At 50.8% G+C, this 569,829-nt stretch overlaps 8 protein-coding genes across 50 annotated transcripts; 4 read left to right on the top strand and 4 right to left on the bottom strand.

Moving 5' to 3' along the window:
- Window positions 1-51,547: 51,547 nt before the first annotated feature.
- On the top strand, window positions 51,548-146,146 carry PLEKHA6 (pleckstrin homology domain containing A6). 15 transcript variants are annotated; one of them, XM_074977699.1, is made up of 27 exons: window positions 51,548-51,747; window positions 95,990-96,070; window positions 96,694-96,808; window positions 97,693-97,797; window positions 98,255-98,327; window positions 100,437-100,537; window positions 107,208-107,383; window positions 107,795-108,280; window positions 108,842-109,352; window positions 110,237-110,323; window positions 111,971-112,024; window positions 117,054-117,134; window positions 120,274-120,342; window positions 121,970-122,050; window positions 122,713-122,862; window positions 124,426-124,521; window positions 126,702-126,830; window positions 126,924-127,035; window positions 127,809-127,948; window positions 131,767-131,896; window positions 132,864-132,973; window positions 134,504-134,686; window positions 135,207-135,371; window positions 136,007-136,140; window positions 136,564-136,706; window positions 137,710-137,833; window positions 140,524-146,146. In XM_074977699.1, exons 3-26 carry the CDS (start codon window positions 96,707-96,709, stop codon window positions 137,823-137,825), a joined length of 3,534 nt encoding a protein of 1,177 aa, XP_074833800.1. In that variant the 5' UTR covers window positions 51,548-51,747; window positions 95,990-96,070; window positions 96,694-96,706; the 3' UTR covers window positions 137,826-137,833; window positions 140,524-146,146. The 15 variants fall into 15 exon arrangements, with proteins under 15 accessions (XP_074833800.1, XP_074833793.1, XP_074833794.1 ...); XM_074977701.1 differs by lacking the exon at window positions 51,548-51,747 and adding an exon at window positions 53,367-53,385; XM_074977700.1 differs by lacking the exon at window positions 51,548-51,747 and adding an exon at window positions 82,548-82,570.
- Window positions 146,147-148,982: 2,836 nt separating this feature from the next.
- Window positions 148,983-167,799, top strand: LOC142001849 (vesicle transport protein GOT1A-like). Of its 8 annotated transcripts, none has more exons than XM_074977459.1 (6): window positions 148,983-149,054; window positions 150,834-150,925; window positions 152,705-152,817; window positions 154,561-154,624; window positions 164,581-164,697; window positions 165,934-167,799. In XM_074977459.1, exons 3-6 carry the CDS (start codon window positions 152,764-152,766, stop codon window positions 166,206-166,208), a joined length of 510 nt encoding a protein of 169 aa, XP_074833560.1. In that variant the 5' UTR covers window positions 148,983-149,054; window positions 150,834-150,925; window positions 152,705-152,763; the 3' UTR covers window positions 166,209-167,799. The 8 variants fall into 8 exon arrangements, 6 of the variants coding, with proteins under 6 accessions (XP_074833560.1, XP_074833563.1, XP_074833558.1 ...); XR_012642576.1 differs by lacking the exon at window positions 148,983-149,054 and adding an exon at window positions 149,614-149,659 and having other exon boundaries at window positions 152,639-152,817; window positions 165,934-165,963; XR_012642577.1 differs by lacking the exons at window positions 148,983-149,054; window positions 164,581-164,697; window positions 165,934-167,799 and adding exons at window positions 149,614-149,659; window positions 155,981-156,152; window positions 156,945-158,599 and having other exon boundaries at window positions 152,639-152,817.
- A 10,490-nt stretch (window positions 167,800-178,289) lies between these two features.
- Window positions 178,290-192,802, top strand: REN (renin). Its single transcript, XM_074977475.1, has 9 exons — window positions 178,290-178,395; window positions 181,759-181,915; window positions 183,662-183,785; window positions 184,745-184,863; window positions 186,395-186,591; window positions 188,160-188,282; window positions 189,463-189,607; window positions 190,325-190,423; window positions 191,371-192,802. The coding sequence occupies exons 1-9, from the start codon at window positions 178,319-178,321 to the stop codon at window positions 191,530-191,532; spliced, it is 1,203 nt and encodes a 400-aa protein (XP_074833576.1). The 5' UTR covers window positions 178,290-178,318; the 3' UTR covers window positions 191,533-192,802.
- A 7,610-nt stretch (window positions 192,803-200,412) lies between these two features.
- ETNK2 (ethanolamine kinase 2) lies at window positions 200,413-217,933 on the top strand. Of its 4 annotated transcripts, none has more exons than XM_074977367.1 (8): window positions 200,413-200,799; window positions 206,293-206,552; window positions 207,483-207,620; window positions 209,778-209,920; window positions 210,041-210,124; window positions 211,865-212,040; window positions 214,694-214,767; window positions 215,538-217,933. In XM_074977367.1, the coding sequence occupies exons 1-8, from the start codon at window positions 200,413-200,415 to the stop codon at window positions 215,608-215,610; spliced, it is 1,335 nt and encodes a 444-aa protein (XP_074833468.1). In that variant the 3' UTR covers window positions 215,611-217,933. The 4 variants fall into 4 exon arrangements, with proteins under 4 accessions (XP_074833468.1, XP_074833471.1, XP_074833469.1 ...); XM_074977368.1 differs by lacking the exon at window positions 200,413-200,799 and adding an exon at window positions 205,033-205,145; XM_074977371.1 differs by lacking the exon at window positions 200,413-200,799 and adding an exon at window positions 205,100-205,126.
- Window positions 217,934-238,890: 20,957 nt separating this feature from the next.
- On the bottom strand, window positions 238,891-324,027 carry SOX13 (SRY-box transcription factor 13). 8 transcript variants are annotated; one of them, XM_074977624.1, is made up of 14 exons: window positions 323,897-324,027; window positions 260,616-260,823; window positions 259,252-259,357; window positions 258,689-258,775; window positions 257,567-257,739; window positions 255,376-255,444; window positions 255,084-255,198; window positions 253,834-253,916; window positions 253,580-253,739; window positions 252,759-252,868; window positions 251,865-251,961; window positions 249,514-249,657; window positions 243,666-243,882; window positions 238,891-242,635 (listed from the first exon to the last, which is right to left on the bottom strand). In XM_074977624.1, the coding sequence occupies exons 2-14, from the start codon at window positions 260,820-260,822 to the stop codon at window positions 242,362-242,364; spliced, it is 1,842 nt and encodes a 613-aa protein (XP_074833725.1). In that variant the 5' UTR covers window position 260,823; window positions 323,897-324,027; the 3' UTR covers window positions 238,891-242,361. The 8 variants fall into 8 exon arrangements, with proteins under 8 accessions (XP_074833725.1, XP_074833732.1, XP_074833731.1 ...); XM_074977631.1 differs by having other exon boundaries at window positions 243,684-243,882; XM_074977630.1 differs by having other exon boundaries at window positions 255,084-255,195.
- Window positions 324,028-327,212: 3,185 nt separating this feature from the next.
- SNRPE (small nuclear ribonucleoprotein polypeptide E) lies at window positions 327,213-331,153 on the bottom strand. Its single transcript, XM_074977486.1, has 5 exons — window positions 330,981-331,153; window positions 330,057-330,083; window positions 329,513-329,575; window positions 329,173-329,251; window positions 327,213-327,649 (listed from the first exon to the last, which is right to left on the bottom strand). Exons 1-5 carry the CDS (start codon window positions 331,032-331,034, stop codon window positions 327,594-327,596), a joined length of 279 nt encoding a protein of 92 aa, XP_074833587.1. The 5' UTR covers window positions 331,035-331,153; the 3' UTR covers window positions 327,213-327,593.
- A 3,078-nt stretch (window positions 331,154-334,231) lies between these two features.
- ZC3H11A (zinc finger CCCH-type containing 11A) lies at window positions 334,232-361,559 on the bottom strand. 8 transcript variants are annotated; one of them, XM_074977868.1, is made up of 18 exons: window positions 354,181-361,559; window positions 352,655-352,714; window positions 352,046-352,237; window positions 350,677-350,796; window positions 349,649-349,772; window positions 348,613-348,816; window positions 347,826-347,942; window positions 346,485-346,565; window positions 346,023-346,133; window positions 344,870-344,932; window positions 341,824-341,916; window positions 341,573-341,638; window positions 340,197-340,700; window positions 338,811-338,890; window positions 337,919-338,225; window positions 336,510-336,679; window positions 335,770-335,837; window positions 334,232-334,553 (listed from the first exon to the last, which is right to left on the bottom strand). In XM_074977868.1, exons 3-18 carry the CDS (start codon window positions 352,097-352,099, stop codon window positions 334,295-334,297), a joined length of 2,421 nt encoding a protein of 806 aa, XP_074833969.1. In that variant the 5' UTR covers window positions 352,100-352,237; window positions 352,655-352,714; window positions 354,181-361,559; the 3' UTR covers window positions 334,232-334,294. The 8 variants fall into 8 exon arrangements, with proteins under 8 accessions (XP_074833969.1, XP_074833968.1, XP_074833970.1 ...); XM_074977867.1 differs by having other exon boundaries at window positions 352,655-352,969; window positions 361,433-361,553; XM_074977869.1 differs by having other exon boundaries at window positions 361,433-361,546.
- A 4,112-nt stretch (window positions 361,560-365,671) lies between these two features.
- On the bottom strand, window positions 365,672-483,955 carry ATP2B4 (ATPase plasma membrane Ca2+ transporting 4). Of its 5 annotated transcripts, none has more exons than XM_074977397.1 (22): window positions 483,314-483,955; window positions 435,335-435,907; window positions 426,032-426,229; window positions 422,303-422,560; window positions 421,537-421,662; window positions 420,256-420,381; window positions 416,948-416,983; window positions 413,750-413,911; window positions 412,867-413,081; window positions 412,096-412,338; window positions 411,239-411,480; window positions 409,694-409,928; window positions 407,213-407,392; window positions 406,288-406,375; window positions 405,650-405,756; window positions 399,989-400,180; window positions 399,620-399,833; window positions 389,660-389,871; window positions 388,179-388,286; window positions 387,305-387,487; window positions 382,989-383,105; window positions 365,672-374,699 (listed from the first exon to the last, which is right to left on the bottom strand). In XM_074977397.1, exons 2-22 carry the CDS (start codon window positions 435,528-435,530, stop codon window positions 374,394-374,396), a joined length of 3,744 nt encoding a protein of 1,247 aa, XP_074833498.1. In that variant the 5' UTR covers window positions 435,531-435,907; window positions 483,314-483,955; the 3' UTR covers window positions 365,672-374,393. The 5 variants fall into 5 exon arrangements, with proteins under 5 accessions (XP_074833498.1, XP_074833493.1, XP_074833494.1 ...); XM_074977394.1 differs by having other exon boundaries at window positions 374,527-374,699; window positions 382,913-383,105; XM_074977392.1 differs by lacking the exon at window positions 382,989-383,105 and having other exon boundaries at window positions 483,314-483,954.
- Between the last annotated feature and the right edge of the window lie 85,874 nt (window positions 483,956-569,829).

Here is a 569,829-nt window from a genome sequence, read left to right as displayed (position 1 = left end):
GAATTTCCATCGGATTAAGAAATAAAGCAGCTGAAAAAAAATCTCTTGTGGAAAGTAACAAACGTTGATTTGTTTACCTGGCGGGACAGAGCGTGGAGCAGTTCTGGATTCTTGGCGAGAAGTTTACTAAAGCCCTCCAAAAATCCACATATTATTTACTCTGGAGCCTGAAATGTTTCACGCTGGTTCCTCGTGGTAAGATTGGATTAGCAAATTCTTAATAATTGCCACAGGCATTTTCCCTCTGCACACAGGGAAGAGAAAAGGACCCAGGGTGTGCAGGCAGGAGAGGTTCACTGTTCCTCGGAGAACTACCCAGGGAAGGAAGAGACTCTTTTTAAGATTGGATGAACTTATCCCACATGGTCCCTGATCCTGCAAGCATTTATGCTTGTGTTTAACTATTAAGAGTACCACTGAAGTCAGTGGGACTTTGCACCATGCTTTGAGTTAAATCTGTGCATCAGTGTTCGCAGGATCTGGGTCCAGACCCTGTGACTACCAGAGGACCATTGATGGGCCTGTTTCTCCCTGTCATTTCCTAGATGTCTGTACTATGCACGAAATTTACTTAATTGCAGAAAAGCAAATTGTCCCAATCCCAGGATAGAAGGGAACAGCAATTGACTCGCCCAAGCTGCTGTCTTTCTAGGAGTCTGTCTGTGACATGTGTCCACCAAAAGTGACTGGATGTACTGTCCCTTTGTGCACTGGGTCTTGGCACTGATTCTGAGCCATCTATTATTATTATTCACATTTGTATTATTGTAGCACCTTCCCTACAAACTTGAAATCACCTGGCTTGGAAAGCGCTTTAGTTCTGTTACACTAGGGTGCCAAGACCCGGGTGCCATTGTGCCAGGGACATGCAGACTCACAGTAAGAGATGTGACCCCCGTCAGGCCTGCCGACAGGACCCCAGGTCTAGCGATTCTGAAGGGCCTGGGGCTGTGGACAGCTGCTACTGCAGGAGTGGCAGCTGCCAGAGTTCTAGGGCTGTTAAAGTATCGTGGGAGCACCACATGGCGCAGTTCAGAACCCCATGCCATGTAATTCAGAGTTCTGGCGGTGGGGCAGAGCATGGTGCAGTCTGACCCAGGCCTGCCCCTTCAAAGAGCATGGAACCACCCCTGCCCTCCTTGCCCAGGGGGCCTGGCAATGCAGTCAGCCTCATGCATGTCAATGGGATGGGATGTCACTTGCAGTTGTAGAGTGGGAGAAATGAAGTAGTATTTTAATTATGGGCAATTTAGACCCAGAAGGATTAAGGCACCAGTTACATAAGCACATGCTTCACTTTAGGCTCAAGAGTAACATGGTCACTCTCAACAGGACCGCTCCTGTACCTGAATTTCGCATATGTGTTGGTAGTAGGGAGGCCTAAGTGACTTACCAAAGGTCACATGACAACAGCAACTGAGCACAGTTCTTCCTTCCTCTCATGAGCAACACTAAGCTACCCAATCCACCAGCAGCGTGGCACCTGGGCCTTGTGAAACCATGATCCAAGGACTGCCTGTCAGTCAGAACCAAGCCCAGCATTGCTGCCCTGTGACTTACTTATTACTCCCAGTGACTCAAAGAGCTATTGAGCTATTCCTCCTTTGAGCTACAGACAAGCTCTGAGCAAGGCTAGTGTCACTGATGTAGCCCTGTCCAGCCCCTCTTACCATATACATACACACAGTATCTAACATAATGAGACCATGACCAGGGTCCGTGCTTAGCAAACAGGTATTCTCCAGAAAAAAAAACGAGGAGCTTCTATAGGAATTAAATCCCCCAATTAAAGGGACCCTAATTTAAATGACACTGCTCTGAAACAGAACTATATTTGTTACATTGACTTTTGAAGGCAGCTTTTCATTACCCGTTTCTCCTCTACTGCCACCAGGGAGATTGAGAAGCCTCATGGGGTCACCACACTTACAGTCTCCCCAGTCCTGCAAGAGGTGCCACCCACACTCCACCTCACCCCTTTAAAAGAGCTTTAATTAGCACCTGTGAAAACAGTGGCCCAATACCTGTCAGACAGCCCCAAAACTATTGCATATAATAACCACAATCCCAGCACCCTACTTCCATTTGGCATTGAGATCTGAAGCACAGTCCGCATTTAAAGCTCACTGGAGAAGGGAGTGAAGACTTCATAATTGCTCACTCATGAGCTAATTGATGGTAATTAAACAAAGTAGGCATTGAAGGAGGTGGCTCCGCACTAGTCCTAAGAGTCATGCAGAGAGCTGGTGTTGCAGGAATGTCCTGTGAGCTTCAGGTCTTGGGCAAAGGAGCAAGTTGCCTCTGACAGGGTTAAATTTATGGCACCCCCCACCCCAGGCTGTTTGCAGCAAACAGAATCTCACTGGAAGGGCTGGGTTGAGCTGAGCAGAGCAGAGCAGAGCAGAGCAGAGCAAGGTTTCCCTGGGGTGGCTGTGGAGGTTTTGTCTCCAGGTACTAAGCAGCAGCCAGTTTTCTCTCCCCTCCAGCCCTGCCTGGCAAGGAGCACTCAAGTGGGAGTGGCCAAGCACAAAGAGACTGACTTCAGAGTTAGGTGGCTTTTGACTTCTTCCCCTCTGCTGGTGTCCTGCAGCATAGAGAGCTCCATGGCAGATAACATGGACTGGCTGGACCTGCCCGGCAGATGGACATATGGAGTGTGTGGAGGCGGGCGAGTCTTCTTCATCAGGTATGTTCAGCTCTCTGTTTTCCTCCTTCTAATAGGTGTTTGTGTGTGTTTCACCTACACATGCACACAGTCAAGTGGCTGCTCTGAGCCAGATGGTGTATGGACATAAGTGGGGCAAGGGGGGGACAAGAGCAAGGCAGAAGAAGGAATGGTACAGGGATTACAGCCAAGGATTAGGGGTAACAGCCAGGACTACGTGGGGCAGTAAGAGTCAGGGGCCTACCCCAGGTCTTATCAGTTCTCTGGGGTTCTCCACACCTGAGCCCCCACAGACCTCTGTCCTTTTCATTCCTCATTTCCTCCCTCTTTCATTTCGCCTCCTGGGAAGAGTTCAGGGCTGACCCAGATGCTGGTTCTTCTGTCATGTCCTGAAGTACGGCATGACTACCGGGCAGACTAGTCAGACTTTGTGACTGGCTGCCCTGCCCTGTCCTGTCAGTACTCTGACGAACCCCTCCATAGCGCAGCTGCTGATGGAATCTGCCATTTGGCAAGCCCTGGGGGATGCTGTAAGCCAGCCCTATGTCTGACCATCACAAACTCCCTTCTGATTGCCCTTCATGTGGCTCAGGAAAGTCAAGCTAGAGTGAGGCCTACCTGCTAAAGTGGCTGAAGCTGTGTGCATGCCTTGGATAAGAAAAGGCCCTTGTAAAGATACCCCCTGCAGCTAGCAGGGAGGCTCCCCACCCCTCCAGACAGGTATGATGTGTTTGGGAAGCCAGGATGGGAGCGCTCCTCCCCAGAATCAGGTGCACAAGCTGACATTCTGTTTGTTGTCCCTCACAGTGATGAGACCCAATCAACCAGCTGGGTGCATCCAGGCACTGGATCCCCCATCCAGAGTGGGCACTTTGCCAGCACAGGTAAGGAACAAGCCTGCTAAACCTGCCAGGGGCTGACTGTGCCATCATGACTGCAGGGGTTCCCCTGGTCACTTAGATTTCCACTTCTCTCTCCACATAGTTGTTAAAATATCCTGCAGCTGGCAGTGTGAGAGTATCCGCTCTGATAAGCAATCCAGGGATGAAGGGGTTGATACACCCCCTCTCCTGAGGACAATGCTATGGGTATCTTTCAAGAAACCTTGTGAACTCTTGCTAGTTTTAGCCCAAAAATGGTTGAAAAGGGACTTTGATTCCTTCAGTTGCTGAGAATCCAGAATACTAGCACCAGTTGGTTGTGTGAAGGAGCCAGAGAGCAAAACTGGTTGGAAAGGAGTGCACCCCAGCTGAGCGAAACAATGGAAATCCTCTTGCCACCTCAGTGGTGAAAATTTTACTAGCTTAACGAACAGTTCTACTCCCAGAGCTTTTTCTGCAATTCACGGACGCTGTATTTGTCTCTGTGCAACAGGCCTACTAGGGGGATGGGTGATTTGTGATGTACTGAGGATTGTGGGAATGGCAAGTTCTCTTTGAACATGTCAAGGATTCCCTAGGCCTGCTTGCATGCTAGGGGGGTGTGCACTAAAGCCTAGGAAGCAGGTGCCAGCCGGCCAGCCTGCCTAGAGTAAAATGGAGGTCAGTTGTGCCTCTGGTTTTGGGCTCTTAAGAGGTGTTTTTCTGACTGTTAATAAACCAAATTGCATTACATTACAGCCTTCTCGGAGAAGTATTTTTTTCAGTGTAGCTTCACCACATACACGCAGGGCCCAACTTTGAAAGGCTTGTAAGAAGCTGAATTCCCAGAGAGCAGCTCAGCAGTGTCTGAAAACTGGATCTCTTTAAAAGCCCTCAAGTTTGAGGGCAGGGACCCAAATCACAAGGACCTTGGAAATCTTGTGAATGTATGAACATTGGCTGCAGTGTAGTTCTGTTCTGTCCTCCTCGGCGCTCCTAGGCAGACCTTCATAAAAATGTAGGGGAGGAGCTGAAAACAAAGTGGGTTGCAATTCCCAGCCCTGCATGGGTTAGAAGGCAGGGTGTCAAGATGGGTCCCTTTCAGCTGAAATTTCCAGAGATGCAGCATTCCAGGTGCATAGTCAGTGGGTTTGTAACTCGGGGACAGAAAGAGTTGTCAGACTGGAACTGACTCAGTGGCTCTTCCACTTCTGCACCCTACCTCCTGCAAGCTCTTTGTCTAGCTGATCCCTCCCCTTTCTGCCACAGTGAAATGGCAATGCATGGAAGAGTGGAAAGACTGCACCTAACTGTGCGTTACCATTTCACAGGAGGGAAGCTCCTCGGCGCTTAACTGCCAATCAGTTTGTGCCCCAGACACTGATACATATCCTGGAAAATTTTTGAGGCTGCCTAGTATAAATGCAGAAGGTATTCTTACCCAAACAAATGCTCTCTTCAAAGATAACAAGTTAAAATTTGCATCCATAATATCCTGCAGCAGAGAGTTCCGCACTTGAACAGCTGTATAATGCCTGCTTTTTCTATTGTATGTTTTTCAGACTTGCCCAAAGGCTGGGAGATAGGCGTCACATGCCAAGGGGCCATATATTTCATCAAGTAAGTGGGAAAGTTTTTGCTGTTTCCTGATTTTAGGGCAATCTGCCCTCACTGCTTCCCCCTCTGTGCTGTAAAATGCTTTTTACTGTTTTCTGGCGTGGGGGAGTGAGTATCAACAGGGATGACAGAAATATTGGTGTAATTCCCAATAGGAGCATTACCAGCACATCTAAGGAAGTGATTATTCCCCTTTATTTGGCACTGGTGAGGCCACATCTGGAATATCATGTCCAGTCCTGGGCCTTCCAGTATAGAAGGGATGCGGATATATTGGAGCGTCCAGCGGGGGACAACACAAATAATTAGGGGGCTGGAGCAAATGACTTAGGAGGAGAGCCTGAGGTGTTTGGTCTTAATTAATCTACAGAAGAGAAGAGTGAGGTGGGATTTGACAGCAGCCTTCAGCTACCTGAAGTGGGGGAGGTTGCAAAGAGGATGGAGAAAGGCTGTTTTCAGTGGTGACAGATGATAGAACAAGGAGCAATGGTCTGAAGTTGCAGTGTCAGAGGTCTAAGTTGGATATGAAGGAAAACTATTTCTCTAGCGGGGTGGTGTATCCCTGAAATGGATTACCTGGTGGGATGGGGCGTGGGTGATGGAACCTCTATCTGTAGAGGTCTTTAAGTCCCAGCTTGACAAAGCCCTGGCTGGGATGATTTAGTTGGTGTTGACCTTGATTTCAGCAGGGGGTTGGATTTGATGACCTCCTGAGGTCTCTTCCAGCCCTGTGATTCTTTGAATGAGTGGCCCCTGGTGAAAACGTTATGAGAGGCTCATGCTGCTATGACATTTGGTTGCTCGTTGTGCACCGTACACTGCTCTACTATAGGTAGGATGGCTTCAGACACTGACGTGTTCATGGGGTGTGGAGTTGGGTGGACACAGTTGCTATTGTGCTGTTCCAGCAATGCTGCGTCAGCTGCACCTGCCATCTGTGGGACGACAGGTCAATGCTGAGAAGGAGGGTAGCAGCCAAAACCCATCTATGGCAGAGCTGCTGAGGTTGCTGCAAGAACTGGTATGGAACCTGCATTAGAACTGTGGGGAACTAGGCAGAGGCTTGACAGCAGCATGCAGTGGTGCTTGTCCTTATATACCCCAGCGGTGCCTTTCAGAGACCCTGCTGCAGCGAACAAAACCTTTCCATCACTCTTTGGGGACACATCTCTCTTAAAACCAGAGTCTTGCTGGAAGGATGCGGCTTGGAGCTCCTGTAGCTTGGTGCTGCCCATAGCCCTCCCAGCCCCAGTGTAGTCTTCTGCGTGGCTCACACTGGCTGTGGTCCCAGTGGCTAATTTCAGCCTGTTAAGTCCATCCCACTCATTGCTTTGGCTGGGCTCCAACTTGCATGCGGATGGGGGGATCTGAAGACGAGGGCTGCTGGAATTGGCACTGTCTCATTTCTTCCCTTCCCCTGCGCGAATGCCTCCCACGCCAAGGAATAAATTGGCTCATCTCCATTGACTTCAACAGAGCACCACTGGTAGGACAGATCCTCAACCGCTGTCTTCTCCATAACCCGCCCAACCATAAGCTGAGCTTACACTGACAGATGGGGTGACTCATAGGCTCTGCTGTCTGTGCATCCATGGATAGCTGGATTTTCCTCCTCCTCCCTCCCTCCCTCCACAAGGATTCCTTCCTCTGGAGGGGCTACATCAGGAGTAGACATGTCCTCCCCCACGGTCTGTCTGTCCAGGAGGCAGGGCTGGGCAGCCCCAGCTTTGGTCTTAGATCCACAAGTTCTCCCCTCATTCCTAGCCTTGGCTGAGAGCACTTGTGGCGGGAGGAATGGGGGATCATGTTTAGGGTTGGTTCCCCTGCACTGATGAGAGCCCTGCATGTCACACTGAGATTTCAGAAGCAAATGCTTCTGGCAGGGACTGTGGAGGGCTCTGCTACGTTGCAGGCAAAACCAATCAGCCCAGACTATCCTATTTGTGCAAAACCAAGCTCTTCCCTTAGGGAGAAGTCCTGCTGAGTAAGAACTTTGTATAGGCTCTTTGGAGCCTCCTAGGGAACCACATGCAGAACATTGTCCTTCAAGTCTGCACGGCCACTTAACTGCACTGCAACTTCCTGGCTTAGGGGTGTGAAAAAACACGTGTCCCCCAGTGCAGCAAGTTACAACCCCAGTGTAAGCCAGACTACAGGGCTGGTAGTGCTCTTAGCTCCTCCCTTGTGGAGGTGGTTACCTAGACTAGAACACTCTCCCAGTGCTTTAAACTTTCCAGGGTCGACCTGCTCCAGGTGGATCCTCAGCTGGTGGCAGCGATTGTTACTTATTTGTATTGCTGCAGCTCTGCTCCAGGACCCCACTGTGCTAGGTGCTGTACGAAAGCAGAGCAAAAGGCCTGTCCTGCCCAGAAGCTTGCAGCCACAGAACCTCAGCACACTTCCTTTGAGTTCCACCTGCTGAGGGTCTGGTGTACTGCACCTTTCCTAGAGCACCATTGGCTTTGTCTCTGGTGAGTTCTATAGGACTTCTGCGAACATTATTTTTTGAGGGGAGGTAGGAGGGGGCTTTCTCTCTCTTTGTACCTTACCTCAGGGCCAGCCTGTTTGTGACTGCAGTGAGCTGGGCTGCTATGGATATGCTGCTGATGCCCGAGTGGGAGGATTATGGCTCTAGTGGCTCAGCCTTCCCTTCTTCCAAGGCACAACACAGAGTTTCAGCTTCCTGCATGGGCAGCATTTCAGACAAGATCTCTGCCCTGTGCTCCAATCTCTCTGCAGAGTGACCACACCACCGTGCCTAGAGCCATGGGACTGGGCATAATAATGATGGCTGATTATAGTGGCCTAGTCAGACTCTCTCTGGGCAAGGGCTGTTGTCTGTTACTTGCTTGTTCAGCACACGCTGCAGCCGGGCCATGATCCGTGACGGCTTCCGAGGAGCTGCGATAAAATCCATAATAAGACAGCCCTCCCAACAAGCAGAGGGGCTGCTCTGGCATCTTGGCTAGAGCATCTCCCCGTTCCATCTCTGTGTGTGTGATTCTGTTGGGCTGCTCTTCTTTGCACTGTCTGTAAATTCTCTGCAACGTGCTGGGTCATGCGAGGGGCTGGTGGTGTGGCTGTATTTGCAATAGCTTCCCCGGAGGTGGCGCTAAAGTGTGCATGAAATGCACAGTAGGCAGCTTTAGTGTGCGTGTGTGCGCATGAAATGCACAATAGGCAGCTTTAGTGTGCGTGTGTGTGTGCATGAAATGCACAATATAAAGCGTGTGTGTGTGTGTGTGTGTGTCCCTTTATATTTCCACACAGGTGCAGAGGGCCCCCTCCACAGTAAAATGTGTGGTGGGCAGAATCTTGACTGAGTAGCCTTATGTGCCGGTGGGGGGTGGTGAATGGTAAGAGAGCTCAGCTTGGCAGGGGCTACTGCATTGGTCCGCCTGGACCACCATTTTAGCCTGACTGGCTCTGTGAAAGTGCTCCCTGACCTGGCTGCTCCTGGCACGGAGGCAGCAAGGAGAAAGTGCTTTCCTCTCTCGCTGCCTCTGCTCGCTCTGTTCCTCAGAACTGCGCCCCCAGAATAAGGCCCCTTCTGGGCCCGCGGCCTGTGGGGTGATGGGGCCAAGGACAGCTGCTGCTTCTCCCAGGGATTCAAGAAGTGTTGCCCTTCTCAGGGGCTGAGCAAAGCCCCCAGCCCGGGGTCCAGAGGTTGGGGTACTTCTGAGGTTCCACAGGTCCCCGGGGCTGGCGTGTCCCTTTCCCTCCTCTGCGCGTGGCTGTGATGGAACGTTCACCCCCTTGAGGGCAGCCTGGTTAATTGTGTTTGCCTGTGCACTGGGTGGGACCCCTAGAAATGCAAGGACTGGGGGGTGGAGAGCAGGCCTTTTTGGTAGTCGAGGAGAGGGCTGCAGGACCAGGCCAGCCTGACACTAGGGCTGTGTGGCCTGCTGTTGTCAGAGGGACAGGGAGGGACTGCTGGGGATACACCTACGCAGGAGGATGGGGAGAGCTTTCAGCCTGGTTCCCAGAGGAGGCAGGGCTCAGTTTGGTTCTCTTTTGAAAGTGTGGCTGGGGCTGTGAAGCCCACCCCCATCTAGATTTCTCGGCCTGAGCTCCAGTCCAAGCTGCAGCTTCAGAGGGTTATCCTCACAGCTGTTTGAGAGCACTAGCCCGGTCTGTTGGCCCAGGCCGGGAGGTCTCAGCGTAGCCCATGTTGGTACTGGCATCACCCCAAAAAAGGCCCTGAGCCTCAGGGTTCCCTGTAACTATTTCCATCCACGAGCAGAATATGTTTTGTTACACACACCGAGGCAGTGAGGATGTGCACCACCAACAGAAACGCGCTGCTGGCTGTGGGCGCTCTGCTCATCAGCTGGGGGGGCACCTGACTCTCTCCGGGGGGGCCGCCCAAGTGCTCAGCTTCCAGAGAACACTGCTGCATGGGGCTATTTGTTAGCAGTGCACTTGGTCCAAGGTCACCTTAGCCCTTCCGATGGCTAGCTTGGCAGGTAGGGGTTAAGCTTTGTCTTCAGCCCCTGGCCTGGAGGGGAGGGGATTGGCGATGAGGGGTAGGGAATTCAGTGAAAGCCAATCCCCTTTCAGCCCCTAAAGCTTCAGGCTCACAGGGATTAGAGGATCGAGGGTGTTTTTCTTTGCAGAGAACCTGTGATCCTCCCCCACCCTGTGCCAGCTACATCTCTGGCTCTGCCCTGCCTTGCCTGTGCTCCAAGCATCAGGGGAAAAGCCCCCTTTCTCCTCCCTGGCCACTGCTCCTCAGGTCCTGCTCCCCGGCAGCCTGAAATGCAAATTGACAGGGAGATCTGCTGGCAGAGAGAATCAGGGCAGGGCTCCATGTCAGCTCCTGCACCACAGCAAGGGAGCTGCTGGAGTTCTGAATGCTCTGACCGATCAACCACCCAGAACGCCTCTGCCTTTGAAGTGCAGCGCTGAACGTTGGGCTCTTGCTGTCTCGCCTTTCTGCTCAGCAAGGTCTGGTGAGGTTCTTCTTGCTCGGACGGGGCCTCCGTGAACAGCTGTGGCCAGGGGGGTCTGGTTTAGTGGAGACCTGTGTTCATTTCAGAGTTGTGCCAGAGACTGTCTGTCCGCTGCCTGCTGAGGACACACCTCTGTCCATCTGTCTAGCTTCTCTTTCCTTCCTTCCATCTGTTACCAGTCCCGCCTCAAGCCGAGGTCCCTTCTGTAAAAACAGCTGGTGCTCCTGGTTGGACCCAGCAACCAGAAGTTGAAGTGCAGGTGGCTCTGGGCAGCTGCTTCCCCAGAGGGAGCTAAGTCTTCTAACAACGACCCACCTGTGCTTCCAGGGGGTGAAATGGGGAGAATTGGGATGGATGTGGGCCTGGACAACAGCCAAATGTTTGCCCTGCCTGTGTTTTAACCCTGGGCCGCAGGCTAGGTTCAATCATGCTGTGACGGTAGGTCATATTAGTTCGTGGCTCTGTCAGCAGGGTGGGGTCCTGGGGGTTGATAAAAGTGTGGCCCAGCTGTTAGGGCACTAGCTTAGGACTTGGCAGAGGTGGGTGTAACTCCCTGCTCTGCCACAAACGCCTTGTGTGGCCATGGCACAGTCACGCAATCTCTCTGTGCCCATTTCCTGTCTGCACAATGGGGATAATAGCACTGCCCTGTCTCATGTTGTGTGGGTAAATACGTTAAATATGTCCAGATACTATGGCAACGGGAGCCAGATGAGTACCTGATGTTGGGTGTAGATCTCCCATTGTCTTCAGTAGATGCTGAGTTTAGCCAGTGCCATTGAAAAATCCACCCTAAGGTTCCAAGTATGGACAGCCAGGTAGTGAGATCTCTGCAGGTGGGAACTGTCCCCCCAGGGAAGGGGTGGAGTCCAGGCCTGTGGCATGTATAAAGCAAATCTGAGCAAGACCCTGGTGATGCCCACCTTGTACTGCCTGCTTTGAGCAATGCACAGTTGAATGGGGCAGGAAACTGCTTTTCTGTCCATGAATGTTTCCCAGAGTGACCCACCCTTCCCACCCCAAACTGGGCTGAAAACACTCACATTTTGCCAATCAAGAGGGTGGTGACTTCGGATCCGTTGCAACAGTTGGATGAGCGTGTGACTGGTCTTTAACCCCTCATGTCTCCATGGACCACCCTTTCAGAATGACCAGTCGCTGTAAATGCAAAAAATGCATTCTCTCTGGTTCCAGAATGTCAGCATGGGCACAGCCACCGTATTCAAGATGATGGGAGATTGATCAAAACTGACCCTGTGTTGAGGAGAGGTTGGGTTTTAATCAAAACCGTTTTCAGCATCCACCAAAAAAAATAGTTAGCCAAGAAATCCCCACCCAGCCCTTCTGTACGAGGCTCGGTCCTGGGTACTTACTCTGGCTAGCGTCCCTGACATCAGGCAGGCTGTTCGCAGGAATCAAGGCCACAGGATTGGGTGCTGGTCAGAGATTCTGGCGTGGCCCCACCCCCTGTGTTAGTCTCCTTCCCCTGCAGGGCTGGCAGTGGCTTGGCAGGTGGTAATCTGTGTTCCCTCTAAAATGTGCCATGAGCAGAATAAATGTTATGTGCACAAAGATGTGTGGCTGCGCACCACCAATGCACGCGCACATGCACGCACACACACACACACACACTCTGCTGGCTGTGGGTGCTCTGTTAATCAGCTGAGTGGCACCTGACTCACTCCTGGATGGCTGCCCACACGCTCAGCTTACAGGGAACACTGGTGGTCAGGGGCCACCCAGGTATGCAGGTGGCTGCTGCGGATGCTCCTCTGAGGGCCAGGACAGAGTTAATGCAGCTCCTGTAGGATTTACTCCTTGCTCTAAATGACAGCTGAGGCATCACGTGACCTTTAAATACCCTCGGGAGTGCATGGAGCATGCCCAGCACCAGCTCCCAGGGAAGGATGCCGGATTCTGCCGCAGCATCTTCTTCCCTAGCGGAGCCCAGAGACTGTGCGAAGATGGAGATGAGAGACTAGCCAGGGAGGGAGGGAGGAGCTGGGCTAGTGGCGGGAGGAGCGGCAGCCGCTTCCATTGCCCAGGGACCCCTGCAGGGAAGGAGAAGGGGATCCGGCTGGAGCAAGTTGCACGGCAGGGTCACCATGGCTTGGAATCAAGCCCCCAGGAGCGGAGGGACGCAGAGCAGCAGTGCGGTGAGTCCCTGTTTCGTGCTTCAAAGAGCTGCTCTCTTGCATGGGCAGTGCCCGACCTGTGCAGCTTTACCAGCAGGTGCCTGGATCATGGAGGCTGTGAGGATGCTAATTATAGCCAGGGCGAGGGAGAAATGTTTCAAGCACAGCGCTCCCCTCCTCCAGTGCGGGGAATCCGCCTGGCACGGAGGCTTCTAGAGGCCGGGTTCCTGCTCGGTGGCAGCCTGGGCTTGAATCGCACCCCCTCCTTCTGTTTGGACAGCCGTCTCGCTGGGCTGTGCCATGAATATTACTGAGCTTTGCTGCCACAAACAGGGCTGGACATGCCAGCCAGGGTATGCTCTGGGGGATGGTGCATATCCGCTGGCTTCATGGACAGCGAGAGGCTCCCCGCAGCTCTGCATGGGTTCAGGGTGCCTGTGTGGAGCGTGTGAGCTGCTGCAGGTGCCAGCCATGGCTTTGGGGGATTCTCGTGAGGCTGCAGTGATCGTGCATCCCCATGGCTGCGACTGCCCTGGTGAGCTGGTCAATTTTCATCCATCGTTTTTTGCACCCCACTGAGGCTGGGGACCTGTGTGAGAGGAAAAGAAGCCCTAAGCAGCTGTGTGTGTGTTGGGGGCGGGGGCTGCCTTTGTGCATATGGCTTTCTGAGTGCAAATCCTGGGCTATAGGCACAAGGCAACAATGTCCCGAGGGACAGAGCACATTCAGAGAGGGCAGCCAGGACCGTGGGGTGAGCGAGCGCAGCAGGTGAGATTAAGGGGTTAGATCTTTGTTATGGGGGGGAGGAAGTGGGGCCCAGAGGGGCAGTGGTGTGGCAGAGCTGGGCTTAGCACTGGCGTTGCACAGGGAGCGTGCTGGCATTGCAGGGTGCTCGGCAGGACTAACTAGCAGCAGTGTGCTGCCTTGTGGCGGGGGGGGGGACTGAGCCTGTGGCAGTCTACCCCCTAAGGCCGTAGCAATGCCAGTGCCCCACCAGGGTGCGAAGGGTGGTGGGTCACTGGGGAAGCTGCCAGGCCAAACTCAGCCCTGTCCAGCAGGGTTCCCTCTGGGTTTTTTCCATCCATGGGTGGCATAAATTTTGTTTTGTGCACTGCTGCATGTGCAGATGCGCACGGCCAGTAGAGACATGCTGCTGGCTGTGGGCGCTCTGCTAATCAGCTGGGCGGCACCTGCATCTCTCCTGGCGGCCACTCAAGCGCTCAGCTTTCATGAGATGCTGCTGTCCAGTTATGTTCAGTCAAGATCCCTGGCACGTTTCATTGGGGGACAGAATGAGAACCCACTGTTGTGGCCAAATTCTAGTTTGGATTGCTACGTTCTGCAGAACTGAACCCCTTCCCACCCACCCACCCCTCCGTTTTCAGTGGGATACAGAATTCTTCACCATGTGCATGCATGTGATGTATCCGTGCCAACAGTTACTGAATGGACATGGACTCGCACAACTGTCTATCCCACTAGGATAGCATTATAGCCCTGTGGGAGCAGGAGGGTTTGGGTTTTATGCCTGTTGACTCCAGAAACCGTGGGGAGGCCTCATTGTATAGCCTAGTGACATACAGGAAGGCCTGCAGTTTTGTTTATGATGGGCCATCTCCTATCTCCTTCCAAGAGCCAAGCATTGTTGGGCCTAGTCTCAGATCTGGAGCAACATTTTGCTTAGGCTGCAGCCTAAACAAACCACAATCAATGTTGTCTGAGATATCGTCTGACACTTAAAGGAAACTCTAGCTTGTCTTGGGGACTTCCAGTTGTTGGCGTCTCTACTTTCCTCTTATCGATAGAAAACAAACTCACTCCTCTTCTGCCAGGAGCCCTGGTCCACACTTATGTATGTGCTTTTGCTATTTAAGTTCACAAATGCACTTAACTAGCCAGTGCATGCAGATGTTCTGCCATGCATGGGCTGAAGGAGCAAATCCCAGCTGATTGCTACAGGGCTCACTCAAGTGAGGCTTTATTATATTGCAGTTAAAGCTCAGGGAACATGTTCAGATTCATTGCCTCCACTGATTTCACATGCATCATCAAGGCTATCACAGCACGGTGTGCTTTTGCTGCGTGAAATTAATGCTGGTGCCAGGAGCTGGCTCAGCCATTCTGGAGAGCACCTGCCTCTTCATCCCCCTGCCTGGCTGGCCTGCCTCATCTATGGCCTGATGGTGCTAACTCAGTGGGTGAAAGGGGAGTTCTGCCCCCATGGTGCATACTCTCCTGCCCTGCCACTTCTGCACCTGGGCAGCACAGGATGACAGCCCCCATGCAATGGGGAATCTGGGAGGTTCTGGGGTGGAGGTTTGTGAGGCCGGGGACCTCAAGAGATCATCGAGTCTGGTCCTCTAGACAAGGCACCATCTAGTTCATCCTTGACAGGTGTTTGTCTAACCTGCTCTTAAATATCTCCAGTGATGAAGATTCTACAACCTCCCTGGGCAATTTATTCCAGGGTTTAACCACCTGGACAGTGAGGAAGTTCTTCCTAATGTCCAACCTAAGCCTCCCTTGCTGCAATTTAAGCCCATTGTTTCTTGTCCTATTCTCAGAGATTCAGGAGAATAATTTTTCTTCTTCCTTCTGCTCTCTTCAGGGGTGGTAGGTTATGGTGTTTAAAACAGATAAATAAAATCTTGGTCCCTGAAGCAGAAGGCCGTGCTCTTCAAAGAGGCCATGATGGTAGAAGCGGTTATGCTCCCTGGCTCTTCTAGAGACCCACATGGGTCCTAAGTGAGCAAGAACTGTGTGTCTCATGCTAGCTCCTAGGCCTTGCCTGCGCTGGGGATTCTCCCACTGGTAGGGCTCCCTCTGTGCTCATATTGGTGGGAGTCTTGGGTGTAAGCAGCATGGGGGTCTTACCACGGTGGTGTCGACTTCCTCAAAGCAAGGCTTGATGAAATGCCAGAAACACGTCTGCACCAGTGCCTGGATGGAATCTGAGAACCTCTCCTTTCGATGCGGTTTGAGCCAGCACCATGCAGCTTTTCTCACAACGGTGCACAGCAGGTTGTCTCTCAGTGCAGTACTGCAGTAGCTGGGGGAGGCTGCAGCTTCAGGACTGAGATGCATTGGCAAAGATGTGTTGGAGTGATTTGTAGGTCAGGAGCAGGCTTCTCTCCCTTTTTTCCAATCCGTGGGTGGAATGAAGTTTGTTCTGTGCACTGAGGCATGTGCTGATGTGCACTGCCAGGAAAAATACATGCTGGGTACCATGGGCACTAGGCTAATCACACCTGAATCTTCCCTGGGTGTCCGCTCAAGCACTCAGCTTAGAGGGAACATTGGCCAGGAGTGAGGCATATCCACAGAGCTGTGGGAGGGCACAGAAATGCACTGAGAGCAAGATTAGGTTGCATCAGCTCCAGAGCTGGGCTCGAGGTAGCAGGTCAGGAGGGAGGGGCATTGTAAGAGCTGTCTCAGGTTCACGTGTAAGGACTCTATTGGTCTGAAGTCCAAGGTAAAGAAACTATTTCACTCACCCAACAAAAAGCAGACAGAATACCTTTCACCTGGGACGGTGCCCAGCAACGCCTGGCCTGGCCTCATCTGCATCTTCCCATCGTGCGTGCTGCAAGCCCGTTATCCCTCCAAGCCACACTGGGTGCGGCGTACCTCCTTGCCAGATGGCTGTGAAATCTGCACAGCTCTGGGAGTCAGAAGTGAAGCTGAGAGTGACAGCTCCTTGCTCAAATGCTCCAGCAGCCGGGGGGAAGATGCAGGTGGAGTGGATGGATGCTGCCTTGCTCACACAAGGGGTTGTGTTCGGGAATCCAGCCAGAGAGGTAGACGTGTCTCTAGGGAAGCGCACTTGTGTGTGCAGGAGGAGACGGGGGGCATGGCTAACATCACTGCCCAGCAAACTTAAACATCACAAGTGAATGAAGTGGCCTTGGAAATCATCCCCCGGGAAGACGGTGCCTTGGGCAGCGGGTTTATTTATTTTCGCCAGAGGAAACCGTTTCCTTTGGAGTGAGCACATTACTAGGCACTGTGTATTCCCCCGCAGCTGGAATTAGTGAGAGCCGGGCTACTGGCTTTCTGGCGCTTGGCTGGAGTGAAGGCGGAAGGAGGCCCACAGAAGCAGGGCGATGGCTTTCTTAGCTGCTTCACATCCACACACACATCTGAACTAATTGCCTTCTGTTTCCCTGCCTGGGCTGACTGCTGTCAGAACTCCCAGGTGGCCAGCTCTGCCAGGCTGCTGTGCAGCTGCCGGGGGTAGGGTTGGGGGGGGGTTGTGCCTCATAGGGGGTGAAGCTGCATCTGCTCTAGAGGTCCTGTCCTCCCCACCCTCCCGTCCCTGGCTCAGAGTGCGTGTGTTGCCAGCTCGAGAAATAAGGGGAGGACGAGCATGGGAGGAAATATGTTGCTGAACAACTGCAGCTCCAGGAGGAGGAAGCCTGCCATGTTACTAAAGCCCCATCATTTTATTTCAACAAATCTGCAGCCTCTGGGAATTTGTCAGCAGACTGAACGCTGTCGGCAGTGACTTTTCAGAGCTTCATGCGCAGGGCCAATACAAGACCCTCTGATTACAAAAGCACAGGTCCCTGTGCTGTGCCTTGAGTGAAAGGAGAATCTCCCATACAGGTTTGCAGGATGGGGGTGTATGATGCACAGTTCAACAATTATTTTGTCCAACCGTGGTGCATGTGTCTTTCTAAAGGCTCATCTACATGGCATGGACAGGTCAGCGTGTGAATCTACAATGTACCACTCGCTGTGCGGCTGCTGCAACAGCGTAGTGAGAGCTTGATGTGCAGCTCTACAGGCAGAAGGCCTGTTTAGCCAGGCACTAACTACCCTTGCAGACAGTCGGTCACAGGCACTACCCAACTTGCTGGATCTATGGTGCCTTTTGTCTGATGAGCTCAAAGCATGTGGCAGCCATTGACAAATTCCCAACTTGCGATGGTGCTCCATATTCTTGTCCTTGCCTTCCGGGCAGAAACACTGAGGCACAGAGAGGCTAAATGCTTTCAAACTTACACCTCTCAGGTTCAACAATGAAATAAATGGACTGATGGTGTTTGTTCTCAGACTCCATTTGGAGTTAGGGTGCTCAGAACCTTTGCCGTCAGATCTCTTTGCCTGAGGTATAATTGTAGGCACCCGGGGTTGGAAAATTTGATGTCCGTGACTAGCCCATGACTCAGAACTAGTGGCAAAGTAGGGGTGAGGATTCTGGTGCTCAGATGAGATGGGCAGAATTCTAGGATGTTTGGTAACACTGATGTGGTCTGTGCAAAGAGTGGCCCACCCAGGTGGGTGTACAAAGAATTTGAGCAGAGTGAACCTGGCTACAATAGCTACCCACTGAGACCTCAGCCCAAAGTTGTTTGGTGAGGGGGCAGAGGTGAATTGTGCCTTTTTCCTCCCATGTAAGATAGGGCCAAGAGTCTCCCTAGAACAGGGGTGAGTAATTTTTTTTGATGGGGGGGGGGCACGCCAAGATTTTGGTAAGTGGTCAAAGGAGGACGTGGGGCCTGTGATGGAGGTTGCATGAAGAAGGAAGGTTGGGGTAGGAGTTTGGGGTGCAGGAGGGAGTGTGGGGTCCGGGAGGGAGTTTGGATGAAGGAAGGGGCTGTGATGGGGCTGGGGCTTGGGGGGCAGGTTCCGGGAGAGCATATGGGTATGGAAGAGGATTCTGGTTTTCAGCAGAGAGGAGCATGCAAAGCCCTTCCTCTGCAGTGCAGAGAGCCACAGGGAGCTCCAGGCTGTGGGGGCGGGTGGTGGGCCAGATTAAAAGGCTTGGAGGACCAACTCCAGTCTGCAGGAGGTGACTTGCCTGCCCCTGCCCTAGAGGTAGCCGGAGGGGTAGAAGTGCTGTTGCTGTTGTGGGCCAAGAGAACGCCTGAACTGGCAGCTGCTTCCCCAATGTGCCCTTCCTGCCTCAGATTTCCATTGCAACGATCAACCCAGCAGCTCCCGCGGATTCCCACCGTGCTGCCCTGCCCGTACCTGTGTGTCTGGACCTCCCTCGCTCTCTGGCCCAGAAGGGGAAGCGGGCTTGGGGGAGACAGCCAGCACTACACTTGGGTGCTGCAGGGCCCTGGTTCCCTTTCTTGCCAAAAGACAGTGGGCAGGTGAGGCGGGTGTGTGTTTCTAGGTGTGTTGGGCTTGTTTAAATGTTGGCTTCATCTCTGAAAGGGACTGCGCCTCAAGCTGCCACACACGCCCTGCGGGGGAGGTGGCAGCCTCTCCCGTCCGTCCTTGTGTGCGTTTCAGCATCCGAGCTGGTAATCTTTGACCTTGCTGGGGAGCCAGCTTTGCCTGCTGGGTTCCCATGGTAACCAGAGGGTAGCAGTAATTGGCTTCAGAGAAGCTGGGGGGGAAGGAGGAGGCCAGGCTGATGGGGAGGTTCTCTGAGGCAGGAGCGCCAGAGAGGGGATGAGCTCAGAACCGTGGCATCCCGATGCAGAGCTGGGAGCTGGTGCCATTGCAGCCAGCGGAGATTTTGGAGAAAAGAAGTGGGAGGGAGGGAGGCAGGGGGGCACCTGGGTTCTGAAGAGAGGTGGCTGGAGGCGCCTGTGTCTGGGGTTCTGTGCTGGAGATGCATGCTGTCATCTCCTGGGGACGGCTGGCTGCACATCAATAGGGCAAGTCCCCTTCCTGTGGGAGAAATCCAGTCCTGGGGCTTCTCCAATGAACGTGTGCTTTGTAAAACCCCAAGGCGGGTCGTGGTTGGTGCTGCCCTAGCCTCTGGAGGGGTCTTCTCTGGCATACAGCAACAGCTGCAGGAGTGGTCTCAGCCGGTGGCTTGCTGAGCCCCTCACCCAGCCCCTGACCCGCTGATGACTCCCTCCCACTAGCCCACTGCAGCTCTGCTCAGGACCAGCAGCTTCTGTTTTCCCTGGTAGCAATGTGGAGAAGGCTGCGTGTGTGTTTGCACGCCTGGCTGTCTCCTGGGCGATAGCCAGAGCCATCCCAGAGCCCTGCTCCATCTCCAGCCCAGACCTTATGTCAGTCAGAATAGAATTCAGTGCAAACACCATCCAGACATGTGCATTACAGCTTAATCCTCCCTGGTGGCCATGAGGCTTTCTCAGTTAACCCTTCGTAGCCCTGCTGTTTCCTCTCCTGCCACACGACTCCCCTGTTCTGTGTGGGGAGGAGCAGGGGGCTGGGAAAGGCCTTTCTGTTCAGGGTATCTTTTAGGCAGGGCAGGAATCTCTTTTACCTGCCACCACCCATCCTCCCAGAAGCTGTCTTGTGTTGCCTTCCAGATGTGCAGTCTTAGAGGTAATTGCTGCTTGTGTGCCATGTCTCCCACTTGCCATCCGCATTGGCTCTAATTTTTCCATCCACACATGGAATAAGTTTTATGTGCACAGTGGCATGAGCAAATGTGCACCACCAGTTGATACACATGCAGCTGGCTGTGGGCACTGCAGGTGCTCTGCAAAACAGCCGGGCAGCATTTGAATCTTTCTTGGAGGCAGCCTGAGCGCTCAGCTTCTAGGGAACACTGCTTGACATTGGTGCTTTTTTTCCCCTTAAACTGAAATAAAATCACCTGGATTACAAATCAATATCTTGCGCTTTGCAGATGGGGGAAGAAAGGGGGGAACACTCCCTCTTACCTGCTGCGTCCCTTATTCCTGCTGCGCTGTTGTTGCGATATTCCATATAGTACCAGAGAGGTTGCTGTGTCAGTCTGTATTCTAACAGAACAAAGCAGCAGTCATGTAGCACTTTAAAGACTAACAGAATACTTTTTTGTTATTAATTTAATAATTAATTCAATTTATTGCAGTGTGCCATATAGCGCTTGCAGCCCTGACTCCTGAAGGGACATTGTGGGGGGTGTGGATGTGGGGAAGAGTTGTGTTTTGTGTTCATGAAAGTTGTGAGCCCTCAGCTGCAGAATAAAGCTTGAGTATGTGACTGGAGAGCATCTCGAAGGGTCAGAATCCAGAAAAGTGCTCACAGTTTTCTTTAAAAGAGCTGCAACATCCATTCTTTTAACAATCACATGTTTGAGAGGGGTTGGTCAGACTGCCAGTCTGCTTGGCAGAGTCATTTCTGCCTGTCCATATTGTTTTGGCCCCACAAGCCAAGGCTGTGTAGAAGAAGGTGATTGCTAGACAACATCCCCCTGCATGTCCATTGCCCTTTCCTGCTGCTGGCCCACAGCAACCCTGTACACAGCATCCTCCAAACCTCTCCCCCACTTTCCATCTGGGTGGACTCTTCCAGGCTGCAGCTGTTTGATATGCAGCCCTGGTTCTGTGCATTGCAGTCTGAGTCATGGTGGGATGATGAGTGTGTCTCTTGCTGAGCATGGAATCTGGGACTAGAGAGCAGACGACAGGGAAGGCCTTGACAGGCTTCCTGGAGCCTGGGGCGGGAGCAGGTGGGGTCTGGCCAGTACAGGGATTCTTCAGCGTGCGGAGAGGACAATTACTGGAGGGAGCTGAAGGAAGAACCTCACTGGATGTGGCGGGGGCAGCAGGAGAAATGAGCATGAGCCCCCTGTAGCGCATAGAGAGGCTTGGAACGTGGCTTTGTATTTGAAATTCAGCTCTTGTCAAAACCTGTTTCTCGTGGGACGCACCAGTCGAGAACTAGGAGTGTGTTGATGTTGGGGACACAAGGAAGTAGAAGCTGACTCACTGCAGAGAGGAAGCAAATTGTGCTCTGGTTGTGTAACACTACATAGGTCTCTCTCTAGCTCTCTCTGACAACCCCTGTTGAACCCAAAGGCCCTGCAAAGAGTCAGGGGGACGATTCTGCCGGATGCAGGAATCACTGGGGGAGATTCTCTGGCCAGCGTGATGCAGGAGGTCTAACTAGACCAGGAATCAGCAACCCCCAGCACAGGTGCCAACAGCGGCAGGCGAGCTGATTTGCATCAGCACGCAAGACGGGAGCTCAGACCTGTCCCTTCTCCCCCATGCAGCCAAGAGCTTGCTCCTGTGGATTCACAAAAGACCAGCTAATGCTAGCAACCACCACCTAAACGGAATAGCTGTGCATCTTCAGTTATGAATGAAGCTGTTGTCAGTCGGACTAGTAGTGACTTTAAAAAGCCTCCTTGGCACTCGGATCATATGTAGAGGCTAAAAGGCCAAATTTCATCACTCTGCCTTGGAAAGGTGGCTGACCCCTGAGCTAGATCATAAAGGTGCCTTCTAGCTTTAAAAATCAGGAAAAAATAAAAGGTCTTTGATACATATTTAACACCCCAATCCTCCAATGAAGGGATGACACCCGCACTCCATATTTCTGGGTCATCCAAGGGGACCTTCATTTAAAGCCAGGGAGACTTGAGTGCCTTGGTATTTACATGTGAGGGGAGGAAAGCTTTTGGAGAATACCTTTCAGATGCCACCTTCTTGTATCAGATGGAAGCAAAGGGATGCTAATGCATTCTGCTTTCTCTCACGTCAGATTTGAGCAGTCCTCATTGGAGCACAGGCCTGGGAGTTGGGAGATCTGGGTTCTAATGTGCCTCAATTTGCGGTCTCGCCTCTTGGCAGTGTCACATCTGCTGTGCCTCATTTTCCCCACCTGTACCCTGAGGGTAAGATCCACCTTACAGAGATTTATGCAGCTGGGTTCACCGATTTCTGTAAAGCGCTTTGAGAAGCAACACAGGCTCCTCAGGGAATGAAATCCCTGCTCCCAAGGGGTTTGTGTTGTGGTCTAGCTGCCCATCTTCCTCTCTTCTGAGCTGTGCTTCCTGTCAGTGCAGGGGAGAGGGGAAAAGTGGTGAAAAATGCTCCAATCTGCAAGACAAGCAAGCTGCTCCTTTCTTCCCTGTTTGATATGCAATGGACAAAGCCACTTTTTGCAGGTGGGACTCCTGCCTTGATGTGCCTCCCACCAAAGGAGGTGAATTTCTGTTGCCCCAAAGACAGGAGAGGCCTGTGACATCAGGGAAGCTGGAAGTGGGTGACTGTCTGTGGGGTTCAGTCCAATAGACTCACAGTTGCTTCTGTGAGGCCTGAGCTATCTCAGGTAGGAGCTTAACCATGTGTCTCTGTGTTCTCCTCTATTGCTGTAGGGCCGGGTTGCACAGGCGCTCTGGTGGTCTGCAGTGGGATCAGCCCTCCAGCTGCCTGATTGACTGTAATGTGTCTGGAACCCTTTATTTCCCCCCTACAGCAGCCACTCCAGCAGGCGTTAATTGCAGGAGCTGCCAAGGCGGTAATTAGGGGATAATGAGCCGGCTTTTGTGGGAGGCTGGCAACCCGTGCTCCATGTCGACAAACACCCTGTTTTGTTGCTAAACAGCCCAGTTCCTCCCCCTCTCACACAGAGCCAGCCTCCCAGCTCGCTTCCTTCTGAGCTGGCCATACCTGCCCTGGCTTCCTCAGGGCTGCTCCTGTAGAATGCTTCCTCTTGGGGTCGATCCCTGCCCGACTCCAGTGGTAGGTGGCCAGCATTTTGGGCTGCCTTTCCCCATTCCCTATGCTTTCGAGTTGGTGTGTAATTTCCTTGTGTGGCTGCTTTTCTGGAATAAGAGATGTTCTTAATTAGCTTAATCTGGAGACAGGGCCATGGCAGGCGTAGGCCAAAGTAGAGCATCCACCGGGAGAGTTATTTGGGAACAGCTCTTTCTGGAATGTCTCCCGGTGGAGACCAGCCCTTTGTCAGTGCCCTGGCTGTGAAACTGGGCTAATGGTTCTTTCCCTCCCTGGGGTGCTGCAAAGACTGTAGGGTCTGACATTACAGTGAGGAAAGCCGTGGAAGGATCTGTCAGAGCATTAGGCTCTTGATCCAAAGAGGAGGCTGGGTTGGGAGCAAGGTTCCCGCTAATTTTTTCCATCCATCAGTGGAATAAATTTTGTTAGGTGCACAAAGGCATGTACAGCTGTGCACCAACAGAAACACGCTGTCAGCTGTGGGCACTCTGCTAATCTGTTGGGCAGCACCTGAATTTTTGCAGGGTGGCTGCCCAGGCGCTCCTCTTACAGGGAACACTGGTTGGGAGCATCCGCTCTCTGCTGGGGCGGAGTAGAGCAAGGAGTGTTTTCATGGGAGAACCTGACTGGATGAGCCTCTGCCCCTGTGTAAGTTCTCTGGGCTGCCCTTCACCCCCCTATCCAAACTCATTCCCCCTCCTCTAAAGCCATGGGCAGGAGGGGCTTGCAGACAGCAAAAGGCTCTGGCTTCTCCTTCCTCCTAGTCTCCAGGCTTGCAGGGTTAGCACTCGTTTCTCCCCTGATCACTACGTAACCCTCCGCGGTGCAGAAGGGGCATCGTCTCAAAGCAGCCATGGCTCAAAGTCTCCACTTGAGTCCGGCTTGTAGGGCCTCCCAGCCACGAGCACTCAAGGGCAGCAAAGGTCTGTGCTGGGTGCAGCCTAGGTGAATCCAGGGCAGCACTGCCCTGCGTTCCCTCCTCCAAGCGTAAGGGCCACTCATGCACGCTGCTGAGCGTCTTCTGCAAGGTGACTTCCTTGGCAGCGGACTGTGCCCTGCAGGCTCTGGCCAGTCAGCCTCAGGGACAGGCCGGCTCTGGTGGCATGCACTGGTTCTTGCAAGCCAGGCCGGCTGTGCGAGGTGCCCCTTGGGGATCAGGATGAAAGGGTTTGAAGTCAGCCGCTGCAGGGAGTGTAGGCAGCTCAGGACCCAGCCTGCAATGTGCTGCGCATGCTACTGCAGGGCTCCCTTGGGGATTGACACAAGCACAGAGGAGGTGCATAGCCCAGGCAAGCCTAACAGCATCCGTATTCCTGCATTTGGGGTGGGGGCCAGCCCTACTGTACCAGTTCCACTTGCTCTCCCCAGCTGGTAGCGGCCTGCTGCTGATGTAGAAGCTGATCTCTCCTTTCATTAGCGCCGGATCCGGAAGAGCATTGTTCTGGCAAGCTTTGTCCAAGCGCTCTGGGCTGAGGGCCAGCTGCCTGGTACCGGAGATGGCTTGTCCACAGACTGCTCACCCTGAAACACACACTGAGCTTTCTGGCTGCTTGCAAGACCACCGTGGTGTGTGTGGGCCACGGCATGTGTGTCCTGCCGGCTCCTGGGGAAACCGGTGCTCTGTTAGAGGCCAGGAAAAAAAGCAAGAGGGGGGAAGAATGCTGACTGTGAACGGCTAGGAAATCCCAGGCAGCAACAGAAAACTAAGAGAGCTCTGGCCAGAGGCAGAACTGGGAAAGGGGTTGCTGCTTATAGGGAATCAGTGTGAGAATATCTTAGCCCAGGTGCCTCCTCCCTCTGAGAGGAGGCACAGTGTCTTCTATATGACGAGGAATGTGCCCCACCCCTGCTGGCTAGAGAGCTGATGGCTGTCAAGCTGCCCTCAGTACCAGCGGCGGGGTCAGTGGTGGAGCTGGTGGTGGCGCTGGTGTCTAGTTACAGCACACCACCTGTTTGCCTGCCAGGGCTTTCTCCACTCTCCCAGGGCAGGTGCTGCCGGGGAGGGGTGGCCGGTGTGGTCTGAGCTCTCATCCCACAGCCCTCCAAAGCCAGCACAGCCGCCGCTGCAGGGCCTGCTGGGTTGTGCTTGTGGGACTGCGTCCTTGCACAGCCAGAACAAAGACGGAGGGAGAGACAGACCTGCCCGTGGCCAGGCTGGTGTTAGTGGGGGAGGGCTATGGGGAAAGGTGTGGAGATCGCTGATTTTCCTGGGGTGGCGTGGGGCAGTAGCGTTCCGCCAGGAGCCTTTGCTCTGCGCCTCTCGCCAGTGTTGAGCCATCAGGCTCTCTCCACTCGGGTCTAGGCTGTCCGCACTCTCCATTACAGGGGTTCTCACGCACAGGGGGAAGTTTAAGGGACTGTTCTATTCATGCATGGACTAAATTTTTTATGTGCACCAAGGCACACGTGAATGTGCACCACCAGTAGAAAGAAACACTTAGCTGAGGGCGCTCTGCTAATCAGCTGGGCGGTATTTGAAACTCCTGAGCAGCCTCACAAGCGCTCATCTTGCTGGAAACACTGGCACCACGGTCTGTAGACTTCTGTCTTCTTCCTCTGCTTCCCCCATTGCTTTGCGCACTGGGCTGGAGATGCTGTTGCCTCTTGGGCTGGGGGGGCGATGGCTGGTCCATGGGGGTCTGGGAGGTGCCCAGTGTGCCTCTCCTAAGTAGCCCGTCGTAGCAAATGACTGTGGACTGCAGCAGACCAGGCATTGCTGGACATGTTGGGCCTGATCCAAAGTCAGTGGGAGTCTTTTTCCATTGACTTCACCTGTCTTTGGATTGGGTCTTGGGAACGTAGAGGCTAGGGGGAAAAGTGTGTCCATATGTACAATCTTCCTGTCCCTGTGGCTTTCCTATGCTGCCCCCCAGCTGTGGGTGAAACTAGGAGATCTGGGAGCTCTGCAGCCAAACTGGGTAGAAACTGCCAGCTGGGTTTTCAGGGGGTGCTTTTTCGTAAGGGTTATTTTTAAAAAATGTTTTGATTAATGAATGAGAGAGTGTTTCTGAGGTTGTTCAGCACCCAGGGTGCTTGGTCTCCATGCACAATGCAGAACCGCAGGGTTAGAACAGGGCACAGAGAGCCCAGGAGTCCTGGCTCCTATTCCCAGTTCTGCCACCTTCATTAAGTCCCTCTTCCTGTGTCAGTTTCCATGCCCGTCAAATGGGGCTAATTCACAGGCCCATTGCAGGGTTTAGCCAGTTACCCTTAGTAAAAGGCATGGAGGTCCCTAGATGAAGTGCTGTGGGGGTCTCTGCATGGAGCCAGCTGTGCAGTGGGGATGGGTAGGGGGTGGTGGTGGTGGTGGTGGTGGGGGCAATGAAAAATATAACCAACCTCCGCGTCCCAACCTCTGCGTCCTCCCTGGCTGTGTATGAGAAAGTGAGAGATTGGCTTTGACTTGTCTTGACCTGCTCTGAGTCCAGGTGTGGGCTGTGGGGAAGCAGCCAGAGCTGGGGATTCCAGATGAAGAATTGCTAGAGACCAACACTCCTGCTCCAGGCCTCTCTTCTCTCTGCTTCCCAGCCACTTGGCATCTCCTGGGGCTCGTGGAAGGACTTTGGCTTGAGGCTGAGGGGTTTGGGGGAAGGGTGGGGGGTACCTGACCCTCCTTGCCAGCTACAGCTTTTCTTTTCAAATGAGCTCTCCGCTCGTTAAGTGCAGAGCTTGCTGCAGGGTCCGTTCTCCAGGGAATAACAGCCTAGGTGTATCCAAGCTGTTGACGCTGCTCATTGTTTCTTCCCCATCTGTGGTCTTGCTGCAACTCACTGGCCCACTGACATCTCACAAAAAGACAGACCCGAGCCGCACTGCTTGGAGCAGATTTCAGGCACCCGCAGATTTCAGTGGCGTTCATCCCAGGGAAGCAATAGGGACCTGCCCTTGGTCTCATCTCAGCACCTTTCCTCGTGGGTTGGGTTCTGGAGTTTGCATGGGATGGCTGCCCTTGCTGCGGGGCTTTGCAAGGAGATATACTATGGGGGTGAAACCCGAGCCACCTTGGATGTGGGCCACGACATTGGGGAGGCTAATGATCGTTAGCCTTTCACCTGCTTTCCTCCCAGCTGCTCAGAGTGCAGAGCCTGGCTGTGTTAGTCGCCACCTCCCTTAGAGTGACACTGTGGCAAGGTGGCTGTCGCATCATTGGGATCCTACTGTGTCCTTTGAACTGAGCCAGCGCCACACCCCCTCTCTTTGTGACTCCTGCAGGGGAGCAGGTGGTGTCATGCTTACCCCGTGTGTCTGTCAATCAACTCAACCTGCTGCATTCCTGCAGCATCCAGGAGCCTGCTGTGTCCTCTGCCTTGGCCAGTGAGGGTCACCTAGGGAGTGGGGGTGACTGTTCCCTTTGATTCCCTCCTGCCTATGTGTGTTTGGGGTGGCAAGATTTGGTGCCTTTGCTGCTTGGGTCTCAATAGGACTGTTCATGTGAATTGTCTCCCGCCCAGTGCCTTGCAGAGGAACTTCTCTCTCATCTCTCTGGAATTTTACTCTTGAGAACAGCCAGACTGGATCAGACCAACAGCCCCTGTACTCCAGAATTCAGTCTTCCAACAGTGGCCAGGGCCCAATGCTTCAGAGGCAATGGACAGAACAGGGTGATTACCGAGTGATCCATCCTGTTGTCTAGTCCGAGCTTCTAGGGACACCTAGAGCATGAACCTACCCTCCACGAATTTGTGTGCAGGTTGAATCTCTCTCTGGCAACATCCAAGGTCTGGCATGATTTTAGATGTCCTCTTATCGCAAGTGTGGTCGAGTTTCCCGTGGTCCCACAAAGTTTGTATATAGCCCCAAGGCCTGGCTCTCAGTGTTCTGTGCTGTTCTTTAGCTGTAATTTACCCCTAAATGTCTTCTAAGAGCCCAGTGAGCAGTGGAAGCATTGGTAATGCTGCTAGACAACATTGGCCTCCCATGGTCCAGCAAATTCTCCCGTTCGGCACCGGTCAGGTCCCAAAGGAGGTGGACTAGAGAGGTTCAACCTGTAATTCTTTTTTTAACCCAGTTATACTTCTCAGCATCCTCTGGAAATGAGTTCCACAGGTTGACTGTTGTGTGAAGAAGTACATTTTTTGTGGGTTCTTTTTTTGTTAAACTGACTGCCAATTAATTGTAATGGTTGATCTCTGGTTCTTCTGCTATGTGAAGGGGTGATTAACATTTTCTCTGTAACAATGCTGTTTTTTTTATACCCCTGAATCATATTTCTCCATATTAATTTATTTTGTAAGATGACCTGCCCATCTTTCAATCTCTCCTCATACGGAAGCTGTTCCATACGCCAGTCATTTTTGTAGGCCTTCCAAACCTTTTCCAAATGGTATGTTTTTCTGAGATGGGGGTGACTAGAACTTCACACAGTATGGAAGGTGAGGGCAGGCCATGGTTTGTGACAATGTGATATTTCTTCATTATTATCTGTCCCTTTCCTAATGACCTCTCAGCTTTTTTGATAACTGCTGCTCATTAAGCGCATGTTTTCAGACAACTATTGACGATAACTCCAAGATCCTTCTGGAGTAATAACAGCTAATTTGGAATGCATAATTTGTGTATATAATTGGAGTTATCTTTTCTAATATGCATTACTGGGTGCTTATCAATACTAAATTTCATCTATCGTTTAGTTGCCCAGTCACCCACTTATGTGCAATCCCTTTGTAACTATTCACAGTCAGTTTTGGATTTAACTACCATGAGCGATTTAGCATCATCTGCAAATGTTGCCAGTTGCCACCGTATTGTTTACCCCCTTTTCAGATTATTTATTTATGTATATGTTGAACGGCAGGGGTCTCAATACAGATCCTTGTGGGACTTCATTATTTGCCTCTGAAAACTGATTATTTATTCCTTTTGGTGTGGAACCTCGTCAAACGCTTTCTGAAAGTCTAATGACACTACATCCACTGGATCACCGATGTCCATATGGTTGTTGATCTACTCAAAGAATTCTAACGATTGGTGAGACGTGATTTCCCTTCATAAAACCTCTATTGACTCTTCTCTAACAAATTATACTCATGTGTGTGTCTGTCTGAAAAATTCTTTTCTCAGCTATCATTTCAACCAGTTTGTTTGGTACTGAAGTTAGAATTAGTGGCCTGTAATTGACAAGATCACCTCTAGAGCCTTTTTAGAAAATGGGTGTTTACGTTACCTCTCCTCCAGTCATCTGGTACAGAGACTGATTTAAGCAATGGGTTACACATCACAATTAGTTGTTTTGCAGTTTCATTTGAGTTTCTTCAGAAGCCTTGGGTGATGAAGACCATCAGATTCGGGTGACTTATTGTTTAATGTATTGATTTGTTTCAAAATCACTTCTCCTGGCATCTCAGTCTAGTACAGTCCCTCTGGTTTGTCAGCTAAAAAGAGCAGCTTGGGTGTGTAAATCTCCCTGTTGTTCTCTGCAGTGGCGACAGATGCAAAAGCAGTGCAGTGCCCTTGTGTTCTTCCTTATTTGCTCCTTTAGCATCTCAGCTGGTGTCCATGGTGATTGCTAGGCAGGATTCCTGCTTCCAGTATTCCCTTGTGTCCTCATCTGAAGCACGTCTCCACCCTGAGGGTGGCTAACCCCTGGAAGGCCTGCTTACTAGCAGCTGTGGGTATGTTTCTGAGGGCAACAGAGGCTGCTCTGAAGAAGGTCTGTGGGACCAAGAGGCTAGGACAGGGTTCTGCAGCCCATGGCTCTGGAGCCTCATGTGACTTTTGAAGAACGTCTCTCTGGCTTCCAATGCTATAATTGCAAAATTTAAAAAGAATTGATTATTTTTGATAAAGTGTTAACCTCTAAAAGCCCAAAAATGAATAACTCCTGTCTAAATAGCAAACAATGGCTGTGTCTACACGTGCCCCAAACTTCGAAATGGCCATGCAAATGGCCATTTCGAAGTTTACTAATGAAGCGCTGAAATGCATATTCAGCGCTTCATTAGCCTGCGGGCGGCAGCCGCGCTTCGAAATTGACGCTCCTTGCCGCCGCGCGGCACGTCCAGACAGGGCTCCTTTTCGAAAGGACGCCGCCTACTTCGAAGTCCCCTTATTCATGGAATAAGGTAACATGCACAGGTAACAGTAGGAGACAGCTGCATCAGGGAGGATGGTATTCCTGCTTCCACCTCGGCTAGCAAGCAGAATCTGAAAACTGGCAGCTTCCCCATTTCCAACGCTTCCGGTTACATCCTTGAAATCTGGAGGCGGATAGTCTGGCGTGAGTTGGCTCTGCTCCTCTGACATTGGCGGGGCTTCGCTGATTGACACCAACTGTGGAGCTGGCCCATAGATAGTTTGCTTGCTCAGTTCCAGCTCCCTTTGTAATTCTGTAGCAGGGCAAAGGGCCAGTTTCAGTTCTGCAGCCGAGTGCAATTCACATTGGTTTCTGGGAGACTGAGGCTGCTCTTACTGCGTACTGGGCAGTGCTGAGAGTTTGCTCAGGCATGTGGATTTTAGGCCTGACTCTCTTTTCCCCTTCAGCTAGCTTCCACCCGCCATTTCCACACCTCTATCTAAGAAACGCATGCACACGTTCTGTCTACGCTGGGAATTTGCACTGCTTATTGCCACTGGAGACCACACACAAGCCTAGCACAGGTGGGGTGAACTGGGACTGGCAGCTGACTCTGGTTTCCAGCAGGATAGAGCTCCACCCCTTGCACATTGCCACATAAAGCAGTTTGGTGAGCCCCTACCAAAGATTTTGTGCTGGCATGGGGGGCACGTGGCTGAAATCCCCAATGGAAGCAACACCAGCGATCCTATGGTGATAATTGCCTGTCTACAGTAGCAGCAACGAAGGGTCCTGTGGCACCTTATAGACTAACAGAAGAGTTTTGAGCATGAGCTTTTGTGAGCACAGACTCACTTCATCAGATGCTGGTCTTGGAAATCTGCAGGGCCAGGTGTAAATAGATCAGTCCACGGTGGCTGTGCTCTTCCATCAGAGGGAGACAGAGACTTGTCCTAGTGCACAAACTTGTTCAGGTCAGTGTTTCGCAGGCTGCTAATTGCAGTAGACAGACAGGAACTTGTTACTGATAAACTCCTCAGATGAGAGCCTGGTGCTTTGCTTCCTTGTGGTGTGGGGCCTCATGCTGGGTGAGCATGAGACCGTCCCTCTCCCAGAGAGTCTACAGCAGCATACCTGAAGTAGGCAAAGGAAGGAATGTTATTGCTGTTTTAGACACGTTGTGGCCAATTCTTGCAATTGTTGCATGTTTTGCAGTCTTTGGGGGTCTTTTTTTCTGTAAGTCCCAGCTCCTGGTGTGAGACTCTCAGCTTTCATTACCCAGCCAAGTAAATATCTAGCCCCTGTGTTTGTGGAGAATAGCTTGCAAATGCCACACCAATGCATCCAGAAGGGAAATAACAAGACCTCCCCACCCCCAAATCTGTCATATAAAATCTCCTGCCTTTTAAGCCGACTTCATTGTTTTGAGGCCAGATTGACTTCTGAAAAAGGTGAAGAACTGGAGTAGGGAGGGACTAAGTGATAGGCCCAAGGTGACCCAGGGAATCTGTGACAGAACTAGGGGTGAACCTAGATCCCTTTCAGTATCCAGACTTCAAGGCTAATTTTCCTACCTATGGCTACGGTTACACTCCAGTGATCTGTCGACAGAAGTCACTGTCGGAAGAGAATCCCGGCACAGCTTCCGTTGAGAGAGTGTGGCCACACACAACAGCCGCTCAGGAGAGCGCTCTGCTCTGGCTCTGTCGACAGAGCAGCCGGACTACCCGTCTGCTCTCTCGACAAAACAGGCACCCGGCAGCGCTGCAGAGAGGGCTGCCTTTTGTCTTGGATGCCCTGTCTGTTGAGAGAGGGGCCCCCAGAGTGTCCACCCGGCTTTTGTGTCGACAGAACCTGTTGACAAAAGGCGTTCTTCTTCACCTGGGAGAGGCAGAAGGTGGTCGGCGGAAGTGCTGACCTTTGTTGACATACTGCCTACAAAATGCATTTTGTGTGGAGGCGCCAACAGTTTTGTCGACAAAACTTGCTAGTTTAGCTGTAGCCCAGCTGTACAGTGTAGTTCGTAGCCTGGCTTCTAGCTAGCTGGTTTTGAGCCCGAGGATCCTCTGCAACTGAGACTGTAAGCAGGGTGTGGGGGGGGGAAGGGGGAGAAAGTCCCACTAAGTCAGCAGCCACAGTGACCTTCATCTGGGTCTAATTGGAATTCCAGCCCTGACTGCCGTCTGCTCCCCATCTCGCCAGGCAGATCAGGCTTTCAAGAGCTGCGTGCAAACTGGGACCTCTGGGCACCAGCACTAAGTTGCAATCTGAGTGATAAGTTCCTGGAGGGGGCGGAAGAATTTATTTTTGCTGTGGTTGATGGGGATGTAATGTTTTTTTTCAATCTGATGTTAGTGCTGGCATTCTTCATCTCCCCCACGTGGTGACTAAGCCCCTTGCTCCCTTGTTGTAGCTGCAATCTGTTATCAGCGTGACCTTGGCACGTCCGCTGTAGCAAGGGGGCTCTGTTAGGGCAATCAGTCATCTCTGTCTAGGAGCATGGTGGTGATGGCAACGCTGCCAGGTGGTCTCTGGTGGCCTGTGTCAGAAATGCAGGCAGTGTCTTCTGTTCATATCCAAGCTTCTTGTGATGGGGTAAAGTCAAAGCCATTCTAATTATAGGGTCTGTGGTTTGACTTGGTCTGCTACCAAGGTACGTAAGGTAGCCTGGGTCCTCTAGCATCAGGCACCTAGAAGTCAGGTTGTTAAAAGGAGGAGGGAGAAAAATTATTTTCCTTCGTCTCAGAGGATAGGACGAGAAGCAATGGGCTTAAACTGCAGCAAAGGAGGTGTAGATTGGACATTAGGAAGAACTTCCTGTCTGAATGGCTCAGCACAGGAGCAAATTGCCAAGGGGGATTGTGGAATGTCCATCATGGGAGATATTTCAGAGCAGGCCATTTTGATCACCCTAGCAGGTATTTGTGTAGCCTGCTCTAAAACATCTCCTGCAATGGTCGTTCCACTGCCTCGGGGTGTCTTCGCGATGAGTGGTGAAACCAACAGATGTGCATTCTAGACTGGCTAGGAGCTCAAAGCCTTCACATCCCTTACAAATAAACAGCCTGGTTCTTAAAAGCAGCACATGTACGCGCTGTGCTCGGATCTCCTTGTCTTTGCATCTCAATAGGAGAGAAGCCACCAGTGCTGGACTGTCTGGGGCCTGAGGTTGCAGGGAGGGGAGGCCGTGGACTGCCAGTCATGTCTCCATGGTCTGTGTTTGGTCCTGGTCCTTAACTTATGTTCTGCAGAGCACTGGTGGTTGGTGAACAACCCACAGGTGCGTCACCAGTGTTTGGAAAAATACACGGACGGTCTCTCCATCCCTAGAAGTTTCTAAGTACCGGCTTGACATAGTCCTGGCTGGGATGATCTAGATGGGGGTGATCTGGCTTTGGGCAGCAGGCTGGACTCAATGACCTCCTGAGGTCCCTTCCAGCCCTAGGATTCTATGGTTCTATGTTTCCTGTTATTAAAACTAGATACAATGTTTCTTCTTCATTGCTATGATGCCTGGTTCAATGACTTTGCTTTGGTTTTGCTGTGTATTTTTGTTTTTGTTTCGGTCTGACGACAATTTTTTTTTGAGGAAAATTTTCATAGGTGTTCCACCTAAAAATATTATTGTTTGGTGTTCTGTGGTCTCAGAAAGTTTAGGAAACACTGCTCTAAAGGATTATGAGCCAGTTTAAATGGTCTTGAGCAGGTGCACAAAATAAGATGGAGCACTGGAAAAATATACCGCAGGGGATTGTACTGTTCAGGTTGAACTTGTCTCAGCCGGCACGCTCTCATCCGGCAACATCTGTAATCCGGCATGACATTAGTTAGCCAGGTGACCACTTATCATGGGTGTGGCTAAGTTTCTCGTGGTCCCATAAAGTTTGTTTACAGCCCCAGTCCTGGCTCTCCATGTTCTGTGTTGTTCTTTAGCTGTAATTTACCCCTAAATGTCTTCTAAGAGCCCAGCAAACAGCGGAAGTGTTGGTAATGTGCTAGACAATACTGACCTCCTGTGGTATGGCAAATTCTCTCATCTGGCACCTGTGTTAGCCCTGCATGGACTGACATGGACACCAGGATGCTGAATTAGGCTGGCTCAGCCCTTTGGAGCTGGTGCTCTAGCTCTCTGTGTGAGCTGCTCTTTCTGTGGAGGTGACTTTGAATGTTGCTGGGGTAATGATGAATCTTTTTTTGTTCCTGTGTCACCTGGAAACCTCAGCCAAGAGTGGGGCCTCTTTGTACCTAGCACTGTAGACAGGTCGTTCCTGCCTGATATAGGGAATGTTATCAACCCTGTCTTGCAGAGAGAGGATGGAAGTTTGGAGAGATGAAGTGACTGACCCAAAATCAGACAGGGCCTGAACTCAAATCTCCAGAGTCCCGGGCCAGTGCCTTAACCCTGGCCCAGATTTTCTCAAACCTGTAAGCCTGATGGGCTCATGTCAGCTGCCTTTTATTTCTCGGGTCGTGGTGCTCTGGCACTGGGCGGTAAGCTTGCTGCACCACAAGCCACACACTGAGCAGTCACCTGGAAGGCAGGTGCCACCCCCGCCAGCCAGGCAGGTATGATGGGAGGTGAGGAAGATATACTCTGCCCTGGCCAGCTCATTCACCAGAACACGCTGTAGGAATCAGTGGCATCAAGGTGGGGCTGCCAATGCTTATACCTCCTGCTGGCCCATCCTCTTTGATTCAGCAGCAGTTGGCTCACCTGGCGTGAGCCATCTCTAGCCTCCCCACCAGCCTGAGTCAGCTGCCTGGCATGCATTCCTTCTCCTCCCCAGCAGGACATTGTGCGCTGGGCCTCGGGGACTCCCTGCTGTGCTGCTGGTCAGACTGACTCAGCCAAACAGCTTGACAGGGAAAATATTCTCTGCCTCTCCGCCCCCAACAGGACAGCCCTACCCATGCGTTAGCTCTTCCTGCCTCGCCAGGAATGGGTCACTGGAGGAGGTTGCTGTGCAGCGTGGGCTAGTGGTTTTAACAGGAGCTGGGCAGGCAGGACACTGGGGGGTTTGTTCCTGTTACGTAGCCCAGAGAAAAACTTGCTGTCTTTGTTCCTGGGTAAAATGGGGGAAGAGGAAATGAGGTGAGCTGACCACGCAAGAACGCCAAGGTCTAAGCTATCAAAACAAAAAGCAGTCAAGTAGCACTTTACAGACTAGCAAAATGGTTTATTAGGTGAGCTTTCGTGGGACAGACCCACTTCTTCAGACCATAGCCAGACCAGAACAGACTCAATATTTAAGGCACAGAGAACCAAAAACAGTAAGCAAGGAGGACAAATCAGAAAAAGATCATCAAGTGTTTTTAATGGCTTTGCTCTGCTGATGGCAGGTGCTGAGAGCCAGGGCTGTTCTCCAGAGTCTGGCGGAATCGAATGGAGATGCAGAATTAACTTTTATTGTAATGCATTTTTGTCTCCCTTTCACCCACTGTCTTGTTGTTGTGAGTGTGTCATGTCCCCCGCCCCCAACACCACAACCCACGCGCACAGGTTTGTGAGTCTGGTTTTCTTTTAATTTGGCTTGGGAGGAGCAAAAAAAAAATCAAACCTACGCAACCGCTGGAGCTATTCCTGAGCAGATTCTGCCCTCCTCGTAATCAACACAGTGTGAAGTCCTATCTCAAGGATTGTCTGCCCACACAAGTTGTAATGGTATAATTAAAGCAGTACAGTCCCCAACCCTGCAGTGAAAACACTTGCAGCTGTATCACAGTGCTTATATAGGTTGACTCTCCCAAAACTGTGATTCTCAGGTTCAGCAGGACTGTGGATGTCACTGGGAGGCTAGTAGATGGGGGCTGGGTGGCTTCCAGAGATAGGAGATCCGAGTGGCTCTGGGCAGGGGAGCCCTGTGGGGCTTATGTCCCTGGCTGGAGGTGGCAGCCTAGTCAGGGTCAGAAAGGGTCCCTATGGGGCTAGGGCCAGAGCTGGTCTCCATGGGGCTGGAGACTGGAGCTGGCCTCTGCTGTCATGGATGGCAACCTTGGTGTGGCTGGGCTGGTGGAAACCCAGCAGGGGCCAAAGGCTGGGCAAGAGGTAAGGGGACCCCGGGGCTGGAAAATGGGGGCCAGCAGGGCAAAGTGGAGCTGGCAGCAAGGAAGGGATCAGGCTGGGGGCCAGAGGCAGGGGGCCTCCCTTCATCTGGCAAATCCCCTCGGTCAGGACCAGCCAGGTCCTGAGGGCACCTGATGATGGGCTTTGATCGGAAAAGCCTGACCCAATGCCCCCGGTTAATGCAGGAGTCAGACGGGAGTGTTGGGGAGCAGCTCCAGTACGTAATTAGGGTGGGGTAATGAAGACAGGTTTGTTCTTTCTGTTCAGCAGCCACACGCATGCTGAGCTCAGCACAGATTGCGGTGTGCTTGCTCCACTGAGCCCTGCAGGGCGGCTGCCAGTCAGCGTGGCTCTCGCCCTGTCTCCTTTGGGAAGCAACCTACGGCTGCAAATGGCTTTGTCCGCGCTAGGCAGGATTGCAGCAATGGGCCAGATTCTAAATGCGGGTGGATGTTCCGCACCCACCCTGGCTCCCTGGGCCTGGGTAACGGGAGGGTGTCCAGTGCCTATTGAGCTGTAATAAGTGGCTATCATAGTCCTTCAAATTGAAGAGCTGGGACTTCACGAGCAGACTGACTGCCAAGTGATCCCATCCCAAAGGAAAATGGAGACCATGCTAAGAGTTTAACCTTCCCCCGAAGGGTCTCAGTGCCTTTTGCCAAGGTTAATTAATCTTCACGTCCCACTTGAGGTAGAGGCATAGAGGTATTAGTGAGGAAACTGAGGCAGAGAGAAGGAGTCACTGACCCAAGATCAGAGAGTGGGTCATTGACAAAGAAGAGGGGACAACCCTGGACTCCTGGCTCCCAACCCCCTTCTCCAGCCCCTAGGAGATGCGTCCTTCCTGAATGTCTGTAGAAAAAGCTCTTGGTCCACAGCCAGCCTTCCAAAAGATATGAGAAGTGTCTCTGAATGTGGATCCAGGGGGTGACTTGTTATGCAGCAGAAGGTCGTTCACTCTTTAAAACTGAACATTTCATAGCAGAGAAGACAAACACCTTTTTTCTGGCATCTCCAACCCTTTCACTCCCTGCAGTAGGTCAGCCCTCTGCTCCCGGCGCAGTTACTAAAAAGGGCTGACTTTGGATGTAGCTTACTCTTTAATGACCAGTGATGATTCTTCTTCTGAGTGTCCTTGTGCAGAGATAAAAACTTGTGGCTTTCTGCCCCCTGGCTCTAACACAGGTCTGTGCTAGCCCTCCAGCCCGGACGTTATCTGTATTTATAACGAATTGGAGCCACTAGGAATGTTACTTATGCGGTTAAAGTTCAGCTGTTACCTGCAGGTTCCCTGGCTCTCTGCTTTTCCTGGCTTAGGGCTGAGAGTTTGGGATAGTTTGGGACAGTCAAGGGCACATTTCCACCCTGTATATTGCACATGTGGGGTCCTGAGCTGGGCAATTAGCATCACCTCCCCCTTCAGACCAGCATTGCTACCCCAGAGAGATGCCTGCTAGTACCCATGGCTGCTAGACCTCAGCCTGGCTGAGCACAAGAGCAGTTGGAATTGTAGCTGTCAGCTTCTGTGACTTCCTCTCATTTGCTCCAGGATGCTTGGCTGATAGACAGCCCCAGCACGCAACTGTGGGGGTGATGGGCCTACTTCCTGCAGCCCAACCCCACCTTCCCCGTTTAAATCCTTGTTGTTGTTTGACTGGGGCAGACTGGGGTAGTCAACTAGTCAAGTGGGTGACAGGAGGTGACAGCTTGATTGATGCCTCTGGTGAGAACCAGGTGCGGTGTGGCCAGGGGCTGGCTAACCTTCCCCGATAAACTCTGCAGATGCATCTTGGTTCTGCCCTGCAGCCCCATGCTGCTCCAGTCCAGGGCCCCTGGCTGCAAACAGCTGCAATCCTAACCGTGCTTGTGGTCTGCTGATCTGAACCAGCTTCTCCCCACCCCAGGAGCTGAGATCACCCAGTACCTTCCAAGCCAGGTGCAGATTCTTTGCCCTGTGCAGTGAGCTGCAGGATCTTGGGTTAGTCAGGAGGTTTCCCGAGAAGCTGCAAAAATGCAGGTGAGCACTTTATGGGGGAAATTCCTGCCAGACCACCCACCCCCAGCTGCACCATGCACACGAGGCAGCCCCTGGGAGTGTCTGGGCAACACTGCCAGGGAGCACTTTGTTCCTGAGCCAGTCCACTGAGCTTGATTCTTTAATTGTCTAATTGCTCCGTGGAGAGTGGCCTGGCTGCCTGTGGGCAGCGCAGAGGGTGGCTGCAGGGGGCTATGTGCAAATGATCGGTAGATGCACCCGCACCGACTGCTCACTGGAACAAAGAGGACCTAGGGCCCAAAAAGGCCTCCTGCGTGGCTCCCTGAGTCCACAGCTGGTGGCTGCCCAGCTGAGCCTGGCAGGGAAGGGTGCTGGGCTGATACCCGGGGAAGCAGAGTCTTGACCACGGAGCCTAAGCAGCTGTTTTCCTCTCTGCTGCCTGGCAGTGTGTCCCACCCTGGGTAGCAGGGCCACTTCTGCCTCTCCACTGGTTCCGCCTGTGGCTTGAGGAGTTGGCCTGAGGACAGAGGTGAACATAAGCAGGTGCGCCCTGGTGCACAGCTCCGGCGAGAGCTGGCTGAACGGCGACAAAAGTCAGCAGGGAGCCATGGAAGAACAGGTGGGGGCCCTGGTTACAAAAGGACAGTACCTGTAAGGAATTGTAAGTTACTTGGGGCGGGGGTGCTTGCACATGGAGACACAGGCTGAGAAGCTGCCAACTCATTTCACATAGCCCACAAGAGGGTCACACAGTATGTGCCACTGCTGGGTCAGAAGCTGGGGCGCAAAGATCTGCCATACCTCAGGCAAGTCCAGCTGAAGCAGCATTGCCTTCACCAGGGTTCCCTGTAATTTTTTCCACCCATGGGCAGAATAAATGTGACATGCATCGAGGCATGGGAGGATGTGCACCACCAATAGAAGCACATGCTGCCAGCTGTGGGTCGATGTGAGCACTCAGCTGATCATCTGGGCGGCACCTGGGCGGCAGCTGCCCAAGCGCTTAGCTTCCAGGGGCTACTGGTCATAAACGCTGCCTCCCACTTGGCTCCGGGGGGCGTGCAGAGGCGGATGGTCAGGTCCATTCTGTTATCAGGGGCACTGCTCCTCACTGTGAGCCAAGTTCTGCTTAGCAGCAGCCCCAGAGGAACTTGAGGGCTGACCCTTCCTGGGTGGCTGCTGGATCGATTTACCAGCTCACTGTAGTCCCTGGGGCCTCTCCTCCCTGGGATGCTCCTGTGGGCAATGGGAGGAGGAAATAGCCTGGTGGAGCCTGAGAAACTGGTTCATGTTGGATGTGGGTTTTCAAGGGGCTTCATTTTACCATCTCACCCAACAGTGGACAGAGCACAGGGCTGGGCATCAGGAGCTCTGGAGCTGGAATCTGGATTCCACCACTGACCCGGGGTCTTACAGCTGTGTCTGTTTCCCAGTCAGGCAAAACAGGGGTGGTGGCGAGAGGCATGTCTGGCTGTGACTTGAGCACACACAGCCCTGTATTATTTTTATTATTGTTTGAGTAGGTAGCAATTAGCAACACCCATCCTGAGCGCTCCAGGCACCTGAACAAGTTAACTTACGGCTGCCCATGATGACAGTCCCACAGTAAAAGAAAAAAAAAGCATATGAGTCATGAGTTACCAGTGCATCAGGCCAGTCCTTTTGCCCCCTCCACTGGGAACAAAAATTTCCACCTTATCCCCGGGCCAGGTTTCCCTCCAATTTTCCCATCCATGGGTAGAATAATGCACTGAGGCCTGTGTGGATGTGCCCCACCAATAGAAACACAGGATGCCGGCTGTGGGCACTCTGCTAATCAGTTGGGTGGCACCTGAATCTCTCCTGGGTGACTGCCCAAGCGCTTGGCTTCCAGGGAACCCTGCCCCAGACCCGTTTTTGCAGCAAGCCTATAGCTTGGTCTATTTCAAGCTATGTCATATCCTCAGTGGGGGTGTGAATAGAGCCAGGTGGGCAGTGAATGCTCTGAAGGGCAGCCTCCCACTTCCCTTGCATCTGTGTCTAAAGACAGGCTGTAATCCCCTTGCCCTGGCTGGCTACCCCATCGTCTAATGCTGCCTTTCTGAACAGCCACAGATCATTAATGCCGCACAGGGTTGATTAAGTGGCAGAGAAAGGCCACACTCGGTAGCAGGGCTGTCAGCCAGTGCCAAGTGCTGTGTAAATGCTAGTTAGCTATTATTAAGGCCGGGCTGGGTCTCTTATCAGAGCTGCCACCTTGTGCTCTCTCACCACACAGCAGAAGCCTGTCAGGAGGGGATGTGCAAATCTCTTCCATGCTGACCACTGGGGGAGTAGCTGCAATTGCCTTCTGCACCTCATGCCGTGTCAGCAGGTAGAGTCCAGAGTTCCCTCTGATTTTTTTTCCATCCATGGGTGGAATAAATTTTATGTGCGCTGATGCATGTGTGGATGTGCACCACCAGTAGAAACGCTTGCTGCTGGTAGTTGGTAGCGGTGGGCGCTCTGCTCATCAGCTGGGCAGCACCTGAATCTCTCCTGGGTGGCTGTCCAAGTGCTCAGCTTACAGGGAACACTGGTGCAGTCTCCATGTCACAGCCCCGCATGTGCCCCATAGGCGTTGCGTATCCCTTGACCGCTCGGCCCCTGCCCTGCCCACTGCTGTTTCGGTCTTGCAGCGGCTGGAGGCTCCAACCAAGACTGGGAGCCCCTTGCGTTAAGTGCCGTGCGTGCCCATTGCATGAGACCCTCCCTGCCCACAGGAGCTAACGCTCGAAAATGATAAGGCAGACAGGGCCGGGAGAGAGAGTACACTGTACAGGGTGGAAGCTGAGGAACAAAGAGAACTAGCCCCTTGCCCAAGGTTTCAAAGGGAGCCTGCGGCTGAGTCAGGCTTTGAAGCCAGACCTCTGGAGTCCCAGTCCGCTGCCAGTCCCACAGGCCGTTCTGCCCTTTGGTTGTTGACAATTTCTCTGGGGTGGAGATTCTTTCTCTAGGTGCCTGGCCCAGGTTCAGCGCATGGCTGGGGCCTTTGGGTGCTGCTACGCTTGAAATATTTAATAATCCGTCTTAAGTGAGGTGGCAGTTCCCACGGCCAGACTGCACGTAATGACCCACAGGGAGTTTCTCAGCTGGGCTTTGCCTCTCTCTCTCTCTGCCAGAGGGAGACTCGCAGCCGTTTATGTCTCTGAGCTGGACGGAATGGGACCTCCCTGGCCTGGTTGCAGGGCTGAGGCAGCAGAAGAACTTGGCAGAGTCGTGAAGCTGGTTAGCCGGCTGCATAGCTCCTCTGCTGCCAGGTCTCCACCCTGACCCATCCGGTCGGAGACATACAGCCTGTTCTCGTCTTGGCTGGCAGATGGGGACTGTCGGTGAGCTCTGGAGTAGGATGCCCTGAACAGGTCTTGTTCTGCTTCTCGTCCTCGTGAGGCCCTGCGTGCACCACATGTGCCATCTCCAGCCACAAGGGGTCCGCCTGGGTGCCTTGGCACTGGCAGGTGTGGTCCCAGTTGAGCAAACGGAGGCTCAGCCCTTCAGGCGAAAGGGTGGCAGGCAGGCGACAAGGGGAGAAGTTGCGGAGGAGGAGGTAGAGTAGCGAGCAGAGAAGCCAGCCGTCTGGAGAGGAGTCTGGGAGGTTCCAGCTGGAGAAACTGGTGCAGCCAGAGCAGTGAGCCAGGTCCCTGCCATCAGCACTCCCTACTGGCACCCACTCCCTGAGCCTCCGGGGCCCATTAGAAACCTCCTGAGACACACCTGGCTCGTTTCCCCTGGGAACGTCCTCCCACAGCAGTCGGGCTGCCTGAGCTCCTGTCCGGTCAGGGAGGAACTCTGGGCAGGGGCCTGCGCTCACATGGAAGGAATGAGAGGTTTCCTGCCCAAAGGTTGCAGGCCACTTCCCACCCCAGCTGTGCACGCCCTGGCCGAAGCAGTGGAGGACGGCTGGCTGAACCCCAGCCCTGTGAAATGCTACTCATTGGCCTGTGGCTCTGGCCAAGCGGCCAATAGCAGTTGTATGTGCCTGCACTGTGCCTGCTCCCCCATCCATGCCGCTGTGTGCTCTGGGTCCTTGGGAAACTGGCTGTTCACAGCCTCTACTGGGCATTTCCTCCATTTTACAGCAAGGGCCAATGAGGCAGTAGCTCTGTGGGCAATCAAGCTCGTTTCTCCAGACCCCTGTGCTCTAAGCATTGGACCCCATGCTCTCTGAGAGGGCAGTAGCTTGGCACTTAGATGGTGCCTGGTTTTGTTACAGACACTGCTGCCCATGCACTGACACACCTCAGGCGAGGCCTTTCTATGCCTCGGTTTCCCTAGTGGGGATGCTGACCTGTGCATGCCTGGTGCATTGTGTAGTGGAATTAGCTAACACCTGCGCAGCCACACAAAGCCTTGCTTTGTGTGTGTTGTGCAACCAGGGCCCGATCCTGTTCTCAGAGACAAGGGTGCCAATTTGGAGTGACGCGTTACCCCTCCTCCCTCTCCTGATTTTTCACACTTGCTGTCTGGTCACCCTGCCTTACACTGGTGTAACAGAGCAGTGCATGGCCTCTCCACCCACACCCTTACACGGACACCTCGCTCCCCCCTCAGCGACCCTGTGCCATGTAAACTTGCGTCCCGGCACCTGTGTGGACATTCGAACCCATGCAGATGCTTGGATTGTGCAGCCCGTGGGGACAGCTGAGCAAATCTCTCACCGGTGTTTCCATGGGAACCAGGGGCTGTAAATCTTCCGGTGGGTGATGCAAGGCATGAGGCGCATTCCTCTCTCGCACCTGCCCTTCCTGGGGCTGCTTATCTCCCTAGGGGAGTGAGGGGCTGTCCTGCACCTGTGATGGAGTGGGTACTTGAGAGAGCCCAAGCTGGGGCCAGCAGGGCAAGCCTCCTGCCTGTCCATAGCCAGCATTACCCACCATGCTCCCAGGACTTGTCAGCTAGCCCAGGCACTGCTGCTGGAGAGCAGCTTGCTCAGAGAAGCTGCTGTACTGGTTTGGCTGGAGACCTTGCACTGGTTTGGGCTCCACTGAGAGAAAGATGTGTTCTGTCTAAAAGGCTGAGAACAGGGCGGCTCGGCTGAAATGTGACCCTGTTTGGTTCTCCCTGGCCCAGCTCTCCCACCCTCTTCAGAAGATTGTGTGAGTTTTTCTCTGTTGCGTCTTTTCATCCCAACTTGACAAGCTGCTATTCAGGGCAGGGGATGGCAGAATCCCCAGAGCCCAGTACTGGAAGTTCAGTTTATTTATAGCCTGGGACAGGCAGTTGGAGGCCAACTTTTTCTTTTTCCCCTTCATTCTCCCTCCCACCAGTTAAAGAGGAGGGGGCTGCCTTGTACCCAGGAGGAGGTTGCCAAGCACATAAGTTCTGCATTGTCTGTTCATACCACTCAGCATCCCTGTGCCAGTCATTAGGTGCCACCTGTGTTCAGCCAGAGAAGTCCAAAAGTATCATGCCCCAAGGAGAAGAAAGGGGCATCACAGCACCTGGCTGGAACTAGCAGTGAGCAAGTGCTAAGGACCAGCGTTTGGGCTGGTGATCGAAAGCATCAGATCATTATAGGGCCAAGGATATGGCAGGGCTGGAGTTCCTGGCCAGCCTGAGGTGGCAGTCAAATCATGAGGTCTCTGTTCTACCTAGTATTTCTGCTGCTGGGGGGAAGGCTTTGTCCCATGATTTGGTGTACGCTTCGTCACTGGCGAGCCTTCTAATTCAGCAGCTGGTATGGGATTGAGAGTGGGAGCCCTAGTGTAGACGGGGCACCTGAAGCAGCTGAGGGACTGTGATGGAGCTGGGCCAATTCAGGTTGGCTGAGGGGAAGGCGCATAGTGCGGAGTTGGCTCAGCAAGTGGCAGGAGGGCTGCCAGACAGGTGTGGGGCCGGCTGGTACGCAGCAGGAGTGTATGTATTGTTTAAGAACCGGCCAGTGGTTGCTAGGGAGCCAGATGCCGTTTCCCCCTTGCTCCGTGCCCAGGTGGCCCTGTTGATCTGGTAGTTGTGTGAGGGAGCCCAGCACTGAAATCACAAGGGGGATGCAGGGCAGGACTGAGGGGCCTGGGCAGACCTGCCAGGGGCCGGCTTTCCCAATTGCAAACCCTAGTGCAGACAGGGCAAGAACCCTATGTAATGCTGTGAGCTGGCTGAAACGACCCCGAGAGAGGAAGCCTAGGCTGCAGCATGACCTTCTTAGCTTCTGTCAGTCTCCATGAGCGCGTTGGTATGGGCTAAATGACATCCGCCCTGCATGCCATGTCTTTGAATGGCCATCAAAGCATGTCCCTAATTTAGCCAGACCCTGTGTGTGGCTCACTAGCACGGTTCGCTCTGTTTTGCCACCCATGGGCAGAATAAATTTTATGCACACAGAGCCTTGTGCAGATGTGCACCACCAGTAGAGAGACATGCTATCCACAGTGGGTGCTCTGCGCTCAGCTTACTGGGAACGCGGCTCACTAGCCACAATACCGTGCCTCTCTCTCTGACCCACCCCGTCCCAGTGCGCACCTGTTGGGTTGGCTCCGTCACCCTGAGTGCTTGTCCCACACCGCCTCTCCCAGTACAGCATTCCCTAAGCACAGCCCTTAACGTTCCTCTGCCCGATAGCTTGTACTGTCTCTCTGACTCAGCCACTGTGCTCTCTCTCTCCCCTCTGTGGGCCCGTGGCCCAGCATGGCTGAGCCTGTCTCTGTCCCAACACGCCTTGGTATTTGCCTGCCGGCTGCCCCAAATGCCAGCCCTTGCCAAGCCACCCCCACAGCCACCTGTACAGCCTTGACTGGTCTGATCCTGGTGCAGAATGGTGGAGCGTCTCCCCCTATGCCTGTGGGGTGGGGAGTCACAGAATCCTAGCAGTAAAGGCTGGACAGTACCACCAGGTAATCCAGTCTGAACTCCTGTATGCATCAGTAGCCACCAGCACCTGCACACTGCACCCAGCAACTGGCACAAAGTCCAAGTAGTACAGCCCGCAGGGGACGAGCCTGCTGCATGCCTTCAGCAGAGAAGAGGTGGGAGCAAGGTGCACCAATGCACTCGAGCGCTGAGGCTGTCTGTCGGCTGACCGTGTTGCTGCTAGAGCCCCCGCTGCAGCCATCACTGCGGCCCTGTTAGAGGCTGGGACGGCAGTCCTTTTAATGCACCCCCGGTAGGATAGAGGGTGCAGGGCCTGGGGCAGCGTGCATGGAGACGGCAAACAGCAGGGAAGAGCTGACTAGGGAGATGAGCCTAGAGAAGGAAGAGCTGGTGAGGATTACGGGATCTGGTGTCTGATGGGGAGAGTTCTTCCTTCGAAGCGTCAGCTCTGGGTGCGAGACCTTTCGGTGGCTAATCTGATGCTTGAGAGGAGGGGCCCTGCATGGCCAGTGTTCTCGGTGATTTCTCTTGCTCAGGGTCCTTCTGTGCACAGTGAGTTTGGTGCGCTGTGTTCTACATATCCGGTGTGTTCCTTGTCCCCCCACCCCCCCGGTGCTGTGTATCCTTTCAGGTCCGCTGGCCAGCCCTGCTCAGCTGTTCTGGGTTTCGTAAATCCAGTGCAGCCAGGTTTCCAATTCCTTCCCCTGGTGCGCACCCCGCACTCTCTTCCTGTCGAGGGGAGTTGGCTGCCAGCTTGTAGGAGACAAATTGTTTGCTTTGGTGTTTTCTGATTCAAGTAGATTGTCCAATTTGGAACCAGCGGGCGACTGCTGGAGCGTGACTGTAATGAATTCTTTCAAGTACATCAGAGAGAGGGATTGGCAGAGGGAGCTGGAGCCAGACAGTGCAACGAAGTGCTGTGCGAGCTGCCTTGCTTCAGCTCTGCTGGTGCTCCTCCATGCTAGCCTGCAGCCCTCTGCTACTCCAGATACAGCTGTCCCCAGCTCCGCCAATGCACCTCCACCCTGAAGCACAGCCACCACTGCAGTCCCAATTCTAGGCTCAGAACAAAGCTCTGCCAGTGCCTCTCACTGCCGCTGTGCTGTTTTCCCTGCCGTCCCACCCACCTGCTCCTCTCCTGAGCAAGGACCAGGTGGGGAGGGCCTGGTGGTTAAAGCATGGAACTGGCAGGTAGGAGATTTGGATTTTCTCTCTGACACGGATTCACATGGGGACCCTGGGCAAGTCAGCTAACCTGCACTTGCTTTGTGAGTGTGGGGATGACATCACTGTCCTGCTCCTCTGAGGAGGCTGTGAGGCTAGATCCATTAATACAAGCAGGGTGCTTGGAGGCCTTTGGATGGAAGGGGCTAAGTGTGGAACAGTGTTCACACTAATTTCTTTCCATCCATGGGCAGAATAAACGTTGTGTGCACTGAGGCCCATGCAGATGCGCACCACCAATAGGAACACATGCTGGTGGCGGTGGGCGCTCTGCTAATCAGCCAGGAAGCACATGAGTCTCTCCTGCATGGCCGCCCAAGTGCTCAGCTTACAGGGAACCCTGGTGTGGAGAGGCCCTGCACTGCTGTTTGTGCAGCATGCTGAGCAGCGTGACACAAACCCTTGGGGCAGTGTGGATTTAGGTGGGACCCACCTTGCTTTCTGTGGGGCTGCGCCAGATTCTGGCCCATGTCTCCACAGGGGAAAGGCGCCGTTAGCCATCTCTTCCCCCACTCACCTCCCCTTGCACCATGGCATGGTTTTTGTTTGTTGAGTGGGCAAGGAGAGCTGCTGGCTGCAAACATGTTGCTGTGTTGTGCTGCTGGACGCGTCCCCGTGTGCAGCCTGGGAGAGAGCTGATAGGCGCTTGTGTAGCAGGGACATGTGACTCCAGTGCCAGGGCGGTGCCTCAGCCGGCATGGCCAGCCACAAACTGGGAAGAAACCCATGGGACTAATGGCACTAGAGACCTGTTTATGTGTGGGGCAAATAACAGACCTTGCCATCCCCTCTCACTTCACAAAACCCCAAAGGCGACTTCCATGTGTGGAACAGCCTGGTGGGCAGAGACTCCAGACCATGAATCTATAACCCCTTTTCATCCCCCTGTCCAGACACTGCCTAGATAAGGAGTGAGGTCATTGAAAAGGCTTTAAATACCCCTTGGGATTTCACTCCCAGGGGTCGAGACCTTGCCTCCCGACTTTCCACCTTGGGGAAGCTTTTGCAGACAAGTTAGCTTCCACAGAGCCCTTGGAGGAGGGGTGCTTGAGATGGGGAAGCCTGACAGGCCCTTATCTCATCCGTTGTAATGCCTGCATTATCGCTAGGCATTCCTGGGAGATAGGGGCGGCCTTGGGTTCACTCCAGGGCTTCCATCTCATGTTTACTGTCTGGATCCAGACTCCTGTTGCAAATGCAGCCTTTCTGCATTGCACAGCACATTCTGGTGTGTTTCTGACATCATGCTGGGAAAAGGGGGTCCTGTCCCACTCCAGTACTCTCCTGTGAACCTGGGACACTGTACTTCCTAGAGCAAGCATCAGTCGGAAGCCCAGAGCTGTATTCTGTTACAGCAGGGAAGTGGATGATTGTCTGCAAGCCTCATTACAGCTACTGCTTTCTAATGCACCAGTATCTTGGTCTCAGGGTCAGAGGCAGCCAATTGAAAATGGACAAAAATGAGGGGCAATTGTACAAGCCAGGCAAGATCCCCTGAAGTGGGACTAATTCTGCCTGAGCAGCTACTCACTAACAGTGTCCTCTGTAAGCTGAGAGTTTGGGCAACCACCCAGGAGAGATTCAAATGCCACCCATCTGATTAGCAAAGCGCCCACAGCCGGCAGCAGGTGTTTCTGGTATCTATATTGGTGGTGCACATCTGCACATGCCTCAGTGCATGTAACAAAATTTAACCTGAACACAGGTGGAAAAAGTAGAGGGATCATTCCAGCCAACATCTTCCTGTTCCAGACAGTGGCAGCATTCGACACATGTTCGCTCTTTGGTTTCTCTTCCTGACCTGAAGCCTCCACCCCAGCTGCTCCTAACAGCAGGGCCAAAGTATCTCTAGGCTGATGGACAGCGTTCCTGGCCACTCCAGCTCTGATATGCCTGTTTCTGCCAGGCTGTCCTTACTACATTGCTGTTGCAGACCTCTGATCAGCTGGGATAATGAAAATACCTGATACTTGAGGCAGTCAGATCTTCTCCCATGCCTGAGGCAATCTAGTCCACTCCCAGGGCAAATTTGCTCTTGCAGAGACATTTTTACGAACTCCAGGGATAAGCTCCCAGCCATAGGGATAACTTAGCAGCATTTGGTAACATTGACCAAGGCAGGGAAATCCTCCCAATCCGCCGTGCAATTTGGCAGAATTTTAGTAAAGACTTTCTGGATAAAGAAGGTCAAGTGGGAGTGAGAGTAAGTGTATTTTTTCATGCTGAAATAGGTCAGCGCCTCACCCTTGCAAGGGCCAAACCAACTGACGTATTGACTTCCCGCTGCACTGCCAGAAAAGAGAGCATCAGTCAGTCTACAGGCCTGTAGGCAGGGACATGCAAAAGGTGTGAACCCCCTTACCCTACCATGACCAGTTTCTCTCCCTTCCTCCCTGCTGTGCTGTGCAGGGGGAGCCTACAGGGCATGATGGGGGAACCCAAGGCATCCTGGGAGTTGTAGTTTCTTGGCCAGCTCCCTGCCTAGAGAACTAGCCCTGGAGCAGGGAAGGAACTACATTTCCCAGCATGCTCTTGACTGCTAGCAACAGAAAAGAGAGAAGAAAGAGGGAATATTGTTTTTCACTTAAGATGTTACAGCAAGATCTCAGACGGTAATTTCTATAAAACCTTTATAACAGTATAAATCATTTTACCAACCACTGTTTCCACTCATGTTTTTCATTAATCTCTCTCATGCACACACATTGCACAACTATTTTCAATGCCTTTCTACTAAAAAAAAAAAAGAGTGGTCCCCATTTACAAAAAAGCACTTCCCCCACCCACAGAAATTCCTGCAGATGTATCTTCTCTAGAACAAATGTGTATCAGTCCATATGGGCATAATGTTTTCCTTGCCATCCTCTGCCCTTAAAGGAGTCGCTGGGCCGGGGACAGATCATGCTGTTAGGTGTGGCAAGGTGGAGTCTGCCTGCCTGGTGCAGTTAGTTAGGGATCAGTGTGTCTCTTGTCCTCTGAGCTGTCGTGCCGGTGAACAGCGAGCGGGTTGGGTGAGTCTAATGAGGATGGGCGTCTGCTCCCCAGACTGCTCAGACCAGTCAAGTGGAGCAGGTAGCCGCTGGTTCTTCTCAGCCCAGCATTGGCTTCTATCGCACAAAAGCGGTGTTGCGGTTGTTTTTTGGTGAGATTGGGGCCCCCTGTGCTGCCGCTCTACGGACAGTCATGGAGTAAGAGTCCGACCTTGCCCTGCGGAGCTGATGTAGCCTGCACACCTACTGGGTATGGTTCACTGTCCCATAGAAGAGCCCTTACAACCAGTCTCCTGTCCAGCCTTAGCTTCTAGCCAGCCGGCTTTTAGCTCACACTGTAAAGGGTGATGTACAGGCCCCTTGGTGGTGGCTGGGGGCGACAACGGGGACAATTGTCCCCAGGCTCCTTTGGAATGCTACAGAGCACTGTGCCATCGCGCCACATGTGGCTGTAAGGGAGATGGGGCAGGGGCTGACTGCCTTAAGCCGCACCCCTTCTGTCCTTGTCCCTGCCCCTTCTGGGGGGGCGGAGCCAGCCCCCCTTTCAGCTTGCCGCTGGCAGCACCGCTGCTCATGCACAAAGCTCCAGAGGCCTCAGGTTCAGTTGACTTAAAGGAAACCAAGGAAATGTAGTGACCCCCCACGTTTCACAGCTGGGGACCTGCAGCCTAGAGAGAGAGAATGCAGATCACCAAGTCACAAGCTGAACCTCCCTCGCTCCTGAATTTGAACTGTGAAATGCAATGCACTAGGCGTGGCCCAGCGTCAGCTGTTCCACCAAGCCGTGCAGCTGCTCCAGCTGTGGCACGTAGGTGAGGACAGCCTTTTGAAAACAGGGGCGGTGCCTGTCAGGGTAATTAGGCTTCCTCACTGTGCCAAAAACCCAGGCAGGGCGAGCGAGGTGCTGAGTTCTCAATGAAACAAGCCTCCTGTGTGAGCGTCTCGGGTTGGATCATCTTGCATCTTTCAGTGGAAGTAAACAAGGAGCCTTGTGCCATTGGCATGAGGAAATCTCACAGGGCGTCTTGGTTGGCAGCTTGAGCTGTGTCCTGACTCTACTCTGGGTGTCATAATACCTTTGTGGCTCTTGCTTAATTCCCTCTGTGGTCACTGAATAGCTCTGGGTCCTATGTGGGCACTTCAGCAGGATAGCCAGGAAATAAGAGTCAACAGAGCCAACCAGTGGTACCAGGGAAAGGTGGCTGGGGAAACATTGAGCCAGCTCGCAGGTGTGAGTTGTCTTGGTGCTGGAAAGCTAGGGGCAGTGAATTCCACCTCTCTTGATCACTGTGTCTCCATTGTGGCCAGCTCAAATCCCTCTAATGCCAGGGGAGCAATGGGGCCAAGTGACAAAGGAATTCAGAGAGTTGGGTTCAGATCCTGGCACCACAGCTGGGGCCCTTGGGCAAGTCACTTCATCCCCTTGTGCCCATGGTTTCCTATGCATAAAACAGAAATAAAGATACTGACTGGTTTGGTAAAATGCTTTGGGATCTGTGGCTGTGAAGAGCTAGGTCGGGGTCAGCAACCCCCAGCACACAAGCCGTTGTTCATTGGCACATGAGGCGAGAGCTCAGCCCTGCCCCTTCTCCCCCATGCAGCTGGTAGCTTGCTCAAAGCTAAGCCGCCCGTGGACTAACAAAAGACCAGCTAATGCTACCCACCACCACCTAAACAGTAAAGCTCTGTGTCTTCATTTATTTATGAATGAAGCTGTTGTAAGTAGGACTATTAGTGACTAAAAAGTATCCCTGGCAGACCTTACAGAGAGGTCAAAAGGTCAAATTTCAGTGCTCTGCCTTGGAAAGGTTGCTGACCCTAAGGTGGGTAATCTCGTGCTGTCTCCTGGCCTGCTGTGGTTCAGCTGGATGGGGTCAACATCCGTTTCAAAGCACCTACCACCTGCTCCTCTTGGAGATGCAAGTTGGGCTCTGAAAAATCCAGTTCAGTTTTGCTGGTGCATTTAACGTGCGCAGAGACCATCCAGACACTCAGGCTCTGGGATGCCCCCATGAAGAGAGTGATCACAGTGGCCCCAGATGGACCCAGGAAATGTTCTTTCTGAGATTAATGTAGCCTGGGACTGGCTTCTGATCCCATGGACCTCGGTGCTGCTGATTTCAATGGGAAATCAGAGCTGTAGAAATGAGGACTGGAAAAGTCCTGCTGGGTCATGCAGTTCTTTTCCTTTCTTGCTATTGCAGCGCAGTTGGATCCCTGCAAATCCACAGACACCTGCTTTATATCTGCAGGCAGCGCTCCCTGTAAGCTGAGTGCTTGGGTGGCCACAAGGAGAGGTTCAGGTGCTGCCCCATTGACTGTATGGCTCAGCTGGAGGACGCTGGCATCTCCCCTCAGAGGCGCCCGGGTGACAGAGCACCGGTGGTGAGCCGGACCCTCCTTTGCCAGCCGCAGACACCAAGAGCAGGGGGCTTCTGTCCTAGCAGCACAGGTGCTGGAATCAGCGGGGCTCCTCCAGAAGCGGTTTCCATCCCCGGCTGGGTTCAGCTGGGCAAGTCTCTGCCGCCCCGCGCGCCTGGCCAGCGGTGGGATCAGACAGATCTCCGGGAGGCTGCACAGCCCGCTCGGGTCTCCCCGCCGCCCAGCAGGAAGCCAAGGCGGCGTTCCGGTGAGCCGGACGGGGGCGGGGGCGGGCTGCTTTCTTGGACAGGCCTGTCTGTGCCCCCACCCCAGCGCGCTGGGTTGCCGGTGGCGCAGCGAGAGGGCTGCGCCGGTTCCCAAGGCGGCGCGCAGGGCTGGCGCGAGCGGCGAGCGAAGGGGGGCGTGTGCGGGTGTTTATATATGACTGAGCCAACCTGCAGTTTCAGATTTCAAACCGCGCTTATCAGCCGGCCAGCCCCGGGCCGGTCCTGCCAGCACCAGGAAACGGGCTGCGGCCCCTTCTCTGCCCCCGCTTGCGCCTCTACCCGGAGGCTCCGGGCTCTGCCTTTGGCCCCGCAGGCTGCATTTCTCACCCTCTCCCTTCTTGGCACCGGCGGACGTGGCAGCCCCTGGAGGCCAGGTAACTCTGGGCGCTTTGCAGGCGGCTGCGCAGGCGGGAGCCCCCGTTTGCAACAGGCAGCGGGGTTGGAACGATGCGTCCCGGGGCGGGGGGTGCGGAGAGTCGCTGAACCCATGTGATGGAGATCGCTTGGGAGCCGGGCTGGGCGGCTTGTCTGGGATTGCCCCCGAAAGATGGCTGCAGGAGAGCCTCCCCGGGGCAGGGCGGTAGGCTCAGCCTGCCTCCGGCTTTGGACGCGGGGTGGCCGTCTTAGTCTGGGGCTTCCCAGGCAAAAATGCAAGCAGGCTTGTGGCACCGCGTCCTTATGTAGGTAAGGAGCTGAAAGTGAAGAAGTGGGTCTTACCCACAAAAGCTCATTGCCTAGTGCAGGGTTTCTCAAGTGTTCCGAAGCACCCCTCCAAAATTGTAACTGCCCCCGGTACCTGCAATTTGCAGACACACCAGTTTTTTCTACCTCTACAACACGTTTGTTTAAACAACTGAATCGTAACTGGTGGGTTGGAAGAAATTGCCCATAGGCCATAAGCTTGCCATGGGACATCGTGCAAAAAGGATAAGTTTTAAAAAATCGATGAACATGAAATAAGTCCAATATTTTTGTTCATAAAAAGGCTGAGACGTGCTCAGTTAATGTCCCCTCTGGAAGAGTTCTGCGCATCCCCAGGCGTACAGGTCCCCCTCATTGAGAACCACTAACCCAATCACTTTTATTTGTTAGTTTTTAAAGTGCTCCAGATTTCGAACATGGCAAAGTTTGTGTGCCTGGATTTTGGCTTATCACCCAAGAAACATTGGAGGCTGCTTAGCAAATTCAGAGTTGCGTTTGGAAATGAGGGAGCAGACGGGGAGTGGTGAGGAGAGAGGGAGAGACAAGCTGTTTTATCTCTCCCCCACTTTCTGCAGCTTTGGCTTGTAAGCTACGCTGAAAGCCATGTCCCTGAGAGCTATAAGACTTTACTGCTGATTCTGGTTTGGGGCCTGAGTTAAGATCTGACTTGCGTTGTCCCCTGCTGCTTGTTGGGGTTAGAAGTGCATGGGACTCTACTGATATAAAATCTCGGCTTGGCTGAGTTTATATCTTTCTCCCAAGGGTTCAGCCATTTCCTAGTGGGACTGAGAGAAATGCAAGGTGTAGGTAGCACCTAATTAGGATGATGTCTCTGCAGGAACGTGCAGTTTTATGCGGTATAGGGTGGGAGGTGGATGTATGTATGAATGACACGTTAACCTTACACTGACTGACAGGTGTTTTGAGCAGAAGTTGGGTCCTGTCTCTGCTCTGGAGTGCCCAGGGGTGGGTGGCACATGAAAGAGTCAGTTTCTCTGGCATCACTGACCTTCCATGGGAGCAGGAGTGTGGATGGTGGGCAAATAATACAGTATGGCTGTGGGCAGATTGTGGCACGTGGCGAGTTGGCTGCTTGCTCGGAGAAGGATGTTGTACTGTCTCAGACCGGTGAGCAAGACAGTCAATACATCCAGAGATAAACCTGAGATCTCCTGGATGAACTGCTAAAGTGGGCTTTGGTAGCAGTGAGGTTTCCAGCCTTCCTGACCACTTCTCTTGGTCTTTTTGTAAAGTGATTCGCTAAGGAGGAAGTGGGCACGTAATAGGACCTACCTGCATGAAAGACACAGGTGTGTATGTATCATCATGTCATTTGGAGTGGTGAGATTGTCCTGCCTTCCTTTCCAAGTGACCCCATGGAATAATATATGTTTGGGAGGCCGGGCATCGTCAGGGGGAACCTCAGGGCATAGCCCCTGATCTCGCTATTTTGAAGCAGCCTGAACAGTGTTCCTTATAAGCTGGGTGCTTGAACAGCCACTCAGGAGAGATTTGGATGCCACCCAGCTGATTGGCAGAGCACCCACAGCTAGGTCTTTTGCTTCTACTGGTGGTGCACATCTGCACATCTTGGTGCACATAAATATTATTCCACACCTGGGTGGAAAAAATACACCCATGCATGGAAAAGATGAGAGGGAACATTACACCTGGTGTTCCCTCTGTTAATAGTGTCTCTCAGCCCTGTCTGGGTCAGGGCAGCCTCTGCAGGGCTGGGTCTGGGTCCGGTGTCAGCCCAGCAGAGGCCAAGGGCTGGGCTGGAAGTAAAAGGGTCTGGAGACTGGAGGTAGGAGGGGGCCAGGGGAGGACAACAGAGCTGACAGCAGGCTTGGGGGCTGCAGACAGGGGACCTCCCCTTGTCCAGCACATTCCCTCATGGGGAACCAGTCAGGTGCCAAGGGTGCCTGATGAGGGAGGTGCAACCAGCATTGCAGTAGCCCCTGGGAACCCTAGTCTAGAACCAGCTCCCCATTGTGGTAGGGGCTGTACAGACACAGATCAAAGACAAGCCCTGCCCCAGAGAGACTGCAATTTTCCATCTTTTCCCACCTTGAGCTCCCTGTGTTGTAGCAGACCAAGATCAAAATGCCAAGAACCTGCCTCCCTTCCGTTAAGCAAACGGACCTTCCCTGTAACCCAGCCGAGGTGGGCGGTTACATGATACCATGTCAATACCCCCATAATGCAGTTCTCTGCTGTAATGATCCAAACTGGAGCTGGCTAAGAAACGGTTTTCCCAAATCAGGAGGGAAAGTCACAATCCTGGCAACTTTCACAAACCGAGCACCTCAGCGCTTTTGGTTCATGTAACTTGAAACATTTACATTTCAATTTCAACCTTTTGTTAAACCTTTCAGTGTAAATTATGAAGATTTCTAAACAAAAAGTCACTTGAATGACCTTCCCCTGGTCCAAACTTTCCACTTCCGTGTTGGATGTTTCGACAGTCTCTGAATTCTGTTTACCAAAGTTGTTTGGTTTTTTTCTTCTTTCCAAAGCAAATATCTTGTGGCGAACATTTTTGGTTTGGATGAATTGGCTTTTTGGAGTAACTCCTCCCCCCATAGGTAGAAACAATTTCTAACCAGCATGTGTACCTTTTGTGGCAGTGAGATAGCAGCATTGAGTGCCATTTGCTGTACTTTCTTGGTCCTGCTTTATAAATCCTTTAGAAATAAAAAAAAAAAAAGTGTAAGGGGGTTAATGAATGATGGAAAACTGTTATAGGGGTGTGGCACACATGAGTGGCATGTATCATGGAGGTGTTGCTAGCATGTCAAAAGATCGTTATAGGCAGCACGCTGACTTGCTGGATTCTAAGAATCCAACTGTTTGATTAACAGTTCATGAAAACCTCTATTACTTTATCCCTTTAATGACTACTTAGAAACAGAACCTTAATACCAAGCTCTTACATAGCACTTGCTGTCTGTAGATTTAATAACGTTTGACAAAGGAGGTCATTACCATTACCCCAGTTCCATAGATGGGGAAACTGAGACACAGGGCAGGGCAGTAAGTTCTCTGAGCTCCGCCAGCAAGCCAGTGGCAGAGTTTAGTCTAGGTTTCCTGAGTCCCACACTGATGCTTCTCCAGGAGGCCACATGACTCAGACAAGAAATCACAGTGAGTTGTATATTTTTGGGGGGGGGGAGCTGGGTGAAGCTGAGGGTTCATGGCCTCCATCAGCCACGCTAAGGGGTATATGTGCAGCTCATGGGATCTTCTGTCATGCTCCACTCCCATAGGACGTCATTGTCAAAACTCCCATTGACTTCAGTGGGGCAGAGCTGGGCCAATGCAAAGTGCTCCCACGACTCTTGTAGCTGTCTGCCTCTCCTCTGGCTTAGGCAGGGTCCTTCTGAAGTGCATTAATTCCCTGGCTATGGAGGCCTGAGAACATCCTGACCAATATGAACACTGCTTGGGGAAGTGAAGGACGAATCCGGCCTCATGCTAAAGAGAGACCATCCATCACCGAAGGCGTCTCACACCCCACTGGGCCCAGCCTGTCACAATTGGCCAAGTGCTCCGTGGGGAAGGCAGGGTTGGCTGCAGTCTAGCAGGATATTGGCTGGGATGGGCTGGCAGATCCTGCAATGCTACATTCCCCACCCCGGGCTGTAACACTGCCACCATTCAGGCTGTCGGTGTTAAGCTGGGATCAGTGCCTGCTTAGTTAGGAAAAAACCCTTTACGGATTGCAGTGCAGCAGATCAGCTTAATTTTAGTTTTGAGGGTGGCCTGCCACATTGGCTGTGAAGAGTCAGAGAGAAACGATCTCCTCTGCTGCTGTGAAAGGCTCTGAAGGCAAGTTTCAAGGGGTGCAGGGAGGGGAACTTCATCCACATTTTTAATTCCCATCCAAGTACTGTGCTTGTCCTTTCCCAAGTCTGGTTTCACTATGGCTCATCGGGCTGACAAGGTTAAAACGCATCAGCTTCTTAGTCATTGATACCCCAGGGAGTGATGGGGCCAACACCACATCCAACCACCTTGGACTCACCTAACCTGATGGATCAGGTGCCCAGTTTGCAGCTGGATGAGCTGGGGGTGACCTTTCAGGGTGAGAGCAAGTCAGACTTCCGGAATGTAGGATAGTAACAGAGAGAGAGCCGTGCTAGTCTATAAACTATCAAAACAAAAAAGCAGTCCGGTAGCACTTTAACCACTCAGCCACCGCACCTCCAGGAGTCTCATCAAAGGCAGGCACAATCCACAAGGCTCCTGAGGGCTTGGTGCAGAAGTTTTGTGTGGATCTAGCACAGCCCAAACCCTCTGATCCACTTTGTTTCCTTACTAGCTTCTCCCCACCTTCCACCCTGGGTTTGCCCAGTTCTGACCCTTGCATAACTATGTGGGAGCAGCCACATGGTTCACACAGCAGAGCTGCAGTGTGCTGAACATTAGCCTACAGCAAATAACAAGCAGTCCTGTAGCACCTTGAAGACTGACAAATGTATTCGTTTATGAGCTTTTGTGGGTAAGACCCCCTTCTTCAGATTATAACTAGCCCATAGCAATTCATAGTAGGGCTTTTGGCAACACCTGACTCTTCATGCAGATGTCCTTGGTCACCCACAGGTTTCCCTCTAATTTATTCCATCCAGGGGCAGAATAAATTTTGTTAGGTGCACCAAGGCATGTGCGGATGTGCACCACCAATAGAAACACACGCTGCTGGGAGCGGATGCTCTGCTAATCAGCTGGGCGGCGCCTGACTCTCTCCTGGGCAAATGCCCAAGCGCTCAGCTTACAGGGAACGCTGGTCACCAATGAATGGGTTTAGGTAACTGATGGAGTCATGCCCCGCTTCTGGAGGAAGTGGTCACTGTGTTCCCAGGCAAGCAACCTACCTGGGCAGCATCTGGTCTCTTATCTCCAGATGCTCTCAAGATAATGAGGGTAGCGGCTTCCACTTAACTGTTCCCCTGGAGTTCAAGCCTAGGGACCAGTGAGTATAGAAGCCAAGAGCATCTTACAAGACATAGGATGGGGAGGCATTAGCTATCTGTCCCCAAGTGAAATACTGTAACTGACCAGTGAGTGCAACACAGCCCTCTAGGGCAGGGGTGAGCAGGCGTTTTATGCTGGGCCCTACTTTTTGCCCCTTCAGTTAGCAAGGTCCCACCCACACCTGTCTAACGTAATCCAAACTGACAGAAAATTCGGTCATCTTCATATGAAAAAAAGGCCCTTTTGGCACAAGTAAGAAAGTAAGTCTGTAGAATATAAAAAAAAAATTTATTGTTATATAAATGCAAATACACAAGCATAAAAACAATAACATATTTTAACATTTTTAATGAGATGGATGAGCCTGAGCCCCAGCAGCTGATAGCGCTGTGTCCTCCTTACAAAATTTCTTGCCCCCGTGAAGGGGCCAACCCCCTGACTTTACTCACTCCTGCTCTATGGGACAAAACTGTGTGTCGTATTTCCTATATAGCTAAAGAAGAGTCTCCTTCTGTTCAAGCAGTGACATCCTGCGTTTTTGGAGCAGAAAGGCTGAATGAATATCCTACTGGTGACATTGCAGCTGCTCACAGATCATAGCTTAGCAGTCACCACGCCCAGCAATCTTAGCTTTTTTACAATACCATGCAAAAAGAGAGCTCGGTCACTGGCATTTGGAGCAGGCAGAGTGGGAGAACTGAGCAGTTGTGAGGGTGCAGAGCTATGTGGAAGGAGATGCAAAGCCATATTAAGGGAGCAACCAGTAGGGGTAATTGAATGGTGCATCGGAGGAAGTAAGCTGAAATGCAGGAGGGGTCCAGGCAGGGTAGAATTTGCAGGGTGAAGGCGAGACTATGGCATGGTGCCTTTTAACAGTGAGGCAGTGGCAGGATTTTTCAGACTCTTCTTTCTTGGAAGATAAGGTGCTGAGCACCTACTGTCATGCGGCCCCCTCCCCCTAGTCTCTGGAAAAAAATGGGCCCAGCCATTTATCTGCACATGAGTTGCTCAGTGCTGGGATTGGACCAGGAGAGGAATGTGGTACTTTCATTCACAGAACTAGTCCATGCATGGTAAATGTTCATGGATGGTGATGAAAATCCAAGGTCATGTGATTCATAGTCTTCATCCAATCAAAACGCAGCATTCGGAAGATGTGTTTAATGATGCTTCTCTTGCATTTTCAAATTCAACGCTGTATCAAAGGGGCATTGGATATTGAATGAAGAAATGCTGGGGGTTGCTGTGTACAGTGCATTGGTGGTTTATTGAAGGCACGTAGGTTTATTTTTGTTTTGTATGTGAAAATTAGCCCTTGAATATTCTGTGTCTCAACTTGTTAGCAACTCTCATGAGTTTCTTGTGAGTCCCATGGTATCTGGTGTTTTTTCTTAAATCTCCAGCTGCTGGAAGCAGGTTATTACCTGAGGATCTCTGCTTTCATTTTAAAATATATTTTAGCCCTTGTGGCTGCAAAGAATACTTGAAAAATGAGAGCCTAAAATGCTCCAGCACTAAAAGGCCAATCAAAGAACCCAAAACACATTAAAAAATCTGATTTTTTTTTTTTGAGTGAATCTTCTGATATTTGGTGGGGTCTAATTCCTGAGTATTAAACATTTTGGGTCAGTAATACTCTTCTTTCTAACAAGGGAGCAATTTTTTGCATTCCATCTGAACTTGGCTTCTGTCTTGGAGTATAGAAAGTGGCTGCAGGGAAAAACAAAAGTAACGTCTCCCTGAAAGAGAGAGAGCACAGTGTGTTGTATCTCTCCTAAAACAAGCTACAACAGCTCTCAGAACACTTTTGTCACTAAATCTCAGAGTTGCTACTTGAAATGTTCTGGCCCGGCTCTCCACTCCCATTCTGTGGGAGATGCACATGTGTATTGTATGAGCCCACCTAGTAGTGTGTAGTGCCATGTGACAGAAGCCACTGCAAGTTGTTCAGTGTCCACAAAATCAGATGACCAGAGTCAAAGCTGTGAGAAACTCCTAAGTGTGTGTGTGTGTGTGTGTGTGTGTTTGTGACAGCCATGTATAGGCAACCATTGTGTCACCAACGGAACTTGGTTGTGGGGAGAATTCCCCCTCCTCCGGCTACGTATCCTGTGACAAATCAATAGTCAGTCTTAAACCTCACTGTGCAGCAGCAAATTACTGCTATGCACAACTTCATAGTGACAGCAGGGAGCGAATGTGAATTCCACTCTTCCTGAGCTACCGGATAATCTCCATTAGCAATGTAGGGTTTATGACACACAGTTAAGTAATTGTGATTCTGTCCAGCAAGGAGCAGTAGTGTATGCATGCACACGCATTCTTCTTGTCTGTTCATCACTCTGTTTAGATGCCTCATTCCCCACTCCTCCTGTGTTGCTGCTGCGCTGACAGGTAGTGAGCTCATTGCAACAGCAGGACAGACTGGCCAGGGATGCATGGAATCTGCAGAGCATGTTGTTACCTGAGTGTGTGAAGATGCTTCACAGAGCAGTCACAACAACTGACAAACCACCCGGGCTGCAGGCAAAAAAAGTCTGAGACCCAGCAGGCCACAGAGCGGAGAAGCCAAGCAAAGCTGCAACACAACTTCTGCATCTCCCATGGCTAGATGACATGCTCCAAGAGGAGTGGGGTTTCTCCCCATTGATCTTCTGAGTCAGTCCTGACCTGTCCCTGCTCCTGTGCAGTGCAGTGGGACAGAAAGAAGGTTTAGTGTCTGGCAAGAAAATGCTCATGAGACTCTCAATGGTTCCAGCTGCACACAAACAAATGATGCCCCAGCCCTAGGCTTCTGGGACCACTTTTCAGAGAGATGTACTGCCTCGTCTTGGGCTGAGTATGGGACCTACGAAGGACAAAACACTCAGAAGATCAGGGCAGTGGAATGCCCAGAAGCTGGTGATGGTGTGAGGTGGGGGGAGAGGACGGGCTAGGAGCAATACTCCCTCTAGTTTTTCCCATCCATGTGCACAATAAATTTTGTTATGTTCACCAAGGTATGTGTGGCTGTGCACCACAAATAGAAACACAGGCTTCCAGCAGTGGGCGCTCTCCTAATCAGTTGGGCAGCACGTGAATCTCTCTTGGTTGGCCACCCCAGTGCTCAGCTTACAGGGAACACTGGCTAGGAGTGTTGTTAATTATAGCAGCTGGAAATCTACTTCCTGTCCTCTCCACCGCGGATTTTATTCTCTGTCTCTCAGCAATGGATTTTTGAGCCTGTACGTACATTCTTGCATGCGCACAGATCACTCACGGAGACAGGAGCCGTTTGACACAGCAGCCTAACAGGCTGCTAATAACAGATATGACAAAGCATTGAGAAAACCTGCCAGCTGCCATGAGAAATGTGTCTCTTAGGAAATTGTACTGTGCAATCTGCTGGATTGTCTCTGCCTGAGCCCCCAGGGCTGACGTCTCTTTGTTTCCAAAGCTGCTGGTATCGGCCTCTGTCAGACACAGGGTGACTGGAGAAGGTGACTTTTGGTGTAATGGTTTGACTCACCTGCTCTGGCTGTACTGGTCCAAGCACCGCAGTATGCAATCACCACACTGAGTGTGTGTGGTGACTGTAGTACTTGACGGGAGCCATGTGTGTACCGGAACCCGGTGACAGAGATACCTGACAAGCAGCTGGAGTGCTAATCGCTTCTCCCATGCAACTTTATGCAACTAATGGCCATCCTGAGCCCTGGTGCAACTCCACAAAAGCCCTCTGGTGTTTGCTTAATGCAGGGTGAGGGCAAGTCAAGATACAGTATAACTCTTTCACTAGCTACAATTTATGTAGTGATTGGGAGAGGCAGGCCTAGTGTGCAGAGCACTGGCCTCAGTGTTTAGAGGCTTGGGCTCAATTCCTGGCTTTTTTATTAGACTACTGTGTGAGCTTGGGCAAGTCATTGTCTTGCTGTGTGCTTCGGTTTCCCCATCTGTGAAACAGGGGTCTCAATAGTGACCTACTTTGTAAAGTGCTCTGAGATCTACAAATGAGACAAAAGTTGGGTAATAATTATTTTTTAACTTCCTTCCCTTTGTCCTTGAACCCTTCAGTGAAAGTGCTACAATACAGCTTTCAATATTGTTCTGCAGCATTCCTGACACAATGTGTAGTGATTTAGCCACACAATTGTTATGCCTTTGTATTCTCTGTACAGTACCTGTAAAATCTTGGAAGGACTCTGCTTGCGTGTAGGAAGAGATGGCTGTTATGTCCAGTTCAGTTCAGATGTTGGCAGAGGAGGCACACGTTGCTCTCTCTCAGGGAAACTTTACTTTTGTTCTTTCTTTGATCCTTCTGGTGTGTGGTAGGACAGAAGAGAGTGGCGCTTTATGCCCTTTGTATACCCAGTGGCCAGGAGCCCACCCATGATGGTGAAGGATGGTATAATGGTTTGTCGTAACACAATGGTAGGATCCCTAAGCAAAGTGATAGCTAATAAAACACAAAATATCACACTTCCAGTATTTATAAATCTATGATGTGCCCATACCCTGAATACTGCATGCAGGTCTGTCTGCCCCATCTCAAAAAAGAAATAGAAGAGATACAGAGAAGGGCAAGAAAATAGATTAGGAAATGGAGCATTTTGCCAAGGAGAGATTAAAAACAATCCATCCTGCAACTGTTCAGTTTGGAAGAGAGATGACTAAGAGAGGAATGTGATAGAGGTCTATAAAATCAGGAATGGAGACAATGAATAGAGGTGTGACATCCAGCATCTCATATAACCAAAAAAAAACCAAACCCATGGTCATGGTGAAATTGATAAGCAGCCAGTTTAAAACAAAAGGAAGTAATTCACACAGTGCATGGTGCACCTGTGGAACTCATTGCCTTAGGATGTCATGAAGGATGAAGTACAACAGGATTTGAAAGCATATAATGATGTGAGTTCCTGGAGGATAGATCCCATCATTGGTTGTTACCCAAGGTGGTCAGGGAGGCAACCTCATGCTCTGGGTGTCCCTAAACATCCAAGCTGAGATTAGATGACAGGATGGATTGCTCAGTAACTGTCCTGTTCTATTTATTCCCCCAGTGGTGGCTGGCAGAGTTCCCTCTAATTTTTTCCATCCATGGGCAGAGCAAATATTCTTATGTGCCCTGAGGCATGCATGGCTGTACACCACCGGTAGGAACACGTGCTGCTGGCGGTGGGTGCTCTGCTAATCAGCTGGGTGGCACCTGAATCTCTCCTGTGTGGCCGCCCAAGTGCTCAGCTCACGGGGAACGCTGGTGGCTGGTGCCAGGTGCTTCAGAAGACAGGATGCTGAGCGAGGTGGACCATTGGACTGACCCAGTATGTCTTATGTAATATGTGCAGGTTTGAGAAGGGGATCTTATAGTAAAACAGGTGTCTCCAATGTTTGCCGCCTCTAGGCAGGAGAGGCAAATACTGCCTTTCAGCCAAAGCATATACAGAAAGTGATGACATTAACAAGAAATGTTCCAGGAATCTGATGGGGCTGATGGTCTGTTACCTTAGGGACCAGAAGCACCTAGTTAGAGCCAAGGATAAACAGAAGGTGGAGTGAAGCTAGACACGGTCCAGGCTAGTTTCCTCAAAGCACAGACCTTGGGGGTTTTGGGATGGATGGACAGACAATTAAGGTGTCTGGCATGCAGAGCCAGGACTGAAATTGCTAGTGGTGGTTTCATCACTGGGATTTGCTGTTTGATTAGCAAGTGCCTGGAGGGGCATGTAATTGAGTTACAAGAGGCCTGGCTGTGGGTAGCAGAGGGAAAGCAAGCCTTGTTCTTGACACGCAGGCACTGGGTAATTTGCTTCCCCTGTAAGATCCTCCGGGAGGGTTCTTACAACCTGCTCTATTGCTCTTACACCAACAATAAATAAATAAAAAAAAAAGCAGTTGAGTAGCACTTTAAAGACTGGCAAAATAGTTTATTAGGTGAGCTTTCATGGGACAGACCCACTTCTTCAGACCAAGCTGTTCTGGTATGACTATGGTCTGAAGAAGTGGGTCTGTCCCACGAAAACTCACCTAATAAACTATTTTGGTAGTCTTTTAAAGTGCTACTCGACTGCTTTTTGTTTGGATAATGTATAGACTAGCACGGCTCCCTCTCTGTTACTATTCAACAATAAATAAGGGTGCTTTGCTTGGGTAATGGCTGTTGGCAGTCCCTAGGGCCTAAAACTGATCACAGGTCCCCTAGAGCTTTTGGTTACCGGGCTTCTGCTCAGAGTTAAAATGTGCCTGACCATCTTAAAATTCTGTGCTGAGCCCTGGATGTGCCCTGCAGGTCCACCCTAGCTCTGAAAGGGAAACCCTCTCTAGAGCCACAAGCTCAAATCGCTGCAGCTTTGAGTGACCCCCCTCAACCAGAGCTTAAGTCCAGTGTGGAAGGTAAGAGGTTTTTCTCAGCAAGATCTTTAAAACCTGAATCCCTGCTCTCTCTGCTCAGACCTCAGAGATCCCAGAGCACTTTACAGACAAGCAGGGGTTTTGTTCAGACAACCTTGACTAAAACGTTTTGCGTGGGCATGCACTGCTGCATGGTAGCTGGCTGCCACCTTCCACCCCAGAGGTTTCTGCCATTTCTGTGGTGATGATTCATGAATCACTCTAATCATGTGAACCATCATTATACTGCATGAGATACTACCTAGATAGGTGTGAATTAGGAGGCTGCCTGCATATGCCAAAGGGAGCTGACAGGTATAGGGCTATAATAAGAGCAGACCTCCAGAGGTCAGAGGCTTTATCTACACCTGTGTTATACCTTTGTTTATAGTTCTTTCATCTTGTGTGTTCTGATATTTAAGGGATATCCATATTTTTAGCAAGGCAAAGCATACCTGCATTCAAACCATCCAAAAACAGTTCTCTACCTTTCCTCTGCGTTGTTGCGTGAAATAGAGGAGGCAGGAGAGCAAACCTCTCATGTTTACTCAAAAGTGGTTAGGATGGCTTGGACGGGGGGCGGGGCATTCTGTCCATTCAACCAATAATTGTCAGGTGGAGAAGTTTACTTCCAGGCTGCTTCCCTATTAAGTTTCTGAAATGCCGCTATGAAAAGTTGTTGGGGGCATTTCTGAGGCTTTCGGGAAGTAAAATGCTGCAGCCGTGATGTCAAAGCCACCATGTCCTAGCTTGAGTGTAAATATTTCCTGAGTGCTCTTACTATGGCTGGGAGACAGTGAATCAGGAGTTCAGGCACGCGTTGGGTGCCATTGTTGCCTGATGCTTAGACTAAGGACTCGTGGGTTCTCTAAACCTTCTCTTTAGCACTGTTTCCTGCACCTGCCCAATGGGAAGAATAAGTTCAAAGCCCCCAGAAGCCTTGAAATGTGAGGTTTTGAACTGCTGGGCCAGCCTCCCATCTCTTTCCTCTGCCTGCATTTCAGTCCCATTTTGTTTTCCAGGTGCGAAAAGTTTTTAATACAGCCACATGCACTGATGAAAGGCCAGACCCAGCAGATGAATGTCTGGAGCAGTGTGCCAGGGCGGGATGAGAGGGCGGAAATACTCAGACTCCCACCAGAGTTTGTTCTGATTCCCACGCAAGTACTGTGTCTACCCTCTCTAGCGAGCCATAGAGCAACCTGAACATACACTCTGGGCTCTGGCAGAATTTGGCTGTAGTATCTAGTGCTCGAAAAGAGCCAGTTACATTTAGATGACCAAGAGAAATATCTGGCTAAGCTATGTAGAGTGCAGGCATCAGCCAGTCTCTGCAGTGTAGCGTAAAGCCCCATCAGCACCATGGTGCAGCAGCTAGAGCACCAGATGGAGAGTCAAGAGATGTGGCTTTGATTTCCAGCCCTGCCACTGCCTTCCTGTGTGACTTGCAGCATGTCACATCACCTGACTGTGCTTCTATTTCCCGGTCTATAAATGGGACTAATGGCCCTTTTGCACCTTTGTAAAGTGCTTTGTGACCCATGGGTGAAAGAGTCCAAGCACCACAAGCAGAGTAAAATGGACACAGGTGACTTTGAGAGTCACACTGGAGCCCGCATTGCTATTTTTTTGTGTTTTATTTGTGTAATGTTTTTCTTTGGCTCTGGCTCGCCTGGGCTCTGCCTGACCTTGTGGAGCAGCAGCCAGCAGGCCTGGAGGATGCACCAGTTCTTGTTGGTGAAGCGGGGCGAGAAGCTGGTGCTCATTTGGGAGCCAGCCAGGCTTGTTTTATGCAATCCTGGGCTGCGATTCCAGTTGCAGTGGGACTCGTTAGCGGCCTCTGATCCAAGCGAGCCAGATGTGCGCAGGGCGTTGGCCTGGGTGAAGGGGCTGTCGAACAGGAAGGGGGTGGGGCAGGGGAAGTGAGAGTCGGGGGTCGGGGAGGGAGAATAGAAGCCAGGATATTTCAGCAACGTGCCCCTCTGCCGTGCTGCGAAGGTCAAAGCCTGGGCACCGTGCTCCTGGCTGGAGATGGAATGTGAGGGGCTGAGCTTTCCAAGCGGCCAGGAGCTGGGGAGTTTTGGTTTTTGATTCTCCAGCGGTCGAAAAGCAGAGCGCTGAAGCCTCAAGGAGAGCAGACCAAGCCCTGTGGGCCTCCCTGTCCGTGGGGAGGTGCTCCCAGCACAGAGCTGTCGAGCTAGCTGCCGCTGCATCTAGGCTTGCCAGGCCTCCAGGATTGTCCTGCCATCCCCAGGAATTAAAGCTTAATCTTGAATTAAAGATTAGGTCATGTGACGAAACCTCCAGGAGTGTGTGCAATCAAAGTCAGCAGCCCTGGCTGCATTGTGAGAGTCAGAGGGGCTGGCATCCTCCCACTCCTGGCTTGCATCGGATGGTGTACCCCCAGGCCATCACCTGCAGCTCAGGGCTGGCGCCAGCTGTGCTAGCGAAGGAGCTGATTTCCCAGGGAAAACAGTCCACGTCACTCACCTTCCCCTACAGAGGCTCTCTCTCAAACAGTCCTTCCTGTCACACGTGTAAGTGTGTGCACACGATTGCACACAACAAGCATGCACACTCGTGCCGACTCCCTTGCACGGATGTGCCTATGCTTGCAGTTCTTCTAACAGCCCGGTTGATAATCTTCATTCGCAGAGCTGTGCTTTGTAGGTTGCAACTGCACAGTTGGAGGTTAATAAATAATTCAACATCTTCCCAAGACTGGCCAAGGCTCTTGACCGACGGGAGACAGGGTGCATAATCACCACCCTGAGGGACTAACTAACCCCAATGAACCTCTAGCCCCTTAAAGCACCAATTTCTTAGTGGCTATGGTCCCTATAACTTTTTCCATCCATAGGCATGCAGGGAGCGCCATCTGCCCGCTCCACACATGCCCCATTGCTTGGTAGGAGAAGCGCAGGGTGGCCCTGGCAGCAGGGTCAGGAGAGTCACAAACATTGCTTTAGAACGTGTGTGTGTGTGTGTGTTTTAGAGTGGGGGTATCTGGCAAATAAGTAAGATTGACAACCACACAAGTGGCGATCCTTGAATTACTATTGGTCACCACTGGTCTAGAACATGCTTCATGAGTAGGAAAGGGCAGGGAGATGTGTGGGCAAGGCATAGCCCTGAGTTTTGGGAGAGCAGTGCGGGGGCATGTCTAATCCCGACTCTGCCACAGACTCACTATGGGACCTTGGGCATGTCACTTAATCTCTTGGTGACTTTGGCTACCTAGTTTCATCTAGCCTCTCTCATCGCTTAGAGTGGCTGTGCAATGGTGCCCTCGGCTCGGCTGGTGCTAGGCTAGGCAGCATGGCCTTGCTGCTTGCAAGTGGAAGGCCAAGTTCTCCCTCAGGCTGGAGTCACGCCTGATGACAAGTGGAGAGTCAGCCCCAGAATCCAGGGCTGGCCGGAGAAGGCCTCATCCTCAGAGTCGACATGTGAGGGGCCTCTTGTTAGTGCCGCTCCTCTCTGGAGGAGAGTGTCTCTGTGCTGTGCGCCTGCTCTGGCCAGAGAGCATGGGTAACTCTCCCCACCCATCCGGCCGTGTTTACATTCGGGCGTTCTCTGTCCTTTCGCCTCTCCTTTGTGGGGTTTGTGGCCGGGCTCCTGGCCAGGGGCTGATCTGACACATGTGAGTGGGATTTGCAGGCTGCTGTTTTGTGTGCAGCAGGAGAAGCATGTGGGGCTGGGGATGAGGGGAGCAGCGTGAGGGTCTGGGGCAGGGAGCAGGGTAACAGCCTCCAGCTGCAGCGCTGCCTGCCAGGGTAGCCTTGGATTGCTTTCAAATGTTTGTGCTTGTCCAAGTGGGGGATGGAGAGCCCTGGCTGGAGTCAGGCAGCGTGCATGCAAGACTCACCCACGCCGGTCTGCCCCTGGTGTGCAGCATGGCAGTGTATTCCGGCCCAGGGCTCCTCCCCAAGGCCTGAGCACCTCCCTGCAGTTCCAGTCCCCTGGGTTGGGTCCCCACATGCTGTGCTGCCAAATGCATCCCACTCCTGACCTGCCACCCACAGTCTCGCCCCACCCCATTCAGCTCTGCCAGGGCACCTCGGTCCAGCCCTGCTGCTGTTCCAGCCTTGAGCCGGCCCTGAGCCAGGGGCTGACAAGACTGCCGGTGCTGGAGAGCCACACTGGTGGCCGTGCCCAGCAGAGAGGCCAGGGTGGTGTCCATCCTTGACGTGGATGACAGAACCCAGGAGTGGAGAGGAGCCTGGGCTGAGGGTGGCCAAGCCCAGCGGGGTGAGCTGGGGCCTCGTTAGGGGAGAGCTACTGAGGCGTGCGGGGGAGGGGAAGTGACTGATGAGGAGCACAGAGCGGAGGCTCCTGGAGCATGCTGCCACCAGAGCTGTAAGGCACCAGCCTGGAGCCAGGGGACCATGTGCTCCAAAGGGTCACCATGTTTGCCTTCTGTCTGATGAGGAGCTGGTGCGACCCAGGGTGGGCCCTGGAGCTTTCCCTCATTGGACCCTTGGACTTCAGTGTCTCATAGCGCCATGCCCCAAGGGGCGATTCAGTCACCTGTTCTGTGCGTGGTCTCCTCTCCCCCTCCTCCCTGTCACCATGTAGGACTGGGAAATTGCTTCTGAACTGCCTTGTTTCCAGTGGCTGGGGGGCTCTGGAGGCTGGCGTGCATCCCTCAGCTACGCACAGATCTAGTCTTCCTGGCCCATTCAGCGCTGGGCCTTTTTGCCAAGTGTACCTGGGGAAGAGGCTGATGGGAGCCAGGTGGGATCGGAGTATCTGTCTGCTGGGCAGAGACCCACCAAGCTCATCTCACACAGAGCCCCCAAGCACCATCATACAGTGTTGCAATCCGCCTGTGCTGGGTTTGGAACCGGTTCCATGTTCCATGCACTGCTTAGCCCCCAAAAGGCGGGTGGTCTCAGGCCCTGAGCTCTCCTTCCTTCAACCCTTCTGAGGCAACGCCCAGTGGGATGCTTGGGGCAGCTGCTTAGCAGTCATTAGGGGAACAGGCCCATAGGCCTTGTAAAATAACAGAGTTGTTGTGTGGCCGGCCGTAGGGCCTGGGCATAGGATTGGCTCTTGCCCAAGGATGTCATCAGGATGTTCCCATATGTGCACCTCCTAAGAATAGGCTTGGGAGAGGGTCAGTTTGAAGTGGTGGTTTTGGGGGTCTGGGTAGTGGTGGTTGGGTTGGAGGGAGGAAGGAAATGGGGAGCTCAAGAGCCACCCAGAAGCAGCAGCTGAGTGTCTGGGGTAAAATGATCAGCAGCGACAGTTAACATGTTTGACTGCCATCGTTAGGTTTCAGAATCAACGCCTCTTCATCTCAGAGCTATTCTTTCACACTTCAGGCAGGCAGCCTTGGAGGTGGGATGAAGCACATCTGGGAGGGTTTCTCCTGGACCCCATGGCATGAAGTGTGACTTAACCTGGAAATGGAGACTTTAAATTCTGGAGAGGCCAGCGGGACCCCAAGGGGAGGGGCTGGCCCAGCATACAGCTTCACAGGTGGTTCCTAAAAGCAGCTGATGCATAGCGGATGCTGCTCCTTTAAGACTCAGCAGCACAACTCTGTGCAGCGCGCACAGCCCAGGCAGGAGATGTTGACTTGCTAGAGGAGCCAAGAGAGGAGGTAAGATAAGGCGGATCTGGGCTCAGCCTTGCACAGCTCCTTTGTTCTGGCTGCTAGGTGGGCAGGGAGCAGCAGGCATGCTGGGTCAGAGGAGCGGACTGCAGCCAGGGGGCAGGGCGGGGGTTCTGGCTGCTGGACTGGCAGGATGTTGGAAGCTGGAGAAAAGCAAAGGAGGGGCTCTCAGCAGGTCGGGTGCTGAGTTCTTTGGAAAATCTAGGTGCTGTGCCCTTGGAAATCTGGCCCTGGGGTCCTATGTAACTAGTCAATGAAATAGAAAGGCTGGAGCTTCGCCCTGTGGGCAGGAGAGGGCACAGGAGGAGGGGAAGTTGGCAAGCAAACCCCTTAGCTGGCAGAAACCACCTTGACTCTCCCCGTCTTCTCCCATGCTGATGAGCCGTTCTCTCCAGTACCTCAGCCAGTCCCCGTGGTGCCTAGGTCTCTCCCAGCCTGCCCAGGGAGAACGCGCTGTGCAGTCTAAGCTCACCGGGGGGCCGGCACACTGGGGCCCCAGAGCCCTGGCTTGCAGGGCTGCCCCACGGCCAGGAGGAGCCGCAGGGTGGAGAGACGCTTGGCCCCGGGCAAAGTGGGGGCACTGCTCAGGGAAGGGGCATGAGGGCTTCCAACAAGCACAGTGCCGGGTCGGGGCAGCAGCGGCAGGAAACACAGGGCTTGTCTGGCCCTGAGCCAGTAGTGGGGAAGCTGTGGGCGGCCTCGCTGGCATCCGTCAGCCAAGGGGTTAAGGGCCACAAGGGAAGGCTGTTAATGATTGATAATAATGACCCAGCTTGTGGTTTTAAAGAAAAACATTTTCCAGCAGCATGGACAGCAGCAAGGCTGGGGGCTGGGAGTCCAGGGAGGGTGCGAGGCAGTGGGTGTGTGAGGGAGTCAGTGCATGACTTGACAGTGTGGGGGGACACAGATGCAAACCGTAGCAGCCTCTGCTGCCTCCTCAGCATCCTCCTGTCTGCAGAGGGGACAGGGAAGGGATCGCTGCTCTGGGCCGGGGGCAGCACCAGGGCTGTTCCTCACTCCCGCCCTGTTAGTTTGAGAGAGGAACTCCAGGGTTTGTGAATACAGCCAGGCAAGGCAGAGGGGCACCAGCCTGAGCTGTAAACCAAGCTCAGGAGGGCGAGGGTAGCAAGGCGCTGCTGGTTTTCTTTAAACCGACTACCCAGCAGTCTAGTGTCCCTCTCTGCGGACTCGAGCGTTTACCCTGCGCACGTGGGATCCCATTAGGCACGCACAGAGGTCTTGCCTCTGACAGACAGCTCAGGGCCTGGGAGCAACCACTCTAACACATCCCCAGGGCACACAGCAGGATTTCTTTCAAGCCCCAGTTAACAAGTGACCTCTGCTCCGCAAGTAATTCTCCCTTGGCCCCTTGGGTGAGCATTTAACACAGGCTGTTCCGTGCAGTGGAAGGTGCTGACGGAGAGATGGCTTAGCTGCCAGGAGTATGAGGGTCTCCCCTCCCAGACGTGTGGCAAGCCCAGAGACTATGTGATGCAATGTCTGGCTGCCTTGTGTCTGCTTTCCTTAGACCCTCAGTTGGCCATTCCCAAAGCAGGAATCTATCCATCCGGCTGAGATACTGTCTGTCCACACTGTGCTGCTTCTGGCTGCCGCTGTTCCCCATTGAAATCTGGAAGTTCCCCACTGCTGAGTTGGAATGCACAGGGTGGAATCTGGAAGGTGCTTGTCCCCTGGAAGAGGGAGGACAAAGGGGCTGGAGAGACCCATTCCCTTTGCTACCCAGCGTTGGGAGCTTTCAGTTGTTTGCACTGGACAGTTGAAAACAGAGTGGGGATTTTTTTGGCACATCAGCAGTTTCTGTTCCCCCCGTGAGAAGAAAAACAACCTGGTTAACCATGGAGCCTAGCAGACCACCTAGGAGACTGGAGCTGAGCATCCAAGGCTGGGGCTGGGAGGGGAGCCAAGCTCCCAGTTCGGCAGAACCACCCTGCAGGGGTGAACTCTCCAACTCCTGTCAGGCCCTGTACAGCAGCATGGCAGAAGCAGTGGTGTCTGTCCACTCCCACCAGCTCCACACCTCCACCGAGCAGGGGAGAAGCCGTGTCACGCTGGGATGCCATGAGGACAGCCACACATTCCACTTCTGCCACACTGTGTCACACTATGAGCTGTGGGGGAAGGCTGAAAGAACTGGGCTTGTTCAGTTCAGAACAGAGCAGACTGAGAGGGGATGAGATAGTGGTTTACAAGTACTAAAAAGTGTGACAAGGAGGCGAGAGAAGAATTGTTCTCCTTGTCCTGTCCTCAGAGGCCAAGAAGCAATGGGCTTAAATTGCAGCAAGGGAGGTTTAGGTTGGACGCTTGAAAAAACCACCTGTCAGGGTGTTTAAGCAGTGGGATAAATTGCCCGGGGAGGTTGTGGAATCTCCATCACTGGAGATACTTAAGAGCAGGTTAGATAAACGCCTGTCAGGGATGGTCTGGACCAGGGGTGTCTAACCTGTTGGCTTGCCTGGGCCGCACTGAGTGAAGAGGAATCATCTTATATAAAATATATAATACAGTTAATGTCTATAAATCACATAATAATGTTAAAAGTTTACGATCTTGTGGGGCCGCATCACTAGCTGTCCAGGGCCGCATGCGGCCCGCGGGTGGGACACGCCTGGTCTAGACTGCAGACTGGAGACTACTGGGTCCTGCTGTGAGGGCAGGAGACTGGGCTTGATGACCTCTCGAGGCCCCTCCCAGTTGCTGTATGTGGTGCCCTGAGCGGGGATGCGTCTCCCGCCATGCTTGCTCTGTGGCGTGCCCACCCCAGCGAGGAGGCAGCTGCAGACTATGCAACCAACTTTGTGTTGAGGAAAAGGCCATCAGCAGTGACCCGGCTCCTCGACTCGAGTGGGGTTGTTTTGTAACCCGAACCCAGCACTTGCAGGCCAGTCCCATCGGGTTTGGGTGACAGGGCTCTGCTGAGAGCCACTCTGGTGTCTTCCTGTGCTGCACCTGCCTGGGCATCCTTGGCTACCTCCACAGCTAGGGCCTTTCTCCTGGGTGCTGATCTGCTTCTGTTTCCTTCCCTCTTGCGTCTCAAGCCTCCGACGGATGTCCTGGGTGTGGTAAACCTGAGGCTTCCGGGCAGATAAGAGACGCGCCCAGAGCTACCTCCTTGCTGTCTGTTTCAGAGCTGGGAAGCAGCAGAGGGCTGCAGTCACGTGCTCTTTGGTTGCCACAAATGCCATCCATGTTCTCTGGAAAGTCCCGGTGCTCCCCAGCTAATGCAGCAGCAGCCTGAGGTCCACACCTCTGGCAACAGGAGTCATTTCTCCTCAGCAGGCGCCCCTCAGGGCTCCAGCCACCCCAACAGCTGGTGCCCCGGCAAAGCCAAGGGATCTCTTCTTCCCCACCCATGGCGCCCGACCGCTGCCATCTCCTTTCTGCCAGGCCAGCGGGTCTGAATGGGTGAGGGGTAATTCCCAGCAGGTTTGTCAGTGCTCTGGGCCTGTCTGTAGCCAGCTCCCTCTGCCAGCTTTCCTGACTGGGGAGAACCTGTTCTGGAGCTGACTCTACAACCCCAGCCGGTCGTGCATCCGTCCGGTGCAGCACCATGTCCCTGTACCAACCAGCCTGTGTGGTGCTGGGTGGAGTGAGAAAAATGCAGTGATACCCATGGGGTGAGGGGGTGTTCCGGCAGCACACGAGTCCGTTCCGGGGAGGGAGAGGGGCAGGGTTGGTATCCACATTCCAAAGCCCATTCTAGGGAGGCACAGGAATCTGTACAGAGCCCATGGGAGGATCCCTGGAACTCCATCCTGGGTGGTCAAATCCATTTCTCCTCGTGGATGTTAAATTGCCCCTGGCAGCATTCATGGCTCCCGGGTTTCCCTCTGCAGTGTCATTTGGACGTGGCGGCAGGGTTCCCTCTAATTTTTTCTATCCAAGGGCAGAATAAATTTTATGTTCACCAAGGTTCATGTGGCTGTGCACCACCCATAGAAACACAGGTGCTCTGCTTATCAGCTGGGTTGCATCTGAATCTCTCCTGGGCAGCTGCCCAAGCGCTCAGCTTGCAGGGAAGTCTCTGGGACTTTCCTCTGTTTTCTCCCTCCTTGGCTTTCTGAGGCCCCTTTGCTCCCCCTCCTGCTTCTTTTTCTTTTTTCTCTTCCCTCTAAGGCTCCAAGTTGCCCATGCTGATAAGTAACGATGACTCATAGAACCACAGAGAAGTTTTGTGGGTAGGTGGCAGAGGGAAACCCAGAAGATAGCTAAGGCCAGATCTCTAGAACCCTGAGTGGAAACAAAGTTGGTATCCAGATCTGCATCTGTATCCTCAAGAAAGAGCCACGGAGATCCACAACCTCAGATGCAGATATACCCGGGCCTGTAAAGAGGTGATCTGCAAATTTGCAGGTTTCTAGACACAAAATTTGTATCCCCCTCTGTATCTGCAAGCATGAGCCAGGGATGTCCTCGTCCACATCTATGGATGCGGATACCTACAGATATGAGGCAGATAGCCACGGATGTGCGAGGCTCTGCAGATCTCCAGCTCCACTGATGGCAATACTAGTTGGGTGGCTGGCCCATAAATGTTTGGCCTTTGAGAACAGAATCCAGTCTGACACAGCTGACCCAGAAGGAGGCTGGGCTGTAACTCCCCTGTGCCACCACCTCTGACAAACGTCTCCGAGGTCGCAGCCCACACATGGCAAAAGGCAAGTCAAGGGGCTGTGTGTTTTCTCCAAGCCACAGCCCTTTATTGGGGGCTGGGCAGGGGGCATGGGGCCCTCCACTTAGCTGCTGTCACTTGGCATGGCTGGCGGATAAGCAGCCAGCCAGGCAGGGCATAAGAAATTCCCACAGGGGAAGAAACCCAACAGCCAAGGGAGTGGAAAGCAGGAAAATCAGCAGTTGGTTTATTGTTATTTGGAGGGAGAATAATAAATCATTCCAAAGCATGGCAGCTGGCCGTCTCTCTCTCCCTGCTGCGTGCTGATTGAGTCCTCTGGCTCCTAGGCCCCAGACAAAGCCCCCTCTTTGTGCTCACACCCCATTTATCTGGGCCCCGATGCTCTAGGCAGGAGAGAATGTTTCCTTTCTTTTTTCCTCTCCACCTACCTTCGGCTCACTGTGTCCCTTTGGCTGGCGGGCCGGAGGCAGCTGCAGTGCAGATGCCTACTGGCTTGGTACCAGGTGGCTGGGTCTGGTGCACAGCACTGGGGGCATTTGGAACAGTGGCAGAGGAATGTAAATAGGTGTTGAGGGGCCAGATTCTCAGCGGTGCAGAGGGCCTGCAACTCCCATTGCAGTGAATGGGTGCTTTGGGCACTCTGCTCCTCTGAAAGTCAGGCCCTTTTCCTGTTCTAGGTAGTGCATTCTTTCTGGGCGCTGTTCCCAGGGATGGAGGGTTTCACAAGGCAGGAGGGTGTAATAGCTAGAGCTCAGGATTGGGATTCAGCAGACCTGCCTCTGCCGCTCACTCACTGGGCAGCCTTGGGCACAGCATGGCCCTGCTCTCTGCCTCATTCTCCACCTCTGTAAAACAGGGAGAGACTCTGACTAACCTGCCTGCCTTGCGGGACTCTTTCCCACAAGCACCAGGAGATCTTTGCAGGTGACTAGTGGGCAGTGTCCCATCAGTACCCGGCTGCGAGCAGTGTGCTGCACCTGCAGTTTGGAGCTCAAGAACCTCATGCATTGGTTGTCTGTGTGTGTCTCCCATCCACAGACAGAACCAACCAGGCAGTCATTAAGTGGGGCAATCTAACACCCCTTGTCTGTGGTACTGTGGTGTCCACGTACAGAAGAAATTAGTAGCTGTTAGGGGGCAGCTAGTAGGGAGCGAGGTAAGAGAGCTGGGGCTACCCTGGCAGTGTTCCCTGTAAGCTGGATGCCTGTGGGGCTGCCCCAGAGAGAGTCCAATGCCAGCTGATTAGCAGAGCGCCCATGGCTGGGTTTGTGTTTTTCTTGGTGGTGCATGCATGTGCCTGCCCCAGTGCAAATAATAATTTTATTCCACACAAGGATGGGGAAGGCCAGTGTGGGAGGAGGGAATGAACCTGCAACCTTAGGGGCGAAAGCCCTGTGTTCTGCCACATGAACTAAAAGCCGGCTGCCTCTCAGCCAAGGCTGTAGAGCAGAGACTTCACTCTCCCTTGTCAGTGGGCTCAGTGCCTCTGGGGTTACAGATATCAAAAATACGCATGTTCTCTTCACTGTGCCCACAGTGGGCTCAGCTCATGCTGGGGCCATTCTGGGGATGAGGGCTCTGAGCCCCCGACATCTGTCCTGGAGGAAGTTGCCCTGGCACTAGGAAGATTCAGTATTTACCACCCCGTACCTGGGGGAGGGGGTACGCAGCCATCTGCACCTGCAGCCCAGCAAGAGATAGGCAGTGGTGGGAGGGCAGGCTACAGCCAAGAACATCCCCAAGCACAGCCACTGGCTCCCTGGATGACTGCTCTGTGCAGAGTATCCACAAGAAGGGGTAACGATACTTATCCGCCCTGCCCCCGTATAAAGTATTTTAATGTGTGTGGCCAGGCTGCAGCCGTGCCTAGGATCTCCAGCCAAGGCTCCCAGTGCTAGGCGCTGTACGAACACAACAAATGGATGACTGGCATTACGTCTGTGCTAAGCAGTACCATCAGGTACAGGCTTTTCCATCAAGACTTGCCCTACTTGTTCAGAATTCAGCCTGATATTGGCCAGCTTTGCTGAGGTTTGTTTGTTTTGTTTTTTAAAAAAATCAGGACCATCCAGGGTCTGCTGCAGTCGGAGCTGCGCTGGGCAGCAGGTGCCAGTCAATTCGCTAGGGGAAGGCCAGGTGCTAAAAACCAACCATGAGTTAGTCTCCAGGCTACTTAGTTCAATGGATGCCCATCCCTCTGGTCCCCAAGGCATTGCAGCAGATTGCTTCTGAAGCAAAAAACACTTCCAACCATTCCAGCAGTGCCTGAGTTGGCGGAGAGTGATAGGGATCTGGAGGGCGGGGGGAGAGGTGAAGAAAGGGGTAGGAAAACAGAGGAGGAAGCCAAAGGCTGGTTTGGACTGCAGCCACCCCAGCCCCCTAGGTTTAGAGAAGCCTGGATCCCTGCCCCAGAGCTGTGTCGAAGAACAGATGTGAAATCTCCACGCAAGTCGCATTTTTCACTTTTTGAAAAGGTTATGGCAAATCGTTGTCCAAAAGTTAACTTTCCTCTAATGATAACCAGGATAATCCTCACTGCTGATGGCTTCCAGGGCCCCAGCTGTCACAAGCAGGATCTCAGCGTGCGCATAGCCGTCGCTGTGCCTGCTGCTGAAATGCAGCTACCTCTGGGGTGGGGGCAAGTTTTTCCTGAGCAACAGGGCTTTGGGAGCGGGTGGGGAAGAGAGGGGGGAGGAGCAGCTTCCATCAGAAACAGCAAGTGGGTAGCTGGGGCAGGGGTCAGAGGAGAATGGAAGCATCTGAGTTTATTTGGCTGGGATGTTGGAGCAGACAGGGTGGCTTTCATGTAAACCTGGTGGGATTTCACTGGGGCGCAGGCGGCTGCTCTCCGGAAAAATGCAAGCTGCTCTCATGTCTGAGGTGGAAGCAAGCTTGTCCCCTGGGCTCTGACAGGTGAGAGGACTGGGGAAGGTGAGGGGGTGTCAGGGTCCCTCTCCCACACCTCCCAGTTCCCTCTCTGGGCTGGCCTGGCTTTAGCGCTGTGCAGATTCAGGGTGAGGGAGGCCCAGGCTGGGCTGCATTTCTTTCCTCTCCTTTCAGAAAGGCTTCCCCGGTCTGAGCATTACCTCAGGCTTGCAGGAATCCCAGACACTCCAGCTGAGCCGGGAAGATGGTTTCCATTAGCCTGCACATCCCACACGGGGGGTGTGGGGGGGTGAGTCCATCGGGGCAGTTAACCATGTCCCTTCCAGCCAGCAGAGTCTCTGACAACACTGTGTACAATCAGCAGGAGCCTCACTCCCCGCCCCAGCTTTACCTGCATGTCACTTTATTAGTACCGGTCAGGAAAAAGCCAGGTGGATGTAAACCGGCTGGAATTTGGCAACGCCGCGCATGGGGGCAGGAAACAAAGGGTCTTGCTGGGCTGCAGGTTGCCCACCGCTGATCTGGGATGTCCGGAGCTGCACCCTCCTGGCACCCAGTGCCACCTACAGATTCCCAGCTTCCATCCAGAGGCTGGCAAGCAAACAGCAGGGGCAGCACCAGGGCCACAGCCTGTCTGACTGTTGCTCGGAACAGCTTGGGTGGGTGTTGACCTGGGCGAGCACTTGCGTGTCAAAGGTGCTGCATCCCCTCCGGTGTTTGGCAGGCGCCCGCTCTGTGACTGTAGTCAGCCGAATTCAAGGAGCTGGTTAGGTACCACAGGGGAAACCACCAGCTGGGGCACTGCGGGCAGGGGCCCGTTGGGCCTGCCTCGTTGTACTTTGAGCAGTGGCAGCAGCAGCTCGCACGTGGGTTGGCCTCTCTCCTGCCAACAACTTTGCAGGGAGACAACAAAACGATGCCAAGCAGGGGCGTGGGGGGAGCTGGTATCTGACGGTGGTTTCATGAGGTGGGGGAGAGTCCTTCCACCCCACTGTTGGGTGCGAGGGCCTCATCTTTCTGGCCATCTGTGCCTCCTGCGCAGTGACACCCTATCCTTGTAACTGTGTTTTTGATTCTACACGGAGCTCAGGCACTGCCACACTGAGCTTCCTGTGTGTAGCAGGCAGAGTTACATTCTGTGCCTCAGTTCCCCTGCATGGTTTCAGTCGGACAGGGTGCATGGGTGGGGTGTGTTCTTCCTTTGCTCTTCCTGGCTGGTTGCTGGGTATACAGCTGGATAACTGGCTAGTCCCACTATCCCTGGGTGATAGGTGAACAGTCGGCCCCTCTCAGCCCACCTCAGTCTTGGGGAAATGAACCCTTGGCCAAACTATCCGAAGTGGCTGCTGACTTTCCAGGCACATGGGTTTGTAAGTAGGCTGTTTGAGCGGCCGTGGCCTGGTTTTCAGGGCTTCTGATGGCCTGCAGGAGGTAGAAGCAGCAGCTGCTGTGAAAAATGTTGGCCACTAGTCTTGTTGGCTCGGTCTGAAGAGACCCACTTAACAGACGGATCCTGCAACCACCTCCTGTTGCTCCAGACCATTGGACTTGGGTACCAGGGTTAGGATCCTTCTGGTGAAAGGTGTTGCCAGGTCCTTCTCAGCGCAGCCACTGGAAAATCAGTGGAGACAGCCATGCTCCGTGGTCTCCGTCCCAGGAGACCTGACCTCTGGGTTGCCTGTATTTTGCCCCAGTCGGTGTATCTGAGAACCCCACTATGCAGTTTTTGGACCTGTTGCGCACGGTGCTGTACAAACAAATGGCAAAGGAGACTGGGCTTGCCTTGGAGAGCTCCCAAACTGTGCCAAAGGTCACTGGTTCCCTTGGGATTTCCTGTAAGCTGCACACTTTTGTGGCCACTCAGGAGAGATTCAAATGCTGCCCAGCTGATTAGCAGAGCGCCCCCAGCTGGGTATTTTGTTTCTGTTGGTGGTGCACATCTGCATGTGCCTCAGTACCCGCTACATTTTTTTTTGTGTACCTGGATGGAAAAGATTAGGGGGAACATTGAGGAACCTGTCCAAAATGAGAGCATTGGGGGTGGCGCCAAAGGGTTAAATTTCCAGCAGGGCCCACGCTGAGGCTGGTGGCAGTGGCTTGGGGTGGGTTCCACCAACTGCTGGGCGGCAGGTATCTCCACCCCCACCCGTCATGGCTGGGCGGTGTGTGTCCTGCCTGTTGGCTTACAAAGATCCCACCGTGGGGGAGACGGGAAAGCAGAGAAGTGAGCCGTGTGGCAGGTGCCCGTGTAAATAGAGAATCCCAGTTGGCATTAGTGGCCCTATTGTGCAAGGTGCTGTACAAACAAATGGCAAGGGAGACGGGGCTTGCCCTGGAGAGCTCACAAACTGTCTCAGTAGTCCAGTGTTATCGGAGAGGCACCTGAGTCACTTTGCAAACAGCCTGCAGTGGCTGCCAATTAAGCGGAGGCAGGTGAGGCTCAGGTGTGCTGTGGGGGGTGGGGCGTGGGTCTGGCTATGATTCAGAGAGGAAGGCAGGTGCACAGGTGACTGCGCCCAGGCCTCGCTGCAAGTTCGGCCAGCTGTTTGTTGAGTCCTGAGGCATGGTGTTGGCTGGCGCTTGGCCACGGTTTTGTTAGGCAGGGTTCTCGCCGCCACCATGTAGAGGTGAGTGGGACACAAGTAAGCGGCTGCCAAAGCTCAGCCTGCTCACAAACCGCCCTGCCCCGAGGCCTTGCCTGTGGGCCACAGGGGGAATCAAAAAATAAAATCAAGGAAAACAAAAGTTTGCAGGAACTCGGGTGAGGGCTCGTGCCAAAGGCATCAAACCCCGCCCCAGCTGGCTGGAGGAGAGCTGCCTGAGGGAGTGCGTCTAATGTTGGTTCATTGGTGGCTGAGTCTATGAATATTGCATGAAGGGAAAATGAAACTGCCAGCGCGGATCCTGCTGTGTCTCTGGGGATCCGTGGCAGGATGCTGCCCTGCTGGTTGTGGCTGCTCCTCAGAGCTGACTGGCCTGCGGTGTGGTCCTTGCCCACAACTGGGACAGTGATTCTAACTGACCCTCCCTGTGGGTGCTACCCTGACCTTGACTAGAGTTCAGTACAGTCCTGACTCCTTCCCCACTGCCGGTTGGCTCTGACTTGCATGCAGCACCATTCTCAGCCACTGCCCAGAAAACTGCTGTTCCGCCTGCCTGTATTCAAACATCCCCAGCCTTTGGGAGATTAACGCTTTCTCCTTTCTTCCCCTAAGGGCAGGATGTTGGAGGTGGGAGTCAGGGGAACCATGCCACTTCTCCACAAATTGGTTGGTTTTCTGTGCCCAGCAGATCTTGAATAGGTATCCTCATAACACAATGACCGACCCCTTTGTTAATGCTAAGGGGTGCATGCGGCACAATCTCTGAGTTCGGAACAATGACAGCTCAACATCACACACACAAGCCAATCAAACTAGAGCTGGGAAAACTTGAATGGAGAGACACAGGTTACTCTTTGCTCTATTTAACTCGAGGTCTGACCCAGAGTTTGGTTCGTGGGTACTTTTTAAAACTACCAGTGGCCTCTAGTGAGTGATAAAAGGCCCTGTAGTCACCCTAGGCTGGTTGTTCCCAACCTTTTCACCAGTGCGGACCCCCAAACATCTCCCTAAACCGTTCGTGGACCCCAATCAAAGCCATTTCTAGCCACTATGCAAACTTCATTCAGTGGAAAAGGAAACCACAGCCTAGATTTTTGGACAGCAGTTCATAACGTTATTGGACGATATTTCATTTAAAATAATTGGTTGTTACTTTGCAATTTCTTTAAAACTTATGTTCTATGATCATTTTTATTTTTGTATTTTTTTTTCCACGGATCACCTGCAAATACCCTCGCAGATCCCTAGAGGGGTCTGTGGACCCCAGGTTGGGAACCTCTGCGCTGGGCTCTTCCTCCACCTATCGTGAGACTACTGTCCTGTTCAATGGGCAGCAGAAGTCAAAAAGCAAACAGAACACTGGGAATCACTAGGATAGGGATAGAGAATAGGACAAGAAGATCTCATATCACCTCTCTATAAATCCATGTATACCCACACCTTGAATACCGACTACAGACCTGGTTGCCCCATGCCAAAAAAGATAAGCCTGGGACATTTCAGCTTGGAAAAGAGATGACTAAGGAGGATATAATAGTTGGGTGTGGAGAGAGTACATAAGGAAATGTTTTTTACTCCTTTTCATAACTCCGGAACTAGAGGTCACCAAATCATATTAATAGGCAGCAGGAGGAGCCTGTTTTCTCCTGGGATTTCTGCGCGGCACACAGTTACAGAGGGGTTAGTGCCGGCTTGGGGGGCAAGTGCGTGTGTGGAGGTTTGTTTGTAACTTCCAGTTCTGCTGCAGAAACTGTTGCTTTTTATCTTGTGCTGACAGTCTTTGTGGTCCAGCTTAAGCCCTTCTTCACTACCAGTGACGTGGTTCCAGCCACGGAGCAGCCATGGCCTTAAGCCACAAGTGGGCACCCTGCAGCCCATCGGAGTTCTGTGTGTGGCCCACAAGACATTGTTTTCACACTTGCCCCCTGTGAGGGCTGCCAGATTCTGCTGGTTTCCATCTAGAGGTGACTGGGGAGGGGAGTTCTGGGGGGGGGGCGGAACCAGTCATATACCCCTGCCCCCTTCCCATCCCTGCTCTGCCCACACCCCCTGCTCCACCCTTGCCCACCTTTTCCTCCAGAAGTACTGTGCCACTCACAGTGAGTGCAGGACTGTCCCCACACTCAACAGAACTGTCAAAAAAAAAAAAAAAAAAAAGCAATCAAGTAGCACTTTAAAGACTAGTAAAATAATTTATTAGGTGAGCTTTTGTGGGACAGAACCACTTTTAGAAGTGTGTCTGTCCCACGAAAGCTCACCTAATACATTATTTTGCTAGTCTTTAAAGTGCTACTTGACTGCTTTTTGTTTTGATAGTGTATAGATTAGCACGGCTTCCTCTCTGTTACTATTCAACAGAAGTGGTGTGGCATTGACAGTGAGTGGGAGGGGGCGGGAGGGAGGGGCTGCTGGGAGGGTGCATGTAACCCAGTGCACATTCCCCATGTGTTGGCCCTGTTTCCAGCTGTGTAGTATTTTTCTTACCAGTATTACTAACACACACAGGTAAAGCCAGGGCAGGGCACATGAAGTGAAGCGCATGCTGATCACATACCACACTGAGCGTCAGAGCTGGGTGCTCCCACTTCAGCCAGTCAAAGGGCTGCTAAGCTCAATTGGCACGCCCTGCAAATTCTAGGGATGCAAGCAGAGCTACCCCATGCCAGGAGGCGTCTTGGTTACAACCATCTTGTGGCCCGTTGAAATGGAGGGCAACTTGTGTGGCCCACTCAGTAGCTTAGCTTGCCCATCGCTGTCTCAGGGCTAAGTTCCCTTGTTAGTGGAACTTAGCCCTCCCAGAGGGGTGATCTTGTTGAACAGTTGTGCACAGAGAGAATTTTTATGAAGGCTCGTATGGCCCATAGAGGGCAATACATCCGTGCAAATAGCGGTAATGCATCAGTGCAAATACGTCACACATTTGCAGCTAAGGAGATGATGTCATTGGGAAGTCGTTTTCATATTTCGCCTTGGTCAACTCACTAGAGATGGAGCTGAATTGAAAAGGAATCAGAAAGGCCGAGACCTAATAAACCTCCTCTCCTTTCACTAGGCAGATATGTAAACATGTGACAGATTATAGTATGTTGTATCTCCGGGCAGTGCCAAGCAGCATGCTGGAGCGTCACAGCAGTGTGTTTAAAAAGTTTCATGGCTTACGTCAGCCATTCGGCAGGGACTGTGCATTCCCTGCCGTGGGCGGGATCCCAATAAGGATGTTATGGTTAATAACTGAAAAAGCTGGCACTCGTAAGGAGCGTGAGCTTCCCGTGAGCCATTGTATACTCAGCACTGTGAAATGATCATTGAATACACAGAGCTGCTGCCCGCTGAGACGGACTAGGAAAGTGACCTGTCTGGTTTTACTGCCCAGGCCGGGTGACCCGTAGAAGGTAAACTGCACACCAGCTACCTGTCGGGTGAGACCCCAGTAGATTTCACAGTTTAAAGAGGGTGGGCCAGGGTCACTGAATGGATGGGGGATTTTGAGTTGGCATGACATCGGTGACTGAGCAATGGGACATGCTTCACCCTGGCCTAATACTGGTTATGGTGCTTTGTTCTCAAAGGCTCAGCCTTTGAAATAAGACCCTTAAAAGCAAAGCCCTTTGGCTCCTCTGCCTAAGCGAAGCTGTTTTAGCGACAGTGGGTTGCCCCGTTATCTTGGGTCTGTGTTTTCCCTGGTTGGTTTCTTGCTCCCACACCCCCTCAGAAGTAGCTGCATTTCAGAGGTGCTGATACACTTTTCAGAGCAGGGAGTACATTTCCAATGGAAGGCACTGTGTACCATATGTGTAAGTTGGTTCTAACCTGTTCAAAGCAGGCTGGTCTTATGGGCTGGGACTCAGGAGAGCTGGGTCCAATCTGTGTGGCCTTGGGCATGTTACTTAATTTCTCTCTGCCTCACTTTCCCCTCCCTCTTCTGTAAAATTAAGATCATCATCTTTCCTTTCTCTCCTCCTTTGTCTTGTGTGCTTCGACTGGAAGCTATTTGGGGCGGTGGCTCTCATGACAATGGAACCTCAGCGTTACAAACAACTTGGAAGTTGAAGTTATTTGCAGCTCTGAGATGCTCATAACTGAACAAAACATGATTCTTTCAAAAGCTGACAACTGAACACTGACTTCCTGCAGCTTTGGTACTTTACAGAAGAAAAATGCAGCTTTTTAACCTTCTGAATTTAAAGGAAACAAGCACAGAAACAGCCTCCTTACCTTGTCAAAACTTTTTTTTCAAAGTTTCCCATTTTTTTTGGTAGTTTGTTTAACACATTGTATTCTGTTTGCTTTTTTGTGTTCTTCTGCTTGGTTGTGTACTTCTGGTTCCAGATGCGATGTGTGGTTGACTAGTCAGTTTGTAATGCTAGTGTTCATAACTCTCAGGTTCTGTCGTGTATGTGTTTATAGAGCACCTGGCATAACGGGCCTCAATCTTCTTTGAGGTCTCTCTGTGCTCCTATAATACAAAATATCATAACCAGATTAAATAGAGGAGACGTTCCAGTACCTATGAAACTGGCCAGTTATCAGGAGGTTGCAGAGGCCAGCAGCATTGATTAGGAAGGCAACAACCACTTTTGGGAGAGACACATCCCCTTGTCCCAGGTCACAGGGAGGATGGGGGATATGTGTATCATGTGTGGGAAGCTGTATCAGTATTCAGCCCTGTATCCATCAGTACTGATGATGCTGGAACATGAAATGGCAGCTCGGGAGCTGCTCCCCAGCAGCTGTGTGTGATTTAAAGGAGAGGGGAGGAATTAAGAACAAGCGGTCCCTCCCCTTCAAAAGCCCTGTGTAAAACTAAGAAGGATGCAGAGGCAATCATTTCTGCAGTGACATCCATGGCTGTTCCTCCATTGCTGGCCTGGCTGCCACGCACTGGTGGTTAACCTGACACTCGGATCCACATTGGGTGGACATGAGCAAATCTCCCTGCATCTCCCAGGGCCTCTGGGTTACACATGTTCCAGATGCAGCGTGTTCTGGAGCAACAAGAGTGATAAGCAGGGCCATCCTGACGGGGGAGAGGCAGGAACCCAGAAACTGTGACCCGGAAACCGTGGTCACAGTGAATTAACTGATTCGTACACAGTGACGTGTAAAGCTGACGGCCCCGTGTCATCAGCAGATGGGAGTGAACCTGGGACCCATGCGCTGTTCCCTCTCTGAAACTGTAGAGCAGACTTTGCTCTCTCTTCTCGTGGTCTCGGCCTCTGGGTTCCACATGTTCGCCTGTAGGTGGTTTTCTATCTCTTGTCTGCACAGATGCAGCGTATTCTGGAGCAACAAGAGGGATAGGCAGGGCCATCCTGACAGGGGAGAGGTAGGACCTGCAACCCTCCCCATCAGTGCCCCAGGTGCAGGACCCAGGGCAACCCCTCTGCACCGCAGGCCCCAGCTCTCCCCTGCTCCACCCCCACCCTGCCCCCTTTCCTGACCAAGCAGGCTGGGGATTGACTGTGGACAGGGTGTGGTGGTGGCAGTGGCAGCAGCAGCAGTGGCCTCCTCTGACCCCTCACTCACCACATGGGTAGCACAAGAGGCTCCCTGCTCTGCTGTGCCCCTCCGCACCCTCTGGACCCACTGAGCCCTGCTTCTCCACAGGCAGTGGGAGGGCATGGCGGAGCGGAGCAGAGCAGAGCAGGAGGGCAAGCAGTGGTGACCCCTGTAGCCACCACGGCTGCATCCTGCCCCAGGTAATCCTGCCCCCACCTATCCTTCGGATGCCAGGGTAGCTGCTGGCACAGGGCCACCCCGGTTCCTCCTATGAATGGGACAGCTCTGGATTAACCCTCCATCCTCCAGCCCTGCCTGCTCCCCATTGGCCTGGGTCATGCAGGAGGTCTGATTTGATGAACATGGTCCCTTTTGGCCTACGGGTCTTTGTCTCCCTGCCCAAGGGTTGTAGCTGGAAGCTTAGCAGTGCTGCATGAGCTGTGGCCTGTCCCTGGGGTGCTGGCTTGGTTTGAAGGTCTTCCGGGAAGGGACGGCTTCTCGGAATTACCCAGCGGAATGCGGGGGGGGCGGCAGCACTGCCGATTGGTCGGTTACGCGTGACAGCGCCCCCCCCACCCCGAGTTCTGTGGCAGTAGCATAGCGAGGTGCTCGCAGCCCTGTGCTGCAATCCAGGCAGCGGGAGTGAATCCTGGGTGATGTAAGCCAGCTGGTATCCCGATCGCTACTTCCTTGTTTGGAGGTTTCTTTCAAATGTCACTGCTTCATTCCCCCCTCGCTGCCTCCTCCAGCTGATACTGCTAACCGTGGGGAAGGACTGAATTGTGCTTTTTAAAGTGCCGGCCTGAGGCAGACAGTGAGTTGCAGGGTCAGCCACCTTGCTGTCTGCCTCCAGTGCTTTCCCTTTAAGGCTGGGGCTGCATAGGTTTTGTGAACCCTAACAATTTCCCTCTGTGAGTGAGGCTGTGACTCTAGAAAACACTCCCTTGCAGCTGTCTGACTGCCAGGCTGTGTTCCCTCTAGTTATTTCCATCCATGTGCGGAATAAATTTTGTTATGAGCACCAAGGCATATGCACCACCACCAGAGGTAGAAACGCACACTCCTGGCTCTGGGTGCTCTGCTGACCAGCTGGGTGACATTGGAATGCCTCTCACCCAGGCACTCAGCTTACAGGGAACCCTGCTCCCAGGCCTATTCTCTTACCACTAGGCCACGCTCCCATCCTAAAATGATACTGCTGTGCCTTGGCAGAAGCAAGAATGACTAGCTTTGGGGAGGAACATAACACTGCATTAGAACTGTCTGAAGGTGAGGGACTAAAAAGGAGCAGCAGTATGCGGGACCCGTTTAATAATTCCCATTCCATGACCCAGTAAACATCTGCTCAGCCTGTCAGCAGTTTACTCGTTCTGTCGAATGGCTCCCATCCCCGTAGCAGGCGCCTTCCCTCACAGAGCTGCTGACTGCTCCAGTGTGGGATGATTACTCCAGGGAGGGGCCAGAGGAGCCAAGTGTCTCTTCCTGAAAAACAAACCCCATAACCTTCCGCTTTTCCCCATCAGCCTCACCGAGGGCTTCTCCCTTGTACCCAAGAGGGTAGGGTCAGCCTGCAGCATAAATTCTCCTCCATCTGCACCTGACGCATGAGTGTGTGTGTGTCAGAGTCTCTGCCCTTCACCTTTCTCTCCTTGGGGATTTTTTTTATCCTTCACTCCATGCTCGCCGTGCCTGCTGGCAGCTCCTGCACGCAAGACTGCAAGCATTGTTCAGTTTGAAGGATGAGCCTGGACGGAGAGAGAGACTAGATCCCGCAGCCTAGAGAGAACAGGCGCCTCTCTCTCCTTACGTGCGCCCAGGAATAAAAGAGAGGGCAGGAGCGGGAAGCTAATACGACCAGAGCTGAACTCGAAGGAATCAGACAAGCTGACAATGAGGATGGAAAACGTTTTAGTTCACCCACTCCGTCTCCCTGCCACGGCAGGGTGGTCCCCAGGGTACATTGCCTAGTGCCATAGAAGAGCCACTGGAGTGGCAGGACGGCTTACCTCTCTCCTCTGGGATGGTGGCCGCTGGGGATCACTGCTGAGCACAACACAGGGACCTGTGACCATGCTAAAGTTCCGGGCAGACCGTCGGGCCAGGTAGGACTCACCTGGTGAGAACAACAGGGCTGGAGAGGGCAGAGGGAGCCAGCCAGGAAGGCAGGTGCAGTTCGTTGCCTTTGGGGAGCTTTGCTTGGGGGTGTGTGTTAAGAAGTGGAGGAGGGAACTTCAGCTTGGTCAGTGACTGCTGCATTGCAGTGCTTGGGTAGGAGACGCTTAACTCAGGAGTTTGGAGAGCCAGGTCTGTGCTGGGAGAGGAGTTGTTTCAGGAGGTTCCCAGGAAGTGACTCGGCTCTGGAAGGACCTGGGGAAGCTGAAGGAGGGGGGGTGGGTGGGAGGAAGGAGGCAGTTGAAGCTGCAAAGAGCTATCAAGGTTGGCAGCTGGGGGAAGGAGGGGCGGGATGAGAAAGAGATGTGCCTGATGAGAAAGAGAAACCTGCTGCTGGCTGTCAGAATGAATGAACGGCTGATGAACAGGCACGCTGAGAACCCGAAGGGTTACCTGTCCACACCCCTTAATTCTGACAGCACTGGAGACATCAGCTTTGCTAAAGGGTCCCTCTTGTATCCAGGGGCAGAAATGCTTGTTGGTGCTTCCCTTTGAAAGGACATTTCCTGCCAGCTGGAGTGGGGCAGAGGGAAGGTGTCACTGCTTAGGTAATGCTGCAGGATCTTTCTAAAACCCCTGGTTTTTATGGGATTATTTTTAAAACCGGGGGCACCCCAGAGCAACCAAAACACCCGTACCCTCTCATTCCTAGTTAGAAGAGTAGCAGTAAGGAAGTGGGGTTGCTTAAGGATGTGAATTTCTTTGTTAAATTCAGCATCCTGATTTATGATGGCCCAAGGTGGGGAATGAGATTTCCCCCTCTTTCATCTGGGGCATGTTCTAACGAAAGCCCTGCAAGTTAGCCGACGGTGTCTGGGGGGAAAAGCAACTGAAAGAGAGAAGTGTTAGGTGAGAGTACTGGGGTTGGGGCAGTAAAGGAGATATACAGGCAGCACTCCTTGCAGCAGGGATCCTGCCAGCCAACATAATCCCCTCCAACTTTGGCCTTATCCCAGGCCTGCAGGTGAAACTTGCAAGTGACTGGGCGGAGGGCTGAACTGGGGCATGGCAGCTGTTTTTCTTGCTCCTACTACCCCCGGTCTGCTGACTTTAGGCCGTGTGTGGTTGTTGGCATGGTGACGTCATTGGTGGATTTTCATCGCACAATTGCCCGGTGCTCGGCTGTGCTGCTTGTCAGAGCTCAGCTGCTGTGATGAGGGAGACCACATTCTGTGCAGGGAGCTGCATGTAGGTAGCTGGCGTCTTCCTAGGACCTGGAGGCCAAGGAGGGGTGACAATTACATTGCCGACGCGCTCTGTTCTCTAGAGGAACACTGCAAACCGCCATTGAACAGGGTCAAGCAAACCTGGTACTGAACTTGTACTCATGCCTTAACCTCCATTTCTAAGTCACCCAGGTGAGATCCAGAATTGTAGCACAGCCTACGTCTGTAACCTGCTGAGCACTGGGGTTCTGCATCCTGGCTGCTGAGAGCCTGATTCAAAACCCACCAAAGTCTTTAGGAAAACTCCCCTGGACTTTTGTGAGCTATGGGTCAGGCCCTACCTGAATGTGTAGAAGGTAGCTTGTCATGCTGCCTCTACTGGGATGAGAAGGAGCTTGCGGGTTGAGCGGTTCTCCATTGCTTTGCCCCTCCTGCAGCCATCCACACCCGAGTGGGGGAGGATAAAATGTGGCCATTCCCAATCCAGAGCGTTTTAGAGTCTGTCTGCGTGTGGGAGTGGCACTGGATTAAATGGAAGTACGATGTTACACTGGTATAGTTTAGTGGGTGGGTACTCGTATTGGTTTAAACCTGGTTTTTGTTGGTTTAGCAGACGAAAGGCACAAGCTAGGCCATGATAAACCAGCCTGAGCATCCAGAGGCAAAGATGCCTTGATTGAACTAAATAGCTTTAGCAAAAAGGGTACAGCTTGTTACAGGAGGGCTTTGCATTCTCTGTACACAGATGCAAATGGCTACAAAGGTACAAGGCAGGGAAGATTCAGACCCTGGATGGCTCCATCCACACTAGGAAATTGGGAAATCTAACTCATAACAGGTGGAAACTGTACAGGGCATTTAGCACTCAGCAGCACAGTTGGAAAAGCTCCTGAACTCTGCCCCTTTCTATATTATAATCCAGCAGGAAGAAAACTAATTTAGGATGTAGCCTCTGTTCATGGATCTTCCCTGTGAAAGCTCCTGTGGTGGCCTTTACAGTGCCACAGGACTGCTTGCTATTACAGAATCCATGAGTGACCTTGGACAAGTCATGCAGTCTCTCTGCATGTTGGGAGTGAAAGTCCTGCCCACTTGTCAGGGGTGTAGTGAGAATGCCTGCACTGAAGACAAGAACTTTAACAGGGTTCAAACAAAACCCTAGATAAATTCATGGAGGATAGATCCGTCAGCACTGATTAGCCAGGATGGGCAGGGGTGGTTTCCCTAGCCTCCGTTTGTCAGAGGCTGGGAATGAATGACAGGGAAGGGGTCCCGTGATGATTGCCTGTTGTGTTCATTCCCCCTGGGGCATCTGGCATCGGTGGCACTGTCAGCAGACAGGATACTGGGCTAGATGGACCTTTGGTCAGATGCAGCATAGCCGTTCTCATGTTCAACTCACACACGTTGCAGAATCAAGCTCGTAGTGATGCAATTCCACCTCTAATTATAAACAGGCTTCCCATGTGCCGTCCAGTCTCCCTAATTTGCACTTAATAGGGCTGCAGGGCCATTACTATTGTGACTGGGGCAACCAGGAAGAAAAGCAGCAGGCTAAGTAGAATTACGTCAGCGGTGAGCTTTTCCCACTTCAGAACAGCGCACCAGAAAATATTACTGAGCTAATTTGATTGTTTCATGTTCCTGTCTCCTCAAGTCACAGTCGATGTTCTGTGACACGTCCTGCAAGGCTAATGAGGTCTCAGCCATCGGGCCCCCTGGCACAGCACTCTATTCTGCACACCTTGCGGGGGAGCACAGATGACGTTGGCTGCACTGATTCTGCAGCGTGTGGCCTGGCGAAGGGAGGCTGTGCTGCAATTTGTCATTCATGAAGGGTGGCAAACCCATACACATTTCAGTGTGACAACTCACACCCTGTTGTGGTGACAAGGTTGTGCCCTCTGCCTGGATCCGCCCATGATCTGGGCTTGGCCACCTCTGCTTTGATCCTTCACAAAACCCCCTGCAGTTGGCGTGTAGTCTGGGGACAAAGGTAAAGGGGTATTTCCTCTGATTTTATTGTGTCTGTTTTCCGGCACCATTCTGCCCTACCTGCAGGGCTGTCAGAAGCTGTCATCTCATCTGCTTCCCCCCAGCTGGTAAGAATATAAGAATGGCCACACTGGGTCAGACCAAAGGTCCATCCAGCCCAGTAGCCTGTCTGCCGACACTGGCCAGTGCCAGGTGCCCTAGAGAGGGTGGACCAAAGACAATGATCAAACGATTTGTCTCCTGCCATCCATGTCCAGCCCTTGACAATCAGAGGCCAGGGACACCATTCCCACCCTTAGCTAATAGCCTTTTATGGACCTAACCTCCATGAATTTATCAAGCTCTTTATTAAATTCTGTTATAGTCCTAGCCTTCACAGTCTCCTCCAGCAAGGAGTTCCACAGGTTAGCTATGCGCTGAGTGAAGAACTTTCCTTTATTAGCTTTAAATCTGCTACCCATTAATTTCATTTGGTGCTCTCTAGTCCTTGTATTATAGGCACAAGTAAATAACTTCTCCTTGTTCACCCTCTCCACACCTGTCATAATTTTATATATCTCTATCGTGTCCCCCTCTTAGTCTCCTCTTTTCTAAACTGTAAAGTCCCAGTCTCTTTAGCCTCTCCTCCTAGGGGACCTGCTCCAAGCCCCTAATCATTTTAGTTGCCCTTTTCTGAACTTTTTTCAGTGCCAGGATATCTCTTTTTAGGTGAGGAGACCACATCTTCACACAGTATTCAAGATGTGGGCATACCATAGATTTATACAGGGGCAGTAAGATACTCCTTGTCTTATTTTCTAACCCTTTTTTAATAATCCCTAACATCCTATTTGCCCTTTTGACGGCCTCTGCACACTGCATGGATGTTTTCAAGGAACTATCCATGATAACTTCAAGATCTCTTTCCTGATTAGTTATAGCTAAATTAGCCCCCATTGTATTGTAAGTATAGTTGGGGTTATTTTTCCCGATGTGCATTACCTTACACTTATCCACATTACATTTCATTTGCCATTTTGTTGCCCAGTCACTCAGTTTGCTGAGATCTTTTTGAAGTTCTTCACAGTCTGCCTTTGTCTTGACTATCTTGAACAGTTTAGTGTCGTCTGCAAACTTTGCCTCCTCACTGCTCACCCCCTTCTCCAGATCATTTATGAAGAAATTGAACAGGACTGGTCCTAGGACTGATCCTTGGGGGGCACCACTAGTTACCCGTCTCCATTTGGAAAATTTACCATTTATGCCTACCCTGTTTCCTGTCTTTTAATCAGTTCTCAGTCCATGAAAGACCCGTCCCTCTTACCCCATGACAACTGAATTTACATAAGAGCCTTTGATGAGGTACCTTGTCAAAGGCTTTCTGGAAGTCTAAGTATACTATATCCACTGGATCTCACCTCTCTGTACGTTTGTTAACACCTTCAAAGAACTCTAAAAGATTAGTGAGATACGATTTCCCTCTGCAGAAACCATGTTGACTTTTGCCCATCAAATTATGTTCTTCTATGTGCTTGACAATTTTATTCTTTACTATTGTTTCAACTAATGTGCCTGGAACTGACATTAAACTTACCGGTCTGTAATTGCCAGGGTCACCTCCAGAGCCCTTTTTTAAATATTGGTGTCACATAAGCTATCTTCCAGTCATTAGGTACGGAAGCAGATGCAAAGGACAGGTTCAAACTAGTGTTAATAGTTCTGCAATTTCCCATTTAAGTTCTTACAGAACCCTTGGATGAATGCCATCCGGTCCCGGTGATTTGTTAACATTAAGTTTATCTATTTGTTCCAAAACCTCCTCTAATGACACTTCAATCCGGGACAGTTCCTCAGTTTCATTTCCCGCAAAAAATGGAGCAGGTTTAGGACTCTCCCCAAATCCTCAGCCGTGAAGACTGAAGCAAAGAAATCATTTAGTCTCTCCGCAATGGCTTTATCATCTTTGATTGCTCCTTTTGTATTTGGATCATCTAGGGAACCCTCTGGTTTTTTAGCAGGCTTCCTGCTTCTAATGTATTTAAAGAACATTTTGTTATTACTTTTTGAGCGTCTGGCTAGCTGTTCCTCAAAATCTTTTTTGGCTTTCCTTATTACAGTTTTACACTTAATTTGGTAGTGTTTATGTTCCTTTCTACTTACCTCACTGGGATTTGCCTTCCACCTTTTGAAAGATGCCTTTTTATCCCTCACTGCTTGTTTTACATGGGTGTTAACCCATGGTGGCTCTTTTTTCGGTCTCTTAGTGTGTTTTTTAATTTGGGGTATACATTTCATTTGGGCCTCTATTATAGTGTCTTTGAGAAGCTTCCATGCAGCTTGCAGGGTTTTTGTTCCACTCACTCTGGCTTTTAGTTTCTGTATAACTAACCTCCTCATTTTTGCATAATTCCCCCTTTTGAAATTAAATGCCAGAGTGTTGGACTGCTGAGGTGTTCTTCCCACCACAGGAATATTAAATGTTATTACTTTATGATCACTAGTCCCAAGTGGTCCTGTAATAGTGACCTCATGGACCAGATCCTGTGCTCCACTCAGTACTAAACCAAGAATTGCCCCTCCACTTGAGGGTTCCCATACCAGCTGGTCCAAGAAGCAGTCGTTAATGGCATCAAGAAATCTTATTTCTACATCTCGTTCTGATGTAACACGTACCCAGTCAATATGGGGGTAATTGAAATCCCCCATTACTATTGAGTGTTTTATTTTGGTAGCCTCTCTAATCTCCCTTAGCATTTCAACATCACTATCACCGTCCTGATCAGGTGGTCGATAATACATCCCTACTGCTATATTCTTAGTAGAGCTTGGAACTACTGTCCATAGTTATTCTAGGGAACATTTTGATTCATTTAAAATTCTTATTTCATTTGATTCTACGTTATCTTTCACATACAGCGCCGCTCCGCCACCCACACGGCCCATTCTATCCTTCTGATATATTTTATATCCTGGTATGATTGTCCCCCATACATTGTCTTCATTCCACCAGGTTTCCGTGGTGCCTAATATGTCAATTTCCTCCTTTAATACAAGGTACTCTAGTTCACCCATCTTATTAGTCAGACTTCTAGCATTTGTGTAGAAGCATTTCAAAGATTTGCCTCTGCTTATTTGTCTTCCCATCCCAGCTGTATTAGATTCTTTTATATGTGATTGTCTGTCTGAGCTAGCCAGTTGTTTGGTATCTCCCCTCCTCCCTTTTTCACTAAAGCCTAGAGTCTCTCTATCGATGGATTCTCCTCTAAGAGGAGTTTCTGTCCGATCCACGTGCTCTTCTGCACCAATCAGCTTTCCCCCATCTCTCAGTTTAAAAACTGCTCTACGACCTTTTTAATGTTTAGTGCCAGCAGTCTGGATCCCCTTTGATTTAGGTGGGGCCCATCCTTCCTGCATAGGCTCCCCCTCTCCCAAAAGTGTCCCTAGTTCCTAACCAATCTAAACCCCTCCTCCCTACACCATCGTCTCATCCACGCATTGAGACTCTGTAGTTCTGCTTGCCTACCTGGCCCTGTGCATGGAACAGGAAGCATTTCAGAGAATGCCACCTTAGAGGTCCTGGATTTCACTCTCTTTCCTAGCAACCTAAATTTGGCCTCTAGGACATCTCGCCTACCCTTTCGTGTGTCCTTGGTACCAACAAGTACCGCGACCACTGGCTCCTCCCCAGCACTACACGAGTCTATCTAGTAGCCACAGCCCGCTCCTTTAAATCCCATGTGCAGAGACCCCGTGGGATTCTGCGTGCTGGCACACCTGGAAAGCAGCAGTACAGGGTGTGACTATTATCCAGGATTAGTCCGATTTCTTCCAGCTAGTTAGCGATTGCTGGCAAAGAATGTTCTCCCCTGGCCAGTCACAGACGCAGGAAAGGACAGAGAGCCTTGCTCCTGCAGCTGAGTCCTGTGCGGGGGGCTCTGAGCTAGAAGCAGTGGGCCCAGTTCTGCTCTGCTGCACCCAAGCGACCCCTTGGAAATCAGAGGGCTTGGGAGCAAGATCGGGACTTGTGTTTGACCATATTTATTTGGGCGCTGGTTGTAGCCTAGTGGTTCGAGCAGAGGACAAGGAGCCGGGTCTCCCACATTTGGCTTTGGACTGAGTGCCGGTGCTGTTCCCCTGGCTCGTGTTCAGTAACGCTGCACCCCACACGTGGCCTGAGACGTTCCACTGGACCCACTCAAGGTGCAAGGTCCTGTTCCGTGTGAGGCTCACAGGAGCTGACCCTTGCGACCTGAGCACACTGAAACCAGAGAGGGTCGGTGGGAGCTCCGTCCCTCCCGCAATGAGTCCCTCTCCAGGCCTGCGCTGCTTGCTTTGTAAAACTGAATGACTAATCCCAGCCCCTCTCTCTAGAGGGCTTGGAGATGCAGGTCCAGAAAGTGCTGTGGGTGTGATTGCTGTGGGTACTGACAGCCACTCAGGTAGCAGAGAGCCAAGGTAAAGCCACGTCTATGAAATCCACGTTGGTGTGGCTGTGGTCATGTAGCTCTTACTTCATTTACTCGCACCTCTATATGCCCAGCTGTGCTGCAGTACATACGTGGGTGTCTTGTAATAACATACACCACTGCGCTTGCTGTTTCTTGGGGTGTTAGAACATAGGGCTGCATCACGTGGCAAAGTTGATGAGGAAACCCTGCGAAGACAGGTGGGCTAGGCTGTTACAACAGATGAATGATATTGAGAGGCTATTCATTAACCCCTGTCTATTGGAACCTGTGAAAGCCCTGCCTTCCCATCCCTACCGCTCCTCCAAACGGCCTGCGGAATCCAAGCAGGGCGGCAGAGAAGTGGTTAATGCTAGCCTGGTTTGGTGTGCTATGTCAGGACCAGGGCGAACAGTTAACATGGCATACACACTTCCATCTATCAGGGCTGGACGTATACCTGGGGAAGTGAAAGTACTGTGGGTATTGGCCCGAGCAGGCTCTGCCTTTGTGGTGTCGTTGCTCAGGGGAAGAGAAGACTGAGAGTGCTGTGCACGGATAAAACACATCTCCCAGCACCACCTGTTGGCCAGGCCTGCTGGCGGGTGGGCTCTGATGTGTGTGTTTATCTCCACACTCTGCTCTGACCTTGTCTCTCTTCAGCCTTGCTGGCTTGCCAAGGCTCCTGCATACCATCCCCTCCTGCCAGGAAGGAGTCACGTCCATTCGCTGGCTGGCACCTAGGGCTGAGATGAAATTACAACCCCAAAGCCCACAAATTTGAGGCTGAAAAGGGAGTGTGATTGGAACCACTCAGCTCAGCTTTTGTTCTGCCACCCTGTGGGACAGACAGATTCGCCTGTCCCTAATGCAAGGCAAGCCGCTCCTTACCCCAAAGGTGGGAGGGGGTGAGTACAACAGAATCACATAACTCTCCCCCAGCTCCTACACAACCCATTGGCATTACAGGTTCCTGTAGTTTCTGGACCTACATTAACTTTACAAACCCCCAAACATACTGAGGTTCTCTCCACATCTAGCTGCCTGAGATTCACTCATCCTCAGTCATGAGACCAGCTGCACAAGAAGAGACCAGATGCCTGTCTAGGCTGGTATCCCATCTCCAGCATTAGGCAGTGCAGGAAGCCTCAGAGCTGTGTATACAAAATGTACCTAACAGCACAGTGTTAAGCCAAACACTATGGTAGAGGAGGGGAAGCCTCCCTGACCGTGTCTGGTGGGAAACATAGGCCCTAAAGCATGTGGCTTGATGAACCTGGTCATTTTCTTACATGTAGAGTCACCAAATTTCCTTTCTGCCTTTAATGAGATGAAATTTGTTCTTGAGCAGTGGGAAAAAGAAGCTGATGGTGGAGCACGGTTAACCCTTCAGTTATAGGCCGTTGTCATATCCTACACCTGCAACTCCCAGCACTTTGGACAGGCCCACAAAGCCAAACGAGGTCTGGGGTGCTCCATAACCACACAGCCAGCACCCGGAGGATTTCACTCAGCTCACCCCAAAGCCACTTAATTGTCCCTCTGTGTTTTCCAGCCACAATGAAAGACGGAACACCTTTCTGCACCCCGTGACTGGACAGATCGCAAAGGAAAACGCAAGATTTGTCTTACAGATGTAGGTTTGCTTTCAAATGCTGCTGTGGGGTGGGGGCGGTACCAGTGGGGAAGAGAATTAAGGGAATATTGAGAGCCAATCATAGGGAACAACAAAGGGTCCTGTGGCACCTTATAGACTAACAGAAAAGTTTAGAGCATGAGCTTTCATGAGTTAACTCACTTCTTCAGATGCATCTGTGAGTCTGTGCTCACGAAAGCTCATGCTCTAAACTTTTCTGTTAGTCTATAAGGTGCCACAGGACCCTTCGTTGCTGCTACAGATCCAGACTAACACGGCTACCCCTCTGACACTTGACAATCACAGGGAAGGGACTCTACCGACCACATGTGGTAGGGAACAGCATGGATTTGCTGTGAGGGTTGAGACAGCCTTGCTTGGCTGTGTACGTTGGTGAATGGCGTGTGCTCAGACAGTGCGGGCCTCGCCAATAGAAGACAAGGGAAAGATGCTCCACAGATTTCAGGTAGCTTTGGCTCTGGTCTTGGGCGGACAGGCGAGCTCTGTAAGTGTCAGTGAGTGGAAGCTGTGTGGCAGATGCTTGGGCCGTTGTCCCTCAGCTGTCCTTGCAGAGATCTCTAAGGATCTTCTTTTTCTCCCATCCTTCTCTCTGCTGATGGCAGCTCAACCTTGGACATGTCCAGCAAGGCAGGCGGGAAGCGACCAGCGACCGTCAGCAGTGAATCATCCAACCACAGCATGGTGTCAGAGGTGCCTCCAGAACGACCCAATGGCAGGGTATGCTCACGGCGCACGGGGAAAAGGCCCAGGACTCTAGGAGACCTGGAGTCTGTTCCCAGCTGTGCCACAAGCCAGCTGGGAATAACCACCTCTTAAGCCTAGCATTCTTATTGCTGCCGGACAGCTGAAAGAGCCCTTCTTTGGCTGCATGCGCCATGGACAGCCAAGCACACAAGCCCTGGTGGATGTTGGCTGCTGAACAGATGTATGTGACCTGCCAGAGTCACTGGGGACAGCCCCCAGGCAGCACAAAAGGCATTCCAGGATGGAGGCTGGCGTTAAGGCACTGGCGTGGCATTCTGGAGATCTAGGTTCATTTCCCCAGCTTTGCCACAGACCCTCTGCTCTTAGCCAAGTGGCTTTCTTGCCCCATGCCTCAGTTTCCCCCTCTGTCAAACGGGACCAATGATACTGCTCCAGCTCAGTTTTTTTTCCGGTGTGCGGCGGAGCAACCAGGTGTGCGGCGGTGTGCGGCGGAGCACCCCTTCCACACCCAGGGGAATGACCTGGGCGGGCTCAGCGCCCCCGCAAACCAAAGGGAGAGATTAGTTTTGTGGCAGGGAACAGCTCGGCCAAGCTGGGAGCTGTGTGCGAGGAGGAAGCTGTGGCTGTCTTGGTAGAAGTAAACAAATGGCAGGGATCTGCCAAGGGGCGATGTGATAGTAGGCAAGCTGCTGCTCTCCTGCACGGGTCAGACGGCCACGTGGCATGGCTCCCCTCAGCCACATGCTCAGTGAGCTGCATGGCTGGGTCAGACTGTTCCCCAGGGGTGTGCGTAGAGAGTGAATGCCCCAGCCGTTTCTGCTGTCCCCCCGGGAGGGTCTCTTCCAAGCCTGGTCATGCCCGCGGGCTCTGAACGCCTCCCCTTTCCTTCTCCATAGGCCTCGCGCCCTTCCCGCAAGGGGATCGCCTTCGGGAAGCGCTCCAACTCCATGAAGCGGAACCCCAACGCTGCCGTCACCAAAAGCGGCTGGCTCTTCAAGCAGGTGCGGTCTCCCTTGTGCCGCTGCAGGGCGTGTTCCCCTGGCTGAGCTGCGCAACTCGCAGCACCACCTTCCACTCTCAGCTGACCTGGTCACCAGCAGAGAGGGGCTCCCTGGGGGCCGGGTGGTGGTCACGCGCTTCGTGTTGTGGTGGAACTGCCTGGGGCATGGCTCTTGGGTGCCCGTTCCAGGCACTGGCCCAATAGACTTCCCCAACCCCACAGCATCTCCAGGATGCAGCTGGCACAGACCAGAGCAGTGCTGCTGGGTGCCTGCACCTCTTCCCAGCAAACGCCCCCCCCCCACACACACACGACAGCTTCTGCAAACCAGCATGGTGCAGTGCCGCTGGGCTCTGTCACTCACCCCGACCCCCAACCGCTTGCTCACACTCATCCCTCTCCTTGTTTGTGACCAGCAGCGGGTCTGGCGTGCCCACTCACTTGTGTTGCCCTTGCAGGCCAGCTCTGGCGTGAAGCAATGGAATAAGCGCTGGTTCGTGCTGGTGGATCGCTGCCTCTTCTATTACAAAGGTATGTGGCGGGATCAAGGACTAACTAGCCAGCCGGGGGTTCAGTCTGATGGAGCCGAGCTCTGGCAGCTCCCAGCACCAAAGCCCCAACTGTGTTACTTTCTAGTCAGGCACCGCTGGAAATAACGTCCAGCTCTGCCGCGTTTCTATTGTCATCTCTGTGTTCCTTAACCCTCTCTCTTGTCCCAGTGGCTTACTTCTGTTCCCCGCATAAGGCAAAACCAGGGCTCAGGCTGGGCAGCTGGGGTGGGATCTGAGTCAAGTGCTGGGGAGAGAACCCAGTCTGGTCTTTGATGCAGAGCAGGCCCGGCCAAGCAGGTGGAGGCGGGGAGAGGGACGCGGCCAGTGAGAGGAGGAGGGGAAGAGTCTGCTTTTATGCGGAGCTGAGGCTCTGTTCCGGGGTTCTGAGTGCCTTCCACCTGATTGGGAATCACGTGCAGTCAGCACGTCGGCGTCATCGCTGAGTGGGCTGTGAAAGCCGGTGTGCCCTCCAATTTCTCCCATCCATGTGTGGCATTAACTTGTTCTGTGCAGATGTGCGCCACCCGTAGAAACACATGTTGCCAGCTGGGGGTGCTGTGGGTGCTCTGCTAATTAGCTGGATGGCATTTGACTCTCTCCTGGGCGGCTGCCCAAGAGCTCAGCTTACAAGGAACACTGGTGACAGCAGTTAGATGTGCTCCTGGAATGAAAGTTGCAGAAGTTAGTGTGATCCGCCAGTGCTCCCTGTCAGTGGTGCTCTTGTGCAGCTGCTCAGGAGAGGTTCAAATGCCGCCCAGCTGACTAGCAGAGTGCCCACCGCTAGGTTTTAGGTTTCCTGGTGGTGCACATTCGCACATGCCTGTGTGCACATAAAATTTATTCTGCACATGGATGGAAAAGATTAGTCGGAGTATCACCATCCATGCACCATTAGGTTTTTCTGCACCCTCTTCTGTGGCAGTACCACGGTGAGAGGTAGGTTGCAGGGGCAACAGGGCAACACATTGTACTTAATATAAATTCCCCAGCTGCCTGAGCCTTGGCTGTTCCCTTACTCACTGGCCTAGAAGCTAGCCCTGGCAATCTCTCTCTCTCTCTGAGGCACTGCTCTTGCCACGCCTTGAACCTGAATGCTCAACGTTCCAACCCTGTGTCAATGATTAACATCGGCAAATAAACCCCGACACCCTTTTGCCTGGACCTTTTGGGGCCAGGCTGGCTTTCTGGGCAGCAGGGTGAGCTGGTACTCATGGCGCTGAGGGAAAAAAAAGAGGGCATGGGGAAGAGTGGGGACTGGCATTATACAGCAAACCCTCGAGGTACATGGGGGTTGTGTTCCTGCAACCTGCATAACTCGAATTTTCACGCCCCTCGCAAGGGGGAGATGGGAACCCTCTGCTGCTTGGCTTCCAGCTCCCCTCCCAGGAAACTGACCAGCCCACGAGGTCTGGTCAGTTTCATGGCTGCTCCTCCCTGCCTTCCCCCAGTGGTGTGGCTGTCAGGCTGACAGCTGCGCAGCAGGGAGAAGGGGCTGCAGAGCAGCCTCAAGCTGTGCTTCATGTGCATTAAAGCAAGTTATACGCAGCTTGCAGTGGCACATGTCGAGGGTTCTCTGTACAGTAGCTCTGGGTCTGTGGGAAACCTCAGCCCTGTTCGACAGAGGCGTGATGGAAACCCGTCCCGAATTCAGACATTAACTCAGTCCCCAACTCTTGGCCTCGTCACAGCTGGAGCTCCCCTCAGGACGGGGGCTCATCTCTTCCCAGGCACTGCCAGCACATCCGGAGGAGCAGGCATGAATAATTAACCCGCCCGGATGGTAAGCTGTGGGGGTGGGGTGAGGGGAACAACAGAGGAGCAGATGCAACAGGGAGGGAGGGAGCTGGCTTCCTCAGGTAGGCTGGCACCAGGCCAGGCACGGCAGTGCTCGCAGGAGCCCAGCTCCCATTTCAGCAGGGAAAGGAAGATGAGTTGCTAGTCAGAGGCACCTCAGCCACTTCCTCTTCCCCCGTGCTGGGGTTCGAAAGGGGAGACCGTTCTCGCCAGCCCCCTGGCATCTCCAAACCCACCGCAGAAAGGGAGCCCTTCCCTGGACCTCATGCCCGTTTCTCCCCCGTGGTTAATGCAGATGAGAAGGAGGAGAGCATCCTGGGCAGCATCCCCCTCCTCAGCTTCCGGGTGGCAGCCGTCCAGCCCTCGGACAACATCAGCAGGAAGCACACCTTCAAGGTCAGTGTGCGGCCGTGGTAGCACCTCGGGGGCAGCGTCACGCTCCCGGCTGTTGGCCCAGCTCCCACGAAGGGAGCTGCAGGTTGTAGCTCTTCCCTCCCTTCCAAGAACAGAGCAGGGCTGGGCTCGGCCGACTGGTAACAGCAACGCATGGAGGGCTCTGGGCTTCTGCTTGCTGTTTCCTGTGTTGCGCCTGGCGCGTAGGAAAGGTGTGAGCTGCTGGGGATGGTTAGTAAAGACAGGCATGTACCTGAAGGGGAAGAACAGACATTCGTTGGGCAGTTGGGGAAACTGAGGCACACAGACAGGCATCAGTGGCCTGGTCGGCGGCTGCAAAATAGTGGCGGTGGAAGTTCTGCCGCAGAGAGAGCTATTGCTGTGTCTGCTGACCCTGCTAACTCCTGCTCTGCTAGCCTTCTAGCGCATGACCCTCCCTGCCCCTTTAGTCACCAGCCCCACCTGCACAAAGCTGGGGCATCTGGCACCCACTCTGTGAGCAACTTGCCTCACCCAGATCTGAAGGACCCGAGTGGAGTAAAGGGGTTTCCTGGCCAATAACGTTTAGCCAGAAAGCAAAGACCAGCCCCAGAGCAAGCATCCCAAGGGGGCTCTCATTGTAGTCGGAGTCCTGCTGCTTTCTCCCCCTCTGAGGCTGACCCTCTGTCCATAGAGGAGTTGAAGTCCTGGGGGGATTCTGCACCTGTTGCATGTGGAGCGGTAGGAAAGTTGCAGAATTCCCTGCTCGTGTACCGATCCAAGTTAGGCACTGGGAAGCAGAGCTGGCCTCCTTCCTCCACCCTCGCAGCCCCTATGCAGCCACTCTCGCTGCTCTGTAAGCCTGCTTGGCAGGGCCGCCTGCACCCTGTGCAGCTGCCAGAGCCATGTAGATTGTACCCTCAGAGCAGAGAATGCTCAGATGCTTTACAGCCATAGCTCTCCAACACTTTACAAAGAAAGGTCAGGATCATTGCCCCCCATTGTGCAGAGGAGGAGACTGAGGCACAGAGGCAGACAGGGACTCACCCAAGGCCATCTGACAGGCAGAGCCAAGAATAGAACCCAGATTACCTCGTCCAGCAGTCTAATCGCTAGGCAACGCTGCCTATAACTGCAAGCGGTGCATGCTCCTTGTGTTGGCCACGTTGGGTTAAGCGTGTTCGCTCTCTGCCCCTCCAAGCTCTGGCTGACAGCTGTGCTGTCATTGGTGGGTTTTCACCAGTGTTTTCCCTCGCTTTGAGTTACTCTCCCATTTCAATAAAACCGGCAAACACACCTAAGCCAGCGTTGCTATAGAACTGCACCCTCGGCGGTGCTATAATTAGATGGCGTTCAAGCCTGGATGTGCAGGAGGGCTTCCTCCACTCACCCTTTTTAACTAGCTTAGACTGGTGCGTATACACACATAATACGTTGTAAATGTTGAGCATGTAATTAGTCTCTGCTTGTCAAACTTTTGTGCTGGGGGCACCACTGCAATGTAGCTGCCACTGAAGCTGTGAAACTTCTGCTGATCTGGGGCAAAAGAAGCCATCTGGTTGTATTTCCCCCAAGAAGAATTAGTGTTACACGCACGCACACACACGTGCGCACGAATGCACAAGCACAGTTACACACATGGTGTAGCCCGTGCTCACAACTCGCCTAGACTTAACCATCAGTACATTCACATACGCAAACTGAAATTTGCAGCCAACCCCGGGTGAAACACACCCTGAAAGAGTTATGGGGTTTTTTTCGCACTAGCCTGTGTGCATCTTCACACTGGCACACATCCATCAGACCCATGCTGTGTGCGCTCGCACGCGTGCACATTAACACACACAAACGCCTACTCTCTTGAGCACGTTTAAACACAACGCTCACACAAACAAAACCCAGCTCGCCCACTGCTGCACAAAAATGTACACACAGAAACAAGTCACAAAAACACATGCCTACACAGAACGCCTTGATGCTCTCCAGCTGGGGCCAGAGCTGCAGCCATACTCCCAGAGCTGGGATTCTCTCCTGCCTGGGGCTGTTCTGCACCCACCCCTTTGTGGTGTTTTATTCATGGGCAGTTTTGGGTGCTCCACACTGGAATATTGTTTGCGCCTTGACTCCCGCTCTAAACCTTACATTGCAACATGCAGCAGAGGGCTGGTCCGCTCCACCTTGCGGGGGCTGAGCAACTGTTTCTGTCATATTAATGGCAATAAAACAAGAGAGCAAGGAAAAGAACCTTGAAGAGTTGGCAAGCCCTGGGAACATTTGGGTCATGAATAAAGACTGGATCCTCCCTCTTGAACTCAATGCCAGTTGGGTTAACCCGTTCACACCCATCCAGGGAACAGAAAAAGTCCAGGTTAGAGAATATGCTGCTCACACTCAACTTCAGCCAGTGGGAGAGTAAGAGATTTAAGGCTTTTTCCTCTTTTATTCCCCTCTTTGGCTGTCTCCTTCTTGACCCGGGCCAGGATTTGTAGGAGGCTGGAAATCACCTCTGTGACAAGCACTTGGCAGCCGCGTTGTGCCCTCACTTACATGGTGTGTGGTACTGCAGTGGCTGGCAGGGACCAGCTGGGCAAAGAATATGGCAGGTCCCATTGATTCCATAGGACTTAAACGTGTACCTAAGCCCCTGATTCAACAAAGTCTCTGGGGTAGCAAGGCAAGATCTGGGCTTGGCAGATGCCAGCATTGAGTGCAAATTTGCCCAGCACATCACCGGAGCTCTTCCCTAGAGCTTGACTGGTCGTAGGTGCAGGTGTGAATGCTGCTTGGTGCTTACATTCATGTGCCCCTTTCCCCTGGGGGTGCCTGGAGATGCACCCAATTAAAAAGAAATGCTATTTTTCATTGCGAATAAAAAATGTTGATGGTCAAGGGGTTTTTTTGTTTTAAATTTTCCCTGAAAACAATTTCCACCCCCCCAACCCTTTATATTTCCTTTTTCACTTAAAAAAAAACCTAGACATTTTCATGGGAAATTGCGTTTAAAAAACAAAGCGTTTCAAAATTTCCATTGGATTAAAAAAAAAAAACCAAGCAGTTCTGTAGCACCTTAAAGACTAACAATTTTATTTATTAGGTAATGAGTTTTCGCGGGTAAGACCCACAGACACTTTCTAGCCAGCCCTGCACAGAGAACCATTTTTTCTTGTGGACTCCAATATTTCTTAATTCTATACAGGGCTTCAATACTATAATGGCAGGTGCCTTAGAGATAAACTGAACAGCTAAAGAGATGGCTTTTCCCGGGAACGGTAAAGGAGGCAATGTCTCTGTAATGTTACCTTTTCCCCATGACTCTGAGCTATGAAATTTGAACCTGGATCTAAAATTTCCCAAAATTTGGAGGAAGCCTGGCTCCCACATTGTGGTTCTAATTCATCTCAAAAAGTACCCAGGGTTTCATCCTGATTAGCAGTAATGGGGAAGTGGAAAAAGCCATCAGTGAGGCATTGGCTAGCTCAAGAGTTGAGCAGTGGTTTACCAAGCCTTCCTCTGTAGGTTGTTGGTATAAATCTTGTCAAAGTCAGTGCTCAGGTGTCGGACAAATAGGTCTCTTCCAGCTCCTAGAGTCACTATGTGATGGCTGTTCTGTGTTTCCCTATGGGGAAATATTTGGTAAGTTCCTTTCCAGACTCAATGGACAAATGACACAGAGAGCATTAATTGACGCTCTGGTTGGTGGTCTCATCAGAGAGGCCAAAGAGGAAATAGCCCCCTGCCCCTCACCCTCTTCTGTAGATCAACCCTTCAAGTCAGGGCTGGATCAGGCTGCCAGGGCAGTGGAGGGGTAACCCCTGCGCTGTGCAGACTGGCCATCAAACACCACCTCCAGAGTCATGAGGCTGCACCGCAGGGTTTTCAGAAAATACTTGTTTCAACATTGTAACATTTAAAATAACTGATTTCTGAAACCAGTGTTCTCACTGCCAGCGCACTTTGAAATGGCGCATTAGCACGAGAGAGCCCCGTTTCGAAATAAGAGCAACGATGGGGTGTCTCCCTGGAGGCCAATGAAGTTCTAATGGCCTCTGCTTAGTACATGCTGAGCCAAGTTCGAAGTTGAAATGGGGGGAGCGGGATGGCGAAAGTCGGGTTTTTTTTGGCAGCGTTATTATTTTGCGTTAGATGCTGTGTTATTCTGGAATAACAAGCTTGGCAGTCTGGGCTCAAGGGTTTCGTTTTTGTTTTTTGTTTTTTCATGAGAAAGGAGTTTTTCCACAATTAAAAAGCATGTAGACAAGCCCTCAGCATGTAAAATTTCCTGAGTTAGGCACTTTTCACACCCACTGTGCACCTGGGACACATGTAAATGCTTGCGCAAGGTTAAGCAGTTCTCACTGGTTCATACTGGGTCCTGTTTGAAAAACAGGTGATATTAACCTCGCCTCGCAGGGGGGCCATGTGAGACAAAACTGATTACCGATCCACATGGGATTAGTCATTGGTTGCACAATTTGATTCCTGGTGGGCCTGATCCAGCCTTCCATGCATGCCCAGAAGGCCAGAACTGGTCAGACAGGAGGCTGTTAAGCAGGTCAGATCTCCATCCTCTGGTTCTGGGCTAACCCAGTACTGAGCAAGCTCTCAGCTCCCCATCAGCTGCCCCTCTCTGGTGACAGTGCTGCTTCTACCATGCTCTGCCTGCCTGACGCATCTCCCCATTGCATTCCCTGCTGGGTGTGGTTTGACCTGTTCTCTGTGTTTCCTCCTTTCTTCTGCGTGAGGATCTCCTGCTGGAGAGGAGGTTTCTTCCAAGTGTCCGTCTGCAATGCCAGCACACAGCCACCAAATAGGTAGTATTCTCCTTCCATTTCCAAATGCATGCCAGAAATATGGCCAGTCACAAATTGCCCAGCATGCTTTACCCACCGCCCACCTTAAGGGGGACCAATCATAGGGGTTTACGCCTCTCCTGGGTGGATCGCATGCTTAGATCTAATTTGTGTATGGAACTTGGTGGAAAGAGTGAGGTTTGTATGGGTCTGGCAAGAAAAATTCTTCTGGGGCTTGGAGTCCTTCACTAGTAACAGCTGCTGGTCAAAAACTACTACCTACCCCCAGGGGAAGGATTAGAACCAGTCTTCCCTATACGCTTCCATGGCTGCTCAGGAGAGATTCGAATGCTATCCACCTGCCCACAACTAGGTTTTGTTTTTGCTGGTGGTGCATGTTTGCACCTGCCCTGGTGCACATAAAAATTTATTCTGCACATGGATGGAAAACAGAAGAGGGAGCGTTAACTGGAACACAAGGATGAATTTTTCTGTTTTCTTGGAATATTTGAGGTTTGGGGCAAAATAAAGATCAAAAACTTGGTTTTCAGCCTTTGAGGTGCGCAGGAAAGGAAGGGAGCGGAAAAGACATGGGCAGGGGTCAGGGAGGGAGAATCAACATAGTTCTGGAGATTGCATACATTTTGTCCAAAAGCCAGAAGATTTTGACCCAAATAAACCCAATTTTAGGGGAGAATTTTTCATTCAAAAAGCCATTTTTCATCAGAACTGTGTAGCAGTGAGAACATTTTGACCAGGTCTGTTCTGATCTTGCCCTTGCTAGGCAGCTCCTTTGTACAATTCTGGCCCTCAGAAGAGGCCATGCATTGACACTAGCAACCAACCTGCAAGATTTGCATCCTGATTTGCAAAGAGTATTGGGTCTGTTTGGTTCAGCGTTATGTCCTGCCACTTCCTGGATCTGAACTCCCTTGTTGACCAGCTGTTTGCACTGGGGAGGTTTAGAATCAGGCCCATCTATAGCTGAAGTTGTGAGATGGATGAATTTGGATAAATCCATTCCTGGTGAGGCATCTTCCCTCCAGTTCAGGATTGATCTGTGCCTGCTGGAGGGAAGAGCCTTTATTTGGATGTTGGATAACTAGCGGACCCTGCTCCAGTGCAGCCAGGGAGTAGTTAGCGGACAAGGGGATGGTAATAGTACATGCAGATAACCAAAAACAGCCCTTGCTAGAACCATTAGCCATGCCTGCAGCTGGAACCCAAACTTCAGAAGGGATCAGGCGCATAGTGAGGTGAGTTTGTCTTTTTGTTTCTGCCGCTGGTCCAAGCCAGAGACAAGAAGTACCAAAAATGTTCTGTCCTCTGCTCCTGGTCAGGGTAAACATTGTAGACCCTTGTGAAACCCGTGCCCTGGGATCATGCAGTGACTGCCCCAAGCCCTGCACAGCAGGCAAGCTGGGATCAGAACTGCAGAGTGCTGCGGTATTTTGTTTTTAATCAGGGTTACATGCCAGGAATTCCCAGGGGCCAGGAGGGGGGACCCATTCTGGTGCACTTCCTCAAGTCGCAGGGTATGGGGAGAGCTGTGGATAAGATGGTGCTTATTGAACCTTTCCAGATCCTGCCTGTCTCTGGAGATGGGTCTCCCTGAGTCCATGAAAGAGCCTTGTATGTGCTTTGTGTCTACCTCAAAGGTTTGGGTGGACCCCTGGTGATGGCATGTAACCCAAATGTGGCCTCTCCCAATTTCCTGTGGTGGCACTGGGTCATTTTCCCCTGACTGGCTTGGGGACAGACTTGCCAATGTGAGGGGTATTTCTCCAGCTCAGTGGCGATGTGTGTGGTGGAGCTGGCCTGGCAGGGAGCAGGCCCATGTTTCCAGGTGACCTCAAACCAAGGAGGGCGGATGACTGATTTCTCGCTTCTCTCCCTCCCTGCAGGTGACTGTGTGCTGGATGGAGGAGGCCCGGGGGTATCACACACAGTCCCTCTCTCCCCAGGCTGAGCACGCTGGTATCCGGACCTACTTCTTCAGTGCCGAGAACACCGAAGAGCAGGAGTCCTGGATCCAAGCCATGGGCGAGGCTGCCCGGGTGCAGATCCCACCCACCCAGAGGTTAGCACAGCAGACCCCGTATGCCATGCAACAGAGGCCTGAGACTTAAGGGTTCCTTTGGAGATTTGTGGGGAGGGGATTCTAGCTCAATCTGGGGACACCTGGGGGGATACACTGGCCATTAACTTGGGGAAAGAGTTACTAAATAACTGGGATGTGAGGGAAAGCTGCCATTTGCCATAGGGCCCTTCCAGAGCCAGAAGGGGCAGTGGCTGAAAAACTGAAGTTCTCTTGAAGGTGTTGGGCATGTTGCAATTTCGGGGCACAGCAGAGCCAAGAGGGTCAGTAACCATGCCTTGCGGAGCTCCCACTGGAGGGCTGGGCCTTGACTGACCCCACTGCTGTGGGGTGATGTAGATAGGGGATTGCTGTCCAGCGGGAGGTGATGGTCTGTGTTTGTGTGCCGGGCAGGCGTGAGAAGACAGACTCTGAGAACATCCCGCCCAGCAAGCCGCTCCACCACCGGAGCACTGCCCACCGAGAGCACCCCAAAGCAGACCTGGAAGCCAAGACCCGAGGGGAGGGGGATGGGCGGGGCTCAGAGAAGATCGAGAGGAAGCCAGAGAGGATCGACAGCAAGAAGGAGCCTCTGGTGAAAGCCAATGGCATCGTGGGCCAGGAGATGCCCTCCGAGCCTGGCAGCCCTTATCCCGAAGCTTCCAGGGTGCCGGCAGGGGTGGAGAGGCCCACGCAGCCCAACGGCTGGCAGTGTTCTTCCCCCAGCCGCCCCGGCAGCACGGCCTACCCGCCGCAGGACGGGGAGCACATGGCGCGCCGGCGGGGCTTCGTGCCGCGCACCAACCCGGAGAAGATCGCCCAGAGGAAGAGCTCCATGACGCAGCTGCAACAGTGGGTGAACCTTCGGAGGGGGGCTGCCCCACCCGAGGAGCTGAGGAGGTGAGAGGGCTGGGTGGGGAGGCCTGCTGGGGCTCCCCGACGGCAAAGGGCCTCCTTCCTCTCTCTCCAGCACAGCAGCCCGCCCACACGTTCATCGGGGAGAGCATTCCCTCTCCCCTGCTCCATCCACGGGGACAGGGAGGGCCAGGAGACCCCCAGGCTGTGCCCCAGGGCCAGCACCACACCCAGACCGTACGCCGCTGGGCCAGGCCTGCAGGGATTAGGGTGGAGTTTGCAGCGTGGAGAGGAAAGCAGCTGCACTCCAGTTCGCTCCCAAAGATGGCTGCCTGGGCCCCTGCTCTGCGACCCAAAGGCTGCTCCGTAGGGGGGCCACCCGGTGCCTGAGTTCCAGCAGGTGGATGGGAGCCAGGGTCTGCCCTGTCATTGGCATCAGGTGTGCGCTGCTGGGGCATCCGTCACAGGCTCGGGGGTGGGCACTGGCCTGTCAGCGCAGGCCCTGGGCTGTGGCTTCCCTCTGGGGAAGGGCGGCAGAACCCGATGGAGCTGAGGGCCTGGATCAGGGTTTACCATTCTCTCTCTCCCTTCCTTGGGGGGTTGTAGCCCCACCCGGTTTTTCCCGATGTCTCGACGGGTCCCCGACTACTACACCCCCTACTCGCCCCAGTACCCGGAGGACTACCAGTACTACCCGCCCGGCGTGCGTCCCGACAGCATCTGCTCCATGCCCGCCTACGAGCGGCTGAGCCCGCCCTGGGCTGCAGAGGACAAGCGCCACTCCTTCCGGAACGGAGGCCCCTACCAGCTGCGCGAGTGGACGGAGCACCCAGGTTACGGCCGGCAGGACGTCCCCGTCTGGATCCCCGACCCTGGCCGGCCGCCCATGTATTACGACGAGGTGGACGCCACCTCAGACTCCCTGCGGAGAATGTCCCTCCAGCCCCGCTCCCGGTCAGTGCCCCGTTCGCCCAGCCAGGGCGCCTACAACAGGGCAAGGATGTACTCTCCGGTCCGGTCGCCCAGCGCCCGCTTCGAGAGGATGCCACCGAGGAGTGAGGAGATCTATGCTGACCCCACCGCCTACATGCTGAGGCGCTCAGTCAGTTCCCCAAAGGTAACGCTGAGCCCGGGGCTGCCTGCCCTGCTTTCGGAACATCCACCAGGCTGCCAGTCAGGGTGGAGGGGTCTGGGCAGAGCTGAGCTGTGGGAGGCCTGGGCTGAAGGTCAGGATGGCAAGCTCAGTTAGCAGCCCCACGTGCACTGTGGGGATGTTAGTTTCTCTGCTCTCTCCTTCAGACTTGCTCTGCTTGCACCAAACGTCCTCAGACCCGGGCGCTGGCTTTCAGTGCTCCCACCCCAACTGCCTCTGCTTCCCCGAGAAGCTCCCCTGCCAGGCTGTCTGTGTTCAAGCCCTTCTGGCAGCTCCTCCTAAGACGAGCTACGAGGGCAGAGCCCCGGGGCAGGGGCGACAGGGTGGAAGGATGCTAATGGTCTCAGGGGCTCAGGGTTCTGCTCTCTGAGCCAGTGGAGACATAAGGAGCCGTTTCTGCGTTTCCCTGGCTGTAAGCGCAGGGGCCTCGACGTACGGGAACACTGGCTGAGGTGTTGTATGGCTGGAGCTAGAGACAGGCCTGACCCAAAACCTGGAGCCAAGCACCCCTGCGGCTCAGACCCACTTTTAGCCATACCCCCTTTCCTCTCCTGCCACCTAGAAAATCTCCTCTGGAGAAGTGGCCTGGTGACGCTGTCAATAAGGAAAGTAATGGCGGGGGTGGGTGTCTTCTGCCAGCTCCACTACTGGCTCCCTGCGTGACCTTGGGTGTGCAAGCTCACAGTCTTGGCTCCCCCTCTGTAGGACGGGCGTAATTCAACTGAGCCACCATGTAAAAGTCCACGATGAGATCCATCTGTGCAGTGGGGGCTGCTGCAGTTCATTCGTGTGATAAAGGTCTCACGTGTCTTTGTGCTGGTGGGGGGGGGTCTGTTTTCTCTTCTCAGTATGATTATCTGGGCGACAGGAGGCCCATCCCAGCAGGAATGTATCCCTACAACTACCCGGCATCCCCTACAGTCCACGACAAAATGGTACGTGCGGTGGGTGTGGGTGTCGGGGAGTTTGGCTGGTGATCTTGTCTCTCCTGAGCTGGTTTCGAGACAGCCAAGCTACCGGTGGCTGCTGGAGTCAGGGGTGATGGAAGTGATGCTGAGATGTCTGTTTTGTTGGCGCAGGACCAGGGGCCAGTGTGTGCCCTGCCCGGGGGCATGTGTGGCAGCTGGGATGTATTTCTCACTCCCCTCTGTTCCTTGAGTCAGACGTGCCGTGAGCCATTCTGCCCTGCACTTGCAGGGAGCATAGCTGGGACCCCGACAGCTGACTTCTCCTCCCCATGGGGTGGCGCATCCATCCTTGAGAGCCAGAGCAGGACGCTGGTCTGCTCTGAGGTTTTTTGGCTAAGATCCAAAGGGGGAGGCATGCGCTGGAGCGTGCCACGTGGGACCTGGGCTGGTGAACCCCAAATGGAAAGGTGCACCCACCTTCCCCCCCTGCACTTCCCTTCCTGCTGCAGAGTGGCCTTCTCACTGTGGAGCGGGGGTGCGTTCCCCTGGGGTACGCATCTGTCCTGTTGCAGGGGCTCATCATTCTGAGGCGTAACGAAGGTGCATAAATGGTTGGAAACCGCAGCTCTGGATGTACTCTATATGATTTCCAGCCCAGGGAGTGGGACATGGGGTGGATGCTAAGGATGGACTGAGCCCTCCATTTCCTCTTTCTGTTCCATCCCTGGTTTTGGCTGCATTAGCTGCGTCTCTCTTCCCACCAGCCTTAGCTTCTCTTTTAGATTTGGGTATTTTAATGGGTTGGGGGCAGCAGCCAGAATCCATTTGTCTGGGCTGGTGCCTCCATCCTGGCACACAACCACTCTGGATAAGGGCCTGGATCTTTCACCGGAGAGAGCAGCAGGGAGGCAGGCAGGATTTAGTCGCCCCATGGAATGGACTGAAGCCACACCCCTGCTGCGCACAGCTTCTTCCCCTCACTGCGCCTGTCTCGTTGCCTTGCCGTGCACATGGGGTTTCGTTTTGATCGGTCGGTGCATGTGGCTGAGCTGGGCAGGTGTGGGTGGACTCCTGAGGCTGATCCAGGAACCGCAGCAACAAAAGGCCCCATTCCCCGTGAGTGCTATAGATCACGGGGCAGTGCAAGCAGAGGAGCTGCTACCTATGTCACTTCCAGGCGCTTGGAGTCAGAGTCACTCAAGGGAGTCCTAGGTGGGTGGGAGCTCCCTGCTGCTGCACAACCGGCCTCTCCTCCCTATGGCAGCTTCTCTTGGCACAAGGAATTGGGGATGGAAAGTTCCTGGCTGCTTTGTCCCCAGACTGCCAGCGGGAAGCATTAGAGGGGATAAGGAAGCTGGCTGCAGGGGAGTTCTCCTTTGGTGCTGTCCCATCTTGAGCCAGCGGGAGGCGCTAGAGGGAACGGGGCAAGGGCACTGGCTGTGCAGGAGCTCCCAGCCTGAGCCCCTGCCGAGAGCATAGACGATACCCCAACAAGGCTGCTACGCACACGCCGCCAGCCCTGCTTTGAGAGCCGCTTAGCCAATGGAGGCGGGACTGGCCCTCCCAGCCTGCGAGCTCCTGGCCTTTCTGCAGCCTTCACCTAACTGCTTTGCTTCTTCTTTGTGTGTTTGTTTGTGTTTCCGTTTTCGCCGCATGTCTGTGGGCTTCCGGTAGGATGAACTTTTAGACCTTCAGTTGCAAAGAAACCTAGAGTATTTGGACCAGCAGGTAGGAAGAGCTGGCCGCGAACATCACAGTGTTCATGTCCCTCCTGCCTCTGTCCCCTCGCCATCCCCCACACCCCGCCAACTTCTGTCCCGGGTCACTCCCTGCCCCTTCCCTGAACATCCTTTCTGCAGCCCTGCTGGGCATCACAGCACCATAAGCCATCTTTGGTTTGCTTCCTCCGTTCTTGCAGGCTCGCCCATCACTTAGCTGGACAAATCCATCTGTGTGCAGGGGGGTGCTGCAGCTCCCCCAGCCTAGCATCCGGGGTCCCAGCTGCTGGTCTTGTGCCCCAGGAGCTCTGCTGCCAGCCCTGCATGCTGGGGTCCCAGCTTGAGCCCTGCACGCCAGGCGCCTCTGCTTTGCTCCCAGCCTCAGCTGGGGGTGGACTGGGGTAAGGGGGCTCCGCACCCCCACTTCTAAAAATGTTCCCGCACAGCTGTGTAGGTGTGAATGTAAATTTCACCAGGCTTGGGTCTGGATTCTCCTCTTGCACCCATGTGTCACAAGTGCAACAGCTCTGTCTCCAGTGAGCTCACTCGTGATTTGCACCAGCAAAATCTGGCAGTGAGCAGGTGCGTGTTTTGCTAACATCGGAGCAGATCCTATCCCTCCTTACTCGTCTGGGGTCCTATCATTGACTATGGCAGCAGAAGGACGGGGTGCAGAAACTGCCCCTCAGTTTCTCTATCTGTTCTGGGATCACTGCAGAGTGTGGCACAGTGAATTCCCCCAGAGCTACGCACCTGCTTAGCTGATTGAGTGTGTGGAGTGCAGCAGAGTGTGGCTCGCTGCGGGAGGGAGGCAGATACATTTTTGGGACAGGCCAGCAGTCTATTTTCAGATGTGATACATTCAGGAGGACACAGCCAGGTCCTGAGCTCTGCTCAGCATCAGAAGAGCACCCTTTGATTTGAGTGTTTCTGAGGCATTCTGCACAAACCAATAACAGCCATCAAGTACCTCAAATGTGTGTTGCAAGGAGGAAGGGAAAAAATTATTCTCCTTAACCTCTGAGAGTAGGATGAGAAGCAATGGGCTTAAATTGCAGCGTGGGAGGTTTAGATTGCATGTTGGAAAAAACTTCCTACCTGTCAGGGTGGTTAAGCACTGAAATAAATTGCCTAGGGAAGCTGTGAAATCTCCATCAATGGAGATATTTAAGAGCAGGTTTGACAGACACCTGTAAGGGATGGTCTAGATCGGTGGTTCTCAACCAGGGATCCACAGAGCTCTTCCAGAAGGTACATTAACTCAGTGTTTCTCGCCCTTGTTATGAATAAAACATTGAGTTATTTTATGTTCACCTCTTTTTTTTATCCTTTTTGCACAGTCATAAGTCTGATGGCAAGTTGATTGCCAATAGGCAATTTCTTCCAGTCTACCAGTTACAATTAAGTTATTGAAACAAATGTATTGCCATGGTGGAAAAAAATTGTGTGTGTCTGAAAATTGTTGGCACTGGGAGTACTTACAATCTTTGTTTTTAAAAGGGTACTTGATAAAAAAATTGGTTGAGAAACACTGGTCTAGATGGTGCTTGGTCCTGCTGTGAGGGCAGGGTACTGGACTCGATGACCTCTCAAGGGCCCTTCCAGTTCTAATGTTCTATGAGAGCCTGAAAGAATGAGGCCACCCTGCCCACAGCACAGGTATAGCCTGGGCAGTCCTGTACTGTCCCTGCCAACAGACATTTACCGTACCATACCAGGAGAGTCTTCAGGGGAAAGGGGCTTATCTCATCCTCAAGCTCAGCACTGAGATGGCTGCTCTGAGGGAGAAAGATCCACGCAAGATAGTGCTTAGAGTTTCCGCCAGAATTTCCTCCAATTTTTTCCATCAATGGGCAGAATAAATTTTGTTATGTGCACTCAGGCAAGTGTGGATGTGCACCACCAATAGAAACACAGGCTGCCAGCAGTGGGTGCTCTGCTAATCAGGTAGGTAGCACCTGAATCTCTCCTCCCAGGTGCTCAGTTTAAAGGGAACACTGGTCTCTGCCCAAGCGGCTAGAGATTGTGGGATGAACATCAGGGCTCCTGTTAGGTCCGGGCTTGCAGCAGACCGCTGACATTTACAAAGATCCAAACTGCATTGCCATGCGGCTGGGTTCAGGCATATGAGTTTGTGGGGCTGTGTGGGCAGGCTCCCCTTCACGCATTGCTGAAGAAGGTCACAAATCAGAGAGAATTGTTAAGAAATTCAGTGGCATAAAAGCCAGTTTCCTCTCAGGGGCAAGAAATGGGTAGGTCTTGGGGAAGCACCACCCAGTTCTCATACAAGAACCAAACCTCCACTGCACACGAGAGTGTGATTGAGACAGATTGCAGACTCTGCACTATCATAGGGTTAGAAAGGGGAGCAGACAGGAGGACTGAGATGAAAATTTCAGATGAACTTTGAGATTAAAAAGGGAGAGAAAATTAAATTCCCCAGGCGAGTGCTGTAGCCTGACATTGGCCTGCAAGAATCCATATTTCAGTAGAGAAACTGCTCCAGAGCCAATTGCATTAGGTGCCCAGAGTCCATATAGGGCCATGGGTACTGAGGTGTGTGTGGCTGGTTTGGAGAGAGTCAGAGATGAGCAAGACGACATCAGTAAAATAAAAAGCTCTTGAGATGATTTCACAGCCATCGGCCGCGGAGCTTCCGCTCCCAGTTCTTTGAAAATGCTCCCTCAAAGGCTCTCTGTCTCCTACTTCCCTCCTGACCTCTGGAGGGACTGGTTGAAAGCCGCGCCGTGCCACGTCTCCCTTTATGGCTGTGTTTGCCACTTTATCTTTTCATTCTGTTTGTCTGGGAAGCTGGAATGGAACATCTTAGACAAGAACCTCAGCTGGCGTGTGGTGACGCAGAGCCATTGGCATTCATGCAGCTATGTCTAGCGACACCAGCTGAGGAGTTGACCTTTTGTGTGCTAAATTGGCCCCGACCCCTGTGTGTTACTGGAGGAGCATGAAAGGAAAGGGACAAGGGTGAGATTTTTATGGTGCAGAATCAGAATGCCTAATTGTGGCGTTTGATCGTTTGCAAGTGCCTTGAAATGCTGTTTGCATGTGGATCCCACTCCACCAAAAAAAAATGCTGCTATTTATAATTTTGGAAGGAAAAGAAGCCACCAGTAGTCACAAAACCTAATGCCCAACCTGACAATAATAAGCTAGCTTGTGCAATACACGCTTAGTTGATGGGTAACTTTACAGTCACAAACGGGTGGGTGAAACGCTGCCCTTGCAAACTGGAACCTGCCAAACTTTCAGCGCCTGGGAACAAGGCAGTTTGCACAGCCAGGTTGTCTTCACCCCGAGGAGCGTGTGCAGCGATAAGAGATTGTCATTCTCAGTCTCCCCAGGGGTTGTTGTTAACAACGGTAACAATGTCTTTTTAAAGACTTCGGCACATGTGCTTTTGCTTCCACTCTAGCTGTTCCCAGCGTAATTCTGGGGGCGGCATTTATTTATGTATGTGCACATCAGAACCCATTTTAAAAATGGGGGGTCTTGCATAAATGGTGTCTTTGCTTTTCCTTTTTCCCCACAATTAAGGCTGGTGATATGTTTTTCTCATTAGAAAAATCAATTAAGAGGAATATGTAGAATCCAGAGGCTCTTGCTCCCCTAAAACAACCCTCTTAAAGCCCCACATGTAGAATTTTGGGCCAGGAGTTGCTTTCAGCTGCTCCTGAGTTTTTCCAGGTTTGGGATCTCACTCTCGATTCAGTCAATTTGTGGCAGTGACTGAGCTGGTTTCCATGGGGCAGGATAGAATGGTTCTCTTCTGCCGTGCCCATTTCAGCTCTACGTTCATTCAAGGGATGTGGCGTATAGCAAGTATACCACCCCACGTGCCAATGGCTTTGTATCTCGTCCCTGGGCAGTCCTTGGACAGTGAGCCATGGAGTGGCGGGGCAATCAGTGACCAGTGGAACAATACAGGCTTTCCTTACCATAGACCCCGGGTTCCACATCGTTCATGGCCGTTATAATCCTGTGCAGCTGCTCTAACACAGCAATGATACCACTGCAGTAGCATAGATGTTAATGGAAACAAAGCAACCAACTCTGATTTTGGGATTAGCACAATGGGCTGAGATGAGGGTTCACACTGCCCTTGTGTCCCCATGGAACTGTTCTGTGGGTGCCCAGCAGCGAAGAGAGAACTCTGGCTCCTTCTTAGCTCAAGTTTCTTGGAGAGGAAGTCCCTGGCCCCATCTCTGCCAAGGACCTTGGGAAGTCTGTCTTCTTCCCACAGTGTGAGGAACAGCTGGAGACAGGGTTTCCTGGAAGCTGAGTGCTTGAGCAGCCGCCCAGGTGAGATTCAGGTGCCGCCCAGCTGATTGGCAGAGCGCCCACAGCCACCCACAGTGGGCAGCATGTGTTTCTATTGGTGGTGAACATCCTCTCGCTCCTCAGTGCATATAGCAAAATGTATTCCACCCATGGATGGAAAAAATTAGAGCGAACATTGGCTGGAGACCATGAAGAAACATGCAGCCACAACAGGCATTAGGCTTGCAGAATGGGGAAGAAAATACCCGTACAGCCTTCTGTCTTTGTAGAGCAGATCAGTGTGAGCAATTTTAGTGACCCTGGGGGATGTGCACTTTGGCCTGTCCCCCAGGACCATAGTTGTGCATTGCAGCATTGGACCTTGGTGCTAAGCTTGCCTCTCTCTGGATAGAAGGGGTGGCTTTTTAGACCAGCTCACTGATGATCCACAAAGATTTTCTCTGTGTCACTGGCGCTTTGGCAGGTGGTAAAGCAGGAAGTGGAGCTGACTGCATACAAACTAGGCAGCAATAGTGCAGGAGTGCCAACCTGGCAAGGGACAGAGCACCTCCTGGCATCCATCACTCCCAGCAGAGTGGCTGGGGCTCAGCACTTTGCAGCATGAGGCCCGCAGAGCCCTGTCCAAAGCCTCCCAAACTGCTGCCGAAGATCACCCCATTCTGTGTCAGGAACGTGCGTGCTGGAACCGAGGGAGAGTCCGTGCCTGTGCTGACCTCTGACATTTCCTTCCTTGTCTGCCGCAGATGAGTGAGAGCGAAACTTTGATCAGTATGGTGAACAGAATGGTGGAGAGCTCCTCCCCTAGGGCCCAGCTGTACATGCAAGTAAGGAACCACAGCAGCTCTGCCATGGGCAGCGCCATTCCAGCTGCTTTTGCATGGCAGACCCATCGTCCAGGCTCCTCCCACACACAAAGCTCATCCGGGAATGTCACCCCCCATCTCAGCTCATTGCAACACCTCCCTCACTGGGCTGAGTCCCAACATGACACTCACTGTGGAACCCAGAGGTTCCATCACAAGCTTCGCTGGACATAAGCCATTCCAGAACCTAACCGCACATCACCTTGAAAGGCTGCACTGTCTGGACGGGCATTGGAAATCCTGAGTTTTAATCCCACCCTCCCCCCCAGCTCCCTGGGCAGCCTTGGGAAAGATGCTCCTCCTCTCCCTGCCCTGTCATCTGTGAAACAGAGGTGATAAGCACTGAGGATGAATTCGTTAAAGACCCCAATGCCATTAGAGATCAGTTTAGACTTTGGGCCAGGCGCTGTTTTGTTCTTCTGTTTGTACAGCACCTAACATATTGGGCTCCCGGGCTGGGACAGGAGCTCCTGGGCACAACAATAATAGTAGCCCAGGATCGTCACCACAGTCCTCCATCCTTTGAGCAGGAGGAGCAGGAACAGGTCTCTGAGCCGACAGGGGTTGTGACCCACTTAGTGCGCATGTTACTTCCACACAGTGCCTTGTGTCCAGAAAGCGCATAGAAGCACGAACGACTGCTGTTGTTTCCTCATGTAATTCCAAACTGCAGGCACACGCCAGCCAGGGTCCATTCATAAAAATACCATCCAGGAAAGCTAATCATCGACCATTCATGTTTTCGAAGCACCATTCATAGATCTGCCATCTGTGTTAACCAATCTCACTTCTGCTGACTGTTCCCGGTGTATTATTTTCCAGGCGGTTGTACAGAATACAGCCGGCTGTTGATGGGCATAGTGTGTATCAGTGGTCAGGCAGAACCTTGGGTCGGGTGTTGGTTAAGGCAGAACTCACTCTGTCACCTTGTAATGGGGCCTGGGGCAGTTCTGTTCACTGTAACCTCCTGATTGCACCTCCTGGTTGCCTGGCCAGGTGGGTTGTTGGGTATTTCGTGCTGTATCCCACTAAGAAGGCGATACCATTGTCTGGAAAGGTGAAGAATTTTGTACCCAGTGTGCAAACGGAACGTGTTCCCTCTGGGACGGATAGTGCCGTCATAGAAACAACGAGAAGTCCTGTGGCACCTTGTAGACGAACAGATTAACTGAAGCATGAGCTTTTGTGGGCAAAGACCCACTTCGTCAGCTGCAGGAGTCAGTGCAGTCCTGCTGGACTGAACACAAAACTGGGATTCAAAAGAAGCTCCACTGGCTCATCCCAATGCCAGAGGATGTTGGGAAGAGCAGGGCTTGAACAGGGTGCAGGAAGAACTAGATAAATGGGTGACAGGAGGGGGATGACTCAATGATTCCCTGTTCTGTTCACTCCCTCTGGGGCATCTGGCATTGACCACTGTCAGCAGACAGGACACTGGACTATACAGAGCTTTGGTCTGACCTAGTGTGGCCGTTCTTACGACTCTCCTGTTTTGAGACAGCCTCTTCCCTTGGGCCAACTCCTGCAGCACGCTGAGCTCAGCAGCTCATAGGCTCAGGACCTATTTACAGCGGTGTGTTGTTGGGGTAGCATTTGCTGTAGCATAATACTAGTCCCATGGTCTTGTGGTACACCTTTCGCCCCAAGGTCTCTTCGACATTTAAGTAACATCTCTCTGCACCCCATGCGCCATCCTGGGGAATCCTCATTACTCTAGTTCTCCAAGGGAAGGAAAAGCTTTAGAGTACGTGCCCACTGATTTTTTGTTCTCCACCTGAGACATCTTCGACCTGCTTTCCAGAGGTGATGAGCAGCCACAGATCAATTGAAGTCAGTGGGAACAGTGGGTGCTCAGCACCCTGTGTGCCTCAGGCCCATGGCATCCCAAGTTGGACATTCAAAACTTAGTTCCCCCAGATTAGCGGCGGCTTTTGAAAATACTGATCCCTTGATCTCTTTGCCTTGGTTTCCCCACCTGTAAATGGTTATAATAAAAAGTTAGGGAGTTAAAACAGAAGCACCCCAACCCCATAGCCTAACGCCACCATCTCATTGACAGGAAGTCCTAAGTGGTGAGCGTCCAGGCAGTGTCTCCCAGTGACATTTATTTTGCTCTGCTACCCATTAACCCACAACTTCAGTGGTGATTGGCTTTTCTTAGGGCACCTCTACACTTCCAGAAGAGCGACCTGGTCAGGGTCGATCTTCTGGAGTTTGATTTTTCCTAAATTGGGCCAATCAGGTAAGTCGATTTCCAATACATCGATTCTCTATGCAATTGCTGTAGCTAGACTTGCGTATCTGAAGTTGACTTATTTCCCTAGTATAGACTAAACTTCAGCCCCATGAGTGGGACTTCCTGACACTTCATTCTGCCATTTCTTCTCTCCCCAGTCCTCTTGGAAGCCATGCTGAGATTTGAGTGGCATTTAAGCACACACAGACCTCAGCGCCTTCCTGTGATGCTGGGCAGGCAAGGCCCAGCCTTATGTGGAGCTCTCACGTTTTGAGGTGTCCTCTTCCCCTCCCCCATGGCAAAGAGCATCATTCTGAAAAACAGGGGCAGGCTGTGAAACCAGCCAAGTACACAAAGGCACCGTGCCACACCCATCTCCTCCGGCTGGATGTGAAACCGGGGTAACTCCCGGTGTCCACAAGGCAGCATCTCATCTGTTTACAAATCCAGGCCCCAAATGTGGTTAAAGAAGGGAAATCCCTTGCTGACATGGCTAGGGGAGGAGATCTGCTGGGCAGTTTTTCTGGTCGTATACAGAGCTGTGTGCCGCCTTGGCAATGGGTGTCACTTCCCCGGGGGTGACTGTGCGCTCAGGAGCCACCATCAGAGCCCAGCTGGACAGGGCCAACTCCAAGGAGCTGGGTGGTCCGTCTCATCGCTGATGGCCATTGTTCTTCACATGCACACCCTTCGTTATCAGCCCTGTGAGAAGTGTTGTGGGTACAGAAGACTAGATTGGTAGGGAATGGGGAATGGTTGGGCTGAAACATTTGCTCACCAAGGGCACCTGCAGAGCCCTGGGCCCCCTCACGAGGCTTGTTCGCTGCAGGAAGGAGCATCAGTGACTGGTTCCTGTTGTTGTAGGTGTCTCCCTTACCAGAGGCCTACCGAGAGACTCTGCACGCCTACAAGATAAGCGAGCAAGACACTGATGTAAGAGCAACGCTCTGCTTGCCTGTGTGCCCTGTTCTGCTGTCACCCACTCATCCTTTGGCCCTTGGCAGCTACGCCTCTTCCCGCCCCTTTCATCTGCTATTTATCATTTGACAAACGTCCTCTCTCATAGCAAAGCTGGCAGGACCCGGGCACAGGCATTTGCTGTCACTTGTTCTTGCTAGTTCTCTGCTTCCTTTTCACTGCATCCCCACCTCTTCCTTCATGCGTATTTCTCGGGCTGTGTAATTGTGTGTGCATCCTCTCTGCTGGGCCCTTGTGTTGCCTGCCTGGATATTTGCATCGTAAATGTCCCCTGGAAGATTGCAGGTTGCTGCAGGTCCCCAGTGTGCAAATCCCAAATGTTGTACCCTCCCCACCTGTGACACAACAATGTGGTAAAGAGATAATGGCCCTGCTAGTTGCTAGCAGAGCTTTGTCTCAGATCAGTGGCCCCATAAGTGACCTTGGAAATGAAAGTCCTGGATCAGGACCCTGTTCCTAGGAAACCCAGTGGCTCCTGCTGACTTCTCCTTCTCTGTGCTGCCGAGTGCGACTGACCCAGCTGGTGAGGAAAAGGAGGAGGAGCCCCCTGAATAAGGGCTATCAAAGAGCGAGACTGTCGGGTCTCACAGAACAAGGTGACCTGGAATGGCAGGTGGAATTCAGTGTTGATAAATGCAAAGTAATGCACACTGGAAAACACAATTCCAACTGTATGTGGAAAATGATGGGGAGTAAATTAGCCATCCCCACTCGAGAGATGGTGGAATTATTGCAGATAGTCCTCTGAAAACATCCACTCCATGTGCAGCAGCAGTCGAAAAAGCAAACAGAACGTTGGGAATCATTAAGAAAGGGATACATAATAAAACAGAGGCTACCTTATTGGCTCTGTATAAATCCATGGCACACCCACCTCTGGAATACTGTGTGCTGATGTGGTGGCCTCATCGCAAAAAAAGATATCTTGGCATTGGAAAAAGGTCATAAAAGGGCAACAAACATGGTCAGGTGTTTGGAACGGCTGCCATATGAGGAGAGATTAAAAAGATGGGGACTTCCCTGCTTGGAAAAGAGATGACTAAAAGAGGATATGATAGAGGTCTATAAAATCCTGGCTGGTCTGGAGGAAGTGAATAAAAGAGTTATTTACTCCTTCCCCTAATACAAGAACTAAGGGCTACTAAATGAAATGAATAGGTAGCAGGTTTAAAGCAAACCTTCCAACAGGATGTTGTGAAGGCCAAGGTTTTAACAGGATTTCTTTTTTTTTTTTAAAGGTGGTTAAATTCCTGGAGCATAGGTCCATCAGTGGCTATTGGCAGATTAATACTCATATCAGCAGTGCTCTCACTGCACCCTGGGAGAGACAGCTGGAGTTTCCATCTGATCTAATTTCATTAAAATACTCAACCCCTCCCCATTGTTTGCCATGGGCTTTAGTGACTGCAGGGCAGGAATGAGGAAGTGTAGTGCCCATAAGGCAGTATTGCAACCTACAGCTGCAAGTGGTGGTTACAGGCCAAGCTCGCTTTGTACTTGATGGCTTGTTCCCATACACCTTGGACCCCGAGGCTATTCATGTTCTCCTCCCGCCCCCTTTTCTTTCCTTGCCTGGGGACAGAAGCTGCTGGGAAAACTATGTGAGCAAAACAAGGTGGTGAGGGAGCAAGACAGGCTGGTGCAGCAGCTCCGAGCAGAGAAGGTAAGTGGCTCAGGCGGGTTCCTACCACGCTGTGGGCACTGGGTGCACAGGCTAGTCTTACCTCCCATTGGCCAACGTTTTACTTGACCCGTGGCAGGTTGTAGCTGTTTCCAGGGATCCCTAAGCCATCCCCAGGGTGGGTGGATGGAGTACACCCTAGGCTGGGTATGGTGCCATCAGCTTTCAGTTCTGACCTGACTGCCATCATGGCAGTGGCTGAGTGTCTCTGATGATACAGTGACCCTGATAGGGCCTGGCAAGAGGGCGAGTGTTCTGCTCATGTTGCAGTTGAGGGATGGAAGCACAGAGAAAGTAGGAGACTTGCCTGAGGTCACAGGGAGACTGCAGTGGGGCTGGGGAATAAACCTGGATCTCCTGAGTCCCACACCAGGGCCTTAACCTCACAATGATCAACCTCCCTGCTTGCTGGCTCTTTGCAAGGGCTGGGCATTTCTGGCTGCCTGCAGCCTCATTCCCCTGGCCAGACTGATCTTCTCACAAGCAGAATTTGCCAGCCCGGGAGCATGGTGTCCCTCAAGACGTTTGCTGCAAAAATGGCCCTTTTGGAGGCCAGCATCCCTTCTCACCAAGGCCAAGTGCTTTGTGCATACAAGGGGAGGGAGGCAACGAAGGTTTAATTAATGTCTTATCCCTATGGTTAGGAAAGTCTTGAGAGCGCCCTGATGGGGACGCACCAGGAGATGGAGATGTTTGGGAGCCAGCCAGCCTACCCTGAGAAGCTGCTGCACAAGAAGGAATCCCTCCAAAATCAGCTGATCAACATCCGGGTGGAACTGTCTCAAGCCAGCACGGTAACATGTCCCTCTACCTGCCAGTCTGTGAGACTGCTGGGGACCCCTCCTCCTCCAAGCGTTGTCATGGGGACCCCGACTGGCTTAGTGCTCCAGTTTCCCCTGTACCCTGCCTGGTACCAATGACCTGGTAACAGCCAGGGGTCCTCTGATCACTAGCGGGGCCTTGCACTACGTTCGTGATTTTAGATGGAGCATGACACACTTAGGCACTTCTGAATTGTGGGGAGGATGGGATGCAAGAGCAAGCTGGTGTTTCCTGAGCTGTGTACCATGCAGTGCCTCATTGCAGCATCTCCCCCCAGCATAGATCCTGTCATCTGCATGCCACCCAGGTGGCTGGACAGCAAGAATGAACCTTGCTTAGCAGCAGGTGTCTGTTTCTCAGCAGCAGCATGAGCAGGGCGGATGCAGCCTGAGTTCTCCAGAGGAACTGCTTGGGCAGCCTGTCTTCTGCTTTGCATGAGGCTGGGGCTGGGAGTGCCATGGAGACCTGGCCTTGGAGCGGGAGAATGGCTCTGCCAACTCAGCCGACTGGGGATAAATCTCTTCTCCTCTTTCCTCTCCTTTAGTCCAGGCACTGCCTCTGTCTTTCCTTCATCATTAAAAGGAGGAGGGGGGCACATCCCATCACCTCACTGGGAACAGAGACATCTCAGACAGGAAAAAACAATATTAACCTCTGCAGCGCTGAGCCGGGTGTGTGTCAGGGACCAATATCTTGGGTTCCCACTTGCAGTTTGCGTGCCTTGCTTTCCTGCACTCCTGGTTCTCCTTCCAGCCCCAGACTCCTAGCACATTTACTGGTGCAACACAATCATCACCTGCTTCTCTCTGCTCCAAGCACAGGCCCTGCCAGCTCCAAAGTAACTCAGGATCGGAGATGGTAACAATTCCCTGCCTCCCCATGGTGTCATTTGACACCTGTCATTACACCCTACCTAACTCACTACTGCCACCAACTCTCCACTGATCTGGTGCCTCCGTACCTGCTGCTCCCTGAGAACAGAGCCCCCATACCCCTGACTCACGTCATTCACCGCCAGGCCTGGTATTTCCAACAGGCAGCAAAGACAAAGAGTAAGCCTGGCCTCAGAGGATTCAGCTTAGCACCCGCTAGGAGACGGTATGGAATCGGCCTTTGCTGACTGTGTCCTAGGTCCCTACTCGGACCCGTGCTACCATACACGTGCAAAGGCCCACCCGTCTCAGAAGCTCCTCTTTCTTCTGGGTGGGGATCAGTGTTCCCTGTAAGCTGAGTGCTTGGGTGCCCATCCAGGAGAGATTCAAGTGCTGCCCAGCTGATGAGCAGAGCGCCCACAGCCAGCAGCGTGTGTTTCTGTTGGAGGTGCACATCCACACATGCCTTGGTGCACTTCACCAAATTTATTCCGCCTATGGATGGAAAAGGGTTGAGGGAACTTTGGAGGTGATCTCTTCCTTAGCAGCCCATCCTGGCTCTAGCAGGCTGGTGAAGGCTTTGTGCTGAGCATTCCTCGTGCCCCCCATGAACCCAGACAGATGAACTGATTTCCTGACAGAAACATTTGCATATCCCCACAGGCCTTGGCCAACAGCACCGTAGAGTACGAGAACTTGGAGAGTGAGGTGTCAGCTCTGCATGATGATCTGTGGGAGCAGCTGAACTTGGACATCCAGGTGAGAGAATGGGATTGGGCCCCATCATGTGGAAAAGGCCATACAGCCATTCTAGAACACATGACCTGTTCACTAGGGCCTCATTGTGCTCTGGTGTAAATCAGGAGTCACTCCCATGATGTTGGTAGAGGTCTCCTCTACAACTGGTATAACTAAGAATAACTTCTAGCCTCAAGAGTCCCTCATTTGGAGGGTTTTTTGTTTTCGTTTCTGTGGGTTTTGGTCACAACTTCAGGACCTGCTTTCAGAAACTTGCTTTTGCCAAAATAAGCATGTTTGGGCATCTAATTTCTGTGCACAATCACCATGACTGCACAAGCAGCCACACTAATTGTGCAGCAAATGTCCAGTTAAGTGCACAAGTGGGGGTGAAAATAGTGGTATTATACATGCAAGCTCAGTAACTGCCTGTGCAAATATCAGAGGCAAACACATGCATTGTTTATGAGCAGTACTTTGCACACCAGGTCTGAAAATGCAGGGTCAAATTCTGAGGAACCAAGGGAGGAAATCCAGAGTCATTCCACTGAATTCAATATTCATTACTCCATTTTTATACTATGTAACGTTGCACAGAATTTGACCCACCGGTCTTCCGGTGACTCGGAATTGACTCGTGACATGGGAATAGATACTCAAGCTGGGATCTGCCCAAGCAGGCTCAAAGCACAACCCATCCAAACCTCCCCAGTGAAGGAACCTTGTCAGTCATCCTAGACTAAACCCTGATCCTTTAAAAACTGAGCTTGAGAGATCTAGAACCCTGGCTCTGCCTGTCCGTGCTTCATCTTTGCCTCTGTGTTACGCAAGCACTGCCTCTTTCAGAATGCAAATGTTGCTCCGTCTCCTGTTTTTTAAATGGCGCTCAGTCATAATGCAACCCTTTGGGAATTACTTCTTATGTTCCATAATATATTTATTGGGGGGTCTGTCTGCTTCAGGGATGGGGCTAAGGTAAACTGGGTAAAAACACTCTTCTCTGTGAGGTAGAAATGGCCGTGCGGTGACACTTCAGCAGAGCACCATGCTAATATTACCCAGCCCGTCTTTGCAGCTGCCCTGCCAGGTGAGCTGTGATATCCTGGTGTGACTGAGGGGAAAGCCGGGCACAGCAAAGACCCAACCTGCTGGAGATTGCTGAGCTCAGGAGTTCTGAGTGTCCTGTGCTCCCACCAGTAGGTGGCACTTCCCCCCTGCTCTTATTAATACGCTGCTCTTGGAAAAGGTCCAGTGTTATTTAGTACCAGAGACGAATGCACAGGATAACTGTCACCTGCTGCTATAGAGAAGCCCTAGCAGCAGCATGGTGACATCGGAGCAAGATAAACATTGGAGGGGAGGGAAATCACCAATGCATTTGGGCACCTAACTCCCCTGGGCATCTGCAGAGAACTTCAGGTGCCTAAATGCGTTTGTGGATCCCACCCTAGCTCCTTGTTTTCCAAGCGGGTGACCAATTCTGACCACACGTTCTCTTTCAGGCCCCTTCTGTCTGTGACATGAGACCGGGGGGCGGGGAGGTTGGTAATCTTGCCCTGGCCTGGCCTGTCAGTGTGGTGAATGAGCTGTGCTCCAGGCATGCTGGGGCCAGCTTGCCCTGTAAAGTCCTTTGTTATCCAATCCTCGGTCACGCCACCTTTCAGTGATGCCTGCAGGTCTCTCTCCTTCCTCAGACCCCGGCCCCGTAGTGGCATGGGGCATTCTCTCTGGGCAGGCACAGAGCAAAGGTCTCATGGTTAGTGGAGCCATCGCGGGCACAGAATGGGAGGAGGGGCCTGGCTCACACCCCCCGGAAAGGGCAGGGCCCGGGTGAAAGGGAGCAGGCCTAGGGCACGGTGCTGGGCCCCTCTCGTCCCTCACAGCCATGCAGAGTGGCACTACCACAGCACTTCAGAGGGGCCCAGAGTGCCAGCCACCGCCATTGTTGAAACACCTGGCCCTGGAGCAACTGCCCCTTTGCCCCTGTCAGCAGGGCTGGGCTGGGCTGGAGGAGGAACTGGGTATTTTTACTGCCAGGGGCTGAGGACAGACACAGGATAAGTCAGGCCTGGCCTATGCCCAGCACATGGGTCACCAAGCTACTTTGTTCAGGGGTGTAAAAAATTCGCACAGAGGTTGTTAAGCCAACCTAAGCCCTGTATAGACGCCAAAGACAAATTTCACCGGCTGCCTCTTCTCAGAGGGGTAGGTTAACTCCGGTCACAGGAAAACCTCCATCGGAGCAAGCATCCACAGTCCTCCGGCACAGCGGCAGCTCCACAGCCAGGCCGGTGCCGCAGCAGTCACGCAGACATCACCTCGGAGGGCAGGTAGGCTGGGCTGTCCAGCACGCCTGTGGTTTGGCAGGGGTTGGCAGTGGCGCCCGCCAGCTGCTCTGACTCTCCGCCCCTTGGTCCTTCCAGAACGAGATGCTCAATCGGCAGATCCAGAAGGAGATCTGGCGGATCCAGGACGTGATGGAGGGGCTGAGGAAGAACAACCCCTCCCGGGGCACGGACACTGCCAAACACAGAGGTGAGTGCAGACTCCTCCCAGCCCAGCCAGGCCTGGCCACTCCATCCCTGTTCTTGGCTTTAGAGTTGGCGGCTGCTGGCCACACAGGTGTCTCTGTGTCCTCCTTCCTGTCGTCCTCTCCCGACACGGTCATGCTGCTTCGTAGGTGTTGGCCCAGAATGTCACGTGCCCCATGTGCTTGGCGGCATGTCAGGCCGGGTCCTGGCTAAGTGACTGTGTCGCTGTCCTGTGGCTGCAGCCCACAGAAGGGGGGAGCCCTAAGGCTAACCTGGGTCATGGAGAATCCCAGCTAGTGAGGCTCTGGGATTTGCTATGGAGCAAAAGGATGAGGGTTGCAGCCTCAGGGCTGTGTTAAGTACAGTCCTGCAGGCAGCCATTGTCCCTGCAGTGGGCAGACAGGGTCCCACCCCTAGTTCCAGCACTGCACATGCACCTGGTCCTTCTGGACGCCCCAGCTGGTTCTCCAGACACCACCACCCCCGCCCCCAGCTTCTTCTGCCACAAAGCATCTGCTGCGTGTGCCGCTGCCTGGCTCCAGCCTGCTCTGACTAACTCCTGAGGGGCAGACCCTGTATTGACACCTGCACTAGCAATGGCCAGACACCCCTGGCCTCTGGCATCGAATGCAACACATGGCACTGAAGGAGCAGCTATTGGAGCCGCAGCTCAGACTCCCCAGGCCCTGGTTCCTTGTCCCGTCCCAGCTGTGCCAGCTCTGCTGGCTCCAGGGGAGGTTGCCACATGTTCACTTCCACTCTCTCGTTTCTCCGCAGTCGTCGCTGGCCCCTCGGGAACGTACAGCTCCAATAGCCCTGCTAGTCCCTTGAGCTCTGCCAGCCTCACCAGCCCGCTCAGCCCTTTCTCCCTCGTGTCGGGCTCCCAGAGCTCGCCCGCCAAGCAAGGCACCGGCGAGGTGAGTGGGGCTGCCGTTGCATGGGGCGAGGCTATGGACCCCTGGGCAGGGAGCACCTGTCCTTCTTCTCCCATGGAGCATCTCTTTGCACCAGCAGGTGGCACTTCTGGCTTTCCCGTCCCGTGGCTCTGGAGAACAGCATGCGCTGGGGCTTCTGACTAGGGCTGGAGTCAGTCAGCATGAGTTACTGCCAAAGGGGAGGTGGGTTGGGACTTGGGGCTTTGGTTCAGCCCATTGGGAAGATGGAGGGATATACACATGTGGGGTGTAGATGACCACAGATGCCCTGAAGTCCTGGGACATGGAGAAGCAGGGTTTGGGGTCAGCCCACTGTAACAGCACAGCCACTTGCAGACTTTGGTCTGAGGGCTGAGCTCCCACTTGGAACAGCACCAAAGAGGATGGATGAGGCCTGGGCTCGGGCCAAGCTCTAGCGATCCTCAGAGTGGCATGAAACTCCTTGGTTTCCCTTCGCCAGGGTTTTCCTAGCCACTCCTGCTCTCTGAGCCGGGCTTTTGTTGAGACCAGCAGAGAAAGCCAGGACCGTGCCCAGGTGCCATGGTGCTGGGCACGTTGGATGTTCTCTAGCCGGGCCAGGAGAAATGCAAAGTGAGGCAGCCAGTTGTGTTAGTTTGGTGGGCGCTCCACAGTCACAGCTGGCTGCCCAGCTGGTACCAAAGAGTCACTGGGAAGCTGAAGCAAAGGGCAAAGCCCGCCCTTCAAGAAAGGGGGGTGATGGCCAGGGCTGGGCGGGTGGGCCACTGTGTCCTTTTCCTGAGCAGGGTGCGTTTCCAGCAGCACGTGGGGTTACACTGCCTGGCTCCCATTGGACACACAGGTAAACGGTCCCCTGCTGAGAGCTAGGGTTTGCTGGGTGTGCCCTAGGCTGGAGGGGAGAGTTGGAATTGTTGGGTCCTACAGCAAATGCTCAGCTTGCAGGCAGGACCAGCTGTTCTGGGTGGGCTCCAGCTGCCCTCACCCACGCTTAGAGCCTCTGTTTGTCTGTCCCTTGCTAACTTTCTTTTCCTTCCTGTTCTCTCAGTTTCCCTGCTGTTGCGCCTAACACTTTGGCTTCCTCTCTGCCCCAGGAACCAGGCCCACCTCGACCTCCCCTTCCCAAATCATACGTCCCTCTGGAGTCTCCTCCGACTGTTCCTCCGCTCCCTAGTGAGAGTCGCTTCTGGCCATACCCTAACTCGCCTTCCTGGCAGCCAATTGGCGAGGTGAAGAGGGGACAGGTATCCAAGCACCTCCGGAGCGGAGCTCTGCACCAATGGCATGCAGTGATCCCACCCCCCAGGAACCAGAGTCAGCTAGCAGGAGAGCCCTGGGGATAAAGAGGGAGGATGCACAGCAGAAGTGACCCCTCTCTCTCTAGCTGCAGACAATGGGGAGGTACAGGGAGCAAGCTGCCCGTTGGGTGTTGCATAGCATCAGTGTTCCCTGTAAGCTGTGCACTTGTGCGGCTGGTCAGCAGAGATTCAGGTGATGCCCAGCTGATTAGCAGTGCACTCACAACCACCCACAGCCTGTGTTTCGAGTGGTGGTGCACATTTGCACATGCCTTGGTGCACATAAAATTGTTCTGCACATGGATGGAAAAAATCCACCCAGGGTTTTAAAAATTAGTGGGAGCATTGCTTGGTGCAATGAATGTCCATGGCCAGGCTGGAGAAGGATTGGCGAGGGCAGTGGCTGTCAAAGAAACAGGCTGTGCCTGAGCCCTTTCTGCAGCCAGGCCCAGTCACCCAGGAAACACCTGTGCTTAATTCTAGATTCATGCAGGATTCTAAAGTGGGCGTTCTAGCCAGAATCCCTTCCCCTTTGCAGAAGTTAGTGAACTCGGCCGTCTTAATTGCTTATTGGCAGCCAAGATGGCCTGATGAGTTGGGCACTGGTCCGGACCAAGGTTCTGTTCCCAGCTGTGCCACTCGTCATGGGCGAGTTGCTGCCTCACTTTGTGCCTCAGTTTCACCTTCTGCCCAATGAGGCACATGACGCCCTCCTTTGAGATTAGCGCAGCTAAAGTATTCTTATTGTCCATGGTCTGTGAACCTTGCCCAAAGACTGCCCTCAGGTCTGCGTCTGGCAAACCGCTGTTGGGCCCATTTGAACTGGGTGAGGGATCTCCAAAGACAAGTGCTGTGAAACACCTGACAACCAGCCTCATCTCCATGTGGAGAAAGGGTTACTGGGCCAGCCCCGGGGAGGCTGTGAAAGCCAGGATGCAGGGATGCAACCATTATGGACCCACCATGCAGGGGACAGAGCATTTCAGAGCCTTCTTCTGGCCTCACTGTGGTTCTTCCTTTGGCCAGTGAAAGGCCTTGAATAGCTGATGGACTTCCAGTTGACATCGGAAGGAGAGGAGACCCAAATGTGCAGCCTCACAGCTGAGCAGCCTGGTTCCTGTTTTGCTTTTGGCTTCTGTTCTCTCTCTGGCTTTCCTTACTCCAGCCTGGGATAATTGTACTTCCCATTGTTGCCAGCAAACAGGTGTTGGGCTGTAACAAGCTAACTGTCCAGAGCCTGGTTCTGATCTCACGCCAACAGACCTGCACTAATTTCAGTTGTGTCACTTCTGATTCCCACCCACATGAGTGCACAAGTAGGCCTGTAAATTCCTGGTCTTTGGTAGATTCAGCTGTGTCTTCTCTTGTCTGTGAGGTCCTGGAGAGCTCTCACCATTTTAGATTAAAGGGGCTAAAACGTGAATACTTAACTCCTGCAAAAAAGCACAAGAATTCATGCAGCTAAGTGACCTCACCCATGCAAAATACATGCTAGTGGGTGCGGATGGATACTTGGGCATGCAAAACAGTGCACATCAGGCCCATATGTGGGGGTGTGTAAAGGATGCAAACGCACCCCCCCATGTTCAGTCTCTCCCCCTTCCTCCCTGCTGCACTGTGCAGGGCATGATAGCAGAACCCAAGGAACCCTGGATGCTGTGGTTCCTTCGCCAGCTCCCTGCCTAGAGAACTGGCCCTGGAGCAGGGAAAGGACTCCATTTCCCAGCATGTCCTTGGCCACTAGCAACAGGTGAGGGAGGGGATGAAGGAATATTATTTTTCACTTACGATATTGCAGCAAGATCCCAGAAGGTAATTTCTGTAAAACCTTTATTACCCTATAACTTTTTAGTATGTTATAAGAAAATTATTTTACCAATCACTGTTTCCTTCACATTTTTCTTTAACCTCTCTTTTGCATGCACATTTCACAACTAATTTGAACTTTATATTTAAATAAACTGTGGTCCATGGAAATCGGTGGGAACCTTTCCATTGACTTCACAGGGCTTTGGGTCAGATCCCAGGAGAGGAAATCCACATTCCCCAACCCAAAAGAAAAACAGCAGCAGGTCTCGCCACAGGGCAAGTGTGTCTTGTATTTGTTTCACAAGATGAGCAAAACATCCTGCACCAATTAGTTAGCCAATGATGCTGCTGAAACACAGGGCAAAGCCAGAACAAGTGACCTTGGTTGACCCTAGCTCCAGCCTGTGAAAACGGATGTTCTAGATCATGCCTGGTCCTAGCTCTGCAGCTCAGAAGCAGCCTGGGTTTTGTTTTCCTTGTTGCCTGTGGCAGGGAAGGGGCGCGGGGGTGGTCTTTGATCAAAAGGAAAACCTGGCTAGATGCTCCTCGCAGTTGCCATTTTGTGTGTGTCTGTGCGTCTTCCTGGTGCATGTGTCCTCTCTGTCAGCTGTCCCCCTGGCTAATGAGTGGCAGAGGTCCAAAGACAGAGGATGCCCTGCTGGCGGCTTTTCCTGGACAGGTCGGGTGCTCACCAGCATACCCCCTTTTTCTCCGCAGTCCAAGTCCAGCTTCGAGCACAATAAGAGAGATGCTCATCGGAGCTCTGGCCCCCTACCAGCCATGGAGGTTGGCTTAGTGCAAACAAGGCAAGAGCAGGAGGCTGAGAAGCAAACAGCTCTCAACAAAGGTATCCTCCCCCGCTCCCCACTCCTGCGCCATCTCAGCGAAGGTCTGCTCCTCTTCCGCTCATTAAGTCCAAGCAGGGGAGATCAGGGCTGGAGGCACCAGAATCTCAGGGTGACCCCAGAAGGAGGCTTCGGGTGGGCAGAATTTCTCTACCAATATCCAGGCAGGGCAGATTTTAAGAGGGTGCAGTGAGCCATCTGCTTGTGCCCTATGGAGAACGCTACTGGGAGGGTTGGAAGGAGGTGGAAGGAAGTCCTGCTATCACTTCCTCCTACCTTTCTGGAGAGAGGCTATCGCATCCTGCAGCATCTGGGAGTCAGGGTCTTGTCAGGCCCTCTAATGCCAACATCCGCCCAAGTTAGGTGATTGTCCTGCAGGGGGACTAGGAGACTCTGTGCCACCCCCTGCCTGGCAGGGGCTCTTCAGAGCATTAACACAGCAGCCCTTCCTCAGCACGCTCCATCTGCAGCACACAATATGATTGCATTGGTCTAATAATCCCAGCAGGCAGCTGGCAGACAGGACTCCCGGGTTCGGGTTCCGGCTCTGTACTGGATGGTGGTGTTGCTTTGGGGTGAGGTCACATTCCCACTCTGTCTGTCAGTTTCCCCTCTGTAAAAGGGGGTTCATAATGTTCTCATGGGATTCTGGGGCTGTGAGAAAGGAGCGAGGGACGGGCCACGTGTCTGGCCGAATTCCCAGAGCTGAATGAACTGACAGCATTCCCCTGAATAGCACAGAGATATGCAGCCGGCCCCTGGGACCAGCCCTGTGAGCACGCCCTGCATGCCCCGCGCAGGGAAAGGGCAAGGAGCAGTGAACCACCCGGGCAACCGGCAGCTCAGGGCTGCTCTTCTCCTGTCCCAAACTGGCATGGAGCCCTGGAGCCACCCCCTGGGCCTGCAGTGCCGGGGGCAGCCAGCTGCTTTGAGGCTCAGACGTTTTCCTCCTGCTCTGCTTTCCCCCAGTGGGCATCGTTCCCCCAAGGACCAAGTCTCCCACTGATGAGGATTCGGCGCCTGCTTCGGGTGTGATCAGGAGGAGCACCAGTGCTGTTTCCAATGGCCTGAGCTCCCAGGTAGGCTGCAGCTCTCTGCCTTGCCTGGCGCGAGGGATCCCCAGGTGGAGTGCAGGGCCGAGCGGGAGGCAGAAGGGCTGCAGGCGTGTGGGTCAGGGCTGTGCTAGCGCAGCTGGGATGGGCTGTGGGGCGGCAGCACTAGTGCAGAGGGGGAAGGGACTGGGATAAGCTGCAGGGAGCCCAATGACCTGCCTGGCTTTGCAGCCCGTTTGCCAAGCGTCCCTGGAGCTGTGAGGAGATGGGGCTGGGGCAGGAGCCGGCGTCGGTCTGAGCTGTGTGGACACGAGGACGTGGCACCTGAGGCAAAGGAAGAGCCGCGTGTGCAGCACCTCCAGTCTCACTAACCAGATAACGCCCACCTCCCCTGCGAGGCCTGGGAATCCTCCCCCAGGCCCCTAACGCAGTCTGAATGTCTGCGTCAAATTCAGGGTCTGTGCCTGCCTGTCTGCCCCACAGCCGAGGGGGTGCTCTCTCCGGACCAGCCCTACCAGCGCACGCGGCTCTGCCAGGACTGCTCAGTCTCAACCCCAGCCCCCTGCTAGCCCCGCCTTGCGCCCCACCGTTGCTCTGTGCTGCTGATGTTCCTCAGGCCAGACCTGCAGCCCCCATGTTCTCCCCATCCCGGGCTTCCCAGGACCTGCAGCTGTGGTGCTGGTTGTCTCACATAGGCTATGTCTACACGTGAAGCCTACATCGAAGTAGCCTATTTCGATGTGGTGACATCGAAATAGGCTATTTCGATGAATAACGTCTACATGTCCTTCAGGGCTGGCAATGTTGATGTTCAACTTCGACGTTGCGCAGCACCACATCGAAATAGGCGCAGCGAGGGAACGTCTACACGCCAAAGTAGCACACATCGAAATAAGGGTGCCAGGCACAGCTGCAGACAGGGTCACAGGGCGGACTCAACAGCAAGCCGCTCCCTTAAAGGGCCCCTCCCAGACACATTTGCACTAAACAACACAAGATACACAGAGCCTACAACTGGTTGCAGACCCTGTGCCTGCAGCATGGATCTCCAGCTGCCGCAGCAGCAGCCAGAAGCCCTGGGCTAAGGGCTGCTGCCCACGGTGACCATAGAGCCCCGCAGGGGCTGGAGAGAGAGCGTCTCTCAACCCCCCAGCTGATGGCCGCCATGGAGGACCCGGCAATTTCGACGTTGCGGGACGCGGATCGTCTACACGGTCCCTACTTCGATGTTGAACGTCGAAGTAGTGCGCTATTCCGATCCCCTCATGAGGTTAGGGACTTCGGTGTCTCGCCGCCTAACGTCGAAGTTAACTTCGAAATAGCGCCCGACGCGTGTAGCCACGACGGGCGCTATTTCGAAGTTAGTGCCGCTACTTCGAAGTAGCGTGCACGTGTAGACACAGCTATAGAAGCCTGTCCCCTAGGCAGCAAGTGGTTAGCAGCAGCCTCATGACATGGGTGACCTGTGTCATGTCTGAGACCACGACTGGGGTCCTAGGGCTTGCACCAAGGTTAAAGACCCCTGTGTAACCGTGGGCCTTTGGGGACTCTCTCCAGGACAGGCCAAAGAGCGCTGTGTTTGCCAATGAGATGAAGCCAAAAATGAGCGTGGAGGAGCAGATCGACCGGATGAAGCGCCACCAAAGCGGATCCATGAAGGAAAAGAGGCGGAGTTTGCAGCTCCCCACCAGTCAGCAGCCAGATGCCCCCAGCGCCAAGGCACCCGCATCTTACAAAGTGGTAAGGACGTCCCCATGTCAGTCGATGGGTGGGGAATTTGCAGTTCTCCCAGGGGTCTTCCTCAAAGCAACATCGTGGTGACCCAGGGTGAGTCAGTTCCCTGTCCCATGCCTCAGTTCTCCCATCTGTATATTGGGGATAAAGATACTGTCTTCCTTTGAAAAGCAAGTTGAGCTGTACTGATGGGAAGCGCCGCAGCAGAGTAGATGGTATCATTATTACTAAGGCTGGGGCCTGCAGTGGGGGAGTAGTGAGATGTTTGGCCCAGGAAGAGGAGAGCTGATGGGGTGTGAGGGAAGCCCATGGTGAGGTGTTTGAAGGATGTATGAGGGAAATGGGGAAGAGCTTTCCAGGAAAGCAGGTGTGTGAGTCGCTCTGATGCGGTGGTGGTGGGCAGGGACGGACAGTCAGAAAAGACCCTGGGGCTTGTGGAGGCCTGAGCGGGGCAGGAGCCAGCGAGACAGAGTGGCCTTCTGGGAGCCAGCAGCGGCCCAAGACTCCTGGGACCACCTCATTCCAGGTGCGCCGACACCGCAGCACCCACGAGGTGGACATCTCTGACCTGGAGGCTGCACTGCGCACTGAGGACTCCGACAAAGTCTACGAGACACCGAGGGAGGAGATCGCCCGGCTGCGCAAGATGGAGCTGGAGCCACAGCACTACGATGTGGACATCAGTAAGGAGGTGAGGCCTGGTCGCAGGTGTGGCAGGAGGGCAGGTTGCTGTGGGCACCGTGCACACGGTGTGGGGGCACAGCATCTCAGAGACAGCGTGGGCACAGGGCAGAGGAGAGGGCATGGTGCCTGGGCTGGAGGTACAGGTCGTTCTGGCATTTGTGATGCTCAGGGACTTGAGCCTGGGACTGGGAGCGGGCGCAGACACAAGGGCTGGGCAGAGGAGGATGCAGTGTAGGTGAGTGTCATGTAGGATCTAGACCGGGGGTGGATGTCGTGCTGGTTCTGGATTACAGAGAGGTGCTAGAGCAGGAACAGGTGAGATATGGGTCCTAGAGCAGGTTGTGTGAGCCCTGAAGGAGGGAGCTGGGTGCTAGAGCAGGGACAGGTGATATCTGGGTCCTAGAACAGGTTGTTTGAGCCCTGAAGCAGGGACAGGTAATATCTGGGCTCTAGAGCAGGCTGTGTGGGTGCTGGGGGAGGCACAGGTGATATTAGGGTTCTAGAGCAGGTGGTGTGAGCCATGGTGGATGGCTGGGTGCTGGAGAAGGGATGGGTACTCTCTATGGTGTGCTCCCCAATCCCCCAGAATCCTCAGTTGGCTGCAGATCCCTGGACTCAAGCCCTGCTTTTGCCTCCTGCTAGCTCTCCACCCCAGACAAGGTCCCCATTCCAGAGCGGTACATTGAGTTGGAACCGGACACCCCCCTGAGCCCTGAAGAGATGAAGGAGAAGCAGAAGAAAGTGGAAAGGATAAAGACTCTCATTGCCAAATCCAGGTAATGGCATTGCCCATTCCAGCCCTGGCTGTGCCATGTTGCCGCCCCCTCCGTCGTTCCCTCTCTCTGACCATCCACCATCCGCTACAGCTGTCGTGTGTCCCTTTGCGCACCTACCGATCCATTCACTCAGCTATTCATTCATGGAGCCTCCTGATTCATGTATTCATTCGCCCACTAACTCATTACATTACTCACCCAGCCAGCCACCCATCTGTCTACCAATCCACTCAGACATCCACCCACCTCCTCTCTATCCATTCATCTCCTCCAGCTATGCTTCTGCCCAATCACCCGGTCGTTCTGGCCCAGAGTACCCTGCGTGTATTAGGCCCTGTGAGTGTGCCCTGTATTTTAGGCCAGGCCGTTGCTGCAGCTGGCAGGGGGCACGGGGATGGTAACACCAGTCTCTCTCCGCCGCAGCTTGCAGAACGTGATTCCCCTAAGTGAAGGAGAGGTGGACACGCCGCAGGACCCAGAAACGCAGCTCCAGGAGCAGGAGAAGAGGATAGAGATATCCTGCACCTTGGCAACGGAAGCCTCCAGGCTGGGCCGCATGCTCTCTGGTAAGGCACTCAGGAGGCAATGAACTGCTGCCTCGTGGTAAAACATGACGCCCAGGAGCTGCCCGGGGCGCCTATGCCGAGAAGGGGCAAACCAGAGTGGGGGTAATAATGACATGGCCAGTGTGGGGTGTGTGCATGAGGCTAGATACAGAGAAAGGGCCTTTAGACATAAAATAGGCGCATAGCATGGGCAGGGCAGGGCCAGGGAGGGCTCAGGGCAGGGACACCTGCTGGTGCCTCTCTCATCCCTCTCTTGGATTCCCCTCACAAATCACCTCTGCGTGACAAAGCGATTTGTACCCAGGAAAGCCTATTCCCACATCTGTTAGTCTCTGAGGTGCCAGAGGACTCCTCACTGTTTTTGCAGATACAGACTAACATGGTGACCCCTCTAAGACTTGACTAGACTAGGATATGGCAACATATGTTGGACAGAGTGGGCTGGGTCAGTCTGTCTCTGGGAGCACCTGTTTTCCAGGATCTTCAGTGGGACTCTGGTGTTCTGCAGGGACTTTGAGCAGAAGCAGCTGAAGAAAGGGGCAGGTCTGTGGGGGAAATCCTATGAAAAATCTAACCCCTTTTTTCTATATTTTTTGTAAAACTTGCCCCCAGTAATCCGTCCTTTTCAGGTCAAACAGCTTTGTGCTGTCTTGCCCCAGCTCTAAGGCCAAGTACAAAAGGCCTGCGCCCTGGACAGGCAGTGTGTTGTGGGAGGCTGTTGTGGTGAGGGTTTACTGTGTCCCACGTCTGCATCCCTGCAGACAGACACTGCCAGCCAGCTTGGCCTTCGTTGAGGAGGATCCTAGCACGGAGCTCCCATGTGCTTGCTGGGGGGGTACCATTTGTATCTCTTTGTTGTTTCTGACCATGTTTCCTTCCTTTTTCTAGCCCCGTCCTGTAACCCTCTCTGGCTTCCTCTGGAAGTTGCTCCTTGCCTGGCTTCCATTGTCCCCTTGCCTGCTGCAGCACTGTGTTCACGTCCTTTTCCATTTCTCGTTTCCAGCTCAGTGTGCCACCCCGAGCCCTCCCACTTCCCCAGCTTCCCTGACTCCACCGACAAACCCCCTCTCGTCTGAGTCATCCCGGGTCGGCGACTGCAGTCATTTTATGCGTGTCTGAGCCATGAAGTAAGCACCTTTTATATTGTACTTCATCTCATCCTGCATACACCTCAGCCTCTGGGGGCGATAGCAGGAACCTCACTCAGAGTCGCCCCTTCCCATCATCCATTCATATGTGACTTCTCCCCGAGCTAACACTCTCTTCTGCCGTCTTAGCCCAGTCCCCTCCCATGGAGCAAGGGGCTTGGAACGCAGAACACCGATTGTCCAGGGCCTTCTTTTGAGTCCCTGCAGGAATCTCCACTAGGACAAACTGGAATAGCCCCACTGAAGTCAATGGAACTGCACGGCAGGGAGGATTGAGTTAAATCAAAGAGATTTTAATCACGATTTAAATCAACAAGTAGGAAGCCATGATTTTAAATAACCAATTTTAATCATTTAGTGATTTCCTTATTTTTATTTTCGGGGAGGAGTAGCTTGGTGGTTTGAGCATTGGCCTTGCTAAACCCAGGGTTGTGAGTTCAATCTTTGAGGAGGCCATTTAGGGATTGGGGCACATAGATGTCACAGATGGTCCTGCCAAGACAGCAGGGGACTGGACTAGATGACCTCCCAAGGTCCCTTCCAGTTCTAAGAGGGGTGTGTGTGTGTGTGTGATTCTCATTGGTGAGTACAATTTGGTGGTATTTTTTGCTAACTAGTGTTGGACCAGATGATACGTGTTTATTTAAGGGTTAGATTGCATAACATATATGTATTCAGACTTGGCTTTTATGATGGTTAGCAAATGGGGAATGATGCTTTTCTTATGTATTAGATAATCATTCATTTTTATACAATTCATGCCAAGCTCCATTTGGATGGAAATTAAAGTTCAGTTTAAAGAGCACAAAAACAAGACTTTAAATGTTTTTAGCAGTTAAATAAAAGTACCTGAAATGTGCTGAATACAGAAGAAAAAGTAAGTTTTATAAATCCAGTTTTAAATGTAAAACATGTTTTGATAAAGAAAGACGGGAGCCATCAACTGTAGTCCGTGAATAGCCCTGGCTGCCACTGGTCACCCTGCCCTTCATGATTTTAGGGCAATTTATCTGCTCTTCTCACTCTTCGTTTCAGTCAGAGCCTGGTGGAGGAGAGCAAACTTGCTTATTTCAGTTCCTACTAGGGTTCCTCAGCTTTGAACATATCAGTCATTTAACTGAACACACTAAAGCAAAGAAAATAACCTGTTTCTCCACCCACAGAAGAGGTTACTGTTGTCAAAAGCTAATTTTGCACTTCAGGTGTCAGCTGCTTTTCTGGTGACTTCCACCAGTTCAGTGACTGGACTTTCTCTAAAACTTTGGCAACAAATATGCACTGCTTGAATATTATATTTTTATTGATATTAAATTATTGTCTACCGTAAGTTTAGGCCCACGTGTAGGTTGTCATACATTTACTTTAAATTTTAAATACATTTATTTTTTACAAGAACAGTGTATTGAATTTATATTTTAAAAATTGATTTTTGAAATACATTTTTAAAAAATTATTGATTGTTCTCTGCTAGTGGAGGAGCTTGCTCCTATCCCCTCTTCAGCCCTATGACTTGTCTCCAGGATTTCCTTCTGGGTACAAACGAAAACCTGATGGTGTGGCCCACTTGTACTGAGGACTCAGTTACTTGAAATAATGCAGCCCAGCTGCATGGGAGTGCCTGGTGTCTGCCCATTTCAAGACTAAGTGGTCCTGGCTAAGCCATAACCATTCCTTATAGCTTACTTTGCCAATGCACTGAATGGAGTAAGCTCATGTTGTGGCCAAACTCTCACCTTTTTTAAATCCACTGTAAATCAGAAGTGACCGCAGTGGGAGTCAAGGGTGCAAATTGGAGGAGAAAATGGGCAAGAAAAATGACGCACCCAGCATGGAGAGAGACTGATTCCCTTCACTATGTAGACACAGCCATGTCAATAGCTGACTTTGAGAAGGATGACCAAAAACCAAGGAGACAGGATGAGCATAAGCTCCAGAAATGCTTTGCTTTGCTTTGATCAGACTGGGTGGGTCTCAGCGTGCGTCCTGTCGGGCACGCAACTCCAAGCTAGCGCTGACTTGTCAGCAGAGCGGCTACGGAATAAACGTCTTTGGACACTGAAATCTCCTGCCATCCCTAGCAGACAGCTGCCCAGGTAGGGACTCTGGCCCACAGGCAGGACAGCAAGCGGGGAGAGACCTGCTTGGTGGAGGGATAGCAGGGCCTGTCTTCCCTGGCTTTTAGCCACTGGGGGACCCGCAATGCCACTCACCCGTATCATAGATACAATATGTCCCAGTGCAGTGCGGTTTGCAGGGGACCGCGCCCCCTGGTGTGAATTAGGTGAAGCTGCTCCACGAGAGTTCCCACCTTGGGGTGTGATGCAGGGTCAGCTCTGCCGCACTTCCTGGCAGGTGGAGGGCCCAGGCTTCTCAGGGTACACCTACACAACCCGGCAGATCATCCAGGGGTCGATTTCACACACCTAGAGAGGAAGTGCAAAATCAAACTGTCAGGGGTCAACGTCAAGCCCTGTGCTCTTCCGTCTTGTGAGGGAGGTCAACAGTACAGTTCCTCCCGTCAACCTCCCTCAGTGCGAATGGCCAGATAAGTCGATCGTAGATATGGGAATTCCAGCTATGCCATTGTCATAACTGGAATTGAGTATCTGCAATCGACTTCAAGGTCTAGTGCAGACCTGCCCTGACTCATTCTCCTCTCCTCCCTGCAGCTCAAGCCCTGGCTGCTGTGAACGCAGTGAAGTTCCATGGAGCCACTTTTTAACCCACGAACTCGCGCGTCCCGCCTCAACTACCGAACCTTTCCTGGCTCATTGCTTTCGGTTCTCCCCAAGCCCCTTCCGCTCACCAGTGGTGAGCTCGTCCAGGACAAGGCTGTTGTGAGAAGGTGCCCACTGCCAGCAAGAGTGCGGGAGACTTCTCTCTGTGACCCCTGCCATTCCAGGAGGCAGTGCCATGGGGGGCGGGCTGCCATGCCCGTCAATCACTGCTAAAGCAGCAAAGGACATGCATGAAATCTGTTGCAGTGTGGGAGATGGCCTCTCTCCACGGCTGGCATAACTTCCGGGCAGAGATCTTCTGCAGCACAACACTCTGTTCTGTGGCTGGAATATCTCATCATGAAGATGGTGTTGCACTGGAAGCCGTGGGGCTTGCTTTCCACACTGAGATATTTGACTTGTGTCCAGAAGGGGCTTCTGCTTGGGGACCAAGCCATGGCTGCCGTTGGAGGTTGTCCTATCTCTCCACTGACGTGAGCAGCCCATCTGCATTCTCCATGCGCCTTCTCCAGGCCCCGGCTTGGAAACGCTGTTAGCAGCTTGAATCTCTGAAGCTCGCCACCTGCAAAACCCAGCACAGCCACACGCCTCCCCTCACGCCCATGAGCATCCAAGGGAAGGAAGGAGCAAGCATCTGGGATGGACAGATGGAAACGGGAGCCAGGGAAGGAAAAGGCTTCTGGGAGCAGTTAAGGGATCTGCAAAGCTGGCGGCATGTAGCTGTGTCTGTGAAATACTAGTGCTTCCCCTCCAGGGCTTAGGGTGGTGTGGGACAGCAAGTCTGTGCAATGTTTGTGGGCATGTAGCAAGGGTCTGAACGAGACAGCGGTCTGGGGCTAGAAGAGCCCAAGTGGCTGGTGTTGGTGACAAGGCGAAGAAGCCTTGATGCTTTCAGGAGGGATCGGTTTGCACGTGGGGATGATGAGGAGAAAGGCAAACAGGCGTAGGGATTTTTTTATTTTCTTGGGCCGCAGCAGGTTCTGGAGAGTACCAATCAGTGCCCTTCCTAAGAGTTTTGTTTTACACAGGGCAGTGTTCATTTCTTGCATTTGTATGTGGATGGGAGTGGGGTGGAAGAGAGGAGCTGGTAGCAGTGTGTACTCACATCCTTAAGTGTACACCCACGAATGTGTGCACACACTCAAGCTACAACTGGGCCTGTTACATAATGCTGGACTGGGCATAATGCTGGAGAAGTGACTGAGTGACCAGCACGCTCTCTCTCTGTCTACGGCATTCCAAGGGTGTGTCTCACCTGGGAGCAGAGTGCCCCATCTAACTCTTGGTTCCCAGTCTTGGATGGCCTGGAGGGGACCCTGAATGGCATTTCTTGCAGTGGTCTTGGCAGGAACCATGTCAGTTCTGTAGCTGTCTCTCTTGCTCTGTTTGAAGAGCACTGTTTTGCCCCCAAAGGGAGGGGACGCCAGCGCTGTGAGGCCCACGGGAATAGGAGCATAGCTGTGAGGGGGTCTAATCGCACTGCTTTCCAGATTCCCAGCCTCTAATGGACAGGACAAGGGAGAAACTTCCCCCAGGACTAGTCACTCCATAACCGCCTACTGCAGGGTTCTTGCATCTTCTGAAGCAGCTGCTGCTGGTGAGACAGGCTACGGCACTGCATGGCCACCTCCTCTGATCCGGTCTGGCAGCTCCTACATAGAAAACATTTCTGCTCCAGCATTTGGGAATAGGCTCTGTATCCATCGCTAACGTCTATGAGTCTCGCTCTATTTGCACATGGAACAGCACACTAGGAATTTACACTCGTAACTCACTGCACTGAGACAAGGACCGCTTTGAGGTTCTTTTCTCCTGCCAAGCTAGATTAGCTGCTCTGATGCTTGGGAATAACTGAGATCAGGTGTGAATGGCGCTGAGTCACTTCTGCACTGGCTTTGCTCCATGTTCTCTGGTCTTTCAATTCTTTCTGAGGCGTCTGCTCTTCCAGATGTGGCTTTGTTGTTTTCTTAGTACACTGAGGGAAGAATCGTCTATAGGAGGGGGAGAATTCGGGGCCGTGGAAGCGACATAGTTCAGAGAAGCATCTGAGAGGTTAGCTGCTCTTGTGATGCTTATCAGAACTGCCTTAGCCATTTGGGTTTGCAAAACCTAGCATTATTCAGCACATTGGCTTCCCAAATGGGAACTCACACGTGAGAAGGTCAGTTGGCTGTGGAAGCCTTCAGAGAACATCTACGATTTTAAGAAGGTGGCTGCAATTTCAGTGGTCTTCTCTGATTTGGCACCGAACTAACGTTCCCTTTAATCTTTTCCATCCACGAGTGGAATAAATTTTGCTGTGTGCACCCATGCATGTGCAAATGTGCACAACCTGGGGAAATGAAAGCCTAGCTGTGGGCACTCTACTAATCAGCTGGGTGGCCTTTGAATCTCTCCTGAGCGACTGCAAAAGTGCACAGCTGACAGGGGTCACTGCACCGGACCAAAGCCACGATGGTGGGACCTAGGCACTGCTGGAGATGGTGTCTTCTGGATAAGATGTAACACTGATAGCTCACTTCAAGTCGTGGTTTTGAGGAGGGAGGTTTCTTATGTCTTTATGAGTTGGTTTCCTTGTCCCTTCTCCAAATCAGGGCTGCATGCAAGTAGCAAATGTATTTTCCACCCATAGTGTGAATTTGCAAGTGCTCAGCTCCCACTTAGGCACCTAAACAAGGGCATAGATTTTAAAAGGACCCACACCCAGCAGTTCCCACTACAATATTGGTGAGCATGTCTAACTTGGAGGTTAAGTCTTTAGAAAATCAGGCCCAGTATTCACAAAAAATATAGAATACCCTTCTGAGGGGCGGGATGGAGGGTTCCCAGCAATATTATTTTTCTTGAATGGTCTATGAAAATAGTAGGATTTGAATTAAAATCTGAAATTCTATTTTGGTTTTCTGTGAGAATAGAATTTTAAAATGACTAAATCTGAAAGTGAGGCCTGTGCTCAAACACGAGACCCTTCTGAGTAGAACAGGGGCTTGTTTCTGCACTCCAAAATCTTCTTTCTTCGAGTGCAAAATTAGGATATGTGAAATAGCCCAGAGTAAGGACACTGACCTGAAATAGGAAAATTCCAAGTATCAAGCTTCCCCAGTGGAGGTGTGAATACCACGTGAGCCGTTTTGTCAAAAGCCCCTTTCCTGTGGATTTGCTAGAACAATTAGGTGCCCTGTTCTCACATTAGGCCATACTGGCCTTTTGCACCTGAGTGTGCTCTGTCTTTTACCTAGTGAAAATTAGGATTAACCCAATAGAACACAAACTAAATTCAGACCAGAGTGTAGAAGTGGGCAGTCAAAGGCTGTACTTTAGAGACGTTGTGTCTGCACTATGAGGGGGAAGAAAAATCTTGTCCTAACACTTAAAACTCAAGGCGGTAGTTCTGGAAGAAGCAATGCAATGGAGACACGCAATCAAGCTCGATCTGTTTCTTAGCTTCTTTTCGGCATCGGCCTGATAATGATTGTTGCTGAGAGTTCACGTCTCCAGCCGCAATCTAAAGAAGACTCAAGTGCCCAAGATTTCTGCTTCTTCCCAACCATGCCACTGGCCAAGTGAAGTGAGGTCTGGCTGCCTGTCTGATGGAGCTTGTGAATCTGATCTCCTTTCTCATTTGACAGTACACATAACAACCAAGGAAACGGAACCTCTCTGCCTCATGGAATTTAGTTAGCAGCTCTCTAAATTATCTGTCTGTCTAGCTTTAATCTTGGCAGGAAATAGAAATCTCCCCATTCCCTGTTGAATCAGATCTTTCTTTCTTTCTTTCTTTCTTCCCTCCCTCCAACATCCCTGGGGAAAAAAATAGTCCTGCTCCCATAATGGAATCTCCCAATTACTCATGAAGGTAGCTCTTTATTTTGATACACATGCCTTAATATATGTTTTGTGGAAATTATACATTTATATAATATATATGCATTTGTTTTTCTCTCCTTTTCTGGGGTACTGTTTTGTGTTATGCTCTTGCTCTCTGTCTCTGTGTCTCTTTCTCTGCTTGGCTGTTGGCATCAGCCTGCCAGAGATTTACAAAAGGAGATTTTTCGCCAGTTCATTAGAAAAAAAAAAAGACGTATTTAAATATACATATATATATTTTCTGCTTTTATTAAAAGCAAATTTATTTAAAATAAAATGTAAAAACTGTAAGTTTTGAGAAATGATGCATTTATTTCCATGTTCCTGAATAGGCAGTGCTCTGTGTAGGGCCAGGTCCTCAGCTGATGTAAATTGGTATAGTTCTTACCTCCTTGGGGAGAGGCTGATTTACAGATGCTGAAAATGTGGCCCACACGGCACAGTATATGAAGACATATAGGACTGTACCATATTGGGGATTGCAGAGGACATCTTGCCAGTACGCAGCTACAGTCATGGACCCCTGTGAATGTATGGGTTTTTTTTTTTAAGATGGAGTTCCAATGTTACGTTTCTACCTCCCTTTTGTTGTTGTGAATGGTTTCTCTTTGATGGGGTGACTAATGCAAAAGGCTCCCATTCACAAGCTCAGCTGCTAACCTCACCAACACACCCAAAGTGCACCTTTGAGGGCATAGGCCCCTGGGGGTGTCCTCAGTGCGTGGTGGCTGCATCTCTCTTGGCTGTGAATGTGTCCCCAGATGTAAAAGGCTGAACTGAGAAAAATGCAGTCAGTGCTGGGAGAAACCCTCAGAACCCAAGTGGGGTGCAGGAGCTGAGCCGAAGTAAAGGAGAAGGTGGTCATAAGGATTGTTTCTAAGGGCCCAATGAAAAACCCACTGATGTCAGTGGAAAGGCACCCCCTGACTTTACTGATCTTTGTGTCATGGATGGAACCAAGAGCTGACTTGAAGTTCCCACCAAAGTGTCCACCCAGTCTCCCACCACGAAGAGGGCTCTCCTGCATCTCAGCGGAGTTCCCTCTAATTTTTTCATTATGTAGGCAGAATAAATTTTGGCACGTGCAGCTCTGCATCACCAATAGACACACAGGCTGCCCACTGTAGGTGGTTGTGGGAGCTCTGCTGATCAGCTGGGTGGCACCTGACTCTCAGCTTCAACAGCACAGTTCCTAGAGGAGGGTGATGTGCTTTTAAAGGAAGCGGTGGAAGAGGAACGTAACCCCACTGCTAAGCACCCTTGAAAGACATAGGGATTCCTGCGAAGGACACAGGGAGCTCCTAAAATGAACCTTCCTGGCATTAATGCATGACCTAAGCAATGCAGAGGGGACATCAAGGAAAACTCCCCACTAAGCAAATAAAAAAACGGTGTGTCTGTGACCAATCTCCGCTACTGTCACGCTATGTGTTTCCAAGATTACAAGCTGTGATCTCTCGGTAGCGTGGCTGAGGGTCACAATATTGCAGTATTGTGCAACTGTATTTTTTTATTATTTTAATTGTATTTTGGTTAATTTTCATAACACCTTCATATACCAGCGACTCTTGTAAGAAAAACTGTTTGCATAAAAAAAAATCTATTTATGCACATTATTTTTGGGGAGTTGGGTTGGCAAAAGTTGATTTTTGCTAGAGTTAGACAAATAAAACTATCTAAGAAACAATGTAATGTTGGTGTCTTTTTTTTTTCTGTATAATAGTGACCTTAGGTGACAACTACTTTAACATTAGATCAAAGAAACCAAGGGTCAAATGGCTGTCACATTTCTGCAGCTTGAATTCTTCACACTAATCCAAGGGGGTTTTAATCTTCCCAGTAATTAAGTAAATGGTAGTTGGCTTTGTAATTTTCCCTGCAGCATTTGTTTTAGATGTAGCTATTAAATGATCCAGTCTCGCAAACGGAAAAACAATTGCATTTGTACCTTTCAAGTTTGTATAAAATAAAAATTGATGGTTTGTGAATAGATGATTTGTTGAGCTTGTCCTTCTTGCAACTATAACTAATTGATGGACATGCTTAGACATATTTAGGGGACCAGTTTTCAGAGATGCTGAGAATCTGCTGTTTTTGTTGGTGTTAACTTGAGCTCTGGGCATTGTATTATGGCTGCAACCGGTAACAATTTCTATTGTAAGCCCTTGTTTGAGTTGCTTATAGTTTTGCCAATTAACATTTTTCATAAGTGGGCGCTCCCAGTTGACCTTTTTTTCCTTAAAAAATCAGCTTAAATAGTGCAGCCGTTTCAAAGAACAAGGCTAGCAGGGAATACATTTCTTTGCCCATGTTAAATTTTTTTTTTCTGTAGCTCTAGCACCATCATGCTTTGAATGGAGGACTTGAAATTTGGGGTGCAGGTTGTCAGCATGTGGGGAATGTGCCTTTTTCCATCTGTGTGAAAATTCACCCAAATTTGGCCAAGTGAGGAACCTCTGAAAATCTCCATTCATACATGCTTAACAGAGAGAGTTTCGCAGCTAAATTCACCCTAAACTTCAAAGTAGGGCACTACTCCATTCCTGGGAATGGAATAAGGACTTCGAAGGTGGGCTCCCTACTTCTGAAGTAAGGGAAAATGTGTGTAGACTCTCTCTTGGCTACTTCGATGTAGTGCATAACTTGGAAGTTAGTTCCCAGTGTAGCCGCACCCTTAGGCTATGTCTACACGTGCACCCAACTTCGAAATAGCTTATTTCGATGTTGCGACATCGAAATAGGCTATTTCGATGAATAACGTCTACACGTCCTCCAGGGCTGGCAACGTCGATGTTCAACTTCGACGTTGCTCAGCCCAACATCGAAATAGGCACAGCGAGGGAACGTCTACACGCCAAAGTAGCACACATCGAAATAAGGGAGCCAGGCACAGCTGCAGACGGGGTCACGGGGCGGACTCAACAGCAAGTCACTCCCTTAAAGGGCCCCTCCCAGACACACTTTCATTAAACAGTGCAAGATACACAGAGCCAACAACTAGTTGCAGACCCTGTATATGCAGCACGGACCCCCAGCTGCAGCAGCAGCAGCCAGAAGCCCTGGGCTAAGGGCTGCTGCCCACGGTGACCACAGAGCCCCGCAAGGGCTGGAGAGAGAGTATCTCTCAACCCCCCAGCTGATGGCCGCCATGGAGGACCCCGCTATTTCGATGTTGCGGGACGCGGATCATCTACACGTCCCTACTTCGATGTTGAACGTCGAAGTAGGGCGCTATTCCCATCCGCTCATGGGGTTAGCGACTTCGACGTCTCGCCGCCTAACGTCGATTTCAACTTCGAAATAGCGCCCAACACGTGTAGACGTGACGGGCGCTATTTCGAAGTTGGTGCCGCTACTTCGAAGTAGCGTGCACGTGTAGACGCAGCCTTAGAGTTCCATACACTGCTCAGGAGCAATGCCTTCTGGGTGATTTCTTTATGGTAATCCAGATGGACCTGTGGGAAAGGAGGCTTCCTCATGCCATCCTCTGTGGAAACTCCAGAGCAAACCACTTAAGTCCCAAGGCTCCAGCACCAGTTCCAAAGAGGGAAATTCAAGCAAGCGATTGGGCTTCATGGGGATTGTGTGTCAGGTAAGAGCTAACTACAGTCTCAGTGGGGAGCACATTTACCTTCCCTTGGATGCTCTGGGGTGTGACCCAATCCCTGAGAGCAGTGGCGTGGCATGGAACTGCTCAGTGTCCGTTCAAAAGGTGGAAATAGGAAGCTGCAAGGAAAACACCAAAGAGAAAGACCTCGGGCAGCACGGAGAAGATCTACTGAGATAGGAGGACAACTACTGGGGTACTCCTGGAGACGGCTAGAAGTTTTGTCCTGAGACAGAGTGAAGTGGCGGAGACTTGTAAGTAACCTGTGCTACACCCAGAATGCAGGGGTTTAGGTCAAGTTAGCTGACGGCCAATTCTGAAGAGCGAATATGTCTGAGCCTTTCCCAATCTCCTTGTGAATGTTTTGCAGACAGAAGAAGAGACGTGTTGCTGATGGACAGTTACTTTCTCACAAGCCCTCCCTCCTGCATGTGACGATCAGCCAGTGCCCATGTCCAGTGAACCAGGTGTACTGCATGTGGGAGCACACTGCCTATATCAGACAGGTGCAACAGATGTACCTGGCTGTGTATTTCGCACCGCACAATAAAATTCTCCACTTTGCCTTTCAGCTTGGTGGGGGAAGGGTTGCATGCAACTTGATCTTGTTCTGGAGCAAGGCCGGGCAAGGGAAAAGAGAATCCTGGCACAGCTGAGCCTCAGAGCAGAGTTTAGCCTATCAGGATGTGTGTGTGAAGCAGACATCACTCCTCCTTGGCTGAAGAGGTAGCAGATTTGGGACTAGGCAAGGGGGCAGTTTTCCCATGGAAAGGAAATTAGCCACACAGCTGAGGGGGAGAATTAGAGGCAGCAAAACTTATGTTTCTCCAAAGCACAAGCATGGTCCCTGGAATCCCCCAGTGGGCACTATTTTGAAATGTTCACAGATCCACCACTCTTCAGGAATGAAGGCCTCATGGGACGGTCCTGCTCAGCACTTCATGGGAAAAGAGCGCGTTGCAATTTTGCCTCGAGCCAGAAGGGCCTGGTAAGTGTCAGCTCTCTGGGGCAGGGGCTCTCATTTTGTTCTGTCTGTACAGCCCCTAGTGCAGTGGAGGTCCTACTCCACAACCAATAGGCCTAGGCATCAATAACAATGGAAAGCAGGAGAGATGCAGGCCTTGCAAATTCTCTTCCTTCCTCCTCCTTGACAGTGGTGTAGGTCAGATTAGAATCAAACCCTTGGGAGGCAAGAAGGGGCAGCTGACAGAGATCTGGGCCAGAGCAAGAACGGAGTGGGACAGTACAGAACTCTGCTATCCCAGGTAACTGTGATGGCAGAATCACCAGTGCCGCGATGTTGGGTTCATGGGCGTTTCTGGAGAAGCTCAGTGTGAGTGACTCTCGCTCTGTGCTGGTTTCTAGCAGGGACGAGTGCCACATTGACTGCGGGGCCTTGTAAGGTTATTGCCATTGCTAGGGAGTTAATGATTTGCAGGATGACGTGGTGAGGATTAAAGGCCTTTCCAAGGGTCACTGGCTGGGAGCTTGTGGAGGCTGTGGGTCCACCCCCTACTTCACCCCTCCCCACACACACCTGATGTCACTCCAGGCGTAGGCCAGGGAAGATGGTGTCCATCACAGAGTTTCAGAGTGAGTAAAGGGCACAGCCTGAGGGCGCCTGGTTGTTAGTGATGCAGGAGGGACACAGCCAGGCTCAGAGGCTGGGGTTTATCTGCTCCATCCTGTGCGCAATGCTGTGAGTGCCGGCGCTCAGAGGCACGGCTGGGCTGGAGCTGGGGGCGGCTTTAGTCACAGCCGATCGGGGTGTATCACAGGCAGAGTGAACGACTGTCCTGCCCCAAAGGCCCTGCGCTTGGTACTGTCCCTGCAGACCCCAGTGGGTGTGTCTCAGCAGCACCACAGAAACACCCTCCCCCCGGAAGAGTGAAATGCTCAGGGCGCAGGGGCACAGGCACAGACATGGGGTGGCAGGTGGGGGAGATCCTGCGGAGGGAGGCAGCTATGGATCAGAAATGAGGCGGCACAGGCACAGCTGGGGGTGTGGGTGACGGCTGGGTGCCATTGGCGTACCTAAGAGAGGAGAGCTCAGCCTGGAATAGCCAGAGGAGGTACGGGTAAGGAGTGAGGCCATTGGCACAGCAGTCGGAGAGGGGGTGAGTGGGGAGCTCAGGACTGGAACAGCAGAGGGCTAGCAGCAGAGCTGGGCGCGTGGGGGGGTGTTTCTGGGTGCTCGCCTGCCCTTCTCCCAGCCCCGTCAGTGAGCTCCAGCTCTCCCTGCAGAGGAAAGGGAAGCGAGTAAATCGGGCCCTGACACACACGAGGTTTGCAGGCGCCTCCTGGGTTTTCAGCACAGCTTTTCCTTCTGCTAAACTCCTACGACTGCCCAGCCTGGACTGATCAATAAGTTGGGGAGCCCTGGGCCTGACCCAAACCTTGTTCCGGGAAATGGGAGGACCCCTAGTGCGTACTGGGCTTGGGATCAGCTCCACTGTGAAGAGGGAGTGGATTAGGAGGTGACCCTCTTTAACATCAGGCTGTCTCCTCCTCCCTCCTGGGATGCACACAGGGAGAGGGGTGGGAAAGTTCTCAATGACCCACACTAGGTAGAAATTATCATGACACGTTTCTAAATGCTGGTGGCGACCCACAACTTAACTTTATTTGCTGAGGTGGTGATGCAGAGGGGGACCACTGAGTAGATTTGGTGACCCAGTTTGGCAACAATCAAGACTCCCTTTTGTCTTAATGACACCGTCCTTCTGGACTGCTGGGCTCCTAACTGCTGTCTCTCCATCTGTTGCAGAGATTGGCGTGGGCCTTGTGGGCTTTGGCCTATTTTTTCTCTTTTTCGGGGTGCTCTTGTACTTTGACTCCGTGCTGCTGGCCTTTGGAAATGTGAGTACCTAAAAACCTCACCCTGCTTCCTTGGCCTTCCCGAGGGTGAAATACAACACTAGGACAAGTATTGGAGGGGTAGCCGAGTTAGTCTGTATCTTCAACAACAACAAGAGTCTTGTGGCACCTTATGGACTAACAGATATTTTGGAGCATAAGCTTTCGTGGGCAAAGACCTGCTTCATCAGACCCATGAGTCACTAGGACAAGTGTGCCGACACAATAACCCCTCTGAAAAGAGTCCCAACTCCTGTGGGCCTGTGCAGCTTCCTGTTATGAAAAGAAACAGGGTTAGTTTGGCTGTCCAAATCCTGCTGAGTTTTGTGTGAAATAAACTTGCTGGGTTTAAGTCCAGCTATGATGAGGGGTTCTGCCTCTTTGCTCTCGCCACCACTGGTGCTAAGTGATCCCCTTGTAGACAATCTCAAACGAGAAGCCAAGACTCAAATCACATGGAGACTAGCCTACTCTTCCACACTGCAACTGGGCCTTCCAATCAGGGTCGAGATACCTGATGTAGGTTACACTTGTATGGTGCTGCGCATATCTGTGCATATGTAAACAGAGCATTTCAGGCTCCAGGGAAATCAACCCAATACCTCTTTCACAGGCACTAAAGGCCTTCTAAAGTTATCTTGAACTTACGGCTCACAAGAACTATGGGCTTGTCTATACGTGGAGGTGCATTCAGTGTAAATTTAAAGTGGATTATCTTTTCCTGGCTAATTCCATGTGTGGATGATTTTACTCTGAAGCAGTTTAATCCATTTCCAGAGTGAGTTAAACTAATTCATCGTAAAGCACACTCGTGCCAGGATAAGAGCATCCATGCATGGCCTTGATTAAGAATAGTTAACCCAATTCCTGGTAACTCTCCCTATAGCCAAGCCCTGTAACATGAACACATTTTCATTCCCATGAAATATCAGAGACGTTGCCTTCCACGCCAAAGGAATCTGCTGGCATGTGAACAATCTACTGCAGTTGGTGCAGTCTTAGTGGGCTTCCACTGGTGAAAGTAACACCAGTGGGGAGGATGATACTTCTTTTGCAAAGTGCTCTAATACCTACTCATAAGAAGTGCTATGGAGAGGTTAGGTGTTATTGTAACAGAGCAGAATTTAGTCCTTCATTCTCTAGCTAGTGAACTGCCATCACCTGAAATTTAGGCAAGCGATGCAAGTCTGCTTCGTCCCTGCATCATTATCATCATGGTCTCTTGCAACTTCTATGACAGACCAAAGCCTTCTATAGAGGATATGCATTGTCCCTCATCATGGTTACATGGATTGCAAAGGCAGGCAAGTGGGATGCTGCATCAGAGCAATGGATGGTGCCTGGTTGATGGGTCAGAGGTGTTCCCTCTTGTTTTTTCCATCTGTGGGTGAAATAAATTTTGTTACTTGCCCCAAAGCACATGTATATGTGCACCATTAATATAAACACACGCTGCTGGTTGTAGGCACTCTGCTAATCAGTTGGGCAGCACCTGAATCTCTCCAGGCAGCTGCACAACCGCCCATCTTATGGGGATGCTGCTGGGGTGGGGAGATGCCTGTGTCAGCAAAGGGATAGAGAAGGATTCCCTTCAATGCACACAGGAAAGAGGAGCTAAAGTTGACACCCGTGCTTTTCATCCCGGTTAGGAATGGATGAAGGACATGTGTGCAGCTGTTCTAATGAGTCCCATGTGGCTCCATTTCCTCCACTTAGATCCTGTTCCTTTCTGGCCTGGCCATTATCATTGGCCTGAGAAGGACTTTCAGCTTTTTCTTCCAGAAGGAAAAGTTAAAGGGCACCAGCTTCTTCCTGGGAGGTATTCTCATCGTGCTCCTGAGATGGCCTCTTCTGGGCATGTTGCTGGAGACCTATGGCTTCATTGCCCTTTTCAGGTGACTTGTTCTCTAAGTGCATTGAGTTTTGGCCTTTGCCAATAGCCTTGGTAGGGTAGCCAGCCAAACTCCATAGGCCTGGAGCATTGTGGGTGAAAGAGGTGATGGAGGAAATCCCATTTGCCCTGAAGTATCCCTTAGAATCATAGCACACTAGAACTGGAAGGGACCTCGAGAAGTCATCAAGTCCAGTCCCCTGCCCTCACGTCAGGACAAAGCACTGTCCAGAGTCTCTAGACTGTGGTTTCCCAACTGGGGGGTGTGCCCCCTGGGGGGGCATGAAGAAATTCCAGGGGAGGGGGCGGGAGGCAACCCAGCCCCTCCCATCATTCCCCCCCAACGAAAGAAAGAGCCAGCCTTTGCTTCCAGTTCTCAGCCCCTGCCATTTCACATGGGCGACTCGGTGCAGCCTCTCTAAAAAGCAGGCAGCTGGCAAAGACCAATGTGGAGCTAGCTGCCTCCTGCAAAGGTGAGTAAGTGTGGGTTTGGGGGGCAGGTAGGAGGAGGAGGATGGGGTTAGATGGGGTTTTGGGGTTCCTGGTTCAGGGGATGGGGTTGGGGTAAGAGTGGGGGCTCGTGGTACCTGGCTTTGTGGACGGGGAGGGGTTTGGGCAGGCAGCTCGCAGGGCTTGTGGGGCTCAGACAGCTAGCTGGTTGGTGGAACTCATGGGGCTTGGGCAGCTGGCCCTGGCATCATAGGGCTCAGGTGGCTCGTGGCTTGGGCAGGTGGCCCCAGCAGCACAGGTGGCTGGTCCCAGCAGCACAGGGCTCAGGTTGGCAGTGGGGTGGCTCGCCCCAGCAGCATGGAGCTCGGGTGGCTCGGCATGGCAGGCAGGCTGCTGGCCCTGGCAGCATGGGACTTGGGTGGGCAGCTGGCCTGCAGCTGGGGCAGGTGGCTGGTCCCAGCAACATGGGGCTGGGGTGACTGGCGGGCAGGCAGGTGGCTGACTCCAGCAGGTGGGGGGCGGGTGGCTGGCCTTGGTGGCATGGGGCTCAGGCAGGTGGCTTTGGCAGTGCAGATTTCGGGCAGGCGGGTAGCTGGCGCAGGCAGCTCTGTCGGCAAGCACAGGGCTCAGGCACCAGGCACCCGCAAGGGCCCAAGAAAAACTATTTGTGCTTATTTTTAATTTTAAATAACATTTTATATCAAGTTTTTGTTTTTATTTTAAATTATGAATTGAATTGTTTGTAAAGGGGGGGATGATGGTAAAGAAGAGGGGGCATGAAAATCAAAAGGGGGGTGTGATGCCAAAAAGTTTGGGAACCACTGCTCTAGACCATCCCTGATAGGGGCTTTAATCTGACCTGCTCTTAAATATCTCCAGTGAGGGGGATTCCACAGCCTCCCTAGGCAATTTTTTCCAGGGTCTATCCAATCTGACAGTTACCAAGCATCTCATGCCACCACACGGCTGTCACAGGACTGGCTGTCCTATAGTTTGCAAGGCATCGATTTCAAACACTGTGAGCCAAAAGAGATTCCTCCAGACCTCACATCTCTACCAGCCCCACATGGCTACTGGACTACATGTCCTGTATGCATGTGTCCTGGCAATAGGGAGTTAAAACTGGCATGCAGCTGGAGAGACTATATTACCCCACTAGTGCAAGCTCCTGGGAACTTTTTAGACCTGGGTTTATTTTACTCAGTTATAGATCATGGGGGAAGTCCTTCCTTGACCCTAAATCAACTCTTCCCCAGCTTCTACTCAGTGATTAACAAGGATCTTTGTTTTGCTCCAGGAATTTTTTCCCCATAGCCTTTGGATTTCTGGGAACTTTGGGAAATATTCCATTGCTGAGCAAGGTAAGCAAGGCTTTGGGATTGGATTCCATGTAGTCGGAGGCATTGGTTTTCCTTGCTACTGGCAAAATATCCTTAGTAAGGATACTGGACCGAATTTTGAACTGGTGTGAACTGGCAGCGTTTCACTGACATCTCCGTAACATCACAGATTTACACATGCTGAGAATTTGGCCCATTCTCCTCTCACACTGGCTTCACATCTCTTGTAAGTTAAATGGTTTCAAATGAGTTACTCCCAATTTACAAAGGCAAAAGGAGTTAAGGAATCTGACCAAAAATGCCATTAATCTTCTACTCTCGCGCCCACTTGAATTGTTGGACTGTCCATGTTTCACAGTCCTAATTTAACACAGACCAAATCTCAGTTTTTAAGAGCTGGGATTTAAAGAAGCATTCAGATTTTGTGTCCTGTCTCATCTGATGTTTGTTCTTCCAGAACCTTTCTTTTGCTTTAGTCAGCTGCTCATTGCTCTAGCTGATCTGCTGCAATGAAGCTGCCTAAGCAGCAGTAATTTCTTGCGTGCTGTACAGCTGTGTTGCTTGCTTGAATTTTGCTTGTTTTCTCAGGATCTTTGGTACACTACAGTAGTTTTTGTCTCGTCCACTTTCAGCTCTAGACTCTGATGGATATTAGAAATGGTCAAAAATGCAGAAAATAGTTGCACAATTTTTGTTGAAATTTCACCAATGTGAATATTTTTGCCCAGCGCTAATTCATATGCTCATTAAACATCAGGGCTGTATCTTTTGAGCAGAGAAAAATTCTTACACTGCGGGTCTAGAATTACTGAATATCAGAGATAGCCATGTTAGTCTGTATCTTCGAAAACAGCAAGAAGTCCTGTGGCACCTTATAGACTAACAGATATTTCGGAGCATAAGCTTTTGTGGGTAAAGACCCACTTCATCAGATGAATCTGACAAAGCAGGTCTTTACCCATGGAAGCTTACGCTTCGAAATATCTGTTAGTCTATAAAGACCCGCTTTGTCAGATGCATCTGATGAAGTGGGTCTTTACCCACAAAAGCTTATGCTCCGAAATATCTGTTAGTCTATAAGGTGCCACAGGACTTCTTGTTGTTCTCGAATTACTGAGGAAACTATTTGTACTCCATAGCAAAGTGCACCAGGACTTCCATTGGTCGTCCCTTGCTACAATGCCATCTGACTGGTCCAGGGCAAGTCTGGGAGAGAATGACATTGTCCTGGACAAAACTTATGAAACTAAAATCAATATTATTCAGTTAAATTTAGAACTTTTTGTGGCCCATTGTATTCAAAATGCAGTTGTGTGCGGGTTATTGTGGAATTGGATGTAATTTCTCTAGATGCCTAACCAGTTAAATCTCTGAAAGTATTAGGAACTTCAAAAGGCTTTTGGGGACAATATCTATAGTTAGGAAGATGGAAATGCAAGTTCACTCCTCTGAAACCATCTCTTTGAGGAGAGAGACAATTGTCTACTGATAACTTGCTCTGAGAAATACAAAGACCCTTGAACTGTGTAGCAGCTGGATTAACATTCAGGTAAGTTCAGCAAAGTTCAGTTACTAAAACTCACCTGAATGTGCTAATTCTGAACTGAGGCTATTATGAATTTGAAACGACAGAGGTTTCCCCTCTATGGGGTTTTGAAGGACAAATTAGCCCATGTCAAAGTTGGGGTGATTTGTGGGAAGTTCATTAACATGTATGTTGGTTTTTTATTGTTTTTAGTACATTTAATACATTTTCTCTGTAATGTTTTCACCTTAAGGATAAATCAGCTCATCACGAGCTGTGTGGTTGCTTACATGCAGGTGGTTACTCTGTTCTCAGACTCTAATGAGAAGAAGGCAGGTCTGCTTAAGCAGTCTGTCTTCTGCTGGGAATAGCACACTGAAGTCTGGGAGCTGGTCAGCCTGGGAATGCCTCCATCAGAAAGGCAAGAGACACAGGCTCCCCGCAAGAAAGGCAACAGATGGAGAGCCAGCCTGAGAGTCAGAATTCCCTGTTAGCTGAGTACTTGGGCTGCCACCCAGGAGAAATTCAGGTGCAGCCCAGCTGATTAGCAGAGTGCCCATGGCCATCTAAAATGGGCAGCGTGTGTTTCCATTGGTGGTGCACATCCCCACATGACTCAGTGCACAAAGCAAAATTTATTCTCCCCATGGATGGAAAGAAAAATAGAAGGGAACGCTGCTGTGGGTGCCCTTGCTGAACCACTAGGGGAAATGAATGGTGCAGGTGTGCTGATCCCCAAGAGCCAGCGTGATCGTCAGCCCATTGTACAGCACACTGCCGCAGCCAGCTGCTGCTAATGAATTGCTCTTGTTGCAGCTCTTCCAGAAAGTAGGAGACACCAGCTCCCTGGTGTGACCTGGAAGAGTTTCCGACAGCTGGGGGAGACTGTCACCTGCTGTAGGCACTTGGATCCCTGGGCAGCCGGCTCTCATTGCACAGACACTGATCTGCTGTCTTTCCAAGCCAAGGACCTCCCGGACTGGATGTGCTCTCTTCGGTGTGACGGACCAGCTTGGACCTAAGAGAGACTCAAAAAATCCAGCTCTGCTATGAAATTGCTCCAATCTGACAGAGCTAGAGGATAGTCGCACCCTTCCAGGAGCCGCACTGGCATGAGCGAGTCCCCCAGACTTGTGCATGTTTTTTGCTTGGCTCTTTTGTCATGTGCCCGTGAGAGTGAAATTGTGTGTGGATTAAAAGATATGTCGGAGAGGAGATCTCACCACAGCCCCATTAGTGGGACACGCTGCTGTTAACACGTCCCTCAGAGCATGTAATATATCCCTCTTCTGATGGCTGCTTTGTAGAGGACAGGCGCCTACTGCAGCTAGGAAGATGAGGCATTGTTCCTGTAGCTCAGGTGAAAGAGGCTACCTAGATCAATGCCAGTTCAGATCAGTCTATGCCGGCTGTTGTCGCAGCTCCTGATCTCAGTGTAGACACACCCACTATGAGTAGCTCTCAGGAAAGATTCTGGACAACATTCCTTATTAAAAGTTCTTGTTATTCTTTTTAATAGAGTTTTTTTTTTAATGGAGAGTGTTGGGAACAGGCTTTCCCAGCTCTGGAAGGGGTCTTGTGGAAACATAAATGAATTGGGGAACTTGGAAAGGAGGTGCCCGGGTTTGAGTGGGTGCTTTAAGCATGAAGCTAAAAACAAAGTTAAGTCCGATGCCTCCTTGGTGAGATAGGAAGTGATGCAGAGTGTCTAAGAGGAGCATGGAAGTCCTGCAGGACTGATGGACATCTCAGACCCTCTTGGACTCCCTGTAAATTGGAAAGATCTCACACAAGAGAAATGTGCTGATGATTATTATTTTAATCCTAGTTTGTAATATTTTAAAAGTCTCTAAGCAGTAGGTGCTAAAACTGCAGGGCTTGCAATAATTTTTCTCTCTGGTTGCTGGGTCTTAGTTGTGAAAAGTGAGCTGTGTTCTCTTGATGAGCAGTCCATTTGCTTGTATCATGTCTTCCATATATACTCAAAGTGCTTTTCTGACTGGGAGTTTGCTCCCCTCGAAGTTGGTGGCAAAAGTCCCTGATCCAAGTGCATCGTGCAGAATCAGGCCCTTAAAAGATGTTGCAGCATTTGGCACGAAATAAAGTGAAGTCCCATTCCCTAGACCAGTCAACTTGCTGATGGCTCCCGGATGCTGCACCTTACTGCAGCACCTTGGGGAATCCCCCCAGTGCGAGCAACAGAGCTCCAGTGCAGTCCTGAATGTAGGGGCATGATGGCAGGGGGAAATGACCCAAGCACTCTTAGCTCCATCTCTTCTGGGCAGCAGAACAGCCAACAGGCCCAGCGCTAACCCGAGGAGAGCAAACTTTTGATGTTGGGCCCCACATTTTGTCCCTGCAATTGGCGGCCCACACCTGCCCAACCTGTCTAATGTAATCAAAACTGATGGAAATTTCAGTTATGTTCATATGAAAAAAAACCTTTTGGCTCATGTGAGAAAATCACCCCGGACTGAAACTCTCTAGTCCAGCACCCTCAGGACCTAACCAGTGGTGGACAAGAGAAGTTGCAGGAGGATGGAAGATCCAGTATTGTCTAGCAGTATTACCAACACTTCCACTGCTTGCTGGGCTCTTAGGAGACATTCAGGGGTAAATTACAGCTAAAGAACAGCACAGAACACTGAGAGCCAGGACTGAGAATTGTAAACAAACTTTGTGGGACCACAGCAAACTTGGCCTCATCCTTAAGTGGTCCTCTGGTTAACTAAATTCATGCTGGATTATAGATGTTGCTGGAGGAGCGAGAGTTCCAGATTCGACACGTTCAGCCTGTATATAGAACGTGAAGACTTTAGTAATGCGTCTATAAATGTGAACATGCAGACATAAAAACAGCAACAGAGTTCAACATTTTTAATGAGATGGATGAGCCTGAGACCCAGCAGCCACCATTACACACTTTTGCACCCCTCTGAGGGGGCCGGCCCACCCCCTTTGCACACCCTTGCTCTAAATTACATGCCTTTCCCTGGAGCAGGATCTAGCAGATAAAGGATCTGTGAAGCCTGGCTCTTGCCCTGCCTGGACTGCTCTGGCCTGCACAACATCATCCCCTTAGAATGCAGCCGCTCTGGGAGACAGGCAGTTATATAAACTCCCATTCAGCCCCCATTAACATCTCATGACCAATCCTGGGAGAGCAAATCACCTCTTCTGTGCGCAATGACCATGAGAAACTGAATTCTATCTGGGGCCCTGAATTAATCAAGAGCTGCTGTGGGGGAAGCAGTTGATTGTGGGGGAGAGCTGTGTACAGCCATCAACTGCTCATTACTTCTGATAATTATATTTCGTTTTTAAAAGACGCTGCTGCTGCTAACCAGGAACAAATGGAGCGGGGAGGAATGTACTAAATGGGACGCCCAGATGCCAAGTAGACAGCTCAGAGCTGATCTATTGAGAAGCAGGGCATGTCCTTTTCCGCTGCCTGCAGGAGCGTGCTCTGCTGTCGCGATGATGAAGCAACAAAGGACTTCAGAAACAATGAGCCCTCCTAAGCCCGCCTCGGAGCTGAAGGCCTTGAATCTGGCTGAGGACATGCGGTGAGGCAGGACAAGTGCACCCATCCTGTCTTGCATGTGGCAGGTTCTGCAGATTGTATTGCAGCCCTGCTGTTTGAGAGAGATCAGGCAGCAGGCTGAAGGGACTGAGGCCAGAGCTGCAGCTGGCGTAATTCTGCATGGACTGGAAGTCAGTGGAGTGGGGCCAGCATCCCACAGCTGGGAACCTGGCCCTCCTACCTTGTATGATAACACACCTGTGATCACAAGATCACTTTCTTGCCTGAATGTTCTACCTGCTTTGGCCTCATCCTGTCTCTGTGTAGCCAGACAACATTCCGGTCCTTCGCCCCCTGCAGCACATGCCCTAAGTTACGCTGACGTGGGGTGGGGGAAGAGATCGCATGAGTTGCTGCAGTGGGGATAAGTGGGGTACAGGGTGATAAGTGATAGGTTATGCAGCAATTTGCTCTCAGCATGCACAGTTCAAGCCCAGCTTAGTGGCCTAGGGACAGCAAGTAGCTTCACCACCACCGACTCTTTGGTGACACTGGGGTGGAATGAGTGTGTTGGGTCTCAGACTGAGTTCCATCCCCATGCCAGAAACTAGCAACCGTAAGGCTGCTCAGCAGAGAGCTCGAGCAGGGAGATGAACAGCTCTTTCACAGTGCTGGGGGGCAAAAGGAGCGGGTGCTCTTCCTCCCAGAGGGTGCATTATTACCGCCCCTCGCTCTAAGGCAGGTCTAGAGCCAGTCCTGCTGGCCTGCAGGTGACCATCACATCAACTTGTCCTGTAATTAGCAAGAGCCTGGTACACAATGGGGAGCAACCCTGTCTCTGTCCAGAGGCAAAACAGATCCACTGGGCACCGCTTCTGAGTGGTGGCTCTTGCTTAAATCCCCCCCCTCACCTCTTGCAGCAATGACAGCTGCTTCCCATCCAGGGTCAGCTCCCAGGACTTGCCTGAGTAAAGGCTTCTAGACTTGTCCCCTGCCCAGTAGTGAATGGAGCAGCGCACATCTGTGTTCTACAGCTGTGGAATATCTTTCTGCAACTAGTGAGCTGCTGAATTCCTCCAGAGCCATTCCTGGGAAAGCTTAGGGCATGGTGTGATGGGAGCTTCAGGTTACGGGCAGCTCAGGCGGATTCCTTGGGGTCCTCTCACTAGAGTTTGCTGTTCCCCTAGTGTCCTGTAAAATGCTCATATTCATTATGTGTATCTCCTTGGAACATTAGGAGAAAATGCAAGAGGGAGCTGGGCTGATTCGACTCTTTGTGATCCAGGCGTCTGGGGACTGACCTGGGAATCAGCAGGCCCCAGTGAATGATATTGGTTTGTGGGAGCAGATCATTTAATAGTAAGGCTGTCCACAACTGTGCTTCTGTCTCCTTACTCAGAAGTCACTGGCAGTTCTTTGCTTCGTGTGGCATATTAAGGGCTACATTTGTCCTATCTGGAGGATTAAATTCATACCTAAGTGTTGGACCAGCTCTCTGCACTGGTAAATTTTAGTCCAGTGCTCTGTATCCCCTCAGGTTTCTGTAAATAACACACTTTAGTTTGAAGCCTCTTAACTCCTGCCTCTGCTGGTTGCACCCATGCTCTCTGGCTCCCTGGGGCTATCAGGCTCTGAGCCTAACGTGGGTAGTGATGCTCAGGCATTTTCCACCCCATGTTGTTTCACTGCAGAGTGCAGAACCTGAAGCTTTGCAAAACAGGATGAATGAGCTTCAGTGCGTCTTCTGACTCGCCACATGTTTGGGGAAGAAGGTTTGAAATTGCTGAAACATCCCATTGTGACATTTTGCAAACCAGAAAGTTATACCAGCATAGCTACGTTGGTATAGGCTCTGTGGTATAGATGGACCTTGAGTGGAGGAAAAGAGATTAAGAAGTGGAGGAAGGGAGCGGGAGATCCAGATACGTTGATTTCTATGAGCTGGGTATCTTCATTGACATCAATAGAATGAGGCCGATTCATACCAGCCGAAGATCCTGTCTAGAGCTGGGCAAGTTGCATTCACTTGTTTAAAAAGGAATATTGTGAACTGGTGCGTTGCAGCTGCAAGCAATCAAGAGAAAAAGATTAGTGGTAATTTTCTGAAATGAAGTTGCTGGGGAGGGTCAAAGCAGGTTAAGTAGAGGTGGGTCCAAGCCTGGCTGACATCACAACCTGCTCCTATAATAAAGGGCAGAGGTTTATCCTGAAGAAGGAGAGAGAACCAGCCTGCCAAGGCAGCTGCTCACTTGTTGGTAAGGGACCGGAGCGAGGAGAAGAAGCTCATTGCTTGCAGCCCCCCCTTTGCACACAGAGAAGCAGAGGTAAGTCAAGGACAAGAGCACTTAAGAACTAAGCTGTAAGTCATTTTTTGTTTCTTCTCTAGTGAAAATTTGGGTTTGCTTTTCACAGACACTTTTTAAGTGGAAACCCAAATGTCCTGATTTGCAAAGAGGTGCGTGTTTAAGAAAAGGCAGATTTTAAATAGTCAAACTAAAGAGCAGCAGCAGTAAATCAAATATGATCGTGCAGTGTGTGGTGGTAGCAGAAGGACCTCCCAGGCTTCAAGGAGTTAAATGCTGATCTCTAGAGCTTTCCCAAGCAACAAAATGGGTTTCACACCATTTTACAGATGGGGAAACTGAGGCATGGGACAACAAAGCACCTCTTCCCAAGGTCTCACAGGTTTTGTCTACAAGGCTGCTGCTAACACTTCTGTTGCACCATTGGAAGCAACAGTAGGCATGCCAGTAGACCAGACACCCACTTGCATTTTAAACACCGTGTCATCTAGCCCCGTTCACAATACGATTAGTTAACATGGAACTCAAAAGACCAATAGCAGCAGGTTGCACACCTCTGCTGTGTGGCTATGAATGACAAATACGAATTGGTGTTAGCAAACATATAGGAATTTTTAAAAAAAATCCCTAGTGTAGACCAGGCTAAAATGAGCCAGGGGCAGAATCTTGGTCTCCTGGCTCCCTGTCCTGTGCTGGTTTGTTGCCATCCAACATTTTGACCCAAGAACATGAAATTGCTGTTGGAATGTGCCACTGGGAAGCAACTTGGGTCTTGAACTAAACTGTGCGTGTGAAATCCAGGTTCCATCAATGTCCATGGCAAAGTTCCTGTTGACTGAAATGAGGCCAAGACTTCATACTCTAAATTCTGCCTTATTAGCATTACCACTTGCTCTTACAGCTCAAATATTTCAAGTGGCTAGAAGAGGAATTCCTTTTGCTGGGACTTCACAACTAACAAGCTGTCCTGTAGCACCTGAAAGACTAAGACATTTATTTATTAGGTAACGAGCTTTTGTGAGTAAGACCAACTGTGGGTTTTACGTAAGGCCCACCCATGAAAGCTTGTTACCTAATAAATAAATGTGTTAGTCTTTCAGGTGCTACAGAACTGTTTGTTATTTGTGACACTACAGACTAATACTGCGACCCCTCTGAGTCGATTTTGCTGGGACTGTGAGTCCAACAAATTTCTTCAAACTGAAAGGGAATGAGATTGAGAGTGTGGGCACCTAAGTCTGTGTTTCTTATGTTTTCCCAAGAACTCCAAAGAACTAGAGAGAAATAAGATTATTCCATTAAATTTTAGAATGTTCTTGCATAGGAAGGAACTCTTTAAGTCTTTTATTTATTTTTTCAGTGTTCAGATCTGCCCTACATCAGAAAGGAGAAAATGCACCTTGAGCATATAAGTGAACACTTTTTTTTAAAGAAAATAGGACGGGTTTCCTGGAATTTGAAGACCATTTGTTGTCTTGCATCTTACAAGCAAATGAAAATGGTGAACCTCCTTGTTAGTTCCAGATAGCCTGTTCAGTTGAGAGCAGTAGTTCTCAAACTTTTCTTCATGGACCACTTCAAAGTTGTTGGGGGTCTCGGCAACCCACTTATTGATCTTCAAAAATGTTGTTTGTACAGAGAGCCGACTATCAGAAAGCACTTAAAGTAGTGTTTTTATCTAGAGTGTGTGTGTGTGTGTGTGTGTGTGTGTGTGTGTAGATATAGATATAAACCCCTTAATAATTAACATTTTTGCTCTACAAATAAAAACACACAACTCATATTTTAATATCAGTGCTCTTGTCTCGGATGGATGTGCTCTACCCCCTGCCATGGTAGCCCCAAGCCCAGGCCCATTTTCAGAAGTCCCTGGGGACATACCAGACCTGCTGACTTTTCCTCGGGTCTCTAGGCTCAGGGAGGCCAAAGCTTCCTTTGGAAAGGGACTTTCATGGCTACCTCAGAAGAGAGCCCACTGTGGACGCACTTGGCTTTAATCTGCTGCATTACTGACCCCACCAGCAGATTTGGGGGTGCTTTTGATGTGTCTTTGGCTGGGCCTGCTGGCTAAGCTCAGCTTTCATTGACCAGCCTGATCTCTTTGCTCAAAGGCTCTGTGCACAGTTAGCTGCTCCTGTAGTTGTGTGCAGGCAAAGGAAAGGGAGGTTGGTGGTTGTCCTGCCACCTTTGTCCCTGTTTTACTTTGTACCCCACCAAAGCCCCTCTGTAAGGTGCCAATCCTGCAGGCCTGTCGTGTGCTTCCCTTGATGCAGAGGAGTTCCCTTTGAAGGGATATGTGGGGAAATGAGCAATGTCTGAATGCCTTGAATCTTGGACTCAGCTCTTTATTCGATGGTCCACAATTCCCTGCCCCAGCCTGAGGGAGCCATTTTAAATTTTAGGCAGTTGAACTCGCTAGTTCCAACAGTGAATAAGCAGTGACTTTCCTGCAGAGACAGGACCGCCCAGGACTGGTGGCTGTCATGTGAGCAGGTTTTAGCCCAAAGACTTGTCTTTTAAACTGCTCTGCTTGAATAGCAGAACATCCCTGGAGACTGGAAACAATCCGGCAAATGGTTGTTGCTTTCTTCTCTTGTGTTCTCTCCTCCTTGGTTTGATCTTTCAGGTCTAGACCAGCCCGGGATGAGTCCTTTCAGCATCATGCTCCTGCTTCTGTTCTTCGGCATGCCATTTGGGAAACCGGAAGAAAGATATGTCCTCCACTGGAGCCCTCAACACACAGGTAATGTGCCTGCCCAGGGAGATCCTGAGCCCCAGCACCTCTGGGTTTCTCAGTTCAGAGCCCCTGTGCCTCTGGACTGGCTGCACCAGTTGTGAAAGTTACAAAACTGTTTAAGTCCTGGCACCTCTTTTACTACAGATTATGTGTTGGTAGTGGTGAATTGCTGCCTTGAGCCCAGGAACTCATTGCACCAGGGGCTTTACAAACCCACAACAAAGCCAATCCCTGTCCCAAAGAGACTCCAATCCCTTAAAAATTGAAGATGTTAAAATGCTTTTATTTCATCAGGGATGCAACTGCGCAGGCTGCCCTCGAGCTAAATGAATCTGATTTTCCAAGATGCTGAGCACCCAAAAACCCAGTGAACGTCAACGGGAACTGCAGATGCTCAGCACTTCTTGAAAAACCAAGCCGTAAGGGCTACATTTTCAGAAGAGCTCAGGGCCAGATTTTCAAGTGCTGTGAACACCACAGTTGGGGCCTGATTTTTCCAAAGTGCTCTGCATATGGGGGGCAGAGCAGAGTTCCTTGTAAGCTGAGTGCTTGGGCAGCCATCGAGCTGATTAACAGAGTGCCTATGATGCCTACAGCTGGCAGCGTATGTGTCTATGAATGGTGCACATCAGCTCATGACTTGGTGCGCATAACAACATTTATTCCACACATGGGTGGAAAAAAAATAGAGGGAACCCTGCTGCAGAACTTGTTTGACAATTGGTTCTGAATTCAAGCGCCTGTAAGCTCTTGGGGGACAGAGACTTGTCTGCCTCTTACTGTGGCAGCACCTAGCTGGGGGGGGCCCTGCTCTTGGCTGATCCTCCCACATGGCTGGGGTAAATACCAGCCAGTCATAATAAATGGGAGCTGAGCTCTTCTGAAAACCCACAGGGCAACATACAAAAACTTTGTGAACTGTCTCCCTGTTCTGGCCCCTGGGTGCCCCACAGCGTTAACTCATAGGTTGATAAACTTCCAAAGCTCGGCAGGTGAATGTGGGGAGCAGGCGGGAGAGGGGTGCGGGAGCTGAGGAAGGTGATGAAGGGCCCTGGATAGTGAAAGGCAGCCAGGCCCCACTGGGGCAATACATTATGTATTTACTTATATTGCAGAGGTGCTAAGGAGCCTGGATCATGCACCAGGACCTCGGTACAACATGAGGACAGAATCTGCCCCCATATGCCTGGCATTTCTCTGGCCACTTCCCCTCACCATCTCCCTCTGCCCCTTTCTCTATAGGTGACCCTTTGAAATACCTAGCCAGGCTGGCCCATGAGGCTCCTGGGAAGGCAGAACCAAAACCCATGTCGGGGCTGCTGGACAAGCTCCCAGAGAACCAGGTGCAGCTGGAGCAAGGGATCCGTCCAGCCAGGAGCAGAGCCATCTCCGTCCTCCACAACTCACCACTCGTGGGGCGGGAGAAGGATTTCTCCACCTACAACTGGAATTCGTTTGGCTTGTGCTACAGCAAGAGAAGCGCAGACGTGGTGGAAGCCAAGGTGAAAATTTTTTGAAACCAAGGAGCAAGCAGCTGGAGCTGTGGGTAGGGGAATGAATGAACTGCAGCCAATGTAGCTTTACAGTGGATTCTCCAACTTTCTCTGCTTTCTATCCCAAGGGTGCAGGAGGAAGGCATGGGTGAGGGAGAAGGAGAGGCCACAACTTTCCAAAAGTTTGGGGGCGATTCTGTTGGGGGTGAAGGGAGTCAAACTGAGATACTTCAAGCCTGATTCTCAGAGGGGGCCAGCACTCACAGTTGCCATGACATCAGTTCAATTTGTGGGGTGCACAGCCCCTGTGAGAATTAGCCCTTCATGATCATAGGTCTCCCTGGCCTCTGTTGGCCAGAAGCTGAGAATGGTCAACAGGGGACGGATCACTTGATGCTTGATTACCTGTTCTGAGGTAAGCTTCATTGGCCACTGTTGGCAGACAGGTTGCTGAGCTGGATGGACCTTTGATCTGATCCAGTCTGGTCATTCCCATGAGTCTGGGCACTTAAAAACTGGAGGCGCTGGAAAGCAGAGGGCACTTATGAAAACGTTGGCCCCAGAGGCACATGAGACCCCAAGGCTTAAGTCAGCATGGAGTCCATATAATAATACTGCATAAGTAGTTCCTTTAACGGCTCAAGTGTAGGGGTGTCCTTGCCCAAATGCCTGGTCTGTAAGACCCACAGGGCCTCTTGCGCTCTCAGCCTCACACGGGGCTGGATTCTAAGAAGCAGTGATGCACGAAGCTCACCAGTCCTGCCGCATTCTGACCATGGTGTTTTCAACGAAGGAAGGACCCCGGTGGGCAGCCAGCTCTCCCATGCTGACCGTGAAATTGAGCCAGACCCACCTATGCCAAGAACAGGGCCCAAAGGGGGACTGGGTTTAGATGTCGCATTGTGGAGCCCACGTCTGGCCCTGAACATGCAACATGCTTTAGGATTTATTCTTCTGTGGGTGCATATGAGGCCCTCCCATGTCTGGCTGGTTGACTCACTTCCTTCTGCCCCGTCTCTGAACCAGTCCCTAACTTTTCCATTGTATGGCCCCTAGCTTACCAGGGAGTGTCTCCTGGCCACGTCCCCCCTCGTTGGCGATGTGGACTCCAGATTGGCTAGGGCGTGAGCTGTCCGTCCAAGAATCTCTGAACAGCAGGAGAGGAAGGGCTGAGATTCCCTTCCCTTCGCTGTTCCCACATGTTGGTCTGATGATCAGAGGGGCTGAGCTTACACAGCATCCACTGAAGTCATGGGAAGTGCAGGCTTTTTCGAAAATCAGGCCCATCCTGGCTACCAAGCCTTTGGCATTTAAATGCGTACGTGCTCTTGGATGAAACACACAGTGGCCCTTGGCATTCAGTGTCAAGGCTTGTTGCAGACGTATTATCGAGCCCGTTCCTTACGTGGTTGTACTCCCTGAGTAAGGCCCAAGGACAGGCCGAGTAAGAAGTCCGGACTTGGGACCATTGTAAACAATTCCCCAGGTAGTTGATTGTACAGTTTGCTGAGCATGCAGGAAACAAGAAGGGGCTGAGTCTGCTTCCAGAGTCACCTCATTTTGTTCGAGTGTTTCTGCTGGTGCCTGTGAGTCTCTGATGTTGTTTAATAAAGGCTGCTCTGTCTTCTTCCTCTGCGTGGTGCTGAACCCCCTCCCCACTGGGCTTTGTCCGGGGCTCATTAGGCATTGTATAAAAGCAGCGTCCTTATCAGCGAGAGCTGCGCTGCCCGGGGCGAAGGGAGCAAAGACACAGCCAACTAAAGGAGCCTCCCGGCTGTGCAATAGACTTTGCTAACAAGTTGGCAGGGTGGGAAGCAGTTTCCCCCGTGACTTGAGCAATCGAGCCGCTGCCCATGGGAGATTCAGGTGGCACCCAGCTGATGAGCAGAGCGCCCACAGCTAGCAGTGTGTTTCTTTTGGTGGTGCCCATCTGCACATGCCTTGGTGCACATAAAAAAATTTATTCTGTCCAGAGATGTTAAAAAATTAGAGGGACCCCTGGTGGGGAGATTTGAGTCCTGCACTGTGATGGGGTGAACGTGTGATGAACCTATTAAACAGGAGGCAGCATGTCCTAGCAGAACCCCCCACCTCCGCCACACACAGCCCCTTCCTCCTTGTCAAGTAGGAGAAAGAACTCTGGCCCAGAACACAACAGGGGCGAGGTTCCTTCTTTTTCCATCCATGGGCTGAATAAATTTTATGATGTGCACCAAGGCCTGTGGGGCTATGCACCACCCATAAAAACATGCTGCTGGCTGTGGGTGGCATTGAACGCTCTGCTAATCAGCCGGGCAGCACCTGAATCTCTCCTGGGTGGCTGCCCAAGTGCTCAGCTTACAGGGGACACTGGCTGGGGGCACTTGTTGGAGGCAGCGACCGCATGGCTGGCCAGGAGGGGCGAAGAAGCTGTGTGCGCAGAGGAACCTCAGGAGCTGCATCCAGAGCTGTGTGCAGGACAGGCAGCGACTACCAGCTGTAACAGCTGGGGGAAGTCTGTGCAAAACGTTATGGGGTGCAGCTGTGACTGCGCAGGCAGCCTGTGCAGAGGGGCTCCAAGGAGAGTCACCACTAAATGGTCCTGGCCGGGAGGCCTGCGTGGATAGAAACAGGAGTGGGGAAGGCACTCCAGGCTCTAGCCTGGCTGAGCGCTGACTCTCGATTATTCTGCTCCAGGGGCTCGAACCAGAACCCCTATTTCTCACTGGACCTAGGGCATCTGCAAAGGGTCCTGCTTCTGCTAGCCCCCGCAAAGTCCCCTTTCCCTTTGCGTGTGGGAGTGGCTCTGGGGACCGTCAGGGCTTGCACCCAAAAGGCCAGGCACATTGCAGCTCGGAAGGGGCTTCAGACCTAGCTGTGATGTACCTGGCGGGCAGCTGCTGCCTTAGGGGGTTGGTGCACTCCAGCACTGAGCAGCTATGATTGCACTGGGCTCATGGTCTGAGTGGCCATGAAGAAGAGGAAGATTCTAGGGAGGAGGAGGGAGCAGTAGCGAGGGGTTGTATTAACTGGGCAAAGGCAAACCAGCTCCGAACCGAGGAAGGCTGCTGATGACTCTGTGGAAAACTCGCCCCGGCATCCCTCGGTGTGCTGTGTGCTGCAGTGGGGTAGCAGGTGCTATCCTGGTCTTGCGGCTATACCCAGGCAGTCGCTCTGCTGGCCTTTTGGCTCCCCCCGAGTCACTGGGCCCTGAATACAGCAGAAGGGCTGCGCTGCAGTGTGGAACTGGCGGCAGGTTTTAGGAGACTTTCTCTTAAACGAAAGCCACCTCCCAGCGTCCCCCGTTGCAAACCTCCCAATGTCAGCTCAAGGCGGAGCGGCAGAGCGCTCCCCTTAGGGCCAGGACAGATGGGCCTTGCTACATTTAAATCTGAAAGACACGAAGGACAAACCCCAGCCTGTTCTTTGGGTCGTGGTCTCAGTGGGACCAGGGCAAAGACTTGCTGCATCTGGGCCTGTCACCGGGTCCCGTTCCCCTCCCACTCACTGGGTTTACACCTCTGCTCCCATGGAGTTATTCAGTCAGTGAGAAGAGACTCCAGCTCCTCTACTCACCACAGAGGACTGTGCTACATCACAGACACTGAGTCACTGTCAGTTCCAGCCAGGGTTCCTTCTAATTTTTTCCATTCATGTGCAGAATAAATTTCTTTATCTGCACTGAGGCATGCTCAGAGGTGCACCACCAATAGAAACACATGCTGTTGGCTGTGGGAGGCTGGGGACGCTCTGCCAATCAGCCGGGCAGCACCTGAATCTCTCCTGGGCAGCTGCCCAAGTGCTCGGCTTACAGGGAGCAATGGTTCGTGTGGCACTATGTGAGCCCACCTTACAGCACCTTGCACAGGGGTATGGCAGGCCTGGAAGGGTGCTAGCCAGTTGCTGCATGCCTGGGTGATTTGGCTTTCCCCTGCCCCCAAACAGCTGGAGGGGTTCTGCTATCAGGCAGAGGAGGAATAAAGCCACATCTGTTCCTACTGTGTTGCCTCTGCAGAGAGAGACAGCCCAGAATCTGGCCCTCCCAGCATGTCTCTCTCTTCCCTCCATCTGACCCCAGTCGCTGGCCCCTCATGCAGAACCAGGCCCTGCTCATTAACTTGTTCATCAAGGGTTCCTGTAGCATGCACACAATGAGGGTTATGACAGCCCCAACTGGGCCTTTTGAATTCTGCCTCCAGCCTCAGCTGCTCATCAGGCAAGTGAGGCTGTGGGCCACCGGAAGATGTGATTGAAAAATTCCTTGTGACGAGCATGAGCCCAGCTGCTCCCAGCTGCCCGTGGGTGAGATAAAGGGCAGGTGAGGTCTGTGTACAGCCGGAGCAGGCTGTCTCCTTGACAAAACTCAAGATCCCAGTCGCTGCTTGCGCCTGGGAGCAGCTCTGCTCTGCAGCCACATGCACAAGAGACAGGTAGCTGCTGGCTGCGGGGGGGCTTCCCCAGGACGGCTGCCTGGGGGAAATGCAATCAAAGGCAAAGCATGGGGAAGAGAGTGCTGCCACAGAGCTTCTGGGCCCAGACGTCCAACTGGGGGCTCGGGATCAGCTGAGCTCTTCAATTGTGCCGCTTGCCACCAGTAGCAGGTACCCAGTGAATGCTGATCCCGCAGGAAGGGGCAAGCAAGGGCTTGGAAGCCCGGACGGCCTTGTTGCGATGTGTGCCTCTGGACAAGTCACAGCCCCTGCCCCGTGCCTCAGCTTCCCCACTTACGATCACAGTGTGCCCTGCCTTGGCAGGCTGCTGCTTAACTCATTCACGGCTAGAAAAGGTGCTGAGCTCCTCAGAGGCTGAGTGCTACAGAGGGCAAAGGGCTATTCCCACGCTCCCGCTGCTGAGCAGTTCTGCTCTTCTTCCGACTGCAATGTGCTCTGATTTTGGCAGCCCTTGCCATCTTAGCCTCTTGCAAGGCTGCTGAGGCCTGGTCTATGCTTGACGCTGAGGCCAGGGTAGCTACAGTGCTGGGGTACGAGAACGACACACCCAGAAGCGCCGGAGCGGTGCCAACCTAACCCCCGAGACGACGGTTGGTGGTTCTACAGGAAAATGCTGCTGCTGCTTCAAGAAGAGTCCCCCTGAGTGTGCCACCCCATCGAAGGACTGCTGTTCCCACGCAGGATGAGTAACCTCCCCTGTCGCGCAGGGAGGCTGGAAAACCCCCTTCCAGGGCTGGAGTGTGTATCCAAGTGGCAGTGTTACGGCGACAGGGCCAGAGCTGTGCTGCTGTAGCACCTGTCCTGTTGGCACAGCAATAGGCATCAGTGCATTACGCCTCGTGGCCCAGCCCCACTGCACTCGGGGTGCAGGCGTACGACATCCCATTTAGACTGGTGAAGTTGATTCATGTCCTCAGGGGCCTCATCCTCTCTGCTTTTCTGAGATGAGTCACATCTCCCTGGCATGGCCCGAGGCTAGGGCACAAGACCAGCTGATTACATTCCTCCCCTTCTACCCCCTGGAAGCCCACCCAGAAGGGGATCCAGCCTGGCAGAGTGCCCTCCCCCATTGCCACCCCATGGCTTACTCACAGCCCATAGCACAGCTGGAGTAGGCTCCCAGGTCTGTGTCCGGGCAGTGACACCCTCCTCCCTTCCACAAGCCAGCAATTCAAGTGGAGCCCTGCCCTGTGAAAGCCCCTGCCTTAGGAAAGGCCTTTCCTCTAGGAAGCATAGCTCTGCCGGGTAAACAAAGCCCCCGGGATGCCCTAGAAGGGGATTTATATCTGCCAGCTTCTGGCCTGGCTCTTTCTCATGTTCCGGCATCTCCCTTACATGGCTCAGAAACGCAAGCAGGGGGCTGGTGGTTGGTGACCCTTTCCTCCGAGCAGCCAGCTCAGAGGGCACCAGGTTCCCTGCTGTGACGCATCCCTGGAGCCCCGGGCCCCAGAGGGATGGAGTCTCCGAGTCCCTCTATGGGAACCAGTGACAGGCAGGCCTGGCTCATGGGAGAGAGAGAGCTCAGTTGTGACCCTGCTGAGCCCTGCAAAGCACAGACACAAAGAGGAGAGTGAACAGCTGCCTTCCTGGAGCATGCGGGAACATGGAGCGGAACTGGCATTACAAGGGAAAGTCCCCTGGGTCCCATTTCAATGGAGGGGGAAAGGGATTGGCTGGGCAAAGAAATGAGGGCAGAAGCAAGCTGCCAAGTCATAACAAATTGCATCCAGAGAGCGTCTTAACACTCTGGCTCTGCCTGTGTGCTGCAGGGCCAGAGGCCCAGGCCTGGAGCTGACGGAACTTCACGTCAGATTCTAGGCTGCAGTTCTAACTTACAGCAACCTGTTCCAGGCTGCCTCTGGGCTATGGAAGAGCCCTGGATCTCTGTAGGCCCAATCTGTATGGCTCAGGCCTGCACAGGGGGGTTGTGAGCATCAGAGGATGGCTTACAGCAAGTATATACTGTGCTGGTACCCAAAAGGAATTTGCATTAATACACTTATTTAATTTAATTGCATTAAATTTTCTGGAGTAAGGCACAGAATTTGCCCCAACTGCTGTTTTCAGTATTCATTTTTGCTGATCGTGTAACATACACACACACACCTAGGTGTGGTTCACTGATCCATGTAGTGGTACCTACACCACTTCACAGAGCGAATGTGTCCTCTACAGCCTAAGCTGAAAGCTGCCCTTTATCTCAAGCTGTAGAGGTGGCTGCACTAAGCTCCTGAGTTCCAAAGTTCAACTCTGTCTGTGGGTGGTTACTCTAGCATGGGACACCCACCGCCCCCATAACATCTCTGCCCCATAGGCTCAACTGGAGCTGAGCCTGAACCACACTCCCAGCTCTAGGCCTGACCTGAGTTCACCACTTCCTCTTGTCTCTGTAACTGGTTGGACTGGAATGCCTAATCCAAAGCCCTGAACCATAAGAGGTGTGAATTCTGATATTTGGATGAATCTGATTTTGGATCCTGATTACAAGCCCCAATGTTCTGAAGAGCTTTCATCTGAGAGCTTGGATCAATGGTCTCTCTAACTTTTCCATCCATGGGAGGAATAAATGTTGTGCAGATGTGCACAGCCAGTAGAATCATATGCTGGCAGCTGTGGTTACTTTGCTAATCAGCTGGCCAGCACCTGAATCTCTCCTGGGCAGCTGCCCAAGCGCTCACATTACAGGGAACACTGCTTTGAATCCACCTCATATGGAGGTAGGAAACGTGGACTTAGTCCCAGCTGCGTCTAACGACACAAAGCATCATCTCCAGTGTTAAAAGATGATGTGGTATCCAGAAAACTCTTCTCAGGCATCCTTTAAGTCTTTGTCTTCCTTGGGCATTGCTGGCAGAGGTTGACAGTTGCGTTCTAAAAATGCAATGTGAATGATGAATGCAGTGGTTTATTTATTTAGCTAGTTATATCATGGCATGGGCCATTATGTAACCAGGCTTCCAGAGAGAACATTTTTATTGGCTTCTGAGTAGTTTCCCACTGAGTTCCCTGAGCCTCTGAGCTCATTCAGCTGGCAGAGTGCTCTGAAGGCCCATCCAGTGCCACTTGAAGTCCGTGAAGAGACTCCTGTTGAGCTCAGTGGGCATTGGGCCACTGGCTCATTCGCTGACATCTGTGACTGTGAGTTGTCTGTGTACAATGGGGAAAATGCCCTGCAAGAAGAAATCATCGTAGCTCTGTTTATGAGGCTTTCAACGCACTGACCAGAAATGTATCTTCTGCTACTAAATGTAATGATCACCCAAGCAGAGCCCACCTGGTTCATGCACTTTCTAGTTATATATGGAGTTACTCATTTTAAAATGTAGCTAGTGGTTTTTTTGTTGGCAGGGTGACCAGACATCCCAGTATTATGCGCTTTGTCTTGTATATACATAAGAACGGTCATACTGGGCCAAAGCCAGATTTCCCCCAAGGGAGTGAACCGAACTGGTAATCATTGAATGATCCTTCTCCTGTCATCCATTCCCAGTCTCTGACAAACCAGCTAGGAACACTGTTCCTACCCATTCTGGCTAATAGCCATTGATGCACCTAACCTCTGTGAATTTATCTAGGGTTTTTGGTTGGTTTTTTTTTTTTTTTCAACCCTGTTAAAGTTCTGCCCTTCTCAACATCCTCTGGCCAGGAGTTCCACAGGTTGACTATGTGCTGCATGAAGAAAAACTTCCTTTTGTTAATTTTAAACCTGCTGCCCCTTAATTTCATTTGGTGACTGCTAGTTCTTATGTCATGGGAACAAACACCTTTCCTTTCTTCACATTTCTCCACACGTGTCTGGATTTTATAGATCTCTCTCATATCCCTCTTAGTCTCCTCTTTTCTAAACTGAAGGGTCCCAGTCTTTTTAATCTCTTGTCATATGGCACCTGTTCCAAGCCTCTAATCATTTTTGTTGACCTTTTCTGAACCTTTTCCAATGCCAGTATATCTTTTTTGAGATGAGGCGACCACATCTGTACACTGTATTCCAGATGTGGGTGTCCCATGGATTTACACAGAGCTAATAAGATATTCTCCATCTTATTCTCTATCTTTTTTTTAATGATTCCTAACATTCTGTTTGCTTTTTTGACAACTGATGCACATTGAGTGGGCGTTTTCAGAGAACCCTCCACGATGACTCCAAGATCACTCGCTTGAGTAGTTATAGTTATATTAGATCCAATTGTTTTGTATGCATAGTTGGGATTAGTTTTCCAATGTGCATTATTTTACGTTTATCAGCATTGAGTTTAATATGCCATTTTGTTGCCCAGTCACTTAGTTTAGTGTGATCTTTTGCAAGTTCTTCACAGCCTGCTTTGTTCTTAACTATCCTGAGCAGTTTAGTAACATCAGTAAATTTTGCCACTCACCATTTACCCCTTTCTCCTGATCATTCATAAATAGGTTGAATGGGATTATTTCTAGGACAGACCTGTGGGGAACACCTTTAGTTACGTTTCTCCAATCTGAAAATTTGCCACTTATCCCTACCCTTTGTTTCCCGTCTTTTAACTGATTATTAGTCCATGAGATGACCTTCCCTCTTATCCCATGACAAGTTACTTTACTTAAGACACTGTGGTGAGGGACCTTCTCAAAGGCTTTTTGGAAAGCTAAGTACACTATAACCCCTGGATCCCCCCTTGTCCACATGTTTGTTGACCCTCCTCAAAGAACTCTAGGGCTATGGCCACACTTGGCCAAAACTTCGAAATGGCCATGAAAATGGCCATTTTGAAGATTACTAATGAGGCGCTGAATTGAATATTCAGCACCTCATTAGCATTAGGACGCTTCCGGCTGTGGAGCTTCGAAAGCACCGCTTTCAAATGCCATCGGCTTGGCGCAGCTACATGGGGGTCCTTTTTGAAAGGGCCCTGCACTTTTCAAAATCTCCTTATTCCTCTCATCGGAGAGGAATAAGGGGATTTGGAAAGGTGCTGGGGCCTTTCGAAAAGGACCCCCCGTGTAGCTGCACCGAGCCAATGGCGTTTGAAAGCAGCACTTTCAAAGCTCCACAGCCGGAAACATGCTAATGCTAATGAGGTGCTGAATATTCAAATCAGCACCTCATTAGTAATCTTTGAAATGGCTATTTTGAAGTTTTGGCCAAGTATGGCCAGAGCATAGCAGATTAGTAAGGCATGATTTCCCTTTATAGAAACCATGTTGACTTTTCCCCCAACAAATTATGTTCACCTATGTGTCTGACAATTTTATTCTGTACTATAGTAGTTACTATAGTAGTAATTGCCAGGATCACCTCTAGAGCCCTTTTTAAATATTGGCCTCACTTTAGCTATCTTCCAGTCATTAAGTGCAGAAGCTGATTTAAAGGATAAGTTACTAATCACAGTTAATAGTTCTGTGATTTCACATTTGAGTCCTGGTGATTTGCTACTGTTAAGTTTATCAATTTATTCCAAAACCTCCTCTAATGACATCTCGGTCTGGGACAATTCCTCAGATTTGTCACCTACAACTGTATCCATTGCCCCTAGGGAAAAAAGTGTCCTGATTTCACACTTGTTATTTGGTGACACTATTAACTAGTTGCATGCAAATGTCTCATAGGTGCAACTTTAAAAAGAAGCTGCTCTAGGCTGTTAACATCAGAGGGATGATCCTGCTCCCTTTCCCAAGTACATGGAGAGCACAATTCACCCTTGCACCTCACCTGATGGTTTACACCAGTGCACAGTGGGGCCATAACACACACATTCTGATTTGGTGGCATTCACCACTGGCATTGGTGCAAATGACAGTGCAAGGGAACAATGGATTGAGCTGTGAGACCCAGATCCTCTGCTGGTGTAAAGGAAGCCATGGAGCTATGCTGGTGGGCATCCACTGAAGGGTTGCTCCCAGATATCCACTGTTTGTTACTGTTTGCTTACATCAGGGCAAAGTGTTCTGTTCTGGGAGCAGCTGTGCATGGGGTGAAAGACTCCACTATGGGCAAGCCACTGGTGATACAGGGTCCACATCTTGGCTAGTATGTGTTAGTGACAACTGCTTTCAACGGGGTCCAATGTTCCGTGTAAGCTGAGTGCTTGGGCAGCCACCCAGCAGTGATTCAGGTGCTGCCCAGCTGATTAGCAGCACACCCACAGTGGGCAGCATGTGTTTGCATTGGTGGTGCACCTCTGCACAGGCCTTGGTGCACATAACAAAATTTATTCTCTCCATAGATGCAAAAAATTAGAGAGAACACTGGAGGGGTCCCAGTTGTTGGTCATTTGAAATGATGCCTTTCTTTGATGCCTGAGCTGGTAGCTAACTGGGATGCGCTGCTGCTAATTGGGAGACCTGGGATTGAGCCTTACTCCCTGGCCTTGGCAGGAATTGCTTCCAAAGCCACAACCCTTCATTTGAACCAATGCTTCCCACCCAGCACGATTTACTGTATTGCCATTCACAGCCAGCGCACTTACGTAGCCTGACCTATGTGCCAACCCTGCAGTGCCCTTTAACCTGGGGAAGGGCCATGACACAGCCAGGTTTGGGAAACTCCCTGCTCATTGGAGCTGCGGCCAAGGCAGCCTGTGGGAAAATAAACACAGAGTCATTTAAAAAAAGCCAACCCCTTTGCTAAGCCGTTAAGGCCCCGTGCAAGTCTTTTGTGCTCCAGTGGCGCTGTGGAGCTGGGCGTTGGCACCAGCAAGCAGGTGGGGGGGATGCAATTTCTCTCTTTTTTCCACAGTGGAGCGGAGGGCTCAAACTTTGGCCACCATGTTTATTGGGCTGTGTGAACTCAGGCATTTGAAGATTTTCAGAGCTGCTGAGCGCTCACAGCTCTTGTTCCTTGCGGTGGTTAGTCAGGCCACTCATAGCAGCACCTCAGGGTGGAGTAGGAAATGCAACCACAATGGTATTTTCCTTGCCCTAAATTATTTGTATGCAACAACCAGACAGGCCAGATCCTGAAGTGGTGCAGGTAGGCACAGCTCCACTGACATCAGTGGGCTGCTTTACATCAGCTGAAGATACTGCCTAGCGCTTCCAGAGAGGTAGCATGAGCTAGTGGTTAAAGCAGACACAGCCAAGGGAGCTGGGTTTCCAGGCTCTATTCCCAGCTGTGCAACTTGTGAGCAAATCACTCCACCACCCGCCCCCCGGGCTCCTCACTTTTGCAAAGTCTATCAAGTTCCCGGAATGAACATCATTATTAGGGGCCAAATCCTCAGCTGGGGTAAATTCACCTCACTCTATGGATTTCCATGGCACCAGCCTAATTCAGTCCAGCAGGTGATATGGTCTAGGTGCCATAAATGCCAAGGATGATTAACTACTTTGAGATGACTTTGGAAATGCCAATCAATGACAGGAGCACAGGTTAGCTACATGGAGAGACTGAAAAAAATCCTCTTGTTCTATGCTGTTGCCCTGGTATACCAGGAGAGACTTGATCTGCGTCATTACATTGCGTACCCCACCCTGCATGTGGCACCCCCACCGAAGCTGCCCTTTGTCAGGAAGTGAGGTCAAGCCCAGTTCCAAAATCTGCATATCAACTGAGCGCTCCTATTGGCCAGATGTGTTTTCCTCCAATCTGGATTGAGCAGCAACCTAAACGGATGCCAAAGGTTTGCCTATAAAAGCACATGGAGTTCCTCTCTTTTGACACAAGCACGAATCAGCTATCCCAGAGACAGGGGAGGGATAGAGATGTCCACGAAGACCGAGCCAAGCAGAAGGATGCAGCAGTATTTGATCTTCGTGATGACGACCTGGAGTGCAGGATTCTTCTGCTTGTCCACCAATGCTTTCCAAAGGTAATGCTCTGTTACTAAGGGCCTAAGAGAGGGAGTGTGTGAGTTCATCTCTCTTGCATGTTTCCTTTCACTTTGACAGTAACTGATGACAGAGGCCCAGAACCTCAGCTGGTGTAAATCAGCATAGCTCCACTGCCTGCCATAGACCAATGCTAATTTCCACCAGCTGAGGATCTGGGCCGCCCTTTTTAAAGATTCCCTAAAGGGGTCTGGCCTTTCTTTGCTCTCAGTCCCTTTGGGAGCTTGCATGGGTAAGCATTTTAAGAAACGAAGCGGGGATGATGAAGGGTTTTAGTTGAAATCTTAAAGCAGCTGTGGAATGGGTGAAGCAGAGGTCAGATGGCTTCATTGGGTTTATTTCAGGTTTATGTCACTAGAGCGGTATAAAACAACCAACACATTTCAAGTGATTTTGGCCCATTTGCCTTCCGAGAGAACCTACTAGCAATTCCCAATCTCTGCCATGCTGCTCAGAGGCGGAGGAGAAACACACAGCATTCCTCCACCGTATTGCCACAGCAAAGACTTGCTCTGCTTCTAAATGCATTTTTCAGGACACGGAGTCAGATTCTGATTGCATTGACACTCGGGGGCCTTACTCTGATCTTATACCAGAGTGACTGCAGATGTCCCCAGTGCAAATGAGACAAGGAGCTGGCCCATACAATTTAAATTAGACCTTTGAAAGGGATGTAGAGGAAATACTTACACTGGGGTGATGACTGCAGACCCAGGACAGTGCATTCTCCACTCTGGGTATCAAAGCGCTATGGTGTCCAACAAGCTAGCCATTAGTCACCTGTGGTTGTGTGTGGCTAGTGGGCTTGAACAATACAAACTCAAAAATTATTGCATTCACATTTTTTTAATCAGAAACAAAATTGTCAGAGAATAATGTTTTAATATTTTTGGGAATAAGGGCTCTTTTGAAAATTGGGTTTATTTTAGAAAAAGCTGTGTCTACGCTATTTTTCTTCTTTCAAAAGAAGCTCTGTTGAAAAAAGAACATGCAAATGAGGTGCCAGATATGTAAATCTGTGCCTCATTTGCATTGTTGATTTCCCTTATTTGCATGCCTCTTTCGAAAGCGCAATGCTAGTGTAGACACAGCCTCTGAGAACAGTGTGTGTTTAGCCTTGGTATAAAAGCCTGGAGAGACCATGCCTGAGGGCCCAGCAAATGAAGGATTCACCTCAAGGAATGGTCTTCAATTGGAAAACGGAGCACAATGCTCCTGAGCTTTGGGAAGGGCTGAACCTAAATTTGGCTGCTTGGGTCCATCCCTCCTCCACCTGTTGAAATATTTTCATTAAATTATTTTTTCAGTGAAAAAAAAGGCAAACTTGGACACGTGGAAATGTTTCCCACATTCATGTTGGTTTTACCAAATGGAGTTGGATGGGGGGAAAAAGATCCAGACACGCTGAAAGGTTCTGATGTTTTTTCTTCGGAACCACTTCTCCTTTTGAAATTTCCTTCAGGCTTATTTAAAAGAAATGCTCAAAATCTGAACAAAACCTTTCATTTGACCCAAAACACTGTTTTTTTCAACCTTTTCAATTGGCTAAAAAAAAGTTGGAAAACTATTTGAGTGTGGACCTAAAAGGATTTTTTTATTTGATTCTTTTTTTTTTCAAAATTGTTACTAAAAAAAAATCCATTGTTTTCCCAACTCTAGTCTCTGTTCACCACACATTAAGAATGGGGCAAGAGGTTAAGGGAAATCAAAGGCTTACATTTCCTAAAGCACCAGAGTGACTTTGGAGCTGATGTCTCATTTTGACAAGTGTCCTAGACAGTCTTAGGATTCTCCATCTCATAGGAAGTCCATGAATATTGTTCTCTGGACTGTGGACAGGTAACATGAAGAATGACTAGAAGTGGTAGCTATGTTAGTCTGTAACTTTAAGGACAGCAAGCAGTCCTGTGGTACCTTCCAGACTAACAAATGTATTAGGTCAAGAGCTTTTGTAGGTAAAAACTACTTCGTTAGATGAGTTGGAGTGGAAATTACAGAATCCAGGGTGTATATATAGCAGCAAAATGCAAAAGAAGTTATCTATCAATAATAGTAGGACCAATTAATAAAGCAAATTAAGCTGGATGTGTCTCATTCACAGCATGTAATATAGAAATGTGACTATCAAAGGTAGGGGACTTGCCCTTGTAACACGTTCACCAGTTAAGTTTGTCAATGAATTCCAGTTCGGAGATTTCCCCCGGAAATGTTTAGCGCCCAGTTACAGAGGGAGACAGCTGAACTGGAATTCATTTACAAATTTAACACCATCAACTTAGGCTTCAATAAAGACTCTAGCCAGTTAATGCGTTACCAGGGCAATTTGAATGAGACACATTGCCTGGCTGCCTGGGGACATGTTTCCATATCTCTGTGCTGATTGTGCCCTTCTCGGAGCTGCTCCCTCTTCCTGGGGGCTGTGCGGAGCAGGCTGGGCCCTCCGAGCATGGTGGAGTGTTTAGCTGTAGATAGTGTCAGAGGGGTCACCGTGTCAGTCTGTAGCTTCACACATAACAAGCAGTCCTGTGGCACCTTGGAGACAAACACATTTACTAGGGTCAGGAGCAGTCATGGGTAGGACCCACTTCCTCAGATGGAAATGGAGGGGGAATTACAGAATCCAGGATTTAGATAGCAGGGACTGGGAAATGGGAGGGAAGAAAGTAAGTTACCCATCATTAGTAAGACCAGTTAGTGAAGCAAATTAAGTAGGATGTGTCTCATTCCCATGACTATCAAAGGAGGGGTAATTGTCCTTGTCATGCATAAGATAGTTGAGATCTCTGTTCAGGCCGAGATTAAAGATGTCAGATTTGTAAATAAATTCCAGTTCAGATGTCTCCCTCTGCTTGTAACTAGCTGTAGCTTGTGAGCTGTACACTGAGCTGTCTGTGAGCCCCCAGCCTGAGGCAGGTGTCTGCTGCCACCTAGAGTCACTGAGTTGCATTCACCAAGCCTGAGAGTCAGGTCTCTCCCTCCAGCATGGGAGTCACAGGCTTGATTCAATTCTCAAACCAGTTTTGCACTGGAGTGACTTGGTTGACTTCAGTGGAGTCACTCCTGGTTTACACCAGCATCAGAAAGAACAGAATGGGGCCCAGATTAAAGAACAGGACCACTGGGATTTTCACGCCTTTATGTGTAACGTCCCAGACCCTCAGCAGCTGTCTACATAGCCCCCACGGACTTCTGGGGCCCCAGCTGAAGGTCTGGCCCCAGCTTCTCTGAGTTACAGAGGCAAACTGACAAACTATCCGACACCTTATCTTGCTGCTCATCCCAACCGCCTTGCAACAATTTTCCTAACCACTCCTGGTGTTTTTCCTCCTTCTCCCAATTCCTAGGATCCCATTAAAGAAAATGCCCTCAATCCGTCAGACCTTGCAGGAGATGGGTGTGAAAGTATCCGACATCTTCCCTGCCCTGAAGCAGAGTAAATACGCCGGGGCCGCAGGACCTGAGAATGGGACAGCACCCACCATCCTCACCAACTACCTGGACGTGAGTTTTCCCATTGCTTTAGTACCGGTCCCCAGGTCTCCTTTTGTACCTATGGGCCTGTCTCCACAAGAGTTGCACAGCTTTCTTTACCTGGCTTAGTTAAAGGAGTGCAGTCCCCACAGGGAGGATGCAGCTATGTCGGTAAGAGGAACTCTGTATGAGAGAGCAGTTTCCACGTGGGAACTCCTAACTTCTGGCCAAGTTATAGCATGTCTTTTAGAGTAACATCCAGACTTGGTTTAAAAGACACTGGATGGTGGTGAACCTGCCATGTACCTAGGTAAATTGTTCACTGGGTTCATTACCCATTACACAGAAGCACCAAAGGAAACAGGCGGGACTGTGAAATACTGAGAGCCCTTCGGGGCTGCAACAACCATGTGTTACCCTGACTCACTGTCGGCACTTAAATAGGAAAGTGCTTTCTGGAGGCAAGGTGGTGTAGTATTCAGAGCTGGAGTCAGGGGGTTGGAACTCATGGCTTCTGGGGCCAGCTGGACTACTAGCTGGGTGGGTGATGGTGCTCACCTCTGCAAGTACATTTGTGCTGTTCACACCACTCTGAGCCCAGGTCCGCAGACTGGGGTTCGCAGAGCTCCTGCCACCAGGCTAAAAATAGCTGTGTAGGCAGCACAAAGCCTAGACTGGAGCTCAGGCTCTGACCCCAAGCCCCTATCAGCCCAAATATCATCACAGCTCATCCCAGCCCCTACGAGCCCAAATCTGTGGTCCTGGGCTCAGAGGCCTGCTGCCGCCACGGGCTGTGTAACTATACCCAGAGTGTGAGAGAGGTAGCTGAGTTCGTCTGTCTCTTCAAAAACAACAAGAAGTCCTGTGGCACCTTACAGACTAACAGCTAATTTGGAGCATAAGCTTTCGTGGGCAAAGGCCTGCTTCGTCAGATGCAGCGGTGACACCATTTACACACATGTAATACCTCTCTGTCTCGGGTACATACGTGGCCCCTGTTGTATCTTAGTGCCTTGCAAGCGTCGCTGAGGTTGTCCTTCCATGAGATGGGGGTGGGGTTCTAGCCCCATTTTACAGCTGGGGAGCCTACTGCCAATGATGGGGCACCTAGCCCTGTCTGAGGCACATGTTACAGGGACTCAGCAATTTAGATGACTAAGTTCTGTTTTCCAAAAGGGACTTGGGCAGTTGGAATGTCGATGGGACACAGGCTGCCAAGTGCCTATGTCTAGTTTGGAAATTGCATAGACCTTGCAATGCTGAGCAGAGCAACTCCTAATTCCTCTTTCTAAATCCCATCTTAAGTGCCTTGCCCAAGATCATGCAGTATGTCTGTGGCAGAGCCAGAGTAGGTCTCCCAAGGCCCGAGTAGGGATGATGACACCTTTCAACCAGGGTTGCAAGGAGTGGCTTAAGTTATTAAAGCTAGCTAATGACTTAGAGATCCTCCGATGAGGCTATTGTTAGGGTTAGGGTCAGGGTTCCCGCTAATTTTTTCCAGTTATGGGCAGAATAAATTTTATGTGCACTGAGGCATGTGCAGATGTGCACACCCATAGAAAGACAAGCTGCTGGCTGTGGACATTCTGTTAATCATCTGGGTGGCACCCGAGTCTCTCCTGAGCAGCCACCCAAGTGCTCAGGTTACAGGGAAGACTGACTGGGGGGGATCAGTGGGAAAGCAGGCCATTCTGTCAGGCTAATGCTCTCCCCAGCATGAGTCCGCGCTGCCAGGGCTCCCAGTCTCTTCTAACACTCCTCCTATGTGTTCTCCAGACCCAGTACTTTGGTGAGATCAGCATCGGCACACCACCGCAGACCTTCAAAGTGGTCTTCGACACAGGCTCGGCCAATCTCTGGGTGCCTTCCTCCAGATGCTCTCCCCTTTACAGCGCCTGCGGTGAGTCCTGAGCTGTCTCATGCCCAAGACACTGGGATCACTAGGGGGCCAAATCCTGGAGTGGTGCAAAGCAGGACTGACTCTATTTGACTCAGTGGAGAGACAGCAGAATGAGAACCTAGTTGTTGTGGGTCCTGCCCAGTTTTCCAACCATGGGCAGAATAAATTTTGTTATGTGCACCAAGGCACGTGTGGATGTGCACCACCCATAGAAATTTTCACCGGCTGCTGTGAGTGATCTGTTAATCATCTGGGTGACACCTGAACTTCTCCTGGGTGATCGCCCGAGCACTCAGCTTACAGGGAACAGTAGTGCTGTCCTGAGCCTGTATCATTTTCAGTAGGAAGGCTGCTTAGAACCCAGAGTAGGACGTAAGGAAGAAGCCTGTGGTATAACAAAGTGCACACTGCACCCCTATGTGCGTGGTGAAATGATAGGGAAAAGCTACTTCCAGATGGGCATGTATGTGTCATGAGGTAGGGAAGGGTTTTGGAGCTGGCCACTTGGTGGGAGTATGTATGTAGTTATAGCAGGAGAACACGGAAGAACGGATCTGAGTGGTCTCAGAACAGATCTCAGGGAGTTAGGGATGTGGGAATACTCCCACACAGGCACCTCCCATCTGAGTTTTGTGATGAAGGGATTCAAAGATCTGGGCAGCTACTCCCCACCCTGGCACTGACCCCCTTTGTGACCTTGAGGGAGTCCCTTCATCTCTCTGAGCCTGATCCAAAGCCCACTGAAGTCACCTGAGAGACACCCATTGACTTAGGTGGGCTTTGGGTTCAGCTCTCTGTCAAATGGGGATAATTCCCCCTACATCACAGGGGAATAGTGAGGAGGAATTCATTAACCTTTGTGAGGCACTCACGTACAACAATGCTGGAAGAAATTAGTGCACACCTGCCATGCTAATGGGCTTTAACTCCTGCCCTTCTCCTTTCTAATGTACCCCCAGTGTCCCACAACCGCTATGATGCTTCCAAATCGCGCACGTACATGGAGAACGGAACAGGGTTTGCTATCCAGTACGGATCGGGCAGTGTGAAAGGTTTCCTCAGCCAGGACGTCATCATGGTGAGTGCTAGCAGAGACATGCTACGGATTAACACGATCCTTGCCAATCATCTGCTCCACAGCCCATTGAAGTCAATGGAAAGACACTCACTTACTCCACTAAGCTTTGGATCAGCTATAACCTCCCCCCATCGCTTGTGATATTGGCCAAATCTTCAACTAGTGTAACTTAATAGCACTCCTTGGATTTCGCTATAGCCATGCCAATTTCACCAGCTGGAGAGCTGGCTCAGGGATTTCTAGAGCAGTGTTTCCTAAAACTTTTTGAGACCGGGAAACACCAAACAATAATATTTTTAATGTGGAACAACTCTGAAAACTTTATTTAAAAATACTGTTGCCAGACCAACAGTAACAAACAGTAACATGTCCTGTATAGCAAAAACAAAACCAAGTCATTTATGAAGTCCTTTAATCAGGTATTGCAGCAATGAAGAAGTAACACTGTTTCTGGTTTTAATAACAGAAAATGTACATCATCCGTGTATTTTTCCAAACACTGGGGGCACACCTGCGAGTTGTTCCCAGCACCCCAGTGTTCTGCAGAACACAGTTGAAGTAACACTGGTCTATAGCGTCTGTCCTGGCACGTGGACATGCCACACAATGATGTTCCAAAGCCGGGCAAACCGAAGTAGACTACAGAAGTTTGTGTGCACAGCGGGAGCATCCACACAGTTAGCGTGTGGCAGGCGGTAGCAGGGGAGAGTAACAGCCAGCTTGTGTGCAGACACACCCTTACCTTTTCCTTTAAATGAAAGCAGAGTCTCCTGAAATCACTGGGCTTGAGGAGTTCATGCTCTGAGAATGACAGCAAGCGTTGTGGAGGGTCCTGACAAAATTCAGAGATCTGGCAACACTGGAATGTCCAATAACAAAGAGTTTTGTACAATAGGTTTTGTACAAACTCCCATGGGCTTCTAACTGCCGCAGGCATTGTCAGTGCATGGGGTGGGTGTAGGGGATGTGGAGGGCATCGGGCTTTCCCCCAGAGGAGAAGCTAGTGTTTGAGGCTCCAACCGCAGGGATTTGCAGCCGAGTTGAATACCCACAGCTCCCGTCAGAGGTCTGTGGGAATTGTGTGGCTCACCATGAAAATCAGGCTGTTGGCATGGATGATCTCTGTTCCCTCATAGTCCTTCCAGCCACAGTTGTGGTGGGGACTGGATGTAGGGCCAGGGCATGGCTGAGGCATTCTTGCACCTTGGCTATTCCCAGCTTTGCAATGGCTCATAGTGGCTGTGGGCAGGTGTGCACAGGTTAGAGCAGCCCCCAAGGCTGCTCTAATTTACACTAGAGGCTGTGGCAGCCCCCAGGAACTACAGTGTCTGGGAGCTTCACTGCCTACCCCTCAGTCCCTGAGCTGGGCTTTGCACTAGTGCATGGATGAATTGGGGTCCTATGTGCTCCCACTCCTCTTGTGTGTTTAAATGAGCAAAATGCCAACTACTCAACTGCACAGCACTTGTGTACCAAAAGAAGAGACCTTGTCCACCTTCCACTGAGCTGTACTGTCTCCTCCTCTCCCCAGGTGGCTGATATCCCCATCATCCAGGTCTTTGCTGAAGCCACAGCGCTGCCTGCCTTCCCCTTCATCTTTGCCAGGTTTGATGGAGTGCTGGGCATGGGGTACCCCAGCCAGGCCATCGATGGCATCACCCCAGTGTTTGACCGGATCCTCTCCCAGCAGGTCCTGAAGGAGGATGTGTTCTCTGTCTACTACAGCAGGTGAGGGTCACTGGGAGCAACCAGCATGTACCAGGGAGGACCTAGGAGTGGTGCACAAATCTATTAGCTTTGCACAGCATGTGGGGTCTCTGGGATTCACTGCTGCAAGAGCAATGAGTTTGTTAGTTGCCTGGGTTCAGAATGAAGGCCTTGTATAGCACAGCCTTTACTGCTTATTCGGGAGGGACCTAAAACACAGAAGAGTAGTGAGGAGGGTGGGGTTGGGGAGCAGGCTTGTCACAGGCAAAATTGTGTGAGGGCCCAGGATGGAGGGGCCCAGCATAGCTGTGTTGGGGGGGGCCTTTATTGGAATAGCCAGGGGCTTTGCAGGTCAGAGTGAAAGGTAGAGCTGGTCAAAACCGGTCCTTCAAAATCTTTTTTTTTTGTTGGTTAAAAAAACGACTTTTTTGAGGGGAAAAAAAAATATTCTGTGAGAACTATCCATTTGTCACACCGCTGTTTCTGGTTCTTCTGGAATAAGGGAAACCCCTCACCCTGAAATGGTTTTGTTATCATCAGCTGCAAATGGGTGGGGGAGAGGTCAGAATTTTCAAGGAACCTCCTGAAACTTTAGAGGGAAAATATTGATGGAAACAAAAATGTTTTCATACCATCAAAAAGTGTGCCACACTGGCCAGGCCGAAGTGACCCCCGTGTCCTGGCCAGTGTTCGTTAAAGGCCTTTGGAGTGGGGTTAGAGGAATGCTTACCCTGAAGCCATCTGCACAATACAGCTCGACTGGTGCTGTGATTTTCCTGCTTTTATGAGCAATAAAACTAAATTTGAGGGACAAAAAATAATGAGAAGCCAATTGGGAAATAAGAATGGGAAGTGAAACCTGTGGCTCTTGCACTGTCTAATAAAGGTGTGACTGTGAGTGAGGAACAGAGCCTAACGACTCCTCTCCCAAGATTCAGGGAGGCCAAATTCTTAGCTGCTATAAATCAGTGGCCCTCTATGCCAGCATATGTCAGCTCAGGATCTGGCCCACTGGCATGCAGAGCTCCTGTCGGTCAGATCTCCCTAGGATCCTTGTTTGATTCAGTTTCTCTTTCTTTGCAGAGCTTCGAAGTAAGAAGATGGTAAAACACAAACCCTCGCGAGGTGACGCTGCACTAACAATCACCTTTGCACCTGGTGCCGGGCAGTAAATTCTGCTAACTCTGCCGGAGACAAGCAAAACTGACTCCCTTTGGCAGCCCAGGGCTGGTTTGCATGAGCTCCTCATTGCAGTTACTGAGCAGGAAGCCCTGCTGCTGACACAGGAGCTCCATTCTGCTCACTAGAACCCACCTCAGCCGGTAAAGCACAGCCTTGCATGAGCAGCATGGTGGCAGCTTTGCTAGGTGTGAGCGTGAGATTCTTGAATCAGAGCTTTCAGCATGCAGGTACCAACTCCCAGACACTGCTCTCCCCGTGCACTTACTCCCCTCACTTCCTTCACCAGCCATCACTGTGAATGGGAACTCTGCCAGGCTTGGGTCTCTCTGCAGTCTCCCCGCCCTCTGCTTGCCTGGAGACCTAAAGGGACAAGATAGGACGTTCCTCCCTTGGGTTATATGTCCTAGGAACTCTCTTCTGAAACCTGGAGGGGAAATTATCCTTGGAGGAAGTGATCCAGCCTACTACACCGGGGATTTCCACTACATGACCGTCAACAAGAATGGCTACTGGCAGATCAGCATGAAGGGGTCAGTAGAAGGGAGCTCCCTCTGTGCTAGGTGGCGATGGGCTTGGGGAGGCCCAATGAAGTTATCAAAGCTGGAATCTGGCTGGGATGCTGGGGCTACCACCTATAATGCCTACCAAAAGTGCTGAGGGACAAGTCACGTTTAATCCCAAAGGCTAACAAGGATAGTGTGGAGTCTGTACGTGACTCTCTTTGTGTTCAACATGCTTCACAAATGTGGGAAAATTCTCCACAGTCAGACCTGGGCTGCTGGGAAGTCAAGTTCACCGCCAGAGAGGCTGAGACAGAGGGTGTGACTGGTCCAAGGATGCACAGAGTCCACCCTTGTGTCTTGAGGTTCCTGACTCTGAGCCGTGCATCTTATGGGGTTGGGGTCAGGAACACTGTTCCCTGTGAGTTGAGTGCTTGTGCTGCTGTGTGCAAAAATTCAAGTGCTGCCCAGCTGACTAGCCAAGTGCCCACAGCTAGGTTGTGGGTTTCTATTCACACATGCCTTGGTGCAAGTAAAAAAAATTATTACACACATGGGTGGAAAAGATTAGAGGGAACCCTGGTCAGGAGAAAGTTTAAGAGCTAGCACAGGGGTCAGCAACCTTTCCAAGCTGAGCGCTGAAGTTTGACCTTTATGTAGGGTGCAAGTGCCAGTGATACTTTTTAAAGTCACTAATAGTCCTACTCACAACAGCTTCATTCATAAATAAACTAAGATGGAGACGTGGTGGTGGTTGGTGGCATTAGCTGGTCTTTTGTTAATCCACAGGCTTTGCGCAAGCTCCCAGCTACCTGTGGGAGGAGTGGTGGAGCTGAGCTCCTGCCTCGCACACCAGTGAAGATCGGCCTGTGTACCACATTCTGGGTGCCTGTGCCATGGGCTGCTGACCCCTGAGCTAGCAGATTGATGTGGTCAGGGTCCAAAAGGAGCATTTGGGCCTGTCAGAAGGGTCAGAGCAAAAGCATGTTAGTTCCTGGCGGAAGGATGTGGAGGGAGGTGCACAGAGAGGGACAAGGAGGCAAGGAGCTGATACTGGTTGGAGGGTCAAGGGAAGAGCAGGAACCACCTAGATGTGTGTAATTTCTAAAGCTCCCGTTCACCTTGGCATTGAAGAGCAGAGGTGACAGGAGGGCTGTCGGGCGGGGGGGGAGCTTAGAAGATGGACAGAGCTCTTTCCTTCTCTCCATAGGGTGTCTGTAGGGGCTGAAATGTTGTTCTGCAAAGAAGGTTGTTCAGTGGCTATCGACACGGGGGCTTCCTACATCACCGGCCCAGCAGGCTCCATAGCTGTGCTGATGCGAGCCATCCAGGCGAGCGAGCTTGCAGAAGGAGGGGTGAGCAATCCCGCCATTCTCTCCAGAACATCTGCTGGCTGATTGGCATGTCAGGGATCCAATGGACGCCTTCTTTGAGCCTGGCCTGGGGACAAGGGGAGGGGCTGTGGGGGATGCGGGGGAAGGTGCACTTAATTCCCAGGGGAGGGCATGCAGCTTGCCTCTCCTTGGCTGTGCCAGTGCCCTGGCTTTCCAGGCCAGGCCCAGAACCAGCACATTTCCTCCTTCTGCAGCTGTGTGGAGTAGATGGAGTGTGTTGATGACATCTCCTTTTAGAAGCCAGGACTCACAGACTCCACGTGCCTTAGGGCTGGCAAGGGGGTACATAAGGAGACAGATTCCATCTGGGAACCTAGTCGTAACCCCAGGGCAGAAGGAGGAGGATCCAGCAGGACAGGTTTCCTGACCCCCTGATTTTTATTATCTTGCTAACACACTCTTGGTCCCCTTCCAGCTTGTCCCATGTGGTTGCCACTCCTTAGGAGGCTGAGGGAGGTAGTCCATGAAGCCCAGTGGAGCAGGGAGGTTGTGAGGGTGATGTGGGTTGTGTCACACCGTTCAATCTCCATTGCTAGCATGGGTCTTCTTTATCGAATGAGATGCAACAGCCTCTAGCGGAAGCAGCTTGTTCCCACAGTAGGTTTCTTGCATGCTCTGAGCCCCAGGACACTGCCTCTGTAGGACCTCATAGCCTTCTCCTTCCTTCCTCTGCTCCAGTATACAGTTGACTGTGACAAAGTCCACCGACTGCCTGATATCTCCTTCCACCTTGGTGGGAAGGCCTACACACTCAGTGGCTCGGCCTACATCCTCCGGGTGAGATGTCTATCCTCTTATCAATGGTACTAGGGGGTGGTAGGGGAGGCAGGTTCTGCTTCCTACCAGGGATTTCTGTGTGGTGCCGATTTAAAGAACATGTGACATCATTAAGGGCAGACAAGGGTTTAGCAAGGGATCACTTCGTTGTAGACAACGCCCCAGCTGTGTTCTTTGTCTAGTTCTGAGCTGTTATTTTGGGTACCATCCGCTGTACACTCTGGACGTATGCTCAATTATTGTACTCATAACACACTTAGGAATAAAAGATAAGCCTAAACCAGACCTATTTTTTTCCCCAAAGCCCACTAGCAACATGGAACTGCTGAGCTGGAATTCATAGGCAAATTGGACACCATCAGAATGGGTCTGAAGAGAGGCTGTGAATGGCTCTCATTACAATATGTAATTTTCCCCTTTGGCTAACCTTAACTTCCCATCACATTTGGAAGTTGGCCACATCCGCCCCGATCGAACCAACACTGATGCAGCACTCCTATCTCTCTATCCCCACCATCTGAGCCTTTTGCTTTGTGCATCCAACAAAGTGAGTTACCACTCACGAAAGCTTGTGCCCTAAGTTAGTCTTTAAAGTGCCACCGGATGCCTCAAAGTTTGTGGCAGTGTCTGGATCACCTAGGACCTGAACTAAAACCGCTCCTCTTATCATCTTCCTGGCAAAACGCTCAGGAGCTGTGAGCAAAGGGCACAGGGTGGGAGAATCGGGTGTGAGGTGGGTGGGACTTGGGTGCAGAACTGGAATGTGGAGCAGGCCAGGCAGGAAAGCATAGGCTGAAGTGTGGACATGTGCCTGGGAAGAGAGGCAGTGGAGATAAATAGCAAACAGGAGTAGCAGCTGCCCGGGGCATTTCAGAGTCTAAGGAAACAAATTCCAATCTTTTCCCTTGACTCTTCTCATCGGGACCCGGGTCTGTTTCTTTACCTAGCAATCCCAGTTTGGAGAGGACATCTGCGTCGTGGCATTCGCAGGCTTGGACATCCCTCCCCCAACTGGCCCACTCTGGATCCTGGGAGCCAGCTTCATTGGGCACTACTACACTGAATTTGATCGGCGGAACAACCGGATTGGCTTTGCCACCTCCCTCTGACAGCAGAAGTGCCGGAGCTGGGCGGAGGGGAAAGGAGAGAGGTTACCAGTTGGGAGAAGCATTTGAAACTGTGAAAGAGAATAGCTTAGCACAGTAGTTCCTTAAGGCACAAGCACAGCCTGTCTGCATTCAAGCAAAGCCCTTTAATTAGTCCTCTTTGAAAATCAATGCTACACTTCAGTGATAGGCAGCATTCCCTGTAAGTGGAGCACTTGGGCCGCCACCCAGCAGAGATTCAGGTACTGCTCAGCTGACGGGCAGAGCACCCACAGCCACTAGCACGTGTTTCTATTGCTAGTGAACATCTGCACATGCCTTGGGGCACCTACCAACATTTATTCTGCCCATGGATGGAAAAAAATGAGAGAAAACCCTGGTGATAGGCCTGGTGACAGGCCTCAGAATTAACTCTCTTTACTCCAGAACTCAACTCCACCATCCTCATCACCAGGGCACCAATCTCCTGTGTCCTGAGGACTGAATCTTAGCACATGCAACTTTTTATTTCTCCAGGCTGCTTTACATCTCTTTTGGCCATGGCCGAGCTTACTGCTCCACTCCTATCCTATGGGTCAGCTGAGAGAGACAGGCCAGAACTCTCTGTGTGTAATACATAACGTTAGCTGTATCTGGCCCTGACTTAGGTGTAAGTGGGAGCTGAAAACTTGAGAGGCTCTGGCCCTACGTGATGGTATTGAGTGCTTAGACATTAGTACCCTGATCTCTTCTGAGAAATGAGGGCCTTAGTGACAAAGCGATAACAACATTTTTGAAAGATGACCCGCAAATAAGACAGGATCAGTTTCTGATGTAAAACCAGAGTTGGGTTCTTAAGGGAGATATTTTTCTCCTAAACTGTCTTTTTAGATTAGCATTCAGATTTTCTATTCCCGACCAGAGCAGATGGAGGACTTGAAAATGGGTAGGGCTGTGGCATCAGATTCCAGGAAAGTGAAACCTGATTGGTCTCTAGTTTGTTAGTTGTTTAATGCCAGAAGAGACCTTTGTGATCTGACCTGCCTAACACAGGCCAGAGAATTCCCCAGCCTTTCCAGCATCGAGCCACAACCGAGGGTTGAGCTGGAGAAGATGGTTTTAGAAATAAACACATCCAATATGAATTGGGAGGCTTTGTGCTTTTTTTTTTTTCATCCCAGACGCTTTAGAATGGGTTTTTGTAGCTGCTGCTGCTCTTGCTCCTTTTTGTTCATGCCTAGAGCAGATGTTGGCAAGAAAAGCTCTCATTGTTCATTGACAAGGAAGGGGTGAAAAACCCTTAAGGCGGAAGGATGGTCGGATAGTCCGAAGGGACCACCTCTGGATACAGACAGTGCTGCAGAAAACTTCCGCCCTCCTCCGCAGTTCCCCCCTTCCATTCCATAACAGCCCTGTGCAACTGCTGAGATGGAAGACCGACTACCGGAAAGACTTCAATAGATTTTTAGCTGGCTGCTGATTCAATGTAGCAGGGGAAATGAGGGGGAAGAGTCAGTACCATAAGGCAGCCAGGTCTCCAATAAACCACCAGCAAGTCTGCTGCAGGTGAACAGTGGGTTATATATGACAACTCTGAATGTAGAGCTGAGAAAGCCCCCATCCAAGAACGCTTCTGACAAAACCAGAGAGGACCAAACTGCTTTCCTAAAATGTTACCTTGGAAATATCACACATGGGAGGAAAAAGAAAAAAAAAAAAGCTTTTGGAAGAAAAATCTTCTGGGTTTCCATTTTCCAACCTATTAAAAAAAAAAAGTAACAAACTCATTTCATTCCCCCTCGGTGGGCCAACTTTAATATGTTGATGTCTCTGCCCCGATTAAGGGGAAGTGCTCCATGAAACCATAGAATCATAGAATGCTAGAACTGGAAGGGACCTCAAGAAGCCATCGAGTCCAGTCCCCTGCCCTCATGGCAGGACCAAGCACTGTCTAGATCACCCCTGTCAAATATTTATCCAGCCTGTTCTTGGATATCTCCAATGATGGAGATTCTACAGGCTCCCTGGGCAATTTATTCGAGTAATTAACCACCCAGACAGGAACTTTTCCTAATGTTCAGTCTAAACCTTCCTGACTGCAATTTAAGCCCATTGCTTCTTGTCCTATCATCAGAGGAAAATGAGAATAATTTTTCTCTCTCCTCCTTGTAGCACCCTTTCAGGTACTTAAAGGCTGCAATCATGTCCTCTCTCAGCCTTCTCTTTTCCAAACTAAACAAACTCAGTTCTTTTAATCTTCTCTCACAGGTTGTCTTTTCTAGATCTTTAATCATTTTTATTGCTGTTTCTCAAATTTGGCCACATCTTTCCTAAAATGTGGTGCCCAGAACTAGACACACTATTCTAATTGAGGCCTAATCAGCGCAGAGTAGAGCAGAATTACTTCTCGTGTCTTGCCCACAACACTCGTGTTAATGCTGACTTGAAACCTGGAGTTCCATTGAACCCTCTCTGATTGGTACGTGGATCTCTGGAAGCAGTTGCAGAGTCGAAAACGTCGGAACCTCAACAACCCAAGAGGTCCTGGAAATCCAATGGAAGATTGCTGTTGCTGGTCCACACCTCCTCTGGCATTAGCCAGGAAGTTGCAGGCAGTTGTCCTGGACCCTTACAACCGGTTTAGACTTTAAAGTGTGCTTCCGTTCTGAAAAGTGACCATGTGAAAAACAAGCAAACAAAGAATTCCCTTTGCACTGGTTTGACTGGCCCTCCTCCTGCACCTCACACTGCAACACGCCGCGATTCTGATCTAGCAGCATTTTGCACTGGTGTAAACTAGCACCCAAGGTATAAGCAAGGGTGAATTCCCTCCTCCTCTTGCATGTTAGATCTTGTTTTGCAGCTTCTGTTAGACTCGCAGAGTCAATACTGCTGCAGGTGAGTGAGTTGAACGCCTCTGGCTTACGAATCGCTGACAGAAGAGTTGTCTGACCCCCACTGCTTTACTACCTGTGCTATTCCACTGATGGTGCTGGGGAAAGAGAGCGACAGGTCAGGGCCAGTGTTCCCTGTAAGCTGTTCCCTGTAATGCTGCCTATTAAATCGACTGCTGATTAGCAGAGCTCCCACACCCAGGTTTGTTGTGCTATTGATGGTGCATATCACACATGCCACAGTGTACAGAAACATTATTCTGTGCTTGGCTGGAAAAAATCCACATATCAATGGAAAAGGTTAGTGGGAACATTGCTCAAGGTATAATTTTATTATGAACTAACCAGATTTCATAATTCACAAGCCAAGTGAAACCTGCTTACCTTTCAAATCCCAGGGTGAGGGCTAACAGAGCAGAGGGCAAGGGCAACTCATGCTCTACCTCCCGTGGTGTTGGAAGGGGTGTAAATGGGCTACAAAAGCTCTTTCTCAGAACACTTTTAAAATTAGTGAGCTCTTTCATATCCAGAAGCCCCATGACCATATTGCTGGATATTCAAATATCAATAGCAACGCGTAACGCTATAGAAAAACAAGATTAGATGTTAAGAAACAAACAAAAAGGCACGCAGAGTACTTTATTTACCGACAACGGTAGCATTGTACGCTGTAAGCTTATACTGTATTTGCTGGATTTATTTGTATTTGCTTCCACTATGCTGCACTTACGGAAAAACGTAACAAACATTTGCTTTGGTTAAAATGCTGGTCATTTGAGCATTCTGGATCATAGGATGCTAGATATGAAGGAGTTTACTGTGCATCTGATCTGGAAATCCAAATCAACACAACCAACATGGATCACTAGAGTGTCATTTGTAGAATTTTTTCTTGGAGCAAAAGCACACTGTAAATTACAATGATTAACAATCAATGCACTTGTGGACAGAACTCTAGAGTTGCTACCAACTTGCCAGCTGCTGCCTGCCAGGAACTGATGGATATTTTGACAAACTTTTTCCAATATTTTGCTTTGGAGTGGTACAGAAATAATCCATGTGTTGTTTAATGACCTTTATAGCTTGTGTTCATCCTGCCTGATTCATGAACTTTTGTATTAAACAAAGGCTCAAAGCAACAAGGACTCTGTACTGATGACATTTGTTATTGCAGATGCAAGAGAAATCAAACATTTAAGTGCATAATAAGTGTTTCTTTATCAGAGTTTACTGTAAGAGATGCAGAGAGCATGTTGATACCTCAGCTGGGAGACGGCACAGGCTAGCCCAGGGGCAGGCAAAATGAGGCCTGTGGGCCAGATATGGTTCACCAGATGATGAGATCTGGCCTGCCACCCTGCCATGGCACAGCAGGAGCCTCAGGCAGGCTCCCTGCCTTCTGCACTCCCACATGCTGCATGCTGTGGGAGCCTGCAGAGAAGGGGCTCAGATGGCTGGGAAGGCACAGTGTGGCAGAGCAGGCTGCCACTCCCACCATCCATGTGGCAAGTGCTGGTGGGTGGGAGGATGCAGGGAGGCAACCCCCTGCTGCTGCCAATCACTGCACCTTGCCCCTGGTAATCCCCAGCCTGGTTGCTTGGGATGGGGGGTGGGGGGCAGGGAGGAGTTGAAGCAGGGGTGGGGCAGGGCCTCTGTCCTGGGGGGATTGCCCTGGTCCCCACACTTGGGACATTGCGGGGGGTTGCCCCAGGCCCCGCCCCCCCTCAGGATGGCCTTGGCCTAAACATTTTGCTATACGTGATAGCTAGCTTTTGTCAGCTGCTCATGTTCATTTGTGTTACAAAGCAGCACACTTTCATTCTCAGCTGCAGAAGTAGCAGTACCCAGATTAGTTGGGTGACAACTTAGTTGGCTATTAGGAAAAACTATTTCCCCAGGAGGGTAGTGAAGCACTGGAATGCGTTGCCGAGAGAGGGCTGGAGTGAAACTCCAACTCTAGAGGTTTTTAAGTCCCAGCTTGACAAAGCCCTGGCTGGGATGATGTGGTTGGGGTTGGTCCTGCTTTGAGCAGGGGGCCGGACTCGATGACCTCCTGAGGTCCCTTCCAGCCCTAGGATTCTGGATTCTATGATTAGTTACTAGTACTCCTAAAATTGTAAGCCTCTGAAGTCTGGAGACTGGCTTTTTGTTTTGTCTTTGTACAGGATCTAGCACACTGGAAGCCCAAGTCACGCACCAGGCGGTACATGATACGGCTATTCATATAACAGCAACAAACCATCTATGTGGGAAGTGAAATTCTGCAAACTGGTCTGCGTCTCCATTTTGTAAGAGGTGGCTGCTTCCGTGCCTGAGAGTGGCAAATTCATGGGAGAGCCTTGCTTACTACGGCGGTGGGAATCTCAGAAGAACATATATAGGAGATGTCAGACTGAGCTAGACGAGCTGGTCTTGCCAGTGCTAGTGGGAAGTCTGTGGAAAGCTGGTCAAGAGCTTGGAAATCACTTGTGCTGTGTCTAAGAGGCCAGTACATTTTTTAAAACATACTTTACCTGACAGACTTTACCTAACAGCTGCTTACAGAGAGGTGGTTTAGGTCTCTTAAGGTTTGTTTGGGTTCTAATCAGGGGTGAAAGTAACTTAACATTTCCTACAGGTACTGTCCTGTTGCAACCCAGGTCACTGCCAGCTCTTTTAATCATCCCCTGCAGGGTTTTGCTGCAGCTCAGCCAGCTCTTGCCAGAACTGCGCCCCACGGTGGACCTGCTTCCTTTCACCTTTGCTTTGACTACTAATGCTCTTGACAGGAAAGATGTGCTCCACTCACGGCCTAGTTCAGCTTTCTGGGTGGGAATGGCTTTATGGCACACGTCCAATGAGGTCTCACTTAAATCCCTCCCCCAGGGAGACTAAGGGCAGGTCTACGCTAGACCTGAAAGTCAATCTTAGACACAGAATTCTAGCTGCGACAATTGCATAGCTGGAGTGGACAAATCTAAGACTGACTTATCAGGCTGTCCACACAGCGGGCTCCTGATAGGAAAAACTGCCTCAGTGACTTCCCTTACTCCTCGTGCGACTGCGGGGTACAGAGGTGGACTGTTGAGCCCTGATGGTTCAATTTAGCGCATCCCCACTAGACACGCTAAATCGAACCCCAAAAAATAGACCTGACTGGCTCAGTCTTCCAGTAAGTATAGACGTACCCAAAGGGAAGATGCCCTTTTATGGCGCCCCTCTGCTCAACCAGCTAAACTGGATGAGTATGGAGCAGCATTTGTGTGTTTCAGGAGAGAGGTCTGATTTTGGAGGAGAGCCAAGATACAGCCCTGCTGAGTGTACTCCAAAACTCCTAATCTTAGTCTGTGTACTGCAGCCATCTCATCAGCTGCTGGCACTAAATTACCAGCACTGCTTGGGAACACAGGTGGAACACAGTTGGGATGGGGGTTAGTTCTGCAGGATTCTGATAGTCAACTTTCAAACTCCAGCTGAGTCCAAGAGAAAGACACTTCTCTGATTTAATGACACTTGCTGCCATTCAATCCGCATGGCTGCTTTCATTAAGTGGCAGCCTCAAGGCAGCAGACAGGAGGGGTAGGGAGCTAGATCAAGTAACACCCAGGAAGCAAAAAGAGGGGGGCCAGCTCAACTCCTCAGGGCCTAGAGAAACAGCAGTAGCTGTGTGCTACAGCTCACTAGATTTGTGTGAAAGAGAGAGCTCTGTAGTGGGCAATCGGCATCCAGAGGCTGCGTGCGGCCAATCAGGGTTCTACATGTGGCCCCCATCGCTGGGATAAAGGGTCTGGAATGTGAGTCCCTCCCCCTCCAGTTGCTCTGTTAAGTGCAATGTTGTGAACTAAGGTTTGTGTTATGCTTATGTCTGTCTATTAACAAAGCCGGGTGCTGGGGCTGGAGCGTGTTTGGGGCAGGCTGCCAAGCCACTTGCGACTAAAGGGTGGGGTTTTTAATAGAGGGATCACAGGCCAGCTCGAGAGCTGTATTCTTAGCTTTTTGCATCAGTAGGGAATTACAGAGGTGCTGGACAGATCCGCCACAGCTTGGCCAGCCCTGCACCGTTTTTATTTTAACGCTGCCTGAAGCTTTTGCTCCATGGGACAGGGCAGAAGTGGGAGGAAGACTTCAGTGGAGTTACTCCTTAGTTGGTGAGTGGAGGAGCAGCCCCAATGTGCTCAAAATATGAGTGATCTGAGTCCTCCATTCTTCACTGGTACATTTCAACCTCATCTAAGAAATATCAACCCGTATTTGTCCCCTGAAACAGCGCTTCCCTTTAAACAATGTCCTGCTGCACCATTGTGATGAAACAGCCCTTGCACAGCTTTAGGCCTCTGTGATTGGCAGGATCACTTCCTGGGCATCAGGCAGAGAGCACTCATTAGGAGCCACTAGGGACTTGGAACTGATGAGCATTAACACTTCTGATTGCAATTAGGCCAACCTCAGCCAAGCGCAATGGCTGGAGCAATTATGAGCATCCTATTAAACTGCCAGATCCCCCTCTGTTTATAGACCAGTAGCGGGGAATCAGCTTCCTGACCGTAAAGTGACTTTCCGGCACCGGTGTCCCATTTAGCTGCCTTCAGCTGCTGTTGTCTGAATGTGTTGGAGAGAGGCTCTTTTGCTCCATGACCGTACTTTCATACTTGGGACAATCTGTGTCAGAGGGCTAGGCAAAGGAGCGTAATTCCTCATTAGCACTGAGATGTTGGCTTCCCTGTCTTGAATCTTCAACCATACCAAGAGTTAGAGCTCCTAAGCCCTCTTGCTTACATTGAAGCTGTGCCTTCCCTACGGGCAGGGGCCTCGAATAAGCTTGGAAGGGTTCAGCTTTCTGCAGTGACTATTTAAAAGCATGCCTTGACTTCTCAGGGGGATGCACGAGTACATAACAGGCCCCTGACAAAGGGGAGTTAATGCCTGTACTTGTCAGTACAGTTCTGCAAATCCAGGGACAGCCTCTGTATAGCTGCAGCTATCTGCATCCATGGATGTGATGTGGATGTGCATGCAACTAGCCATGGTGCATTTTGGAGGATACAAATTTTGCATCTAGAACCCTGAAAATCTGCAAATACAGCAAACTCCTATCCAGCATTCTATCATCCAGAACTCTCCAATAACGGGCATTTTAGCCATAAGTATATTTAGTTACATGTTCCATAAGTACAGGATAGCGAAAGTAAATACAAATAAATGCAGCAAATACAGTGTATAGTACTACTGCTGTTGGTAAATAAAGCACTTTGCGTACATTTGTATTTTCTTAGTACCTAATCTTCTTTTTCATTAGTGTTACGCGTTGCTAGGTGTACTGCTGTATTCTCCAGAATATCTGAATATCCAGCAACCGCCCTGTCCTGGGGCTGCGGGATATGAAGGCATTTACTGTATCGGCTTTACAGCCCCAGTTATGGACATCCATGGATCTTTTTTGCAAATGCAGATACCAATTTCGTGTCCACACAGGGCTCTGCTTGCCAAGGGCTGGGCCAAGCTTCCCTCTATTTTTTTCTATCCTTATGCGGAATAAATGTTCAGTGCATCACCCAGAGCAACCCACCTTGCCTGCTGTGGAGGCTCTGCTCATCAGCTGGGTGGCATCTGAATCTGCCAACCATCATGCCCGTTAAGCTGAGCGCTGCGGCAGCCGCCCAGGAGCGATGCTGGGGCCGCCCAGCTGGTCAGCAGCGCGCCCCCAGCCGCCTGCCTGTGTGCTACCGTTGCGGTGCCCATGCCTCGGTGCACGGAGCAAAATTCATTCCCGCCAGGGCTGGCAAAAGTTAGCGGGAACCTTGCGGGCGCCCCCCCGCCAGGACTGCGCCGGCTCGTCCCTCGGCGCCTGTGGGCCGCTCTCCGCTCGCCCCAGCGTCCTCGCCAGCCCGCGCCAGGCTCAGCGCGCGCCCGCCCGCCCGCAGCGCTCCCGGGGCCGGCCGGGCTGCCCGCTGCAGTGCGCAGGGCTGGAGCGCCCGGCCCGGGACGCGCGCGGGGTGCGGGGCGGGGCGGGGCGGAGCAGGCCGGGGGCAGGATGGCTGCGCCCTGGCGGTGGGGCCGCGTCCTGCCCGTGACATCACAATGCGGCCGGGCCCGGGCGCTGCGCTCGGCTCCGCCGGGCCGGGCGCGCAGGGGCGGCGGCGGCGGCGGCTCCTCCCCAGCGGCTGCCCATGGGCCGCTGCCCCAGCGCTCGGCGGCCTGGGGAGGCGGAGTCGCCGGCGCCCCCTCCCCCCCTGCCGCCTGCTGCCCCGCGGCCCGGGGGAGGCCGGCGCGCCGCACGTGGCGGCCCATGGAGGAGCGGGGCTGCCCGGCCGTGCGCTGCCTGGGCATCGCGGTGGACGAGGACGACCTCCGGCCCGGCGCGCTGCGGCTGATGCGGGAGCTCAGACCGCAGTGGGAGACGGCGCGGGTGCAGACCAAGGTGAGGGGGCGCGGGGAGCCCCGCAGCAGGCCCTGGGCTGGGCTGGCCCCGGCCGTCCCCGTTGGGCTGCGGCTGGAGGGAGCTAGCCCCGGGATTCTCCAGGCCAGCTCGCCCGTGGGGGCACCTGGGTGGCTAGGGGAAGCCGGGCAGGCGGGAAGCCGCTGACAGCTGCTGAGCTCTGTGGGAGTGTGCCGCAGCATCCCCAGGCTCCCGGGGGGTTGCCAGTTCAGCTGGGCTGTGGAGCTAGCAAATCCCCCAGGCGGCATAATATGGCACTAAATGACACCTAACGCTACAGGTCTTTCCCCCAACACCTGGGCGCCGCAGCGATCTGTCACAGGCCTGTTTTCCAGCTCCCCATCGCTTGCTGGAAAGCACCCAGGAGTCTTGGAGCATCAGACAAAATGGGCTTTGACCTGTGAAGGCTGATGCCGTGATAGATCTGTAAGTCTTGGAGCTGCCACAGGGCTTCTTGTTCTCACAGATACAGACTGACACAGCAACCCTTCTGAGGCATGAGTGGGTTAATAGTGACCCTGTAATAACTGGTGACAAGTATCAGAGAGGGAGCCATGTTAGTCTGTATCTTCGAGAACAACAAGAAGTCCTGTGGCACCTTATAGACTAACAGGTATTTTGGAGCATAAGCATCTGATGAGGCGGGTCTTTGCCCACGAAAGCTTATGCTCCAAAATATCTGTTAGTCTATAAGGTGCCACAGGACTTCTTGTTGTTCCTAAAATGCCTGTTGCTCATGCATATTCCTTCTCCTGAGGCAGGGGAGTCTAGTGGTTAAAGCAAGAGAGCAGGCGCTAGGAGGCTGTCTTCCTGGTTCTGCCAGTAACTTGCAGGGGACTGGACTCAATGGTCTCTAGATGCCTTTCGAATCTATGCTGGAGAACTTCAGGGCATTATAAGCAAGCTTGATAGCAAACTGTCAGAGTGGTGCCTGCGCCCCCGTCACCTTACTTGTGGTAAGGTACATTGCAGAGCTACAACCCCGTCCAGCCTTCAGCAGGGTGGAAATCCTTCTGGTATCTTTCAGGCTGCGTTTCCAACAAAGAAATAAACACTCATGCACCTACCAAACGATGAAAGATGCAGAAGAGCAATTTGGGGTGAAAGGGAGCGGGGAGGATGCAGGTGATATGTAAGGGATGCAGTTGGTGAAGGAGTTGTATGGACTGATGGGGGGCAGGCAGACACAGGTGGGTATAGAATGCATGGCTGGGTAAGGGATGGGGCAGGTGGTGGATAGAAACAGTGGGGTTAGTGATCTTGGAAGGATCGATAAAGCTTGTGTGTGTGTGAGTGGTCTGATCTGGTGCAAAAGTTCCCTATGTGGTTGTGAGAGGGCATGAAGCAAGAGTGTAGGATGGAAGTTTCTGAGGCAGGTTATGGCAGGGAATGAGGAACAGCTGAGAACCCATAGATCAAATCATCACAGGGACAAGGACAGGGTGGCGGGGGCAGCTCTCTGCCCCCCAGAAGGAGTGGGGCCAAAGGTAGAAGGGGTGGGATTTGGGGCAGCCAGTCTATGGCCCCTAGCCACGGCACCTCCAAGCCACCTGCGGAGTGGTGCACAGCACTCTGCAGTATTTCAAGGGGGCTTGGAGCTTCGGCTGCGGTGCCTGGAGCTGTGGGTGCCTTTGAAATGCTGGGCCCCGGGGCAGTTCCCCCCTTTGCACCCCACATCGGCGGACCTCTTCCTGGTCCTTGCATGCATGTAGAGAACATTCCCCACCTTTGTGCACTTGAGACTTGGGACCTAAGCCAATGCAGTCCTTGTGCTTGGGGAGGTGGAGCTGCGGTCCCATTCTCCCTGCCTGAGCCCACAGAGTTGGTTGTGCACACTAGACAGAGCCCCGATGGGCAACCTGTGGTTCCCGGGCCGAAGGCAGCCCTTTGGGATTCTAGGTGTGGACCATGAGACGTTTCGTTTACTGTTGCTCACGCACGAGGCTGCTGGATTCTGCTGGCTTTTGGCCAGCTAGGGTTTTTTTCCCCTACCGGTATTACTCAAGTGAAACGTACATGACGTGAGGTGTGTGCTGACTGTGCACAGCATTGACTTGTGTGCAATCAGAGCATTGCTATGGTTCAGTCAGCACACCCTGCAAGTTCTAGGGATGCCCACGCCAGTAGGAGAACCCTCTACCCCCGAAGACCACCTTGGTTAGGACAATCTTACAGCCCACCGAGATGAAGAAGGGCCACTCACATGGCCCCCTCACGAGCCGAGGTTGCCCACGTCTGCCCTAGAATGGCAGTTTTCTATCTTTTTTTCCCTTTGCAAACCCCTAAGAGCTGTCAGGAGGTGAGGACCCCTCTGGAAACACATGGTCTGTATAGGCAGTTGAGTTCAGCTCCTTCTCCCTCATTTGCAGACTGCCCACTGCAGGAGGAGAAAGGCTGCCCTAGAGCATGATGCCCCATGCATTGTTCTTAGGGGCCGTGGGGATGGATTTAGCTCCCAGCAGCATGGTTCCCAATGCACGCAACCCCTGGGGTGACATGACTTCATACTGCCCCCGCTCAGGGCTGTGCCTCAAGAGCAGGATTGGGACCTAAACACAAAAAGCTCTAACTCCTGGGGCTCTTATTTCTCGAATTATTGCCGCAGGAAGGCCCCGACTTCCACTCCCCTCGTGTTCCCTGTGGCAGAAATACCAGCCCCCCTGTCTGGCACAGGTGCTGAGGGAGGCAGTGGGGTATTTGATGATAGGACACTGCGGGTGGGCAATGAACATCGTGGAATGCAAGGAGGATCCCTATCAGCAGCCCTGTTCGGCACAGGAAAGCTCTGAATGGACTTGGGATCCAAAACGGAAGACAAACTGAGGCAGCATTTAGTTTACCAGAGCTGGGAGGAGCAACTGCTGAACCAGAACCACTGGGAAGTAGGTGCTGTCCATAGCAAAGTCCTGTGTCGTCTCTCCTGCCATCACGCTCCCAAGTAACCTGGAGGTGAGGGGTCTATTCCGTTCCATCTGCAGGGGGTCTCCATAGTGGGTGTAAATTGTGATAGCTCCATTGGCGTGAATGAAACTATGCTGTTTTGTCCCCGCTGGGGATTTGGCGCTTTGGATCTGAAAGGAGGAGACGGTGAGAGGTGGAGAGTGAAGACTTTAAGCAAACCTGAGTCTCGTGCACTTGCTGCTGTCTGGCACATGAAGCTCAGATCAGTTTCCTTTATGCTTAGCATGGAAAAGCCTATTGTCGCCCCTAGCAAAGCTACTAAAGCTTCAGATCTTGTCCCAGGTGGGGCTGGACAAAGCCTCAGCATCAGATCGAGAGAGACAGCACAAGGCTGTGCCCTTGGTGCTGCCACCTGTGCAGCAGCATGTAGGCTGAGCAACGCCGGCTGTGCACGTTTGTGTGTGTCAGGACGTAACACCGGTGTGCCCCACCTGGGCAAAGCAGGTTCCATCAGACTGCAACCTGAGAATGTTGCTGTCCTGATTCCGGCTCCCTCTGCAGAACCCTGTGCCCCAGGTGTCCCTGCAGGATCACTCTGCCTGTCCTACTGTACTCTTAGGCCAGGCCCCAAGCAGTGCTCGAGCTGCCTCGTGAAGGGCACAAGGATCCAACATCGCCTTTCCTGGAGCAGCACAGCTCAGTGGATTGCAAGGACAGATCCGCCCAAGCTTTAAAAAAACCGAGGAAGAGAAACATCCCACTGGGATAGGTCATTAATCCTGACCAGCCTTCCTATGACCGTTTTTCATCCATGTGTGGAATAAATTTTGTTACGTGTGTAAAGGCCTGTGCGGAGGTGCACCACCAATAGAAACACACGCTGCCAGCTGTGGGTGCTTTGCAAATCAGGTGGGTGACACCTGAATCTTTTCTGGGCTGCCACCAAGTACTCCGCATACAAGGAACCCTGATCCTGACTTAACATGGGGCTAAGGATTCTGCTTCACCCCTCTGTTAGCACTGTTGACTTCAGCAGAGTAACACCTGTTTTATCCCAGCATGAATGAGAGGGAATCAGGCCCACTGGAGTTACTCCGTCCCAGCGTGAGAGAGGAAGCTTGAGCCGATATTTCTTCTCATCCCCAGACCATCTGGAACTGCTTCCCATCAAGCCACACCTCTGTGTGTTTCCCCCACTTTGCATGCAAGAGCTCAGAAAGGAGCACTGAGGGCCAGAGGGATCTGCAGACAGAGGGGTCACGGAGTTGGAGAGGACGGGGGAGGGGGAGACGATGCCATGTCCTCGGGCACCCAGCCCAGTTGAGAAGACGGAACAAAACCCTCTTTCCATCTGCGAGGAGCCGTTGGCGCGGTGACAGAGGCATCCCCGGCAGAGATGTCGCCGTCAGTGAGCTCAGCCCCCTGGGGTCTGTTGATTTTGTTTGCTCCTTGCTTTGTTTTGTGCCTGGCTCGCTCTGCTATTCAGGGATCCTGCCCACGGAGCAGCTTGGAACCTGCGCTGCAGTCATCTGCAAGTCGAATGGTTCTTCCAGCTCATGCCAGCCGAAAAATGCAGCAACACCACCCTGCTGCGCCTGGTTCCTTTACCTCCAATGAGCTGAGAACTTGTCCCAGGCCTACCCAGAGCTTTGAAATCCTGCTGAATTCCCCACTGAGCTGGGATTGAACCCCACATTTGCAATTTAACCCAGTGCCATGCCTTGCTACTAAATCTCTTAGCTCCGGTTATACATCTGGGCCATAGGAGGTGGGCAAGGCAGGCCCACGTCTGGGATGCTGTCAAGGCCTCCTAAACTTCCATCTTCTGCAACTGGTGCGTCTCCTGAGGTATCTTGCAGTCTGTCCTTGTAAAGTGCTACTGCACCTTGGGCATGTTTCAAATAATATTGCTCCAAGCTTTGCATTTAACAGTGTCAGCCCATGCACCCAGGGTTGCAACATCCATCCTCAGCTGATAGCTGGTGACTTGGCTAAGATTCCATTTGAAGTCCTTGTGCTGTTCCCTAATCAGCAGGCAGACTGGCAACAGTGGCAAAGAGAGGAAGGATGGCCCAATGGTTAGGGCGTTTGCCAGGGATTTAATTCCCTGCTTCACCACAGACTCCCGGGAGACCGTGGGCAAGTCCCTTAGCTCTCCAGGCCTCAGCTGCCTCTCTGTGCAATGGGGTAAGAGCCCTGTCCTGCCTCCCTAAGATGCTGTGAGGATGATAAAGCTTTTCTAGAGTCCATGTCATCAGATCTCTGAGTACTTTCCCCGGAGATCAAGTTCATTATCCCCAGGTCGCAGATGGGAGAACTGGGGAGTGTCTTGTGCATGCAGGCCAGTGGTTGAGCTGGGAATCGAATGCAGGTGGAGAGCGTGCTGAACCCTAAATACATTGACGTATAGAGCCACTCACCTCTTACAGTCATGGCGGCCAGATAAGCACCATGGACAGACTCCTGCACCAACCTCAGGGCTGTTGGGATGATCCACTGGGGTCCCTTTTTCCTTCCTACATCCTGTGGCTGCTGCTCACTGTGTCACTCCCTAACCCTCTCCTTTGCCTCCAGCTCTTCACCGATGGCATCACCAACAAGCTCATGGCCTGCTATGTGGACGAGGGGATGGCGGACGCCATCCTGGTGCGGGTCTATGGCAGGAAGACGGAGCTCTTCGTGGACCGGGAGAGCGAGCTGAAGAATTTCCAGGTGCTGCGAGCCCACGCCTGTGCTCCCAAACTCTACTGCACCTTCCAGAATGGCCTCTGCTATGAGTTCATGCAGGGGACGGCACTGGGACCTCAGCATGTGCGGGAGCCGCAGATCTTCAGGTGTGGGGGCCGGGTGGGCGTTTGGGCCACAGTTCCTTCCTCCCTGCTCGTGCCTTGGCACGGGAAAGGCATTGCGGCAGATTGCCGGGGGCCTGATTCTAGTGTTGGTGTTAGGGTGCTGCATGAAGGGAGGGTACGCCACAGGGGAGGCAGAAGGAACACCTTCTGCTTCCAGCTACCAGAGGAAACAGCTGGGTCAGGTGGGCACTGCCTTTCTCTCGCAGCCTGGCCTTTTGTCTGGCTGATGGGATGTGCCCACAGCCACAGAGGCTGTTACTTTGAAGTCTCCAGTACCCTTTGCCTGTCTGGACCCAGGGTAGTAGCATTCTCTCGTGACTGCACTAGGAGACCAGATTCCTGCTGCAGTGTTATCAGCTCTCCTGGTTTTATCACAAATCTGGCAACTGTGGCTCTTCTTGAAAGCCCTGACTGCTGGACTCAAGCCAGAATCTCAGCTTTCTTGTAAAACCAAGTAACTTGTCGCCTCAGAGTTGTTGCAAAGAGCTTGAAAACCTGATGCAGGTGCAGCCTGAGAGTCCCAAGCCAGAGAACGAATCAAAGGAACCAAAAACTATTTTGGCTTAAAAATCATGAGGTTTTTCGGTTTTTGTTTTTAAATTCTCCTGATTCTTGATTCCTTGAGATGAGCAATGCTGAAATTGGTGTTGTGCCAGTGACTTACAAAAGCAGAGAATTTCGCCCAGTAAGTCTGGAGATTTTTGCTCCAGCACCTTGCAGCAGTTTGAAGTCTCACAGCTAAAACACAACGTGATTACGTAACAGTGGGGACTGGTTTTTTTGGTGCCCAGCCTGGCATCCCTTGTGTCTGGTTTTCAGAGAAGGAACTGAGCATGCCCCATTCAAGAAGCTCTCACAGCAGAGTCTCTGCATGTTACCACCTAACAGTGCTGCACCTTTGATTTGTTCTAGGTTGGTCGCCTGGGAAATGGCTAAGATACATGCCATTCACACCAACGGGAGCCTGCCCAAACCCAGCCTGTGGCACAAGCTGCACAAATACCTTACCATCATGAAAACGGAGCTCACCACAAAAGCATCTCACCCCAGGTAAAGAGAGAGCGAGGACCCGGCAGCGAGGCTCCTGATAAGGGAATCCTCTACCCACACAACTCTAGCTAGCCACATTGTGCTTATTTCTAGCCCTTCTGCTTACAGGCTCAGGTCATGCAGCCAGGCAGTTTGTGGGAAGGCTAAGTAACATAACTGGAGCTGGGGGAAAAAACTAAGCAAAGAAACCAGGCAACAGGCAAGGCCCTTGCTGGCTTTATCACAAACCTAAAATTTACAAGAGATTTGCCAAAAGATTCAGTAAAACTTCCAGCTTTGCTCCAGGGAATCAGGCCAGTCCAGAGATTGGACAAAGCTAAGCCAAGTTTTGGTTGGAAACCATGTATCTGACCCAAAATAAAGACAACATGTTGAGGGTGTTGCTTGAGTTTGGGGCTTGTTTGCATTCCAAAACTGCACGGAGGGCCAACCACATGAGCTCAAAATGCAAAGAAAGAAAGATACATTAGAACCGAACTGCTGAATTTGGGAGGGCTCTGGACATAACACAGGAGAGCCCTATGTCCAGGGACCAGCTACAATCCAGTTGAGCCTGCCACCATTACAGCAAGCTTTGAAATTTCCCATATAAAGGAGCAAACCATGTTTGAACAAGGATATAATGCTTCCAAGTCCCCATCTCTAACGCAGCTGGGAGACATGGTCTCAGTAGCTATAGTTTGTCCACTCTACAAGACTGGTTGATGGCTCATCGGACTTTTATATCTGGGCTCACTGACAAATAGACTTCTCAGTGTCTGTTTGGACAAGACCACATGGCAGTGTGAAACCAGTTGAAATGAAAGCTCTTCTCTCTCAACACTTCATCCTTAGGACATGCTGCCCAGCCTTGGCTCTGAGTTGCCTTGGAGAGACATTTGCTGTATCACAGAAAAAGCCTTTGGAGCGATCCAAGTGGAGACCGCTTAGATTGTAAGCTCTCTGGGGCAGGGACCATCTTTTCCTTCTGTGTCTGTACCGCGCCTAGCACAATGGAGTTTTTTGTCACGACTCCTAGTTATAATAACTCCCAAGAAACCCAACCCAGTCTTTCAGCAAAACCAGGTTCATGTGAGATCTGAGCCTCGCTTACACTAGGCTAATTTTTCACATCATTCAGGATAAGTTGGGTTAAACTAGGGGCCATTGTAGATCAGTTACAATGGCTCGAAACCCATTCTAGGCTGAATAGGCTCTACGTTATTTTTCAGTGGTCCAGACAACCCATGTTTTAAACCAGTGCAGGGCAGACAAGGCCTTTAGGGAGATTTAGTCCATTCCAGGTGGGTGGGTCTAGAACAAGTCTCAACCTGCGTCAGGATCCTCCTTCTTGGACGCCATCAGTCTCAATAAACAGCAAAGGTGAACAAACTAGGTGGCACGCAGAGTTCATTAAACAGTTGGTTTCATTTAATTATTAACAAGCTCTTTTTTGGTATCGCCGGGTTGCTTGAGGTTATTAACACGCTTCTGTGAGTTCTCACAAAGTCCTGTGGGAACTTGATGGGCTGGGTACCTCTGGGATGACCATCCTTTTGATCCACGTGGACCCTACGCAGGCAGATTTCAATGCGAGTCTTCTACCTCTGATTTGATTGATGTGATTTGTTGTCATTGTGTGCCCTGTTTGTGAGATGTGTTTGAATCTTGGTCTAGTTCCTATCAGGACAGGGTTCCACATCACTGTGACCACCCCGTGCACTTGACCTCCCTTGTTAGCAATTTCCACCGTGTGGACTTAACAGGGCACGGAGCTAGAACTATCCTTTCCCCCACAGAGAGCATCCATCTGCACCACTGGGGCGGGGGAGGGGCACATTGATTGGATAACGGGAAAGGTGCTCAGCCTGTCCCTCCTCAAAGGCTTCAGAGAGGAGCCCAGTGTCCAGGGCTGTTGAGCCTTCACCAGTGCTATGCATCTGAACTCGGTGTGCATCACTCCCAGCCTTGCATTCAGCCTACCTTGATCTTCCAGGAAACAGCAAAGCTTTTGTGGGCGTGGTGTGATTTTTCCAACACTCTGCTGCTCTTGGAGACCTACCCCTTTCTCCCTTCCGGTATTGAATGTTGCCAAGCTTTACATTACTTAAAAACGATACCTATTGGAAAAGCAGCTTCTTGTCTGTAGAAATGACCTGGTGCCCTCTTTTTCCCTAGACTCTGTCATGAAGTGCCCAGTCTGGAGGTGCTAGAACAAGAAGTTGCCTGGCTGAAGGAATCTCTCTCTCAGCTGGGCTCACCCATTGTGCTCTGCCATAATGACCTGCTGTGCAAAAACATCATCTACAATGAGAGCGAAGGTGAGTTTGCAGGTGTGTCCCTTGCCTGGATGGCAGCTACCACGGGGTACAAGGATGCATGCTAGCCTCTTGAAGAACTGAAGGCACCTGCTCTAACTGCTTCTTGCTTTGCTTCCACAGAGCACGTGCGGTTCATTGATTATGAATACGCCGGTTACAACTACCAGGCTTTCGACATTGGGAACCACTTTAACGAATTCGCAGGTGAGTCGAGCTCTCCCCTTTTCTTGGCCCAAGCTGGGAGCTGAGCCCTGAGCATGGTGGAACGTTTGCCTGTGTTTGTGTAGACTTACAGCAGGGGTGGCCAACCAGTTTGCGAGTAAGAACCCTGTATTATATATTTATTTTTAATCTATCTATTCATATATAGAAGAGCTAACAGATAGTACATGGCTCAGTGCCCTCCTGCTTCTCAAGAGCCAGGCATCCCCAGCTCCCCGTTCTAACCCAATCCTCCTTCCCTCCCCAAAAGCCAGGCATCCCCAGCCCCACCCCCCCGCTCTAACCGAATGCCCTCCCCCTCCCCCAAAGTCAGGCACCCACAGCCCCACTCAAGCTCGATGAGCCGCAGCTGCTGCTGCCATGTGCTTCTCCCCCGCGCGCTGGGGCGCATGTGCAGAGTGGCGGACAGCACTCCCAACACACGGCTCTGAGCAGGAGCCACATTTAATTGCTCAAAGAGCCGCAGGTTGACCACCCCGACTTACAGGGTAACTGAGGAGGATGTTTAATGACAACAAATATTAATGCACACAACTGGCGGCGTAGGAGAGGCGTTCCTTCCTCTCCCCAGGTGTGGCCCCAAATGCAGGGTGACTTTATGCACGTGAGGAGCCATTTCAGCTTGTGCTGCATAGCCTCACGCTCTCGCAAGCTAACCAGGGTCAGACCAGGTCAGCGCTGGCAGGGAAAACCTCGAAGAGGATTTAGGGGACGTGTTGTGGGAGGCTGAGCACACCTCCCACATCTCCCAGCTAGTGACTACTGAGCCAAGAGCCTTGTTCGGGGGGGATTATGCCGGTGGAGATGCTGGCACCTTCCAATGAGGCCTAGAACTGAGCTGCTGCCCACTTGTGGACATTAGAGTTGCCATGCCAGTATCATCAGAGTGCTTGGGTCATTCTGTTTCGCCTACCTGATATCCCACTGTGGTCTCAGTTGGGTACCATAGGCTGTTTTCTCAGCCTGAAACTTCCCACACGCTGTTCATTAGCTGCCACGTTCCTCTCTGGAGGTGGCTCTGGGAAGTTATTCCTTGCGCTTGGAAGACAAAAGGAGCTGTGGATGTCCAAATAATTTTCACCTGAAGACGTAAGCAGGATTATTGCAGCCTGAAATACTAGCCTGCCCTAAGATGTTTCATTCTCCTTCTGTATTTCACTGCTGAGAATGAACAATAAGCGGTCCAATCCAGGCTAATGCACGACAAGGTGCTTAGGAGTCGGACTAGGTCCAGGGGGAAAAGGGGCTTGGTATATATCATGGTTGTTTCCTAATTCAGTGGCCTTTCTCAGACATCCTGCCAAATTATTGTAAAGCGTCCAAAGAACTTCTAGGAGTAAAGTTCATGGGGAGGGCAAGGAAGAGTAGGACTTAGGTCATGTGTCACAGAGAGAGAAATTGCATGGAGAGTGTATCTTCAGAGCAAGAAATCCCAGTGCCAGAGAGGGAAGGATGAGACCCACCTGTTAGGAGCATCTTGTAACATGGAGATTTGATCAGTGTGCTTGCACCATCCCCAGCTCTGGAGCAATAACTTGTCTTCCTCTACAATGGCCCTTGACTTAGAGTTTGTGTCCCAGGGGCTGATCCAATGCCAGTTGAAAGACTCCCACTGACTTCGTGCCCAGGGAGAGCCCATCTTCACCAGCACTTTGCCCTGGAGGAGTTGCTTGTTGTCCTCTCCCACCTCCCCTTCTCCTAACTACTGGGTTCTGTTTGCAGGGGTGAATGAGGTGGATTACAGCCTGTATCCCAGCCGGGACATGCAGCTGCAGTGGCTGAGGCACTACCTGCAAGCCTACAAGCAACTGAGCCGGGAGAGCCAGGGAGGCGGAGCAGGAGTTGTCTCTGACAAGGAGCTGGAGACCCTCTACGTGCAAGCGAACCAGTTTGCTTTAGTGAGTGGGTGCTCGGCAAGGCAATGGCAGGAGACAGGCTGGGGCAGGGATTCCAAGCACATGTAAACCCTGGGAGCAGAGATTCTTGGGGAATAGAAGAGAGGTGTTTACTATACACTGGATCAGGTTCTTTCACTCTGGCAGGCAAGACCAAGACCTCTTGGGCAGGGTTCCCTCTATTTTTTTTTACCCTGTCTGGAATAAATTTTGTTCTGTGCACCACGCACAGAAACACATGCTGCTGGCTGTGGGTGCTCTGCTAATCAGTTGGGCGGCACCTGAATCTCTCCTGAGCAGCCACCCAAGTGCTCAGCTTACAGGGAACACTGGTTTTGGGTGGCAGGGTCAGTTGGTTCTGAAATGCACTCTGGGATTCAGTGGCAGACGTGGACAGGGAGAGGAAGGAACTGGCCGGGTGGCCCAAAGTCACCGAAGTTCTTCCCTGTGCCTATGTGTTGCACATTACTGCCACCCCCCACCGGTAGTAAACTCTCCTGGAGCACCACTGTGTGTGAAAAGAACTGAGGAACTGCCGCACCTGAGCAGCAGAATGGTCTGCGACCAGCCCCGGATCCTTCAGTGAGTGCAAACAGCCCCGGAGCTCCCCAGTGGAGGGAAGGGAACTACTGTGGAAGCAAAGAGGAAAGAGATGTGAGGGACCAGATCTCCCTAAAGAACTCAGCACACTGGGCGCACGGTGACGTTTGGGAAGATCCAGGCCCAGTGGTGCGTACAGAGCGAAGGGACGCGAGCAGAGTCTGCCTGGCAGCGGAGCAGTCCTCACCTGGTCAAGTTCCTCCAACAACAAGGCTGATCCTCTCTAGGAATCGCTTGGCCCAGAGCTCCGTGTGCCACTGAATTCCTCAGGTCTCCAGAGCTAACGCCGCGTCTACCTCTGAGCCGAGTGGCCGGTGGGAGAGAGCCCTGGATGGAAGTCAGTGAAGCTGCACTGATTTACACCAGCTGAGAAATCTTCTGGCCCATCGCTCCAGCAGAGTGGAGCTTCTGCCCTGCTGTGGTAGCAAGACAGGGAGAGATCAGAGGAAGAAGTACGGCACCTCTCTCCTTGTGACCCCAAGAGGAGAGGTGGTCACATTTTCCACAAGACAGGAGGCCAAACGAAAGAGCAGTGTGCTTTGACTTTACATTGGTGGGGTGGTAAAAGCAGGTGAGCAAAGACTCCAGTGACCTGTTGGGGTGACCCTGCACAAGGCCTGCTGAGCCCAGGGACACAAGGAGGTCTGACTTTGCCAAGGTTACTTATATAAAATCTCCAGAGGGAGCAATGACCCTGCTGGCACAGCTGCAGCAACCTTTGAACTGAGCAGCAGGAGGGGAATTTACCTTAGCTGGGAGCCAGGCTGTAAACAGCTTCAGACCTCTCTGTTGTGATAACAGATGTCCAGGGCATGTGGAGCAAGTCACCTTTTAACTCCTGAAACTTTCAGAGAAGAATCGTTGGGGGACACATTGTGGACCGTGCTTTTGCTCTTTCAAAAATGCAGTGGCAAGGGTTGTGGTAGCCGTTTTCAAGTACCTACAAGGATGTTACAAGGAGGAGGGAGAAAAATTATTCTGTTTAATCTCTGAGGACCAGACAAGAAGCAATGGGCTTAAACTGCAGCAAGGGAGGTTTAGGTTGGACATAAGGAAGCGCTTTCTAGCTGTCAGGGTGGTTAAGCACTGGGATAAATTGCATAGGGCAGGGGTGAGCAAACTTCTTACACTGGGCTCCACTTTTTGTCCCTGCAATTAGCAGGGCCCCCCCAGTCTGTCTAATGTAATCCAAACTGACGGAAATTTCGGATATGTTCATATGAAAAAAAAAATAAAAACCCTTTTGGCACTTGTAAGAAAACAAGTCTGTAGAATGTAAAAACGTGATGGGGTCAGTGTATCGATGTGAATATGCTGACATAAAAACAGTAACAGAATGCAACATTTTTAATGAGATGGATGAGCCTAGATCCCACAGCCAGTCATGCTGTGCCCCCCTTAGAAAATTTCATGCCCCCCAAGGGGGCCTGTCCCCCACTTTGTGCACCCCTGGCTTAGGGAGGTTGTAGAATCTCCATCATTGGTGATATTTAAGAGAAGGTTAGACAAACGTCTGTCAGGGATGGTCTACATGGTGTCTGGTCCTGCCATGAGGGCAGGGGGCTGGACTTGATGACTTCTCGAGGTCCTGTCTGGTTCTGGCGTTCTCTGATCTGTGACCCATGTGCTGCCAGCCGGGGCGGATGGAACCCGAGCTGGTCCCACTCAGAGGGACTGGGGATAACCCCTCCACCCCCCAGGTGCCAGGATGGTGATAATGTTTAATTTACATAGACTGTCAGGGTGGGAGCTGCCCTTTTGTCCTATATTTGTACAGTGCCTAGCACAAGGAGCTCCTGGTCTATAAAAACATGTGATAGTCACACAGATAGCTCATTAATGAGATTGGCACTGACAGTTCATCAGCTTCCCATGCATTCAAAAGCTCATGGGCCAGACCCCCAGCTGACTGCACATCAGCATCGAGTCACTGAATCCCCAGGAGCTCACGGACTTACACCAGCTGAGGATCTGGCCCGGAGCGTGAGGTGAGGGTCTTTATCACCCATGGGATGGGATGTGCTGAGCTGGTTCCTGATTCTTCTCTCCCTTGCAGGCCTCTCATTTACTCTGGGCATTCTGGGGCCTGATCCAGGACCAATATTCTACCATAGACTTCAACTTCTTCAGGTGAGCCTGTTGGTGCAGCCAGGGACTCGGGGTGGGCGGTGCTTCTCCTTTGCCACGACTCCGGCTGGCTGCCACGCTGCTCCCTGTGGCCCGGCGGGTGGGAATTCCTCTCCTGGTTTGACTGTGGTGAGCATCACCGAGCTCCACCTTGGATCCGTGTGTCACTGCCCTGCCCGAACAGCACATGTGGGGAGGTGCAGTGTGGTGGGAGGCGTAACGCCACACCCCCGATGATTTGGCGGCGGCGGCAGGGTTCCGTGCTGGGACTTGTGGACCTGTCACGCCTGCTGGGGCCCAAAGACGCACCTTGGTGAGCCCCAGCTGCAGCGGGCTCAGCAGAGACAAAGCCCAGCCACAGATTGCCACAGGGTTACAGACACCGGTATCTCATTGGCCTGCTGCAGTGCAGCGGCATGCAGCGAGCAGCACTGCAAGACGGGTCTGCCTGTCTATCGGTTACCTCCAGCCGTGTTTGGACCAGAAATTCCTGGGGTACAGACAGACCATCTCCCTCAAATCCCACCTCGCTCCTCCCCCCTGCACCCGGGCGAGTTTCAGACAGCTCAAGCAATCAGGCTTCCACCATTTCCCTTTGGGGAGATTATTCCACACCCTAAATTGTCCTTCTCCATTGTAGCAAATGTGGGTAAGCAAGTCCTTGGGCTTCAGCTTTGAAAGGAGGCGCGGAGAAATCCCCCTAGTGCTGACAGGGTGGAGGCAGTCAGGTGTCTGCTGTCTTGTGTAAGAGCTGCTGCTGTCTCCCCTTGCAGGTACGCCAGGCTAAGGTTTAAACAGTACTTCAAGGCAAAATCCATGGTGACAGCGCTGGAGATGCCAAAATGACATCTGAAGGCTGCTTCTGTTCTGCAAGATTCCCAGCTATTTTCTCCTACCAGGGTTGGCTGTTGGTGTCTCCTCAGGCCTCAGCTGGTCGCCAGCTAGCGGAGGGGGCAGACAGTCTGTAGGGAGAGGGGGGTAGGGAAGGAAGACTTTCCAGGAAGCCAAAGATTAAGTGAAGCCCCCAGAGCGTGGTTCTCCCATCTCTGGATTGGCCCCATCATCGGCAGTGCCTTCCAGAGGAGGAGGACAGGACCTGGCTGCTGGCAAGGTGCTTGGTTCAAGGACTGGTGTGTGAGCCACTCGGCAAGGCCATGAGCTCAGCTGGACTGACGGGCTTCGGGGCTGCCTTGCCAATTAGCATCACCTTTGCAATTGGAGCTGGCTTGGATCTCCTTTGTTCCTTGGGCCGGGCGACCCGGCAGGTATGTGCTGTGCTGAAACAAACCATGTCACTGCTTGGGGTTCCGTCCTCCATGGGGCGTAGGGGATTCTGCTCTGTCAACCCCGTCTCAAGGGGGGAAGGGGCTTACACTGTGTCCATTGCAAGGGGCTGGCTCTAGACCCTTCCCCCTTTATTTCTGATTACACAAGGCGCCTACACAGGGGCTGGTGTCAAAGTATCAGGAGATCCTGCTAAGGGCTAACCAAAGGCACCTGGGAGAAGGAGGAGGACTGTCGTTTGGTCCGCAGCCTTAGTGATAGGGGTTAGCGCACAGCTGGCAATGACCCCCTCACCCCCACTCCACAGCATTGTGGTTGTCTAAGTACCTCAAGGAGGAAGGGAAGATCCCCAGACTGGAGAATGGTCCTGTGTGCCACAGGAAAGAAATGTCTCTTCCCAAATAGAGCTGTTCACCTGGTGCCTTGTCCCACAGCGGGTCATGGGGCCTGGAGCACGCTGTCCTGGAGATCTGGCTGAGGCTTGCCTTGCCCCCGTGCTCTCCTCGGGTGGGGAGGACAGCATGTAACTGGATGCAAAGCGTAGCTGGCTCAAGCTGCTAAGTTTAGCCAAGAGCTGTCCCAGAGCTTAGGGAGAAAGGGGAGCACGTCAGGAACTGAAGGGTGCTTGGCTCTGTGGAACCAGGCCCCTGAATGTTGAGCTCCGGCCTGGAATCTCCCTTTAACTCTCCCCAGGATGCTAGGAGGCGCGGAGGACAGCGCTGGCAGTCGGCTTCCGTTGGGCCCCAAACACTTCCCGCTATAGGGGGTGGCTTTTTGCACAAGCTTCTTTGTTTTGCCTCAGTTCTATGGGGGCTGCACTCTGGTCTCCTGAGAACACTGCTGCCAGCCAGGGGCTGCCGTCCCCCACAGGACCACATTGTGCTTCACTAGGGCCTCATGCTGCTCCTTGAGGCGTGGAGCAAGTCTGTAAAAGACACTGGCAGAAATAGTGGAAGCCCCGTGCTCCCCTGGTGGCCGTGCTTTTGTGGCCTAGAATTACTTGGTGCCTGGGTCGTTCACTCCCACTTCCTTCGTGGGATGCCCCCGAGGGAGCTGGAGGAGCATCGGGGGGCTCACCTCAGCAGCAGGGGTGATGGTGGGGGAGGCAAAGCAAAGGCTGGGGGGCTCTTGGCTGTGCAGAGGGCCCTCACCTCCAGGTTGCGGCAGAGTGGCTGGGACGGCCCCAGCAGCGCTAGCTTCGGGAATGTGGAGCTCAGTGGGCGCCAACGTGGGTACATCTGCGTGAGCTGGGAATCGCACTTCCAGCGCCAAGCATAGGTGTAGCCGGAGGCCATCCCCCACTCTATGCAGCTGGTACCCGACCTGGAACCTTGTGCGGCTGCTGAGAGCCCCACCCTTGTCTCCTGGCAGAGGGTTAAACAGAGCCAGATCATCTCCTGCTGCAAACGGGCACATACTCTGGGTGCTAGAACGAGAGGGCAGGCAGAGCATTGCAAAATGGGCTTGTTCCTCCCCATTCAATGCCACGTCAGCGTCCTCCCTGCTGCTTAGAGGCCAGTTTGGCAAGGGTTAACCCTGCTCCCTTCCTCTGCCCTCCTACTGCATTCCCAAAGCTCAAGTTGTCTGGGCGGCTGCAGTCTTCTGGCCTGGGGCCCACTCAGCCTACTGTCCCTGTGCCCTGCTGCATCCTGCGCTTTATACCCAGGCTAGCGGGTGTTGCTGCAGTTACCACTGGTGTTAAACAGCTGTGCCTTTTGCCGGGGAACAGGCGCACCCCCGACCCTGCAAGAGCCTGTAATGCCCAGCACATCCAGTGTCGTCTCAAAGGGTGACAATAAAAAGCTGCTGCTCTCTGGATCTTAGTGGGATGTGGAGCTTTAATAATTGTCCTGGGATGGGGGTGGGGGGCAGCCAGAGTCTCCTGTTTGCCAGCAGTGAGCCCTTGGGGGGCGTTGCTTTGCAGCGAGAACGTCACTGGTGCAGAGTTGCACACCCAGGTGTGTGCTCACCCAGTGGAATTGGCCTCGAATTGGGTGCCCGGGCTCCCCGCGCAGAGCTGAAAAATGGCTTCTTGTGTCTGGCTTGACAGATTGAGGCTCACAGCAGCCAATAAGAGAGAGCTGCGCAGGAGCCAGTGTCTGTTGTCAAGGCGGATCCCCACTCTCACATCTGAGTGCAGAAGGTGGAGGGGGCCCACATGAAACCTTAACAATACTCCGCCTGTGTAGGCGTCTGCTTAAAAGCCTTCCCAAGGTCACAAATTCCCTGACCCTGGGAGGTAGCTGCCACTACCCATGTGAGAAAACCCTCTTAAGAACCCAAGAAGACACACGTGGGATGTCTCCCTTAGGAGAGAGCGTGAAAACAGAGGAAGAAATTAAACTGCCGCCTTTCAGCCTTAGGCATGGATACACACGCAGCATAAGACTGACCAGACTGGGTCAGACCAAAGGTCCATCTAGCCCAGTTGGTTCTCAAAACATTGTCCATGGAGTGGTCCACGAGTGGTCCACAAACATCTTCCAGGTGGGCCACGGGCTCAGGACTTGTTCCCTTCTGCTGCAGGGGGGAAGCCTGCCCTGGCTTTCCACCCCTGTGCCCCTGCCCCCACGTTACAGCTGTATGTCTGTGGTTTTATGCTCCAGTAGGCTAAGATGGCTAAGTTAGTACATAAGGTATTTAGAGATAAGCAAATGCATGTTTGTCATCGTGGGCGGCTGGTTGGTGGCCTGCTGAAAGCTTTGCATGGCATGGAGTGAGCCCCGGACCCCAAAGCTTGAGACTCACTCATCTAGCCCTATAGCCTGTCTTCAGACAGTGGCCAATGTGGCTGTGTATTGAGCTGGAGAGTGAACAAACGAAGAGTTGCTTGCGTGCCTTTCTAGCCCACTAGCAGTGGCGGGACATTTGCCTCCGGGATGGGGGGGCGGGGTCGTCCGTGTAGCAGGTTCAAAACCTTCCTTCCTATGTTGTTGGCTGTCTCCCCTTGGGTGCTGAGTGGTGGGTGCGGGTTGTTGCTGCCAGAAGGGTGCACTGTGCCCAGACCAAAGGGCAGGTTATGAGTGTTTTAGCGGCCAGCCCCATCCAACCTGCCGGTGAGGGAGCAGCCTCCCTGCTCCATCCTCCTGACTGTAAGCAGAACAAGGCTTTCCTGTGCCCCTCGTACCTGCCTTCATTACCAGGCGAGAGAGAGTTCTTCCCAGTTAAGTTCTCTCAAGCTTTTCCCTTGAGGCTGCTCCACTTTGTAGCCATAGTTAACAATGCGCAGGGCCAGAGAGTAAAACTCAAAGGCCAGTGATCTGGGCATCCTGGCGAACATCAGTTTCAAGCCTGTGTCTTGGTAATGGGGAGCAAGTATCCATGAAGTTGTTGAGGCCTTCCTGAGCACAGGTGGTGCTCTCAGCTGGAACAGTGCATACTGGGAGATTTTCCGCCTGACACGAAAGCAGTGGTACTTTAGGTTGTCTGTTGCAGGCAGCACTTTATGGCCCAAGCCACCATCCCCCTCTAGGGGCGATGCTCTCAAACCATGGTCTCCTGCACCCCATGTGTACACCTGCACCACAGCAGACCCCACAGCTGCCATGCCTGATACAGTGCTTCCGGGCTCTAGTTCAGTAATGAACTCTGTCTGAGGTCAGAGCAAGACAGGGCTGGCACTTCACAGCCTTTCTGGGCTGGCAGTAGGGGTGTTGGTGAGGCAGAGCCACATCCCACCTAGTGTTTCGTGCAGTGTGGCTCTCTGGGTCGCAGAGTGTGGAGTTACTCAGAGATGGGCAGTGCTGCTCTTTTGGTTACAGAGCGTTTGCTCGCTTTCCAGTTGAAGCAGTTCCACTTTGCCTTTGGCTCACCTTATGTTGGTACTGGGGTAGCTGAGGGGTTTGGCTGCTGGCTCACAGGAGCAGAGATGTGTGCTCAAGTCCTTCATCCCACCAGTGTTTTCAGAGACCTGTTGAAGCTTGTTCTACTTTACTCGTGCAAATTAACAAAGCTCCACTGATGTCAGTGAAACAATGCTCAGCTCTGTGTCATAGGGCATGTAGGGAGGCCAGGCTGACTTCTTCTCTGGGTTTGAGGTCACACTAGCATAGAAGAGAGAAGTGCTGGAAATGGGGGTTCTTCTTCGAGTGTCCCCATGGGTGCTCCACATTAGGTGTCAGGCTCGCCCGGCGCCGCAGATCGGATCTTCCAAGCAGTTTCTGCCGGACCGTGCATGCGCCGGTGCGCGCTGCTCCCTTGCGCGCTCCTGGCCACATGCGCGATCCGGTCCCCGCCAGTTCCTCTTAACCGCTGTCGGCTGCAGACGGAATCCGACTAGGCTACGGCCAAGTTAGCGTATTCAATGGTTTTAATTGTTTTTCTTTAAAGTTTTCAAGTTCTTAGTCTATTGTTGAGTTAGCCAGTTGTTATTTTCAAAAAAAACAAAAACAAAAACAAGAAACAACAAGCGGGACGGCATTCAGTCCAGACCTAGTAACAAGCGGAGCACCGGAGGCCAGGAGCCTAGGGCCATTAGCCCTCCTGCCGCGGCAGGCTATCGGAGAGGGGGAAAACAGCACAGAGAAGGTGCTAAGTACCCCATTAACAACTAAAAGACTCACCAACAATGTCCTCTTCAGGATTCAAGAAATGTGAGTCTTGCCGAGAGGCAATGCCAGCGTCTGATGGGCACAGTCACTGCATAAGGTGCCTTGGGGAGTCCCATGTCACGCAGAAATGCTCCTTCTGTGCAAAATTAACAGCCAGAGCAAGGAAGGACAGAGACATGCGGCTTAAAATGCTGCTTTTCGACAAGGCCCTCCAGCCAGATGTGCCGGAGCGGCCACAGCAGGAGGGACCCTCCGGGGCCCATAAAAGGAAAGCTGCCTCTCTCACCCCATCAGCGCAAAAACGGAGAAAAGTCTCCCCAGCCCGATCCCTGCCGGCAGCAACAGCGAGCGGGATGGGAGGAGCGCACAGCCCCCAGCCGCAGCAACAGCTGATTGGCGGCGGCACGGAGAGCCCCATGTGGAGGCGGCTCAGCCTCCGATAATCAAACAGCCGCCCCGCACCGCAGGCAGGGCGGCGGCTAAACAAGCGCCGGTACCGGCAGCACCGCAGGCAGCAGCACTGACCCCCAGGGAACCAGCGGTGCAGAGCGCGCAGGCACGCAGCCTGCAGGCACCGGAGGACACCGCCCGTGCGGCACCGCCCATGAGCGTGCCGAGCGCGGCGCGGACAGGGCCGAGATCCCCTGCACGTCAGGGGGCGGAGCCACCCCCGCAAGGGAGGGGGAAGGCTGCACACAAAACAAGGCACCGCAGCCCCTCTCCAGACAGGGCTGCAGAGTTGCTTTCTCTCAGCCCTCCGCTCATGCTGCAGACTCCAACTAGAAGGCAGGGGTCCCCCCTAGCCTACCCGGAGCCCCCGTCTCCATTTTTACAACCAGCCTCGCCCTGGCTGGGACCACCTTCACCCTTCCTGGGGTTTGAGCTGCTGGAGTACTATCACAAGTCGCTCTCTCCAGTGTCCCAGGTGTCTCGGCGATCTCGCTCCCCCAGCCGCAGGGGGTATGCACCAAGGGAGTGGTCCAGGTCACCTTCCCAAGAACAGTGCCCATGCTGCCATGGTCGCCCCTATCACGCGGGGCATAGACACCACCGGCAATCTACCAGGGAAAGATCCCCACAGACGGTCCCGTATCCCCGAGGGCAATCGCGAACGGGGACAGAGACTCAAGTATCTCAGGGGGAACTAGTTATGGAACCCCGAGATTTTCCCTCGCAAGCTTCCAGCGAGCGGATGTACCATCACCAACAGGAACCGGAAGGGTCCAGAGAGGCGTACTCTAGTGGTTCCTCGCTCTCTTCCCCGGACGAGGCTACGGCCCCGGGGGACGTCCATCCTCCGGACGATCTCAAACAGTTTCAAGAGCTGTTTAAGAGGGTGGCCTTCACGCAAGGCATCCAGACAGCAGAGGTGCAAGAGAAACACCGTAAGCTCCTCAAAAATCTGAGACCTCCAGCCTCCTCCAAAATAGCAATACCGCTTGATGAAGCAATCTTGGAGTCCGCCACTATGATATGGCAGACCCCCGCGACTATTCCGCCTGTCCACAAGAGAGCGGACGAGAAATACTTCGTGCCGGCGAAGGGCATGGAGTTCCTGTTCAGCCACCCACAACCAAATTCCTTGGTGGTGGAGTCGTCGCAACAAAGATCAAAGACATCTCAATTCAAGACGGGGAACAGACAAAGATGCCAAGAAGCTAGAGCTGTTCGGCAGAAAGGTCTACTCCTCCTCCACTCTACTGTTGCGAATGGCAAATTACGCAGCACATTTAGCGAGCCATAATTTCGACAACTACACTAGGTTAACCTCCCTCATGGACTTGCTTCCAGAGGACAAAAAAACCGGTGCTCAAGGCCATCGTGCAAGAAGGCTACGCGGCCTCGAGGATGGGAGTTCAGATCGCCCTGGATGTTGCGGACACAGCAGCACGCTCCACAGCTATGGCAGTGGTGATGCGAAGGGAGTCCTGGCTCCAGACTTCGGGTATACCGAGGGATCTGCAGGCAAAGATAGTCGATCTTCCCTTCGACTCGCAGAAGCTGTTTGCTGAATCAACTGACTCGGTCCTTCATTCCAGTAAAGACTCAAGAGCCACACTTAGGACCCTGGGGATTTACACCCCTCCATACAGAAGGAAGAAGTACTACCCTCAACAAAGACGGTACCAGTACCAGCAACAGCGTCCCCAGTACCACAGGGGTTACAAGCAAGGGCGACATCAACAGCACCAGCAGTACAGAACTCCCAGGCGGTGTTCCCAACAGAGCCGTGCGTCCTTGGGGCAGGGCCAAAGGCCACAAGTTTGACACGCAGATCCCGGGCTGCGCCATCACTACCATCGCACAAGGTCATCCGAAGCGGCTATTCCACCATCGCCTCCGACCATTCTACGACCAGTGGCAAAGGATCACCACAGACAAATGGGTGCTGGAGATCATAGCCACGGGGTATGCCATCCCCTTCCAGTCGCTTCCACCACCACAACCTCCACCCAGGCCCCACCTCCAGGAGGCCTCCCATGTAGCGAGGCTCAAGCAGGAGGTAGACCATCTCATGCTCATAGGGGCAGTGGAAAGGGTGCCGGAGCAACTGCAAGGGAGAGGGTTCTACTCGAGGTACTTCCTCACGGAGAAAAAGACAGGAGGCTGGAGGCCCATCTTAGATCTTCGAGGCCTCAACCGGTACCTGCGCAAGCAACGCTTTCGGATGATCACAATCGCCTCCATCCTTACGGCACTAGACGATGGAGATTGGTTTGCAGCCCTCGACTTACAAGACGCGTATTTTCACATAACTATCCATCCAGCTCACCGACGATTCCTCCGGTTCATGGTAGGCAAAGAACATTTTCAATACAAGGTCCTACCGTTTGGCCTCTCCTCGGCCCCCAGAGTCTTCACCAAGACCTTGGCAGTGGTGTCAGCCTACCTGCACAGACAGGGGGTATTTATATTCCCGTATCTGGACGACTGCCTACTCAAAGGGGCCTCGAAGGAGGAGGTACTACGCATGATACGCGTCACAGCAGGCACGTTCTCTTTGCTCAGCCTGGTTATCAATCTGGCAAAATCAAAGATAGACCCCACACAGGACACAGAGTTCATAGGGGCACGCATAAATTCTATTACAGCGAGAGTGTATCTACCAGAGACTCGCTTTCGGGCCATTGGCTCCCTTGTGCAAGTCATCACCTTCAGCCCTACGGTGCTGGTTCTGACGTGCTTACAGCTGCTGGGCCACATGGCAGCAGCGACGTTCGTAGTACAGAACGCCAGGTTACACAAGCGCAGCATGCAGCACTGGCTGGCGAGCGTATACAAACCGGCAGCACACACCGTTCACAGGGTGGTGTCGCCCACAACAGAGGTGCGCAAATCCCTGCAATGGTGGGTAAACCCCAAGAACTTGCTAACAGGGGTACCCTTCCACCAACCACAAATATCGGTTTTTCTTACTACAGATGCCTCCCTCATAGGGTGGGGAGCACACATGGGCGAAGAGGTGACTCAAGGGCTGTGGTCCTCCACGGAGCAGTCACTGCACATTGAATATACTGGAGCTCAGAGCAGTGTTCAACGCCTGCAGACACTTTCGAGACGATATACAAGGCAAAGTAGTCGGGATCTGTACAGACAATACCTCCACCATGTTTTATATAAATCGGCAAGGAGGAGCTCGGTCCCGTGCCTTATGTGCGGAAGCAGTCCGGTTGTGGAACTGGTGCATCGCCAACAATATAACCTTGAAAGCCTCGTACTTACCAGGCGCTCACAATGTGAAGGCAGACCAGCTGAGCAGGTGTTTCGCACTCACGCACGAGTGGCAGATCCATCCCGATCTGCTACGACCGATTTTTCACACATGGGGTTTTTCCCAGATAGACCTGTTTGCTACTCAACACAACAAGAAGTGCCCACGATTCTGCTCCAGGACTGGGACGGGGGTCCCTGGGGGACGCATTCGCGATCTCCTGGAGGGGCCCCCTGCTTTACGCTTTTCCTCCCACAGTGCTGATCCACAAAGTCTTGCAGAAAGCCAGGAGGGACAGAGCCCGCATGATCCTGATAGTCCCAACGTGGGATCGACAGCAATGGTTCCCCCTACTCCTGCGCATGTCGGACCGTCCACCGATTCCCTTCCGGTGGTGCCGGATCTGCTCACGCAAGCCCAGGGGTCCATAGTGCATCCGTACCCCCAACGCCTGCGACTACAAGCGTGGTTAATCCATGGCTCAGCTCCCTAGACAGCACATGTACGGAGGAAGTGCAACAAGTCCTAGAAAGTAGCAGGAGGGCTTCCACCAGGAAGACCTACAAGCAGAAATGGACTCGCTTCACGGCATGGTGTTCTACCAAACAGCTAGCCCCCCTTTCGGTGCCTATACCTGTAATATTAGAGTATCTACTGGACCTCAAGAGAGGAGGACTCTCACTATCCTCATTAAAGGTCCACCTTGCCGCCATTTCGGCGTTCAGACACAAAGAGGAAGGGCACACGGTGTTCGCCCATCCCATGGTTACCAGGTTCCTCAAAGGGTTGGTAAACCTATACCCCCCTCGGAAACCGCTTCCACCTTCGTGGAACTTGGACCTGGTGCTTAATGCGCTAACGGGACCACCGTTCCAGCCTTTGGCCACGGTTTCCCTCCGCCTCCTTACGATAAAGATGACCTTTCTTCTAGCAATCACGTTAGCTCGCAGGGTGATCGAGCTTGTGGCAGTTATGGCAATGCCACCCTGCATTGTTTTTTCCAAGGAGGCGGTAACCATACGGCTGCATCCAGCCTTTGTTCCTAAAGTTTCTTCTGAGTTTCATATTAACGAACCTATTGTTTTACCCTCGTTCTATCCAAAGCCTCATAACTCTAGCAAAGAGGCGCTCCTACACCTCCTGGACGTGAGGAGGGCGCTAGCCTTCTATATAGACAGGACCAAGTCCTTCCGGAAAACGGATAGACTCCTAGTCTCTCTCGCTCCCAAATCGAAAGGAGAAGGTCTCTCTTCGCAGAGAATCTCGAAGCACATCGTATCCTGCATAAAAATGTGCTATGAACTCAAAAAGACTCCTTTACTGGCCCCGCCCAGGGCTCATTCCACTAGGGCGGTGGCGGCATCAACAGCCTTTTTCAAGGGCGTTGCGTTAAAAGACATTTGCAGAGCGGCGACCTGGTCATCCTACAACACCTTCGCCAAACATTACGCCCTTCACAGGGTATTCCAAGAGGATACCCATCTCTCTGCAGCGGTCCTCTTGGGGACAAGCTGCACATGATCCGATTACCCACCTCCTATATCGGGTTACTGCTGGGTAGTCACCTAATGTGGAGCACCCACGGGGACAGTCGAAGAAGAAAGAAAAGTTACTCACCGTAGTAACGGTGGTTCTTCAAGATTTGTCCCCCTGGGTGCTCCACTACCTGCCCATCCTCCCCGCTTTGGATCTCTGTTTAGTGTTTTTCAGGAGCATCCGAGGTGGTTGGTCGAGGAACTGGCGGGGACCGGATCGCGCACGTGGCCAGGAGCGCGCAAGGGAGCGGCGCGCGCCGGCGCATGCGCGGTCCGGCAGAAACTGCTTGGAAGATCCGATCTGCGGCGCCGGGCGAGCCTGACACCTAATGTGGAGCACCCACGGGGACACATCTCGAAGAACCACCGTTACTACGGTGAGTAACCTGTCTGTCTCTGGCCTGGCACTCATGTCACACTCCTGCATTCACACACACACCATGAATGAACACAGTCAGAGCGAACCGGACTTGGCCATCTTCAACATCTGTGAGCCCTATAACCAGGGAATTCTTGGCCCGTCCGGCTCCTGGAGCAGACCAGAACATTAATACACAGCAGCACCATTGCACAGCTGTGTTAAGTGCGCCAGTTCTGCCTGCTGGGAGTGATCTGCATGTGGCTCCCTGATCCTGTGCCTGGGTGTGATGGGAGCAGGAGTGGGGGAGGGTGAGAGATGTGCTCCAGTCTAGCTCTGCCCCCCGAGTGTTGGCCTACACACCACTCAGCAGGAGGGCCCAGAGCAGGTTGGAGGGCTACAGCTGTGACATACCAAAATAGCCACCATCTAGGCTAGGTGGTCACTGGGGAAAAAGCCCTAACTCTCTGCCAGCTGCACTAGGCAACAGGCTTCCTAGACTTATGGGCTGTTCTGTGCAGCCCCCAGGCCAATCATGGCTCACGTTCCTATGATGCTGTTCCTCTACATAAACAACAAGAAGTCCTGTGGCATCTTATAGACTAACAGATATTTTGGAGCATGAGCTTTCATGGGCAAAGACCCGCTTCATCAGATGCAGCGGGTCTTTGCCCACGAAAGCTTATGCTGCAAAATATCTGTTCGTCGATAAGGTGCCACAGGACTTCTTGTTGTTTTTGAAGATACAGACTAACTCAGCTACCTCTCTGAGACTTGTTCCTCTGTTACTTTGGTGGCTGGTGGTGTATGTGTGAAAAGTTTTTGAAGCTGCTTGCTGAGACCTTGGTGTGGGGTAGTCCTCTCCCCTGCAGGGGCTGAGTTGTTTCCTTCCAGGCCACTGAGATTACCTTGTCCACAACAGGCAGCACCTCTCCGCCAGCACAGAGCCTTCTACCTTCACCAGAGCATGCCACCCTCAAATCTTAGGAAGCCCCAGTGAAGCCCACTCCATCTGAAGCTGTCCCAGGCTCTTGTAATTCATTCACTACCTCTGAGGCAGAAAACAGAGTTACCCTTGACCTTGCCACACTAGTCCAGAGGCTCACATGGTGCAGTTATGAGACAGTGTCAAACCTTGCTTGCATTTCCCAACAGGTCTTGTGTTGGAGGTGCTGCAGTAGCAAGTTGCTCTCTGAGTAAAGTCTATCTGTTGTTTTGCCTGGTGATGCCAAGTTGCTTTGCTTAACTATTTGCTGGACCATAACCAGCCCCTGACTTAAGTGCTAGTGAAGTAGTAAATGTGTTTGCCTAGCATGTGGGTATTACAGGTTCAAATCCCTCCACTAGCAGGAGGACCCAGCTTCTTGCTTATTTGTTGAAAGATGTTCTTTTGTGCTTACCAGGTAGTTGGGCAAGTGCATTAGTCAGGAGTTGTCTGTAGCTCACTGGTTCAGCTGTTGTGTTAGCATGGGCCCAATGTGGGTTTGAATCCCGTTAGGGTAGCTATTGCTGGCCCTTTGCTGAACCTACTTTCTAGCTGGCCTCTTGAAGCTGTTCCACTTTGCTTAAGTATTAGCTGGGGCAGTAAAGCTCCTATGATCACTCTGTAGCCCAGTGGTTTGTATGCTTGCTTAGGCAGTGGGAGATCTCTGGATTTCCTGGTTCACATCCTACCTCTGCCCTTTAAGAAGGGATTCAATTGAGGACATCTTATCTCCCAGGTGACCAGCAGGATGGGACATTCCTGTTTGCGACCCCTTCCCTTCTCAGAAGGCCTTTGTCTTTCAGGGAAAAGGAGGGGACTTGAACAGGAATCCCTCACCCTGTTGGGTGGGTGGGACTGGGTGGGCAGGGAGGGGGGTGGTGGGTGGGGCAGGGGGGAGGTGGGGAGGGGGGTGGTCCCTGGGATGTAGGAGGTCCTGGTTTGAGATCCCTTGGCAGAAGAGGGATCAGAACTGGGATCTCCTGCAGCCTAGGCAGGCTGACCAGCGGGGGTGAAAGAGTGATCTTATTTTTCTCTTTTCTGCAGCCCACTGAGGAGTTAAATAAAAGGCCCTGCTGACACAGCAGAAACTGCTTCAAACATTGCTCACCTCCCTTTGCAGGTCTTGATCCACACACAGTAACATCCCAGCCACTAGCCTGCCCCACTAGGCTAGAGAGGCTTCTGACTTCAAACTCTTCGTTTCTCCTACTTATTTCAGGTGTACCCCCTTCAACAAGAAAAACAAGGGAAACTTCTTTCATGCCTCCCTGGGAGGGGCTCAAACCCACAACTGCACCACCTCAAGCCAGAGCTCTCTCCATTACACCCCCAGGAGCTTCTGCTAAGTCTGGCTTCTGTTGTCCTCATTACTATTTAATTAAAGCAGCACCACTTCAATATGAAAAGTATGATAGAGCACCCAATAGGGGTGCTCAAGAGTCAACAAGTAGAGGGCAGATTCGAACCAGCCTCTATCCAATCAGAGGCCACCACTCTACCCACAGGGCTACAGACAAGCTTCTGCTGAGCATGCTTCCTTTGGTGCAATCAATAGTTAATTAAAGTAGACCAACCAACAGAATACACAACCCCCACATGCTGCTCAGAGTCACGCTCTTCTGTAGTAACAGAGAGGGAAGCCGTGCTAGTCTATATACTATCAAAACAAAAAAGCAGTCCAGTAGCACTTTAAAGACTAATAAAATAATTTTGTTAGTTATCCAGGTTATTCACAGAATCATGGGCACATTCTCATGTTCCTCAACTAACATCATATATGCCATCATGTGCCAGCAATGCCCAGATGCTTTGTATATTGGACACACTTCAAACGCTCTTAGACAAAGAATTAATGGGCACAAAACAGACATAAAACACTCCTGCTCCACAAACCGGTCAGCCAGCTTTTGAAAGGAGTGGGCCATTCTGTTAATAACATGAGGGTTTGTGTCTTACTGAAGAGGAATTTTCGCAACAGATTGGAAGGAGAGGCTGCTGAGCTCTCTTTTATATTCAAATTTGACACATTAACACACAGTTTGAACCAGGATGGGAATTCTTCAGGTCATTATAGGGGCTCTTTTGCCTACTTGGCTTTATCTAATTCTTGACTCCCCCTCCCCACCTTCTACCCCTCTGTTCTCTGATTTGCTCACCTTGATAATATTTTTCTGATTTTTCAACCTTGATTACTGTTTTTGGTTCTCTGTGCCTTACATATTGAGTCTGTTCTGGTCTGGCTATGGTCACGAAAGCTCACCTAAGAAATTATATCGTTTGTCTCTTCCATAGGAAGGAGCCACTGAACCTCACCTAGTTAGACAATGGGGTTAAATAATAAAGGGAGCAGAAGGGAGATGAGTGGGGAGGGGGATTTTAACGTATTCTATTGGACCCTCTAGAGGGGCAAAAGAAAACTACAGCACCAGTTGCCTAGTTCCCTTTGTGCTGGATCTGAGCCTCACTGACTCCCCTGTTCCCTCCTGTGGCTATAATAGCAAGCAGGATACAAGGCACATTGGGGGCAGATGTTAAAGGAAACCTATAGACGCCTGGGTGCTCTCAGAGCATTGCATGGTACCAACCCTGCCACTTTAGAGAACAGCATGGCAGCCATTCCACCCTGTTCAACTTTTAGCTGCCTGCCTAGAAACCTGGGTTGTCACACTAAGAGCTGAGGGACCCAACTGGGGGCCTACACCTGGAATACAGGGGGACACCACTCAGGACTGAGGGGGTCTGGCAGAGCTGGGCGTGTGCAGGGGGGACTAGCTATGGACCACAGAGGGCGGGGACTTCAGGGCACCGTGTGATCTTTGCAGGGCCCCTTAGGACTGGGATCTCACCCAGCACGTCACCCTCCCATGCATTGTACCTGTGTCTAGCCAGAGCCCCATCCCTTGATCACAAAGGCAGAAAAATTCAGCGGCAAATGCAAACTCAAAGACCCATCGCCACCCTGGCTGGGTCCCTTTGCCTGACCCAGGCACGGTCTCACCTGCAGGTGCAGGGCCCGCAGGCCCTCAGGCAGGGGCACTGGGATATAGTCCAGTTTGTTATCCGACAGGTAGAGGAACTGCAGCTTCTTCAGCTCCTGCAGAGATACAGACACCTGCATCAGCCTGGCCCTGCCCAGCCCCTCACCCGGTCTGGCCGAGAGTCTGGAACGAATGCCCCATGGCTCAGCTCTGCGGGTGGAACTCGCATCTTTGCTGAAGGGGTCGTGCTGCTCCTGTGCTCCCCGGGAGACTGTCCCATCCCAGCAAACACGGGGAGTGGGGGGGAGCACGTGGGGCCTTGGCTGTTCCGAGCCCTGGTCAGCTTCTCCATACAGAACATCTGGGTTAATCCTCTGGGCAGGACTCAGCACCAGAGAGCCCTGCATGGGGGTTGGCTTGACCAGTGTAAGCCCAGGGTTCCAGAACTCAAGTCAGCAGCCCCTGGGTTTGGTCACTTAGCACACCAGCATCTAAACTCATTTGTAAACCCAAGGTAGGAATGGGTCCCAGGCAGCTTTCCAAGCCCTCAGCGTCCCCTCTCCGGACAGGCTCTCAGAGCAGCTCAGTGTCCATTTCAGGGCCTAAGCCAAGGCAGGGTTTTCAAACCTACTCAGCCCCCACCCACCAGCAGCTCCCGTTTTAACAGAGCCCAGCCCATAACCAGCACCTACTGTGTTGAGCTCCTCCACAAGCCTCAGCTAGCAGCTCTCTGGCTGGTCCTGCAAACTTAAGGCTCCATCTGCCTTGGCAGGGTCCATTCCATTACCCAGCACCAGGTGCAATGCCTTCCTGCAGGAGAGAAGGGTTTTAAAGCCACAGGGCTCCTATTTCAGCCAGCCAAGGCAGGATGGGATGTGGGGGGGGAAAGACTCCGCAACACCCACGTCCTGCCTCTAGAGGGACCCTGGTAGGAGATTTCCAGAGCTGGACAACCCCCCTGCCTGTTTGCCTCACCAGCCGGGCAGAGACTTCTCTGTGTTTTAATCACGGGCTGCAAACAGATGCCGAGTTCAAACAAGCATCATCATCATCCTCAATAACCGCGGGCTCAGCGCCCGTTGCTGTCTGATGCCTCTCTCACTATTTCCTTCCATCTTTCCCTATCCAGTGCAGAGTGGCTTAGTTTTTGTAGACTAGCTCCGCACAAATCTACGACATCATCTATCCATTCTCTGTGGGGCCTGCCTCTCCTATTCGAACCATCCATTAGGCTGAATACCAGCGTCTTGATTTTTCGTTCGTCGATCATTCTGCAAATATGTCCAAATAGTTGTAGCTTCCGTTTTATAACCTTCTGCAGCAGGTTCTGTTTTGCCTGTATCTTCCTATATAATTCCCCATTGGTGACCTTCTGCATCCATCCGATTCTCAAAATCTTTCTGTAACAGCTCCTTTCGAACACCAATATTCCTCTTTTCGAATCTTTCGTTATCACCCATGTCTCACATCCGTACAACATGCTGCTTAATACACACGTTTTCAAGGCGCCCAGCTTCGTTCTTAAGCTAATTGCTTCACTTTTCCAGATCTTATCCATTGCCTTCAAACTCGCTCTTGCTCTTGCTATTCTAGTTGCTATTTCCTTCTTACAGTCTACATGATATGTTGCTCCTCAGATATGTGAACTTCTCTACATTTTCTAGTTCAATACCATTGACACTGATCTTCCTTCCTATTTCTGTATTTCCAAATACCATTGCTTTTGTTTGATTGATGTTCATAATCAGTCCACACTGCTTCCCTTCTTCAACACCCGCACCTTTTCGCTAGCTTCTCCTCCTCTTCCTCAATGATAACTATATCATCCGCAAACCTCAAGTTGTTAATTCTTTTGCCGTGCACAGATACCCCTTCTACCTCCTCCTTGATCTTGTCCATCGCTCTCTCCAGATGTGCGATGAAGATACTTGGCGATATTGGATCTCCTTGTCTCGTACCTCTACTTGTTTTAAACCAACTTCCCAACTCCACATGTTCTCACCACTGCCTCCACATTATCATTGATATCTGTCAACAACTGTATCAGTCTGCGATCCACTCTGTATGACTCCAACACTGCCCAAGTCACTTTCTGATGTACACTGTCAAATGCCTTTTGAAAATCGACAAAGCAAGTGTATACGTTTTTGTTCTTTCATCGAGCTTTCTCCGCTATCAGTCTTAGTGCCAATAGCTGCTGTATGGAACTTCTGTCTTTTCTGAACCCTGCTTGCTTGTCTGCTATATATTCTTCTATCTGCGATCTTAATCTCTCAGTCAGTATCATCATCAGCACCTTACCTAGATGGCTCGTTATGGCAATCGTTCTGTAGTTCTTGCACTCCAATGTACCTCCTTTCTTGGATATTGTCACTAGCACAGATCTTGTCCATTCCTTAGGTGCCTTCCCTTCTTTCCATGCTATATTACATAGTCGGGGTATTTCCTGAATCATGCTTTCTCTGCCGTATTTGATCATCTTTCCCATGATCTTATCATTTCCAGGACTCTTGTTGTTCTTTAGTCATTTCACTGCTCTTTCTACTTCCTCCTTTGAAATATCGGACTCACTCTTAATGCTCGGGGGGAGATGTCTCTTTCATTCTTCAATCAGTCTCCCTGAGACACTCGGGTCCAATTGTGCTTTGTATAGATTAGTGCAATATCTCATCCATCGCTGCACAGTCTTCTCCCTGTTCATGAGCACTTCTTGATTCTCATCTTTGATCGCCATCTGCTTAGCTGGACTTAAGTGCTGTGAATGGTGGCACCCTTTGCTTGGGCCCTGCATTCAGACACACGCAACCCACACGGATGACTATGCCAGGACCTAGCCAGGTTTTCCCGTCTCCAACATTTAGGAGCTCTACCAAGTTAGGTTACAACCAGAGAGTTCTTGGCCCCTTCAGCTCCTAGAGCAGCCCAGGATGTGCTGTGCCAGGATGCTATTAAAGAGCAGTATTGGTACAGTGCTGTTTCATTTTCACACTCTGGTGCTTTTGGGTCCCTGAATCTATGCCTGACTCTGCTGGGGTGATGGCGGGGGCGGGGGTCACGTGTCAGAGATGCAGCCATGCCCTGGCCTGGCCCTTCCTCACCCGCCCCCCTCATCTCCGCCCCCCCCCCCCCCCGGGATGCCTTTAAACAACACACAGTAGGAAGGCAAAGGGCAGGCTGGAGGCATACCAGCAGTGATATGCCTGAAATAGCCAACCTCCAGGGTAGGCAGGTGCCTAAGCTTATTGACCTGCAGCTACCTCCTTTGGAACCTCCCCACCAACTGCAAGACATCAGAGAGCGCTCCCAGACTTACATGGGCTGATGCAAATGTTCTGTGCAGCAGCCCCATCAGTCATGGCTAATTTCATTGACTTTTTTCCAGCCGTGGGTGGAACAAATTTTGTTATGTGCACCAAGGCATGTGTGGAAGTGCACCACCAGTAGAAACAGTGCTCTGCTAATCAGCTGGGTGGCACCTGAATTCCTCTTGGGCAGCTGCCCATGCTCGCAGGGAACACTGGCTGTGGCTAGTGCACTTTAAACTGTAAGAGCTACGACCACAAAAATTGCGTGCAGCATCATAGAATCATAGACTCCTAGGGCTGGAAGGGACCTCAGGAAGTCACCTAGTCCAGCCTCCAGCTTCAAGCAGGATCAACCCCAACTGTCATCCCAGCCAGGACCTCTAGGGACAGAGAATCCACCGCCTCTCCAGGCAACACATTCCAGTGCTTCACCCCCACTCCTGGGGAAAGAGTTTTTCCTAATATCCAACCTGCGCCTCTGCTTCTGTAACCTCAGACCACTGCTCCTTGTTCTGCCATCCGACACCCCTGAGAGCAGTTTCTCACCCTCCTCTTTAGCACTGCCCTTCAGGAAGGTGAAGGCTGCTGTTAACTCACCCCTCAGTCTTCTCTTCTGTAAATTAACCAAGCTCAAGTCCCTCAGCCTATCCTCACAAGTCTTGTGCTCCAGCCCCTTCATCATTTTTTTGTTGCCCTCTCCCTTGCCACTTCCCTGCATGCCATGCACCCCTCTGTTAGGCTTCCACAACTTCCATACCTACCCCCTCCCTCTCAGAGGCCCTGCCTGCCTCCACTGCTCCCTCCCCACCCCATGAATCTCTCCTAAGCAGCTGCCCGAGCGCTCACCTTACAGAGATCACTGGTCATGGCCCACAGTCATTCATTCAGAGGTGCTGCCAGCATGCTTGCAAAGCTGTGAGCCAAATTTAGTGTGTGTGAGAGAGAGAGAGCGCATGTGAGTGAGGAGTGTGTGTGTGTGTGAGAGAGAGAGAGCGCGTGCGCGTGCGAGCAAGGTGTGTGTGTGTGTGCGCGCGCGTGCGAGCAAGGAGTGTGTGTGTGTGTGTGAGGGCAAGTGTGTGCGCGTGAGAGGGGCTTTTTCATAGACCATATCAGAACCCTGCCAGGCCTCTCAAGCTTGGTGTATAGAGCCCCCTTAGAGTTTTTGCCGAAGCCCCTCCACGAAATAGCTCCAGGGCTAGGAAAAGCCCATCTGCCCAGCCCCAAACTGGAGCAGCACCTACCTTAGGGCCCCACACCCAAGCGGCACAGCCCAACCACATGCTTACAAGTTCTTTGCAAGGCCTGTGACTTTGTATGCAAATGATTAATGAAAGTGGGGGGCAACAGACAGACATCACCCCACGAGTAGGGTGCTTGGTGACTTGTTAAGGTGCATTCTGCCCCCGCCCCCTTCAGTACGGATCATGATGGTGCCAGGTTGCTGTGGGGCAGACCTAGTGATGGGTTGTGTGGTCAGAGGATGAATGTGCCCTGCACAACATAGAGCTGCTGCAGCACAGCTCCTTTTCATGGGCCTTAACACTGTCTGTCTCCCACTGGACCAGCCAGACCAGGTGATGCAAGAAGCCAGCCTGCCTTCCGGCTCTGGAGTCAGGCTCGTCCGCTGCGGCACGCTTAAATCAACATGCCAGAACCTCTTGCCCAGCAAGACTTTCTGAGTCGTCCCCCGTTCCCCCCACCCCCCACAACCAGTTGTTACGAAGGGGAGCAGCAAAGAGAAGCCTAAACCAGGGCTCAGTGGCACACGCCTGATTTTTCATTGGCATGTGAGGCACCTCAGCCGTGCCCCCCCCCCCCCCATGCAGCTGGGAGCTTCCCTGTGGATTAGCAAAAGACCAGCTAATGCTACCAACCACCACCTAAACGGTAAAGCTCCGGGTCTTCGTTTATTTATTAAACAAGCTGTTGTCAGTAGGCCTCTCAGTGTGGTTTTTAAAAAGTATCACCAGCACGTGGATCATACATTGCAGTCAAAAGGTCAAATTTCAGCACTCCGCCTCGGGAACATTGCTGGCCCCTGGTCTAACTTTACCTGGAGAGCTAGGAAAGGGTTAAGCTACCCTGCTTCTGCGGGAGTGGGGGGTGGCAAAGAGCCAATAGGTGTGAGAAGAAGAATTCAGACCTGACACTGAATCACAGCAGAGCCAGAGAAAGAAGGAGGACCTCATCCGGGACAGAGGGAAGAAATGAGCTCCTCCTGAACAGATCCCCTGGGCTCCTCAGACTTTGTACAGAGGGACAGGTTCACGTAGTCGTGGGAGGTTTATTTAGGGCTTTGGAAATTGTCTGAGCTGGCTATTTGTTCCTTTTGTCCTTTCCTGTCACAAAAATCTGACCGGGGGGGCGGGGGGCGGGAGCCCTTCCATTGTGCAGCCATCCCTTGGGGCCAGAACACAGGCACAAGCAGCTGAGTCTATAGCTTGGTGGTCTGGACACACAGCTGTGAGAGCTGGGTTCACATTGCTCTTTAAATTTCCACAAGGATGTGTGCGCAAGGCTGTCTGTAGCCTGCTGCTGCTGCTTTGGTGCCCAGGCCTGGCACGACCTGAGCTGGTTGTGCATGCACAGAGCTTCTATGCCCTGGTCAAAAGAAAGGTGGACCTTTTTGCAGCCAAGTCCCTCACCTGAGCTGTGGGAAACTCACTTCTGCATTCCTTCTTTGCCCCAAAGACTTGAAGGTACGTGTTCAGCAGAGTGCTCTAACTGCAAGGCGCCAGGGTAACCCCAAATATGGCCCCCTTCAGTCTCACCAGATGAATGTGCTACACTTGGTATTAAATACATTTACCTAGCTCTATTGGGCCAGCCATACCATGAGCAAGAGGTTGACTCTGTAGGCTAATATCTAGGGCCATTCAGCAGGGAGATGCTGTAGCCCACACACCTAGGTGTGCACTTCACCACTTCAGATAGTGGTGCCCAGTGCATTTACACAGCATCTGAGCTGAGAGACCTGTAGCAGCTCCCGCACTCTGCTCTAGAAGTGCCAGGTCCCAGCCTGCCTGTATGTGTTGCGCTAACAAAGGCAGAATCGAGTCCCTGGCAGTTTGACAGGACTAAGGCCTTGATGCAGTCCATGGTTGGGTTGCACTCTCCACTGCGAATGCGCCTGATGTTTCAGTGTGGGGACCTCAGCATGGGGGTGGAGCTAACCAAGAATTTTGAATGCAGACTCATGACCCCGCCCTCCCTCCTTCCCATGTCTGGCTTTCACCTTCCTTCCAGGCCAGGATTCTCACCTGGGAGGAGAGAAAACACACCTCTGGGTGCTTGGCTCGGAGCAGGGCTCAAACCGAGGTTTAATTCACAGTGGCGCAGCTTGAATGACTACGTCTGTATTGGGCCAGAGAGATTGTCTGCCTCATCCTGGGGTTTGGGCGCTTGCCTGCGACGATGGAGTATGAAAGTCAAATTCCTGCAGGGTCAGCTGCGTCGTGTCTGCTTCCTGATGTGCTTCTTACCAGACGAGGCCAGGGAGTTCCCAGCTCACCTTCCCTGCCCAGAATCTCGCCCGAGGATTGAATTCTCCCGCTATGGAGCCAGCGTTTTGTATGCAGAAAATTGGGACAAAGAAGAAAACCTGCCCCAGAGGCAGCCAGTACCACTGAGTCTCTGATCCCATCACTCCCACTCAGGTTCTAATAGCTACATTGTGTGACTGCCCAGGAGAGATTCAGGTCCTGGCCAGTTGATTAGCAGAGTGCCCACAGCACCCTCTGCCAACCACATGTGTTTTTGTTGGTGGCGCACATCCCCATCGGCCTTGGTGCACATAAAATTTACTCCACCCCCATGGAAAAAATTAGAGGGACCTCCCCAAAATTATGAGGCACCCCATTCCCCCACCTCGCTATACCAGGGGCTGAATGTGTGGCACTAAGCCCCCCATGTTGCCCATCCTCCACCCCCTCACCACCCAGGATTATGTGACACCCTCTCCCACTTCTCCCTGGGGCAAGTTTCTGCATCCACTCCCTGCTGTGCAGGGGCTCTGTGCTCACCCGCTTTTCCTCAGTTATTCCACACCAATTTCTCTTTGGCTTCTCCTCCTCTCGAGGCAGCTCACCAGGAGGCGGCCAGCCCCGCCCCCTCTCACCATGACAGATGACTTCTTCCCCCAACAGCCCTTCTTATGCTCGGCTTTCATTTTTCAGACCCAGTTTGTGCTCGGCCGTACCACACAGTAGAAACAAGGGACATACTTAGTAAACAGCAGCAGTGTCCCTCTGGGCCACTAGAGGGCAGGGTGCCATAGCGCTGGGTTCACATGGTTTCAAAGTGTGGGGCGTGGGAGTGGGTGCGTGGCGAGAGCGAAGCCTGGTCTACAGGAGGAGGAAAAGTCGATTTGAAAGTTACAAATCCAGCTAGCAGCATGGCAGGGCTGGAGTCGACTTATCTAAACATCGATTTTTATCGCCACCCCCATGGTGGGAGATGGAGTGGAGAAACTCTCCCGTCAACTTCCCTTCCTCCCCGGGACTGCCAGGAGTGGCAGGGTGGAGGCCAGCACCATGATAGTTCGATTCAGTGCAGCCCCAGAAAAGTCGACCACCAGTGAGTCTGTCTTCCCATAAGTGTAGCCGGACCCTCACTCCGCTGATTAACCACCTCTGGGCAAGCAAGCAAAAAGTTGTCCCACGCCAACACCTGCCAGTAAGCAGGCTGCCAGCCAGGGAAGGAAGTGATGGTGCACAGATACTGCTTATCACACGGGTGGGCAGGAACTTCCACAGAGACCCTTGGTGCAAAACCTCAGGTGACTCACCTCAGGCATCTGCTGCAGGAGAGCTGTCCCAACAGGACCATCACGTCCAGCTGTGGGCAGGGAAAAGTCTCTAAGCTGGAGAACATTTGGAACAATCTCCCGTTAGGTCCATCAGCACAGGTTTACATACCCTTGGCGGCACCAAGAGGGCAGCAGGGTTTCCTCTACTTTTTTACTTCCACGGGTGCACCAACACATTGAGAGGCTCCGCCTGCCTCCACTGCCCTCTCCCCCAAGGTGAGACTCCTCCAGTTTCTCAGCCAGTGACCTGTGGGGAGCCTACAGCCAGAGGCATGATACCAGCGTGATGGGGCTGGGTGGGAGGACTGTGCAGACATTTACCAGCCGTGAGGCTTGAAGTAGAGACAGGTGCTTTTATGGCCCAAGGTCACAATGTTGATCCCAGTGCTGAAGAACGACCCACTGTGGGGAGCAGTGCTACCACTGAGTGTGCCATCTACACCAGGGCTAGAGGGGCACCACGAGGTCACACCGGGGAAGAAAAAGCATTGGGAAGGATGAACATGAAGGGAAGTATGAGAAGGGGCAGGCAGAAAAGAAGTCACATCCCTTTCTCTAACTATGATCAGTCCCCCTCCAAAACAGAAGAGCCCAGATCTCTGCTCCAAAACATCCTCTTTATTGTGCCAAGAGGGGAAAACCAAAAACAAAACCCCACCCTTGTAAACAGGTATGTGAAATATACAGGTTAAGTTACTCCTCCTCGTATTAACAAAATAAAGCTCTATCTATATTTACAGTCATAAAAAAGAACAGCTGGTTGTCGCAGCACATCGGGGGGCAGATTTACAAAAGGGGGGATGGTTTCTACTCCCAACACACTCCTGCCTGTACAAACCTCTTTCCCTTCTCCCCTAGTCCCACAAACTTGGACCCTGGGGGTTTGTCAAGGACCCCTCGGGAGGGGCTGGGTAATAAATAACTGAAAAGAGAACTCCAAGGTGGGCTGAGCCCTGCCATGGAATCACCAGCATGGGTTGGGTGGGTGGTTAAGAGGCTACAGAGTGCAGCAGATCAGGTATCCCAGGGTTCAGCTTACATGCACACAAAGGCCCGTTCGTAACAGTTAAGCTTTGCCCACGGCTGGGGAGCACTCTTCACTCTTAGGGTTTGTCTACACTTACCCGTGTTGATGCTCCGGATAGAGCTTCCAGGATTTGATTTAGCAGGTCTAGTATGGACCCACTCAATCGAACGCTGAGGGTGTGCCTGGCAACCCTGCTTCTCCTTGTAGTCGCAGTTGCGAGGAGTAAGGGAAGTCAATGGGAGTTTCTCCCATTGACCTCCTGCTGTGGGGATGGTAGAGAAATTTGCCCTAAGGTACATTGACTCCAGCTACACTGTTGGTGCAGTTTAGGCCTTAGACTCCCTCTCTCGTGCACACACACACCAATTTCTAACGCAGTGACCTGCGCTGAGCCAACCTTCGGCTGGAGACCAGATCAGTACAGAGGGTTACTAGACAGAGCTCTACCAAAGCCCTCCTCTGGGCCTTGCTAACCAGTGCAGCCCACTAGGAAGGAGAACTCATGCTCAGCCTTGGGATGACCCTGCCTGGAAGGTGCTGCAGTGACAAAGGAAAAACAACCATGTGGTTCTGAGGAACCCAGGCCAAGCCCCATGCCAGCCGGGGCGTGTGGTGTGTTGGTGGCAGCAGTGGAAATTAGCACAGCAGCAGGGGAGCAGAAAAGAAGAGAGTCAAATCCTCAGCTGGTGTAAATCCGCAGACAGTCCATCAGCTTCTGGTGCTCACAGTTCTTAAACTAGATACCAGATGGAGCCAATGAATCAGCTCAGCCAGCTGCTGCCGTAGCTGCTATGGAGATTCAGGGACTTGCCCCGTTTATCACAGGCCAGCCTGGGCCAGTCAGTACTTGCTCCACATAGGCAACCAGCTATACCTGAGTGGTCTCAGCCAGCTCTGAACACCTCATTCTCCCCAGGCTCTGCTCTAACAGCCTCCAGCAGGAAGACCAGTGCTGGGAGATTTGTAAGCCAGGCACAGCCCCGGCCAGGCGTGAGAGCTCAACAACCTGAGGGGAAGTCTGTACATCCACCAAGCCGCACTGAGGCCAGATCAGGGAAGGGCAGCGTGCAAGCACATGACCACCTCCCCTTGCCTCTGTCTCCAGCACAGGCCCAGGGCACCTCCAGCAGCACGAGCTGTTGGCAGCCCAGGTGCTTGTTTGGACAGCTGAGCTGCTGGGTCTTTCTACTCCAACAGCAGCCTGTGCCTGCTGGGGAAAGGAACCAGCTGCTGGGGAGGAGCCCGGTTGTCAGCCGGAGAAAGCTTGCCCTGAACAGCCTCTCTCCTTGCCCTAAGCCAAGACTAGCTCCCTGGACCTCACCATGGGCTGTCGGCTTTTTTCTAGATGCTGTTTCAGCTCCTGCCACCAGGGAGAGCCAGGGTCCCACGCTGGGAGCTGGCAGGAGGGAGGTGAAGGAGCACAGCTGGCATGGTCGCTTGCCGCAGCGGCTGGCAAAGACTGTTGGCTCAAGCGGACCTGCAAGCTGTAGGGGAGCCATGAGAGCGGCCGGGGTTCAGTTGGGGGAGCCGCAGGGAATCCCAACCCAAGGGCGCAGGCTAACCATTAGCCAAGGCGGCCCTGCTGGGACGGGATGGGGTTCTGTGCTCTCAGCAGCACAACGTCCTGCCATGCCGCTGGAAGGAAACGGGCAGCGGCTTTATTTGCCAGTGGGGCCAGAGCTGTCAGGAGTATAAAAGGCTCCTCCGAGACTTTGGCTCTCGCTCCAGTGAGGCAAGAGCTAAAAATGGCTCCCTGGGAATTTCCTGGCAGGGTTCAGAGGACGAGAGAAAGGGCCGAGGGAAGGGGAGGGGGCGAGAGCAGGACGGGCTGGTACACTGCCTGAACCAGGAACAAGTGTTCCACCCGGACATTTGCTTCAGAGGAATGAAAAGGCCCCGGAGAGACCGGCTGAATGGCGGTGACTGTGTTGCTGCTGCTGCAGCCCCTCCAGTTGGTAGGGCCCCGAACAGGTGACGATTCTCCTCAGCTGGCTGCACAACAGCTTTCTGGGAGGGGGGCCGAGATGGAGTGTGGGGGCAGACAATGGACAAAAGGTCTGCCCAGCGGCTGGGGTCTTTCCTTGTCTAACCCCTGCAGAGCCACAACTGTCCAGAGGCAAATCACTGGAAGTAGGCTGGTTGCCAAGCCAGGAGAAGGTAGCACCTGTCCACACAGCGGCAGGGGACTCCAGATTGGCCCTTGGTGGCGAAGGAGGGCGTGAAGGAAGCCCTATCCCTACTGGCACCTACTCTGTTCTGTGATTTCTGCCCAGCCTTTCCTCACAGGCCTGGCTGTCCACGCATAGCCCAGCTGGGGAGAGCTGGGCTCCTCCACCTTCCAACTGCCCGAGCCACGCAGCACCTTTTCCAAAACCTCTTTAAACCTCCTATCGCTCACACTGGGGAGATGAACGCATGGGAGGGGGCCTCTGCAGCCTCCAGAGGGGGGAAGCTAGCTCCACAGAGGCAGCGGGGTCTCCCTGGGGACCCTTCACTCTCCCCAGCTAGTGCCTGTGCTCACAGCGTGGACAGACGTGCTGGGTCTGCGTCCTCAACTTGGGCTAAGCACCTCTCACCTTCGTGCCACCAGGAAAGATCCAGATGTCAGCCGGCCGGCCACCAGCCAGGCACGGTGCCTGCTGTTTCCTGGGGACATTCCCTGCCCAGTGGAGCGCCACCAGCTCTTTGGCGTGAGGATGAGCCAAGGGCTCCACCCATGCCATAAGAAGTTGCATGCTTCCCCTTGTCCCACGCACATGGTTCTATACACCCAGCACAGCCCTGCTGGCCACCTCATTCAGGGGGCACAGGAGGCCTTGTTGCAAAGAGCGTTACACGGCTTGTAATTGGCTCCCTGCGTCTAGTCACCTCCTAGACCAGGAGCCATGTTGGGATGGTGTTTCTTCCCACCTCCTCTCCACTCAGTTTGGTCTTTAGTTCCAGCCCCAGATTGGAGGCGGGGGGGAGGGGGGAGCTGGGGGGGGAACACTGCAAAATCTGGTATCTCCTCCCCGCAACTTCGCACATGCTCTCCCCGCCCCACCCCTGCCCTCTGCTCAGTCTGTGAGCACCACCAGCTCCCCGTCACTCTTGTCCTCGCCCTCAGAGTCCTCCTCCTCACTGTAGCGGTACATCTCGCCGTCCGCCACCGAGTGCCCGTCCTCCCCGCCGTCAGCCTCTTGCGACTTGAGGCTGCGCGTGTTGATGATGACAGGCATGTTGGGGTCCATGCCGCGGGGCAGGTAATGCTGCACCAGCGGTGGCGCCAGCTGCACCGGCCTCTGGTACAGGACGTCCGATGAAGAGCCTTGCATCTGACTGCCCTGGGGCCTGCAAAGGTGGAGATCACCGTCACCGACCCCATCCATTAGAGCTGGTTGGAAAATGGGCCCCCCGCCCCACATGCACGCTTGGAAAATCCCAATGAACCTGGGGGTGGAAATTAAGGTATGTTGACATTTACCACGGAAAATGAAGAGTTTACAATGGGAAAAAAAATACAAAATATTTTGGCCAAAGACAGAAATATTTCAGTTCAGAAAGGCTGCCGCGAGGGCTCCTGGGAGCTTGGGTTCTGACGTCTTTGAGAGTCTCTGTTAGGGGCTGGGTTCCTAGTTCAGACAACAGGCGATGATGCCCGGAGGGCTCTGCCAGCCCCAGGATTCTACCATGCGCCCTGGTCTCTCCTCATGTTCAGAGGAAGCAGTTGCATCATGGGAGATGCAGTCTGGCGGAGGAGCCCCACTCATAGGGGAAACTGAACTATAACTCCCATGAGGCACCACATTGGCCATTTTGAACCAAAAGATTTCAGTTTCCAAATGGTCAGTTTTTGGATTAAAAAAAAAAAAAAAATCCCACCTGGCAATACTGAATAACCACCCCCCTCACTCTCCCGTAACATAGCCCTCAACGAAACCAACTGGCTGGCAAGTCCTTGCACCACTGCCCTCTACTGCATGGACTCAGCTGCGTGTCACAGAACCCATAACTGCTAACAGCTAATGGAGAGTCTCCTTTGAGCTTTGGGACATGAGAGTGTGGAGGCGTATTCCCAATGCACCCAAAATAAGTTCTTAGTGGCCCAGGCATGCAAAACAGTAACTACTGAGAAATCCTCGAGTTCCCCATTGCCCATATTCTGACACTGGTAATCACAGCGGCACGGAGCTAGGACAGGAAGTTAAGAGCAATACTGTTGAAATCATAGTGGAGTTTTGATCAAGACGATACCCTGTGTTCTGCCTCGGAGGTGGCTGCAATTCAGCCTCTTGAAGCTATAGAGGTGGGTGGGGTTTTTTCGGCTGGGGACAGTGGGGAATCATAAGCATATGGCAACCAAATGAGATGGGAGCCTCACGCTATCAAGTAGCCCTGCCTGGTGTCTTGCCGCCTGTTCCTCATCAGCGCCTTGTACTCGCCCACACGGAGCCGCTTCCCCTCCACGATGCAGGTGCGTTTGGGCCGTGGCTTGTATTTGTAGTCCGGGTACTTCTCCAGGTGCTGCCGGCTCAACCGCGCCTGCTCCTCGTAGTAGGGCTGCTTCTCTTGGTTCGTCATTGATTTCCACCGCGACCCTGGGAGGAGAGAAAGCAAGGTGGGAGATGTACAGAGCAGTTAGGTGTGCCTTTTAAAATACCCCCTCACCCCTGTTCATCAGTGGGGACAAAACCCAGATCTTCCAATGGCCTCTATCACTTGAGCTGGAAGAACAATTGTGTTAGCTGGTAGCAGCAGTAGGCTGTTATTCACTAGTGGCCTGCCCCTGGAGAGGGTGCAGCACAGTGTGTTACACCTTTAACAACCTTTCTCCTAACACCACACAGGTAAGTTGGAGGAGGGAAGGCATTTGATAAGGGTCCTTGAATGGCAGCTGGAAGAGCGAGGATGTCTCTCCTCTCCATTTCTGGACTTCAGCAACGACAAAGTGGCTCCCTAGATAAGTGCTGCTTTTGGAGTGCTCCTAGTGCTTCACAAACATTAGTGAGTCTCCCTGATCCTGGTCAAAGATTGGTCAATACACCCCATTTTACAGCTGGGCAAACTGAGGCATGGAGCACTGAGAAAATTATTTGCTCAAGGCTGCCCAGTGAGTCTGTGTCAGAGCATGGAAAAGAACCCAGGAGCCTCAGTGCTTTCATCCTTCTTTTCTTCAAAACGCCATGGGTAAGGTCCAAGCAGCAGGCTGAGAGCAAGACAGATGTGTTCTAGTCCCATCTCTCTCTAGAATCTTAAGCAAATCATAATTTTCCACTGCCTCAGTTTCTGTGTCTGAAAAATGGAGAACAATGAAGAGAACGCCATCGATAATGTCTCCCCCGCTGGCAGGTCTGTAAGTGTAACAGTCTACAATAAGGCATCTCCACTTGCCAGGGAAGTTCTGAGTTCAAATAAACTAAATAAACGAATTCTTCTTCGGAGAAGGCTGTCATTAGGGTTAACGCTCCAGTGGGAGACTCGAGACAGGAGTTCAACTCCTGGCTTTGCAGCCTCCACACGTGATCTTGACTACATCCCTCTGACCTCCTATATGGGTTATGCCAGTATTCCATGGTTATTCCCATCTAACCTCCTCGTGGAAACACATTCCGGGATAAAAGCATTTTTTGCCATTTAGTGTAAACCGATTCCTAGATAGCCTGAGTCACCCCAACAATAAACTAGCCGTAAAGCGAAGTAAGAGAGTCCACACAGGAATCTGCACCAGTGTCACTGAACCAATTTAAATTAAACTGATGCAACTTTCCCACGTAGACAAGGGCCTCAGTGGGAGTCTTAAGGAGCTACTGTGCTATCAAGCAGACCTCAGAGAGGCAGGGGACGAAAATGTCATTTGCATATGATATCAAAAAGCAGGAGGCCTCACCCAGTCCAGGCGAGCTGTGCAGGTCATTGTCCTTGATTGGCAGGTACGGAGAGGTATGCCAAGTGCGGTCACAGGGGACACAGGATATCAAGGAGGGGGAGGAATGTGGGGCTATACTATGGAGCCTGCTCCCATTTAAATGTGATGATCCAGGCCATTGTTAGCAGCCAATCCACCTGTCAGCGAAAGAGAACGCTTGTCCCCCTCCCCTGCCTCCCAGCCGCTGACCTTTCCCGTCACCTCGCTGTCCCGGGCTTTTGATTCTTTTCCCTCACAAAAGGTATGGCAAGCAGGTGCTGTGTTAAAATAGGCAGTCCTGACATGTGACTCAAATTCCCCGGGCTCACTGACCTTTATTGTCATCCCTGCCAGGGGCCGGAGCAGGCGGGGGAAAAGGGAGCAGCACACACAATGCAGGCCAGGGCGAAAGAGAAGGTCACACGCAATCAACAAGTCCAGGGAAGAAGCCGAGGGAGAGGAAAGGCCATGCTTGATTTGTCCTGGGAAAATTAACTGGGCCTTTGGCTCAGGCCTCAGGGGAGCATGGGTCAGCTCAGATGCAAGACAGATCCCTGTTTGGAGCTAGACAAAGTCAAACCTTCCAATGCCTTTTCTCTCCTCCTCCCCTTTGTCCCCGATGCTTTCAGGTCCATCGTGCCAGGAACAGTAAGGGATGCTAAGAAGACACAGATGCGCATATCTAGCCTGCACAAAAGCTTGGCTCTCACCTGCTTTACGGAGCCCAAGCCTAAACAATAAGGTCAGCGTACAAGTTCCATGCTCCTGGCAAAGCATAATCACAGACTTGCCCTTTCTCTCCCACCCTGTGAGCAAGGACCCCTGCAGCCACAGGACGCAAGCAGGCCTTTTAGGGGACACCCAGCCCTCCTGTATATTTGCTGTCTGATCTACGCCGGATTCCCCCTTGCCCTGCAACCATTTACACCCATATAAAGGAATTGGATTTGAAAGCCCCCAGTTTGTGCTTGTGTAAATGACTCTATGGGCAACAGAGGTCTGGCCCCATCCCTTCTGGAACCCTACTATTGCAGAGATGGGCTGGGTGTTGGTGTTGCGCCAGCCACACATACCAAGTGGGACAGATGGGATGTGAAGCCAGAGAATCTGGGATCTGTCTCCTGTGAGCCAACAGCCCCAGGGCAAAGTGGGCCCCAGCTCCATGCCCCAAAAGGAGCGTGGCCTGGGCAATCAGCAGTGACACCTCCCACTAATCCTGCGGAGCAGCGCTGCTGCAGCATTTCAAAGGGGCGCGGAACGCCAGACGCCCCCAGTGCTGCAGTAGCAGTGACCGGAGCTCTGGGCCCCATTGAAACAGCAGATGCTGGGGCAGCTGCTCCCTCCTCTCTCTCCCTCCCCACCGGGGGGCCTGCCTGTAAATGACTGGCAGGCCCACCAACAGGCCTGGCAGTTCCGGGAATAGGGAGAACAAGCATTTTGGGAGTAGCCCCTACTGGTGCGAACGGCACAGCACCGATGGTCTGTCGCTCCTTAGAGACGGGTGAAACGCCCACGTAACGTTTGCTCAGATTACAGAGCAACTGCACTGCTCGTTAGACCCAACCACCTCAATGCACTTAAACAATTACGTCTGACAGCATGCCTGTGCACGAGGTAAATGCAATACCCCAGGGACACTGAGGTGTTAAGTGACTCGCCCCAGAGCTAACAGCAATTCAGAGCCTCAGCTGGAACAGAACGCAAGAGTTGGGACTCCCACTGCTCAACACCAGTACATGGGCAGCACGCCCATAGCAGTAACCTACAACCAGATCTCAGGACCAGCCATGCAGCTGAAAGCTACACGTGGACAACCACAGCTTGGGCAAACATCAGCTTCATGTTTCTGGCCCTAAAGATAGCCTCTTCTTCTAAAGCAAGAATGAACGCAGGCGGTCAAAACAAGAACCTCTCCGGTTATTTAAAGCTACATAATTATACTATGTTAGCCGCCAGCACGCCACAAAGGGGCCATTCTTGACACCCCCAAACGCTGTGGGTTGCCATAAGTAACAGATCAGCCCCTAACACAGTGATGCCTCGGAGGGAGAAGCTTTGTCAATTGCAGAGCTGCTAAGAAGATGCACGAGACCAAATTAAAAGTACGCCCTGAGGGGAGCCCACAAACTCCTGCACTGCGCTAATGAGCATTTGTTACTTGCAGGCTGGACAGACCCTTCACAGACCACACCAGAGTCTTTAAATAGCAAGCCTAGGCCAAAGCAATTCAACATGAGACCACGGCACAGGGAGCGGGTGTGCAGTGAGTTGAAGGCCCTTTGAAGAATGCTGTCCCCCAAGGGGCTTTGATACACAGAGTGGAAGAAAGGATGTGAGGGTCTGACAGACACTCGGGTGATAATATAAATTCAAACGGTAAGATCTGATCGTGGTCACCTCATGGTTTAGAGCAGGGCTCTGGGAGTCAGGACTCCTGGGTTCTATTTCCCAGATCTGCCAATGATTTGCTGCGTGAGCTGGGAGAAGTCACTTTGGGGCTGTCTGCTCTGAGAACCCACTGATTCCAGTGGGATCGGGCAGCACCCAGCCCCTTGGCAGGATGGATGCACGCTCCCTTCTGCAGAACAGAGCTAGAAGAACTTTGCTACCTTACGGGGTGCAGCAAAGGTTGGGTAACATTTTCAGATATTCCAGCAAAAGGTGCTGCAACTGCAAATGTGGTGTTAATTTAAAGCCAAAGGGCACAGTACCAGGCATCACCATGCCTGCCCTTCTCTGGTGGATCCATTGGACGCAGGGGGTGGAACATCATCCTTATGCCACAAGTGTGATGAGTTTGTGGGTATCAAACTGTACACGTATGGGCATTTCCCACACGCACGTCACAGAAATTGTCCCTGTCTGTCTCAGTCCAGGGGGGATTCTGCAGCTTAACAACAAGGGAATGGCTGGCTAGGGTTCAGGTGCATTGGCAGGACAGCAGGCGTCTGGCTGGCCTGGCAGGAGAGAGATGCCCTGGCAGAGTGGTTGGTGCACTCAGGACTGGGCTAGAACAGCTGGAGCAGACTGGGCACGGCTAACTGGAGTTACATTTGCATGGCCATTTCTCTCCTCCCCCTGGCCTCGAGCCAGGATTCGAACTGGGTTCTGGTTTCTAGCCTGTGACACAGAGGATCATCGGAAAGAAGAGCAGGGGAAGGAGAGAACCGTCAGGCAGCAGAGCTGAGATTACAACCACCTGGGGGCTGGGGAAATGCCCAGCGGGTATGTGAAACATCCTGGGCTATCCTTTACCAAGGGTCATTGCCGCAGTGAGCCACACGCATGCCATTCTGATTCCAGCACCATGAAGCAAACACCTGCGGGACTTGTCACAGCTTCTCTGAGGGAGAGGTGGGTTTTCTCTTCTAAAGCAGAGTTTCTTCCCACAGCTCTAAGGCTTCCCTCCCCACTAGTCAAATCAGACATCTCTGCATCTCTGGTCTCTTATCTCTCTATCACCCCAGCAGAGACAGGCTCAGATAAGCTGGGAAAGACTTAGATAAGGATGGGTAATCTTCAAAGGGCAAGGCTCTCTCTTCACTATCAGCCCCTCTTTCCCGTCAGGAGGCACTGTGGGCTGGGACCCTCAAAGCTCACACACGAAGCACAGTCAGGCCTGGTGGATGTGTGGCACTGCAAAAATAGTACAGTGAGTGATGCTGCCTCCACAGAACAATGCCCCACCCCATGGCCCAGAGCATTGCCATGGGGCACTGTGCTGCTGGAGAGACTGGCTTTGGGGACAGATACACAAGAGCACACTCCTAGCCACTTGCAGCCAGTGAAAAGACACTCAGAACTCGGGTTCCCTCTCATTTTTAACCATCTGGGTGTGGAATAAATTTTATTACATGCACCACCAGGAGACTATGATTCAAACCAATGCCAGCAAAGTACAATGGATGAGCAGTCCAGTGCCTTAACCAGTGGGACACTGCTGGCACTCAACTAATTGCTGGGCAGCACTTGACTCTCTTGGGTGGCTGCCCATGCATACAGCTTACAAGGAGCGCTGCTCCGGGCTGCACTTCTCTTTCTCCTCTCGGAGCAGGGTAGTTTGTTTTTATAGCCCTTCTGCTTTGTTGGTCAGTACATCCAGGTACCATTGTGGAGGATCCACGCTCTTGCAACAGGCTGCTCCCAGAGAGAGGAGGGGAGTGTTGCTGTCATTTCACCCTAGCTCAGGGCCAGCTGTAAACTGCATGGGATTAGCAATACCCAGTGGCTGATGGGTCAGCAAATAACTCAGCAAATTCCACATCCTGGGAATAGCACAGCAGGGTGAGCCCATCCCACCCTCACTGGCCAGCTGGCCACTTACCCAAGATCTTGCTGATGCTGGAGTTATGCATGTCCGGGAAGGCCTGCAAAATCTTCCGCCTCTCGTCCTTGGCCCACACCATGAATGCGTTCATGGGCCGCTTTATGTGGTTGTTGTTCCTGGACTCGGGAAAGTGCCGCGAGCCTGCCAGGAGCAGAGTGAGGAAGACCCATCAGACAAAACGGTGAGCAAGGTGACCCTGAGAATCTTCCCGACAAGGGCCCTGGATGGCCCAGAGCACAGTTTCTTAAGCTATGTTCCGCGGAACATGGGTGTTCCATGAACAACTCACAGGTGTGCCCTGAGCGATTGGAAAAATAATTCAAGGTATCTAGTTTCTGTTATTAAAACCAGATACAATGTTACTTCTTCATCACTGTGATACCTAACTAAATGACTTCATTTTGTTTTGCTGTATACGTTGCTGTCTGGTTTTGGTTTGACAAGGATTTTTTGAAGAAAATTTTCCGCATTACAAATATTATTTGGTGTTCTGTGGTCCCATTAAGTAAGAAACACTGGTCTGGAGATACACAGCTCTGGATTTTCACAACATAGACTGAGGCTCAAATCTTGGCTGTTAGCAGCCCAACTGGACAAATCCTGAGCTTGCTTTTCAAAGGAACTGGCTGCTTCCTGAGTGAGCAGAGGACTGTGGGTTCTCAGACTCTCAGGAGAAATAAACTGCACATCTCCAGGAGGCTGATTTTGCAGCAATGCTGAGCACTTGCAGCTTCCACTAACTATCACTGCCATTGCAGGTGTGAGGGCCTGCAGCGGCAGATGCTGAGGTGCCTGAGGACAAGCACTCAGAACCTGGGGCACGCAAAATAAAAAGGCACTTTTGGAAAGTTTAAGCAAAATGAACTGGCTGGGTGTCAGCTCAGTCCCTCTCTGACATTTGCCTCATTACCTGCAGGAAAGGGTTGACATTGATCCTCAGAGCTCACACACTAACACTGGAATAGCACTGACATTGTGCGGCATTCAACAACCCAAGGGGAGGGGTCCACTCTTCCCTCCAGTCTTTTCCATCCATGTGTGGAATACATTTTATGTGCACCGAGGCATATGCACCACTAGAGGAAACAACCCTAGCCTGTGGGCGCCCTGCTAATCAGCTGGGCTACATTTGAATCTCTCCTGAGCAGCCGCACAAGTGGCCAGCTGACAGCGAACACAGGAGGGGTCCAATGTTAGAAGACGAAAGGGGAGCTGTCTGTCAGGAAGTGATCAGCCCCTGGACTCATTCAGTCCATCACTTGCAGAAGCAAGTTAGCCAAAGTCACTCCGCACACACATGTCCTTGGCCACCCCACCTGTGGGGCCAGAGGCCTCAAACACCTGCTTCCCAAGCTGGGGCCCATCCCTCAAGCCACCTTCTCTCCCTCTGGCTCTTCTGGACCAATTCAAGGGGCACAATTTTGGCTGTACCTGGCCAACCCAGGAGAAAACTCAGGACTGACCTCTGAGACAAGCAGCAGCTCCCATGCCACTGGGCACAGGGCTCATACTCTGCTCTGCTGATTCTCTACTGGCGTGGAGATTCCTGCACGCAGACCACAGCCAAAATCAAGAAGCCACAACCAGCCCCCACCCCCTCAGGTCCAGATGACTTCAATGCAGGGGAAGTCTAGCTTGTCTCAGAAGCTTTATGTCATTCTTGGGGACAAAACTCAGCTCCACCCCACCTCTGTGACAGCACAGCCAGCCACAAGTGGTTAGCATGGCCTATTCCTGTTGTCTTCCCCCTCTCCTGTCTTCCCATCTCTCACATGCGTTCACCCAGTCTCTGTAGCTCAGCTTACATACAAAATGCTAATTTAGCTGTAACACCGAGCATCCCCATCAGCTGGCAAGAGCAGCAGAGCAGAGCTACAGGAAACCAACTGAGTGCCCACAAAGAAAATTCCCACCTCTCTCAAACAAGCACTTCCCTTAAATTAGGCCCGGGCTACTCTCCTCTGGCTGTTTATTTTGACTAATATAGCATAGCCCGAAAAGAGACACACACAGGGCTGGGTAGCCAGCACGGTTCCTGCTAATTTTTTCCATCCATGGGTGAAATAAAATTTATTATGCACACCAAGGTGTGTGAAGATGTGCACCACCACCTCTAGAAACACAAGCTGGTGGCTGTGGGCGCTCTGCTAATCAGCTGGGTGGTGCCTGAATCTCTTTTGGGTGTCTGCCCAAGTGCTCAGCTGACAGGGAACGCTGGGACACAGGTCAAGTAAGGAGAAGGGAGGCGGGACACGTGGAAAAGGAAAAACATCAGAGAAGAAGGAGAAGTGAAGCTCTGACCCCGCGTTGGCTTGGGAGAAAGCCTTGGAGAGACAACGCGTTCTTACCGTCCACATCGCAGGTTAACATGGACTCGTCCAGTCTGTGTGGGCACGCCTCCTCCATGTGCTCCTTCGCTGGGGAGGAATCCAAGCCAATTTGGTCCTGCAGGCCCAGTGGGAGCACAAGTTATGGCTAGCGACCAATGCAAGGAAGGTCACTGGTGGAAGAATCACCAGCAAAGACCTACCCCCTACGAGAGCATGTCCAGCACCTGTGGGTCTCCCAGGCAGGCAATCCAGCCTGCAGCTTTTGGCGGGGTAACACTGCAAGGCAAGGACTCCAACCTTGGGCACAAGTGTCAAACAAGGCTCCAGCATGCAGTAGACAGACCCCAAGATCCACTTCCTGGGTCTCCAATACACCCCACTTTCAGTATCATCTGCTTGGGAAGGGAGCAAGCCACTCCCCAACCCGTGTCCTAAGGGAAAAGGGACTTATCCAACACAACTGGAGAGACAACTAGCAGCACCCCACAGAAAGGCTCTGACCCTCGCTAGGATTTCATAGGGAACGAGGTCCTTTCTCCAGAGGCTGTTTTTCAACCACTACAGCCTGGAGAAACCTCTCCAGCCAATTCTATAGGATAGTCTGAAGGAACCTATAGAAAAGGAATTTTCTGTAACATGCTGTAGGGCTCCTCCCCTAAGTCCAATGTTCCCTCGGATCCTTTCCGTCATGTGAGGAATTAATTTTGTTAGGTGCACTGAGGCACGCTCTGCTCTGGGGTGGCATTGGCATCTCCTGAGCAGCCGCACAAGTGCCCAACACACAGGGAACATTGCTTCAGGTCCCCTTCATCCCCATTCACACCCACCCCCTGTGAAGACCCAGTCTCTTCTCACACCTCCCCAGTCAATCGGGGCCAGCCCCTAGGAGCTCCCAGCCCCGACGCCGCTCACCTTGCGGTAGGGGTTATTCAGAGAGCTCTCCGGTGCCCCACCATGGCAGTGCAGGAGCTGTCGTGCATCTTGGAGTGCTTTTGTGATGGCGTCTCCCTCTCCCAGAAACCCTGCGGGTGAACCACCCAGTGCCGAACACATCAGAGCCAGTACCTGGTCCTCACAATGGTGCCAGACCCCCCAAGAAAGAATGGGTTTACTCCCAGCCAGAGGAGCCCTGCTTGGACACATTGAGATCCGCCCTGTTTCTGAGGGCTGGTGCATTCCCCATTAGCTTTCAGAGTAGAAAGCTTGTCTCTCCCACCATTCCATCCACACCGCCCAGGACTCGCTCCATAGAGATCTCCTCCCCAGTAGGTGCTTTTCAGAGGTGGAAAAAGTACCCCAAAAGTTACTTGAGTAAAAGTGCAGCTGTTCTTGCTTCTGGATACTTGAGTATGATCAAAATGTACCACAAGTGCTTTTAGTCCAGTAGTTTTCCAGGGGGACATGGTGACTTGTACTCAGGTATCTCCCCTGTCCCCTAAGCAGTTGTACTTTTGCTCAAGTAACTTTTTGGGTACTTTTTTCCTCCCATGGGCAAAGGCCCATTTCTGCTTCAGAGATGGTTGGGATGTGAGAACGCAGCCCAGAAGCTCTTCCATCTCCCAGCATGGGCCCTCAGTTTTCTCCAAAGAGTTGCCCATCTTGCTTTCCCCAGAACCCCTGAAGATTAGAGCAGAAGTCCCTGAACTATGGGATTCTCCACCTCTCTCCTCTCCATATGGGCTGAGGATGAAGCCAAGGAACCCCCAGCAGTGAGCACCTCTGAGGAAACCTACCCAGAGGCATATTGGGAGGGCTCGACTGTAGCTCCCTTGTGATCCCATGGTTGGGAGTGAGTGATCGGCAGCTGCTCATCTTCAGGCTGGGTGATCTGGAGGCACTGGAGAGCTCAGAGGTTTTGGGTTTGGCCGTTAGGTTCAGTGGCTGTGAAGACTCCTGGGTGGGGGAAAGACAGGGAAAAGGAAAGGAGTGAAACACGTCCCTGGATTATGCTGGGTCTGCTGGAGGGTCATCAGATTCGGGACAGTACCTGCATCTGGAGGTGGCCTGCACCAGCAGGTCTCTTCAGCGTAGGGGGGGGAGGGCTGTGCAGTAGCTGCAAGGGGTACTCCACTGCAGAGAGGACAGCGAGAGGGAAAGAGGCGAATGAGGTCACAACAGGTGCTTCGCACGCCGCCTGCTGCCAGAAGCAAAGGGCAGGTGGGATCCGCTTAGGCCTTGTCTGAACCTGGAACCAGCCCAGATTCCCACCCCAGCACAGCTGCATTGAACAAGGGATTCGGACCAGGCAGGCCAAGCTGCCGTTTGCACTGGGGCAGCTAAGCCCTGCTCGAAGCCAGCCTGCCGGCAGGGCTGGCTCCTAGCACTGACCTGGGACCAGATCCCCACGGGATGGCAAGGGCTCCAATGCAGTATGATGATTTCTATTACAGTTGCACCGAGAGGCCCCACGTGAGATCAGCTCTCCGCTGTGCCATGGGCTGCCCAGGCGCCTACGCCCCCTTCAATCGGAACAGCCAATACAGACAAAGGAGGAGGTTTTACCTCCAGTTCACAGAGGGGGAGTCCTAAGCAGCTTGGCTGAGCTCTGTGGCTGAGCTGGGAATTAAACCCAGACTTCATTTTGGCCCCTTCAGTGCAAGCTGCACCCAGCCTCTCCAAGAAGGAAAGCGTCACAGGGGCAGGGAGACGTTCAGAGGTCTAACTCAGAGCAGGGAGGGGCGAGTTCCACACAACACATCACCCCTCTTCCAGCCCAGCAGCAAGGCTGGAACCGCAGCGCGCCAGCAGCAAGCGGCTGGAGCAGCGAACGTAGTAGCCACTTCACACTCAGCTATCAGCTCCCACAGGCCCGAGGACTGCAGCCAGACTCAGTGACAACAGGAAAGCCAGCTCACCCCAGCTGGGCTGTCAGGAGATTTTTGACTCCCCCTCACATGGCCAGGCAGAGAGGGGCCAAGGTGCCCTCAGTGAAATCATCAGAAACCTGCCGGGGCAGGCACTTTGCCTCCCCACTCACTGCTGACCAAAAAACATCACGAATTCTTCTCCCTCCCACATCACGGTGTCTTAGACACCTCCTCCCACCTCCCCCTAAGCCTCCAGAGTCTGAGATCAGAGCCCAAGGACTGGCAGGGAAGGGAGAACACCTGCATTACAATGAGGGTGTTTCTGAGGGCAGCCCGTTCTCCCACCTAGACCTCTCGCCCTTTCCGCTCCCAGATGTCCCTTCCACTGCCAAGATCTCCGCAATCCCCTAATCCCCTCGGCTTTCCTTACCTGGTTTGCAAGGGATGGGTTGGATGGGAAGTGCTAGCTGGGAGTCTGGGGTCACAGGGAGAGGCTGGTGGCTGGGAGGAAAGGCTGGAATCATGACATAGGGCATGTTGACCTGCTGGGGAGAGAGAGGCCAAATCACCTTTGCGAAACAGAGCAGCTGGGCCACAGGTGGGTAATCCACACTCACAATGATAAAGGAGTCTCCGGTGCAGGCAAGAGTTGTGGGGTGAAGAGGGAGGAAAGGGGTGATCGCGTTCCAAAGGGAGACGGGAGTCGGGGAAGCTGCTCTTACCTGGATCTGTTGCTGCAGCAGGTTAATCTTATGCTGCTGCTGAATAAGCTGCTGCTGCTGCTTGGCGATCTGTCAGGGGGAAAAGAGCATGGGCATGGTGTTTGGAAAAAGCCAGCTAACCTGGCTTCCCGCAGGGCTGGTGGAATGGCTCTCCTCTGAGGGGCTACGGGAGGGGTGTCAAGCACCAACCCTAGCAACACCAGCCACAAAACCCGCTGGTCTCTGGAGACACCACACACGTAAGGGCCACAGAAGGCTCAGTTTTGCTGAGGAGAAGGCTCACGAGAGCGTACGTCTGGGGCTGGTGGCATCCCAGTGGTCAGAATGTCCTCTCCACCCCATCTGTGATGGGTCCAGCTGCCTGAAAGGGCCCTCAGGGGGCTGCATCTGTTCAAGTCCAGGCATAACATTGCTTAACCAATGCAGAAGGCTGCATGGATGATCTACTTTGGGGAGCTTAAATGGAGCAGGTTTAAATGAAGCTAAACTCACTGCTCTTAAAATGAAATTAAAGGGTCCACTCTGCTGTTCACACTTGTTTAACCCAACTGGGTCACATCAATGTGTAGACAAGACCACAGGCTTAAAGTTCAAGCTGTAGTCTCTCAGGTGCAGATCTGAAGGAACCAGTGATAAACAAGAGGGGGGCCATGGAACTTCCACAGTGATTCACATCCCTACAGTCACACCAGCAAGCTCTTCATCCTGACAGAGTTCCTCACTACCCCAGATGTCCCCTATTACCGGAATAAGACAACCATCACCCTGGTCCAGGGCAAGCTTTTTGGCCCCTACGTGTAAGCCTTAAAAATTCTCTCTTCCTTCCCTGCTTAGAACACACCTGGCTTGGGAGGACAGAATCACAGGAATTAAAAAAAAAAAAATGAAAAAAATGAAAAAATTGAGCCTTCAGCCACTTAAAAACTACCTTTGAACTTCCCTCTGGAGGAAACATGATCAAAAGAAAGACAACAACTGGGATTATTCACCCCCTTTACAGAAGGGGAAACTGAGGCACAGAGCAGAAGTAACTTGTGCAAGCTCATGAAGAGAGACTGTAGCAGAGCCAAGAATTGAACGCAGCTTTCCTGAGCCCCAACCTACCCACAGAACCATCCATCCTGGCACATAGCCCAAGTTTTCACCTGAAATTCACTTTTATCTAACTTCATAAAACAGGAAATGGTGCAGCTCAATGGCCTGCAGCATATGAAACACAACACCCCTGATACTAACTCTTGCACCAGCCTCCAGGTGCTTTGCTGTGTCTTCACTCCCCAAACAGTCCAAACATTTCCTTGTTTTGTAAACGTGTCCATCTTTTTGGTTGGAAACAATGGGCCATTCCCAAATTTTGTTTAATGTTATATACACATGTTCTGTTTCCATTTTGACCCTTTTAACGATTTCAAAATTGTTTTATATATATATATATATTTGAAATCGTTAAAAGGGTCAAAATGGAAACAGAACATGTAGTGATTTTTCTCCCTTGGGAATTAACAGTGAACCACAAAAGTCTGCTATCCATCCAGCTTTATATTTTATTTACTACTTCGTCATTGCGCATTAGGAAAAACTACCTGTCAGGGTGGCTAAACCCTGGAATAAATTGCCCGGGGAAGGTTGTGGAATCTCCATCACTGGAGATATTTAAGAGCAGGTTAGACAAACACCTGTCAGGGATGGTCTAGACTCGAGATTCTAGAGGCTGCGTGGTCCTGCTGTGAGTGCAGGGGACTGGACTTGATGACCTCTCAAAGTCCCTTCCAGTTCTAGTGTTCTATGATTCTACGGTCCTGGTGCCTCACCCAGTGGTGACTGGTGAGAGGGGGTTCAGGGCGGGCCCCAGCCACATCCTGCCTCTCCCCAGCCCCTTGCAGCCTCCCTCTGCTGCAAGCACCTCCCCTCCCCGCCTTTGCTCCTTCCCCACCCCTGCTCCGCCCCACCTGCCTTTTCCTCCAGAAGCAGTGCAGCCCTGACAGCGAGGGCAGGAAGTGGGGAGCCACTGGGGTGAGTGCATTATTGCCTCTGTTCACCCCCCATGTGAGAAACAGATGAGGTGGAGCCAAGACTGCAGAAGGCCCTCCCAGCGTGTGCTCATGGAGTGCCCTGCCCTGGTTCTGAAATTACCCCTTAGGGACCTGAGACAGAGAGGAGAAATAGATCTCCCAGAGCGGTAGCTGCATACCTGCTCCTGCTGCTGCCGAGCCAGCTCCATCTGCTGCTGCTGCTTCTCGAACAGCATGGCTGCCACGTTCTTCTGCTCCGAATGGGCCGTCAGAAGCTGATCCCGCAAGGTGGAGAGCTGGTTGATCATGACGAGCAACTGCAGCTCCTTCTCTGCTAAGCTCTCCTGGGTGCCTGGCCCAAGCACATAACCAAACAGCAGAGGGTGGGTAAACCACGTCTCACCGGCTTCACAGACAAGCTTAAGGGTTTGTCTACACTGGGGTCAGAGTGTGACAGCAGCACAGCCAAACTTACTTGACCGGGCTGTGATCTGGCTAGCTGGGTTCCCAGGCAGTGAAGCTGCAGGAGCAGCCAGTGCACAGTTCACCTACAATCCTGGGTAGGAACGTGAGTGGCTAGCACACCTCCTATTGTTACTCCAGCTAGCTAGGTCAAAGCTTGCTTGGGTCACTACGTGCTGTGGTCGCACCTCTGACTGCAACATGGACACAGCACTAGAGCCAGCCGACAGCGCAGCTGGAACTCGGATGCAAATCTTCCACATACTTTATTGGAGGGGTTGCTTCGTATTTCAGCTCTTTAGTATGTGCTTGAGAGAGTCACTTACTCGACTCACTGGGATTGGTCTATTTTTCTCCAAAAGTCCAGGGAAAATTGTTACTGAAATTCCCAGTTTTGACCAAAACCCAAAAGAGGGGGAGGGAAGAAGTATGCAAAACTCCTCCCGTCCCTTTTCAACCTCTTCTAAGGCCTAGTCTACACTGCGCCTCCTGTCAACGAGACACACACCACCTCAGCTCGGTGAACAGCATAGCTGAAGTCGATGTACTTAACACAGTAAAGCTGGTGGGGGGGTGGGGCCTGCTCTCCCATTGACTCCACCTACTCCTCTCATCCTGGCAGATTATTGGAGTCGAGGGGAGATTGCTCAGAGATCATTTAATCACATCTAAGGAGACATGATAAAATCAACCGCCGAAGGATTAACAGCTGCAGTGTTGATCCACCATGTAGCAAAGACAAACCCTAACGTTTCATACGCACAAGATGAAGGAGAAGGGTAGGGATGAGGTGGGAAAGTAAGGGGACGGAAGAGGATGTTAGTCACTCTACTGCTTACCTTTCACCTCTTTGGAGTCCATGGTGCTTCTACCCAGAAGCCTTTCTTTCCAGTCACTGGAGAGTAGCTTCTCAATGGTTGGCATTACTGTCACCATGGGAGTACAGAGGTGGTGGACAGAAAGAGAGAGAGAAAAAAGCGTGAGAAACAATTTTAGTTAAGGGTATTTATTGTCATCATAGTCTATGAGGCTATACTGCTTATCACCAGCTCAGGGTCTTGTTCAAAGTATGTTTGTTTGCATAGCAGAGGCCAGAGCCTCTTTCAAAACTTTAGAAAAATAGGGTCACCAAAATAGTCTCAGGGGGTAGCCACAGCTGTCTGTATCTGCAAAAACCATAAGGAGTTCTGTGGCCCCTTAAAGACAAACAGATTTATTTGGGTGTAAGTTTTCATGGGTCTGACAAAGTGGATTCCACCCACGAAAGCTTATGCCCAAATAAATCTGTTAGTCTTTAAGGGGCCACAGAACTCCTCCTTGTTCTTCCTAAAATATGGGACCACGATAAACCTGTCCATGGTAGAAAATTCAATGAAGGTGTATGTTCAGAAATCCTTCTTACCCTCTTTCAAGTTTCTGTTGAAATCTAACTTTTCTGGGCTGATGGCAACAGGCTCAAAGGCAGACCTCCTGGAGTCTAACGCGTTGCTCACAGGAGATTGGGATTCCTGCAATGTACAAAAAGTGACACTCAGTTTACCGCTTATCACTGCAAACATCAAAAGGTTCTAACGGCAGGTGGGGACCGCTGTGACCATGCAACACAGGCCAAAGAACCACACCTTGTAGTTCCAGTGAGGGTGCGAAGCAGGGAGGAGAGCAAATACACTAAAGTCGATGAGATAGCATCCTGAGTTCTCCTCTCCAAGAAATATCCCTGCACAGTCCTGATCTAAGCCCTCTTGGAACAGCTCAAAGCACTTTACAAAGAAGGAGCTTCCTAACACTTCAAAAAGGCAGGCTACTCATGGGAGAAGATGAGTAGCTTACCCACAGTCTCTAACCACTAGACAGCACTTCTTAACTAGAGACTTCTTAACCCTGACCTGCCTAATAAGCCTCTAGTGCACTTAAGGCAACTTATCTTTTCAGGCTGCAAACCCTTGTTTGCAATAGCCTTCAATTATTTATTTAGACTGCCATGCCTTTCTGCAAATGTGACCACCTCTGGAAAGGCAGGAATTGGAAGCAGCAGGGTCTGAGGCTAGGGAAGCAGGAGTGGCTCAGCAGGGGAAAACTCAAGAGCAATTAAAAAGGGAAAATGAAAGCACAGCCTCAGGTTTCCCCAGAGGAACCACAGTAAGGTGGCCAATCTGCATGCTGTGACAGCTGGGCTGCTGGTTCTGACCATCTCTTGGTTGACTCAGTAATATCAGCAGTGGACGGAAAACTTGGGGGAGCCTCAAATTTCAAAATGCAGACAGGGTAGCCACAATCTTCTCTTGCCTACAGACTACATTACTCCATGTCCCAGGGGCCTAGGCTGGAGTGTGGCATTACCCTCTCGTGCCTAGAGGGCAAGCTGGCATCTGTCTCCACCTACTGGCAGGAAAGGGTAACCTCATCATGCCAGACAGGTGGGAACAAAGATGATTTAGGGACCAGGGGACCAGCCAGGAACTCAGAGGCAGTCACACCTTTGACATACCCTTAGTATGCTTGACTTGGTAGGCCAAAGGGGCTTGGTTACCCCAGTGATGAGTGTGCCAGAGATCCCTGGGTTAGATAGATGATGTACGTGTCCAGCCGTGGGGTCAGCAGATGCAACTTCATTCAAGGCTCAGATTTATACCCCACCCCACTGGCTTCTGATATCAGCACCAAATTCGACTCAGTGGAACTGCCCCTTCTTACAGCTGGCTGGGATTGGGCCACATGAGCTGGGAGCAGCCCGAGTCTGGAGACACTGAGGAGTCTGAACCCCACCTGTGGAAGTGTGTGAGGGTCAGCACACTCCCTCAGCGACAGCGGCACTCCCTGCGAATCGCTGGAGTGGGGTTCGGAGGCGGCGGGTGCTCCCTGGGGGGACTCATGGCAGCTCTCAGCCTTCTCTTCCGTCTTGATGGTGCAGTTCACCATGTTTCCCGCTCCATCGAGTTCCACGTGGGGAGAAACAGGGCTCCTCATGGACATCCTAGGGGAGGAGAAAGAAGTCAGTATGGTGATGGGGCCTGAGTGGTCATGTTGCCCATATCATAATGGTACCCAAGTTCTGGACACACAACTGCCAGGAGCAAGTTTCAAGAGGGAACAGTCAGTCAGTGCTCCCAGCTCGTACATTACAAGAGCTTGGGTCTTGGCACTGTTTAAACCACACTGTTGGCAGGAAGCAACGGACATTTATGCAACTCTGAAACAGCTATTATTCCTTCCCTGTGGCTCCTATCAGACTGCACTGCATCACTCTTTTGTGCCCAATTGCTCCAACAGCCCTGCAGCAGAGACATCTACCTGAGGCACGTATGGGAACCCACTTGGTTTACACCATCTGACTGGCTTGCTGTGCCACCAGTAGAGGGATAATGGAGTCTTGAGTTTTACAGCTGTTTGCAGAGCCCCCATTGTTTGCAGTTTCCTTCACATTCACTGCTGTGGATACTGGCTCCAGGGACCAGAAGTTCCCAGGAGAACAAACCAACCCACCTCCTGTCTGTGACGCAACTTGATCATGTTGATCTAGTAAAAAACCAAAACGCATCAAGATATAGGATGTGGGGCCAAAACAACCATGTGAACGCCTGAAGAAACAAAACACCAGGCCATGCAGCACTTGAAAAACTAACAAAATAATGTATTAGGTGATGAGCTTTTGTGGAACAGCCCCACGTCTGCAGGTCTGGAAATTCTGTACTTCATACTTACCTGGAAAGGACCCCACACCACTTTAAGAAGTCTCACCCTCTTCCAGAGCATGTCTGAGAAGAACAGTGGTGCCCACTGCATGGATGAGCCACTGCGATGCAACAAGTCATTGACAAAGCTGAAAGGAGAGCCTGGGAGTCCTGGCTCCTATACAACATGGGCTAGAAAATGGGATACAAGGAGTCAGGAGACCCAGGCTCTGCACCCAGACTCTGCCACTGAGCCACCTACAGTTTCATAGAGAGTCACTTTCCCCTTAGCTGAACCTGACAATGCTTCAACATGCTCTACAAAGATTCACTCAGAACTTTCCACACATACACTTCTAGGAAGGAGGTAACTGTTATTGGCCCCACTTACCAGGTGATGCTTAAACAGGCTATGGGCCTGACTTTTTGAAAGGCGCTGGGTGCCTGCAATTCCAGCAGAAGTCAATGACAGCTACAGGGCCTCAGCACCTCTGGAAGAACTGAGCCCAGGCTGACATACTAATGGATACAGTGAACCTGGACGAGACTTGAGGAACTCCTGGCTCTCGGTCTTGTGATTAGACCAGCCTGCGCATCTACAGAAGGGGCTCCCTGCAACTACCAGATGGTTGGCACCAAGAAAAGTCCCCAGAACGCCAAAGCTGGTCAAGTTTCCTGCAAAAAAGGGAAAGTAAAATGCCAGCCCCATTCATGTTAATGGCAAAGCGCCCATTGTCTTCAACAAGGCCAGGATTTCAACTCCAGTAATTAGAAGAAGCTTCTTTTGCCACAAGAATCTCGCCCCATCTCTCAGAGCAATCCCCAGAGAGAATCTAACTCGAATCCAGTCTCTTGTCTTCGCCCATAACCAGTGCCAGCAGCTTCAGGGTAAGGTCCAAGGTGGCCTGCCAAGGAAGCTTTTTCTCCCCTACCTTCCATCAGCTGAAGGATGGCTGGAGCCAGGCTAACCCCAACCTTTCCGGAAGGTTTACTTGAAAAGGTCAAATTTGCCAGATGTGCACTTGGTAAGCAGAATGCCAGGACACCTGTGCAGGTGCTGTCTACAACCTGCAACGCCAGAGCCACAAGCAGCTCTTTAAGAACCTCTTTGTGGCTCCCAACGCTATAATTGCAAATTTAAAAACACCCTTCTGATTATTTTCGATAAACAGTGCAGGTCTGAAGGCCCAAAAATTAACAAACTCGTATCTAAATAGCAAACGAACTGTGATCTAGAAACGTTGGAGAACTCCCCCTCGCGTCCTCCAGAGAGAGACAGTTCAAGAGTGAAAGTCGTGAAGACAGTGGTACAAACATACATGTCACGTGTGAGGAAACGGAATATGTAGAAAGTCTGTGAACATCCCGCAGTAAACACGTATCGCATTACAAGTCATTCTGTGTGCGCTGTTCTGAAAATAGGGACTACAAAAAGCCTGGTTTGAAGTTATTTATTAAGTACTGTCTTGTATCCACATGCATTGCGGCTCTTTACTTATTGAGTTGTTCACCGAATTGGAAAAAATCGCTCTTCTTGCTCTTTTGGTTGCCGACCCCTGGCCTATGAGGTCAGGAGGCAGAAATAAACACTAAATATTACAGGGGACATTAAAAAAAAAAAAAATCAAAGTCAGACAATGGAAAAGGGAAAGCAGTACCTGGGAAACACCCACACTTCCGAGGGAGATAGAAAAGAGGGGAGGAATAGGGCTGTGAGCTCAATCCTTGAGGATGCCAGTTAGCAATCTGGGGTAAATAGATTTAAAAAAAAAAAAATGAATGGTGCTTGGTCCTGCCAAGAGGGCAGGCGACTGGACTCAATGACTTCCCAAGGTCCCTTCCAGTTCTATCAGATGTGTATCTCCGTATTTAAAAAAATAAATAAATAAAATCCCTGTTATCGGCAAACTTACTAGCCCTGCAGCAGCTGTTTGCGGTATCACGGTCCACAGAGCCAAGGCTTTCAGGTGAAAATAGGGCAGTCCAGGATATCACCACTGCTGGTCTCGTAAGCCAGGTAGGGACTCAGTGCTCACTTGTTCTACCGAGGGAAAGAGCCCCAGAACAGATTAGACATATCTGTGGGGAAAGAGATTGCCTACAATTGCCCTACCAGGATCTGCCTTATAAGGGCCACAAGCTCTAATGCTGTAGGACAAATACTGAACTAAATGGACCACTGAAGGCTGTTGCGGTGCAGCAGACAGTGGGATACAAGAACAGACAGATTGTTGGCTCTGCTGTGGGATTGCAGGGGCCAGAACACTAGAGTGGACAGACTGTTGGGCCTGTCGCAGTGCAGCCAGCAAACAAATACCACAATATAGGTGGACTGTTGGGTCTGTTGCGGTGTGGCAGGTGGAGGGATACCAGACTGGATGGACCACTGGCTCTGTTGTAGGATGGCAGGAGACCAGAGTAGATGGAGAATTGGATCTGATGTAGTGCAGTCAGCAGTGATACACTGGGCTGGACAGATAGTCTGAAGTAACAACCGTTTTGTTCTAAAATGTGGCTTGATGGAGACCCCCAAGGACCCCATAGAAACAACAGGCACCTTGAACAATGCTGCACAGCCCAGGCCCTTACAAGCCGGAGGAGGAGGGAAGTGAGGCCAGAGCAGCAGCCGCACAGAGGCTCTGCAAGCTCTGGAAAAGCGCAGGGCAGCAATTACATAACAAACAAAGCCCAGCTCAAGCTGTGAATTAATCAAACCGCTGAAAATAAAACCTTCCTCTCAGGAACTTCAAACAAAAGAAACGAAAACAACAAGGCCGGCTGGGTAATGAAAAGCCAGTGCTCTGAATAGGGGACAAAAGGAAATGGAACAATAGGGTGTTGGACAAAAGCAATAAAGTAAAGGGAAGTGTGACAGCTCAACAATGGGGCACTGTGCGCGCCAGAGTTTCTGATCTTAGCAGGGCTTTTTTATCTCGGTTCCCTGCCCTTCTCTGAACAAATCACTGCACTTTCCAGGGTACTGGGTTTCCTTTTGGCTCATATAGTAATGCCAGTCAGAAACCTACGTCTTTTAATTCTCAGCCCTAACACAGTCCTGCTTCTCTCTGGCCTCACAGCTCTTCCGTCTCCAAACACTGAACAGACTAATCCCCCATGTATCAGAGAGGAAGGTCCTGAGAGGCTGGTGCCCATACAAGGCCCTCTGATAATGGAGATAATTAACGTGTCTGTGGACAACGCAACAGAGGAGGATTTGAGTCTTTGGTAAGCTCTGTCTAGACCATTTTTGATAAAAGAAGATCCTGTCCAAGCCACTTGGGGATCACGTTTACAAGTGTTGGCTTAACACTGAGGTTGGGTAATATCTAGACCCATGGTGTCTAACAAGGTAGCCACTCGCCACCTGTGGCTATTTGACTGGTTGAGTGTGGCTAGTTGGCTTGAACAATATTTCAGAATAATGTAGTGGTTACTGCTTCTGAACTCATTGGACACCACAGATCTAGGCCAGGTCTACACTGGGGGGGCGGGAGAGGAAAAAAATCAATATAAGACACGGAATTCCAGCTATGAAAACTGCATAGCTGGAACCAGCATATCCTAAATTGATTTCTGCTGCTCTCCCGCACCACAGGAGGTTGACAGGAGAAACCTGACTCTTTATAACCACACCGCCCTGTTGCTTAGGGCACGTCTATACTTACCGGAAGATCACCCTGGTGGTGGTCAATCTTTCAGAGTTCAATTTACGGTGCCTAGTGGAGCCATGCTCAAATCAAATTATCAGGGCACTGCCATCCGCACCGATACTCCTCACAGTCGCAAGGAACTCGACTGCCTCTGGTGGGGGTGTACGTGCCCTAGAGATTGTCAGAGGCCTGGAGAATGGGGGCCATTGGCACCTTAGACAGATAGCAGGGGAAACGTTCCTGAGCATGGAGAAGTTTCCAAGGGGGTTTGCAAGACTCAGGCTGGAGCTGCATGGAAAGTGGAGAGGTTTTTTTGTCAAGGCCTACGATGCTGCAGTCCTGCTGAAAAAGAGATTCCGCCCCCAGGGCTTTCAGTCCAGCACTGATCCCCAGTTGCCACAACCAGCTGAGCTGACAGGTACTGTGCACTCCAGGGAAGGCAGGAGGGAGGCCCAGCTCCACAGCTCAGAAGGGGAAGGGCCTAGGGCAGTCAGCCCTCAGCACCACTCAAATCACTGTGCTGCCTCCACACCTCCCGTCACAGCAGCTGCTGCAGGACATCAAAGGGACCCTAAGCTCCAGCCACCACCCCTGCCAAAACAGCACTCATGGTGGCCAGAGCTCTGGGCCCCTTTGAAATGCCAGGCCCTGGGACAACTGCCCCATTGTGCCCACCCGCCTCTGCGGGCCAGCCCACAACATTTTCCTGTGCATTCCATTCATTTTCAGAACACCTTAACCAACTTACAAAGGTTGGTGTGAGAGAATTGGGATGGGATGGGATCATCTAGGCAACCTGGCCTGGATGCACAATAGACTAGCAGTGGAAATCAACTGAGCAAGGAAAAGCATATTCAGGGTCTCCTAGCTCTTATTACTGCAAACCCCCTGCTCCACACACAATACCATTGTGCAGGGGAGAAGGGAGATAAAGACTTGCCTGTTCTTCTCACAGGTTGCTCTCCTTCTCGCTGGTATGTAGCCATGTAGGAGGGCTGCCTTTTGGACAATGGGGGAACCAGGAACAATCAGTCTGTGGTGCAGTGAAAATGGATTCATTTGTGAAGTGCACACAAAAAGAAAGTTCCATTCCACCAGCAGGTCACATTTCCATTGTCCTTAACCTTTCGGAGCCACTGGAAGTTTACTGTTAGAATGGGTTTGTTACTTTAATAAGTGTCTGTTTGAAAAGGACTTCATTGTAGTCTTATTCTACCGGTTGCTGAGCAGGAAAAAAGGAGAGAGGAAAAAAGAAACCCAGTTATCTTGTTACAGGGCTTGTTCCACTAACAGGCCACTTCTAACATCTCAGCTACTCTGCTCAAGAGGCTCTTCTGTTCAGCAGACAATGAGAACAGGAACAATTGGCTTGGCACATGGAAAATATCCTCTTCATGTAACGGATCTATTCCTTTAATGATTCCTCTTTTGTGATGGGGAGGGGAAGCAGAGAGAACTTGGTATAAAGGAAGGATGCCAGGCTGAAAGTCTGAATTTTCCTACTCCCAACGCAGGCCTAGAATAGCCTCTGATGCATGAAGAAGAGTTTGATCTGCCTGGCCCACAGCATTTATATACCTTGCTGAGAATCGCAACAAGAGATCTCCAAGGGTGAGTCTGTGTGGGTGATGTGGACATTTATCACTTGCAATGGATGGGGCCAGACTGCAGGGAGGAGGCCAAGGCAGGAAGTAGGCAGCTAAACTCAGCATGTGGAAGGTTTTGTTTAAGTCCATGTCAGCTCAGAGCCTTGGGACTCACTCCTGCTCAGGATGGAGAGTTAGACCCTGGGCTTCACACCAGCTGACTTGAAGGGAAGCACTACAGCTGCCTAGAAATGAACTGGGCAACCCTGGGAGAGCTTGTGGAGAACCCCAATGACTGCCAGTCTCAAATCACTGTGCTGTGTTGATTCCGCAGGGAATTTTGCCCCTCCTGGCGACACACTTGTTGACGTCAGTGGCACAAGGCCAATTTACACCAGACGAGGATCTGGCCCTGTAAGACCAAGGACTGAGAGATTATGGGGCAGTGACAAAGTTCCTAACAGTAGCTGTGTGGCTTTTCTTGCTAAACTATTATTTCTTTATGGCACATCCTGCAATTCTCCCTCTGGGTTATGCCACCCTTCCTGGCTAAAGCTTGATCCTATCTCTCCTGTTTATTCTGTAACAGGATGGCTGAAAATGCCAGGGCAGGCTCTTTAAAAAATACCCAGCCCAGGACGGGCATCGCATTAATTTTGTATTCATGGAGTAACAACTTCACTGTGGCCATGGCCTTCACCAAAGCTACCTGGGGGGCGTATATAGAGTATGTCTCTGTTGCTACAGCTCACCCAACATTTTCGCTTAATCATTAAACCTAGCTTCATAGAAGTACAGACCTGGATAGAAGGCGGCCAAGAACATTCTTGTTCCAGCAGGGAAAAGAGCCTGGTTCATGATTAGTGCATTTCTTCCTCAACCCTTGGGTAAAAAGCACTCTTGCCCATTACCTGGTGTGAAAAACTTTGCCAACACAAGTGCTGGCTACAAGACACTGTTCACAAGCACATGATGCAACCAGTTGGGTGAAAAGAAATTCCCAGAGTTCTACACTTGGGACCTAGGCAGAGACTGGAGGGTTTCCAGCCTGAGGTCAGCTGAAGCACTGAGCCATGTGATAACACCAGGGAAACTGTGTCGCACACTATCAGCTCCCTGTGAATGCAGGGAGTTAAGCTGTGTCCTCCCGAAGATACAGAAAATAAACTTATTGAGGTGGAGGAGCAGCAGGGTTGAATGGGACAACAGGAAACCAGAACTTCAATGGATACTTCCACATCTATTACACCTTTCCATCAGAGAAACTCCGAGTGCACAGCTCCTTTGGACTGGCCAAGGAGTGCCTCACAATGGCACCACAACAGCACCAAGCCACAGGGGAAAATGCTGCTCTTAACACGTCAGATGGGTCAAATGTTTCTCATTATTTATCCCACAGGAAAAACAACTGGCAGTGAAAGAAATGGGCCTTTGAGAGTCCATCCCCAGTGGGTGCAACATGGCTTTGCCAAAAGGATGTTCCATGAAAAAGTTGTGTGGTTTGGCAGCACATACAGGAACATCTGAGGAGCTTCCAAACCACGCGTTTGAGGAGAGGTCAGTCAAGGCAACTATGCACCTGCATCAAGTGCTTTGAGGCAAAAGAGAATGAAGGACATCAAGCAAGAGGATTACATGCTGAACAAGGCACCTCAAAGCAGTTGTGCTCATCCACTCTCTGCAATAGAGAAGATACACTCCTGAATCCTTGTCTGAGTCCCACTGCAGCTAACATGGTTCTGGTTCCAGTGTGCACGAAGAGCATGGTGCTTGCCAGTGTTCCCTGTAAGCTGAGCATTTGGGCAACTGCTCAGGACCAATTCAGGTGCTGCCCAGCTGATTAGCAGAGCTCCCAGAGCCGGCAGCATGTGTTTCTACTGGTGATGCACATCCGCATATGCCTTGATAAACACAACAAAATTTATTGCACCTTGGATGGAAAAAATTAGGGGGAACCTTGGTGTGCAGACTCCGTGGCAGGACAATCCATTCCAGCAATGTTTAGCTTCCCCTGCCATGCAAAGGAGATTCTGCAGCTAACTCAGTAGGGAGTACACCCTGATAATTGGGCCTTGCGAAACCCAGCCTTCAAATAAAAATGGGGGAGAGCTGGGAGGGGGGAAGAAAGCCACATCCAAGCAAACCCTCTCAAACAGCCAAAGCACAGGACGAGCCATAAAAAGGGTCCAATTAGAGGCAATCACAGCTATTTGTTACCCTGGCAATTCTAGCCCTCCTTGCCTCAGAAACAGAGGACAAGTACTTTGCTATGCCAACTGGTTCCAGTATTGTCTGAGGTTAAAAATAAACCCCTTCCGCTGGCAACTGGAGTGCTCTCAACTAGGTGCTAAACCTACAAACAACAGGACTTGATTTTAAAGGGCTCTTGCAGCAGACAGGGAGGGCATCCTAAGGGGTGAAGGCCGGAAGTCAGTATGTCCAGCTCTATTATGGAGCCTGGTTTTTCAAAGAGCTCAAGGACTAATTTTTCAAGCCCAGTGTCTGCAACTGGGACCAGATTTGCAGAGTTCAGCGCCCAATATGCCCAGTTCTTATTCAGAGGCCTGAAAGGGAGCTGCATTGTTCTGAAAATTTGGCTCTGACTACAGCAGGGGCTGAAGGCTTTGGAAAATTCTAGCTTTTAGACTCTGTGTGCTCCATATATCAAATGAAAGGGATATTTAGCAATGCACAAAAGGAGCTGGTCATTCATGAAAATTATTATACGGGGGGAAAAGAAAAAAATCACAAAAAAGTTCAAAGCAAGAGCTGGCCAGGGAGCGCTGAGCTGTGTGGGAGATTCCTCTTCAGAGGGCACTATTTATTAAAATACTCTAAAAGCCCCATCTAAAACCCAGCTGAGTCAAAGGCTACACCCCGCAGGATGGGCTATTGGGTGTGCTCTGCAGGGTGAGGTGTCATGCTGCGCCCTGCCTTGTGTGGGTGCTGCTCGTATGAACTAAGTAGTCAGTTCACTTTAGCATAGTCCTGTTTCAGCCCCAGTAATCCAAACCAAGGGGCTGTGTAGACGTAGCTATTGATGCCACTGGGTTTGGACTAGCCCTTGAGAATTCAACAGGCTGACGCATCAGGCCTTGAATGCATTCACTCTCCTTTGTTCTGGATTTACCCTATGCTCCACTGAAAGGCCACAGTCACCATGAGCAGGAGTTACCTAGTCTTGCCTATTGCTACTCCACGCACAGACACAACAGTCACTCCCACGTGTGAAGCACACCCCCATGCCCTTCCTAGGGGATACCACTGCTTCCCCACACATAATGGCAAATCGGGAGGGGGTGGGGAAATTGGATGGCTCTGAGAATTGGGATTGTCACAGTGAAAAGGTGCTTCTCACCTCTGGACACCAGCTAAAAACCAGCCCAGGTTTGCAAAAGAAATGGTGACTGTCTAGATACCCCTATGAACCCTGACTCCTGGCACCACTTCAACCTGCAAGTGCCAATTGCTGATGGAAACACCCTGCCTAAAGCACCTCAGCCCTCAAGCAGGTGGAACTTTTTTGCAAGGTAGTTTCAACAGCCATGTGTACAAGCAGAGAGAAATACAAATGAACTCCTGCACTTGGCCAGGGTAACCTATGGGTTCCCCAGGTGCCCTCCCTTCACCCTCAATCCTGACAACCAAGTTACAAGAGGAGTAGCTGCAAGATGATCCCTCTACGCAAGGTCCTTAGTAGCAATTCTTACCATGGAAGACCAGAACTGCAGTTGCCCAGGCAGTGAAAACCTACGGATCAGTCTCCCCCACCCCCTGGTTGCATAACCCCCGTCTCCTGATCCATACACTGAGCCCCACACAGTTAACACTAAGTGCCATGGGTAGGGAAACCGCAAAATACCAGTGGTGTTTCCACGCTACAAAAGCTGTGGCCCCCATGTACCCTCCAACGGGGCGAGAAAGGAAAAAAAAAGAACACATATAAAAGTCTTCCAAACACCACTCAAGGAATCCCTGCTGGCCACAAGGGGAAACAATAGCATGTATCCTGCCTGGCAAACATGTTGCTTTCCTGCTAGACTTGGAATGTCCTTTCAGGGCATTTTCCAACCATTTCCGCTCCGCATGCGTTAATAAGCAAAAGAAGAGACAGCTCCCCTCTGACATCCAGGCCTCACACCCACAGAGAAGATAACATCGCCAGATGCTGGAGAAGTACCCATACTTTTATCATCACTCTTGCAGTGTTTTGCTTAGATCTCCAGCACCTGGGGTCATGTGATTATGGTCAATTAAAGGAAAAGGATGTTTCTAGTTCACATGGTTGCAGAGAAATTTTCCAAGAGCAAAAATCAAGCATCCATCCCCCTACCCCCCCACCCACTTTATATACATATTCATTTCATGTTTACATAAATCTCATTATTTAGGGAGCAGGACCTGCTTTTTGAACACTAAGGATTGCCAACTCTGAGCTCGGAATTTAAACTCCCTGGGACAGACTGTATGGTACTTATATCTCTAGAAAGTGCAGAGCAAATTGTCATCTTCTGTGAAAACAGCACAGACCTCAAAGAAGACTTGGCAAGCATAGTTCTGTGCTTTATAGCCCACATGAGACCTTAAAAGACTGAATTGTAGACTGTGATGGGACATGGGAGGGATAGTTCAGTGGTTTGAGCATTGACCTACTAAACCCAGGGTTGTGAGCGCAATGCTTGAAGAGGCCATTTAGGAAGTGGGGCAAATAGATGTCAGGGATGGTGCTTGGTCCTGCCAAGAGGGCAGGGGACTGGACTAGGTGACTTCCTGAGGTCCCTTCCAGTTCTAGGAGATGTGTGTATCTCCACTGCATAGATAAGACCCATTCAGCCATATACATCAGCTGCTGCTAAATATGCTCAGGGGTTAATTTCAATTAACAGGAGACTTTCTACTGAGCAAAGTCTCAGATGGCAAACAGGATAGAGCTATGCTGGGTAGAGAGCAGGTCGGGACCATGGATCTAGACTAAGCCTTGGCTGCTGTCTTTCGCAACACAGCAAGCAGCCTCCAGCATTGGTTTGCAGCCAATTGCAGGAATCTAGGGAAGCTTTGTTAGCATCAAACAATGGAGAGCACATTCCATGGGTCACGGCAGTGATCCAAAGGAGTTTGGATGGGGAGGGAACAGGAACAACTGGGCAAACGCTGAGAAGATGACATGGGGATACCCCCATCCAGAACAGACTTAGAGGGAGGATCAGCCTCCTGGAAATCTCAGCTGGCTTTGCAAGAGTTTGGCCCAAAGCAGCAAAAACCTCATGAGACCATCTCCCCTCTCCCAGAAGCCAGACCTCAGAAAAGCTGAGGGCTCCAACACAATGCCTGAGCCCCAAGTGGTAACCAGTCCGAATTCATTACTTGAGCAGGGTTACAATCAAACGAGGGCTGGTCAAAGATGTGCAAAATTCTAAAACTTGAAATGGGACCCGTTTCACAGGGAAAAAAAATTCCACCAAAGGTATTTCCATTTTCTCAGCCTGTCCCAGTCACAGCGTCAACAGTGGGACATGGGACTTCCGTCTTCTGTCTGTGGTTTGCCTCCACAGCAATTTACAAACACAGCTTTGGTCCCGGTAAAATGTTTACACGTGATTAAAGCAGCAGGAGACAGTTTATTAAAGCATCAAGTCCCATCCGTCTTGTACAGCCAAGAGGGAAGTCCCCCATCCACTACTAAGGAGTCTGCATCAGATGTTAAGCTGATTTTATACAGAACAGCAGACACAGACCACTAGTGCCAGCTAAACCACACAAATCAGGAACACAACCCACCTCTCCAAGAGCACTATTATAAGGGAAAATCTCCCTCCCTATACACTCACGCACCATCTTCATAACTCACAGCACTACAGCAATAGCATCCTCATGCATTTAGTTACCTAAACTGCAACAAACCCTTCAGCTTTAACATGCACATAGACCCCTTGCACATAGTATCTTAAGCGGCACATGTGATCCAGCAGAGAAAGAGGTTGCTGGAGATGCTGCCCATTCATCACTGGAGCACCGGAAGATGGCTAAGCAGTGGTGTAATGGAGAAGAAGTGCTCTGTGCGGCAGCAGTAACTTCCCAGCCAGTACGGGGAGAACCAGGAAGCAGATGGAGAACTGTGCCTTTGCAGCTAGTTAGGCCCTGCCTCTGGGAAGACAGTGCCCTGGGTAAAGGAGAACTTGGCAGCTCCTCCAAAACAGCAAGTGAGTGAACGTCCATGGCGGCTTCCAACATTTCTTCTGCTGCCCAGCTCAAACGACACCCCTGCAGCTCAGGACCTCCATCCAGTTCTCTTCTCAGCGGGCACTTTCGGGACTCCTCTGCCCGCCCCTGCCCTGGGAAACCTGCTGTTCTTTGCAGAAAGCCTCCCAACCCTGCAAAATCCCAAGCCGCTCTACTGACTATAGGCTTGAGCCTGCCAGGCGTTCCTCACTCAGGCCCCAATCCTGCATGTTTGGCTGCAAGCGGGCGAGTATCGTGAGGACTTCACCAGAGCCCCCGCGCCAGGGGATGCAGCAGCTATGGTGCGCAGGGTGAGCGAGAGTATCCTACAGCTTTGTGAAGGGTGCTCAGGGCTGGCCACAGACTTTGTCGAGCCCTGGGCAAGGTGGGGGGCAGGGAGTAGGTCTAGGGGCCAGCCTCACCCAGCCCTCAGCGTCATCTGGTCTGCACCACGGAGGGCCGTGGAGACGACTGAAAGGGCCCAGGGCTCCAGCCGCTGCTGCTGCTGCTGCTGCATGGCGGCCTTGCACCCTGGGGCCCTTTTCCATCACTGGGTCCAGGGCAACTGCTCCCTTTGCCACCTCTTGTTAGCAGCCCTGACAGGATTTTGCGCAGCAGCAGCAGGCGCAGGGGAAGGAAAGGCAGTTTTGCCTGGGACCTGACTCTCGGACAAGGACCATGCAGAACAGACAGGTCTCTTCCCAAACTTCCTGGAGGGCACTTATCTCCCCAAGAAGGGGACACTGCCAGAATCTGAACCCATGGTTCCAGACAGCCGGTGTATTTCCAGCCTGAGCCATCCTCCCTGAACGCAGCAGGCTCCCCTCTCCTGTCAGGGCAAAAGCAAACCTACCGGATCACGTCAGCAACGTGTCCCTCCCTCAGCCACCCGTTCAAACTTTCCGACAAGGTCAAATGGAAACTGCAATGCTCTGCTTCACTGCAAATGTCACAGATGCTCAAGGGGAACGAAGGTCTACTTATTGCACAGCTCCTTGCCCTCTCCCGAGAAGCGGCCTTCCTGCAGAACAGGGTTTCTTTCGGTCTTAGTTACTGCCACGGCCCCTGTTACCGTAGCATCCTAGTAATGGCTTACAGTCCTCAGTGTATTTGGCCTCCTAACACTGCTGTAAGGAAAGGCACTAAAGGCTGAACCTCTCTTGGCCGGCACTCTCCGGACCTGAACTTCATATGCAGATGAGAGAATTTGCCAGACCACAGGAGATCAATATTGCCTAGCACATTACCAACACTTCCACTGCTGGCTGGGCTCTTAGGAGACATTTAGGGGGTAAATTACAGCTAAACAACACCACAGAACATGGAGACCCAGGATTGGTGGCTGCAAAAAAACTTTATGGGACTGTGCGAAACTTGGCCACACCCATGATAAGCAGTTGTCCGGTTTACTAAAATAGTGCTAGATTATGGATGTTGCCAGACGAGGGAGTTCTGGATTAGAGAGGTTCAACCTGTACTACTGTCCTCCTTTCATAGATGGGGAACTAAAGCACAGTGAGACAAAGTGACCTGCCCACGGTCACACAGGAAATCCGTGGTAGAGGAGAGAACTGAACCAGGTCTCTGCATTCTCACATGAGCACCCTGGCATCCTTTCTCTACAATGAACCTTTCTTAGAACTCCTGAGGGAGCAATCTGCATTTCTCCTCCATTTCCGTGTACCCCAGCATTGATCTGCTTTGTGTTTGCACACACGCTTCCTGGGATATTCTCTTGGCTTCCCCTCGAAGGGGAGGAGTTGCTGGTTCCATCACTTGGTCACCAGCGTGTTAGAATGCCCTTTGGAAAAGAGCACCGCTTTCCCACAAGCCATTCAGAGGCTGTTACGAGACGGCCTCAGGAGAGGGGTCAACACTCCAAGAAAATTAACGCAACGAACAATGAGCAGTCCTGTGGCACCTTCGAGACTAACACATTTATTAAGTCATGAGCTTTCATGGGTAAAATCCACTTCACCAGAGGAAAGTGGTGTGGAAAATCCAGAATCCAAGGTTTGCACACCAGGGAGTGGGTGGAGGGTTTAGGGGGAAAGAAAGTAGGCCCAATTAATGAGGCGGGACCTAGTCAATACTGCAGATTGCGAGAGGGGAGGGGAAAAAACAAAAAGTCAGCTCCTAAATTAAATTGTTTTCAGGTCAGGGAGAAAAATTTACAGTGAGGCTGCTACTGATATGAGGTAAAGAATCTGGGAGGAGGTAGGGGGAAGACTGACCAATAAGCCTAAGAAGGTGTCCGCACTGCAACAGAAGACCCGCTTGGCATAGCCACAGCTGGCCCAGGAGAGCTGACTGCAGCTTTTGGGGCTCAAACTGCAGGGCTAAAAACTGTAGCACAGCTATCTGGACTTGGGCTGGAGCCCAGGTTCTGAAATCCCACAAGGTGCATGGCTCTTGCAGCCCAGGTTCATGTCTACACAACAATTCTTGGCCCCACGGCCTGAGCCCCGTGAACCCACGCCAACTACTCTGGGCTCAAGACTCAGTACTGCAGGTTTCTATTGCGATGCTAACATATCCCCAATGACTTTGTGCACCATCATCAGCATCACTGCCTCTTCAGAGCCAAGTACTGCTCTCGCTCACTCCAGTGTACGTGCAGACCAACTCCGCTGAAACCTCCTGGCCAGATCCTCAGCTGCTGTGAGCTGCCACTGTTCTGGGGTGTAAATTACGAGCGCTGCAAGGAGCTAAGATTGTTTCCACCAGCTCAAGATTTTTTCTGCATATTGGAATACAACAGAAACTGGCCCTTAAAGAGAAGGCATAATGTCTTGGAATATGCAAGCCCTAATGGGTATGTGGAATATTTTAGCTCTCTCTTCCCTACTCACATTCAAACATCCATCGTGTTTGCAGCCATATTTCCACCACAACTCGGCAAGGGAATGTGGAATAAGCTTCTCTGTCTTGCCAACAGGAATCGTTCAGTCCAATAAAAGACATGATCGCACCCACCTTTACACTTACTACACTGACCAGGGGGGAAAGAAGAGGGAAAGAACAGGTGGAACAAATTTCCATTTCCTCGCCTTCCCAATCAGAGTCGGAAAAAAACATTTTAAATTTGAAAACACATATTAATTCACTCCATGGAAAGCTCAGCAAATTATTTTGGGCGTTTTTTTCATTTTGCAGAAAATACCATTTTTCAAGACTTCGTACGCTTGTATATGTGCCACTGAACCTATTCCTTCCTTAAAAAGGACCCTTTTTTTAATATGAAGAAAAGAGTAAACAAAGAGACAGGAGTGGAACAGAAATCACAGAAATGCAGCATTGGAAGGGACCTCAAGAGGATTATTCCCTTGTTGAGACAGGAGTAAGTAAACCCTAGACCAGTCACTCCCAACCTTTTCACTGGTGCGGACCCCCAATTACCCACCCCAACCATTCGCAGACTCTCATCAAAGCCAACTCTAGCTGCCGCGTGCACTTCATTAAACTAAAAAGGAAACTTAAATAAGGAAACGCAAACAAAGACACTACAACATAGATTTTTGGACAGCTGTTAAACTTATTGGAAGAGGTTAAATTTAAAAATAAGAATTGATCGTAACTTTGCAATTTATTTAAAACTTATTTTCTATGATCATTTTATTTATCTTTTATATTTTTTTCCTAGACCCCCTGCAAAACCCTCACAGACCCCAGTTTGAGAACAGCTGCCCTAGACCATCCCTGACTGATCTTTGTCTAACCCAGTCTTAAAAACTTCTGATGAATGGGATTCCACAACCTCTCTAGGTAACCTGTTGTGGGGGCACACAACCCATTTCAAGATCATTCAAGCTTCTTTTTCAGGAAACAGGAAATGCTACCAAGTAAAGGTAAAGAAAAATTAGAATGATGGATGGCATTTTTCCTTCATAGGCTAAGTACCCGCTTTCACCTCTGGAAAGCCATTGTTAATACAGAACAAACTGAATTTAAAAAATTTGACCCAAAAAAAAAAAAAAAAAAAAAAAAAATCAGTGAAAAGGACATTTTTGGGGTGGTGGAAATGATTATTGAGCTCAGTATTTTTGCAGGAAAAAAACATTTTCCCCGGGGCCTTAGTCCCCATATTTCAACAAATGATTCAATTTGAAAGTTTTTGTTCGGTTTCAACTTGAAAAAGCGGTGTTCCATTTCATTCTGTGCAATTTTCCCTTTTTCCTTTCTTGCCCTGGCCGAGAAGGGCAGAAACACCCAAACAAGTGAAAGCTAAAACAAAGCACAGCCTCTCAAAAAAATTTCCAACAAAACAAAAATGTTTCCATTGCATCCCACATTTTCCCAGGAATATATTTGCCATTTTCAATCAGCCTCGGCGCCTAGTGTCTCCTGCACAGTGAAACTACTTCCACTGCCAAAGGAGGACACTCAGGACAAAGTTCTAGCCCCATTCCACCCAATGGTAATTTTGTCACTGATTTCAACAGGGCTGGGATTTCGCTATCAGTGTGTTACAGGACGGAACTCTAGATTGCTGGCCTCTGAAAAGCAGAACTCATTTTGCACTCCACACGCTCTTTGCCAGCTTTCAGCCAGATGACGTATTAAGTGGTAATGATCAAAGATTATTTTCAAAGCCAATAGCCCCATGAAGGTTTTCATTGCAGGACATGAGTCTGTTTTACTGTCAGTGCACTAACTGTAAAGCATCTGAATTTGACTTACATTGGGGTCCCGAACTCAGATCTAGTGACTCAAGCCGTGTGGCCAACTCTTTCAAATTTATCACACATCTTGCAATGTTCAGTGTTTTTCCTCAACGCCCCAGCTGCTGGAATCATGGAACTCCATAAGAATCTCAGGATTCTGTTGTTTTGTTTTTTTTTTTAAATTAGTTTCTAGCCCTGAGAGTTGCTGAGAAAAGCTAGAAAACATGACAGAAGTGTGACTTAAAGGCTAAAAAAACAAAGACAAATAAGAGGAGACCATCATTTATTATTTTTGAAAATGTCACAATGTTTAAGCTACTCTCAATTTTGGAACATTCAGGATTAGCAATACAGAAACTATCATCCTATTTAAAGACTGAGTCTTGGTTTAAAATAAGGGTTTGTCTGCACAAGGACCCTGAAGAATATATAATTCATTTTAAAAATAAATTAAGATAAACTGAATTAAGGTCACCTGAGTGCTGAATAAGAGCATCCACACAAGGGCTAATTTCAGTTTAACGAATCCACTGTAAATTCACATCTCTATTTCATTCTAATTGATTTTCCTGAGTGACCGATGTAATCAAGTCCTCGTCAGCAAAAGAAATATTCCACACGGGTGGTGGTAAGGAATATCCATTGTGCTTTAAAGTCACATCTTAGCTATTTTGCGCAAGCTTCCCTGCGTGGCCAAGAATGATTGCTGAAAGAGGTTTCCCAGTACAGAAGATCCATAAGACAACAAACCAAAAACAAGCTATTATTGGTTTCATGCTTGGGCAATGTTTTTATAAAATCCATCTCACTATTCAAGCAAATCCACAAGCAGGCCAGATCCATCCACTGGTGTACTGGCCCAGCTCCACTGACTTAAAGGGTGTGACCCAGACTTTCCTTTAGTGGGTCAAAGTGATGGACAGGTTTAAGAGGAGGAAAAATTAGGTTTAACATCAGGTAAAGCTTCCTAACATGAAGATTTATTCAACTGTGGAATGATCTCATCTGGGATGTGGTGAAGCTCCTCCGTGGCAATACTTTAAAATGGGACAAAACCCTGAGCAACACCCCACCCACAGTGAAGAGTCCTGGGCTGATCCTACCCCCAGTGAGGTGACCTAATTGGTCTTTTCCACCTCCCAGCTTTCCAATTAAACAAGCACCTTCAGGTTTCTTTTGTCTATGAAGATGTCTCTGCAATGACAAGAACTTAAGGCAACCAGTTTAAACTGGTCCAGTGACAAACTGGGATACAAGACACATCTAGAAAAGGCTTACTAGAAGGCTACATAAGCATGTTTTTACATGACAGCACAAGATAACTCTTTATATAAAGAGTACACTTCTACTGAGTTACTGTATGAATAAGGACATTTTGAGATGTGGTTATTCAGTTGCTAGAGTCTCATAGGTCAATGGGTTGCCTAATAGCCATACATAATAATTATGTATAACTTTCAACTGATGCGCTTATAACTAATATGCTTAACACCCATGTCTGTAACATGTTTCTAACACCTATTATGCCACATTTATCAGTGAAATCCCACAACATAGTAAAGCTAAACTCTGATCAGTACAGACCACATTAATTTTTAGAGATGCTGTGTTAGTCGTACCTTAGAAGAAACTCCATAAATCTATGAAGGGAAAGAGGAAGAACTCACCATATCTACATATGCTCTTCCAAAAGGACATTCGACTGAAAACTTTACAATGCTCTGGGTGAATTCTAGAGTGGTCACCAAGCCCTAAGCTAAAAAGCTAACCAGGGAATGTAACTCCATCAATGTATTTTTCTGCCCACGCCCACAATTAAAAGTTACAGAAAGGAAAATGGGTTGTGATCAAATGCAGCTGAAAAAACCTTGGGAAGGAAAGAGGGGAAAATTGGAGGAAGGGAGAATGACTAAAATGAGAAGCTATTTAAAAAGTAAAATGCACCATCAAAAATGTGACTGGGATAGAGGATTAACTAATGTATGTGTAACTAACTTTTTCTCGCACGTCCCCTTACTCTTTTCAAACCTTCGGGCCAGATCCTCAGCTTGCCTAAACTGATGTAGCTCCCGTCGCTTCAATGATTATACCTAGACGTGTTTGGAAAATGGTTTGGTGGGAGGGGGCTGGAGGGGGTGAGCGTAATTGAGAATGCATGTGACAATTTTTGACATTTTCTCATTTTTTTAAATGGCAAACCAAAGCATTTTTGAATTTTCAAAACGACAAAATGTTTCCATTACTGTCTCTGTCCATCTCCTCGCCCCTCTCCTGCAAAACAGGAAAATTGGGGGTACAAGGAAAACTGTGAGGAGAAATTGAAAATACACAGCCATCGACGTTGCTATTTGATTTATTTTTTCCTCTGTCAGAATTTTTTTTAAATCCATGTTTTGACAGATTTGAAAAAAAAAATAAAAATCCTTTTTTGGGGTCAAAAATGGTTAGATTAGAAAAAAAAAATTCCCTAACTCTAATCCCTGCTGAATACTGATATTGCAGCAGCACTCAGAACTTCAGCCAAGACAGAACTTATTGTGCTGGGCATTGTATCGCCACACACAATAATTGACATTCCCTAACTTGAAGAGCTGTCACAGGAGCTACTGCAGCTCATGCCAGCTGGGGACTTGTTCACTGAGCTTCCCCAAAACTAACGTGCCCTTAATATTGCTCCTCACTGTATATGCCTGCCAGCTGCAATGCTGCCAACATTTTCACCTGGCATTGTCACTCAAAAAAGTGTAATCAATTTACAGTCGGATGATCAGCTGTAAGAAAGAAATTGAAAAAACAAACAAAAAAAAACAAAAAGCCCTCCAAACAATAAAATACGCACCCCACAAAACCGACTGGGTCAGGACTGCTGGGAGGAAAAACAACAACAAACAACAAACAAAAACTTACCTAACTGTTCCAGCAAGGGCCTGAAAGGTGAATCGCTTCTAACAATGATACACCCTGAGATGGATGCACAGAATGGGAGACTGAAAGCTATTATTGCCGACCCTTGTTGTCGTCAACAGTTTCCCATACCCCCACCCGAAAGCAGCCCTCAGATTTATCTTAAAGCTCAATCTTGGGTTTTTTTTGTTTGTGCAAATCCACACACTCAGCATTTCCAGACAAACCGAGGTTCTTGGTTGACTCCAGCCATTCACAAACAATACTTTCCTATCTGAAAAAGGGGCTGAGACATCAGACCCTTCTCCCGTGGGCACTGGAGGAAAGAGCCTAACCTCAGTTTGATTGTCATCTCTCCCCACACACCTGAAAGGACAAAAAGGCACACAGAGAGGTGGCTATTTCTAATTGCTCTTTTTGCAAGCATTACAAGAAGTCAGCTGTGTGGGACACCACATCAGTTGAAGTCCACAGCACAGCTATAAACCAACCACGGCTGCTATTTCAGTTCCGCCCTAAAAAGTCTTGAATCTATTGCAAAAATCATCACTGGAAGAGACCTAGCAAATCACTCAGTCCATGAAGCCAGGGCAGGGGCGATTTCCAAGCTAAGAGGGCCTGGTCTAGTTCTGAAGTGTCTCAAGCAATGAACTGTCCACCGTGTTTCCTGGATGACTTCCCAGTGGAAGTCATCACGGGCCAGTGGTCAAAACAGACTCGGAGACGGCAGTTCTGGGTTCTGTACCTGGCACCACCCTCATCTGTTCAACTTCCCCTCCCTGTGGCTCATTTCCTCAAAGGGGAGATCATTCACCTACCTCCCAGACGTGCCGGGAATTTCCCAGGATCAGATCCTTAACTGTCATAAGTCAGCATCGCTCCACCGAAATCGATGGAACTGCTGTGCTCTGAACTACGCCAGCGGGGACCTGGCCCTCAATGCAGCTCAGACAAAAGCTGTTACACGTGTATGATAAACATAACAGATGTCACTATTAGGACAAGCAGCCCAAATGTTCTTCTGCTTTAATTTCCTCCCGTTAGCCCTTGCTAAGGTTGCACATCCCCTTCTTAAACCACTTTAAACGAGCCTGCTCCTGCTGCCACCAGAGTGCCTCAGGGAGAGAGGCACCTGTCAGCCAGCGCCATTTCAGCAGCTGCAAAGAGCTGGCACCACCTCACTGGCTGAACACTCTCCTCAAAGCACAAAAGCAGCCTGTGCCACTGGGGTTTGTGGCAGGTATGTGCTGCAGAGACACATGCAGATGTAGGTTTCTCTCAAGACACCCATGTTGAGCTGGCTGTGGCGCACATTGTGGAGGTGTTGGTTTGATTCTTCTCTCTGGAGTAAAACTGGTGACACAGAGTGCAGTGCCAGGACCTCTATATATAACTTGCAAGACCAATAGACAACAATCAGCCACATTCAAGTGCAGAGCTCTCGTCTAAAAAGAGCTCGTTTGTTCTTTCCTTGTGTAAGCTGTTGGGCACAGGACTAGCGAAAGAGAGGGATAAAGAAAGCACAGCCACTAGGCACGGGCAGCTTCCACGCAAGCTCACACCCTTCCTTGCCAATCCATCTCTGCACCACACCACCTCTTTCACTCCTGCCTCTACCTGCTGAGCAGAGACACGGACAATACGGATGTACCGCACGGCCGGTTCTCACGTCCGGCAAGGCTATCCTTGAGACTTCATTGAGTCAGTGTGTGATCCCAGCAACAGATGAACCACCATAAACCAACGCACCTCACCAACGCCCTCCGCCAACCTCCTCCTAACACTTCACAGCTTCCATTACATGTGACAGGAAGACCATGACTTTCAGAAGTCGCCACTGACAACTCCCCGCCCCCACGCGTTGGGTACACAACTTCCTACGCCGGGGTCAGCAACCCCCGGCACATGTGCCAAAAGTGGATCACGAGCCGATTTTCATCAGCATACGAGGCGGGAGACCAGCCCCACCTCTCCTCCCCATGCAGCCAGGAGCTTGCTCACTGCCATGCCGCCTGCGGATTAACAAAAGATCAGCTGACGCTGCCAACCACCACCTAAATTGTTTTACCGCTTATTACCGCTCTCTGTACCTTTATTAATGAAAGCTGTTGTAAGTAGGACTATTAGCCTAGGTTTACATGGTGCTGGAGGTTTGAAATAAGCTATGCAATTTGTGCTATGCAAATTGCACAGCTTATTTCGAGTACATTTCGAAATAGGCTATTTCGGCACGTCGAGCTGTCTAAATAGCACCACATGTCGAAATAAAGCCCTGTTTCGAGGCACCCCCATACTCCTCATGCGATGAGGCACACAGGGATGCTGCAATAGCACTCCTGTTATTTCGAAGACCGTTTTGAGGCAAGAGGCGCATTGCATAGACACGAGCAGTTATTCCGGGATACCTTTGTATCCCGAAACAGCGCCCATCATGTAGACATAGCCTTAGTGACATTAAAAAGCATCATGGGCATTCAGACCATACATAGCAGGCTAAGGGTCAAACTGTGGTATTCCATCTCAGAAAGGTTGCTCATCCCTGTCCTAAGCCTTGAGCCTGATTTTCCTTCTGAAAGCCAGACCCAAGGTTTCACAAGTTGGGCCCCTAACACCAAGGACGACATCTGAAAATCTAGTCACAAGCTCTTCCCCTTTTCCTACCTTGCAGCACTCAGACTGCTCCCATCTTCAGAAGCATTCTGGTTTGCAAAGCACCTTGGAAGGTTTTTAAGAGCTCTGGAAACATTCCCAAACTGCAATTCAAATAGAAGAGTGTTAGACAGCTTACCCACAAGCAGAGCAACAGAGACACTGAAAGTAAACTCATCCGGTGAGGAGAAAATGCCACCATTCTGAAATGGCTGCGGACAAAGTCAGTTTGATGGATAATGCTGCATCCTAGCTGCTATGTTTCTTCCTGACATTTTAACGACAGATTTTAGCTGGTGCAACAGGAGCGGGTTGGCAGTTTGCTGTTAAAATCTTAACTTTTCTCAAGAAAATTCAGTCTCCAATATTGGGCTCCAAGCTCCTGTAGCTGCCACTTATCTCTTCATCCAGTCAAAGCCATCGCCCTCTCACTAATGAAAGTTAGCAGCTCTGCACCTGCTAGATCTCATAAGCTAAGCTGTGTCAGGCCTGGCTAAAGGATACAGGAGACACCCACTGAAACACTACACCTCACTCAGGAGTGTGAATCCATTCACTGCAGCGGAGTTACTCCTGATTGCCAATGAGGTGAGACTAGACAATCAGGCCCCACTGGTCAGTGGCATGGCCCTCTTCTCTACAATTCAGCATACAGTCAATGCCTCAGCACAGTCGTACAGGTTGAACCTCTCTAGTCTGGTACTCTCTCATCCAGAAACATCCCTAATCCAGCATGAGTTTAGTTACCCAGACGACCACTTATCATGGGTGTGGCCAAGTTTCCTGCAGTCCCACAAAGTTTGTTTCCAGTCACCAGCCCTGGCTCTCAGTGTGCTGGGCTGTTATTCAGCTGTAATTTACCCCTAAATGTCTTCTAAGAGCCCTGCAAGCCGTGGAAGTGTTTGGAATGTGCTAGACAACACCAATCTCCCGAGGTCTGGCAAACTTCTTGTTTGGCACCGGTCAGGTCCCCAGGGTGCTGTACTAGAGAGGTTCAACCTGCAGCAAGTCACTGTGCTCCAGGATATGCCTTCTTTCTACTGAGACTTAACACCCCTCCTACCCGGGATCAGAGATCTCTGGCATTTATTGCAAGACTTCCCAACTCGCTGATTTCAAGTGCCGTTTTACTCAGAAAACTGGGCTTAAAGATGGCAGCATCCTACCTAACAGATCTGTTCACGTGTGCGTAATCCAAGCCAAAGCTAGTGACAATAAAAAACCACTTTTTCACTCTGCATTGTTGTGGCTTGCTCTGTCGCTAACAAAAGGCAAGTGGGAGCGTTCCTGCTCTTTTATTAAGAGGATCGCTAACGAAGTTCCAGTGGTAGCACAACACCCTGCTTTCAGTGATCACTGCAACTCCATGCCAGGTAATTAGTTTCATCAGTGTCACCCAACAAGACTACAGTGGAGTCACACAGGTGTCACTGGGGGCCCAACCTGAGGTTGTGTAGATTGCACAGGACTAACGGAGGGGAGTATACAGCTCACACAATCAATGCTGCTGATTTCATATACTGAAAGAACTCAGTTTAACCCTCAGATCCCCAGTTACTCTCCCAAGGCTTGCACTTGGGAGAACCACTTTCTGACTTGCACCGTGAGCGGAAATGGGTGTAACTGAGCCCCCACCAATGTGCAATGCAGCCATGTGCTCAGGAGGCTTGCGCAAAAGCTGCCCTTGCTCACCGGCTGTGCTCTCTCCCTACCTCACTTTCACCTGTGCTAGGCCCCAAAGCTTAAACAAATCACCGTAGACTCCAGCCTTGCTTTAAAACTCAGGCTGTGCCACGATCTAGAAACTTATCCATCATCTACCAGTCCAGTTTCCACCCATCCCACCTGATCTCTCCACATCGCCGCCGATGGCAGAGCTCTGCTTGCCAGAAGTTCTTTGAGGCAGGGACCTCTTTATCTTGTGGGTGTGTACATGACTGATGGATATCCTAGGCTCGGGAAGGTGCTGCCTTCCCAAACAGCCTGAGGAAGCCCCCACATGCTCTACCTATGGCAGGCCCCCTCCTGCCTGCTCCCAGAACCTGTGGGAGGTAGTGCGCCTCTGGGCCACTCTGGCACGACAGTGCTGGGGGCTCATTTGGGCAGTGGAGGCTTCAGCAGTTGCTCGGGGTGACTGGAGCTGTGCTGCCCAGCAACCCTGAGCTCCAGGAGCAGGAAGCAGAGACCAGTGACCACAGGGGGAGGGAGGAGAAGGATGGGGGGCACAAAAACCAGCAACCACAATGGGGCAGGTGGGAGGCAATGGATGTGCAAGGGGTGGAGCCTCAGTCAGAAGAGGCAGAGGTGTGGGGCTAGTCATTGTCTGCCTCCCCAAGGGGCATACAGTGCCTACCAGGTTGTGCTTGCTCCTGTCAGGCAAATACCTACGTCCTGTTTAGAGGGAGATCCCTGGTTTTATGAACCATTCCAGGCCACCCACACCTGAAGGAGCCAGGCAGCAGCTTTGGAAAACTATAGAAAAGTATGCCAGCGAACTGCAGCATTGCGCCGCTGAGCAAAGAGCCGTCCGCACCCTGAGGACGTGGCTAAGCTGTCCCTAAAGCCGAGCAGCGCAGCACTGGATTTCAGTGGGAGTTGGGAGCCTAGCCTTACTTGGCCAGCTTTTTTAAAGGTGCCTAATGCTCTGTGCCTTTTAGTGAATGGCTCCATCCATCCAAGGATGCTGTCGAGACAATATCTGCTCCCAGGTGGGAAGAACATGTCACCATCCCCTCCAGGCCTGCTAAAGCTCCCATAGAAATGTTCTTCTTTACGGAGGCCTAAGGCGGCTCTGGACCCAGAGAACAGCACTACTGCATTTCCCACACCCCCCGCCTTAGAGCTCACCCCTGCTGCCTTCATTTTTAACTGTATTCCTGACACTGGCTTTAACTTTTTCAAGGGAAACTCCCACTGAGGCCACCACATGCAAGCACAGAACCCAGCAGGAATCTGAGCCTGTTCAGACAGTCTCTGACGGGAGGATGAGGAAGGAGGAGGAAGGGTCTTTTGTTAGCACCAAGGTGCCACACACATCTGAGCACGCAACAAAGAGCCAACGGCAGTCGGGATTTACCAGCACTCTTGCACTGTCCCAGGGACAGATCTTGCAGATTCACACTTGAGCCCCCCCCCCCCCCCCCCCCCCCCGGCCCCACTGCAGCTTCTTCCTGCTTGGATCAGAGGAGGTGAAGGACACACAGTTCCCGTACATGTGCGTGAGGAGCTGTGCCATTGACTTGAGGGAGGCTGGGATTTCAAAGAGAGGGTCAGCTCCTCAGTGGGTGCTGGGCTGCAGTGTGGTCTTCTTCTGTGGAGCTGCAGCCATTGCCGCGGCAGAGGATCAGACCCTTAACCCTTTACTTGTTTCTGCTCAGGCTGGGCCACCTCCTGCCAGAAGTTACTGGGAAAGTGCCCGCAGAGCCTGCGGGGGGACCCAAGATGTTTCATTTCGTTTACCACTCCCCAGTAAAGAATCCACTTTCTCGTGAGCACACAGCCGCTCCACCTTGTTTGCAGCCAGGACAGCTCTCCCCCGCAGAGGGACTGAGGGAGAAGCGCTCGCTTTGTTCTCCACTTCTAGCCCACAGACAGGAGGCTCTTTGTGTCTCTCCAGTGCCTAAAACACCTGTTGCCATTCTCCCGGTGTGTCCTTATGTATCCCCGGGTGTGTGCTGCAGCATGCTCGCCTGAGCCAAGGGGTCTTGGCAGCCTCTGCCTCCACCTGCCTTGGCCTGGCCTGGGGACCGGCTCAGCGGAGCGCAAGGGCACAGTTGCTACCCACACACAGAGCTATGTTTACACCATTTGTTTACCGGGGAGAGAGCAGGGAACCGGGAAAGGGACTACAGCCAGGGCAGAGCACAGTGAGGGAAGGCATTTAACACCCACCTGACGAATTCACGGTTGGCCACCAAAATGCCACCCAGCTTCCTGCTGGGTACAGCCACAGAGGGGCCCCTCAAGAGAGGTAAGCCCCTCTGACAAGGTCCTTGCTGCATAGCATCCGCATAGGGCAGGGAAGGCTTTCCCAAGGCTTCCTACCAAACACACAGCCCATGGCAAGCTCCCCCTGGATCTGGGTTTTCAGCAACGTTCCCTCTAATTTTTTCCTTCCGGGGTGGAATAAATTTTGGTACATGCACTGAGGCCCGTGTGGAGGTGCACCACCAACAGAAACACATGCTGCCGGCTGTGGGTCCTATGGGCACTCTGCTAATCATCTGGGCAGCACTTGAATCTCTTCTGGGCGGCCGCCCATCACTCAGCTTACAGGGAACATTGGTCCTCAGCGCTTCTTCAGCTGACCTTGAGGACCTGATCCAAGGCCTATTGGTGTCAACGGGATGTCTGCCATTCTGGGGGAGGGGGGCTGGGGGGCAGCATTCCCGCTATTTTTTTCCCATCATTTGTGGAATAAATTTTGTTATGTGTACCAAGGCATAACGGGATGTGCACCACCCACAGAAGCACTGTAACCACTCTACTAATCAGACGGGCAGCACCTGAATCTCTCCTTGGTGGCTGCCCTAGTGCTCAGCTTCTAGGGCACACTGGTGGGGAGGTATGTAAAACCTAACGCTCCTATTCCAACCGCACACCCATTCCAATCACGCGCAGAGTCCACAGCTGGCCAAAGAATCCATGCCTGTATCCAGGGTCCTTTCCTTTCTGTAAGCAGGGCAGCCAAGCAGCCAGAGCGTGTGCTTTTGCATAGGGGGAGGGGAGAGTTATACCCCAGCTCTGCAGATCAAAAGCAGGGGAGAAAATTGTCTGCTCTCCCCACTCTGCAGCTCAAGGATTTCTAGTTGCCAAGGAGGTTGTAAACCTTTGATGGCTTCACACCATCACATGCCAGACTGTCCCCGTTAATCAACTGCTCTGGGTTCCCTGTCCCAAAACACACCTATTTCTGGCCTGGGGGTGAAGAACCCCCATGGAAAGGACAAAGGGACAGATGGACATTCTCCTTTAAGTATGACCATGACGGTTTATAGCCCACTCTGTCTCTATAGCCCATTCCACCCTGCTGGACCCACAGCACTGTTGTAATGCAGGTTGCACCTCTCTTGTCAGGCACCTCAGGACCTGACTGGTGCCAGATGAGAGAATTTGCTGGACCCCAAGAGGTCAATACTATCTAGCAGCATCACCAACACTTCCACTGCTGACTGGGCTCTTAGAAGACATTTGGGGTAAATTACAGCTAAAGAACAGCACAGAACACTGAGAGCCAGGCCTGGTGGCTGGAAACAAACTTTATAGCACCATGGGAAACATGATCACACCCGTGATAAGTGGTTGTCCAGCCAGCTAAAATCATGCCGGATTACAGGGATGTTGCTGGACAAGAGAGCGCCAGACTGGCAAGAGTCAACCAGTACTTTTCAAAAGTCAAGACACTTGCGTTCTTGCCTGGTTTAGCCATAAGAATCAGGTCAGCATCTCCTCCAGAGCTTACAAACAAGCAAGAAAGGATGGGCTGGTGGCTACAGACACAGGACTGCCACTCCGGAGACCTGGATGCTAGTCTCAGTCCAGTCAAAACCTTTCAGTGCAGCCTTGGGCATCCTGCACCCTTTCACTGTGCCTCAGTTTAACCCTGTAAATCCAGGCTGTTATTTATAAGTGGGAGGCTGAGACACAATGAAGCAAAATGAGACCCACACTGGAAAAGGTCTCGTTAAAAATTATCTTCCATCCACAACCCGGCCAGATTACTACATCAGTAGAGTTATACTGGTAGGCAGACAACTCCTTAAGGCACACTCACGTGCAAACCTCTCCCGCCAAGGGATCCTCTTTCCTGCCACCAGAGAAGGGAGAATAATAGAGCAGACCCCTCCATTCCGAGTCTACACAAAAGAGAAATTCTGACATTCCGTTGCAGCATTCCAGTAATAAATGGTCCGTGGCAACCTACAGCCTCCCTGGCATGACAGCTTTCCAAAACCCTGCCAAAAGTCTCCCCTCCCTCCTAATCAACCCAGCCTCATTTATACTGTAGCCCACAGGCTGCTGCTTTTCTCTGCATCGCAGGACAATTCAGTTTCAAAAGTATATCTGTAGCAAAGATTAAGATACTTCACTGAGAGCTTTGAAGAGAACCCACAGAATTAGATGGAATTATTCCAGCCCCCTGCCCAATAGCCCCTTCCCACCGACAAAAAGAAAAAAAACACAACAAAACCCTAAGCAGGAATCATTGTGCTAGGAGCTGCGCATACACACAGAGCAAAAAGACAGCAGCTGCGTAAGATTGGGTGAGGAGAGCACGGGAAAAAGGCAGCGTTCCAAATGAGACTTTCTGGCTATGTCTGCAAGAGCAGCCAGAAGCGTGAGTACCCTGCCCATGAGCAGTGTCTCATATACACTAAGTACTGTACAAACTGCAGGGTAGCTGCAGTGGCAGAGGGCAGCATCAGTGGATGCACAGCTGAGCCATGATGACCACACACCCAGCTGCTTGAGGCGGGTTCTCCGTGGCCCTGCTGCACTGTGCCTCCACTACTGCCCCCTGTGCTCATGCCAGCTGGGTGACAGGTAGGAATAGAGGATGACGGCTGCTCATCGGGAAGCCTAGGCACTGAGGCAGGGACCGTTATTAACACTCAGTCTTTACACAGGGGATCCAGACTCATTGGCCCTGAGGAGATGCCACAACTTCAACATCAAATAATAAGAGATGACCACAAGGGCATTACTGCTGTTGAATGAAGTGGGTCCAAAAGCCTCCTCTACACTAGATTTTTGTGCCATGAAATTCCATCCCCATTACAGCTCCATCAAAAGGCGAGAGCTGAGGCAGACCGGCCGATGGCAATTTAACCCCCACATCCTCCAAACTGATGCGAATGACTTGTTTTGAGGCGGTTTCGATTTCTGTCTTTTGCACTTTAGAACAGGGCTGCCGAATTTCACAGGACAACCCCCAGAATTAGAAAGAAGTATTCCAGCCCCCAGGCCAATCGAAATGGGTTATCATTTGGGGTGCAAAGCTCAGGGAGGCACAGCAAGCCAAACACGCCACAGCAACAACAAAAGGGAGCGACTGATTTTTGTTAATTTCTTCGAACATTTCTATTAACACAGGGGCTGGGAAGGCCTTTTGAAAAAGAAACTAATAAAGAACGAAAAAACACCCACCAGACCCGAATCCCCTCTTACTTTTACCAGCATTGCACCATTAACTGTGTGGGACCACTCATCATTTTCACCTGGGTAAGGGTGAGAATAATCAGAGCCAACCAAAAACCACGTTCAGATTCAAAACAACCCACCATCTTTGAATTCATTCTTGCCGAATTCAACTCAGTTGCTTTCTCCTTTTCCAACAGACAAGTGACGTATTCTTAGGGCTATTTTTCCCCTGCCACTGCTAAATCATCATGAAAGATCAGGCCAGCCGATTTTGTGCCTGGACTAGTAAATTTCCACATGAAATTTCCAACGATGCTTTAAATACAAGCACTCATATCTATAATAAGAGACTCAGGGTGGCGGGGGTATGGCAAGGGGAAGGAGTCTAGTCTCCAAAGGCACTAGACTGAATCTTTTATAATGGCCACATGCCTCATGCCAGCGTAGATGTTAATGGAGCATTAAATTAAGGAGTGTCAGAAGTCCAGATGCACGCACATTCCTCAGCAATCTAGCTGCAAATCAGGGCATGAATGGAAAGGGCTACGAGCTGAAGAAGGTGCAAAAGAATAGTCTCCCCACGTTGCAATGATGAAAAAAAGTGTCTTTCCGCTTCAAAACAAATGTTTACCTAAGACCACTGCAAAAGCATTGCTCTACATCCAGGGTGTTAATTTCAGTGCTTGCCAGGGTTCAGGGACAGCTTAAGCACATGCTTAACTCTAAGTGCTTGTTTAAGTCCCTTTGACTTCAGCAGTCACAAGAGAAAATGACAAAAAAAAAAGTGAGAAACTTTGTCAATTGATCCACCCAAATGGCTGGGGTGCTTTTGTCACAAGCCAGAACAAAACGCAGCAGCCGCATTCTGTCTTGCAAATCCAGTCCCATTTTTATCCCATCCTTATCCCTGAGCTGGTGAAGCTCATTCAGACCAACGGCCATTGTGTAGGACTGGACCTGTTCCAGGATGGGACATATGGCCTTAGAGCAGGTGGATTAAGTGTGGCGTGGGAGGGAGGGTTTCCAAATCACAGATTTTCTAAAAGTTGCTGCCTCTCAGCTGTGCCAGCTTCCCTCCTACTTAAAATGACAGCAGTGTTCAAAATGCAACAGCTTCTCAGCCGAGCCTGATGGAGGAGCCAATGATTAGAAGCTCATTAGAGTGCAGGGCAAAATTTGGCCTGAAATACTTGCACACAGCTCTCAATGAAGCCAACAGCAGCTTTATAGTGTGCACTAAAGAGCATATTTAGCTCACAGGGGCTATTTCCCTACAAGGGCGAATGGAGTCCATAACTTTTTGCACTGTAACAATTTATTGCACTGTGGGGTGGGGGTTTGTGACAATTTACACCATCCTGTCTGTGCTGCACCGCACTCAGCACACTGTTGGCACTCAACAAAGGAAGACAAACAGCTTTTTATATGTCATTTTCGAGAGTGGTGTATGCTGCACTGGGTTAACAATCGCGAGACTTCTCTCTCAATGTTTTCTTAAATGCATTTTCTGTAGAAAATGCAGCCGCAAATGCCACTCCTCAACCTCCGCCCCCCAAAAAATTATTTGTTCACTTGTGGAAGCAGAGGTGGAAGTTGCAAACCTAGACAAAAGCTCTAAAAGCAACAAGTACACACTGCTGGCAGCTCCCTTTTGTGAAATGCAGTCCCCAGGGTAACAGCAGCGATCCATGGTTACCCAAACACACAAAACAAGTCAAACCCCAAAACAACCATGTTTACAACCTGATGGCCTAGAGCAAACAGGAAGGTGCCCTCCATGAAGCAAGACTCAATCCGCTGCACGCTGGCAAGTGTAGGATATGGGAGTCGGTGGCATTCTATGTGCCATGATGCAGAACGCTGGTCCTCCAGCCCTTCAGTTCTACAGACTGCGTTATAAGAGCGCGCCTCTCAAGACTTCAGCCAACGCTGTACGGTTCTGTAAACTGCTCGTGATCCAGCCCGAAGAGCTCCACTGACCCTTCACCTGAGACCGGCTCATGTCGTCACACCAATGATTCACAACCATAACATTGAGATAAAAGACTCAGAGGAGAGCGGGCATGACAGCACATTGGGCCCTTGACCCCAAAGGAGCCAACTCTGTTGTTGATACCTATGCTGGGGAACTGAACTGAGACCCACCACCTCAGTTCACAGCCGCCAGGTGGTCAGCAGGTTAAACTTGAACCCATGACCTTGAAGCAAAAATCTTTGTGGCTCATTTCCTTCTGCCGGCATCACCCTTCTCCTCACAAGCTGTTTTTAATACAAGTGACCGTCGCTCAGCCTAACAAGCCTTGCTTCCAGGAAGCACGCAGACAGTGTGGGAAAAGCGCAAGTTCAGACAGGCGCTCCAGGGACTTCTGAACAAATAGCAAATGTAAAAATAAAGCCATTGAAAGAATAGATTTACTGTGCTTACATCGCCATGGACTCTGCTCTCACAGCGCTCCCTTTCCAAGGATCCCAGGAACCAAATTACACTTCTCCAGCGAGGAACCATTTTAAACCAGTTCCAACTCGCCGCCTGATGCCTGGCTGGTCAGAGCAGCACACGTAAGCCCATTTATACTTGACACGCAGTCAAAGCAACTGTAAGTCCTGCTGCTTCCCCTCGACAGGTTGAAACAAACTTTGCTTGTCAAAAATGTTTTCCAAAAGGGTTTGTTTGAGCACTTCAGTTTGAGAAGCAGAAAAAAATGCTTGGCAGGGTACATCCAGGAGATAGATTTGTTTCCAAGTGGGAGAGCTCAAAATTATCAGGAAAAAAACAGAGAGATTCAGTAGAGCTGCCCAATCAGGAAACTGGTGCTATGGGGAGGATATTTCATGGTACTCAACCCTACCGGCAACCATCTACAAATAGAGATGGACAGAGTGGGTTCCCAAAGTAGATCTGGTGTGGGCAGATCTCCTAGGACAAAGCGTGATTCTGGATTCTCAAACCATGGCAGATTTACTGCCAATACAGAGATCCAACAGACCTACATGGAAAACAGAGTGCCAGTAAAATATCGCAGTAAAAGCAGCAAGATTTAGAAACACTTCTCTCCTCATTACCTCACTTTCCCCAGACTTCACCAGTATTTTTAAAGTGGAATATTGATTCACCGGCTTTTATGCTTAAAAATAGGTGATGATTAAAAGGATGCAGTGTGTTTCAGTTAAAATGAACCACAAAGAAGTTGAGTGAAACACAAGCAGCTGGGCTCAATACTGCATATAGTTAACCAGATGAAATTCAGGGGCCAGTATGACACATAAGGCCAGATTAGATGATATAATTGTCCCTTCATGCCTCATAAACTATAATCCAAAATTTCTGTAATTAGAATATCTTGGAAGATGTCATTTAAACAATAAGAGACTGCTGTCAGCAAGTTTTTCCTGGGTGGCTCCCCTGATTAGCATAAAATATTAGACACTGTTAGCCTGAGGTGGAAATAAGCCAGCTTTCTAATTGTTTGCATCTTTCGCATGAAAACCTATCACTCACCTCTCCCCTAGCAATACAGGTCTTCTGTTCTCTCTCCTTCCACTAATTATTGTAACTTTTCTCCTGAACTATTTAACTCTAAAGTACCTAGAGGATGCTGTACGGGTGGAATATGCTATCTGAGGTGAAATTTAGTGCCTTTAACCAAGAAAACTGAGGGTTTTAATCACAGTTCTTTGTAAGCTGAGCCCTTGGGCAGCTGCCCAGGAGAGATTCTGGTGCTGCCCTGCTAATCAGCAGCATGCCCAAAGTCACCCACAGGTAGCAGCATGTGCTCCTATTGGTGGTGCACATAAAATTTATTCCACCCATGGATGGAAAAATTGGAGGGCATGCTGGCTGTAACTGTCTGTTTTAATTTGCTAATTAATTCCTATGCCAAAAAGTGCATGAAATCCACCCCCATGCACTACCGCAACTCACCTCAGACACCATTTATGTATTATTTATATAGCCCCAATTGTTCTGCTAGGCATGTTACAGAGCAGCTGGAATAAAGACAAAGGCAGTCAGGGTGGTGGGGGTGGAACTTAGGCCCCACTGATTTCAGCAGGGCTAGAATTCCATCTGTGGTCCCCAGCCAAGGCACAGGGTCTTTTGGTTTGAAATCAATTTGGGCCTCTGAAGAACTTTAATTCACTTTCAAACCGGCCATAAATGCTGGCTCGGTGACACCAAAGGAAGCTCACAAGATTAAAATGGCTGGGTTTGGGTTTGTTTAGGTACCAGTAAAAGTGATGCTACTAAACATTTATCGTACTACAGATCCTCTTTGTTGGTAGCCCTATTGTTGTGACAGTATTTTAAAAAACAACCAAAAATGGTTTAACAAAGCCAAACCTCTGAGCACATCACACAGTAATGCAGGTTTGTTGCATGGATTCTGTGACTCTTCCCCTTGTGCCTCTAAGCACACCGGATAAATATTTCTTTTGTGGAATCATTTAAGGTGATCCTACAGTGGGAAGAAAAGACTATGAAAAAGCCAACAACAAACAAGTCAAAGGACCAGACGGGATATTTACAAACTACGTACGTCTCCCTCTGCCACCTAGGCTTTCTATAGGCGCAATGACTGGGACTCGCACATATTGAATCCTCAAACACGCAGCGTGCTATCAAACGGTAATAAATAAAAGCACAGTGTGGGCGACGTAAATTTATCATGACATTTCAGAAGGTGGAGGGAAGAAATAAGCAGCGTTTAGCATTTTAAATACATATACTTTAAATCACTAACTCCATTCCAAGCTGTGATTCCAGCTACAAGCTCATCTTTGCAGATTTCCATCTTCACTCAGTGTGAGTCCCTCTGCCTGTTTATTTTACAACATGCACGGTGACCTCTGCTGGTGCCTGCGTCTCCAGAAAGTGTCACCCAACCAACTGCCCATTTTACTATGAAATCATAGTACTACAGAGCATTCCAGACTGGCTGGCGAGACGGTGTCCCTGCTCAGGCGATAAATGTCATAAATAAGCCATGGGGCCCAGGGGAAGAGTGGCGGGGGGAGGTGATGGGGCTAGCAACCAGAGAAAGTATCTGCTTCTTTTCCCCAACGTAGAGCCCCACAAAAACCCTTCCCCTTCCGCCCACCCCCTTACACCTGACCTGCACCATTATGTCAGTAACCTACTAAATCCAGCCAGGCCTGGCAGTAATCAAGACCTTCCTCGTGTCCAGCTACTGAACAGGAAAGGGCAGGCGCACCACAAAAACGTGAGAGGCAACTGAAACCTGACGGTCTGGTTATATGGGGCCGGGGGGGGGGCGTGTTTAATACCACCGGGGTTAACTCCTTCCTCCCCAGCCTGGGACCTGCGTGTGCCCGGAAACACACAGGGGCCCCGGTACAAACAGGAGTTTGCAAGCGGCGGGCTCGCCGGGGGCGGGTGCAGCTTCTTCGGAAAACCCGCCCCGCCCAGCCGCTTTCGGCGGGGTCCAGACGAGCGCCCGCCGGGCCGCGGGGGAGGCTCGCCCGGCTCGGGAAGAAACAAGTCAGGGAGGTTCGGAATCGGGCTCCGCGGGCAGCAGGAGCGGGGCAGCGGGCGGCACTTACCGCTCAGCCGGGCGGCGTCCTCGGGCTGCCCGCGGCCGGGGCTCTCTCGGCTGCCCCCCAGCGGAGCGGGCGGCGGCTCCTTCCCCGGGCTGCTCCTGCTTCTGCTGCGGCGGCGGCGGAGCGCCGGGCGGGGGCGGCCCCTTCCCCCTCCCCTCTCGGGAGAGTTGCCCCAGCGCGGTGCGCGGGGGAGGAGGGAGGCGCGGCCGGCCGGGCCAGCCAGCCGCTGCCGAGGGATGCCCCCGCCCCCGGCCTGGGCAGGGCAGGCTGCGCCGTGGCCCCAGCGGCCGGGCGGGGGGGTGGCGCTCGGAGCAGGCTGCCCGACCCGCGCTCCCAGCCGCTTCCCCAAAGGTGCCCTGGCCCGGGGCTCGCCCGCCACACGTACGGCCCCCCCCCCCCACCTGCTTCCGAGCCAGCGAGCCGCTGCTCCTCCCTGGGGACATGGGGGGCTGCCGTCCAGCTGTCGGGGGCCCCCCAAATCCGCATCTCTGCCCCTCCACGCTCCCCCGCAGCCCCCCAGGCGAGGTCATGCTGGGCTGCCCCGTAAGCCCTCCTGGCAGGGTAGGAAGGACTCCCGCTGGGCCCAGGGGTCTCTCACCGCCCTGGCTTTGCTCCTGGACCAGTTGGGAGCTAAAGACAGTGGTGGTCCCTGTAAGTGCCACGCAGGGGAGAGCCACAGCCTGTTTCTACCGGCGGTGCACATCCGCACATGGGTAAAAAATTTATTCTACACGTGGAGGGTAAAAATAGAGGGAACAGGGGTTGTCAGTGTTTCAGCCTGGACAGAATCCCTCCCAGCTTCTCCCCTACTCAGAGCCAAACCCAGCTCTTAATGGGGATCTCTGTCCATGAGGCATGTTATCCCCATGACATGTTTGCCCTGTTGTACTCTTGCTAGCTTCTCAGTGGTGAGCCTTTAAAGTGTCACATGCCTCAGCCAGGTCAGGCCCTTGTCTGGGATGCAGCAATGAGCCACTCTCAAACTAGTGTAGCCTTGTGCTGTCCATCTGCAAGTACCACACCTAGTTCATCAGTTGACAGATACATCCCCCAAGGAACTATGGGTGTGCAAAGCTCACCTCAAAGTACTCCAGGATCATACTGGATGGAGTAAAGCTTCAGGAGCTGGCATAAGCCAGAGGTCACCTACATGACTACTACCCCCATGCAGACAGCTGGGGATCCCCATCCACTCCTCGCATTCAGATTTTGTTGAGAAGAGCCTTTCAGAGCCCACTTCCCTTCCCTCTGCCCTGCAGATCACAGACCAGCCAGGTAATAAGTGCAAGTAGGTTCCAAGAGCCATGATTTTTAAGGCCAGAATGGAATGTTAGGATCATTCAGTCTGGCTGCACGCAGCAGGCCAGAGACCCTCAGCCAGTAATTTCTGCATCACGCCTGTGGAGTTATTCCCCATTCCACCACAGACTTGCAGGAAAAGCACCACAATGGCTGGCACGGTATAAACACCACTCCTGAGTGGTGTGACATCAAAAAAAGTCATGGTTCCCCCTTTCTGTCCCTCAGTTTACTTCTCAGAAACAGGGGGGTCTTGTTATCTAGCAGTGTTACTCTGGCCCAAAGGCAAGAGGTATTATTCAACTGCTTGGGCATCCAAAAGCTCCTATGGAAATTTGGGGTAATGAGAGAATGAAGACTTAGGACTTACTCCTGTCTTCCTCTGTTGATGGACAGTACCCAATGGAGAAAGGCAGCTTGTGGGGTTGCTGGTCAGGCCATGCCCACACCATGCCCCCCACCCCTGTGGGAGTCAAGAGGCCCTGTCCTAGTGCCAAATTTTTAAATGTCTTGTTGTGACATCAACCATCCTATTCTGCCAACTTGCAAAAGCAGCGATTACACCTGCCTTTTCCTCACTCCCCCACTGCGCTGGAATCACAGAGGATGCTTTCATTCCTGGAGCAGGCTTTCAAAGCTATTTAGTATCTGAAGTGCTTTGCCAATGAGATTATAATTCAGGTAACTGGGGAGTCCCAAAAGCAGACACAACTTCTTTGGAATATGCCCGTATAGCTAAAGTCATTGAAACGGGCCATCTTGCTGAGTCTATCATCAAGTCCCCAGTGACTAATTAGTTCCATTGTCCAGGCTATTATCAAGCACAGTAATGCTGCAAATTGCCTAAAAGGCGGTGTGTATTTAGAGTGAGTTAGGAGAACATAGACTCCAGCTCTGTCTCCTAGCCAGAGGCAAAGAGTGCACATAAATATGTCAAGGCCAGCAGAGACCACTGTGAGCATAGATTTTAGTCTATAACAAGCCAAAGAGTGGCACCCAGTAAAATCCTTTTTGCTACCATGGGACGACTGTATGACAACCCATTCAAAATGGGCCTCATTTACAGCACATCACAGGCACACCACCACCAAAGGGCTCTATTGTTTTCAGGCTTCAGGAAAGGCAGGAGGATTTCACAAGTCAGACTGATGATCTTCCTTCTGACTTTTAGAGGTGGTTCCTCTAAGTCGAGGTGAGGCCAATGATGGGGGAAGCTAGCACAGCTGCTATTTGTTCTTTAGCTCAGAGTTATCAAGTAGAAGTGGCTGGGACTTCTCTAATGGAACCTTTTTCTGGTGGAAAAAATGCCAAGTTGTTCAAAGCAAAACATGCTGCGGAACCAACACAGCTTCCACAATGCTTCAAACTGCAGAAAAGCGTCATGGCTGATTAAATTTCTGGGGGGGGGTGGGGGGGAGATAGCAAGAAAAAAAAACCTTTTGTTAATGTCCAAAATATTCTGTTTTGTCATCTTTCAGAGCAGGACTTCTCACTGAGAAATTTTTTTCATATACATATATACACACAAAACACATTTAATATATGACATAACATTGAAACTGGAATGAAACTTTATCTGAACAAAATATTTTCATTGACCCAAACCTATTTTGCCCAGGCTTTTGTTCGTGGGAAGCTGCATTTTTTTTTTCATTTTCATTCCAGTCACATTGGAAAACAAAAAAAATTAAACTTGCAGAATTTTCCGTGTGTACCCAGTTTTGCCTTCAAATCAATACCAGTCACTAACACTAAAACATGGTAACCTGCAAAGAAGGGAAATTGACTGCTAAATCCTATTTCATTGGTGTCTTTTGAAAATCCCAACCACAACCAACTGTGCTATCTTCCCGCCAGGCCCTGGGAAGCCCCTGTCATAGTGTTAATAACTTCTATTATAGTAGCACTCAAAATCAAAGTCCTATCTTGCATGGCACTGCGCATAGCTATTCCTTGCCCTACAAGAGTGTTTTGCAACTTTTTTTTTTTTTTTTTTAGTAAGTTACCCTTTTAAAATAAATAAATGAAAATTATGAGTACTGCCAGACTCCTCTCATGTGCCCCTATGGGTAGGCGTACCACCAGTAGAGAAACATGGTCCTAAGGTAATCTGATGTCTTGAAACAAGTGCCATTCAGCCTTTCCAGATTATTGCACCCTTTTCAGGAGTCAGACTTGTTTTGCATGCTATTAAGTTACACCTTACTTAATGACAAGTATCAGAGGGATAGCCGTGTTCGTCTATATGCGAAGAAACAAGGAGAAGTCCTGGGGCAACTTATAGACCAAATGATTCTTTGGAGCATGTGCTTTCGTGGGCAAAGACCCACTTTGTCAGATGCCTGCATTGACAGTGGGTCTTTGCCCACAAAAGTTTATGCGCCAAAAAAACCAAAGTCTATAAAGTGCCACAAGACTTCTCATTGACCTTACTGAATAACTACTTACATAAACATGCAAACATATCACAGAAGACGACAACTGAAAACTTGCTGACTTTTTACCACCTTATTATCAAATAAATGAATTGGAATAGAAATATTGTATTACATTTTAGCGTAAGACATATGAAGCAGTGGAAACAAATGATTATCTGAATTAATTTTTAGATTGAATTGACTTTACCAGTAACAGAGAGGAAGCCGTGCTAGTCTATACGCTATCAAAACAAAAAGCAGTCAAGCAGCACTTTAAAGACTAGCAAAATAGTTTATTAGGTGAGCTTTTGTGGGACAGACCCTCTTCTTCAGACCATAGCCAGACCAGGACAGACTCAATATTTAAGACACAGAGAACCAAAAACAGTAAGCAAGGAGGACAAATCAGAAAAAGATAATCAAGGTGAGCAAATCAAAGAGTGGAGGGGTGGGGGGCAAGGTCAAGAATTAGATTGAGCCCCCCCCCACCCCTCCACTCTTTGATTTGCTCACCTTGATTATCTTTTTCTGATTTGTCCTCCTTGCTTACTGTTTTTGGTTCTCTGTGCCTTAAATATTGAGTCTGTCCTGGTCTGGCTATGGTCTGAAGAAGTGGGTCTGTCCCACGAAAGCTCACCTAATAAACTATTTTGCTAGTCTTTAAAGTGCTACTTGACTGCTTTTTGTTTTGACTTTACCAGTGTTTTTATATAGCCTGCTGTAAAACTAGGCAAATATCTAGATGAATTGATGGACACCCCGGAAGACCTTGTTGTATCCCCAAGGGTGCAAGTACCCCTGGCTGAGAAACACTGCCCTAAGGAGTTTGCAGCGTAATAACTCCATTATAGTCAGGATGTTTATAACTTTAGTTTTGTTTTGCTTAGTAGCTCACATCAGTTAATACAATTAACTTTTGGGATAAAAGAAGTCTCTGTTAATCATCCAGTAAATTTCTTCAATTCAAAACCTAGCACTCATAATATGCATCCCACAAGACCTCCGACAAATCTTTTAGCCTCAGCAGAGATGAGCAGACTTGATTTTCCCAAAATTTTTGTGGTTAAAAAACACAGGCCAAGACATATTTCATGCCTTCAGGTTCCATCATGAAGGAGCAAAAAAGGCATAGACCTAACTTTTGCAAAATCCTTTGCAGGTAGCTTGGACCTCATTCCTCTGAGACTGTATTCGTCCCACTGGTGCAGCTCCACCACCTGTTGCGATCGTGGAGACCATATGATGTAGTTTGTATCCCTGTGTCCCATCAGTGGGGCCACCCCAGTGCTGTGGGGGAGGCACATGACAAGTGCCGGCTGTAAGCAAAAGCATCCAACACTGGGAGAAGAGCATGGATAGATAAAGGAGCTGGGAATGTTGAGCTGCATAACATGCTTTTTTCTCCCATGACTTTCCTTTGCCTTCTGTTTTTAAGAGCACCTCTTGGGGCGGGGGTAGGAGACAAATCCTGCAATTTCCACCTCTGCTAGACTGCCAGCAATCACTCCTTTGATCCTGCCTGGGTGGGAAAGAGGGAGCTGAATGAGGCAGGGGCCGAACACCCACCCAGAGTCAAAAAGAACAAATTGGACGGACAACAATTAACCAAGGGGAGGAACAATAGCCATTGACCATCCAAAAAGAGGACGGAGAAAGGCTTTGTTCTGGTCTCCATAGCAACTGCTAGGGCCAAGGGAGGAGTACAAGCAGGCTCCCTATATACTTTCACTTTCCCTTCAATCCCTGGCCCTTGGCTTTACTGAGGCAGTGATGTGGGGTTGGAGGATGGAGGGAGGCCCAGCAGACTGGGCAGCTGGCAGCATGTACTTAGCATCCTGCAAAAACAAGGAGTCCTGTGGCATCTTAAAGACCAAGATGTATTGGGCTGTAAGCTTGCATGAGCAAAAACCCACTTTGTCCATCACAGCTGATGAAATGGGCTTTCGCCCATGTAAGGTATGTGCCAGCAGGAGTTCAGTGCTGCTGAAGGAGTTGGGGAATGTGTCCTGCAGAGATCATTTGCATGAAAATACAAAGGTGTGCGTATGTAATGCCTTGTAAACAAAGCCTGCTGGGAGCAGGCAAAGCGATGAGGTTTTGTCTATTGTAAACAACGTCACAATTTATGCTATCACCCAATGTAAGAATTGTAGAAATGCTTGAAGTTTTGTGGGGGTACAGGGCAGTCATCATTACTGTGTAAACTATGGATTACAGAGGGTCCTCCCCCCCCACACACAAAGCACTGGGTGAGTGAAAAGGGGTAGACACGGGTTGAACCAGAGGGCTGGAAGCCTTTTAGCTATATAGCTGTAAGACTGTCAACACAAAAAGCAGTCAAGTAGCACTTTAAAGACTAGCAAAATAGTTTATTACGTGAGCTTTCGTGGGACAGACCCACTTCTTCTGGCTATGGTCTGAAGAAGTGGGTCTGTCCCACGAAAGCTCACCTAATAAACTATTTTGCTAGTCTTTAAAGTGCTACTTGACTGCTTTTTGTTTTGATAGTGTATAGACTAGCACGGCTTACTCTCTGTTACTATTCAGCTGTAAGAGTGGTTTGACTAGTTCTCTCCCCCATTGTTCACAGGTAGACCTAAAGATGGGTCTACAGTTATTCTGTGAGAATCCACCCTGGTGGATACTGAGATGCTGTGGCTAGGCTCAGAGCTGAATGCCAGTGAGAGCTGGAATCACAAGGTCTTGCCTACAGCCAAACTCACAAGACAGGAGTGGACAGGTGGCGCGACCAGCAGGAGGAGCAGCAGATGGATGGCGCCACTGGCAGCTGGATGGTAGGAGGAGCAGCAAACGGATGGACAGCGCAACTGGCGGCCGCCCAGTAGGAGGAGTAGCGGATGGATGGCCAGCGCAATCGGCAGCCAGCCAGTAGGAGGAGCAGTGGACGGAGAGCGTGACCAGCAGCCGGCCGGTGGGGAGCTGGTAGGGAGCAAGCAGAACGCCAGACCAGTGTAAAGGGGGCATGGCCTCAGGTTCAGTGAGGGAATGCATCAGGGTGATGTGTCAGGGCCTGCGCGGACTGGACCAAGTTGTAAGTGGGGCATATGAAGAGAGGTAAGAAGAAAGTTTGGGTGTGTGGATTGGCTGTTCACAGTATTGGACTGGTGAGCCTGAGAGGCCAAGGACATTGCTCAATGCATTTGAGCTGGGACAGTTATTTGAGGGTTGCTTATGAACTCTGCGTGTGGTATTTTCCCAAGCTTATGCCATGTGACTTTTCTGCCTCTTTCATTAAAAGTTTCTTTTCTACACTCAGACTGTGCGCTTGCGAGTGGGGAAGCGTTGCCTCTCCGGCGCACCCAGGAGTGCGTGAATTTCCCAGGCTACTGGGTGAAGGCTTGAGCCGATTCTGTGCAAGATGGATGAAAAGGAACCCCTAGATGTTGAACCTGGCCCTGGTTGCTGCCAACTCCTTCTGGAAGAAGGGTTATACCCACAAAAGCTTCTGCCCAAATAAGTCTCTTAGTATTTAAGGTGCCACCTCTTTGTTTTTGCAGAGACAGATGAACATGGGCACTCCCCCAAGAGCTGCACATAAGCCAACTCTCATGAGCATGCGAGGCAGGAGCTCAGCCCCGCCCCTCCTCTCCCAGGCAACCATGAGCTTGCTCAAAGCCAGGCCGCCTGTGGATTAACCAAAGACCAGATAATGCTACCAACCACCCCCTAAACGGTAAAGCTCTGCATCTTCATTTATCACATTTTGGCACTCTGCCTCAGAAAGGTTGCTGACCCCTGGCTTACGTAGACGAGGAACCCCACCAAAATCAGCCGACCCATCTGCACGAATAAGATACGATGTAGCAGCACAAACATTTTCTTCCTTCAATCCAATACCACCAGGCTTGAAGTTGTCATCAGCTTCCACTCAGTGGTTGACTCCTGGCTCAGTAAGCATCTTGCCTGCCTAAACAGGTAGGACCAAGCCCCTTGCCTTGACCTGGGATCAGGTTCATTTCCCAGTGTTCCATTCTCCACTGCAGAAGGAAGCCAGAATGATCAGGAGGGACAGGCCAGGCAAGGATCTTGCTGCCCCTCCAGTTTGACAAGTGCCTTCCCCTTTGCACGGGGGGCTGCAATATTCCAGCCTCCAGACCTCAGGATACAATTGTCGGAGTCATGGGAATAGTTCAGACAATAGCTTGGCCCTTTTGATGCTGCTCAAAAGGGGTGAGAAAAAATATCAAACCTCACTTCCTGCAAAGAAGTGACCCATTGTTTGGAAGTGGACATGTGCTTAGTTTCTCACTAGGTCTTACCCACTAAAGCTCATTACTAAATAAATAGATGTGTTAGGCTTTCAGGTGCTATAGGACTGTCTAGTTTTTTGTCAACCACTCTGGGGAAGCTGCAGAATGAGAAGCTGGAGTCTCATTGACCAGATGCAGCTGACGTAGCTTGTTTATTACTCTCTCTACCTTTCTTTTTTTTTTTTTTTTTTTGGCCAAAGCATAATCCTAGAAACGAAACTGAGGCAAAGAGACTAAGAGACAGAGTGAGCAACAGATATTGTTTCAATTGCTTCTCTTGCTCAGACACCAGAAGACTTGAGAATCAAAGGGGTGTCTAATGCGCCTAGGCCAGAATCTGCAGTCAGCATGGCACAGAGGACAGTGGACAAGAAGGCTGGAGACCTGCATTCAATTGGCAGCTCTGCAGCTTGCCTTCTGGGCCACTCACTTTGCCTTCCCATGTCTCATTTTCCCCCATCTATCAAATGGGCATGATATCGACCTCCTTTAGAAAAACAGCTAGCTATTGTATTAATTATTATCACTGTAGAACTTCCTATGATAACGAGACAGCGACCATCTTATCTTGCATGCCTGGGACCAGGAGAGGTGAGCAAAAGATCTCCAGAACTAAAGGAATGAATCTCGAGAGCTTATTTATGCTCCAGGACCAGACTCAGGCCAACGGCTCTCCACCTTTCCATTGTTCTGTACCCCTTGCGTACCCCAAGTTTGACCTCACTTAAAAACAACTTGCTTACAAAATCAGACATAAAAATACAACAGTGCCACAGCCACACTTTCATACTGACAAACTGCCACCTTTCTCATTTTTTACCACATGGCTATGAAAGAAACCAACTGAAATATAAACATCACGCTTACACTTCAGTCACTGTATGAAAGTTTAGTTTTACTGACTTTGCTAGTGTTTTTTATGGAGCCCCCTGTTGTAAAACGAGGCATATATCTAGATCAGTGGTTCCCAACCTGGTGTCTGTGGACACCTGGGGGTCCACGAAGGTATTGCAGAGGGTCTGTGAAAATAATAAGAGAAAAATAAAAATGATCATAGAAAATAAGAGAACCTCTGCTGGAGAGCTAGAAGCTGTAACAAGCTCCTGTCTGCTGTGATGAAGCATACAACACAGATTGACCACTGGTTTACACTCACGTTGCCAATGTCAGTTGCAAGTTTGGACACTCTATAGAACAAATTTAGGTCCCTACAAACTAAAGAATTTCCAAGGTTAGTTTGTAATTTCCAACTACAACACACCTCATTAACGATGTAAATGTTCCCAGCGGTTTAGGAACCCAGACATCAGCCTGGGACAGGTGCAGGAGAAGCAGACAGTGGCTGTATGCTTAGACTCACCTGAGCCTTCAAAGACGGTCAGAAAGAGAGACTAAGGCTGTGTCTAAACCGCCAATTGACTTTTTCCCTTCACAAGTGCTTAACACCTCCACCCACAACCAGAAAGATAAAAGTTTTGCAAGTATCAGAGGGGTAGCCATGTTAGTCTGGATCTGTAACAGCAACGAAGGGTCCTGTGGCACCTTATAGCCTAACAGAAAAGTTTTGAGCGTGAGCTTTCGTGAGCACAGACTCACTTCATCAGATGCATCAGATGAAGTGAGTCTGTGCTCACGAAACCTCATGCTCAGAAGTTTTGCAGTGGCAAGTAGAGGTGTGAACAGCTTGTCATTGCCTGCAGCCCTCTCCTGTCAACAAGGTGAACCTCACTCCCAGGGAGGTGGAAGTATTTTGTCAGCCAAAGTAAGGCCAAAGAAAACACTCCCCTAAAAAAACCCATGGGGAGGGTGAAATAGGAAGATAACCTTCCAGAATTCTGCCCCCCTAAATAGTTCTGTTGCAGGGCAAGGCCCGCCCCTGCAGCAAGTCCATAAATCCTGTGGATCTCACTAGATTCTAACAGACCAGAAGGAGGCATGAACCGTTCACATGTCCCAGGTAGCAACGCCCCAACGCACACTTTCTCCATGGCTTGGGTGGACTGTGCAGCCAGCACTTTCAGCCGCAACTGACTTAGGGGTCCCCTTTCAAGAACAATTCCCAGCCTCCTGGGATGCATGAAGTGGCTGTGTTAATGTTGCACAGGAGCTCTGCAGGATGTAGGGAAGGAGTGGCTGAAACATGACATGATCTTCTTGGAAGAGACTGGGAGAGAGAACTGTGAACTCCGATCCAAGCCAACCTACTCTTTGGATAGTTGGAAGTAGCTGGTGAGAGTCTTAGGCCAGACAAAGGAGGTGATCAGAGAGTCTTCCACCCTGGGGTCAGCCTAGAACAGTGGTAGGCAACCTGTAGCCCAGCAGGGTTGTGTGTGTGACTCATGGGACATTTTGTTTACCGTCGCCCACTCACAGAGCTGCCAGATTTCACGGGTTTCCATCGACATAGCTTTTTTTTCTGCTGGTCTTACTGAAGTAATACACAGGTAAAGCGAGGTGTGTGCAGACTGGCTATCACAGTCAGTGCTGAGTGCAAGCAAAGTGCTGCTACAATTCTATGTAAATTCTAGGTGTGCAAGTGCCATTACCAAAACCACCCTGTTCCCAGGAGCCCATCTTGGGTTTGACAATCTTGCAGCCCACTGAGATGAAGGTGGGCCGCTCCTGCGTCCTAGCCTAGGTTGCCCATTGCTGGTCGAGAAGGCAGCTAAAGGTGTCCAGAGAAAAGCAGATTCACAGAGTCTACACATAGATTGGCCTTTCCCCTTACATTTACATGGCCCACAACCCCTTCCATCCACGCACACGGGACACCATGGGATCCTCCACCTAGTACTGCAAAATGAATCACTGCATCTAACCCACCCATCAAAAGCTCCATCCTAATAGAGGGGCTTTTCTTGTCCCCTGTTTGTTTTCTATTTAGTCGCTTTGTTCTCTCCATCTTTGTTCTCCTTTCTTTGGTGCTTTGTGCCAGCGTGCTCTTTGTTGCAACGGCTTTGTTCAGCCTCTGGCTACTCCTCTCTTTGATGCTTTTGTCGCTCTCTTCATCTTGGTTCCTTTCTTTGCCTGGTAAGGGTTTTTTAAAAAAAAAAAGCTTTTGGTTGTTTTCTGCCTCCACCATTTGCCTGGGTTTTTATCTTTTCTCCTGCCTTGTCCACTTCTTGTGTCACATGGTCTTGGTCCTGATTGTCCTCAAATCCACATTTGTCTTGTTTCAGGGCATGGATTTGCCTGTCTTTATGGTTTTCTTAAGAATTTCCTTAGCAATTCTTTTCCCCTTAGTGTGGTAGGTTGCAGAAGATGATAATTGCCTGGTTTTAATTAATTAGTGTGTGTACTCTTTAGATGCAAAGCAGTGCAGAAGTGCAGAGTGGTACAGCTAATTATTATTGTTATATTAAGGCTTATGGAGGATTTAAATTGTAGCCAAGTGCTTGCTTAGCAAATTAATATCAAACAACCAGATTCTCTCTTACCACCAGGGCTGGTAAAACATCATCAGATTAACTTGCAAACATGGATACATGCAGACTCACGTGTTCCCTCTAATCTGTTTCACCCCTGTGTGGAGTATTTTTTGTGTGTACTGAGGCATGGGCAAATGTGCACCACCAGTAGAAACACAAACCGAGCTGTGCGTACTGCGCTAATCAGCTGGGCGGCATCTGAATCTCTCCTGAGTGGCTGCACAAGCACACAGCTCATAGGAAACACTCCATGCAGTTATTGTAGCCATGTTGGTCCCAGATTCTAGGGAGACACAGAGGGTGAGGTAATATCTTTTATTGGATCTTGGTGAGAGAGACAAGTTTTGAGCTTACACAGAGTACATTGCAGCTCGGGAGGTGGGGGGGGAAATAAATCCCCCAGAAACGTGATGGCAAGCTCTGTGTAACCCAGAGGCAACCAGTGTAGGGATTTGGTGCGTGGTGGGGGGCACATGCCCCTGCCCCACCCTCTCCTTCCCCACCCATGACCCACCCCTATCCCTTTCCCAACCCAGCTCCACCCGTGCCCCCCATTGATGCAGGCTGCCCCACTCCAGGAGAGGCCCCCACATTCATCAGAAGTGTCACGGTACTGACAGTGAGTGCGGGGGCAGGGGGCAATGTGGGGAGTGCATGTGACCCCCTCTGTATTCCCTCCTCCCATGTTGCCTGTGGTGTAAGCTCAAAAAAACCCTCTCTCACAAAAGTTGGCCCATTGGAAGATATTACCTCCCCCACCTTGTCTCACAAATGTAGTTGTACACACACAGCAAGAAATCTATCCAGAACACTGACCCAGCCAGTGAAACCTGACCTAAGCAGCCATCTCCAATAAGCATTTTCCCTTGTCCACCGCGGCCACTGTAAAGAGGACTTGTAATGCGGAGGGGAATGGGTTTCTTATTTATTTTTTGCTCCTCTCTGGGCACCACATTTCAAGAAATAGGGGGAGAAAATTGAAGAGGGTCTAGAGAAGAGCAACAAAAATCATTAGAAGTCTAGAGTAGTTTTTCCTCAATGGTGTCAAGTGGCAGAACAAGGAGCAATGGCCTGAAGTTACAGAAGGAGAGAAATAGGTTCGGTATTAGAAAAACCTGTTTCACCAGGAGGGTGGTGAAGCACTGGGATGTGTCACCTGAAGAGGTGGTGGAATCTCCATCCCTAGAAGTTTTTAAGTGCTAGCTTGACAAAGTCCTGGCTGGGATCACTAGTTGGGCTTGATCCTGCTTGAAGTAGGGGCTGGACTTTATGGTGGTGCCTTCCAGCCCTATGATTCTATGAGAACATGACCTACCAGGGAAGACTGAAAGAACTGGGTCTGTTTAGTTTGGGAAAGGGAAGACTGAAAGGGGACACGAGAACAATTTTCAAGTACCTATAAGGTTGTTCCAAGAAGGAGGGAGAAAAATTGTTCTTCTTGGCCTCTGAAAATAGAACAAGCAGCAATGGATTTAAATTGTACCAAGGGAGGTTTAGGTGGGATATTAGGAAAAACTTCCTATCTGTCAAGGTAATTAAAAGCAGGACTCAATTGCCCAGGGGGTTGTTGAAATTGCATCTTTGGAGATATTTAAGAGTAAGCCAGATAAACATGCTCCTGCTGTGAGAGCAGGGGACTGGACTTGATGACCTCTTGAGGTCCCTTCCAGTTCTAGTGCTCTATGATGGATAGTAACAGAGAGGTAGCCACATCAGTCTGTATTCTAACAAAACAAAACAGCAGTCACGTAGCACTTTAAAAACTAACAAAATACTTCATAAAGTGCCACATGACTGCTGGTTTGGTGTTCTGTGATGGATAATGAAAACCTCTTTTTTTCTGCTTGTGTTTTACATTATACATTCAGGCCTTACCTCTCCTACAGAAATCTAAAGAACCAGTGCGAATACAAGAGTGAAAAAAGAGCAGTTGAGATGGGATGGGCCATTTACTTTGGTTAATACAGATTTAGCTCCTTGATCAAATAAGCTTTTAGATCAAGGATGTCTTTGCTAAAGGTTTAACAATCAAGGTGGGAATTTTTGCAAGCTGAAGAGGACAGAAAGAACCCAGTTTGCCTCTGAGTGAGGATTCTGCTGTGCTGACAGGTGGAAAAAAATATTTTGACTCCTAAAGTGATACCATTTGATGGGCCTGGTTCTCTACCATGGCTCTGTTTCACACCGGTGAGATTCCAGTGACTTCTGTAGAATGAGTCCCAATCAACGTTCTTTGGAAGCTGGGCACTTGTGGCCACTCAGGAAAGATTGAGATGCTGCCCAGCTGAGGTCCCATGGTTCCTTTGTGTCCAGCAGTGGTACACAGTCATGTGCACGTAAAATTATTCTGTACATAAAAGGAAAAAAATCTGCTCATGGATGGAAAAGATGAGCAGGAACATTGCTCCTGATTTACATTTACACTGGTTTAGATCAGATCATAAATCAGGTTTTTGTGCAGACAGCACTGCTGGGGTCTCATTGTCATTTTTAGAGACCCACTTTAAGAACTAGCTGCTAGTTTGCTTTGATTTAAAGTGCCAAATATTTTCCCCACAAAAGCACTGTGTCCTTAAGTCTACTCATGCTGGGATTCCCGATAGAGCAGGAAGCAGCATGACACAACACCCTGGACTTCAGCATCTCTACAAAGTTTTGAGCCTCTGCTCTCCAGTGCAATGTGAAATCAGGGATGCATCTTTAGTTCACAGTATGCAAAACCCACCTCCACTGAAACTCCATTTAGCTCACTGCAGCAACAGCTGTTAAACTAAGGAAACGGCCAAATTTAGCAACAGGATGTACCCTTCAGATAACACGATCAATATCAAAAATAAGGCCTTTCAAGTGAAAGCTAAACCCATCTGCTAAAGCTGGGCGTCTTAGGAGATCAGTGCTGATAGGGGGTTTGACAACATTCTCTTCAACACCCTGACATCTCTTTCCACAGGGTGATTTTTTTTTTTTTTTTTTTTGCCTGTGCAACTTACAGTAGCTTGAGAAAACCTCCCCCAGTTTGTGGCCACCGAGTTTCATGCCATGGAAGGGTCTTGGTTTCCCAAGTGTGGGATGATGATGCAAAGGGGCAGAGGGGGAAAAAGTGACACAAGAATGTCCTGTGTGAGATCTGAGAAGGGGAGTGGACGATTCTGAGTGCACATACATGGGTTATTTCATGCCTGGGCTGACCACAGATTCAGCCCCGGAGACTTGGCTGCTTGTTGGAGTAATAAAAAGAGAAAGTTTGACTGTCGCAATCTAACATGCAACAAAACAGGCGGGCTGTCTCCAGACAATGGGGCACAGCCACCATGCTTCAGTTAGGAGGCATCCTGGCATCTCAAACTCCACCATGGCCAGTCCCACCCCTGGATGAGAAAGGAGGAGGGCTGGGCACAGGGCTAGTGCCCCTACTCCGTAAAACAATCCCAGCTACAGAAACATTGCCAGCAGTTCAACAGATTCTGCTCCTGAGAGAAAAGGAGCCCTTGTCTCGAGGGAGTATGATGTGCTGCAATGAAAGATGGGATACACCTGGTCAGACTGGAAAAGATTGGCCAGGACAGGGGACGCTGGCATCTGGTTATCAACAATCTGTGAACCAAGATGTAGGAGAGGAAGAGGCAGTGTAGGAGTAGCTGGAAACTCAATTTTGTGAGAAAAAGGGGAACTGAACCCAGGTGCCCTGAGTCCCAGTCTGGCACCTTAGGATGAAATGCAAAAGGCAGATGAAACAAACGCCCAGAGGGAGGAGGGGAAGGAGCTGCTAGTGGCAAAGAGAGCGATTTTTGTACCCCAAATACAGCTCGCCACCCTCCTAGCCTGAAAGGTTGCAAAGCACAAGCGATATCACAGGCATGGTGCAGGAGGGCCAGACTGTGAAGTGGAGATAAGCGGCACACTGAGGAACAAAGGCAGAGAGCCCAAGACTGTGGGTAGCTGTGTTTCTACAGCCACCTCGCTAGCAGTCTTCTCTGAAAGCTGAGTGCTTGGGCAGCCATCCAGGAGAAATTCAGGTGCCACCCAGCTGATTGGCAGAGTGCCCACAGCTAACCATAGCCAGTAGCATGTGTTTCTATTGGTGGTGCACATCCATACATGCCTCGGTGCACATAAACAAATTTATTCTGCTCATGGATGGAAAAAATTAGAGGGACCATAGAGCACTGTCAGTACAGGTGAAAGATAAAGGAGAGGCCACTTCAGTCACCCTGCCCTGACAAAATGGCCCGCTGCTGTATGGGCACAGAACCAGCTAAGCCGAGGAGAACCTGCCCGGCCTCCCCCATCCTCGGCAGGGCCGAGCCTGGTTTTCTAACTGAGCTGGCAGAGGGAAGGGAAGAGAGCCCCAAGCCTCCTCATCTTTGTATCTGCAACCATGCAAGGAATATTGTTCAGCACCACACAAAAGCATCCCTGAAAATAGAAGCGCCAGGGCCAGGCCTGCCAGTGGCTGTGTGAGATAACGTCTACTTGCAAACACTGGTGCCTTTGTGCGGCTGTCACTGCCCCTATTGTTCCAGAGCCGATTGCCTCGGGGATATTGTTCCCTTCTTTTGTCTCGGCCCGGCTCCTTTTTGTTTGACTTTACTTGCCATTTCATTCCTCTCCTTTGTGCTGGGGTTCTCTCTTTTGTCTCACTCTCCCCATTCTCTGGGCGATTTGTATTTTGCAATTGTTCTGGGCCCATTGGAAACACAATGCGCTCAGGGCTCTTTTCTCTCCTCCATTCATTACCTATTCAGGTGGGTTTGGCTGCTGATAGGTGCTAAGCAGAGAGGGGCCTGGCCCACTCTGCCACAGAGATGGGCCCTCCCGAGCTTTGGGGGAACCTGGTGCTTTGACCTGAGCTAGTGGGGGGGAAAACTGACTCACCACCACCAGTACAATCCCAGAGCCAGCCGGCCTGTCAGTGCACTGCTGGATTCAACTCCCCGCAAAGGCCGAGGTTATTCAGTAAATAGTAATAGCCAGTCTAAGCACTTGCCCAGCAGTCACATCTACAACTCAGTCAATAGGATGTCATTGTGCTAGGTGCTGTACAGACCCAAAGGGGCAGCCAAGCCAAATGTGAGTCATGCATTGACACTGTGCATCAAGGCACAATGCCCAGAGTGGGGAGCCAGTCCCAGCCCCAAGAGGCGGAAGTGCCAGGGGCAGAGTGGGGCAGTGCCCCACACCCTGACTCCAGTCCCCATTAGGAGCACCAGGCGGACGGAGCAGGCTGGTGCACATGGGGCACGAGTGGTCCCTCCAATAGTTTCCATCCATGTGCGGAGTAAATTTTGTTATGTATACCGAGGCATGTGAGGATGTGCACCACCAACGGAAACACAGGCTGCCCATTGTAGGTGGCCCTGGGCGCTCTGCTTATGAGCTGGGCGGCACTTGAATCTCTCCAGGGTGGCCGCGCAAGCGCTTGTTTTACAGGGAACAATGCTGGGGCATCTGTTTTACTCCAGGGCTCCCGGGCAGAGGCCTCATTGGCCCCAGGGCTAATCCACCATGGCCTCTGCACTGAACCAGAAGAAGTGCACGTTTGCCTAGGCCAGGGCCCAGTGACAGATGAGTCTGCCTGGACACGGTGACCCACCCAGACCCTTCGCCCAGTCCTCTGGTGGAAGTTCTGATCACCAAGCTGTGACAAGGACAAGCAGGAGAGAAGAACAGATGTGTGCACAGTTCTCAGCCAATTCGGGGTTACTTGCCAGCTGCATCTTCTCAGCTGGTGGTTTTCATGCATTGATGGCACAGCACCGTGGAGGGGGACAGCTACCAGTTACCGCATTTGACAGGGGCAGACCTGAGCATCAAGACCAGCCAGCTCCATGGCAGAATCAGACCTCAGGTCAGCCAACCAGCACAGCCCTCTGCCCACCAGACCAGGATGTCAACAGAGGGCCCTACAGGGCATCAACACAGCTTTTTTGTTGACAAAAACCGTCGACAAAGGCGTTGTCATTGTGGAGAGGCAGAACGCTGCCAGCGGAAGTGCCGAGTTCAGACTGTCAACAAAACATATTTTGTGTATAGACACTCTGGGAGTTTTGTCAACAAAACTCTCTAGTGTAGACATAGTCTTGGATGCTAGGGATGCCTTAGATTTCAGGTCAGGCTTATGGCCTGGCTGTCTGTGGGGGAATTCATCCTGGGACCTCTGGAGCTTAGAAAATGAGCCTCTAGCCCGTCAGCTGAAAGCCAGCTGGAGAAGACTCACTATTCACTCTGTATCTGGTTTCAATGCACCATACCCAACAGTTGTGTGGATTACACTTATCTGCAGATATGACAGTCTTGCTCTCAATCACCCTCATTTTCTGTGTGCAAGACAGAACCTAGGCCAGAGGGTTCTGAACAGCAGCGAACATTGGGAAACCGAGTGACATTTTCTTGCAGACGATTTTCATTTTGTGCGTTTGCCATCCAACCCTGTCTTTTTTCTGCATTTCCATAGGGCCTGAAACAATGCCAGCTCCTCCTGGGGATTTGCACATTCAAATCCTGCTACCATGCAGCAAGGCCAATGGGGCAACTGTCCCAATGCCCTGGGAAGTGCTGGTGTACACACACACACACACACACACGGCTGCAACCTGTGTGGCATGTTCCAAAAGGAATTCACATGTGTGCTGTGAAAGAGGCGAAAAGAAAATCACAGGTTGGCATTGCATGCAGCTCTGGTTGCTGGGGGCTGTAGGGACAGGGTACACAGCAATATTCCCTGGAATGCTTTCCAGCTCTGTACAGAATAAATTTTGTTATGTGCACCAAGGAAGGTGGAGGTGTGCACCACCATAGAAACACATGCTGGTGGCTGTGGTGCTCTGCTAATCAGCTGGGTGACATTTGAATCGCCCCTGGACAGCCGCCCAAGTGCGCAGCTTACAGGGAACACCTGTGGACCCTGCCACATCCCCTGAATCCTGGACATTCTGGTACTTCTGGGATGCGTGTCTCTCCCCCACCCCACCAGCTCTTCAAAACAGCGTTCACCATCCACCATCCCATCTCAGTAGGAGGCAGGGGACAAAGTCAGGGCAGAAGTGGCCTGTTGGGCTTTGAACTCTCTGCACGGCCTGGCAGCGCAGGGTAAGGGGGCTGTAGGGCTGGTGGGAGGAAGGGCTATGCAGTGAGGGAGCATATTGCCCATCCAATGTCTGCGCTAAAGCCCTCTGGGACTCTTTGTTCCAGTTCCCCAACATGGTGAACTCGCTCGGCACACACGGCTTTGTGGCACTGTCCCCATTGCCCCAGATCTGTTCACCTGTGTGGACCCGGTTCCCTCAGTCCCTGTGGCTGTCAGCGGCACCAGCCTTGCTTCCCCTCTGCACAGCTATAACTGCCACTCCCCCTCCATGGAACATGAGCCACCAGGAAAGCTCAGGAGACCTCAGCCGGGAAAGCAAACCATGGCCACACCAGAGACAACAATGCCCCATTGTCCTCTGGGGCGGGACGGGAGGACGTAATAGGACTTTTCCATCTCCAGGCTCTGAGAAACCATCACAATAAAGGAACATTAGACGCTGCTTCCTTCTCTTGTGGGGGGCACCCTGGTGGGGCACAGGACAAACCAGGGCATGGAAGGTTCTGTGGGGACAGCATGAGCCCTGAATACAGACAGCAGTGCAGCTATTGCTGCAGAGGGCGTGCCCAGGAATGACCAAGGCAGAATGTGGGCTATTGTCTCATTGTTGTGGCTTAGAAGGACAATGGAGCATTGTTGTCACTGGGGATCCCATTGTTTGCTTTCCCTGCAGAGGCCGGCTCCATGGTGGAGGGAGGTTTCCTGAGGGCCAGGAAGGCCAGGGGGTGGGGGACGAGGCAGGCACGTTTTCCAGTAGCTGAGCCGAGTGCGTGTGCTCACCTGTACATGCAGGCACATTCGTGCCAGGGCCCCAGCGTGCAGGGGTCAGTGTGCCAAAGCAGTTCATCCACGGCTGCCGGAGCGTGTGAGATTTGAAATGCCCCTCACCCCCACAGCAAAATCTTTCCTGGGAACCCTAGCAGCTGCTCACAAATTAACCCCCAGCCCAGGGCCGGTTCTGCCACCTGGAGAGACTGCAGCTGGTGAGCGTGGGGGCCAAAGAGCCAGCAAAAGCCCCTTTGGAATCACTGCTTTTTCCTCCTCACCTGTGGGGACTGGCAGGGGTCTGGCTCCTGCCTCCCTTCTTGCTGCGAGTTTGGCCAGGCAGCAGGGCAAACGCATAGACATGCAAATGGTGCTCTTTGCATTGAAGGCCTGCCCCTGGGACAGCCACTTTCAGTTCCCTCCACAGCAGATTAACCCCTTCCAGGAGCAAGGTTGGCACTGTCCCAGGGGCAATAAAAGGCATTTGGGCACCATTGGGAAACGCCCAGGAAGAGAGGGCCCAGGCTGCACTCTGCGCTCCATTCCAGCTTCGAGCTGAGGGTGCGGCAGGACTGGAGCGACTAGCACCTGACAGAGAGCACAGTGCCCCAGCCGTCAGCCACAAACGCACAGAGCTGGGCAAGAGCCTCCTTTCCTGCCTAGAACAGATTCCCGCCGGGCCTGTGCTCCCCAGGAAACAGGGTAACCGCCTGGAAGGAAATGCCCAGGCCCTGCCCCGTCCGGAAGTAAGGAGTAACTCAGAGCAAGCAGCCAGAGGAGCCTGGCCAGCTTTCCCTGGAGCAGCTACATCCCAGCAGGAGGCTGCGCCCAGCACTTGCCCTGAGCTCCCAGCCGGGGAGAGAACAAATGGCTGCAAAGCTGGAGTGAGCAGAAACCACAGGTGGGAAGAAAGAGGGTGAGCAGCCCAGCTCTGCTCCTCTCACCCTGACAGCGAGGTAGCAGAGCCTAGAGATTAAAGCAGCAGAGTTGGGAGTCCAGCTGGCAGGGTTCCCTGTAAGCTGAGCACTTGGGCTGCCACCCAGGAGAGATTCAAATGCTGCCCAGCTGATTAGGACGGCGCCCACTGCCAACAGCATGTGTTTCTATTGGTGGTGCACATCTGCACTTGCCTTGGTGCATGTAACAAAGTGTATTCCACACATGTATAGAAAAATAGAGGGGGCCCTCTCTGGGCCCTGCCCCCTCTCCCTTCTGACCAATGTTCCCTCTAACTTTTCCATCCATGGGCAGAATTTGAGTGTTTCAGAAGTGAAAATTGCCCCGATACACCCACTTCCCCAGAGCCAGATCTCCATCTTGTACTGCACCAGGGGCATTTAGACTGGTGCAGTGCCCTTGAGAAGTCAGGTCCCATGCCATGTGATTAAGGAGATCAGAAATTGGCCCTGTGGGTTGTATTAGGGTAATATGCACCACTCCATCTCTCCTCCTTCATTCTGAGACAGCCACTGTCCCGGACAGCACGCACTTTACACGGGTAAAGACAAAGGGCTGAATGGCGCATTATACCTATTTTACAGATGTAGAAGTGAGGCCCAGAGAGATGGAGTGACTTGCCCAAGCTGACACAGGCAGGCTGTGGCAGAGCCACCAGTGGCATCCAGATCTTCTGAGTCCCAGCCCAGCACTTCACCACAGGATTAGCCTTTTCCCCAGTCAACTGGGGCAGAACCTGCTCAGTGGCACTCTCCGCTATCTCTGGGAAGTCATGCCTAGCACTGGACAGGGCTGCCTGAAGGGTGCCAGACTGGGACTCTGACTATGGTGTCCCAGAGGCCATCGTGCAAACCAGATGTCCCTCTCTGGGGCTTCCCCGGGAGTCCTGGAAGGTCTGAAAACAAGGCCTGATAACCAGCCTGCCAGGGAAGGTGTTTCTGGGTGGCACTGGGCTGTTCTCTGCAGGCTTGCAGCACTTACACTAGTGGAGACCCTACTTCTGTGCTTGCCCTGCCTCTTCCGATCTGCTACACAGGCTGCTGCTGGCCATCCCACCTGCAGCAGGGCCCAGGAAAGGCTCTTTGCACTCCTGTCTCACCCCAGAGAGGGGAGGGAACAGCCCCTGGACTGTCCCTCCCATTTGAACAGCATCCCCAGCTGAGGGCCTATTTGCATGGCTCTCTGCTATGTAAAAACGCAAGCCCTATGCAAAGGTGTGAAAATAAACACGGGGCTTATTTTTGCCTCCACCCTGAACACTCCAAAGTCCCTCCAGGTGCTCAGAGGCTCCAGCGAGGTGTGTAGGGGAAAAGCCTGAACAGAGCGTGGGACCAATCACGGGGTGGGGAGCACACAGCAAGGAAGTCGGGGTGGGAGGAAGCAGCTGCAGAGGATGGTGGCCTAGGACTGATCACCATGGTTCCGTCTCATTTCTTCCACCCACAGGCAGAATAAATTTTGTTCTATGCACCAACATATGTGCAGATGTGCACCACCAGTAGAAACACAGGCTGCTGGCTATGGGCGCTCTGCCGGTCAGCTGGGTGGCACCTGAATCTCTCCAAGCACTCAGCTTACAGGTAACGCTGCTCCTGGCCTTGGGAGCTTGGAGAGAAAACTGCCTTCCCTGGGGACACCCTGTTGCCACCAGCATGGTTGCAAGAGCAGGGGAAGAGGGCAAGCTGAGCCAGGGATGTGAGATGCAGGCTGAGGGACCCCGACTGTGCACAGCAGTGGCTCTGTAACCTCCAGGGGGATTGGGGAATGTCAGGTCTTGTGCAACTCAATCAGCTGCGATGGCCCTGTTGCTCTACCTTGTAAAGTACACCCCTGCCACCCACGTACTTGGGAGCCAGACCCCAGGCAATGGCAGGCGCCGTGGTTTGGAAGGTACATGGCAGTCCAGGTAACACACAAACAGACCCCACCCCTCACCATCCATTCCCAAGGGCACTCCAGCCAAGGGGGCCTTTTAGTGGAGTGGGTAATGCAGCTGTTAACAAAAGCCAAGAGCCCATTGCACACAGGCTGCTGGAACAGCCGCTCTTTGCCAGTTTGCTGCCCACTTCTCAGTCCCAGACTCCTTCCATGGCCTTGCCTGGTAGATGCCTGGTAACCTCCTTCTGTCCCCCTCTAACTTCCCTGAGTGCAGACAGCCCCTGCCCTCTGCAACACCTGGTCCTTCACACAGGCATCCCAGCACAGATGAGAAGTTAGGGAGAACTCACCCTTGCACTTACCTTGGATGGGGAGCAAATCCTCCTGCTTCCCACAATGCCTGGACCTAGGTGGATGCATCTGTAAGCGCCTAGCTCACCCCCCTCTAGGGAGCAAGCGTCTCTTCCAATCCCCTCCATATTGTTACCTGGGGGCAGGGCTACTGTCTGCTCCACCCACCACACACCTGGGCCTGTCTGTTGCTGATGAGATGTTGGGAACTGACTCACACAGAACGGCACTGTGAAGGAAACAGCAATAAAAGTCAGGCACAATAAACCCCTGGGGCCACCCTAGTGTTGGAGGGAAGCTGGCCTTTCTGTGCCCGGCTGATTGAGCAGGCAGGGGGAGACTAAGTGATGGGCCATGGGACCAGTGTTCCCTGTAAGTGGAGCACTTGGGCAGCTGCCCAGGAGAGATTCAAATGCCGCTCAGCTGATTAGCAGCCGGCAGCCTGGGTTTCTGTGGGTGGTGCACGTCTGCTCATACCTTGGTGCACGTAACCTTTATTCCACACAAGGAGGGAGGGACAACAGAGGGAACATTGCATGGGACAAGCCGCCAACTTTGTCCCCAAGAATGACCTTTGGGATGTGAATGTGCTGCTCCTAGGGGTTAACAGAGTGTCTAGCAGGGACTGGGCAATGTCCCTCCACTAGCTGGGGAGAGCTGCTGCACACAAAACACATTTCGAACTAGTGCTTGGCTGTTTCAGAGAAGAGCACCTACACAGCACGCAACCCATTGCGAAGCAGAGCGCTTGGATGCACTACAGCTTAGTTTGCAACAGGCTCTGGTCCCTGCCTACACAGCCCCTCTTTTGAAACAGGCGCTGTTCCTCGTGGAATGAGGTTTACCAACTGTGAGATAAGCCAACTGTGATTTCGAAATGATTTCACCGTCGTGGCTGCATTGTGTAGACGCTCGCAAAGTTATTTCAGAATCAATTGGCTGTGTAGACCTACCCTCTGAAAGCCCAATACAAGCTGAGCCAGGAGGTAATTGATTGCGAGCGGGTATGTGAGTGACACGATTGCACGTGTACCGCCATCACTGAATGTGGGGGAGTCACTGGGCCCTGGGCCCCACATCCTCAGTCAGCTGGGGCTCTCAGCCAGCAGGTGGAATAGAAGGTTTATGAACTGACAAGGATACAGCCTAGAACAGATATGTCAGCACAGAACCCAGAAGCCATCAGTTCAATCCATTTTGTGCAGAGAGCCCAGGCCCTGGCCCTGGCCTTCCCTTCCCTTCTGCCCCCCAGCAGCCCAGTCTAAAATCCCTCCCAGCCAGCCCCTCTCCAGCCTGGGGAAGCCTTCTTTTGCTTCTCTAGTGAAAGGTATTTCTTATCCACACTCCCTCTCAGGCTCTGGGTACAAAGGGCATGGCCATTCTGTACCTGGGGGAGCTATCACACCCAAACTCTCATCACCAGCTACATATGGGTACAGAGACCAGGGAAACTGAGGCATGCACCCAGGGTTACTAAAGGAGAGAAGAAAACACAAGCAATAGAACAAGGGGAATTAAATCCCCCCTTTGTCACAGCAGCCCACGAATCTGCCCAGGGTGCTAACACCAGCTGGCAGAGCACGTCCTGCCCCAGATGTTTTTAATGGTCACGGCAAAGGTGCTGCATGCACACAGAATGCTTTCTCCAGCCTGACTACAGTACAGCTTCCTCTCTGATAAAGAGTTCCTGCCACAGGCCCCCTCCTTTTCCCCTCACACCCCAAACCCATGCGTGCCTCACCGCGCACTCAGTTCGAAGCCCGGTGCGGGACGCCGATACAATCTCACTTCCTAGACATGAATATTAGCACTGCTGCTGATTTATGATAACGGGATCAGGCTCCGAGACGCTGGTGGCGGGGGGGGGCGTTGGAGAGACGCTGATATGTGCCCTGAGCAAGAACAAAGAGGAGCGGGTGCTGCTGCCTGTTGAGCCCTTGACTTCAAAGGCCGGCCTTACCAGGAGCCTAGGACTGGCCAAGGATGGCTTATGCCTCCTGCTGAGATCGCTGCACCTTGGTGAGCAGGGGTGGCCTTGGACTTGGGCAAGCCCTGAAGCATGGCCAGTGAGAACAGAAAGCTGTAGATTCACTGCTTCAGCAGGGCACAGCTCCGCTCACTTCGAATGCACCAGCTTTTGCCTCTTAAATAGCCACTGAGCTCAGTTAGCAAACACCATGTCTCCCTCTCAGCCACACCAACGTGGCCCAGGTATAACAGAGATCTGTGCAGCACAGAGCGGGCAGCGTGGTCCTCCCTAGAAAACTTCCATTTACAGAGCAAAGGCACTACTTGCCCACAGCAGAGATGGAGGAACAGTGAACCGCTGCTCTGCACAGCACCCTTTTAGCCTAGGAGAGCCGAGTTCCCTATCAGCTGTTATGGAAGCCACTGGGCTGAGTAAAATACTTATGGTTTGGAGGACTAAAGAATATATTGCAGCATTTGCCAACATGTTTGGAAGCTCTGGGCCTGTCTCTGGAGCAGTTGCTTGTTGCTAGGTATGCTGGCCCCTCACTGTATGGAACGTGGTTATGTGACCTAGTCTAGAACCCAAGAGTCTGGCTTTCAGTCCTCTGTGTACATCAGTGGGCAGTGCTTCTTGGTGAACAAGATGAAGGACAGGTAGCGGAGGCTAGGCTGGCATGAGCACGTGCATTTCAGTCTCTCTTGTGTGCTCTGGCTTCACCACATCTCTGTCCTGCAGTCTCCCAGTAGAGGCACAGCACCTAATGTGTGGCAAGCCTGATGCCATTAGCACTTAACTCCAGTTTTATGGCCACACAGATGGCCCCCCACTGCTGTAAGCATCAGCGACTGTTCACACCCCCAGCAGTGACGTGGACAGTGACCAAGCCAGGAGACGCTCAGGACTCCAGGCTTCCAGCCCAAGCTGGGGGAGGGCATGAGGTTGCTTTGCTAGAGCAGGGGACTGCGATATGAGTCTCCCAACCTTGAGTCCTACCCGAGAGTCAGGTTCAGACACTGACTTGCTACCACGCCTTGGGCCAAGTCCCACAGTAGCCCAGTGACTCATTTGGAAGCTCCCATCCCTGCCAATCTTGTGAGGCTCGGCTGATGAACATTTGAGCCTTGCTTCCAAGGGCTTATGTGCACCAGAAGCATCAGAGCAGAGCACCGCGGTCCCTTTTGCTAGTGGGCCTGAGCTCTGCAGTTGAGAAGACACAAAATGTCCTTGACTTGTTCTTCCAGGTGGTGCTGCAGGCAGGATAAGGATGCCGTGGGAGTGGTGGGTATGAATGTGAAAGTACATCATGCAGGGAGGCGGCTGCATTGGCCACCTACCATCCTGGCCACCACTGGGGCAGGCTGCAGATAAACTTTATTGAATTCGGCCTTTTAGCATCCTGCAAGCTGAGGCCATGGGCTGCGGGGCTTGACAGAAGGAAAGGGGAAAGAGCTACCACGGCCATCATAGGAGTCCCAGCAAACATCCTCCTGGCATGATGTCTACTATAGTTTTGATTCATCCAATGGTTATAATCCACCGCTCCAGGTGCCCTGTCTTTACGCAGTCTTTAAAGACTGCATGAAGGCCAACATTGCTCATGCTGGTTTAAAACCAGATCAGCTAGAGCAGCATGCCAAAGACGGAACAGGCTGGCGTGCTCTCGTACGACGCACATGACAACTTTGAAGAGCAGTGATGCGTACACCTCATTGATGCTCGTGAGAGGAAGAAAGCAACAGCAGCAGCTGCACCAACAGAGCAAGGACAATTCCTCTGCCCCCACTGTGAACATCCATGATGCTCAAAGCTTGGACTCCTCAGCCACATGCGAGTCCACAACCGATGAGCCTGTGCAAACTTAAGATGTCATCATCGGACACGATGGACTACCTACCATTCCAGGTGCCCTGACTATTCAGAGTGCAATCCCTAATGGAGGACAATGCCCAACTCATGACAATGAACCCATATGAAGAGCAGAAATCAGGCCTCTGGGACTGTAGCAAGGCAAAGCAGTAAGAGTCAGGCCCCGAGCCCCTATGCATGTGGCTGCGAGGAAGCCTCATTGCAACTGGCTTTGTGGCTCCTCACAGTATCATGGATGCTGTGAGCAGGGAACTGGTCAGGCTGCTGCACAAAGCTCTCTTAGGTGGGTGTAGGTGTAACTGGTTCCGTGAACCCAAGATCAGCAGCTAACTGGGCAGCCACACAAAGCCTCTGCTCTGGAACTTGGTCCCTTCATTTATCTTCCATGGAGCTGATCCCGTTGCACAGGGCACCTGGACATGCCCTTACCCAGGCAAGATGCTCCTGCATTCATTTCTTGGCTTTCCCTTGATGCTGGTGAGAACAGCTTGTGGATTCATTCATACATAAATCCAGGGATCATATCAAAGGGCCACAGTGAAACTCACCTTCAACCACCAGCTAGGCAAAGAGTAACCCAAGGAGTGTCCATATGAAAAGAAAGTGAAGCCTTCACCCAAATGACAGCACCCCTCCCACATCAGGCAGATTTACTTCTGATTTATATTGGGCAGGATAAATGTTCATGCCAATAGAGTCCCCGGTGTTTAACATGGCACAACCATATGCACAGGGCTAATAAAGATCCTCGACCGCAACACAGACCTTTCCACAACAACCATGCCCTTAAAGGAACCACCCCACTCCTCAAGTCAAGAGATTTAATGCAGCCAACACTGGGAACAAGGAGGTCTGTTAAACAAAGATGCCATCTATATACCGAAGCCCCTTGTAATCACAGAAGGGAGCGGCGATTTCACAAGTAAGACCCCATTAAAGGAACAGTCTGTGTTCGGCTAATTGAGTGGTGCCTGTGAAATGTAAAGATTGGAATGTTTTTGATTTCATAATTTCAGTACCCAGGGCCGTAGCTACAAACCAAGGACTCTCACGTTTAACCTGAACCCGAACCACCTTTCATAAAAATACACCACAAGTGTTTGCTAGGGAATGTAGCGCGCAAAGGCTCCAGCTTACTGTGAGCCTCCTGTAATTTGTTCTGTCAGGTCAGTGCTGTAGTCTCAGAGTTTAAACTCTGCAGGAACCACCTCTCAAATGGCTAGTAACAGGTCATCTGCATTTAGAGCATGGAACTGTTTCCAACAAATCTTGTCTGGAAATGCTGTTTTTGCAGTGAGACTGGGTTGTTTGAGGCTGGCTCTCTGGGTATCTTTTTTCTACACCTCCTGCTGTAGAATGTGAGCTCAGGTTGGGGCAAGGAAAGTTTCTCTGACAAACACCATTATCAGCACTTTTCTACCTAAAGATTTGTGTGCTCGGGAGCACCACAATTGCTCCATGCAGTGGGGGCAGTCAACTGCAATAATCCGTTCACCCCACGGCACTCAGCGCTAGCTGCACATTTCAGGAACTGTTAAGACCGCTCAGTGCATCCTCATCAGATGGCGTCTTTGCCCAACTCTGCTCAGTGGAAAGGCATTTGCACGTTATGGAAAAACATCGCTTGCAAAGCAAACACAACCAGCTTCACGAAAGCAGAAAGCTAAGCAACGGGAGCCTACTAAACACAGGGGCCAATTGTAAGAGTTCACTCTACCTTATTCCTTCTGCCTGCCACTCGCTCAGTCAAAAACAGACCCTTCTGTTCTTCATCCCACTCCAAGGCAGGGACATGTCAGGTCTCAGGGAACACAAGGCATCACAGAAGGTGTGTGTGTGTGTGTGTGTTTGAGGAGGGTGAGAAATAGGCAAGCCCGCTCATTGGCTATTGCACTGGCTGAGAGCAGTCCCCACCACTCTGCAGCCTGGCTTTATCTTTCTTCCAGGGTGTTTGGGAGCCAATAAAGCCGCATGAATGCTGGAGAACTCTATGTTCCAGCAGAGGCTTATGACACTTTGCAATTGTGGTGGAGTGTGTTGCTAGGGGCAGCAGTGCCCTCTATAGTCCAAGACTGGCCGTTTTACAATAGACATGTTTTACCCTCCAGAGCTGTTTGAGACTGCTACATTTGCCAATTCGTTTCCATAGTAGCTCCAAGCACTTTGCCCCATTTCATCCCCTGGGGAAGTAAGTAGGATCGACTCCTAGTTTAGAAGGGGGAAACTGAGGCAGAAAGCAGGGATGTGATTTGGCCAATGCCGACAATAAGCTAGCAGGGACAAAAATAAATGGCAGTATCTCACACACCCGGTCGAGTACTGCCACACAGACACCACCCGCTGGCTGTATACAACTTTTGACTTACAAAGATTGGAAGGGGGCTTTGGCTTAATGTCCAATGAAATAAACAAGGTACAGCCATGAAGACTTGCATTGTTCTCGTGGATTTGGAGAAATCAGTGCTGTAGTTCTTGTAAGGACAGGCATTTCATAAGAACAAAATTTCGGAAAAGCTAGAATTGGTTTTATGTACTTTTTGTTTTGCACTAGGGTGGTGTTTCTCAACCTTTTTTTTAAAATAAACTACCCCTCATAAGTACTCCCAGTGCTACAATTTTCAGACAACACAATTTTTTCTATTGCAACACATTCGCCTAAACAGCTTAATCATAAGCGGTTGGTTGGAAGAAATTATCCATAGGCAATAAACTTGCCGTCACACTTATGACTGTGCAGAACAGAAAAATTAAAAACAAAAAGATGAACATGAAATAAGTCCAACTTTTTAATTTACAAATAAAGGTTGGGAAACACTGAGTTAATATATCCTCTGGAAGAGCTCTGTGTATCCCAAGGGGTACACAAACCCTGGTTAAGAACCACTGCTCTAGTGACTTAGAAGGCTGACTCCTGGAGCAAGTCCATCTGGCCAGACATGCTTACATGCCAGTATAGACTTCATTTTTCACAGCTTCACTCAGAAGAACGCTGCATCTTACTTACAAGTAAGTCTATTTCAGTAGAATGTTTTTTATCACCCCTGACATGACTTGTGATTAGTCTAGGGTTCCTTCCACTCACCATCAGGCAACTGCAAATGAATTTAAGACACGGGATCCACCCGATAGCATCAAGCCACGGAGAAGCTGCATGTAGCATCGGGGGCATCTTGAAAAGCATGACTTGGAGCAGAGGCAGCACTGACGACGAGAGAGCTGTTTCTCCTACACGTCTACAAAAGCAGCTGGGAAGCGGCAGCCCCCTTTCTGAGCATTGAGCCATTTCTTATGTCATCGACCTTATGTTCATTGGACTCATGCAATCTTTACACCTTTTCCTCTGGTAAATATCTGATCTGCACATTTCACACGGCCTTTTTATCGGTGTATGATGTTTTCCTCACTTGTGGCAAGAAAAACTATTAACATGGAGCTAAAAACTCTAGGCGTAAGAATTAGTCTCAATGCAGTGATTTGTCTTTTCCCCTGCATGTAGTTAATCAGATGGAACCAGCAGGGACTGTGAGGTATCATAAATATCCGGCAACCATAGCACCTAAACTATTAATTGAGAGAATGTGGTAGTTATTTACTGCTCTGTATAACTTTAGTGAGCATCTTGAGGATTAATGTGAAACATACCCAGGGGAACCCAGTTCCTATTCTGTGCCTTTCACATCTACTCCATGACAATGCTTAACTGCACTCATCCGCAGAGGGTCTGAGACTCGTGGCTGCACAAGACACATACCTTTGTGTTGCTGTTTGTGCAGGACACCGAACACATGAAAACTGATACAAAAATACAAATTCTTGTGTTAGGATTTTGTTTTAGCTCCCATATTGTACTAACATGTCCCATTCAATCATCATAGCCTGAGAGAGCTGTTACAACTGCTCTGTAGAATAGCTTAGTGAAATGGATGCATGTGCACAAGGTTACCTATGCTGGAACTGCATCAAAATTCTTTCAGGTGCAAACAAGACAAATCATTGTGCAATATCCAGAAAAGCTTGAACTGCTGTATTTCTGCATGGCCAGGATGAATAATGAGAGGGAAGTAGCTGACAGCAAGAACAACAAAAAAAAGCATGGCTTTAAAAAAAATTGAAAAGGAGAGTGTTTATTTCCCCTTGTACCCGCCATAGACTACGTCAAAACAGACTAGAGGTATTTTAAGTGGTGTCTATTGAACTCCATGTGTTACATTTCCATAAATGAGGCAATTTTTTTTCTTCTGAATTTCTCTGAACTCACTGGTTTACCGCATAAAAACTATATGCAGATTAGGTTTTGAAAACTGCATGCTGCCTAAATTACTCCCGTGTAAAGGATGGTCACAGTAGCTCTCAAAGACTTGTGTCTCCACCGCAACAAGAAATCCTCCATCAGAGGTATCTGAGCAAGGAAGCGTGACAGTGCACCCATTGCACAGATCCCCAATGAAACCATCCAGCAGACCCCCATACACACAACACATTCCCACCAAATAGAAGTTGCAGAAAATATTAAAAAGCAAACACTTCAGATATTTTTCAAATTGGTTAGTGACTGGTCCATGGGAACTCTGAGTTTAACCCTGGCTGCACAGACTCCCCCTCTCTGCTCTTGGGTCAACTACTTAGTCTTGCTGCTTAAATTTCTCCACTCTAACATGACACTAACACTTAACATTGCAAGTGTGAGGCTTGAGCACCAGTTGTGACATGCTTTGATGAGTATATTATGGTGCCTGATCTCTTTCCAGTGTATTAATATATTTCTTTAACTTATGCTTTGACAAGAAGCACTTTTATATTGAGTCTCATGAAATTTATACTGTTTTATTGGTTAAAGGTAACTGAGCAATACTGATAGAGCATTGTAATGCTAAATTCCTAATTAAATTCCATCTTAATTATACTGGATCTCTAGTCCGGAGATTGCATGTGGCTCTGGTAGTCCAGTGGAACAATTCAGTATTGTCTAGCATGGTTACTGCTCCAGAACATGGGAAGATTTTCTTCCTTATCAGAAATTAAACAGATCCATGTTAAGAAAAGAAGAAAAAAAGATTTATTTCAGATCCCAGGTTTTCTGCAGCTAACACACATGGAGGATGTAGGCACAACAGCAAATAAATTTAAGTTCACAGTAAACAAAAATTCTATTAAACCCTGACATCAATTGGTACACCAATGTAAAAAGTATTACCATCAAAGATAAGGAAAGATATTGGCTAATGTCCTGTTCTTACTCTTCTCTGTAACTGCAAATACATCATGCTCATGAGAAGATTTTATTTTCAAACACCACCCAGTTTTCTCAGGACAGTGATTCCTGTTTATAGCATTGTTTAGTCCACCCCACAGATTAAATGAAAATTCTAGCATGAAATACTCTTTAGTGCACTCCACACACTGAGTGACAAGTTCTAGTTCGAAACACTTTGTAGAAGAGTAATATTGTCCCCCTTTAACATGATCCGACCTGCAACACAAAGAAGAAGGGAAATGGCAGTTAGACAGATTAACCTCAGCTCATGCATGTCTAGTTTTCAAAAAGTTTTACACATTTTGTTGGACACATTTTCCAAAAAGGTTTGCAGGTCTTTCTACAGTATATGTATACACAGCAAATAGATATTGCAGCTGACCCACGCCAGCTCTCAGACTCTCCCACTTCACAGGATCCCAGAGCCCAGGCTCCAGTCAGGGCTCAAAAGATTATACGGCAATGAAACAGCCTCACAGCCAGAGCTCTGCAAGGCCAAGTCACCTGGCCTTTATTCTATAGATGTACCTCCTGTGAGGGTCAGATCTTAGGACTGTTGTATTAAAGTAATCAGAAACATAAATATGTTAATACTAAGTCAGATCAATGGGCCATGCAGCCCAGTGCCCTGTCTTTTCACAGTATGTGTGCCAGAGGCTTCAGAGGGAATTAAGAGAACAGAGCAGTTAAAACAATGAGCAGTCCAGTGGCACCTTGCAGACCAACAGATTTTTGGGACTATGAGCTTTTGTGGGCAAACACCTGCTTCATCTTTGCCCACAAAAGCTCATGCTCCCAAAAATCTGTTTGTCTATAAGGTGCCACAGGACTTCTCATTGTTTTTGCGGGTACAGACTAACACAGCTACTCCTCTGCTACATAGAACAGTTATACTGATGCATCTCCAGATGTCTAGTCCCAACTTCTGGAAGCCATAGTCTCAGGGACACCCAGTAAACAGGATAGTGTCCCTGACCATTTTGGCTAATAACAAGACAGACCTGTTCTTCATAAATTTACCGAATTCTTTTCTGAACCCAGCTGTACATTAAGCCTTCACATTCCTTAGCAACAGGTTCCACAGGTTGACTGTGCGTTGTCTACAAAAGTACTTCCTTATGTTTGTTTTAAACCTGCTACCTATTAATTTCATTAGGTGACCTCTTGCTATGTGTTTGGTGAAGAAGTAAGTAACACTTCCAAAAAAATAAATACAACAGGTCAGAGATAGGGAGTACAGCATTCAGGATGGCCTAGTCTGGCTATACTGACACCCAAGAAAGGACAAAGAGCTGCTGTTTATTTAGACTCCTTCCGTGACTCAGATTCAGTTTATGACGCATTCTAGGTACTGATGGCACACAGTTAATCAGAACAGATTATTCATCAACTTTCTAATCTCAGAACAGTTAATTTACATAAAATAGCAGAATTAAGAATCTTCCCAATGGGCTTCACTATACTTTATTAAAAGCTATTCATTCACTCTGTATTTTAAACTGCTGGCACACACAAGTTTCATAGAGGCAGTTTGGTGCCATAAATCATTTAAACCATGCAAAAGCAACGAAGGGTCCTGTGGCACCTTATAGATTAACAGAAATGTATGAGCATAAGCCCACGAAAGCTTATGCTTATACATTTTGGTTAGTCTATAAAGTGCCACAGGACCCCTCATTGCTTTTGCAGATCCAGACTAACATGGCTACCCCTCTGATACTTAAACCATGCAGACTCACCCAACTGTTTCCTTGATTTTGTTTTCGAGTGAATCTCCTCTGCATCATCCAGAACCAGGTTCATGTATTCATCAAAACCCTAAGAACCAACAACAGAAACAGTTAGGAAATAAAATCACCCGGTCTCGAGCTTCTGACTTGAATAACAGCTCGAGCTGTTCTCCCTAAGAGGGGTACAGACACTTTAAATGGGTCTGAGTAAAACAACTGCTTAGAAAACTGAAGATTACTACTTCATTCTACTGTTCTTCTTTTTTTCCCCTTGAGGAATCACAAATATAAGTTGTGAACTGGAAAAACAAAAATGAATGATGAAAGGTGCATACATCTTGGTACTCACAATGATACAGCCTTCTATCCGCATGTTCACCTGTTCATAGAGCCATACCTGAATCCTGGACCTCTAAAATTCAGAGGTGGGGAGGCAGGGTGAAGAGGAGAAGGAAGCACAATATTAGCACAAGTATTCCAGGTAACAGTTACTTATTGGTATATACTATAATATAAATTGTAAGCAGTCAAATAATCTTTGCAGTTTCTTTTAAGAAGACACAAGATATGACACTCAGATTAAAACTCAATTTTGTCCCAAGGCATCTTAGATATAAAAAGGCATGTTTTCTCTCCAATTACTGAGGATTTGTGAACACATAAAGGAATAAATTGTAGAAGGTCCACATAGTACAGGGATGGACAATAATTTTTGATGGGGGGCCTTCAGCACAGTTTAAGGGGGCTGTGGAAACTCCTCATTTTGCAAACAAGGTACAAGTCAAAGTTGTATATACCAGCCTCAGCTGTACCACTGTGACTAAAAACATGTTTTGGGTCATATTTACAACCACACGATGAGCTAGCAAATAGTGAAAGTTAGCATTACTTACATTCTGCAGGTATCTGAAGATGAGGTTCTGTAATACAGCACTTAAGGAAAAGGACAGAAGCAGCACTTCACACAACACGAGTCATTGCAACAACTAATCTGCTTAACAGCAAAGCCCCCATTTTAAAAGTGTTTTATTTGTTGCGCAAATCAAAGTTCTCTCTCTTTTTTTTTTGGTGGGAAGGGGGAGATGTCCGGTTGGCACGTCACACACCTATACCCTTTGCACTCCGTAAAACAGGTGTCCCTTCACAAGACTCACTCCCTGAAACCAGTTGCGACAGAGTGATCTCTAGGGATAAATCCCTTCCATCTCACCCCACCATCAAGTACAATCTATTGACCACTCCACCCTCCATGAGCCAAATGAGCCCGGCAGCACCGGGGACAGGCTCTAACATCCGGGAAGTGCCCCTTCTGCTCCCCTTCCCCAGGCTCAGCCAACAGGATGGTCTACAGCCCAGCCATGACCCTGCACGTGCACATCCAGACCCCACCCCAGGCACCTGGGGGGAAGAGACCCCAACTCCCAGCACACGATAACAGACGTGTGCCTGGCAGCTGCACGACAGCCCTGCCTCGATCTCCACTGTCTAGTTCCCTCACTCCCCCTGCATCAAGCTCCCTTCATTCGCCCCTCTCCCATCCACCAGACCCCCAACCCCTCATTCTCCCCTGCCTCACCTTCTCCTCCCTTCGCCAGCCCGCCCCCGTTACCTCCTCTCCCACCCCTTCATGCTGCCCTATCAGGCTGCCTCCCTCACCGCCTCCCCCTCCCACCCGCTCATTACCCGCACCAGCCAGGACCCCTCCCCCATTCTCTCCTGCCAGCGAACCAACTCCCCCACGTTCCCTTCCCCCTCCCCCCGGGCACTCACACCCCCCGCCAGCCCCGCCCCCCATCTCCCCCTCCCCGGCAGGATACGATGGGCTGCACCATCACCTTCTGCACCTTCTGGCCCTGCCCGCGATACGCCATGGCCGCGAGCGCGCCTCAGCCAACCCGCCGGAGAGAGAGAGAGAGAGAGAGACGGCGGAAACCGTTACCAGCAGCACTCCACACGCGCCCGCCTCAGCAGCTCCCAGACTTCCGGTGCAGGCCGGAAACGCGGCTGCCCGTGGAACTCTGGGAAGCCCCCCTCCTTCCTCCCAAGACGGCCACTCTGGCACGCTGGAAGACTCCCGCCCCGCCTCTACTGCTCTCGCCTGCGCCGACCGCCTCCCCCGGGGTGGGGGCCACGCGCCGCATTGCAGCACCCCCCACACCGCCCGGCCTCGTGCAGGCCAGGTACCCAGGCTGGCTGTGCAGAGCGGCGGGGGTGCCCGCGTACACGCCTTGTTCAGGCACGAAAGCCCAAAGGCTGGAAGCCACCTGCCCTTTGCAGAGATGACTTGGACCAGAGGCTCACCCCCGCCCCACGATGCTTTGACCAGTATTTCCCAGGGATCAAAGTCAAGGACTGGAGGATACACGCATAGTCCGTAACTAGAGTCCCGCACAAACACAACATTTACCTCTGCGGATCCGCACGATTTCTGCAAATTTGCAGGTCTCTAAATATAAAATTTGCATCCCCATCTGCAAAAATGAGCCACAGATATCCCCACCTCTGGACATGGCTACCTGCAGATATAAAGCAGGTACCCGCTGATTTGCGGAGATCTGTCTGTAACTATACATCTCAGGGAGACATCACCTTTAAATTCTACTCCCTTCCCTCTCCCTTCTCTTCCAGAAAACCTTAGAGTGGATAGCATGGATGCTAATGTCAGAGATGAACCTTTGCATGGTGGGTGCAGGATGGCTGCCTCACTGTCCTTTCGTTCCACACTGTTAAGTAGGTTTGTCCCCAAAAGGCCGTATGTATGGCATCACTGCAGTTTGTCAGTTGTACATGGGAATAACACAACCTCTCTCACTTGCAGAAGATACTGTGATGAAGTAGAGGAATGTAAATGCTTTAAGACTTTTTAAGTGGCTTCACTCTGTCCATTTGGAGGCCTAAGTGCTGTGCCCAGCTCTTACTTGGGTTACTTCACCTTTCCGTGAATGTACTTTGAGATTAAAGAATAAAAAAGCACACTAATATTACACATTCCACAGTCACACTGGTTTCCATTATTTGCAAGCTGATACTTTTCTGCACACTCTACCACCAGGACATACCAATTCCTCCACTAACATTTTAAAGAAATTATTACTTACAGAAAACACCCTTGGTTTTGCGCTTACTGCCCACCTCTGCACCTTACCCAGACACAAAAAGAACATCTGAAATAAGACTTCCTACATTAGCTTTATTTAAAAACAGGTTTTCCATGAACAATACTCATCGTGAACATGTATGATTCAGATTACATGTAATAGAATGCCTTAAATACAAACTAAATAGAAAATGAAATAAAATATTTACAGAAGTGATGGCATACATAAAATTTTGCCTTCATAGACAGGACTTCTCACATTGAGAAGAAAGCAAAGAAAGCTGACAACAAAACAGAAAAGTCTGCTTAAACACGAGGAAATAAGCAGCAGGGAGAAGTGTTTAGATCACAATTTCTCATATATATGTCTCTCTCTGAATGCCTCTTCCACTTGTGTACAAGCAATCAGAAGTCTCTGTGAAAAGTCCTTCAGCAGGATGGAGGGTTGTTGCTCTCCAGCTTCTTTGGGATGAAGCTTCCTCCCAGGTGTCCCTCCTAGAACAGCAGTTTCTTAAGGAGTGGGCTTTTTAATTTAAAAACTGGTTTTGGTTCAAATCTTCTCTATAAGAACTAAGACATCACAGTGGATTATCAAATCATATGTGTATTCTTCCAACAATGAAATATTTACAGTACGATTAAACTTTTTTAAAGCCTGCCAGCAGCAAAAACCTTGCCACACCTATAGCTTCACAGTTTAAAGTCAGAAGGAACTCTAGTTTGTAGAAAGTTTAAAAAAATTAAACAAAAACAAAACAAAAAAAAACATGGTCAAAATGAATACAGGTGATGGGGTCCACAATACACCCCTCTCTCAACAGCTCACTGTTGGGTCACAACAAGATTCAGAGTACAAAGTTCAAGCAAATGGACGGTCAAGCACAGACGACTAATTTTTCCCAACTCCCAATCACAGGTGTCTATTTCCTAAATGATTAGTTGAGGCCCAGTGGGGGGCAGTGGGATGGAGAAATGAAGGGGGAGAAGAGAGAAAGGTATCCTTGGGACAAAGGAGGGCACAGAGTTTGCTCTGACAGCAGTAGAACTTTACTAAGACTTGCTTGACTTGACATGCGCTGCCTACCGGCTGAATTCCAGCAAAGTGCTACTTCAAATCAGACAAGCTCATACAATAAACTGGGATTCAAAGAAAGCTGAAAGTATTTGCCCATTAGTCCTGGTAGGTACTGCTGCCCAGTAGAAGACAAGTCAGCAGAAATGGCAAGAGTGGCTTGGAAACAGAGGCACTTTAGTGACCCATTTTCAATGTATTGATTTGCAGCAGACCACATGAGGAGTTATACCACTTGATCTTATAACAGGATCTTACTCAGATCAACAAGTAGTACCACCTCCCCGGGCATTCACTACAGTGTGATTCAAAGAGAGGGAGACAGTCTTCATGAACTGCATAGCTGCTGCCCACCATACTGATATTGTATGATAATTAAAAGGAAGTAAGACTGGATAGACTAACCCGGTTCTCCACCTTTGGAAGCATGTTTGTCCCACAATACTGTAGATATCTTTCTCTTCCCACTTTTTCATGAATTTTCATTAGAATATTAAAACTAGAAGGTGAGGACATATGTAACTCAAGAACTGACATAGTAATTTCAGGCCATTCAAGAAAACAAAGAAAAAGAAATCTCTGAAACACAATGAACTTTTTTTTTTTTTTTTTTTTTTTTTTTTAAAGTTTTCATGGCCTTGAATCAGTGGAAGAAGTTTACATCCCCAGTTTTTATAGATAGGCTCCAGGATCTTTCTGGCCTTCGAAACTGTGAAACGCTTTGTCCTCATGTATTCAAGACAGCCGCCTATGGTAACAGAATGGGTGCACGAGCTCTTAACTCTGACCAGCAGGGAAATTAGTGACAACAGAGCGCAGATATTGCCCATTTCTACCAGTTCAAGTGCACATGAAGACCTGTGGCAGAGGCTCATATAGAAGAAAAGGTTTTATCTTGGGTATCCAACAAAATAGAGTTTTAATTTTTTGTTGTTGTTTTAAAAGGTCAGTATAAGTCAAGTTCAACTGTCAATCATCTCAGAGAGTTCAAGCAGGAGGTCATCCTCGTCCTTCCCTGGATCCAGATCAATCTCTGCTTCTAGTTTGCCTCCAGAGATTTCCCAAATCAGCTTCTCAAAGTCATCTTCTACAGATAAGGGTGCTTTCCCAGCTGTGGTGGAGCTCAGCCTGCGGGTCTTTACAGCTGCTTGGGAAGAGGTTGGGCTTGACATCTCTGACTGAGCCACAGAGGCTGCCTGGCTTCCTATACGCATCTCAGGGCTTGGGAGAAGAGAGTGAAATTAGATATTTTTTCATTGAAAATATGTATTTTGCTAAACACCCTAACTGCAGTGTTATGCCCCACCTCCCACCACACATGACTCCACTCATTTGGAATTGCTGTGTAATTAAGCAGTGGATGTTTCCAAGTCCATCATAACACAGAGCGGCACATTCTCAGTTTGGGGACCTAGACATGACCGTGATTGTTAGGCCAGACTTTTGCTAGATCCCCAAATACTCTCCCTCCACTTATATTAATTTACTAAACTTACTATAAAAATGAGAATGGATAAAACTTTGTGAACTGTTTGTTAAAATAGATATCAACTATTTATTCCATTACATATTTGGATATATTTGGTGCTCTTGAAATTAAGATGCTGACAGCAGTGGATTATTGTCAGCCCTGATTCGACAAGGTGCTGTATTGCACCTAGCTCCGAGTTTCCTTCTTCATCTAACATTCCTCTTCTGTCACAAAGACTTTTGCCAAGACATGCATTTCATCACAGAGAACGCCGGCAACTAGATTAGCATTTTATGAGGAGCCAGCAGGAAAGTCTTCCTCTATTATCATCCCACTCCAATGCTACCCTGGCCTCTACCATCAAACCAGGAAGAGCCCATTGAAAGCTATACCAATTCATGGTCATTAAGAAAATCAGCTCAAACGTTTTAAAAGATAATCCAAAGGAGAGTCTGCTAAATAGTTAGAAAATTACAGCAGAACAGGTTGCACAGTTTAACAGTTATACCATGACTTTGATGGTCTCAAATTCATCTTCCAAAATGTCTGGCACATACTGTACAGGTTAAACCTCTCTAATCCAGAACTCTCTCACCTGATAGCATCTGTAATCCAGCATGATTTTAGTTAGCCGGATGATCACTTATCATGGGTGTGACCAAGTTTCCTGCAGTCCCATAAAGTTATTTACAGCTACCAGTCCTGGCTCTTCAGTGTTCTGTGCTGTTATTTAGCTGTAATTTACTCCTAAATGTCTTCTAAGAGCACAGGAAGCAGCAGAAGTGTTGGTAATGCTATCAGAAAATAGTGATTTCCCATGGTCCAGCAAATTCTCTCATCTGGTACAGGTCAGGTCTCGAGGGTGCTAGATGAGAGAGGTTCAACCTGCACTGAAGTTTCAAACTGAAATTCCAGTGGTAATTTTTTTTTTTTTAAACAAGGGGAGGAACAAGTTGAAGATGTTACCTGTCTTTGGATTTTCTTCTTTCAGGTACAGGCACTGGACTATCCTCTGGCAGGGCCAGATCAGTAGCCTGGGAAAAAGCAAGGTGGAAGTTAAAGTATGCAAGTAAAATATTTCTCAGCAGATTTCTTTCCCTCCAGCATAATGCCTGCACCATCCTTGCACGGCCATATCATTGTGGAGCTCCATGCCAAAACAAATCTGGGCCTTCCAGACACATAAGCACCAAACTCTAGGCGTGTCAAAGGCCTGACGTCTTCAGCATTAGCTGACTAGCTGAATCCACATGTTAGGCACTTCTCTCCAGTGAGAATGCAGTTAACTAAAAACATTACAGAAGTGCTGTTACCCATCTAATAAAAGATGGAGGAAGATGCATCAAAAGCAGCCCATGATATGGCAAGGGACTCACATCTGGACAGAACTGCATCCCTATGTCTGTATTCCATCATCTCTTAGGGGTAGGGTGAATCACTTCTGTTGAGCTTTCACTGGAGGATGCCCACCTTGTAAATAGAGTTCCCTGTAAGCTGAGCGCTTGGGCAGTCACCCAGAAGAGATTCAGGTGCTGATTAGCACCTGATTAGCAGAGTGCCCACTGCCACCCACTGCTGACAGCATGTGTTTCTACTGGGGAAAGGGGGGCACATTTGCACATGGCTTTGATGCACATAACAAAATCTATTCCATCCAGGGATGGAAAAAAATAAAGGGAACCCTGCTTGTATGTCAGTTTCCTTACCATGGTGGCCTTTTTAGCTGGGAGCTCCTTTGAGTCACTGCTAGTGGTGCTCAAGGGTTTCACAGATGCAATGGCAGAAGGATGACTTTCTGCCACTTTACGTTTCAGTGCCTGCTTTGCAGGGGAGACAGTTTTCACACCTGATGGCTTCACATTCACCTTGGGTTTGGCTGGATTGTAAAAGCAAAGGAACAAAGGTTAAATGGATTGATGCAGTACTCTTGCTCCTCTGTAAAACTTGCAATGAGTTCAATGCACAAAACCTCCTAACCCCCAATTAACCCTTTAGTAGGTAGTCAATATGTAGTCAGCAATCGCTAAAAATGCTAATTGATTTACATTTCCACAGGGTCTCATCTTATCCGTTCTCACATATTTCAGAGAAATTCCTGCACCTCCACTCACACAGACATCTGTGGTATGGAACATATGAACTATATACCACAGGGATGAGCAATAATTTTTAATGGGAAGCCCACTCCAAGAATTTGGTTAGAGGTCAAGGGCTACAGTCTTCCATGCCCTTGACTGCTTACCAGCAGGTGCAGGGTCTGAGATACAGCATGGGTGCAGACAGCAGCTTGGGGTAAGGGATAGGGGGTGCAGAGGGGAAACCAGCCAACAGGAGCTGCAACATTTTGTTGGGGGCTGGGCAGCATGCAAAGCTTCTTCCCCAGTAACTGTTCACAAACAGGGCCCCACAGCCAGCTTTTCTGAGCAGTGTGCAGGACAGGCAGGGAGCCTGACCGAGGCTCCCAGCGGGCCACGGGCCAGATATGCAGGCCACGGGCTGTATTTCATCCAGCCCTGGTATAGCAGCACTACTCAACAGTCAGGGATGAATTAGTAAACCAATCAGAATTAAAGGGAGAAAATCCAGTCAGCATCAGGATCCTAAGCAACATTATTTTTCACAAGGAACTTCACTGAAATTCCTGTGTTCACAAATGAAAGCCATTTTCTAGTTAGATTTTTTTTTTAAGAAAATAGGTTGGGAATTTTAGGGCTCTTGAAAAGACAAAGGTTAATATTGACAAGAGCTGGGCAGAAACTGAGCAGGCAAATTCTGGGTAGGGTTTCCTCTCCCATCCTCGTCAAGGATTTGCCAACCTGTCATACTACTGTGCCAATGCAGCTAAATCCAGACCTGCAGTAACTCCGTTTACTGCTCCATTCTTGTACTGAATCAAGGCTGTCATTTTGCCAAATGAACAAACAATGAGTCTTACTGTGCTATGCTTGTGGCGATGACAAACGTCTAACTGTGCCAACACCGCATAATGGGCACTGACCAACTTTCCCTGAAAATAGTGAGCATAATAACTGCGTCACGTTGGAAAGAAAATAAGTGATCCAGCCCCTACAGTTAAATCCCTGCTGCAGAAAATATCACACAAAATGACATTCACCTTTAGCCTTTCGTTCCAGAGACTGTAGCACTGAACCCTCTGGTTTTGGACTGTCCGTCACTGCTTCCTCTGATTTCACAGTCAGTCTCTTTGCAAACCGACGGGTTGCCCCAGGCATCACTGTGGATTCAGGACCTCCAGCCACCAGGCTCTTCTCTTCCGTCATTTGTTCCCCAGGGGATGAGAGGGCAGGTATTTCCTTCTGGAGCTTCTCCTTCTGCCGTGGCTTCAGCTGCCGCTTCTCCCTCAGTATTTCTTCAGGCCTCTTCATTTGCACTATAGAGTTGCTTGCACTCTCATCTGAAGGCTAGGGGAGAAAGAAAGGAATAAGATGGAACACATCTAGGAAGGCTTTGTAACAAAAACCTTATCAGCACTCCCTCTGGAGAGGACAATGAGCTCAGCACCACCCTAATATCAGCCTGCTGCATTCTGGCAACCTGTTGCCATATTCACAGACACGCTCATCTGTATCACAGAAGTGAAACCCACACAGTCAACAAGTCCCAGCATGGCTAGTTCCTTGACGAGAGCAAGAGACTCTAGCTGCAATCTATTGCATTCTCAGTAACAGTCCAAGAGAAACAGAAGCTGCCCATGCTGCTCTCAACAGACAGCAGACTACCACTGTTTACAAAGTTCTGGAAATTAAAAACTTGCTACCAGGGCTTCTTACTCATTACTAAGTATAAATAATGAGAAATTTAAAGCCCTTTCATCACTGCAATGTCCTGAAATGTTGTCACAGGCGACAGGACTCTGGATTAATCTCAGCACTTAGATGCAGAAACAGACAGACAGTCTCACTGCAGTCATGCTGGTACGCAGAATGCAAGTATTACCCAGGATACATTCTGACTTGCAGCATTGCCTATATTCTCCAGAGACTCACCTCTGCAGCCTTGTCTGCTGAGCCAGTTCTGGGGGGCGGAACACTCGACTCCACCAACTTCTTTTCTTCCTTGCCAGCTGCTTTAAAACATCCCAAACCCACACTGTTAATTCCAGGAGTCACGCTGGTTCTAACACCATAGATGATCTCCCGAATAGCATCTCACACCACTGTTTTCCAACCTTTTGGGGCAAATTCACCACTTGAATAGACTAAGAATTTGGCTGCAGCTTGTGCTCTACAATCTTCCACTAGTTCAAGTTGTACACAATGAAACCCCGAGGTTTGGGTTTCATGAGACATCAGAGAACTTTAACTTCTAGCTGAACAAGTGCTGAGATGCCCCCAAGCCCTTCATTTAATGTTTCCTGTGAAAGACCCTTTGTACAGTGCAGAGGATGGATGGTGTGCAAGGAATGAACAAGGCTGTTGTCTGTAGCACCTCTGCCTTATTTGCTGTAGGAGTTGAAAAGTGTGTAGTAAATGGGCAGTGGACAGTAGAATGAAAAAGGATGGTCTCGTGGTTAGGCGGATGAATGCTGTGCTGGTGAAGTGGATTTTGTGCTTGCCTCTTCCCCAGAGTTCCTGTGTGACGTGGGACACCTCATTCAAACCAGTTTTAACAGCTGGCTAGTAATTCCGTGTTCCCCATTTTCTGGGTTCCCACCATAAGACACTTGTGGTTCGAGATGCACAAATGCTGAGCACTCAGAGGTCAATGAAACTGAACTTTGAACACATGAAGAATTCTAAAAATAATATGCGCTGAAAAAAAAAATCAAGTCCTAGATATTTCAAGATAGGCACCCAAAATTAGTGGATAATTCTGGCCTTAAACTCTCACCATGCCTCAGTTTCCTATGCATTGTTGGTTTGTAAAAAAACCAAAACATGCACGCTCCTACCTTGCAGGGTTGTTGTTAAGATGCATACCTTAATGCTCGTGAAACACTGACTGCAACTTTATTTTGAGAGGATCACTGAAACTCCCAGAACTAAATGAATTCTGGATTTAGTGAAGAATTTGGGGCCTGAGGCCATATATTGAATATTGCATGTTGTCCTCTACATTAAATAATTACGAATTAATTAACTGAAGCAGGAGCCCCATAGAAGATATAGCAAAATATATCTATAGCTGTATATATCTAGATATATATAGATACAAAAGTAAAGACTACCTTGCATATGCATAAAAGGAGTCAGTAAAGCTGAATGGGCCACCTTAATTCTAGCACTTCCAAACTTTGACTCTGCAACTTTAGTTATCTTTAAACAGTCTTCTAACTAACATGTAGAAGAGTGAGGACTTCTGGAGTAAACTGAAAATACCAGCAAGGAAGGGGGAGCCTGATGTCCCACAGCGATGGCCAAAGCATTTGTTACCTGTCAGCTTTGTAACACGCAGTAATCTCCTCCCCCGGGGAGTAAGCTCAGGTTGTGCTGGTGTATTTAAAGTGGTCTCCCCACTCCGCTGCATCCTCAGGGCTTTCTCCTGCTTGATCTCCTCCAGTGTTTTAATACGCACCTCCCCTACTGACTTGGCTTTGCTGACAGACTCCTCCAGTTGCCCTTTGCTGGCTTTAGGAGGAGCTGCAGAAGCCTGCTCTTTGGGCTCACTGTCTGTCTTCGGCTTGGTAGGGCTCTCCTCTGCTTTCAGCTTCTCCCCATCTTCCAACGGCCTGTTTTTTTTCTCAGCCAGGACCTCAGAAAAGGTTTTGATTCGTATGGGTGGGGAAGGCCTCACTCTTGGATTGGGATCTTCTGTTTTACAAGACTCTTCAGGCTTGGGCTTGGTAGGAGGCTCTCCCCGTCTCTGGCTGGCTTTCTCAAGACGGATTTCCTCAAGTGTTTTCACACGGATCTCGCCTGCTGGCTTTGCAGCTCTCTCTGGTGTCACCAAACGAGAAAAAACCCATAACATTTAAAGAAAAGACTGTGACCAGCATAGTTTAAAAAAAAAAAAAAATTAAGTAACTGTTTAGGGTCCCCCTCAAAACCCTATAATATCAGTGTTAAAAGAGAAAAGAAACCACTTCATAACCTAAACTTGTGAATGCCATTTAGGGTAGCATGTACATCAAACTATTGGGCACATTCACATCCCTCTTCTGTTCACAACCCGTTACTGCTGTGATGACAGCAGCACAGAGAGAGACATCACACACTTACATCTGCTGCCTTCTACAGGTTAAATCTCCCTCATCCAGCACCCTTGGGACCTGATTGGTGTCAGTGCAGAGAATTTGCCAGACTATTCTCTAGAAGCATTACCAACGTTTCCACTACTTACTGGGCTCTTCGAAGATATTTAGTGGTAAATTACGGCGAAACAGCAGCACAGAACACTGATGGTCAGTACTGGTGTCTGTAAACAAACTTTATGGGACTACAGAAAACTTGGCCACATCCATGATCAGTGGTCATCTGGCTAACTAAAATCATGCTGGATTACTGATGTTGCTGGACGAGAGTTCTAGATTAGAGAGGTTCCACCTGTACAACTACCTTGTGCCTTGACTAGCATTTTCAATCCCATCTTTCAGTTTCCAATTTGCATTCCACTTGGCTCCAAGCAGGTTTCAAACACGTGAGCAAAGCTTGGGATAGAACAAGTAGAACCCAACTAGTTGTCAAGAGCTAGAACTCTCCTTACGGCAGATATCGGCATTCTAATGGCTAAGGGTAGAGTAATGTACATTGCTGAGAGGTGGCAGGTCAAATAAAAAGGGTGAGCATCAGCTTCAACCCCCAGCTGTTACCTGTCTCCGTGCTAGCCTGCTCAGCTGGCAATCCTAGCCTCTCCTTAAGAGACCTGGGGACTTGAACTGAAAGAACAAAAACAAGGAAGTTAGGTAGGCTGCATTTATACCTTACATGGCTCCAAGGAGACCACATCAGTGAAACTCAAGAGTGATCTTGAGAAGCTTCATCTAACATACAAAGAACCAAAAGGGAACCACAAACTGAAGCCTGCATGGAACAAATGCAAAGATTTCTTAAGCAGCAGTACCTCTCTTTGGTGCTTTGTCAGTCTTCTCCAGCAACTCAAGCTTCTTTCCCAGCCTTTCGGCAAGGCTACGCTTTAACGGAGGGCCACTTGCATCTGTAAGGCCAAACAAATTGGAAGAGAGTCAACAGCAAATATGTGAACATCTTCACAGGAGCATGTACATAGGAGGACTTGAAGACAGGGGAGTGTAGCCAGACAGCCAGCCCCCTCTCAGACCAGCATTGCTGGGAACACAAGGGAGCCAAAACAACAGGGCACTTAACATAAATTCCAGCACAGCCTTTGAAGCTGTGAGAAGCACAGGTGTGCTGCTACAATGTGCCTCTGGGAACATATACAACGATTAGGCTCACAGCAGACAGAGAAGCTGTGACAGACATGGCTCTTAGCCCCTACTAAATAACATGATGCACACACACCAACATCCTAGGTGGGAAAATATTTACCCTAATAAAAGGAATGTCCAGTAGTCGAAACTTATTGTTTCTCTCCCTTGCAAGTGTAAACTACTCTTGCGAGAGCTGGCGTCGCCCAGACAGACCAGCCCCAATTTGGCATAAGAAAGGAGAAAGAGAAGAAAGGAGTACAGAGGTATAAGTATGGGACCTACAGCACCATGATTTTTGAGTGCTTTTCACTATCTATCTGCTGGTCAGATAAGTGACAGCCTCCCAAGGCTTCTGCAGCTAAAAGGGTCCCTGAGCCTTGTCCCTTATTCGTCTTTCCGCGGAATTGAGTGACCGATCCTGGCTTGGCACCGCTGGAATCGAGAGATGCAAGGAGGGTAAGACACACCCACACCTGATCTCCTATCTTTAGTGTACACATATTTTGAAATAGAGCTCTATATTTTGTTTTCTTTCTTTGGGATCGTGGCTTCAGTTTTGTAACTTGTTTATGTGTGTAACATCTATACATTTAAATAAGTAGGCACTAGCAATTTTGTAACCACATGATTAGAATCTAGTTTAATAAATTTTGGTAACCATTTGTGCATAAGCCTGACTTGTTTCTCTGGTTTACTGTAAAGCAGCCAACACAATTAAAGAACCTCAGCCGTTTTGGCTATAAAGCCTGGCCATTAGGTGAGAGTACTAAGAGCCTAGCGTTGAGTTGTGCCGCCTCCACGGGGCAAACTCTTGGGGCGCCTGTCAGTCAATCCTGACTGCCCACTGCGAAGGGGCTCTGAGCTCTAGCAGTTAAAGTCACGGGTGTGGAAAGGCTCTTAGTGCTGCCATTGGGGCACCTGTTAGTCAGTGTTGACTGCCCACTGCGAAGGGGCTCTGAGCTCTAGCAGTTAAAGTCATGGGTGTTTAGGACCTTGGGGCATCCGTCAGCCTAGCCCGGGCTGCCCGCCGCGAAGGGACAGTGCGTCCTAGCGGTTAAAGTCACGGATGGTATAAAACGGGCATAGCTGGCACCTCACCAAACATCCTTGGCCATCAGCTAACAGGGAGTCACCTAGAAACTCTGCTCTCTTCACCTTGCATGCTTTAATTTTTTCTGGTTTTGTCTTCCAACTGCTAACAGCTGCTATTTCTACTTCTAAGCTGTAGCACCCACCTAGCACTATGGTTCTCACAATGGAAGCAGCATTTTGAAACCCAAGTAGCATGAGATAATGGTATCAGGATAAGAAGCTTTCTGAGAATTTCCCCTAGTGAAGCAGCTGCTAAATCATGACAGAACTTTCCAACCTGAAAGACCCCAAAGTACTTCAAACTATTTTCCTAGAGTATCTGAAATGTAGACATCTTTCAAGAAGGGCACCAGAACAATCCATCTGCACAAAACCAGGGATGGGCAATCATTTTCGCAGAGGGGCCACTTCACAAATTTTGGTACTAGTCACAGACTCAGAAGGGGTGGGGCCTTGGACAGAAGGGTTGGAGCTGGGGCTACAGAAAAAGACAGTGTGAGACAGCGTGAAAGAGAAACATTGGGTGAGACACAAACTTTGTGACAGATTGTGTGTGCTGCATTGTGTATGTGACAGTGACTGTGGGTATGTGAAACAGACTAGGTATAAGTGACAGTGACACACAATGTGTGTGCTGGATGCTGCTGCATAAGTTTCTGAGAGATGCTACCCTCTGTCTTTAAGGGAAATCTTGTCCTGTTCTGTTGTCTCCCCGCCCCAGTCCCTGCTCTGCAGAGATGTGGTACAGGGGCAAGGCAACACCCTGACTTCAGCACTACCCTCTTTCCCCAACCCCTCTGCACAACTAGCAGGTGAATGCTAGGAGCAGCTTGGCTGCTGACGGGACAAGGTGGGGAGGGGCAGCTGGACACATGCTGCTGGGTGTAAGTATGTAAGCTCTGCTAATCAGCTGGGTGGCTGGGAGAGAAATGCTCGGCAAGCCGGATCCAGTCCCCGGGCTGATTTAGCCCACCCTTTACCAAATCCCTCAAGGCCAGAAATTACCAAACAGAGGACTTGATGGTTTCTAAGTTAAGTTAAATAAGCAGAGAATGTAAGTGGCTGGAATACCCACACTGCTTCAGAGAGCATACAAGCTGCACAGAGGCAAGAATTGAGGGCCGCTCAGATATTTAATTATAAACCTTACCCTAAAAGCTTTCTCCTCAAGTTTGTCTGTTCCTAGGGTTTCCCTGCAATTCCCCAGCTGTTAAGTTCCATGTTCTCCATTTTCTAAAGACACACTCCATCCCCTTTCCACCCTGGGTAGAGTTAAAGATCCAGCTATCAGCATCAATTTCTCCTGAAACTTACGCAGAGCTGTAAAAACTGCCACCCTACTGCAGACTAGCATCCAGGTAATGGTAGAGTCTCATACAAATCCATTTTTCCTTAAACTAAATTCCTGTCGCTTTATTTTATTCCATAAAATATATTTGGTTTTACAGTGCATGCTCCATACTCAGCATACCCAGAAGCATGTAACCTACAGTAGTAGAGCTGCACTGAGCCTTTCAGCTGTAATGGCAGGTGGGTGTTGCAGATTACAACTTAACTGTATTACCAGAGATGTGCAGAGGAAGCTGTCTCTAGCCAGTATTATTTCTCTGGCCTACAAGTTCTTACCTATGATGGGTTTCCGTTTTCCCAGTCTCTCTGAGAGATTCAATCGAATCAGAGGCTCCTCACCTGGGACAGTAAAGCATAAGCATTTTTAATTTGGAAAAATGGCGAGCCATATATAGCTAGAAAACCATCTTATCAGTTTACACAAGTGATAAGTGTCCCTTCATAAATCATGAGGCTTTGCCTATTAGCAAGGAAACAAAAATGCATCACAAAACATTTTTACAATTACAATTTGTAAGCTCACTAGTAAATTGTAGTCTGGGAACTCGCTTCACCATTCTGTAATTAAGGCTCTGATTACAACTGTGCAACATTGTCTGGAAGTTGCATACTGTGCACATTAGGGAGAGTCTCCTATAGTAGAAGTATTCACAAAGTTATATTTACTTTTTCCATACAAACAGTATGCCCCCCTGAGACCACAACTGCCATATCTGGGCTCAAGTCTACTAAACACTTGAGGATTTATTCTTTATGAGGGTGACCCCAGCTATTTCATAGCAGCAGGTCTCTTGCTGAAAAAAATTGAACCTTGCATTGTCTTACTTCAGACTAGTTCGTAACACTCTCTCTTCCCACCCACACCCCTCTCTGCTTGTTTCCTGCTGGCTCCCTCTCCAATGCCACATAGCTTCTTTGTAGCTGCTTCTTCTCATTAGTTGTCTAGCTCTCTTCTGTTTCTCTCTTCTTCTGCCATTTGCTGTATCGTTGTACAAACACTTGTCCTGATCCTGCAAACACTTAGGCTTATATGCAGCTCTACTCACACCAGTAGACCCAGGTTGGGAGTCAAGTCAAGCATACAGCATCATGGTCACATTTTGTAACACTGGCTTATTGTGGTTAACTAGAGCACTCCTCTCTTACGCTTTAAAGGGGATGTTCAGAAGCTGACAGTCCTGATGCAAAAGTGAAAAATTTATATGCTTCACCAAGTATCAGCCCTTTCAGATGTTTTGATATATCCCAGGACTCTTCTCTTAAAAGAAAACCATGAATTTTCAAGCTTATATAAAGTCCTCAAAACATTTTTCAGCACCATCAGTAGCAGATGAACCCCATGTTGGCCAGAGTGAGAAGACATCTGGACCAGTACAACACCCACAGGAGCCACCCATATGGAACCAGAGAAAGAGGCAGAAGTTATTACCTTGTTTTGCAGACAAGGTTACAGTCCTGATCACTGTCCGTAGGTTTTCTTTTTCTGGACCAGGAATGGTCTGGGATTGGAGTGGCTGAACGGAAACTCCAGAGGGGCCTTCTGATCACAAGTGATAATGTGTTAAGTTAGTGGGAAAATAGTTTATAAAAAGCCAGTCCCTTACAACATGAGGAACAACAGACAAAATAGACTCTATTCCAAAGCAAACTGATTTTAAATCACTTCGACAATTATTTCTATACAAACTGAAATCAAGGTTCAGAACATGCAAGTGAGGGTGTATAACAACAGCTTTATTTAGCGACTTCACACTCAGTCAGTTGCACATCTGGGCCAAAAGAGAGGAGTAAATACAAAGGACTAACAGAATAGTCCTCTCCATGCTGGAAAAATAATGGTCTCTCTTGGGACAGAAATGCCACTGAATTTGAGGGGAGGGAGAGAACTCACCACCTTGTTTTTGTGCTTTTTCCTTCATTTTCTTGGACTTGATTTCTTCAAGGGTTTTTATTCCAAAATTCAAATTGTTATCTGAAAACACAGAATTGTGAATGAACCCAAGACTTAAAAGTAATGTGCATGTATATGAATCCTGCCAAGCTTCTCAACATTTACTGCTCTTTATTAACCAAACCAAACCTAACCAAACCAAACCAAACCAAACCAAACCAAACCAAACCAAAGCACTCAAGTTCATGGCCACAGAATTTGGGATAATTTGGCAGGGTGCTTTATCTCAAAATACAGCAGAAGCTGCATTTTTAAGAATTATCGACATCTGTGGCGTAAGTGGCTTGGCTTATTTTTAAGATTTTTTTTAAATAACCAGTGTAGGGAAATCCAGGCATTGAACTCCACTTTGGTCTCCTGTTCTGGTCAACATGCCTATTTCCCAGAATGCTCACCTTCCAGAGCTATTTTGTGTTCCCATTTCTGCCCCTTACTCACCATTCTTCTACAATATGCAGCTATCAGAAAATGCTACTGCATAACCATATGAACACCTTTTTTCCCTTCAGAGCACCCTTAGTGATGTCTGTTTGAGAAGTAAGACCCAAATAGCTACACTGACATGGTAATTTAAAAAAAAATAGGGAGTTATTGTCCAGTGACTTGCACTGGTATATAAAAACAAGCAGTCCTGTGGCACTTTTTAGACTAACAGATTTTTTGGCACATACGCCTTCATGGGCAAAGATCCACTTTGTCAGATGCATGTTCCACAAAAGCGTATGTGCCAAAAAATCTGTTAGTCCATAAGGTACCACAGGACTTCTTGTTGTTTTTGTGGATACAGACTAACATGACTACCTCTCTGATAGTGGTATAAAACAGAAGTAATTCAACTGAAAAAAACTGACGTATTTCAGGTGAACTGGCCTGGTGACCTACATGCTAGCTCATGGACCTCTCCATGTGCTCCTAAAATTAATGAGATTAAAATAGTGACCACCAAAATGAATTTTAAAAAGGTAACCTTAAATGTCAGACTATGATTTCTGGTTTAAATGCCTTCTGGGATTGCTCAACAGGAATTAAAAGCATTTGAAAAGAGAATGAGCTAAGAATTGACTACTGACTGAGTTATCCTGTTTGTGACCACAGAAAAGCAGCTTATTCCCAAGGTTCACCTTATTAAGGAGCTCAGCCAATAACCAGAATTCAGGATTTTGCCAAGCAGACCACAGAGGTGGTCATTCATTACATTTGATCAACACCTAACATGATGAGGTCCAAGAGCCAACCTGGCGGTGACCTGTAAGAGCTCCTGCAATATAAGCAATACAATACCTTGTTTTGAATTAGCACTGGATTTCCGAGTAGAAATGATCCGCAATCCATTATGGGTTTCTGTAGCTGGCTGCTGAAGAGGTGTTTTAGTTTCATCTCCTTCTTCCGAAAGTTGATCTGGAAGGGATGAAATGTCAATTCATTCACAGTTAGCATCAGAAATTGTACAAGATTCTATACTCCTTGGGGCAGGGAAACCAGGAATCTTTTAGCAGCAGTCAAGGTTCATGACTAGAGCTACCAAGTGCAATGGTAATACAAATAACTAATATCCAAATCTTGTGCTTTCAGACGTCAGCACTTACGCAGAACCTTTCATGTATTGGGTGGCAATGAAGCAAGTACTCTCTTCCTTTTGAGAAAGGGGAGGTATTCAGAGATTAAGGCCAAAATGGACAAAGTTTTTAACCTCTGACTTCAAACTTTAAAAAAGTTGGCCTAAATGACTTGCCCTACTATGACCATGCCAAACCTAAAATCTAGGTCTCCTGATTCAATTCCTAACCCAATCTCTATACAAGGCTACTTCCTCAACTGACTATAAAGGTCACTGAGCTTAAGGAAGAAATTCCCTTCCTGTTTCCTTGTATGAGACCTTAGAAAAGCTTTCCTCCAATACTCTAGGTATTGGCCACAACCCAGTGCAGAATGCTAGACAGAACCACCAAAGGACTGCCTAGGTAAATAGAAGGCTGATTACTAGGCTCCACGATACATATAGCACTGATGCATTTGCTGACTTAAAACATAGGAGATACAATGTGCTTTAGAGATTAAGTCTGCTCACCATCATCATCTTCATCATCATCTGCAGCATTGATTACAACGGGAGGATGAGTGGGGCTGGGAACATTTTCGGAGTTTTCCACTTTCATCACCCCCCGCAGCTGGGGGGAAGGGTTGGACTGGACAGACAGTTTATTCTGCTGCAGTGAGATCTGGGTCACCTTCGCCTCGTCTTCTATGGACTCAGTCATACTTGGCAACACAGCTAGAATAACAGTAGAAACACTTGTAAATTGTCTATTTAAATAAAACCTTGACTCCAGGGCTTCACTCATTTCCCAACCACAATCCATAACACCTTCCAGACTTGCTGTACTCTCCTTCACTATGAGGGAAGAGACTCCGCTCAGTATGAATACACCAGATGACAGCACTCTGAGGGTCTGGCTATTATTCTTACAGCCCCGCAAAGCTATCCCTCTTAGCACCTAGTGAAAGGCTGAGAGAGAGGACAGTCTAAAACAGAAGAAAAAGGTCAATACAAGAAAGAGAAGAAGCTAAGCATAAAAAATATTGGGTGAAATCCCCTCCAGCTACTCATTTCAGTCTTGACAACATCTGGAGAGGCCCACTCCTTATGCTCAGGATCAGCAGCTGGTTAGTAAAAGTCACCTCTTGTACAGCACCAATGCTGTGACAGAAGTAACCAATTTACTTCATGTTTTGATAACATCAAGACTTCTGGTCTCACAAATTAAAACAAACCAAGGCAATGGATACTTTGCCTCTTGAGCCAACAAGTTTTAATATCAACATCGACAGTATGTGCTTGGTAATGAAGCAAAGCAAATGTAATATTTGCTGCAGTGGTCTCAGAACCGATTTTTAAATACACACTTTTGGCATTTTAGATTAGATTGATGTTCCACTTGAAACCACCACAGATTTTAATTTCTATCATGAGCTGCTTTTGTTTTTCAACCACCAATAGCAGGAGCATTCAGAAATATTTGTGCAAGGACAAATCCAGAGGTTGTCTCTACCCAGATCCCTGAATCTTTGAAGAATTACCAAAGGATAAAAATGAAATAACTCACTTTTGCTTGGAGGTAAGAAGAGTCCCTCAATGTAGCGTCCCTTGTTGTGATGGAAAGCGCAATTTGATTTCTGACAGCCCACTGGCTGGTTCTCCCAGTAGCAAGGGATCTCACTGCGTTTTTTCTTCAGACAGACAAAACAAAGACACACATAAAATCACCTTGGAAAAGCTATGAAGTTATGCTGTTATCAGGTGGCATCGAAGTGGCATTAGAACTCTCATAGAACAATCACAATGCAACATTGTGACTTCGTTCCACAGCTCAAACTTGTCACAATAATATTTCAAGACACTATCAGGACATCACTTCATGACTGAAACTCTGAAATAAAAATCCAATCTAGTGCTCTGGGCATAGACACAACCTTTAAAAAAAAGCATGACAATGACCATTTGTCATCTGTCTGTCATGACCTTCCTCCTTCCTTTCTCTACCTGCTAGTCTATTATAGCCCCCAACAAAACCATGCAGATAACTGGAGAAGTCAGAGATGGAAAAGACCCATTAATTACTTCTAGTTCACCTTTCAAAGAGCTAGTGCAGGATTATTCCCCAATGCAAGGGCCACTGCAATTTTAAGTAATGCAACCAATGTGACTACTGTCACTTCCACTGATGAGACTCTTTCAGGGTAGATATTGCAGAAAGAGAAGGTTGTTTTTATGTTTTTTTAATTCAGCTCTTTAGTCTGAGCTTTGAAGGGCAGAGCTGCTTAGAGCACGTGAAACCGACATGTGAAAATGAACCTACCAGGACCTTTGCCTGTGACTCTAAATTACCGTTCCATTTCAAAATGATTTAGATAGTGCCAAAGTAGTGTGCTTACACTGAGGAGCCATCAATCAGATTCACTTGTATGAGGTGCTAAAATCGTTTATCCTCTCTGTGGTTTGTGTGCAGCATAAGTATCTGTGACTAAGCTCCAAAACATGGAGTCTCATTAACACAAGCTTAATTGTAACCAGTTAACTGAGCACCAGATAGAAAGCACTCTCCAAACACATACTTGCAAAATGAACACTTACATCAATCTCCATGTGCCTAAATCTGCAGATACTCCTGAAACAGCGTCCTTCCTGCCAGAGCGTGCAAACAGTCTCATTTCCCAGCGCAGCTTCACAATGACGGAAGGGACAAGCATCCCCCTGGGCCAATGGGACAGAAAGAAAAAGATGTTGCAACCTGAAAAGCACCAGTACAAAGGATAGCTGGAGAAGTGGAACTTTCTGAAGTGAAGGGAAGAGGCTCAGTGACTGAACTAATCCCATTGTGAACGAAGAGAAAAACCAGAAGAATCAAGAAGAAGAAATGTAGCACAGGAAAAGTACAGAAATAATTATGTCTCCAGAAAAATCTGAAAGGATCTTCCTGACATTATTTTAACTCGCTATCTGAACATTAGACAAACAATTCAGAGGTGGGCACAATGAAACAAATCAGTATATATTGTGGAGAGGATACAAAAACAAAACAAAAAAAATCAATAACCACTTCATATAAAAAAATAAGAAAAAAAATCAATGTTTACATCCTATTCCCTTCAGCCAATCTCTACCACCTTACTGTTGCGTTTACATTTGATGGAATTCTGTCTATGGTATCATCGTAAGAGCTATAGTTACTCGTGTTAATTTTTCAACTGAGAAGTATTTGCCACACTAAGAAATTCAAAGTTTAGGTACCAATCAACTTGTGGTGGGCAAAGTATGATGCCTGCAGTCCTAGAAAAAAACTGACACTGTTTTCCTGCTGCCATACAGAAGGGCACAAATGTTTCTAGATCTGTTCTTTGTAGTCATGTCTAACTTCTGGATCTTATTCATCCAACAATGAAACAGCTCATAGAACAGGCACAATGGGACAGGAATTATTTTCCATGCTGGTTTATTAGGCCACAATGAGCACTAGTTAGCTCTAGAGAGAGGCACAATGATTTATTTGACTGCAGAAATCAACTGCACTTAGTGCCACTGAAGGATTGGAACTCATCTCCCTCCATAGCAAGGCCAAGTGGTTTCAGTTCTGGGTCTGGGTTTACTTATCCTTACAAGGAATGAATACCAACATCACAAGTTATTTGTACAGATTAGTGACCCACTGTTTAAGAAGTGTTAATCAGTATTGCTGCCCAATGAAACCAGAAGGAGGGTTAAAGGTTAATTCAATCAATTAAATAAATTAAAAGATTAATTAACAGATCATCAAGCATTATAGGTATACCTTAAAACTTATTCTTTGCCATAAGAGATGGCTATATATAACAAAACAAGACAGGCATATGGGATACAAAACTAGCTATGACACTTCAGGATAGATTATACTTTCCAATCTAACTATGAGATAGGTAATAAATTGCTTGAGAAACTCTATTAATCTATGTTTAAAAAAACACACCTTGGCACATGTGGAATAGAAATAGAAGTAGCAATCATCTCCTTGTTTAGACATGCTGGACAGATTGTTTGAACAAGCTCAAGTTATCAGGGCTACTGCTCACACAGATGTCTTCCTCTCTTAGTGAAAATGGGCTTCACCTTTCTTCTCCTTCTTCAGACTTGATCAGTGAAATCCTCTTTAAAAAGTAACCTTGGAGAAGGTGATTTTAGAAGAATTTAAAAAAAAAATGGATCATGTGACAATGGATTGTGTAACAATACTATTTGACAAGTTCAAAGGGACAGTATTCACCCCCTCGATACATAGATAAATCTCCCACCTCTGAAATACTTAAGTCATATGAGTTTTGTCTGAGATTTTAAAAAATTTTTTCTCGTGCCCTTATTGACAATAAAAACTATTATTATCACAGAACAAATTGTGCTCAATACAGAGTTAAGTGCAGGATTGGAGGCCTACCTCTGAAGGAATGAATTGTGCCTGGAAAACACCCCATAACTATTATTATAAATCATAATAATTAAAGAATACAGCTTCAGTTCTGGGCCCTCCCTTCCCACCACTAGGCTTTACCATGGGAAATTAAACATCTACAGATTAACATACCTGGATATCCTCGGCAAGAACATTGGTCTTCAAAGACATCCAATTAATTTCTCCTGTAGGCTGAACCAACACTCAATCCATGAATTAATAATAAAGGGATATAAAGAATTTTCTCCTCACATTGCCAAGGAAATCTCTCATCCACAATTCAGACACAGGCTGTGCTTTTACACATCTTACAACTACTGCAGGAAGCAAGTCCATTTGAATACTCTGTCAGACTGGAGACAGCCAGGGTTAGTTAGCTCTTCAAAAACAGTTCATTTAAAGATGAACTTGTGAATCAAAGTGGCTGCAAAAATGAAGATCCATCTTCTACAGCCGGACAATTTAAAAAAAAATTTTTTTAATTTAAAACTCAATAAGTTCCAATTTCTGGTCTTCCAAGATTTCTTCACCTATTAAGAAAACACAAAAACCTTCCCCCATCTTTATTACCTGTACAGCAAAAACAAACTTGTATGTATAAACATACGTGTGTGTGTCTACACACACACACACACACACAAATGTGTTTATACATACACCAATATATGCAAATATGGCTAAAAAGGATATATTTGGGGCTATTTGCCACTTAAAAATGCATCACAAATTGTGTCAAAATGGGGGAATGGCAAAAATAGAGGTGTTATAGAAGTGTCACACAATATACTTTCAGGCCAATGCCTTATAGCATGGGTAAGTTTGGATCTAGCACATCAATATATGCATGTATACACATGCGAACAGTATGTCCATATTTATATGCAAAAGTATGCATAGTATGCATAACCTGATATCCATACTGTAAAGAACAACATGTAGCTCTGGCCAGATATTTAAAGTTGCAATCAAGCACAGAAAGCAGTTCTAGGACACAGCAAGCTGGAAGAATTCGGGAACTGCTCAGTTCTGAAGAGGCACATCTCCATAAGACAGAATTTGGAATGGTTCTCACTTTGATTTTTGAAAGCCAATTTTAATTTTTTATATAAGTTTTTTTTTCAAATACTACTGGTTTGTCACCATATACTGTTCCCTGATACATATCTCCACTATTATCCACTGCTGTGCGATTGCAAAGGCCTGAAAGGATCGCTTGGGTCCAGTTCTTAGCAGCCAATGACTCTGACACCATTAGGAACCTAAAGGTGTTTCCAGTTACCCCAAACATTTTGATTTCACTGTGAAATGAGACATTTCAGTTTGTTTATTTTTACTGAATCTACATTTTTGACCATGGGATCTAAACTTTGAGATTCTAATTCACATATCATCAGAGATACTGACAGGACAAGGTGGAGGAGATAATTTCTTACACTGGACCAGCATCTGTGGCAAGAGAATTTGATTCAATAAAATATATTAACTTATCTACTTTGCCTTTGTAATATCCTGGGACTGACACGATTTCAACAACACTGCATATATTAAAAGTACTGAGACATTTCAATGCTAATTTTCCTCTTCTAATTCTACCTTAGAAGAAACTGAATGAAATAGTTCAGACAAATAAATAATAAAAGAATGGACCTTTTACTCACACATACTAGTGGATTTTTCCAAGGCTCCTTTTTTGGGGGTGGGGGTGGGGGGGTCCCTAAATCTGAAATAATGAGAGGAAAAATTGGGTTCTTGTATTAGTTATCAATTTTGAACTTTTGACAAGGGATGTTTTTTAAGTCCTTCCTTTAGTATCTAAGCAACAACTCACATAAGACTTTTGTTATCTTTAAAACTGGATTTTGCATCCCAGACAACTTGTCTACCTATAGCTAACTACACTAACATTCCCTTAACATGAAGTTAACATATATGTTAGAAATATCAAAGTTTTGCCAAATCCACTTTCAGTAATACCCTGTGGAATTCAATGCAATTTTGAAGCGTGAAATGCTGCCACATAAATTGAAACATTTTTGGCAATTAACTGATAATGCTTTAAGGTCTGTTGGATAAAGAAAATCTGAGGTGCACTAAGGATCTGCTGATATAAAAAGGAGCAAAGCTTTGCTTACATAGTACAGGACTGTAGTAGTACAGGATTCATTACAGTGGGACATTTTGTCTCTGCAGCCTTAATTCACTGTACCTGTACAATTCAGCTGAGTGCTATTTTTGATTATTCTTTCAATGCATTGTGCATGTTACCTTCTACACTTTGGCAAATACTAAGTACTTTGCATATAGTCCAAGGTTGGAATTAGCCTTACTGAAATTGTACTACCCACAAAATTAAAATAAATAAATAAATAAAAAAAAATCCAACAACAAGAAAGAAACTCCAGCCACAGTACTTTACAAGCACTACAAATTAAAAATGCTGACACAAAATGCAGTCTTCCTTAAAAAATGGAAACAACTTTTCAGTTAGAACAGCAAAATACAGGAACAACAGAAAATCAACTGAGCTAGCCTTTAAAACTTAAAAAAGAAATGAATAACTCTGGTGCACTCAGCACGCTTGCATCAGAAATTGATTAAAAAATTCAAAGACAATCAAATCCCAAGAATTGCATTGGTGCACACGTTGAGACTGAGCTGCGGTTCACACTGTCATTTCATTTTGTACAGGAGCTTAGTGATAGCTAAACAATAATTAGAGACAAGTGAGAAGAAATAAAAAGCTGGGCTCACAAAATTTACCCTCACTCAAGGAAGACAATACTGTGAACATATGCTCAATCCATTTCAGAGCCTTGCCATTCTCAACACTGAAAATTTAGGCTCCCCATCTTTTCAGTTTGCCAGCCAGCGTTAGTCCAGGGCCTTTCAACAGCATTCTGGGTTGATGAGTAAGAGAAGACTAGAGAGGGAACATGTTTATGTCTTAATAGGTGCCAGAAGGAAAACTATCCAATTACTACTGCCAGCATCATGCTTACCAACTACTGCACAAATTGTATTTTGCCCTCTCTTTATTACAGACTTCGTTTTGAATTCTTAATTAAAAAAATAGTTATTTTCATTTTATATTTTATTTAAAAACCTATGTGGTGGTTATTAGGACAATCTGAACACAAGATCAGGAGGCAAAACTCCCAAATTTTAATCCTGCCGTTCTCTCTAAGTCAGGAGTTAGTTTTAATGGCCTGCGAAAGGGATGTAGTTCTTATTTACCTACCTCCCCGGACATTTGGAGGATATTGTAAAGTGCTCTGAAGATGGAAAGCACAAAAAGTGCTAGATAGTAAGAACTGCACAAAGTAGCCCAAGGCTCCAGACTTCAAGCATACCTTAGCGCATAACAAACTACAACTTCCAACTCTGGCTCAAACATTTCATCCACGCTACTCTGAGTGACCTCATCCTCCGTATCAAAGCCCAAGGCTAGAGTGGAATAATCATAATTAATATTTTTAAGTTCATTTTAAGGAACATTAACTGTTCAATGTTGTCAAAACATGGACTAGCACAGTATTCTGAAACAAGGTGTCTGGCAGTGCTGAAGACACATTCAGAGTGCAGGCTACAGGGTGGGCAACTGAGATTATCAAATAGCTACTTGGGTTAAGGCAGGCCACCTTCTCAGTTTCTCATGCCAGTAAGTCAGGGGGTCATTTTTAACAACTATCCCTGGAGCCGCATCTTTAAAGTACTCTTCTACCACCATTGCAGCTGATGGGCACAACAGCCTCTTCTTGCCTATTAGAGATGGACCACTTGCAGAAGAACCACCGAAGGGACCTGAACCAGAGTAATCTTCCTTAAAGTGAAGAGCAAAAGGATTGGTTTCAATAAGGGATGAATGGCCTGATATTTCTGTAGCTTCCAAAGAGCAACCCTTCACTGAAGTGCACATATGCTTTAATAAGGATATGTTTATAGCTTATCAGTTCAGTACCTTGTGGAAGAAATTCTTCTAAGTTGTCTTTAAAGCAGGAGTCTAATGAAGTAGCCAAGATGTAATGCTTGGATCTGAGCACAGCACTCAGCTGGGCATCAGTTTCAAGCCTTACAGACAAGTCATCCACCAACTCTAGCGCTACAGTGGCACCTTTGATTTGAAAGTTTTTTCGCATGTTCTTCAGAGTCAGAAGCAGGCAATGAACTAATGGCAGCACCTGACTAAGCCCTGCAGTACACATGCTCACTTCCAGGGTGGCTTCTTCAAATGGCTCAAGGATGTCACATAGATGAGCCATCAGACACCACTGAAATGAGGTCAGGATGACTCCACTTATCTTCCCCATGTGGTGTTGCACGCAATAGTCACGTACTGCCTTCTGCTGTTCTAAAAGTCGCCTCAACATATAAAAGGTGGAGGTCCACTGAGTGGCTACCTCCTGCTTCAAGCTGTGCTGCGGAAGATGGTTTGCATGTTGGAACTCCTGCAAAATTAGATGGGCCTTAAATGGAACGATTAAAATGATGGCAAACCTCTCGAGCTGCTGCTAACATGCTCCTTGTGCTCACAAAGGAAAGTCCCGAATGACTAAATTTAAATAATGCATAAAGCATGGCACTTGGGTCAAGTCACCACCTCTCACTGCACGCACAACATCGGCAGTGTTGTCAGAAACTACAAAACCAGGGGTAAGGGAATTGGGGGAAAGCCACACACCGATTTGGTAATTTAGTTCTTGTAAAATACTTGCTGCTGCATCATCTTTAGCAAAACCAGTTACACAAAGAGCTGCCTGCTTCCTGCAGCTGGGAGTTCTGCCAGCATCCAGACGGGAAGACAGCAGCATTTCAAAAGACACCCAATGGGCCATCACTATCAGATAATCTGCGGTTGATTCATGGGTCCACATGTTAATGGTTAAGTGAACATTTTTGCACTCAGCTTTCCTCAGAGCCACAAAAATCTTCTCTCTCACAATGCTGTATAACTGGGGCACAGCTTTTGTGGAAAAGTAAGTTCGAGATGGCAGATGATAGCCTAGTGCCACTATCTGAATTAATCTCTGGAAAGCCGGTGTAGACAAAAAGGAGTAGGGTTGCATATCCTCAAACATGAGTTCTGTAATAGTCCTATTTATCTGCTGTGCAACTGGAATTTCACAGTATTCAATTTTCTTCTCAGTCGTGCGTATCCTACAGTCTTGCGGAATCCCAAAGTTGGGATTTATGGCTTTTTTTTTTTTTTTTAAACCAAGCATCAGCTTAGGAATTAAATTTGGTCCATGGATACCCAGGCCTTGAGATGTTACACTGTAACTGGCTGTAAATTTATCCCTTGGATATGAGATATAACTCAAAAGGTTCTGGGACAAAAAAGTGACAAGTCCATCTCCCTAAGAGCAACAGAAAAATCCTCTGCAGTTTCCTCATCTACACTGTTAACAATAGTGCCATTCGACTTGTTGTCTATAGCCCAGTGTAGTGGATGCATGGCTTGCAGATGTCGTTGCAGTTTGGACGTGCCAAGGTGAGTGCCTGGCTGGCCTCGACTGACACTCTTTTTACAGACATTAGAAAACAGCCCTGCAGGTGTACTGAGGATCTATGTAGAAGAAGTTCCAAACGGCAGACGTCTTGGTCCTGGCTCCTGGCATCAGGGCGTGTTTGCCATTATTGCTTTCAATGAGAAAACTCTCTGTCTTCTCCAGATGCCCCAGAAACGACTATTGCTGCGGCTGCACTGGCAGCAGTTCTTGCTCCAGTAGGACCTGCATCTTTGGCAAACTTTTTGGAAAGCTCTGGTTTTCCTGGGTGTAACTCATTAACTTGCAGTCCTTTCTTTCTTCTTTTTTTGTTGGAAAATTTGCCCGATGCCTTTTCGGCCCCATCACTGTCAAAGTGAACATTAGAAATACATTCCAAACTCCTGTTACTGCTGAATCTGTTTTCAGGAGCAACTGGTGACATGGGCACATTGAAAGCATATTCGTCTTCCCCTATGCTGTTTCCAACAGTAGCACTTATTTTATTAGCTACGGTCCAGTCCACAGAATGCTCGGCTTGGAGATGCTGCTGAAGTGTTGAAGTGCCAAGGTGGGCGCCTGGCTTCCCACGGCTGACGCTTTTTTTACATCTGTTGCAGATGGCACAACAGGCACGCTGGGGATCAATGTGGAAGAAGTTCCACACGACAGAAGTCTTTGCTCTCATACCAGGCAACAGAACCCGTTTTACTGTATTGTTCTCCATAAAGAAGCTCTCGCCATCTTGCTCAGAGGCAGTAGGCACGACTACTGCAGCTGCAGCACATGCAGCTCCAACAGCACTTGCTGGTCCCAGACCTTTAACAAACTTTTTTACACAATAGCAGTTTTTTATGGTGTGGCTTTCCCTTAGTCCTCAAACCCTTTTTTCTTTTATGCTGGGCTGGTTGCTCCAGCCCATCTACCATCACTTTATCAAAGAATCATAGAATCATAGAACACTAGGACTGGAAGGGACCTCGAGAGGCCATCGAGTCCAGCCCCCTGCCCCAATGGCAGGACCAAGTACTATCTAAACCATCCCTGATATGCATCTATCTAACCTGTCCTTAAATATCTCCAGCGATGGAGATTCTACAACCTCCCTTGGCAATTTAGTCCACTGTTTGACCACCCTGACAGTTAGGAACTTTTTCCTAATGTCCAACCTAAACCTTCCTTGCTGCAGTTTAAGCCCGTTGCCTCTTGTTCTATCCTCAGAGGCCAAGAAATACAAGTTTTCTCCTTCCTCCTTATGACTCCCTTTTAGATACCTGAAAACCGCTATCATGTCTCCCCTCAATCTTCTCTTTTCCAAACTAAACGAGCCCAGTTCTTTCAACCTTTTTTCATAGGTCACATTCTCTAGACCTTTAATCATTCTTGTCGCTCTTCTCTGGACCCTCTCTAGTTTCTCTGCATCTTTTTTGAACTTGCGGTGCCCAGAACTGGACACAATACTCCAGCTGAGGCCTAATCAGCACAGAGTAGAGCGGGAGAATGACTTCTCGTGTCTTGTTCACAACACACCTGTTAATGCATCCCAGAATCACGTTTGCTTTTTTTGCACCAGCATCACGCTGTTGACTCATATTTAGCTTGTGGTCCACTATAACCCCTAGATCCCTTTCTGCTGTAGTCGTTCCTAGACAGCCTCTCCCCATTCTGTATGTGTGAAACTGATTGTTCCTTCCTAAGTGGAGCACTTTGCATTTGTCCTTATGAAACTTCATCCTGTTTACCTCAGACCATTTCTCCAATTTATCCAGATCATTTTGAATTATGACCCTATCGTCCAAAGTAGTCGCAACCCCTCCCAATTTGGTATCATCTGCAAACTTAATAAGCGTACTTTCTATGCCAATATCTAAATCATTGATGAAGACATTGAACAGAACCGGTCCTAACACAGACCCCTGCGGAACGCCACTTTTTATACTTTTCCAGCAGGATTGAGAACCATTAAGAACTACTCTCTGGGTACGGTTATCCAGCCAGTTATGCACCCACCTTATGGTAGCCTCATCTAAATTGTATTTGCCTAGTTTTTTGATAAGAATATCATGAGAGTCTGAGGCAGAATGGGCACTGGGAATAATTTCCAGACTGCCAGCACTATTAAACTGTTGCATATACTACTGGGGGAGACTGAGAAGATTGGCACACTGAAAGAATACGCACTCATTTCCCTATTTCCAAAATTTATGCCAGAACTGGGAGTAATTTTACTATGGGATTATTGACAACTGATCTTGCCCCTTCAGCAGTCTTTTTTGAGTGTCTGGAGGAGTCAACTTGCTCTTGAACCAGTTGCTTTAGTGGGTACTAAAGGAAAAAAAAAAAGATCTAAGGAAACACCTTGACACCAACTTTTCCCTGAAATCCTCAAGTATCTGGCACCAAGTTTAGCACTGTCTATTAAACCTGATCAACTGCATACACATTGAACCTATTCACACTACATAGTGATAATTCCAAGTCGCCTAGTTTCAAAATCAACTATTCCAAGGATATTTCATTTTCATAATCAAACAACACAGCATTCTACTTTGAAAATAAGGTTCATAGCTCAACCCCCGAGTGCAATGTGCACCCACGCTCCCCAAAGCAGCAGCTTTGGGAATGATTTCCCAACTCCACATACTGACAGACAGGATAGGAGATGCTATTTTTGTATTTTCATTCTCAATTAAAAATCAAAGCTGACAGAAGCGTTTTGTTGGTTTGTCTGCTGGTCTTAAGCCGCCAAGGCCAATGTCACCAACTATTTGATTTTGCACGTATTCTGAAGTCAGCTAAACTGGGTGCAGCCAGAGTTAGTCTCGATCCTGAGTTCAATCCCTTTGGGGCACTGCTGTGTGCAGCCTTGCAAGACTACTAGTTGACAACAGGTTCCTTTCCAGGACCCCCCACCCCAGGAAAGGAGAAGCACAAACCTTGAAGCCTAAGGACCTTGGTACTGACAGGATCTTCTCTTTGCTCCACTTAGCAGCTGGGGCTGACCCAGGGACTCTGCGATCGCAGGAGTCCCCCGAGGAGTTTGGGAAAGAACTGTCACTCACACCCGAACCCAGAGAGGAGAGGGCCCGTGCCCGAGCCCTGGCAGTGGCAGGGGGCCTGCCCGAGGAAACAGCCGCTCTGCAGCTTCCCCTAGGGGCTGCTCCACGGATCCCTCAATCCAAGCCGGGGGGGGGTCCCTTTTTCTCAAGGTGGATTTACTCCCCGAAACGGAGCCCCACGCCACAGGGTCCCGCCCGTCCCCCAGCTCTCTAAGGCGCTTGGCCCCAGGCTGGGCTGGGGGGTGGGTCTCACTGGCGGGAGGGGAAGGGGGACGCGGCCTAGTCGCCCCCGGAGTGGGGGAGGCCCGGCTTCAGCCTCGGGGGCTGGTGAGGGGCCGCCCCTGGGTCTAGTAACGGGCTCTAGTTACCGGCGAGCGGGGACTTTACCGAACCCCACGGAGCGGTCGCCTCCGTCGCGGCTGGGTCCCTCCCGGCTCCGCTGTCTCCTCGTCCCCGAACCTTGGGCAAAGCTCAGGCCGCCCGCCGCTGCCAGCCCCAAAGATGGCTCCCAACCTATGGGCACCGATCGGCACGCCACTAACATGGCGGCCGGCGAGAACTGCGCCTGCCCTTACCAAACATGGGGGGACAGAACTTCCGCTTCCGTCGACGCCTTCCGAGAAGTCGGGCGGGCTGCTCCCAGCATGCAACGCGCGAGAGTTGCGTGCCGGGAGATGTAGTCTTACTGAAGGAGTTGAGCACATCGCGGTGCATTGCATCCTGGGGGTAGGTGAGAGCTCCACAGGGACGCTAGAGCACGGCATGCTGGGACGTGTAGGCTGAATACCGCGGACCAAGAGAGTTGTGCCGAGTCAGCCTAGGTAGTTACGCATACGCATACACCGAGATCTCATAGGGCTGGAAGGGACCTCGGGAGGACATAGAGTCCAGCCCCCTACCCTTTTGGCAGGGCCAAGCACTAACTCCACCCCCTTTTTTTTTTGCCCCAGATCCCTAAATGCTCCCCCCCAACCAAGGGCTGAACTCACAACCCTGAGTTTAGCAGGTCAGTGCTCAAACCCCTGCACAGTTCTTGCAACAGAGAGTCCCGAGCTATGGGTGTGCAGTGGGATAGGCTCTGAGCCTCAGTTTCGAGAATCAGGTGGCCTTTAATTAACGCTGACTGTTGCACCATTGGTTACACTCAGAGCTTTCCATCTGTGGCGATACAATGGCAGAGTACTGGAGTATCTCTGTAGTGGCCATAGTTTGGATTAGAGACCTTGGACTTTCAAAATGGGTGACAGAGATTCACAAGACAGGGATGCAACAGAATAGAGCAGGAGCTTTCATGCAGTTGGGTAAAGTGGTGGGTTAACACCTGCATACATGGCTCGTGACATGCCTGCTGCCCTCTCTGTGTGAAACTGCTGCGGCCCTGAGCTGGCATCTCTCCATTTTTAATGGCTGGGGATACTGACAGGGCCTTCTCCAGCATGGACTTTGGAATATAGAGCCATAGGACTGAAGGGGACTTCCAAAGGTCATCCAATCTGGCCCCGTGAGCTCAAGGCAGAACTATGTTTTACCTAGTCCAGAATGGAATGCACTACAACCCGCAGGCCACATCCATCAAACCCTTCAGTCTGGCTCCCAAACTCTGGCTGGGGAGCAGGGTTGGCACTGCCTGGCCAAGGGGAGGCAGATCAACTCCTAGAAAGTGTGGTGAGCCAGGCCCCAGCTCCTCCTGAAGTCCCCTGCTGCAGCCTCAGCTTCCCAGAGCTCTGGGTGGCAGATTCAGGGGATGGGAGCAAGGGGATTGGATTGAGGTGTTGGGTCCCTCAGGGAGCAGGGAGTCAGGGAGGTAGAAGGTGGGGTGGGGACCCAGAGGAGTGTTCATGGGCCAGAAGGGGTTAGATAGGGAGTTCAAGCCACACCTGGCTGTTTGGGGAAGCACAGCCTCCCCTACCCAGCCCTACATGCAATTTCTGAACCCAATGTGACCCTCAGGCTAAACAGTTTGCCCACTCCGACAGGGTTTGTCTTACCAGGCTCTTAAAATCTCCAGTGATGGGCGATGTCACAACTTCCCTCCACAACAGAGCTTGCTTTTATTTTATTTTATTAACTTCTTGGGCTTGCACACACTGCAGGGAGGTGGGAAACGTTTCTTGGGTGATTGGGGAGGAAAATAGGGCCTGGCTATCATAGCAGTTATCTGGTGCGCTTGCATCAATGACGCATTACTGCTGGAGTCTGGCAGTTTGAGCTCTCTACCAGTTACCACAAGCGTTGTTTTGATTTTTGTCCTTTCAGTGTCTGGAAGCACAGGACATTACAGGAGCAAACTGACAGGGTCGGCATGTATGGCAGCTCACTGACAGCTTTGGCTTTTGGACCTGCTTGATATATGAAAACTGGAGCCACAGGCTGAGGCTGTCTCCTCTTTTCCTCAGAAAGCTATAGAACCTTCATGCACACCTGGACAGCCCAGCTGCTGCAGCAGAACAGGACTGGCAGAGGTCTGGGCTATGCCCCAGGGGTGGGCTCTCAAGGCCTCGTTCTGCCCAGCCTTCCTGTGAGTCTACACACAAGGTCAAACTAGACAATCAGAATAGCTCCTTCTAGCCTTAAAAACCTCACATTAGCCTCCTACCTCTTCTCACCCAGCACTAGAGCAGCAGAGGGTCGCACGCAGCCTTCTTTTCATCCGCCACAGGAGGGCAGAGCCTATGCCCCATATCAGGGCTGCACAAAGTGGAGTGGTGGGGACAGTGGCGGGCCATCTCAGGGGAGGGGTGTGAGATTTCAGAAGCCGGGGGGCACAGCACGATCGGCTGCTGGGTCTCAGGCGCATCCATCTAATTTAAAATGTTGGAATCTGTTAGTTTTTATGTCTGTGTGTTCACGTTTCTACACTGATTAATAAAGTTCTTATTTTTTACAAACTTATTTTCTTACCTATGTTGAAAGGTATTTTTTTCCATATGAGCATAACTGAAATTTCCATCAGTTTGCATTACTTTAGACAGACTGCAGGGGGTGGGGCCTGCTAATTGCAGGGATGAAAAGTGGGGCCCTGCCATAAGATGTTTGCTCACTCCATGTCTATGTAATGTGTCCTACACTCCACCCACCGTGCTTCTTTGCTGCTCCCTCACAACCCATTTTCAATGTGAAAAAAAAAACCATTTAGCTAGGGACGCCCCCCGCCCCCCAAGCCTTTGGCACACCCAATATGCCCAAGTGAACTTTAACCTGGATTGCAAGACTATCTTGGGTATGGGGGCCATCTTGCCTTACATACACGCAGGATATGGCAAAAATCCCCATGACCGTACACTAGCTGGCTGGCATCAGGGAAGAAAGCTCTGGTCCTAACATGAGCTTGTTTTCCAGGATACCAAAGGAAGTGCCGGCAGTGAGGGAAGGGCTATGTTCTCTTCTCTCCAGCTGAAACAGCAGTGAGGCTCCTCCATTTTGACATCCACTTATGAAGTCCTATGTAAGTGCAGATAAACAAGCCAGACTGGACAGGTTTTCCCTATTCCTTAACAAGCTATCTAAGATTTTTCTTCCTTCCAACCCACGTGGAACCATGCTGCAGCTGCCAGCTGAGGCGTCAAGGAACTGTGTCAGAAAAAAACAAAGTGAGGCCTCCGTAGGGCAACACAGAGTGCCACCATTTAGGTCCCAAGGTCAGCAGGAGGGAAAGGTGTGTGTGATTAACTGAAGGAAAGATAAAGAAACAAAGAGAGAGAGAAATTAGGTGTTCAGAGCAGACAAGACGGGATTTACGAGGTAAGGAAATAAACCGTAACCAGGCAGAGATGACAGAGAGAAAAGATGGAAAGAAAAATGATCAGAGGGGAGAAAAAGCGTGTTGGGTTTTGTGCACATGGAAGACCTAGCTTTATGGTTAGTCATGGCTGCCTTATACCCCTCTTCTGACCCCTCACCCAAGGGCAAGCTCAGCTCAACTTCCACTGATACAAACTCCAACTTGCCCTTGAGCTCGCATGATGTGAAGCTCCGCACAGAGAAGAAAGATGGGGCTTAGTGTTGTTTCGGCTGGTTGTGGCTGATCCTACAGACCACGTGGAGGTGCAGCTGCTTTTCCGGCCTTGACGGGCCGTTGGAGGGAGCCTGGTGAGAGCGACTGATGGCGGCCAATGGCTGAGCGAGTTGGGCTAGCTCTGTGGACACACAAGCATCGAGGGAGACCACTTACGATGCGCTTATCCTGGCTGTCGGCCAGCGGAGCTAGCAACTACAAACGCAGTGTGTCACACTGATCCAGCTCATTCTAATAACCTAAGCAGCGGGGAGAAATCCCACCTCCCTAATGGGTCAAGCTAGAGGGAGAGCAAGTATGTGTTCCCACCTTGGCATGCAACTACACTTCTCCATGCTGACTGTTGCCTGGGGAGGTCAGGGCTGCACAGGCAGAGTAGTCACCCCCCGTGACACTTAAAGTTTTGGTGAGGGCTTCGGGGGGGTGCACCTTCTTGCGCTACCAAGGGTTACCTGCACCCACAGGACTATGAAAGGAGAGCAAACACCAGCCACACACAGACAGTCCCCCTGCTCTCCCTCCCCCACCTTTATGATTATTTTTGGCTTGACACAAGTGAAGCCCAGACACACCAGGAAAGAAATAAATGGGCGACATTTTGGTATCTTTTTATTTACAACAGGATTAAAAAATGCTTGCCCATGAATGACCGACGGCCTCCTGTATTCAGTCTGGCTTTGTTAGAGACACACTGTGGAGGACCAAGGACGCTGACAGACACAGAGACAGAAGCAGTAAATACTTAGCACTGATATCTAATGAGGCTTTGCTTTTTTTTTTTAAGCCACAGACTAAGGCAGTGAGTCGCTGGGTCAGGTTTTTGTTTGTTTGTTTGTTTGGCTGTTTAAAGCAGCAAAAGTTTGTCACTTAAATTGTGACCCCAGGCAGGCAGGCTGCAGGAGTCTCTGTTAACCACCCCATTCTGTTAATGGAGACTGAGGCAGGAGGCTCTCGTGAAATGAAGTTGAGTCAAGGCCCAAAAGCAGTTAGCAAATTAGCCACTGGATCTGAAGTGAAACACCCAGCCCACAACGTATCTGTATCCTTGGCTGTAAACACTTCTCGGCAGCTGGGAATCCCTCTGAAGTGACCAAAGGAAGCAGGTGTATTCTTTCTTTTTTTGAAAAGTCATTTTTAATTCTGGCTTGATACGAATGGGAAATGGACTCACAAGTGCATTGTGAAAGGAGGACTTTTCGGGAGCAGCGATACTCTACTGAACGTTGCTGGTGCCCCTCAACAGAGCTCTACTGGCTTCAGTATAGTTTTGTTGATTTATAGGAGCTGAGGCTCTGACTCCGTGGGTTTAAGAGTTTGTCTACATGGAAAAACTGACTGGCACTATTACACTGCCACAGTTATACTGGTAAATGTCCCTATCTGGACACGCTTATGCTGGAATCACCACTTTTTCTGATTTTGCTTATAATGCTTTGAAGGGTTTAAATCAGGAAAAAGGCACTTTGGTTCTGGAGTGAGTGTTCACATGGAGACACGTATCCATGTGTGTACAGGTTATGCTGGTAAATTTCCTCATGTAGCCTAAACTTAAGGAATCTCACCTAAAATTCATCTCTAAGCTTAGCTGTGCCCACCCATCAAAGTGATCATGAAAGGCTTGTCTACATGAAAAAAAGAGGACTGCTCTAACTATATGGATACAGCTATAGCAATATAAAGGAGCTTTTACCAGGACAATTTATTTCAATAAGTGAAGGTGGAATAAGCTATGCCAGTAAAAAAACACCCAGACTAGGGATTGTACTGGTATAACAACAGCAATAGGAAGTAACTCCTCCCACTGGAAAATTTATATTTGTACAAAAAGAAAAAAAAACACACCCCGTTCAGGTCAAGCCTCAGGGAGCACAGTCCTGCCAGCAAAAAAGAACTTAAGTGATGGAAAAATATGGGGCATACCAGACACCCGACCTACCCAATTCAGCCACATGCAATCCAGGTCATTCTACAAAGCCATTTATGTTAAAGAGCAGACCTTTTGCCCTATTTATGCACCCCCAAGAGCCGAAGGAAGGCTGAGCTTTTCAAAAGGTGTAACGAGGTCAGGGCCTACATAACTTTGAGGCTCTGGGTCAAAAATCTCTTTTGCTCATTTGGGCCCAACTTTGATTAAGACTCAAGGAGCCTTCTAACACTCCTGACTTTCTGCATCATACGCGAGTTTGGCTACCGCAGTGACCAATTCTACTGGCTCTGCAGCTGCTATCTTGGCACCATTAACAACCTATCTTGGTAAAACTCAAGGCAGTGTCTCCCCATCAAACTGGCAGTGTGGAATTGGAAGATGCAAGCTCAGAGCCAGTGGGAAGAGTGATCCTGGGCCAATCTGCCCCTGCCTAGCCAACCAAGTTATTGTACAAAAGGAGCTACAGGCCAACATAGTAACAAGGAACAGACACTGTGCACAAAAATATGAGAACAACAGCACGAATCATGATAATTGGATATGTGAAAAACACACAACTACGTAAATTAACATTGCATCTACTGTTCAGAAAAACTGACTCGGTCCACAAACAATCAGGAAAATTGGGAACGTTTGTGCTGAATAGCATCCAGGCAGAACCTGCTTTTCTTTTGACCAATAAAACTGCATTTCTGAGTGCATCTTTTAAAAGCAAAAAGTCAGGCCTGAAGGTTTACCTAGTACGTGCTCACAGAGAGAGGACTGGTATTTGACAGAATGCCGCAGAAGACAACAGTGAGCCTGCAGTAACTTACATTGTAATGCCCGTAACCACTACTCTCATACATGCAGGCTCAGATCTAAGCTTAATTTCCAGGAGTTGCTTTGCAGGTCTTTAGGAGGTGGCTCCCAAGCCATGGGGCATACCTGGCATGTGCAGTGGGTGCCTGGGAGGCCCAGACCAGCCCTCGTGAGGATGGGGAGGGAGCACAGCCCAGCCCTGATTGACTCCAGCCGCAGCTACCTTCAACCCCCCACATCAGCTCTGCCTTCATTCCTACTCCACTTCTACTCTCAGCTCTTCTCCCATCCCCAGCTCCATCTTCAGCCCAAGCTCCTCTGCTGAGCCAGCTGTGCAATAATGAAAAGGGGGTGGACCTCTCTCATGGTCAAAAATCTCCATTACGTTTTCAAAATTAGAGTCTATGCCTGAAAACGCTCAATCCTATGGGTAGTTTTACTTATGGGAGTCGACCCATTGATTCTGATAAGCCCACTCAAGTGTCTAAAGCCATTCCTGAGCATAAATGCCACAGGATCAGGGCTTGGGTCAGCTACATTTCTGGATACATTACAGGTGCTAATTACAGTATAACAGTTACCCAACCTCCATCCAGTGCTGTTCAGACTCCAAAGCAACAATGCCCTTAAGTATGTGACGTGTACCCCTGGGGGCCCACAGAGCTCTTCCAGAGGGTACACTAATTCAGTGTTTCTCAACTTTTTGTATGAATTAAAAAATGGACTTATTTTATAGTCATCTAATCTTTTTATTTATCTTTTTTGCACAGTCATAACTCCGATGGCAAGTTTATTGCCTATAGGCAACTTCTTCCAATCCATCAGTTATGATTAAGTTGTTCAAACAAATGTGTTGCAATGCTAGAAAAAAAAAAACATTGTGCGCCTGAAAATTATAGGTGCTGGGGATACCTATAACTTTTTTTTTTAAACGGCTACTATATTAAAAAAAAGGTTGAGAAACACAGATTGAGATGTTCGAAGTGCTTTACGGAGTGGCAGTCAAAACCAGAAAGACACAGTTCACCTCTGTTGCAATGTAGAGAGCTTTTGGAGGGACAGTGTCAAAGGAATGGAGCAACATTTTATTAAGCCCCATGGTCATGTCTGTGAGAACGCATTCGCTTTGGCTAGTCTTTGACAGCTGCTTCTGGACCTTGCTCAGAGACGGTTGAAGTCAGAACAACTGGAACAAACGGAGTTTGGTGCAGTCCCCCACCGCTGAAGAGGGAGTTTGGAAAAACCTTTCAAAATACATTAGTTTTCTGGGTGCGAGATTATTTGGTTTGTTTCAACACCAATTTCCACACTACGACTTTGCTCAGAGAGGAGCCTTTTAAGGGCATCCTTTTGTCTCAGTAGATGATCAGTGACTTCACAAGCTGGTGGACATACACTGAGGACAGCACAATTACGTGTGGGCACATTTTATTCTCTCGATGCACTTGCACACTTTTTCTGCTCAACAGCAAAAGCTTTATTGATTTGTAACTTTACCCTCTTCCCCCCACTTTGTCTTGGGTTGTGTAGTTCCCCCCCTTTTTCTTTCCAATCACAGCCTTATTTATGCCTTGAGTTCCAAATTTCCCTAGAACAAGCTAGCTGACAATTCATTCAAATAGGAATTGTTTTCCTCCCCAAGAACCATATAAATTACATGCAAAACATTGTACATAGAGATTAAATAATATCAAAATGCAAATACAGATCATGTGCACTTTAAGCTGGACTCTAGAATATGGCAAACACATCAGGGTACATATTGCTTTGAAACCACCATTATTTTTAATGTCATGCATACCACATAATAGTCAGTCTTTTATTTTGTCTTTTTTTTTTTTAAATACAAAAATACCAGTGCTTATTATACTAGTTACCGGAAAAAAAAACCCAAAAAAACCCAAACAAACCTCAAATTCAAACCTGCGTGCTCTTTTCAAAAGAAATATTTTGGTTTTATTGTTTTTTTTAATCAGATAAACATATATACAAAATGTGCATTTTTGAATTTGTATATATATTTATTTTGGGGTAGGAAATAAACTAAAGGCCGTTTTAGCCATGGACTTTGCTGAAAGGCTAATGAACTTAACACCCAACCCTAGCCTGCATTTTGGAAGCAGGGGCTACCAGGGACATCAGAGACAAAAAGCACGAGAGGTCAGACAGCCAGGAGGAAGACATGGGCAGAATTACTGACAAGGAAAGGGAAAGGAGACAGCCACTCACAGGACAGCAAAAACCACACAGCAGAATTGTATATGACCCATAAATTCCAGGTAATCCTGAAGGAGTTATGGTCAGTTATGGTGTCAAGCCAAAGTGATATGTTCCTCAGCTATCCTTAGCACGTTCTTCACTCAGTCTGACCTGCTGCAGGGAGATGTGCAGGGGAGTGGAATTCTCAAGAATGCATTTCAGGAGATCCTGATGCAGAGCTCAGCGGATTGGTAAACTCACAAGGAGGTGGAGCCAGCAGGAGATGAAGTCATCCAGGACACTCATGGCAGGAAGGGAACCTACCCTCACCCTTCCCCTCCTCTTGGGGCTGTGAATTTCAGAGCCTCAGCTGTCCAAAGCCATGTGCCTGATGCACATGTGAAGGCAGAAACTGGGGACACACGAAAAGCTAAGGCCTCAACAGTTGAAAAAGTTCATCCCTGCCTGGTGGAACGCTGGAAGAAGTCACTCCAGCAACTGATCTTCTTGTAGAACCCTTCGTCAGAGAGCCTGACCCAGAGCCCTTTGAAGGCTATGGGAGTCTGCAGTGGGTTTTTGAATTGCCTCTTCCCTGTTATGATACTAAATTACACCTGCCACCAACTGTGCCTGCTCCTCACAGAGAAAGCTTCTTGAGGAGGGACAGACTGAACGTGTGTCAAAGGAGTATATTCTCCTTTGCCCTAGTTCATTTATTTTCACAGCTACCCATGGCTAAAATTCAGTTTAGTATTTTTCCTTCTGGAGTTTTAGTTCTTGTTTTGACTTTTTCCTTGAAAACTTATTGCACAAAACCTTTGAAAATTAAAGTCCGATCCCTGTGCAAATAACCCCCTCCCCAGCCTAATCACACGATGAAAAATCCTAAAAATGGAGATTCACCAATGCACACAGGAAGTAATGTAATGTCTTTGGTACCAATCGGCCAATTTATTTAACGTAACAAAACAGACCCTACTATTCAGAGCCGGATTCAAAATTATGTAGAGTGTTTTAAGAACACAGCATCCCAAGGCAAGTTAACACATATCACAGGAGATTACTTGATTTCCTGTCTGACATGGCACTATCTGTTTAATTATCTTCTCCCCATTCATTCTGTTGGCAGTAAAAAGTAAAATAAAAATCTCTGCATCTTTCCAGGCATGTTTCAAGAAATCCCCAAAAATTCGTTTAGGCTACTATGCCGTTTAAATTGAAAGCACCATCTTTTTCTCTCCCAATTTTAAGTTTCCTCAATAACTTAAGCCATAGTTAGCTGCTGCCAGTTTAATCACTGAAACTAAATAGAAAAAAATATTTTACATAAAAAAGTATGCACAATAAATGCTTATACTTTAAGCAACCAGCCATACCAACATAATTTATATAAAAAACATTTCTGTGTACTCCAACTAACTTTTAGTACAAAGATGGCTGCTCAGAGAAAGGAAGTTGATTGGAGTCTGACCAATCATTAAGTTACCTGTCACGGTAAACTGCCAGTCATGTGATCACATTCCACTGCAGACACATGACTCACAGCTTGTTTTTTTTTTCCTTTAAACAAAATACATATGGCTGACTTAAAAATATCAGTTTCTGATCTAAAGAAAACTATATTTTTTGCATAATATTTATATATAATTATTTTCCCCCTCCTACGACTGAAACTAGAACAACAAAAAATAAATTGACTAAAAAGGTAGACCAGACCTTCATGGTAACCTGCCAGTCACAGAGACTTCTGGGAGCGACTTTTTAAGCGTCTTCAAAGTTTCCCCCTCTCCCCCCATGTTTTTTTAAACAGGTCCAAGGTAATAAAAATTATCAAATAAACAAAATCGGTGTCCCCCAACAGTATTTAATAAATATTTATGTAAGCGCCTAAGAACAACGTATTTTCATCTGTTGTATTTTTTGCAAGTATTTAAAATAGAAAAATGATCTTTTGAAGCAGTGTAAGCTTTAGAACAGATAAACAAAAATTCTTTCCTCTTTCCCATCATGTAGGTCATGTAAGAGACCAAGAATTCCTTTATTCCCCCCACATGATAGCTGACATGAAGAATGAAAGGAATGAAGGACGCAGGTGGGTTTTTCCTGGATGAAAGGGGCGGGCTTTGATATGCAATTCAGATGCACAGTGGTGGTTATTTCTTCTTGGTATTGGCAGTTTGTGGAGCCTACCATCCCTTCCTCTTTATCAGTCTTGGAGCAGAAGACCCTGGGAGAAGAACCTTTCATCGGTCTACCCTGAACAGATAATGGAATGAAGGGACACGGCCCCAGGGCATGAGTCAGGGTTGGGTTTAAAGAAAAATTGATTATTTTTTGTTGCTGTTTAAGGAACACTTATTTCTTGGCAAAGTACCGGGCTCCCACGTGGCAGACGGTGCTTCAGGCAGTGCTCGGACAAGGCACGGGAGTTTTTGCTGTGCGTTCCTCAAAAGACTTCGCTCCCTAAGACATTTCTGCTTGTTGAGAAGGAGGCTGGACAAGGCCCCCATTCCTTTTTTGTCAACCCCTTTCCTACAGCCAGTAGCAACTGGTTTCTTTTTGCTTACAGGTTCAGCTTTTAATCAAATAAGTTTTGGAGAAGAGGGTAAAGTTGGTAACCTACAGCATGTCTCAGTGACACAGGTCGAGGGCCAAACCCTAAAGAGGCAGAAAGGGACCAGTGAAGTAGTAATCCGGAGTTACTGACATCTCCCATTACTCATGATTAGGACCCATCTTGGCTTCACAAGTGAGTTTGCTCAGAACTATTTCAGCTGAGTGGCTTCCCAGCGGATTGAAAGCTGAAGCCCATGCCTCTTACCCTGCCCACAGCCTGAGTGTCAGGGGCCAAACTTCAAACAAAACACAAGAGACACATTAACAATTCACACAGGACACCTGGAACAGCTGTCTTCAAGAGCAAGTCACTTGGGCCATGACCTTAGCTTCATGGCTCCTCATTTCTGGCATCCGTCTGGAGTACTGAGACACAACAAGGTCCAGGCAAGAGGGAGGCAAATTTGGGTTTAAGGTGGAAAGAGGACCTTTGTAACAAGGGAGAGTGGGTAAAGCCTAGCTATCAAGCTTCCTCTGTCCTCCTAGAGACCCGCGGACAAGTCAATTCCACCAGGAGGCAGGTAAGTATACTGATGGGACCTATGCACACATGGCCACTACAAATATGGCCTTCCCTACTGCGGTCTCTTTTCTATCTGTCTGAAGAGACCAGCAAAGCCCTGCAAGGATGGGTAGCCTTAAGCTACGCCAGCTGTTCCGCCAGCAGCTGTCCCCATCCCGACCCTACCACCACTGTGCAAAGGATGGACAGGCTCTGGAGTGTGCAACGTGGCATGTTCTTTGGGATGAACCATAGCCGCTGGGTACCTTCACCCCAGGGCCCCAGGAATATTTCACCTGGCAGTGTGAAAACCATGCAAAACCACCTCTGGTCACCAAAGTGACTCCAAAGTGATTTGTGGTCAATTATGCACGGCTCTTGCCGACCATCAAAATCCATCCAACTAACCTCACACAGTTCAAGAGCATTTAAAATATCTACCGAAAGTAAGACATTATTTCCCTGTCATGGCAGTTCTTGGAGAACCTTCCCAGCAAATGTGGCCCCCTCTCCCACGGGCCTTTGTAACAAAGCAGGGACTTTTCCAAATCACTTCTTAGCCAACATATTTAAGACTCTTAAAATCACCCTCTCTCCCTAGTTTTTAATCACAGTTAGCACACTGAAAACAGAGAGAGACATGTATGAAGACAGAAAAATGGCAAAGGCTAGGTACCATTTTTCAAGGCGGAAGACTGGTTTACACGCGCTATCCATCCGCAGGGAATACCTCGTTGTTTGCGCCCTTTCCTCCTCTTTAATACAATTCAAATTTTTTTCCTGTTCAATTTTTAAATCAGTACCTTCACGTGGCGTCCTGTCCCCGACCCCAGTATGACATTATCAGGGGGATAAATCCCACAAACAAAAAAAAATCCCTCAAGTCACTCCACAAATGCACCCTCAGAGGATGAGCGTGCATGTAAGACTTATTTAAGATAATCAGAGCCTTTTCTTTGAACATGCATTTTTCAAAATTAAAAAAAAAAATAAAGCAAATCCTATGGACACATGGAACCTGACTCAAGGAAAAAGAAATATCGACTTGGCTGTTTCCCACCTGGGCGAGTACCCACTGCAAACTGTTCTTCACCTCTCCCCAACCCACAGTACTCTGGTTCCTGCCACTAAATCAAAAAAGGAAAACAAAATGGTACACATATGAGCAATTGACATGAAGTGACCGCTCTGCAATATCAGTTATCAGTGCCGATATCACACAGGACTCGAGGTGAAGGAAGTGAAGGGGTGTGTGTCAAAGTTCAAAGGTCAAACCGATGATTCCAAGCTGTCTATGGGGCTTTCAAACTCTGGGACGGTGTCCTCGGCTAGACTGCTGTCCACCGCATTGTTATTTTGGTTGAGGGAGAAGGATTCACCTGGGTAATCCCCACCTTGGTTTTTGAGTCCATCAGTCTTGGAGTCTTCTTCTGCGCCATCGAGGAATGGGGTTTGAGGCTCATCTTTCTCCAGGATGAACTCTGGATGAGTCATGAAGTTATGGATGGAGCTTCTGGATTCAGGTTTCTCGAGGCCTTCATATAAAGAGCTACGGAACGCATTCACCACTTTGATCTGTCAGGAGGTTGGGGTGAAGGGTGAGGGATAAACAGAGAAAAGGTGAGAGGAGGCCACAGGGTGATCTCAGGGACTTTAGAAGAAAAAAAAAAAAGACAACACCACCACTACAACAGCACTGAACAAAACTGAATAGAAAAAAAAAATCAGAGAAACTATGGAAAAACTAGGATGGTCACATAGATCAGATTCAGGCACTAGGTGTGTGATGGGGCAACCGACTATGGGGCGACTTCAGAAGCTGTAAGAAAAGACAAACATTTCCAAGCAGATCACTTTGAAATGAATGGAAATCAAAATGCATTAGTTCTGGTGTGCGTGTGGACACGTGCACACGCTTCTGTGCATTTCACACAAAGACAAAAACGTGGAAATACAACTCAAAAGAGAGGTGGGTTAGACACACAGTGATTTGGTTTCTAGGCAAATGGGCAGCAGTGTATTTTTAATGACTGGTTTATTTGTAACCTATGAAAAGGAATCAGTTTCAAGGTGTCCTGTTTTTTTCAATGGTGCGTGGCATGGCAGATCCAAGCAGGTGCCACTAACCATAAAACATCCCCGGCCAAGCACACGAGCAGGAAACCAGACCTGTGAGAGTTCTCACATTGTAACCTAGATTCCAGTCAGGAGCTTTTGAACTTTGCCTGTGTCAACATGTTTAAGACCAACTTTTCCAAAAGCAGCAACTGGTTTCAGGTGCCCAGCTGGACTCAGATCTGGCTAAACAGAGATGCTAGGTGCCCACAGCTCCTGTTCATGCCTAAAACAGTCAAGGGTACTCAGGACATCTGAAAAACAGGGTACGATTTATAAAGGAGCCTAAGGCATCCCACTCACAAATTGCTCAGGTTCCTTTGAAAATTCGAACCTGAAAACCTAGAGCTCTCTCACCCCACCCTGCAGCCAAGTCACAGTTTGTCCGGTCACAGCTAAAAGGTGTAATTTGCATTTTCAAACACACAAAGGGGAAGCAGGCAGCGACCTGGCAATGCAGCTTGGGCACAGTGACCTCTTCACCTTGCTGGATGTTGCGAGTTTCATGGTGGGTCACACTCACCGCAAACACCAACCTTCCTGACCACAGTTGTATGTGTGTGATGTAGGTCATTCCACTGCAGCCAACACACCTACACTGGGCCCAGATCACTTCTGGTCCCATGAGGACTTGCACACAGGGAACTCTCAGCACATATGCATCCCCAATATCAAATGCATCCTAGTCTGTTTAAATGGATTCTGTACGCAGCTGACAGAAAACCAGAACCAGTCCCAGCGAGCTCTGATAAAAGTGCTGGTTCGAGCTACACCACACCCAGGCTTTGCTTCTGCAACATAAAATGCTACCCACCTGTTTCCCCGATGTCTCCCACCCAGCAGGTATTTCTAATTAACCAGTGGCCACCTACTTGGTCCCCAGGCCCCACACGACATCATCTTGCTTTAATTACTTCTGTCCAGCACCTAATCTGCCACCACTAAAGGACTCTAGAGAGCAACGGGCAACCTCGGCTAGTGAGTGAGCCACAGGACCTTCTTCATCTCAGTGGGCCGCTAGTCTGTTGTAACCAAGATGGTCTCCTAGGATAGGCTCATTTTGCTAACTGTGCTCGTGAACCTAGAATGTGTGGGGTGCGCCGACTGAACCATAGTAGCGCTCTGATTGGCTGCAGAGGGAGCGCTCAGCTCTCTCAGTCAGTGCTGTGTGCAGTCTGCACACACCTCACTTCACCTGCCCTGGCCTCACTTTAGTAACCCCAGCTGGAAAACAACATCACCTAGAGCAGTGCTGCTTAAACTTTTTGAGACACCAAACAATAATATTTTTTTATGCAGAACGCCTATGAAAATTTTCTTCAAAAAAAAATTGTCAGACCAAAAAACAAAACAAAACAAAACCAAACAAACAAATGAAAAAAATCTGGAAAAACCCAAACAGCAACATCCACAGCAAAAAAAAAAGTAATTTAATCAAGTATCATAGCAATGAAGAAGTAACATTGCATCTAGTTTTCATAACATAAGATATATATAATCTGTGTATTTATTTTCAAATGCTCGTGGCACACCTGCAAGTTGTTTGTGTAACACATAGTTTAAGAAACACTGACCTAGACCTCTGCCCTCATTGAGAATTGGGTTCCAAAGATGTTCAGTTTCACCCTGTTACAGCTGTGACCTGCTGCAATTTACGGGGTTCATCCCTTCCCCCAGCGAGTGGAAGAGGAGTTCTAATCAACTGTTTGCACTGGATAGAAACTGAGTTGATTTGTTTTTTTTTTTAACCAACCAAAAAAAGTCTCATGATCGCTCACCTCTCTCTAGCAGCAGTTACAGTCACAAAAATTCTCCTTGGAGGATATGCTGCCTTGTATTAGGGGCGGTCAGGCAAGGGGAAGAGTTTGGCTTCAAACTGCGTCACTCAGATTTTGATGCTAGAAGGGACCATCCTCTAGCCTTACCTCCTGCATAAATTCCTCCCTGAAAATATCCCCCAGTGATCCCTGCTGCAGTGGAGGGAGGCGTACTCAAGTCACTGCCACACCGGCAGGAGAGAGCTGTGCCTTCACTCAGCCCTGAGCCTCCTTTGCTCACTTCTTGGAGCTCCCCATCTGAACAGTCTGCTTTGCTTACCCACTGTCCGATGCTGCCTGTGGACTTATCAGCTGAGTGCTCTGAGCCCTCTGGTTCCCATACCAGCCCGGGATGGGTGTGTGGAGAACTTCGGTAAAGCTCTGACACCACTGATGATGCACATCCCAGCAGGAACTCCTTGGTTCTGCCCTCACCCATAGGCTACACCAGCCTCTCGCATCTCTTGACATTCCCTGAGTCCCAGCTAATGGGACAGAAAGCAAAGGAGGCAGAAAAGAGGGAGGAACTGTTCCCTAATTCCTCCACTCACAAGTGTGCCAATTGTTTTGTCACTGCACTGTGGAGAAAAGGCCATCGGATCCTGGTGACCCTGCGAAATCAGGAGAAGATGCTACCACCTCCTCCCCCCTGCATGAGATTCACTGAGGTCAGTAGCTGCTTTGGCTACCATCTCACCAGCAAACTAAACTGGAGATACCTGCCGAACCCCTTCCCAGACACCCACGAGAAAAGAACGCCCCAAAGATCTTTGGTGTCAGCACAGCAGCCGCATGCCCACATTCACAAAACATAGAAAACAAGGCATTATTCCAAGGGAAGCTGGGGGTGAGACCCCACCCACTTTACCGCCTCGCAAATCAACCCATAAGATGCCTGGGGATCCCACTTTAACGGGACAGCCTTTTGGGTTGGCATCTCCTCCCACGATGATGGAGCCCCCCCCAAGCAGCAGGTGAATGACCCGTGAACATTTTGATGGAACATCCTCATTGACACCAGCAAGACGAGGGCTTTGAAAGCCAAAAGCATTTCATCTATAAAAGTAAGAACAGCTGCATTCTTGTGTTGCAGACAGACAGACAGACAAGCACACAACACACTGGCTTGCAGTGCTGGACGACAGGCAAAACACAGATCCGGGGAAGTCTTAAGCGTCCACCTTCACAGTGGGGAGCCACATGGCCTGACCTGTGAAAAGGTAAGGTTATATCTGGGTGGGCAACACTGGGGCAGCTGGAAGTCCAAGCCATCTCTCTCCCTAGAGCATCAATGGATTGGGCTAAGTAGTTAGAGAAACCCAGATGCTTTGGGGTTCCTTCCCAGCTGAGCAAGCTGGTATTTCCACTTCCTTCTCTCTTAACTCCTGTAGCACTGAAGGGTACCACCAAGCTACTGAGGAAGAGTAAGGCACAGCTAGAAGACACCTAAGCCAAAATTAGAAAGAAAACTAGCCATGAGTTTTACGCATCCTGTTGAATGCCCAGAGCCATTGTTAGAGGTGCGGACTCTCCACCCTGACCAGCTGCCATCAATGACAACGGGAACATGTTGCACATCCAAAAAAGGGGGATATTAGTGGATTCCACTGGAAAGTTTTGGCCTTTCTGCATACCAGAATATTAGTCCAATCTTTCAACCAGCGTAGCAGCACGGCTATACATTACACCTCCGTCAGCCATGGCATGCAGCAATCAGAATGTTTAACGTTACTCCTCCTCCTAACTTGTAGGCACCCTTGCTTGCAGGAGTTCGTTGTGCTGGCATTACTGCCAGCAAAAATCACTTCTCTGCAGTCTGAAATCATACCCAAAATAAAATCAAGTAAAACCAACCCAACTCCCTTCAGTCCATGCCTGGGTAACCCCCGAAACCAGCGACTGACACAGAGCTCTCAGGCATACACACTGCACTGCTACAAAGCGCAAGAGATAAAACCCAAGAATGGTAAATCTGCAGGAAACGATAAAGGCTTAGAGATTTTTCCAAACAGCCCAAGGGATCCAGGTACCTGTGTGTCTAAATCCCCAAGACTGCTTTGAAAAAATCCTTGTGTGCCAGTCAAGCTGGTGCCATCACTTTCTCTTTTCAACTTTTAACACAAGTGGGGAACCTCCACTAAGAGCATGGTAGTTGGCTTCTCTCCCATCACTTATAGTGGCTTATCATGAACACAGCAGCTCGTTTAGCTCAGACAGAAGAGGCTCATGCTTTTAGATTCTAACCGTGCAGGCAATGAACCATCCCAGAGCATAGTTACAACTGATTAGCCCGGATGTCCATGTGTGGCTTTCGGTTTCTCTGACATTTTGATTCCCTACTCAGTTCATTTAGGAAACATGTTGTTCCCTTCCCCCTTGCAGGTCTTGTTATTCCTAAAGTGGAAGACGTGGATGGCAGAACTAACATAAAACCAATTCAAATTCAATCTCATTGTTAAAAGATCTCTGGGTAGGAAGACAAATTAGGAACAGTTTAGGGATGGGTTCCCCAGGCTGGATAAATAAAAAATTCTTCCAAACCCTGGTGCCAAACTGGAACCATATCTCCGAAAGTTGAAATGCTTCCCTGGCTTCTTCGCACTGTGTCCTGCTCTCAAGCACCTACTCAGCCCTTCCAAGTCAGGTGCAAAACAGCCAGACATGTTGTTCTTGTGATTTTCTAGCCCAGCTGGAAGCAAGATTTCTTTGGCACTTTTCAAGAAAGCCTTTTGGTTCAAGACCCCCAGCCCACCTTTGCCTCAGGCTTGGATCAAGCATCTGAACTTATCTAGAGGACTCCCTGGACCACTCCTCTCAGTTCCAAGCTGTAGGAAGTTTGCCCATTGTCAGCACGCTGTCAGAGCGCTGCCTGAATCACGACAACTTCCCATGCAGCTCATTGCAAGCATAAGCCAAAATCTTTGCAAAGACTCCAGCCACACCTGTGGGCTGCAGACACGCAAAGCCTCATGTCATTGGCACGTTTCAGTGTCTCTCAGAAAACGTGCCATGAACACCCATCTTCCAGGCCCAGACCTGGAACCTGCTTTTCCCTCTTGGCTTCAAATTTTCACAGAATCTCAGGCACCATCTATATTTGGGCGGGAGGGGGGAGGGATTGCCCCAATTCCAGCCTCTGGTGAAAGTGCTCCCAGGGACACCCCTCGGTAAAGCAACCACTTGTACTGGCAGAACTCATCACTGCTTGACATTCAGGTCAAATGCACCAGTGCAAAGCATGGCTCGCAGTTCTTAACCCTAACAAAACAAAACAACAGTCATGTTTTGTTAGAATGTAGACTAACATGGCTACCTCTCTGCTACTAGTTCTTAATGCTGTCAGAATAGGGGCTTGTTGGAGGCTGGGACACCGATAGCTGTAATCAGGCAACATTCCCAATGGAGACGAAGTCTAAATCCACAAGGCACCAGCTGTGGGTCACTCACGAGGTCTCCCCTCTGCTACAGCCCCACCCAACAGGAACACAGCTTTCAGGACTTCTCAGGTCTAGCACAGTAGAACTTTCCACCAGGAAGTAATAAGGGGAAGACAGAGGGGCTCGTTAATCTGGATTCAAGGAAACAGTTTTTTAGAAAGAGAAAGAACGGCAGAAAGGAAGTAGAACCTGTTTCCTTCTGAGAAATATATTATGCTGGTGCACAGAGGCAGAAATAAGAGTCAGCCCCTGCTCCCTCCAAAACAACCGGGGTTAAAACAGAAACACAGGCTGCGGGTTTTTTTCTAGGCTGTTTCTCTAATAAAAGGAGAACAATGACTAGGGAGGTTGGTGCAATCAGCAAAGCAAGCCAATTTTCCGGGGCGGGGGGGAAAAACAAAACCCTACACAGATTATTCATAGTGTGGCAAGGACCTGCAGGGAGATGATTCACACATACTCACAGGAGCATGACACAGCTCAACTGGAATAGGGAAAATTTAAATAATCAAAAACAACAACAACAAAATCCCCTGAAATTCCTTGGGTGAAAGTCTGACCCAGGTGAATGACCAAACTCCCAGTGACTTCAACAGGGCCAGGATTGCTCTCTTTGCATTTATAGCTTTTTTTTTTTTAAGGTTTATATTTTCAAACTTGTAATCAGTGTTCCCGCTAATATTTTCCATCTGTTGGGGGAATAAATTTTGTTATGTGCACCCAGGCATGCGTGGATGTGGACCACCAGTAGAAATACATGCTGCCCATTCTGGGTGGCTGTGGGTCCCCTGCTAATCAGCTTGGAGACATGGAAATCTTTCCTGGGCAGCTGCCCAGGTGCACAACTTACAGGGAACACTACTTGTCATACAAATTTGCAAAGTGCTTGGATACCTCTGGATGGTCTCTAAAGGTGAGGCATTGGTAACTGTGCACTCGTGACCTCGGCGCACTCCATGCCAATTATTTCCACATGCAACGGGACAATGGTGTACTCTAAAAATATTTTCAATCCTCTGTCTAGGCTGCCTAATTTGCACATGTAGGGTGAAATTCAGGCCAGTGCAAAGGGCCACAAACAGGTCTCTGTGCTGCTACCATCCCACGTCAGGCCCCAATTCAGTACAGTACTTACACACGTGCTTCCTACTCAGGAGGACATTAAAAAGGGACAGCCTTAGCTGCAGCCAGAGCAGGCCTGGGGTAAGAGGGGCCCATCTCCCTGCCCCTTCACATAAAGGGCGGGGCAAAGGGCATAAGAGGCAGGGCTGAGGGGAGTCAGCCCTGCCCCCCAAGCCCACTCCCTCAGCTCTGCATGCTGAGCAGTGGCACAATGCTGCTTTGAAGTTTCAAAGAGGGGACTGGGGCAACTGCCTTGCTCTCGGCGGGCCTGGTTATATATGGTTATATACCAGGCAGTCCACGTTTGAGGTGGTTTGTCCCCTGCTGGAGGTTTTGTCGGGGATCTGACAGGGGCATGCCGTAATTAAGTGTGGGCTCCCCTCCCACACCAGCACGTCCTTGTCTGCAAGGTGACGCTGGTGCTGGCAGGGCAGCACGTTCTTCAAAATGGCAGCCTCCCGTCTGGTACGACATCTCACACTCTGCGCATGCCAAGTCACGCCGAGGGGCCATGAAGGTGGTGGCAGGCCCACACTGTGCCCTGAAGTATTGGATCGTCCAACGTTCTGGGCATGTGTAACTGGCCCCATCACTTTGAAAAATGCTTAATTCTCCAAATACACTCAAGTCCCATTGCCTGGGATTTAAGCACGTGTTTAAGAGGTGACCTGATTAGGGCCCCTGGACTTTGGGAGGGGCACTTAAGCTGTAGCTCTCTGCACAGGGCCAAATGCCACCTTCAGTGACTCAAGCAAGATGTAAATTCTCCATAGGGCCAACCTGGAGGCTGGTCAGTTACAAGTAAACTCTCAAGTGAACTGGTCCCACTGGCCTCCAACAAACCACGATTTATGGCTTCAGTGAAAACACCAGCTGAGGGGATTTGAGGAGACCCATGTCAGAAATCCAGCCTTTCAGAAAGATCGGCTTATCTCATTTTATTTAGGGCCCTTCGCCCCCCACGGTTCTTTTAAAGAACCTCAAATTTTGTGCCCCTGGGAAGGAAACAACCATCCATCAAAATCCTGCGAGGAGGAGAAAAGATAATAATAAAAAAACATGAGAACAGGGAGGAGAGAAGGAAATGAGCCAGAAAGGTTTTAAAACATGGTTAAAGATGCAACAGCTTTAAAAGAAATCAATGGCCTCTCTCCCCTGCCCCGGCATCAGGACAAGGAATCATTGTGCCAAGTCAAGGATTAAAGAAGAGGGAGAGAGAACAGGTTTGGTTAGGTTGATGCAAGTGCTCTCTTGTGGTTATTAGGAAGTCATGCATTGTAATAGACTAATCACTCACTGCCCGCAGTAGGAGATGCAGCAACAGCAGCAGCAGCAGAAGTGGTAGGAGTGGAATTGACGGAGGAAAGAGCTACATGGGTTGGGCTAGAAACATTTTTTACATCGTGGTGTTGGCTCACGATGGAAGGCTGTCTCCTGAGGGCTCCCTGTAAAGAGGAGGCGCCGGTCTGGAATGTGTAAACTACGTCCATCTGTAAAGAATCAGAGAGTAAGATAGCTTCGTCCCCCAGTTAGCGACCAAGAGAAATGGGGGGAAGCGGGAGGGTTGGTGGGGAGGAGAGGCTGGGCAGACAGGGACAGACACACAAACGATATGGAAGAGGAAAGGACAGAGGTGGGCAGGAAGGGGTGGGGAGAAGAACAGGGAAACCCATTTCAGATTACTTTCCAGTCAATACAGTTTTGGCAGGTGATTCAGAAGCAAAGATTAGAGGTTAACTGCCAGTCTCTCCCTCTCCGGAGTTTGCATCAGATGCAAACTCTGCAGGCCCCAAAAGGTGGGGGCAGTCAGGGGGAAGATCTAGTATGTCAAGGCAACCTGCAGGAGAGGTGAGGGGGGCGGGGTCAGTGAGAGCTGGCACCCAGTACAAAATGCAGCCTACAGTCTAGAAACCTGCAGCGGGATAGAAACCAGTGTTTCCAATCGCCCAGTCCGACGAAAGCCAGGACTAAAGGGCTGATCCCGGAAACGTACCAGGCACCCACGACTCCCCCACTAAAGCCAAACGGGCTCATGGATGCTCAACACCTCTCTTGGGGTCAGGCCCCAAAACAGGGAAAAACCAACAGCGGTGAAATAAGGAAGCAGCTGCAGACTTGGTCTGCTGACAAATGCCAAACAACGGATGAACGGAGCAGTAGCCAGTTACACCTGGGGATTTACACGGCTCTGTATTTGGACCATCTTTGCTATCTTAGTCCACACAGACAGAAGTGGACTTCCTTGTGGCTTCCTGTGCCTCTGGCTACTGCCCTGATCATGTGATTCCTATTAAAAAAAGGCTTCCTTAAGGAATGGCACGCAGCTTCCAGTCCATCCCGCTGGATAATCCATGCACTGCTTTGCCACTTCCTGCTTGCCCTCTTATATTCTGCTGCAGGAACATTTTCCTGCAATCAGCTAGGGCAGTCTTGAAAGAATCACTGCAGTTTTCCTTTAAGGCACATGTCTTTAGGACACTCGCTTGGAAATCTAGAACTCCAGGGCTTTAATCTCCAGGCTAGGATTTGCAGGACAACCACAGTGCTGGAAAGAACCCAGGGCTTTGCATAGTGTTGCAGTAGCAAGCAGCATTTTTCATCAGGCAATAATGCAAAGTTTTGTTAAAAAACTGGCCCCAGTGTGAACTTGTTGGGCACCGCACAGTTGATACAGGTTTCGCTATTTCTTTCTTCTCACTGGTTTGGAGACAGCACCTAGAACCTGTATCATCTCAGCAGCAGAACAATACCAAAATTTCTACCTACCATACGCTGGCAAGTCTGGATCATTCTGGTGACTCCACGGTATTCCCAAAGGCATTATGTTGCAGGGCAGCTTGAGAAATTAGCAAACACACAACCCCTGTCCCAAACACCAACATCTCTGAGCCCAAGGGAATTCGTTTGTGCTGTATTCCACCGCAAAAAGAATCCAGACCTGGCCGATTACAAGCCAGCACCGAAGCATAAAGCACTAGGAGCCCAGACCAAAAAAATCACGTGTTGGCTTCAGTCACATGTACTCATGTTTTTTCACACAACTCATGATGACCTCAGTGCAGGCCATGCTCCAAGCTTCTTTTTACACATGTGGCTTCGGTGTGGATCACATGCATTTCCTAAGTGTCATTCTTACACTGCGTGAACCACAACTTCCATGTGTGAAGAAGGACTTGTCTGCAAGTCCCACCTGGACACCTCTCCCAGGCCAACTGACTCAAGGGACCTTTTGCCGTTTGGTAGCTGTGAGGGAAACAGATATCTGCCTTGAAACAATAACCAACCTCCATGAACCCAATGTGCACATGGAAACCGAGGTGTCATTTCTGCAGGGCATCCCCAGCCTGCACCCCTCTTCTTTGAAATACAACCACACTAAAATTCTCATTCCAAGTATGGGATTCTGAAGCATGCGAAACAAGCTGCTTCCTTCCCGATGCTTTGTAAATTTAACAATTGCAGGTGAACTCTGGCAGGGTCCCACAGCAGGAGTGGATGTGGTAAGATTGGAATCTTCACATTCAGAGACCTCTAGGAGCCTTAGTCATAGGAACAAAAGGTGAAAAATTCATCTCCTTAACTTCTGAGGGTAGGACAAGAAGCAATGGGCTTAAATTGCAGCAAGGGAGGTTTAGGTTGGACAATTAGGAAAAACTTCCTACCTATCAGGGTGGTTAAACACTGAAATAAATTGTCTAGGGAGGCTGTGGAATACCCATTCTAGGAGATATTTAAGAGCAAGTTAGATAAACTTCTACTAAGCTTGAAGGACAACAGCTGGGGTACTCCTGGGGTCAGCTAGAAGTTTTGTCCCAAGACAGACTGAAGTGGAGGAGACTTGCAGATGACCTACGCTCCACATGGAGGACAAGGGTTTAAGTCAAGTTAAGTAGATAAACCTCTATCAGGGATGATCTAGACAGTGCTTGGTCCTGCCATGAGGGCAGGGGGCTGGACTTGATGACCTCCTGCCAGTTCTAGTGCTGGATGATTTTATGAATGCGGGGGCAGATGGGTGATTGCTTTGCGTAGGCAAGGACACAGCAAGGAGGAGATAGCCTGCTGGATCTGGATCTCATGGAGACATTTCTTCTTGGTTTATGATGGCTTCCGTGTACCACACATGGATTTAATCTGCCTCGCAGATAGCACCCAGAGATCCCTCCCCCAACACCTCCCTGCTCTTCTCCTCTGAGGAATTTCACCCACAGGACTCAGATGCCAGTGGGAAGCACCCTTAGCCCCTCAGAGCCCTCTCTGGTGAGGCAGTGTTTTGACACAATGGGAGAAGAGGTGGGAGGGCAAAAAGAAGGGTGGTGTGAAAATGACTAAGGCAGCTCAGTGGTCATCCCACTTCCCTCTTCCTTGTGCCTTGTCCCTGGTTATTGGGAGCTGGGGAAAGAACAAAGGGGAACAGAGGGGCAGACCCTTACTGTGCCCGTGAGACTGCAGGGGTCAGGAACAGACAGACTGCCTCAGCCAGGCACGTTTTTCTGGAGTCAGAAAAACCCTTTCAGCAAAACCCTGCCCCCCCAGGACTCATTCAGATGGATGCTCCAGCTTTGACAGAGCTGCTGGGCCCTCTTCAAGGGGACGAAAACCCCCTTTCCCCACTAGGACAGCTCAACTTGTTAGGCAACTGCCCAATCTGTAGCCAGGAGGCCAGACCGTAGGGGAAGGACAGACAGGCCAACACACGGGAAATGCCTAGAGCAGATGAGGAGGGGCACAAACGTGCAGGTGCAGAAGACCGGGAGTCCTCTGCTCCTCACATCCATGCTGAACACACGAGATTTCCAGCAGGGCATTTTACCCAGAAAAGCAAGAGAACCCTTTTCTAAATGGTCCAGGGGCTTGCAAGTCATTGGGCACCACATTCCTCCCGTTGGCCCTGGCTTCCCTCACGCCTCGTCTGACACAGCTGGTACCTTGGCCGTGTGGGACTGAGAAAGCCCCCCTCGGCCCAGGACAGAGAGAGGGCAGCTAACAAGAGAAACACTGAGGTTATAGCTAGTTGAGAAATGTGCGCAGCTCATGTGCAAGGCAAGCTCCGGATGAGATGCTTCCTTGATGATGGAAAGAGGAGAAGTTCCCAAGGAGAAACAGGCACTTGGCCAAAACAATAAGACATCAGTGAGGTAGCTACAGCATCAGGAACAGTAGATAATGAAGAGGCATCCACAAGAGGTGTCTTACTGGGGGGGCAGTGGGAGCAGCAGAGCACAACAGAGAGAAACAAGCCACCCCCAGGCTGCTCTGGATGTCTTTGCAAGACCGGGGCAAGAGAGTGCACAGGGATCCACAGAGACACAAGCCAATGCACCTTGATGATTCTTGTGCCGACAGCTGACAGGCCGGCAGGCCTTCTGCTGGCAAGGAGGAGCCCCCCAACCTGCTTGCACCTGGAGATCCCTCCCCACTGCAGCTGCACCCCCACTCTCTGAGTGCAGCCCTGTCCCCTGGGAAGCAGGCATATGGTGCACACACAGCTAAGCAGCACTGCATGCCCCTAGGCCTGGCTTGCTGACCAGAGCTAAGCCAGAAAGGCAGCATGGAATGCTAGACCATGGAGCATGTGAAGTGTCACTGTGGCTGCAAGGAGCTGCGCAGGGAAGAGGCTGGTCCTAGATCTTGTTGACCAAGGCCACTGGGAAAGCAGGAAACGGCATCTCCGTGCCCCACACGGTACCTGAGTCTGTATCCTGTTGAGGCCCCGGAACCAGAGGATCTGTCCCCGCCGGAGCTCCATTTCGGCATGGTCTATCTCATCCATGTCCTCCGGCAGCTCCTCCTCAGGAATATCCTCCTTGGTGATACCATGTCCGGCTTCCTTCAGGAACTTCAGCTGGCTGGTCGGGACAGTGCAGATGAGCTACAGAGACACAGGGAACCCCTGGCTTAATCACTCTCCAACTGTGCCAGTGCAGCTGCTTCCTGATCCCGGGAACACCAAGCCTGTGGCCCCTGATCCCCCACGATTCCTGTGTCAGGAATGCTCAGGGATGGCTTGCCTGCAGCCCCAGGCTGCTTGCAATGCAGTTCACAGACAGACTGTAACAAGAGGGAGAGCCCTCATCTGCCAGCCTCGAGCCGTACTCCCTCCCACCCCCTTATGGCAACCCCAGGCAGGGTTCCCTCTCATTATTTCCATCCATGGGCAGAATAAATTTTGTTCCATGCACCGAGGCATGTGCAGATGTGCACCACCAGCAGAAACACATGCCAGTGGCTGTGGGAGATCTGAGAATCAGCTGGGTAGTACCTGAATCTCACCTGGGCGGCCACCCAAGCGCTCAGCTTACTGGGAACACTGATACCAGGGTAGATATATCAGAGGCGGGGGGAGAGATGGATGGACAGCTGTTTGTCTCACAGCACCAGCCAGAGGACAGAGAGCTCTCCCTCTGCTTTTAGCAAAAGGAACAAGTTGTGCTTGAGGGGGCTTTAACTCCCGAACACAGGCAGCAAATGTGCAGGTGGAGGGACAGTGATCACCGATATTTCCATTGGGGGGGAAGGTTGGAAATATACCTTAGGGGAGGAGTGATCAGCCCAGCCCTCACCTGGCCCCACAGCAGCTCTCCAACACCGATAAAGATACACCACAACCACTGGCTTATGGTGAGCCCGGAACAGCTGAATGGTTTCCCACCAAACTCCACAATGAGGATCTGCGGCACAAGAGAGAAGAGCACATGCTGGGTGGGGCTGTGAGAGGGAACATGCAGTCAGAGGTCATGCAGCATTCCAGAGCCTCCTCCAATGTTCCCTCTAATTGTATTCCATCCAGGGCAGAATAAATTTTGTTATGGGCACCAAGGCATGTGTGGATGTGCACCACCAGTAGAAACACACACTGCCAGCGGTGGGTGGTCTGCTATGCATCTGGGCAGCACCTGAATCTCTTCTGCGTGACTACTCAAGTGCTCAGCCTACAGGGAACACTAGTCTTTTCTCCCTCAAGCTGCTGGTTGGGGGTGCTTTCTCTGCAGGCCTGAGGTGTCACCTGGTGCAGAACAGCAAGATTACAATGGGCGAGGGTGGGCGTTGGAAAGTGCTAAGAAGTACCCACCAAAGGCACGTGGAGAGAAATAGCGTATTTTCCCCTTGAAAATGTTCCCTTTTTAAACTCCCCTCCCATTTACGTTTTCAGCAACTGGAAGAACCAGAAAACGTCAAAAACAACAAAAACAAACATTGACATAAAAGGCTGTTCCTCATTGAAAACAGTTTGTCCCTTAAAAAGATTTAGATGCATTCTCCCAGTTGTATTCCAGTTAGCACCTGGGTCCAGCCAGTATCTGGAAGGAAACGTGGTCAAAGAAGAGTGGGGATCTCACCCAGACCCAGAAAATCAAAAAAATCCCAACTTCTCCCATGCTTTTCCCCCTTTGTTATCATGGGGTAGCAACAGAGCAAAAGGAACAAGCTGGGGACCACAGCCAGCTCTGGAAACCTTCTGCAACGAACGCTGTGCTGGAGCTCCCCGTTACTGGGAGATGGCCTTCCGCACAACACACCCAGCCACTCTTAAATCACTTCCCCATCTCAAAGGGAGCCGCCAGCACAACAGCTGAGCCCACATCGTTAAGTGGTTTTACTGCAAAAGGACAAAATTGACACTCCAGACAATGGCTTGGACAAGGTGTACTGTGAAACTCCAGAGAAATAGAACCAAGAACGGAAACACTGCAGGATCCCTCACATCAGCATCTGGATGAGAGTTGGGCCAGACCCAATCTCACTTTGATGGCAGGGCTCTGGGTTTTGCATGACTAAGGAGCAGTTTGGATCCAGGGTTCAGTTTATCCTGTTTTCAAGGTCATTTCTACTCTACCCAGTAAATTCATAGGCCTATCACTGTAGTGTCTGAGCAACTCTTAAGCAATGAAGGGCTGGCTGGGAGAGGCCCCACCCCCCACAGGCCACGCCCCTTCCACCCAAGGCCACGCCCTGTGGAGTTGCCCACTTGCCCGCCCCACACCTGACCCGGTGGCTCAAGAATTCTATGGGCCGCCCTGCTCTCAGTGCCTGTGACTGGTACCTGGGAGGCAAAGGTGCCAAGCACCACCGTGCAGAAGATGGGATTCCGGAAGATGGACTCAAAGACGTTCCTCTCACCGTGGATCTTGCGAGCATTGATCTCGTTGAACAGCTGCATCATGACGAAGGTGTTGAAGACAATGGTGTAATGTTCGGAGGGCGGCGAGTGGAGCGGCGCGTTCCGGCCATTGTCAATATCAAAGAACTTCTCGCCTGCCAGAGAGGAGGTTAAAAAGGAAGCTCGTGTTTCTTCTTTCCTCTGCCCCTTCCTATGTAACCCAGAACTCAAATGGCGGCAGTAGGAGAAAGAGAAGTTACTCACCTGTAGTAACGATGGTTCTTCGAGGTGTGTCCCCATGGGTGCTCCACAATAGGTGTCGGGCTCGCCCGGCGCCGCAGATCGGATCTTCCAGCAGTTTCTCCCGGATCACGCATGCGCCGGCGCGCGCCACTCCCCACGCACCCCCGGCCACATGCGCGATCCGGTCCCCGCCAGTTCCTTAACCAACCGCCTCGAATGCTCCTGAAAAACACCAGACAGAGATCCGAAGCGGGGAGGATGGGCAGGTGGTGGAGCACCCACGGGGACAAACCTCGAAGAACCATCGTTACTACAGGTGAGTAACTTCTCTTTCTTCTTCGAGTGGTCCCCGTGGGTGCTCCACAATAGGTGACTACCCAGCAGTAACCCAAGTAAGGAGGTGGGTAATCGGTTTATGTGCAGCTTGCCCTCGAGAGGACTGCTGTCGACAGACGCTATCCTCCTCGAATACCCGGTGTAGGGCATAATGCTCGGCGCAGGTGTCGTAGGATGACCAGGTCGCCACTCTACAGATGTCTTTTAACGCGATGCCCTTGAAGAAAGCTGTTGATGCCGCCACCGCCCTGGTGGAGTGAGCCCTAGGCGGGGCCAGCAAAGGAGTCTTTCGAAGCTCGTAGCACATTTTTATACAGGACACAATGTGCTTTGAGATTCTCTGTGAAGAGAGACCTTCTCCTTTTGACCTGGGAGCAAGAGAGGCTAGAAGCCTGTCCATTTTCTGGAAGGACTTAGTTCTGTCTATGTAGAAGGCCAACGCCCTTCTCACATCCAGGAGGTGCAGGCGTGCCTCCTTGCTGGAGCTGTGAGGCTTCGGGTAAAACAAGGGTAAAACTATTGGTTCGTTAAGATGGAACTCTGAAGAAACTTTTGGAACAAAGGCTGGGCGCAACCTTAAGGTTACCGCCTCCTTTGAGAATACTGTGCAGGGCGGCGTTGCCATCACTGCTGCGAGCGAGCTCACCCTGCGGGCTGACGTAATCGCAAGGAGGAAAGTTGTTTTCATCGTAAGGAGACGGAGGGGAACTGTGGCTAATGGTTTGAAAGGTGGACCCGATAGCGTGCTGAGCACCAAGTCCAGATTCCACGATAGTGGAGCAGTTTCCGAGGGGGGTACAGGTTTACCAGCCCCTTCAAGAACCTTGTGACGACAGGATGGGCGAATACAGTGGGCCCTTCCTCTGTATGCCGAAAGGCTGATATAGCAGTGAGGTGGACCTTTAGCGAGGATAGAGAAAGCCCGCCTCTCTTGAGGTCCAATAAGTATTCTAGTATTACAGGTATAGGCACGTCAAGGGGAGCTAACTGCTTGGCAGAACACCAGGCTGTAAATCGAGTCCATTTCTGCTTGTAAGTCCTCCTGGTGGAAGTCCTTCGGCTACATTCCAGGACTTGTTGTACTCCCTCCGTACACATGCTCTCTAAGGAGCTGAGCCATGGATTAGCCATGCTTGCAGATGCAGACCCTGAGGGTGCGGGTGCACTATGGACCCCTGAGCCTGCATGAGTAAGTCCGGCACCACCGGTAGAGGAAGCGGTGGGCGGTCCGACATGCGCAGAAGCAAGGGAAACCATTGCTGCCGATCCCAAGTTGGGACTATGAGTATCATGCGAGCTCTGTCCCTTCTGGCTTTCTGCAGAACCTTGTGGATAAGCACTGTGGGGGGAAATGCGTAAAGTAGAGGGCCCCTCCATGAAATCATGAATGCGTCCCCCAGGGACCCCCATCCCACTCCTGCCCTGGAGCAGTACTGGGGACACTTCTTGTTGTACTGGGTGGCAAAGAGATCGATCTGGGGAAACCCCCATATACGAAAAATGCGCCGTAGCAGATCGGAGCGGATCTGCCATTTGTGCATGAGTGCGAAGCGCCTGCTCAGCTGATCTGCTTTTGCGTTGTGAGCGCCTGGCAAGTATGAGGCTTTCAACGTTATGTTGTTGGCAATGCACCAGTTCCACAATCGGACTGCTTCCGCACATAGAGAACGGGATCATGCTCCTCCTTGTCGATTGATGTAAAACATAGTGGAGGTATTGTCGGTATTGATCCCGACTACTTTGCCGTGCAGGTAATCTCAAAAATGTTTGCAGGCATTGAACACTGCTCTGAGCTCCAGTATGTTTATGTGCAGTGTCTGTTCCGCAGGGGACCATAGCCCTTGCGTCAACTTGTCGCCGATGTGCGCTCCCCATCCTATGCGGGAGGTGTCGGTAGTAAGAAAAATAGAAATTTGTGGTTGGTGAAAGGGCACCCCACTAGCAGATTCTTGGGATTTTCCCACCACGCCAGGGATCTGCGCACCTCTGTCGTGGGCGACACCACCCTGTGGACAGTATGGGATGCTGGTTTGTAAACGCTCGCCAGCCAATGCTGAAGGCTTCGCATGTGTAACCTGGCATTCTGTACCACAAATGTCGCTGACGCCATGTGGCCCAACAGCTGTAGGCACGTTAAGACCAGCACCGTAGGGCTGTATGTGATGACCTGCACCAGCGCACTGATGGCGCGGAAGCAGGCGTCGGGCAGGTATACTCTTGCTGTGAAAGAGTTTATGCGTGCCCCTATGAACTCTATATCTTGTGTGGGTTCAGTCTTTGACTTTGCGAGGTTGATAACTAGGCCCAGCGAAGAAAACGTGTCCGCTGCGACGCATATCATGCGTAAGACCTCTGCCTTCAAGGCCCCCTTCAGCAGGCAGTCGTCCAGATATGGGAAAATAAACACCCCCTGTCTGTGCAGGTAGGCTGACGCCACTGCCAGGGTTTTGGAAAAGACTCTGGGGGCCGAGGAGAGGCCGAACGGAAGAACCCTGTGCTGGAAGTGCTCCTTGCTGACCGTGAAGCGGAGGAAGCGCCTGTGTGCCGGGTGGATTGTTATATGAAAGTAAGCATCTTGTAAGTCAAGGGCTGCAAACCAGTCTCCACTGTCCAGTGCCGTGAGTATAGAGGCAACTGTGATCATCCGAAAACGTTGCTTGCGCAAGTAACGGTTGAGGCCCCGAAGATCTAAGATGGGCCTCCAGCCTCCTGTTTTCTTCTCTGGTAGGAAGTAGCATGAATAAAAACCTTTCCCCTGGAATTTTTCCAGCACTCTTTCCACCGCCCCTATGAACATAAGGTGATCCACCTCCTGCTTGAGCCTCACCTCGTGGGCAGCATCTCTGAGGAGAGGCCTGCAGGAGGCTTCATCGGTGGAGTGACTGGAAGGGGATCGTGTAACCCGTGGCTATGATCTCCAGCACCCATTTGTCTGTGGTGATCTTTTGCCATTGGGAGCGGAACGGTCTGAGGCGATGATGGAACATAAGATGAGAGTGGCATTGAGCGATGGTATTGATAGTGCAGCCCCCGACATACCCGTCAAACTTGTTGCCTTTGGGCCTGCCCCGAAGGCGTACGGCTTTGTTAAGAACGCTGCCCGGGAGTTCTGTACTGCTGCTGCTGTTGATGGCGCCCCTGGTTGTAGCCTCGTTGATACTGAGCACGCTGTGGTTGATAAGCGTAGCGTCTTTGCTGAGGGTAAAAAATTTTTTTTTTCCTGTATCGGGGAGTATAAATGCCCAAGGTTCTAAGTGTGGCTCTCGAGTCCTTACTGGAATGGAGGACCGAGTCGGTGGAGTCTGCAAACAGCTTTTGTGTATCAAAGGGAAGATCCACGATCTTCGGCTGCAGGTCTCTGGGGATACCAGACATCTGGAGCCAGGATTCTCTACGCATGACCACTGCTGTAGCTGCTGAACGTGCCGCCGTGTCCGCCACGTCCAGGGCGATCTGTACTCCCGTCCGCGATGCTGCGTAGCCCTCTTGAACAATTGCCTTTAACACTGGCTTCTTGTCTTCCAGGAGTGAATCCATGAGGGGAGTAAGCCTGGAGTAATTATCAAGTTGTGGTTTGCTAGGTGTGCTGCATAATTTGCCATTCTCAATAGCAGGGTAGAGGAGGAATATACCTTCCTACCAAACAGCTCTAGCTTCTGAGCATCTTTGTCTGATCCCCCCGATTTGTACTGAGAGGCCTTCGACCTCTGCTGGGACGATTTGACCACCAAAGAATTCGGTTGTGGGCGACTAAAAAGGAACTCCATGCTCTTTGCCGGGACGAAATACTTCTTATCCGCTCTCTTGTTCGTAGGCGGGATAGAGGCCGGAGTCTGCCATATGGTAGTGGCTGACTCCATAATGGCTTCGTCCAGCGGAATAGCAATTTTGGATGAAGCTGGGGGTCTCAAATTTTTCAGGAGTTTGTGATGTTTCTCCTGCACCTCTGCCATTTGAATATCTTGCGTGAAAGCCACTCTTCTGAATAGTTCTTGAAATTGTTTAAGGTCATCCGGGGGGAAGACATCCCCGGGGACCATGGCCCCATCTGGGAAGGATGAGGAGGAACCACTGGGGTAAACCTCCCTCAAACTCTCAGGCTCCTGTGGTCGATGATACACTTGCTCCCTGGAGGATTGTGAAGGAAAGTCCCGGGGTTCTAAAACTAACTTCTCTTGAGATAACTGTGTTTCCGTCCCAGATCGAGAGTGTACACGGCGGTAGAGACCTCCGCGACGACACAGATAGAGGCGAAACTGGCTTGTGATAGTACTCCAGGGGATCCATTCCCAGAAATGGTGAAGGTGGCCCAGGCCATGGTGACATTGGTTGGAAGAACGGAGAGGGAGGTTCTGGATAAGCCAGTGGAGTCACAGGCCTTCGGTGCGGCGTGTGTATCACGGGGGGAGGGCTTGGTGCTAAAGGCAGCGCAGCCCTGTCTGGAGATGGGCTGCGGTGCCAGGTTTTTGCTTTAGCCTTGCCCCTCCCCTGTGGGGCTGGCACTGCCCCCTCCCGTGCTGGGGATCTCGGCCCCGCTGTCGGCGCTGCGCTCGGCACACTCAGCTGCGGTGCCGCGCAGGTAGTTTCCTCCAGCACCTGCAGGCTCCGTGCCTGGTGTCCCTGCACCGTTGGTGCTGCGGGGGCAGGTGCCGCCGATTCTGGCGCTTGCCTCGTTGGCGCTCTCGGCGCCCTGCGTGCCGGCTGTTGCGTAATCGGAGGCTCAGCCTCTGCCACGTGCGCTGCCGCGCCGCTGCTTCCCTGAGCTCGCGGCTGGGGGCTCTGCGCGCCGCTCGTCCTGCTCGCTGAACTGCCGGCAAGGATCGAGCCGGGGAGAGTTTCCTCCTTTTCTGCACCGAGGGGGTCAGAGAGGCCTTCCTCTTATGCAACCCAGAGGGCCCTTCTGGGTGAGGCTTCTCCGGCAACTCCAGCTGGAGAGACTTGTCAAACAAGAGCATTTTAAGCCTCATCTCTCTCTTTCCTGGCCCTGACTGTGAGCTTAGCACAGTGAGAACACTTCTGGGTAACGTGTGATTCCCCCAGGCAGCGGATGCATTCACTATGCCCATCGGAGGCCGGCATAGCTTCACGGCAGGACTCACACTTTTTAAAACCTGAGGAGGCCATCGCGGTGAGTCCTTTACTGTTAATAGGGTACTTAGCGCGTAATCAGTGCCTTTTCGCCCCAAATAGCGATCACCGGCCTGCGGGGCAGCGGGTGGCCTAAGTGGCCTTCTCGTCCACTCCTCTCTCTTTCGCTCCTCTCTCTTTTTTTTTTGCTGATATTCTCTTTGTCCTTGTTTTCTTTTTCTTTATTTTTTTTCGTGACAAAAACAACAAATTACACGAAAACCAGCTATCTTATCTGACTCTGGCCTTAGCCTGAGCGGATTCCGTCTGCAGCCGATGGCGGCTGAGAAGAACCGACGGGGACCGGATCGCGCACGTGGCTGGGGGTGTGCAGGGAGCGGCGCGCGCCAGCGCATGCGCGATCCAGGAGAAACTGCTGGAAGAATTCCGATCTGTGGCGCCGGGCGAGCCTGACACCTATTGTGGAGCACCCACGGGGACCACTCGAAGAAGAAGCATCGTTGTCATCATCATCTCTCTCTCAGATCATGGGACCAACGGCCCATGACTTTTACATGTGCCTATCAATGCATGGTGAATCACACCCAGTGCACTGAATGCAACACTAGCCACTCTGAGAAGAGATTAAAAAGGCTGGGACTTTTCACTTCAGAAAAGAGGAGACTAATGCGGGGGATAGGATAGAGGTCTATGAAATCATACCGGTGTGGAGAAAGCAAAGGAGGAAAAGTTATTTGCTTGTTTCCATAACACAAAAACCAGGTGTTATCAAATAAAACGAACACATTAAAACAAACAAAAGGAAGCAATTCTTCATGCAACACCCAGTCAACCTGTGGAACTCCTGGCTGGAGGATGTTGCGAAGACCAAGGCTTTAACAGGGTTCAAAAAAGAGCTAGATAAATTCATGGAGAACAGGTCCATCAATGGCTACTAGCCAGGATGGGTAGGAATGGTGGCCCTGGCCTCTGTTTGACAGAAGCTGGGAAGGTGTGACAGAGGAGGGGGATCACTCGATGATTACCTGTTCAGCTCATTCCCTCTGGGGCACCAGGCATGGGCCACTGTTGTCAGACAGGACACTGGGCTAGACAGACCTTTGGTCTGACCCAGTATGGCCGTTCTTCTGTAACTACATGGGTGACCCAGACAATTGCTATGCTCTGGACTGAATGAGAAAAGACGAACATCCCACTGCCTGGGGGTGAATGCTTATCACAAATCCATCACTCTGCGCCTGACCTCTCGGACCCTGTCCCCAAAGAAAAGCAGCACGCCTCCTTCCAAGCCTGGGAGCAGGAGCTCATTAGTCTGCCAGAGACTAAAAAATCCAGCACAGAGCGGGAACGCTGGATGTACAGCTCATTGCAGCAACCTGTGGTCCACTACGCCCCCTCACTGCTACTCCCCCCACTCCTTCCTTTCCACCTTTGAGCGAAGGGTGTTAATGGGCCCCCCTCACCTTGAATAATCCCTTGAAATGGCATTAGCTACTTACGGCAAACCTGTTCCACTTCAAACTTAGCAGCGACCAATGCGCCCTCTAATCTTTTCCATCCACGTGCAGAATGATTTTTTCGATATGCACCCGGGCATGTGCAAATGTGCACCACCAATATAAATGTAAAATCTAACTGTGGGTGCTTTGCTAATCCACTGGGGGACACCTGAATCTTTCCCAAGCGGCCGCCCAAGCGCTCAGCTTACAGGGAACACTGGCAGCAACATGCTGGGGCTAAGTCCACACCACAAATTACATCGCTTAGGAGTCTGAAAATAATGCACACTGCTGAGTGACATAAAATTACACAGACCCGTGGGTTTTACGCAGCACAGACCATGCTTTGTCAGCAGGGAAGCTCCTCGTACTGACGTAAGTGCCACTTGTCAAGGAGGTAGGAGCTTTACCAACCAGAGAGCCCACCCCGCGTGGCTTAAGTATCTTCGCCAGAATTACACCAGCAGCTGTGATGCTGAAGATGGTGGAGTCCTGACATAGCTGAGGTAGTTTCCCTGCACTGAATCATAGAATCATAGAACACTAGGACTGGAAGGGACCTTGAGAGGCCATCGAGTCCAGCCCCCTGCCCCAATGGCAGGACCAAGTACTATCTAAACCATCCCTGATATGCATCTATCTAACCTGTCCTTAAATATCTCCAGCGATGGAGATTCCACAACCTCCCTTGGCAATTTAGTCCACTGTTTGACCACCCTGACAGTTAGGAACTTTTTCCTAATGTCCAACCTAAACCTCCGTTGCTGCAGTTTAAGCCCGTTGCCTCTTGTTCTATCCTCAGAGGCCAAGAAGAACAAGTTTTCTCCTTCCTCCTTATGACTCCCTTTTAGATACCTGAAAACCGCTATCATGTCTCCCCTCAATCTTCTCTTTTCCAAACTAAACGAGCCCAGTTCTTTCAACCTTTTTTCATAGGTCACATTCTCTAGACCTTTAATCATTCTTGTCGCTCTTCTCTGGACCCCCTCTAGTTTCTCTGCATCTTTTTTGAACTGCGGTGCCCAGAACTGGACACAATACTCCAGCTGAGGCCTAACCAGCGCAGAGTAGAGCGGGAGAATGACTTCTCGTGTCTTGTTCACAACACACCTGTTAATGCATCCCAGAATCACGTTTGCTTTTTTTGCACCAGCATCACGCTGTTGACTCATATTTAGCTTGTGGTCCACTATAACCCCTAGATCCCTTTCTGCTGTAGTCGTTCCTAGACAGCCTCTCCCCATTCTGTATGTGTGAAACTGATTGTTCCTTCCCAAATGGAGCACTTTGCATTTGTCCTTATTAAACTTCATGTCTGTGTAGCTCAAAAGTACATCTCCCTCTGTGGTAGATGTGGGTCCAATAAAAGATATTACCTCACCCCCCTGGTCTCTCTAATGGCAAGAGAAAGCCCCAGGGGCCTGCCTCAGCACCCCTGGGGCAGGCTGCTCAGCGGCTGCCACTGCCACCACTACCCCTGGGCCAGGCTGCACAGCTGCCGCCCCTTCCCTGTTCACAGTGGGGCACCGGACGCCACCATGCCCGAGAACAAGCCCCACTTCCAGCTGGTGCTGCCCAAGCAAGGGCAGTTGTCAGTGGAGGATGTGGTTACTGTGGTTTTCTGTAAACCCAAACTGCTGCCTTTAAAATTTGGTGCCTAAGAAATGCTAGAGAAAACGCAGCAAGCTGTACCGGAGACAATTTGCCAGCAAGAAGTGGCACAAAGGGAGCTACAGCAACAAATCCAACAAGAGCACGCAAGATGACTCACCCCTTTTACAAAATATTTCACTTTAAGATTGTGCCTTAATTTGTGTGTGTATTAATCTAGTGAAATTAGCTGTGCCATTACTAAAGATGAGTCTAGGAATGGTAGAAGTTCCTTCTAAGCTTTCTTAGCTCATGTTTTATATTGTATGTTATTACAACCGCCTGTAGATTTTGCCTAAAAAAAACCCAAAGAAACCTGCAGGAAACAGGGAACAGTGCAGCCTGAGGGCAGAACTAAGGGAGCGTGGGGAAACAGGTGCCTGTCTCAGCTGCTGTGACCGAAGGCACCAGCGAGGTGCAGTGCATCACAGGTAAGGCAGGCAATGCCAATTCACACAAACCCCTGGGATGGTATGTCCCTGCACTGGGGAGGCATTTCAACAGATGGGAATTCAGTGCTGATTGACAGCTCTGGATGGGCATGTTCACCCTTCATCCTAGCTTCTCTCCCCCTTATGCTGCCCTCTGCTATCTGAGCTCCCACTGCCCATTTGGTTCTTAGTCTCCATGCTGAGGCTACGAAGAAGGGAGGCTGTTCGGACCAGGGTTCCCATGCTGTGGTTGCCAACTCACTTGGAATTAGACTGAATCCCACCAAGGTCATTTCATGCAGTCCACTAGGCAGTGGCTGCAGAGCAGGGCCATCTCTGGACCGCTGACCTAGGCATTGGAAGGTTCTCTGGGCCATTAGTGATCCTGTCAGCCGACCCATCTCCAGCAGCCAGTGTTCATATCATTTACCCTTTACTGAGTAGACAGCAGAAAGCAGCAGCGGCTTCCCTGGACCCAGCATGCTCTCTGCACCAGTGAACTCTGGTGCAATGTGACTCACAGAACGGAGGTCACTGTCAGTGGACACATGCCCAGCTTGCATGGATTTACCTCTAACTGGGTTAGAGACAGAGGGGAATAGTGGGTGTGGAGGATCCCCCTCTCTGGCCAGTTCCCCATGGCCTCAGAGGCTCACCTGCAAAGAGCAGCGTGAAGATGATGGTGAGCTGGTACACGGCGTGCCCAAGGATGTTCTTCATCATGGTGCGGGAGATCAGGGGCTTGTTGCGACCATATGGCCGGCGCAGCAGCAGGGACTCCGAGGGGGGCTCTGTGGCAAGGGCTAAGGAGGCAAAGGTGTCCATGATCAAGTTCACCCACAGCATCTGGACAGCCTTCAGAGGAGAGTCCTGCAGGGGGAGAAGAATTCCCCATGGAGAACGCGCTCTCTTCGAGCAACACCTAAGAACCACCGCCCACTGCCTCTGCTGCTCTATGGCTGCTCTCCGGACCCTTCGAGCCCCATCCAGCTGGAGCTGCTCAATTGCTTCCCAGGACTTCCTACCTGCGTTATGCAGGCCCCCGTGAAAGCCACGATGACTGCCACAACGTTGACAGTCAGCTGGAACTGCAGGAACTTGGAGATGCTGTCGTACACGTTGCGGCCCCACATCACCGCCTTGACGATGCTGGTGAAGTTGTCATCCGTCAGGATGATGTCGGACGCCTCCTTGGCCACGTCGGTGCCAGCAATGCCCTGGAGGAGTAGAGTGGAGAGGAGGTGGTGGTGAGGCACCAGGCAAACCTCTCATCCAACAAGCCTTCAAAGTCGGGAGCCAGAGGAGACCTTTGCTGAGAATGGGCCACCCTGTCTCTCCAGGACACCCTCTCTGCTTGGAACCACTTCCTGTGTCCCCTGCACCAAGCACCTTCCTTCCCATGTGGGGACACCAGGCAGTCCTATTGCTAGGGATGCATTCCCTGCTGGTATCTATTATTACACTGCATAAGAGCTGAAATGGAGCAGACAGAAGTAGTATGACTACGGCTGAGCATGCTAACGCTTGCCAGCCCTGGCTCTCAAAGCATCTTACAAAGACACCTCAGTCTCCTCACCCCCTGTTAGAAGGACAAGAGGAGGTCCAGGAGCAGGGATGCCACTCGCTGAAGGTCACACAGATCAGTGGCAGAGCTGGGATGAGAACACGGGGCGTTCAAATCCCAGCGCTGGACCCTCAGCGCCGGTACAAGCTGCCTGATCGCCCTTAGCTCCGCCCCTTCCACTCTTGGCTCCGCCCCTTTGAGGGCTGGGACTTGGGCTCCCCTCCCACCTGGCCCCGAGTGGCTGTTGGCACGTCTGCCCAGTGAAGCCATTGGGATCCAGCAGTGCTCTCTCTCAGGAAAGGAGCTGAAGAGGAACAAATGGACTTTCCCCCCAAATTGCACCCAATATAACTTATTTGCCAGCAAAAGTGTGTGAGGATTATCTCCCATGTCTGTCACCTCCTGCTGCTCTTCTGACCTTGACTGACACTCCAATCCCGTAACGAGCTCCAAATGAGCAATCAGACTGCAGACTCTCACGGCAAAGACTCCCTGGGTTAGCTCCGCAAAGCACCGCGTGCATGTGCACGCACTGTCCAGTGGACACTTAGAAAGGGGAACAGGCAGTGGGCTGCAGTCGCCAGCAGTGGGCACTGGAAGGTGCTCAGTTTGCACCAATGCTCAGCAAAGACAGAGCTACATACTGAGGTGTCCAGTGGGATTTTCCCCAGTGCTCTGCTGCTGGTTCCCGTTGAGCCTGGATACCGGCAGAAGTGGTCTCTGGCTACCACTTTGCTGATTGTTAGGAGTATAAATGAGAAAATGAACTTTGACCACGTCCTTTGTTTCCCAGTCTGAGTCCATGCTCAGAGAGAGACAGTAAAGGGCCCTGAGCAGTGTCCTGTTCCCATGGGAAAGTTATCTCCATAGACTGCAGCAGCACAGACACTCTTTTCAAATCTCAGTGCCCCACGCCGCCCCCAAAAGGGCCCCTCGCTAGATTCCAGCACCTGATCCAGGCCCTTCTGCAGGTGTGGCACTCCCATGGGCAGCATGCAGATTCAAACCCTTAGTTTTAGCCAGAGATCAAGTCCACTGCTTGGACTGCAAATGTTGATGTTGCAGAGATTAAATGGGACTACAGATGCTTTAAAATCCAATGTGACATGCCAGCAATGCCCCTCTGCCATGTACATTGGACAACCCGGACAGTCTTTGTGCCAAAGGATGAGTGGACATAAATCTGACATTAGGAATTAGACTACACATAAATGTGTAGGGAAACACTTTAACCTCCCCGGACATTCACTAATGGAGTTAAAAGCAGCCATTCTTCTACTACAGAGTTTGACCAGAAGATTCCTGAGGGAGACATCTGAACTGGAATTCATTTACTAAACTGACACCTTTAACTTTGGCCTGAACAGAGATCTTAACTGGCTTATGCATGACAAGGGCAATTTCCCCACTTCTGATAATCACAGGAAAGAGAAATACCCAGCTTAATTTGCTTTATTAAGTGGTCCTACTAGTGACAAGTCATTTTCTTTTTCCGGCCCCCTCTCCTCCCGACTCCCGGCTATATAAACTCTGGACTCTGTATTTCCACTCCAAATCCTATCTGATGGACGTGGATTTTACCCATGAAAGCTCCTGACCTAACAAAGTGGCACAGGACTGCCTGTGATTTCAAAATCCAAGACCTGTAAAACTGTATCCAACAAATCTTTATTCAAAAACTATTCCAACTATTCCAACCAAGGAAACTTGTTGGTTTAAACATACCTACATACCCCTGTAGTGGCAGCAACCCACATAAGGTACCAGAACCTGAATGGGAAACTGACTAGAAACAAGGGACAATGATGGTTCTGTTTTCACGGATCCATTTTAAAGAAACGCAAAAAAGTAGTTAACAGGAAAGAGTAGATGAGATTTACAAATTCTTTCCAGGTAGATAAACTAACACATTTTCAGAAATATAAGAAAGATTTGGGGTTAGTCATTTTAAGTGAGGGTCAGTAATTCCAGGACTAGGTCCTTTCGGTCAGGTGCTGAACATCTGTAACCACCGTTGTCTCGATCACCTATGAAAACCAGGCTGTGGTCGTTTAAGTGCTTAAGTATGGGTTTATGGCATTAGCTCCCAACAGCCACATTTGAAAATTAAGTAGTAACAGAGAGGGAGCCGTGCTAGTCTATATACTATCAAAACAAAAGCAGTCAAGTAGCACTTTAAAGACTAGCAAAATAATTCATTAGGTGAGCTTTCATGGGACAGACCCACTTCTTCAGACCATAGCCAGACCAGAACGGACTCAATATTTAAGGCACAGAGAACCAAAAACAGTAAGCAAGGAGGACAAATCAGAAAAAAATGATCAAGGTGAGCAAATCAGAGAGTGGAGGGACTTGTGGGGGGAAGGTCAAGAATTGGATTAAGCCAAGTATGCAGACGAGCCCCTATAGTGACTCGAAAAATTCCCATCCTGGTTCAAACCACGTGTTAATGTGCCGAATTTGAATATAAAAGCCAGTTCGGCTGCTTCTCTTTGAATAGCAGTGCGAAAGTTTTTTTCAGTAACACGCATACTCTTAAGTCTTTAATAGAATGCCCCATTCCATTAAAATGTTGACTAACTGGTTTGTGGATCTGGAGTGTTTTCATGCCTGTTTTGTGCCCATTAACCCTTTGTCTAAGGGAGTTAGAAGTCTGTCCAATATACAAAGCATCTGGGCATTGTTGGCACATGATGGCATATATGATGTTAGTAGAGGAGAATGAGAAAGTGCCCGTGATTCTGTGAGTAACCTGGTTCGGTCCAGTGGTGGTATTTCCAGAGAAGATATGTGGACAAAGCTGGCAGCAGGCTTTGTTGCAAGGAAAGGTTCCAGGACTGGTATTCCTGGGGTATAGACTGTGGCTGTTTGTGAGGATCCTCATAAGGTTAGGAAGTTGTTTGTAGGGGAGAATAGGCCTATCACATAGGGCCTTCTGGAGTGTGGCATCCTGATTAAGTATAGGTTGTAGGCCTTTAATAGTTAGTTGCAGTGGTTTGAGTTGGGGGTTGTAGGTGATGACCAGTGGTGTTCTGTTCTTGGCTTTTTTGGGCCGATCTTGGAGTAGCTGGTCTCTGGGTATCTGTCTAGCCCTGTCAATTTGTCTTTTTACTTCTCCTGGTGGGTAATTCAGGTTTATGAATATTTGGTAAAGATCTTGTAGTTTTTGGTCTCTATCAGTTGGATCAGAGCAAATGCCACAATAGATGTAGAGGCTCTGTATACTAATATTCCACATAAAGACAGATTACAAGCAATCAGGAATACCATCCCTGATGTCACCACAGCCAATCTGGTGTCTGACCTCTGTAACTTTGTTCTCACACACAATTATTTCCGATTTGGGGACAATTTATATCTCTAGATTAGTGGAACTGCTATGGGCACCCGCATGGCCCCACAATATGCTAATATATTTATGGCTGACCTGGAACAACGAATCCTCAGCTCTCATCCCCTACTACCCTTCCTCTACTTAAGATCCATTGATGACATCTTTATGACTTGGACCCATGGTGTAGAGACACTAGAAGAATTCCACAGAGACTTTAACAATCTACACCCCACCATCAACTTATGCCTCGGTTACTCCACGCAAGAGATATACTTCCTGGACACTACAGTACTAATCAAGGATGGCCTGATCAGTACCACACTGTACCGAAAACCTACTGATCGCTATACTTATCTACACCCTTCTAGCCTCCATCTTGCACACAAAACTAGATCCATTGTTTACAGTCAAGCTCTTAGATACAATCACATTTGCTCTGATCCAACTGACAGAGACCAAAAACTATAAGATCTTTACCAAATATTCATAAACCTGAATTACCCACCAGGAGAAGTAAAAAAAACAAATCACACGGGCTAGACAAATACCCAGAGACCAGCTACTCCAAGATCGGCCCAAAAAAGCCAAGAACAGAACACCACTGATCATCACCTACAGCCCCCAACTCAAACCACTGCAATGAACTATTAAAGGCCTACAACCTATCCTTAATCAGGATGCCAAACTCCAGAAGGCCCTGGGTAACATGCCTGTTCTCTCCTACAGACAACCTCCCAACCTTATGAGGATCCTCACAAACAGCCGCAGTCTATACCCCAGGAATACCAGTCCTGGAACCTTTCCTTGCAACAAAGCCTGCAGGTTACTCACAGAATCACGGGCACTTTCTCATGCTCCTCTACTAACATCATATATGCCATCATGTGCCAACAATGCCCAGATGCTTTGTATATTGGACAGACTTCTAACTCCCTTAGACAAAGGGTTAATGGGCACAAAACAGGCATGAAAACACTCCAGATCCACAAACCAGTTAGTCAACATTTTAATGGAATGGGGCATTCTATTAAAGACTTAAGAGTATGTGTGTTACTGAAAAAAACTTTCGCACCACTATTCAAAGGGAAGCAGCCGAGCTGGCTTTTATATTCAAATTCGGCACATTAACACGTGGTTTGAACCGGGATGGGAATTTTCCGAGTCACTATAGGGGCTCGTCTGCATACTTGGCTTAATCCAATTCTTGACCTTCCCCCCACAAGCCCCTCCACTCTCTGATTTGCTCACCTTGATCATTTTTTTCTGATATGTCCTCCTTGATTACTGCTTTTGGTTCTCTGTGTCTTAAATATTGAGTCCGTTCTGGTCTGGCTATGGTCTGAAGAAGTGGGTCTGTCCCATGAAAGCTCACCTAATGAATTATTTTGCTAGTCTTTAAAGTGCTACTTGACTGCTTTTTGTTTTGAAAATTAAGGCCATGATTCTTAATCTGATAATATACCTCTAAGAATTTAAGAAGAGGGACAGTCTATTTTTAAGCCAGGATAAAAGAGAACTGTTTCATGCTAGGGGATATTTTCCATGTCGCTAGCGGCAAAAAAGCCTACAGTGTTTAATCGTTGCAATATTTTTGAACCATCTTTTAGAATTTAACAGAAAATGTATTAGCTGGGATAAAGTTCTATAGGACAACTGAAATGATCTCCTCTTCTATTACACCCTTTAAATGATTTCTATACCATCTGCGTGTTTTCATTCCCCTTCAGCTTCTTAAGATCTTTCCTAACACAACACAGTGTGCAGGGAAAGGCCTCCATTCTTCCATACCATCGCAAAGCCGACATCGGCTTTTTTCAAGGCTGGGCCGTCATTGGTCCCATCCCCGGTCACAGCCACCACCTGCCTCTGCTCTCCAACGGTGCTGTCAATAATTCCTGAAACACAGACACAGGGGTTTAAAGAAAAGCAGCTCCCACATGGGCTCCCAGCCCAGACAGAGCTGCAGTACATAGCAAAGCAGCCAGTTGCAGTGGGAATCATTAGATCTGCAAGGCAGTGGTACAACATTGGCTTGTCTTCTCTTAATGGGGACACCTGTCGGGCATTGAACGTTGCAGGGCTGCCTCTCTCCTGGGTAACAGGTGCTGTGTAAGACACTCCTCCTACCTCTCTTCTGGCAGGGTGAGACCACCCCCCATAGTTTGTCCTTCCAGATCACCTGGCATGCAAGGATTTCACACTTAACTCTAGGCCTTACTGCCCCGCTAGGTAGCTGATTAGTGCTAATTACCCCTATGCAGATGGGGAAAGAGTGAGGCACAAGGGATGATGGGAGAAAAGCACCTTGTGCTAGGTTACAGTGAGTCAACAGCAGAGCTAGGAAAGGAACACAGAAGTCCTAGCTTGGTGTTCTCTATGGTTATTTTGTGCAGGGGTCTGTGTGCCGGCTCTCAGGCTGCCCTTACCTTTCACAAGTGTATGTTTATCCGTGGGGGAGGAACGGGCCAGGACTCGCAGCTTGGGCCAGATCTTATCCAGCTGTTCTTGCTCTACCTGCAGGACCAAGCAAGAGAGAGTCAGTGAGCCCCTGGCCAGGCAGGCCTTTGAGAACTAGAGCTGAGACTCTCTCCGATTCTTTGATTTGCTGTTGGAAAAGAAAAAACCCAAAACAATTCCTTGTGGGTCCAAAAGTTGCTGAGGTCTCAGGTGTGCAGGTTTTTTAAACATTTCTGAATGAACTCTTGCTAGATTTCTAGCTAGCTAGAACACATTGCTAGCTAGGTGGAATACTAGCTAGATTTCAAAACAAGAGGTCAAAATAGTTTATTTTGCAAATATAACCAACTGAAAAACCCAAAACAAAATATGCAATTGAAAGATGTTTCCCCTCTCCCCCTCCAGTGGAAACTATTTACTGAATTTCACCCAAACTCGTGAACAGCTTTGCTCAGCACAAAAATGAGTTTTTCAGCGAATGAACTAGTCAATGAAAAATGGTGTCCTGCTCTACTGAGCACCAAGGGTCATGCAGTATGCCAAATGCCCCTGGCCCATCCCCAGCTCTGTCCACCCCACCCACCTCCGCTCCACTTTCTGGGGCCGCACTACTCCAGGGCAGAGGAGGGGAGAGACTGCCCCTGCACTTGCTGGAAGCGGTGCTAAGTGTGGGTGGGTGGGTGATGCTGGGGTGTGCCTGTGGCACCTTGGGAACACCTTGCCCCGGTTTCTCAGCAGCCCACATACACGTCACCTCTGTGCAGAAGCCAGAGGCGGCCTACATATGCTGCACTTCCAGGTCCACGGCTCAGGACAAGCAGCACCCCACTAAGCTGCTGAATGTGCCCCAGGCCCCGTGTGGCTCAGAGGCCGGGTCCTGTCTCCAACTCCTACCTCCCCCTTCTCGTTCCGGATGAGCCGGTTGAACTCCTTGCCCTCCAGGCATAGGAAATCTTCCCCGGGCAGCAGGATGCCGCACTTGGTGGCGATGGCGCGGGCGGTGTTGATGTTGTCACCTGTCACCATGCGCACGGTGATGCCGGCCCGCTGGCACTTGAGGATGGCCTCAGGCACCTGTGGGCGAGGTCAGGGAGAGAGACACAGTGGGAAAGAGGAGCAGGGGAAAACACACCCGTGGGGTCAGACACGCTCAAGGGGCAGCATGAATGGAGGACTGGGGGGTCATCAGTACGGGCACCGGAACCCGGGCCTACAAGCCACCCTTTAGCAGTTGAGACGAAGCATGAGGCCTCCTGGGGAAGGAGACGCAGAGGAAGACTAGGACGGGGCTGCTGGGATCCTGGCCTGGCAGCCAGGAGAGGCTCAGGACTAGGCGCAGGCCAGTGCGAATCCAAGTGGAGTGTCTGGGAAAGCTGGGGGTGGGAGAAGGTCCAGGGGATGAAGCCCAAGGAGCCCAGATGGGCCTGAGCGTTGTTCTGAGGGGACTGGAGAAGGGGGTTGGTGAATTCAGGCCTCCTTTAGTTTGCATGTGCCTCTGGGCATCGGGCTGGGCCATTGACAAGAGGATCAGAGGGACACTGCCTAAGGAGGAAGGCCCCAGAGAGTGGAATCCCTAAGAGCCAGAGAGCAGGAAGGCGCAGAGTCTTGCTTGTCCTCCCAGCTGGTGGGCTGGCTGATTCAGCGCTGGCCTCCCGGAGTCGAGGACCAGGCAGCAGCTAACTCGAGGGCAGGCGGAGAGGCTCTATCTTGCTCTGCAGGAGTGGGGAGGCAGGGCAGGGCGACTCGGATCTGTGGAGCCCAGCCAGGGAGGCAAAGGCACCTTTGGAGGCAGAGATGCACTGGCGCCTCATGGTGCTGGGCCATGCACTGGCGACTCAAGTTATTGGAGAGTTGGACAGGAGCCGGCTCAGCCCCAAGCTCAGAGTAAGAGGTCCTGGCTGAGTGGTTCTGAGCCAAGCAGCTTATTCTCTGCACAGCGCTCACCAGGACAGTGCATCTGTTCAGAGCCCTTCCCGGAACTGGCCGCCACGCTGCTCCTGTACTGCCCCCAGGGAGGCATAACCTCATTGCCCCCTCCTCAGGCTACCATCGGGAACCTCCGGTGCCCAAGTCCCATCCGGCCCAGCCATCAATCATGAGGTGGGACGTTTTATTTCTCCTGCTCTGCAGGATGACATGTTGACAGCAGCCTGGCCCTCTTCTGGTCTGGCATCTTAGGCAGCAGCATCACATCATTGTGCTAAGGGGTTTATCTGCCACAGAAGGAGCCCCAGCAGGGTAAGGCGCTGTGTGTGTGGCAGGGGGATGTTTTATGAGAAATCAGCAAATCGAATCATGGCCTGCAGAGCCAGTGCAGGCCGGGCCTTTGTAATGTGATTCCTGAGCTCAGAGACTTCAATGGCTAATTAGGGAAAGCGCAGGAGGCAGCTTCCAAAATGTAATCAAGAGACAGGCCTGGGACTGCTTATTGCATTAGCCCAGCGGTCTGTCCGTCACCCCCAGGCCAGCCATGAGAACGGGGAAGGAGTGCACAGCACTGTGGTTGAAAACAGATTCCTGGCAAGGGTTTTCTCCCACTCTGGGGGCAGCAAACCAACTCCCACCCTTAAGCCTTTCACCTTGGGAACACCCTGCCCTGGTTTCTCTGCCACTTCTGGCAACACACCCGGCACTGAGAGTAGGGCTGTTTATGTTTAGCCTGTGAGCCGGTAAGTCTCCCCCTAAACGGAGCAGCTCCCTGCCTATTGCTCCAGCCCCACAGGACTGCTGCAGGTGGGGGTGCTCCAGTGCGGCCACAGCAGCCCCGTCTGCAGCGGCTAGGGGAGGGGCAGCTGAGGAGGCCATTCCAGCTCAGCTCCCTGCTGCAGACAGGAGCTGCTCTCTCCCAGCAGGTGTGCCCCAGGCCAGGTCACTGTGGTCAGGGGCTGCTGCAGCACCCCCACCCATAGCAGCACCTGGGCAGAGACACTCCAGCTGGGCTGGAGCGGCCCCAGTTCTGGGTGTACCATGGGCAGGGTTGCTTCAGCCCCCAGCTGCCACCCCAACCCCATTTAATTGACTAATTACAGGGGATTTTACCTCTCTACTGCTCAGACACCGGCACAGATGGAGACATCTTTGTGGGGATGTGCCTGCCAGAGGTGCCTGTGTATGGGCGAGGGAGGGGAGTACCCTCCTTCCCCTGGCCTTGGAGGGCACCTCACATACCTGGCACAGAGCCCAAGTGAGGTAATGTGTGGCACCCTGCAGGACATCTCTGGGGGGGCAGCATGCTCCTGCCCCAGCCACGTCTGTCCCAGGGCCCTCGTCAGCCGCTGTATACCAGGGGCACCATGCTCCTGCCCGCAGCAGGGTGGGGATGGACACACAGCTACTGAGCAGCCCGGGACAGACGGTGAGAGCGTGTTGTGGTACCTCTGGCCGGACAGGGTCCTCTATGCCGACCACGGTGATGCAGGTCAGGTCCGACAGGATCTCGCTCTCGCTGTCCCAGTCGGGCTCGGCGTCAGCTGGGAAGTCGCGGAAGGCCAGGCAGATGGTACGCAGCCCATGGCACGCCATCGGCTCAATCACCTTCTTCACCATCTCGTCCCGGTCCTTCAACTTGAACACCCGCTGGTCCCCGTTCTTGTCCAGGATCTTTGTGCACCTACACCCGGCGGAGGTGTTGGAAGTTAACAGAGAGAAGGCTCGGCGAGTGCAGACAAACTAGAGAGAGGCAAGCCCCCACCAGCTCCCACCACGCAGCAGGAGAGGCTGAGCCAGAGAGGTTTAGCAAGTTCCCCTCATCTGCCCATTCAGCGTGAACCTGAGAGTTTTCAGGTGGGCCCACAGAGCAAAGACCAGGTGGCTGCATCCATCCCTGAACTGGCCTACACCAGTGTTTCTTCAGCTGTGTTCTGCGGAACATTACTGTTCCATGAACAACTCACAGGTGTCGTCACAACTAGCAAAGACGTGCGGCACATGCGTTTTCAGTTATTAAAACCAGACACAATGTTATTTCTTCATTGCTATGATACCTAATTCAATTACTTCATTTTTGGTGTTGCTGTGTATGTTGCTGTTTGGCTGTTGTTTTTGTTTTTGGGTTTTTTTTTGGTCTGACAACAATTATTTTTGAAAGAAAATCTTCATAGGTCTTCCGCATAAAAAATATAATGGTTTGATCTTACATGGTCTTGGAAAGTTTATGAAACACTGGCCTAGTGTCTCAGAGCTGGAAAGCTGGGCTGTGAATTTCTCTACAACAAGCTCCCTACCAGATGTATGGCATTACCTCGCTGGAGACCTCAGTGCAGCTTCTTGCAAAGGCAGCAGCAGAAGTGACAAAATAATTACTCAACAAATATGTCAAGAGCCCTTTCAACAAGGTCCACCCAAGCCCCAATTATTCTGTGTTTTATTCTAGGCAACTGGGAAATGAAGCCATAGAACTGCCCTGCTATCAGCCCACCTAAGCTGGCACACAGATGGTGAACCTTTCACCACACTACCTGTGGCTTCCCCAGAGGCAGCGTCACCTGGTGGATTGCACCTTGGAGCAGGACTCAAAAACTAGGGTTCTATTCCCAGTGTGCTTGGTGAGCAATCAAGTCACAGCTCTCTGGGCCTCAGTTTTCCAATCTGTACAATGGGGATAAGGATAGTCATCTCCTTTGTAAAGCACTCTGAGATCTACCAATTGAAATCAGCTGCTACTGAAGAATGAGGGAACTTTGTTCTCTGTTCTGCAGATAATGTATGTGTGTCTGGGTCTACAAGAGAGATCTCTCTCGCAGAGCTCCCCATCACAGTCCCACCCCAACACTTGTGAATTCACTCTGCAGAGCCTGGGAAGGGCTCCCTCGGCCATCAGTGGCCTGTGGACCACAGCAGAAAGATTTGCATTAAGAAGCCCAGGAGCGGCTCCAAGAGGGGGAGGGCTTAATCAGCCAGGAAGACAGGAAAGGTAGTTACTTGCGTAGGATGATCTCGGAGGCCCCCTTGCTGTACATGCGGAAGCTGCCGTCTGGGTTCTTCAGCACCGTGCTCATGGACTTGCGCACTGAGTTGAAGGTGTAGACCTTGTAGAGCTTCTCCTCGGGCACCTCGTTCCGCACTGCCTGGTAGTCCTGCTTCAGATCCAGGACGAAGCCCAGCAGGGCGCACTCCGTCTTGTTCCCCACCTGCCGTGGGAGCCCCCCTTCCTTTTCTGGTGGCTAAAAGAGTTCCCAAAGCGGGGAGAAGGGGAGGAAAACAGAAACATAAGTAAAGCTTTCCTGGCCAGGCCCCAGGCAGTGGGGAAGGGGAGAAGTCGGAAGTCTGAGCTGCAGGAATATGATTGACATGTGGTTTTTTAGCAGCAAAGCTGCAGGGTGCGGAATCAACACACCAAGATGCACAGGAGTCACTTCCACTTCTCAGATCTATGGCGCCAGAGCCCCAGCTGATGCCAATCACCGTAGCGCCAGCCCCAGCCTGAGGACCTGGCGCGTTATTTCAGTGTAAAGCACTGCGCAAGGGGATGGAAACTCAAACTCGATTCCAGGGACCACTGTGATCAGCTGGTCCTAACTCCTGCACTACGCAGGCCATGGGACTCTCACGACTTAAGTCCTGTTCCAACGAGATCCTCTGATCGGCTGAGCAGAGGGAATAAAGGGCCCAGAGCTGCTGTCAACAATTTGTTTACCAAGGAGTAGGGCAAACACCCCATCTCCTATCCCAGCCCCATGCTTTTCCCCGGGCTGCTCCTTTGGACAGTCCCCAGCCACTGGCGCTCTCAGAAAGGCAAGCGGCGATGTTGTTAAAGCAGTGGGGATGGGGAGACTCACCAGGATCTTTGAGGTGTAGGCTGAGTTGATGGCGACACTGTTGACGATGAGGTTCAAGACCTTGGGCAGGATGGCTTCGGGGTCGGGGATCTGCCGGTAGTGGGTGTCACCCACGTAGGCCTGCACCACCGTCATGCGGTTCATGGTGAGCGTGCCCGTCTTGTCGGAGCAGATGGCCGTGGCGTTGCCCATGGTCTCACAGGCATCCAGGTGCCTCACCAAGTTGTTGTCCTTCATCATTTTCTGCAGTGGGTGTAAGGGGGCAGTGAAAGGGATGGAGCAGCAGAAAGGCTTCTTCCCACCCCTGGGTCTTCATGGGACATGGAGCCAGAGCTCACAGCCCTGCCTCATGCCACAGAGGCCGATCCTGGAGCCAAGCACTCTGGGGATGCAGAGGGGCTGGGGGCTGTGACCTCTGCATTCAGCATCACCTCAGCGAGGGATTCCACTTCTATAGGCCCAGCCCAACACCCCACCAGCTCCGAGCTCCACTCTGCATCTCTCTTGGCTTGGCACCTGTTTCCACATATGACCCCCCTCACCCCACATTGCTGGGCTGGGCTCCCAGCTTACTGAGGCAAAGAGGAAGGAAGGGCAGGGCAAGGTGAGTGGAGCGATTCAGAGTCCCTCCCCTCACCTGGCTCCCAACATGGCCCAGTGCTGGCCTCGCTGCCGAACAGATGGGCAAACGAGCCTCTGCTTTCTCTGCTCCTGGCCTTCCCCCTCCAGCCCCCTTGGTGAGCAGTCACCCAGCACAGGCTGCAGCCTCACCTTGACAGAGTAGGCCAAGGAGATGGTGACAGCCAGGGGCAGGCCCTCGGGCACGGCCACCACCAGCACGGTGACGCCGATGATGAAGAACTTGACGAAGTACTGGATGTAGATGGGGGTGCACTCCGCCAGCCAGGGCCTGCCCTGCACCCCGAAGGTGTCGATCACGAAGTACAGCACCAGGATGATGACCGTGATGGCCGACATGATCAGCCCTAAAAAGGAGGCAGGTGAGGGACCAGCAGGGCCTGTAGCGACCTCCCTACCCCTCCTCTCTCCCAGGCTGGGGATGAAGATGGGAAAGCTGCTCCGACAGGAGTCTGCTCTGCCTTCCCAGGCCTGCTGAAGCCACCTGCCTTGGGGACTCTCCTCCTAGGGTTCCATCCACATCTAAGCCTGCCCCAACCATTCAGTGTCGTGGCCACAGGGCCTGGGAGCCCAGAGACTCAGCCAGCAGGGAGTACTGCTGGCCGGGGAGGAGGGGTGTGGGATCCCAGAGCTGGAACAGCCTGATGGCTGCCAGTGAAAATGGAGGTCTATTAACTGGGCGGCATGGAGAGCGAGGACTGCAGGACAGCAGGAAAGAGCTGGGGTTCAGGGCTGAGGGTGGAACCCCAGAGGGGGCCCTGGGTCAGAGCTGAGCTCCATCAGTTAGGGGAGTAGCCCGGCAGCCACAGCCACGGGCACTGCTGGGCTGAAGGGGCATCAGCAAAGCTCAGCAGACTGTGTTGCAGGTGAAGACGGAGAGGCACTGGCAAAGCTCTCTGTACCTTCTCACACTGTGCCTGAGCTCCCTGCCACCCCGACCACAGCACATGGCCGGGGAGAAGCCCAGAGCGGCGTTATCGGAGAGCAGAGCCCCACCCTATCCACCCATGCTCACCTGCCTTCCCGATCTGCACAGCCAGGCGAGTCAGCTTCCCTTGCAGCACTGATTTCTCCTTCTTCGGCACCTTCACCTTCTTCTTCTCCTTCTCCTCGTTCTCCACCCCTTCCTGGCTCTTCAGGGGCTGGATCTCCAGGGCCACACCATCCTGAGTTTTAGCTACAGCCCAGGGGAGGGGGGCAAAAGAGACACGGTGGGTGAATGGGAGGGGCAGCCAGGGGGAAAAAGCTTTTGACGCCATTGACAGAGAGATGGTGGCGAGAGAGCGCGAAACCTAGAGCAAAGAAAGACTCCCCCAGCCACACAGGCAAACACTACACAGCCTACGCAGTCCCAGAGAGCCTGCCCCACAAAGCAAGTGCCTGGAACAGTCCATGGGGTCGTCTCTCATCTGCCTCCCTGCCACTTCCCAGATAAGTTGCCCCTGCTTGGCTCCCCCTGGGGAGGCAGGACAGCCTTACTAACATGGGGGCCAAGACACTTTGCACCTTGATTCTAGTCCCAGGTCTTCCCATGGCCCTGATGGTGGTCAAAAGTCCCTCCCCACCTCGTGCCTCAGTTTTCCCCTCTAAAAGGCAGCTAATGATACTTACCTTACAGCAGCGTTTCTTAACCTTTTTTTTTTAAATAAAGTACCCTTTTTAAAAAATTATAAGTATCCCCAGTACTACAATTTTCAGACACGCACATATTTTTCCTACCACTGCAACACATGGGTTTAAACAATTCAGTCGTAACTGGTGGGTTGGAAGAAATTACCTATAGGCAATAAACTTGCCATCGGACATAGGACTGTGCAAAAAGGATAAACAAAAACAATCAGATGAACATCAAATAAATCCAATTTTTAATTCATAAAAAAGGCTGAGAAGCACTGAGTTAATGTAAGCTCTGGAAGGGATATGCGTTCCCCCAGGGGTACATGTAACCCTGGCTGAGAATCGCTAGCTTATAGGGTTGCGTTAGGAGATTTGATTCTCTAACAGTTCTGTTAAGTCCTTTGAATACAGGATTATCAAAATGGCTAGGCTGGGTCAAATTACAGGATTGTTTGGGATCCTGTTGCCCCAGGGGCCAGCAGCACAAGCTACTTTGGTGAAAGGACATTGTAGGACCTGGATGTTTCATCAGAGCCTCACACTGGAGGCTGCGTTATGCCCTGAAGCATGATGGTTTAGATCCCATCCAAAATGCTCGGTCATCTTTAACCCTAGATTTGATAATACCAGATAACCATCACACTTATGCATGTCCTGTGCTTTCTGAATTCTTGCTAAGGACTCAGCACTGAGGGGGCTAGCGGCAATGAGTCCCACCAGCTAACTTCATACTACAAAACAGTGTTTCCTTCCCCCAGCTTCCCTGTTCTAGACATGTGCCAGGGATGATCTCTCACACCTTCACGGAAGCTCACCAGAGTCACTTATTGCAGATAGCATTTGAGCGGGTGGAATGGAGTGGAGGGGAGGTTAAGGATGGGGGGGGCGTGGAGACTGACTCACTAATGTGGAGGAGCAAACTGGTTCTTTTATCCTCTGGCCTCAGCGATTCAGCCCACAAATTTCTTTAGGTCGGTGGAGAGATGCTGGCCTATGCTACCTGAGCATTTGAACCCAAAGAGCTCCAACAAACCAGGAAGCTGTGTGCGTGGGAGGGGTGAACGGACGAGTAGAACATCCCACAAAAATAAGCTATTTTCCTTCGTCTCAGTTCTTGTTCTTGGATTGTTTGGGTTTTCTAAACTCAGTCAGAAAGCAGTGGTTCTCACAGACCCAACTACCACCGTTCCAGAGCAGATTCCCCTTTCTAGCCTCCACCAAAGCGTCACAGAGTCAGAAGAACTCGTGGCTGCTCCGGAATTGGACCTCCATGGTTAGGACTTACAGACAGGACAGAAACAGGAGGAGACCCCCCCTCAAAATAAAAAACCACCCAAAATAACCCAACATGTCAGATTGGAAGGAAGGAAACGCAAACTGCTGAGAAGAGAGAGAGAGAGAGAGAGGTGGAGAAACAGATAGGTGCAGAAATGGGCTTCCTCTACACAGCCTGGAAAGAACACCGTGAGAAACATACTGGAGAGTAGACGCTCACTTGATTCAAAAAGGCCATGAGAAGAACAGGGTGTAACAGTTGCACAGGCCAGATCCACCACCGATCCAGGTCTCGTCACACCAGATCAAAGTTGCAGGGCAGGGGGAGGGCAGCAGCTTCATGCTCACAAAATTAAAACCCCATCCCACTGATCCATTTGTCGCTGAGCGCTGTCCTCACTAGACTGTACCTCCCATTCAGGCCTCCAGACACAGTGGAGGGAGGAACCTCTGGCCACCCTGCTGTGGAAAAATCCCACCTGGTCAATTTCGCACTGGTGCAAAGAGGGGGTGGAAACTGACATCACAGAGCAGAGACAAGAGAGAACCATTCTGGGAAGCTTTGGTCCCAACCATCTATTCAACAGGGATATATCTAGGCCAGTGGTTCCCAACTGGGGTCCACGGGAGAGGGTATATTGCAGGGGATCCATGGGAAACAAAATGATCATAGAAAATAAGTTGTAAATAAATTGCAAAGTTACAATCAATTCTTATTTTTAAATGAAATATCTTCCAATAGGGTTATGAATCGCTGTCTGGAAATGTATGCTGTGGTTTCTTTTTCGCTGAATGAAGTGTACATAGCAGCTAGAACTGGCTTTGACTGGGGTCTGCGAACGGGTTGCAGAGGGTGACTGGGGATTCGCACTAGTGAAAAGGTTGGGAACCAGTGATCCAGGTTGAAGTTAAGGCACCCGAGAACAATGGGGCTTCCCCCTTCTCCTCTCTCACCTTCCTTGCCCCACAGATCTCAGGAGGTGAGACTTTCCTCATGGGGCACAGAAAGAACCATCAGCTCCCATCACTGCACCAGTGGTGAACCGACCCCCGACTCGTGTATCAGAACTCTAGGCTGACAGCAGAGGGCGCTGCGACTCTAGCTGCACAGGCTGATGGGGTTTGAGGTCTGGACAGAACAGCTTGGGGGTAAGAAAAGGTGGAGGTTAGCACTGTGGGGACTGTTACACCCTCTTCCGGGACAACAAGGCGAGATTCCCGCTGCAGCGGCGAGGAGCACAGACTCATGGGAAGAAGGAACGAAGGAGGAATGTTCGGTAGTTAGTGTGGTGCTGGTTCATAGGATGGAGAGGCAGGTTACCTTTGTTGCGATTTTCAGGGGCTCCTGCTTTTTTACCTGTTCAGACAAAGAGAAAAAGGGTGCAGTGCTGAGCACACGGTTCTTGACATTAACGTCCCTGTTGGTGGGATACGCCCTGAGTGTCCTCTGTGCTGGCACTCGCGTGGCAGGACTCCCACATGCCGCACAGCTGCAGGGCTTCTGGGACCAGGACTCAGGAGGTTAGACGCACCTCCCACCCCTTAAAAGCCAATGGGGATGTCCTCCACTAGCTCCCTCTTCTTGCTGGTGGAAGGACCATTTAGCTACAGGGGAAGGGGGAGCTTCTGCCAGAAGGCGATGAGGCCCTGGAGTAGGACCCAGGAGCCCTGGGGGCTGAGTACCCTGCTCTGCCACAGACTCTGTGTGTAAGTCACTTGATGCCCCATGCCTCGGTTTCCCATCTCTGAACTGGGGAGATAATGCCCCACTTTTCCCACCTGTAGTCTTCTTGCTTTGGTGGGTGAGCTTACTCACCCTGAGCGGGGCTGTCGGAGTGGTTGTACAACACCTAGTACAAAGGGAACCTGATCTTGGCAGCAGCCTGCCGGGGTTGTTAGACAAAACCTGAGGCCAGTCCAAAAGGGACCACAGAGATTGTCTAGTGTGACCAGCAGAATGCAGGCTGGAATTCCACCCAGTGGTTTGTGCACTGAGCCTGTAACTCCTGTTCGAACTGGAGAGGTTCTTTTAGAGTGAGTTGCTATAATACAGAGAGTTACTAAGAAACAGTAACGCAACAGTCGTAAGACTTCCTTTGGAAGCTCTCTGAGGCGGGAATGTTGTTCTGCCATTTTACAGCACCTAGCACAATGGGGCCCAGAGCTGCGATGTTGGCCACTATGTGCTACTGCGACACAAAAAAACAGGAAGAGTGGCTGGGAAGAAATCCACATTGAAGGACGGATACTCTCCGCCTGATGGGCCAAAGTTGGATTATTTACTCAAACAACCTCCTGCCCAGTGACACTGAGAAGAATGGGCCCTGAGAGAACACCCCGGGTCCCCCAACCCCTGCTTCCAACACCTGGGGACTCCAGCACATGATGTCAACCGAGACTTAACTTGTCAGCCAACGTTGCAGCCCAGGGTCCGGGAAATGCCAAGAACCTCTTAGGAAGCAGAATAAACAACTTGGGTGCCACTTTCTGCGACAGAGGGAACAGCTTCAAAAGTGAGACCCAAGGTGAGTGATTCCCTGGAGACAGGAGATACGGGAGTGTCTCGTGGCAGGAGGGGAGACTGCAGAGAGACAGTCATCCGGCCCCTTTTACTACTCCTGGATGGTTCGCCAATGATGATGGAGAGCACCGGTGCCTGTTCTGCTGACTGTGAGCAAGAGAGCATGGGGTGGCTTGGATGAGCCACATACCTTCTGCCACGTTCACCCTGGCCTCTCACTGGGAGCACCAGGGAGATTTGGGAAGCTGGAATCCTCAACTAGTGTAAATTGGTGTCGATCCCCCGAGTCTCACAGACTTAAACTGGATTTACACCATCTGGGGATTGGACTCGCTGTCTGGGTTCTGCCTGGCAGTGAAAGCTCAGGGGGCTTGAGTGACACCCTGATCTGGTAGACAGAGACTCAGGAGGTGATATACCCGCAGGCTCTCTCCCAGCTCAGCCCCCTCCCCCTATTTTGTGCCCAGCCTCCTCCAGCTACTGGTGCTGCACAAGAGCTCCAGATAAGACCCTTCACTCTTCTGTCTCCACCCCAAGGGGCAAAACCCTCCAGCCACCACATTGGTGCTGCATGAGCCAGCCCTGTGCAAAGGCTGACAGGTGAGCATCACAGCCAGCATGGCTTGCCGGGGAGGGAAACAGCCACGTGCCCTGAGATGGGGGGAGCCAAACTCAGAGCAGTTTGGTGAGGGGGAGGAGTTTTAGACTATTTGGGAGCCTCACCATTCTCCCGCAACCCCAGCTCCTGTAACGGGGCTGTCCTGAAACACAGGGATGCTTTGTCTTTGCACCTGAAGCCAAGTTTTGGGCCTGTCAGCACGGCAGGATGCTGTATTTATCGCCTGCATTGCAGGATGCTGCCTCCAAAGGCCTGCGTGCTGCCCGGCTGCATCGTTACTCTTCCACAAGGCACTCCCCAGTCCTGCAAGCGGCCCATAGACCCCAAAGCGAGCGAGCGGGGAGCTTGTTGGCTGAGTTGTCTCAGAGGCGCCTCAGACGCAGAAGGAAGGAGGCAGGGTTGGGAGCCGGCTGTGATTGACGGGGATCGGGGCAGAGTGGGTGGAATAAGCAGCAAGACTCCGGAGAGGTGGCAGGGAGGAGTTTGGATCCTGGCACCAGTTGGTGGTGTGTGGGTGAGTGGCACAGCCCGGCAAGCTGTGCCCCACCCCCATCGTCCCACTCACTGCCTGGCCCCCCCTCCTTCCCACCGAGTGCTGGCGGTATTCGGAACACAAGGGACCCAGACAAGAGCTGTGGTAGCTGCAATGTGCCCGCTTGTAGCCTGGAGCCAGCGAACAGAGCGAAGGGTTAAACCCTCTAATGACAAGGCCCCGCAGCTCCTTCCCAGAGAAGAAAGGCGGGCTGGGTGGGAATGAGGCCGAGGTTTACAAGAGCCCCGTGCAATGTGGGGCAGGGATTCCCAAACGTTTCCCCACCCACCCAAGTCAGAAGCCAGGAGACACTCTCCGCCCTCGGGAGCTCTGACCATCTGAGGAGCTCGGGCAGCAGAGCAAAGCAAGTCATCTGAGCCGTCCTTCCCCTCCCAGCATGGCTGGGTCAACACCTGGGGGAGGGGAGTACATCTTCCAAGCGGGAGAGAGAGAAAACAAACGGCGAGAGAAACAAAGAGGCTGCTGGTGAAAAGCCTTCAAGTGCTGGACTGTCTGAAGGAGACGTACGCTTTCAGCTGTTGTCTGCCACCATGGGGTTGGAGCTAGCGAAATCCCATTGACAACCTGCTTGCCAAAGCCAGCCCAGAGCCACTCCCTTTCTGCCCCCAAAGCCCTGCCTCCAGAGGCTTCCTGAGCTGCAGCCGGGTGGAGACAGTGAAGGAGGGTGCATCACAAAGGATGCACTGGGAGGTGAGCCCAAGCAGCGCCCTGCAGCTCCCATATATGGAAGGGGTCTTCTCCTGCTGTGTGCTCCTTGCATCATGACCTGATGGTGGCAAAGTGGGATCCCCAGTTTCATCTCCCAAGGCTCTGCCCAGCTCCGTGACTCTCACTAATGGGACTGCATGTTCCCCATTTGCCATGGACACAGCTCACTGCATCCCAGGAGATGCTTCCCAAAAAAAGAAAAACCTGGGCTCCCAGAGAGCTCCTTACCTTTCTTCACCTTCTTCTCCTCGTCTCCTTCTCCTGCCCCCAGCAGAGTGAAGATGATTCCAGTTTGCGAGTTGATCCCCACAGCTGTCACTACCATGCGTCCGGAGCCCTCCATCACATGGGTACCTGGAGGGGGAACGAAGCATCGAGGGGAAGGGAAAACATGAACCAAGACACAGATACATTAACGGTCAATTTCCTGAATATTTTAACACAACAGAATGTCTGACTCAGGGGAAACAGGTACAGTGCTTGTCACTTCTGGGTCATGGGTTCAAATCCAGCCCGGGTCAACAGAGCCCCAAAGATGTTCCTGTAACAATGGGTCCTCAGAGGCTTGTTTTAAGTGGATCTCATTCCAGATTCCCATGGGACAGGCAGACATCACCATCACAACTGACCCCTTGTCAGCAGAGAGCCCATGGAGTGAAGATACCCCAAGACAGAACTCCTCTCTAGTCAACCTAGGGCCTTATAGGCTATGTATAGAGAGAATTGTAAGCTGGGAATAAGCTGCCTAAATGGCACCACATGTGGAAATACAGCCTATTTCAAGGCATCCCTGTACTCTGCATGCAATGAGGTGCACAGGGATGCCTGAATAGCGCGTCCGTTATCTCCAAAACTGTTTTGAGACCAGCGCGTTTCTTAGACACAGGCAGGTATTTCGGGATACTGCCATATCCTGAGATAGCACCTGCTGTATAGACATAGCCATAGAGATCTCAATGCCCACAGTAGCCATGTGCCTTCCCAGTACAGAAACCTTTCCAGGACCAGTTTTACCTGTACGCTGAGTGCTGGGGCAGACACTCAGGAGAGATTCAGGTGCTGCCCAGCTGATCAGCAGCACACGCACAGCCACCACAATGGGCAGCCTGTGTTTCTATTGGTTGTGCACACCCACACACGCCTTGGTGCACATAACAAAATTCATTCTGCACATAGACGTTAAAAATTAGAGGGAACCCTGTCCAGGACAGAGCAATGTGCAACGGGAGCTTGCTTTACTGTGCCCATGCTTTGGAGGGAATTCACCCTCCAAGGTTGGCCATGGGAAAAAACAAGCTGCAAGGCCACTCTATGCAGTGCTAGGGCCATGCATGAACAGAAGAGATCTAACCCTCTCCTGCAGCCCATGCTCCTGTGATGGGCTCTCAGATCAGCTCTGGGAGGATACCAGCACTGCCCACCTGAACCCCCTAATCAGCCAGAGGCTGGGCAGCTGGCTGGGGTTGCCAGTGGAGGGCTCAGGTCATAGGTCCCATCTGGCAGCCTCACCTGAAAGCAGCATGGGGTCTTTATCCAGGGATTTCTTGACCTGGTCTGACTCCCCAGTCAGAGAGCTCTCATCGATCTTCAGGTCATTGCCTTGGATCAGGATCCCATCCGAGGGCAGCAGATCACCTGAGTGAGGGGGAAAACACTTTACAGGTCTCCACACAACTCATCCCCATTTTCTCAGCCTGCAGCTTGGAGACCCTTGGGGGTGGAGTGCAAGGCCTGAAGAATTCCTGGTGCCAGGGAGATTATCCAGAACCCCCCAGTACAATGGTGGGAAGATGACAAGCCATGAGGAGGCTGCCTGGCCGAGTCGCTCCTTACGGCGTAGCTGGGGAGATGAGCGCCCGAGGGTGGGTGGGGACGGACGGCAAAGGGGGAATGGCTGACTGGAGAGCCACTTTTCTTCAGTGTCACGAAAGCAAAAGTCGTTCGCTGCCCTGGCTGCAGTGCAGGAGGCTGCACCGAGCTCAGCTTAGCTCCAGCAGCTGCCTCTAGGCATGAGGTGCCCAGGAGAAAAGCTGGCAGGGAGAGTGGGGCTAGAGACATCCTCCTCCCTGGACATCAGCCCCTCCTGGCCAGGCCTGAGGCGGGCTGGGACAAGGCACTGCCAGCAGAGAAGGCAGCAGGGCGCTAAGATTTCGCTGCTGCCAGCTCTACGAGGAGGGAGGCCGGCGGTGTGAGACAGGCACAGGAGCAAGGTAGGAGAGCCTGAGCTGGCCAGGTCAGCTGTCTGCCCCCTTCCCCACCTTCTCCCATCACTCACCGTACTTGATCTGAGCGATGTCCCCCACCACAATCTCGGCCACGGGGATCTGGATCACCTGCCCCTTGCGGATGACCGTGAACTTCTGCTCCTGCTCGATCCGGCTCTGTAGGCCCCGGAACTGCTTCTCCTTGCTCCAGTCATTGAAGGCCGTCACCAGCACCACAATGATCACCGAGAAGAGAATGGCCGCCCCCTCGATCCAGCCGGCCTGCGCCTCCCCCTCGTCCTCCGCACCCCCCGCTGCTTGGCCGCATGCTGCCGGGGTGGGGGGGCAAGAAACACAGGGAAGAGGAAGATTCAGTCACGCAAAGGAGATCTTGGGGTAACTGTCTGTCAGCATGTCACACAGCAAGGGGCCTGAAAGGCCCACGTACATGCAGACTCCTTCCCATTTCTCCAAGCACCCCATCTCCTACGGGTCGGCACACTGCCCACCCAGCCATTTCTTTCTGCTCACAGAAAGAACGCTCACACAGCAGTGCTTTTGGCAGAGGCTAGGCTAACAGTTGGCACAGCAGCCTGGGAGTCATGACACCTGGGTTCGAGTCCCAGTCTGACATGCCCTCTTGAAGGGTGGCCTTGGGAATAAGTCATCTCTGCTGTTCTCACTGTCTCATTGTTCTCCCAGGCTGACACTTAAAAACAGCCACTTTCTAAGAACCAAACCAGCAGCCCATGAAAACGAAGCAAGCACCATTACTCAGCCCTTGCGGAGAACTTTGCAACCCTTAACCTTAATCCTCACAGATGAGGTGCTGATTTGCAGAGGCTCAGAGTGGCAAAGTGCTGGGCCCACCCACCCCAGAGCCACAAAGGGTCTCTCTGTCAGAGCTGGAATTAAGGGACATGTGCCCAGACCATGCCATTCAGCCCACCCAATGAGGACAGGGATAACCGACACTTCCCAAAGGACTCAGCGATCCCTGGATGACTGGCACTGGATTACACAGCCCAGCACACTCTGGCCAGAGACCAGCCAGTGACTAACACATGCCTCTCTCATGACAGCTTTGATACACCCTGTATAGCCTGCCTCAAGGTGCCACAGCAGGAGGATACCCAATGCAAACACACAGGCTAGATCTACACTAGGGAACAAAGTCGATCCCAGATACGCAATTGGAGCTATGCCATTAGCCTAGCTAGAATTGACTTTCTGCCATAGTGTTGATCGGGGCTTTTCAGGCTTGCGCTGACATCTCTTATGCCATGCAATAGCAGGACATACCAGGGTTTACAGCCATGCCCAGGGAGATCGATTTTGCCATGTCTTAACACATGCATCAAAATTGAACTCCAGAAGATCAACCACGGCGTGGCCATTTTCTTGTAAGTATAGACATGCCCACGGCATAGTAAACTCTTTCATGCCCGGCATTCTATTATCCGGAACTCTCCAATTCCCAGCATTTTAACCACAAGCAAATTTTGGTTACATTTGCCATAAGTGAAAGTAAATACAAATAAATCCAGCAAATACAGTATATGTTTATGTACAACACGACTGTTATTGGTAAATAAAATACTCTGTGTGCATTTTTTTTCTTTAATACCTAATCTTGGTTGTTTTTTTTTTAGTGTAGTGCATTGCTAGGTATTCCTCTGTTATCCACAATAGTTGAATATCTGGCAACTTCCTGGTCCCAGGGCTGCCGGATATGAAAGTTTACTGTATAATCATCATGCACCAAGATGAGAAAGTTTGGGAGCCCCGGTGCATTTATCATAGCTGTAGTGTATGCTCATAAACAGGGACCTGGCATGGTTAGGGTATACAGACCATCACTCAGGTATTTCTAAGCAGTGGGGCTTGGTATCTTAGTAGCAGACAGAACCTTCTCACATGGGTCAATAAGCACCCAGTATGGATACATGCCAAGTCCTGAGCACCTGTTCTAGACAGCCAGGATCACAGGTTGATGACTCATCCTCAGAAGCAGCCTGACCCCCTGACCGGGATGGGAGTGGAAGGCAGCCACAGAAAAGGCAGGACTTTGTTCAGCTGGGCCGCTGGGCCCTGCAGGCTGGCAGTTCTTTGGGGAGCCTGCTGCAGCCAGACTAGCGACAGCCTGACACTGTTTATCTTAGCTACCCGCCGCACCAAGTGTGAGGGCCAAGCCCTCAGCAACATGTCAGCCAAAGCTCCCCTCTGCTCTTCATCCCCTCTCCTCAGCCTCCTGCCAATGGCCAGGGAACTGTTTTTCTCTTGGGGTCTCCAAGTGGGATGATTTTGCTCTCTGGCCCAGAACAGAATTCTCCCTGCACCCTGCCACTCTCTCACCCCTTCCTCCCAAGCTTGGCTGTCCTCCTTGTGTTCCACGTTCTGATTCATTCCCATCCACAATGCCCAGCGTACGAGACATGCTGCAGGTTCCTCTCCTCTCTACTGAAGGGTTCTCAGAAACTCAGCTCCATTTCTAGCTGGCAGAGAGAGTACGGGCTTCCAAACCCCTTCCCACCTGAGTCTCATGGGCTTCCTAACCCCACCCCATCCAAGCCAACACACAGCATCCCTCAGCAGCAGGCTCCTGTCTCTCATTTCTCCTTGCAGGGACTAGAGGCACTGGGAAAACAACCCTCAAATCTTTCTATACAGCCAAATAATCCCAAAGAAATCTCCAGTCCCCCATTAACAGGGGTTCAGGCTCCTGCATCCCTCAGATGCAGCTGGTTCTGAGGTGGAGCCTGGGAAGTGTTTAACAGGGCCCTGTCCTAAGCTGTGTTGCAGCTGTATCTACATGAAAGCACAAGGCACAGGGAATACGGCCAGGACATAGGAACTAACCCTTTCTCTAGGGGCCTGACTCAAAGCCCATTCAAGGCTCATGGGAATCGCTCCAGGAGCTTCGGATCGGGTTTGGGATTACTGAGAGGGATCTGGGCTTATTTGGTTTGCAGAAGAGAAGAGTGAGGGGCGATTTGACAGCAGCCTTCAACTTCCTGAAGGGGGCTCTAAACAGGATGGAGAGAGGCTGTTCTCACTAGTGGCGGATGGCAGAACAAGGAGCAACGGTCTCAAGTTACAGTGGGGGAGGTGTAGATTGGATAATAGGAAAACAACTCTTTCCCCAGGAGGGTGGGGAAGCACTGGAATGTGTTACCTAGAGAGGTGGTGGAATCTCCATCCCTAAAGGTTTTTGTTTGACATAGTCCTGGCTAGGATGATTTAGTTGGGGTTCGTCCTGCTTTGGGCAGGGGGCTGGACTCAGTGACCGTCTCAGGTCCCATCCAGCCCTAGGACTCTATGATTCTGTGATGCAGGTGACAGATGTTTGGGTTTTCTGTCACTCCCAGCACTGCTGGATCCAGCTGCACAGCAGGAGAAGTGTGCGAACACCAGAGGGGAGCTGGCAAGCAAACAGGCAGGACAACAGCCACGACCATGCCATGTCAGCTGTACGTTAGGGAACTGAGGGAGGGAAAACCAGTTCTAGTCAGCCAGGGAGCACAGGAGATGAGGTAGGAGAGGGGAGGCCCAAGTTGCCTCAACTGGTGCAAATCCACAGAGTTCCCCTGATATCACTGGGCCAAATCCCCAGCCAGTGCAAAAACAGGTAGCTCCCCTTGGTGGAGCTGCAGAGCCACACCAGCCAAGGACTGAACCCACAGAGGAAGCCTGCAGCAGCCGCCACAGAGCCCCCTTGCGAATGCAAGCAGCAAGCATGGGGCTGCCAACCCCTTCCATGCCCAGCCTGCCTCTCGGAGGCTCCATGGTGGGGCACTCACATTTGTTGTCGCCGCCTGGCGGGTGATAGAACGACAGGCCCAGGGAGATGATGGCTGCGATTTCCAAGATGATCAGTGTGACGTCCTGAAGTGCCTCCCAGACTAACTGCAGGAAGGTCTTGGCCTTTTTGGGAGGGATGAAGTTCTGGCCAAAGACCTGCCTTCGCTTCTCCAGGTCCGCAGGGTTCCCAGACAAGCCTGGAGAGGAAGGTACGTAGGAGGAGAGGTGAGAGCGGCCCTGCAAACCTGCCATGCCCCTGTCAGACATCCTGGGCTCCCCGGTTTCTCCAGCACTCCCTGCAGTGCCTGTGTGTCAGGCACTGTACAAACACAGACGCCGTGTCCCCAGGAGCTTGCTACCTGAATGGATAAAAGCAGAGGGTGGGAAAACAACCAGAGACACCGAGCAGGGGCTTGTCTTGCCCAGGTCTCCTCGTGCCCCAACCACTAGACCGCACTACTTGAATCTCAGTTACTCCCACACCCGGGCTTTCCTGGCGGGGCCTCCCCAGCCAACATCAGCAGAGGGTGTTCAGGGCCTGGAAGCATCAGGCTCTGGTGCAGAAGCAGACAAGCTCCCCACTCATGTACCAACCAGCACTGATTTGCACCAAGGTGTCAAGTGCCAGAGCTGCCCTGAGCGACCAGCCAGCCCAGCTGAGGCCAGGTGGCCTCAAATTGTGCAGCAAGAAGGATACCTGGGAGTCCTCTCTGTGCTCTCAGTTACTGCAGAGGCTGTGCCGGGGCCCATCACTGGGTGGAGTGTCTCATGAAGCCAGTGGCTGGCTTTACTCCAGCTCTCGATTGAGATTCCCCACCAGCAGTGTTCCCTGCAAGCCGAGGACTTGGGCAGCTGCCCAGGAGAGATTCAAACATTCCCCCAGCTGATTAGCAGTGCACCCTCAGCCAGCAGTGCGTGTTTCTAGTGGTGGTGCACCTCCACACCTCCTCCCGCCTTTGTCCTGCCCCCCCTCCAAAAGGAGTCACCTGGCTGCCTAGGTTATGAAGGGCATGGAGGGCCATTGACTACACAGGAGAAGTCATCATGCCAAAACTCCCATCACCATCTATGCATTGACACAGTGCCGAGGGAAACTGAGGCACCCCCGTGGAGTTACTACGGGACAGTAGGAAACAAATGCAACATAACGAGGGGAATAAAATCCCCCCAACCCCACTTTGTCACACAGCCACTCAGAAGAGAGTCAGGTGCTGCCCACCTGATTAGCAGAGCACCAACGGCCACCTTGAATGGGCAGCAGGCGTTTCTCCTGGATGGGGCACATCTACACATACCTGGGTGCGCATAACAAAATTTACCCCACCCATGGATGGATGATAAAAAATAGAGGCAACCCCACTGTCAACAATTGCCAGTTCTCCCAACAGCTCCTAGAGTTTTCTTCCATCTCTGCTAAGACCTGTCCCACAGGAAGCTGGGATTGTTGCCTCAGAAGAGGGCTGTGATGGGGCAGGGAATGTGAGTCAGTGCAGGGAGCTGTACAGATAGGACTAGAGCGCTGAGTGCCTCCATTCATGCCAATGTGGATCTGTAGATTCAGCCCTATTTGCAGGCCAATGCTGTGAGGCAGGGATCCTCAACTAGGAGCCACAAGCAAGTTTCAGAGGGGCCCCCAAACAAGGCTGGCATGAGACTCGCTGGGGCCCTGGGCAGAAGGCCAAAGCCCAGCCACATGGAATTGCAGCCACGGGCTCTGAGGTCAACCACCCAGGGCTGCAGCTGGAGCCTGAACCACTCAGCTTGGTGGAGCCCAGGGCAACTGGGCCCAGGAGCTCTGGCTTCTGGAGGCAGGAAAGCCATTGGGATCTGGGGGGCTTGGAAAGAAGAAGCCGGAGGACCTCCTTCCAGACAGAGGAGCTGGGAGTATTTAAAACCCTGAAGAGGAGATTGGGGAGAGCTCTAGAGAGCCCAGCTGCAGCTGCCGCACTGGTGCAAGTCCATCAGAAGACTAGAACGGCCAGACTGGGTCAGACCAAAGGTCCATCTAGCCCAGTGTCCTGTCTTCTGACAGCAGCAAGTGCCAGCGCCAGAGAGAAAGAACAGAACTGGTCATCTCCAAGTGATCCTCCCCTGTCACCCATTCCCAGCTTCTGACAAGCTTGGGTCACCATCCCTGCCCCTCCTGGCTAACAGACACTGGCGGAATAGCCGCCAGGAATTTATCTAGCTCTTTTTGAACCTGTTATAGTCTCGGACCTCACAGCCTCCTCTGGCCAGGAGTCCCACAGACTGACTTTGCGTTGCACAAAGAAATACTCCTTTGGTTTGCTTAAACCTGCTGCCTATTAAAGTCGTTTGGCGACCCTCACCCCCTAGTTCTCGTGCCCATCAGCACAACGACTCTTGCGCTCCCTCTTTGCTGTGTGGATTCTGTGGCAGTAAAGAGGAAGAGTTAAGGAGAGACCACTAGGGAGTCTTGGCCACTGAGCTGGATGGCCAGACCTCCGGGGCTGCCCCATCACTCCAGGTTAAGGCCCAGCTGGTGTACAAGGAAGCTCGTTTCACAGCTGGCTGGGTGTCATCGCCTATAGATCAAGGAGCTCACGTGGGTTCCTGTCACCACAGCACGTGGCTGGGTGTACCCTCAGCTGGGCAGTGAGTCGGGGAAGGATCAATACCCACTCCCTGCATCAGTGTGCAACTGAGACCCAGAGGAGGGGGTGTGACTTGTGCAAGGTTGCACCAGGAAATCTGGGGTATAAGCAGGAGCTGAGCCCAGCCCTTGAGCATCACTCAGAGGCCTTCACAACAGCGACACTTCTGTCACAAAAGGGCAGAGGAGCCACCCGCTGGGGCTGTCCACCCAGCCCCTTTACATCACTCAGCATCATGTCAGGGTGGACTTAAATGAAGTCTACATGTATAACCCTCTCCCCTCGCACACTGGCTCCACCTTAAAAAGCTCCGAGTGCTGCATTTTCCACCTTAAGGGTGCCCCAGCCAGGTTCCTGCCAGCTCCCGAGATGCACCAGGCAGGGGAGGTCAGACTCTGAGCTGTGCACCGAACTGCAGCCACTTGTACGTGTCTCCCCTCCACATGTGGGCCAGGGCTGGGGCAGCCTGGAAGACCGCCCAGAGCGGCTGGAGGGAGCCTGCCTTCCCTCCGTCACTGGAGGGAGTTGCCTGCTGAGCCCCAGGTGCTTCCACGGGGGAGAAGAGAACAGCATCCTCCTCTTTCACCCAGCTGCACCACCCGCTGGCGATGGGTGGGGGCAGAGGAAGGAGGTGCAGAGAGGGAGCAGCTCCCCCCATCCCTGCTCAGGCTGGCTGGCACCACTCAGTCCCAAGGGAGAACGAGGCACGTGGCAGCAGGATCCGGGGGAGGAAAGCTGGACAGATGAAGTCACGCCGGGTGTCCCCGCAAGCCTGCCTGGGAATGAGCCCCGCCCAAAGTCTCGGGACCGGACGGAAAATACTGGGGCGGTTTGACTCACGCAGTGTCCCGGCCCAGGGACTGGGAGGGGAGGATGAGCACATGCTCCCCAGCGCGCTGGGGCAGGGAGGGATGCCAGGCCCATGCAGTCAGCTGCAGCGCTACTGACACACTCAGCTCGGTGCCGCAGGGAACGGGGGAGCCCCACCCCGCAGCCTGCCCCCCACAACCTCTCGATTCTTCTCTGCCACTGAGCACCCCACAACTCAGCCTGGCCGCCACCTCTCAGGGAGCTGCACCTGGGCCCGCCACCACCACACACAGGGAGAGAGAGCGCCGGTCTGTTCCCCGCCCCCAGGCTCAGCCGCATGCCTCGGGGCCAGAGCCCCACTACCCCACAGCCCCCTGCACAAGGGCCTATAATTGTTCCCCTCGCAGTTGGCCCAAACCGGGGTGGGGGGGGGGTCAGGTTTCCCTCCTCACGGTTATGTCCAAGCGGGTGGAGTTGCTGCCCCTCTCCCCACAAGCAACCCTCCCCTGGGCTATGGCAAGTGAGGGCCACAGGCTGTGCCAGCCCAGATTCCAGTCAGGGCAGGGTCTCCCACAGTCACTGGCCTGTTTCCTGTCTCTGCATCGCCTCACAAACCAGGCCCACCTTTTGCTCTGTCCTGTTCCTTCTCCCTCACTTCCAGCCTGCTTTTCTTCAGTCGCCTTCAAGTCCTTCTCCTGGCAGCTACCACTGTCACGACCAGCGGTCCCACTGATTTTTTCCATTCCCAGCGCAGAATAAATTGAGTTATGTGCACCATGACATGTGCAGATGTGCACCCCCAGAGACCCAGACTGCCGGCTGTAGGTGCTACTCCATTCACCAGGGTGGCATCTGAATCTTCTGGGCAGCCACCCAAGTGCTCTGCTTCCAGGGAATGCTGGCCACAACGTTTTGCCTTCTAAATGAGGCCAATTCACTACCGGCCTGGGGCAAGTAGAACTGCAGTCCCTGGAGCTGGGGGCCCACAGTGAAGCTGGAGTGCTCCTGCCAGGGTGAAGGCTGCCTGCCGCCCTGAAATAAGCAAACCCAAGAGAGATCTCCAGGTCCTGCTCTGACATGCAGCACTCGCAGCTCCCAAACCTATTAGGGTCCCACTGCTGGAATGGTGCAACAAGATTTGGAGGAGGAAGGCTAGTCTTGTGATTAGCGCCCTGACCAGGGGCTCCCAAGATCAGAGCTCAGTTCCCTGCTGCCCTGCAGATGAGACATGGGGAAGGTGCGTTGGGTGCCTCCCTCTGAAAACTCGAACCCTAACGCTGTTGATTTTTAATTCGATTGTTTGCACGAAGCACAATGAGGCCCTGATCTCAACTGGGGCCTCTCGGTGTGACAATAACGTGTAAAAAAGTGAAAGGCTCTTCTAGGCCATCCCACTCTCCTCTGTGTTTGCTGGTGAAAACAGAAGTCAGTGAAAAGGGGGTTAATGGGGGAAGCTACGGAGAGTGAGAGAAGAGGTCCCAAAATAACACCCCTGCCGCTTTGTGCATCAAGTCAACTCGCCTCAACGCCCCAACGGCCTCTAGCCAGCATAAGTCTGCTGGCCAGGGGCATGGACACCTGTGACCAGGGCTCTCTAATTTTTTTCCATCCATGGATGGAATAAGTTTTGTGCCATGAGGCATGTGCAGATGTGCCCCCCCCCCATAGAAACACTCGCTGCTGGCTGTGGGCGCTCTGCTAATCAGCTGGGTGGCACCTGACTCTCCCCTGGGCGGCTGCTCAAGGGGTCAGCTTACAGGGAATGCTGCATGACCTAGCCTGGCAAAACTGGGCTGGCAGAAGCCCTCAGCAGAGGTGCAGCAACATTGGCAAAGCCGCGCTGTCGCCAGGGTGTACTGCTGAGCTCCTGGGGAGTGGTGACAAGACCAAACCAAAGTGCAGCTAGGCTGGGATCGCTGCATGCATGCGGCCAGTGGTTTGCCAAGGCAGCATACCGCTGGTTCTATACCAGTACAGGGCTCCTAGTGTAGCCATGGTCTCAGGCCTGGGGCAAAAACAGGGCTTGGAGCCTATTGTGGAGGGTAAACTGAATGGCAACTTCTGTCCCTTGGGATGCAGCATCCTGCTTCCATCTTCCAGATGAGACGTGTCTCGCTCTCTCCAGGTTCACACACACACACACACACACAGGAGATACAGGGCCAGGCTCCGGATCGGCTTTCTCTGTCTCCTAGCTGCGCCCTGGGCTCTCGCCGCTGCAGGCCTGGGGCACAGGCCTGGTGTTTCAGGGCTTGCCTCTGCTATTCCCTATGCCCCACTGGGGGATTTTCTTTTCTTCTGAGAGTGGGAAGATCCTCCTCTTCTAGGGAAGCTCGGGGGAGGCAGCTGCCTGAACAAGCCCCCCTTGTTCCCAGGCATCCCCAGCTAGGGGTGGACGCTCCATGCCGGCATGAGGGCTCAGGTGCTGCTACTGCCAGTGTGTGAGCCAAGGCTGGATTTGCTGACACTCTCATTGGCGGGTGGGGTGGGGTAGGGAGAGAGGAAAGCGAGAGGCTCCCATCAACTGACTCACCAAACAAGCCTTGGCTTAGGGCAACAGCTGCCGCCTACCACTCCCTTTCCCACCCCGCCTTCCCCCTTGCCACCTCGCACCTGCCTTGCTCCAGGCTCATAGAGCGGAGGATCAATGCCACAGGAGCTGGCCAGCCAAGGAACAGCAAGGGGCCTATGCAGTAGCTCGCATGGGGCAGAGGACTAAAGCAGCTTGGCCTTTGTGACAAAGTGGGATGTGTGAGGATTTTACTCCCCTGGTTAGGTTGCACGTGTTTCCTGGTGCCCTGCGCTAACCAGAGGAGGGTGCCTCAGTTTCCATAGGCACAACATCAGCGCACAGTGGTGAGGGATGTTATGGAGTGTGGGTATCACCCAGCCCTGCACCCCAGCTGCAGTCAGATGTAACTCTCATTCCCTGTTTCCCCGAGAAGAAAGGTGCTACCTGGTTGCCTAGGTTACAAAGAGTAGCGGGGGTCTGGTCTACGAGTGGGAAGCCATCACACAAACTCCCCTTACCACTATGCACTGATGCTGTGCGTAGGGAAACTGAGGCACTCACTTCCGGTTGCAGGTGGGTAACGGAGAGGCCAGTTTGCAGAGATGCCCTTGCAGGAGGCGGGGATGAGGGCACAAGGGTGGATGGCAAGTGCGGAGACTCAGCCCATCTATAATCCACAGCACAGAACAAAATGATTCCCCTGCCAGTGTCCCTTGTGGCAGAGAAGGGACAGTTGTATCGAGGGGACCAGGCATCTGTACCTGAGGCTGCTGGGCAGACAGACCCTCTAGTTCTTTAGCTCCCAAAAAGAGTTTCCTCTAATTTTTTCCACCCATGGGTGGAATAAATTTTATTATGTGCACCAAGGCATTTACAGAGGTGCACCACCAACAGAAACACACACTGCCAGCTGTGCGTGCTCTGCAAATCAGCTGGGTGGCACCTGAATCTCTCCTGGGCAGTGGACCAAGCGCTCTGCTTACAAGGTATGCTGGCCTGCAGGTTCCCTGACCAGCCACCGTCGGGATATTATCTGGACGAATCAGGCTGTCTCTGAAGGAATACACGAAGGAGGTTTACTGGAAGGCAACTGGGCCTGAGGGGAATGCTATTGTTACAGTCCACTGAGCTGCTGGCTTGGGTTTCCTCCCCAGGCTGGAGGACACGCCTTTCACATAAGGGCCATCGATCATAAGAAGGCTTTTTTGCAGGCAGCAATGATGAGAAAATTGCTCTCGACCCTGTCGAGACACAGAAGTGAGAGAAGAACAGGAAAAGGGGGCCCATGGGAGCGTCACAAGAAATGCAAGGAACTTGGAGCAGGAGCGGGACACAGCACTCGGCGCCGGGCGATGGGAGTGACGGATGGAAATAAACCCAAGTGAGAGCAATGCTGGGGCTGCGTGGGATGGACGGATATGCAGGTCTGGAAACCAGGAAGAGTCAACAGGCAAACAGACTGGGGGAAATAGGACAGCTGCCTTTCACCTCTCTTCCCTGCAGGCACAATCAGAGCACAGTGCCGCAGCCGGGGCACAGCCCTCACCCCCCACCTGTGCACTCCCTGCTTGGCAGGGGCGACGCATTCCTTTGGGACCTGGATTTGACATTTCCAAACAGGATGCTGCCCCCCACCCCCCTCAGATTATATCTGTGTCGTCTTCCCTTCTCCCCCCACACCTTCCCGTTCCCAGCCACAGCTGTGAAATGCGCTAATCCAGCATTTACACCACAAAACAAGAGCACTAAGAATAACCCACAAGTTTTCAAAGCGAAGGAAGACAAAGCCAGGATTTCAAAGTCTTGCTCTAGCTAATGCAGCTGCCATCTGCGCCGATCCCGTCTGCTTACCCCACCAATGGCCATGCCTGTTCAGCCAGCCCAGTCCCTGCCACTCTAGCATTAACTCCCTTCCTAGGAATCTTTGACCTAGATACTTTGTGGGTGGTAAAAAGCCACTTTTCTGGTCTTTTCCTCCCTTTTTTGCAAGGGCCACCAGCTACCCAGCATGCACTGAAGCTGTCCTGCCTCCTGCAAGCCTGCGGGTCCTCAAAAAGAGAGTTTGGGACTAAGGAAATAAAAATAAACAATGACAGTGCAATATTCCTGGACTCCAGTGAGCATATGCCTGGCCTATGCGGTGGACTAGAACCAACTGCCCCCTGGCATTACCTTCTAACCCTGCAAGGACCACATCTTGATTGGGAGCAATGGTCCCTCTAATATTTTCCCACCCATGTGCAGAATAAATTTTGTTAGGTGCACCAAGGCATGTGGAGACGTGCACCACCAGCAGACACACAGGCTGCCCACTATGGGTGCTCTGCTAATCAGCTGGGTGGCACTTGAATCTCTCCTGGGTGGCCACCCAAGCGCTCAGTTAACAGGGAACACTAGTTGGGAGGTGTTCTGAAGCAGGGAGAGGCTCCGGCAGTGACCTGGTTAGAACGGCTGCCAAGGGAGAGCACCCGGAGTCAAGGGTTACTTGGCCCTTTGAGAGCCCCGAGAACTGGTAAGTGGGTGTGTCCAAATGAGAAGCATCCCCCATATGTGTCTGCCTCCGGGAAACAGCTGGTTCCCTGTGCATTTGTTCAGGACAATAATTTGCTGACTTTGCAAGGACACGGGACAAAACCAGCTAGCATCACTGCTGCCTGGCTGTCAGCTGGACATGGCCGCTGGCTTTCCTAACCTACCTTTAAATACTCCTTTTCCACCATCCCAGTGTTATTCCACGGTTAGTCCCACCCATTCTCTAACGGCAGGAACGCCAGAGCAAAGCTCAGAGACACCAGCCCAGCTGCACCAAGGAACTACTCAACCCTTTGCCCATTTCCTGCATTTGGAGGCTGTGGCCCACTTCGGGGGCCTGGCAAAGAGAAGGGAGCAGGAGAGTGCAGAGAGAATGGGGATGGACAGCCTTGTGGTTAAGGCTGGGCCTCTGAAGATCTGGGCTCCACTCCCAAGTAAGTGTGTGGAGCTCTGTGTGCCTCCAAAGGGGATCTTACCACTGCCTTGGGTTCCTTAATCTAGTTAGACTGTAAGATCTTCAGGGCAGGGACAAATGCTCTCCTGGCATATGGGAAGTGCCCAGCACAATAGCCCCAGGGCCACTAGGTCCTTATCGTCATGCCCACAATCTGACAGATGCCCTCAGCTAGAGCTGCACACAACCACATAGGCACCATACGCCTGTGGCCTCCAATTTGAAGTCTTAGGTCTAACTAGGCTGCAAATTCTACCCTGTCATTTTTCCATGATGGGTAAGAGCAGGAATAAATCCCATCTGAGCCTCCAGAGCACATGGGCGCGTGGGAGGAACAGCCCCGGTTTCAGCCCTACTCTGGGCCAGCCTGGCCCCTTACCTTCCACCGGCGACGTCTTCAGCCTCTTGCAGATGTTCTGCACGCCCCCGTATGTGTCATTTATCCTTGCAACAGCCTCGGTGCTCCGAAGCTCCATGAGGGTCCGCAGGTCCACCAGGGAGCAGCCAAAGTCCCCCTCATGGCCGCCCTCGGCGACCGAGTTCCCAGGATGGTGGTCGGCAGCGTTGTTCGTCATGTTGCCCGAACGGCGGGTGTCACAGCAGAAAAAAACTCCAGCTCCTATTTGTTTGCTTCCCTCCTTTAAAAGTCCTGTCGGGGACACAGACAGTCCCTGGCAGCTCTCAGCAGCAGTTTAAGTTCCACAGCCCCACAGGCAATGGGATGGCAGGGCCTCGCCAGGGAGAGAATCACAGAGGCGCCAGAGATGGGGAAGTGGGTGCTTCCTTCGACCGCTTCCCAGGTGAAGCCAGCGGCGTGACTAGCTGAGCCCAACTTCTCCAGAGAAAGGTATAAACAGGATGTGCATGTTACCGTGGAAGCGACCTTAGCAACAACCAGCGTGTCTCTCCCGGAGAAGGAGGAGGGTTCCCTGGATACCAGTGGCAACGAGAGCTGCAAGACGGATTTAAAACAAAAATATCGTCATTAGTAAGCGGGCAGAGACACATGTGCCCGGGAACGAGAGGACCAAGAGCCGCGGCGCTACGGACACACCTAGGCAAGAAATATGTGAAGACAACAAGCTCTAGGAACGAGCACTGGAGCTGGGTACCCCCATGTTTTAATCTCCCTTCTACCCGTCTCAGGGCAGAGGCTTAAAGGGACCCAACCACCTTGACCTCTACATTGTGTAAGAACCAGCTGCTTGGTAGCAGCAGTGTTTCACCTCAGTAGGCAGGGTTGCTGGAGCAATCTGTAGAGTAGAAGGGCTGAGAGCTATTTAGGCACATTGTAAACCCTGAATATATGGGAAAACCACCTTAAACCACTGCAGGGCCCACACCCCGAATTCCAGCACCCATGTTAGTAGAGCCCTTTTCAAGCTGGGCTGTTAGCTGGCAGAAACGGGTCTATTATTGTTGTTTGTATTACTGTAAAGTACAGGAGCCCATTATCGCCCAGGATTAGAACCCTGCGTGGAGATGAACCTGGTATCTGCACCTGCAAAAAAGATACCCAGGGCCCCACTGTGTCAGGAGCTGTACGAATACAGAAGAGGCAGTCTCTGCACTTTCAGGAGCTTGAAATCTAAGCGCTGCTAACCTTGACAAAATGATGCTGCTAAGTGCTAGCTGAAGATCTCTGTCTCAGCGCTTTAAAGCACATCAGTATCAGTGGTCTACTTAGCATGGAAGAATGAGGGCCCCAGAACAAATAACTTGCCGGTGCAGGGGCAGGAAGGGAACCCAGGTGATTCTCTGCTCCATCCACAGCTGTCTGGCCCCGAGCAGAAAGGAAAAGAAATATTTCCATTAATTTGTTTTAAAAACAAAGGCTTCCAGTGGAAAACAGCTGTCTCTTACACACCCCCGCTGCAATGAAGGGGGACGCCCTGAGAACTCTGGCTCTGAAACGGACTCTACCTAAAATGGGAAAATGACTCCGCTGATTTCTCCCGTGTGGAATGGAGACAAAGCTAAAAAAATAAGCACAAATGTGGACAAATAAACTAGTGCTGAAACAGGCCTGGTTTCAGTTAGCTGAGTAGATGGCCAATGATGAATAAAACACCCCCAAATGGTTAAATAAAGACAGATTTTTTTTAAAACTGACTCCATTCCTTTGGCTGCTTTGCCCAAGTTCCTCCATCTGTACGATGATTACTAGCACTGCTGACATTACCTAGGGTGTGGCACAGAGGAAAAGACTGAAGCATGGTGACTGACTCTCACTCAGCCAGGAAGCCCCACGTGCACCTGACAGCTGAATTACAGTCAGCCCCAGCTGTATCGAGAATTCCAAAGCAAGTCTCCCTGGGTTCCCGGAAGCAGGATGGGAGAGAGAGCCTGGAATGTTAAAACTGGGAAGGATTCCAGGGTCCAGTCTAGATAGGCAGAGAAAGCTATTTTGGTTTCTTCTCCTCCTCTTCCAGGCTGAGGGCGTCCCCTGGCTCCAGTATGGGACAGATCAATGCTGCGCACCTGCAACGGCTGGGGACAGAAAAGCCGAGGAGGCTGTATCCCTCCTTACTCCGACTACTGCAAGAGGTGGCTTCTCCACCAACAGAACACGAGCATCTTTGACTCCCGACTGCCATGAGCTCTGTTTCCCTGGCCCTGGAAATGCACATATAGAGCAGGCTTATTACGACAGGGGGCGTTGCAACTATGCCGCAGTTTGGGATTGCTTCAGGGTTGAACCTATCCTGAATGGGGACTGGGGAAACCAGGAAGCCCACAGCAGCTTACATGCCATAGTCCTTGAATACACCCCATTTCTTAGACTAAGCTCTGAGGTGCAGGGGAAAAGTCTCTTCCCATGGCTTTATAAGAGGGCTGAAGGCATAAATGCAACAACTATGTGAATCATCTACCTAGAGAAGACCTGAGGTGCCTTAGAGATGAACAAATTCATTAGGTCATGAGATTCTGTGGGTAAGACCCACTTCCTCAGATGAATAAAAAAATGGGTCTTACCCACGAAAGTTCATGGCCTAATCAATGCGTTCATCCCTAAGCTAGAAGCTTTGTCCCGAGACAGAGTGAAGTGGACAAAACTTGTCCATGGCCTACGCTCTACCTGGTGTACAAGGCTTTAAGTCAAGGTGCTACAGAACTCCTTGTTGTTTGTGAAGCTACACACGAACATGGCGACCCCTCCAAGACTACGTACCTAACACCGAGCTGACCAGAAGCAAACAGCTGTCAGGGGCAAACTGGGAAGTATGGACGAGAACAGGTTGTGCAGTGTGAAACTGTCCATTGGGGAAATGGTTCATCCTCTCCCCTTCCCTCCGGCCTTTGCAAAACCTCACAGCCCCTCTGGCTCTCCAGCTCCTACCATCAGCCGCTGCACAGCAGAGATCCCGTGGAACCAAAAAAGAGACACACAATCTGGACTAAATTGCCAAGGGAGGTTGTGGAATCTCCATCTCTGGAGATATTTAAGAACAGGCTAGCTAGACGTCTATCAGGGATGGTCTACACAGTACGTGTTCCTGCCATGGGGGCAGGGGGCTGGACTCGATGACCTCTCAAGGTCCCTTCCAGTCCTAGTGTTCCATGATTCTGTGATCTCAGTTGCACGTTCAGAACAACCACCCTGCTAGGCTTGGGAGTGGCGAGTTGGCATGACTCCACCCGTCCCCCAGGGTAATTCAGATACTGGCAGGGACAGACTGGGCGGTGGAGATTGCTGATAAGGAGACTGGATCAGAGAAATCTCCCTGGGGTGTCTAATAGAGGCCATACACGTTGAACCTCTCTTGTCTGGCACCCTTGGGACCTGAGCAGTCGCAGATGAGAGAATTTGCTAGTCCACAGGAGGTCAATAGTATCTAGCACGTTACCAACACTTCCACTGCTGGCTGGGCACTGGGGAGACATTGAGGGGTAAATTACAGCTAAAGAACAGCACAGAACACAGAGCCAGGACTGGCGGCTGGAAACAAACTTGATGGGACTGCAGGAAACTTGGCCACACCCGGGACAAGTGGTTGTCCGGCTAACTAAACTCATGCAGGATTATGGATGTTGCTGGACAACAGAGTTCTGGATTAGAGAGGTTCCACCCGTACTAATTTTCAGCACCCTCTGAACAGGTAGATCCACCTCAGGGACAGAGTCTCTCCCTTCCAGCCTTAAAATAAGAGACCCTTTATGGAAGCACTATGGTCCGTCATTGGACGGGGATATGGGGGTGGGGGTGCTCTAGGTCATGGCTTGGCCGCTATTGGGAAAAAAAGCAATGCACCCATTCATCAAGCGGCTCTGGCCTCTCGCACCCCTCACTGGCACGCAGGACCCCACTACTGGAGCCACGTCTCATCTATCATTTAAGGGTGTTAAAGTGCCCTGCAGGAGGAGGTAAGCGATGGCAGATCCAATTAAACAGCTCCCTGCTGATTAATAGCGTGGTGGGGTAGGGGGGATTATTTTTTCTCCTTTTTTCCCTTTCATAACAAACAACATCTTCTGAGACGAGCTAAGAGGTTAGGAGAAAGGCAGCTAATTAATCCTGGAATGGCGGAGTCCATAATTACCCCTGGAGGAGCCCGCAGGGCATCTATCATTATCTCCACGGATTCCCTTCCTCCTCAGAACTGGAGCGCCAGGGATTCCTCTTGGCAGGTGGGGGCGGGGGCAGACTCCCAGGGGGAGGAAAGCGTCTGCTTACTCAGACAGCTCTCTAGCCTCTGTAGTGCTGCCCAGCAGAGTTGAAGCATGGCCCTGGGGTAGGGCACCAGACTGGGAGTCAGGAGACCTGGCTGCTCCACTGACCTCCTGGGTAGCATTGGGCAAGCCCTGTTTCCTCATCTTCCCCTTCTCACCTCTGTCTGTTTAGCCTGCAAGCTCTCTGCAGCAGGGACTACGAGTGCCACGCTGTGCCTGCCACACGGGGGCCCTGAGCTCAGCCGGGACTCTCAGCTGGGAAGGGCAGACCCAGGAAATATGTCCCCACCGCGCATGCAAGTGTAGCTGGGACGGATCCAAGACTGTTTTCAGTCTCCTTTAATGACCAGTGCACCCTCATTTGGGAGTCCGGCTGCAGGCTCAGCCTGGGCACACTGTGACCCATGAGGTCGACAGCTTCTTGCTGGCACTGATGACACAGTTGTGTACGCCAGGTTCACTCGAACGGGCAGAGAGGGGAAGGGGACCCACCCTCCACAAGGTCGGTCTGCCTGAACCACAGCCTATCAGGGAACACCAGACACCTCCTGCAGGAACATCCCCACCAGCCACATTATTCCAGGCAACCTCCATGTCAAAAGCCCTGTCCAGCCTGGTCCCTCTGGGGCATTATATTGGAGGTGGAAATGACTATTAAACATCTGGAGCCAGACCAATAGCCCCAGAACACCAGCTAGGGACAGACCCGCCATGGGTTGAGGTGACAGCCCTACTGAAGCTCCCTCCAGGGACAGGGAGAATAGGGAAGCCGGAGTGAAGCTCCCACCACCAGAGCGCTAACAAGCATCTAGTACTCTGGCATCATTCAGCTGCCTGTCCTGAACTCTCTCTTAATTAGCTTCCAGAGCCTCTAGGCACCAAGGGGAAGCCGTTCGTTCCCAGAGACCCTTTCTCTGAAGGGAGAGCACAGTGGAGAGTGACAAAGGAGGGGAAGGACAGGAGACAGCTGCAGCCAGAGGCTAGGCACAAGCCCCTGTTCGAGGCTGCATCCTGCCACCTGGCACGGGACCAGTCACTGGGGAAGCGGCAGTGGGGCAGGGAGGCCACGCCTCAGCTGACCCCTCCCCAGCCAAAGGTAAGGGGAGAAAGCCCCGAAGAGGCAAGTCTGGTTACTGGGCAGTCAAGGGCTTCATGCAGGACCTGTGAGTGGGAGAGTCGCTGGATTCAACTCTCCCACCACACTGGCCCCAGGCTGCATTCTGAGGAATATCTCATCATTGGCATTTGGCAGCAGCCAGTGTGGCGCTCTTGGGAAAGCAGAGAGCATCTGCAACTTCTGCATCAGCCGTGACTGGCAGTCCCCTCCTTCCTGAGCAGGGCCTCCTGCACTTCTGCCAACCAACGCGCTTCCCTCCCACCCTGCTGCTCCCTTTTGCTGTTCCCTGTAAACTGTGCACGAAGGCGGCCGCTCAGGAGAGAGTCCAGTGCCACCTAGCTGATGAGCACCTGCAGCCAGAGTTGTGTCTCTGGCGGTGGTGCGCATACCTCAGTGTAAGCAAAATTATTCTGCACATGGATGGAAAAGATTACAAGGAACATTGCTGCTACTGCATTCCCCTGCCATCCCCTTGTCCAGCCTCTTGGCCCCACACTATAGTACTCCCTGCTATTCCAATCCTGGGATTCCCTGCTCCGCAGACAGAGACACTGGCACCATCTTGTGATTGTCACCGTGGCAAGTGACTGCAAAATAACTTCCTCGAATTCACCAACACCTTAAGCAAGCTTGAAATCCTGCTCTCCGGGGTGCAGAGGATGAAGTGCCTGGGCTGAGGAAGGAAGAGAGCGCTCGAGAAGGTGTCCTCCAGCCAGGTGTGTGAGTAGCAGAGGCGGGTGGCAAGCGAAGGCTGTTAGTATTCCTTCATCTCCTCTTGTTATAAGCCCCTGCATGCCTATGTTAAAGCAGCTCTGCATTGCACTGGCCTCAGCCGAGCGGAGTCATGACAGCCTTTGAACCGATCTCTGCACTGGATCATGACCCAGCCCAGCCCCATGGGCAAGTTCAGGGGCCAGGATAGGGCAGAAGGCTGGAAACTTTTAAAGGCCAGTAAGCTGGGGGTGGGACGGTGCTGGCTGGGCAGACAGCCAGGAGATGTAAGGTAGTGCCACAGGCCCCCTGCCAAGGCTGGGTTCCATGCAGTCCCCAAAGGGCATCCAAACCAAGAGATGGAGATTTAATGCCCAAAAGGGCCCTTCCAAGGAGAGGTGAATGGGCTCTGCTGACAGGAGAGGGCAGCTGAGCACCCAGCTCCTGCCTTTCTACCCCTGGGCTGCGGAGCAGGGCCCAGGGGAGGGTGAGGCTGGGTCCCCTCAAAATCATGCTCACATACCATGTTCCCTGTAATTGCTTCCATCTGTGTGCGGAATAGAGCTTGTTACGTGTACCGAGGCACGTGCGGACGTGCACCACCAGCAGAAATATAAAAAAACCCACCCTAGCTCTGCCACTCAGCTGGGCAGCATTTGAATCTCTCCTGGGCAGCCACCCAAGCACTCAGCTTACAGGGAATGCTGGTCATGTAACCTTCTCCCACAAATATACACCTGCTCCTTCTCCATCCCTACTAAGCCCCCTTCTCAGCAGACTCCCTCCATACCCCAATCACTCCCATCCCATCCTCCGCCCCATCCGAGTCCCAGGTGGCGTGTAACTGATTGAGAAGGGAGAGGAGGGAAGTGTGTATGGAGGGAAGGAGTGTGGGGGTGTCAAACAGAGAGAGAGAAGCTGGCAGGAGCAGGAGGAGGGAGCAGCTGATGAATGATGGAGTTGATGCAGTGCTGCAGACAAACCTGCCCTGAATAATAAACGGCTGCATTACACCTCTGGCGTGGCACGGGGAGAAGACGCCGACTGGCATCCGGGAGACTGGGGCCCCTCCCATGCTCACAGGCGGGAAAGGAAGAGGCAAGCAGTCCCAGACAGAGATGCAGCTGATAGCATGGCAGGCTGCAAGCACCGACAGGGAACAGTGGGCGAGCTGGCATGGGGAGGTGTGGGCCCTGGCTCCCTACGACTGAACGGCAGGCCAGGAGCAGCTCCACCTGTGCTGGAGCAGGCGAAGGGCTGAGGCCACCGGAGAAATCCTCCTCTAAAACAGCCAGGCCCACATTTAGCCCCCAGTAAATAACTGCCAAGGGGGAGATGCATTTCCCCTCTCTAGGCAGAGCTCTCCAGGGCCTGCATTCACATGGGGCTGTTGTATTTGCCTCGCTCCATAGCTCAGAGACTTGGTTGCAGCTCCTTCCTGCCTCCTGTGGCCCCCTGGGAAGGAAGGCCCTGGCTCCCAGAGTAGGACCGCACCCCAAAGCCGCTGGCGCCTTTCGAAAGGGTGGTCTAAGGATCAAGCAAGGTGTTGGCTCCCAGCCCAGCCCTGTCTCTGCTGAGCTCCCTGGCGCCTTTGAAAAGGGCTATAGGCCGCACTGTCATTTCCCTGCATCTCCTCTAGCATGTCACTCAGGGGAGAGGGCTCCCTTGTTCACAGGTCATAAGTCACCCCATGCAGTCAATCTCCCTCCAGCTCTGGCTGAGGGAATTACTGGGCCGGCTCCTGGAGTTGGCAGTTTCTCTTTGCTGTGACTCTCAGGGTAACAAGGTGGCCAGGTGCAGGGCCACAGAGGGAGCGTCAGCCCAGCATGTGTTTGTCTTGATGAGTGGTGCACACCACACATGCATTGGTGCACATAATAAAATTCATTCCACACAGGAATGGAAAAAGTTAGCAGGAACACTGGTGACAAGCACAAGCTATTTTTGCCACTGCCCCCTCACACCTGGGGAGAAAGATGTACACATGTCAACAGCATGGAGACCCCAAGGTTGGCAGCAACGGGGGGCCCAGTGTGAAGCCACCCGGCCAGTGGAAGCTTCACATGTGAGAGAGGATCCCCATTATTTCAGCTTCCCTTTTCACCCCCGGCTCCCAAGTTAACCTGCCTTCACAATTCCAGTGCTCTGCACTGGAAGGGGCCCTGTCTTGACAGGCACATGCCCAGCAACTAGCAGGAGCTGCTCACATGGCACTCAACGCTGTAGCCTCTAGCCAGATGACAGAGCTGGGGGAGGTGATCTTTCCCAGAGTGTTTAAAGCAGAACCAACCAAGCAGAGATCAAGCACAGCTGATTATTCGCTGCAGTGTGGGACAAGCAGGGCTGTCCCGTCCATAGGACGAGGTGGGGTAGACACACCAGGCCCTGCAATTTTGGGCACCCCATGGTGGCCACTCGAACAGTCCTCTGGGAGGATTACCTGGGACAGAGGACAGTAGCTGCAGCAGGGGCTCACCTCCCCCAGCACTCACATGCGTCACTCTGCTGCGTCCTCCAGCCCACTGATCCCCGCTTCTCCATGGGTGACTGGGAGGGCTCCAGCCACTTGCAGAGAAGCTGGGCTCAGCAGGCCGGGAAAGCAGAGCAGAGCACACCATGGTGAATGTAGGAAGGGGAAGCAATCCTCTGTGGCTGATGCTGCTGCCTGCTCCAGGTAATCCCCGCCAGGCTGGTGGGGGAGGGAGCAGAGGAAGGAGCAGGGTCTGAAGCAGTGGGCAGGGTGGGGGGTATGTCCAGGCTCCTTTCCTGGGGCACTATGGGCAGGAGGGTGCCCTGGGCCCTGCCCCTCTGTCAGGACAGCCCTGTGGACAGGAGTGTTCACCAGCCAGCTGCCTCCACTGCTCCCTCCCCAACGGGGAAAAAGGGTGGAATTCCCAGGTCCACCCTTCTCTCCCCACCCCACCGGGCCGCAAGCTGCCTGAGTGTTTCCCACCTGTCTGCAGGCAGATGCCACAGCTGGGATTCGGGATGCAAAGGAGGAAGAATGGGCCCAACCCTGAGGTCAAATGGAGTTTCTTCCCCTGTTGCACTGCTGTGAGCTCAGGATCAGGCTCTCTGCTGCTTGCTCACAGCCAGGGAAGAGAGGAAGGAGTTTGGCCACTTAGAACGAACTGGGCTGCTGCCTTCTGAGCCAAATACCAACCTCCCCCAGGTTCCTTCTGGGAGGAACAGCTTGGCTTCTGAGCACTCCACGGGAGCCATTCGCTCCTCTTACTCCTGCAGCAAGTTAAAGCAACACAGTCACAGAGAGACCAGGCTCCTGCAGAACTGGGACCCACAACCAGCCCCGCATGCTTTGCTGTGGCCACAGCTAGCCGGCAGCAGGGCCCTGCGGAGGAATTCAACTCCAGCACCGGAAGCAACTCCCGGCGTTTGGCCGCCACCCCCCACCCACCCCTCCTTTCGCTGGAGAAGGAGTCACCCCAGCGTGCTATGACAGCAGCTGCTTGTTTTTTCCAGCCGCGGTGACAGGGTGTTATAAACACTGGCTTTGCTGTAGGTTGCTATGGCAAACTCAATGTAAAGCTCTGTCACAGGATGCTATTTATGCCACCAAACGGAAAAGTGTCCCAGTTTGGGCTTTTTTAAAATTTTTTTAAGATTTAAAAAAAAATCTCTAAAAGCCCAGCTCTTAACATCCCTACAGGGCCCCAGCTGGGGATAGGACGACTCGGGGAAGGGCAAAGGGTGGAGGAGGCAGGAGGACAGATCTGAAGCAACCAGAATACTCCCAGACAGGTACAAGACAAAATAAAAGGACCATTTTAGAGACCCCCCACCCAAGCCGGTGCCTGAAAACACCCCATGAAAACGAACCCGATCAGGCGAGGGGGAGAAATCAGGGCCGCACACGGCGTGATCTCTGCTCGCGTCTCCTTTAATTAGTGCTCGCCGCCGGGCTGGGTCTGACTCACCTCCACAGAAGTGACTCGGGAAGGGGAGAGGAAGAAAAAAGCTCCAAAAGAGCAAAAGTGACTTTGCCAGACTCCCGGAGGGAACGCAGGGAGAGGAGATGTGCTAAGTGCTACCTCTGGGGGGTTATTTGTGGCTCTGAGCACATCACAGGGGTGCAGCGGCACTGACTTCAGGTTCTGACGGGTGGAGAAATAAGTAAACGGGGCTGGATTCTAAACGCCTCTGTTATTGCATTTGTTGCTGCTTCCTGCAGGTTGGGGCCCTGGGGTAAATCAGAGCAGCCTGGGGGCTGCTCTAGCTGATGCTGTTTCTCATGGGCTCCATGGGCTTCGGGAAAGCAGAGAACTCTAGCCTCATACCTCCTATATCCAGCAGCATGGCTTGGAAGAGAGTCATTGCAAACTCTCACCAGCCAGAGATACTGTCTACATCAGGCGCCACTTTACAGTGCCAGGATGGCACAAAGGAGCCCTGGCATAACAGGGAATCAGGCCTACCTGCTGCCAAGACTTTCCTGTATAAACTTGTGTCCCAAATGCAGTCCAGCTGTCTCCAGGAATCACTGAAAGATAAAACTGCACCCCCACCGCTCTCCTGACATACTCTGCCCTAAAACAGCAGGCAACCCTGCCGGGTGATCTTGCATTTTCGTAGTTCACATGATAAATGGGGCCGGTCCCCCAGTTCCTCTCTCCTCCCCAAGAAGGGGCAAGCATCTGGGTACCCACACCCCCTACTGCCCAGACAGCAAAGAGGCCAGCGGAATGCTGACAGATTAAATGAGTCTATAAAGCAGTATAGCAGAGATTAGAGCTTTGGAAAGAAATTTATCTTGGGAGGATAATGGAGTTTAAAAAAAAGAAAAGCTGGCCGGGGGGGGGGGGGGGGGGCGGAATAAGCCACCCAAAGCAGCGGCCACGCTGCCTTCAACCCACCCTGGGCCCCGGCTATGACGGAGAAGCCCCACTTGTCTCCTTCGGGAAAGGAGGCAGGGGAATGATGAAGCTTGTTTTGGATTATTGCTGGAGGGGAGAATGAGTGGGGACAGGGAAAAAACGCCAATGTCCAAGTGCCTCTCCTAAGCTAACAAATGAATTCTCTCCTCTGCCCAGGAGGCAGAGCAGGGCTACTCTCCCCATTGTAGGAATGTGGAAACTGAGGCACAGAGCACCTTAGCAACTCACCCAAGGTCACCCAGGGAGAGCTGGGGAATACTGCCTTCCCCTGACACTCCCCAGCCTGTCTGCTCCTGCGGGTGGTGAGCAATTTGACATCACAAGGTACAGCTAAGCTGAAGTCTGTACATGTGCTAGCTGACCCGTTGCCCCCTAGCCACCACACCCCAGCCTTAGTCCCCAGAGACTGAGCAGGGTGTTAGAGAAGAAGATGAAAAGCGCACAAACTTGGCCAAAACTTAGGCAAGCAACTCTACCTCACCGGGTCCATCCGCGCCTCGCATCAGCACCCCTATTGCATCTGGGCCTTCAAGACTTATTTCCAGGGCATGGAAGGAGCTGAACACAGGGCGGCATGCCCCCCGCTTCCTTCCCTGTCACATATGAATGAGATGCTGGTGGCACAAACTACAAACTCCCAGCAACACCTAGAGCAAGCTAGCAGGACTCCTGCTAATTTTTTCCATCCATGGGCAGAATAAATTTTGTTATGTGCACCAGGGACTGTGCACCACCAGTAGACACACACTGCCGGCTGTGGGCGCTCTTCTGATGAGCCAAGAAGCACAGAAACCTCTCCTGGGCACCGCCCAAGCTCACAGGGAACACTGCAAGTGAGACCTGCCAACCAGCTCCATCCCCACAGGGGTGCTGAATGATTAACCCCTCCAAGGCAGGCCAACGGCTTTCAGCAGGGCTCAGTGGGTTATTTATAACCAATCAAGAGTCACTAATGAGAGGCACAGGGAAGGTGACTCACGGCTATGAACCACAGATGGAGCGGAAGGAAGGGCCGAGCTATCGGGAGTCTGGGGTTGCTAAGAAGTGGGGTGGATTGCCTGGGGCAGGTGGTGGGTGTGGGAAAGGGAGATGTCTACAGAGCATGGGGTATGGGCTCTTTTTCATGCTTGCCCACCACCAACCAAGAAGGGGACACCTGGCCTTGGACCAAAACAGCCATTTAACGCAGCCCGCTGAGCATGCAGCAAAAGTCACCCGCTGCCCGCACCTCTGGGCACAGGCAGCAGAGAGACCGCGGGGATCCTGGCACCAGAGGCGCAGGCCAGTAAAGCAGGAAGGAGCAGGAAGTTGAGAGAGAGACCAGAGGAGGGAAGACCACCTCCCCTCCACGCGCACGCCAGCTTAGCCCCCAGTAGTCTACCACTGCTCCAGCCCCAGGGAGGTGCCCGCTCTCTGCCAGACATCCCTGGTCCTTTGTTCCCTCCCTGAAGCACTGCTTTTGCTAGACTGGGAGGATGCAGAGGCATTTGGCTCCCTCCAACTGCTGCTGAGAAAGGAAATCTGCCCCAGTGCCCAACTGCAAGGCAGCAGTGTGCCAGTGGGGAACCCCCTATGGGGAACCTCCTCACATGTGGACTGGCCTGGCTGGCCCTGGAAAACACCTGCAGCTCTGTGCCCACTGTGGGGGCAGGGGAAGGCAGCAGCTGTCAACATGCCCTCTAATCTTTTCTATCTGGTGCGGAATAATTTTTTGCGGTGTGCACCTGACATGTGCACCACAGGCAGAAACAAACTCTCACCTGCGAGCACTCTGCTCATCAGCTGGGTGGCACTGGACTCTCTCCCCAACGGCCACACAAGCACTCAGTTTACAGGGAACACTGGCCACAATGTACACGTCCCTGGTTCTCCGGGAAATGGGCTCCTATTCCTGGGAACACAGGAAGTGTGCAGGGTAAAGTAAGGGGGGGGAACCAGCAAAAAACAGCCCCCTCTTTCTCTGCTGAGCTCCCATACAGTCCCCCCGCACCAGGCCTGGGGGACAGCTGCCCCCGTCTGGTTCCTGTCTGCACTGCCCACAGGACCAGCTTCCCAGGCGCTAACCTTATGGACTGGCCGGCCAGCTGGCTATCCTGGCCATTTGGATGGCAACTGGAGTCAACACTAAGTCCCCTATACGCCTCTTCCAAATCATGAAGGCCATTTCCATAGGACCTGACAACCAGGCATTGCCAAGGGCTTCAAAGATAGGCCAGCATCAGCCCTGTTTTGTATAAAGGGAAACTGAGGCAGAACAGGGCAGCAACCAGCCCCAGAGCTCAGGGCAGTAACACCACCTCCAGGCCCTGGCTGTAACCACATGACCCTAAGTGCCTTCCCTTGTCTAGCTTTCCAGCAGCATTCACTGCCAAGGGCGCTGCTGGCTGTGCTGGTTCTTGTTGGCCTCAACGCATCCGATTCTTCCCGAATGGAAACGCAGCAGCTGCTCTTTCTGTCCCCTCCCATGTTGCAGCCCACCCTCCCCACCAGCAGTGGAGCCCCGGGCATCTGGAACAAAAGGACCGAGGAATGAACTGAATTAACATTCCCCAGATCCCACATGGAGCGGGCTCCTGTCCTCCTCCCTGCCAGCTGCTCGGCTGAGCCACAGGTCTCAGAGCAGAGAACAGCAGCGGCACAGAAAGGGCCCTCGGGTCTGTGCTTTTGGAAGGCACAAAGCTGGAAGAAGCAATGCCCTGCTTGGCCCAGCCAGCTCGCCCCCAGTTCAGAGCTCGCCTGCCTCTTGGAGGTGGGCGTGTGAATCAGATGCTCACACGTGTCAGTGACAGTGATACTGCTCCCCCTCGGGTGCACAGGCCTCGTGAGCAGGGAGAAGTGGTGCTTGTGAATGTCAGCTGTGGGCAGTGTTCCCTGTAAGCAGAGCACCGGGGCAGCCTCCCCAGACAGATTCAGGTGCCTCCCAGATGATCAGCAGAGCAGCCACAGCTGGCAGCCTGTGCTTCCTGCTTGTGGTGCACATCCTAGCAAAATTTATTCCACCCCAGCTGGAAAAAATTAGCGGGACCCCAGCTGCGTGTTTGCGGGCACATCAACATATATGCCTCCGTTGTGCATTGCCTCTGGAAGCACTAGCTGCTTGGACATGCACAGGTGCTGGGTCTCAGCATTCAACATCCACATGCATCGATCCTTCACACGCGCTGCAGGGCTCCCCTTCTGCACACCTACCTATGTGCATGGGGCGTTGGGGTGGGGTGTTCCAGTGTTGCATCTGCTGGACGTGTGTGTGTGTGTGTCACACAATGCCACGTGTGCCGGTCAGGGGCTCAGCTGCACAGGCACACTGACATGCTAGTGCCATAGACCTGTTCAGGCAGCTGACCAGGCGCAGAATGAACAGCTCCAGCTCCCTGGCTTTCCCCTGTCTCCTGGGTCTGTGCAGCAACTAAGCAGTGCAGAACCCCCCACCTCGGCCCAGAATTCCATGTATGGCGACATACAGAGCTGGACGGGACCTTGAGAGGCCATCAGGTCCCATCCCCCACCCTCACGGCAGGACCTGACACCAGCAGTATCCGACAGTTTTTTTTTTTTTTTAATCTATTTGCTCCAGACCCTTAAAGGCCCCCTCACGGATTGAACTCACAACCCTGGATTTGCAAGGCCAATGCTCTAACTGTCCCCCCCATGCACCTGTTCAGCACCTGTCCTGGGATATCAGCCAGTTGCTCGGCTTCCAGGCCTCTCCATGCCAGTCCCTTCTTTCCAAGCCACTCCGCGGTTCATTTACGGGGGCAGGGTTTGCCTGTCTCCCACTTTCTGCAGCGTCCATCTCCCTCCCACTCTCACACCCACAAAACCCCTGTGGCCCACTGTCTCTTTAGGGCTCAAGGGACATGACTTGGGTGTTCTCCTCTCTAATCCCCTGGGGGAAAAGCGTGGTCTTAATGGAAAGCCATGACACAACTGGCACTCTGCCAGAGAAAGCCCAGGGGCAGGAGGGAGAAACACTGAGCCCAGCTGCATGGGAGAGGCATGCAGAAGAGAACTGGAATATGGGGAAACCCTAGTCCGGATTAGCATCAGGTGCTGCAGGTGAGGACTGAAGTGCACCAGCAGAACTCGGTACAGCAGAGGCGAGGCCAGGGGTTAAGACTGGAGCAGCAGGGATCTGGGTGCTGGTGGAAGAGCTGTGGAAGGAGCCCAGAACAACACAGCCAGCTTGGATTGGGAAGATACATTGCGAGAGCTGCACGGAAAGTCTCTGCACTGCCGCATCCCTCTTCCTGCCATTGGGCAGCATCAGAGCAGAGGCTAGAGCCAAATGCAAGAAACAGCTGCTGCCCTCAACGCAGCAGTCCCCTCTAGGGCAGAAGGAAAAACCCTGCCTGAGAACTCAGCTGCCACTTGCCTAGGAGCCCAGCTCAGGGCTAAGGATGCTGAAAACAAAGCAGCGAGACAACTGGCAGCCCAACACCACCCTGCCCAGACATACCAAGCATGCTCAGGACATCAGAGCAGCTGAAGGCTCCAAGTCAGGGCTTCTACAGAAGCTCTGGAGCTCAGGAGCAGAAGTCAAGATGTCAGGAAGGTGAAATCACACCGCTGCTTAGAGGGAAGCTTCCATCCACAGACACGCTCTGCCCAGCAATCCGAGAACCCCTGGCAGGCTAGGGGTTCCTAGTTCCTGTGGCAGAAGATTGAGGACCTGCCAGCCAAGTCATTCAGCCATTACCTATACTTAGAGCATCCTTGGAGCACCCAGCTAGGGACAGCCAGCAGGGTCAGGCTGCGGGAGTGCCCATTCCAGGAAAAACAGGTGCTAACACACTCAACTAGGTGAAAGCCTAGCCAGGACAAGGCAGATGTGTCTTCACAAGTTCACAGGTAGAGGTGAAGGCCAGGTTTCCTTGTAAGGTTTACTTTGACCTGCTCACGCCTGCGACAGCTGCAGCTGCCTGGGTCTCACAAGGATCTGAGCACAGGGTCACTAACAAAAAGCAAACGCCCTGTCTCCCTCCGGGAACAAGAAGGGTTTTGCCTTTCGCAATGGGCAGGCCCACTGGGGGTGTGGGAGGGGGGTACAAGGGGGCCCGTGGTTTTCAAAGTGGCCCAGCGTTCCATCCACCACAGTCATGGCCGTGGTGGCGGGAGCTCCGGGTCCTGTCAACTGCCGTGGCAAGTGGCAACACTGCTCCTGTGAAGGATGAGGGGGAGGCGCTGCCCTTTCTGCCCTTGGCTCCACCCCCCCTCCACCTTGCCCCAGGGCCTGCGGTAGCGGTCGTCCCCCCAGCAATGAGATGGTAGCCACGGCACAAAGGCAAGACACTGGGTTTCTGGGGTTGGTGTGAGGTGTGTCTCAAACAGCCCTCTCCCTGGTTCACACAACCTTAGAATCATAGAACGCTAGAACACGACGGGACCTCAAGAGGTCATCGAGTCCAGCCCGCTGCCCTCCCAGCAGGACCAGACACCATCTAGACCATCTCTGATGGATATTTATCTAACCTGCTCTTAAATACCTCCAGTGATGGACATTCCACAACCCCCACATGGCAATTTATTCCAGTGTTTAGCCATCCTGGCAGTTAGGAAGTTTTTCCTAACGTCCCACCTAAACTTCCCACGCTGCAGTTGAAGGCCGTTGTCTACAGCTGTCTGCCAACCAGTTCCCCAAAGCCTGTTTCCCAACTGCCAGGGCTAAACCAAGTATTTGTCTAAGCTACTGCAGCCTCCGACTAACCTAACACTGCCAGCAGAGCCCCAGCGAGGCTTGCACATGGGCAAGAGCAACAGGGCAGCCATAAAGCAGACCCACTGGGAAGAATCCTCACTCACGACTCAGGAATGCAGGAAGTGGAGAGGTGGCCAATACCCCCCCAGCCTCAGGGGCTTTCCTCTGAGAGGCTGCACCGCACAGGAGGCAGAAAAGTCACCAAGGAGGGGAAATCTCCAGACGAGCTGTCAGGAGAAACGTTTCCATCTAAGGCCGTGGTATTTCTCTGCCGGCGCCTGTAATAAATCACACAAGTTCCTCTCACGACTCTTTGATGCTTTACAAGGTAGTGCTGGAGCTGGGAAGTGGGCTGGGGAGAGCCCTGGAAACATGCACCGGAGGCTGAGTGCAAGGCTAGCTTTGCAAAGTCAACACTTAGGAGGGTCTGGATCCAGGCTTTCTGTTACCCCAAAGACTTTGATAGGTTTGGTTCAGGTCTGCCACTGGGACTTGGTGGGAGTGGAATCAGAATGCAATCCCTTGGGAAGCAGTACACCTGATCGGCATCAGAGGGGCAGCCATGGTAGTCTGAATCCACAAAAACAAGAAGAAGCCCTGTTGTACCCTATAGACGAACAGATGCATCTGACAAAGCAGGTCTTTGCCCACGAAAGCTTATGTTCCAAAAATCTGTTCATCTATAAAGGTGCCACAGGACTTCTCGTTATTTTTATGTCAGATAGATACCTGCTTGTTCCCTGGGTCTCAAAGAACCACCACGTAATGTCAGTTCCATGCCATGAAGGGAAAAATAAAAATGGCTCAGGCACAAATTACGTTCACTCAGGTGCAACCTGCAGCCAAAAGTCAAGCGGCTGACTGTCTATGTTAGCCTCCCCTGACCTATTGCAGCCAGCCATCTATGCTCACCATTTCATAGGCACTGGGGACTGTCAGCTCCTCAGGGCTGGGTGCTAGAGCTCCCTGACACTGGCCATGCAGGTAACAACTAATATTAACACTGCGGAAGTGAGTCAAGGGACTGCGTTCTGATTCCACTCTCCCACCTAGTCCCAGGATACTCAGACCTCAGTACAGGTTCGCCCGACGCTGACATGATCCCCCATGGCTTGCCCTGTAATAGGCCCTATGCTGCAGCCCTGGGCATACGGACATATCTGGAGCAGACCAAGGAGAGGGCTGCATCAAGGGTGAATGGAGAAACAGCAGGAGTGCAATGCATTCTGGGTTCACAGAGCCCATTATCAGCAAGCAAGTGTGGAACAGAACTGCGCTAACATTGCAGGACCATGGGTCGAACGTGGCTTAGCAGGGTTAGTCCCTGGCAGGCCAGCAGGTATTATTTACCTGCATGTCTGTAGGCACGGCTGCTCGCAACTCCCATTGGCTGCGGATTGCTGTTCCTGGCCAATGGGACCTGTGGGAAGCAACACTGGCCAGAAACAGTGATCTGTGGCCAATGGTTGCTGCGTGCAACTATACCTGCAGTCGTGCAGATAAATGCAGCCTCTGGCAGCCCAACAGGAGCTAACCTCAGCGAACCACATCCAGTCCATGGGCTGCTTATTGCCCATCCTGTCCTAGGTTCAAACCCCATGGATGCCATGGGAGATTAAATCTATCCCCTAACACACAGCACAGGGTCATGAGCCAAGAGGAGCCAATGAGGAAGGAGGATCCCAGGAGACTGAAAGCTGGGGGGACACCCTGAGGGCTCAAAGGAGCTTCCACTGACCAGCAAAAAGAGACAATGAAACCCAAGCACCAAGACTATTGTCTCGCTCCCCTTCCATGTGCCAACCAGACAGGAGAAGCATGCACCACAAGGTGCTGTCCTCCCAGGCAAAAACACCCACCGGAAGCAGAGAGCATCATCCCTACAGCTCTGCAAACCGCCCCCCGCCCCGATCCATAGCACTCATCACCCAAACGCCGCCGAGAGCCCAGAGGGAAACGGGGCCCCAAGAAGAGAGAAATGCACAACAGTTTGGCCCCTCCATGTTCCCGCGGGTGGGTCTACACTAGGCATAGTGCAGCGGCACAGTTGAAAATCTGCTGCTATGGCAATGGAAGGAACATTTTCCACCACTGTAGTAAATCCATCCCCTTGAGAGGCAGTAGCTAGGTCAACAGAAGAATTCCTCCGTGACCTAGCAGCGTCTGCAGCTGGGCTTGGATCAACTTCTCTATGCAATGCAGCTGGCTTTACATTTCTGGTGCACACCTGGAGTTGCACATCCATGGGTGGGTTCGCACTCTAAAGTCTGCTAATGAGACACTGTTAGTCACACATCTATGGGATCGGCCTGAGATAAACGACATGGTTTTTATTCTTTTCAAGGAGTAGAACAAGGCCTTGCAGAGCAAGCGGTAGAGATGAAATTACAATGGAGGAGGAAAGATGTGGTCTTGCACTTACGCCACAGGGCTCCTGGGTTGTATCCCTAGCTCTGCAGCTGAGCAGCAGCAAGTCACTTAAGGAATACACTCAGAGGGGGTCACATGCCAGTCTGCAGCTTCACAAATAACAAGCAGTCCTGTAGCACCTTATTAGGTCATGAGCTTTTACCCATAAAAACTCCTGACCTAATAAATGTGTTACTTCTAAGGTGCTACAGGACTGCCAGCTAGAATCATAGAATCCTCGGGCTGGAAGGGACCTCAGAAGGTTGAGTCCAGCCCCCTTCCCAAAGCAGGATCAACCCCATCTAAATTATCCCAGCCAGGACTTTGTCAAACCAGGACTTAAAAAGCTCTAGAGATGGAGATTCTACCACCCCTCTAGGTAACACTTTCCAATGCTTCACCACCCGCCTGGTGAAATAGTTTTTCCTAATATCTAGCCTAGACCTCTCCCATTGCAACTTCAGACTGTTGCTCCTTTTTCTGCCATCCCTCTCTACTGAGAACTGCCTCTCCTCATCCTCACCAGTGCTCCCTTTCAGGAAGGGAAAGGCTGCTATCAACTCGCCCCTCACTCTTCTCTTCTACAAACTAAATATGCTCAGATCCCTCAGCCGCTCCTCACAAGACATGTGTTCCAGCCCCCTCATCACTTTGGTTGCTCTCTGCTGGACCCTCTCCAATGCATCCACAATCTTGATATTAAGAAATATATTCTAAAGTCTGGCCTCTGATTTTGAGAAGATAACACGGGCCCTGCAGTTCAGTGGTACAGCTCCCATTGGCTTCAGATGGAGTGAGGATGGCTTGGCTCCTCTGATGAAAAAGGAAAAACCCCACTCAAAAACGCTCCAAACTGGGACGGCTTTGGTGCCTCAGTTTCCCCATATGCACAAGGCAGTTCATAACAGTCTGCTCTCCAGGGATGCTTAATTCACGGGGTTCGGTTTAGCAGGTGGAGATCTCCAGATGGAACTAAGAGCAAAGGACTATTAAAATTCCTGGCTCCTGGTCCTGTGCTCAAGCCATGATGAGAGAGGTCCCCAGAGCATTTCGCAGTGCCTGGACATTTCTCTTCCAAGGAGAGAGGGAAGACTGAATCCTGTCAAACACAGATGCTTCGGCTCAGCAGGAGTCCCCCTCACAGCCGACTGCAGGAGGCTCTGCAAACTGGGAGTTCCCCCAGCCAGGCAGATGGGCCATTCCCAGTGGAGTTCCGGCCTGGCTCACAGAGCAGCGGCACTTTTCCAGAGAAAGCCCCTTCCTTCCCCCTCCCCGCCGCTCGATGCTTGCTGCACAGCAAGTTCTCTGCCTTGTGAAGTCAGCCAGCAACGGCAGCAAGAGGACGTGAGTGAGGCCAGCATTAAAAATACATCTGAGAAGTGACAGGCAGGGGACATGACTCCTGTCTCTGCAGCTTGGAGTGAAGAGTTTTCTCCCCCTCCCTCCAGCAGCCTTCGCTGGGCTGGGCTAACTCTTTTCCAGGCCGTAAAGGTCACAAGGGACAAACCGATATGAAGTTAGCTGTCAAAAATGCACCCTGCCCAGCCGAGCAGCTCCACAGGCACAGCTCTCCCCTTGCATCTCAGTCCTGCCTCATGGAGCCCTCTTCTTCCAGTTCTGGGACACCCCTTCTTCCCAGCTCTGCTGATGCACCTCCGTCTAGACCCATGGCCTCTCCCCAGATGCAGTCCCAGTGGTGGGATCCGTGGTCTCTCTAGTTTATTCCATCCAGGGGTGGAGTAAAATTTTGTTTTGTGCACTAAGGCACATGGAGATGTGCACCACCCATAGAAACATATGCTGGGTACTGTGGGCACTATACCAACCAGCTGAATCTGCCCTGGGCAGACACCCAAGCACTCAGCTTCTTTGGACAAGCAAACAAAGAGCATTTCCCAGAAGCCACCAGCTCATTCCTGACTCCACCTTTGCACTGCATGAAACCTGGCCCTGTCCATGCATCAGGCTGTTACACATCCTTCCCCATGCACACCTGCAAGGGAACCAGGAAGGCTCAAACCTCACCCCACCCCACCAGTGTTCCCCAAAAGCTGAGCACTTGGGTGTCCACTCAGGAGAGATTCTAATGCCGCCCAGCAGACTAGCAGAGTTCCCAGCACGTGTTTCTACTAGGGGTGCACATCGGCACGTGCCTGGGCACACACAACAAAATTTGTTACATACGGGGGGAAAACATGAGCAGAAACCTTGCTCCCTGCCACTTCAAGTCTCTGTCCACACAGAGCTTCACATTCTGCCTTTCCTTCCTGTCCCCATGCTGTGCCGTCGCCAGCTCCTTGCTGCCGGGCGCAGTCTTGCTACTTGCCTTCTCAGTTCACTCTCTGACCCCGGCTGTGCAAGGTCTCTGCTGGAGCCTTGCCAGCTGGGGCAGCAGCTTCAGAAGGTAGAGGCATCTTTTATCGGGGGGGCGGGGGGGGGGGAGGCAGGGGAGGGAGGCAGCCTGCCACTCTCCCTCCCAATGCCACGCCCGTGCAAGGAAGCAGCCACTGGGGAAGGAGCTTCGCTCTGCGGAGTGCTGCGCCCAAGCTCAAGAATCCAGCTCCACCCTCCTATCCCCTCCCTCCCATCCATAGCTCATTTTAAGAGCTGGAGCTGCTGGCATCACGCCCAGCCATTCAGTGCCACATGCTTGTATCACCCCCCTCTCCCCCAACACATCCTTCACACACACAGGCTCTGCCCTAGCCACCCGCAGCCCAAGCCGAGTCACTCATTCCACCCTGTGACGGAATGTGTCAGCACAAAGCCTTCACGGTACCTCCCCCAAACCAGCAAGACAGGCAGGTTCCCCTACAGACAGTGTCTCATGCCTGGAAACACAAGCCCCAGCAGAAGGCAGAGCTAACATGCCAGGTTTGGAATAACAGCCCTCCAGGCCCCACATGCAGAGCGTGTCTAGCAGCATGAACTCGTTCCTTCTTGCAACGTCCATGCACAGGAGCACCGGTTCCTTTATTAGAAAGGCAGGGAAACTGAGGCAAGGAGCGAGAGCGGTCACAGCAGGACAGTGGTGGAGCTGATAATTGGCGTTCCCTGGAAGCTGGGCACTTGTGCAGCTGCTCAGGAGAGATCCAAATGCTGCCCAGCTGATTAGCAGAGCACTGCTGACCAAAAAAGCAATGGCCAGTCTTGGCCTGGAGGTTTCAGCACAGGATCAGCGTTCCACCCACGTGTGGATTCTTTTCCATCCATGTGCGGGATAACTTATGTGCACTGAGACATGCGTGAGCGAGCACCCCCAGAAGCAACACAGCCCTAGCTATGGCTGCTCGGCTAATCAGCTGGGCAGAATCGGAATTGCTCTTGAGCGGCAGCACAAGTGCTTGGCTTACAGGGCACACCGTACATGACCATCTTTCAAGGTCGGATGCCAGGAACACCCTAACTTGGTGGCCCCTAACCAAACAGGCTGCCACCCTGTGCCAGAAGCCAGGCACAAGCACCGTCCCCCAGCTCAGAGCAGCGTTTGCAGGGAGAGGCATGGGCTGGGAGCCCCGCGGGTGCTGAGTGACCTGACTTCACATTCAGCTGCTGGGAGATGAACAGGCTCGGCTTGAAGAGGCTTCAACCTGACACCAGAGACCAGAAGGGGAAGAACAGAGGGGACAGCCACAGGGAGCCAAAGAAAGCCAACAGGAGGAGTGACATGACAGATGCACGCCTGTCACTGGCCGGCACACACGGGCACAGCTCTGTTATTTTTAGCCGCATGAGTTACACCAGCCCAGGGGATTCCTAACCTGAAGATCCCCAGAGAGCTTAAAATAGGCCCTGACACTTCCTCCCAGCATTGCTGCAAGCAGTGCCTATGGTGGGTCGGCTTCTCTGGCTGAGACCAGGAGGGAGTAATCAGGTTGCACTCAGGGAGCCGGTGGCGCAGTGGCCGCAGGCTGTGGGTCTCCACTATGTGTCACCAGCTGCGTGTGCATGCAAGTGTGTCTTGGGAATATAGTCCAGGGAAGTGCCTCCCAGAGGGCCCCGTCCACATGGTGGCCAGCTGCCACACCTGTACTGGCTGGCTGGCTGGACTGCGGCCACCTGAGGAAAGGGGCAGGGCCCCGGCTCCCCCACCCGCAGCTTTTCACTCTCCTGCTGCCCTCCCCTGCTACATGACATGCCTTCAAAGCAGCGGCCCAAGGGTGACACGCTGGAAAGAGCCTCCGTGGGGCAAGCCAGTCGCTATAGTAATACGTCGCCCTCCCACAGCCACCAACAAGCTGTACTGACCCCGCCGACCTTGCTTGGGGTTCTCTGCTTCACTTCAGGGGGAAACTGAGGCACAGAGGGGGCATGGTTTAGCCATGGTGAATCAGCGGCAGAAGCAGATGCCAAAAGTCCTGACTCAGTTCTCTGCCCAGCCACTGCTGTAACCACTCTGCTCTGCTCTGCTCCCTCCTAGCACTAGGCACGGAATTCCAGAATCCTGCCCCACAACCAGCTGCAGTAGCTGTTCCTTCCTGTCGGATGAAGGACGCGTCCCTCCCCTGGTTGTGGAACTGCCTGGCCTGCTGGGTCTCCCCTCCCTGGGTTGCCAGAGACTCCTGCAGAAGGAAGGGATTAGCTAGCGTAGCCTCCCCCTACCCCGCAAGTCACTGCAGCTCCTGGCTGTGGTCTTGGCCGGGAAAGACAGCGGGCAGCCCACTAACATCCCCCAGTGTGGGCCAGGGGAACGACAGATTTCTGGGCAAAGGGGGGGGCGGGGACTGGCTCTGTGCTCCCAGAAGGGGTGGCCCCTCCCTGCAGTCCTTAGCACCGCCTGCTGCCACTGTTGCAATCGAGGGAATGGTGGCCAGGAGCCCCATGGCAGTTGCCCCCTTTGCCCCCCTGCCCACGTTAAGCCTGTTGTGGGCACACTAGGAACAAGGCTCTGTGTTATGCAATACGGACAGCTCCCTGTGCCAGCTCTTATTTGACATGGGCACCAAGTGGCATCCCAGATGAGAGATGCCCCCAACACTGGGGTTCTTAAAGCTAGGCCTCCTCAGGGAATCCAGAGCTTCCCATGCAGACACCCCAGAACTGAGACAAACAAAAGCCAGTTCCTAAGTTGCGTGCAGCTCCAAGCCTGTCTTTAGCAGCAATCAGTGTGGGGTAGGCACTTCCCCATTCTAGGGGACACAGCAAACCGGAGCATTGGGCATCTCGGCCAAAATAGCTCAGTAAGGAAAGCAGCAACCCCACCCACTTTCTCTTCCTCTGCACCCCCCGAAGGGCTCAAAACAAATACCGTGAAGTGTAGCTGTAATAAGGGGGGTAAAAACCCACACACGCTCTCCCAAGGACAGCACGCTTGCTGTTAGTCCAGCTCCCCATCCCAGCATGCCCCGCTCCTGGGAAAGTGTAGGCTGTTTTCCATATATAACTGCAAACTGTTCCATGCAGTCAGAAGTCTAATTAAAGGGAGGGAGAGAAAGACACACACAAGGCCGAACGGCGATGCTGGTAAGAAGGAAGAAAGCCTGCACCCCAGGCACCAAATCAGACACTTGCAGAGCAAAGCCTGGGCTATTATCCGGAGATCAGAGCCAAGCACAGCTGATCAAGGCACCAACAAATAAGAATAGGGCCACGTGGGTTAAGGGGGCAGTGGGGGGACTGACAAGCCAATTGTTCAGGATTGTGGGACATAGCAGGGGAACACTCACCCTCCTCTCACTCTGTTGTTTCTATTGTAGTAAAATAAGGGGACATTTCCAGCATCTTAAACAAGCCATCGTTCACCAAGCTCTCGGCAAACACACCCTGGGGACCGGAGAGATGCTCACTAGCTGTTTTAACCCAGCCCTCCCGGGGAGCGGAGTATGGGGCTTGCTCTGGTCCACACAGCTCCCAGAAGCAGCAGCTTGCCCCCCACCCACCACCTGAGCATGGGGTATCCAGAGGGCAGCGTGCACCACCCCTGCAGCTCCCACTGACTGTAGTTCTCAGGCAATGGGAGCTGCAGGGATGATGCCTGCAGTCGGGGAGGCAACACACAGAGCTACCTGGCTGCGCCTCCAGGTAGCAGCTGGCTGGAAGCAGGACGTGCTGCTTCCAGGAGCTGCTCGAGGAGCTAAGCCTCGTCCAGAGCCTGTACCCTGAACTCCCCCACTGTTCCCCACCCCTCTGTCCCAGCTCCGACCCCCCTCCAGCCCTCCAAACTCTGTGGTCCCAGCACGGAGCTCCATCCTCCACTGTGGTCCCCACCCCCCTGCACCCCAACCCCCTGCTCCAGCCCAGAGCCACCCTGAGCTCCTCACTTTCTGCCCCACCCCAGTGCCCGCACCCACAGGCTGGAGCCCTGACCCCCTCCTGCACCCAAGCCCCAACGCTGTCAGCATTCTTGACCCTCCAGACCGTTGCCATACCTGGGTGCGGCCCTCAGGCCAAAAGGTTTCCTCCCCCCTCACCACAGCAAACAGCCAGGCCTGTTTAAAAAGCCCCGTGGAATGGAGCGCTGGGCTGAGAGCCTCCAGCAAAGAGTCACATGTCATCTCAGGGCTTTTCATTGCGCCAACAGCAATCCCAACCACAGCTGTGCCGGTGGAGCTGGGGACGATGGTGCAAGAGACAGAGGAGCCCCCGCTCCAGCCTCGTCTACGTAGGATTCCAGCCAGCCACACCAGGGAACCATCGGGCCTGTTCTGAGTTAGCTGATCTAGTGGTGAGAACAGTGTCGCTTCCAGCTGTGTGCTAAGCCCTGTGACAAACATCCCTCACAGGTGGTTCACAGGTCTGGGCCGCCGCCAGGCGTTGCACCGGTTTAACTGGAACCAGTTTTATAACCAAAGCAAACCTCTGTGTGGATGCTCCTATAATCAGCTCACAACTGTCTCGCCGGGAAGCTGGGCCCTGGGCAGAGATTAGGTGTTGCCCAGTGGATCAGAGCAGGGGACTCCAATCCAGTCAGCTCAAGGGGGCTGGGACACACCCAGACTTATCAAAGGGGACAGCAAATGGGGAAGTGAATGGGGTGAAAGTGATTTCCCAGGACAGCCTCTCTGTGGGGAGGGAAGTCACAGTGGCAAGAGTAGCTTTAACTCCTGGGTATGTGCCCAGTGAGACAGCCCATAGCCTGCTGTCCTAGAGTAGAAACAGACATGGGAAGCTGCCAAGAGAGGAGGGGTGGAAGCCTGGACTCGGTTAAAAAGATTGTTTTCCTGTTTACCTGCTTCTAGGAGCAAATAAGCCAGAGAGTGGGCAGGGCAGCATGCGGTTTGGGGCTGGGGAGGAGCCCAGCTCGGTGACATACTATTTATAGCCGTTCAGCTTGTGCCTGCAAGTTTCAGAGCACAGCCGAGCCCATGGCAGCCAGGTTTCAGGCTAGTGTCCACAACAGCGTGTGCGGTTGGGAAAATACAATCAACCACTCTTCTGGGGCAACTGGTACCATGGCCTGTGCAGAGCAGGCAGAAAAAGGAAACGATGGAGAAGCTGCTGCCAGCTCTCTGTTAACCCGCATTCCCCAGGCCAACCCCAGCTCTTCTAGGGCAGCATTTCTGAAACTTGTGGGGACTCTGGACCACCAAACAACAACATTTTTAGGCAGAACGCCTACGAACGCTTTCTTCAAAGAAACTGTTGTCAGACCAGAAAACCAAACAGCAACATCTACAGCAGAACCAAAACCAAGTCATTGACACAGGTGTGCTAGCAATGAAGTAACAACATTGTATCTGGTTTTAATAACAGAAAATAGATACTCTCAGTGTATTTTTCCAAACGCTGGGGGCACACCTGCCAGTTGTTCCCACCACTCCAGTGTTCTGCAGAACAGAGTTTAAGAAACACTGTTCCTAGAGTGACCTGACAACCAGCGTTCCCTGTAAGCTGAGCACTGGGGCAGCTGCCCAGGAGAGATTCATATACTGCTGAGCTGATCAGCAGAGTGCCCACAGCAAGCAATGTGTGTTTCTACTTGTGGTGCACATCCGCATACATCTTGGTGCCCATAATAAAATTTATCCTACCCATGGATGGAAAAAATTAGAGGGACTCCTGCCTACAACCAGCTCACATGCCGGTGAAGAGATCGGGGCCCACCTATGCTAGCTGCGGATGAGTTTTGAACCAGCTAGCGCTTTCAGGAAGCACATTTAAAATCAACCTTTTCCCTGATCTAAGGCACAGTTCACAAGTTCCCCAAACCTTACCCCTGCAGCTCACCCCAATTTTAAGGAGGCCCCTTGCATGTTTAGATGCTCTGCCCTGCGGTTCTGGGGACAGCTCTGGTTTGCCTCGCACTTGGGATGAAACGGTCACCTTGAGCTAAGGAACTCCCTTCCCATCTCCATCTCTTCTTTCATGCATCCAGTGTCTTGCATTTTCCTGCTCCTTCCTTTCCATACTCTGGCCTAGAGTCTGATCTCTGTTGCCCTTGAGTAAATCCAGAACCACTCCCACCAGAGTGGGAGAGCTGAGACTGAGGTTTAAATACTTACTTGTACATCTCTTCTCCACCCTGACCTCCTCCGAGTCAATTATACCTTCAACGCTCCTCTCAGCTCTGGTGTGCACATTATTTTGTGCCTGCAGCGGGCTTGGTTCTGACCTGTAATTCTCCTCCCACTTACTGCAGTCACATCCCAAACCCCTTCCGGCAGCTTCTAGCTTCTGTATTGGGAAACACCTGCCAGGTCCCAGCCAGGCGAATACAAAGTCACAGAACCTAGAAGCCAAAAAAGCCAAGGCTGCCCCTTGTCCCAATTACTGCTAGTCATGAGCCACCACGAGCCCATCTTACGTCCTTCCATTCAGGCAACAGGCTGGAATCGCTGCACCGTGGCAGCCAACCCTCTCCAGCTCCATCTTCCAGGTCTACTGAAGGGCCTTGAAATCCCCCTCCCACCCGAGCCCCTTCTAACAGCTCAGCACTATCACTGTGTCAGTGGTATAACAGTGGCAAGGAGATGACCGCTTGGCAAGACGCTACAACACTACATACGCCCCCACCCCTAGACGCGTGGCAGGTGAGACCAAGGCAACATGGATTCTGCACCCTTCTACCCTCGGGAAGGGAATTTGTTTGGCAGCTGGGTAAGGGCAGGTCCCACTGAGCTGGGTTACGCTCCTTGAGGCCCGGTCATTTAATTTATGATGCACAATCTAGAGACGCGGGGGCAGATTCTGGAGTCAGGAGGGCATCAGTCACAGAGCTGTTAGCAAGACGTGCGGCCTTCTCAGCCACAGTTCAGAGCAGATATGTCTGTCCCCTCATCTGCCCTGGAATCTAAAGGAAGGAGTCCCAAAATCCATCCAGCAGAACACTGAGGCCTGGTACGCCGAGGCCACGTGGAACATCCCTGTCTCATTGCTTCTTCCTACTCCCCCACCTGTCCGCATCCACCTGCTGTTTCTTATCTCATCTTTCCGCTGTAAGCTCTGCAGGGCAAGGACCGTCCTTCTGTTCCATGGTTGCCCAGCGCCTCGCGCAGTGGGCTCCTGGTTCACACCTGGGATTCCTAGGTGCCTGCACAATACTAAAGGAAAATAAAGTGTTCCTGCTTGCGAGCTGTGTGGGGTGGGTGGGGGGGAGGAGGAAACCAGGGCAACCCTGAGGAAGGGGAGGAGAGACAGTGACAGCGACCCTGGGAACCAGCTACTCTGAGTGCCCTACAGCACTGGGGTCATGCACAACGAGGAGGGCTGGACATTAACAACCCTGCAAAGGTTGGACCACTTCACGTTTTAACCACGTAAGAACACAGGGAGGGATCACTTGATGATTACCTGCTCTGTTCACTCCCTCTCAGGCACCCTGCATTGGCCGCAGTCAGCAGACAGGACGCTGGGCTTTGCTCTGACGCCGTGTGGCTGTACTTATGAAGGGAAGCTTCACAATGGTTTTTACCTTTTGCAAACCTTTACAAAGCATCGAATCCCTGAAGCCGACCTGGGAGATAGCAGCAAGGTGAGAAGGGAAAGGGGCAGGAGATCACTGCTGTAAGCTGGGCCTTAGCAGGGGTCATTAGCCAAAAGCCGCATGGCAGGCAGGCCCTGGTAGGAAAGAGCTTATTACGGAGAGTGCTAATGGCCAAAGTGATTTGCTTAACAGCGTGGGCCCAACATACGTCCGGCTCATACCTGGTTCTGACACCTGAGCCCTTTTTCTCAGCACCATTCATCACACTACCGGGGTAAAGGCGGGGAGAGAGATCCTCCTCGTAAGCACCAACCCATTTAACTGCTGACTGGAGTTCCGCTCTGCCGGAGCGCATGGTGGGGGAATTGTAGTATTGCAACTTCAGTGGGTCTTGCCTACGAAAGCTCATAGCACCTGTGCCTTAAACCTGACAATCCATTTCCTGGGGTTATCAGCCTCACCCCCCAGCGTACTCGATGAAACCGCTGAACGCATCCCTTCTCGGTCTCACTGCGTTACGTTACCCTTGGACTCCACTCCAGGGGAGCTGGGGAAGCACAAACACTCTCTGGACCCCAGAGGAGTTTACACTGCCGGGAGGGTCAGCCACACCAAGCAGAGGAGAGGCACAGGACAGAAGCAGCTCTGGAACAGTGCAGTGAAGGGTTGGAAGACAGCTCACCCCTTCCATCCTGCAGTGGGGTCTTGCCCACCGACGCCTGTTTTTAGCATGAATGGAAGAGCTGGGCTTGCCCAGGCGCCGGCTGAGTGACTCCAGCAGGGCCCGGTGCTGTCAACGTGGATCCTGGCTCTACACACAGTCCTAAACACGCCAGTGGAGCGAGCTTGTGCGATGGAGGTCAGCCACTTGTCTGCCAGTCCAAACCATGGATGCTCAGGGACATACGACGCGGCAAAGCGCAGGGCTACAGTACTGTTCCCATAGCAGCACCTGAATCTCTCTCAAGCAGCAGCCCAAGCACTCAGCTTACAGGGAACACTGGACACCTAAGAGGCCCAGTTATCCCCGTGCTGCACCATGCCCCCTTTGCTGCAGCAGCCAGAGACTTGATGCAGGGCAATATAAAAGCAGACTCCCTAGGAATTTTGTGCAAACAGATGCTCTGCTGCCCTTCAGGTGGCCGGGTCAGAGCACAAAGAGGTAGAGAGAGGGGGAAATCAGACCCTCCATTTCTTTATCTTTGGAAGAAACAATTCATTTGAGTGCAACAGGACAACCCCGCCTCCATCCAGCCCAGCCCAGTGGTCTGGGACAGCTGCAGATTCTGCCCAAAGGCAATGTCCAGCCCCAACTGCTGCAGAGGACTGCAGCACGGCACAGCACAAACCACCCCACGCTGAGTAATCTGCAGCATCTTGCAGGGACTTAATGCATTACACGTCTGACTGCAGGCAGCTGCAGTGACGGCAGGATTTCCCAGCCAGCTGCCCTGCAGAGAGACAGGCAGGTACTGCAGAGGAAGGACTCAGAAGGAAACGAGGTGGAGCGATCCTTTCTCCCCTGCCCCCATCCAGGCTCTTCCCTGGAACTACTGACCTTTGCTAAATATGAGCCCTACACTGCGCCATGTAAGGCCTGATAAACAAGCAACAGGAGCCGGGGCTCAGGGGAGCGGGTGCTTGGAGATGCATGCCGGAGCCTGCGGGAGATGGACGGCTTAGCTGGAGGGAGGGAAGAGAAATGGGGAAATAAAGGCAAGAAATGAAGAGGGAACGCACAGCAATTCAGGTGGGTGGTGAGAAAGTCTGTAAGGCAGCGCCGATAGTGCAGGTTTTACTATGACAAGGGCCTGACGAATGGCCATAGGAATTCACCTTCCAGGATGTAAAACAGGGTTGGGGAGGGGGGTGCTCGCAGCAGAGAGCAGCAGCTGAGCAAGCATCTCCAGGAGGAAGGGCGAGGTCCAGTGGTGAAGACCAGGGCAGCAGTGGTTCAGTTCCCGGCTGGGCCACAGACTCCTCCGGCGAGCTGCAGGGGGGCAGGTTTACAGCAAAGCTCAGCCCATGGGATGCCAAGGAGAATCTAGGCACGTAACAGACGCTGCCCGGCGGCTCACCGACACCAGCACAGAACTGTATCACAGGAAGGGACCTCAGAGGTCCTCTGTCCAGTCTCCTGCGCTCACAGCAGCTTACTCTTAGTCATGCTCTTGCAGGGGAAAGGCCACAGGGGTGGACTTACCCTCGGCATCCCACTGCCAGCCAAGGCACACTGGCAAGCTAACTTGGGGGACACAGCCGCTTCATCCTCCAGGACGCTTTTCAAAGGCTCTGAAGCCGTTTCGGGGGCTGATGGAAGGCTCTGTGCTGAGACCCCTGAGGACTCCAGGCCTTTGGTGACCCTCCAGAGGAGATTCACCATGAGCAGTGTCAGGGCTGCTCTCCACACCACTGTTCCCTGGAAGCTGAGCACTCAGGCAGCCGCGCAGGAGAGGTTCAGATGCTGCCCAGCTGATTAGCAGAGCGCCCCCGGCCAGCAGCAGGTGCGTCTATTGGTGGTGCACATCCGCATGTGCCTCAGTGCACATAAGATTTACGCTGCACACGAATGGAAAAAATTAGAGCGAACCCTGCTCCACACTGTGCCTGGCCAACACACTCAACCCTGCCTCGAAGGGACCTGCCAGAGCCAAGGAGAAAGTCCTATAATCCAGGCTCGTTTCCTTCTCCTCCCTTGGACAGTATGGCTGGGTGAGGCAGGCACATAGGAATCCCCTCCCCAGGAGCCATGTTTCATGACATTTGCCACCTAGCCAATGTCTAGGTAATTAAAGTTCCCCATGAGTACAGAAGTCCTCAGTAACATGTTTCTGTCCTCATTGTGCTCCCTGCTGGGGAGAAGCTATAGCAAATTACCACCCAAGCCCCACCCCTCAACGCCCCCTTTGTCCAGAACCTCCTCTAGCCATGTTCTCAACCAACTTCTTCACTCCCACCAGAAAACAATGAGATAGCAAAGCAACTCTGACACGCCTCCTTTTAATTTTGCGCACTCCTTCACCAGGAAACGTGCCCACCAGAATAACCACAAGCACGCTCACATAAACACACACTCTATAGGTTATTTCTTGGTTCCTATGGCCTGACCTCTCCATTTTGCTTCCCTCTATTTGTGGACAGCCACGTGGAGACATTTTAAGGGGGACTTGATTTTTCTGAAAGCACTAACGCCTCCAGCCTCTGAAAATAAAAACCCTTCTAGGAGCTGAGCATGTAACAATCAATAGCCTCTTTTGAACTGTAAAGTACATTTTCCAAGGCGTGACCCAAAACATGGTGTCCAATTACAGAAGTCAGCTTTTCAGATATGGTTATTCCAGCTCTGTCTAATTCAGGACTATGAGTGGGCACGGAGGACTAGGCTGCCCTTTGCAGACTATCTGTGGTGATAGCCCGAGTGAGCTCTATTTCGCTTCACTTCCGCCAACATCCCATCTCTGCCAAATCTCCCTTTGTAAAGGGCTTTGGCCAAGTTATTTCTCAGTCCAAAGTTTCAGAAGCACGCAGGCAAGAAAATCAATATGTTGAAACTTGTGTCACCGACAAGCTGGCCCTTGCGCGCTTGTCTAGTGGAGACTTCTTACAAACTGCATTTTCACAGAGGGTTTGGAAAGTGGCTGGAGCATTTGGCTGCCACACAAGTGTGGTCTTGGAAAAACGTGAAAAAGGTCTTTTTTTTTCTGCGGCACAGGACTTTTCTTGCTCAGCACTTCAAAGATCTCTCTGGGTGCTTATATGGCCCAGCACACCAAGGCAAAAATGATTAGTATTTGCTTAAACAGCAGCTCTGAGGGATATAGGGTTATTAGCACCATTTTAGACATGGACAGAGGGACTTTACCCAAGGTCATTGTGGAAGGATAAGGCCTAGAGCTTAAGGCCTTCACCAGCACCCAGATTAAAAGAGCAGCAGCCATTAGCAGAGAGTAACATTCTCACATTCCATCCAAATTAGATTAAAAACTTAGTATCAGGCCGTTAAGGAGACCCATCCGAACAGTACCCACTAGCACCAGATAAAGCACCAGATCTTAAGATGGTCAAAGAACGCTTAGGTCAACAGCATTCTCTCTGGCAAGAACTCGCTTATCCATAGTTGTGAAATCCTCTTTTCTTTGGTTTGTCATTATAGTCCCCTCTTCCCTGTGGTTTGTCTGTACGATCAGTCTGGTTTTCTAATTGTCTGTCTTTACCTAATGAATTTGACAGTGGTTTGCTCTAGAATTGTGAGGCTTGCTCCGTAAAATAATTGGGTAAGGTATGGCTAAGCAGGACTCAAGTTTCCCTATAGGAACCTGTGTCCAAGAAGGAGACCAGCAGAGAAGGAACAGGAGGAGGAAAGACCTGGAAGAACTCGCCACAGGATGGCCTACGATCAGAGCTGCTAAGAACATTCTACACAGCCAACCCTGGCATGCAGCAACCAGACTCCAGACAAGACTGACTTTGCCTGCCTCGTCAGGGTTGGTGAGCATAGCACTGTATGCTTAGCACATGGATCCTGCTTGCTTGGCAATTGTTAATAAGTAGAAGAAAAGGCTCTTCCACTGGAAGAGGTCCTGTGAACACACAGAAAGCTCCACCCTACGCCACAGGGATTGGGTACAGGTGGTTCTTGCCCTACAGTATACATGTGTCCCAATTTTATGCAGGTACCAGTGCGAGGACGCAGCAGAGGCAGGAATTAAACCAAGATTTCCCAAGGCCCAGTTCAGCACCTCTATAAGACACTGTTTATGTTAGTGGCACAAGTATTTTTTTAAATCCCCTTAGCACTGCAGACCCATCACTCTGCTTCCCTTCTCTAATTCATCCACCACAAGCCCCTGGTCTTCCTTCAAGGCCCTTCCTGGAGTATCCCCACCCTGCCTCTCTCATTCACTGTCCAAATGGCTGTTCCTCCCTCTCAGCTCCATCCCCCGTTTGTCATATTTGCAAACCAGCTCTCTTCAGGCTACGTTCTCTTCCCCACTGTCCCTCGTGTTGGAGAGGAGTGCCCCTAAAAACCCACAACGCCACCTCCCTGTTCTCCTTCAGATGCCTCCTTAAAGCCTTCCCTGAACAAAACCTGAGAGCTGTTAGAACAGTAGCACCCCGCACCTATGCTGGCCAATAAGGTCTCTTTCTTTTCTTGTACTCCCTCTGTTCATATCCACCACGCTCTGCTTTGGTTGTAAGCTTTTTGGGGCAGGGGCTCTTTGCATTCCATGTCTGCACAATGCTTAGCACAGTGGGATTCTGATCCAAGCTCAAGGTTCCCAGGCGCCAGGGCAATACAGTCAGCTGTGGGAGCAGCAACTCATTTCTCCTCTGGGTCACATTTCAGTCTGTCTAGGGAGCAACAAAATTCATCATTGTGGAATGATTAACTCAGTTCCACTTGCAGAACCCTTATTACTGGGTAGGAATGCAGGAAGGCACAAAAGAACCAGAGAGATGCTTAGATCCCAGGGTGAGCATGCAGGGCTTGCAATTAGAAAAAACAAAAACAAACAAGCCTCTTCATTTACAAACACCGCAAATTGCATTGGGCATCATGAAGAGAGAGCGAGAGAGCAGTGAAGTGACATTTTAACTGCAGCTTAATGAACAATGTGCTCTATTTAGCGCCAGTGGTTTGCATGGGGCATTACAGATGTCCAAGAGCCTGCCCTAAGGTGCTTATAACCAGCATGCCCTCTAATTTTTTCCATCCACGTGAAAAATAAGTTGTTGTGCGCCCCGAGGTCTGTGCAGATGCGCACCACCAGTAGAAACACATGCTGCCAGCTGTTCGCATGCTAGCCACATCACAACAGAATCTTTCCTGGGGGGCCACCCAAGTGCTCAGCTTACAAGGAATGGTGCTGACAACCCACATTCAGAGCGAGCCCAATAGCATCCATGGTGCTTTACAGTGTAAGACAAGAGTCCCTGCCCAGGAGATCTTACAGCACACAGCAGAGCAGTTAATTGCAGCTCTGAGTGGTTACCCAGTGGCTTGGGCACTCCTTGGATAAAGTGGTCAAGGTGGAATGAGTGATCTGTAGGTGAGACACCATAAGTGGTCAGACTAGCTAGTGGGCATCCTTCAGTCTGTTGATTGCTAAGATCTGGGATTCTCGTTCTTCCCTGTAGGAAGCTAAACACAGCATACAGCAAAATAAAAAGCACACTGCATGGCCAACTCTTCTCTCCCTTGCAATGGTTTTAGTCCTGTGGCTACGGGGGCATTCCAGCTGATTTATACTAGCATACACGAGTGGAAAGTCAGACAGTAGGAATCCCCACCCATGCATCACACGAAGCAGGTCTTTGCCCACAAAAGCTTAGGCTCCAAAATATCTGTTAGTCCATAAGGTGCCACAGGGACTTCTCGTTTTGTCCGATACAGATGAACGTGCCTCCCCCTCTGATACAGGCAGTACGTGAGTAACTTTTCCTCACCCATGTTCAATGGCATCTGCTCGGCAGGTCCCGGATCTGCCCTTCAGGGCTAAGCGTTAAACCAACGCTGGGATTGCTTTCTGCGGCTAGCACAAGGGGAGGGCGGAGCCCAGAGCACAGGCTGAGGTGCACTGCACACAAGAGGCATGGCTGCTCAACACTCAGTGACTGTACCTTTCTTCCACCATCTCAGCGCGGCAAGATGTGGGTGTTATGGGCTGGGGGAGGAGAGTTTGCAAAAATCTCAGTTTTGAGGTCTGCGTCCAACATCAGCAAGCAGCATCAGAGACAGTGGTGGGAGGGGCAGAGCTACAAACTGGGGTTAACAGCACAATGCAGACTGTGCTGTGGAGAGCCTTGAGGGCGATGGGGTAGGGGCTGAGGAAAGGAGCCTGTACCTTAGATGGAGGGGACAGGAATGCTTCAGCGTTACGGTGGAGTCCTGAGCATGTCTCCTGGGAAATCTTCTTCTACAAAGTCAGGTACCTTGGGCCCAGCACCTGAGACTGGCCCTGAAAACCTGACTGGTAGACCCAAGCTGGGCTCAAAGAAAAAGCCTAGGTTGCTCAGGACTCAGGGTTGGGCCGTTAAGAAAGCCGTGAGCATATGCACGTCAGTTCAGACCCAAACACAGGAGACACAATGGAAACCCAGGCCACCTTGCCAAAGCACTGTGAGGTTCCCATCTCCTCCAGCCCCACCAGGCCCTTTTCAGTTCTCTGCACCAGCCCACACAGGATCCAAAAGGGATCCAACACCTCATCATTCCAGAGCTAGTGGGTTTATTTTAGACTCAGGAAGAGAATTTCTCCATTCAGACCCTTGGCCAGGAAGCAGGTTTTATAGTTGTCGCACTTCCTATTACCACTTTTCACAAAGTGAAGGGGGAGCATGGGCCAAGAAACCCCACCTGCCTCCAACAGAGCCCTAGTCCCACTCCGAAACCTGCCCTGCACAGGGTATTGGCAGCCCTGCAGACTCAGGGCATCACTCCCCAGAGCGGGCAGGGGAATCTTCACCCCCCACATTCTAAAATAAAGAACTGAAGGCTGGTCTTGTGGTTAAGGCACTGGAGACATGAGTTCAATTCCCAGTCCTGCCAAAAGCTTCCTGGATGACCTTGGAAATTCACTTAAAACAACAGGAGTGTCCTGAGCAAGACAGGAGTAGTAATTCTTCTGCTCTACTCTGCGCTGATTAGGCCTCAGTTAAAATATCACGTCCAATTCCAGACACCACATACAAGAAAGATGGGGTGAATCGGAGAGGGTCCAGAGAAGAGCAACACAAATGATTTAAGGTCTAGAAAAGGTGACCTATAAGGGAAGAATGAGGTTTGTTTAGTTTGGAAACAAGAAGACTGATAAGGAACATGGGAGCAGTTTTCAAGTACCTACGAAGGGCGTTGTAAGGAAGAGGGAGAAAAAAATATTCTCCAGCTCAGTGGTAGAACAAGAAGCAATGGACTTAACTTAAATTGCAACATGGGAGGTTTAGCTTGGAAATCAGGAAGAACTTCCTAACTGTCCGCATGGTTAAACACTGGAATAAATTGCCCAGGGAGGTTGTGGAATCTCCATCACTGGAGATATTTAAGGGCAGGTTAAACAAACACCTGTCAGAGACAGTCTAGATGGTGCCTGGTCCTGCTGTGAGGGCAGGGACCAGACTTGATGACCTCTTGAGGTCCCTTCCAGTTCTAGTGTTCTACCATTCTGTAAATCTGTGCCTCCCGCCTTGTGTCTTTCCCAAGAAAGCTCTTCTGGGTGGACGTTCCTCTCAGCACCTGTGCCACACTCAGCTCCACTGAGCTGCTCTGGTCAACAAGTCCGGGAGCCTTGAACAGCCCCAGAGTACAGGCCTGAATGGATTAGAGAGAGGGAATGAAGAAGCACTGTCCCGAACTGGCTATTGATGTAGCTGGGAGTATATATACTGGACAGGTCCAATTCTGGGCCAGCTGGCGAGAGTTTGGAGGCCAATGACAGTGACAAAGAGTTCAGGTCAGGTTCTCCAGCAAGAAAGGTTTGTGCTTGTTTGTTTTTAAATGTGGCATGTTTATCCTCAAGAGCTGTATAAAGAGGCCAGAGATCAATTGTTCTCCATGTCCATGGAAGGCAGGACAAGGAGCAAAGAGCTAAATTTGCAGCAGGGGAGAGTTAGATTGTAGTTAGAAGACATATCCGAGATCCTTAAGGTGTGGAATGGGCTTCCACAGCAGGTTGCAGGGTCTCCCACTTTGTGGTTTTCAGTACCGGGTAGTACAGCCCCCTCTCTTGCATGGTCCAGCTCTGCTTTTCTGTGAGTCCCCCATTGCTGAGAACGAACAGACTCATCTCCGCCACAGAGTTCCGCTCCCTCCCCACCAGCACCACAACGCCATCAGTGGGCCAAGTCCTCAGCTTGATTTCAGCCAGCTCAGGGCAGCATAGCTAAAGGGAGGGCACAGCCAATGTCTCTCAAAAAAATAAAAATAAAAACCAGCCACACTTCATGCCTCCGAGCATGTGCTCCAAGCAAGAGACACAGAGAAATGAGAACTCTTCTCCGGAATTAAGAATTCAGAAAGCTCCTTACCATTTCTGAGAGCTGTTACTGAGCAGATCCCCAGCTGACCTCCTACCTATCCGCAGCACAGACATGGGGAGGGAGTGGGGAGAACGCAGCACAGCCACTTGCAGCCACCGCTGGGTGGAGTTTTAGGACTAGGATGGGGAGGTTGCCTGGAAGGCCAGGTGCAGCTCTGCCTTCAAGCTTGTGATGTTTGAGACAAAAAGACCATTGCAGCCAGCGAGCCTAGGAGGTGCAACAACCCACAGCTTCTTCCTGAAGTAGGCAAGCCAGTGATTATTCCAGGTCCTGTGGCAGGATGGATGTGTGGGGGCGGGGGGTGAGACTAGAAGATAATTTGGATTATGAGAAGGTGCTAGACCTTTCACCCTCTCCAGGGGATTTGTTCTTGGAGGAACGGGTCTTCCCTTCATTCCAGAAAAAGGCCATTTGCATTACAATTGCACCTGTGCAGGGAACAGGGCTCCACTGTGCATGTACAAAGCAAGAGACAATCCCGGCCCTGAACAGCGAACAGTCTACACAGATCCACCTGGCAGATATGAAGGAATATGAGGCAGAGAGAGGAAACATCTTGCCCAAGTCAGCACAAGAACCGGGAGTCCAGAGCAGCTTTCCCTCTAATTTTTTCCATCCATGAGCAGAATAAATTTTATTATGTGCACAGAGGCATCTGCAGATGTGCACACCAATAGAAACACAGGCTGCTGGCTGTGGGTGCTCCACAGATCAGCTGGAAGGCATGTGAATCTCACCTGGGCAGCCACCCCAAGCACTCAGCTTACTGGGAACACTGACCCAAAGTCCCAGTGCTGGGCTCTGCTCTGGACCAGCTGGCCTGTCCCCAGCCCATAGCCTGCTATCAGCAGAGGAGTCTGATGGCAAAAGCCCCAACAGAGAGTCCTCGTGCAACCCTAGGATCTGTTCAGCTAGTGACATGCCCTCCAGAGCCGCAGCCAGCACTCTAGGCAGCTAATTTCTGCCTGCAAGCCCCAATCTGACCTCTGCAGTCCTGCATCCTCACCCCAGCCTTGAGTCATCTACAAGCAGGCCCCTTGAGTGAGGGACGGGTCAGGAGTTCGCTCCAGGGATCAGTGGGGAGATAATTGGGTTGGATACTGATTAGCACGTGAGGAATAAGACCTCCTCAGCATTTCAGCGTGCAGAGCCCTGTACATATACTAATCAGTCCATACCTGCAATCCACAGATGCCTCCATGGGATGTGGGCAGCAGAGAGGCGGAGAGGCAGGTGAAAAGCCTCACCTAAGGCTCTGTCTACACCTGCAGCATAAAAACGCTGCCACAGCCACAGCCACGTGTTAACATGACACAGAGGTTGAGGAGTCTCCCAGCGCTTCAGGGAAACCACCTCCCTGAGGCGTGTAGCTCCTAGGCTGGGAGCACATATATGCTGGCAAGTTACTTCACTGATACGTTCTGTCCTGGAGGAGGGTGAGAAATCATCTCCCCAGCAAGAAAATTTCCATGTAGTAGGTTGCCAATGTAGACGAGCTCAGACATGGCTAAAATTCCCCTCTACTCATGACAGCAGGATTTAAGTGCCCGAAAAACTAGCAAGGAAGATTGACTGAGACCTGGGTTCTCTCCCCAGCTCTGTCACCGACCTGTTGAGAATCCTTGGGCAACTCATTGCCCCTCCATGCCTCAGTTTCCCTACCAGTAAAACACAATAGCAACTCCCTACACACACACACACACACACACACGAGGGGAAGGTTAACTTTTTCTTCGCAAACACCCGGCAATCCCCAGGGAGCGGGTGCTGCAGAAGATGAGCTCTTTTCACCCTCACTAGTTAATCGACCATCGTCTGGGGCGACGGGTGACCCCTGCAGAGAAAACAGCTCCGCACCTCGTGCCTTTGCTCGCTGCAAAAGGCCTCAACTCGAGAAAAAACAAGCAGAGGGGCAGGTTTATAAGTCTATGGAAAATCTGTTATCCCTACTCGTCAAAGCCAAAAGCAACTAATTAAAACACCAAAGTCAGCTGTTTCATGAGGTCAGCCTCAGAAAGCCCTGGCAGAGGAGACTGGGGAGTACAACAGCTGGAGCCCATTGGGACGCAGGGAAAACACTGCACAGGGACCTGCACCCCACCTAGGTAAATGACGGAGGGTGCTGCAGATAGGCGGGGGCTGGCAAAGGGTGTCTGGTGAGCTACAGACCTTCAAGAGTCCTGACACCACCACGTGTTAACTGTAGGTGTGCTCAGGTTGATCCTGCCACCTGCAGCACAACAGTACAACCCTACTCCTGCTGCAAGACAGTGCGATCACATAGGCTCTTTTCTTCCTACCCTTGACCTCAGTACCCCTATTTCCCATCCCCTATGATCCTGCCCTCCCCAGATACCATCCGGACCCCTTTCTCCCATCCCATAGGGGCTCAGCACCTGGGATTTAAATTAGCTTCCTACCCACCAGATCCCAAACTATGAAATCTGCACCCTCTCTTCCCCATGCTCCCCACCACATGCCATCTGCAGCAGGGCTCCCTCTAATTTTTTCCATCCATGTGTGAAATAAATGTTATGTGCACTGAGACATGAGGCTGTGCACCACAAGCAGAAACACAGGCTGCTGGCTTTGGGCCCTCTGCTAATCAGCCGGGCAGCATCTGAATTGCTTCTGGGCACTGCCCAAGAGCTCACCTTAGAGGGAACACTGGTCTGCACCCTCTCAGCCTCCCCCGACACCCCCCAGCTCTCCCATCTGCAACAGAAGCATTGAGACAGAAAGCGTCAAAACTAACAACTGGAGCGAAGAGACAGATATTTAAGGAAACTCTGAGTATGGGAACTGTCCCCCTTTGCAAGCTGCACACAGAACCTGCTTTGAAATTTCCAGACCTTTTCTGGTTTTCAGCCAGCTCTATTCAGGCCCCTTTGGAAAGGCACGCTGTGCAACTATCAGACACCACCACCAGCATCTCCAAGGAGACAGATCATCTGTTAAGTCTACTGAGGACAACTTCACCAAAGTTGCTTCTTGGCATTTCAGGCACTGATACCAACAACATAAGGGTCAAACGATGTTCCTGCTAATTTTTTTCCCCGTCCATGTGCAGAATAAGTTTTGTTATGGGCACTGAGGCATGTGCAGATGTGCATTGCCACTCGAAAGAGACTGGCTGTGGGTACTCTGCTAAGCAGCTGGGCAGCACCTCCATCTCTCTCGGGTGGCTGCCCAAGTGCTCAGCTTACAGGGAATGCTGCTGACAACCCTGCTGCAAAACAGAGGACAACGGGTAAGAAGAAAGATAATACAGAGGTGGGGAAGGCTGTTTTGTGCCTAACACATTGGACTGGGATCAACCCCCAGCTTTGGCACTGACTTCCTAAGTAACCTCGGGCAAGTCACTTGGAGTGTGGATCCAGTAACCAAAGGGCAGAGCAGCGGGAGCAGGGTGGGCTGGACAAGCCAGGCCAGGATCCTGGGCAAGACAGTTATGGAGGCAGCTAGCCCATTCAGAAGCGTGGGTGGCCACCTCTTGCTTATTACCAATACCTATGCTAGCTAGAGCAAAGCTGGCTTGGGTGTGTGATACACCATACAGATCACACCTCCAAATGCAGTCTGGACACGCCCTGTATTTCTTTGTGCCTTCATTCACCTGTAATAAGAGAGCAACCCTTCCTTCCACTGTCCCGTCTATTTAGACTGCAACATCTGTGGGCATGGATTGTCCCTTGCTATGTGTTCAGGCCTCATTGCACCGAGTTCTGTACAAGCCTCACTGGGGCTTCATCAGACCCCTGGTATTATAAATATCAGGCTGGGAAGATCTCTGTGGGGAAGGAAATCCCGCCTGGCCCAGGAATTCCCAGAGCCAAGAGTGGGTGCATTCAAATGGCCATTCTCTATGAGAGAGGCTGGCCTGGGGACCCGTGCTATTGCTTGGATTCCCAGCAGAGAAAACTCACCAAGCAGGTACCTATCCCTCGCCACCCTGCTCCCTCCCACATGGCCTGTTGTGCCCAGGTAGAGAAACTATCTTGGCAGCGTTGTTGATGCAGCACATAACAAGTTCAGTCAGAGCTGTGGGATCCGCCCAGGCTGCATAATCAGCAAAGCTGGGCCACCGCGTTGGTTCTCCCGCTCTGCAACGCGCAGGGACATTTAAGCTCAGCTTCCTTTATCTGAGCGCACCCTCAGCACCGAACAGCCCTAGAGTGACGTAGGTACATGGAGAGTACAGCGGCATCCCGCTGGGAGGAGCAGCGTTTGTCCCACTGGCCTCTCCCAGGCCTGGGCGTACACGGAGATGTGAGAGTAGGAAGGGGAGAGAGTGTGGAGAAAGGATGGATGGGTGCACAGGAAGCTGTACAAGATGCAGCAACAAGGACTGGAAGAGCACCACTGGCACTGCGGGGCAAGCTTGGCAGGGGCCCCCTTACAAAGCGAAAGCTCCCCGCCCCGGAGCCGTACTGTCAAGACCCAGCTCAGTAAATCAGACATCGTGTCCCCGGGAGCATCCCAGCCAGCCCAGGGCCAGAGCATGGAGGAGAGAGAGTCCATAAAGCCCAGTTTTGCAGCATTAACTAGGGCTGTGCCAGGGCCTCGCAGGCATCTCATCACAGGAAACTGCTCTGAGGAGCAGAAGGGGAGCAGGGCAGAGGAGCTCCGCCCTCCCACCCCAAAGCTGCACCCTGCTAAAGCAGGCGTGTTCATGGATAGCCCTGAGCCAACAACGGGGGATGGTGCAACAACGCTGGCCCTCGAGTGCAGGCGATGGCACCCGGGAGTCTTGACGAGTGAAAGCTTTCTGCCTAGCCCAATCAGAGCCCACCCATGCACGTGAGCATCAGCACTTTGTGCTACACTGCTGGCTTGGCGGAGGCTATTGCTGAGTGCAGAAAGGCCCTGCCTAGGAGACAGGAGGATCCGACGCAGCCAGAGGCCTGCAAAGTCGTCTCCATCCCACGTCCTTGCCATACAGCGCCTCTCTCCGCTGATCAGGCAGGAAGAGGCAAAGAGGAGCAGAAGAAAGGGCAGGCACAGGAGAAACCAGAACAGGCCTGGTCCAGGCTACATTTTCTCACCTCCAGTACCACCTGGCTGCAACCCCAGGGGATGTGCCAGCACACCGGCTCCCAGAGGGGTTGGATGCCGAGTTCAGAGTCACACTGCAGCAGCGTGAAGGATCCCCGGCCCCCAGGGTGCAAGGTGCTTTATGGACCAGGCACAGAGCACAAGCCCTGCCCCAAAGAGTCAAGCTGCCCAAAATAGGGTGAGAGAATGAGGTAAGAATAGAGCCACCCGGGTGCCTGCAGCTGCTTGGCCAATGGAAAATGAGAAGACTCTTTGGTGCAGGCAGCCCACAGGCTAGAGCGTCTGGGAACTGCACCCCCTGGGGAGGAAGTGAATGGGGCAGGCCCCATTCACAACAGCTGCCTCACCCAGCTTCTTCCCAGGACAAAAGTGAAGTCCCTCCCAGCTCCCTCCTGTACCCTGGCATCGCTCTCTTCTGCTGCAGCTGCAGGAAGACTCTCTACTAAAATCTCCCACCACCTCTGTGGTTTGCATGGCCCTTGCCAACAGACAAGGTAGCATTTAACTGGTCCTAGAGCTTCAGCCACCTGCTCGGTGCAGATCTCAATAACCCAATGGTTCACGTGCCGCTGGGCGCTAGCAGCCTGCCTACAGTAGGGTTCCCAAAGCTGCCAGAGGGCAGGGAGCTCCTTTCCCACACCAGATCAAGCGTGGTTCCTTCCAAGTGGCATGGTCTGTCCAGCTGTCACCTAAAGATGCACCCTCTGCTGACATCAAAGGCCTCCATCCCAATTCAACTCCTTTCCCTTCCTGGTGCTCCCAGCCAGGGTGTTAGCGCAAGTCTAGCCAGACTGGTGGCAAAACCGCACCCTCAGCGGGTGCATCCCTGAGTGAGCTGACCCTGGAGATGGAAGCCCCTCCTGCCCTGGGCAGAGGGGCAAGGCCTTCAGCTCAGAGCTCAGGCGTGCACTGGGACAGCTCACGCTGCCATCTCTCCAGGGATGCGGAGGACCATCATTCCGCCTGTCGGGGCACTTCCCTGCTCAGCTCCGGGCAGTCATGTCAGGGGCACGTCCTGCCCAGATGGCCAAAGCCCCCTCCTCCAGGAGGCAGACTTTTACCAACGCCGGCACAGCTGGGAAGACCCAGAGAAGAGATTTCCTCTGCCTGCCACAAATAGGTGCCCAGATACCAGGACGACAGGGCTCAGTTCTGAACAGATGCCCAGCAGAGGCCAAGGGATGACCTGCCACACAGGGCCAGGAAAGGCACTCGGACTGTCACACCCCACAGGAGCAGAGGATTCACTCTGCACTGCCTCCAACAAGCCAGGCAAGAAGGGCCCCAGTCAATCTTCCCTCCAAGCTCAAACCCCCACCAGCGATGGTGCAGTCCTGCCCCACGCCTCTCACCCAAGCCGTGCCCATCCCACTCACCCTGCGGTTCCCTGGTGGAGGGGAAGTCAGCCAGCAGCCCGGCCACAGTCCAGCACTCCCAGCACTGTAAGGGAGTTTTGTGCCACTGCTGCAGAATGGGAGGTGAGGGAAATGGGGGCGTCTGCCTCTCTCGTTATTAAATATTTAGGTGCATTTCAGCACCGGAGAAGTGAAGGATTGAGGGCACTGATGAGAGCCAGGCAGAGCAGAGGCAGCCTGCAGAGCCAGACACCTCTGCCGCCACGCCTCATGCCTTCCCCGCTCCTCCAGGCCTCATGCACTGGGGCCTGCATCCAGCCGCTCTGCCCGACTCCTTCCAGCCCTGCCCCTACCCCATGCCCTGCCAATGCATCTCCAGCATCACCCACAGTCCTCCTGCATGGCTGTTCCACCCCCCAGGCTCTCCACACAGCTACCAACACCCCTTGATCCTGACTCAGCCCTCCCTGCTACCCCAATCTCAGGCTCTGGTGATGCACCTCCATCCCAGCCTGCAGTCTGCCTCACCCCAAGCTGCTGCACTCCGACAGCCAGCCAGTCACAATGCACTGCAACAGGACGCTCTGCAGACAAAAATCCCACCAGCCTCACCCATCTAATGGTGTTTATGAGCCAAGGCCCATTCAGAGCCAAGCCCCCAAGAGACGCAAGGACAATAACCCATTGTACCAGCTCCCATGTTCCCTGCTGGGCTCACAGTTCTGGATTAGCCTCTGCCAAGCAAGGAGGGACCACCCAGATGTGAACTAACTCGTTCCCTCTCCACAAATGGGAAGACACTCCCTCTGAGCTGCAGGGAGCCCCTCTGTTACCCCCAAATGAAAAGCAAGGGCTGGAGCAGGTTAGCAAGCCCATGAACTGCCTCGCTCCTGCTCCACATTCCTCCCAGCTGCGTAACCGCTCCACAAAGCATGCAGATTCAAACCAGATGCGCCGTGTGACAGAAAAATGCTCCAAACTTACAGAGCGGACAGGACCAAGCAGCAAAGAGGGGTGCCGGGGGCAGAGAGGGAAGACAGAGAAGAGCACTTAGTCTCAGAGTCATTTGCCTGCCAGCCATGTGGGCTGCAGCCCAGCGCTGCCTTCTGCTTTATTTGCCTTTTTTTTTTTTTTTTTTTCTTTTTTCTCCCCATTTTGACTTGCTCTGATGGATAGGAGGAGACAGAAGGGAGGGAGGAGACAGGGCCAGCCCGGGCCCGGGCCGGCATGGAGCAAGCTGCCCCCATACAGTGCTGCCAATGCACCGCAATCCCAGCCTGAAACATGCTGCCAGTTCAGGAGCAGCTCATCTGCCTGCCTGCATCTCTGTCCCTGGCTGGTCCAGCGTGGTTCCCCCAGTGCACTTGTGACATCTCAGCCCAAGAGCTCAGGCAGTCCTCCCAGGCCTGCTCCGTGCATGCTGTCCGGCAATACACCTGATGCTGCCACCCTGGACACCTCTTCTGCCAAATATCTCAAACCAGACCTGCAGCACACACTTGCCCTTACAGAAACCCTGCTCTGCCAGCCCTAGACTCCATACAGGCCTGCCAGACAATACCCCTCAACCCCATCTTCCAGCTGTCTTGACCTCTTCCTTGCAGGGAGCAGCAACGCACCGCGGGTGTCATTCCACAGAGGTTACCACATGGCCGAGATCATCAGAACCACTTCTCCTGGGCACCAGACTGCTCCACTCAGCAGCCCAGAGGGGAAAGGCACACACCACCCATCCCAGGCCAGCTGAACGCAGCTGCATGCAGCCAGCCATCCCCACACAGTGCAGGAGACAGGCCGGGTGGGTGAACCCACCAAGGAACCAAGGCGGCATGGAGGAAATGCAGATGGTGACGCTTCCCATGACCCCAAAGGCAAGTGAACAAGGTCAGGGAGACCCACCCAGCCGCAGAACTGGAGAGAGGTGTTTGGCTGCAGCTCAGCCAAGAAGTGGGAGTCTCCCTCGCTGATGCGTCTCTCCCTCCCGCCACGAGGCTGGCGGGGAGTCAGACAGGACCGGCTGGGGGTTTCAGGCCACCGGGCAGCACCTTCAATTCCTAGGCCACCTGATGCACGTACCCACCCACTCAGTAGCACGGATGATGGGCAGGTTGAAGCCCTGCTGTCTGCCCCTGCCAGCCCAGGGCTGAGCATGCCACTGCAGGGTGGGAGGGATGCTCTCCACTGAAGGGCATAAAGGAGACGTGCCCCTGAAGCCAAAGCTGTGCACGCTCCCTCTCCCCGAATCGTTTCGTTCTGCTGCCAGCATAGGCCCAATACCCCTCCTCTCAGTCACAGCTCCTAGCCCCCTTCGCAGAGCCCCCTCTGAACTGGCTGGCTTTGGGTACCTGCTGGAAATCAGGCAGGGCCTGGCAGGGGGGTGGAGCTGGTCTGTTCTGCCCCACCGCGACGGAGGGAATAGATGGGGTGCCATTCCTCCACCACTCGGAGACGGGAGGCAGCAGCCTCCTCCTGGCTAGTGCGGCACCCCCCGACCTCCCGTTGCTGGAGAGCCAAACAGCAGGGAGGGGAGGCGACCTGCTCCCCCACCTCTCTGTTCCCCCTGTGCATCCCGCCAGGGGCACCACAGCAGGCCAGGCTGCTCCACTGGGGATCGTGCGTGCAGGGCAGGCCGCCGCCCCCCACCTCTCACACACAGAGCCATCTCCCTGATGAATGGGCCCTGCAGTGGCAGGAGCAGCTCCCCAGCAGCAGGGGGGCTCTGGAAGCGCACAGTGCCAGCACCGCATCCCAGCCCGGGCACCGCCTCCTCCCGGCCCCACACTGCTGGGTCCCTTGGGGGAGGGAATCCCTCCTCTCCCCCCAACCCTCTGGGACCCCTACCAGTGAGGGGGGGTGAACAGAGACAGGTTAATGACCCCCCCGCCCCCGGGAACTCACGGTGGGATCCGGCCAGCCAGGCAGGTAACGCTACCCCTGGCTGGGGGGGTGGGCGGCCAAGCTACCTAGGCTGCCCCCCCCCCCCCCCGCAGGGCCCCTCGGAGAACGCCCCGGCCGGCTCCCAGCTCCGCACGCCCCCCGCTTGGAGCGCCAGGCGCCTCGGCCGGGACAGAGGGCGCGGGGGGCGGGCGGAGAAAATTGCACAACCCCGCTGCATGGGGCGGGGCGGAGGAGACCCCCAGCCCGGGAGATGTGGGGGACGGGCGGGGTTATTTGCCCGCTCCACGCACACGGCAGAATAACCCCGGCCCCGGAGGGGGGGCGGGGGTCGCGGCTGCCCTGAGACCCGGCCCCGCCACCCCGCACAGCAAACTTTCCGGCGGGCCTCGCCCCGCCCCGCCCCGCACAAGGGCCCTTTCTCTCCGCTTAAGGGAACTCCCGGAATTTTCCGCGGCTAATTATAGCCGGACAACGCGGGCGGGCTCGGGCTCGGGCTGCCGGCGACCCCGGCTCGGATTTCGGCGGAGAAAGGAAACGCCCCCCCCCCGCCCGCTCTGCAGACAACTTGCCGCCCCGCCGGCGCGGGAAATGGGTCGATCTGCAAGTTTCCCCACGCGGCGCGCGCGTTCCCCGGGCGCAGCAGGAGAAGCCACTTACCGGGCGGGCCAGGGCCGCTCAGGGCTGCTCCGAGCCGGCCGAGCGAGCTGCGCCCCGGGCAGGCTGGCGGGGAAGAGCCATGCACTCCTCCCAGCCGCTCAGTTCATCGGCTGCGGCTCCCGCCGGCTGCCCTCCGCCTCCAGTCGCCCCGGCGGCCCAGGGACTGCCATGGAAGGGGTGGGGACCAGCCCCCGCTCCCGCTCCAGCTCCCGCTCCCCCGCCGGGGCTGGCTCGGCCGAGGCGTGCAGTGTCCTCTGCCGCCGACCGGCTGCGCACCAGCCAAGCCGCCCCGCACGGCAGCAGAGGGGTGCGGGGGGAGCCCGGCTCCGTCCGCGTTCAAATCCAGCCCCGTGCCAAGGGAGCGAGCCCCAGCCGCGCAGCGCTAGCTTCGGAAAACGCTTGTCATGGCAACCCCAGTGCCTAGCCCAGCCGGCCTCACCCCATCCCGGGGAGGAGGAGGAGGAAGTCTCTTAAGGTGGCGTTGCAGAGCCAATCCCAGCCCCGCCGCTGCGGCTCGCCTCGGCTTTTTTAAGGGGGACGAGGAGAAAAGGCAGAGCTCCTTTCTCTGCCCTGAGCCCCACCCTTTCGCAGAGCCCCGGGAGAGCTCACACGCTGCGGGGCAGAGTCCTGGGCTTACGGGACGGCTGGGTGGCGCAGAAAGCTCTGAAATCTTCCGTCGCCCGGTTAGGCTGCACGCAACCTCACAACACAGCAGTCCTGGAACACACTAAAGACTAACCCAGTACTGTATTGGGTGATGAGCTTTCGTGGAACACACCCACTTCTTCAGATCAATCTTTAGGGCCCCCCCCACCCCCCCGCACACCTCTGTGCCAGGCCTCCTAACTTTCCAAACTCACCCAAAGCAAGAGACAAGATATGTGCAATTTACAGACAAACGTTAAAATATTTCTTCCCCCTCCCCTCCCCGTTAGTATGTTTCTCGTGATAATCCATGGGATTCCCCTGCCCAGGAGTCACCCTTCTGAATGGGGTATCAGCATTAGGACACCTGGTCAAAAAAAAATGCAAACAAAATTAAAAACCTGGGTTCCCTTTTGCAAGAATGGGACAGTTTTCATTATTGATTCTAGGTTTTGCTTGTATAGTAGCAGAGAGATAGCCCTGTTTGTCTGTATTCTATAAAAACAAAACAGCAGTCATGTAACACTTGAAAGACTAGCAAAATAATTTATTAAGTGATGAGCTTTTATGGGACGGACCCACGTCTTCAGGTCTATAGCCTTACTACAACAGACAATATATAAAACACAGACGTACAAAATTGTTATCATGGTTGGCAAATCAGATGTGGGGAGAAGTAAGTTTTAGTACGTGAAAGAGTCCTTATAATGAGTCAAGTAATTGCTGTCCCTGTTCAAACCACGTGTTAATGTTTCGAATTTGAGTATGAATGTTAGTTCCAAATCATGGGCACATTCTGTTCCGCAGCTAACGTCATATATGCCATCATATGCCAATGATACCCACACACTTTGTATATAGGGCAGACTGCAAACACTCTTCGCCAAAGAATGAATGGACAGAGCAGACATCAAAAATCTCCAAATACACAAACCTCTCAGCCAGCACTTTCATGGAGTGGGCCATTCTGTTAAAGACCTGAGTGTTTTTGTTCCGGAGGAAAAGAGACTTTAACAATGGTCTACAGAGAGAATGTTTGGAACTAACATTCATAACAATTTTTGTTTCGTTAGGTTTAGCTTGTGTATCAGCCTGGGTAGTGAGAGAGCAGTGGATCAGTTTCAGTTCTCTCCAGATGCCATGCCCTAGCTAAAAAAAATTCCCTTGCAAACAATAGCAGACAAATAAAACGACATTTCTACAACAAATCACCTGAGATTTGTAAACCAAGAACTACATGATGCAAACAATTCTGTGTACTTTAGGCCTGTTCTGTACAAAATACTGCATTGAATTAAACCCAATAGCATTTTGCTACAAATCCATACCGGAGGATAGCTAATGTAATGTCAATTTAAAAAAATGGTTCTAGGGACTGATCTTTCAGGCTGTCAAATCTAACATCAGTACTAGGCAAATTGGTTGAAACTCCAGTCCAGAACAGAATCTTTAGACAGACTAACAATATGTTGGGAGAAGAGTCAGCATGCCTTTGGTAAAGGGAAATCATGCCTCATCGGTCCCTTTGCATCCTTGGAGAGTGTCGTGATGCACAAGGGTGATCCAGTTGGCACTGTGTACTTGAGCTTTCAGAAAGCCTTTAACATGATTCCACATCAATAGCACTTCAGGAAACTAAGCAGCCATGGATAAGATTAAAGCTCCTCTTGTAAGTAAATGATTAAAAAAAAAAAAAAACACAAAGGGGAGGAATATATGGCCACTTTTTACACTGAAGAAAAGTAAATAGCAGGCTCCCCTCCAAATCTTTACTGGGACCAATGCTCTGCCACGTATTCATATATGAGCTAGAAAAAGGGGAAAATAATAAGGTAGCAAAGTTTGCAGATGATATAAAGTTATTCAAGACTTCTAAATGTATCTTACAAAAGTGGGTAACAAAGAGGTGAAATTTAGCATTGGTATGTGCAAAGTAGTGCATGTTTGAAAACCCAAAACAAAGTGAGGAGTTTTAAATTAGCAGTTACCACTCAGGAAAGTGGTTAGAGTCATCCTGGATAGTCCTCTGAAAACAGCCATTATGTGCACAGCAGTGGTTACAAAAAGCTAATAATGTTCAGCATCAATAACAAAGGGACAGACGAGACAAGAGATAATACCACTACGGCAGGCCATAGGATGCCCGTGTCTTGAAGCCTGTCTACAGTTCTGATTGTCCCAGTCAAAATAATTTAAGACTTGGAAAAGGTACAGAGAACACCAAAAATTAGGAGCATGGAACAGCTTCTCTCTGAAGAAACTTAAAAGGCTGGATAGTAACAGAGAGGGAGCCGTGCTAGTCTATACACTATCAAAACAAAAAGCAGTCAAGTAGCACCTTAAAGACTAGCAAAATAGTTTATTAGGTGAGCTTTTGTGGGACAGATGCACTTCTTCTGGATATGGTCTGAAGAAGTGGGTCTGTCCCACGAAAGCTCACCTAATAAACTATTTTGCTAGTCTTTAAAGTGCTACTTGACTGCTTTTTGTTTTAAAAGGCTGGGACATGCAGGGGGCTTCACTCACTACCACTAGCACCTCCTGTGGGCTCTCTTGACAATTAGCATCACAGGTCAGTGCACCATCTTCTAGCGATGCCTTGCCCACCGTCCTGTCTTCTCCCAGACCCAAATCATTCCAAGGACCACAGCACCTTCTTCACGATGCTGTCCTCTGGCCATGTCATGGGCTATGCTCCCCCTTGCCAGGGAGGATTAGTCCTACCAGTCACTGGGGTCCTAGCCCAAGTACCCCATAACAAGCAGCCTCCATCTTCCTAGTTCAGCTTCAATGCCTTGTGCCACTTCCCTTTAGCCCCAGCACCATCTTCATCCTCATCTCAGGACTTAAACCTGAGAGTCCCAGCAGATCTCGCTAGTTCTCCCAGCCCATCTTAGCAGCTACCCTAACAGAGGCACTACCCTTCTGCAGTCCTCTAGAAACCCAGCCTTCTCCCATGGGTTCCCTACAAACACTAAGCACCTGCCCCTGCAGCTCTTTATATATGAGTCTGCTGAGCCCTGATTGGCTGCTCCCTGCACAGCTGCCCTAGGCTACTTTTAACCCCTTCTCTGCCCATGTGGGGCACATGTCCTGTCCCAGACTGTTCCACTTAGGAAATGGACAGCTACAGGGAGGATATCACTGAGGTTGATAAAGTCATGCAAGTTGTGGAGAAAGTGACTAAGGAAGTGTTATTTACCCCTTCACTTAACACAAGAACTGGGGGTCAGTCACCCAGTGAAATTAAGAGGCAGCATGATTTAAACAAACCCAAGGAAATATTGGTGTGCTAAACCTGTGGCAGGGGAAGTTGTGAGCGCCAAAAGCAGAACAGGGTTCAAAAAGGAATTATCTAAGTTCCTGGAGAATAAGTCCCTCAACATCTGTTTCCCTCGATGGTCGTAAAAGAGCTTGTTGTTCTAACAGCTCCGATAGCCAGATGCTGAGTCTGGATGACAGGACAGATGGCTCAACAGTTGCCCTATGCTGTCCATTTCCTCTGACACATCTGGCACTGGCCTAGATGGACCATCAGTCTGATCCAGTATGGCCATTCTTATTTAGTTAAACCAGTGCAACTTTTGTGTGTGCACACTCTTAGAGTGGTTTAAACCTGGTTTGGTTTAGCCTTTTCCTGTACACTGACATAAGTTCAGTTAGTGCATCCTCTATGTGTAGTCAAGCCTTTCGTTTTTATAACACTTTCTTTTACAGGACCTAAGTCCTAGACACTGCAAATACTTATGCACATGAATAACTTTACAGATCTGATTAGTAATTACTGTTATGTGTGGGTAACGTTACACAAGCATAAGCATTTACAGGATCTAGGCCTAAATGCAGAGCTTTAAGTCTACATCGTACATAATTCTCTAATACATAGGGAAAATCGCCACAGAGCCAAGTCTTCTCTAACTAAAGGTACAAGATTAGAAATGTTTGTATCTAGCATTGGCTCTACTTGGTCCATGACTTATTCGCAGTCATGAAACTCTTCCTCTTGTGCAGCCCAGGTCCTGCAAAAACAGATCCACCTCTATAGTCAGTTGTTGGATCAGGGCTAAACTAGCTGCTCCTGTCCTCTGAATGGTCAATGACTTTCTCGTCTCCTCCCACTGTATATCTACCCGGTTATTTCTAAGAACCATATCTGAGCACCTCTGGTTATCCTCACAGTACCGCTGTAAGGCAGGCCAGTATTGTTATGAACTGAGGCAGGGCGAGATTGAGTGACGTGTCCAAAGTCATGGAGGTATCAGTGGCAGAAGAGGGAAGTGAATCCACATTTCTGGCTAGCACCCTACCAACCAGACTATCCTTCCTGGCTCTCTCCCCTCTGTTGATGTGATTTTCATTATTATTCCAGTGCATTATGACTCACTATTTACCTTGCTCCAGCAACCATAAGCCTGTTGCATTGCTTCCCTCTTCCTGTAGGTGTTTCACAGATAAATCACTGCGCTTCACACACCACTTCAGCTCGCAGCTGTGGGTGTGTGTTTTTAAAGTAAAAGATTACAGCGTGCTCTGCTGTGGACGCGAAAGTATGTTTGCAAATCTCTCTTTGTGTTTCTATTTTGTTATTATTAATTATTTGGATTACAGTAGCACTGAGGAACACCAGCCAACATCAGGGGGCAGGCCTGTTGTGGTAAGCATTGCGCGTGCACATAAGAAGAAAATAGACTGCTTACTACAGCTTCCCATCTATACCCCCGCCCCCACATCTTGCAAACAATTGCACACATCATAGAGTCCAAGACCAGAAAGGATCACTGTGGTTGTCTCATCTGACCTCCTAGGTAACAGCATATAGAACTTCCCCAAAGTAATTCCTAGAGCCGCTCATTTTAAAACATTGTCTCTCAGTGTGAAAAGGGTCAGGGATGGAAAATTCACCACGACCCTGGGTAAATTGTTCTAATGGCTCATTACCCTCATGGTTCAAGATGGACGTCTTATTCCCACTGTGAATTTCTCTAGCCTCAATGTCCATTGGCTCATGTTGCACTTTTCTGTGCTGGGCTGAAGAGCCCATTGTTAAATATTTGTTCCCTGGTTAGATACTTTTAGACTAATCAAGTCGCCTCTTGACCTTCTCTCGGGTAAGCTAAATAGATGGAGCTCTTTGAGTCTTTCACATGAGGGCATGTTTTCTAATCCCTTAATCACTCTCAGGGCTAGTCTGAACCCTCTCCAATTAATCCACATACTTCTCAAATTATGGGCGGTGGAACCACACACAGTCTTCTAGCACTGATCACACCAGTACCAAATATGAAGGTAAAATTACCTGTCTGCTCCTATCTGAGACTCCCCTCTCTGTACATCCCAGGATCATATTAGCTCTTTTGGCCACAGAACCGCATTGAAATCTCACGTGAAGCTGATTACCCTCCAGAATCTTTATTCTACATTAGGATGACCAGATAGCAAGTGTAAAAAAATCAGGACAGGATGGGGATATGCCACAGAGTGTGGGGTCACCAGGCCCTGCACCCCATGTGCAGTCAGATGTGATTCTCATTCAGCAGGCAGAACAGAAGGTTTTTAAAGTGATAGGGACACAGGGTAGAACAGACTTGTCAGCACAGAAACCAGAAGCCATCAGTACATCCATCCTGGGGAGATGGGCACAGAGGGGTTCCCCAAACCAGGGCCCTGGCCCTCCTTCCTTCCCCTCCAGCCAGATGAAACTCCCCCCCGCACATCTGCCCAGTTCCAATTCAAACCTGCCAAGCACTTCCTCTGTCCCATTTCCCAGGGGAGAAAGGTGTCACCTGCTTGCCTAGGTTACCAAGAGTATGGAAGGCCATTGCCTGCATCCGAGAAGTCATCACACCCCAACTCCCATCATCACTATGCACTGATGTGGTGCCTAGGGAAACTGAGGCACCCACCTCCAGTTGCTACAGGGCAGTGGGAAACACATGCAACCTAACCAGGGGAATAAAATACTCACACACCCCTCTTCATCACACGGTAATTGGCACCTATGTAAGACACAGCCCTAAATATCAGGACTGTAACTGTTCCTATAAAATCTGGACAGTGGGGCCAGTAGATTAACTGGACTGCCAAGCAAGGCAGGGGAACGGTTCCATGCCCTGGAAGAGGTGGGGCCTCAAGCAGAAGTGGTGGAGCTGGGACTAGCCTCCCTTCGGCAGCCTGCAGCACCCCTCAAAGCACACTGCACAGGCGTTGGCCACTGTTACAGTTGCAGTGACTGACAGCCCTGGGCCCTTATGAGTCACTGAGCCCTGAGGAGTTGCCCTGTTTGCCCTACCCATCGGTGGGCCTGAACCTGGGCATCTGGACACTCTGTGATTGCACATTAGGAATGTGATCAAATCATGATCACCGGTGTCTAACTTACCATGAGCTTTTAGTTCTGTGGTCCATTCCTCTTTATCATTTACGGTAGGGTCAGTTGTAGAATTCCCCTGTGGGGGCTGCAGTCCTTTTCCAGTTAGACCGTTGTCACCTATGTTTGGAAATTCCAGGGGTGTTTCAGTACCAGATGGGTGAAACCTCCAGCATACAGCCCTTACACTGACGTCCCCCGTGGCCACACTACCCATTATGGTTAGGTGTGTCCTGGTGGTCTTAGAAGATGAAGCATGTCCCTTCCACCACCAGAAGTTTGTCGAGTAAAATATTTTATTTCACTTCCTTCTTCTTCCACCGAGGGCCAAACTCTACTCCCAGTTGCACCATTGGAAATGTGGAGCTGCTTCACTGTAGCCTTTTTTGAAGCCAATCAAATGATTCCCAGATCTTTCAAGCTTATGGCTCTGCAAATGTTACCATTACCCATGTGCAAATCAGGCACCGTAGCCCCCCTTTCCCTCCCCTGCCCCAGCCTCTGGTGGCTAGTTCTAGGAGTCATTGGAAGCTGAGAAAAGCCATAGTGCAGGGCACTCTGGATATGTCCCTGATGCCCTGCCTTATGACACTGTCTGGGAGGACCCAGCCCATGGGGGATTTTCTAGAGACCTTTGCTCTCACTTTGATCCTTTCCAGAGTAGCATCGAGGCGGTTCAGTGTACCCGAGGCCCGGAGGCTGTACAGCAGCAGGATACATACAGCGCTGCTCGTCAACCCAAAAAGCATGGAGAGAAAATGGCTTGGCAGCTCTGCTCCTCTCTGCAGCAAGTCGATCTGGCTGAATCTCGTAATGGGCCTCAGCAGTGGGTACCGTCATATGTCCTTCTTCTCCTCTCCCTCCCGGCACCGTGAGCATAACACAGGCTGGAGCCGCACACTGGGAGCTGTGTCTTGCTGCCCATCCCGCTTCATGTAACAGGCCACAAGGCCACCCAGTCTTGCTGTCTTGTGATCCTGCTACATATATACTCCCCACAGCACAGCAGAGTGCCAGGGGCGCAACATGGGATGCATCTCTAGCGTCTCGTGATCGCCGAGGTTGCCACAGCCCCTAAGTTCCATTTGCCGGCAGACGGCGAAGAGTTGGTCCCAGCATTAGGGGTGGGATGTGGCACGGGATGGAAGGGGGTACTCATTCATTTTCCATTTGGTGCCAGGTGGGGTGTTACTAACAGGTCTCTCCATCATGCAATTGGTCAGTGGGAGACGGTACAGCTAAGGGACCCAGTGTAATCTTCCCCCCAGATGGGAACACAAGACTACCGAAAGCTGGCGGAGTGGCGGGGCTGAAACAGGGCAGGTGCTTGCACTGTCGCTGCTCACGGTCCCATTTTTCTAGCAGGTATCACTTGCCACAACTAGAGGGCCCCACTTCTACAACAGGGTGGGCAGCGGTTTTTCCCTATAAGCTGAGCACTTGGGCGGCTGCCCAGAAACGATTCAGGTGCTGCCCAGCTGATGAGCAGAGCGCCCACAGCCGGCAGCCTGTGTTTCTACTGGTGGTGCACATCTGCCCATCCCTCAGTGCATGTGACAATCTGTATTCCGCACACGCATGGAAAAAAAGCAGCAGGAACATTAGTGGGCAGGCACACGAGCTTCAGGGTGTACAGCTCTGTCAGCACAGCTGTAGCTGCAGGATCAGGCCCTGCTTTTGTTTTACACGAGCACAAAGTTCAATTTCTCCCATTAAGAAGTTGGTGTCTTAAGTGAAGCATATTGTGATCCAGCACGGAGCATCCAAAGGCCACACAGACCCAGCTAGGAAAATCCACCCTTCATCTGCCCGGAGGAGACATCAGAGCCACATGGCATATTAAGCTGACTGGTTTCCGAAGCCAGCGCCTGCAGGGAGAGAGGCTGCTCTGTCTCCAGAGGACGTCGTGAGGCAGGGTGGGTAAAGGCGAGTCTATGTTCCCATCCAGCAACCATCCCAATGCAGAAATTTCCCAGCTGTACCTGCAGCTCTGCTCATGCTTGCCTGGGGGCCAGGAATGAATACGGGTGACAGTGCTGGGGGCTGCCAAGCCCCTCTGAACCCACGCAGGTTTCTTCCTCCCTACTGCTGTGGCCATACACTTCAAAGGCAGCATTAGGGAGCAGCCTAGCAGGTGGTTCCTTGGGGCCATGCACTGAGTCAGCAACTGATGGGCTGACCAAATCTCTCTCTCTCCAGTCACTAGCCCAGAGAGGGTAAAAAACCTCACAGTTCCCCTGCTTGGAGCTTTTACACATGAACACCCCAAGGCGATTGCCTTGTCAATGACAATAGCCCACCAGGCACATACAGCAGGCACCACATACAAGAGCAGGGAGTGGTCCGAGCAAAGGCCAAGGAGCCAGGAACTCCTTTGCTTGCAAGTGTTCCCAGCCACTAGGGTGAGCTCCTTTGGCTCCATGCCTCAAATTGTCCCTGGGGGGAACAGAAGACTTCTGATCTCCTGGGAGGCACTGGGGGTGACCTAAGGATAGCCCGGACCTCACATGGTCAAAGGCAGACAATCATCCCATTCCATCATGCAAAGCACATTGATCCTTTCCGTTCTATTGCCCATCCCTGTCCCCTCCTGTCACAAGAGGGCAAAGCTGCTGCCCCTTGGGTGCTCTGGACACTTCGTGCCCCACCTGCCTGCAGAGCTTGAATCCCAAGAGAGAGAGGGCAGCTTTAAAAGCAGCAGTCCTGGCACTGCCTTGGCTTCATGGCTTTCCAGGCTTCCTGTAACACCCCAGGCTGGACACAACCCCAGGTAGGAATTGGAGGAGTGATGTGCTGGTAACACGTCCATTTTGTTGCTTGTGCCAGAAGGGGCTTTTGCTTCCTGGTCCGGTGTCAGAGCCCAGAGATCAGGGCTCCCTGCTACTGCTAGAAATGGGGCACTGTGCCGGGAGTGGGTGGTTGTGGGCATACAGTCCTCCCTGCCCCCGCCTGGAACTGCTTGTCTCGCCTGCCCTTCAGCCCCCTCTGCGCTTCTCTTTCCAGGTATGGTGACATAGCTGCCGGGTGCGTGTTTCCTGGCACGGGCTGTGGTTTGAGCAGAGCTAGAGCACTGAAAGCAACAACCTGGCCACAGGTGCACAGGCAGCAGCCGGGGCTGAGGGGAAGAAGTCCAAATGCAACTGCACCCAACCCTGGGGCCCATATTTAGCAGACTATACTGAGTCGGCAGTTACGCCGCCACAGCACGCTACTATTTTTGGACACAAAGTCAGTATGTGTCTGTGTACTTGTGCCGGCTGGAAAGCATGCTCCCAGCTGCTGTGTAGATGTACCCTCAGGCACACAGCTTCAGGAAGGAGGGGACACTCTGTGTTTGGAGTATAATAAAGGCCTAGAAGGAGCGAGAGCACCTGCAACTCACATTGACGGCTGGTTTGTGCCATGTAAGAATGTTCCATGTTTTCTTGCCCCCGACAGCCCCATTATGGGCAGCGGGGCTTGTAAGCTTTCTCCAGTTGTCCTGCTGCTGCAGTTAGCAAGGATCCCAAAGCAGTCACCTGTCCCACTCCAGGCTGGTGCTGTGCGGAGAAATGGACAGCAGCCCAGGTGGCTCGTAACATGGATTGAAGTGAAACTACATGGTGGAGTGCACAAAGATCTTGCTGGCAAGAGATGGTGGGGTGGCTGCATTGTGTTGTGCGTGCACCTTCAGCCTCCTTCTTACTCCGGGATCCTGGCTGAATATTTATTTGTTCAGCAGAGCATGAGCTATAGTTCTGGCTGTGTGTGCTAAGCGTGCGCAGCCAGCTTGGAGCCCTGGCACGTGGCTGGAGGGAGGGCATCTGGTTACAGCCCAGCAAGCAGCAGGGTAAGGTCACCCTCTGCAGAGCAGCCGCGGGATGGGCTGGGAAGAGGCCTAAGTAAAGGTGCTGCCATTTAAGCCAATGCCCAAGGAGCGCCCTATTTCCCACCTGCTTTGCACTGTCTGCAACTCTGCCCAGTGGGCAGGGTAGTAAAGAATGACATCTGACAGGCACCTCTAGGAACAGAATGTCATGGGCGAGGTCCGGGTCTGATTGCCAGATGCGTTGTGCTTACAGCCTTGCAGACACCCGTTCGTTGGACAGCTTCAGGCAGGGAAGGGGGAGAAATGCCTGAAACTTCCCCCAAAGGGACAGTTCAGAACAGCAGGGAGACCTGAAGAAGAGCTCAGTGTGGCTCAAAAGCTCGTCCTCTCCCCAGCAGAAGTGGTCCAAGAAGAGATATTACCTCCCTCACCCAGTCCCTCTGATATTCTGTGGCCAACACAGCTACAAACATGAGTGATGCCAGCTGTGAAGGGCTCCAAGAACAACTCGACTGGAATGGAAAAAAAAAAGGCATTGCCATTGATCATTGCAGGAACCAGCAGCGGCTACTTCAGTCACAGTGATGGGAAAACCTGCCCACTGGGAAAGATTTTCGTAGGTCCCATTGATGAGCAGCTCATTGCCCTAACCCTTGGAGTTCTGATCCCTGTTATTATTTGTACAGGTTGAATGTCTCTAGTCCAGGACTCTCTTGTCTGGCTACATCTGTAATTTGCCATGTTTTGAGCTAGCCGGACTACCACTTATCATGGGTGTGGCCAACTTTCCAGCAATCCCATAAAGTTTGTTGCCAGCCCCTAGCCCTGGTTCTCAGTGTGCTGTGCTGTTATTAGCCGTCATTTACCACTAAATGTTTCCTAAGGGCCCAGCTGGTATTGCAACTAGACAGTATTAGCCTCCCGTGGTCCTGCAAAATCTCTCGCTTGGCACTGGTCAGGTCCCGAGGGTGATGGACTAGTGAGGTTTAACCTGTACCCTGGTAGCACCCGAAGTCCCCAATGCCTAAGGACATACATGCAAAATACAACACACTCCCTGCCCTGCACAGCTTCCCAGACAGACAAACAGGCAACAAAAAAAACATTTGCTCAAAGCAGCCCCATTCTGCACCCAAGCTCCATCCCAGATCCTGCTCCTCAGCCACAGAAAAGCACAGCCTGTGGCCACTTACCAGAATTTTGGACTGGCCCCACTCCCATCAGAACTTATTACCCACCGTGAGCTAGACTGACTCACGAGTTTGCCTCCCATAATCTCATCTCTTTCTCTGGTTCAGCGTAAAAAAAGCAAGACTCCCAAGCAAAGCAACTCTGCTAGTGAATCGACAGCACTTCTGAGCCCACAAAAGGAATCACAGCACATCCTACTGCTGCTCTGTCAAGTACTAATCTGCTGGCATGTCACTGCAATCAATTACTCTGAAAGCCCTGTTAATTTCTAATTACGCAATTACTTTTATTATGGGGACAACTGGTAATAAGGTACAGGAGGGATTTGGGCGAATTTTTGCTTTATGAAAGTAATTATGATTCAAAATCATTCACAAAACCGAGGAGTTCTTTACCAGACTTTTCAAAACACTGAGATGTTTTTTTTTTCCCAGTGGGGCAGGATAATTCAGAAAGGGTAGAATCCTACCCTTAGATTTTGCCACTAGCTTTGTCCAGAGCAGGGTCAGACCCTATGCATGTTGCTTTCTACAAGGGTGCCCTCTAATTTTTGCCATCCATGGGCAGAATACATTTTGTTATGTGCACCAAGGAATATGAGGATGTGCACCACAAGCAGAAACACATGCTGCTGCCTGAGGGAGCTGCAGGTGCTCTGCTAATCACCTGGGTGGCACCTGAATCTCTCCTGCTCTCTACTGTTACAAAGTCCACATGTACCAACAGCTACTGCAGAAAAACACCTGAGAGGCACCCCCCACCCCCATTTGTCTTCTGTTCCAGGCACAAGGAAATGCCCGAAAATCCAAGGTGATGATGATGTAGAGAGAATGTTGACTTTTTCATGAGTGGTGCTGTGTTAATAGGCCTGGGCATGAGCTGGAGGGACTGTGAGAGGGGCATAACTTGTATCTCAAATGAGCAGTGTCCCTTCATATCCTCCTTTTTAATTATAGGGTGTTTCATATACAGCCTGAGCCAGGAGCTAGAGGATGGAAGAGCTCATTATTAATATATGTATGAAAGTATAGAAGGGAGGTAGATGCATTGGAGAGGGTCCAGTGGAGAACAACCAGAATGATTAATTGGCTGGAGCACATGTCTTGTGAGGAGCAGCTGAGGGATTTGGTCTTATTTAGTTTGTAGAAGAGAAGAGTGAGGGGTGATTTGAGAGCAGCCTTCAACTTCCTGAAGAGGGGCTCTAAAGAGGATGGAGAGAGGCCGTTCTCAGTAGTGAGGGATGACAGAACAAGGAGCAATGGTCTCAAGTGATGGAGGAGTAGGCTGGATATCTGGAAAAACTATCTCACCAGGAGAATGGTGAAGCATTGGAATGTGTTACCTAGAGAGGTGGTGGAATCTCCATCCCTAGAGGTCTTTAAGTCCTGGCTTGACCAGGTTGCCTGGGATGATTTAGTAAGGGTTGATCCTGTTTTGGGCAAGGGGGCTGGACTTGAAGGCCTCCTGAGATCTTTTCTGCCCCAGGATTCTATGATAGTAGCATATAAAAGTCCCAGCTGAGATTGGGGTCCCATTGTGCTGGGTGCTGTATGCCCACATAGTAATTCCGATTCCAGTGAATTCACAATGTCCTGGACAATGCAGCCAGAAAGGGAGAGGGGAAGGGACTTGTCCAAGGCCATGCCAGAAGTTGTCAGCATAGGAGGTGGGACTATAATTTAGATCTCCTGCATTCCAGTGGTTGATAAATTGTATCATCAACTGCTTGCCCACACTTTGGTTGAAATACACATGATAATGAAATAACCAACGCCAGTGACGCTTATCCAGGTGACAGAGAAGAAAGAGTCTCCCAAGAACGGTTGCATGTGGCGAGGTTACATTTACTTTGTGCAGAAGGGGTGCTCCCCAACAGACACATTTCAGCAGGTGTTATTTATACCATTGGACAAGTCACACATCTCTTTACCCGCCACTAAAAGCCAACCCATCACTTTGTCCTGGTTCCCTAACTTCTTGTTCTGGTCCTTCCTTAGCTTGATTCTGGATACTGGCATTCCAGGGAACGCGCAAGTTTGTAAGAAGATGTAGAATGAATGTATCTCGATTAGGACCAGTTTCTTGTCTGCTTCTGCCAAATCCTTACTTGGGCAAATGCAAAGAGTTATGGGAGACTGAGCGTAAGTGAACAGGATTATGGGATCAACCAGTTTAAGCTTTATCACTGTTACACCATTTATGCTTAATGTGATTTGTACATAATGCAAGCTAACATCTATATATGGTGTGGTTAATACGTATAATAAATATGCTATTCATTTATAATCTGGTCCACACAGTCTAGTGCCTTCTTTGCGGAAAACATTCTGCATTTAGATAGAATCATAGAATGCTAGGACTGGAAGGGACCTTGAGAGGTCATCAAGTCCAGCCCCCTGCCCTCATGGCAGGACCAAGTACTGTCTAGACCATCCCTGATAGACGTCTAGCTAGCCTGTTCTTAAATATCTCCAGAGATGGAGATTCCACAACCTCCCATGGCAATTTATTCCACTGTTTGACCACCCTGACAGGTAGGAACTTTTTCCTAATGTCCAACCTAAACCTCCCACTGCAGTTTAAGCCGATTACTTCTTGTTCTATCCTCAGGAGCCAAGAAGAACAAGTTTTCTCCCTCCTCCTTATGACTCCCTTTTAGACCACTTGAAAACCGCTATCATGTCCCCCCTTAATCTTCTTTTTTCCAAACTAAACAAGCCAAATTCTTTCAGCCTTTCTTCATAGGTCACATGCTCTAGACCCTTAATCATCCTTTTCACTCTTCTCTGGACCTTTTCCAATTTCTCCACATCTTTCTTGAAATGTGGCACCCAGAACTAGACACAACACTCCAACTGAGGCCTAACCAGCGCAGAGTAGAGCGGAAGAATGACTTCTCGTGTCTTGTTCACAACACACCTGTTAATGCATCCCAGAATCATGTTTGCTTGTTTTGCTACAGCATCACACTGTTGACTCATATTTAACTTGTGGTCCAATATAACCCCTAGATCCCTTTCTGCCATGCTCCTTCGTAGACAGTTGCTTCCCATTCTGTATGTGTGAAACTGATTGTGCCTTCCTAAGTGAGCACTTTGCATTTGTCTTTATTAAGCTTCATCCTGTTTACTTCAGACCATTTGTCCAATTTGTCCAGATCATTTTGAATTTTGACCCTATCTTCCCAAGCAGTTGCAACCCCTCCTAGCTTGGGATCATCTGCAAACTTAATAAGTGTACTGTCTATGGCAATATCTAAATCGTTGATGAAGATATTGAACAGAACCGGTCCCAATACAGACCCCGGTTATCCAGCCAGTTTTGCACCCACCTTATAGTAGCCCCATCAAAGTTGTATTTGCCTGGTTGCTCCCCTTCCCCCAGGAGACAGTCAGGTGCCACCCAGCTGATTAGCAGAGCATCCACAGCTGGCAGCCTGTGTGGCTATTGGTGCTGCACATTTGCACATGCCTTGGTGCACATAACAAAATTTATTCTGCCCATGGATGGGAGAAATTTGAGGGACCCCTGGTCAGGTCATGTACAGAGCAGAAGCTAGGAAGGGAGAAACAGAAAGGCAGAGGGAAAGTGGGGGAAAGTAAGGAAAGGGAAGGATCCAGGAGGAAAAGAAAAGAAAGGAGAAAAGCCGGCTACATAAACGAGAAAGATCACAGAGAAAACCCACTGGGAACCAATGTGGGGAAGGGAAATCAAGCAAGGGGGAGAAGGAGGGAAGACCGAATGAGACAGCGAGACAAAAGGGGGAATGAGAGAATAGGAAGAGAAGAAAGAAACACAGAAAGCTTGCAAACATGATAAAAAAATATATAAATGTCACAAGTCGCATACACAAGCAAAATAAAGTGACTTTTATTTGAAGAATATCTATCAATAATACATTGCTAAGAAGCTGCAGTTGACTGCAATTAAAAAAGCATTACATTCCCTGAGCAAAACCTAAATTATTTCTCACAGCCTCCCTGCTCACTGGTTATATTAAAATGAAACAGTTCCTCAAGTGGCATGCCTTGGCAGAGCTGAGGGAGCTGTCATGGAAGACATTAAAAAAAAGCCCTAATGTAGGACTCATAAATGTTTTATGTCTGAGAAGTAATGGGAAGATTTGCATAAGTGCATGTGGTTGTGGGGAGAAAGGGGCAGAAACTGGGATTTTAATCATGCAAATGCAGAAGACGCATTACTTCACATACACCCAATGGCCAGAGTGGCGTCTCGTCCACCTACCTCTCCCATCCTGGGAGGAGGAATTACACACCCGCAGAGTCTTTCCAGCTGCTGCAGTGGGAATTGGTGTTGACAGATGTGTTTTGGGGTGTAAGCAGAGAGGATCAATAGTTAGTGCACTTGCCTGGAGGCGGGTGCTAGTCCCAGCTCTGCCACATACTACTGGTATGACCTTGGGCAAGTTACTACCTCACAATGGCCTTCATCAACCTTGTCTAATAGGGTATGTCTACACTACGAGCCAATGGGCTTCCCGCTCCTTCTGGAGCAGAGATGGGACTGAGGAGTTCTCACACCAGATCCCCACTATACCCTACACCCCACCCGAGGTGGGAACAGAATCCAGGAGTCTCCATTCCCGAACGATGTTGCCCTAACCATTAGACTGCACTTCCTTGCCTGCACTGGGTAGGCTAAGTGCTTACATATATCCAGGCCCAAATTTGCTCTTTGTCCAATGCTGTGTGGTGTGCTGGCTGTCCCCCTCCCAGCCCAGAGGATGCTGCTGCTGAGAACCTGCACAGCCTCTTGATCATACAACACTTTGGTGCTGTGTGTACAACCTGATGCTCAGTTACCTGCCCCCTGGGGCTTTTCATTTTCCAGAAGTGAGAACGGGGGAGGCCCAGATACTATGGGGACGGTACGGGGGAAGTGAGTGGCAGGGAAGGGAGAAGCCAGGCGTAATGTGGGGGCACTCAAGCTCCAAACCTACACCCACTATTGTCACCGTGTGCCCAGAAAAACCTCTCAATTGGTCTGTGAACCCCAGTGCCAGGGTTGAGATGAAAAGGAGGGAACGGCAGCCAGCGAGGTTTCTAATAGCTGGCAGAACAGACTCATTTCTCAGAAGTTACGCTTAATTATGAGCCATTCTGACTCCGAAAGTGACTTTCCATGGGTATTGTAATGGTCTAAGGGCTCTCTGCCGTGCTCCTCACAGGGGAGCAGGTGGTTTGGTCTTGTTTTTAGGTCAGTGGGGTCAGTCCAGCCAGCAACTGCAGGAGAGAAATAGGTTCTGGCACGTCACTCACACTTTGCTCTTACCCTCCATCTCAAAGCACTTTGTGAGGGTACGGCAGCCTCCCTGGTGCCACTGTACAGCAAGGAAACTGAGTCACGGAGGAGGCTGGTCTGGGAACAAAAACCTTTTGCCATCAGCATCACACCCCAAGTCTTAGACTCTGCACGGTGCTCCCTGTTCCAGCTTTAGTCACCTTGTTGCCGCAAGGAATACTTGATTGCAGTGTGGCTAACCCAGGATTACAACACCGTGGCCTGTGAGCCAGACACTCTGGACATCCCTGTCAGATCCGATAGCCCCAGTGCCAGTCCTCATCTCCCTGTTGTGTGGTTCCCTGGTCTATTTCAGCACCCAGCTCTGGACAAGGATTGATGAATTATGTCTGGAGAGCACTTTGCACGGGGGAAGTGCCCAGGATCAGGATTCCAAGCTGCTAGCAAATGTCAAGCTGGGTCATTAAAGAATCAACCTCCTGACCCAGTTCCCTCTTTTCACAGGTGCTTACGGCAAGCGACAAGCCATGCTTCGTTCAGCTTGGCTGGTGGCTGATGGAGCCGGGTGAGATCCTGCTCAGGGAGCAGTGAGGTCTGCCCCCAGGATAACACCCCAGGTATTTACAATGCCCACAAGGAAATTCAGTCGAGCTAACAAGCAGAGCAAATACCAGCTGTTAACCCCTGCTATTGCCGGATCAGCACACCCAGCTGCTATGAAAACAGGAGCAGATAACAACAGAACTCTGGGCTTATCCTCTTCCCTGCCTGGTTTGCTATAGGCTTGCCTTGTTTTAGCTGCCTTTGCATACAGCCCCTGCTCCCCACCACCGGCTTTGTAAGGAAGGGGTCACTGGCTATACACTCCTGCTGGTAACGACACAGCAGCGCATGCAGGGGGAACACCCTGCATTCAATGGCTGGCAGAGCTGAGAAATGCCTGAGCTGGAGAATAAAGAGGACAGCTTCCCTTTCTCTGCGGTGAGCGCCCAGCCAGATGCCCGTCTGGGGACCGGAGGGCTAGTGCTCGCAGCTGCATTTCCTTTTCAGTTGGTGGGTGTGAGGGCGGCAGGGCTGCAGCCAGTGTTCCCTCCATGCACAGAATAAATTTTGTTAGGTGCACCAAGGCCTGGGTGGATGTGCACCACCATTAGACACACACGCTGCCGGCTGTGGGCGCGCTGCTAATCAGCTGGGGCAGCACTTGACTTTCTCCTGGGCAGCCGTCCAAGTGCTCAACTTACCAGGAACACTGGCTGCAGCCCTTGGGAGATGTCACCCCTTGGTGTTTTCTCCTAGGCAGCATGGTAGCAGCTCTTGCATGACGGTTAGAGCTGACAGGGACTGTGCAATGCAACTCCCTGATCGGATTTAACCCAGAGGAACATTTGATCAATACCCTGCGCTAAGGGCTGAAACCAAAGTCCTTCGAAGCCAATGGAAAGACCAGGTGCTGAGCTCCCTTTCAGTGGCAGACAGCCCCCCACCTACTAACAGGAGGGTGAGCTAGCCCTGCTCTGGTTGCCGCGAGCAAGAGAGGTGAAGGCCCTGGTGTCAGGCAGCCCCTCTGTGCAGAACTACCATCCCCTGTGGATGTTCTCCCTGGCTTCCTGCTCCTTCCCAAAGGGCTCATTAGCCCAGATGTCTCAGGACAGGGCCTTTCTGCCCTCCAATGTGTGTGAATGATCTCTCCAGGTGCTCCAGAGATCCCTGTAAGCTGAGTGCTTGAGCAGGCACCCAGGAGATAGTCAGGTGCTGCCCAGTTGATTAGCAGAGCTCCCACAGCCAGCAGCATGTCTTCTATTGGTGGTGCATATCCACCCAAGACAGTGCACATAACAAAATTTATTCCACACATGGATAGAAAAAATAGAGGGAGCACTTGAGCTGGCTGGGCTCAGCTGTGCAAGGGGAGCAGCAGAGGGGGAGGTTACAACCACAGGATGTGCAGAGCCAGACAATCACCTGAGCACACTTCTGAGACATAGGGCAGTATGCTCTGTGCTACGGAGGTTCAGACAGGCAGCCTAACCCCGTCTACAGGCTCCATGCTGGCTGCTCCACCATGATTGGCAGCCATAATGCTCCATCTGCAAAGCTCCACTCCAAGAGAGGAGATGGGTCCCTGGGCTCCGTCTTGAAATCTGCCACTGAGCAATTATGGCAGCAGCAGAAATAATGAAACTGGAGAGACAGGCACGCGGAGACCTTGAAATGCCCTGCCTCCCCGATGGCTCCAGTTCTGAGCACCAGCACAAGCAAGCACAAGGAGAGAGCTCCCTCTTCCCCACCTGGGGAGAGCTCTGTGTGGTTCTGAGTCATCTTTCTCTCTCTGCACCCTCCACTGGCTGGAGGCAGCTACCGCTTCATCAATGCTTTGTGTCCCTGCCCACCATCTGCCTTGTTACCTTGGGAAACCTAACGACGAATAGCTATTGTCTGTCGATACCAGACCCTGAACAAAGGGGGATTGTTGAAAGGAGGGACACAAGGCTAGGTGGAGGGGAAATCTCCCTATGTCATTTCCTGCTCCAGCCAAGAGCCACTCCAATCACTTCCCTGCATCCAACTCCCGCACCCCTTCCCCGTCATGATCCCAGCTGCTAACTCCAGGGCCAAGCAGTGCTAAGTGCTCAGGTGCCCTTCAGAGCCCACAGCAGTGATCAGCATTGAAAGCACATGAAGAGCAGGAATTAATTGTAGGGACAGATGTGGTGTTCGTCAGGGATTCTGTCTGAGTTCCGTGTCCCCAGAGCACTTGGAGGACTTACAATGATTCCTTCATCACTTGGAAACAGGCCTTTGCTCGGAATCTGCTACACTTCCCCATGAAGCAAATTTGGATCCTGAAAAATTTTAGCGTTGTTGATACCTTGCGTCAATGCATTCCACACAGACCTTCTCTCTCTCAATGCAGACATGCCTAGTTTCCTCTGAAGACCTGTAAGTCACCCCTTTGGACAGGCAATTTCCAGAACAGGTTGAACTTCTCTAATCTGGCATGCTCTCATCTGGCAACAACCATATTATGGCATGATTGTATTTAGCTGGATGACCATTTATCATGGGTGTGGCCAAGTTTCTTGCTGATCCATAAAGTTTGTTTCCAGCCACCAGTCCTGGCTCTCAGTGTTCTGTGCTATTCTTTCACCCTAATTTACCCTGAAAGTCTCCTAAGAGCCCAGTAAGCAGTGGAAGTGTTGGTGATGCTGCTAGATAATACTGACATCCTGTGATTTGGCAAGTTCTCTTGTTCGGCACTGGTCAGGTCATGAAGGTGCCCGACGAGAGAGGTTCCACCTGTACGAAGAAGAGCTGTACTTAAAACTGCTGCTCGATTGTGATCGAAACTCCATGTGGGCAGTTAATGATGTTTACCAGTAGGTCCGGGAGAGGCTGTGATTTATCAGCCCGGGGGGGGCAGAATAAGTAAATACACCAGGAGAAAGAGTGGCTTTTGCGCGTGCCCTGGGTTGTGCAGACTAGTTTGTTACTGTTGTGTGGCTCATGATGATTAATGAACTCTGAATGTTCCTTGACTCATTTACTTCAGGAAAACATAGCATTGATTTCAGGGAGAAAATATTCAGACACTGATTCACAGCTCGATAGATTTCAAGGCCAAGAGGGGACCCTTTGGATCAGCTGTGGGACCTGCTGCATAACAGAGGCCAGATAAACACAGACCCACCACGTGGTAGTCCGTGCACCAATCCCCTAATCTCTGTTATGGTGAGTTGGAAAGACAGCCAGTCTTGATTTAAGACATCCAGTGATGACGAGGCCACCACTGCCCAAGGGAGGTTGCTTCAGTGGTTCATTATCCTCTGTGTTTTATTTATCAGCTGGGTTTGCCTCTCTGCATGTGGGCTGGATGTTCTGAACCTACAAAAGGAGAAAGCTACTCCTGGAGTTGCGCTGCTGCCTTTTCAAACCTCCGCCATTGTCACTTACCAAATTTTCCCCCTGCATTATTCAAAAACACACAGGCACCTGGTGGGTGTTGCCACTGGGACTGCAGCCTCAGTCACTGTGAGCATCTCTTTCCAAATTGAAGCTGGAGGGAGAAGGAATTGAATCAGGAGAGGCAAACCTCTGCACGCTGCTGCAGAAAGCGTCAGCAGAATCTGGAGACAGGTGGAAATCAGACGGCGGGTACACAGGCGGGACAGGGGATATGAGCTCCTGGGGTGGGCACAAGCAGCATGCCTAGGAGATGGATATATATATACATATATACATAAGCAAACTGTTAGCCTCTAGGACCGTTGTAACAATTGAGTTAAAACATCTCGCCATCACTTATCATCTCACTGTAAACGTCTTATGCATGTACTCTTAATTCAAAGTCAGCAAAATCAAATGGTCTGTTTTCTCTCCCCCCATGTGCAGTTTATATTAACATCTCCTTTTCCCAGCCCCCAGGCTTGGCGTCTCAGGAGCTCAGTACCTTGTCTTATCATTGTTGGCGTGACTCAGCCTTGTGATACTGAAGAGCTCTGGCACAGCCATTCTGTCAGCCTCCAGGGGCCTCCAGCAAGCCGAGTCTGTCATGAGAACCCTTTTAACCCCACATCAGTGAGTGATATGACGTGACAGGCAATGCCTCTGCAGATGGCTGTAGCCACCTTAGGTGGTGCTTAGAGGTAGGAGACCTAAGCAGATGGATTTCAGTCACCAGGGAAATGCTACAACCAGTGCTCCCTATAAACTGAGCACTTGGGCAGCCGCCCACGAGTGATTTAATTGCCACCCAGCTGATCAGCAGAGCACACACAGTGGGCAGCGTGTGCCGCTATTGGTGGTGCACCACCACATGTGCCTGGGTGCACATAACAAAATTTATTCTGGATGGAGAAGTATAGAGGGAACATTGGCTCCAACCTTCCAGAAATGCCCATCCTGGAGCATATATTGTGACTGTGGTAATCCCGTTGGATTGTCTGAGGGAAAACCCTGGTGGACAGTCTTGTCGTAGCTGGGACAACACTGATAGTGAGTCAGTCGCTATAGCTGAATTTGGCTCCAGTCTTCTGCAGCAATTCCTTTGTGGCTTCCCCCACTGCCTGACATGACAATGGTTTCCTTGCTAAGTAGTCACTGGCATAGTCACATGAGTTGCACAGGGCACAAGTACGTGTTACATGACCATGTCACACACATGCATGTGGCTCAAGGACGTTTGCTCTTCCACACGGTGGGTCGCGTGGTTTGAGGGTGATGGTGTCTGTGTGTTCATCGTGTGGCTGAGCGTGATTCAATGCCTGTTTCTTGGTGCATGGGGATGAGCATTTGCTGCAGATGAGGAGGGGAGCTGTGCGCATTTGCAGCTATGCAAGAGTGATGAGAAGAGCGTTGAGGTTTTTGTGGGGCGATGGTGAGAAGATGTAGCAGGAGTTCACCAGCCTCCAAGTTCATCCAGGCCTTGAGCACCTGGGCCACACAGCTGCAGAGTCACCCTTCTCCCCCGACCAGGGAACACCCCCAGGAGTTAATGCAGCACTCCAAGGTGCTGAGTGCAGGCTGCATATGCCTTGCTTGCATATTCACACTGAATAATTGAAAGCACATGCAACAGCCACAAACATTTAATAGCTTGTTCATCAAAAATTGATGCTAGTTAAAGTCATAAAAGTCTGGAAGATGGAAGGACAGGAAGCCGGAGGAGAGCTGAAGGGGGGCTGCTAGGTGAAAGGTGGGGAAGGGCCTCTGCTTAGGAATAGCCTTCCTGGTTCTTGAATTAAGTCACCCCTGTCATGGGGGTGGGGGTGGAATCTTCCACCACGGTAGCGCCCTAGTTAGCACCAGGGTTCTTGCAGATGGAGCACACTCAGAGCTGGGGTGGGGAGGATCAAAGGGAGCCCCCAGATGGAGGCTGAACAAGCTGCCGCTGCTCAGCATTCATTTCCCGACAGAGCGCACACTGAAGGGTTGATGGAGGAGAGCCCCCCAGGGGAAACGCCTAATGCAGAAGGGGAGAAACGGCGGAGCCTCTAGGGCCACAGAAATAGTTTCACGTCTCCTGCCCCTGCAGCACAGAGACAGGGGAGGAGCTGCCAAAGGGATTCTGGGGGACAACATGCCCCAACCAGCCAGCTGACTCTACCGGTCCCACCGCCTTTGCCATCGGGTTCAAAGCTGCTCCCCCTCCTTGTTAATTCAGCAGCTCGAAGCCCCATCGAGTGTAAATGGTCCGAGGAGGTGACCGTGCTAAGCTGCCTGCTGCTGGAAATTCACTGTCCTCCCTGTCCGAGTCAATTGCCCGTTGGGTTGTGCCATTGCCAGACCCTTCCGGGCCTGGCACCAGGGTTCCCTGTAAACTGAGGGTTTGGACGGCTGCCCAGGAGAGAGTCAGGTGCTGTCCAGCTGATTAGCACAGAGCCTGCAGCTCGCAGCCTGTGTTTCTACTGGTGCTGCACTTCTGCACATGCCTTGGTGCACATAACAAAATTTATTCTGCCCACTGATGGAAGAAATTAGAGAGAACCCTGCCTGGCACCCCTTATGGAAGTGAAAGATAGGATCCAGCTAGCAACAGCTGGGTGCGGCAGCCCAGAGGCACTTTGACCACTCGTGTCTTTGGCTTGCCAGCAGTGGCCAGCATGGCTCCAAAGTCTGAAAGTCCAACCCCCCAGGGATGGATGGGAGCAACAGAATTAAAAGACCATCTTCCTTACTGAGGCTTGTGTGAGGAGCTGGTCGGGAAAGCAGAGGGACATTCAAAGCAACACCTTAAACCAGTAACGGGCAACTTAGGCTAGTGAGGGGACCACATAAGTGGCCCGCCTTGATCTCAGTGGGATGTAGGATTTTTGTAACCAAGACAGTCTCCTGGGAGAGGGTAGTTCTGCTAACGGCGCATGCGGCCCTACAAGTTGTGGAGTGTGTTGAGTGAACCGTAGCAGGGCTGTGATTGGCTGCAGAGGGAGCTCCTGCTTCTCACAGTCAGTGCCGTGTGATCAGCACGCACCTCCCTTCACTGCCCTGGCTTTACCTGCATGCCACTTTAGTGACACCGGTAGGGAAAAAATGACGTGGCCAGAGGCCAGTGGAATCCAGCAATCCTGCGCATGGGCAACGGTGAACAAAATGTCTTGCAGGCCATACATGGGATCCCAAAGGGCTGCTTGTGGCCCAGAGAGGGAGCATCAAAAGGTTCCAAGGTCAGGCTTAGTCCTGTCTGAGGCAGGCCTGGCACCTTTAAGGGGTGAGGGGACCAGCCCTCATCCTGCCGGGCCTCCAGAGGGACAGCTGGCCCCTATAAAGTTCAGGAGGGACGTTTAGTGGAGAGAAGAGCTGCAAGGGCCCCCATGAGTGGTCAGCCCTGCCACACCTGTGCCAGGTGTAGGACTTAAAATGGGAAAAGCCCAACAGCTAGGGGCCAGCAGTGAACAGAAGCAGCCAAGCAGGACTGTGGGTGACACGCCGCAGGAGTAGAGTTAAACCCGGTGGCAAGGCCCCTGGAGCAAAAAGGCAGGTCCTGGGGAAGCAGCCCTGGTGCTGGGGCTCTGGAAGAGGAAGAGGGAACTGAAGAGCTCCCCAGAAGTGGTGATGATGCCTTGGTGGTGTTCATCTTTGTAAGTCATTTTGAAGTCTGCTGAGAGACCCAGGAAAAAGCCTGGGGACTTGCAGTTCTGTGACAGAAGAGCGCAGTTCTGCCCAGTCTGTTTGATCTGGAAGGACTTTGCTGCCAGCCCAAGGGGAGTCAGACAAAGTGACTTGGAAATGCCGGCTGGAAGAAGCTTGGGACCAGACCGGCTATAACTGCAAGTGAATAATCCAGAAAGGGATTGAATTTTTAAGATACCTGGCTAGGGGGCTTATCCAGGGAAAATCCAAGACAGAGACAGGACATTGCAGGACCAGAGACAATCAAGGAGAGGGGCTGGAGACCCAGCAGTCAGACACTCAGGGAGCTGGCTGGTGCGTGGCGTCTGGGCATCTGTGGCTTTTCCTGGAGGAGGGACCCTGTGGTGGCTGGGCTATTTTTTTAGAACATGTTTTTAAGTAAACAATGTGCTTTGGGTTCCCTTTATTTGACTGGTTTCTGAGCCATTATGGTGCAAATCTGAGCTATGCGTTCAAGCCTTTTCTTCACAAGCATGATGGCAGGCAAACTTTCTTCGTGTTTAAATGACAGTTGAAAGTCTCATCAAACTCAGTCACGCCTCAGAGCTGGGGCATTACGAAAAATGCTAATTGTTGTGAGAGACACCATGAAAATACACACATCTCATAGAGCCCGAAAGGACCTTGGGAGGTCCTCGAGTCCAGTTCCCAGACCAAGCACCACCCCTCCCCTTTTTTTAAAAAATCTATTTGCCCCAGATCTCTAAATGGCCCCCTCAAGGATTGAGCTCACAGCCCTGGGTTTAGCGGGCCAATGCTCAAACCACTGAGAAATTGACAGCCTTCCCCACACCACACCCCACAGAGCTTGCAGTCTCAGCCAATAAGATGAGAAAAAGGTGGGAGCAAGGAAGGTTTCTTGTTTCTGTTTTACGGATGGGAAACTGTGGCATTCAGAGATTAAGTGATTTGCCTAAGGTGACTTAGGAAATCTGTGGCACATTTAGGATGTCCCCACCCTGTGCTGTCACCAAGAGATCAGGAGGTCAGAGTAGATGTTCACAGGGGTCCCATCTGGCCTGAGAATCTAATATCAAATAATAAAACATGTCTTTATTGTTATGAGTAGTGATGCCTTTCTGAATGTTTGGTTCTATTCAATCAGCTTTTGCTCCGTTCCTGCTGTTTGATTATTCCTTTTTGTACCTGTTTCTAATCAGTTTCACTTCCTGATTCTCGTGCATTGTCGCGTTTGGGTCTCCAATGCTGCAGAGCAATGTTTAAACTTTCATTTTAATTTGTTTTATTACAAACAGTTCATTTCAAGCTGGAATTGGCAATCTGCATCCCTTGTTTATTTAACCAAACCTAAATGTTGACAGCGTCTCTTCAGTTATGAGTAACTTCTCTCTCCTCCCGCTTTCCCAGAATTTTTTCCACCTCTAATTAGCATTCTTGTAAATTGATTTTTTTTTTTATAATGACCACTTTGCATTCCACTCACACAAGGCTGCAAACAACATGCTCATCTTTTTGATTAATTAAGGGATTAAAATGGGAAGAAACATGACAACTGCAGGTGAATCAGACTCTGGGATGAGGAACTTAGGGGACAAAGAAGAACAGATGTTCTGTTCTGTTTCAGAAACAGGAGACCTTGGATTGCCACTCAGCTCAGCTCAGCTTTGTCAGCTCCTGAGGGCAAGCAGGCTTGGCACTGTCTTCCCTGTTCTGACTGTGAGGCATGTCTAATTTGTGGCGCTAACTGCTCCTCAGTCTCATTTTTGGTCCCTCTGATGGCATGACCTAAGATGTCAGGACAGAATTTGGCAGTATTCCAACTCCTCTGGTCTACAGCACTTTGTGTATCCACCATTCTTATACTTCAGGTCCACGCGAGTTCAGGTACCCACACCAGCAGAGTACAATGATCAAACAGCCTTTTCAAGCCCCAAGTCTTGTTTATTGTTGCTGTGGGAACAGAACTTTTAGAGTAAAAGAGTTTTAAACCCACAAACGGCTGACACGCATGTCAAGCTTCCCTGAAGCCCGACCATCCTGGGATGTCCAGGTAGGCAGGTCTTGCTTCTTTAGACATCCCAGCGAGATGCTGAGTGTGTCTGGTTCCCAGGATGGCTACTGCTTCGCTCGTGAGATAGGCTCCTGTTTGTATCCTGCCAGAGTCTTTTGGCTCGTCTATGGTTGTGGGCCCTGTGGGAGCCAGGTTTGTAGGTAGGCTGGAGAGGAGGCTGACTATAATTGTTCTGGGATTGTCCCTTAATGCCTAAGGGTTTGCCGAGAGCTGTTCTTTTACTTTCTGTGGGTTTCACCAGTCACATGCCTCTCAGGCTAAACCGATATTGTCAGACAGAAATCCCAGGCCAGTTTACAGTATTCCCAAATGATTGCGGAGAGAGCAACTCCAAATCCATCGCATTGTGAACTGTCTCCCACAGCACCCATCACGGCAACAGCTAAGTGCTTATCAGGGAAACAGGATCTCCGGGGCTTCTCCTGGTCATTTCCCTTCCCCGGTAGGGAAGGCTGCCTCTGGGATAAATATCATCTGCCTTGCTATCATTCTGGTCATGGTGAGAGAGCTTATAATGGGGAGGGTTTTGCAGGATATGCTGAAGGCAGCCAGCCCTGGGATCCATATGACTTCCTGTAGGAGCTTGTTCAACACCCACATTCCCCATCCAGACATGCTATCTGTCTAGCTCTAGCTGTGTCTCAGGCTTTGGGGGCAGCACTTCACATCTGCCTTGGCATTGCCACAGCTGGAGACAGGACCACTGATGCAGCTGAATCCTGACCAGTGTTCCCTGTAAGCCAGTGGCAGGCAAGATGTGGCCCGCAGGCTGGATTCACCCTGCCAAGTCTTTTAATCCAGCCTGCGGCCAGCCCCTACAGCTGCGGGGGAAGGAGAGATCTGGGTATTGCCCCTGCCTCCAGCAGACTCTATCAGGTCCTATTGGTCAGAACCAGCCGATGGGTATGGAGAAATTGTTCTGCAGTGCCCCCCTCTCACAGCAAAATCTCTCAGCTCCCATTGATTGGGCAGGGGAGGACCTGCCTCCGCACGCCCTAGAAGCTGTGCAGCACTTCCGTGGGAAGAGGGGAGAAGGAGCGGAGCAGGAGAAGGGGGCGGAGCCAGTGCAGGGAGGTGATGGGGCATGGGCAGAGCAAGGATGGGAGGAGGAGGAGCATGGGCAGGGAGGGGCTGGAACCCCCTGCACCAGTTGTTGCTGCTACTGGTGGTGCACATTCACACATGGCTCAGCGCATATAATGTTTATTCTGCACTTGGATGGAAAAGATGAGACAGAACATTAATCCTGACCACTGATGGCTCTGAAGATCAGAACCAGGGCTTTGGAAGGCTGGTAGCAGTTCCCTCTGCTCTACGCTGGGAAGGGGCTGGCCCTGTACACTTCACCCCCACCCCTCGTTACTCCACACGGGGCGGGGGATCCCTCCACATCTCCCCATGCTCATTAAAGCAAACGTAATCAGATCTGTCACTGAGCAGCATGCTCATAACTGGGAGCTGACCAAAGCAGGCAGTGCAAGCCACTGTCGATTATTCTCAGCCTATGGGCCTGCGAATGGCAACGTTCAACATGTCACTGCCGACTGCTTGGGTGAGGCTGTTTCTGCACCAGAGAGATCTGGGCTCATCAGATGTGTGGAGCAGTGCGACATGTCCCAGCTGGGTATAAACAGCAGGTGCTCAAGGTGCGCCTGTCAGTCACAGGGTGAGCAAGGGGCCAAGATTATTTGTGGTTTCCATAACACACTTCAGTTGCAATGGCTCTGAAACCCCTTCCTGGCATTGGCAGCACTCCATCAGAAAACAGATGACCTTTGGGGCAATGCCCCAGAGTTTTCACCCTCCCAGCAGCATTGCCTGTAATATTTTCTGTCCACGGGCAGAATAAATTTTGTTATGGGCACCAAGGCATGTGCAGATGTGCACCATCAGTATAAACACAGGCTACCATCTGCGGGTGTTCTGCTGATCAGCTGGGCAGCACCTAAATCCCCCAGTGCCAGGCAAACATATCAGACTTCTGCTAAGATATAACCCATGTGCCAGGCTTTCCTGATGGAGGGGAAGAGAGAATGGGAGAAGAAGGAACAGTGACAAAAGGATGGAAGGGAAGACAGGGTTGCAGAGAGAAGAAAGCAGGAGAGTGAGGGGAGGGAAGAAGGGAAGGAAATCATTGGCTGGACTGATAGATGTTTGCTGGATGTTCTCCTTGCATGGGAGAAGACGGGAAGATGTCTGAAGACAATGGCAACCTATCTAGACTCTGACATCCAACCAGTGCAGCTCCAAAAGGGCCAGCACCAGGGACTTCCCAGATGCCAGTTTTGGGCAGAAGCATGGGGCAGACTGAGTACTAGATCTTTCACACATTGCTTTCTGCCTGGGACAGGAAAGCGGCCTGGGTGAGGGCTGTTCGCTCCCTCCCTGGCCTGGGCCCTGCGCTGCTAATGAGCTGGGCTGGAAGGGAGCTGGTCCACAGGGCACAGAGCCAGCAGCTGGCTTAGGAGTTAGCTGAGGACTGCCTGCAGGTTCTTCTCCTCTTATGGAAATGCATGTTCAGAGCAAGTCTGGCCGATGTGCTGATTACGGTCAGAATCTGGCCCACGCCAGGAATCTTGCATTAGATGCTTGCTGAGTGCCTAGTCACTGAGCGCCAGCTGGTTGCCTCCAAACTCTGTTGATCTGGGCTGCACGTAGCTCTGCACAAACTCCAGTCCAGAGCCCTTTCCTAGCCAGCGCCCTGCTCTGCGTAAAACGTGTACTGAGTCTCTGGGTGGCCGGTCTCTGTTTGGAACAGCCCTGAACAAGAATCTGGAGATGTCCCCAGGCTGAGCGGGAGGGAGGGAGTACCTGGCTGTTGAGGGAGACCTCACTACACTTTTCCATCACTTACAGGAGGTAGTGTCGATTGGCTCAAGGAGCGAGCAAACACACACTGCTGGCAAATGCAGCATCCTGCTCCTTCCCAAAGCTGCCAGCTAAGTCAGGGGCCTGGGCAACTTTGGAAGAGCATATAAATGCTTTGAGAGGCAACAGAAGCTGCAGGGATCCAGGCAGGAAACACAGACAGGGAGAACGGCCAGACAGGGTCAGACCAAACATCCATCTAGCCCAGTGTTGTGTCTGCCAACAGTGACCAATGCCAGGTGCCCTGGAGGGAATGAACAGAACAGGTAATCAACAAGTGATCCCGCCCCATCACCTATTCCCAGCCTCTGACAAACAGATGCCAGGGACGCCGTTCCTACCCACCCTGGCTAACAGCCATTGATGGGCCTAACCTCTGTGAATTTATCTAGTTTTTCTTTTTAACCCTGTTAAAGTCCTGCTTTTCCCAACATCCTCTGGCCAGGAGTTCCACAGGCTGACCGTGCGCTGTGTGAAGAAAAACATCCCAAATTCTAATCACAGCTCCACTTGGCTGTCTGGCCTTGCACAAGTCTCCTCCATCACTCTCCAGACTGCCAACCCTAAGTGTTCACAATTCAGATCCTCTGAAGTCATGAGACCGACTCATGAAATCTTTAATAGTTCCTCTTCTCTCTCCATGTTGGTTGGGGTTGGACCCCTCAGGCTCATATCTTCCAGCTTTCCTCCACACCCGCAAGGGCTAGAAACCCACTTAAAAAAAACAAGGCAAGCTGAGCTATGTGTGTGATCCCAGGACTCCAGAAGCCATGACTCCAGATCTCACAAGAGTCCTGATAAGGGCTGAGAGCCAGCTGCTCCATCTGTAAAGGAGGAATGGTGAATTCCTGATTCTAACCCTCCTCCAGCAGGATTTGTTAATGCCTGCAAAGATGCCAACTAGAAACGTTTAGCTGGAAGAGGTCACCTTGGCCATCCGCTCACTCTGAAGCAGGATTAATTATACCCAGACATTGCCGGACAGCTGCTCCTTCAACCTGTTCTGAACATTTGCTCAAGGATGCATTGTCCAAAGAGCTTGGATGTGGGGCCAGAATTTCAGCTGCTCGAGACCCGGAAATGGAGATTCCCAAGAGAGCCAGTGGTACCTAATGTGCTGCTGCTTCTCGTGTGCAGAGCTCAGCGTTTTGTTTCCGCAACGGGAGGATAACCTCTGTATGAAGGGAGGCCAGGCATTGCCAACCCTCTCTCCAGGTGTTGAATTGGGTACTTCTGCCACTGCGTGTGTTAGGGTCTGCAGAGCTGCTCCCCACAGTCACAGCGCAGGGGAGAGGAAATCCAGCCAGTCACCAACATGTGCAACTCTTCTGAAAAACTGGCTCCTCCTGCTCTTGATGAGACACACCCCTGGGGAAGGTCTCCTCTAATTTTTTCCATCCATGTGTGGCCTACATTTTATTATATATTTGCCAAGGCATGTGCAGATGTGCCCCACCAATAGAAACACATGCTGCCAGCCATGGGCACTCTACTAACCAGCTGGGCGGCACTTGAATCTCTCCTGGTTGGCTGCCCAAGTGCTCCGCTTACAGGGAACGCTGCCCCTGAAGTTTGCACATTGCTCCTGCAGGCAGGGCGGGACCCTTGTGTTGGTGCTCTGGTGTTATCCGGCCAATTTCCACCTGCACAGCGGGTGCAATATTCAGGCAACAGAAAGAAGCTCAGCTTAGCTGCGTGTGTTCACTGATGACCAGCTATTAATTCATCAGCTCTAATGGGCCTTCCCATACAGCTATAGGGCTAAAAGGCACTTGCAGGGCATACAGTTAAAGACATGTGACCCTGAGGCTGTTCTTTAACCCAGCCAGACAGGCTGCTGCTACTGCACCAAGGTGTCAATGCTGAGTTGCAAGTCACCCAGCCTGGCTGGGCTATGGTAGCTGGCACAGCAGGGTCATGTCACACCAGCTTGAGCCGCTGGCTTAGGTCGGAATGAGCTTTGTGGGCGCTGGTGGGAGGATTGCACCATGCTGCAGGAGGGGGTGGGAGTGCATGTGGGAGATCCTGCCTGCCTGGCCACTCCACTTGACCTGCCTAAGTCCACTGCGCCAGGCTTCCAGGCGAACCCAAAATAGCTGGCGCACAAATGCACGTTAAAAATAACATATCAGCCCCATAGCAGCTGGATGGAGGTTGGCTGGTTTCCTTAGGGACCGAGTGTTGCTATGTTTCACACTCTGAAGAACGCTCCTCTGATCAGGTGACAGGCTGAGCACGCCAGAAGCAGCAGCAGCATTCTCTAGTGATTAGAGCAGGGGGCTGGGATTCAGGAGACCTAGGCTTTGTTCCTGGGTCTGCCACTGGCCCATGATGTGACCTTGGGCAAGTCATTTTGCCTCTCCAGGCCTCAGTTTCTCCTTCTGTGAAGGACAGGGAGTTGTGTGAGTTAATTTGTTAGCATGCTACCATCAAAGAACTGAGAGCTGGCATCCAGGCAACAACATGGGCAGTTTTACCCCAAGACTCAGAGGAGTGGCCCATTGTTTTCCCTCTGCTTCCTGTAGCCTGCTCAGAAACCTCACAATCCAGGCAATCAGACCCACCCTGCGGAGAAGGGGATGGTGCTAGGTGGCTAAGGCTTGGAGAAGAGCAACGTCTCCCCCATCCCTAAAGCATGCAGTCTGAGCCAGCTCTGCCAGCTGCATCAGTGGAGCTGGGCGTGCAGGGTTTGGATTTTCAGCTGTCTGAGCATGGCTCCTGTGTCAGACAACCTCTTTCCTCCATCCCCCGTGTCTGTCAAGGTCAAAGCCCAGCCCACGGATCTGCCACCACCTCCCTCTTCATCCTCCTGCCAGCCCCACTGCCGCATCACAATCAATCATCTGTCCCTCGGCCCCGGGGGAAGGCAGCCGCGGTCATTGGGAGCCCTGGCAGGAAAACGCAAAGCTGGGGTTTGATAAATAACAGGAGAGGGAGATTAAAAACTGTGTTGGAGGAGAGAACAGATGGACAGCGGCCCCTCTCCTCAGGAGTTACTGAGCCAGAGCAACGGGTGCTGAGGCACTAGCGCTGACTGTGGGAGAGGCGTGCAAAGGGAGACGGTCCTGTCCAGCAGCTGGTGCATGTGAGCATGTGAGGCCTCCTCTGCTGCTGGATATGGCATTTCCTTTCTGTTCTGGTCCTAAGCTGCCCCATGGCATTGCTGGGTGTTGCAAATCCCAGAGGAGGCTGCATTTTGGTGGTAAAAATTATTGGGTTTAGCAGTCAGAAGGTGCTTTGCAGATGAATCTGGAGCACGTGACTGTGGGCTCCCCACAAACTTCACCCACCCCATGTTTGCAATTCTTTGGGGCCTTTTGGTTTGTTCTGTCTTGGAACTCAGATTGCCCACTCCTGGCCACGCAGATTCCTAACTTCCGGTAGCCAAGATCCTCCTCCATCATGGTCACATGCCCCCCTGCAGGTACCTGACCTCCCCACATCCAGCTCGGTCTCCAGAGACATACAGATGTGAAGGCATCTCCTGGCCCAGCAACACTGGCTCCCTTGATGCCTTTGGGGAGCAGTGGATGCTGCCTCGGGTTCTCTGTTCAGTGTCCCCTTCTGGTTCCCTCATTTTGAGCCTATAACCTGCACCACCCATCCCTGTTTTTCATTAGTTATCCCCCGCAATTAATTTAGTCTGGGTCCAGTAGCCCCTCCCACTAGGCTTGGGGAGGGGCCTTAGCAGGGCCAGCCCCTCCCCAAGGCCTGCCAGCACTCAAATAGGACCACCAACTGGCGCATCCTGTTGCTCTCGACTTGTCCATAGGGTGGAACTGCCAGGCTCCTGTCCTGTGATGGAATGCGGACAGCCAGCAGCAGAACCAGCCTCACCAGCTGCATGGTCACTGTGAATCCCAGCAGTTGCTCCAGAAGGCTCTGGCTGCAGGATGGTGTCTCCAATCAGATCAGCCTGGACTTGGGAGAGCAAATGAGCTAGTTTGCGATCAACTGCAAGAGTAGCAAAGGAGCACAGGAACTGCAAGGAGGAGGAGGAAGCTGGCCAGCTGACTACCTTCCCCTCTGCTCACCTACCTACTTGCTGGCAGGGCGAGGGGAAGGCAGATATTGTGATGCCCAACATTCACATGACGCACAACATGGAAACCCCCCTTTGGCTGGGAACAGCTCGAAGGCCCTTCAAGCTCATTTCACAGGGTCTGCCAAACATCCTTCCCTTGAGCTAGCGTCAAACAGAAGCCTGGTGGCTAGAGACACCATACTTCCTCCTCTCCCATCTTCCTTGCCAGCAGGACTCCCAGAGGGTCAGAGGGAAGGATTCTGCTCACGTTCCCTGCCTGAGGCCAAGCAGACGCACCTTCCACCTGGCAGAAGCTGAGCGCTTCCTGCTTCTGACAGCTGTGGCTTGCTTGCTGCTCCCAGTGTCTGTGCGCCAGAATCTGTCTGTCTCTCCATCCCACCCGTCAGCCTGTCTGTCCATCATCCCCCTGTCCTTCTCAGGATCGACTGCCCCTCCACCTTTTCCCATCCGTCTTGCTGACCATGCAGCTGTCTATCAGGCCATATCCCTGTCTCTCTGTCCCTCTCCATCCATCACTCTGTCAGCCGAGTTCTACGTAGCCTGTGCTTGGCTGCACTCAATATTCATCACTTGTGCCTCGGTATCTATTTATCTGTTTTACCCTCTGTCCAGCCATTTATCTAGATGTCTGTCTTGGGCACTCGGGTGAGGAAAAATCACTTCCTTGCTTAAGTGCCATTTGGAATCTTCTCCCGGCTGCTGTGACCTGCACCTGGCCCCCACTGCATCATCAGCTGCAGCACCAGATGAAGAACATCTCAGCGTGTCTGAGGGGAACTAGTAAGTCGGGGTGGCCTGTTCCAGAGTCCTTTTTCATCTGGGTAACCTGCACAGAGCCATCCTGGCAGGCTCACTGTGACTGAGGCTGTGTCTACTCTCGGGGCGACTGGTGAGGGTGGATATGCAGCCGGGGGTGGGCACCAGCAACATGACGGTGTAGGACTGTGTAGGACTGTCCCCTCCCCATCTGGAAAAAGAATGGGATAACTGCCCTCTGCCCCTGCCTCTCCCCACCTCATTCCTTCTCTCCTTGCCCTTGCTTCATCCCTGCTTCTTCCCTGAGTCACATTGCCCATTGCCGGAAGAGGGGTGAGGAGGGCTGAATTCTGCTGCAGGTGCCACCCCCCCACCAGTCCCCCTGAATACCCAAAGACTGGCCTCAACAGCTGCTGGCCCCTCGTCCCACCTGCCCATAGCAGGGGGGCACATGCCCCCTCGTGCCCCTTATGTCTCGCCCCGTCTACACTTGCTCGACAAAACTTTGTCACGCACCGATGTTTAAACCCTTCCCCTCTATGAACGACAAAGCACATGTGGGAACACTGCTTTGCCAGCGGAAGTGCTCTCCTGCCCACAGAGCACAACCCACTCTTCGGAGGCGGGAGTATTTTGTCAGCCAAAATGCTACCAAACAGCTTTCACGCACGCTGACGTTTAGTGGCAGAGCTGTCTTGACACGGCCTTGTTGCTACAAGCGGTGGAATGTAGACGTGCCTTGAGAAGTGTTTGGCTATTGTAATGCTGTAGAAAGAAAGGTTGCACACGTAGCTAGAAAAACTGGCTGTTTATGAAATGAGTTTCATGGGGCTCAGCCAAACTCTCAAGAGAGGTGTGCGTGCGTACATGAGAGAGAGAGCGAGCGAGCGAGACAAGGATTGAGTGGAACGGGGAGCTGAACTCTTTATCCACCGTCTACTCCACCCCCACTTGCTCCTGGCTTAAGTGGTTCCCCCAGGACAAGATTTCGGAGAAAGCTGGCCAAAAATATATATTTTCTGTTCTGTGACAAATTTTGCAACTTCAAAAATAAAAACAACAATAATAATAATAGCCCCAAATTGGGGCAAAAAGCCACAATTTCAAATGTGTGGCCAAACAACATTTGTTTAAAAAGGGATATGAGTTAATCAACATGCATCATTTGGATTTTCCTGGGTTTTTTTTTTTTTTTTTTAACTTTAATGTAAAATTTTGAAATGAAGAATTAAAACTTTCAACTCTGAACTTGTCAAAATAGGATATTTTGAATTTTTCAAAACCACAATTCCATTTCTTTCTAAAAGGAATGTTGCCAGCTCTTCTAGGATTTTGGAAAAGCAATTGAGGTTTCGTAACGATGTTTCTTGCTGGAAGTTGCTTGATGACAAATGTCCAACGAGTTTTAGAACACATGCTGAAGGAGGGAAGTTTGTGCAACCAACACTAGAGCTGTGTTAATGAGGCACTTTGGAAGATGCTAATGAGGAGTTGACATGAATATGCAGTGCCTCATTAGCATAATGGTGACTGCACACAATTCGAAAGTGCTGCTTTGAGAACGCACACCACCAGTGTAGCCAGGTGCCTTTCGAAAGCAGCCCCTGACTTCAAAAGCCCCTTCTTCCTAAGACCAAATAGGAAGAATGGGCTTCTGAAGTCGGGGGGGCCTTTTGAAAGGCCACTGTCTGCACAGGCAGACACGTTCCGAAAGTGGCACTTTTCAATCGCGCACAGCTGCCATTATGCTAATGAGGCATTGTATATTCATGTCAGTGCCTCATTAGCATCTTTCAAAATGCCTTATTAACATGTCCCCTCCAAAAGGAGGAGGCATGTATAGACACAGCTTAGATGATGCCTAATAGTGACAGGTCCGTGAGAGTGTGTCTACACAGCAAAGTTCTTTCAGAATAATGGCCTCTATTCCAAAATAACTTTGTGAGCATGTATGCAGCAAAACCGCTATTTTGAAATAATTCTGAAGTAGTGGTTGGCTTATTTTGAATTCTGGAAACCTCATTTCATGAGGAATGGCACCTATTCTGAAACAGATATTTCAGAATAGGGGTTGTATAGACAGGGAATAGGAGCTATTTCAAAATAAACTATTCTGGAATAGCTGATTCCAAACTCACGCTGCTGTGTAGACCTAGCAGTAGAGTGTTTCCAGGAGCTCTGATCCAAAATAGGCTCTATTGTGTGTGGACATGCTATTTCACAATGAGTTTTACTTATTTTGGGGCTTCCCTGTAGTGTGGGCATGTTATTAAGCAATAGCTTATTTTGGAATAACAACTCCGGAATAAGATATTCCAGAATACCTCTATAGTGTAGACATACCCTAGAAGAGGGCGATGAGTCCATTATTGCTTCTTCCTATAAACTTAGGTCAGAAATAACAAGTGGTCCTGTAGCACCTTAGAGACTAACATGTTTATTACATCCTGAGATTTCAGGGGTACGACCCACTTCCTCAGATGACTGGAGTAGACAAACAGAATGCAGGACGTATATTGCAGCAATGAAAGCCTACAGGTTAAAATAGTGCTAACTGCCCAGATATGATGGGTTATAAAAACGGTGCTTATTTTAAGGGTTGAGAAGGTGTCTATCTCCAACCTGCTATTTTCCAGTGTTGTTAAATTCACATCAAAGAATTAAGCATAAGCTTTTCTGAGCCAGAAGTTCTGCTTTCATCCATGGTTCTGTGCTCTGCTCTAAACAACTCTGAGACAGCAGTAATCTCTCTTACAGGAATAAGGGTGGTCTTCTTAGCCCATCAGATGTTTATTTTCTGCTGCCTTTCTGGCAGTACCATGAGACAAAGGAAACTGTTCTTCACTGTTCCTGGCTGGCTGTTGTAGGAACATCTAGTGCTCCTTGTAGACATACAGGTTGAAACAAAAGCTAATGCTATTCCATGGAAGCAGAGAACTGCCACAGCTGGGCCTGTAATTTCTTTGACATTTCAGTGTTCCTTCCTCACACGGATGAGCCTGCCAGCAAACAACATGCCCCACAAAAATAAACAAACAGGAATGTTGGTTGCTTGTCTCCAATGATCTCACAAGCTTTGGTGAACTGCTGCAGTCAGCAGTCATGCAATGTAGGCAATGCCACACCCAGTCAGACCACTGGTCTGTCTCATTCCATAAGTCTATAAATGCTGTTCATCTCATGAAACATGAGTTAGTCTCTTCCAGGCTGTAAAACTGAACATGGGCCAAACCAAGGAAGAGAATAGAAGAGCTGCTTACACGCAGAGAAATCTTGAAAAAAGAATTTGGGGCTTTTGTTAAAGCTTTTAGTTGAAGGTTCTTAGCGATCATAGATGGAGAACTGCCAGGAGTGAAACCTATTTATCCACAGAACAGATGCAGCATGGGCAATGGCTGTCATGATATACCAAATCACAGCTGGTCTTAAACAGGAGGCATTTATTAAAGAACACAAGCTATGACAAAATGCCCAGACTTCCGCGCAGCTTGAATCCCAGCTTTGTCTCCCGTCTTTACCAGGGATTATTCCCTGTCTGGAATGCTACACCACATACATACAGATGGCAGGTATTATAATGCAAATGCATATGATTACAACAGCAATGTAAGCTTTCCCAATGCTACCCCTTAATGATGGGCCTCAACGCTGATCTTGAGAGATTGCCTCGATGATGGAGAGATTATCTGGGGGCAACACGAGGATTGTTTCTGGAGAGAAGAAAGTTCATTTTCTATAGTGCATTGTGGCACAGTTCAGAGTAACCACATGTGTTGCCTTTCTCTGGGCCCTGAAGGGCACCTGCTCCTGACCCATTACCTTGTTTGCGCAGATATGTCTCTTTCAGTGCTGACCTGGATTTTTTGCAAGACATGCAGTTTCCTGCCAGTCTGATACTTCCAGCAACCTGAGTTGCAGAAATGTCCAGCATTGGATCTTTTACTTTCTTTTCAGGGGTTATAAAGAGCATAATTGCAGCAGATACCACACAATGCTTTTTAAGCAAGCACATTTATTCTTAAGGGGAAAAGTATTACAGATAAAGCAAGATGAATCTGTGAAATGGGTCCTACCCTGGAAAGCTCATTCATAGAATCATAGAAAACTAGGACTGGAAGGGACCTCGAGAGGCCTTCGAGTCCAGCCCCCTGCCCCAATGGCAGGACCAATAAGGTACTATCTAAACGATCCCTGATAGACATCTATCTAACCTGTTCTTAAATATCTCCAGTGATGGAGATTCCACAACCTCCCGTGGCAATTTAGTCCACTGTTTGACCACCCTGACAGTTAGGAACTTTTTCCTAATGTCCAACCTAAACCTTCCTTGCTGCAGTTTAAGCCCCTTGCCTCTTGTTCTATCCTCAGAACAATAATAAATAAAGTAAACAGCAGAAATGTAGCACTTTAAAGACTAATAAAATAATTTATTCAGCAACGAGCTTCTGTGGGACAGACCCACTTCATCAGATCAATCTCATTTCCAATACAGGCTGACATTACATGATATGAACAGAGACATCAATTACCTCATGCATTACGAGGACTACTTCCCTTCCTTTGATGCTCATAATTATCTCAGGCAGGATAATTAACATCACCCCACCCCTCATCCCCCTCCTTCAGTTCTATGCATTTTATTTGTCAATTTTTATTGCGATTTTTTTTGGTCTTCTGTACTTATAAATGTCAGTCTGTACTGGAAATGAAATTGATCTGATGAAGTGGGTCTGTCCCCAGAAAGCTCATCACTGAATAAATAATTGTGTTAGTCTTTAAAGTACTACATTTCTGCTGTTTTGTTTCGTTGGAGTACAGACTAACAAGGCTGCCTCTCTGTTACTAATAAATAGATTGTTAATCTTTAAGGTGCTACAGGTCTGCTTGTTTTTTAATATTAAAATCAATTAGTAAACCACACATGCTTTATCTTTATTTGGAGATTTACTGAAATGGCTATTCTATATCTTGGTGTAAGCTTCAGTATGGACATTCTTATTCCAGCATGAGAACTATTTCGCTAAATATCCAAGTAGACAAGCCCTTAGATTATAAATTCTTTGGGGCAGGGACCCCCTGATTGTATCACAACATTGCAGTACAAATAATATAACAACAATAATTGTGGCTACTCAACAGCTCCAAAAATCAGATGACAAGTGACTCATCCCAGCCCATGCATTAAGTTAGAACAAAGGATAGAACTCAGGAACTCTCAATTTTTGGCTCCAATCATTTGGCCTCATTGCCATTAAAAAGTAATGCCTTCCGCCATTCAGGTAATGGAAGCTCAAGCCATAAGTTTTAGCAACTTGCTGATGCTGATCAGTTAGGCTACACATTTGCTGATTTTTTTTTTAAATAGATACTCTCCGGTTTCTAATCACTAATGAATGATTTCTGCAATTCATTACCAGTGTAAGAGTACTGGTAATTGGTACCAGATGATTAGAGATAATGAGTGATCAGTTGATGTTTGTAGCCTCCTGTTGAATATATACTGGGGATTACAGACTTTAATGTATCATTAAGTAACTCATTAATGATGAACTAGTAAATAGTGGGTGTCAAGATTAGCATGACAGTGATTCACATATGTGTAGAGAGGGAGGTCACGTTTGTGTCAGTGGCATTGACCTTGAGAGGCAGAAGGAGATTTGCTTGGTCAAACTGGCTGACTGCCACATCACTGTCAAAAAATAATTGTGAGAAGATACATTCTGGAGACAGAAGCTGCCCTCTGTGCAACGCGGTTTGATGAGGTTGGCTTATGTTCATGGGCCTCAATTGGAATCTGCAAGTATCCACAGTCTAAGAGTTTCTCCAGCTGTTTTTATGGGTTTCCAAAACTTCCAAAACATGAACCTTTTCCCCTTGTCACTCAGATTTCTCCTACCCAAGAGCATGAGCTGAGTTGAGAGATAGAACTCCTAGTTCATGGGCAATCTATCATCTGCATCAGGGAACAGAGTGGACCCCACCAAAACGGGCCCAGGGACACTGATTGTGCCCTGTGCATACCTCAACCAAAGCTCCAGACCAGCCACTGTGTTTGCAGGGGAGCTCAGCCTGTTTCCATCTTCTAGATGGGGCCTAGTTCTCTTCTCACTTACGCCATTTTTACGACAGGGTAACCGCATTGGCTTTGAGTGAGTCAGTCCCGATTTAAGGTGGTGGAAATCAGTGCATCAGGCTTGCAGTGCTTTGTCATCCAATACTGATTTCCCTGTCTCCTTTCATCACAGTCTCTGGTCCGCGAAACACGCACCAGATCACCTATGGGTCATCTTTTAATGTATGGCTTCTCTAAAGGGACTGGAGCACTGAAAGCCCCTAACCATCACACTCAGGGCTGCACAGACACATGGGAAGGGTACATCTATGCTTACTGTGAAATCAACCTGATCAGGATTGACCTTCCAGGGCTCCATTTAGTGCACCTTGTTGGAACACGTGGATTTGAATTATCAGGGCTCGAAAGGCGACACTCATTATCGCAAGTCGTAAGGGAGGTCAACAACAGAGTTTCTCCCGTTAACCTCCTGCACTAAGGAAGGCCAGATAAGTCGATCCCAGCTACATAATAGCCATAGCTAGAGTTGAGCGTTTACAATCGACTTTAAGGTCTAGTGCAGACCTGCCCTCAGAGATGCTCCCTGTCGCAAAGAGCTTACAGTTTAATAGCCAAGAGAGACAAATGGTGGGAGAAAAAAGCAGGCTCAGGGAGGGGCAGTGACTTGCTCGCTAGTGTTTGCCTGGTTTCAAAACCAGACCAAAAAGCCACCGAAAGCCACAGTTTTAAGCCTGGTCTTTGGTCTTCTGTTTAGTTCAAGTGTTCTCTGGGGCTCCGGTAAAAAGCGAATGGGAGGCTCATTTTGCTCAGTGGTTTGTACCACGCCTGACACGCTGGGGACATGGTTCATGACTGCCGCTCTGAAGTGCTTGCGCTACACAAGCAGCAAGCAACAGCATGGTCTTGATGGGTTTATTTGGAGAAGCAGAGGAGAAAACTCTGTGCCGGCCTGACCCCTGGCCTTGCCCCAATGGAATGAATGGCATAACACTAGCGAGGAATCAGACCCTGGGAGAGCAATCTGGGATGGAGAGAGAATGCTGAGGCCTGGAGGCAGCTATTTAAATAAATCCAAGAGCGCAAGGGAGCCCCTTACAAGGGAATGGAGCTTGGGGAACTTTCCACTACCTCTGCAGTTGGGAAGTTTTGGCGTGCACGAATACGGGGCACTGGAAAATCTGAGCTGGGGTGTGGGCTGATGGGGAAGAAACTGACTTCTCCTTTCTGATAAGGGTTATGCTGCAGCCCTCGCAAACAAAGGGCTTGCAAGGCAGCTGGCGGCTTGTTAGTCATACTGGGCAGATCGGGCTGTAGAGGAATGACCAGCACTCGTCAAAGCAGCTTCCCTTTAAAGGCAGTTTCTGAATTATGACCCTGGTGGAGACTGTGGCTCATCTGGGCTTGTTGGGCACTGACGGTGAACAACCGCAGCAGGAGATGGTTTCCTCTAATGCTGAACAAGGACATTTATGACTGTAAGGGAAACAGGCCTTTAAAGCAAGCATGCTCTTTTTATGTCAGTTTTGAAACTTGGGCTCCAAACACACACAGGTTCTTGAACCAGGAGTGCAGGGGAGCTGCAGCATCCCTTGGCTTGGTTTCCCTTATATATAGGGGTTCAATGGCTCTCAGCACGCCCCCCCCCCCAAAAAACAACTGGTCCAGCTGCACAGCCCAGTCCCCATTCTGGTCTGTCACCTTGCTATGGGTTGAAAGAAACAGGGCGTATCTTCCGCTGTTGGTGGATGCAAAGAGATTGGAAGCAGAAGGACAGAGAAGTGGGAGGGGTGACGAGAAAAGGAAATGATATGGAGAGGGGATGGAAGAAAGGATAGAAGAACAGGTCCAGCATGCACTGCTGCAGATATTGATCTGACTCTCTATCCCACTCAGACAGAATAACTCAGTCTTGACCTGCCATACCTCTGTGCTGCTCCTATCTCTTCTCTTCTGTAGTGCAACAGTCTGTGCTTCCCATCCAACGCTATTGTGGAACGGTCCTATGGCCTTGTGAATGGCTGCTGCATTCCACCCCAGAGGTGGCTGCATTTGCATGCTGGAGTTAATGATTCCCTCGATAGCTTGTTGAGCTGTCTGGGATGACTCGGGCAGGGCATTAGATAACTCAGGCTATGTCTACATTGCTAAACACCTGCCACTGGCCAGTTGGCTGATTTAGGTTCAGGCAGTGAGGCTGTAAAATGATTGCGTAAATGGTCAGACGGGAGCCTGGGCTTTGAGCCCCTTCCCACCTCTATGTGATCCGAAGTCAGCTGACAGGAGCCAGCCATGTGTGTTCAATTGCTGTGTGGTGATACCCTCTGCTATTACCTGCAGAAGGGCCTCTTCTTGGTAACCCGTCTGCAGCTGGTCAGTAGCAGAGCCAGGGACAGTGAGCCATATGGGCTCATGGTGCTTGGGCTCCAGGAATATTCCTGCCCTGGGGACCCTGCTCCAGCAAAGTTTGAGGCTGAGTCTCTCCTCTGGCCCTGCCTGCTGCCCCATGTGCCTCCTCTCATTGCATGTTCCTGATAGGGCCCGTGCTGTCACCACCAGTAGCACAGTGGTGCTAAAGGGGCTTCCTGCCTGCTCTGGCTCTGTAAGCATCTGCCAACACATCCCTGCTGCCCTGGGAACAGGTATCTCCATATGGCCCTGCAGCCAGTGGGAGTTGCAGGGGGCAGTGCCTGTGGGCAGTAGTGTGTGGAGACTCCCCTCTCCCACCAGGGTTCCCTCTAATTTTTTCCACCTACAAGCAGAATAAATTTTGTTATATGCACTGAGGCATGTGCAGCTGTGTACCACCAATAGAAACATATGCAGACATCTGTAGGGGGCAAGTGGGAGCTCTGCTAATCAGTTGGGCAGCATTTGAATCTCTCCTGAGCGGTCACCCAAGCACTCAGCTTAGAGTGAAAACCGCTCCCTCTCTTCCTTGCAGCTGCTCACAGACAGGGCAACCTAAGTAAACGCCACCCTCCATCTGCTCCTCCCACATCCCATCCTGCATCCAACCTCTGTCCCAGAGCCTGCACCCTTCACCACGTCCTGAACCCAAACTCCCCTCACTCCAGAGCCGCAGGCAGGTGGTGGGGGGACAGAGGGAGTTGGACCCATTCCGGGCCCCCACCAAAACGTCTACAAACCTGCCGCCCCTGAGCAGAACCCGGCCGCCACTTTACCCTCAGCCCTCCCTGAGCCTGCAGCAAATGAGTGAAAGAAGAGTCTATTCTTCAGCCCAACTGGCTAGATGATGATATCTGCAGCCAATTTCCAGCTTCACGGAGCAGAACGATTTCTATTGAGCTCAGGAAGGAGCACAGAAAACGCTGCTTCCCACAGATTACGCTCCCTGTACAGACAATCACAGGCACTTGGCTCCTCTCTCTGTACATGATGAAAGAAAGGCCAATGCACCTGAATTTCATTAGTAGACAGGGAACTAGAAACCCCTTGTTGGATGCGTGGCCCTGTGGTCAGTCAGGATCGGCATTCCCTGTAAGCTGAGCGCTTGGGCAGCCACCCAGGAGAGATTCAGGTGCCACCCAGTGGATCAGCAGAGAGCCCCCAGCCACCCCCAGTGAGCAGCCTGTGATTCTGTTTGTGGTGCACTTTTGCACATTCCTTGGTGCACATAACAAAATTTATTCCACCGATAATGGAGGAAAAATAAGAGGGAATCATGGTCAGGATGCAGGGCTGCTTCTGTTACTGTTACACAACTGCAAGGTCCCAAGGGACTTTCCTGTTCAATATCATGCAGATATGAGGAAACACTGCCCTTTCCATCTTCCACAAGGCGGAATGAGATTTTGGCAAAGGCCCAATGGCAGTTAGAGGCATGTTAGATGTATTTCCCATGTGCCTGTTGAGAGCCAATGGGCATTAGGTGCCTCACCCTTGTTCTAATCTTTCCCCTTACGTGCATTTAGCCCCTGCAACAATAGCCTAAAGGCTGGTTTGACTGTGTCATACCAGGTCTGATAACAGGGCCCTGTGCAGAATACGCTTGGTTGCCCATGAAGTCACAATGCTGACAGCCCCTGTCAAACAGCTAACAGAGGAAACCTTTTGGCATTCTGTAGCAGAGCTGCAGCTGGTGGTCCTTGGTGGGCATAAATCAGCGTAGCTCCGCTGCAGTCCAGGAAGCTCCGCTGATTTACCCCGGCTGAGGATCTAGTCCTGGGCACTGGTGTTCAGTTAAAAGTTGATGAACAAAGACAAACGTTGCACTGTTTGGAAAAACAGAGGCACCAGCTATAGTGTCCAGTGTCTGCTGTAAGCTGAGTACTTAGGCAGCCACCTAACTGATGAGCAGAGCACCCACAGCCGACAGTGTGTGTTTGTACTGGAGGCGCACATCCGCACATGCTGTGGTGCATGTAACAAAATTTATTCTACCCATAGGTGCAAAAAATTGGAGGGGAGCCCTGCTGGTGCCTTGAGCAAATTCCAACTCGGGTGATTATTATATGGCTACTTGAATGCTCCCATGCCTTTCATTCCCATGTGAGAGTATAATGCCCCTGGAGGATCTGAAACAGCTAGCACATCTCACCCCAGCTCTGCCCACTTTCCAGCAGCGAGTGAGGCTACTCCTGTATCGGCACAGAAGGAAACCCTCAGAGGTGCTGAGCAGGGTTCCCTCTATTTTTTTCCCTCCCTGGGTGGAATACATTTATGTGCACTGAGATGTGTGCAGTTGTGTACCACCAAGAGAAACACACGCTGCGGGCTGTGGGCGCTTGGCTAGTCAGCTGGGCAGCACCTGAATCTCTCCTGAGCAGCCGCCCTAGTGCTCAGCTAGCAAGGAACCCTGCTGAACATTTGCTAAGCACCCACAACCCTGGCTGAAACCCATTGGACAGCGAGTGAGAGGCAGACACTCAGTATCTCGCAGGATTTGGTCTGTGGCTGCTGAAATCCTTTGGGTGGAGAGCCACAGAGAGAAATGGCTCTTTAGCTATTGTTCTTCTCCTTTAGGGGTGCTGGGCGGGGATGGAGGTTGCATAGGGTTGAGTGTACCCCCCTACCTCCAAACCCTGCACTTGTTTGTGGACAATTTCTCCCACTCAGCTCTTTGGAATCAAAGAGCCCTGGAACATACCTGGAAGCAGCAGCCAAAAGGCACCTAGTGTTGATGGGACGCTGCCAGCTAAAAGAGCTGCAATTAAAACACGATGATTAATTGCACGCAGCGCCTGCCTAGTAATCGGAGGAGGGCTAGGGCCTGCGGAGCTTCCACCCCAACCAACGGAGCTGTGGCAGATTTACGGCAGTGCAAAAGACAACTGCATTTGTCCCCCGGGGAAGGAGGAGGGAATGGATCCCCTATTGATCCGAGTGCACTGTTGGCTTCAGAGATGTGAGATACTTGGCTGGAGTGTTCCCTGTTGGCCAGGAAACGGAGATGGTTTTTGAGGACAGCTGCTCTTATCTGTGGTTCCGGAGACATCTCATCAGCTACTTTCCCACTGGATGCCTGGGACGGGTGGCTTTTGGTTAGCCACTCCATAGGCATCAGAGTGTGCTGCGGCAAACAAGGCATGGTGGGTCTGATGTGGGGACCTGAGTTCTGCCCCTGGTTTTGACCACCATGGTCTGGTGGTGGGTGTCTTGAGATTGAGGTTTCCATTGCAGCTCTACTGCTGACCTGCAGGCTGTTCTTCAGCAAGTCAAGTGGCAGCTTGGTGCCTCAGTTTCTCTGTCTGTCAAACAGAGACAGTGAAACTTGGAATGCACTTTGCACTCCAAGAATCAACACAAAGTTTCCCCCATGCTAGAGAAGAGATGGAAATTGGGTTGACATGAATATAAAGGGGGTACTTTTGAGGAGGTTGCAGTATACAGACCCCGGAGCTCTCATTGGCGCTCTAGTGCCAGGAGTACCAGCCAGTGCTGTCTGGTGTCACCTTCCAGAGTTTCCTTATGTTGGGATCTGAATTCAGCAGGCACAGAAAAGAATGGGGACTGTGCTCTCCTGGATCAAAGAAACATAGCCCCCGTTTTCCCCTGGGGCTACCATCTCAGGCAAACCTGAGCTGTATTGGAGCCATGGGGAAAGTGCATCACCAAGTACGGCTTGACACAGGGGTGTCTGCAGAGAGCCACAGCTTTAGGAATATAACATGCAGAGGGAAGCTGCTTGCTGTAAGCCACAGAGGCCTCTGCAGACCTCAGCCAGGGTCTGCAGAGAACGCATTGCCAGGAGCTGTGAAGAACTCCCAGCCACTCCCTTCTCACCTATGGTAGACACATTTGCCTGCAAAGAAACAGCATCAAGCTATTCCCCACAGCCCAGCCCGGCCCTGGCCTCCATTTTATCACTGGCAGTTGCCTATCTGTCCTCTCCTTTAGGGCTGTTTTTCCGTATTGCCTCTCCCACGTAGGCCCGTCCCCTCCCTCCCCATCACACTGACCAGGCAGTCTGCTATGCAGCAGCATTTACGAGGGATAGCCAGTATTTAATTAGGATGTTTTTATCCACTGGTAAGCACTAAAAAAACCCAGCCCCAAAAGCACACTCTGTGTCACAGCTCTCTGCACTCCCAGGAACCCTGAATGCCGCACAGCCGATTATTCACAGGTTCTGTTCTATTTTCTCTATTTTTCTCGTGATTCTTCCCCTCCCCGCCCCCCGCTGCCATCACTGGGTAAGAAGATCTCACAGCAGGGCTTTGAGCAGGTTCAGGGGACTCCTTTCTACTTCAGCTACTTACATGGCCCTCAGCCCCTTGCTCTTTGATGGCCTCCACGTTTTTAATATCACTAGAGGCTCACCACCCCATGAAACAGGGCAGTACTGTCTGCATTTTGCAGCAGGGAATACAGCAACTTGTCATGCAGAAAGTCTGCAGCAAAACCTTCTTGAACCCAAGTCTCTTAGGGTTCTGATTATGGGACCACCCTACCTCTCTCAAACACCCTCCATCTGCTGCATACCCCTTTCGCCTCATTCATGCCTGACCCTGGGCTGTATTCTAGGGAACTCCTTGATTCTCCTAGCAGAGAAAAAGAAAATAAAACCACTACGGGTGACATTTGCAGATGACACAAAGGCAGGTGGAGCAGTAAATAATGTCAAGGCCATTATACACAGCAGCCTAAATTGGGCTCAGTTTGAGTCCTGGCCTTGTGCTGAGTGAGGCTCATGGTGGAGTAAGGTACAAGCAATGTCAGTCTTATCCAGAAGCCCAGAGTCAAACCTTGCTAAATGGGGTGGAAGCAGGATCTTTCTCTGCTCTCAGGGGCCTGTGACAAGCTGCAGCAAACATACGTAGACCTAAAACTGTGAGGCAGAAAGGGTTGGGTGGTAAGAAAAAAACCCTCCAGGAGTCCCCTCAAAGGGGCTGGTAGATGGTGTGTTAAACGGGTGGCAGAGCAGCAGTCCAGCGGGAATTTTCTACATCTAACCTTGCAGCTCTGACCAATCAGAAAGCAGATCTCTTGCAGTTCTAGCTGTGCCTCTCCAGCGGCCCATCTGCTCAGGTGAATGAGGATTCTCAGAGCAGGGAAAGGAGACGGATGCAGAATGAACAGCAGTGGCCCGGGAAGGAGCAAGGCCCAGCCCAAACTGCAGCCTGGCCAGGGCTGTGGCTCACTGGAGGAGCCCCCAGTGGCCACTTTATTTTCCTCCTCAGTGGGGTCCCTCTGCAGGCTTTCCCCGTGCAGCTTTTCCAAGTGCTAGTGCAGGGCTGGCTTGAGAACATAATCAGCATCATCACTAACCAGGGGGTCAGCGCCCGTTTGTGTCTGATGCCTCCCTCGGTACTTCCTTCCATCTTTGCCTGTCCAGTGCAGCGGGGCTTCCTTTCTGCAGACTAGCTCCGCACCAGTCTCCTAAGTCATCTGCACTGACTCTGCCTCTCCTGTTTGGACCTTCCATGATGCCGAGCACCAGGGTCTTGATTTTTCGTTCGTCATTCATTCTGCAAATGTGCCCGAATAGCTGTAACTTGCGTTGTATAACCTTCCGCACTAGGCTCTCTTTTGACTGTATCTTCCTATACGATTCCTTGCTGTGGCTTGAGAACCCAGGAGGCTAAAGTCAGTGCGTTCAGAAGGGCTTGACACCCACAGCTTGGGCCAGCTTGTCCCCTACACCCAAAAAACCAGGAGAACTCAGCCCTTTGGGGGCACCTTGAGTGCCTGGCACCTGGGAAATCTGGTGTTCAGGCCCAGGTTCTAGCAGCCAGGTTTGGGACACTCAGAGCGTAGAGCTGCAGCATCTCCAACCATCTTGACTAGTAGCCATTGATGGACCTACCCTCTATATGCACAGTACTCTGAGTAGCCTAGTGAATACCTCAAGGACATCTTTGCTGCACCAGTCCTCAGAGTGAATGTTATGCGCCTGCAAACCCAGCCCTGAGAAACCCTCCCTTCCCCAGAGCAATGGAACAAATTTCCTCTCCACACGACTACACACATCTACCTCGCTTTTGACCTTCAGGTGACTGAGGAGAGAGATTGTCTTGTTTCCATGATCTCTCTCAGCTTTCTTCCTGGGATCACCAACAAAGAAGCCAACGGCTTATGTGCCTTTACGTTTTCCTCCTTCCCCGCACTTTGCCCCTTCATTTGTTTGGTGCATCCACCTGCTGTCTCAGGTGTCAATTTTGTGAGCTCTGGCAGGGCTGACACCATCATTTTTATAATGGTTTTCCATTGTTCTCAATGGAGCTGGGAGGGAAGATTTGTCCATTGATCTCTGTGTAACAGGGAGGGAGGGATTCTACATTGTTCTCAATGGAGTGGGGCGGGTGGATTTGCCCATTGATCTCTATGGGACAGGGAAGGAGGGATTTTCCATTGTTCTCAATGGAGTGGGGAGGAAGGATTTGCCCATTGATCTCTGTGGGACAGAGAGGGAGGGATTCTATATTGTTCTCAATGGAGTGGGGAGAGATCCTCCATTGTTCTCAAAGGAGCAGGGAAGGAGTGTCAGCGCACTGATCTCTATGGGACGGGGAGAGATTTCCTGTTGTTTCTAATCAGAGCGGTTGGGTGCTGAGCAAACTCAGCTGCTTCCCTTAGGTGGCTAAAAAGGAGCTGATTCCTTTAGCAAACCTCTTCCTCCCTCTCTAGTGCTGCCTCCAGAGGTGTGTGTGAAGTGACCACACACCCATGGCTGTCTGCGAAAAGCAACCTCCCTCCCCCCTTCTCAGACCCTCTACGCAGAACTCAGGGGTCTAATCAGAAGCACACCACCTCTCCACCCAGTGGCTTCCCTCCTGTGGCGTCCCATTCCCCTACCCCTTGTTTGATTGTTGTCCGCTTGGCTTGTAAGCCCTGCACACTTGTTGGTAAGGCACCTGGTTTGCTATAAGTGCATCATCATCATCATCATAATAATACTAATTAATGCTCATCGTCTCAGTCTAATGATGCTGGTTCTCCTGAGTCCGCTTAGTAATGCAGATAAGAGGCAACTTTCCTCCCCCACTCCCAACAGAATTTATTTTGCCTTTATTCTGCAGACACCATGCGAGTGGAGTTGTGTGTGGGCGTGCGAGCGTGTGTGTGTGCATATGTGTGCGTAGGAGGGCTCGCAGCACAGAGATGAAAGTACCTAGGAATGCTGCTCGCTCCAGTCGCCAGGTACTAAACACCCACTGAACTGAAACACAAAGTTTCTCTCTCTTTGAAGAAAGCAAACCCGAAGATTAGACAGGCTGTCCCGTTGCTATGGCCACCCTAAAACATTTAGCCGCCATAATCACTAAGTTGCCCAGACCTAAAGGAACACAGTCAGGGTAAAATACCGCATCCAAGTTGCTTTTTATTCACATCCCTTCCAGTTGCCTTTTTAAAGTATTTCTTTTGAACCACTGCAGTTCTCTGGTGCAAAATTCTCTCTCTCTCAGAATTTGGCCAAGTGATCACGCCATTTTGTCTCAAAATGCAAATGAATAGTTGCAGTATTCATTCTGTCCTAGTTCCTGGGGAGAATGGGCTTGTGTGTGCAGCTGTGTGGGGTTGCTTACACCAGAAGCACAACTGCAGCATTGCTATAGTGTGCATCTATGCCACTGTAGACATTTCTTGCAGCCACAGAAGGGGTCCTTCTGCCTCTGTAGTCAAGGGACCTCTCTGAGAAGCAGCAGCTAGGTTTACAGAGGAAGTCTTCCTTGACCTAAGAGTGTCTGCACTGAGAATCCACCATATTGCACAGGGTGTGAAATTTTCCTAGGATTGAATTGGCTCAAACTGAAGCGATGGGGAGAGGATCAGTGGGACACATTTGTATCCCACAGGGAACCTCCGTTTTGTATTAGGAATACCATGTGTTGCACACATCCAACCTGGCCCAAGGCAAATCAACGGAAACACGTTCCAGATAGCTGCCCTGGCCAGGAAAGGGTCTGGAGGAACCAGCATGGAAAAGCTGCCAGGAGTAAAACCTCAGGTCATCAACATGTAATGAGTCTCAACTAGTGCCCTGCCCTCATGCAGCAATGAGTTTTCTGGGCAGGTTTCTGACTGGGGAAGGGGGCGAGAGCTTCCCAGCAGAGCAGGTGGCAAAGGAAGCTAGTTGGGGATTAGGGTTGTGGTGCTGCTCTAAGCCAGGGGTCAGATGATCATCACACGTGAGCAGAAACCACGAGAAGTCCTGTGGCACCTATAGACCGGAGGATTTACTGGAGCAGAAGCTTTCATTGGCAAAGACGCACTTCCTCTATAGGTGCCATGGGACTTCTTGCTGTTTTTGTGGATACAGACTCACACGGCTGCCCCTCTGATACTTGTCACCACGTGAGCAGGACACCTGGAGAAAGAGGCAGGACAGACTTGACTGAAATTTGGACAAACCTCCGACTCATAGCTGGGGTGAGCCAAGCTGGGAGAGGAGGCATCTCAGGGTCTTTTTGTTTTCCATGACCTGTAACTCTCCAGCGCTTTAAGAGTAAAGTACGTAAGGTTCAGCGAGTGCAGGGCTCAGCCCGTCTCCCTTGCTCTTTTGCCTCACTGTCCTTGGAAGGATGAAATCAGAAGTCAAAAGTGACCGCAGCCTAGGTGAAACTCTGGTGTGTGGAAGAACGTTGGGAGAAGCAGGGTCCCAGGAGGTCTCAGGCACTGGCTTTTGGATATGGGGTGGTTTTGCTGCAGAGCCCCACAACCCTAGGAAGGGTTCAGACAAGAGGTCTGGGTCCAGGGGCCCAGAGCTAGGAACATTGACTAGACATTACTGAGACTTATGTGGTGTGGAAGCATGGGAGACCCTGTGATTGACTCCACTTGTGACACACTCGTGACAGCACAGAAGGTCACTGGCCACGTTGTAACACGCAATACTCATGCTAGCAAGACCCTGGGAGAGAGAGGGGAGGTGTCTTTATTAGGGAACTCAAGAAGTGAGCCAACCAAAATAAGAGCTACTTCTGAAAGCACTGGGCCTTACCGCCTACGTGTCTTCCATGACCCTGACCTACATGCCTGTCACACCTCCAGCCTCTGGAGCACCTGTTCAGAGCCGGCACCATTACCCCTCTCAGTGCATACCCGGCCCCTTGATTTACTTTACAGCGTGCGGCAGAGTCGGGCCCAAACCGCATAGGATGCACAGGGGGCTTGCCACCTCCTGTCTGGACAACACACTAATGACAGTGGTGCAGGCCTTCTGTTCAGGAGATGGAGATTCCTGTCCAGTGCTGATGTAGGTGGATTCAAGCCATACGTCTCTCTTTGCCACGCTCCCCTGCTTTCTGTATGTCAGTGTGCGCATATTTCAGCGCTCTCCCCTCAATGGGAAGAAGACCAGACGGTTCTGATGAAGGACTAGGCCTCGCTTGCCTGCTTTGTATTCAGCATGGCAGAAGAGCTGGTCTCAGGTGTCTGTATTTATTGCCCTCCTCCACCAGCTTTGTCAGCAGTTCCACTGCCTTTCCAGAAAGACATCCTGCTGCAGGATGAATCCCTGGCATTTCTGCAGGAGCCTGTCATCTGAGGATGTCAAAGCACTTCGTAAGCCTTAGAGAAGCAAGCCTCTGCATGGGCTGGTGAGGGAAGAATGAATAACTCCATTGTGCAGTAGGAAAACTGAGGGACAGAGACAAGACTTAAATGATCTTACATGGGCCAAGCGTGGATCCAGAGGGGAGAAGTCACCTACACCACTGATGGTCTCTTCCCTTGGGTCACAGAGCTGACCATGCCTGCAGCTGTCTAGCCTTTCAGGAAACAGAGGGAAGAAATTCAAGCATTTTAGTGACCAGGATTTGACCTGAGGGACAATCCAGAATTCACTGTCTCTTTCTCTAACTCACCCCCATACATAGTAATCTGTTTGTCCAGCACCTTCCTGTCTAGGGATTGCTATTTCTTATTTGTACTGTGGTAGCATCGAGGAGTCCCAGGCATGGGCCAGGACAACCAATCCCTCTAATATTTTTCCACCTGAGCAGAATAAATTTTATGTGCACCAAGACGTGCAGATGTACACCACAAGTAGAAGCACATGCTTCACAGTGTGGGTACTCTGCTATTCAGCCGGGTGACACTGGCCTCTCTCTTGGGCAGCTGTTCAAGCACTCGTTTTACAGGGAATACTTGTCAGTACCCCATCCAAACACAGGGGTGCCCTGGCCCACCCCTGAGCATGGATGATTGGCAGAACTTCTGGAAACGCCAGAACTGACTCTGTCTCTTTCTGGTTCCATTAGAAAGAGAAACAGTCTTCTCCTGCCCCTGCTGGGTGATGCATGTACACAGAATTATGTTACGGGAGGAAACCACCGGCCGTGGGAACTTTCCTGCTCAGGGATCTTGCAATATCCCCTCTCTGGGATGCTTCCAGAAGAGCAGCCTGGGCCTCACACATCCGCAGACTTCTCCCAGACAGTGGGTCCCGCTCCCACACTGAAACGTCTGCAGCCAGAGGCAAGGAAGGAGAATGGCCTTGGGGGCGTCCATGCAGGACACACTGAAAGAGAACTCACTGAAACAGAGGCCTCTAATTAGAGAAGCAAACGGCACTTACTAGTAATTAATGAAATTGCCGGATGTCGCTTCTCGTGCTGTTTTACTTCCCGCCCCTCAGGCCGAAAGGAAAAGTCTGTGCGGGCCCCGGGAAGAGGCTGTTTCTGAGCAGCACTGAATGCCGGGTGTTCATCTATGAAGTCCAACAGAGATGCTTTCCCTGCCACCATGCCAAGCAGGGCCAGCTTCTGTCCTCAGGGAATAATCAGATGGGGAACTGGCTCCCTCACTGTCCAGAACACTGGCTAGCAGAGTCCCCCAGCAAGCCAGGATGCCGGCTTTGTAGCCACTCTGCTCCACTGCTTGCCCTGCGTCCGGCTGGCTGTAGTACCAGTGGGTGCCCTTCTTGTTGCAAGCTTGGCCACACCTCTTTGGGGAAGGGCTCCACTCAACACTGGGCACATTCAGCTCCTTGTTTGAGGTGACACTAACCCTTCTCTCCTTAGTGTGGCTCCAATGTAGTTCTGCAGCCAGGGAGGGAGCACCTTCAGGTACACCCTGCGTAAGGAGCTGAGACCCACTGGTCCATATGGGAGTGCTGCCCACCCCCAGCCTTCTCCTTCCCCAATCATGGGGCACAAAGCAGGTGGACACTCACTGTAGCTCCCTTGCTGGGGATGGTTCTGGTCTGGGGAGTACCCAGTGAGCATGTAACCAGCCCCTCTTCTTCACTGCTTACAGGGGCTGTGCTGGGTGTAAGGCCCTGGCCAGACCCCGCCATGCTCAGCTGGCAGATGGTCCTATAGAGATTATGGGCAGCTGGCAGAGGTCAGGGCTACACCCAGGCTGTTCTCCACTGTGCCCAGGGCCACAGAGAATCTGGGAGACCTGATGGCTTGCTCCTTGCTCTGCCAAGCTGGACACAGCCACAGCTCAGGCCCTGGGACTCTTCTGCAGCTAGGAAAAGTTCAGCCCAGCCCAGCACCCCCACACAAAGGCCAGAGGAGCCAAGGGGGCTCATGTACAGTTCACAGCAGAGCACAGCTTCAAAATCAGCAGAGTTTGCCCCATGCCTCTAGCAGGTATGCAGGGCAGACAGGCAGATCGACCCAGCCCCACTGATCCCAATTCAGTTCAGCACAGCGACGTGCTGCGCGGCACTCTCTGAGGGCAACACAACAGCAACCTCCCTGGCCGAGCCATCTGAGGACTGCTCCTGCAGTCACCTCCCCTTCTGTCCCATCCCAGCAGGAGGCAAGCGCACGGAAGAGAGAGAGGGGAGGAGGGGACCCCCAAGCATCACGCAGATGCCATCACCTCCGATTCCCAGCCAGCCTGTCAGAGTGGAGAGCCATGCCTGGAAGCTGCAGGCACCCCTGCTGCCCAAGGGACGGAGGCAAAGGTGTCAGAGCTCAGCTGCTTTCATCACTGACACACATCAGGTCTTCTTAAAAGGAAACATAGGCCAGATCCTGCTCCCAAGATGTCTTCAAGGCACAGCCCCTTGCCTCTGTCCTCTCCCCACCTCAGGTACAGGGAGGAGAGGAATGAGCTTGGGCCAGGTTTTCTCTCTGTGCCAATGCCAGCCAGGTCACCTGAACCAGCACCTGAAAAATGGGACTGGCTTCAGGGAGGCAGGAAGAGGCAGCTCGTGCTGCTGGATGCCTGTGGTGGAGGCTCACGTGAGAGGCAGGGTGGATGAAACAGGCAGTTTGTCTGGCTAATACAAAGGACATTAATTCTCCCACCAAAGACCCTGTGCTTATCAATGGGACTCACAGTCCGCAGTGAAAAAACATCCATTCCACACACATCATCCGTATTTGTTTTGTAAATTGGCTTCGAGCAGGGACAGTGCCTTTGGTACACTGTGTGGTCTAGGGCAGGGGTGTGGGCCCACTGGGGGGTGACAGTTCATAAGGGGGGCACAGCACAGTTAGCTGCTGGGTCTCAGGCTCATCATCTCTTTAAAAATGCTGGAATTGGTTGCTCCGTTTTTGTCTGGGTATCCACATTTCTATACTGACTAATGCAGCTTTCACATTCTACGAACGTCTTTTCTTACACGTGCTGTCCACATTCAGACTGTGGGAAAGAAGCCTGACGATGTTAGCAGCATGCAAAGGATGGTAGGAGTGGAAGTGTAATTGCCAACAGGCAGACAGGAACCTGGGACCTCTGGTGCTTATTTAGTGCAGGAGCCTCCAAAGCAGGGGTCAGCAACCTTTCCCAGGTAGAGTGCCGAAATTTGACCTTTTGACCTCTATGTACAGTCCAAGTACTGGTGATGCTTTTTAAAGTCAGTAACAGTCCTACTTACAATAGCTTCATTCATTAATAAATGAAGACACAGAGCTTTACCGTTTAGGTGGTGGTTGGCAGCATTAGCTGGTCTTTTGTGAATCCACAGGTGGCGTGGCTTTGAGCCAGCTCTCGGCTGCATGGGGGAGAAGGGACGGGGCTGAGCTCCCACCTCCTGTGCCACTCTTGGCCCCATGCTGGGGGTTGCTGACCTCTGCTCTATGGTTTGAGCTAAAAGCTAGCTGGCTCTCAGCTCAGGCTGGAGAGGAAACTCGTCCTTTCGCTCTGGACGTGATCTAAGTGCCATGACATAGAACAGTGAACCACACCCAGTAGGTGTGGGGGGGGTCACATAAGGACAAAGGTGGGAGGAGGAGGAGGAGGACACAGCAAGTTGTGGGGAGGTTTGAGGGATGGATGCCTCTGACACCGAAGTCAGAGGAAGCCTCTAGAGCTCAGATTGCTGTAGTGTAGATGTAGGTTGGGTGTCGATAGGCATCTTTAAGTGTCTAACTAAGCAAGTCCTATTTTTTACCCAGGGAGTTTTATGTTTATAATGTTTTGCCATCCGCAGTGCAAGGTCAAAGGAACACACACACACACGCACACGCACACACACGCACACGCACTCTCAAAGGGCCTCCTGTTCCAACAAATGATAAACAACAAACAGTTCTTTTCTTCCCTTCTCTTTCTAGAAGCGCCGTCATGTGATTAATTTATCCCCCTAACTTGCGGAATGGAAAACACATAATTCCTCCTCCTCCATACCCCCACCCCTCCTCTTTCAGGATCCCTCATGTCTAAAAGGGAGGAAAAAAAAACCACCCTATGTATCACAATAATGATTTTTTATTTCCCAGCATCCCAGGTGATTTACGGACCCGCTACACAGAGTCATACTCTTCAACAGGGAAAATAAATGAGGAGTATCTAGAGTTGGAGAGATGGTGTGGGCGTGGAAGCATGGAAATGAGTAAGCGGGAGAGATCTGCTCTGGGAAATTTTGGGCTGGTTTTCCTGGAGTTAAAATGTGAAGAACGAGAGAGTGGTTTAAAGAAGTCTGTGCGCAGAGGCAGATTGAGGTCTCCCGAGGCCCCGGGCTGGAGAAAGGCGGGGCAGGGGGGCTGGCACTGGAACTATGGGCTCCTCCTTGCATCCCACCCCGTCTGCCTGGGGCTCTGCCCACAGCCACTCTCTATTGTGCTCATTTCCCAGAAGATGCCCCACACCCACCTGCTTGCTCCTTCCCTTCCCTTACCCTACCCCAATGGCCACAAGATTAAAGGACCTCTGTGCCCCAGCTGCAGATTCTTCTGTGAAGCCCCAGTTGACCAGGGCCCGTGGGCACGTACCCCATAAGCCACCCCTTGCCTGCAGGCCAGTGCTTGCTGCTCACCCAGCATGACTAAAAGCAGCCCTTTGCGTGATTCTTTATTGATGTTTTCTCTCGCTGGAGTCCCCTAGGCGCTCTGCTCGCAGGCCAGAACCCCACTGTGCTGGTGCTGTACAAACACAACCAAAAGGTGATCCTGCCCCAAGGAACGTCCCATCTGAGCGTAAGACGAGCACGATACAGGCAGATGGGGTGTGGCGAGTGCAAGGAAACACTGAGACAACACTGGTCACAGTGGTGGGCAGCAGTGAGGATGCGCCACAGCCAAAGTGTGGTCAGGGTTTTTCAGGCCTGACAGGAAAGGTGGCGTTTTCAGGAGGTTTTGGAAAGCGGGTAATGAGTTAGTCTGGCAGATGTTTATAGGGGGCTGGAGGTGGGCTGATAAGCTGGTGAGACACAAGGCAGATTTCCTTTGGAAGCCTGCCTGGATTCTGTCAAAAGACCAGTGGAAACTGACAGGGTTCTGAGGCACGTTTTGCTTTCCACAAACCAGCATTTGCTGAGGGAAAAATGGGGCGCTGGAAACTTTTCTACCAGGTCTGCCCACTTTCATTTCTCCCCTCTGACATCTTATTGGCTCAGCCGACTGAGGAGTTGGGTGAGAGACTGTCTCTAGTGAAGTGTATGCACAACTCTGCACAAAAGGCCTGGGTATCACCTGAGGCCTTTGGTCACTAAGGTAACACCAAGTGCTCCCTGTAAGCTGTGCACTTGGGCACCCACCCAGGAGAGAGTCAAATGCCGCCCAGCTGATTAGCAGCCAGCAGCCTATGTTTCTATTTGTGGTGCACATCATTGAATGCCTTGGTGCACACAGCAAAATTTATTCCACACAGCGATATTAAAATCAGAAAGAACAGTGATAATACCCATGGTCAATAAACAATACGTTAGCTCTGTCTTTAGCATTCCCTACCGTAGCATGGCTACCACTGTCCTTCTGGTTGACTCCCATCAGCACAGCCACAGGAAATGCTTCACAGCCCCATTTTGACAGTTGAGGCAGCCGGGATAAATGGGGCTATAAAAACGTGATGGATGCTAATGAATAAATCCCCAGAAGGAAGCCAGGTAGGAGCCATTAGCACTCCCTGAGAAAGGTCACTGCTTGTGCCATTTTTCACGCAGCCGTAATTAATGAGGGACAGGAGGTTTCCTAGGCTGAAATATCAGAGAGGGTTTATAGGCATGCAGTCCTCATGGGCTGTGTCTGGTTTTATGCTGTATAGACACTTAGCAAAGCGCTAATGTAGCCCATGGGGCGGGGCGAGGGGTGGTATCCTGACCTTCCAATCATCTTCATAGTGTCACCCAGCACTGTATGGATGGAGCTCAGATATATCTCCCTCAGGTCCACTGGGATTTTCAAAATCAGGTTCCGTGCCAAACGCCCACTGGCAGGATTGAATCTGCCTCACTAGGGCTGTGTCTATACTAGAGAGTTTTCTTGACAAAAAAATTTTTTTAACTAGTACCCCACTAGAGGGCAGGGGGTGGAAGCATAGCCTAGTGGTTAGAACAGTGGGTTGGGACCAAGGAGATCCTGGGTTTGAGCTATGCCCCCTTGGGGTTTATCCCCTGCCTTTGGGATTAGCACCCCCTGGGGGGGGTTGGCAGTGTATCCTAGTGGTCGGAGCAGTGGTCTGGTAGCTGGTAGTAAATTGACAGAACTCAGCACATCTGTTGACGGCATTCTGCTGCTCCCTAAGGAGGCAGAACAACTTTGTCAACATAATTTGTTGAAAGAAAACCAGTGTGGATGCTCCATGGGGGCCTCTGTTGACACACAGGGCTTCCAGCACACCAGGCAGCACTGTCTGCTTTGCTTCCAGTTGCCTGTTCTGTCAAGAGAGCATCCAGGCAGTCTGGCCACTCTCTGTCAACAGGTTGCAGATCGATCTGCTTTCATGTCTGTCAACAGAACCTTTGTAGGAAGATATCTTCCGACAGAAGCTTCTGTTGACAGATCACTGTTGTGTCAATGTAGCTTAGGTGTCTATAGGCATCTTTAAGTGTCTAACTACCTTTGTGGTAAAAAAGCAAGCAGCCCTGTAGCACCTTAAAGACTAACAATTTTATTTATTCAGTAATGAGCTTTTGTGGGTAAGGCCCACTTCATCAGATTTTGGAGCAAAGATGAGAGTAGAGGATATACAGAGAGAGCAGGGAGGGAGGGAAGAAAGACAAAGAATTAAAAAGGTGGGGGAAGTCACCCACCATTAATACAACCTGTGGAAAGAGTAAATTAAGTGACTATCAAAGGTGGGGAAACTGCCCTTGTAACGTGTAAGATAATTGAGATCTTGGTTAAGTCCCCAGTTAAATGTGTCAGACTTGCAAATGAATTCCAACTTAGATGTCTCACTGTCAGCTGAAATGGGTGGCACATTCCTGGGAGAGAAACCAAAGCACGGGGCATGGGGCTTCAGGGCAGACTGGCTTGTGGGAGGGATGTCACAGCCAAAAGGAAGGAGTTCTGTAACTACATCTTCCCATTCCTCTCCCGCCCTACCCCAGTGAGGATTGAGAGTGGGGTCTCTCCTCCCCAGAGGATGTTGGGAAGAGCAGGACTTTAACAAGGTTCAGAAAGAACTAGATAAATTCACAGAGGTTAGGTCCATCAATGGCTATTAGCCAGGATGGGTAGGAACAGTGGCCCTAGACTTTGCTTGTCAGAGGTGGGGAATGGACAACAAGAGAGGGATCACTTGATGTTTCCCAGTTCTGTTCACTCCCTCAGAGGCATCTGGCATTGGTTACTCTCAGAAGATAGGCTACTGGGCTAGATGGACCTTTGATCTGACCTAGAATGGCTGTTCTTATATTCTTACGTTCTTATGAGGGAGCCCAAAACCTTAAGTGAATTCCCTTGCAGGGCAACAGAGGAGAAATACAGGCAAAGTGACCATGAAACTGTAACATGCCTACAAAGAATGTGGATGCAAAATCTTAAGCCTCTTTTCTCAACCAGATCTTTGAAGGCCACCAAAGAGGATGTTTCTGAGGCAGAATGGGCAGGATTTGTCCTGGTTTAGAGAGCTAGCATAAGACATAGGCAAAACTGTATCCTTATAATAGGGTTAAAATGGGATATAAACGGTTCATTGAATTCTCCCAGAGTTCACCCAAAGCAAAGGGATCTATTGGGCAGAGGGCTAGCTATGTTAATAATGATCAAAGATGGCTCTGTGCCCATTGAAGAAAAAACCCTTGCACACAGATGAACAAATCCAGAAATGTTACAGGAAGGAAATTAGCTTCTCCCAAGTCAGCTTTTGCTGGATTTGCTCTGAATTCTGTTTATTATCAGCTCAATTTTATCAACCTTACTCCTCAAATAAAGGAGTGCAAAACTGTCAGGATCTGACCCTCAGCAGTTAGACTGAGATGTCCATCTGAATTTGCAGACAGCACTACCCAAGCGTCAGAGCTTAGACTGGAAATACAGAATCCCCCCACAAATGCAGCCATTTTTTGCCCTATTTGATTTTTGTTTCTTGTCCAAGTGAAATCTGGAAACAGCAAAACAAACTTTTTTTTTTGGTACAACTTTAATCTCAATTTTTACGAGCAGGAATTCCTGGGGCTGTTCTGGACAGATGAGAAAGACGCCATGTGAGAGAGATTAATGCCAGAGTGACTAACGGAACAATAACTAGAAAGCAAGGGATGAATCATTGATCTGGAGCTGGGCCAAGGGCACAACTGGTAGGAGAAACCTGTAGCACAGGTGGTTTTCCGTTGTTGTTTCGAGCAACAGCACATAGGGACATTGCCAAGGAAGGAGACAAGGCTTTCACAAGCATGTGGAGATCTCAATTGAACCTGAACAGCAAAACTGGTATTCAGATCTCCATTCTAATTTTCCCACGAGCATTAGGGATTGATAGCTAAACAGAGCAGCCCTCCAGGTCTCCAGTAAAGACTCCATCTTCTCTAAGCATACATCTGCACTTGCTGGGACCGGGTTGATCCCCCAGGGTTCTATTTTGCATGCCTAATGGGAACATGTGAAATTGAACTATCAGGGCTTTACAGTCCATCCCCGTACTCCTCCTTATTGCGAGGAATAAGGGAGGTCAAATGGGAGAGTTTCGCCTCGACCTCCCTTAATGAGGACAGACACATAAGTCGAGCCTAGATAAATTGATTCCAGCTATGCAATCATTGTAGCTGGAACTGTGTATTTAGGATTGACTTTCAGCTCTAATGTAGACCTGCCCTAAGGTATTAGAGATGAGCTACTTCTCTTCCCTTTCCAAGCCCTTCATGTCCTGCCCCTCCCCTGCGTGTTGTGCAACAAAATGATTAGGGGTGTGAAGCAGCTGCCATATGAGGAGAGATTTAAAAAACGGGGACTTTGCAGCTTAGAAAAGGGGGTGGGCAGGATAGAGATCTATAAAATCATGACAGATGTTGAGAAAGTAAATAAGGAAAAGTTATTTATTTTGTTCCCCTAACACAAGAACTAGAGGTCACCAGCAATGTTCCCTGTAAGCTGAGCACTTGGGTGGTGCTCAGCAGAGATTCCAGCGCTGCCCAGCCGATTAGCAGAGCGCCCACAGCCAAGTTGTTTGTTTCTACTGATGGTGCACAAAAAAGAGCTAGATAAATTCATGGAGGGCAGGTGCATCAAAGGCTATTGGCAGGGATGGTGTCCTTAACCTCTGTTTGTCAGAAGCTGGGAATGGGCAACAGGATAGAGCACTGGCGAGTCCCTGTTCTATTCATACCTCTGGAATTCCTGGCAATGATACTAGGCTAGATGGACCTTTGCTTTGACCCAGGGTGGCCATTCTTTTTTTCTTATGTCCTCTCTTGTTCCGTATCTGTGACAGCCTCCCATTGCCCATTTGTTCAATGTTCAAACAGGCCCCTTTGTGCTATCTCTCACCCTGCACTTCGCTCTTGAGAGGCGCTCCCCGTAAACGTCCACCAAGCTTTCTCCTTGTCCTCCATCAAATCCTGCCCCTTCTCTGCTGTGAGTCCTACAAAAATGCAGCATTGGCTAGGCTGCTGGTGCTCCAAAGCCGCTGCCTGTCATCCCAGCCAATAGCGTTCCCCTTTTCCCTCATATTTCCCCTCTGATCCACCTGGGCCTATGTGCTGACTCTTGCTTTATTGGAAGCTTCAGGGGCGGGAACTGCCTTCTGTTCTATGTTTGTACCTCACCTAATGCAGTGGGCCCTTGGCCATGACTGGCTTTCCCTACACTATGGTAATGCCAACAATAGACCAGCATCTGATGAAGTGAGTCTGTACTCACGAAAGCTCATGCTCAAAACTTTTCTGTTAGTCTATAAGGTGCCACAGGACCCTTTGTTGCTGTTAATAAATAGTTTGTTTCTCTATTTCTAACAGACCCTGTGCACTGGTCTGGTGGGCATGGCACTGGACGGGAAGTATTTTATTTGTTTACTGAATGATGACAATTTTCTCTCTCATTTTCCTTTACCTTCCCCCTTTAACTGTATATCTGGATGCCGGGCTGATGGCTGTTGAGATCAGGCACGTTGGCTTTAGCTGCAGAAATGGTACCATCATGCTCTAAACCACCTGCCACAAAGGTATCTAATCCTTGGCTTGAGAGGACCACTGAGGTGGTCTCCCGTTCAGTCCTAGCCCTCTCCATTGAGGTTGCCAACAAATGTGCCAAGCCATGCTAAATAGCCCATTAATCAATTGTGCAGCTGGCTTTGTGGGCAATGTTCCTACTATTTTTTTCTATGCATGTGCAGAATAAATTTAGTTATGTGCACCCAGGCAGGTATGGCTGTGCACCACTAATAGAAACACACGGAGCCAGCTGTGGGTGCTTTGCTAATCGTCTGGGTGTCATTGGAATATCCCCTGGGCAACTGCCCAAGAGCTCAGCTTACAGGTAATGCAGTGGGGCGAGTGTGCTCAGTAGGAGCAGGACAAGCAGACCTTAGTTCCAGTCTTGGCTCTGCTCTGACACCGTGGCCAAGTCCCTGCTCTGAGCTCCTGTTTCTTCTCCCATGTTTTTGTCACTCACCTATTTAGGTAATAAGAGCTCCAGGGTAGGGCTTGTCACTCACTAGTTGGACCTACTGCACCCTGGGGGCTTGCTGAGGGTCTCTAGGCATGACACTCAGACAAATGGTACGAGAGCTGCAATAATTAGAATCACGACGCATGGCAGGGCTTTCTGAAGCTGAAACACCCAGCCTTGCAGCCTGCAGGGAGTCATTTGTTACCCAGAATGTAAAAGACACACGAGTGTCTTCCTGCTTTTCATGAACTCCAGCACTTGGAACGAGAGACAATTATTGCAAGCATCTAAAGACTATGGTTCTTAATGCACCAAAGCACCACTTTGCACAACTGCAATATATTTACTCTGGTAGCAACTCAGGAATGCTGATGGGGGCACGTGAAACATACTGCCTATATGGTTTAAAGCAGTGATGCGCAGCCTGCGGCTGACAGGTCGCATGCAGCCCAGCTGTGCCCACCCCTCCATGCTGCTCACACACTGGGGCACCAGAGCTCTGCACGTTCTAAGCCTCCCTCCCAAGCAATCACGGCACTCTGAAAGTGCTGATTTGCACTTCGACCCTGCTCTTCCCAGAAGGCCACAAATCAGTTGTTCGCTACATTCCAGTTCTAGGAGGCAGGGGGAGGACTGGGGATGGAGTGTGAGCAGGTGATTCTTGTGCTCCGAAAGTGGATGGTGGGAGGGAGAAGATTAGGTAAGTGGGGATGGGTGGTGGGGAGGCTCTGGTGTATGAGATAGGAGCACACGGGGGGCTGCAGGTGGAAACTCAGCGGGCTGTGAGCGGCTGCGGGCCACTCTGGTGAAGGAGGGCCACGCATGCAGCCCACCCACAGTGGGTGGTTGCCCGGGCCTGGGTTAGAAACTCCACTTGGAAACACAGCATGACAATTTTGGCTCTCCCACATTTTCAAAATTAGGCTTTTTAATGCCAACTGCATCCTCTCCTGTCTCTCCTATGGCTGCTACCAGAGCACTCCCAACAGAAGCCTGGAAAGTCCATCTCCTCTCTGCGGACCCAGTCTTGCTTAGCAAAGGATCTAGGGAGGCATTATGGAATCTAAACACAGTTCTGAGTAGGAGCTTTTGCAGCTTCTCCCTAAAACAAATTCCCACAGCTCTGTCCTTTCAGATGGAGTCAGTGCCTTAGCTGCAGCATCATCCATTCCTTCCTCTCTACAAGTTGTCAGAGGAGACATTTGCCGGCCCTAGGTCCTCAGAAGCTGGTGGGAACAAGTTGATATTTACAGAGTTGGGTTGGACCACAACCCTTGTTATTTTAACATGAGTCTCTAGATAGTCTATAGTTTCTTAAAGCCCCAGCTCCTGGATTCTTGTGACTTCATGAGGATCTGAGGGTTTGTTTGATTTTTTTTAACTGGGGTTTCTAGCACCCTTGTGGCTGCTGAGAAAAGCTCAGAAATGAGATCCCCTAAAGTTTCAAAAAGCAGAAGGCCAATGCAAGATTTTGTTTTCTAAAGTCTCTTGATTTTTAAGTTAGTTTCGTGATTTCGAGGACGGTGGGGACACGCATGGGTTTTGAAGTTGGCGATGCTGGAGCACTCCTATTGCATCATCCCTGCCTTGACAATTTGGGATTTTCCTCCTGTGAATTTAACAGGGGGGAAAAAAAAACATGTTTCTTACCCAAATATTCCTTCCTGCTTTCTTCTGCAAGTGGTGGTTCCGCCCGCTTTACAGTGACTATAGCAATGTCCTAGTTCTGAAAAAGTACTTGCATCTGCTCTGGCTTAAAAACACACTAATTCAAACCTGCTCATTTGCTCCCAAAAGGCGAGGTGGGGGGGAAGGCATTTAGCCCATTTTTCTTAGGCGGGTTCATTAATTCTCTGTCTCTCACTGTGCCTTCGTGGTATGGAAAGTTTTGCTTCAGCTAGCCCTTGTGACTGGAAAAAGAGCCAGTTAATCACACAAGAACAAGGGATTTTTTTTAGCAAGCGCTTTTAAGCAGGCATTTGCACAGCAAGGGCTGGAGGGCGTGGCATGGCAGTGGGTCTTGTGCAACCCTTTGGAGCAAACTGGGAAGTCAAGCTTGGGGTAGGCTGCCTGCGGCTCAGAACGCACATTGAAGGGGCGAGTGGGAGGAGAATACAGATCGCAGCCTGGTTAAGTGGCAAAGCCAAGAGTGAGCAGTGAAGGCACCAGCGGGCGAACTTGCCTTCCGTCAGGTCATTTCCCTCTCAAAGGAGCTGGTGGGAAACAGCTTGCTGGCCTGCCAACTGCAGTTCCAGGCCCCAGAGCACAGAGGTCAGCAGGCCCCCACACAGGCACAAGCTGGACCTGCACGGCTGCAGTCTGCCTTACATTTGGGCAGCGTGTGCTGCCTCTGCTGGCTACTGATTGCACAACCCCCCCACCCATCCTCTGCTGACACCCCATCCCTCTGCTTCCTCTATCACTAGCTCTCCCCAAACCTCCTTTCCACCAGGATGGGGCGGGGGTTGGGGTGCAGGCTCTGGGAGGGCATTTGGGTGCAGGGGGTGGGGTCTGGGAGGGCATTTGAAGAGGAGAGGGGGCTGGGATGCAGGAGGGGGTGGCAGTTACTTCAGGTGGCTCGCAAAGGCGACCAGCACACCCCCTCTGGCAGTGGCTTCTAGGCAGGGGGGCTTGAGGGGATCTCTGCATGCCACTGGCCGCAGGCACCGCGCCCACTGCTCCCATTGGCCAGAGTTCCTGGCCAATGGGAGCTGCAGAGTTGGTGCTCTGGATGGGGGCAGTGCACAGAGAGGGCTGCAGGGCCACGCTAGCCACTTCTGGGAGCAGTACAGCATGAGGTCAGGCAGGAAGTTTCCCTTAGCCCTGCTTTGCTTCCTGCAGTGGTGGCCAGGGAGCCCCTGGGCACTTTTAAATCACCAGGCTCCTGGGCAATTTTCACCCTTTATCCCTCCCCACTCCCATCACGTCTGTGGGCCTGACGGCTGTTGCAAAAATAGTATTTCAGATGGCTGGAAAAAGATGCTTTGGAGGTGGAACTAGTTTAAAGTAGATCTACAGTGCAATCAAACACCCATCCTGGCTTGCTCAGCTGACAGGCTGCAGGGCTATAAAACTCAAGCACAGGGTTAGAAATGCAAGTTAGGGAGATTGGTGCAGGGTCAAGTTAGAGCCCTGGCTGTGAGACCCCAAGTGGGGAGGGTCACAGAGCTTTACCCCACACCCTGACAGCTACGCTGCAATTTCACAGCCCCAGAGCCCGAGCCCTGCAGGGCCACATCAGCCAACCCAGGCCAGCGCTGGGGCTTTTATTGCAGCACAGACATGCAGAAAGAGGCCTGTGCATTACATTAGAGTGCTTAGATTCTCTGAAATTCCATATTGGGTCTCATTGCTCTGAGATGCATGGAGCACAATGCTCTGTAGTGGGGTGCAGGGTGGGAGAGAAGGGTGTCTTCAAAACAGCCTATAGCTACCAACCTTCTGTGTGAGTGTTAAAGGTTGTGCCAGGTTATAGGCACAAATCAGGTCATTTTAGTCTCTTTGGCATCCACCTGTGTTTGCTCAAGGGTGTCCAGATTTTAAAGTCTGTTTGTACATTATTGGTATAAATGTGTAGAGTCAGCCCTCGATATAAGTTGCTCTGATATAAGTTACGTCATACTTACACCATTGAATCTTTGAGGAGCACAGCGTAAAAGTTCCTCACACTGCAGTCATTGCCTCATTTAGAAAATGAAAAATTGGTGCACCTAATAAAATTTATTCTGCCCATGGACTGAAAAAATTAGCAGGAATGCTGGCTGTAAGCAGTGGCTCAAAGGAGGTGGCTGCTGCATGACACATTTTGGGAAGACAATAGCAAATTTTGCACAGAAGGAGGATTTCAGGCTTACAACTTTTAGCTCCTTTTTCACAGCCAGAGACTCAGCATGGTACCACCCCAATCTCTCATAATCCCTGGGGGCATATCCAGTTGCCTCTGCTGCTAACCTTTGCTGGTCCCTCTAAGTTTTGCCATCCGTGTGTGGAATAAATTTTGTTCTGTGCACCAAGGCATGTGCAGCTGTGCACCACTAGTAGAAACTCATGCTGGTGGCTGTGGGCACTCTGCAAATCACTTGGTTAGCAGTTGCAGTCACTCTCCTCTTCACGGCTGCGGTTTCTTTTTGCCTGGGACTTTTCCCCTCCTCCCTCCCTCATCTCATGTGATATGTTCATAAGCCAGCCACGTTCCTTCTGCACAAACAGATGCTCCTGCCCCAGGTTCCCACTCGTATGGTGTCTGTACTGCTGGTGACCGTAAGTGTCGCACTCACAGGCTGTTCGATCAGGACCCCAGGGGATTGTTGGCAATGGTGACATCTCCGCAGCACAAATGGTAAAATAGCCTAGGCTCAGAATCTTCGTCCCTTCCTGCCCTGTTAGAAAATACGCCAGCGTCTACCATATGCTGCTTTATCCTTGTCACTCATCTGGGGCTTCCACTTACTTGGTGAAGAGGACAAGTGAAGGGCCGGATTAAGCTTGGAAATAAAGGGACCTAGTGTATTCAGTCCTGGCTACTGAGAACACATAAATACAGAATCACGGGCACTTTCTCATGCTCCTCTACTAACATCGTGTATGCCATCATGTGCCAACAATGCCCAGATGCTTTGTATATTGGACAGACTTCTAACTCCCTTAGACAAAGGGTCAATGGGCACAAAACAGACATCAAAACACTCCAGATCCACGAACCAGTTAGTCAACATTTTAATGGAATGGGGCATTCTGCCAATGACTTAAAGGTATGTGTGTTACTGAAAAGGAATTATCGCACCGTTCTGGAAAGGGAAGCAGCCGAGCTGGCTTTTATATTCAAATTCAGCACGTAACACATGGTTTAAAATCGTGATGGGAACTTTCTGAGTCACTATAGGGGCTCGTCTGCATACTTGGCTCAATCTAATTCTTGACCTTCCCCCCCACCCCTCCACTCTCTGATTTGCTCACCTTGATTATCTTTTTCTGATTTGTCCTCCTTGCTTACCGTTTTTAGTTCTCTGTGCCTTAAATATTGAGTCTGTTCTGGTCTGGCAATGGTCTGAAGAAGTGGGTCTGTCCCACAAAAGCTCACCTAATAAACTATTTTGCTAGTCTTTAAAGTGCTACTTGACTGCGTTTTGTTTTGATAGCGTATAGACTAGCACGGCTTCCTCTCTGTTCTGATTCCATAGAGTAATACACAATGCTGTAGGATGGAGTTCCCCCTAATTTTTGCCATCCCTCTGCAGAATAAATTTTGTTATGTGCTCCAAGGCAGATGTGCACCACCAGTAGAAACTCACACTGATGGCCGTGGGTGCTCTGCTATCAGCTGGGTGACATTTGAATCTCTCCTGGGTCGCCGTCTCAGCGTTCCGGTTACAGGGAACTCCAGTGCACGAACACACACACACACACACACACACACACACACGCACACACACACACACACACGCACAGAGGCAGTTTGCTGCAATCTATTCAGCCACTTGCTCCAGCCACTTCATGCACTAATTACTCAGCCTGAGACCCTGCAAGGTGCTGGCCCCCCTCCTTATGTCCATGGGAACTTGTGGCGCTCTACCCTGGCCAGCAGAGCAGCATGATGCACTTCCCATTCCTGTTGTCCTGGGGTGAGGCTCACATCTCCCCCTCCCCCAGCCTGCTCCAGACAGCAAGAGGGAATAGGACTTAGCACCTTTATCACGGGCAAAGCAGCCCAGGCTGCCCGGGGGGCACCACACTCCGCAAACAGACAAAGCTTCAATTGTGTCTGTGGCGGAGCTGGGCATAGTCCCAGGGACCCAACAGTGAGCTGGGTGGAGGGCTGCACCATGATGCCCCAGTGGCAGAGAGGCAGCAGGGCATGCAGCGAGTGGCAGAAGGGGGGCTGGATCTGGAAGGAGCTCATCCTCAGAGTGGCCGGGAGGCGGCACCCTTGTGGTGGGTAGAGACCCCCACGACTCAGCTCCTCAGGGGCACTTAAAAACACAGTGTTGGCTATTAGCTCAAGTCCTGCAGGCTGGGCTGACAAGGGAGCAAACAGGCTACCGTATTGGGTCCCCCCCACCGCTGAATGGCCAAGCTCCGTTCAGGAAACCCCCTTCCGCCCCAGCATGAGAAGCACATTGACTCCATCGGTATGGGCCCAGCTGGAGCGGAGCGGAGCTTTCGTCGGGTGTTTTCTGTCACCATAACCAGATCCAACCAGGGCAGGCAAAGGCAGGGACGTTGTTGGATCCAATTTCTCCCATTCCATTTATGCCCTTGCCTAGCTTGGCCAATGGGACTAACCTTTCCTCAGTAGCAGCTTTCATCTCCACCAGCCCCCCAGTGTGCGTGTGCAGAGGAGCAGCCAGCTCTGAAATATCCTTCGCAAGTGGGTGTTGCATTGAGAAAACCAGAAGTCTGTCGGGGAGCAGATGCTTCCAAGCCCCAACTCCGGTGACGCGAGGCCGGGATGATGTACTCCTCAGGGATGTCATCAGTCGGCACTCTTCCAGACCGCCTTTCGTTACCAGCCAGCACTAGCACAGGGGTGAGCACACATTTTACATAGGGCCCCACTTTTTGTCCCTGCAATTAGCAGCCTCCCCCGCCACCAACTTATCTAATGTAATCCAACCCAGCAGACATTTTGGTTATGTTCAGATGGAAAAAAACCAAAACAAAACAAAAAACAAAAAACAAACCTTCCAGCACATGTAGGAAAACAGGTCTGCAGAATGTAAAACCATTATGAATCGGTAAAGAAACGTGAATGCATGGACACAAGAACAGGCACAGATTTCAGCACTTTTAATGAGCTGGGTGAGCCTGAGATGCAGCAGCCAATCGTGCGGGGCCCCCTTAGGAAATTCCACACCCCTTGGCCCCCCACTTTGTGCCCCCCTGCATTAGTAGCTGATGGGGCTTATTGGAGTCAGACTGCAGGGATTCTCCCCGGCAATTGTCAGCTGTCCGCCTCCTGTTCTCTCTTGCTGGGGACTGATCTCCTCCTTCCCTGCTGGCCTTTTGGGTGAGGCATCTGAGCCGCAGCAGTTGGCCAGGTTCTTGCTGCTGAACAGATGCGTCAGAACCACAGGCGCGGCTCCCCTCTGGAAGGGAGACTGGCCCCGCAGAGGCAGGACACATCTCCATAGCACCTAAAGACCTGCAGTTGGCTTAGGTGGTACAACTGTGGCTCCCTCCTGCGCTGTCTCTGCGTTACTGAGTGCTGTGGCATGTTTTCCGGGGTAGCGAGCAGGGTTCCCTGTAAGCCGAGCACTTGGGTGGCCGCTCAGGAGAGATTCAGGTGCTGCCCAGCTGATTAGCAGAGCGCCCTCAGCATGTGTTTCTATTGGTGGTGCACATACCTTGGTGCACATTACAAAAGGTATTCCCTGGGGGAAGCAGGGAAACAATGAGGCTTCGTGTTGCTCTCTGCCCTGCCGCAGGACCAGCAGCACTGCCTGGCCCTGCCCCTTATTGTGGCTGGCTTGCAAGGTGCCAATCTGGCCCCCTGTCTACTTCACATATAGCTTTGGGGTTCTTCTTTAACTCAAGCCCAGGGCATTATTTCAGCCTCCCACCATGTAAAGTGCCTCTGTTTGAAAACACCTGCCCCATCCATGTTTTCGTCTTCCTTTTTCTCCAGATCTTCTTACACCCTGCCCCAGCCTCTCCTCCCCCAGAGAAGACAGTCAGTCATGTTACGTCCATTTCACAGATGGGCAGACTGAGGCTGGTCATTTCCAAAGACAGGAAGAGACAACCCACCCGAAAGCAAACCACAAATGTTCCACCAGGCAGAGGCACACAGGGTTAAACTTCCTTGCTCTTGGTGTTCAGTGGAGCGTCTCACTGGCCTTAATGCGATGAATCTGTACCCACACGTCTCTTCCTCCCACTCCAGATACCAGAGGGGAGGATGTGCCCATGCTAGGCAGCCGGAGTGGGGTTGGCAGAACTCCCTGCAAATTGTTTGTGACCAGCTGAGTTGGCAGGGGGAGGTGGCGTAATTGGCTGCAATGCCCTCTCTCTCTGGCTGGGAACAGGAAGTTACTGAGCATCTGCTCTTGTAACGGGTACAAAGGAAGAGGCACCTGGGGACTGGCAGAGTTGAGGGAAGCAAACTTTTGGACTGTCCATTCTAGAAAGAGAGTTCTGTTCAGCCTGTCCTTGTTCTCCTTGCAGCTTTCTGGGCCCTTCAGGGGTTTGAATCTGCCACCCTGGGCTGGCTCACTGGGAACACAACAAAACAGCCATCCTGTAGCACTTTAAAGAGTAATAAAATAATGTATTAGGTGGTGAGCTTTCGTGGGGCAGACCCACTTCTTCACACCTGGAAAATTCATTGGGAACAGGCAGCTGCTCAACCAGCCCTGGGAGCTCCCAGCTTCTCTGCCCTGTATTGTCATTCCCTGCTTGGAAAGATAGTGGCTCATGCTCATGGGTGTTTTTCTTTCCACTGTGCTAGGCCGGAATGAACTCTGGCTTGGAGGTCTCTACCAGTGCCCCCTGTAAGCTATGCACTTGTGCAGCTGCTCAGGAGAGATTCCAGTGCCTCCCAGCTGATTAGCAGCGTGCCCAAAGCTAGGTTTTTTTCTCATGGTGGTGCACATTCTAGGTGCCTCAGCATGCAGAACAAAATACTCACCTGGATTTGAGTTCCATGGGTGCTTGTGAACAGTTTCCTTTTGTTCCTCTAAAGTTTTTTGTTGGCTTTTGGGGCTCTGACCAACGTTCCCTCTAATTTTTCCCATCCATGGGCAGAATAAATTTTATGTGCACCAAGACATGTGCGGATGTATACCACCAATAGAAACACCTGCTGCCGGCTGTGGGTGCTCTGCTAATCAGCTGGGTGGTACCTGAATCTCTCCTGGGCACCACCCAAGTACTCAGCCTCCAGGTAGACTGGTTGAGAACCCCGTTTGAAACAAGGCTCACTTGTGACCTATCAGCTTTCACCTGGCTTGATCTTGGCATTACCAGTTGAGTGGTAAACAGGATGCAGGTCTGCACACAGAAGTAACTAACTACTCAATAAACCTGGGCTAATGCCAGAATTTGCATCAATATCTCTAACTAGTGAGTTTCAGCCTTTATTGTAAACATTTTGCACAGCCCTCAAGTTTAGGGCCTTGACCCAAGGACTACTGACAGCAAGACTTCTTTCCACTGACTCCCATTGGCTTTGGATCAGTCTTAAGTCACATGGTATTTCTCTTCTAACTGCCAAGGTCCTTCCAGTTCTGAAACCGGCCTTGACTGTACACCTGGTATGCAGGATGGAGAGACTTAGCACCTGTGAGCAGCTTAGAATCTTGATTCCATTTCCTACCCTTTTCAATGTTGTTTTTGTGCCCTTGATGGTCAGTTACTGTAGGGTTGCTCTCCCAAATGCTGGGCTGCTGGCTTTGATTTTATTTATTTATTTTTAACAGCAAAGCCACATCTGGACACTTCTGGAATGAGAAATAGTCTTGGTCCAGGATCAATGGCTCAAGGCCCACCTGTATTTTTTAATAGTACAGGGGCATTGAAAGACCTGATTAAAGAACTACATGGGATTTGCAAGTGGATTAAAATAAAGAGAAGACTTACACTGTCATCATGTCTCTGAGTTAAGTCTAGCCCTTAGTGTAACTAAACGGAATCTGGCAATGTTAGTAGGTTCAAAGCTAAATACACTTCCCCCATAGTGTCAAAACCCACATCCAACTTGTGTGTGTGGGAGGGCTGGGTTTGGGAAGTGGGATAAGTCCCAGCACAGATGTGTTAATGTTCTCTAAAAAAAGAAAATCATGCCGTCATGCCACTGACCTAGCCCTTAGAAACAGCCCTTCCATGGCTGTGCGCGCAAGACAGGAGAAGAAAATACAGGCAAGCAGAATTAGAGTTCAGTTTCAGGCTTCCGAGAGGCTACTATAAGCAGGGAAGGATTTTTTCTTTAACAAAGTTGCACGCCATGGTGGAGTTATTTGGCACGCCAAATCATGTTTCTCCATGGCAGCATCCATGCTGTTGCAGAGCATTTGTGTGGGTTTTTTGGTGGTTGTGCCTTTCCCACCTCCTTAGGATCTATTTTAGAGCTGTTACTCATGGCTCACTAATTTCTGAGAAAAAGAAAATTCCATTTTATTCCACCCCTAGGAAGAAAAGGCAAGAGAAAAGTTTGTCTGGAGATCTACACATGAAAAGCATTATACGTGTGTGTGTGCGCATCTGTGTAAAGAGCTAGCTGGTTTCATTAAACAGACCTAACATAATAGTCTTTCGCATTAAGATGCCATTTGTACCCCAGAACACAAACACAAGAGACTCAGCCATTTGATCACCTACTTGGGTATTTCTTTGCACAATGTGCAGTCAGCCTGTGCAACTTTTTGGCCAGAAGATGTTGTGAAGTCCAAGACCATATAATAGGGCTCAAAAAGTACCTGGAGGACAGGTCTATCAATAACTACTGGCCAGGAGGGGCGGGAATGGCGTCCCTAGCCTCTTATTTGGCGGAAGCAGGGAATAAGTGACAGAGTATGGATCACCTGATGATCACATCTTCTGTTCTTTACTTCTGGAGCACCTGGCATTGGCCGCTGTTGGAAAACGGGATACTGGACCAGATGGGCCTTTGGGCTGGACGTCTGTTCTTATGTTATGTACCCCTGGCCAGTTGTCTCCTCTGGCAGCAGCTTGGAACACGATGTGCAGAATACCTTAATATCCAGCTGACACTGTTAAAAAAGACTTCAGCCAAACCGAAAACTTGACCATGTCCCAATAGTTGAGCCCTCTCCTCGTGTGGAACGTGATAAAGGATCTCTAAGAACAGCAAGCGGTCAGGGCTTCAGTTTAAAGTCTGACCCAGAAGAGTTCATCTCCAGCAGGGTCCTGGTCCTGCCACTGCGCCTTTGGTCCAGAGGTGAATCAGTGAAGACCATGCTTCTGACTGAAGTCACTGCCACCTTCTGAAGAGCCTAGGTGTTGTTTGAAGGCTTCCATGGCCAAGAAGGGTGTGTGTGTGCTGCAGTAAAACATCCATGCCTAGCCCATGTCTATGGTCTCATCCAACTTCCAGCCAAATGGCTACTCTGATTTTTGCAGCAGCAGTGTCCAATAGGAATTCAAAGCTCACCACACTTGTGGCTGTTGTCTTTCCATATTCACCGCATTACATTATACAAAACTGTATTAAATTATATAAGAATGTTGGTAGGTATTTCATACGCAATAATACAAACAACAAACTTTCAAATGATCCATTAATTAATATTATTAGAAATTTAATAATTATGATTTCTTATGTCCCCCCAGATCCAGGCGCTCCCAACCCCCCCTTTTCCACACTCTAAATAACTATCCTCCCCTTCCCCCAGAACCAGGCACGTCCCCACTCTAATTCAATGCAGGTGACTCACCAGAGACACCTCCCTCCGGGGTGGCTGCTGAAGCCACCACCAAGGCTGCCACGTGCTTCTCCCATCAAGCAGCAAGGTGCATGTGCAGAGCAGGCGGACGGCACTCCCCATGTGCGGCTTTCAGGAGGAGTCGCTTCTAAAGGCTCCAAGAGCCTCATGCAGCTTGACAGCCATGGGCTGGCCACCCCTGTATCGACACAATGTAGTGTCCTGTTCACCACATGCGACAAGTGTATTGGGCACTGCAGTTTTACAGCCTTCCAGCTTGGCTAGCAGCAGGTGCTCAATTGCTAGGCAGATGTATCTTCAGTGAGCTGGCCATGGACCCGCTTAGTGTGGGATTTGGGACAAGATCTGCCCGTTTTGGTGAGGTTGCAGAAGGACCTGCTGTTGGCCAGCAGCAAGTCTAGCCGTGGGGGGAATAAAGCATAGAGCGTTCCCTCTCATTTGTTCTATTGATCAGCAGAATAAATGTTACGTGCACCAAGGCACGTGTGAATGTGCACCACCAACAGAAACACACGCTGCCCTCTGTGAGTGCTCTGCTAATCAGCTGGCCGGCACTGGACTCGCTCCCAGGTGGCTGCCTAGCCGCTCAGATTACAGGGAACACTGGAGACAGGGAGGTGACCGACCTGCGTTTTATTCTGTCCTAGGGATGCTAAACAATTTGGGGAGCGGGGAGAGCCACGGAATCAAACAGTACATCTTGTACATGACAGACTCCCTTTCGTGCCAGGGGTATGGCTGCACCCCTTGTTCTAGCACCTGAGTTCTGTTCTCCCCAAGCTCAGAATCTGAAAAATCTACACATACATACGTAAACTCTCTTATAACCAGCAAGAGACAGAACTGGAATGATTCACTGTCTGTAATTTACACCCGCTGCCCCCATGGCCCATGAAATCAATAAGCACCTTACGTAAATTACAGCTAAGAGTTGTTTTCCCGTGCCCAGATAGCCTACCAGGCTGTATCACACAGCTTGCTCAGCTCCAGCACTTGGGAGCCCACATTTTATCACGGGGACCATTAAAAGGCAGGGTGAGCTTATTAATTTTGGCATGTGAGTACCACATCTACAGCAAAGTCAGTTAAACAAACAGAATAAATCTAGTGTTGCCATATTTTGTTCTATTGCATTCACTGGCGAAGCTAGAAAACGTTACTCCTGGCTGCAATAATGCCCGAGAAAAAGAAAACTGTGTGGGCGTCAAAGCTTTCCATTGCTGAAGCTCAAAATGAGAGAGGCGGTCCCAGGGGTGGGGGTTCTAGGCTGGAACGTGGGTTTGAGTCTTTGCTTTACCACAGGTCCAGTGTCTCCAATACTGCCGTACAGAGGGGAGGGGGGACTGGGTAAGCACTTTAGCTAGGTAGAGGGCCTGTCCATTTCTTCCCCGCCACACCTCCATCTCTACATCTTAAGCCTTTCTCGGGAGGCTAGATACCAACTTTGGCTGAATCAGTGTGATAATCAAAGTTTGTCCATTAGCTGAATGATCCATTTTCCTGCCCAGCCAATGTTACACAGCTCTGGCCTATTGGAAGGGAATTACCAGATCTCAGCCTTGTTCTGTCAATTTCTGTACAGTATAATGCCTAAGAGGAAAGTGCAAGAACTGCCCAGAGGCAGATCATCTACCAACCACAGGGCAGATCTCATCTAAGCTGTCCCCAGAGTGAGTGGCTAGAGATGGGTGGAAGCAGATTCCCCTTCCTGTGAGAAGTGTGGCCTTTTTTTTTTTTTTTTTTTTTTTTTTTTTAAGATTTTTCCCAACCTTGGGGTACAAACATTCAGATCAGGTTGATCAAAATCATTTGTTTTGATCATTTCAACAGCTTGTTTCAATTTCTTTTTTCCTTAAACTGGAAATTGCCTTTACATTTCAAAGCAAAAGTCTGTTTAAACAAAACAAAACAAAAACAAAAAAATTTCACTTGTCAAAATGGGATGTTTCTAACTCGTTCCCCAGCTTTGTGTTTCTAGGAACAGTTTTAGTTGTGAAAAACAGGAATTTTCTAATGAACATTTCCAACTAGCTGTGCTGGTAATTGTCTGGAACACTGAAGAATGAGGCTTTATATCCATTCTAAACCTTAGATAATTACTATTATGAACTCTGGATATTTATATCATCCTAACTGTCCAGGCCCTCTGTGAATCCTGTTAAATTCTTGGCCTCAACATCCTGCGACAATGAGTACCACAGGTAATGTATTCATTGTTTGAAAATATATTTCCTTTGATCTGGGTTGGATTTGCCACCTCGAATGTCCCCTTCTTCTTGCATTATGAATCTTGGAGTGTAATTATAAGTGACAGACTTATATGGCCATTCCAGGCCTGCCAATGGGGGGAGAAGGAGCCCCCTGGCTCAGTGTTTCAAAGGAGTCCAGAGCTCTAACCGCTGCCAAAGTAGCAGCGCCAGCGGCTGAAGTTCTGGAACCCTTTGATGTGCTGTGGCAGCAGTGCACTGTTGTACCGCATGGTTGTGAAAAACCTGGGGGGCAAGAGAGGGCACTGGAGTCTGGCTGGTGCTGAGGGCTAACTGCTCTAGATCCCGCTCCTTCTGCCTTAGGTACCGCCCCTTCTGCAGTGCAGAGCTAGGACCCCTCCAACTTTGCACCCAGTAGCTGTCAGCTCCACTTGTCCATTTCGAACCCTGTAGCCCTACAATCAGCGCTTACCATAAGTCAGGGCTACACTTCATCACCACTGGGGTTAGTCAGTTCATAGTCCCCAGCCCCTCTTGGCCTGCTGCATCAGTTACAAAAGTTAAAAAGAATTGTTTGAGCCCTGGCACTGCTTTTGTTACAAATTAAGCACTTCGTTACCCTGGATTTTTGTTAGACAACAGATCTATTAAAACCTAACCATAGAACCATTTTATTCCACGAGGAAGGAGTCCAAACTGCATACCTGGGAGGTCCTGAACAGGGTTTCTCTAATTTTTTCCATTCAGGGTGGAATAAATTTTCTTATGTGCACCAAAGCATGTGCAGATGTTCACCACCAATATAAACACATGACGCCGGCTGTGGAAGCTCTGGGCTCTCTGCTAAACAGCTGGGCAGCACCTGAATCTCTCCTGGGCCTCCGCCCAAGTGCTCATCTTACAGGGAAAACAGGAATTCCTGAACCATCATCTGTTTATGTAGCACACTAGATCAGTAGGAATTTGCCAAGTGAAGTTGTTAATCAAAGGGGAAAAACGTGTCAAAGGGTGTGTATGTGTGAACACTATATGCTGATAGGAAATCCCATCAGCTAGCTGCTAATAGGCTGTTGGTTGTGTGGCTGGGCCATTCTTTCCCTCTCCCCTGCATATACATATATAAATATTTTAAGTTTAAGTCCTATTTTTTTTCACCTTAAATGCATTTGCTGCCATTTCATATCTCTCTCCTCTGCTGCACGCGGCCAGAACTCTCCAATCTGTGGCTATGAAATCTGATCAAAACAAAGCGAATCGCTGGAGAGTCTGAATCACAAATCAATCTGGCCAGAATTAAGTATTGATTTTTTTTTTAGCCTGGGCAGCTACTTTACTGTAATTGGCATTCTCCTCTCCCCAAACCTCCAAAACACTATTTAAAACGCTAATCAGTGGTGCATGTCAAGTCAAGAATTCTATCTTCACTCCCCCAACTCATCTCTCTGTCTTTAAACTTCCCTTGTGTGCCCACCCCTACTTTTTGGGGTGGGTTCCCTGGGCGCTATCAGCAGCCCTACTGCTGAGTCCTCCCAGAGCTGAGCTGGTTCAGTGGCTGTGTTGCTCCGCAGGGGATCTGTAACCTCAAATCTGCACCTCAGTTGGGGGAGACCACAGCTTCTGGCCCAGCAGAACAGGGTGCTGGGGAGCCCCAGAGGGCAGGAAGGTGGGCACACTGGCGGACAACCCCAAGGGGAATTCTGTGATCCAACACATCACTGGGATATTCTCCTCACTTCACAGATGGGGACCCCCACAGTCACACATGGACTCCAAAGCAGAGCTAGGCATCTAAGTCCACTCTCCTGAGTTTGTCTTAATGCTTTAGTTAGCAGGCCAGCCTCTCTCTCTGCCTCAGTTTCCCCACCTACAGAAACAGAATGATGATTCTTACTGCCCCTGCCTCACCAGAGGCTTGTGCAATGTGAGGAATATGAACAGCCAATGTAGTGAACTTATAGAGGACCAGGCAGTGCAACTGCTAAGTACCATTATTAACAAGAGGATCCATGCCTTGCATGCAAACAGGCACCCAGAATGCATTGCTATGGGTATGAAAAGGGACTGCAAACATAAGCTTTTCACAATGGACCAGGAGCTGAAAAGAAAATCAGGCACCTGAAGGGGGCTCTGAAGATCCAGCCTCAGCTCCCAGCTCTACCACAGGCTCCTGCAAATCCCAAAGCTTTCAGACCAAACTTAGCCTTAGTGCAGACAGAACTCCACTGCATGCTAGTGGGGAGCCGGGGTGGGTAAACACAGATACCAGTGCAGCTACCCCCTAGAGCAAGCTGCTAGGAGACACAAGTGACAGTGGCAGAGACTCATTATTTGGAGTTAGACCCCTGAATGAAAGAGCACAAAGAAAGAGAGATACTAAGGGCCTTTGAGCCTGTGGGCGTGATGGCTGACGAGGAGTTGCTGGTGCGTGGTGTTTTGTAGGGGGTTGGGGTGTGTGTGTGTGTAATGCTCAGCAGCGGCTTGAGGGGGTGCATCAGCTGTCTGCGCACGCTCATATCCACATGAGCAAGTGTAGGAAAGTGTGTAGGAGAAAACCTGGTTTCTTTCAATGCAGAGACCATGAGTCTTTCAATCCCGGCAGAGAGAGGAGGGGGCCGACACTGATGCTGAAGTGCGGTTGATCAAAGCAGATTCATATAATTACAATATTAGCAGCCCCACACTCTCTTCCCCCACTCGTTACCCTAATGGCAATTATTATACTTATTACAGCCTCAGCCACCAATGCTTATTGATTCTGCCATTGCAGTGTTTTTAATAAGGGATCTGAAACATATTATTATTGGTTCCACGGGGGTCACCATTGTTCAAACAAGGACAGGAAGACAAAGGAACAATAACAAGAACAAAAGTGAAATGCAGGCAGACAAAAACGCCAATACAAAGAAAACCCGTTTGCAGTGCAGCCTGCTGATAAGGAGCAAGGCTGTCACCTCACTGGAAGGAGTCAAGCTCCAGACTTAAGTTTTCTGACTCCAAAAAGTTTGATTGATAGGTTTCATGTTGGTTGGTTTTATCAAAATGCATTTGTGCCTCTTGGTTTCAAATAAAGAGAACTCCGAACTTCAAGGCAGGAGACTTGGGCCTTTTCAGCTTGGAAAAGACACGACCGAGGTGGGATATAACAGATCTATAAAATCACGTCTGGTGTGGAGAGGGTGGATAAGCCAGTGGAAAAACATAACACAAATTCTAGGAGTCACCAGATGAAATGATGAATAGGCAGCAGGTATAAAAGAAATGAACAAGGAAATATTCCTCCACACAGTGCACAGTCAGACTGCAGAACTCTTTGCTAGAGGATGTGAAGGCTATAACAAGTTTCACCATGGACTAGAGAAATTCCTGGAGGATAGGTCTATCTATGGGCAGGGATAGCGTCCCCACCTCAGAAGCTGTGAATGGTTGACAGGGGATGGATCTCTTGAGGATCACCTGTTTGGTTCAGTCTGTCTAAAGCACCTGGCACTGGCCACCGTCAGGAAACAGGATGCTGGGCTAGAAGGACCCTTGCTCTGACCCAGTACAGCCATTTGTATGGGTTCTGTTCCCAGTTCTGTCACTGATTAGCAGTGGAAGGTTGGGAGAGACCCGGTGCCTCCATTTCCCCTCCCTCTGTTCAGTTTACAAGCTCTTCAGCACAGTGGGAGTACGTACAGCACCTAGCACAAAGGGACCTGATCTCAGCTGGGGTTACTAGTTACTGCAGTTCTGCAAACACAATAACAATAGCAGATTTTGAATGGGACGAACTTCTAACAGTAGTAAAGATACATAATGTTACAACAGAGCCAAGGAGTGTTTTCTGTCCTGTTGAGAAGAGCCCCAGAAAAATAATTGTGCACTTGGTCCCTTCTCCCCCAAGAGTACTGGGAAAAGGGGTCTTTGAGATGTGGTTGCATGCAGGATCCTCACAGCATTATGAAGGCTCAGAGCTCTGCATGCCCCACTCAGCCTAGGCAGCTGCTTCACAGATACATCTTGCTAATGCAAGATGCAGGTCTCCCATGTTTTCAGGTACAGGTAGCATCATTTTTAGCTTCCACTGATGCACATAGCCCTTTATGCCATGGAAGGATCAGGCCCTGAAAGTTCCTGCAGAGCCTCGAATGGGATTGTCCCAATGAGTCTCAGTCATGGGCTAAAGATACAAGACTCAGAACCATCACAAGCTCTCTTCTTCACAACAGAGCCTCAACGGAGGAGCAGAGCTAAGCATTTTTTGCAAGCAGACACTGAAGTTAGGTACTTGCCGTGCTGTAGCTGTCATTCCCATTAAGGCATGGGGTCTAGATCCCAGGGATCCAAAGATCTACGACCAGTACATAGCGCCTTCTGCAGCAGGAGTGGTCCTGGTGCAAACCAGTTTAGTGCCAGCGAAAGCAACAGATCCACTAAAATCTGTCCCATCAGGATGAAATGATAACATCCGTCCCGGTGACATGCACTGGTCTAGCAGAAGGGTCCCATGTTCCTGTAGGCCTGAAGCCTGTGGTACTAACAGGAGATCCAAAGCTGCGGGGAGTCTGAGCTGCATATGTGCAATGGCCTGGCCTCGCCTATGGTGAGGTGAGGCAGAGACAAACCAACGCAATGGATTTAACCTTCTGTTTTATAAAGGTGCATCAGGGACCATAACAGAAGAATATTAATACAATCTACAGTGACATCAAATACTCACTAAGAAAAACAATAAACTGTAAATGATCATCACCAGAAACAACGTTTTTGAGCCGTCAGCTGCATCACCGCATGAGGAATCGACTCCTCCCCCAGGCTGCTCTCCGCTTCACCCCAGCTGTCCTGCCTTGCCCTCTCTCTGGCTTGCGAGGCTCCTTGGCTTCGACACTGCAACACCCGGGCCTCTATCCAACAGGTCCCCCTTTGAATGACAGCTCTTCCCCTCGAGAGCCACACCTGTGTCCCAGGAGCTCTGCCTGCCACAGTCAGTGTCCCAACAGGCATTCACACCAGCAGAGCTCTGTGCCCCTCATGGTGAGCTCCTTGCACTCAGCACTTCCGTGTCCAGCCTCCTCCCGCCTCCTCCGTCTCTAACCACCTTCCTGTTGTCCCCTCCTGGCCATTTACGAGCCCCCTCCTCAGCTGCCTCTCCCCGCAGGGCTGCATTCTCAGCTGCAGCCTCCCAGCTAGAGTAGATACTAGTGTCAGGACCAGAGTTACTAACAGGCCTGGGGATGTGCAGGGTGTTGCCCCAGAACATGGCTGTGAGGGAGGGGAGGGGAGGGGTGGGCCAGCACCACAGTCTGGGTGGTGCTGAAGGTGGGATGCCCTAGGCCCCGCCCCTTCTGCCATTGGCCACACCCTTTCCATGGTGCAGATCTGGGCCCACCTCCCACCTTGCTTTGGAGCCCACCGTGGCTGTTGGCCCTGCTGGTTACTAAGCATCCATAGCCACTGGTGCTACTGGCAGTCCTGTGTCCATGGAACAGAGGAAGCATCAGCATCGCTCACCCCCAGCCCTGCTATGTGCTGCAATTGAGGCCAGGGTTGAGAGGGGAGAGTTTAGTCCCCACATGGCAGGCCCAGCCCTTGGTCCCTGCAGTCAGGAGCTGGCCAGCTTCAGGGGTGACTTCTGCAATTTGCTCCTGTCCCTCACCCACCTGCTGGGTGTGGGTCACTCTCCCACGCTGTGGCACGTGGGCTGTTCCCAAAGAGAATGAATGAGTCTCCTCCACAGTCAATAGCCAGGTGACATCTAGCTCAAGCGTTAGAGGCTCATGCACGGAGGTCCCAGGTTTGGTTCTGCCTGACAGCATGATGCTCCTGAGGCCCAGCATCTCGTTTCCACAGGCCCAGGAGGGTCACAGTGCATAGTCACTTCCAGTGTTCCCTGTGAGCTTGGGCAGCTCTCTGAGAAAGATTCAGGTGCCGCCCAGCTGATTAGCAGAGTGCCCACAGCCTGTGTTTCTATTGGTGAGGCTCATCCACAATTCCTTGGTGCGCATAAAAACATTATTTGTCCCCGGATGGAAAAAATAGAAGGAATGTTGGTCACTTCCAACCTGGGCTGGGTTTGAACCAGCTATGTAGGGCTGAAAGGCTGTATAATATAATCCCCCTTCACTGCAAGCGGGACTTCCTTAGCCATTTGAACCCAGCCAGGTTCAATGACAGAGATCCCAGTTCTTGCTTTCATTTTACGTGCAGTGGAGGGCCGGATCTAACCCCCACTGAAATCGGCAGAAAGACTGTGGTGTCGGGGAGTTTCAGAAACAATCCCTAACTCTGCTGACTTCAGTGAAGCTGCTGCAAAGAGTGACATGATACGACTGTTGAATCTGGCTGGGAGCAAGTTCAAAGGCACAGAGCGCTCGGGAAGTAGCCTGAGCAATTAATATTGGCACACATCTCCGCCTCCGAGACTCAGTCGTTTCCCACTCTAGTTGGCTTGTCTTTTCTTTCCCTCTCTCCCAGTTACCGGTGAGTCACCGAGAGGGTATTATACAATTGTGAGGAAATGTTATAAGTGCAGTGATAATGCCGAGAGAATGACACATGGCTGTGCAGAGTTGGATTAGAATTACCCCCATCCATATTCATAACCTGAGCTTGTGAATGAAAACCCTTCCAGCAGGGATGCATGGAGCATGCAGAGAACAATTAGGGTCTGCTAATGAGCACCCTGTTCAAAGAAAAGCAATGCTGCCACTAACACATGCACAGTCCTGCCTAGTTCATAGAAACCAGCTGATCTCTGTTGGATGGTGCTTGTGAAAGGGAGAAAAAAATAGATAGAGATGTTGCAAAAATAAACCACTGGCCTGCGCTCCCACTGCTAATGTTCATTATAAGTACAGCACGCGCAGGGGTTGGCTGGGATTGATTCTCTGAGCAATCATTAATTCATAAGCACAATCATTGATTTTTTTGCGCAGGTTCTCATGAATGTTTTATCACTGGAGCTGCAGAACTGGCTGGCAGTCCCAGGCCTTGCCATTTGGGGCTGTTTTACTATCTGCTGTGGGACGCAGCCCAGCTGTCTCTTCATTCAGTGTTGCCTTTGGTGGATCATTGTCTTGGCTCCTCCAGCCACCTGCGGTTATTCTCCAGGGTCTGTCTGTCATCCTATCTGCTTTTCCCTCTATGCTCAGCCCATGGGTCACTTCATCTGCTTGTCTGGTCCTTGTGCTGCCTTTCTACCCTGGAGCAGGGTTCCTGCTAATTTTTTTCCACCTAGAAAAATGTTATTCTATGCACCAAGGCATATGCAGATGTGTTCCACCACTAGAAACACAGGCTGCTGGCTGTGGGTGCTCTGGTAACCAGCTGGGCAGTGCCTGAATCTCTCCTGGGCAGCCAACCAAGGCTCAGCTTACAGGGACCACCACCTTGGAGCATCACCCCATCTCGGTGCATGTTCCAAAACACCCCTCAACTAAACAGGGCAAAGACTGATCTTCAAATTGCTCACCCCACCCCAGCCTTCTCCCAGCCCTGGTGGAGAACTCCAGTCTCCCCACATCACACAGCCCCATCACCTCTGGGACATCTTTGGCTGTCTCCCTTCCCTGTCCAGGCTCTCACTACTCCTTCCTCTCCACCTTTACTTCCAAACCTTCACTTCACCCAGGGTCTTTGGTGTCTGACCCATGTGGTCCCCTCCTCTCCAGCCTAGCCTGGGCCCTCTGATCTACCCGCTATAAGAATCTTCCTCTCGGACTGCATGAAATTCATGGGGCAGGGATGTCCTTTGGCCAGAGCTGGCCTTGAACAGCCATGCCCTGTACTCTGAGTACAGTAAGCTGGAGCACATGGTATATTGGGGGCTGGGGATGTGCCCAGGGGAAGGGGATCTGCAGTGTCCACTGTCCATGTTCACTGCAGGATGTGAGTGTGCCAGTCTGTGCCTGACAGAGAGCAGGCCAGATCTCCAGCTAGTGGCAATGGAGTGAGGCTGATTTATGCTGTAGGGCAGAGCTCCCTGCAATCTGAGCCCTTGGTTGGCCACCCAGGAGAGTTCCAGGTGTTGCCGAGCTGATTAGCAGAGTGCCCTCGGTGCCCACAGACAGCAGCGTGTGTTTCTACTGGTGGTGCATCTCTGCACATGCCTGAGTGCACGTAACAAAATGTATTCCAACCACGGATGGAAAAAAATAGCGGGAACTCTGGCCATGGAGCAAAACGATTATGAAATGAGCGGGTGCCAGTTCCTGTTCTGAGTCCCACCCCCCTGCAATCCCATTTCCTTCCGTGTGATTTCACAGGCCACTGGGGGCTTTCCCGCTCAGCCCCCATTCATGCCCCCCACCCCTCAGAGCTTGTGATCCATCACATTCTCATTCCAGCTCTCCATCCCCAGCTGCACGGTGTGTGGGATTTCCCTCGCTGTGGGTTGATAACCCTGCACTTCAGCTTCTGTTCTCTGAAGGTTAATGTACAGCAGTGCACTGACAGTGCAAGTCATCCAAGGGGCTCGGGGTAACCCTGGGAATGGCCAATGACAGAGAGAGGCAGGGAGCTAAGTCTTCATAACTCTTCTAATTGCAGCTGCCTCCCAGGATTCTCCCCCTGCAGGATGTTATAGCTGGGGAGGTTTAGCAGCTCTCCCAGGGCTCTGGAATAGGAATTTAGGGACGAGTCACTGACCGTGTTGATGACTCTGAAAGCCCCTTCCCCTGTGACTCAGGTTCCTCATCAGCAAACAGAGGGTAACAGTGCTTCCTTCTTCTTTGTTAAATCTTTTTAGATCCATTGCAGAGACATGGTAACCAGAGTTACTTGGCTGCATAGATGGTCGCTAGAGTCCACAGAACTTTTAGCAAAGGACTCGGGAATGTTATTTCTCCAGCCAGTGATGCTCATGTAAATCAGGAGTAACTCCTCTGATGTCTGTGAAATTACATTGAGTGTAAAATTGTTGTAACTGAGGGGAGAATCAGGCCTGAGATGTTATCCCACTGTCCTGAAGACAGTCCATTTCCCAGGACTAATTTTCCCCTGCCAGTTCCAATGGGGTCCAGTGTTCTTACTCATTCCCTAGCGCCACATGTCTGGAGTTAATCAGCTGCTGCATTCCACCCCAGAAGTGGCTGCATTTCCTGATGGGCCAGTGATCCAGGCAACGTCAGCTGCTGCATTCCATCACATCACTAATAGAAAAGGGATAGGAGAGGGATCCCTGCTGAACCAGCTGCTGTGCCCTATACCAGAAGTGGCTGCAGGCAGAACATGATCTCTGTGTGTCCTGCCGTCAAGCTGCTTTGGGAATTGGGATTTTGTATTTGGGATTCAAGGCCTAGCCCTTCTCTCTGGCTGATCTATGAAGATGTTTTTTACCTTCTCCAGCTCTGTCACTCGAATGTCTCCCGAATGGGCTTTTCCCCTCCAGCCAACTTCCACCACTAGGAAGGTGATAGTCAATGGGGTGCAGGAGGGGTGAATTGCCTGGCAGATGAAGGATGACGTCTACGCTATACCTCCCCCAGGATCCTCTGCTCTGAATGATAAACACAGCCCTCTGAAAATGCCTGTGACCTCAGCAAGGTGCTGGCATAAATCAGAGCCCAAGACTGTGGCAGGTCACGCTCTCTCTCTCTCTCTCTCTCTCTCTCTCTCTCTCTCTCACAC

The sequence above is a fragment of the Carettochelys insculpta genome, chromosome 26 (genome assembly GCF_033958435.1).
Source record: "Carettochelys insculpta isolate YL-2023 chromosome 26, ASM3395843v1, whole genome shotgun sequence".
Lineage (NCBI taxonomy): Eukaryota > Metazoa > Chordata > Testudines > Carettochelyidae > Carettochelys > Carettochelys insculpta.
This window is presented reverse-complemented; position numbering and strand designations above follow the sequence as displayed.

What these genes read in the sequence shown, in the direction of transcription:
- ZC3H11A (XM_074977866.1), bottom strand. Translation starts at nt 352,099, where the DNA reads ATGTCTAAACAAGGAGATGATTGCTACTTCTATTTCTATTCCACATGT. An exon ending in TCTATTCCACATGTGCCAAG is followed by an intron (nt 350,797 to 352,045) that starts GTGTGTTTTTTT and finishes CCATTGGCCCAG; the next exon opens with GGGGATGCTTGTCCCTTCCG. An exon ending in TGACAAAGCACCAAAGAGAG is followed by an intron (nt 341,639 to 341,823) that starts GTACTGCTGCTT and finishes TTGTTCTTTCAG; the next exon opens with TTCAAGTCCCCAGGTCTCTT.
- LOC142001849 (XM_074977457.1), top strand. Translation starts at nt 149,635, where the DNA reads ATGGTGTCCATCACAGAGTTTCAGA. An exon ending in GTCCATCACAGAGTTTCAGA is followed by an intron (nt 149,660 to 150,833) that starts GTGAGTAAAGGG and finishes CATCTGTTGCAG; the next exon opens with AGATTGGCGTGGGCCTTGTG. An exon ending in TGCTGCTGGCCTTTGGAAAT is followed by an intron (nt 150,926 to 154,560) that starts GTGAGTACCTAA and finishes GTTTTGCTCCAG; the next exon opens with GAATTTTTTCCCCATAGCCT.
- PLEKHA6 (XM_074977694.1), top strand. Translation starts at nt 86,748, where the DNA reads ATGCTAAAGTTCCGGGCAGACCGTCGGGCCAG. An exon ending in GCTCAGTCAGTTCCCCAAAG is followed by an intron (nt 109,353 to 110,236) that starts GTAACGCTGAGC and finishes TTCTCTTCTCAG; the next exon opens with TATGATTATCTGGGCGACAG. An exon ending in AGCTGAACTTGGACATCCAG is followed by an intron (nt 124,522 to 126,701) that starts GTGAGAGAATGG and finishes GCCTCTTCTCAG; the next exon opens with AGGGGTAGGTTAACTCCGGT.
- SOX13 (XM_074977624.1), bottom strand. Translation starts at nt 260,822, where the DNA reads ATGTCCATGAGGAGCCCTGTTTCTCCCCACGTGGAACTCGATGGAGCG. An exon ending in CAGGCCACCTCCAGATGCAG is followed by an intron (nt 253,740 to 253,833) that starts GTACTGTCCCGA and finishes TCCCCCACCCAG; the next exon opens with GAGTCTTCACAGCCACTGAA. An exon ending in TGAATAACCCCTACCGCAAG is followed by an intron (nt 251,962 to 252,758) that starts GTGAGCGGCGTC and finishes CTGGGCCTGCAG; the next exon opens with GACCAAATTGGCTTGGATTC.
- ATP2B4 (XM_074977397.1), bottom strand. Translation starts at nt 435,530, where the DNA reads ATGACGAACAACGCTGCCGACCACCATCCTGGGAACTCGGTCGCCGAG. An exon ending in CATCGCTCAGATCAAGTACG is followed by an intron (nt 421,663 to 422,302) that starts GTGAGTGATGGG and finishes CCCCTCACTCAG; the next exon opens with GTGATCTGCTGCCCTCGGAT. An exon ending in TAAACATACACTTGTGAAAG is followed by an intron (nt 405,757 to 406,287) that starts GTAAGGGCAGCC and finishes TCTGTGTTTCAG; the next exon opens with GAATTATTGACAGCACCGTT.
- REN (XM_074977475.1), top strand. Translation starts at nt 178,319, where the DNA reads ATGCAGCAGTATTTGATCTTCGTGATGACGACCTGGAGTGCAGGATTC. An exon ending in TCCTCACCAACTACCTGGAC is followed by an intron (nt 181,916 to 183,661) that starts GTGAGTTTTCCC and finishes TGTGTTCTCCAG; the next exon opens with ACCCAGTACTTTGGTGAGAT. An exon ending in TCCCCTTTACAGCGCCTGCG is followed by an intron (nt 183,786 to 184,744) that starts GTGAGTCCTGAG and finishes ATGTACCCCCAG; the next exon opens with TGTCCCACAACCGCTATGAT.
- ETNK2 (XM_074977367.1), top strand. Translation starts at nt 200,413, where the DNA reads ATGGCTGCGCCCTGGCGGTGGGGCCGCGTCCTGCCCGTGACATCACAA. An exon ending in CCACTTTAACGAATTCGCAG is followed by an intron (nt 210,125 to 211,864) that starts GTGAGTCGAGCT and finishes TTCTGTTTGCAG; the next exon opens with GGGTGAATGAGGTGGATTAC. An exon ending in AAGCGAACCAGTTTGCTTTA is followed by an intron (nt 212,041 to 214,693) that starts GTGAGTGGGTGC and finishes TCTCCCTTGCAG; the next exon opens with GCCTCTCATTTACTCTGGGC.
- SNRPE (XM_074977486.1), bottom strand. Translation starts at nt 331,034, where the DNA reads ATGGCGTATCGCGGGCAGGGCCAGAAGGTGCAGAAGGTGATGGTGCAG. An exon ending in TCTTCAGATACCTGCAGAAT is followed by an intron (nt 329,576 to 330,056) that starts GTAAGTAATGCT and finishes TCTGAATTTTAG; the next exon opens with AGGTCCAGGATTCAGGTATG. An exon ending in AAAATCAAGGAAACAGTTGG is followed by an intron (nt 327,650 to 329,172) that starts GTGAGTCTGCAT and finishes TTTGTGTTGCAG; the next exon opens with GTCGGATCATGTTAAAGGGG.